The 576,716-nt window shown below is 44.7% G+C and overlaps 8 protein-coding genes and 1 long non-coding RNA gene across 25 annotated transcripts; 3 read left to right on the forward strand and 6 right to left on the reverse strand.

The window, feature by feature from the left end:
* The first annotated feature begins 581 nt into the window (after window positions 1–581).
* DIDO1 (death inducer-obliterator 1) lies at window positions 582–68,014 on the forward strand. Of its 11 annotated transcripts, none has more exons than XM_083507296.1 (18): window positions 611–913; window positions 14,650–14,832; window positions 16,022–16,220; window positions 18,561–18,659; window positions 21,240–22,113; window positions 23,489–23,807; window positions 26,007–26,213; window positions 27,682–27,907; window positions 45,539–46,019; window positions 46,833–46,992; window positions 47,524–47,640; window positions 47,787–47,894; window positions 48,856–48,991; window positions 49,280–49,826; window positions 50,758–50,911; window positions 53,400–53,489; window positions 54,604–54,799; window positions 62,882–68,014. In XM_083507296.1, exons 2-18 carry the CDS (start codon window positions 14,665–14,667, stop codon window positions 66,175–66,177), a joined length of 7,377 nt encoding a protein of 2,458 aa, XP_083363422.1. In that variant the 5' UTR covers window positions 611–913; window positions 14,650–14,664; the 3' UTR covers window positions 66,178–68,014. The 11 variants fall into 11 exon arrangements, with proteins under 11 accessions (XP_083363431.1, XP_083363423.1, XP_083363424.1 ...); XM_083507306.1 differs by lacking the exon at window positions 62,882–68,014 and adding an exon at window positions 56,306–56,695 and having other exon boundaries at window positions 645–913; XM_083507301.1 differs by lacking the exon at window positions 611–913 and adding an exon at window positions 1,289–1,394 and having other exon boundaries at window positions 27,709–27,907.
* Window positions 18,681–71,683, reverse strand: LOC310708904. The gene is made up of 15 exons (XR_014527188.1): window positions 70,416–71,683; window positions 62,858–62,962; window positions 57,111–57,228; window positions 55,349–55,421; window positions 51,430–51,659; window positions 49,273–49,408; window positions 47,500–47,611; window positions 41,736–45,493; window positions 33,261–33,478; window positions 32,816–33,126; window positions 30,043–31,696; window positions 27,613–27,721; window positions 25,551–25,679; window positions 23,022–23,174; window positions 18,681–20,209 (listed from the first exon to the last, which is right to left on the reverse strand). It is a non-coding gene; the product is annotated as an uncharacterized lncRNA (long non-coding RNA).
* Window positions 71,684–72,270: 587 nt separating this feature from the next.
* TCFL5 (transcription factor like 5) lies at window positions 72,271–85,542 on the forward strand. The gene is made up of 6 exons (XM_083507528.1): window positions 72,271–73,757; window positions 76,224–76,416; window positions 78,966–79,122; window positions 81,202–81,439; window positions 83,719–83,860; window positions 84,462–85,542. Exons 1-6 carry the CDS (start codon window positions 73,027–73,029, stop codon window positions 84,582–84,584), a joined length of 1,584 nt encoding a protein of 527 aa, XP_083363654.1. The 5' UTR covers window positions 72,271–73,026; the 3' UTR covers window positions 84,585–85,542.
* Window positions 85,543–86,492: 950 nt separating this feature from the next.
* COL9A3 (collagen type IX alpha 3 chain) lies at window positions 86,493–153,048 on the reverse strand. Of its 4 annotated transcripts, none has more exons than XM_083507430.1 (33): window positions 152,827–153,047; window positions 151,688–151,934; window positions 149,143–149,211; window positions 141,122–141,157; window positions 137,322–137,393; window positions 136,961–137,014; window positions 132,534–132,569; window positions 130,426–130,449; window positions 129,296–129,349; window positions 125,691–125,744; window positions 122,921–122,962; window positions 120,259–120,315; window positions 116,207–116,260; window positions 113,813–113,866; window positions 113,162–113,215; window positions 110,639–110,692; window positions 109,041–109,094; window positions 108,174–108,227; window positions 106,279–106,332; window positions 104,643–104,696; window positions 104,375–104,419; window positions 103,785–103,838; window positions 102,717–102,770; window positions 100,362–100,415; window positions 98,712–98,783; window positions 96,059–96,094; window positions 93,277–93,321; window positions 92,167–92,199; window positions 91,720–91,866; window positions 91,012–91,066; window positions 88,907–89,089; window positions 88,274–88,351; window positions 86,493–87,754 (listed from the first exon to the last, which is right to left on the reverse strand). In XM_083507430.1, exons 2-33 carry the CDS (start codon window positions 151,751–151,753, stop codon window positions 87,579–87,581), a joined length of 2,028 nt encoding a protein of 675 aa, XP_083363556.1. In that variant the 5' UTR covers window positions 151,754–151,934; window positions 152,827–153,047; the 3' UTR covers window positions 86,493–87,578. The 4 variants fall into 4 exon arrangements, with proteins under 4 accessions (XP_083363556.1, XP_083363557.1, XP_083363554.1 ...); XM_083507431.1 differs by lacking the exon at window positions 152,827–153,047 and adding an exon at window positions 152,651–152,780; XM_083507428.1 differs by lacking the exon at window positions 151,688–151,934 and having other exon boundaries at window positions 152,827–153,048.
* Window positions 153,049–154,968: 1,920 nt separating this feature from the next.
* On the reverse strand, window positions 154,969–170,831 carry OGFR (opioid growth factor receptor). The gene is made up of 8 exons (XM_083507387.1): window positions 170,301–170,831; window positions 166,274–166,321; window positions 163,780–163,842; window positions 163,248–163,329; window positions 161,588–161,666; window positions 159,980–160,046; window positions 158,807–158,955; window positions 154,969–157,027 (listed from the first exon to the last, which is right to left on the reverse strand). Exons 1-8 carry the CDS (start codon window positions 170,595–170,597, stop codon window positions 155,416–155,418), a joined length of 2,397 nt encoding a protein of 798 aa, XP_083363513.1. The 5' UTR covers window positions 170,598–170,831; the 3' UTR covers window positions 154,969–155,415.
* Window positions 170,832–182,759: 11,928 nt separating this feature from the next.
* MRGBP (MRG domain binding protein) lies at window positions 182,760–191,609 on the reverse strand. Its single transcript, XM_083507803.1, has 5 exons — window positions 191,130–191,609; window positions 190,161–190,282; window positions 187,709–187,790; window positions 185,773–185,847; window positions 182,760–184,396 (listed from the first exon to the last, which is right to left on the reverse strand). The coding sequence occupies exons 1-5, from the start codon at window positions 191,419–191,421 to the stop codon at window positions 184,206–184,208; spliced, it is 762 nt and encodes a 253-aa protein (XP_083363929.1). The 5' UTR covers window positions 191,422–191,609; the 3' UTR covers window positions 182,760–184,205.
* A 15,290-nt stretch (window positions 191,610–206,899) lies between these two features.
* Window positions 206,900–442,942, forward strand: LOC310708795 (uncharacterized protein). Its single transcript, XM_083507618.1, has 2 exons — window positions 206,900–208,109; window positions 442,674–442,942. Exons 1-2 carry the CDS (start codon window positions 206,950–206,952, stop codon window positions 442,753–442,755), a joined length of 1,242 nt encoding a protein of 413 aa, XP_083363744.1. The 5' UTR covers window positions 206,900–206,949; the 3' UTR covers window positions 442,756–442,942.
* On the reverse strand, window positions 303,666–423,498 carry NTSR1 (neurotensin receptor 1). 2 transcript variants are annotated; one of them, XM_083507620.1, is made up of 6 exons: window positions 422,084–423,498; window positions 326,617–326,818; window positions 312,863–312,953; window positions 308,154–312,075; window positions 304,192–304,422; window positions 303,666–303,909 (listed from the first exon to the last, which is right to left on the reverse strand). In XM_083507620.1, the coding sequence occupies exons 1-4, from the start codon at window positions 422,771–422,773 to the stop codon at window positions 311,826–311,828; spliced, it is 1,233 nt and encodes a 410-aa protein (XP_083363746.1). In that variant the 5' UTR covers window positions 422,774–423,498; the 3' UTR covers window positions 303,666–303,909; window positions 304,192–304,422; window positions 308,154–311,825. The 2 variants fall into 2 exon arrangements, with proteins under 2 accessions (XP_083363746.1, XP_083363745.1); XM_083507619.1 differs by having other exon boundaries at window positions 304,192–312,075.
* A 41,451-nt stretch (window positions 442,943–484,393) lies between the features above and the next one.
* SLCO4A1 (solute carrier organic anion transporter family member 4A1) lies at window positions 484,394–554,583 on the reverse strand. Of its 3 annotated transcripts, XR_014527159.1 has the most exons (13): window positions 554,494–554,583; window positions 516,521–517,512; window positions 514,787–514,877; window positions 510,732–510,853; window positions 507,655–507,766; window positions 498,795–498,949; window positions 497,228–497,423; window positions 496,029–496,194; window positions 494,043–494,212; window positions 492,123–492,187; window positions 490,981–491,129; window positions 487,470–489,758; window positions 484,394–487,354 (listed from the first exon to the last, which is right to left on the reverse strand). XR_014527159.1 is itself a non-coding variant. In XM_083507411.1 (12 exons), the coding sequence occupies exons 2-12, from the start codon at window positions 517,338–517,340 to the stop codon at window positions 489,609–489,611; spliced, it is 2,196 nt and encodes a 731-aa protein (XP_083363537.1). In that variant the 5' UTR covers window positions 517,341–517,512; window positions 552,911–553,057; the 3' UTR covers window positions 489,527–489,608. The 3 variants fall into 3 exon arrangements, 2 of the variants coding, with proteins under 2 accessions (XP_083363537.1, XP_083363538.1); XM_083507411.1 differs by lacking the exons at window positions 484,394–487,354; window positions 554,494–554,583 and adding an exon at window positions 552,911–553,057 and having other exon boundaries at window positions 489,527–489,758; XM_083507412.1 differs by lacking the exons at window positions 484,394–487,354; window positions 554,494–554,583 and adding an exon at window positions 537,760–538,058 and having other exon boundaries at window positions 489,527–489,758.
* Window positions 554,584–576,716: the final 22,133 nt, after the last annotated feature.

Genomic DNA, 576,716 nt, shown 5'->3' on the forward strand with positions numbered 1-576,716 from the left:
AAACTCGGCCCTCTGCATGTTTTGGGACTACAACTCCCATCATCCCTAGCTAACAGGACTAGTGGTCAGGGATGATGGGAGTTGTAGTCCCAAAACATCTGGAGGGCAGAGTTTGCCTATGCCTGTCCTAAGGGAAAGTGGGACATTCTGGCATGCAAATCAGAAACCTGGAGGGCATCTGTAAATCCAGCACTGTCCCTGGAAAATAGGGACATTTGGAAGGGCTGAACCTATAACCATAGCTGTCAACTTTTCCCTTTTCTTGCAAGGAATCCTATTCGGAATAAGGGAATTTCACTTAAAAAAAGGAAAACGTTGACAGCTATGCCTATAACCCACCCGTAATGGAAATCCAGAACGCTTCTTAATACTGTAGAGTGGTACCTTGGTTTAAGAACAGCTTAGTTCATGAGCAACTTGGATTAAGAACGTTGCGCCACTTCCTCCTCCCGCCCAGAGGGGGCGCTCTATGGCTTTCCTTGCCGCTCTGCACTGCTCTCCCCACCAGAGAGAAAGACCCTCTAAGTTTCCGCTCTCTCTGTGGTTCCTTCCCCGCCCGGATTACCTCTGGGCGCCTTCCCAACTGCCACTGCGTGCGACGGAGCAGAGCGTCCTCCTCCGCCTCCCCCCGCAGCCCAACGCGCACCGCCTCGCGCGCAGCGGCCATTTTGGCGACGGGTTCCTCTCAGCCTCGGCGCGGGCGGAGCAACAAGTCTGAAGGGAGCCGTGAGGGAAGGAGAGAAGGAGGCGGAGGGAATGGAAATGGCGGACGCCGCCGCCGCTCGTCTCGGCTGAGGCCCAGGGAGGGAGAGAGGCGCCGGCACCGAGGCGGGAACACGCTCGCTTTCTCCCCCACCCCGAGTCTCTTTGCCCCCCCTATTTTTCTTCGAGCCCCCTTTTTCCCTCCTCTACGGTGAGTGAGGGGCAGCCGCTCCGGGCCTGGCTGGAAAATGGAGGAGGAGGAAGGCGGCGGGAGCGCGGGCGGTGGGTGGGGGGGGGCGGCGGGAGGAGCGACCTCGCCCCTATCTCGCCCTTTCCCCCCCCCGGGGGGGTTAGGTCGGGATCAGGGCCTTTAAAACCGTCGCTCGTGCAAACCCCGCGGTGTGAGACCACAATCGGGTGACGTCGGAGGGCTTCGTGACGCCCCCGGTAAAAGGCACCCCCCGACACTTGAACGTGGGAGGCTGTGGGGGCTGTTGTTGTTTTGGGGGGGTGGAGGCGAGGGAGGGGCGCCCGAGAAATAGCTCCCCGCCTGATGTGTGATAACGTGGTCACCAAAGAGAGGGAGAGAAAAACGGAGGAAGGGCGAGTTTGCGGTGTGTCCCCCCCCCCTTTAATTACAGGCCTTCCGGGTAATTGTTTCAGGATCCGCTTGGCGTCTTAGCAGTACTGTAGTAAGTAGACTCCGGCCCCCGCCGCTCTAAACCCTGCAATTCGTGGTTTGTGGGAGGGGGCATCATCTCTCCCTCCTCTTTATTGTCTAACAGGAAGAGTGACCTTATTTGAGCTTGCCGGCCTGTTTTTCGGTGGCGAGCCTGACCACACCTTCCTTTGGTTTTGGATTAAGAATCTGATTCTTCCTCTGGCTGCTTTTGCAGCGATCTTTACCTTCACTTTATTTCGCCAGCGGTAGCCGCCTTTCCCTTCGCTTGCATGTGTAAAGCTTCCGTTTGTGGTTTTAGTTAAGGTGATCACGTTCCAGGTGTGTGTGTGCGCGCGTGCGTGTGATTTATTTGCACACACATATGGTGATCACTTTGCAGGTATATATATACATACACCTGGAATGTGATCACCGTGTGTGTTTGTGTGTGTGTGTGATCGTAAACGTAAGCCCTGTTCAGTCCAGCAGAACTTAATTCATAGGTAAGCGTATAGACGATTGTAGCCTAGGGCTAGAATCTTGTACACTCTTACTTGGGGAGTTAGTCTCATTGGATTCAATGGGGTTTACTACTGAATAGGCATAGAATTGCACAGTGAATAGTTCAAAGTGGAGGTTATGACCTCTTGCCTGTTCGGTAAGGTCAATTTTATTTTTGTCTGGAAGGCTGTTCCTGCCCACCAATGAAGCTGCCTCCTTTAAGTGTAGTCAGTCTCCCCTGCCCACTATAAATGGTTTTCATGCCTTACTGTTTTGTGTGCTTAGAATTTGGCAAAGGGTAAAATTCTAATTTTTGCTCCAAATACACTGAATAATATAAAAAATGAGGTGTTTCAATAATAGCATGGTTAGGGCAAGTTGTATGCATAACACTTTCGAAAGGGAGAACTGGACATTATTTTTGTTACATTAAGATACTTTTTAATACACGTGTGTAGCTAGATTCCAGTTAAGTCTGTTGTGGCAGGCCTTCATAAGCTTCTGCACAAAAATAACAACTGTATGGTTAATAATACCTAATAATAGGATTGAAGCAGTGCTTTTTCTGGGGGTACGCAGGGGTATACATACCCCTAAACATTTTGTGAAACTAAATTTGGCCTCATTGAGGGGCAGTATTTCAATATGAGTAGGAAAATGAGAGTATTGCTAAATATTTTTTTAGGAAAAAAGCACTGGATTGAAGAGTCTAATCTTCTGTTCCATGCAATCCTATAAGTTCCATTGAACTATTGTTTCGTAGTCATGTATAGGATTGTGCTATAAAAGTGCAACTGTTTGCAGGCAGTGTTTGAAATTAGCCAGGCGCGTTTTGCGACTAGTGTGGGTCCAGTTGTGACCACGCAGAGATCTCTGGATGCCAGGTTATTCCTGGGGGAAAGCAAAATGTCACTTCGAGAAGGATCAGAAATATGTGTTGGAAATGTTAAAAAAGTAATAAATATCATTTTAAAAAAAACAGAAATATTTTCCTTGAAACTTGATTTGTTTTATTCTGGATTGTTTTATTTGATGTTTTAATGGGTTGTAAACAACTTTGAGATTTGTTTTTTAAAATATAAAGTGTTATACAAATGAGATGAATAATAATAACAACCACCCCTCCCCCCATCGGGTGCAGGGGGTGGCGCCTAAACAATCCATTGTGACTGCAACCTTGGTTTAAGGTGCAATTTGACAATTAGCTTATATATGTGAGTTTCTAACATTGTGTGCTTACTCAGGAGTAAGCCTCATTGTGTTCAGTATCTTCCTTTCCCCAATAATATGTATTTTGGATTGCAGTCTAGTGCTTACAATAAAGTGTGTGAGAACTGGAAGACCTGGCAGTAGATAGGTAGATAACTCAGTTGTAGGATACAGTTTTTACTACTGCATGCTTACTCAAGTGACTTTAGAATCTTTTTATATGTTGCCTTTTTAACTTCTGAAGCTGACTTTACTATACTTCTTAATACTAAACTGTGTGTAGTCTGCTGTGGTAATGGAATGGAAAAGCTTTAATTTAATTTTTGTTTCCCTATTTTGGTGCTCACTGGTTTTTAAGGACAGTAAAAGTCTAAATTTTACTTTCTTTAAACTTCCCAATAAGTTGACCCACCTTGAATTTGGAAATGTGTGGAATTCAGTCCAGGTCATTAATTCATATTGACAAAACTCCTATTCTGAGAAGTTCAATTTTGCTTGTGTGTAATTTCCTTTGTCCTTTACGGTTCCTTCTGGGGCAGAAGGTACATTTCCATCTTGCTGTCCTTGGCATCATATGATAACCCTACCATGGTGACATAATAGGTCATTATGAATTTCATAACAATGCAGGTTTCACTCCTTTTAGTATTGTTTTTGTGGTAAAGTAAATGGTAAATGCCTTTGAAGGGGTTTGTTTTGCTCAGTGCCCAGCAGTAGGGCATTGATAACATAAGATACCAACTTTTGTTCATGTATAGTTTGACAGTTTACCATTCTGTCTGCTAGTGCTTCATTGTTGCTTCTCCTTAGATATATCCTGTACTGTACTGTAGTAAATTCTCTCCCTTCTTCCAATTTCTGGGTAGCAAATACAATCATTTTATCTTCTGTACTACTATTAGTACACTTCTGATGTTGCATAAATGTATAATAGTATTACTTAACTTTATATATTGATATGATTACTCAAGATGGCTTTGGGTCCTGGTCTCAGATTGTGCTCAGGATTGCAATTCAGCAGAAGTGAAGAGAAAAACGTTCTATGTAGAGGTTGTTAGCTACATCTGTTTTCTCAGACATTTTCAGGCGGTTAATTCTTAGTACAACTTCTGGATATATTTTTGTATATTTTAGCTGTATTGTTTTATTGTACAGTGGTACCTCGGGTTACAGACGCTTCAGGTTGACTCTGCTAACCCAGAAATAGTACCTCGGATTAAGAACTTAGCTTCAGGATGAGAACAGAAATTGTGCAGTGGTGGTGCAGCAGGCCCCATTAGCTAAAGTAGTGCTTCAGGTTAAGAACAGTTTCAGGTTAAGAACGGACCTCCGGAATGAATTAAGTTTTTAACCCAAGGTACCACTGTATTGCCCTTATTTTTGTAAACTGCCTCATAATCATTCTGGTGAAAGGCAGTATATAAGTTACTTTAAATAAAAGTATTCATATTTTTTGAACTAGCTTACTAGTATATGTTTTCAGGTGGAATTAATCCTGGGTTTATTACATATCTTTCTAGGGACATAGGAATAAACATACTCCTTTGACTGCCTTGAAGTTTGGTTAGAAGAGTTCTGTAGTGATGTATACGGATTTAAAATATTTTTCCGCCTAGGCCAATAGTTGTGTCATGTAAAATTTAAGCATTGGGTGTGCTAATCTGTAAGTTGTTGGTTCAGCTCTCAGAACTGAACCACCACACAAAAAGCATTGGCAGCTGAAGCTTCTAAATCAGGGCTAGGGAACATGTGGCCTACCAGATTGCTTAAATACATGTCCCACCATTCCTGACTATTGGCCATTCTGCATGGGGGTAATGGGAGTTGAAGTCCAATAACACATGAAGGGCCTGCATTAAAGAAATCAACTTGGGCAACAGGACTTCTGGTTAACTCTTCTTGCCCTGCAGTTGGCTCTATGCCCCCCAAAATCTGTTTTGCAGGGTTTCTTAACCCTCCTCAGCAGATTTGTGAGACCGTAGGAAGAAAGATATGAAGGAGTGTGTGAGAGCAGGAAAAAGTAGTTCTGAGAGCTAAAAGGTGAGATGGAATTGATTTTTGCAGCTGGTTTGAAAGTAGGATCTCTGACAGAGTCATCAATCTCACATGCATTGGATGACCAAATTATCCAGCCAGCAGATGCCATGGAGCCACACCCTAAAATTTTTAAATGATAGAACCTGGGGAATTTAAATAAAAACAATCCGAACTATCCAATTCCAGTGTACCACTCTTTCGTTTATTGTCTTCTGTCCCCTCCAGTCTCCAAATTGCCAGCTCTCCCATGGTTGGCTTGAATTATCCCTGCAGTGCCAAACTTGACTACATTAGTCAACTTCTCATAAGTCATTTCTTGCTCTCCAGAAAACATTCTTCGGCCCAAATAATTGTCCTCTGCCCCAATTTTGGTAGAGCAGACATCGCTATCATTTAGTTGTCCTTCTCACAGTTCACCACATATCATTCTGCACCATCCCTCTTTGCTGTAAATACAGGAAAATTATAAATTATGTGTTCTTTTCTCTCCAGTTCACAGTACTATACTCCACATTTCTTGGCACATGGTGCTACTAATTAAAGGGACTAGTGGTGGAAGAAGCAGATGCTATGGCAAGAAAGATCGCAATTGCTGGGTTAACTCTATTGCTCTTCTAAGAAACTCAAATTTTTTGATCTGAAAATGGTTCGGTAATTTGCTTAGCTTATGGTAGCTTGTTGCAGGCCGCACTCAGACCCCAAAGGGTTCGCTCTGGAAAGGCCCATGTTGGACCCGACAGATTTATGGCACTGGGGACTCAAAATTCATGTCTTGTTTGAATTTATGCTGTTTTGCCTATTGTTATCTCTGGATGTCTGCATGATTCTCCATGATCAGTGTGTATCAGAAGTATTACAAAGATACCATATGTCTCCAGTGTTCACCCTTATTGTTAGGAAGCAAACTTTGAGCTTTCTACCACTTGAGAATAGTACTAGTTCAAGGAATTTTGCTTCCTGAAGCAGAGGCCAAGTAGTGCCCTCCTGCAACCTGTTTGGGCCAGCACTTTGAAAAAAAACCACTACTCAGGAATTGGAGCTGTGTGAAGCAGGCTGCTTCATTCTGTTGTGTCCTGCTTGAGAAAGTGGAGCAAGCAAGCTCCCCTTGTTATAATGGTATGATTGACTAGAGAATGACCTGGGATAAACTGAAATATAGTGAAAATATTTTGTAACTTAGAAGCAGAAACTAATTTGAGGTATTTTATATGAGCTATCTAGTGTATTGTTCTTTTGGTGAGGCTGTACAGCATGCATGATAGAGGCATATACAGTAAGTCATATCTCAAATAAGTCTGGTGCAGAATGGTGCCTTGGTAGAAGTCTTTTTTTCTGAGAAGTCAAAATTCAGTGACATTTTAGGAAGGAAATAAGTATTACTCAGTTTTGTAACAGAATGCAAAGGGCTTATCAGGTGATTACAGAAAGAAACACCATCACCTTAATCATTGAAACCAGAGAGACTTTATGGGCTTTGTGCTTTTCTCAGCACAACTAAACTAGAACCCCAGTCATGAGAGAGTTTACTTTAAGTAAATTTGATTCAGTGACCCTTGCCTACAAGTAGTCAGCTTAGTCTCGCTAAGAGATTTAAGTTGGGGCTGGAGCAATTGGAGGTAGAATTATGTTGGAGGAAAGTAATAAAATCACAGGAGAGTTGAAGGTTTGAATTAATAGTACAACCATACTGTCAAGTCTGAAACAGCTTGGGAGACAAGAGGGTAAGATGAGGGAGGTATCACTGAAAACCTCCTTCCTCCCTGTTCTGCTGACAGATTTTTTTGGTCAGTGGATGGTTTCCGTTGAATACTACCCAAAGTGCTAGATTTGTTTAGGCTTCTGTTAACTTACTGGGCCTCGTGCTGGTAGAACCCATCCTGCAACCTTAGGGTGAAGGGTGGGCAATTAATAACAACACTTTTGGGATGAAGCAAATAATTGTTTCTCAAAATCCACATCACATTTCTGCAGTCACCGCAAAAGCAATAGAGATGGAAGAACAAAAGGAGGAATAAGATATGTGTAAATAATGCACACTGTTCTCATCAATAGGCTAAGCATTTCCACAAATTATAGTTAGATGGGAAAGCCTGGGAAAAAATGGGGAAAATTGGAGAAAAACAGGTTCCCCCCCCCGTTCCCCCCCCAAAGTGTTCCCCCCCCCCAGAAAAAAAGGTCTGGAATATTCAAACTATATCAACCCCCCCCCCATTTTCCCTGTTTTCCCCCAGGCCTTTTCATCTGTATTCCTTCCCCCTCAAATAAATTCCAGAGATTAAAGAATCTTAAAACACTATTTTTTAATTTAGTGTTTAGACTTGCTATACTGTTTATATGAGTGAAGTCTGAATATAACTCTTTATTATTGGAAATCAAGGAAGTGTCACAATTCACTGGCAAAGGCCTACTCTACTTTGCCAAACCTGTGTTAGGCATTACAAATATAGGCCATCATAAAACATCCATATATAAAATTTTAAAATATATACAAATAAACAGCCATGTAAAAATATGTAATAATGAGGATTTTCATTGGAGTTTCTTCCTGCTAAATAGTGCCATTCATCGCTGTAAGAAATAATTTTGATAAAAACTCAGCCACCCTTGCTGGTTACTTCCAGGTTAATGTCAGACAAATAGAATTTGATATTTTCATTGTGCCATTATGTTAGACTACCCTGAAAAGGAGATAGCACTCATTTGCATAGCTGGTTGTACAAAGGCCTACTCTGTCATTTCAGTGAAATAATAGCAAATTACAGTATACATGGGTATGTTCACCTCAGAGTGTTTGGTGAAAGGGACCTTCCAGGTAGATTGTGTAAGTGTGGACAATGTTTTCTCTGATCTTGGAACATTCACAAAAATGTCTTCACTTGGGAAGAAAAGCTCATTTTGCCTATTAAGCTGATTATTTCTTTAGCTTATTGAAAGGATATTTGTGTTGGCTTTGAAGAATTACATGTATGCAAAACAGCCAACCAAAAAACTGCAAATAAAATGGACTAGAATAAAATAGCAAGTGCAATATGATATGTAAGGTATGTTCCTTTGCATTTCCACTAGCATGTTGGCCGGTGTCAAAATGGTACATGAGGATATAGGGAAAAATCAGTTCATTTAAATCAATAGGGTGGTATAATTTCATCTCAAAATGCTTGCTAGCATGCTGGTTGTGATTAAAAGTACTTACCTAGTTCAGCAGCAATGTCCCAGGGAGGTGACACCTTGAACAAAATATGCACTGAAAGCTTTGCAAACAACAACAACAACCCAATAAAAGCAGTATACTAGGTGCACACTTCATATATTGAACTAAAGTGTATGGTAGTGTATAAAAAAAATTGAACTGGCTTTCTGACAGAGGATATTGGAGGATCAGCTACAAAATTTATATAAATTGCATAAGCTGCAGGATTCATGCACAAATGAACTGTAGGAAGGGACAGTAACTTGCTTTATGCTATGTTTTTCAACCTATGTTTCCCTTTGTAATGTGTACACATTCTGTGTACAGGTCTCTGGTCTTTATATACTGTATTGCTGTGATGTAGATGGCATTAGTGTGAGAATGGTACTGCATCATAGTGCAAAATTGTATATATGAGCCGTCCTTTTTTTTTTTTTTTGTATCTTCCACTTATTTGATTGTATAAATCCTAGATATAATCCCTGCCAGCCTTCAGTTAAAGAATGTTCATGTTACAGTTGGTTCCTGTCTAAAATGCTGGAGACAAGTGTTTATTGTGGTTTTCTGACAGTTAGATGTAGCAGAATTGAGTTGGCTTACTGATGTCACTGTAAGAGTTGGATATTGATAGTTCCATGTTTCATAAGGGTTATTGGAAAATTAAAATCTAGGCCAAATTTTCTTTCTGGAATTGTTGAATGTCACTGTGAACTAAGGATGTTTTCAGGAGTTGACTCTATCCATAGCCTGCAGCTTTGGTCAAAAAACATCTGCCGCAGCTTTGCACAGTTCTGGCTCTTAGCCGCCTTTGGCAGCAGTCTGCAGCATTCCATCATACCCGGTTGTAAAACATCTCTATTGTTTTGGCAACATCTGTTTTCTCTGGAGTACTCCACTAGAGTAACAAGGAGTTAAGGAAGCGTGTGAGGGAGCGAGGGTGATGTTGGAGGCCAGGACTATAGATTGTGGTGGTGGAACCCTCTTGGCTGGGAGCTTTGAGCATTACAAAAGACAGAGTAAGTGTCAGAATTTGTAGTTGCTTTATTTTGCTCACCACCTCCCTTCTTCTGAAGAGTTAGTACAGACAAAAACAGGGTTCTGTGATATATCCATTAACAGGCTAATGTGTGAACCCACCGTTGTACCAACACCATTTGTGGAAAGTTTTGGTTTATGCTTTTAGCTCCGCTTTCCCCCTGTTAGATTTTTGAGTACATTGTACTGTAATCATGACAGTTCTTCTTGCAAGGGTTCCACTAGCATTATTCTACTAGCATGTTACAGGAAGCAGAATGTCATTGTAAACACCGCTAAAGTCTGTATAGGTTGTTGATAGGAGGAACAAAATAAATAACCTTATATGTGGAATTTGTGGACTGACTACTCACCATTCATGCACATTTCAGTGTGCAAAAAATAACAATCCTTCTTCAGAGCAGCATCTGACCAGTGCAGAGCCAAGCTGAGAGATAAACCCCGGCTGTGCACGGCCAAATTGGCAAGCCCTCTACATGCTTTCTTACAGAAGCACATATTCTCTTTCCTCCTTCAGCTTCTAAGATGGAGGCATGGCAGGTTGGCTGAGTAGTATCCCACTGCCTCCCACATCCATCTTTGATGTGGACAGAGTGGAGGGAGTGGTGGTGTGTAGACTTGCTTCTCCCCTCATCTAGCTTTGAGCTGGAGTGGGAAGGAAGAGGCATGTTGACTTGGCTCTGTGCAAGCTCCAGAGAGCCTTGTTTAGGTTGAGCTCTCCGCTGTGTGTATAGGTCCTGCTGAGCACTGATACATATCTTTATACGGCTTGTGCGTGTATAGTTGTATATAATATTATTGTATTAATAGAGTTTTATACACTAGGGAAATTCATTATTCAGGAGACATAAAAACATTACAGGCATTTCTGATGCATTTTTGTGGTATCCTTAGAGAAACTCCTCAAAGTGTGGTGGATCTTTGGTGACGTCTATCCTATTGCAATGTCCAGGACAGGATGTTAGAATAGCTTACATAATGCAATATTTGATTAAAATGCTTTCATTGCTCATTTCTGCCCCCTCTTAAATTAGGCTTTTTTGTTGAATAGCATAGCTCTTGATGTTCAGTGGTTTTTCCTATGTACTCTGTGAAAAGATTTTAAGAAGTGACCTCTTTGCAGTTATTCCTACCATTGTACTTTCTCTTCCACCAGTCTTGCTAGAATGCACGTTTACTTTGTTTACAAAGGGTCTACCTTTTACTTTCCATCTCCATGCATTATAATTACTTAAATTCTCCTAAGCATTTCTAGCTATTTCCTAACAATGAAAATTTTGAAATGTTTGCTGATCTTTGGGTTACACTGTTGGTGAAATGGGGAGAGAGATATAATGCAAAAGATCAGATTGGCTGTAGACACATTCAGCTAACTGTGAAAAGGTTGACAGCTTAAGAGTCTTTATCTTCAGAGATCCTCTGCTCAGTTTTGCTGGTGGAAATAATATACAGCAACAAAGGGATGAAGACTTTGCGTAGCTTGGCTGCTTATTTTCATGTTTTTTCTTTTAACTGCTGTTCCAAGATCTTGGCTAGAATGAAAAGATTGATGTATTTCAAATAAGCTGATAACTGGGATGGCAAAGTCTGGTTTTGTTATGATAATAGCGACAATGAAGAAGTGACACTTTTGAGTGCCTATGGAAAAGAGACGTCAAATACTTAAAACTAAAGCTCTTTTGACTAGTGCTGGATGAGTTTCAATAGAAATATAACTAGAAAAAACTAGACACTTGTCACTTAAATAATTCCAGTACTTGGTATACCATGTGTTTTTGGTTGCAAAATAGACATCTATGCACAAATGCTGTGTTGGTAATTCCCACAAATCATACTAAGAGAAAACTAACATCTTATTGCTTAATATAGTTTTATAGCTGTGATTGCTCTTGTAGTATGTTAAAATACTTGGCTTGCTTTTTTGAGTGTTTTTTTGTTGCAAACCCAGAAAAGCAATAAGGTTGTGAAGATGTTAGGGTGTTTGTTGCTTTATGTTGTGAAGCAGGGCTAGAGCAGAATCCTATCTGGTAGGTTTCTAATTATGTACTGTAAAAGAGTCATTTTATTTTGTTATAAATACTGTGCATGATTATAATTATACAGTACTGTAACATGAGATGTTTTGATGGTGGTAGCATCTGGTTTGTAGACACTATTAGATAATGTTTGATAGGATTCTCCTTTCTTCCTTACTACATAGATTGATTTAATGGTCATGATGCAGAGTTTAGTGTTTCTGTCACATTACTTTCAACAATCTGATGTTAACAGGTCATATTCCAAATAATTGCAGCACTCTTGAAACTGAGGGATGCTTCAGAGGCAGATTGGGCAATAGGAGATGGGGTCTTCTAACAGATAAAATTCTGTTAGGCATGTTCAGTCTTTTAAGTATATACAAGTAACTCTTTGAGATCCCAGCCATGAATTTTAGCTATTTCTTAAAAATACACATTTCTTAAATAAGCTTTAAACAAAATCAACATATAATACAAATGTTCCAAACCATACAGTGTATTTTTAATTCTATTTCATTGCTATTTGTAAAACGGGGTGTGTGTGCATATTTTTTAATCCAAAAAAGAGCTTTGGCAGAGTAAGCAGATGTTACAACTGATATTTATTATAATTCCTACTGGCATGGATTGTGAGTCGTCATATGTGCTAGAATCCAGGGAGTTTCGTCCTATACTCAGATGGGTGACTGCTAAGCCATACTGTGTGATCTTGTACTCTATATTATCTCACTAACTGAGCTCACAGCAGTGTCATGTTTCCCAAATTTATGTTAAGAAAACACGTTTGGTCCAACTAACATCAACTCTAGCTTTTGAAAAGTTCTGAACAATTAAGTTTTCCAGTAAGTGATCCTAAAGTAGTTGCATATGTATTCACATATTTTGCCATCCCTAGTCTCTATGCATATATTTCAGTTATTGAATTTATATCCCATCCTTCCTCTCACATAAAAAACCTATTCCAGTACAAATGTAGATATATTTCTGTAGTCAAAAGATTGTGATCAAAGGTTCTGAAATATATTGCAACCCGACACATTAGTGTTATAAGAACCTTTGAATCTATCAGAATACTGATAGCATAGAAAGGAAGGAAATTGTATTTATGTTTAGGAAAAATGGCTGTTTTAAATGGAAAGCCACGAGAATCAGTAATGTCACATTGGTATTCCTTGGAATGATTTAGATCAGTCATTTTATATCACCCTTGCTTGTCAGCTGCTGTGGAGTGGCTGAGCTGGGAAGGGCACAATGGAAATGTGGGTTGGCCAAGGCTGCTACTCCATTTCTGGTGTTTCTGCTGCAACTTGCTCTTAGTGACCCCTTCGCATTATGGACTTACTGACTAATAACACTTGTCTGTGTTTTGCATCTAATATTGCAGAAATTGCAATCTCCACTGCTAGTTTTAAAACTTAATCACATCCCCATATGTTGTAATTGGTTAATAGTTATTTGAAGCTTGCAAATCCTAACACCATAGACAATGTATATGCAGGCCAGTATCCAACATGCCAGATGGGGAAATTACTCATTTGTTTGAGCAAGAGTTCAGGGTCTCTTTAGACTGTAGCTCCCTTTTGACTGTGGCTCCACCAGAACTTGAGGGATTTTCAGAAGCTGCATTCAGAAAAGGCAAATGGCTTTACATGCAAGTGTGTGCACGGATTGCACACAAATATACACAAAACTTAGGTTGCTAACTGTTACTTGATAATGTTAGAAAAAAGAAATAGAAAATATTTTCAAGTTAGTGAACACTTTCTACCAGATGGTTGTAGAAGCAGTCTGGAGATGTGACTGAAGCATTAATGATTGATGTAGCTTTCCTTAAGCTTGCAGTGTAGCTTCAGGAGCCTGGAATAGGATCTTCCTGATTTGGCAATTATGTAAAAGGGAACATCTGTAGGCAAGCCTAGCAGTGCTGGAATTGAAGCCTGCCTTTTGTTAAGGGTTCTGCTGTGCATAAATACTGTAACACCCACCCATCCCAATTTTCAAGTGATGAGAGACTTCAAGGGTTATTCTTCAAGTGGTTATCCTGGCTTTGATTTCCTTAGAATAAAAGTCACTGGAGTCTGTAGTGTCTCCACGTTGTGTGATTTTATTTACACACATATACAAACTGAGCAATAAGTTTGAAGGGCTTACAGAGTCCCAACGGATCTTGCTCTTTCATTGGATTTCTAGGGAGGGTCCTGAAAGCCATAGCTTTGGTTTAATCACAAAGAACAAGTCATGCCTCTGTGTCTTCCCGGCTCCAGAGGACACGAGGCAAAAGCTAGACCCTGACTTCTTATTCTTCTGCTGCTAGGGTGCCTTGGTCTCCAGCCTGGTGAGGGATGGAGGACCTACCCCCTCCTTCTGGAAACAACACTAGCTAGTTGTTTCTATGACATGCATCTGTACATTATCAGTTCTTTAGACATATAAATGGATGACTTGGTCCAGGCTTCCTCAGCCTCGGCCCTCCAGATGTTTTTGGCCTGCAACTCCCATGATCCGTAGCTAGTAGGACCAGTGGTCAGGGATGCTGGGAACTGTGGTCTCAAAACATCTGGAGGGTTGAGGTTGAAGAAGCCTGACTTGGTCAGTCCCATTCACTTGACTATCCAATGCAATCACCAATCATGTGACAGCACTTATATTTACTCTAATGACACCTTTGTGCCTGCGTCCACCCAATTCAAACCCAAGATCCCCCTCCCCTCATTGTGTATATATATATATATGCTTGCAAAATCGGTAAACCTTTTGAAAGCTGTTTACCTTACCTTTTGAAATCTGTTTATAAATAGGCCTGTTCCCTGCAGCATTTTTTGCATGCTGCCCTTGCTCTTGGTTTGGGGGAGTTTGAGAAAAGGGGCCTCTGTTAAGTCTTGCGGGAGTCATCCACATGTGGTAGCTGACCCTGCTCAGCCAGCTTATTGTGTTTAACATACAATATTATCCCCTTGCTCCAGGGTAGAGTAAAATTGCAATGTATTCTCCAATGCAGTGGAGAATTTCCAGCAGGAGGAAGTGAACAAATTGTATGCCAACTGCTCTTTATGCTAAAGTAATGTCTAATTACTTTTCCCCCAAATTAAACACATTAGGGGTTTAGTGTATAACATGCGTTCTTTGCATAATGGCCAATTATTCTGTCATCTAACTGATGGGATATGACTTTTAGTATTATTAAAGTATAAGCTGATGATTAGGCTTTTAGTTTTGCTTTAGAATTAAAGAGATACTTTTATAAAGAAATTGAACAAGAAATGATTAGCCAACTTTTTCCCTCTTCCTTCTGGCAGATCTTTTAAAATTGCATGATGTGTGATGAGTTGGAGCTTCTTAACAGGGAGATTGGGAGGTTATTACAAAGCAGCAACGTGGAAGGAAGCTCCTTAAACTCAGAATCTCTTCAGCCGTCAAGCTCTGATTCCTGGGATGTAGCCACTGCTTCAAGCAGTGGAACACAAGGCAGTTTAGTAAAGGTATCAAATACCTTATTGTTGTTACAGGGCTCCCATGATAACTTGTCCTATCATAGTAGACTTTATTTGCATAGTATTTAGAAAGCCATCTAGGATATATGTTGGCACACATTATCTGTAAGTGGTGTCGAATTATAATGTTGCTTAATGGTTGATACAATTCAAGGAGGAATACTTATGCCCTGTTTATTTGAGAAAGAAACATTTCAAAAGTCTATGCTAACATAGACTTGGCGTGCCTGGCGTGCTCTGGTCCATGGGGTCACGAAGAGTCGGAAACAACTAAACAAAACAAAAAAATGCTAACATAATTTCCCCTGAGGTAACCAAATAATAAGCCCTATCTTAAAATGCAGTTTTAGGGAAGAATCATCCTTTTGTGTATGGCATAATATCTGAGAACATAAATCAATTGAGAGAATAAAATTGCATTTGATTTTTCTGTAGCATTTTTTGTGGTTGTTAGAGCCTAGCTTTGTCTGAAGATGGCACTTACAACAGTTTTGGCCATATTTAATTTCACCCCCCCATCTCTTTTTTTGTTTTCTGCACTGAACAAATGGTATTGACACAGTATTTAAAGTGCTGTCCCTTTAAATGAGATGGGGTAGAACCTTCAAGCTTTTGATTTCTGGTGGTTGGGATTTGTCAGTTGGGCAAATCCCTGTGTTGGTTAGTGATGGAGAGAGCGAGAATTGGCAGCAAAAGCTCTAGAAAGAAAAACTCAAAAGTAAGAAATTGAAACAAGGGATGTTTTAATACTGAAGATCTGTTCAAAAACCTTAACATGTAACTTGTTCTTCAAATCATCCCTCAAACAGGAATACCCATATTTTATAGTAGGATGAAGAATTTTCTTTTGCAAGTATTCATTCTATGACTTGACAATAATTTGAAGCTATAAATTACCTTAGTACTCTTTGATTTATAAAAATACCTGTGCCCAATTCCATTCCTGTAAAACACTGATAGAGGCAAAACTTTGAAAGTTGTGGTCGAGTGTAGCATTCATAAATGGTTAATGCTTAATAGGTTTCATCCTGTATGTAATGTAATGTAATTATCCCCTTTAAAAATACATTGGTGCAAGTTCTAATAATTTAGTTAGTGTGAGCAGGATCTCTTATTTCAAATGGGTAAGAAGTGGTAACGCAAGTGAACAACGATCTAAATACATTTTTTGTAACAGGCAGCCAAACCAAGTGCAGCATTCCTGGTTTCGGAGTCAACAGGATGGCATCAAGATGAACTTTGTGCTTCTGACTTCCCCAGAACACCCTGCACTGTAGGGCTTATGCTGAGTGACTTGCTTCTGCCCTCCAGTGATTCTTCCTTTGGTTTAAGTCAAGAGGGAGAAAAAATACTGGAATCCTCTAATGCTATGTCAGGTAAAAGCATTTAGAGGATATTGGAGCCTATTCTATTTCATTTGCTTTTTCTGGAAATTGGGATCCACCTTCTTATTTCATAACCTTTCTTTACTATCCAAAGTAAACATATATTAAGATCTTAATTATATACTGTGTTCTGTTGTATTGCAGTCTCTTCAGAATTCTATTGTACTTTATTTTTCTGTATATAAGACAATGTTGTTTGCTAAAAAAAAATAGTCAAAAATTAAGGGGGGTCTTATACATGGATGGTGAATGCACAGGAATTAAACTGTCCCTCCCAGGTGCCTGGCTTGGGCAATCTCCCAAAAAAGCTCAACTTTGGGCGATCTTGGGTGTTGGTGGGGCACGCCTCGCTGCTGCCCACACGCCCCCCCCTGCCAGTGCTTTGAATGTTTAATAAAATGTCGAAGTTGTTCCGTTTGATGTTTAAAATGTTGATTTCTTAATTTTGGGTTCAAAAAAATAGGAGTCATCTTATACATGGGGGCATCTTATACACGGGAAAATACATTAATTATGAAAGCAAGTCCTAGCTGTGTCCACATTGCTGTGTGACATTGTGTCATATAAACATGTTTGTGGAGTTTTGCGGCTCAAAGCTGGGGACTTTGTTGATAATTAGGCAGGGGACAGTTGTCTGAAGAAATTCAGTTCTGAAAAGATGGAAGTCCAACTTGAGTAGGCTTGCTGTAAGCAGAATAAATTGTGGAAATAGTGTTATGGCACACCCAGTACGAAGATTGTGTAGGGCTGTTACTCATTTCCCTGCTATTCCATGGGACAAAAGGCATGGACCCCAATCCAGAAGATTTTTCCAATATATTGTGAACGAGTCTTGCCTGGATTCAGTATCTCAGGAAGTCCTTTAATGGAATGTGCTGTCTCTCTAATACTGTATGGGGTGACTGGTGAAAATTGTCAGGGTCCCAGTGGGCATGGAAAATGTAGGAAGGCAGACTTACAGACCAGTTTGTGATGTACAGAACATGCTTCCTATTCAGGCACCATTCTTGGATTATGAGCAGTCACTGGAGTGGGGGCCCATAGTGCCGCTGACGTGTATGGTAACAGTTTCTTTATTCAGAGTAGCATAACTGAGGTTATAGGTAAAAGGGAGACCGGAAAGCTATATGGTTGGTGTCTGTGTCCAGGCAATGTGCACTAAGTCAGAATCTCTGGCGTGGGCAGGGGAGCAACTGGAAGTACCTTGTATTATGCTGCAGCACACCCAGAGTACTGCTCGGTTTGTTTCTGGCAGACAGCGATTGTGGAGTTGGGAAGAAGGCGAGTGTGGGAACATGTTTGAGCAAGTGCATGCTTTAATTGTCTAACCTGTTCCCTTCAAGCTATATTTAATGTAACAGACAACATACAGTGGTGCCCCGCAAGACGAATGCCTCGCAAGACGGAAAACTCACTAGACAAAAGGGTTTTCCGTTTTGGAGGTGCTTCGCAAAACGAATTTCCTATGGGCTTGCTTCGCAAGACGGAAATGTCTTGCGAGTTCCTGCGGGGTTTTTTTTCCTTTCCCCCCTTTTTCTAAGCCGCTAAGCCACTTATCAGCTGATCCGATAAACTGATAAGCCGCTAATCCGCTAATCCGTCAATGGGCTTGCTTCGCAAGATGAAAAAACCGCTAGACAAAGAGAATCACAGAACGGATTCTTTTCGTCTTGCGAGGCACCACTGTACTTTGGACTCCACACATGCTAAAATAAACTCAATGGTGCATTCATAGGGTAGGAAGCTGTCTTATACAGTCAGGCTGTTGACCCATCTAGCTTGGCATTGTCGATAGTGACTGGTAGAAGCTGCCCACGGTTTCAGACAGAAGCATTTCCCAGCTCTACCTTGAAGATTGACCCTTTAGACAATATGTGTACTGTGTTCAAAATACGCTGTATCTGTAGGACCATTACAAAGTTCTGCTTTTTTAAGAGTCATCAGCTGTCTAAATCCCTTCGGGACTCTTTCCAGGCCTCACCCCTCATTGGCCCTCCTTCACACCCAGGGTGTTTCTGTGATGTGTCGTAGAATGCGATGTGTCGTTGAATGCTGATGAAGTCTCTAGCTGCTTGCCTGGATGGATAATAGAGGGTGCGTGTATGTGTCTATAGAAAGTAGTCTACTCCAAAAACAAACCTACATTAGTTGCTGTACCCATTTTTGTCTCTGTCCCCACCTGTGATCCTCAGAAGGGAATGTTGCTTCAGGCTGAAAATGGTGCCCCATCCCAATCTAAATATTTTAATGAAATAGCTAATTTGCTTTTCCATGTTTATCAGGTTGAAAGTAAATCAGTGTTAAAAACCTTTTGTGTTTGTTCTTTTTCAGGGGTGACATATGGGAATAGTGTTATCACTGGTGTGAAAGAAGAGAATCTGGAATCTCTGGCACTGGATTCTGAATCTAATATGGAAACCCGTTCTCTTGGTAAATTATTTTGTTTAGGAAAGTGTCTAACCTGAATAAAGCTTCTAATTGTAATTACTTCCATTTCTGATTATTAGGCTGTGAGTACTATTGCTTATATAGCCAAAACTGTACCACCCATTCACAAGAGATATATATTGGAAGGTTTGGTGGTGACCTCAAGGTTTGCAGAAGTACAAAAGTATTTTTTAAAACAAAATAAGTAGCAGGAAACAGCCCAGTGAGGATTGAGCATGTGCACTGGTCACAGAATGCTGATTGGTGGGGAAAGGCAAATGAAGTAGCTGGAACCTCAAACACCTGACACTGAAACCTTTTGTTAAAGGTTCCAGTTGCCTATACAGTGGTACCTTGGTTCTCAAGTTTAATCCGTTCTGGGAGTCGGTTTGACTCCCAAAACCGTTCAAAAACCAAAGTGCAGCTTCTGATTGGTCACAGGAGCTTCCTGCACGCAAGCGGAAGCCGTGTTGGATGTTAGGCTTCCGAAAAATGGGTTTGCAGTGTTTGAAAGCCAATTTGTTCAGGAGGCAAGCCATTCGAGTACCAAGGTACCACTGTAATAATACTGATCATAGTCTGCATTGATTTGCAATGGAAGTTAATAGTTTTAATAGTTATTGGTCTCTGACTCAACTCTTAAGAATAGGAATAAGAATAATTTATTTATACCCCACCCATCTGGCTGGGTTTCCCCAGCCACTCTGGGCGGCTTCCAACAGAGTATTAAAATACAATAGTCTATTAAACATTAAAAGCTTCCCTAAACAGGGCTGCCTTCAGATGTCTTCTAAAAGTCTGGTAGTTGTTTTTCTCTTTGACATCTGGTGAGAGGGCGTTCCACAGAGTGGGTGCCACTACTGAGAAGGCCCTCTGCCTGGTTCCCTGTAACTTGGCTTCTCACAGCAAGGGAACCACCAGAAGGCCCTTGGTGCTGGTCCTCAGGGTCCAAGCAGAACGATGGGGGTGGAGACGCTCCTTCAGGTATACTGGACCGAGGCCGTTTAGGGCTTTAAAGGTCAGCACCAACATTTTGAATTGTGCTCGGAAATGTACTGGGAGCCAGTGTAGGTCTTTCAAGACCGGTGTTATGTGGTCTCAGCGGCCGCTCCCAGTCATCAGTGTAGCTGCCGCATTCTGGATTAGTTTTAGTTTTCGGGTCACCTTCAAAGGTAGCCCCACATAGAGCGCATTGCAGTAGTCCAAGCGAGAGATAACTAGAGCATGCACCACTTTGGCGAGACAGTCCGCGGGCAGGTAGGGTCTCAGCTTGAGTACCAGATGGAGCTGATAAACATCTGCCCTGAACACAGAATTGACCTGTGCCTCCATGGACAGCTGTGAGTCCAGAATGGCTCCCAGGCTGCGGACCTGGTCTTTCCCCATTCAGTTACCCCATTAAGGACCAGGGAGTCGTCCACACCTGCCCACCTCCTGTCCCCCCAAAAACAGTACTTCTCTCTTGTCAGGATTCAACCTCAATCTTTTAGCCACCATCCATCTTCCAGCCGCCTCCAGACACTCACACAGGACCTTCACCGCCTTCACTGGTTCTGATTTGAAAGAGATGTAGAGCTGGGTATCATCCGCATAATGATGAACACCCAGCCCAAACCCCCTGATGATCTCTCCCAGTGGCTGCATGTAGATGTTGAAAAGCAAGGGGGAGAGGACAGAACCCTGAGGCACCCCACATGAGAGCCCAGGGGTCTGAACCTCATCCCCCCGACTTTCTGAACATGGCCTGGGAGGAAGGAGTGGAACCACTGTATAACAGTGCCCCCAGCTCCCAGCCCACTAGACGGTCCAGAAGGATGTTATGGTCAATGGTGTCAACAGCCGCTGAGCGATCCAGCAGAACTAGGAAACATATATATAAATAGATGTAAACTGCTTTGATATTTTTATGATAATAGCGGTATATAGATATTTTTTAAAATAAATAAGTAAAACTTTTCAGTTACTTGACTCTCATATACTGCTACAGAACATAAATAATTGTATCTCTTGTATTTGGGGAATGTCCTATTCGTTATAGGTCAGCATTGCCCAACCTGATGTATTCCAGTGTGTTGGGCTACAATTTTCATCATACTATCCAGGGTTGATGGGAGTTATAACCTAAAGCATTTGTAGGTTACCAGGTTGGGGAAGATGGATCCAAGCCAATAGACAAATGGCTAGTTGTACTTGTGAATTCATAACCCTGAGCAGACTTTTATATAATAGGCTGAGTAATATGTTGTCCATTCATCTTGATCATAGTCTCCACCCTCCCATTGCCAGGATAGGTAGCTGCCATATTGGTGAGCTGACAGTCATTTGTTGATTAAGCCTAAAAGGGAAGAGGCGCGGAAAAACAAGGTGTAATGGACAGAGAAACTTAACACTATGCCCTGTTTCTACTATAACCTTGCACTCTGTTTAGTTGGAATTTCACGAGGAAGTATGTTTTTGCACAAAAGTTCAAAAATGAAACATACACAAGAAGAAGTGTAAAACATGTTACTGTTTATGGGAAGGCAATTTTAAAATCCATGTTTAAAATATGCAATTCTTTGTATCATTTCTCTTCAACATCAGCTTTGGATGACAAAAGTGAGCAAAGCAATGACGATGAACAAAAAACAATTAAACCCACAAGTAAGGAGTTCAAGAAAACTTGGGGGTTTCGGAGAACTACAATTGCAAAGCGTGAAGGTTTAGGGGATGCTGAAATGGACATCACCGAACAGTCATCTCCACAGCAGCAAAGTCTGGCTCTTAGGCGTAGTGGGCGACAGCCCAAACGCACTGAACGGGTAGAAGAATTTCTTACAACTGTAAGGCGCAGAGGAAGAAAGAATCTTCCCACAGCTCTTGAGGACTTGAGCGAGCCAGCATCCTGCCATGTTACTGACATTGAAACTGCTTCTGAAGGCAGTGTAGAAAGCATGTCAGATGTAAAAGCCATGTCTCAGAAGTGTCACTCCAAGGACATTAAGGGCCAGCCAGCTGGGAAAGGGAGAGCCACTAAAGAACATGACTATGAGGAAAGGGAGGATGATTCATCTGACAGTGATAGTGATGGGTTAACACTGAAAGAGCTACAGAACCGTCTAAGAAAGAAATGTGTCGAGCAGAAACCTACAGAACTAACTCTGAAGGAGTTACAGAATCGCCTCAGGAAAAAACATCAAGAACAAAATCCTACAGAGACAGTTGATGTTCAAGCAGGCAACCAAATTAAGACCGAAATAGCTGTAAAGCAAGAACCAGAAAGTATAGGCAATACCGAGGCTAGAGATCAAGGAACAGTTCCCAAAGAAATGAGTGAAGCAGTTCAGGTTAAGAAAGAAGGAAGATCTCCTGTACATACTGGGGATGAACCTGAAGAATCCAAAAAGAGGAAATCAGAGTCTGAAGTTTATGATCCTAGTACTCTGTACTGTATCTGTCAGCAGCCTCACAACAACAGGTATTACCTACTTATTTATTTCATAAAATTTATACACCGCTTGATTGTAAAAAAACAACCCCTCAAAGTGGTTTAAAAAAGATAAATGAGGAAAATCAAGAAAAATTCACACCCATACTTTATGGGCGTTAAAATAGTTTTTCACAAACTCCCCTGCACCCCGCCACCAAATAGTTTCTAAAATAGCTACAGTGGTACCTCTGGTTATGAACTTAATTCATTCTGGAGGTCCATTCTTAACCGGAAACCGTTCTTAACCTGAGGTACCACTTTAGCTAATGGGGCCTGCCGTGCAGCCGGCACGTGATTTCTGTTCTCATCCTGAGGTAAAGTTCTTAACCTGAGGTACCACTTCTGGGTTAGCAGAGTTTGTAACCTGAAGTGTTTGTAACCCGAGGTACCAATACATAGTAGTTGGATAAAATCTTTAAACATGAAATAGACAGTTTTGAAATTTCTGCTCTTAAGAGACAGTCTATTATGTACAAGAACTTTTTATAGAGGTTTGAAAGTTTTGAGTGATAGAGGGATAGTTGTTGAATACAGTTGAGAGAGCATGTATATGGAACTTTCAAACAACAATTTAATTTTGTGTTGCTATGAATGCACAATTTAAAATACATCTGCTGTGCTACCACATGGCCCTTCACATACATCTACCACTGTTGTTCAGTCCCAGTAGTCTGAGGTACAGAAGTTCTAATTTAGGGTGGAAGCGTTCATATGGTCTAATCAGTCAAGAGGGAAGTAGTACTCTGAATTTTCAGGAAGGGGAAATGCAGTTTTGGGAAGGCTTGTTATAGGATCATGGAATTGTAGTGTTGGAAGGGACCCTGAGAGTCATGTGGTCCAACCCCCTTCAATGCAGGAATCTCAGATAAAGCAACCATTACAGATAGCCATCCAACCTCTGCTTAAAAACCTCCAAGGAAGGAGAGTCCACAACCTCCCGAGGGAGTCTGTTCCACCGTTGAACAGCTCTTAACATCAGAAAGCTTTTCCATAGGTTTAGTCAGAATCTCCTTTCTTGTAACTTGAAGCCACTGTTGTTCCTGAGTAGTCTGTAGGAATGCAAAGGTGACAAAGAAAGACAATTGTATATGGGTTTAGCAAAGCAGTGGGAGTCATATGTAGGGGTGAAATTGCATCATTTACTGAGACATTTGGGCGTTTAATTATGTAAAGAAAAGAGTTAAATGGGATAACGAATAAGCTTTTGTCTGATTTCATATAGATGTGGGATCTTTTTTATTTACTGTTGTGGTGGTGATATGACTAATGTTATTGGCTGTATTTGATTGTAATCAGACAGATTTTGTAAAACTGAAGTATTTCACATTGATGATATATTTTTGCCAACCCTTTCCTTTTTTAGGTTTATGATTTGTTGTGATAGATGTGAGGAATGGTTTCATGGAAACTGCGTAGGGATTTCAGAGGCTCGTGGGCGACTCTTGGAAAGGAATGGGGAGGACTATATCTGCCCAAATTGCACCATTCTGCAGGTGCATGATGAGACAGTTATGGATGCAGACCAACAACAAACCATGTTGGGACAGGTAACAGGTGATGGCACAGAGCTTACAAGCATAGGAACTGTTGAGCAAAAGTCCATTGAAGACCAAGGAATCAAGGGACGGATTGAAAAGGCTGCAAATCCCAGTGGAAAGAAAAAGCTCAAAATATTTCAACCAGTGAGTATTTAATTTGTAGTGACATGAGGCTAAGTGTGTTTCTAGTGCAACTGTTCTGGTTCAGAACTGAAGTGAAAGAAAAAGTCACCCTAGGTATAATTAAATTTTGTATTTTTTGTATGTTAGTTATAGTATTAAGCAAATACACTACTTAGATATAGGTAATTCATTATACTTAGTGAATCAGAATACTAATATATTTTAGAAGAGGAAATGGGGAAGTATTGCTCATTCTTAGCTACTTTGGTTGCATCTGCATGCTTTTCTGTCATTCTGTCTTAGTTCTCCCTTGCTATAGGGCTATAATTGGATGTTTGTTTAAATGTTACCAAGTTTCTTAGACATTACATTAACAAAATGCTTTCTCTTTTCTCTCTATTTCCTACCCCCTAAGTATCTCCTTCCACAATTGTCCTATTTATCCTGTATACAAAGAAGGAAAAGGTGGGGTGAGGGAACAACATATTCGTATGGAATAGTTATAGCACACACACCCTGCTGCAGAGCTATCCATAACCATAATTTCTTTTTGTCTTGTGCTTCAGTTATTTTAAAAATAGGGAACAGATTATTATGAAAGCCTCTGCTCATTTCTGAATCTCAGAAGTTGCTAACTGCTTCCTAGGTTTCTGTATATCAGGAATAGGAAGTCTTTGACCCTGCAAATGTTAGTCTGCAATTCCCATCATCCCTAACTATTGGCTATTTTGGCTAGGTTTGATGGAAGTTGGAGTCCAAGAACATTTGGAGGATCAAGCTCCATGCCTATCAAGGCTATACAGTAGACCCTCTGGATATGAACTTAATTCATCCAGGGGGTCCGTACTCACCCCGAAAAGTCCATATCCGGTGGCGCCGCTTATGCACATGCACATGGCGCAGTAGAGCGCTTCTGTGTGGCGAAACCTGGAAGTATACACTTCCGGGTTTGCCACATTTGTAACTCGAAATTACATCACCCGACGGTAATATAACCTAAGGTACCACTGTACATGATTTCAATTTCTGTTGTTAATTTTGTTGTAGAGTTGATTAGAAGTTACTAGAGAGTTCTGGCATTTTTATTGCAATGTGCCATAATCTAAATCCTTTTTCTATTGGTCTTGCCTGAAAAGGCCCAAATCTACTTTCACTTTATAAAATAAGTAAGATTTATAAAAATAATCAGCATAACTGTTGGGAGATGAATTATTAAAGCAGATCCTTCCTCCACACATTTGATGATAAACCAGATGACAGCACCAGATTCTGGAGGCAAATTATTATAGTAGACAAATTATGCAAATTTCACTTAATCTTATACTATACATGATCTATAACTCCATGAGTAGAACTTACCATGGACTAATATGGAATTTGCTAATCCCTAGTTTCTAGTAAAAACATAATTCAAGACATACCTATTCTGGAATAGATTATCAAAGTGTGGAACATACCAGAAATTGGGGTGGAGGAAACAGAACAGAGTTGAGAGATGGGAGACCAACCAAAGAGTATTTAGAAAGTGAGGAATGGAGTACAGGGGGATGGAAAGGGAAGGAGAAATGTCCCAAATCAAATGAGATGTCTGCATTTCAGATTATCTCTTTACTTTCCCTACACTCATTCCGATGAGGTTCAGGCGAGGGCGCCAGTCTTCCAGGGAGCCTTGGTGGGGAGAGAGAAAGGGGGGAAAGCATTCTTTCTGTGAATTCCTTTCATTCACTTATGAATTCACACTGATTAGTCTAGATAACAGCTCACCTTTACGTGGGAGGAATCCTCCCAGAAGGCAAAAAGTAGATTCCACATCCCCACTGGCCTTGCTCGTAGAGGTTGTCACCGTGTCAGAACTTAACGTTACCCTACTTAGTCAAGTAGACTTGACTAATTCTAAAAAAACAAAAACCCAAGTTCTATAAATCTTTTTAGAATGTACATCCAAACATACATGTAGAAACTTTGAGTAAGAAAAACACCTATAGATTGCAAAATGCAGACAGTCTTTAGCACATGAACACATATCAAAAAGATAGAAACAGATGAAAAATAGAAGAGCAAACCACCATTAAGAAAAGCAATTCTTTAAAATATATCTGAGCCTTGTCAAAGTGCATGTAAGACAGCTCTGTTTTTAGCATTGTTGTGCCAAAATCTTGCCAGTGATAAAGAGGTTAAACATTTTTCTTTTCTTTTTAAATTTCTTGTGCTGTTCTTCAGGTAGTTGAAGAGCCTGAAGCAGCCAGTTGCATTGGCCCAGGGTGTTCTAATGTTGCTCAGTCAGGTTCTGTGTACTGTGGTCATGAATGCATTCTCAAACATGCTGCAGCCACCATGAAGTTTCTAAGTGAAGGCAAAGAGCAAAAGCCAAAAGAGAAGACCAAACCAAAAGTTGAACGAGCTGTTGCCGTAAAACCTCAGCCTATGGTAAGTCTGAATTGTTTTTGAAGTAAATAGCCCTTCCCACACCACACACAGAGGGAGATCTTGGAGGAACAGACATTTTGTAAAATAGAAAAAAAATCATTTGCATAGTAAAAGATCCAGATTTTTCATCAAGTCATTTTGAGTGCTCCTTTCATGAGATCTCATCATTCTATCTAACTAAGAACATAATATCTTTGCTGGATCAGAACAAATGCCTATCTATTCCACCATCCTGTTCCCTCTGTGGCTTATGAGAAATGCACAAGCAGGGCGTTTCCACTGTTGTTTACCTTAGTATGGTAATTAATTTTCTTCCTGTAGTATATAACCATTGATAGCCTTATACTCAAGAAATTTAACTAATTCCCATTTAAAGCAGTCTATGTTGGTTATTATCATACTTCAATGATTTTATACTGTGTGAAGAAGTATTTCCTTTTGTGTGTCCTGAATCTTCTATCCATTTAGCTAATTTGAATGATCACAACTTCTGGTGTTGTAAGGGGGGGGGATCACATTTTCCATCCTAAATCCCACCACCACCGTTCCTGTGAGAGCAGCATTATCATATATATATATGTCTGCTTTCCTTTACAGAATCATTAAAAGAACTGCTGTCTCCCCTAAGAATATGCTGTTTTATAGCACTAGTTACAAAGCAATCTACAACTTAGATTGTTAGCCACATTAAGACCAGAGGGTATCAAAAAAAGCAAAACTCTAACACTCCTTGAAAAAGACATTTGATATGTCGCTGGCACACACAGGTTCAGAATTGCAGATTAGTGCCCCATTTGATCTCATTAAGCTGATGCAGTTCTCATAATGGCCTCATACAGAGGTTCTTGCTTATAAAAGCATACATGAGAACAGGGATCAACACACTAAGCTGTGCCTCACTGTTGCTCACCAACTCATGGAGAGCAAAGATCTACGTTTTTAATGGTCCTAGCAATAGCATAACAATTTATTGCAGAATAGAGAATGATTTTGAAAACATTTGCCCTGTGCAGTCACTTGATCATGAGTGCACTAAACTCAATCTCTTCCCTGTCCCCTGCTGTCACCCACCAGTTCAGGGAAGGGAAACCGCTGAAGTGGGGAACTTCTTGTACTCATGGAGGCTGCCCAAACAAATTAGAACCACGGTTAGGCGCAGGTTGTTCTTTGCTTCAGATCCTTTGCACCCATGTTAATCCATGGGTTGGTGGAACATCAGCTACAAACAGGTGCTCAACCACCCATTGTGATCTGCATTCACTTTGCTATAGTTGTGTATTGTGCATACTATTGATTCCAAGCCAGGGTTATAGTTTCTGGAGGTGACATGCAGAGAAATATAATATGGAATTTTGTTGTATGAGATGTTTGCAAGTTCTCTAATACATAACGAACTGACCTCTACTCCTGTGTTATGATGACTGTATTATTGCAATACTTAGTGATTAAGGTTCTGCTGGTTACACAGGCCGGTATCAAACCTCTGTCCGCACAGAAGAGACCAGCTCCTGAAAAAAGAGAGATTATCATGAAGAAAACCGTGGCAGCACCCGTAAAGACCGAAGCAAATACTCAGACAGTTGCTAAAGAGCCAGCTTCAGAAAGCAGCACACCATCCTGGGCAAGCGATCATAATTATAATGCAGTAAAGCCAGAAAAGACTCCTGCCATTTCATCATCACTGTTGTTCAAATGTATGTATTTCATAGGGATATACCTCTGCAATCATTACACTTTCCTTGAGTACCTTTCAACTTTTGACCCTGATAAATTAGAAAGGGGTTTTAATTACGGTCTTTTCCCATCTTCAAAGATTTGCACACATACCTCTTAGGGAGAGTTTCAAGGCTCATATATAGAAACGACAACTTGGGGTTTTCTCTCAGGTTGTATAAAATGGCACTTAAGCGTATACTTGCAGGTTAACAAACCCATTATTTTTCATAGATGATAGGTATGTTCTAATAGAAGGTAGGTAATGATAAACATTTATTTGTTTCCTAAGTTTATATAATGTACAGAGTAACTGTTTCGTTCACTTTCATTTAAGTCCCTATCTGCCTTTGCATTATGACTTAGGAATGTTAGGTCTACAAGGTTTCTGAATGATTCAAATGGATAATTTACATGCACACACAACCACACAACTTTTAGGTATTAATTTTGGGGAGTTTTGGGAGAGGCCGATCCTCCTTCCAAGAATGTGACTTACATGAAATCATGTCAAGGCCCATCTTAAACCATAGGGATTTTTATCTATGAAAGGTATGTGTCAGAGGCATTCGTCAAGGTAGAACAATAGGAAGAGAGTTCTCACCTTGAATGTCACAACTTTAAAGTATTTGAAGAACATTTTTGGCAACGTTTAGCTTATAAAGGTAAGTAAGTTAGCGCTTTGCAATGTAAAAATGATTGTTCTCTTAGGCCTGTTTTACTTCCTTCATTTAAACAGTGTTGCAGGGGTTTTTTAATTGCATGGCAAAAGGTAAAGGACTTAATGCTCAAATGTGTCAGACATATTTGTAATCCCCGATATAAGGCTCTGCATCAGTAACAGTAGAAAAAGACAAAACTCTTAGGTCTGCTACTAAAATAACAGTCTCTAAATGTTTGCTTGATTTCCACTGGAAGATGGCTTTGGTGAAACCCTGAAAGAATGGAGTTCCAGGGCTTGAGGAGAAGCCACCTTTCATTTCGGCCTGCTTTCATTTTGGGGGGGTTGACCAACAAAGTATTGCCTTTTGCTTGTCAGTGGCAGCCAAGAGCAGGAGGACTTGGTATCTAAGGCATGTAGGATTCAGACACCTTTATTTAAAACCTCCCGTGGGTTTGTTTCTCCTTGTCACTTTCATTAACCCAGCCCAGCCTTTCAACGAAATCTACGAAGCTTGCTAGTCCACCTGCCTGCACATAGCCCTATGGGTCACTTCTGGCACAACAGTCTGAAAGAGCCAGTTATCTTCCAGCTTACTAAAGCTTCCTTACCTAGTCACTTCAAGGCTACTTTGCCAGGCAAGTGGCTATATTGAGAAGCCTAATCTCAGCAATGTCTATATCAATTGTACATTAACTGGTACATTATCAAAATGTGAGCATTTTTGTGAAATCCCATAACTAGCGGGGAAATTTAGAATTGGAACTATCTTTTTGTCGTTGCTGTTATGCTTGAAAATGGACATATTCATTTAGTTTGCATTTAGTGAAGAGCTTTCACCATCTCTAGAAGCTGCTCCCACTTCAAGGTAAGTTCTATGAATGTCTTCAAGTTATTTGTATCACTGCTAAACTACCAAATATAAATTCATTCATTGAAACGACTCCTTTCTCCTTCAGTGGTGGAGGTTATCCAGGAGTGGTTACTCCTCCCCCTTTCTTGGGAGGCAGTGTTATACAAGATTTGTATCTGTAGACTGATTAGTCCTGGCACTATGTGGGGTTGGGCATGTACAGAAGTCTTATTGATCATCACCTGATGGAGTAGATCTGGATCTCACATACGTTACATGAAACTTCATTTCCTTTCTGATCTCTGAAAAACACACTATTATGGTAGACAGAAATAAGCTCTACAGCATTAGAGACATGGCACCCTACTATGCTCCATCTACTCTTGCTTGTCTTTGCACTCCTCAGAAATATCTAAAGTACTTATGACCCCATGCTGATTGGATGCTCGCTGCACTGTAGTGCCTGGTCGTGAGTGTTCATTTTCCTGAAAAATGACCTTAAAAACATCATCACACTCTTAAATTAGATGTTAGTAAAGGGAACTTCTTACATAACTGCACTAGTTTCCTTTCATAATAGCTATAAGTTACTCTAGAGTTACTTTAGAGCAGAGGTTCCCAAACTGGTCTGCAGGCTTCATTGAAGTGGTCCATGACATGTCTCCAACAATACAGTCTAGCACAGTGCATCACAGTCACTACAACAGAGAAATCATTAAGTAGTCCTCCAAGACCCTCAGTAATTTTCAGGTGGTTTGTGTCTGTGTGTGGGGTATTTCGGGAAATGCTGCTCTAGAGTAATTTTGTACAGTAAGGTCCTTTTCAGAGTTCTGCTCAATACTTCACCCAGCACCTAGTGGGATCCTACTACACATTAAGCGAACACATGATACTGCTGTTCTGAGGAACTTCAGATGCAAAGAATAAAGGAGACACCATGCATATTGCTCTGGGCAAAACAATAACACTGTAGGGAGGAAAAGGATTCCCTGTTGCTCTAGTGTACCTTGTAGGCTGATAGTGTACTATGGGGAGGGGAAGAAGTAGCTTCAGCATTATATATCCTATTACTGTGACAGGTCTCTTATTATAACATCAAATGTCCCTTATCCATGATTACATTAAAAAAAAATTAAAAATATGCTCGTAGGGAGAGGGTTGGGAATTAGCAGATCAAGTTCTCAATTTGGACTTCTAGTCCTTGGCTATTGAGTCACTATCAGTGATTCAATGAAACTGTTCAAGTACAGAGGAAGGGAAGCCGTGTTCTGTACCCGAACATTCCTGTCACACCTTTGTCACTGTTTACAGGTACTCAGCCACTGGAGGCAAAATTTCTGTTACTCAGAAAAAGAGGGGTTTTCTTTCAGTCTTATTAGAGCGATTTATTGTGGGTTATCCCATTTTACCCTGACAACAGCTTTGTAAGGCAAGTCAGGCTGAGAGATAGTGACTTCCCGGTGAATGTTCTAATTGAACAAGGTTTTGAACCTGAGTTCCCCACATTAAATTCAAAAAGTTCAGCTATTTGACTGTGCTTGAATTTATTTGTTTCTTAACAGCAAACAATATACAATCATTCCCTGCTTTATGAGAGTAGGATGGCAAGGAGAATTTCAGATTACTTAAACATGCTGTTCAGTACACAACTTCAACATTAAAAACACAGCTATAAAGCCAAACCTGTATTGCCACAATTATGTATATGTGTCTATTGCGATAGCATTTTTGATGCAGCATTTTAATGTAGATCAGTAGGGAATTCACTTTCTCTGTCATTCTGAAAGTATGATGGTGTCATACATTGTCATGCAGTCTTGAGTTGGCTGCAGGACAAATGTAGTCACAAACAAAGAATGTGGAATTAAAATCCAAATAATGGGACAGAGTATTTCAAGTGCTGGTAAGAAACTTCTTATTACAAAACCAATCCAGAAATCTGATGGATGAACCTTCTGCCACCTACTGGGCAGGAAAGAGATAAAGTTTCTTAATTTTTGTTGTTCTTAGTTGATTCTGACTGTCTAGAATCAGAACACTGATGATAGGATTTAAAACTAACATCTCATTTCAACACACCATCTGCTTTTCCTTTGCAGTTGAGAAAAACAAAATTGATAGATTTACTGGCCACAATGAAAGCTTTAATGTACTTCTGACTTCAAAACACAATTTCATTGTAGCTTTTACTTCTCTCTGTAAAAACTAGAATATTAATGAGTCACTGGGAGTTGAAAATGTTTTGACAGTGGAAAGCTGTGAAAGAAAAAGCAATAATGAAATTAGGGGAGGTATATATGACAAGCCCTTATAAAAATATCTTACTAACACACCACCTATCTGATTGGGTTGCACCTGCCACTCTGGGTGGCTGGGTCCATAAGCAAAAAGGAATTCAAAAAGAAATTCTAGCAATGAAATGGTTAAATCAGTATATAATTGGTCCTGCTTTAAGCTGCTTTTTCTAATAAGTCAGGACTAGTCTTAAATACTCCCCTCAGCCCTTCCTTTTCATTAAAGTTGGTTTTAAAGTGCTAGAATGCTTTAACATCACATTGATCTGCACTGAGGTCAAGCGTAGTGTCAGAGTGCTGTTGTAAACTCCATTTCTCAGGTAGTAGTAATCCATTAAAAGCGCTTAAATTGAAGGAAGTAATTAGTCTGGTGAGAAGAGAAAGGGGCTGGCAACATCTCAAGATGCAGCCAGGATATTCTAAACAGTAGAGGAAGCATATCACTAATTTTTCTTCAAAATCAGAACACCTTGAAGTTCAATGTTTTCTCATTGTAGAGCTTTTTCAGATGAGAATTGCTAAAAACCAGAGAGTAGTATTTATGGGACTAGAAAGAGTATGAGTACTCTATTAATCCAGCCTTGTTAATTAGTGACTGAACTGCAAAAAAACACTTACTCATGTGAGGGTTTCCTTTTATGAGTAAAAAGGCTAGTAAAATGTAGGAGGCTGACAGAGGAGATGTTTGTTGACAGCCTTCCAACACTGACAGCCCGGTTGATTTATATGCTAGGTGTACAAGAAAGGACTGTGCCTCCTGTGCAAGCAATATAAAAGTCTACTCTCTAGGTATTCTGCTGCACTTCTGTGCTGCCAAAGGAGGAAGGGGCTTTCCTTTTCCCACAGCCAGGGTAGAAGCTAGTAAAATTGCAACAAATTGGTCTGGAGGGAATTTTGTGCCCTTGCCTATGTGGTAGTCCTTATCACTAGGGGCAGCCAGACAAGCAAGTCATATTTTGTGCCCTAGAGCATTTGCAAGATGTTCCATGCTGGGTAGGTGTAGGAAACTAAATACTAGCCTGGAATTTAAAAGATGATATAGAAGTAAGGGTAGTGTGCAGAATCAGGGGCAAGTTCTTACCTGAAGAAAATCTCTTGTGTGAGAGCAGTGACCCAGCTCAGGTAGCAGGTGTAATTCAGTCATTTGGGGCTGTCATGTGTCTACCTTGTCAACTCTTTCTTCGCTAATCAAATATAAAGGGAATGTAAGGTTCCTTTCTACTATATATGTTTTGAGTTTTTTATCATCATTACCTTAAACTGGCTGAGTGACTAATTGGAACTCTTCCTCCTCCCCTCCAAATAAAAGGGGTTCTCCGTGCTGATGTCTTATACTTCCAGTATTACAGACAAAGGAGCAGATCTGGACTGCTGTGTGGCTTCTGACTGTGCCTGAAAGCAGTGAATGGGAGCTGAAGATGCCCTCCGTGGAGCTACGTCTTCAAGATCTGTGCAAGAAGACTTAAGCGGTGGGCTGCACCACATATTGCAGGGGAGGTGTATAAGTTGCAGAAACATCCACTTACCTGGGTTGGGTTTGGGAGAGAGTGAAGATTTTTCTTGTCCCACAGGCCAACTGATGAGATTCTAGATGTCCAAGGAGGCATGCTAGACCTTGCCAGGATAAGTTTCCATAGAGCGTGAGCACCAGGGCTTGCCAATTCAATATCCCATTTGCAATTGGTGCCATCTTGGATGATTCAGAGGAAGAAAACTGTCCTGAAAAGCGGCTATCCTTCCCTGCCTATAGTAGATCACTCCTGATAAGGCTGGTTAAAGTTCATCACACAGCATGTCACAATTACCCAGCTAAGTTGAAAACAGGTTCATCACTAATCAGTTCTAAAAGGCTATATCAAACACACATGAAGCAATGCCTTATATTTATTTTCTGTACAGCACTGCGTATAGACAGCATTAATTTTCCTTCAGTTCCCCTTTTGTAAGGCTGGAGAAAACTAATTCACCCATATCTAGAATATGATCATGGTTAAAATGCAGAGAAGCTGCCTTAATCAAGTTGTACGAGTTCGAAACCTGATTGTAGGCAGCAGCAAACAGTTGCAGTTTACATTTGTTGCAAGTGGGGAGTAGTACAACTGAAAAAGTTTGAACCAACAAGCAGTCCTGGGTGACTTGAATTGGGCAAATGCTCATAGACTTGCCACACTACTACGAAGAAATCCTGACACAGATGAACAGCCTGTCCTAACACTTGCGAGTCCAGAATCTGGGTTTAAAGCAAACCTTGCTTTCAAGCCTGATTTGATGACTCTCGAGAGGGGTGGGCAATGCAGCGTGTTTTGAGATGGGGGGGTTAGATGCACTTTAGAAGGTGCTTAGTGGGTCCAGAAGGGAAACCAGGAACAAAAAATAATTGATACATAATACAGATTTAAAAGTATAACAGGAACTATCTTCCTCCAACCGCAGACAGGAGGATTTGAGGCAGATTTTGGTGACACATCTAGGAACCAGAGATTCAGGGCTACATTAGGGTGTCTTTCAAGCATGGCTCTACATGCTGCTGATGCTCTGAAGTGTTGCATTCATCTCCCAACAGTGAACATGCGGAGGCAACACTTGAGTTACAGTTTGTGGTAAGTAATATTGTGGAATGGCTGCAGCACCTGCTGATCTTTGCCATTTATACTATTCAACATTATGGAAGTGCTTGGAATGGGTTTTGCTTTTTGAGGGTTTAAAATACCCCTCCTACAAGCCTCCACACCCATCTTTTGCACTGTGAATGGGGGCTTGGGTACTTTTTTATTTACCTGGAGATTGTTCATTCCTACAAGAACATTCCACTTCCATTTTCTTAAATGGACTGGATGTTCTCTGTTAAAGAGAACATTACACACTCCATAGCACAATTCTGTAATAGTGCTGCATATAAATATTGTCAGTGCATAATAAAAAGTTAGGAAAATCCAATGAATACTAGAACTGATTAGGCATATGTGATTAGCAGCATATGAAAATTACCTCAAGTTTGGCCCGCTGATAAGACAGTTTGTCTATGCAGTTACTAAGATCTTCCACACACTACTGGTGAATTACTAGCTTAGCCTTCTATTTCAGTTTCCCTGTTCAGCAAAGGGAAAACATAGTAAATTCAGTAAAAAGCCACCTTGGCTTTTAGGGGAGTTGGAATGAGAGCAAACATCTCCCTATTCTGACCATCTGGTTTCTTGAGACCAATAAGGCCTGCAGAGGTTCCCATCTACTTTTAGCCTTGCACAAATCGGCAACCCGAGAACAGCACACAAGATTCTCTTAAGCCACTCGCTGGGAAACATTAGATTATTGCAAATTGTGCCACACGGAGACTTGGCAGAAACTGCTTTCTCAGAAATCTGCAATGAAATGCATTTGGGATTTTTGTACATTTTAGCTACAGCTAACAAAACTAGCACAATCCATGTACTAAATTCTCAAATCAACCTAAGCGGAGCTCGCATTGACAATCCTCACGATGCTTACCAACTATCTCACTCATGATACAAAATCTTGCTTCTTGAAAGAAGATGCCACCTGAGCCCTGTTACTGCAGTTTACATTTCATGTGATACTAAGAGAATACAACTGGATCATGGGGTTGATTTGCCCTATTTCAACCAGTTACTGAGGCAGCAGTGTAATAACAAGCTACCAGTGCAGTGGTTACCAAAGCATTTTGGCCCTAGCTTTATTACTGAAATTTTGCATTGTTGCATGGTATCCAAATAATATGGGCAGCAATGTTTGAGAAGCAGTCATGTGCAGGTGTACTGATGCATAATCATCTCAACAGAACTACTAACCGCCTGTGATTTGCTGAAATGGTTTCAAATTGGTATTTCAGGTAGGGCATTCTTAGCGCACATAAGCTCCCACAATTTGGCAAGAACATGATTGCCATTTCACAAGGAGAAAATTAGATTCATGCCTTTGTTTTAGATGAGGTTTTTTGTTTTGTTTTTTAATAAAGTGCTCCTGGTTTCATCTGATGCAGATTATTAAGTTAGTCATTTCAAAGATTTGGTTATTTTTTTTGTAAGCAAAGTCAAATTTCTAAGTCAAATGTAGGCGCTCTTTGAACTGAATCTGCAACAGTGGTAGTTCACTCAAAACTACTTCAGAAAGGTTAGCTTTTCTGAAATCATTAGAGAATTGTGCAGTAGAAGACAAGATGGGGAGTCATGTGTGGACTGGTAGGTGAGCTCTGAGGTGATCTATGCGAAGCAGCTCCATATACATACCACAACAGACACTTCTTTTCATGAGGACTAGAAACTGTCTCTTTTCTCTTACTAGAAATCTGAAAAATACGCTGGGTGTGATTTTGTGATTTTCATCCTTGCCGTGAATTAGTGTCACTGGGTAAACCTGGAAACCACATTTAATCTGATTGTTACTATCATATCTAAAGTGAATACTTTTTGAAGAAGCCATATATGATGAATAGGTATGCCAAGTTCTAGACATGAGGAAGATTTAAATTATATAACCTTTCTGCGCCCGCCCCCCTGGTCAGCCTTCCATATAATGTTTTAAAATCTCTGTTTACTGGCTCATATTTTTGTGGTATTACGAAAGATACATATGCTTTGTGATTATGGTATATGGAACCTGACTATATATGGGCTTGCAAACAAAGGCTTAAACATGTGTACCACATTATGTGCCTACACAGATGATGTGCTTGGCCACCCTCAACATAGTCATGTGTGCTATTCAGCAATTAAGGAAAGGTGGTGTGTTCTTTTTCCCTTATGGAAGTTGCCAGTCTACCAATGAAACTGCTAGGGATGTTTTGATATTTTAGGTAATTGGAGGGTAATTGCTGACCAGCCAACTGGCATTTCCAATATTGGAGCATGTAATGTTGCATTCATTAATGGAACACACTGTTCAGTTGCTAACCATAGGACTTTAGATTCATTTGTGACTAGTTCCATCACTCCTTCTAAAGTGAAAGAAGATTCCCTCTGGGGACTATTGAATCACTTCCCAATGTCTCTGTATCGTCAACATGAGCTTAGTGTAGAATTGTTAGCTTGTGGGAGAAAAGGACTTGATTACAACCACTTTCTCCTCTGCCACCTAAATCCAAATTACATGAATATCCTAATATGGGCCCTGAACAAACAAGATTCCAAGGAAGGATGGCAGAGAGCCTACTGGCAGCTTACTCCTTTCAACAGAATGACCAACGTAGACTAATTTTATGGCTGGACTTTCCAACATCTTATGGTGTCATCAAATGAGAACTACAAACAACTAATAGGGGTACCAGAACTGCAGTACCAATTATGGCAAGGTGGGGAGTTTGCTAAACCTGTATGCATATGCCCCCATCTAGGGTCTGCCTGCACACTGTAAGGAATTGGCAGTCATTTGCTATTGAGCTCCTCTTGCAACTGATGGAAGCAAGTTGGAACCTATATTGCACACATCAAATTCTAATGCTAACCCAAATTTCATTGGGAAGGAGCAGATTTCCCTACCCAAATGCAACTTGATGAGCAAGTCTAAACTTCATATCCCATCAGTAAATCTACAATGAATGGGCTGAACAGGTTTCTCTTAGCCTTCTTTGCCTGCCTTCTTGTTGCCTTACCTAATTTACAGGACATCTAAACGTAACTCGGGTGTCCCATTTTTCCAGTGAGCATGTGCATATCAACAAATTGCAGTATGGGCAAATCTGGTCATGCTGCTTTAGTATATATGCAACTATGTTTTTCTTCTGAAAAGTACTGGCAGGCAGACAAACCCCATGCCTGGGGGGAGGGTGTAAAATAAACCAGTGTTGTGTAATTGGCACTTAAAGGAGTGTGGTCTAAACTGACTTAAATAAGATAATGGTACTGGAAAGAAGGTTAGTAGGATGTAACTGACACACATACAGAACCGGGGGGAAGGGGGATCCTCTTGCCTTCTAAACGCTGCATTACAGCTCCCATCCCTGACCATTTGTGATCCTGGCTGGGGCTGATGGGAGTTTGGAAATGCCATATTTGAATGATCACAAGTTCCGCAGCACAGTATAGAAAGGGACCAAACTTAGTACTAAGGAGTCAACAACATACAGGGATTTTTTTCAAAAAGCAAAACAAGAATGACAAAGCTGATTTAAAAATATTAAATGGCATATTTAAATCGGTTTTTTTAAAATCTAATGTGCTATTGATTTCTGCATTTTAATGTTTGTTGAATTGAAATAGTGATAATTAATCCTGTGCATAGGCATTCCTGTAAGCTTCAACCCTATAAATACCCTATGCTCTAGCAAGTAGGCAGACCTCTCTTACCTATGTCTTTTATGTATATAACAGGTGCTACTACTTTTAAGAGATTGTTTTTACTGCATAATCAAGCCATATATTTAGATAAGCTGTATAAAACTTCTGCGACTTTTAAGATTCCCATCCAGCTGCAATCTTCAGTATTAAGCCAAAAGCTAGCTACTGCCTACAAAACTGATGGTGGTGAGTGCATGCCTTGTGCAATAGCTATGAGTAGAATGCAATCACTTCCCTTCCCTATCTGACTCTAGAAATTCTATGCATTTCCTACCACCACCACCACATTCCTGAATAACGTACACGCATGAGCTGTTTGTGGTTTTCTGGCTGTAATACTATACATTTCCTTTCTTTGGGGAAAGTTGAACAAAACAGAAAAACCAAAACAGGAAAGTACTTCCTGCCTTTCGGGGGGGGGGGGAGTTTCAGCTCAAATGTTCTAGACTAGGTGTGAGGAATGTTTGACCCTCCAGATGTTGCTGAACTACACATCTGATAAACTGCAGCAAGCACAGCCAATGGCCAAAGATGATGGGAGTTGTAGTTCAGCAACATCTGGAGAGTCAAAGGTTCTGACACCTGGTCTAGACAGTGAGCTGTTTTTATGAGGGATTCTGCTATGTCGGAATACCATCACACAGATCTGAACAAATGCAGGTCACTAAATGGCACTGCAAATGAATGCTGTGTCCAAGACGGCTTAAACTATCCCCTTTGATTTTATGCAGGCTCTCTTTGCTTGAGAACCGCATTTACAGCCACAATTGGATGGCTTTCAATTTTAGGTGAAATAGAATTCTGTCTTTTATATGAGCTAATTAAAGTTTCTGGTCACTTCCCCCTAAGCTATACCTTCAGCTGCATCAGTGCTTTTTTCAACAAATGACATGTATAAAGATAAGTCTACTCAATATGAGCCTAGTTTTTGACTATATTCATGCAATCATGGCCATGTGTAGGTTGCTGAGGCTAGACTCATGAAAAGTTGGCAAGAATTCCCTGACTCCCAAGTCGTACCATTTGTCAATTAGCTCCACTTCCCCTCAGATGGATGTTTAACAGATGCACAAACAATTTTGATTTCCTATATGAGGGTGGTCCAACATGCAGCCCGGGGGTTGCATGCAGCCCTCAAGGCCATTTTCGACAGCCTTTGGCAGTGTTCAGGACTTCTTAAAGTGACTCAAGTAGCTGGCTTTTTTTTCTTATTGCTGTGAGGCACACAAGAAAACAAACGGCAAAGGCGCTTGTCTCTCGCATCCCCTTCAAGGCCAAACGGGCCAGCCCTCCCCTGCTGTATCCTCTAACCTTGCCCAGGATTGCTCTGGACAACAAAATAATGTATTAATGTGAGAGAGGTATTTTCCACACACTGATAATGAACAACTGGATACCTCCACATATATAAGGCTCAGTGAACTTAACAGCATTTGCTTAAGTCTTGCACTGCATTTTGACCACACATGGAGTTATAATCCTATTTTGCGGATCACAGCCTAGCACACTGATTCAGCGCATACTAACTCAGGAGCATAGCTGTTGACCATCCCTTATTTGGCGGGAAAGTCCCTTATCCCAGCACCGTGTCCTGCTGCTGTCCCTTATTGATGATGTCCCTTAAATTTCCCGGGTTTCAAAGGAAGCAGCTCCTCTCCCTGCCAGCCAGGGAGGCGCCAACTGTGTTGCTTGGCTGCGTTGCTCACCCAATAAGGAGTCTAAGAATGACTGGGGGTGGAGCTTGCATGCCTTGTGCCGCTCAATTCGGCCATGTTGCCTGGAGACTCACCTTTGCTCAGCGCTTCCCAGCAGAGGGGATGGTGGTTTTCCTTGTTGCATCCCCTTTGCCGGGTTGCTGCGCTGTGGGAACCACTGCTTGAGGCTTCGTTTGGCTGCTGGCTGGGCTTTCTGCCTTTGGCTCGGAGGGAGAAGGTGAACATACCTGTGCTGGGAAAATCCCTTATTTTGGCTGCTGATCCCTTATTTTCAAGGCTGCTGGCTCCTTATTTTCAAATCTGTAAGTTGACAGCTATGCTCAGGAGTAGGTCCATTATGCTTATACTTAAATATACTAATGGTGTATATTAAATAATATTAGCTATACTGCAAATACTTAAGTAACAATATAAAAATTTGGTTCACTCTGGAGCCTCTGGTTTCTGTGTCAAAGTACTCTTGCCGCACACTTTGGGAGGTTGGACCACTCTGTCCTATATTATGGACTAGAGTAATCCGTGCAGACTTGTAGAGTGGAATGTGAACTGTACAGTTAATATAAGTAATTGTCTAGATTTGTGTTAGTCTGGTGTAATATCCTTCTGTATTAAGATTTGCTACGATTTCGATCTAGGAAAATTTTATTTGGGTTGGTGGCTATGGAAAAGGTCAGTCCTGCATTTCTTCCTACTGCTCAGTTCCGTAAACTCCACAGCAGACCCCTGCTTGGTATAATGTGCACCTGAATGATATTTTTTCATACTTTCGACTTGATTTGTGGCATACTTGCACTTAGTATTCAACTTACGAAGACCACTAAAACCATGTGTCAGTAGAAGTGATTTTATAAAAGCAGCTGCAAGTAACAGTTATTGGAATTTGTGAATATAATTCCCTTAATTCTGCATACGGTGATCACCAGCCTTTGAGCATTTGCAGGCAAACACTGTAAAGTACTTTGCCCCAAAATGTCTGGATGGAGCTGTTTAGTTGGTATGAAGATGTGGACACTGGCTAGGATAGGATGGAGTCCTCCTTACAGTAGCAGCTAGCCGTGTCTCCAGGTAGCTGCTTAGTCGGGCACTTGGGGAGCTACCAATACGATTGTCATGCAGCTACTGTGCTATCGCTGTTGATCTTCCCTCTTCACCTTCAAGGCCTCAAAGCTTCCTGCCCACAAACAACAGATCAGGGCTGACATCTGTTGCAGCCGTTCTCTCTGCGCACTTGCCCTGGACTGCAGCTCTGCAATTATACTTGTTTTCAAAGCCCCCAGCCCTCATTTCACGAATGGGAACACAACAAGCCTGCAGGCAATTTGAGACCCCATCTGTTCTGGAGTGTTTTTCTCTTGTGTCGTGCCTGAGGATACAGCTTGTTTGTTTTTCTCTGTCCCGCTCTTATCCTCCAAGACACAATATGTACGTTGCTGTGGCAATGCACAAGTATGGGCAGTAACAGGAGAAAAAAAGGCAGAAAAATCAGGCCAAGTACACATGTTGGGATTTTATGTTTGGCTATCTATAGTCTGCTTCGAATCAGGTATCCTTTCTCAGTATTTGCTCATCTGTTGCTCTTGGGTTCTTAGGTGATTTTATCTCCCTAAAGCTGGATCCCTGCCTCCAGTAGTGTTTTTCTTGCCCTTTCCTTATATGGGGCTTTCAGTGGTCTCCTAGGCAAGAGACTAAAAAGGTCTACATCATCTTTACTTCATGAATTCTGCACCAGGCGATTCCAGACCACACACTTCAGCCCTCATTCTTAAAATGTAGCATTTGAGTTACTTTCATGGGAAGGGTTTGATACTACATAAAAACACAGTAAAACTAGTACGGGCCCTTGTATTCATAGATTGCAGGAATTTCTCAACACATCTTGACAGGCTGGCTGGGTGGTTTTTTATGATGAAATACATGTGCTTCAGAATTGTTAATGCCAAATAACCCCTGGGACCTTATGAAGAAGGGCAGGCAAGAAATTGAATTAATACCTTACTTTGTATGCATAAGCAGGGAAGCCCATAGTGTGTTGTCACTCCGTGGCTGCTGTAAATTCCTCACAACTCTTCCACCCATCACAGTTGGCATGGTCAGGTACCTGGAGGTTAAAATGAAAGAGTGAGAAGCCCACGATGAAAAACTAGGTTCTTAGTTACTTCAACTCCCAATTGCTTTGGTAAATTTGTTTATGCTACAGCTGAAGAAAACAGAAAGCTTGCTACTGTGCGGCAAATGCCTCCTGTTGTGTCTAATCATTTGCATAGCGGCTTTTGCAGATATGCCAGTATTTTTCAGGCTGTCAGTGTTCAACTGCTAAAATGTAAAAAATAAGAAGAGGTTAGATCCTGTTAACTTTTCAAATGTAAAACCAACAACTTAAACTAAATGCAAGTTTCAGTAGGAAAAAATTAAAGTCTTAATCCTGCATTTCCTGAGAGAACTTACTGCAGCCCTTGGGAGACTCTGTGGCTCTTCTATAGAGAACATTCGTTACACAAAAAGAGCATCTCAGGATATTTGTTTATAAGAAGGCAAGCTCAAAAGCAATTCCTGAAGGTGATCTATTTTTCCTATACTGTATATGGTATATCTAACATTTTCTGTATATGTTTTATAACTTGGAATCACAGAGCTGCAGAGTTGGAAGGGACCTCAAGGGTCATCTAGTCCAACCCCCTGTAGTGCAGGAATCCTGATCATAGCTGTACCTTGGTTGGCTCAAACCACCAACCTTCTGGTTAACAGTCAGACACACTGAGCCATTGTGCCATTCTTCAAACCAGTTTGTGCGTAAGAGCAGAGATAGGTTTCAATGAGACCCTATGCCAAACACCCACTTCTCCCACACTAGACATCAGAGGTGTCTAGTTTATATGCCACTTTCCCACGGTAAACTGTACAAAGTGGCTGCCAGTATTACTCAATTATAAAAAGGCAAAACTTTTTTTGCCAAGGGTGCGTTGTCTACATGATTTAAGGTATATCAACAATAAGGTACAGAAACTTGATTTAAAAATAAGAGCTGGGCTTTTCAGAATTCTGCAGTTTATATTCCGAGCTTATCCAGAATTTGCAAGTACATAGAGTCCTGTGTTTGCTCTATGCTATTACCAGATTCTAATTTATTGCAAAAACGAGTGATGATAAAAAGCAGAGTGATCAGATTCCTCAAAGGAATCCTCGTGGAGGAGCATCCCTGGGGATAAGGTGAACACTTAGTGATTTGTGTAGATTAGGAAAAGAGACTACTAGGAGTTCCAGCGGGGCAGCTACAATTGGCTTTGAAGCATGGAGGGGACAGGGATTTGGGAAGAGCAAATTATGCACAAGTACCAAAAGGAAAGCTTGAGTAAGAGTAACTGGGATGAACACATCAGATGCTGCACCTCCAATCTTAAGAAGCCTAATTGCAGTGAGTGAACAAGTTATCTGTTTCTGAATCTATTGGTGTGCTAAATCAAAAATATTGGGCGAAACTAAAGTTTAATAGGTGTAAAAAGTCACCATTATAGTCTAATGAAGTACATATTTTTATTGTCTCCATATGAAACGTAACTTGCAAGTTTTGAAACACTAAATTAAAATTATTTAAATGCTAAAGATTTGACTTTTAACTTGGAACCATAGGCATTAGAATTTGTCTTTCTAGCAACTCGGTTTTATTGGACCACTGTTCTGCCATGTGGTTATTTAGTATGGGATGCCATGGTCAGAGTGCTAATTCAGTGTCAAAGGTTTGTGCTGTGCTGCTGCCACAAGCCGACCTTGGAACAAACATAGTTGTGTGTGTAACTCTATGGGTTGTGTCCGATTGGTGTCCTTACAAAAAAGCTTTTACTGCTAAAGAAAGGCAAGGTAACAATCTTAGATTACAAAACATTTCTGTGGTTAAATATTCCTTTCTGAAAAGCGAGTTCTGTATAATTTTTCAGAAGTATAAACATTATAGTATAAACATCAAGATTATTGTGTTTATCTCCTATTGCTCTTGAACCTCCTGAAAGAACTATTTATAGTAAAGGCATAGTATTCTCTTCAACAGGAGTATTTATTCACTTATTTCAACTAAACCACATGAAATAGCCTAATCACAAATGCAAACATTAGTGGCTCTTCATTTCAGGTCTTTTCTCAATCTGGCAATAAGTGCCATGCCATTCACAATGCTATCATACATATAGATACGCCGACTCGATCGAGTGGACAGAACACTAGCTCACCATGAGTATTTTAAATTATCTGATGTGGTTGGACTCTGATCCCATCCAGTATGCTAAACATTAATGAATGCAAAGTTTTACTCCTACTGTAGTAGTTTACATGAACTCATTTGCTCAAGATAGCAGCACTTTGCAGAGGCAGCAGCAACAAAAGTCACAAAGATTGTTTATCTTGGAATAACTAAAGTACATTGCTATATGCTGCATGACAGAAAGAACACACTAAACGTGAGTACATGATACCTAATGAATTTCTAGAAGAGCAGATCTCTCATTCAATGTTACTTCAGATATATTTTACTTCAGAGGTATTTAAATATAATTCCTCTAATGAGAATAGGTTTCAGATGTCTTTAGAGATTTTTAGCAAGTATGGTTTTCAGCTACCAAAATTACGGCCTGTATTTTAAAATGCTGCTTTAAAAATGATGACTGAAAATTGCATAACAAACAGTTCGCACTACATTCCTTCTGTTAACGAGTGTTATACTGTTCCTCATTCCAGCCATTGTCCAGATCTATTCCATTGTTAATAGAGGTTATTTTTCTTTTGAATGTGAGTTATTTCACATGTGCATCTATATATCTAGATACCTTAGTTTCTATAGTTTAAATAGAACCTTGCAATTTCATTTTAAGGCAAATGTTTGTTTTCGAGGGAGGCACTTATTTACAGAAAACACTTGTGAATATCATAATATGTTACAATCCTACAAGTTTCTTACTGAGCATGTGTTGAAATGCTAGGAAAGTTGTGGTCGATTGCGGCCACACATATACAGGTAGGAATGAAAGCTGATGTTACGATGCAACAATGATGTTACAAGCAGAATTCTAAAGTGTTTCAGGTGAAATGATACTAGGGGAGAGATGTAATAAAATCAGATGCTATTAGTCAGATGTTATTCTAACAAGTGCTCTTCTGAAACGTTCAGCTTAAGTATTTGTTTTGATGTGTTGTGGCCATTACTTCACACTGATAATTCAACATATCTGATACAAGTATAATAAATGTTAGAATTGCTTGCATGATTTAGAAAGTGCATATTCTTTCTTTTCCTTAAAAAAAAAAAACAGCTTGTATGCCTGAGCCTTATACTTGCTGTTTTGTATATGTGTTAGCTCATGTGTGCAATCTTTGAAGATGGATCTACTTTTGTTTTAAAAGTGTGAAAAACATGTATTCGAAATAGCTTTCTTTTTGATATGTTTTCTCTCCTTAAGAGATTGTACCCTTTTCCTTTGGGCTTGATTCATTGGGCATGATTCATTTGCATCATGGGCACAGCCCATCTCTCCCTGTGTCTTGCAAGTTTATTGTGTCAAATCAATTTGTACAAAAATAAGGCACCTTCTTCATAAAACCAATATAAGTTTCTATCACTTCTATAAGATAGTTTTAAACAACAAATATTGTTTGTCCATAATCTAGCCTAAATTGATCTTCTTTAATCTCTTTATTTTCATTTAAAAAATTACGCACATGTTTGGCTTACTGGATCATGTCTCTTGTTGAATCTTTGCAGCACAGCACCTGTTGCAAAAAATATAATTTATTGTGTTTTGTTCCTGTTAACAGCACAGAAAGAGGAACGTAAGAATGAGGATAAGCAAGCTGAATCTTCAGTAGCATCAAAGAAAATGGTTGTGTCAACTACTGCAGCGTCTCAACCCACTTCTGCAATGTCTACCCAAAGCAGAAATCTGCCCTTAAAGAAACCCTCTACATTTACTAGTCCTAAGCATCCAATTAAATACTCTGCTGCAGGTTTCAAAGGGGTGATACCTAAGAAATCTTCACTTTCAACTGGTCCACCTACATCAAGCAATGTGTCATCATCAAAGCCTTCACCTTTGTCCTATGGTACATCCTCAGTTTATAAAAAAACAATTTCCTCTTCAAGCATCGGTGGAGGACTCAGGAAGCCCATGGTGTCCTCTGCTTCTTCAACAACTTCCTCAGCTACACAAGCAAAATCTGCAAGTGCTAGTCAGTCACAGCCTAACTCTCAAATTCGCCAAAATATACGAAGATCCCTTAAGGAGATATTGTGGAAAAGGTAGGCACTAAGTGCACTTGCTCTGTGAAAATAATCTCTATAGTTTAGGATAATCATTAGATTTAATGCTGCGTGAACAGTGATATTCATCTCTTTTCACCTTTCATAGCACTTTAGATAATGTATCTGAAATAAGTTTAGTGCTAAAATAGTTGTGAATATTTTTACAGATAGGTAGCCGTGTTGGTCTGCCATAGTCAAAATAAAAAAATTCCTTCCAGTAGCACCTTAAAGACCAACTAAGTTAGTTCTTGGTATGAGCTTTCTTGTGCATGCACACTTCTTCAGATACACATGTGTATCTGAAGAAGTGTGCATGTACACGAAAGCTCATACCAAGAACTAACTTAGTTGGTCTTTAAGGTGCTATTGGAAGGAATTTTTTTATTGTGAATATTTTTGACTGAGAAGGAAATACCTTAGTAAATGTCAACATTTCTTGAAGGTTTTAAACAAGAATAGAAGGCCCCAAAGGCAATCTTACTTTCTTGAAAACTAGATTTTTTAAAAAAAAAACCATGGTATTCGCAAAACAGATAAGCACTGTCCAATATAAATGCATGTGCTCATCACCAGTTTTCCCAAACTATCATTAGTACTTTAAGCAGCAGAACAATCCTCCTGAGTACATGATATTCAGAGGATGTTGCAGCAGTGGATAGTGGCAATCAAAGAAGGAAAATTCATCCTTGAATTAAGTAGGCCATTTTTGAGACTTGAAGATTCTTCCTGCATGTAGGTAGATCAAGTTACTTAGCAGTACTGTCATTTTTGACTCCCTTTTCTTTCTTTCCTAACACTTTCTTTTGGCAGAGTAAATGATAGTGATGATCTGGCTATGACAGAGAGTGAGGTGGGAAAGATTGCACTGAACATTGAAAAGGAGATGTTTAATTTATTCCAGGCTACAGACAATCGGTATAAGAGTAAATATCGCAGCATTATGTTCAATCTGAAGGACCCTAAAAATCAGGTTTGTATGAAAGCGAATGAATGACTTCTCTACAGCCTTTTTTTTTTAGTGGACAGCCTTTGATTTGACTGCATCATTTATTTTATAGCTCTTTTTGTAAACTGCTTTGAGTTTTCTTTACAATCAAGAGGATTGTAAATTTTATTGGGGTAGGGTTCTTTGGAAGCATGAATGGCTAAAACTAACAAGCTTGGGGCTTTTTGGTTTAGAAAAGAGGCAAGGGAATATGATAGAGATATATAAAATTCTGCATGTGGAGAAAATGCCTGTGGAACGCTCAGTCCCATCTATTGTTTGTGCCCATTCCTGATACAGACATGCTTCAAATTATGTTGTAGACTCTTAATATTTTGCTAACCTGGCAATATTTTTAAAAAAATGTATTTTAAATATTTCATTCTATTTACACTTAAGACCTTTTAGAAGGAATTCATGAACTGGATGACAGCATTTACTCGCCTATTGGAAGATTCTCATTTGCTAGTTGTGTAAGTAGTTACTGCTCACCTCAAATCACTCCTCTCTCTTTAGGGACTTTTCCATCGTGTTCTTAGGGAAGACCTTCCTTTGTCAAGGCTTGTAAGAATGAAGCCAGAAGAACTCGTATCCAAAGAGCTATCTACATGGAAAGAAAAGCCAGCCAAAGCAGTAAGCAATAAATTTTTGAGGTGTTTATTATGTAAGGATGGTTGATGAGCAATTCCAGATGATGTGGTAATTGACTACAGATTAATGATTAAAGTCTAGATCACTGACTTTGTGTGTGTATACAAATCGCATTATTGTTTTCATAGGTAATGGCAGCTAGACGTAAATCTTTTGAAAACAAGAAGTCTGCTGTAAAACAAGAACCCATCCCAGATGCTAATATGGAAGATTCCCCACCAGTGTCTGATTCAGATGTAAGTATAAGCCACTTAAGGCACTGGTTTACAATTAATTATATAGACCATTTACCAAAATTTAGTTATTTACAAGAAGATATTGTATAATTTAAAATGCCATTTTTTAAGATCTCAATTATAGTTTATCTGCTTGCTTGCCTTTTTTATTTTAGAGGGCACAATCCAGTAATGCTCTATAGCAGCTTACCACACACGCTGCACAATTCCTGCAGTACTCTATACTTATTCTGAGGTACATGTACACAGTATTGTTTATTATTATTATTATTATTATTATTATTATTATTATTATTATTATTATTATAATAAAAAATTTGTATACTGCCCTTCATCCAAAGATCTCAGGGTCGTTCACGTCATAAAATACAGAATAAAACCACAACGAACATGATGAAAACAAGAACAAACCAAACGAATAGCCCACCCACCACTGTACATTGTAGTACACTGCCTATTACCTGGAATGTTGCTTTGGCATGGTTCCTATTGCAAAGAGACCAATGATAAACAGGCAACCCCTTATTAGTGCATGGCTGTGTTTTGGGTCATTGTGCGTGAGAGCGGAGCACACATAAGCTTGTTCCCACCCCGTTTTCCTGCCACTTCTGGGTCACCACAATGCACACGTGTGTGAATGTCAATTGGTTGTTGCCCGTACATTAATTAATTTGCCCAAAACAGGGGACCAGCACACTTTCTGTTTCCCCACTTGGGTGCTGACGAAACCTGTGGTGCCAGTAATGAATTTACGCAAACCTTATAAGGATCTCTTTCTGCATATGAGCTTGCACTTGTTGAAAGGTCAAGTTATGTTAGATTTTAGTAGTATCAATTGCTTTATTTTTGGAGTTGTGGATGTTTGGTTTAAAATCTGTGCATATCTACAGGAATTTGCATGTGTATAGTTGAAATGAGCCTGATACCAGCAAATCATACCATTGCCTCAATTCCTTTTTAGGAGCAGCAAGAGGCAGATCGAGCAGCTCCTGAGAAAAGCAGCGCTCCAATTCTTGATGTTTTCAGCAGTATGTTACAGGACACAACAAGTCAACACCGAGCCCATCTTTTTGACCTGAACTGCAAAATCTGTACAGGTATGCACAGGGATTACCAAGGCTGTGTGAACACCCACGTGGTAGAAATGCAAAGCAGAAATTTAAATTACCATATCAATTTTGTTCTGAGTAAACCCAAATCTGGCTGGAGCCTCAGTTATACAAATGGCCAGACTTTCTTCTTACAGTAATATAAACTTTTTGCTTTTATAAATTAAAACAGCAACAAGCAAGAAGTGATTTCCTGTCTCCAAGGGAAATATAGCACCATGTCCATGAAATGACACAGATTCACAATGTTACATGTTATTTTTTTTTACCATTTAGGTCAGATGTCAGCATCTGATGAAGAACCAGCTTCAAAGAAACTAAAATCGTCCTCTGTTAAGAAGGTGGAACCAAAGCCAGAAATGAAATCAAAATTTGAAAGCTCGACACCAACAGATGAAGTGGAGGCTGCAAAAGAAGAGGAAATGGAGACTGCTGCAGAACCTGTTGTTGAATCTGTAGCTGAAGTAGTTCCTCAGCCAAGCATAGAAAAAGCTTACATTCCTTTAACACAAGGACAAAGCAATCCATTATCTTCTCTACCCAATGAGAGCTCTCTCTACCCCACATCTTATGCTGGCGGTGTTATCACTACTGTGACAGTCTCTGGGAAGGATCCCAGAACAGCCATGAGCACTTTGTCAACCTCTGCTTCTACTGTGACTTCTGCATTGCATCCCACCCTGGCATCTGACAAAGGTTCTGTAGGGGAAAGTAAACCGGAAATATCCAGAAATACTGTAGCAGCTCCAAAATCAATATTAACGAAGCCATCATCATCATCGGACCCAAGATACTTGGCAGCTCAACCATCCCTAAATGTTAGGTATGTGTGTGTCAGTCTGCAAGAGGGTCACTAGGCCTGCGGTATTGTGCAAAGGGGACCATGCAACCCAGTGGTGTGTGTGTATCTAGGTGCAGGGGGAGCCTTCAAATTCCTTCTAAGGAAGAAAGCTTCCCAGAGTGAGTAAAATGGGGGGGCAAGGTGGGTGGGCAAGTTAATGGGCATAGCTAGGTCCCCCCCCCTTAGTGGGTGGCTCCTTGCTGTCCCCCAAGTGTGCAAGGAGGAGAAAAGCTCAGATCAAACACCCTTGCTGCCATTGCTATGCAGGTACTCTGATGCTAAGTGACAGTGAGGGATCATTCTTTGCCTCTCCTCAAGATGTGAAGGAGGGATAACTTGTGCTAATCTCGCAGAAGCCACTAGGAGGAAAGGACAGCAAAGCCATGAACAGGAGGATTTTTTTACTACTTCTTCATACTTTGAAGATTTGCCAAGTCGTATTTTCTCATGTAGCACACTTCTCAACCTCTAGTAGCATTGATGCACAGGAGGAGCCAGTGGTTGTAAGAACTGGGGAACGTGGGGTCACACACTGCCTTCACTTAAGGCAGGTTTATGAACTTCAGTGTCTCTCCATGCTTGACCCACTCTTTCATGCAAAAGAGAATCGGTCACAAGTCTTACAATATCAACTCAATCCCTAATAATAACAGGAATTCTATTCATGGGTTAGCAAATTAATGGTCCGTCTTTTGTGATCACTAGCCTTCCACCGAATGTGCTGGAAGTCTTAAAAATTGATTTCTAGCCCATTAATTTAATTTACTAAAAGTATATTTCATAAGATTTAGGATCAATTGATGTGGAATTTGAAAAATGTTGGGGTTGCCTGGGATGGAGGGGCATTTGTAGAGATACAATTTGTAGAGCCACTCTTGACACAATTCTCCCTCCTGGGTTTTCTGTTTTGCAGTATGTCGGAGATACGGTCCCCTCAAGAAGGAGATACGTCCGTCTTTCTCTCTCGCCTTAACACCATATGGAAAGGCTTTATCAACATGCAAAGCGTGGCCAAGTTTGTCACCAAAGCTTACCCTGTCTCTGGATCCTTTGACTACCTCAGTGAGGTGCGACTTTGAAGTGCTTGTGCTTTCTGTGTAAACAATATCTAAAATCATATTTCTAACTAAATTTGCTTTGCGGTAAGAGGTTAGCTATGTAATATGGTACTATGTTTACTCAACATGATAGCTTGAAAGCTAAGCAAATTGACCTATTGACCTATTAACATTTTCAAATTTCATTTAGGTAAGAGTTTTAATAACTCACTGTTCAGACAGTGGCCTGACTGCAAATAGTGTAGCAGTGTAGCATAAGAAATCGGACATAGATAATGTGTACATTGACTTGGCAACCATTTCATGCGGGGCTTCTGTTCCCAGCCCCTGCGTATGCGGAACACAGATAAGCAGCCCCTGCTCCATTATGTCCCCATTCTGTCTTCTTCTGGGTCCAAAAAGACCATGTGTCGGTGATGATACGTCAATTGGATGCACCTAAAATGGTCACCAGCTCCATTGTATCGGACAGCAATTTATTTAAAAAATAATAAAATAGTATTGGTGATCTGTAAGTACAATGGTACCTCGTGTTACGTACTGTCTCCCTTACGAATGCTTCGGGTAACGCACTCTGCTAACCCGGAAATAGATGCCCCTTGTTGTGAACTTTGCCCTGGGATGTGAGCGGAAGTCACACTCCGGTGGCGCGGCAGCAGCGGGAGGCGCCATTAGCAAAAGCACGCCTCATGTTACAAGCGGTTTCTGGTTACGAATGGACCTCTGGAATGAATTAAGTTCGTAACTGGAGGTACCACTGTCAGGGGAAAATAGGAGCACTGAAATGGCATGCTGGATATTCCATTTTTAGTATTAATACTTCATATCAGTAACTGATAAAGCACTGTTTATCATTCTCTGTTAATTACACTCTTGATTTTCATTTTGGTCTGGTGGTGAGAAGCAGTGATCTGTAATAACTGAACACACAGTGAACAGTAACCAGGAAGTGTGACACTGTTAACTAAGTGATGATTGCCACTGTCATGGGATGCCTGCAATATTCAGTGAGCTCCCAGTTTCCTGTATTAAACCCAAAAAAGAAACATAGGAAGGAAGTTCAGTATAGTTTATTATCAAGTGTCAAACCAACAACCGCAGACTGTTCATAAATTCTATTATTTGAGGAAAAGCCACCTTGGTTCTTGCATACATTCAAATAGATTTCACGTATTGCTCTGCATTGTTTGTGTAAGAACTGGTGGGAAGGTGGGGAGTAGAACAGTAGCTGAAACAGCTGTATATATTTCCTGCCTTAGAGGAGGAAGATACTTCAGTGTATTCAACCTTTTTTAAAAAAACCTACGTGTGCTCCTTTTATGGTCAATACGAACAGGGTGCTTGGAATTTTGATTCCTGTGCACCAACAAATTCTGTCAGTGGAATTAGTGTATCTTTCTTCCTGTGTTTTGAAGCAGGGATAGGAAGACGTCTAAACTTACGGATGTAAGAATAACCCTTTTTCCTCCTAGTTTGGAAAACAAGTATGTTACAATCTTAGGCTCAGTGGGCTATGAATATGATATAGTAGCAATGTTTATATGCTGAATTCTGAGACAAACTGTGGTTAATGCAAACAAATAGAAATATGTTTGCCCCTTCAACTATAGATAAGACAGCTTTATAAATATAAACACATTGCGCCTCAACAGCATGTTTTAGTGACAATTAAATTTTTACTCTATGAAAATGGGCTAGGAATGTTTTGTCACAATTTTCAAAGCTACTTTTTGTAGCTTTAATGTGCAAAAGTATTACTTCTTTATGTAAAAGCTATCTCTCACAGTGCTCAGATGTTACTGTCTGAGCCTAATATGAGAGGGAGTGAGCCTCAGGTTCTTAGCACACCAGTAGCCAGACTTTCCAGCTCATTTTCCTTGTACAAAAAGTCATGTTTGACCCATACAAATACTGCGTTCATCAGTTCCCAAGATCTTGTGGCACCTATCCCCCTTGATGTAGACAGAACATGTAAATAAAAGCAACATCCTACTACAGTGTCAGACATTTTTCTTCATTCCCAGATAAGAAACTATAGTAGGGGTACCCAAGGGTGAGATGTACTCCCTCTCATACCAGATTCAGAAAGGAACATCTGAATGAGCTGTGGTTTGTGGAATTAAAAGGGGACTGTTTTCTGCTAGCAGTTTGAAAATCGAAGTGGAAGGATAAACAGAATTGTGAACATAATGGCCATAGCTACAGTAAAATCACAGTATACCGTATTTTTCCATGTATAAGACTAGGCTTTTTTTTTTAAAAAAAGTCAAAAATTAGGGGGAGTCTTATACACGGATAGTGCCAAGGGTGGACTGGTGATTGGTTGTTGCTGCAAAAATAGGGGGCTTCTTATATATGGGGGCGTCTTATAGATGGAAAAATATGGTAGCTTCTATTTATATTCTGTTGGTATAATTCTATTTACTGGAAGGTGTGGGGCAATATACTTTGCCCTCAAACTGCCCTCTTCTCACATTATGTAATGCTTCTTATCTAGGATTTACCTGATACAATTCATATTGGAGGGAGGATCTCACCGAAGACAGTATGGGATTATATTGGCAAACTGAAATCATCTGTGTCAAAGGTACTTTTTAAAAACCCTGTTTGGTAATGGTGAAAGAATTGAACTTTATTTGAAATAATAATTGTGGATGGGATCCAGTGAACTATATAACTAAGTTATTCTACCTAAGGGAGGAGGACACTGCTGGCTTGAATTTATGGTACAGCAGCAACTCTTAATGTTTTTCACACGTCTCTTTTGAAATGTGAAGGAGACTTCTTTTTTAAACATGGCATACAGGCCTATTCATCAAAATAAAAAGATAAAATTGGTCCTACCCATACCCACCTGCACCCCAGCAGCAGTTTGGATTCTTGTCAGTAATTTGCACCTGAAATTCTTTAAGATAAGCAAAATACAAGAATGGCTTTTCCTGCTGGCTGTTACTTCCCTTCCACATACTCTCACCACTTCTTCCCTGCCCCAACCGGTTCTGTGTTAGTAACATTTCAATTTCCAGCACAGCATAAATTATCACTGACTTCCTATGAGCCATCAGAGTCAGTATCCTTACTAGATCTAACCCTAAAAGTGTTTTAATAAAAAAAATTCAGCAACCTTAAATAATGTAGAGTAAAATTATATTGATAATTTTACATAATCTTTGCTTATTTGATGGCAGTGAAATAAGGCATTTTTTAAAGCTGCACCATCTTTTGGATCACCAATATAACTCCATATTTACTGCTGCAGACCCTGTAATGAGTGTCTGAGGCCCTTCTTCAGGTGCTCCTCCAAGAGAGGTCCAGTTAAGTGGCCACACAAGAGTGGGCCCTTTCTGCAGTGGCTCCCTGGTTTGTGGAATGCTATCCCCAGCAAGGCTAACCTGGTGCCTTCATTACATATCTTTAAGTGCCAGGCAAAAACATTCCTCTTTTCCCAGGCCTTTGGCTAATTATACAATTTATGGCTTTTAAAACTGTATGTGGGAGGGGGGTGTTATTGCTTCCGTTTGTTATTATGGTATGTATTTTTGTAAACTACCTTGTGATCCTTAGATGAAGAACGGTATAGAAATTGAATAAGAATAATTCTGAATTACTTCAAAAGTGAAGTGCATTGATGCCATGTTGCCCTCACTTGCTATTTATTTAGCAATAGGTTGGTGTTTTTCCTTTATATTTTTGTATTATAGGAACTATGTTTGATCCGCTTCCATCCTGCGACAGAAGAAGAGGTGCCTTCCTACATTTCTCTGTACTCCTATTTTAGCAGTCGTGGCCGATTTGGTGTTGTTGCTAATAACAACAGACATGTCAAGGACCTCTATTTGATTCCTCTCAGTGCAAAGGATCCTATTCCATCCAAACTTTTACCCTTTGAGGGACCAGGTAAGCAATGAATTGTAGGAAACCCAAATACTTCTGCCCTTCTATGTTACAACTATAAATACCATACCAGACATCATTCATAACACACACTTCAGCTGGATAAATGTAGAAAGGAAAAGTACCATATACCGGTCGATTGCAGTATGTCCCTGGTTGATCGCGGGATCATGGCCCCCCCCCCCCAAAGCTCAACAACTTTGATGCTTTCCCAACTAAAGCTCAGCAACTCTGGTCAATCCAATGGGTAGCTCACTGCCATTTTTTAATAGATCGCAGCCTATTGGAAGTTGGACGTGCCTGCTATATACAAATCATAGTTTGGGAAATTGGGGGACATAACTACAAGAACTTTGATCTTTTAAAAAGGCACAGGGAGGTTAGTTAAGTTGGTACGCAACATGACATGCTCCAAATGAGCAGAAGTGGTCAGCATCTTTGAACAGAAGCAAACACAGAAAGCCCACGGAACATCACTGACGTTGAAAGGTAAGATGGTCATTTGCAGACTATATTATAGGTGTGCTTGAACTCCTACAATCAAAAGCTCACAAGATCTCAAGATTTCAGCACTGAGTTCGCCCAGTGGTGTGAGGAATGTCCCAAGGAACTCAAGCTTTCATAGCTGAAAGAGACACACACATAAATAAGCTGTAGTTACACACTAGTCCATCTGCTGTCTTGACACTGATAGATTCATTGCCCCAGGGAAGAGAACCACAGTCTCTGTCTTATTTCTAGAGGGAATGCTGTTTTTCTATCTAAAACAGATTTTAATCAAACAGATACTGCATACTAATTAGTCAGAACTGATTAGAAATAAGGTATGGTTTATTTCAATAGTATATTCCTGAGCTTCTGCACTCTTAAGAGGTCACCCTGCTATTTATGTATGTTGTCCTTCTGAATAAATAACCACACAATACTGCACATATGCTTGTAAGGAAATTCTCTTCGGCTCCAGGATAAATCACAAGAAATTTCCATTTTGACTGGAAGAAAAGACTTTCATCCAGTTTCTTTAGTTTGTGGCAAACAAACTGGGTAGAGGAGAGAAAATTGAGGTTTTCTCCTTTTAGTATCTAAAGTAGTATTTCTTGTAACTTTGAATCTTGAACTTCAGCCCCTTTCCATTTGTGTATATTGCTGAGGATTCTCTGGAAAAGTCTATGGCACATACTCATTTTACAGGCCTGTTAGGCATAGCTGTCAGCCTGTTGGAACTGAGATTACAACTTAGAAGTTGTAACAAATCTGACACTTCCCCACAACTGGGCATTTCATGGTTTGGTTATGGCAAACTAACTTCCTTGAAACCGTACCAGTCATTTAAGGAACTCCGCATAAGCTTTTGATAAACCCAAGCATCCCTAGAGCACCGTCTGAAAACCATACTAACATAGGGCACACTCTAAAATCCTATAAACAAAGAACCTTATTTCAAACCACTTGAATCTGAAAAAAGAACCACAATTTCAAAATATGGACTGCCTGAACCAATTTTTTCAGATTCCACGTTGCTCTTGATTCTGAAGGCCTAGTTAAATGTTCAGGGGAAGAGAAGTCTTCTAATAGGGTTGTGACAACTCAGAAAGCATGTGAAATTTGTTTGAAAGCACCCCCATCATAATCCTCCTTGATGACAGCATGCACATACTTCTACCAGCAGGTTTTTTAAAAAAAATAATAATAGAGGACACAGTCCAAATCATAATTTCCTGTGTGTTTTTTGAGGTGAGTCATATACATGAAACCTATTAGAACCTTTTCGGATAAGTTGTCTCAGTTCTCAGTATACGCGGACATGTACGGGGAGAGGTATAAAATCTGCTATCCATATATTTTAATGAAATTTACTGCTCTTATTACATGATCTTAATAAAATGTATTTTGTGCAAAGTGGTCATTGTCTCTTTCAATTCAGATGTTTTAGTGGCTGTAACCATGTATTGGACTCGGTCTAGTTAGTAGAATAAGTCTTATTTTATACTGACACCTGCTAGGCATGTTATTCACACACATAGTTGAGACATATATTCTGTATCACAGGATCAATTCTGGGTTTCAGACTGTTGCTTTACCAGGCTGGGACAAAATATTTTAACAAAACAAATATCCTAAAGTATTTCGGTATTAGTTGGTATCAGTTATTCAGTAGCGCTTGCTCTGATATGTTTGAGATAGAGACTAGAATATGCTTGACAGTATAATCCTCTACATATCTACTTAGAAGTTAATCCTCTTCAATTTCATAGGATTTACCTAGGACTAAGTTTGGTTTACAGAGGTTCTAGGTGAAATGGTTGTGACATACCTAGTGGTGATCATAAATAGTTGAGCTGGAGTACATCATGTGAATTCCTCTTCTGTGCCTGGACCATTAGATGACTGTGCTGCATGGCAGACTTCTGTTCTACAAGAAGTCACTTCAGCTGAAGTCACAACCAAGAAAGAAAAAGAAAACATAATTTGTACTGGAACTGAAACATGTTAATGTCACTAAACTTTAGGAGTTAAAAGTTGTAATTAGTTAAATCATTCTGTGTTTGGTGAAATAAGCTTCATTGCTACCTGCTTTTTCTTCTCAATTAGTAATGGGGAATGGAAATATGGGAAATGGATCAGAATGGCTGTCCCAGCCCCCACTCCCCGCAAGGAAATCTGCAGTGATATTGTTCCAACCTACATGAATTATCACAGCTCCTCCATCATCAGTCCCATGTGTGTGATTCACATACCTGACACTGCAAAGCAGTAGAATATCCAAGAAGCACTTGGTCTCTTATCTGACTGTTTCTTTTCCTACACTGACTAATGCAGGGCAGGGGAGGTGGGATAACCTAGGTGGATCCTTCAAGAATATGGCCCCATGCAATTGCCACAATTGCAACAAGCATGCCTTCTTGGAATCAGGTTCTATTCACTAAAAACCTTTTCAGCACTTGCAGACATTTATGCTGAAACTTGATGAAGATTTTCTATTTTGTTCCACAGACCATTTTGACTTACATATTTTCAAACACTGCCAGTGTCTCTTTCCCCCCAAGGAAGTTAGCATGTTCTCAAATCTACAAATGAAATCAATGAGTGGTGGAATCGGGAGTGGATATCTGCAGAACTCATCTCCATACACTATTGAAGCTTGGTGTTTCTTTCAGCAAAAGCTTAATATTTTAGTCAATAGGTATTCCCTAGCCCAAAGCTAGAAGAATATTAAAAGAAGAATATTGAGTATCTTGGTAATTGGAAGGAAGATCTTCGCAGTGAAAAAGCACCACTTGTACCTTTGATGCATTATTTATAATACAGTACTATGTGCAGTCCGGATCATCAACATGAGACTCTCAGGTGCACATGTGCCTACAAGAGCCTTTCCTGCTTCTCGAATTAAGACTTGAAGAAAGCATTCAATTCTAGTCAACAAAATAGGGTCCTGTGCATGTTTGGCTGTTCATTCCCTCTCTCTCTCGTGTGTGTATTCCCCACAACTTTTCCAATATGCACATTGCTCACTGGTCCAAAATGATTGGTGACTCCAAAGAGAAGCAATATTTACAGGGCACCACACCCTTCCCACAGCCTTTTTTTTTTTTTTTTACTGAAATTCATTTTCTGCTTTACTCAAAAGCAACCATAATAATCATACTGCTTACTAGATAGCCGGCGCTTGTTGGTCAGGCTGAGCACAACTAACAATGAGGGATTGTGTAAACCAGTCTTAGTACTGCTGCCAATTCCAGTTATGGATAAGGGACATTAGGGTGGATGCTCGAGTTGTGAACGTGATTCGTGCGGGAGGCACATTCGCAACCTGCAGCGCGGGTCACGATTCAGCACTTCTGCACATGCGCAAAGTGCGATTTAGTGCTTCACATGCACAAGCACCGAAACCCGGAAGTAACCCGTTCTGGTACTTCTCGGTTCGGCGCGGTGCGCAACCTGAAAACACACAGCCTGAAGCGTCTATAACCCAAGGTATGACTGTATTGAGGTTCAGGTAAAGAAGGCTGTAAAAAAGATCACTGAAGTAGCCCTACAGCTGCTTAATGAGCAGCACTGGTTTGCACCTACAGTGGTGACAAATCTGTTATGAAAACTTACTTTATAAAAATTATTGGTTTTCTGTCAAGAAATAAGCATTCAGGGCTTTTTAAAAGTTTATGGGAGTGATGACATGAATGTCTTAATTTCTTAGAAACAGTAAGCCTCCATATACTTACCTGAATTCATAATACGGGCAGCAGCAACTAGACAGGAATTGATAAGTTTCCCTTAGGGGTCATATTTTTAATATAGTTTACATTCTTTCCTCTGATTCATATTCAGATCAAACTAGGAATATAGTTTACAGTAAAAAATACTAGTGGGTTTTTTTTAAGGACTAGCTTTTTTAAAAAATAATATTTTTAACCTTCATCCAGAAACAAATGTTGGGACACACTTTCATTTTTTTAACTAGGCTCTTATAAGAACCTAAGATGAACCTGCTGAATCAGGCCATTGGCCCATCTAGACCAGCATCATGTTCTCAATGGGGCCGACCAAATGCCTGTGGGATGCCTGCAAATTAGACCATGAGCACAACAGGACTGTGCCCACCTTGGATCCCCAGGAACTGGTATTTAGAGCCATAATGCCTCTGACTGGAGGTTGAATAGAGCCACTGAGGCATGTAGCAGCCATTGATAAACTTTAATAAATAAATAGGCTTACATGGTTGCTCATTATGCCTCCACAAAGAGTATAGTCTCTTTGTCACATTATCCCCAATAGTCATTGCTTGTAACCTGGCTTGCTTCATGTTTCCATTATCCACAGAGGCTAAACAGCCACACAGAAGCTGCTTTCTTAAGTAGTGGTTTTAAATTTTATAGGGATTGTATTTATAAGCTGGTTTATAAAACATTTCTGCCCACCCTTTCTAAATTAACTAGGTTAGTTACTTATAACCAGTTATTTAATACTTCTTAGCTGTGCACAAGAGATTGTAGTTAACTAATGCAAAATCATTTTTATTTCCATGTAACTTCTCACCTACATCCCCATTGGTTTTAAAACTGGGTTGGCCACCTTGAGGGCAATATAAGTATATATAGTTTGAACCCAGTAAGCCTAGCTCAACACTACACAACACTTTTGAATGCCAGCATTACAGTAGAACTGCTCAGAGTGTCAAAAAAGTGATGGAAGGAGAAAACACAGCTTGACAGAAGTGTAGATGGATTGTTCTGAGAACACCAAAGTTTATGTGGAGTACCACAGATCTTTGTAAGATTAATAGGCAAAAGCTGATCAAATTGTCCATGAAAGATTAGGCACAATTCTCTGCATGGTCACTCAGAAGTGTGCCCAGTGAGTTCAATGGGAATTACTTCCAGGTAATGGTGTAAAGGACTGGAAGATAAATTAATCAGAACAGTTAAAGGGATGCAATTGACAGCTTCCTTTGGAATTACAAACTAATTTTTTTAAAGGTCAGAATAAACATTTTTCACAACCATGTTTTTTTTTAATGTGGAGTTATTAGTAATGATCATTCTACATTTATTCTTTGCTGCTCTAAAACATTTTGTCTTCTAAAAGTACTTTACTATTTCATGCAATACATTCGTTAAGTCATTGGTTTTTATCCTTATTCAGCAGACTTTCTGAACACATGCTACGTTTTAAACAGCCAAACAATTTATACTTTTCAACTGAAATGCCAACTTCCTTCATTTTAAGAGAAACAAAGTGAAGTTTTTTTCCTATTAAATATATTTAGGGCAACTTAAGTTAATAAACATGATCAGTGTTAAGATCAAAATCTTAAAAAGTAATAGTAATGGAAATGATTAGTACTTCAGCTTTACTTAAAGATCACACACAAAAGAGAATTGAACACAACCAACTAAAAAGAGAAAATTAAAATAATGTATTGATTGTCAAAATGTAGAGTAGTAGCCACTCCAGTAATTATTACTTTAGTGATTGAGGCACCTGATGGGCTAAATTACTGGGATTGCTAGATGAAAGTATTGGATATAATGCAGAGCTAAGGTATAAAAAGACTACAAATTTGGAAATAATGCATCAGTTGAATATTGTACTTGCCCTTATCTTCCTCCAAATGATAATACATTTAATGCAAATTGGAAATAAAATTATTCTCAGAAGATGAGATCCTTCATCCTCATTACTTAGCACTCTTCTAATAAATTGAAATGGACTACTTAATATTTGATCTGTTTTACTGTAACCTATTAGGGTGTGAGCTATCATGACATTTAACTATTCTTAAGACTATATTATTCATATACTCTTAACTATATTCCTGAACGTTTGCACAGGTGGGCAGAATGGACAGGAAAATTGGAGTTGAGGAAAGAAAAAGCAATGCATTATCAGACTCATCTACATGACTGTCCAGTTCTTAGGGCTGGAAACTCTGTTGTATGTATAGTAATGTAAAACTTAAGCACAACCTTATGAAACAGAACAACAGTGGTTTCCAGGGGCTTTATTGTTACTTGTTTTCCATATATAATAGTATGAATGGTAAAAGCCTAGGTGTGTGTATATTCTATTTGTTGACCTAGTGATACTAACCTTGTAAGATTAAATCGCTATTGAAACATTTAACTAAACTGGAAATTGCTGGATCTCTCTCTCAGCAGTCTATTCCATAATTACCTCTGTTCCATTTCTCCTTTGAGTAATTCTATATCTCCCCCAGTCATTATGCAGTGCTTTGTTAACCATCAATATGACTTGCTGAAAGTAGGACTGGCAAAACTGGTGGTAGTGGTGGTGGTAATGAAACAACAACACCCTACTCATTTGGCTGTTGATTTGTTAATTATTTGGAAATCATAAAAATGCATAGTTTTCTATTACCCTCTGATAATTTATATAGTTACTTGTGGAATCCTAAATTTGAGGATTCCACAAGTAACTAATAATAATAAGAGCCACTCTTTATTAAGGATCTAATCAGTCTCTGAAAGGTTAATTGGTTAAAAAATACAGCAGCCAAATTACTGGGATTCCATTTAGAACTCATCATACCCTAATTCAGGGTCTCATGCTAGTGTTTAAAGCCCTAAACTACGTCCCAGTGTCTAAAACACCTTATTTCCTACAGATCCTCTTGGGTGTTAAGATCAGCAGAGAGGGCCCTCTTGGTAGTTATGCCACCCTGGGTGGTGATGGCCTGGGAGAGGGCACTATGCGGCAGCTGCTAAGTTATATAATTCCTTCTCCACAGAGATGCATTCAGCACCTTTTAAAAATGCAGTTTCTGGTGCATGATGAAGACACACCTCTTTACCCTGGCCTTTGACACCTGAGATACATATTTTTGGTTCCCACCCTATTATTTTGATTGCATTTGTTTTAAATTGATATTAATATTGTGCATTACATTGCTGTAACCTGGCATGTGACCTTGTGGGATGGATGATAAATTAATAATGCTCACCTGGGAGTAAGTACCATTGGACTTAATGGGACTTGGTTGTGGGTAGGCATAGGACTGTACTGCAAGGGTTGTGCTTTGTAGATAAGTGACATGCTCCATGGAGGAACATCATAGGCATCATGTACATAGGCAGAGAAGTTCAACTGGCTACCTCCTTGCTGTCCTTTGGACAGCAGGTGAAGTCATTCTTATTCTAACAGGCTTTTTGGTACTGACTGTTTTTAAGGAAAGGGCTGGTGCCATGAATTAAATAGTTTCCCCCTCCCCTAAGTTTTTAGCTGTTTCTTTTTTATCTGTAAGCAGCCTTGAGTATCTGTCTGGGGTAAAGTTAGGATGATGATAACAACAACATCATCATCAAGTGACAATTATCCGTTTTACTACATAAAAGCATATATTGGTTTCTCAGTAATATTGAGAAGAAAATACAGTTTTTGACTTAGTTATAGTCTGATAGTTACTTTAATGTGCTGTTTTCCACTAATTATTATTACATTCATTAAGTAGAGTATGCATAGTGTTCTGTAACATTTTTCACATTGTTTGTTACAAATCTTAGCAATGACTGATTTCAAGCTTAATTTTTTTTAAAAAAATCTTACATGAAATCTTGTTTTGTCTTACAGGTCTTGAATCAGCACGTCCAAACTTAATTCTTGGATTAGTAATTTGTCAGAAAACTAAGCGACCTGCAGCTGTACTGGAAACTGAAAAGATGGAAGAAAAGAAAAGCAGGATTCAGTTGCAGGAAGAAACTGAAGTATCTGCATACCCTAAAGGCAATATGGCTTCTCAGCAAGAGAAAAAACCTTCAAAATTCTCTCTCTATACTGGAGAAACAACTGTCAGTACAACACCACCTGGATCTCCTCCACCTCCACCCCCAGAGCCAACTTCTGTGTTAAAAATATTGTCATCAATTAAATCTGGAAGCTCAGCCACTGTTGCACAATCAAGTGCTTCTGTGTTGGGAATTAACACAGCTACTGCATCTTCTACTGCTTCCTCATCTTCAAAATCAGCCACACCACTTGATCACATCCTGCAAACTCTTTTCGGGAAAAAGAAATCTTTTGATCCTGTTTCCAAGGATTCTGAAGGTGCTCAGACTGAAATGCAAACTGTTGGTGAGGAAGGATTACCAGCAGCTCCCATACTTGATCCCATTGTGCAGCAATTTGGACAAATGTCGAAAGACAAAGCTATAGAAGAGGAGGAAGATGACAGGCCTTATGATCCTGAGGAAGAGTATGCTCCACAGAAAGCTTTTGAAATGCAAAGTTCTGAAAGTGGTCTTGAAAAAAGATGTGAAACTTCAGAGCAAGAAGATGAAGCCTATGATCCAGAAGATGAAACTATCTTAGAAGAGGCAAAGGTTACTGTTGATGATTTGCCTAATAAAATGTTTTCGGAATCTAAAAGCCACTCCTTGACAGCATCATCTTCATTTGTGCCCGATGTATCTGCTCCACCATCTTTGGTAGAGCAACAGAAAATGTTAGAAGAATTAAACAAACAAATAGAAGAACAGAAAAGACAGCTGGAAGAACAAGAAGAAGCCCTCAGGCAACAACGAGCAGCTGTTGGTGTATCAATGGCTCATTTTTCAGTTTCTGATGCTTTGATGTCACCACCTCCAAAATCATCTCTAGCAAAAAATGAGCTATTCCAACATGAAAAACAAACTACTGAAAAATCTGAATTGCCTACATCCACAAGTCAAACTCAATTGTTAAATCAGGGAAGTGATCCTAGACAAAGTAGAGATCCCAGACAAGCTAGAAGGATTCTAACAGAGTGTAATGAAAGTGCTGACTCTAATGTAAAGCAGCATGTTATAGAATCGCCTACAGTACAAATTCCTCCACCCAGCTATGCAGGTCCATTGCAAACTGCACTTGACAAAGCAGATAAAACACTGATTTCTGCCCCTCATCCTAGTCATAAAGATACATGGGTTACTAGTGAAAAAGCTTCTGTTGTGTCTGAACAAGATGTGCCCACTATCATCCCTGAAAATGCCCCACAGGTTCACCAGGAAACTGTAAATAAACCAGCTTCTATTGAAACATCTACAACTGCACCTGTTCGTAAAGTACTGCTACCCACCCCTGTCAATCCATGTTTCCTCCCTACTTTCTCTTCACCTAACAGTGTTCAGTCTATAGCTTGGTCAAATGAATCTCAAGAGAAAAATGTTCCAGGGGTAGCAAGGGATTCTTTCCCAAGCCCAGTGTTCCCATCTCAGGAGAAAGCTCCTGGTCATTTTGAAACAGAAAGAGGTCCATCACATTATGAAGACCAAAGAAATCCACAGCCTTGCCACTTTTATGAACAAATGGAGTCACCCACAATTAAAAATGATGAAGAAAGAGGTGGGCCCCCATTTTCTTCTCTTGGACACAAAAGCGGTCCTCCATTAATGAGTGGTGCTCCAGATTTCCATGGACAGAGGGGTCTACCACAACAGTTTACTGAAGGGCATAATCCTCTACCAAATAATGATGGACAAAGAGGGCCTCCACCCAACAGGTTTGGAGCCCCAAGAGCACCTATCCCTTCCTTATTTTCTGCACAACATGGACCACCACCACCACATTTTGGTGATAATAGGGGCCCTTCACAATCATTTCCTGATGGGCCAAGAGAAATTGCACCTTCTCAATTTGAAGAACATAGGGAACCTCACATGGAACACAGGGATTCCCAATATGCAGATCCCCAATATCATGAGATGAGTGGTGGTCCTGGACAATTTGAAGGACCTGAGCCTCCGCAGTTTATGGGAAATAGAGGACCTTCACCCTTTCCTTACGGGAACCCAAGAAGGCCTCCACCAAATCAATTTAAAGGTCAAAGAGGAGGCCCTTCACCTCAGTTTGGAGGGCCAAGAGGTCCATCACCTAACCATTTTGGTGGTTCAAGAGGTCCTCCTCCAAATCAATTTGAAGGACAAAGAGGACCTGCTCCAAGTCACATGCCAGGACCAAGAGGACTTCTACCACCACCGTTTGAAGAACGGAGAGGGAGCCCACCACCCAGGTTTCCAAATCAGAGAGGTCCAGCACCACATCAGTTTGGAGGACCAAGGAAACCTGCACCTGGTCTATTTCCAGAAAAAAATGAACCTCCCCCAAATAGACATAACTTTCCAGGACAATCTCAGCAAGGTATGAAGCCAAGCCCCAGACCACTCTTGGATCTTCCAAGTCATCCACCTCAGCACAGGAAAGAGATGTGGGATGAAACTGGACCACCTGCCTCTCATCCTAATACTTCAGGGCAGGGTTCTGAGACAGAAGCACAGTGGTCAGCATCTGATTTTCGAGATGGCCGAAGTAATGACTATAGAGCTCAGACTTTTGAAGGGAGACAAAGAGAGAGATTTGAGGGAGGTAATAAGGAAAAAATACTAGAGCAGTCTGATCAGTCAGATAATCGATCAAATAGAGTAACGGATGATAGACGACGAGATCGTGACCACAACTGGGCTTGGGAAAGGGACCGTGGCAGAAACTGGAATAGGGGGAGAGAAAGGGAATGGGAGAGACATAAAGAAAAAGACTGGGATAAAAACAGAGAGAGAAACTATAACAAAGACAGGGATAGAGATTCAGAACGGGGGAAAGACTGGGAAAGAACCAGAGAGAGAGCCAGAACCAGAGATGGAGATACTTACCGAAGACGAGACAGATCAAGAAGCAGAGACCGTGATTATGACAGATTCAGGGACAGAGAACGAGCTCGAAGTAGAGACAGAGAAAGGGATAGAGAAAGAGATAGAGACCGTGACAAAGACAGAGCAAGAGATCGCAAGGACCGGAGTAAAAGTAAGGAGTGCGATAAGGACTCTAAGCAAGAAACACAAACTGGTGGTCAAAGGGCATCACATGCAGAAGCTTCTTCCGCTAAGCAGACATAGAAACAATAATTCTTCAATAATGAGCCACATGAGGAAGAAAAACATGACTCTTTATTACTTGTACATATTGTATATTCTGATCGTTAGGCATAGTTTGGTAAAACCTGTTTCACAAATGAGATTTTGGATTGTAAATGCATATATTCATATATTAAGCAGGTACATGCTGGACTTGCTACATTTTGTTCGCCTCCTCCCTCTATAAGATATGTAAGGCACAATCCTTTCCCGCATGGGCACAGTGCCTGAGTACTGTTTTCCCCTAGCCTTGGACCATTGCACTGCCTGCTTAGACCAGGGGTCTGGGACCAGGGGATCCAATATTCCATCCACACAGAAAAAACTAATGCCTATAGCATTACAGTTCTAAAATGTTGCTTTTTTCCTACTTACTTTGTCTTTAAATTTCCATTTACAGAAGTAAAAATGGGAACTCTCTTCAATGAGCACATTGCTTTTTATGGATGTAAAGTTATGTTTTCCACTAACTTGAAATGTAATTTTATGAAGATTTAAACAATATCTTAGAAGCCATACCATTACATCTTAAATATATAGTATTTTGGTGTTTCAGTACAGTAGTTCCTACATTCAGGAGAGCCCAACATTTCTGTCCTGAGCTAATTAGGGCAGGATTTTGTGTATTTAAAGAAAGATTGCTGGGGAGCAGTATTTCTAGCAGCTGGCAGAGTATTTGAATAATAAACATTAAGCTTCTAGGTTCATTATCTTCCTTTTTACATGAGGGCATTTTGAGTTAGATTTCAACTAAGACAAAAAAATGCCTAAGTAACCATATTTCCTGTTTAGTTTAAGGTTTTTAATGTTGAATTTGTACAAAAAGTGTAATTGATTAAAAATTAATGACACCTCTATACAAAGCAACTAAACTTTTAAAACATACTTATTGGAAAACATTTTTTAAATGGTTCAAATGACTGACTGAAAAGAGAGTAGTTTGCAGATCTAATCCTTTGTGCAGAATAAATATGGATAATTTAAGTTTGACTTTTCCAGTGCTTAAAGGAAAATATTTGGACAAGTTGTGTTAAGTACCTTTGAGTCTTACTAATAACAACGGGAGACATTTAAGTATGTAATAATTGCCCCATTGAAATATGTGGAGCTTAAAAGTGCTTAAATTAGGCTAGAATACATCCTCAGTCCTGTTCTTGCCACACTCATGGCTATCTTGATAACATTGGAAATAAATATTTGTGTAAAAAATGGAGTAGTAAAACTGATACTAACAAATCTGCTTTAAAGAGGAGAGCTTTTCACTGTGAAATAATGCAGTATACTATTACTTTTCCTGTATCTTTCAAGTTCATAATTCAAAAGAATGCATGGGGGGAAATCCTACCAGTTTTACTGAATTTATGCACTTATAGTTGAGCAGTTACTTTGATATTTTTATAAACATTTTGCAAATGTAAAAATAGATTCGTAACATTGGCATTTTCAGATCTGCATTTCAAGTAGCACTACTCCTATAAATAAATCACTACAGATTTACACTTTATATTGGTACATCTTACACTTTAAACATCAAGGACAAACTGATTTAAACAATGACCTGTATGCAAAACTCTTTTGCAAAAATATTAAAAAGAAAGAGGTAGTGTAGAACATAAATATCTACTATGATGTAATTTTTCTATTCAAAATGTTTCTAACTTAGATATATATGAAAGTATGCAAAATCAAGTGTTTGTTTAGGTTTATTTGAAAGGGGTTTCTGTAAATTGTATTTTATATTTCAGAATATATCACTGTACATTAAATGTGGAACTTCATAGGTTTTTGTTACTGTAAGTCAAATAAACATCTAAAGAAAGCCGTTGTATCAAAATTTTCATAGGAACTGATAGCAGAATCTGCCACATTAATCCAAATACACTACTCTAATGCTTCAGTTTCTTTGGATGGTTGATTGCAGAACAGGGTATCTCTATTTTGAGAAGATGCAAGAGGAATGGGTAGTTGACTTTGCAACCACTAGATGGCTCTTCAGCCAGAGATCACTTAGTAAAACGAGGAATACATCACTCAAATAGTTCAACAACAACAACAAAGTATGGTCATTTGGTTGGCTGTTGGCCAAACAGCCCTGTGACATGATGCTCAGTGCTCTGTCTGCATGTCAGTACAGCAGTCATGCCTCTCAGTACTACACTGAACCCAGGTCTTCCCTTGCACTCATGCAGCAATTGATGCAACCCCCAGTGCTCTTTATTGGAAAGATGTCATTTCTCTACAAAACTGTAGCCATAAAGTATATTTGAGAATGATCAAGGTACTTCAAACACTCACAAAACAAAATAATAATAAATTCCTTCCAGTAGCACCTTAGAGACCAATTAAGTTTGCTATTGGTATGAACTTTTGTGTGCATGCACACTTCAGATACGCACACGAAAGCTCATACCAATAACAAACTTAGTTGGTCTCTAAGGTGCTACTGGAAGGAATTTGTTTGTTTGTTTGGACTACGGCAGACCAACACGGCTACCTACCTGTAACTCACAAAACAGATACTGTACTAGGAAAGCCTCACCTGGGGGATGGCTGGCATTTGTAAACCTATTATTGAAAGAGGATGTGCGAAATGTACCCCCCCCCCCATGACCATTGTACTTTTACATTAACAATAACTGAAATTTGGTACACACATGAGCTGTATGCAGAGCTCCAAGTTTAGGCTGAATTTATGTTGAAGGGAATGGGATTACACCACTCATCCTGTCCCTTGAATGTACATGTTCAGTGCAGAAGCTAAAGGGGTGTCCTTCCTGTATTACCGTGTGTGTGTGTGTGTGTGTAAATGGGGAGTTTACTTTGGTGAGTCAAATCTTGGCACACAAAAATCTAGATTCCAGTATTCCAGCACAGTGTAAGCCAAACCCTATGGAATATTGCTCTGAATATCTCAGCACATGGTTAAATTGGGCTGGGAAGTGGAGGAGGTGCACCACTGCCTGCCAATAATAATGACAGTTTTTAGAGCAAAGTTGGGACACATTGGTATATGATATGGATCTTTGATTACAGAATGCAAGCTAAAAGAATTCAATGGTTTCAAGAGTCCCTAAAGTCTGCTCAGAACTGCTGCAGTGATAAAGGAGTCTAAATACTTCAAACAATTCGTCCTGTACTTTTACTCCAGATCTGAGCACCCTCATTTATATAGCCAGAACAACAGCTGTGCAAAGAGGCAGAGTATGTAGAATGCTGATAGGCTGTTGAGAGGGGGAAATTGAAAATAAGTGGGAGGGCAAAGGAGATGGGAGTGGCTGGAAAAAACGGCATGGTTGAATACCATAGGTCAGGGGTCAGCAAACTTTTTCAGCAGGGGGCCGGTCCACTGTCCCTCAGACCTTGTGGCGAGCTGGACTATATGGGGGGGGGGAGAACGAATTCCTATTCCCCACAAATAACCCAGAGATGCATTTTAAATAAAAGGTCACATTCTACTCATGTAAAAACATGCTGATTCCCAGACCATCCGTGGGCTGGATTTAGAAGGTGATGCCCCTGGGATCCCATGGCATAGGTGCCAACTCCCTGGGTGCCCGAGCACCCACAAATTTTGGTGCCAGGGCCATGCACGCCACATGGCACCCATGGTCTCGGGGCCAAGCTGCCACTCCTGTAAGATACGCATGTTCTTCTGTGATAGATTTCATTTTGTTTTCTTGCACAAAAGAGCGATGAAACACAGCTGACTTACAGGAATTGGCTCTTATTTAGTAGAAGGGGAATGTAGGATTAAAAAAGGCAGCAGGGCTGTTTCACATACAGTGGTACCTCAGATTACATAGGCTTCAGGTTACAAACTCCGCTAACCCAGAAATAGTACCTCGGGTCTTAACCTGAAACTGTTCTTAACCTGAAGCACCACTTTAGCTAATGGGGCCTCCTGCTGCTGCTGCGCCGCCAGAGCACGATTTCTGTTCTCATCCTGAAGCAAAGTTCTTAACCTGAAGCACTATTTCTGGGTTAGCGGAGTCTGTAACCTGAAGCGTATGTAACCCGAGGTACCACTGTACATTTATCATTCAGTAAAGCATTGGGTGGCAAATTTCCTGCCCTGCCCAGTAGCCATCACAGCCTGAATGCATCAGGACACTGTAGCAGCTGAAATTACCACAAATACATTTTAATAGTGGCAATTCACATATTCACCTGCAAATTGTCAAGTATTAGGTCTTGTGATACTGCAGCAAGCTAGAACTTACCTTTCCACCCAGCCATCGCTATAACAAACTTTGGTGGGAAAGTATGGATAGGACTGTCGTCCAAATGGAGTCACCAAGAAACAACGGAGTTATCCATGTACTTGCAGAAGCCGCAAAAATCCACAAAATAAAAAAACCTTCAAAACAGCCCAGTGAGCTAGCCAGCAAAAGAATTAGATGCAGCTGACAGCATTATGTCAGTAATATATTCTATAATACATGGGAGTCCTGAGAGGAAATAGTTCTTTTATTTTTGCAACAACTGTAAAGTTAGGCTAGGAAAACCTAAGGGGAAAGGTGATTTCTTTTGGAGATAGGTACTTAAGAGAAAAGAATTTAGCTTAAGTAACATTTCCTCATTGTGGAACAGCTGCCTCTTCCAGAAGTTTAACATTTAAAAGTAACAATTATGTAAATATAAATGGTAATGCATATATTTATTTAAAAGCATTTATGCTGTATGCCGCTTAATATTTCAAAACTCTCTTAATGAGTTTGAACTGTTCTTGGCTTTTATCCTAGAGATTCAGGACCAGCCCAAACTAGCAAAACGGAACGATTTTTTTTTTTAATACTCAAAGCAATTAAGCAAAACAAAAGTCATATTTAAATGTGTTATGGTTCAAAGGAGGGTGCAATATGTGATTCAAAAAAAAAAAAGTGTATGTGTAGCCGGACTTTTGCAAATTAGGGTTTACAATCCCGGGAGTTTAATCCCATTTTCTGAACAGATGTGCAAGAAGCGAAACCTGCCTTTGCAATTGGACGCAACGGCATTCATGGGTTTTTGTTTTTTTTAATTTTTCAGTGTACTGTATATCCTTCTGGGAAACGCAGAGGATAATTTATGATTTGATGTGATTTCTATACGGCTTTATGCGGTTTTTATTTTATTTTTTAAAAAATCTTTTGTGTTGCCCAATATGGAGCGGGATGCTCTGGATCAACGATCCAAGGGGATCTTGTCCTTGGAGAGATGCTGCTGCTGCGCCCAGTATCTCTCCAAGGAACCCCTTTACCTAGGAGCAAGCCTCGCAGGATTCAGCGGCGCTTACTTCCGAGTAGACATGGATTGGATTGAGCCCCTCATGCTTAAGGGACAGGCCCGCCGAAGCCGACGGGGCAAGAAGCTTCGGCTCCCGAACGCCTCACGTCCCTTGGCTTCCAACGGGCCTACTCGAGAGGAGCAGCAGGATTCGAGTCTGGCCTCCAAGCCCCCCAAATAGCGAAAGTAATGACCGCGACTGGCAGCCCTCCACACGTAGGGAGTAAGTACCTCGCACTGTGGGGAGCAGCCGCTTAAGGGAACGAAACACTTGAGGGAATGAGGCGAATGTTTCATTCCCTCAGTATGTATTCATTCTTCGCAGGTGAAGAACCTGCGGCCCGTGAGGCGCCATATTGTGTGTGGAGGAAGCTTTATAGCGACGGCGGCGGGGGTGACTTAATACCCCCCCCAAAAAAAACCCGTCCATTACATGCAAGCTTATGATGGGGGAATTCGCTTCCTATGGCAGGGAATAACGTGGAGGGATTTTTGTGTTTTGTTGTTTGGGGGGGGGTGGAGAGCAGAGACCGTGAGGTAGAAGACATGGCTGACGACAGTTGAACCCCCTATCCCTAAAGACACTCGCTGAGGGAGCTGGCGCGGCCGTTGCTCCCTCAGCCTCCAACGAGGCGCGGGCGGGGCTTCCCAACGCCCCTCCCCTCCGCGGTTTTGGCCGTTGGAGGGGTAGTTTGGGGAGGCGGGGCTTCGGGCCCCCTCGGGGAGCCCAGGGGCCGTTTGGAGGCGGCGCGAGGGCTGAGAGGCGGGTGGTGGGCGGGGCCGCCCTCCCGTCGGTTGCTAAGGGGGTGCTTGGTTACCTGGTTTGGGCCTGCCCTCAGAGGTGGGCAGGTGGGGAGGCTGACGGCATTGGTTACCTGCCTGGAGCTGGCCAGGTTTCCTCCCCAATTCGCATCCCACTCCCAGAAAGGAGCTTTGATTGCATGCTTCACCTGCCACTGGAGAAGAGGGGGGGTCTCATTCAGAAGGGGCTCAGTCCCTCTTTCCCTTTGAAAAGTTTGATTGCCAGGGGCTGAAGACACCCTCTAATTGTTTTTAAAAATATTATATTATGCATTTTTAAAGGGTGGTGTGCAATTATCTTGTGCTTTCACTTTTTGGCTCTGGTTTTTGAAGTACCCTGTGCTCCTTTTAAAAAAAGACTAGGACCCCCTTTCCCTCCCCCAAACCCATCCTCCACACACACACACACATCCCAAGGGAGGACTGGATATTTCATTTGGCAGCTTTTAACTTCAGGCACTTTTTGGAGAATGTAATGTTTCAATTTTTAAAAAAACATTGAGCCACTCATATGCTTTGGATGCCATCGATGTTTTTTAGCTGGTGATAGTGCTGTCAAGAATTGGGAAAGTTAATGTCCCGAGGAAGTAATGGAAGCATAAGGCAATGCAACAACTGTTTTGTGCAGGCTAATCAGCGCATCTTTAAAAGCACTGGCTCCTGATTGCACCTATTATTTGCAAAGTTTTGCTGCACCAAGCTGGTGTTTACTCCCTGTTCATTCAGCTTTCTGAAGACTTTGAGGCATTGGTATTCGCCAGTATCATGTCAGACTCAACCTCCAAGGTGTCCGAAACTTCCAACCCTCGGGCTGTGGTTACAGATCCAGCTTCTACTGCTTCTGTTGCTGAAGGCCCAGCAGATTCCTCTTTTGGTGAGCAAAACCTGAGCTTCACCACCACGGATCTCAGCCTGGTGGAAATGACAGAAATAGAATACACACAACTTCAGCACATACTCTATTCCCATATGGAGGCGCAAGCAAATGAAAATGAAGCAGAAAATAGGCTGAATTCAAGTTCCTTCTCCACTAACAATCCTGCAAATCAATCACAATACCTGTCATCATCTAGTAACAGTCTAAGTGGCCTTTCATCAAACAGTTCTGGAAACCAGTCACTTTATCCCATTATCTGTCAGTCTGGTTTAGCCTCTGACAGCAATTTCATGGGTCCTAATCAGTGTCTAGGGCACATTGACTTCCAGGAGCTAAGAATGATGTTGCTCAGTGAGTCTAGCATCCCTCCAAACCAAGCTGAAAAAACTCCTAATAGTAGCTCTGTGGAAATGACTGGGCAGAGTTCAGTTAAAGCCAAACATAGTGAAAACTTGGGCGGGCTGAATAAAGAAAATTTGCCTGTGGAAAATTCAGCACCAATTCTTGAATCCAGAGCCAAATCTGCAGTCCGTGTTCGATTGGAAGACAGATTCAACAGTATCCAGGCTGAACTTCCCAGATGTCAAGAAACCCAGGAAACTGGAGTAGCCATTAACAAGTGTGTTACATTTTTATTTCCTTTAATCTCAGCTTAATCATGTATATTAACTGTGGCCTCTGTCAATCGAACATACTAGGGTGCATACCCAAGATGCTTTGCATTTATTAATAAGGAATAATTCCAATCTGTAAGTTCTGATTTCTATCAATTAAAATTGTGTGGATTCACCGTTTGATACATATATACAAAGGGGTGGATAGGCAAGAGTCATTGGTAGTAAGTGATTTTAGACCTGTCTCCAGTATTCCTTGACTATATCATGTGTGAATCCTAGATCTTACCTGATGTTAGAAAAACTAGCATTTAAACTGAGCCACACTATAGCGTATATGTAAGCTTTCAGGATGTTCCTCAAGTTCTTTGGATCTACATGATTTTTTTATCTCCTGCACTTTCAGTTTTGCTGCTATACGAAGACCAATTACTTTTACTTTTGAGGAAGCTCTAGCTCTGGATCTCCTGTATCAAGTGGGGGATTATACCAGAGTAGGAGGGTCATGTGTACTGAGTGAAGTCTTCTGTTTGAAGGGCTTCTGGTTCAAATGTGTTTAATTATAAATAAGCATTAGAAAGGAAAGCAGAGGTCTTGAAGCTCTGCATCAGTAGCAACTGGAAACAGACTAAGCAGGCACACAAGACACCTAGTCACTGTTTTGTGAGATTTTCATATAAAGATTGCATTTGTATTGAAATTGTGGTAATTATTTCTAAATTTGCATTTTTGCATATAAATTAAAACATGCAGCTTATGGGCAAATCTGTTCTCTATTGTGGTGGTGTATTTCATCCTTTTGGCAATTCATAAGTTGCCACTCTAGACCAGGTGGTCTACAAGGCCCCCTCCAATTCTTTGATTCTGTATCAATTCTATATCAAACTGTAGATTTTAAGATTTCAGTGTCATTACATTATCCACCTGTGGATGGATCCATCAGCATACTCACACTCTAAAAACTGCAGTGTGCAACTTTTCCAGCAACTTGCTTCTTTTATTTATTTGTGACTGGCATCATTTGATGAACATGGTTAAAGCCAAGCCTTGGCTGGTGGATTTATACTGCACTTTTCTTTTTACAATAACCCTAAATTCTGAGTGCCCATGAAGTAAGCCCATAATGCTGAACTTATAGTTGCAATCCCACCAACGATTGCTACCATATATCACAGCATTGCAAGTCAGTACCAAACAACCAACCCAGACTTCATGTCTATGTACCCAAGGGCCACTCCACACCATGTGCCAGCAAAGCTGGGTTTGCTACACAACAGGGAGCTGCAGGCAGCCCAGGTGTATGATGTGTCCTTTCTTTACATATAATAAAAATGCAAATGTTTCATCACACTGCAGTTAATCTGGCCACAGACAGGTGGTGCTGTGAACTATGGTGCGAAAAAGGTGGTGGATGGGTGGCCCAGGCAAGCTTCAGAGGGACAGTCAGAACAGGCTGTAGCAGTTCCCCAGGAGCTTCCCTGCTCTGCTGGCTCCTCCACTTGGCAGCTGTGGGGTTCTTGCTCCCATGATCCAGAGCCCCAGGCTAGTTGGTGCCACTCCAACTTGGGGATCTTCTGCTTCTGCCATGGCTGATTAGAAGCATGGTAAGGTCTTCTAGTCTGCTGCTGTTGCCACCAATTAAAATGAAGTTGGCCTGGATAAAGCAGCAGCAGATCTTCAGCCTGACCTGCTGCTACTTCTGGCCTCCTTCCTTTGCCTGCCAGGCCAACTCATCATCCCACCTGGCTGTGCCAGCAACATGAGGTGGAAAGGGGAAGATCTTAGGAGAGCTGAGCTCTTTGCTTGAGGATGGGCACATGGTTTCCATCCAGTGGAAACCGCTTCTCCCAGCGTTGCTCCTGGAAGCTGCCCCACACAGATGCTTTCTACCTTTGACATAGGAGATGGAAGGCAACTGTGCTTGGAGGCTATGAAAGCCTTTTGCAATCCTACCCCCTTTCCCTGTTGCACCTCTAACATCATGGGTGCAGAGGAGAAGGGGAGAGGATTGCAAAGGGCTTTGCACATCAGAGGTGCAAAGAAGTGTGTGGGAGGCTCATAAAGTCTTTTCCCATCCTCCCCTTTTCATCCTCCAAGGTTGCAGCTTGAAAGGAGGAATGCAGAGAATGAAGAATGCTGCCGCTGCTGCTGTAAAAAGCAAGAGAGAATCCTGCTGTTTAGAATACAGGCTACTTTCTGTCTTCGCTCAGCTCCAACTCCCATTAGCCCCAGCCAGCATGACCAGTGGTCAGGGATGATGGGATTTGTAGTCCATGTACATCAGAAAGGCTGTAGGTTCCCCATGCCTGAATCATTAGTTTATATGTTAAAATATATGTTTGAGATGGGTTATATTAGAATTCTGAACCTGTACTGGGTTGTCTTACTGATGTGGAAGATTACGCAGCAAAATGGCTATTCTAATCCAATCATTTCAAATAAGTGCCTTTGTTTATTCACTCCTTTTATAGTTTAGTAACTCTAATTCGCCATCCTTCAGAAGTGATGGGTGTTCCTCTCCACCAGCAACAGAACAAATGTACCACATTAGTGAAAAATAAGACTGCTGCTACTACGACTACTGCATTGCAGTTTACATGCCCACTATTTAATCCGAATGTTGCTTCTCCTGTAACTGGAAATGCAAACCCTTCACAAACACAGGTTGGTATTTTTGAATTATTATTATTATTTAAATTGCAGCCGTTTGGTTTCAAAGCTTTATATTAGTCATAGTAAAACTTCTGAAGAGAATGCAGTAAACAAGAGAATTGTCAATCTGAGTTTTGAACTGTAAAGTTATCTGACACTTGTTTCATGTTATTTGGTGAAATAAATTAATTAGCATTGGCCAGGATATGAAGAACCATTAGTCCAAGTAGACTTTAGACTTGTTTTTCTTGAGCAGAAAAAAATGGCTTCTTATCTGTTCTTGAATTCATGTCAACGTCTCTGTCTTCATTCTTTAGCTTCTACTGTAAAGTTCTTTCAATTCCTTCTTATAATTGTGACACTTATCTTGAGTTGTAATCTTATTTTTTTATAACTCCCATTGCTCTTTTTCACTTTGATTTGTCAGTATTTGGAACAACCCTCTCTTCCCAAAATTGGAAATTTGCATCTTACATAAACCTTTCTAGACTGAAAGCTATTCAGATGAACTATTTCTTTGCCGGTCTTTTAAATCCCATACCTTACTATAATACTTTGTGAAGTTGGCAGTGGTAATAGCCTAAGAATCATAAATGGTATTTATATTAGGATGAGAGACAGAGCTAAAGTCTACATGCCGGGTTGTATTAGCAATGAGATACAAATTGTAAAGCACTTTATTCATTGAACAGGGCTTTATAAATTTCAAAAAGTATTGCAATGCCTAGCCTAGAGCTAATATAACAAAAATATGAGCATCATCCAATATCTAGAGCTACATTATAACTATAAGGAATGTGATCCAGGGTCTGATCAGCACAAGGTTTACTTCTAGTGCAATGGAACTTCTCCCCTCACCCTATGAACCCCTAAATCTGTTTTAGGGGTTCCCACAACCTTCCAGAGCAGTTTTAGAGAAGGCATGGGGTGTGCTTGGGAGAGGAGAGGGAAGATTGTCACCTTGCACAGAGAGGACAAAGTAGTAGAATTCTGCCCCCAGTAAATGAGAGGGCCAATTGTAGTTAAAATTAACAACTTCATGACTAAAAGGGCAATCCTAAGCATGCCTACTCAGAAGTAAGATCTATTTAATTCAGTGGTGCTTACTCCCAGGTAAGTGGGTTAGAATTTCATTAAAATTAACCATTTCATTACAATTAACCATTCCATGACTAGCAGCAAATCCAAACTCAAGATTGGAATAGGCAGTTCTTGGGCTGCACTAGATGAGACTTTTCTGAGTACAGTGGTACCTCGGGTTACAGACGCTTCAGGTTACAGACTCCGCTAACCCAGAAATAGTACCTCGGGTTAAGAACTTTGCTTCAGGATGAGAACAGAAATTGTGCAGCGGTGGTGCGGTAGCAGCAGCAGCAGGAGGCCCCATTAGCTAAAGTGGTGCTTCAGGTTAAGAACAGTTTCAGGTTAAGAATGGACCTCCAGAACGAATTACCGTATTTTTCGCTCTATAACACGCACCCGACCATAACACGCACATAGTTTTTAGAGGAGGAAAACAAGAAAAAAAAAATTGTAAACGAAACAGTGGATGTATGATTTTTGTGGTTCATGCTGTGGCCACAGACGTGATCTGACAGTGAGTTTGGAGTAGCCCAATGCAAAAATCCTGAGGATCCATGTGGATCCATGCTTTGTAACCACGTTTTTGCACCACTGCGGCCCCAGGCAACAGTGGGTGCGTGATTTTTTTAGTGCAAGATGTAGCCATGGACATGCTATGTGATCTGATGGTGAATTTGGGGTGACTCAGTGCAAAAATCCTGAGGATCCATGTGGATCCGTGCTTTGTAACCATGTTTTAAGTGGGGAGGGAAGGAAAAGCACTCAAGGGACAAGGAGCACGCGTGGGGTGGGTGGAGAAGGATGCTGCTAATAATGAAGAAGAAGAGGGGTATAAGGGGCTCCTCTCCTCTCCCGCTTTGCTCCTTTAAAGCAAGCAGGCTCTGCTTTTCTTCCTCCTCCCCGCTCATCCCCGACTTAGCGAGCTGAAAAACTTTGCTGCTATGTAGCAAGCTGAGTGGGGAGGAGAGAGGGACAGAGAGCCTGCTTGCTTTAAAGGAACCAACCGGACAGGAGCCGCTTACACGAGTGTAAGCGGCTCCTCTCCTCTCCCGCTTTGCTCCTTTAAAGAAGCAGGCTCTCTGTCTCTCTCTCCTCCCCGCTCAGCGGCTCTTCTCCCGCTCTGCTGTTTCAAAGCGAGCCACGGAGGAGGGAAGGAAGGGGAACCATGGATCCTCTGCTCACGACTGCAGCAGATCCCCCCGCCATCCGTAGGCATTCGCTCCATAACACGCACAGACATTTCCCCTTACTTTCTAGGAGGAAAAAAGTGAGTGTTATGGTGCAAAAAATACGGTAAGTTCTTAACTCAAGGTACCACTGTATGTGGAGTCATTGGATGGTGGAAGGAGAAGCTTAGCAGGAGCAGCACCAATGCAACTTTAGGACTACAATGCCTGTATTGTTCAATAAAAGGGGAGGATGGCCAACATGATTTACAGTTGGCTTCATTTCATACTGATACATACATTTTCTTTTAGAGCTCTGGAGCCTCTGTTCTGGAAACAGCCAAACATCAAGATCTTGGGTTACCTCGAGCTTTTTCTATTTGTTACCAGCAGGAAATTGAGGCTACAAAACAGACTGTTGGGCCTAGAAATAAGGCACTGCCTGAACATGTTTGGATTAAATTAGGAGGTAAATTGCTGAATTTTGACTGTTTGTTGTGAAGTAATTCATTCTGATTTGTTGTTCAAGTAATTCATTCTGATTTCTTAAGTTAGCTTTTTTTCAGAGAAGAGTAATCAAAGTATCATGCTTCTGTTTGATAATATGCTTAATAAAAATGCATTCGCCAAGCATTTAAGGCTGCTTAGCTGTCTTGGAAGCTAGGAGGAAGCCCATGTAACAATTATCTTTTGCATGGGGTGGTTGGGTGAAATGGGGTTTTTAGTGCTATGCGTGCCCTTGGATGAAGTAACAGAACTGGAGGAAGTAACACAGAGCTCCAGAGAGAAACTGGCAAACAAATCCTTGGCCAGCCTTTTGCTGCCTTTTCTGAGATCCAGCTGTGATGGGTGCTCCAGGTTCTAGACCTTTGAGGCTCTGAAGCAGAGAGCCTGGGGCCAACCTATGTATGTATCTTCTCATGGCACTTGCTGTGGTGCATTACATAGAAACGTTTCCACTGCCATGTTAAGCAAGTATAGCCATTAACTAAGGTCTTAGTTTACTAATCATAGGGATTAATTTAAAAAGTGGGGTAAATTTTAATTAGCAGGAGTGCTAAGAGATAAAATGCCCACTTGTTTATCTTTAAGGTTACTTTGGTCTTGGTTTGGTAGTAAAATAGGGAACAACAGTGTTTGCTTATTTATTTAATTGCAAGGTCTCTCAAATTTCCTTCAATAGCTGTACTGTCTTTGCTAAGCTGCAATATTATTTAAGGGTTATTTACATGTAAATGATAGCCATGTTCAAATATATAAAAGGATGTCACATAGAGGAGGGAGAAAGGTTGTTTTCTGCTGCTCCAGAGAAGCGGACACGGAGCAATGGATCCAAACTACAAGAAAGAAGATTCCACCTAAACATTAGGAAGAACTTCCTGACAGTAAGAGCTGTTTGACAGTGGAATTTGCTGCCAAGGAGTGTGGTGGAGTCTCCTACTTTGGAGGTCTTTAAGCGGAGGCTTGACAACCATATGTCAGTAGTGCTCTGATGATGTTTCCTGCTTGGCAGGGGGTTGGACTCGATGGCCCTTGTGGTCTCTTCCAACTCTATGATTCTATTATTCTATGAAAAAGCAACTAATTATTGATCCACCACAATTATTTTAGTGGTGGACAGCCTTAGAAGCAGTAAACCAAAGCTGAGCTTGATACAAGGTGAAATTTCAGTTCAACCATACAATTTACTTATGGCAAAAAGAATTATTATTATTATTATTATTATTATTATTATTATTATTATTATATCCCGCCCTCCCCAGCTGAAGCCGGGCTCAGAGCGGCTAACAACAGTAAAAGTAACGCAGTTTACATAAAATCACAATCAATTAATTGAAATGCGTTCTAAAATCAATTCAATTCAAAATCAAATTAATGGCAACCATTGGGCTAGAGTTCTGTGAGGATTACTGAAGGAGGGGGTCAGACTCAACCATTGGGCTAGAGTTCTGTGAGGATTACTGAAGGAGGGGGTCAGACTGTGCCTTGGCCAAAGGCCTGGTGGAACAGCTCTGTCTTGCAGGCCCTGCAGAAAGATGTCAAGTCCCGCAGGGCCCTAGTCTCTTGTGACAGAGCGTTCCACCAGATCGGAGCCACGGCCGAAAAAGCCCTGGCTCTGGTTGAGGCCAGCCTAACCTCCCTGTGGCCCCGGATCACCAAGATGTTTTTATTTGAAGACCGTAAGGTCCTCTGTGGGACATACCAGGAGAGGTGGTCCCGTAGGTACGAGGGTCCTAGGCCATATAGGGCTTTAAAGGTTAAAACCAGCACCTTGAACCTGATCCTGTACTCCACCGGGAGCCAGTGCAGCTGGTATAGCACCGGGTGAATGTGATCCCGCGGTGAGGACCCTGTAAGGAGTCTCGCCGCGGCATTCTGCACCCGCTGGAGTTTCTGGGTCAGTCTCAAGGGCAGCCCCACGTAGAGTGAATTACAATAATCAAGTCTGGAGGTGACTGTCACATGGATCACAGTGGCTAGGTCAGAGCGAGAGAGGTAAAGAGAAGAAAAATGGCAACACATTTCTTTTTCCTCTTGTTTTGCAAAGGAGATGCTATATGTAAGCAAACAATAAACAAAAGAAGTCGTAGTCGAATACACCCTTTGGACACCAATGTGCAGCGCAAACCTCTTGGTGATATTCAGAATGTGTGTGATACCCAAAATGCTGGCCCAGCTCATAGCACTTGGCAAGCAACACAACCAACCCAGAGCACACAAAGTGGAACTCAAGGTGGTACCTCTCAGCGTCGGGAGAGACATAACCGGATGGAAAGAGACAGAAGGTAATTGCTAGTGGTGGCCTCTGAAAAGAACACCCTTTTGTGTTTGGTTCTTAAGTTATCAGGTCTATACGAATGAATTTGTTTCAACGTTAATTTGGTGTTGATTTACATGCCACAATGTCATATATGTGGATATTTATGACATTGATATACTGCCTTTCTGCCAGTGTACAATAGAACATATATTAAATAGTGGCTCATACTCCAGATACTGTACAAAAGGAGTGGGTGGAGTATGGAAAGGGAGGAGGAAAGTAACTAAATTTGAAGGAATGGGTTTCCCAAACCCAATACCGACTGTGAAGGCAGTTTGAAAACTGCACCAAAATCCCTATTTTTCCTTAGCTAAAATCCATTAACTTGAGCTCTGAGTCAATGTATAAACAAAAACCCGGCTGTGCTCAGAGCCCTCTCCTTTATCAGTTTGTGACAGCAGGGATGACCCTGACTGCACCAGTAGAACAGAGAAGACGCACAGCACCTTATCTTATGTGCTGACCACAAAGACGCACTGAACCAAAGTCTGAAGACGCACAGCACCTTATCTTATGTGCTGACCACAAAGACGCACTGAACCAAAGTCTGGGAACAATGCCAGAAGCGTGTTCTCAGAGATGATGACCTCTTCCTCCAAGATAAGAGTAGGAAGAGGAAGATCCTATTATGGTCAGGAGTGCAGGAAGGAAATCCCTTTTATGGTTAAGAGTGCCGGAGCAGGAACATCTGTGATGTCAACCTGCGTGTACAAGCTGATGTGGCTGGGGAAGGGGGAGAGGGTGTCTGGAGGATATATATACTGCATGAAACTTGTCATTTCTTTTTTTTTTTCTCATTAAATTTTTATTCAGAATTTATAAAGAACAAACAAAGATAAACACATTTACATAAATTATTATTCCCATTCCCCATACTATACAAACAGAAAATAAAACATAAAGATAATAAAAAAGAAAATCATAGTATTTTAGGCTCTACCGAGCCTTTGACTTCCCTTCACCCTTTTGGTAAGTATCAAAATAAATTCCATGATTGCGTATTTAATTTTTAAACTTATAATTATTCACTGATAGAGTTACTCTAGCCCCGCCAGTTCATCTTATAAATCCGTTCCAATATATTTCCAAAATTTACTCCAATTTTTCTGGAATTTCTGATCATCTTGGTCTCGTATTCTGCCTGTTAATCTATCGAGCTCGGCGTAGTTTATCATTTTGACCTGCCACTCACTTATGCTAGGCATAGTTTCTATTTTCCAATTTTGCGCCAGCATAGTTCTTGCAGCTGTGGTGGCATAGAGAAATATTTTTTTATCTTCATTTTTTATTTCTTTGCCCATGATTCCCAGCAAAAAGGCCTCAGGTCTCTTGGGAAAGGTATATTTTAGTATTTTTTTGAGCTCATTATATATTGCTTCCCAAAGGCCTTCGCCTTGTTGCATAGCCACCACATATGGTAGAGGTCTCCCTCCACTTCACCACATTTCCAGCATGTCTTGTTCTTTAATCTATACATTTTGGCCAGTTTCACCGGCATAAGATACCATCTGTACAGCATTTTCCAGACATTCTCTCTCAAAGCCGTACAGGCCGTGAACTTGATATTACTATTGTCATTTCTTTGGACTTGCTGTGGACTTGATCACGCAAGTGCCTTCTGCTATCCGGAGAGCAGAATAAACTCTTTCTTTGAACCAACCTCGGTGTCATTTGACTTCCTCCTGTCCCGGAGCAACGCAGACCCAATCGGTGAACTCCAATAAGGCTACAAATTAAGATATTAGCTGTTATTTCCACTGTCCGAGGCAGTATGCCTCTGAATATCAGTTGCTGGAAAATGCAGGAAAGGTGTTGCTGTTGCACTCAGTTCCTGCTTACGGGTTTCTCTCAGGCATCTGGTTGGCCACAGAGAGAACAGATGCTGGACTGATCTAGGAGGCTTTATGCTATTTATGTTCTTATGTGGCTTCAATCACAGTTAACTTTATAAATATTTGCAAAATTTTAATACAAACCTTACAGGCTCACGTCCTATAACCAGAAAACTTAGGATTGATTTTAAGGATCCTTATGTCAGTACACTTGTGGTCTTTGATTCAGCATTACAGGGAGGAATAATGAGTGTTTTGTAAGCCCGGGAAACCTATTATAACATGTGTGACTGATGCTTTGCCACTATCTTCATCAAATAATTGGCTTCTAAATTGCTGCACCTAATTAATAAATGTTTTATGTTACCGTTTGAAGCACTACTAGAACTCTCCATGTTCTATGCAATTCTAGGCGCAGAATCAGGATTTGTTGCGATGAACTTAATCTTCTGGTTCCATTTTGCACTTCGGATACTGACAAGGCAACAACTTTACAATGGACAACAGCATTTCTAAAATATATTCAGGAACGACATGGGGATTCTCTGAAAAAGGTCAGTAAGTTTCACATAAATGCGCAGAACAAAATGCATTAAAGCAATAACCAAATGCCTCATGGAATTATGATAGGTAGCTTGACCATTTACTCCAGTGGATACAGGAACACACATCTTCAGTGGCCTATGATCTTAAGCAGGCTACAATCTCAGCCTGTAACTACCCCATTCATTTGAAAAACGAGGATGAAAATAATCCTGTCATGCATCACAAGATTGTTGTATGGAAATCTAAACCTTATATATCTATTATTAAATATTATTTGGACATGCTCTCAACATTTTGGAAGTACTATATTGCAAGCAATACCCACCTAGTATTTTCATTTCAGTTGCCCCCCCCCCCAGGTTAAATAGCTCCATCTGGACACCAGCTATTGTGCTGACAATAATGGAAGGGCAGCTCTTTATTTCTGGAGCTGCTCCACTCTGAAATAAATGTGTGTTTTGTTTTTTAAATACATTCAAAAGTTTGCTAGGATAAGCTAAAAGTTGCTTAGTAACCTCTCCTTTAGGGATAGCTGTGTGCCCACACTTTCCCCAAGGTTTGCTCTTTCACAAGTCCATATCGTAATTATTCTCTGTGTCTGCTTTTTAGGAATTTGAGACCGTGTTCTGTGGTAAAACAGGCAGACGACTAAAGTTAACAAGATCCGATTCACTAGCAACGTGCTCGACACAGGAGATTACTCAGAATGGCACACCTATGGAGATAAAATAGTTGGCTCTCTATAGTCAAAAACTGGTGTAAAGGGTGAACATGCAAGGATTTGTATGAACTTTTAATTCAAATTAACCTGCTGGACTTCTCTTATGACTTACTGTACTTTGAAAAATACATAAGTGTTAAAGAAATGACACACTTTATTCCAAACAAAGAAGAAAAGCAAGACACCAACAACATTTATTTATTAGTGCTGCCCTAAGAAAAGCGTTGCAGCAGAGGGAAGTAGAAAACAGCAGTACAAGCTAGTAACCCATTTTCTATATTTTTGTTTGTTTGTTTGCCAAGTATAATATAATTCAGATGTGTCAAACAGCAGCTTGTTCTTTTCAACCTTGTACACACTTGTACTGATATAGATAATTGTTAGAATGTCGTAACAACCAGTTTGGAAAAAGAAGAAATGTAACTAGTTTATAAATTATATAAAATATAGTAACTTGTATATAGTAACTGAGATTTGCCTTCCATTTCAAAATGTTCATACCTGTGAGACTAAAATATATAGAAAAAGCTTTTTGACAGTGTGTTATAAATACACTACTATTTAAAATATGTTTTGCATTCTCCAACGATTTTTAGTGCAGGATACAGTCAAGGAATTATCTGCTGCACAAATACCCACTGAAATGAACAGGAGAAATACAGCTGTGTGCTCTGGTGCAAATCTGATTTATTTCAATTGGGCTTCTATACGGAAAAAAAATCCAGATAATTGCATGATTTCAGTGCAAAAGTGGTATTTTGTAAACAGTACATGATTTTTAAGTGCACATAATATTTTCTTTTTTAAAAAAGACTAGTATTAGCAGTATGTGTTAGGAAAGCTGAAGCATTTGAGAAATAGTATATTTATTGAATTGAAAGTGGCTTCATTTATCTATCAAACAGATGATGCCAGTAAGTATTTCTTATACAGAACTCATCCCAAAATAAATACTGTTTAAATCACGGATATTCACATTTGTGTAGCACCTTTATTTCCAATCAGCAAGGGGAAAAATAAAAGTATTAACAAAACAAGCCTATTATAAAACAGGCAAACACAATGTTACAAAAAAAGGTGATTTTTTTTTTCTTAAAAAATTACAATAATGCATATACTAATTTTGGGCAGTGTTCATCTGTAATGTAAAATGTCATTACTAAATATAATATGGAAATGTTTGAAATTAACCCAATGTAAGAGAGATATACCGTATTTTTCGCTCTATAACACGCACCCGACCATAACACGCACATAGTTTTTAGAGGAGGAAAACAAGAAAAAAAAAATTGTAAACGAAACAGTGGATGTATGATTTTTGTGGTTCATGCTGTGGCCACAGACGTGATCTGACAGTGAGTTTGGAGTAGCCCAATGCAAAAATCCTGAGGATCCATGTGGATCCATGCTTTGTAACCACGTTTTTGCACCACTGCGGCCCCAGGCAACAGTGGGTGCGTGATTTTTTTAGTGCAAGATGTAGCCATGGACATGCTATGTGATCTGATGGTGAATTTGGGGTGACTCAGTGCAAAAATCCTGAGGATCCATGTGGATCCGTGCTTTGTAACCATGTTTTAAGTGGGGAGGGAAGGAAAAGCACTCAAGGGACAAGGAGCACGCGTGGGGTGGGTGGAGAAGGATGCTGCTAATAATGAAGAAGAAGAGGGGTATAAGGGGCTCCTCTCCTCTCCCGCTTTGCTCCTTTAAAGCAAGCAGGCTCTGCTTTTCTTCCTCCTCCCCGCTCATCCCCGACTTAGCGAGCTGAAAAACTTTGCTGCTATGTAGCAAGCTGAGTGGGGAGGAGAGAGGGACAGAGAGCCTGCTTGCTTTAAAGGAACCAACCGGACAGGAGCCGCTTACACGAGTGTAAGCGGCTCCTCTCCTCTCCCGCTTTGCTCCTTTAAAGAAGCAGGCTCTCTGTCTCTCTCTCCTCCCCGCTCAGCGGCTCTTCTCCCGCTCTGCTGTTTCAAAGCGAGCCACGGAGGAGGGAAGGAAGGGGAACCATGGATCCTCTGCTCACGACTGCAGCAGATCCCCCCGCCATCCGTAGGCATTCGCTCCATAACACGCACAGACATTTCCCCTTACTTTCTAGGAGGAAAAAAGTGAGTGTTATGGTGCAAAAAATACGGTACATTCTACCTCATATGGAATTTATTGGAAAAAATTTACTTGTGGTACATATCTAAGAGATAAGGCCATTTGGCAAGCTCTGTGTACTGCAACGCATTTGTGGTTCCCATTTTGCAGAGACTGTTCCCTGTGCTGCTGGGACAAACCACCCTTGAAAACTGGGAGGATCTTCAGAAGAGACTTCTGACACAGTATAGAGATCCGCCTTAGGAAAACTCTGGTGTGCGCATATAGAGGGGCTCTTTGGATTGTGTCCATCGTATGAACAATCAGGGTTGTCAATAGTTCTATCTAAATAATGTTTATTTAGCCCACTACTTCTACATTTACTCGACACAGTCCAACGAAGCATGCCAAATTAGCTGGATGGAGTTGTTCCTGGTCAAGTGATGAGGCTGTGTGTGCATAGCCCTGGCTAGATAATTGTGCCTCTCGTTTATCTGACCAGGGTTATCCTTCTGCAGCCCTGGCCTCAGCGCTCACGCATAATAAGGTTGGAGCAGAGTTTACCATTAACAGAAACTAGCGCAGGTTCGAGCCATCCTAAAAATTGCATAAAACACAGTCCAGTTGATTTGTGGTGGTGCTGGGGAAAACACCTCTTACATCAGAATAAGTGGGGAAGTCTCTTCAGTGGGGCAAGGAGCAAACAACAATGTAGTGAAAATTGGGGAACAACTGTAGGGGATATAGTACAAATTTCCATCTGACGATTTCCTGTTTCATTGAACTAAAACAAAGTCTCCATTTCATTCATTCTTACAGGAGAACTGCCCCTCCAAATTTTTCAAAGGGTGGTTTCCTCTTCACGTATGAACAATTTGCTTAAATACTCCGTACCCTTTTTCTGACTTCCATTAAATGCAGTTTTATGACTTTTTGGATTTTCCTCCAGCGACAGCTCCCATGCAGGCAGATGTATCACAGATTCCTGGAGTTCCCTGGACTCCAATTGCACCTGGTCTTCCAGGATCCCCTGGCAACCCAGGTTCACCAGGAGAGCCATCCCGGCCATCTTTACTAGTCCCTGGGACACCCGGCGGACCTTTTCAGGGGGAAAGAGATAAAGGTTTGGCATGATATTCTGCACTTTCTCCTGGATAAAATGATTGGTTGCAAAAAATAGCGCTTGCTTAGATGGGTAACTTCCCGAAAACCACATGTACACCACCCTGAGTTCCATGACAGAAGATAGATTTATTATAAAATAAATAGAAACCTCCCTACATTGCAGTCCATGTGAAAACACCCCCCCCCAAAGCTGCTGTTTGCATCAGGAGGGAAGCTCTCATTGGCATCAATGGGCAGTCCCCACCTCCCATTGCAAATAGCAGCAGAAGGTGGGAAACAGTTTTTAAAAAGAACCATCCCTATATACAACAATGTTGAGCAGAGTCATCGGCCCCTGGCAGCTGTTTTTAGTGTTTTAAAAATATATATTCAGAGGCAAATCAGTATTCTCTCCTCCAAGGTAAATCAAACCCAAGATGTGCTTCCCTTGCTTACTTCTCACGGCTCAGGGAAGTGGGGAGCACACAGTTATATCAGCACCCGGTCAACTTACCTTGAGGTCCCTGATCTCCATCTGGTCCGTCAACACCTTTCCCCATGGCACCTTTGTCTCCCCTCTCGCCATGGTCACCTACAGTGTCGTAACAAAAGCATAAACGACTTCAGTTGAGTAGTGGTCCAACAACATATGGAGATCCAAGTTTAAGAAACACTGGGCTAGAAGTTTCTCACTACTGATGCACTTGTCTGCTATATTATTTATCGGGCAAGTTTTATACGCTGCTTAATCAACAAAAACCTTTAAGCGCTTTTATTAAGATAAGCTATGTTGAATGCTGCATTGGAGGCACTGGGCAGAAAAGAAGACTATAAACAAGAAATGAGGCATTTGTAGTATTGCCTTACTCCCAGAGCTCTACTCTTGCAAACATATGCAAGCCTGAACACTGCATTTCCACCCGTGACCGTCCTTCAGTTTATCCACTGGGAGCACATATGGTTGTCTTCATAAACTGGTAGATTCCCACATCATTTGGGAAGCACCCAACTTGATACAAGCTGCAAACCTGGGAAGCAAGCCCCACTCAACTCAGAGGTGTTTATTTCCAAACAGGCAGGCACAGGACCGAGTTTGCGGTCTTTCGCTGGCACTCGCTGGTCTGCTTCCGGTGTCAATCTGACTCACCTCTAGGACCAGGGTCTCCTAGGTCTCCTGGTGGTCCTCGGTATCCGGGTGGGCCACGAGCTCCAGGGTGCCCAATAATTCCCGTTGCCCCGGGAGGGCCTGGGGGACCAGCAGGCCCGGGCCGCCCCGTCATTCCAGGAGCGAGGGGCTTCCTCAAGTTAGCAGCTAACTGTGCAATTTGCTCTGGAATTGAAAACAATAACGGACTGGTTTCAATATCATCAATTATACAAGACATTCAAAATAGACAAACAAAAAGGTTTCGCCAGAGAGACTTCCAGATTCGAAGCCGATATAGTAAATTCTAAATCTAAAACACTCTCCAAAGCATACCGACTCCTCCTTGACTGGGAAGGAGGAGGAGGTCACTGCAGCCATGGTTAAATGGGCGCAAGACTTTGGGTACAAGATAACCATGAGACAGTGGGAACATCTGTCGAAAACAGATTGGAAATTTACAGCTTGTTACTCACTCTTTAAGAGAGAACTTCCTTAAAATGCAACATCGGTGGAATATAACCCCTTGGAAGCTCTCCAAAATGTATAAAAGTGTACCAAGCAATTCTTGGAGGTGTAAAGAAAAACCAGGTAATCTATATCACATGTGGTGGCAATGTAAAGAAATCGAGGTGTTCTGGGAGGATATCCATTCTGAATTGGAAAAAAATGTTTAAAAAAATATATTTCAGAAAACAAAACAAAAAAATGAACTGTATGCTGCCTGGGGCTGATGAGAAGTGGAGGAAGCAGTTTGGGGGGACCAGTATGTATGAATCTATGTACACTTTTAGGACAAGTCCATGCATTTTTCACCGTTCCCTGGGAAGAGGGATTGATTGTTAAACCACTCAGGAAATGGCAGCTCTGTGAGGCAAATAGGGGTTGCCTAACAACTCGCAGCACCTGTAACACAATACTATTCCCAGAAGTCTTGAGGTGGGGAGACATTGCTGCTTAAAGTGGTTTCAAATAGCTTTTAATGTATGGTGTGAATGTGACACATCCCTTGGGAAGACAGGTGAACTGATGCCAGTGTCCTGGAAGAAGAAAAGATCACCAGTGTCAAAGCAATGATTCTTCAGCATCAACTTCATTGGACTGGTCATGTTGTGCCAATGCCTGATTATCATCTTCCAAAGCAACTGCCGTATTTTTTGCACCATAACACTCACTTTTTTCCTCCTAGAAAGTAAGGGGAAATGTCTGTGCGTGTTATGGAGCGAATGCCTGCGGGTGGCGGGGGGGGGGGGATCTGCTGCAGTCATGAGCAGAGGATCCATGGTTCCCCTTCCTTCCCTCCTCTGTGGTTACAAAGCATGGATCCACATGGATCCTCAGGATTTTTGCATTGAGCTACTCCAAACTTACTGTCAGATCACATGTCTGTGGCCACAGCATGAACCACAAAAATCATATATCCACTATTTCGTTTAGAATATTTTTTTTCTTGTTTTCCTCCCCTAAAAACTACGTGCGTGTTATGGTCTGGTGCGTGTTATAGAGCGAAAAATACGGTACTCTATTCCGAACTTCAAAATGGAAAACGCAATGCTGGTGGTCAACAAAAGAGGTTTAAAGACTCTCTCAAGGCAAATCTAAAAAAATGTAGCATAAACACTGACTACACGAAAACACTGGCCTGCGAGTGGTCCAATTGGAGAACAGCATTTTCCAAAGGTGTCACAAACTCAGGATTGAAAGGGAGAAACGTGCTAAGAGGAAGGCATGCTTGGCAAACCCTCACCATGATCAACTCCTACCCAGAAACCTCTGTCCCCACTGTGGAAGGACATGTAGATCCAGAATTGGCCTCCACAATCACTTACGGACTCACTGTTAAAACCGTGTTTATGGAAGACAATCTTACTCGGCTACGAGTGGTCAACAAAGGAGGAGGAGGAGATCTGAGATTCAATCCCAAATATTTGACTTGAAGGGTGTTAGGTGACAGGATCAGAGAAAAACTCCCAGCTGGGATCCCGGAAAGCTAGTCGGAAGTCAACAAGTCTGGGTTAGACGGACTCATTTTTTATCTTCTCACCACCGGCACTTCCATTCAGAGAAATCACATTATCCGGTTGCCCAGACCCCGAGTTAATACTCACCACGGATCATTCCACCACAGAGTTCTCTTATGTGTTGCTCACTGGCTTCCTTGCCCTGGAATGACACAAATATATTATGAAGCGTACTTTAAAAGCAACAGTTCTTAAAACAACTACGCTTTCTTCTCTCACACATAGGAATGGTACATCTATGTCCTACTGCAACACACAAATATGCATCTCCTAAGCTAGAGGGTGTTTTGTTTTCGTCCATTAAGAACTATTTTACATATGTGCACATCAATTTCATTCACTGATTCAGACTCAGACACGGGTGCTTCCAGACTGCTGCCGTTTTCAGATGGGAATCAATCACACCCTGGCCATTCAGGAGGTGCCATTATAGATGATGGGGAGCTCTTGTGCAACAAACCCACTTCTCCAAAAGATCAGAATATTTGCAAGAATGGAAATGGCACTGAAAGTGTAGGATGGCGCTTGCTTCAGTGCAACATCTAACCTCCCCACAAACAAATCGGAAAGAATGCTCAATAAATAGCCATCATTTTTCAATCTCCTCCACTTTGCAAACAAATCAGGGCAAATCCTCAATAAACATGTCGTCTGCAAGTGCCCCAAGATGGTCTTTCAATCAGCTGACAATCATTGCTATGAGGAATAGTGAGTAGAGAAAGCAGAGTGGGAAAAACTGGAGAAGGCTAATGAAGGGAAGGGTGAGACGGCAAAAGAGTTGGACAGGCTACTTACTGGAGGACCTGGCTTCCCGGTGATCCCTGGGATCCCTTGTTCGCCTTGCAAACCCAGCTTGCCCGGGTGTCCTGGAATTCCTGGAACTCCCACTGTTCCATTGGGACCTTGAACTCCTTTGGGGCCCAGCTCGCCCCTGCTTCCTGCCTTCCGAAGGAGAAAACAGAGACAACCATCAGTACTAATATGTTGGTCCCAGGCTCTGAAGGCACGTGATGCTGCAACTGGGGCTGGTTCCGGGGCTGGTCAAAAGACTACCCGTCCCATTTTGATTTGAAAGGAAGGAAGATGGGGTGCAAATGGGACCAATAGTGGCTTCACTCCCTGGGCAAATCTTTTTCTTTCTTTCTATCCCGTGTCCTTGTCCAAAGAGACGCACGGGGTCTACCAAGCAGCAAATAGGAACACACAGAATTATTTTACAAGGAAACAATATATGAAACTTACCTCCCCTTTTTGCCCAGGAGGCCCGAAAGGACCCTAAAGAAAGAGCCAGGAGAAGCAGACAATGAATATTCTGAACAAGTGGGATCTGTAACATGGTGTTACAGCTAGCCAGCGAAGCCCTTTTCCAGATTCCTACATCCTGATCCACATTTGGTTCCATAGTTCCTCATCTACCTATAACTGTCAACACTGCATGCCCCGTGATCTTAGGTCCTTACTGAGTTGGGTTTTTTCTGTGAGTCTTGTTTGTTCTTCTTCTGCAAACCTATGGGCTTCCTCAAGTCCACTTAAAGTGCAGTTTTGGCTATATTCAAAGAATGGATTTGCTATTAGCAGTGCTTTTTTCTGGGGGGATGGAGGGAGACATGTACCCCCTAAACATTTTGTGAATCTAAAAAATTTAGTTTCTTCTTTAGCACGATGAATCATCAGTTCTCACCCCCAATGGCAGTCTCACTTCCTGTCACGGTGTTTCCTGAGTCTTAGATGGAAGCGAGCGTTTAATGTGTGAAGTAGGCGTTGGAATCTAGCACAGTGATTGGTCAGTTTCGTGGCTGCTGAAAGGACGACATTTGGTGACAGACACCAACAGCAAGCAGAGGAATCGGGAATATGTTAGTGCACACAACCTCATGCCAGTGTGAGTTGTCAGCTGTGTAATATGAGGTAATGCATGTTCTTTGTACTTTTGTCCATTTACCCTATTTATTTTTCCCAATCTGAACTACAAAATGGTGATTTTCCTGAGTCAAAATGAAAGTACCCCTAAACACGTTTTTAAGAAAAAAAATTGGCTATGAGTATATAGTCCTGATGATATAAATCCCAATATTAGTGCTATACTGTTGCATCCTTCCATTTCCAGTTACTTGGCGGAAAAGCCACACTTTTGTCCTCTCCTGTATCTTCTCTGCACCAGTTGACCACTGGAGGAGAGTTCTTTCCCCTTTGTCGTGGGATAGTTCATAGTAGGCTACAAAGCTTAAGAAATGGGGGGGGGGATTTATTTTTGAGGCTAACCCTGACTTGAGATGCTATTATGCATTTTCTAGAACCGCTGGACTCATCCTTTTCATGCATTAGGAGGTTCTGCAAATTAACGCCACCTACCAACTCTCCTTTGTCTCCCGGAAGCCCATCTGCTCCAGCGATGCCCTTGAAGAAAAAACAAGAACAGCAATAGGTACTGCCATTACTTATTTTATTTATTTTTTAAAAATCTCAAACTGTGCTGCTTTCTTCTCCCGTAAAAAAGGAGATTCCATCTAAACATTTGGGAAAGCTTTCTGACAGTAAGAGCTGTTCAACAGTGGAACAGTTTCCCTTGGAAGGTTCTTGACTCTCCTTCCTTGGAGGTTTTGAAGCAGAGGTTGGATGGCCGTTTGCCATGGATGCTTTAACTAAGATTCCTGCATTGCAGGGGTTGGACTAGATGACCCTTGGGTCCCTTCCAGCTCTATGATTCTGTGCTCCCAGACTCCCTTATTGGGAGCTTTATTATTTGTATACCTTTATAGGGGACACGGGTGGCGCTGTGGGTTAAACTACAGAGCCTAGGACTTGCTGATCAGAAGGTCGGTGGTTTGAATCCCCAAGACGGGGTGAGCTCCCGTTGCTCGGTCCAACCTAGCAGTTCGAAAGCATGTCAAAGTACAAGTAGATAAATAGGTACCGTTCCGTCGGGAAGGTAAACGGCTTTTCCTTGCGCTGCTCTGGTTCGCCAAAAGCAGCTTAGTCATGCTGGCCACATGACCCAGAAGCTGTACGCCGGCTCTCTCGGCCAATAAAGCGAGATGAGTGCTGCAACCCCAGAGTCGGCCACGACTGGACCTGATGGTCAGGGGTCCCTTTACCTTTACACCTTTATAGATCGCTGGACTATTTACTGAACTCGAAAGTGGGGTGCAAAACTGATAAAACACACAAGGTGAAAACTGTTCAAAACTACCAAAAATCTGTATGGAGGTCCTTGCATCAGTACCAGGGAGAGCTGGATTGGCAGACATTCGGATTCACTCTGGCTCTTACCAGCTGAATGGGGAAATTTATTATTATGAACACATTCCTGTTATCAAAGAAACTACCCAGAAAATGAACCTGGGTGTTGCTAATAGTTCTCTGAGGGTACTAATGATGAACGAAGATGCAATTTTGCATCAAAGTTAGGGCTTACCGACAGCTTCCTCCTGCCCCACTGCTTTCCCCCCTGGGGGGTGGGAATCGCTCTTTAGCAAGTCAAAATTCAGAGTTTTTCTGGATTGCTGTTTGTTCCTATCTATTGCTAAAAGAACAGGTTTTCCTTTGGAAAGGAGCAGGGCAAGATGGAAACGTCTCAGACCCATGCTTTGTATGCATGGCACAAGCAGATGTGTGAACAAGCCCTTAAGCCTTGCATGAAGGGACCCCTTTCTTCAGGGCAGCTGGTCTTGCACAGGGGTAGGCAACCTAAGGCCCGTGGGCCGGATGCGGCCCAATCGCCTTCTCAATCCGGCCTGTGGACGGTCTGGCAATCAGCGTGTTTTTACATGAGTAGAATGTGTCATTTTACTTAAAACGCATCTCTGGGTTATTTGTGGGGCCTGCCTGGTGTTTTTACATGAGTAGAATGTGTGCTTTTATTTAAAATGCATCTCTGGGTTATTTGAGGGGCATAGGATATCGTTCATATATTTTTTAAAAATATAGTCTGGCACCCCACAAGGTCTGAGGGACGGTGGATCGGCCCACGGCTGAAAAAGGTTGCTGACACCTGGGTCTTGCGTGATATTATGCAAACACACCATTCTGGGGATCTTGAATGTGCCTGTACTCTGTTCAAGCAAAAGGTGGCGCCAGTTGCCCAGGTATGAGAGAAAGCCTAGCAGCTATACAGAGAATGACCAACGCCAGGAAGAAGCAAAGATCACCAGTGTTGAAGCAATGATTCTTCAGCATCAACTTTGTAGGACTGGTCATGTTGCACAGATGCCTGATTATCGTCTTTCAAAGCAACTACTCTATTCCAAACTTTAAAATGGAAAGCATAATGCTGGTGGTCAACAAAAGAGGTTCAAAATCAAAAATTAAAAAAGGAACGGAAATGTTTCAAAGATTATATGTTAAGAAATATATGCTAATATGCCTAGAATAAAAATGTAAAGTATATGCATGAATTGGAAAAGAAAAGAGATAAAAGAATCCAAATAACGATAAATTTGGAGAATGCAAGGATAAATGTGGAGATAGAGATTTAAAGAAGTCGAATTGTGGAGGAGGGAAGCTGTGGGTGAGTGAGGGGGAGTACTATACAATAAGTATGTTTGTTTTCAATTATTTTGAACTGTGTCCCCCCCCCCCAATTTCATTTTTCCTTTTCTGTTGGTGTTCTGTTTTTGCTGTATTATTTAAATAAATAAAAAAGAGGTTCAAAGACTCTCTCAAGGCAAATATTAAAAAATGTAGCATAAACACCGACAATTGGGAAACACTGGCCTGTGAGTGCTCCAACTAGAGAACAGCCTTTACCAAAGGTGTCATGGGCTTTGAAGACACTCAAAATCAGGACACAAGGGAGAAACATGCTAGCAGGAAGGCACGCTTGGCAAACTCTCACCGTGATCAACTCCTGCCCGGAAACCAGTGTCCCTACTGTGGAAGGACGTGTGGATCCAGAATTGGCCTCTGCAGTCACTTACAGACTCACTGTTAAAACCGTGTTTATGGAAGACAATCTTACTCGGCTATGAGGGATTGATCGTCAAAGAAGAAGATCCACCTCTTACCTTCTGACAGCGGGGATCATTTTTAAATATTTGAACCAGACCTTAAGTTTGAGGGGGGATGGGATGGAAGGGGAGGGGAAGGGACAAAGAAGATACAGATACGGGCACAGATGATTGACATTATAGCTTACCTGGTTACCTTTTGGTCCAGAAACTCCACCAGGGCCCTGGGAACAAGAAGAAAGTTGGCACAACAATGAAGCAATTTTATGGATAAAGACATCAGAAGAGCCAAAGTTCTGCTTCACAGCAGCTAAGCAGGTGCCCCAACGGGAATCCTGCACAGGTTGCTTCATAGGTTATAGAAAGAGATCAGGCTTGCACCTAACCTGTAACATGCACAATGGCAGCAGGTCTTTTTCATTTTATTTTCCTACCCCTTGTGGACGCTTGCAGAAGCATAGTCAGGAGGAAGGGCAAAACGTGGCACCTTCCAGCAGGGAACGTGTGCCATGTGCTCAAATGGATTTTTTTAAAAACCCAAGTGATTAATCAGTTTTAAATGCCTTAATTGGGTGACAGCATCAGTTTCCCTTAGGGCTGCCCATGCCCCTCCCCTGATCCAGGCCCTGAATAATAATAATAATAATAATAATAATAATAATAATAATAATACAGTGGTACCTCTGGATGTGAACGGGATCCGTTCCGGAGCCCCGTTCGCATCCTGAAGCAAACGCAACCCATGTCTGCGCGTCTGCACGTGCGCGGGTCGTGATTCGCCGCTTCTGCGCATGCGCGTGACATCATTTTGATTGTCTGTGCATGTGCGAGTGGCGAAACCCAGAAGTAACGCGCTCCATTACTTCCAGGTCGCCGCAGAGCGTAACCTGAAAACGCCCAAGCTGAAGCATATTTATCCTGAGGTGTGACTGTAATAATCATTTATTTATATGCCACTCATCTGACTGGGTTGCCCCAGTCACTCTGGGCAGCTTGCAACAAATTGAAAACAATTAGCACACTAAAAGATCAAACATTGAAAACGTTCCTATACAGAGGGCTGCCTTCAGATGTCTTCTAAAAGTCAGATAGTTGACATCTGGTGGGAGGGTGTTCCACAGGGCAGGTGCCACTACCGAGAAGGCCCTCTGCCTGGTTCCCTGTAACCTTGCTTCTTGCAGGGAGGGAAATGCCAGAAGGCCCTCAGAGCTGGACCTCAGTGTCCGGGCTGAACGATGGGGGTGGAGATGCTCCTTCAGGTATACAGGGCTAAATTGATTCAGTTGGGATGGGGGGGGGGGCAGCCCTAATGCTTAATTAGGCTTTTAAAGCTCCTGTAAACGTGCATATGGGAGGTGCCTTCTGGACCGCACTGCAGAGAGCAGGAATTGAGTCTTCTGCTCACCAGCTGTGAGGTGCTTCACTTGCTATCAAGAAAGAGCTTCACCTGCAGCAAGGAGGTGGGTTTTGCCGCACATCACTCTGCAGGCAGAACGTCCGCAGAGGAGAAACCCCACACGATGCAGGCAGGTGTTGCAATTGTTAGAATATTCTGTTCTACCTTAAGAGGAACAAGGTATGACTGTTGTGTGTCACATGCCTGTTTACATTCCAGCACAGCTTGCTGGGAACTTCCGTTTTGTGTTTAGCTTTTGCTTATGCTGCTTGCTCTTAGACACAAAGGGAGAAGACACGTTTTTCCTTTGTCCTGATGTACAGTGGTGCCCCGCAAGACGAATGCCTCGCAAGACGGAAAACCCGCTAGATGAAAGGGTTTTCCGTTTTTGAGCTGCTTCGCAAGACGATTTTCCCTATGGGCTTGCTTTGCAAGACGAAAACGTCTTGCGAGTGTTCCGATTTTTTTCCGCTCCCCCCCCCTTTTCTAAGCTGCTAAGCCGCTAATAGCCTTTTAGCCGCTAATCCGCTAAGCCTTTAATAGCCGCCAAGCCTTTAATAGCCGCTAAACCGCTAATAGCGCTAATCCGCTAAGCCGCTAATAGGGTTGCTTCGCAAGACGAAAAAACCACTAGACGAAGAGACTCACGGAACGGATTAATTTCGTCCTGTGAGGCACCACTGTATGCTGAATAAACTGCCTGTAAATATGCTCTCACAGCCATCTCCTGCCACTTCTGTTGCGCAGTGTTGTTTACTCTGCTGAGTGTTGTGTGCTCTAGCTTTTGAAGGCTTCTGAAGCTGTGGGTCGCAGTTTCACGCTGATCCAAGGACTGGAGATAGCCCGGCTTACAGCCGGTGGGCTGGGGACAGCTGGGGGCTTGCCAATTGCCCCTGCTTCCTTAGATGCATCCCAACAGCAATGTCATCATTTGAAAGAAGCATTCCCTGTCCTTTCTTATGGGATGCTTCGTTTGGAACTTTGGAACTCCCTGCCTCTTGAGACCAAGCCTTCCCTGCACGTTTACCTGGGAATAAGTATCATTGAATCTAATAGGACTTAGGTCTACACACATGTTGATATGTTAATATGGCAACCCTACATATCAAAAATAGTGCTGTTATTTTGTGTGAAGTTAAGTAGGCTGCTGTTCTCAACTTTCCCACTTTCTTTATAATAATAATAATTTATTATTTGTACCCCGCCCATCTGACTGGGTTAAAAACATTAAAACTGGGTTAAAAACATTAAAAACTTCCCTGAACAGGGCTGCCTTCAGATGTCTTCTAAATGTCAGGTGGTTGTTTATCTCTTTGACATCTGATGGGGGGGGGGCGTTCCACAGGGTGGGCGCCACCTCCAAGAAGGCCCTCTGCCTGGTTCCCTGTAGCTTTGCTTCTCGCAATGAGGGAATGATGGGGGTGGAGACGCTCCTTCTTTCTTACCCTTTCACCAGACCCGCCACGGATTCCGGTGGGACCAGGAAGGCCCGGCTCCCCACTGGACCCTTTACGACCCTAAAAAAATAATAAGAAGCAACAAAGGCATTTTACCACAAAGCAACAGAAGCAGGTCACCGGGTGGAGTTGCTATGCTGGTTTCCCAGCAAGAGGCTTTTACTCAGAGGGTGAGGAGGTCAGCGTGGTGCAAACGCATTGACGGAGCCAAGCCAGTGCTGGATTATTAAGGGTGCTGTGAACGATAGATCTGTAAGGGGGCAAACTACAGTTCCCAGAATTCTCGGGGGAAGCCACGTGCTTTAAAAGTATGAGGTGGGATTTAACATAGATGTTCCACAAGTGGAAAGAGGTCCACTCATGCAAAGGGACTTTCCTTTCCTCCCTCTCCCACATGCCCCCTAAATCTGCTCTGGAGGATTTTGGGGAACCCAAAGCAGGTTTGGGGGTCATGGAGGGAAAGGGCAGGAGTCTTGTGAAAGTGGACCTCATTTCACTCATGAATTCCCCACATTGAATTCCACCCATGGTGCATATGCAGCCTAAGTATGTGGTGGCCCTTAATGGGTCACAGCACTGACAGCTGCCCCATCTTACTGACCCCTAACTCCAGCCACACTTGGAAGGGACCCAAGATTAAAAGGCATTTGCCAGGGGTGAGGAGGAGGAAAGGAAATGTTCTGTGGTGTTGCATGTGGCCTTGAGTGAAGCCAACTCCAACCAACTCCTACTCAGAGTAGACCCACTGAAAGCAATGAACCTAAATTAGTCATACTTATTAATGTGGAATGGTTTCTTTAATTTTTAGGTTTCATTATTGTTCCACAGTATGTCTTTAAGGGCCAGAGCAAATAACTTGACCTAGTTTTACAGCTGTGAAGCAGTATAGCAGGTGCTGTTAAGTTATGTTAATTAAGCTGTGGCGTATAGGATGCGGGTGGTGCTGTGGGTTAAACCACAGAGCCTAGGACTTGCTGATCAGAAGGTCAGTGGTTCGAATCCCCGCAACGGAGTGAGCTCCGGTTGCTCGGTCCCTGCTCCTGCCAAACTAGCAGTTCGAAAGCATGTCAAAGTGCAAGTAGATAAATAGGTAAAGGTGGGAAGGTAAATGGCGTTTCTGTGCGCTGCTCTGGTTCGCCAGAAGTGGCTTAGTCATGCTGGCCACATGACCCGGAAGCTGTACGCCGGCTCCCACGGCCAATAAAGAGAGATGAGCACTGCAACCCCAAAGTCGGTCACGTCTGGAACTAATGGTCATGGGTCCCTTTACCTTTTATAGTATATAAAGAGCAGCACCTAGCTCTCTCAGTACCCTGGTGGATGGGTCATGCTTATTGATATATTGTAAAAGGAGTTTTTGTTTTTGTTATTAAAACCTAGCAAAAGTTACTTTTGCGTTTCTTGTAATGTGTGGTCTCCCCAGCATGTCTTCTGCAGCGCAACTAATCTGCAAATAGCCAACAATTACTCTGCATAATAAGTCTACTCTGAGCAGGAATAGCATAGAATATCCCCTCTACCCAACTGTTCTCATAAGATAGCTTCCCCAATTGTGCCCCACTTATCTCTTGAAGTCCACAATGCAGAGAAGGTTCCTCAGCTGTGTGCTAAGTTGTATCTGTTGCTTAATGGACTCACCTGAAAGCCTCTTACACCTGGTGCTCCCATGGGGCCTTGCAAACCAATTGGTCCCTGAAAAGGAAAGAAATGGTATTTGTGGCAGCGTGACCACTTTGCGAAGCTTGGGGCGAGCAGAAATCTCCAAAGAGGGCTCTCCCACTCAGCTTGAAGATAAAATACCCTAGGAAGGTAGAAAATGACAGGCCTTGAAGTTGCTCTTCTGGGCAGAAGGAGCAGGCCCAGTCGTCACTTGGTCATGGTCTTCCTTACAACAGTGTTCTCCCTTGGGAATCCTCCAGACAACCTGTTTATCAAACAATCATTCTGATTTGCTCACACAGAGCTTACACGGAGGTTAGATTATTATAGAGCATTTATGTCGTGAACAGAAGAAATAGAAGAGGAGTTTGGATTTGATATCCCGCTTTATCACTCCCCTTCAGGAGTCTCAAAGCGGCTAACATTCTCCTTTCCCTTCCTCCCCCACAGCAAACACTCTGTGAGGTGAGTGAGGCTGAGAGACTTCAAAGAAGTGTGACTAGCCCAAGGTCACCCAGCAGCTGCATGTGGAGGAGCGGGGAAGCGAACCCGGTTCACCAGATTACAAGTCTACCGCTCTTAACCACCACACCACTCTGGCTCTAAGATCTGCAGATCAAGGGCAGTTTACAAATTTATTTATGGCAACAACGAATAAAGAGTACACCCAAAGGGTTTTTTAAATAGACTAAAGCTTTGGAAGAAGAAAAACAATGAAATTTGTACCAACAATGATCAGAACTTTGCGCATGTAAGGTGAAAGGAAAGGAAAGTTTTTAATATGGATTATTTCTATGGTTTGGCAAAGTGAAGAGTAATTTGATTTTCTATGGGAAATGTAGTCAATAAAAGGGATTGAAATATGCACAGCCAATGGAAAATGTTGATCTTAAGTAATCAATTGGCAAGTAGATAAAAATATGTTTTATAATGCAGCAAGAGAGGGAGAAGAAGGACACAAGTGTAAGAAAAGGTGGGAGATCAACTTTTAAATATGTATTAAATTTAAATTAATTTGATGTAAATTTGTTAATTTTTTTGAAAAGCAATAAAAAATAATCGGCAAATTTAATTTTTAAAAAAGAAATGTTCTGATTTGTTTCTGGAGAGTTTACACAACGACAAAGTCATCATCCTGAATTTATCCTGACTTACTTGCGTGGTGGTTACAAACTTTCCTATCAGCCATTCACTCATATCACACTTTTCAGTGTATTTCCTATCCACAAAAAGTTTGTCATCTTTCTTTTTTAAAAAAAGTGGATTTGTTGCACCAGGGCGATAGAATGCTTCAATCCATTGTGCGAACCTAAACTGATGTGTTTGAATTCCCTGCTGCAGAATGCTGTCAGGCTGGAGGCAACTTTGGAAGAGTTTGAGGAGCAACATGGAAAAATAATACATGGAATCTGAGCATCCTTTCCGTCCTGGGTAGGAAACAATCTGAGCGCACTTTGAGACTTTCACTATTTTCAGATGGGATTCTATCACATACCAGCAATGCAGGTTGTGTAAATGTAGTCAGTTGGGAGCTTTTGCACAAGAAAGTCGCTTCCCCAAAAGATCAAAATTCTTGCAATAAGGAAAGTGATGAAAAAAAATGCCTTGTGGATGACAGTGTGACAGCATCTACAAGTTGGAATAAATGCTCAGTAAAGAGCCAACATTGTTCAATTTGCCTTGCAAGCAAACCAGGGTGTGTCCTCAATAAACAGGTTGTCTGCAAGAGCCCTTAGGGTAGAACGTGCTTCTCAAGCAACCATCACCACACACAGTTTTCCTGTTATTTTCTCGCAGTTCTCCAGTTACCCTTTTATTCCTTCGCTTTATAATTATGAGTAAGGAGTATGGTTTTCCAGCTTATTTCCTTCCCCTTGGAAATGCCTTATTCTGCTGCTTGATGACTGGCCCAAGGCACTCACAAGAAATCAGCTAAGATACCCTGTGTGTGCGTTTTTGATCAAATAAAAGAGAAGAGAGAGATTTAAAACACACAAACATACTTCCTGCTGCGAGTCAATTGCTGGAGCTCATTAGATGCAAAATGAAAACAAATATTTACCATGAGCTGAAGACTCCACATTAAAGTGGCTTCTTAATGCCGTGATATTTTAAGAGGAAGGCAATTGACAGGCAGATGTTGAAAAGTTCACCATCCATTATCCTTTCTACTCTTAACTTAATTTTGGTAAGCACTGGGTAGGAATCGAAGTCACAGAGAGAGCAGGACAGGTGTATTCTGGGGCGAAAGGAGATGGACTCCACCTCGAAGGAAGTTTAGCATGTGACTAAGATGAGCAATAATGCTTTTAAACGGGATTACTGGTTACTTACAGAAGATCCCCTTGGACCAGGGTCGCCTCTCTCCCCAGGGATCCCACGATCTCCCTGAGAAAAATAACAGAAGGTCATATGTGGTGCATTTGCAAACAATCCAGTCCCACTATTCAAAGCCGTTGTTTTGCATCAGGGTGGGCGGGACCCACATGGAGATCTATCTGCTGGTGGATCTCAGGGAGGCTTGCAATAGATCTACAAGGGTTCTGAGCTCAAATGGTTGCAACATTTTGCAGTGTGTCCTGCTCAGGGTTCCAAGGAAACTGGAATTCTCTATTCCACTCCTAATTCTCCTCTCCACACACCCCAGAATGTCCCTCACCCCAGAAACTGTTGGGATTTTTATGTCACCAGCTGCTCAGAGAGCAGCTCAATGGTTATTTACATCATGTGAGTATCTGAGAGCGTGAGACAGGAAGTCTCAGCACAGTCTCAGTACTGTGAAAAGTTACTTTCGCTTCTGTGTGAAGCGTGCTCTTCTGTACTGCTGCTCAGAGACAGCAGACACGCTCATGGAGTTCTCTGTATACAGACAATGAATGAAGTAGTTAATAGCTACTGATTGTCTCTTTCTTCTGCAATGGGATGCCAGAAGACGAGTGTGCTCCTCTCAGGAGGGAGGGGTCGCTTATTACCTCTCTCTCTACCTCTCTCTTATTACAGTCTCTCTGGACTGAGGAAGATTTACAGCCAGAGGGTGACCACCGGAGAGACGCCTTGGTGTCTTGGGAAGGTGGCGTTTTTCCGACAGAAACCGTGAGTCAACCTTTCATTGAACATAGCCATTGATGAGTTTGCTGGTTCCTTCCCCCCCTTTTGGTCTTTCCCCTAGAGATTTTGTTGCACTCAGCAAGCCTCAGTAGAACTGATAGCTCTCTCTTGCGCTCTCTCTCTCTCTCTCTCTTGTATATGGGCAGAGCCATTTTGGACCGGCAGCTGCAATCTGTACATTAGAAGCAGAGGGAATGAAGATGGCTCTGAGCTCGTCATCAACAGTGAAGCAGAGCAACCTGGAAGGATGAGTGTTATCGACAAGCATGGAGCATGCATGGATGAGATACGTACAGGTATACCTGGCTCTCCTGAAGGACCGGTTCCTCCCATCTCTCCCGGAACGCCCTACCAAGGGACAGAGAGTGAAAAGTGACCAGGATGTTCCATTAAGTCTGTATTTTCATTTGCAAAAGTTCGCCACCCGGTCAGATGGGGGACAGACCCCCAGGCTAGCTGTCAAATACAGGTGAGGAAAGCTGAGGAGATGCTGTGGTGGCCTTGCCAACAGGTGGCGACCCAGGACAACCTTTGGTGGCAAAGGGTATCCATCACAGAGTAAACACCCTGGCTGTTAAGTTGTGGGTGAACATATCAGACGACACAGCGATTCTTCAAACAGCTCTTGTTTATTCACAGGTCAGAACAGAACGAACTGAAGGGTTCAGCCAGCCTGCTTATATAGAGCTCTAGTACAATGTAATTGTTACAACTTTCTGTAACAATCCAATCTTGAACGTCACTTTCGATCCCTTATTTGCATATGTGGACCTGAACTATCTACAGTATCCCCCTGCTGGCCCAGGGTGAGAACTTCAGTACATAACACTGGCTTAAAGCAACTCACACACTTCCAAAGACGTTAAATAAAAGGCTTTACTTACTGGTTGACCCTTTTCGCCTTTAGTTCCAGGTCTTCCAGGTAGTCCCTGAAGGGGAGAGCGTCATCAATGTCAGAAAACATGGAAGCAACAGATAATTAAACTCACCACTGAGTGTTCTAGAAAACAGGAAATGGTTGCAGCCCTACCCAAGCTGTTGATGTGGTTGGACGTACATATACGACACCTCAAACTCCTTGGATGAATGTAATAAATATATAAATTATTCCCACTCGCCCCCCTCAGATGTTTTCTGTGGAAGAATACTCACAGGAAGTCCATTTGGCCCTTTTTCTCCAGGAACACCAAAGCGAGCTGCATCACCCTGTAAAATGCAAAATAATGTGGGTGTGCAGGTTGTTCAGCCTACTGGAGCATTAACGTCGCCAGAGAAATTTAAAAGAGGGTCCAGCCCGTTGTACACTTCTGTAGAATATTGCCCTTTCGTTTTCTTTTGGGGTTCGGGGTTCATTTCAAGCCAAGAGTTTACTTAATGACAGTAAAGTGGCACCACACAGTAGAACCACTGAATGCAATCTTTGAAAATAAGTGGGTTTTTAAAGGCTGGTGGCAGCTGTGCTATGTGAACCTATGTTAGAGATAGGCGAATCTATTAATTTCTGTTTTTCTGTTTTTCATTTTCTAAGTTTCAAAAATATCCCCTTCCTTCCTTCCTTCCTTCCTTCCTTCCTTCCTTCCTTCAGATTTTAAATAATTTCCCCCACAATATAGTAAAATAGTGACTACAAAAAATACAGATCAAGTAAGTAAAAACTAAGTTTTTAATTTATCCAACTTGATGTGCAGTTCTCCCTATTTCGTATCAGCTTGCTTTTTTTTTTAAAAAAAGAGTCCTCACGAAAATTCATCAGCATGTTTCTGCCAATACAGTGGTACCTCGGATTAAGAACTTAATTCGTTCTGGAGGTCTGTTATTAACCTGAAACTGTTCTTAACCTGAGGTTTTACTTCAGCTAATGGGGCCTTCTGTTTCCACCGTGCGATTTCTGTTCTCATCCTAAAGCAAAGTTCTTAACCCAAGGTACTATTTCTGGGTTAGTGGAGTCTGAAACCTGAAGCGCCTGTAACCTGAAGCTCCCATAACCTGAAGCGTATATAACCCGAGGTACCACTGTATACACATCTTTAAATGTAACCCTTCCCAACTATACATATTTTGGCAAAGCAATTGCATAATCCATTTTTGTACATGTTACTGAATCTTATTTCTACACCAGCAACAAGGCAATGTCCTGGCTGCGCTAGGGGGCAGCAGTCTAGTTCAAGGAGTGTGTGATGGCTCCATGTGACGCACAGAGCCCTGATCTCTGGGGCAGTGGGGTGGGAAGTGGCCAGGAAGCATAAAAGAATGGCCAGGGGGTTTTCCACAGATGTCTGACTGGCCACCGTAAGAAAAGGAGGCTGGACTCGGTAGCCTTTGGGCCTGATCCGGCAAAGCAGTTCTTTATGCCTCAGATGCTGCTCTTCAACAGATTTTCTTTGTGTCTTTTTTCTTGGGGACGGACAGACGGACGTAGTTTTATTCATTTCCACCTTTGAACTGTTTAACATGGTTGCACGGAGATATACCTTTGTTTGCATTCGAGCATATGATGTGCAAGAATTATGTACAAAACAAGAAGAAAACAACAACAAACGCTCAGATAAGCATTTCTGAATAAACTGACAATGTTGCGTCGAAATATATACCAAAATCATTGCAATTGTTACAGATACGAAATTGCACATGACAATGTGTATTGCTTAGATTGGCAACCGTAAATCAAAGGTATTTTGCACCAATAACAATTAGAACGTACAGGAATTTGCAGGAAGAGGGGAGGGGAAAACGTTAAACTATGTGCTTTGTGCATACTTTGACAGGGTTCGTAAACAGGACTACAAACCTTCTCACCATCGAGTCCATGAGTCCCATCTCTTCCATCTTTTCCAGGCATGCCCTGAAATAGTGGAGGACACCATGTTTAAGTGGGGGGGGGCAGCGGCGTGGAATTAAATAAACATCACAAATACCCCTGTCCACCCAAGACCCTTAATTGTTTAGTTCTGCCTTTAAGTGCAGCGCCCTCGCCTCTCAGGATAAATTACCAGTGTTAAAAGAAAGAACTGCTCCTTTTTCCCTTATGGGGTATCCAAGAGCCCATATAGAGTCCTTTTGTAGGTTCTCTATCAGTAGGAGAAAATAACAGAGGCCGACCAGAGAATACTGAGAAGCAAATCAACTAGTAAGCCTAATCTTTATTAAACTGTTGCAACATGATTCACCCCACACAGGGAGGGAGAGGAACCCAGAACATTGGTGTTCAAGCTCTTATATAGACTTTTGAAATTGCCTCCCCTGTAGCTCAAGACCACCCCCCAAAAAAATCATACATACATCACAGAAAGAGGTGGTCCCCAGCAGAAATTTGAGCGTGTTGCTTCTCTCCTGTCTGCCAGGATACCTGATAATGCCATATCTGATTGCCTTTTCTGGGTAGCCTGGCCATTCCTTGGAGATGGTCAATACTTAGTTCCTGAATCTCTTGCGCATATTGATACTGTGCTCAGCTTAACAGATATTTGCCAGACTGTATTTACAGGGAGGTGTAAGTCCCTACAGTCCAAAGACAACTGGAAAGCTTTCCCCATTTCCTTCCTCCTTGTAAATAAATATTTGAGGTCAATTTGGGAGAGTCAAAATGGCTTCAGGATTGCTCTCCTGTACTGTTTCAGACACTATATTTATGCATCTGTGTTTGCCTTGTACATTTATGAACATTTATTCCATATATATATCGGTATATACTGTATTTTTCGCCCTATAGGGTGCACTGGCCCATAGGGCGCACCTAGTTATTTCCCCCCCAGCCCCCAGAACAGGCTGCTTTCCGCAAGCCTTGGGAGCCCGGTGGGAAGTCGCGCCGGGCTCCCAAGACTTGCGGAGAGCTGCCCGAAGCCCAGGGTGCGCTCCGCTGCGCTCCCCGGGTTTTGGGCTGCAGGCTGCTGTCTGCAAGCCTTGGGAGCCCGGCGGGAACTCCCGCCGGGCTTCCAAGGCTTGCGGATAGCTTCCTGAAGCCTGGAGAGCTAGAAGGGTCGGTGCGCACCAACTCCTCTCGCTCTCCAGGCTTCAGCGAAAGCCTGCATTCGCCCCATAGGACGCACACACATTTCCCCTTCATTTTTGGAGGGGGAAAAGTGCATCCTATAGGGCGAAAAATACGGTATATAAGACCTTAGCATTCTTATAACACCAGTAAGTTAGGCTCCATCTGCACTATGTGTTTAAAGCTGTATGCTTCCTTTTTCAACAGGCATCCCCCAAAGAACCCTGGTAACTGAAGGGTGTTGAGAGTTATTCGGAGACCCCCTACTTACCCTCACAGAGCTACAGTTCTCAGAGTGGTTTAAGGGCCAGTCTGAACTCTGGGAATTGTAGTTCAGTGAAGGGAACAGAGGGTCACCTAACAACTCTCAGCACCCTTAAGAAACTACAGTTGCTGGGATTATTGGGGGTATGGAGGCATGACTGTTTAAAGCGGTATGACACTGATTTAAATGCATAGTGCAGATGGAGACTCAAGAGATAAGGAGAATGCCAGCCACCATACTGAGAGACATATTTAGCATCTCCTGTAACTGAGACTGAGGTTTAGATGATTAAGTGGCATGCAAATCCTGTTCAATAAAATATCTTGAGCTTCAGGGTCACCATCTTTCTACCAAACAGGGCACGCACGTTCCCTTCCTATGAACTTAGCACCAAAAATAGCTTCATGTTAACAATGACAGCAAGACTTACAGGTTCTCCTAAGGGTCCAGCAGTTCCTGGCGTTCCTTTGGGTCCTGGTCTGCCCTAGGAGCAGAGAGCAAATAAACTCTTAACAAGCATTACTTGTGGCCAATGAAGTATCATCAAAACATATGAACCTACCCGGGCCCTGAGATCATCTTCTGATGCCCTTCTTCATGTGCCTCCTCCTCAAGAGGTCCAGAGAGTGGCAACACAAGAACGGGGCCTTCCCTGCAGTGGCTCCCCATCTGTGGAGTGCTCTCCCTAGGGAAGTTTGCCTGGTGCCTTCATTATACACCTTTAGGCACCAGGCAAAAACGTTCCTCTTTAACCAGGCCTTTGGCTGATCCGATTTACATCCTATGCCCTTTTAAAAAGTGGCTCTATTTTGCGGAGGGATGTTATTGGGTTATTGTTTTTATTTTGATTTTATATATTGTGATCTTTTCCGTGAACCGCCCTGAGACCTCCGGGTATAGGGCGGTATATAAATTCAATAAACGAAAGATAAGATAAAATAAATAAATAAAACAAAGAGAGGGGTGAATGCTGAGGAATGTGAAAGGAATCTTCCTCCAGAAGTCTTCCTTACAGCACTAGCAAAACTTAAAGAATGCAGTGGAGCCTTAAAGGCTGTGTCATTCTCCGTCAGACGCAACAGCCATTTCTCTTAGTAATTGTTCCTTTGACATTTTCACATTTCTTGTCGTCCTAGTTCTCTCTGCACTCCAGCACCTTTCAAATATAGGCAGTGGAACAAAACTCTTAATGGAACAAAAACGTAACATTAGGTAAAATAACACATACATAGAAATAATATAGATAATGATGATGGTGATATTAGTAAGTTTAGTAAAAAAATAGAAATGTACTTACAGTATCGCCTTTGGGTCCCCGGAACCCCTGAGGACCCCGATCTCCACGAGGCCCCTGAAATGAAAAAGCAGAAAAAGCCTTTTGTCATTCTATTTTTTTGTTTTCATTATGCTTAATGTATGTAGAGTTTGGTGTCAGCGTTACTTGTGTTCCTTTGGTGGTGAGAGAGGTTGGGGTTGGCCTAGGGTGCGATTGTTTGCTTGTGATTGGCTGTGGTGATCTTTGTTTTCGTGTGTGAGTGAAAGGAACCTCTAAATTTAAATTTATTCAAGTTGTATGATGAAGTTGAATTTATCTTTCTGTCTGAATAGTGTATGGTTTAGGTTCACCACCCATTCTTGCTCATGTTCAGGGGACCATATATTGGCTTAATAATATGCAGAAAAAGCAAGATCTCTCCAATTAAACATAGTTTCACATTTCAGCCAAACCAGGAAACTATGGTTACCAGCTTTGGAAGAAGCCAGGTTCCCTAAACCACATTTTGAAGTATTTTTAGGATCTTGGCTTATTCTGAAGCTGGAAACCACATTTTCTGAGTCTGCAGGAACCTGGAAATGATGGCTAATTGGAGACTTCAGCACCGTAGTCAGAGAAGAGCAAAGGGGCTTATGTGCGTGGGCAGAAATCATGTTCATATCTTGATTTATTAAGCCAAAATAGGGGTGTCCCAAATAGAGCAGCAATATTTGTTGCTTGCTCTGCTGAGTTTTTCTTTTGATTCCCCTTTTCTTGAAGTTTTCCCTTTTCTGGATGTTTGCTCGCTAGAATTGCAAAGTTCTCAATGCTGCCTAGAGAGGGCACTGTCCTGTAAAAAAACAACCGCCAAACACTCAAATCTACTCCGTATTTCAGAAAGTTGCTTGCCTGTTCTCTGTGCAGCTTTTAAGATATTGTAACCAAACTCTGCACGATGGTTCCTGAGATCAAGGAGCAGGTTTTCATCTACGTTTGTGAAATATACTCAAAGTCGAGAGTGGATTTCATGTTCTTTATTCAGCTCATAGTGATGAGAAGGAATGGAAGTTCCCCCAGAAGGTCTGCTTTATATACATTATTTACACAATGGGCGCCACGTGATTGGCTAATTCCGGGATTCTCCTGTAGGACAATCAGGTTGCGAATTCACTTCCACCTGGAGCTGGATTGGGTGCCTCCTGTGGACCAATCAGACTGCTGAATTCTGGGTCCTATTGTTCTAGGACCAATCAGACTGCTGCATTCTGAATCCTATTGTTCTAGGACCAATCAGACTGCTGCATTCTGAATCCTATTGTTCTAGGACCAATCAGACTGCTGCATTCTGAATCCTATTGTTCTAGGACCAATCAGACTGCTGCATTTTGGATCCTATTCAACTCAGTACATAACAGTTTGGATGCAATGGGACACCATCTTGAATCATGGTGGTGGGCTGAATTTTTCAAAACTGCACTGATCTTAACCACTGGTTTCCAAGCTGCACAAGTTTATTTGTTTGGAATTCCTGAGCAACCCTAGGTGCGCAGCTGATGGTAAAAAAATGAAGAGAAATAGGTCCTTGATACATCTGGAAATGCCCACTGGAGAAACCTAGCAATATAAAAAGAGGCACATACCGCTTTTCCTGGGGGGCCCGGAAGGCCGGGAGGTCCTCTGAAACCAATTGTTCCCTGAAAACAAGAAATGAACTTGGTCAGACCTTTGCCTAGAAGAGAGACTTATCCTTAATAAGCAAATTATTAAGGACAAGAAAGCACACAGAACTTTTCATGCATTCTCTGACCTTCAGCAGCAGCTTCCAACACCCACCCGCATAAAAAAGAGGTGTTATTGCCACTTTGCATTTCTTAGTGCAGAAAGTATTGATCTGATGTGTACAGATCTTTCCTATTCTAATTGATTCAAGAGGGTTCTGGAAGCTTCTCTGTGTGAAAGAAACAAGCAGAAAGCTTGTGATTTTTTGGGTTATTCCTTCAAAGAAGCTGAGTACAGATGGTTTAAACTGGTTCTGTTATCTCTTCTGCAAGGTAGAGATAATAGTAGAGGCCAGAAGGACCCTGGGTTTCACTCACTTTCTCTTTCTGTCTCTCTTTTGTTCTAGTGTGGTGTTCTGTACATAGTATGTTTAGTGTTAAGGTTTAGTCTTATAAGTTAAGTTCTAAGTTTATTATTAAGGGAAATGGGTGGAGCTGTGGTCTAAACCACAGAGTCTAGGGCTTGCCGATCAGATGGACGGCAGTTCGAATCCCCACGACGGGGTGATCTCCCGTTGCTTGGTCCCTGCTCCTGCCAACCTAGCAGTTCAAAAGCACGTCAAAGTGCAAGTAGATAAATAGGTACCACTCTGGTGGGAAGGTAAACGGCGTTTCCATGCTCTGCTCTGGTTCACCAGAAGTGGCTTAGTCATGCTGGCCACATGACCCGGAAGCTGTACACCGGCTCCCTTGGCCAATAAAGCGAGATGAGTGCCGCAACCCGAGTCGGCCACGACTGGACCCAATGGTCAGGGGTACCTTTAAGTTTATCAAGTCTGCAGCAACTGGATTTCTTATGGACAGTGCCAATCCTGAATGTATTAGATTTGTGACCATGATGCTCATTTGCCTTTAGTACGAGTAAAGTGCTGGATGGAATATTAATTGCCTCTGGTCTATTTTTTTGGGAACCCTGCAACCTGTTAATGTTTTCACTCTGCGAACTATACATTGGAATCTACTCTGGATAAATATTGAGTAGACTTTCAATGACAGTTATGCCCGATCAAGGATGAATCAATTCCAGGCAAGGGCAACCCTTGAGGTGGCCATGGCGAGAGGCACAGGCTGGTGAGACAGCCAAGGGCGAAACAGACCATCCTGGGGGGCTGCCTTTGCCTCATGATCTTGAGGTTCCCCACACCTCCTGCAAGGTAAGTCAGTATTCTGCGAAGACTGACAGGCAACTGCTTGCAAAAGGTGGCCTAGTTGCATCAGAGGCCAAGGAAAGGACCTTTCTCATGGTCAATTTCCACTCTCTCTCTTTTTTTGATTTTTAAAAAATTAACGTTCTTATGTCACATATGTATACATTATCATATTACAGAGCATATTATAATATATTTTCCAACATGTATACAAAGTTTATATACCAAATTTATGTAGCTAAAGAAAGAAAAAAGTAAAAACAAAGACATAAAGCCATTTCAAAATAATATTTGTACCAACACTACAGACTTCTTGTCAATCTCGTTGTATAGTCCTTCTTTTACAAATGAATGTACTCTTATTATTGTATATTTCTTTACATTTTATCTAATACATTCCTATTTCAATATGTACTGTATTTTTCACCCTATGGGACGCACTTTTTCCCCTCCAAAAATGAAGGGGAAATGTGTGTGCGTCCTATGGGGCGAATGCAGGCTCCTTGGCTTCAGCGATAGCAACGGAGGTTTCGCGTTGCTTTCGCTGAAGCCAGGAGAGTCTGCTCTTTGAGGCTGGCGGTGGGAAAAAGCAGCGCTTCCCCCCACCGCCAGCCCCACAAGCTCGGGGGGCAGCGGGAAGGCATGCGACGCCTTAGCGCTGCTCCCCGACCCAGCTTTGAGGCTGGGGGGGGGAAGCAGCGCTTCCCCCCACCGCCAGCCCCACAAGCTGGGTCAAAAAGCCCGCAGGAGCCATGCAGCCTTTAAGGAGCGTGCCGCTCTTGGGGGCTTTTCCCCGAGGAGGGACAAGAGACTGATTGGCCGTTTCAGTCCCTTCTCCCTCTTGGTTGAAAAGCCTGCAGGAGTCGTGCGCGGCTCCTGCGGGCTTTTGCAGGAGGTGGAGGAATTCCGCCACCTCCCGCAAAAGCAGGGAGAAGGTCTTGGAGTAGCGCACAGGCTGCGTGCAGCCTGTCCGCTGCTCCCAGAGCTGCGGGGGGGGGGGGGAATCATATTTTCCCCCTTGATTTCCCCCCCCTGGAAACTAGGTGTGCCCTATGGGCCGGTGCGCTGTATAGGGCAAAAAATACGGTACCCTTAATCTTGTTTCTCAACTCAATTTCTCTCCAACGTCAATCAACATCAATTTCCACTCTTACTCACACGTTACACAGAAGCGCTGGATTCGAGAACAGCCTTCTTTGGTCTGAGAAGAGTCAAGAGGAAAGGAAGCTAGACTTACCCTGTCTCCAACAGGCCCCACGGGGCCGATCAGACCTCTTAACCCTCGTGGTCCCTAGGAAAGAAAAGTTTTGACTTATTTAGAAAACTCAGGATTAAATGAAATTCTGGAAGTGGCATGCAGGCCAAGGCATTGTTTGGTGGGAAAAGACAGAGATCAGAGTTGGGGGCTCTTTTTTGTGAGCTGGGCAGTACTATGGGCAGAACTATGCCCAGAGCATTTGGAGTAAAAAAAGAGATGCTGGAGTGAAAGGAGGGACTACCCAGAGGACTGTGTCTTAAAAACAACTAATGGAAAACAACATGGAATAAATTTTTTGCCCCTTGAAGGATAACAGATATATGGACTTTGTTAAGTAAGATAGTGAGTCGCACACCAGTGGTTGATGGAGAAGATAAGGGCGGTTAAGATCGGAACTATGAAAGTGGAAGACAACAAGGAAGAAAAGCAGAAAAGAAATGAAGGACATCTCTCGATATCCAGAAGCCTTTTGAATTTATTTATTTTAATTTGTGTTTGTTTAATTGGCTGTATTTTTTGTTTAACGATTCGGTATGATTGGAATTGATTTGTCATTAATTGGAAGGTTTTTAATTGAAAACGAATAAAAAAAATATTTTAAAAATAAATAAAAACGGTGGCCTATTTTACCTGCAAGCCAACAGTTCCTGGAGGTCCTGCAGGACCTGGGGGCCCTGGTGAACCCTGGAAGAAGAGAACAAGAAATGAATGATGCAAGGTGTGTTGACAAGGTCTACAGAAACCCCTCCTGTGGCTTCCAGCAACAGGTATTTGAAAGCATCGCTCCCTTCGACTGTGGAGGAGGAGAACTGCCATCATGGCTGGTCAGTATTGAGAGCTCTCCTCCATAAAATTGTCTAATCCATTCAAGTCGATGGCCACCACAGCTTCCAATGAGAGCAAGCATCCAAACAGGGACCTTCTCACACCTAAAACACAGTGGTTTAAATGGCAGCAGAAGGTAATGGAATATGCAGAAATAGTCAAATTAACAGGGAAAATTCAACAACAGGGCAAGGAAACATTTCAAAAAGAATGGGAAAAAATTATGTTGTATATAGGAAAGATGAGATGAAATAGTGAAACCAGTAGAATTGGAAATAAACCTCATAACGGGAAAGATTAAGAAAAGTGATGGATAATGAAAATAATAAGCAAAATGTATAAGGAAACTAATATAACAAACAGTAGTTGTACATGAAAACAGACAGACAACAAGACTTGTATAAACATGAGGACTTATTTGTTTATGGATATACTATGGACAAATAAATGAAAATGAATAACAATATACAAAATGGAAGAAAATAATGCGATAAAATTATATGTGACATAAAAAACCAGAAGAAGGAAGGAGGGAAGTCAGCTCTGAAGAGCAAGTATAAATGTAAAATGTAATACAATATGTGTATGTGGAGTATCTAATTGAAAAACTAATAAAGATTATTTAAAACAAAACAAAACAGTGGTCTTTCCGCTGCCACACACTTCCCTTCCTTGCAATTCATCTCTTTCCCAAGTAACATACTCCGACTTTGCTCCTGTATCCCACCATTTCTATGGAACGGGAGACAACCAGGGGAGGTATTCTAAGGAAGTTTCCCCACCCCTGGATTGGGATACAGAAGTACTCTGCGCGCCCCCCCCCAATACAATTGCCACCCCCCAATTGTGCCTTAACCTTAACATGGTGGAATCATGTGTCCCAAATAACATTGCTGTATGCACATTGGCTACCAATTCAAGCCACGGGCCGGATTTAGAAGGCGATTGGGCTGGATCCGACCCACTGGCCTTAGTTTGCCTACCCATGATTTAACCCTTGCCAACATCTGGATTGCTGTAGAAATTCTCTTGCAACCAAAACAGTGTCCTCATTACTGGACAGGAGTACCTTTTAGGAACAAAACCAGTCATCCAATGATCTGTAATATACTCACTCCCCAGAAAGTTTACTAGAGACGGACAGATCTGTCCATTTAAGTTTCTTTCGGTTTTTCATTTTCCATTCTCCACATTTCCAAATCACTTTGCATTTATTATTAGTATTATTATTACTATTATTAAAAGTCCTCATGAAAATTCATCAGCATTTCAGTTTTCAGGTTTGTGCGCAATTTTGCCTAATAGACATGTTTCTGGAACATGTAATAGACTTTCATGTGCTGCTTGCCTTGATATAGGCATTCACATGCACGCTTTGCAGAAATGCAAAATTCGCATGCATCATTTGGACACATTGATTGGCTGGAGAACCGCGCTGTAAAATTTGGCGAAGTGCAAATGTCAAAAGGTGGTGATGTTTCGGCGCACATATTAATGTTTCAAGAAAGTGCAAATTAAGTAGGTTAACCTTCAAATGCAAACTGGATTTAATTTCTCTCGTATCCCTACTCAGCCCGCACAGTGTTACTCAGTACAGCTCATGCTTTGAGCTTCTAACACCTGAACGGGGGGATAATAGCACTGGCAAGCCTTGTCCTCCAAAAATCTGCCTACACTGACTCATCGTTTTTATAATTTGGCATTAACTAGCCGAATGTTGTTGAAGTGTGTATTTCAGGGATGAATATTTCAACTGCCCAGGGATTCTTACGTTCTCTACCCTCTCCTCTTTTTGGACTCAGCTACACTCATCAATTATAACATTATAAATGCGTTATAAAAATGTCACACCAGATGGCGCTATAGAGCAGAAATCCGAAGTCAACGATCATTTCCATTGTGAGCTTTTATAGCGTTTCTTTTCATAGTGGTTTTCTTTTTTATAGCTGTGTAGATCCAGCCCTTGACTGAACACTCTACACAGAAAAAATGCAACAATGCCTAACATCCAAGGCTGGGCATGGAACCTGATATGAAACAGCAATTTATTTTCTTAATTCATTCATCTCCCATCCCTTAAGCCTACTCCTCACAACACTGTTGATTCCAATCTATTCTGGCTGATCGACAGCTCGATTTCCTTGAAGCTTTCGCTGGGAACAAAATTGACCCTTAAGAAAAAAGGTGTGTTTGTGTTACCTTCTCGCCATCTTTGCCTACTTCTCCAGGCTCGCCTTTATAACCCGTATGTCCCTAAAAATAAAACCAGAGTAATCAGTATCCTATTACTGTAGACATGTAGTTTGTTTGGGTCAAAAAGGTGCACACAGCTTTTAGAAAACCAAACTGTATTCAGTACAGTGGTATCTCTGGATGTGAATGGGATCCGTTCCGGAGCACTGTTTGCATCCTGAAGCAAACGCAACCCGCGTCTGCGCATGCACCGGTCATGATTCGCCACTTCTGCGCATGCGTGTGATGCCATTTAGTGTTGGGATACTGCCAGGGAGATAAAGTCCATCATGGCCCCAAGCCGGCTGCCGGACGATCCATCGATCCCTGTAGTCACGCAGTATCAGCAATAGCGGCATAAGTGTCTAGAAATACCTTGCCACATTCCAGAGCTCATGCACACTCTTATCAGCAGATAATTGACAGCAGAAGTCACACTCAGGCGAGCATTATCTACAGACTTTATTCAGCGTTGATCAGAACAAAGAAAGACATGACTGTTCTGCTTCAGTGTCTCCGACAGAGAGAGAAATCGAAAGCAACAGCAAACATAAACATCCTGTGAACAGGACATGCGCAGACTCTGTGACTCACAAAGCCTGCTCCCTTTTAAGGTGGAACGGAAATATCCTAACATCTAGAGCATCTGCGCATGCGTGAGTGGCAAAACCCGGAAGTACTCCATTACTTCCGGGTCACTGCAGAGCACAACCCGAAAATGCTTAACCCGAAACTACTTCAACCCAAGGTATGACTGTATATTCACTGAGAAACATTTCACAGAGTGATAGTGAGTATATACATGTTGTGTCAGGGAACCAGCCAGCAATAAATCACACAGATTAAGCAGTGGGGGAGGAAGCCGCTCAGCCACCTGGGGCGGCGCGCCCAGGGGTGGGGCTAGCTGCCCGTAGGGGCAGAGTGAGGGCGGGGCAAGCCACCCATAGGGGCAGGCCGTACCATGGGGCCTCCGGAGTCTGCCTGCCTCCTCCCACTCAGCCACCCTACAACTGGGGGGAAGGCAGTGGGCGGACTGTTTGGGCAGCACAGAGTCTGTGGGCGCCCAAGCCACCGCATCTCTCCCAGGAGAGGTGCGTGGCTCGGGCGCGCTGCAGGCCCCACAGTGAGTGCTGCCCGGCATTTTGTCACCCCCCTCAGTGGTGACACCCAGGTCGGCCCACATTCACCACAACCCACAATAAAGTTAACTCTTTATTAGAACGAACAAGGCCTGTTCAAGGGTGCCAGGCCTAATGAGCACAGCAACTCTTCTCAGTAAGTCTTGCCTCTATGAGGCAGTTGTGGGGGCTGAAGGCCCCTACCTTCCTATAGCTTAAGGTTACCAGATTTTTTTCAATGAATCCAGGGACACTTTTCAACTTCAATGGGTTTTGTCAGGGGACTGATTTGTAAATCCAGGGACTGTCCCCGGGAAACGGGGACGTCTGGTAACCTTACTATAGATGCCCAAGTCTCCTCCTCTTCTGGGTCCTTCCCAAGCAATCAGAGACTATGCTGGAATGGCTGTTTCTGCTCCTCCCTCTTCATACCTCTCCTGGTCGACCGGGGAGAAGGGGAGCTTGTTGCAGCAGGAGGGGGAGACTCCCTGGCTTCTTCACCAGCCTGACTCATCTCTGCCTGGTGGCCTCCCTCCTCTCCTGCTTCCGCCTTTGCTTCTGGACTTCTTTCTGCCACAGACTCTCCCAGCTCACTAAGCCCTGTTATCTCTTCAGCTTCCAACCCCTCCTCCTCCCAGTTTGCTCCCTCTTCTCCCTCTGACCATTCATCACTGTCCTACCACCAATCCCTGAGCTTTGAGCCTTCGTCCCTTGGGGGTTCCCCGGATGGTGCCACCCCCATCCCTCTGTGTCCAGCCTGTCTGCGACATCTCGGCACGCCATGAAAACATTTTTATTTTTCAGCAAGTATTTCTGGAGCATTAATTATATCCAGTTGCTTACGAGATACTCTGATGTTCATTTCCCCATTTCGTTCTGTTCTAAACCGCTTAGACATTTATGGTTACATGTAATTCATGTATAATTGAAATTAGTAAATTAATCATTTCTGCACAGATACAGTCTGTACAAACTCATCAGGGGGAAAGCCCAGTGCTTGGGAAACAAATAATTGGGTCCCTCTACCTGGGTGTTTCGAATCCCTGCGATGGGGTGAGCTCCTGTTGCTCGGTCCCTGCTCCTGCCAACCTAGCAGTTCGAAAGCACGTCAAAGTGCAAGTAGATATATAGGTACCGCTCTGGCGGGAAGGTAAACAGCATTTCCGTGTGCTGTTCTGGTTTGCCAGAAGTGGCTTAAGCATGCTGGCCACATGACCCAGAAGCTGTCTGCGGACAAACGCTGGCTCCCTCGGCCAATAAAGCGAGATGAGCGCCGCAACCCCAGAGTCGGCCACGACTGGACCTAATGGTCAGGGGTCCCTTTAACTTTACCTGGGTGTTGTCTACACACTGACTAGCACAGACTCTCCAGGGCCTCAGACATTCCAAATCTGGAGATGCTAGGAATTCAATCTGGGATCTTCTGCATGTGAAACAGATGCTCTGCCACTGAGCTATGGCTCTTTCTCAACAAAAGCTTGCCCCGCCTTTTTCTCAAAACCTCCACACAAGGAGAATCCACAGCGGAATTCAGTGTTACACTAAGGTGATCATTTCATCATTTTTGCTTGCTGGACAGAACAATCTCCCATCTCCTCCTACTGTGTGCTGATCTTAGGGCTCTCCTTACCCTCTCAGAGCAGATTTGATGGAGAGGAGAGAGGGGCAGTGCTTTTTTCCTTTCCCCCCTAAAATAAATGTTTAGGGGTACTCTTATTTTGACTCAAGAAAATCACCATTTTATAGTTCATATCGGGGGGAGATAAAGACAGTGGTACCTCTGGTTGCGAACTTAATTTGTTTCAGAGGTCCGTTCTTAACTGGAAACTGTTCTTAACCTGAGGTACCACTGTAGCTAATGGGGCCTCCCACTGCCACCGCACTGCCGGCACACGATTTCTGTTCCCATCCTGAGGTAAAGTTCTTATCCCGAGGTACTACTTCTGGGTTAGCAGAATCTGTCACCCGAAGTATTTGTAACCTGTGGTGTTTGTAACCCGAGGTACCACTGTACAGTAAATGGACAAAAGTACAAAGACTCACAAAATGTTTAGGGGTATGCGTACCCCTGCATAACCCCAGAAAAAAAGCAGTGGAGGGGGTTAAAGGTCCATTGCACTAGTGGGACTCTGTCTATGGCTACACAAACAAAACATTACATTGTACATTCAATGCACCTGAGATCTTGCGTTTCTCCTACCCAGGTCTGGTGGCCATCTGTCATGGATGCTTCAGCTGAGACCCCTGAGCGACTAGATCAGTGGTTCTCAACCTGTGGGTCCCCAGATGTTGTTGGACTACAACTCCCATCATCCCTGACCACTGGTCATGCTGCTTAGGAATGATGGGAGTTGTAGTCCAACAACATCTGGGGACCCACAGGTTGAGAACTAGATGATCATCAGGGTCCTTTCCAACTCTACAATTCTGATTCAGTTTGGACCTGTTGAATATTCTATACCCCTCAAGAGCACTTTCCTACAAACTAATTTAATTCCAGAGATCAAAGCTCATTGCAGATTGATACTGCATCGTCTCACCACCTGCCATGGATGCACTTGGTCCTAGAGATATCCCCACCTCCTTAATGATGTTGTGGGTGGGCATACGCTAAGATCACCATTGGCGCTTGCTTCTACATTCACCTTCTGGGAGGGGAAAGTGTGGATAACCAAATTAAGGGGAGGGTTTTCAAATGTATGTTGTTACATCACCCACCCTTATAGACAACAGGATCTAGAATCCATCTAGATTGCAAGCAGCGTGTTGAAGATGAGCATGTATGATTCTGCATCTAGGAAACCTACTTATCTGGGCTGCAGATGGGTTATGCAGCCTGTGTTTCTCTTTACATTACGTCAGGCAATGGCTACTCTAAGTTCACCAAAGAGCATTCCTCACCTTGAATCCTGGTATCCCTGGTGGTCCCGGAGGGCCAGGTGGACAGACAGCTGGACACTGTACTCAAAACAAATGGGAAATATAATATAAATATAACACACAACCAGATTCAACCAGAACAAAAATAATTAATCCACGAGGGGAGAAGGCAGTGATATTAACAAGCCTGGAAATTTCTGTTACAGTGTTTCATGGACAATATTCAACTCTAGATCGCTGGTGGTTAAGGGAAATTCAGGATTTGGTGAAACTGGTTAAGCCGATTGCTTATTACAACATTTCAGCAATTTGTTTGTTTTTTAAATAAAACAACAACAAGTCTGCATTTCTTTGTTACAAGAATCACAATGCATCAAATAGCAGTTTTGCACAATGTGGGGATGTTACATCCAACTAAGGTTTACTCAGAGTAAACCCACTGAAATTAATGGGCCTAAGTTCTTTTCATCAATACCAATGGGATTACTTGAAGTAGGACTAGCACTGGTTACAGCCCACTGTCTCCGTTTTTCTACTGAGTGAAATTAAATGTGTGTTTTTTAAAAAAGAAATACAATGGACGAATAAAGTGTAAGGAACTGTACAAAAGCAGGAGAAAGGCTGTAAAATGGGTCAAGGCAGAGGTTTCCTGCGAGGAACCACTGTTGTGGCTGTTTCTGAGCAAAAGGGATTTGCTCTTCCTGGGAAACACCAGGGAATGCAGTTCTGTAATACAGTCATACCTCATGTTACGTTCCTTCAGGATACGTCCTGTGGCGACCCGGAAGTACCAGAAAGGGTTACTTCTGGGTTTCGCCACTTGCGCATGTGCAGACATGCAAAATGACGTCATGCACATGCGCAGAAGCAGCAAATCGCAACCCATGTGTGCACAGATGCGCCGCTGCAGGTTGCGCTCTTTTCATGTTGCGAACGGGCCTCCGGAATGGATCCCGTTCGCAACCAGAGGTACCACTGTAATAATAATAGATTATTATTAAATCCTACCCTAACTCACTATGATGGGATGCGGGTGGCGCTGTGGGTTAAACCACAGAGCCTAGGACTTGCTGATCAGAAGGTCGGCGGTTCGAATCCCTGCGACGGGGTGAGCTCCCGTTGCTCGGCCCCTGCTCCTGCCAACCTAGCAGTTTGAAAGCACGTCAAAGTGCAAGTAGATAAATAGGTACTGTTCCGGCGGGAAGGTAAACGGCGTTTCCGTGCGCTGCTCTGGTTCACCAGAAGTGGCTTTGTCATGGTGGCCACATGATCCGGAAGCTGTACGCCGGCTCCCTTGGCCAATAAAGCGAGATGAGCACCGCAACCCCAGAGTTGGCCACGACTGGGCTTAATGGTAAGGGGTCCCTTTACCTTTAACTCACTATGGCTTCTAAGAACAGTAGCTTGGGGCAGCTTTGGCCAGCCTGGTGTCCTTCAAATGTTTTGGACTACAACTCCCATCAGCCCCTGCCAGCTGCAGTTCAACACATCTAGAGGGCACCAGGTTGGTGAAGCCTTGTGTCCTGGGATACCTCAAAAAGTAAAGTCCTTTCCCCTCCCCCTCTTGCCCCCAGCCATGGTCTTCTTCAGCCTCAACTTATCTTAGTTCAGAGTCAATGGAAACTGGGAGAGAGATGTTAATGGTAGTTTCTTTACAAATCCACGGGACTTAAAGCAAGATATTTTCCTTGGTATTTCACCCCTTCAAAAAATAAATAAATAATGTCATTTCACAGCAAGGTTATAATTTTCTATTAGCTTCTATAGGATGCTCTTTTGAAAATGGAAAAGAAGGGAGGGGAACGCTGTCATTTACCATCCAACCTCTAAAAAGGTTTTCCAATAAGGCGGTTCAAGGAAATTATTAGCTTCTCCTTGAGGACTCCAATTAGAAAATGAAGGGAACTGTCATAACAACAGATGCGCAGCGCTGAAATGTTGCTTTGCCGACTCGCGTTAATGTCATGTTTGTTTCAACGCAAAGAATCAAGACTTTCTTGTGCGTGCTCAAAGCCCACAGAACAAACAGCTGCCCTGCCCATGGAAACAAGGTGCTGTTGTCAACCGGTGACCAAATTTGACCATTCCTATTTCAAAGGCATGAACAAAAGCGATGATTTAAATGAAGAGGAAGAAGATGCTTGTGATTTGATGAAGCTGTCGGCACCAGTTGTGCAGAACCAGTGCTCACCACCAGGGCATTCTTTGTGTATTTATTTATATGCCACTACATCACAAGTATTTGTCAAAGCTGTTTACAAAGGTTAATTAAAAAAAAAGAACATGCAATAAAAGCGCAAGGACTTTTAATAGCTTGTATGGAGAAACAGAAAGGTTTTCTGCAGGCATTTAAAAATTGGCATCACTCAATTGTAATTCTTATTTTTTTTACAATTAGGGATTGTAAACAAACAAACAAACAAAACCACCCTGAAAGTCATTTCCAAAGAGAATAAAACAGAATTATCAGTAAAAACCAGTAAAACATTCAAAGGATTGTCTACACAAAAATCCTTTTTAGCAGGCGCCAAAAAGCGTACAGTGAATGCGCCTGCCTGGTGTCAACAGGCAGGGAATCCCAGAGTGTAAGTTCTGTCACAGTAAAAGATATATAGAGCTTAAGCATTTGTGCAGTTGGAAAATAACTCAGACAGTTTGATAGGTGTGTAAAAGGAAACAGTACCTGAAGGTCTCCATTGCCGTCAGGCATAACTCCAGGAATACCCTGCAACAAAGAGTGTGGGTTTTAAATATGTTGCCAATACATGCCAAGGGTAACAAAGAATATATTTGAATTCAGACAGGCTGCAAGCCGCTTTTATTGTGTTCCGTTTGAGTGTCTAATCAGCTCTGAACAATATGTAATTTTTATTTGGAAGATTCAAGAGCTGGAAATATTCAAAACTGCATTTTATTTATTTATATCCTGCCTTTCTCCCAGTCGGGACCCAAGATAGCTCTCAGCACAAATGAAAAATAACATTATTATTATTGTTGTTGTTATTATTATTTAAAAAACCAGCACTGAAACCCCTAAAAATGATGGAAAGGAAACAATATACAACACCCAATCTCAGAAGACTTTCACAACAGCCAGTTGATGGCCAAAACTGCCAGTGAAAAAAGGCAGGGGGGGCAATCTAGCCTTCCATGGGAGGTATTTCCACAATCTTGGAGCAGCCACCAAGAAGGCCCTGCCTCAGGTCCTCACCAAACGTACCTGTGGAATAGGACCAAGCGATATATGGTTTTCAACATTGTGATGTATCACTAGCTAAACATCACAACATACCGATATATCACAATGTCTGAAATAAGGACGGAGCTTGGTAGAGGCGATGTCTGGCTTCATGGTTTTCCCCACATTGTGATTTTTGCATAGCGCGCACACACACGGACGATTCATGATATATTGCCAGGTCAAAAATTATGAAACCAATATCACCATATGGACTGAGAGCCAGTGTGGTGTAGTGGTTAAGAGCGGTAGACTTGTAATCTGGCGAACCGGGTTTGCTTCCCCGCTCCTCCACACGCCGCTGCTGGGTGACCTTGTGCCAATCACACTTCTCTGAAGTCTCTCAGCCCCACTCACTTCACAGAGTGTTTGTTGTGGGGGAGGAAGGGAAAGGAGAATGTTAGCCGCTTTGAGACTCCTTCGGGTCGTGATAAAGCGGGATATCAAATCCAAACTCTTCTTCAAACCGCTTTTGGACAATACAGGATATTGATACATCACTCAGCCCTACCATGGGGGTGGCAGGACTGAGAGAATGGCGTCCTCAGAAGACCTCAAAGCCTGGGCAGGCTCATAGAGGGAGATACAATCCTTCAGAGAGCTTGGACCCAAGCTATAAGGGCTTTGTAGGTCATAACCATGTCTCCGAATTGTGACCAGACTCGCAGTCAGTGCAGCTGTAGCTAACCAAGTGTTTCTGTTCTTCCTGTAACCAGAGAACTGGCCACTGCAGCTTTGACCCACTGAAATTTCCAAACGTTATTCGAAGGAAGTCCCAGTTAGAGTAATAGTAATCCAAATGGGGTATAAGTTGTCAGGAGCTTGTCCTACTCTCGAGTAGGACCCTGGCAGAGACACATGCCTGACTGGCATGTTCTCTCCCTCCTGGTCGATTGTTCGGGAGCTTCAAAAGCTTTCTTCTGCCCGAACATCACAGCACCCAATGCTAATAATAATAATAATAATAATAATAATAATAATAATAATAATAATAATAATAATAATAATAATAATAATAAATTATTTATTTATACCCCAACCATCTGGCTGGGTCCCCCCAGCCACTCTGGGCGGCTTCCAACAAACCACTAAAATACAATAGCCTATTAAACATTAAAAGCTTCCCTAAACAGGGCTGCCGACAGACATCGGCACACTTAGGGATCCGTAGAGCTTCGCAACTTGCGTGACAGACCTCAGCAACTGAGCATTTTGGCTAATCTACTTTATTTACATATAAACACACGTGGAGCACTGCAACATGGCTCCCTCTCTCTCTAGCATCAGACAGCAAAGAGAGAGAAAGAACGAAGGACAATAGTCCCACTTCACGGAACACAGTAACACAAACATTCTGTCTCCGTCACTTCCCACTTTGTGGAGTCAAAACATACACTGTCATGTGAAAGACAAAAATCCCATGACTGCAGCCATGGAGCAGGAATTCTAACACATATAAGTAAGGCGGTGTATTATCGTGGCACGTCAGACATCTCCAGGAATGGGCCATTTTACTCACTGCCCTGCTCAGCAGGCTAATGCCATCCAGCCCATAGTCAACTCATCTGAAGTCAGTGTAAGCACACCAGATCTTACTACGCTGCAAGAAAAAATAATGGCTCCAAAAGACAGGTCACATGCTACGAGGGGTGCTTGACCTTTCAAATAAGTGCCACATTTTCCCGTGTATAACATCGTCTGTCCTCTCGCCGACAGAAGCCGCCAATCGCCCGCCCAATTGCCACAGCGACAGCCAATCAACTCCAGCACTTGCCGCAGACATCAATAACACGCCCAATAGCCGCTGACAATCGCCGGCTCACAGCAGGAACCAATCAAACATCTTGTCCCACCCATGTATAAGACGACCCCCACTTTTTAGCATAACTTTCCACTTTTAAAGAAAAAAAACTAGTCTTATACACAGAAAGGTACGGTACTTTTTCACCTCGCCTGAAGCGTTGGGCAATCTGTGTTTCCATTCCATTATTGCGTTAGTATTCACTGAACAGCACTAATGTGCATTGAAGTGCATTACAATTTTTCATCGGCTGTCAGCAGCAAAAGCTATCGCTTTCCTGAACATAATGCTATTGCTAAAGAACGGGCATCCCTTGTGGGTTCCCCTGAAAGGATACAGTGATGGGCAGCTGAGCCGGCAATTTTCCCCAAGTGCAATAGCATGATCTGAAAAAATAAATAAATCTAAACTTACTGGTGGTCCTGGGGGTCCCGGTGGTCCAGCAAAACCAGGAAGTCCAGCTGGTCCCTAAACAGAATGAGAAATAGCAAAGGTTTCAGTGCAGGTACAGCCTATTTATATTTGGGGAGAAATGATTTCCAGCTTGCAGATCTGGGAGAAGATTTTGAAGAATTGGAGGTTAGACATAAAGGAATCCCAAATTTATGAAATCCCATCAACATGCAAACTGTGGGTAGCTTCCATGGCACTCAATAAATCTTAAAAAGGTTTCTGATTCTTGAAAATGAGGAGAGGATTTGTCCTGCAAAACCTGGGGGAATGGATTAGCAATGATTTTATGACACAGTGCAAAGAATGCACACTGTGGTGGGTTTCAAACAAGCCAGCAGTTACCAAATAAGATCTATTTAAATTAATGCACCTAGGTTAGTCAGGCCCATAGATTGCAATGGGTCTACTCTGAGTAGGGCTAATATTGGAGACAACCCAATACATGGAACACAGGTAAAGGCTGCCTGTACAGATGTACAAGTCTTTGGGCTTTGACTGATTTGCACATCTCAACCATTGGTTACACAGCCAATGTTGAATGCACAAACACTCCTTATATAGTCCATTTTCCTGGTGTAGAATTTATACGACCTGTTCACATCGTAACTGTCCCCCACCCTGCCCAGATTATATACCTAGTTTATTTTGCGGTTCCCAAATACCGGAAAATAGGAGAAGGAGGGGGTCAATTTTCGTCACCTTCCCCTTTGTGGCAGGACACAGACTGGGTCTCCCAGGGTTCCAAAATGTGCTGAACACCTCCGCAGGTATAAAAATCACCCCACAAGTCTTCCACAATTTGGAAGAAATTCCTTCCAGTAGCACCTTAAAGACCAACTAAGTTAGTTCTTGGTATGAGCTTTTGTGTGCAAGCACACTTCTTCAGATACACACAGATACACACTGTGTATCTGAAGAAGTGTGCTTGCACACGAAAGCTCATACCAAGAACTAACTTAGTTGGTCTTTAAGGTGCTACTGGAAGGAATTTTTTTGTTTTGACTATGGCAGACCAACACGGCTACCTATCTGTAACTGGAACAATTTGGAAGGTGATGGAAAAAAGAGATAAAGGGGGCAGAGCTAGCATGTTCACCCGCACTAGGCCCCCTGACATTTTTGCAGTCTCCAACTAATGCATCCCAGCAGCGCAAAGATTTCTATTTGCATGACGGGAATTTATTCCTTCTCCTCCCCCCCACTGTGTTCACCCCACATGCTTCCCAAATCTGCTCCAGAGGGTTGGGGGGGGAGACCCCATAACAGATTTAGTGGAGGGGGGTGGAGAGGGGGCAAAATCCTGTGGCACCATCAGAAATCCTTGCGCTGATATGTTTTACTTGGTGATATTTTGCACACATCCCCCTATTTGGATTATCTGAATGAAGATCTTGTTGCATTCTGTATCTGTTTACTCAAGCACACTGATGCTCCAAAGCCACTCTTGCAGTGGAAATGTTGCCGGGGACTTAATATTTGCTCTCCCGGTCTCTCCGGGCTTTTCTGATGCAGCAGCTTCGCACAGCCAATCCCAACAACAATTTGGGCAGGCAAACAGTTAGATCTCCCTGCTGTGACTGTTATGTGAGGCCAAACGAGGTGGATGCTGTAAAGGTGAAAGCCCAGCCTGGCTGGGAAAGGATCACATGGGAGCCAGAAGAAAAACAGAAGAGAACAGGATACTAACGGCAGGAAGTCTTGCACAGTCAAGCTCACTGAGTGGAAGAGGACTCCAGGAGCAGGGGAGTTAATGGCCAAGACGGGGGACAAAACAAAACATTTTTCAGAGGCCAAGTGCCATGCTCCATCCCTAAAGCAGGGATCACCAGCTTTTGCAGCAGGGCATATTTGCAAACTGGAGAAACTGCTGTGTGCAAACAGATTATGAAAAACAAGATAAAACATCAAACATTAAAAACTTCCCTAAACAGGGCTGCCTTCAGATGTCTTCGAAAAGTCAGATAGTTGTTTATTTCCTTGACATCTGATGGGAGGGCGTTCCACAGGGCGGGTGCCACCACCGAGAAGGCCCTCTGCCTGGTTCCCTGCAACCTCACTTTTCGCAGGGAGGGAACCGCCAGATGGCCCTCGGAGCTGGACCTCAGTGTCTGGGTTGGACGATAGAGGTGGAGACGCTCCTTCAGGTATACTGGACCGAGGCCGTTTAGGGCTTTAAAGGTCAGCAGCAACACTTTGAATTGTGCTCGGAAACCTACTGGGAGCCAATGTAGGTCTTTCAGGACCAGTGTTATATGGTCTCAGTGACCACTCCCTGTCACCAGTCTAGCTGCTGCATTCTGGATTAATTGTAGTTTCCGGGTCACCTTCAAAGGTAGCTTCTTTCAAGCTTCTTTTCTGGGCGGGATGGTGGGGAACCTGGCAAGTACTGAGGAAGGTCTCGGTGGGCATGTGTGTGCCCATGGGCACCTCCCTGGAGAACTCTGCTTTAGGGCATTCTGAGTGCTGCTGAGTTATCGTTAAATAAGGCGGTTAGCTGTAAAGAAGGGGAATTATGTTATAGGAGGGCAGCTTATTCCTTGGGTACCCAAAGGCATCCCAGCTCCGCACTGGGCCATTGTCATGCAAAGGAAGCTTCAAGCAAGGTTGATGCTGCAACCCTGCATTCTTCTCACCACAAACAAAAATTACACAGTTACAGATAGGTAGCCGTGCTGGTCTGCCATAGTCAAAATTAAAAAATTCCTTCCGGTAGCACCTTAAAGACCAACTAAGTTAGTTCTTGGTATGAGCTTTCGTGTGCATATCTGAAGAAGTGTGCATGCACACTTATCTGAAGAAGTGTGCATGCACACGAAAGCTCATACCAAGAACTAACTTAGTTGGTCTTTAAGGTGCTACCGGAAGGAATTTTTTTATTTTGAAAAATTACACAAACCACCTCCATGAATTGCTTTTTGTGTGGCTGTTCCCTTCCAAGCAGTGCTGGGTTTAGGGCGGTTCCACAGTACAGGCCGCCGAGCCGAGGGAGCACAAAATAACAATAACAGAAAGCCTACATTTATATGAGTACAGACTGAGAAGATCGATAAAAAGCCACTGTGCCAAAAGGAGTTATTGTGAAAATAAAAAAATATTTCCGGGGGGAAGGGGACAAAGGTTGTGCTCACTCAGGATGCCAAATGACCAAAATCTGCCTCTGTTTCAAGAGCTGCTCCCTTCTCAGCCACGCTAAAAGGAGACGCAGCTGCCAAATTTTGAATCGATTCAGTACTTGGCTCTGAGAGGGTGCCATTATGCTGGCAGGCGTTGCTTATAAAGGAAAGATTTGCCACCTGGCCCAGTGGCGTAGCGTGGGGGGTGCAGGGGGGGCCGGCCGCACCGGGCGCAACATCTGGGGGTTAGGGTTAGGGGGCGCAAATCCATGGGTTAGGGGGCGCAAATTACTTGCCTTGCCCCGGGTGCTGACAACCCACGCTACGCCACTGTCACCTGGTTGTTTGGACATACAGTTGCAACACCTGAAAAACGCAGCGCTGAAAGGCAAGAGGTTTGTCCCTTTGGGGCGCATCCTGGCATGGGAAACTTCAGAAGGAAGAGGAACTCACGGGTGGTCCTGGATATCCGTTTCCACCTGGGAGCCCACTGGGGCCTGGAGGTCCCTGCAAAAGAGAGAAAGCATGTTATATGAGCCAGAACCGTAGGACAGGAGCTCTGAACATCCAAGGTATTTGAATCATCTTGTGAAGGAGCTGTTCTTCCTTCCAATCCAATCAATCATTTATTGCGTTTGACTAAAAGCCATTACAAATTCAATTACGGATCCAGCGAGTCAATTAAAACCTGTTAAATATATATATATCCAGAGATATACATCCATTTGCAATAAGTAAAATTAATGAATCACCTGCACTGTCTACAGCGTTGTCTTTTATATAGCTAGCATGAACACTTTTAGCTGCTTTAGCAAATAGGGCTGTTCTGTATGGCACAACTGGATCACAATCAAATGGGGATGCAGGTGGCGCTGTGGGTTAAACCACAGAGCCTAGGACTTGCCGATCAGAAGGTCGGCGGTTCGAATCCCCGCGACAGGGTGAGCTCCCGTTCTTCGGTCCCTGCTCCTGCCAGCCTAGCAGTTCGAAAGCATGTCAAAGTACAAGTAGATAAATAGGTACCGCTCTGGCGGGAAGGTAAACGGCGTTTCTGTGTGCTGCTCTGGTTCGCCAGAAGCGGCTTAGTCATGCGGGCCACATGACCTGACATTCAGAAAACATCTTAAGGCGGCCCTATTCAGGGAAGCTTTTAATGTATGATATTTTAGTGTTTCTTGGTTTCTGTGGAAGCCGCCCAGAGTGGCTGGGGAAACCCAGCCAGATGGGCGGGGTACAAATAATAAATTATTATTATTATTATTATTATGACCCGGAAGCTATATACTGGCTTCCTCGGCCAGTAAAGCGAGATGAACGCCGCAACCCCAGAGTCGGCCATGACTGGACCTAATGGTCAGGGGTCCCCTTTACCTTTACCTTTACCCCACAAATACACAGTCTTAAATGCCTTGGAACATTCTATGCCTTGCATCTAAAACTGCCTTGGAACATTAAATGCCTTGCAACTAAAGCTGATGCAGGCATTGTTTGAATATGGAGAGCTGTGAAGGCAGTTTTCAGGGAGGCAATGGTAAGTATTGTGGTTAGATTTCAGCAAATAGTACCAAGCTGGTCTTGCTTACCGGAGGCCCTGGAAGTCCTTTGCCCTGAAAGTGAGATCAAAATTACATTTTAAAAATAGAAGATTCATAAAAAATAGACCTTATTTGAAAACCCACTCTCTCCTCTCTTTTCCCTTCCCTTTATTCAAATATAAAATGTGCAGTTTTAAAACATTAGCAAACTATTTTGCCCCTTTCCTGCTAAGGGAATGGATGTTCTTACACAGATGTAAGAGGCTGTAAAATCAATGTGAGGAAATGTGAAAACTGATGCAGTGCACATGGTGGTTTTGTTAAGTATAATTGTTTAATGCACATTGAAATGGAAAATAACTCTATAATGTGCCTGCATGTATACTGTGAAGCATGGCATGGAAATTTCCACTGAAGCTGCAGAGAGCCTAACAGGATAATCATTAAGTGGGGCTGTATTTCTGCTGGCTCAGTCACAAGCCGAGAATCCCATAGGTCTATGCATATGCTTTGTTTTCCAGCTGCTGAAGAGAACGGACGTGCTAATCTCTCCAGTAAAACAGCCACAGGCTAAATGGAGGCTGTTTGAGGAGAGATATAGCTTTGATTTTTTAGCTCAGGATGCAAGATGCTAGTAATCTAAAAGGTTTATACCTATGCTGGGATCAGTATAAAGAAATAGGCAACTATCTGAATGTAACTTTTATTGTTTCAAGTTGTTTGGAGTTAAAGTTCTGCAAGTAAAATTTCTGAACCATATTTTTGGACTGGAGAATTTTTACTTCAAAGAAGAGTCCGTTTCTATTCATCAAACAGCTCGCATAGGTGCAATATTAATAACCTCAATAGGTTTCTCATCCAATTGTGGTGAGTGCCCATAACTGCCCATCAGGAAGACCAAAGCGACTTATCCTTTGAGCCCAGTTAGACAAACACCCACCATCTATTAAATGATCATCTGAGGACCTTGCTGGCCTTGCTACATTTGAACATATGTCTTATAATTGTCAATATTGTTCAGCTGTCTGTCAGGACATTTGGGTGCCATATATCGACTTGTAGGTTTAAACTGAGATGGATATATTGATGGCTTTTGTATTATTATTGGGAGCCGGGTTTTTTTTTTTGCCTTTTCGCTTCTTTCTTTTGTTAAATTTGCTATAAAAATAAATAAATGTCTGCAATTGCGCATGTTAGCTGTTTAATGGAGAGGACCAACTCTGACCAATGCAGGACGCACAGTTCCTTCTTCAGCTACAAAAACCAAAACAAAAACACATGTGGTCGTCCCCCCCCCCCCCGAAATGATCCAGGGTGACAGAACATCAGTTCACATCATGATGTCACATTAACAGTGGAGACAAAAGGCAATACTGTGAACTATTGGCACAATATCTTCACAGCTTTCCACAGCGATGGCACAAGATTTATTAACAAAATGGGATTTTGCACCTTTATAACTTTTATCAGCTGGTCCAAATCCTTACTGATTCCAATGGAAATAATATTCCTAATGACTTCGCCACCCCAGTAACTGTGGCCAAATGTACCCATCTGTTGGCGCCGGCTAATTTTCAGGCCCAGCAGACGTTGAGTTCGAAATTGAACACTGGACCAGATCTAGCATCTCGTCTCCCAGCTATTCTTGGACACACAAAGTTTCCCATTTTTCAGCTCCTTTAAACAGGAGGTGCTGGGACCACCTGGATCAGGGGACGGCAAGGTTTACCTTGCCTGGGCCAGTTCACTCCAGCGGAGATCCCTCCATAGGCCAGACTGCGCACGACCCCACGATTTCCGGCGTCTACACCTGCGCAGACGCAATTTCCATCGTCTGCGCAGACATGATTTCCAGTGCCACGAAAGCGAGTCCCCGTGCCGCGCTGATTTAGCACAGCTCGCAGGGACTCGCCGAGTGGGTGGCTCGGTTCGGGGGCTGGTTAAACGACCCCCGCTTGTGGCCCATGGGCCTTAGGTTGCCGACCCCTGACCTGGATGCAAAAAGTGTGTTCTGCCCCTTAGCTATGCCCTCGCCTTATTCCTGCGACTTCAGAAACGAAGGATCCCCGTTGACATTGTACTACGCAGCAATGTGCGTGAGGCACAACCTACTCCATACTTATATGCAAGAGATATAAAATTGTAGGTTTACTCACGGCTGGTCCAGCTGGCCCTGGAGGTCCTATGGCACCCTGCCAGATTGAAACATTAAAATTAGCGCTGCACTGAATTTGGATTCCACTGTGGAAGTTGCCATTTAGGGACTGATGTCAAAATGATCACAGAAACACTCTACCCTGCTCTTTCATGAGCACCTCTTTGCAGTCATGGTTCCTCTAATTTTGTTTCATTTTTATTTGTTTGTTTTTGCATTTATATGCCACCTTTATCTTCCAATGAGGTCTCCTCCTCTCCATTTCATCTGCAAAACAACCCTGAAAGGCCAGTTAGGTTGAGAGGCGATGACTGGCCCCAGCTCACCCAGTGAGTTTCAAGGGCTGAGTGGAGATCCTAACCCTGGTCTCTCCCAGGTCATAGTCCAACACTCTAACCATTACACAACACTGCTGCTCCTGCTTTGGGAGGTGGGGGAGTGGGAATTCATGCCCACTGCCCAGCCATCTGAGAAGGTGCTCCCAGCCTTGTCAAATGGTGCTGAGCACTGGTGGTCACAAAACCAGTTCTACCTTGTGCGTAATTACACACAAGTGGTTGGTGCAGAAATAGACTCATGTCGCCTTGCACAACTGAATGCACACCCCAGTTCAGCGTGAATGGGTGACCCTCTGGATGTCAGCATTGCCCATTTGCACTAGATCACTTTGAACTAGTAGTGCAAAAAACAACACCCCAACCTCTTCATGTTGATGCTTTTGGATGTATAGAGATGCAGGTATAGATCAATTGCAGGAAATAATAAATTACATATATGTTTGCCCTCCCCTCCCTTTCAACTCAGTAATAAGAAGTGATCAGGCTTGCTAAAAAACATAAAACAGAAAAATCAGTTCCACCCATTGGCCTACTGAAAAACCTTTCTGACCAACGTCACAAATTCACACCAGGCAGAGTTGTAACTCTCCTCGTTTGCTTTATACCAAGGCAGAGGGTTCTCTCTGTTTTTTGAATATTTTTGAATTAGTTTTTCAACATAAACCCAATAAAGTGGTACCTCGGTTTCCGAACATAATCTGTTCCGAGTTCCAAAATGTTTGAAAATGGAAAACTCATTACGAAAAACTCAACATAGAAGCCGCGTGGCATGTTCAACTTCTGAGATGCTTTCGAAAACCGAAGCATTTACTTCTGGGTTTACAGTGTTTGTAAACTGAAATGTTCATCAACGGAAATGTTCGAAAACCAAGGTACCACTGTAATAGCCAAATTATAATAGTAATGATTAATTCCAAAATTATCAACATTATCAAAATGTCAATCAACTTCCAATTAATGCATTTTAGTTAAATTGGCTCCCCGCATGGTGGACTGGGTGCAATTTCCGATCTTATATCACTGTGTTCCATAATCTTAATTAATATCAGTTACATTTCAGTTATAATAATAATCCCTTAGTCAACAGCTGCATAATTAATGGTTTCCATCCATGATGTTACAATATATAAATTTGTAAAGCTTCAAGTGAGGAACTCAAACTGTTATCTTTATTCTGCCCTGCATGTGAAAACTGTTATGTGCATGGAGGTCATGTGACTTGTGTGGCAGCACAACCCGGAAGACGCATGTCCAAGTTTTGCGCTGGGGCATGTCAGAGGGTATGGTAGCACCATTCACATTGCAAGAAAGGAGATTCCAAATAAACATCAGGAAGAACTTTCTGACAGAAAGAGTTGTTCTGGTTGTGGACTCTCCTTCCTTGAGAGCCAGTGTGCTGTAGTGGTTAAGAGCGGTAGTCTCGTAATCTGGGGAACCGGGTTCGCGTCTCCGCTCCTCCACATGCAGCTGCTGGGTGACCTTGGGCCAGTCACACTTCTCTGAAGTCTCTCAGCCCCACTCACCTCACAGAGTGTTTGTTGTGGGGGAGGAAGGGAAAGGAGAATGTTAGCTGCTTTGAGACTCCTTCAGGTAATGATAAAACGGGATATCAAATCCAAACTCTTCTTCTTCTTCTTCTTCTTCTTCTTCTTCTCTTCTTCCTTGGAGGTTTTTAAGCAGAGGTGGGAGGGTCATCTGTCATGGATGCTTTAGCTGAGATTCCTGCATTGAAGGGAGTCAGACTACAATGACTCTTGCGTCATTGGGTCTTGGCAGATGAAAACTAACAGGCACAGGAGGAGTTCAGCACCCCTCCTGCCCGTCATTTGCAAAGCGCCTCCCCCTTTCCCACCATTGCTATAATATTGGCAAGCATGTCTCTGAACCCTGTTGGAGGATGTAAGTGCCTTTAAGCAGGGATTTGTCACAGCAACGTAAGGAGAGACAGCTAGATGGGCAAATGGCCCATCTAGTCCATCATCCTGTTCTCATAGTGGAAAATCGGGTGCTTTTGGGAGCACCGCAAGCAGGATTCGAACACAAGAGCATTCCCCTCTCCTGTGGCTTCCAGTAACTGGTTTGTTGTTGTTTAGTCGTTTAGTCGTGTCCGACTCTTCGTGACCCCCTGGACCAGAGCACGCCAGGCACTCCTGTCTTCCACTGCCTCCCGCAGTTTGGTCAAACTCATGTTTATAGCTTCGAGAACACTGTCCAACCATCTCACCCTCTGTCGTCCCCTTCTCCTTGTGCCCTCCATCGTTCCCAGCATCAGGGTCTTTTCCAGGGAGTCTTCTCTTCTCATGAGGTGGCCAAAGTATTGGAGCCTCAGCTTCATGATCTGTCCTTCCAGTGAGCACTCAGGGCTGATTTCCTTCAGAATGGATAGGTGTGATCTTCTTGCAGTCCATGGGACTCTCAAGAGTCTCCTCCAGCACCATAAGTCAAAAGCATCAATTCTTCGCCGATCAGCCTTCTTTATGGTCCAGCTCTCACTTCCATACATCACTACTGGGAAAACCATAGCTTTAACTATACGGACCTATATTCCAGTAACTGGTACTGAGAAGCATTGCTGGCTATGACCGTGGAGGCAGAACAGAGATATCCTGTCGAAAGCTCTCTCCTCCATGAATTTGGCCTTAAAAAAAGGGACTTGGTTTACGAAAACATCTGAAAAGCTGTTGCTTGATTTGGAGTTCAAAAGGAAGGGCACCCTGGCATTCTGCATACCACACCAAAGCAGATTAGTAGGGTCCCCCCCCTTGTTAAATTTAAAGACAACCCTCTAATCAAATGGACAGCTTCTGAGAGCTCAAAGCCGTAATTAATTCCATTTCCACCCCCTTAGGATCAGGCTGTAATCCCATCAAGATCAACTTTGTTTACAAATGCCAGCTTAGTTATAGATTTTTAAAAGCTCGGTTATTCACATTTTTTTGTTCCTGGACTACTTCCTGACAGATCCTAAACTAGTCTTTTACAGCGCTGGCTGCTTGGAAGGAAAGAGTGGATTGTTGTCCTTCTTAATGGCTGAAGAAATGGTGAGTTCTCAGGGAAAGCTTGGTAATTCTTACATCAAATCTGCTGCAGACCTCGCACAAATCCTGAGCTAGAATCCCTTAAAATATGGAAAGTAATTCACACACTGGTTAGCTGTATGTACAGTGGGTAATAGCAAAGTTGGGGGACCTGTGGACCTTTCCAGATATTGTTTAGCCTGGATAAAAGGAGACTGAGAGGAGAGATGATAGCCATCTTCAAATATCTAAAGGACTGTCACATGGAGGATGGCGCAACCTTGTCTTCTCCTGCTTTGGAGGGTAGGACTCAAACCAGTGGCTTCAAGATGCAAGAAAGGAGATTCCGACTAAACATCTGGAAGAACTTTCTGACTGTAAGAGCTGTTCAACCACGGAACTGTCTCCCTTGGGAGATGGTGGACTTTCCTTCCTTAGAACTTTTTAAACAGAGGTTGGATGGCCATCTGTCATGGATGCTTTAGCTGAGATTCCTGCATTGCAGGGGGTTGGACTAGATCAGGGTTTCTCAAACTTGGGTCTCCAGCTGGTTTCGGACTACAGTTCCTATCATCCCTGACCACTGGTCTTGCTGGCTAGGGATGATGGGAGTTGTAGTCCAACAACAGCTGGAGACTTGAGGTCGGGAAACACTGGACTAGACGAATCTCAGGGTCCCTTCCAACTCTACGATTCTATTCTCCCATCAACCCCAGCCAGCACAACCAATGGTCAGGGATGTTGGGACTTGCAGAAGAACAGCATCTAGAGGGCTGCACGTTCCTCACCCCCATTCTAGATCAACTATCCCAGGGGCAGGGGACCATTTTTATCCTGAAGGCCACATTCACTGCTGGGCACACCACATGGCAGAAGTGGGCAGGGCCAGAGGCAGAATTGGGTGGAACAGTTAATTGCCAATTTCACCTGTTCTGAAGGAGAACCCAGCAACACCTAGAAGACCTCAGGCTTCCCATCCCTGGCAGGCAGATTAATATTGCCATTCCACTTTGGTCAATGAGCTTGCTTTTGCCCCAATGGTCCTCCAAGTTTTTAAAAGTTCTGGTACTTACTCTGTCCCCTGGTGGCCCTACTGGTCCAGGGGGGCCATCAGATCCCGTTAAACCCTGACGAAGAAACAGCAGAGAAAATATTAACGTTTTCATTTATGAGATTTCTTACCCATCCTTCACCACGAGGTCCAGAGGCGGGATACGACAACTGACAAAATTCAATATTAAAACCAGTCTTTAAAAATTATAGCCAAGAGAACAGAGTGGGGTCCTTTTTAAAATAAGAAAAGAGAATGACTATATTGAAGAACACACAGAGAGAGATTTTCCCCCATAATTTGAGCGCTGGGATGTGAGTAAAGCATGCTGGGAATTGCTCTCACTAATGAGGAGGGCGCAGGAAGGAATATTCAATACTTACATCTACTCCCGGAAGGCCAGGCAAGCCGGCATTCCCTGCTTTCCCAGGCTTCCCTGGTGCTCCTTTCGGCCCCTAAACCAGATTAAGAGGCAGGCACTGTTAATATAACAACCACAGAGATATAACAGGATAGCATGGCTTCAGCGTTGACACTTTCTCAAAGCGTGGACTCCGCTGCATATATAAGCGCGGAATTTCTTTCAAGTCTCGGAACTGGAATCCATGCTTGACTCACACCAGCAGGAAGGCTCCCCTCAGCGGAATTCTATCCCTGCAGCCTGCCTAATGAGTTGCTAAGTATTTCTCAAGGCTCTGAGCACTTCTCTGCTGTGGGATGTGGAAAAAGAGAAACGGCGTTGTGCTCCCCAGATATTTCTCTGCAGCCCCACAAGCTACAGCAGTGGTTCTCAAAGGGTGTGGTGGCTGGAGGTGGTGGCAAGCATGGCAGGAAGACCCAAGGGCAATCAATATGCCAAGGGCACTTCCCGGCCAAAGGAATGTGCACTGCAGATAGCTAAGTATTCGTTGCCAAAGATAACACAGTCGCTTCTACAGCTCTGGGTAGATACCGTATTTTTCGCCCTATAGGACGCACTTTTCCCCCTCCAAAAATGAAGGGGAAATGTGTGTGCATCCTATGGGGCGAATGCAGGCTTTCGCTGAAGCCTTGAGAGCGAGAGGGGTCAGTGCGCACTGACCCCTCTCGCTCTCCAGGCTTCAGGAAGCTCTGCGCAACTCTCGGAAGACCGGCTCCGAGGGTTGCGCAGAGCTGCCTGCAGTCCAGGGCTCAGTACAGCACTGTGCGGCCATCGGGAGCGGGGTGCGAAGTCCCACTCGGCTCCCGATGGCTGCACAGAGCCGCCTGCAGTCCCGGGCTCAGCGCACTTCTCCCCATCACCAGCCCCACAAGCTCGGGAAACAGCGGGGAGGCGGAGCATGCCTTCCTGCTGTTCCCTGACCTGATTCTTCCAGCCCCGCACCTGGGGGGAAAATAAATTTTGTTTCTTTATTTCCCCCCCCCAAAAAAACCTAGGTGCGTCCTATGGGCCGGTGCGTCCTATGGGGCGCAAAATATGGTAATTTATTACGGTCAGAGACCAGCTTATAAAACACACTTGGGGGTACAATCCCAGAAGGAAAACAAACATTTAAAACAATGTACAACAATAAATTAAAAATTTGTAAATGCGATAAGCGTATAGACACTTAAAACTTTAAGATAAGCTACCGCAGAGAGATGACCCAGAGTCACCCATGGAACAGAGTTTGGGGATTTTCTTAACAAACTAGTTTGAGTCAGGGGATGGTCTGTGCGTACAGATCTGTACACAGAATCTGGCGACCATCCGGGTCGTCTTACGATCTTTGCCTAACAGGAAAAGGTCAAATTTTTGCTTTTCCGGGAGGTCAGCGAGCCACACCAGCAGGGGATCAATGGTCTCACAACGTGCCTCTTCATAAAAGGGACATCTAAAGAACAAGTGCTCTGGGCTTCCTATCTCCCCCAATGAACAGGCGCAAAGTCTCTGAGCATATGGGGCTTTTTTAAAGGAACAGCTCTGGGTAGCAATGCGCACCAATCCAGCGGCTAGGCAGCTGTGCCCAGGTCCACGCTTTGTGGAGCAGTGGCAGCAACAGAGGACCACTTGCTGCAGCCGGAGACTGCGCCTTTGTGGAAACTTCCTCTGCTCATCCCTTTTCAGTCTCCTCCTGGTTCTGGGAAACAGTGGTGCAGGAAAATGTGGGGAAGCATCCAGCCCTTCACTTGCCTGACCTGCGTCTTCTTCCTCCTGTGCTCCACCCCCCAGCTCTGAAGCTCCCCCTGCCTCCGAGTCTTGGCTCCTGGGTGGTACAGGTCCCCCACAAACCACTGCCCTCCTCTTGCAAGTCAGACTCCAGGCTCCCTTCTACTGCTGCACCCTCAACAATGCCCTGCCAGTCCCTGACACAATATTATACTTTGGGAACGATCCGTGTTCTTATGCAGCTGTATTGTTCTATGCTTCCTGTAAGTCCCGTGATCCTATTCTAAAAAAAAATCTGTGATATAAATCAAGCACTGCTAGGATATCAGGCTTCAGGGAATTGCCTTCCTCCCCCTGTGGCAGTAGATAAACAGAACAAAGGGAAAGGAGTCTTCCTACCAGTTAGAAACTTTAATAATCATACTGAGAGAACAAAGAACACATCTCCTAGAAAAGGCGGTGTTCCCAATTAAGGATCACACCCTGAAATATACTCGGAGTCCTGTAGTGATTTCATGCTCTTTATTGCAGCTTGTAAAAAAGGGATGGAATTGCCCCCCAAACCTCAGGCTTTTATATACATTATTTACACAATGAGTCCCATCTGATTGGCTGATTCTGCTTCCCTCCTAGAGTCTGATTGGTCTTTTCCTGCAAGCCAATCAGTTGTTGCATTCTACGATCTTACCAGCCTAATAGGCTGATTAACTTCCTCCTGGAGCCTGATTGGTCTTTTCCTGCAAGCCAGTCAGTTGTTGCATTCTAGGATCCTACTTGCCTATTGTTCTAGGATCCAAGCTTAGTACATAACACCCCTCCCTTCTGTCCCTATTAATCTACATCACTCCTACATCTAGTAATCTGAGTTTATACCCTCTGTGCTTTCTGTTCTGCCACTTTCTCAGCTCTTCTTGACCTTGGGCTGAGCGGAGGAATGCTGTCCAGAGACTGTAAATCTCTTAACCCTCTCCCCCCGCAGTGCTTCTTCTCCTAGCTGTTCCGCATCCAGTATTTCCCAGCTACTGCCTTCTGAACTGTGCCCCTCCGCAAACCACTGTTCCAAATCTATGCTGTCCTCCTGCTCCTGGGAAGATTCAGGATCAGGGGGAGGGGGTGGCTCCCACCATTCCTCCTCACTGCAGCCCTCCTCAGCACGGTCCCTGATGCAGGAGTTGTTTCTTTTCGTTTCCCAACAAATTTCTTATCAGTAAAAAAAATTCGGTGTTGCACAAGCAAATTTTTATTCTCAAAGTGTGGCCCAGGGAAAAAAGCTTGATAACCACTGAGCTAGAGGCTCTCAAGTTTTTCATCCCTACCTGTCCTCCTTTCAGAAATAAAAGTTACCGGAAGCTGCTTTTATTTCCCAGACAAGTGTGTTCCTTGGTCCTTTGCTGTCTCTCCTCCTCCTATACCCTTTGCCCCTGATTCTAGTCCCTTTCTTGTACCACAGATGCTTCTGATCATTCCTTGGGTCCATCTATCTCTGTAATGTCTACACCGACTGGTAGCAACACTCCAGAGTTTCAGGGTCTCTCTCAACCCTACCTGGAGATGCTGGGGACTTGAACCCGGAACCTTCTGCATCAACCTCATTACTATTATTAACTTTTTTATTATCCATTGTTATTACTATTTATTATTAAAAATTTGCATACCAGCCTTTGTCAAAAGACCACGGGGCAGTTTACAACAGAGAACACAAAGAACAATGCGTAATGCGATATCTATGCAATATACAGATCTGAACAGTTACAGAAATAAAATCACAATAAGGAAAAATGCACAACAGAAGACAGCTTCTCATAAAATGCAGATTCTCACTGCAGCAAATAAATAAATAAAGAAACAAGGGAGGAGAAAATGGGCAGCGGGGTATCTAAAAATACAGTAACAGAGCACACTTGCAGAATCTTACCTCTATCCAAAGTAGCTCTTAATCCCAGCCACCCACATAGAGCATCTGCATGCAAAGTCTCTGATCTACCACTGAGCAATGGCGCTTGTTGGACTCCCCCAAGGACAACATTAAGTAATGTTAAATGAGCAAATACTTACTGGTGGACCAGGCAAACCAGGAGGGCCAGGCTCTCCCTAAATATTTTAAAAGAAAGCAGAATTAAGAGTTAGGTTCCTATCTCCACTGTCAGCTGCCATATTTACACCCAATCTTTCCCCAGCCCCATTAAAAGCACATGAAGATTTCCTGTAAGTCCGGATGCTTGAGTACTTGCTAGAACTTCACTGTTCACTAAGATTTAGGAACTCCTAAAGCATCATTTTGGGACGCGGGTGGCGCTGTGGGTTAAACCACAGAGCCTAGGAGTTGCCGATCAGAAGGTCGGCGGTTTGAATCCCCGTGACAGGGTGAGCTCCTGTTGCTCGGTCCCTGCTCCTGCCAACCTAGCAGTTCGAAAGCATGTCAAAGTGCAAGTAGATAAATAGGTACCACTCCAGCGGGAAGGTAAACGGCATTTCCGTGCACTGCTCTGGTTCGCCAGAAGCGGCTTAGTCATGCTGGCCACATGACCCGGAAGCTGTACGCCGGCTCCCTCGGCCAATAAAGCGAGATGAGTGCCGCAACCCTGGAGTCGGTCACAACTGGACCTGGACTAAGCTAAGCTGGGTCTGGTCAGAGCACAATTCAAAGTGTTGGTGCTGACCTTTAAAGCCCTAAATGGCCTCAGTCCTGTATACCTGAAGGAGCGTCTCCACCCCCATCATTCAGCCCGGACACTGAGGTCCAGTGCCGAGGCCCTTCTGGTGGTTCCCTCACTGTGAGATGGGAGGTTACAGGAAACCAGGCACAGGGCCTTCTCGGTAGTGGTGCCCACCCTGTGGAATGCCCTCCCATCAGAGGTCAAGGAAATAAACAACTATCTTACTTTTAGAAGACATCTGAAGGCAGTCCTTTTCAGGGAAGTTTTTAATGTTTGATGTTTTATCATGTTTTTAATATTCTGTTGGGAGCCGCCCAGTGTGGCTGGGGAAACGCAGCCAGATGGGCAGGGTATATATTATTTATTTATTAATTATAATAATAATTATCATCATCATCATCTGGATGGGACACCTCCTGGGAACCCTATCGTTCCCCTTGCAGTCCACGAGAGAGCAGAATATAAATGTAAGAAAAATGAACCAGCCTGCCCACTGTGGGAGAAAGGACGAGGCAGACCAGGTGTGGGGAACCTCTGGCCCTCCAGACGCTACTGAACTACAACTCCCAGCAGCCCCAGCAAGCATGGTTAATGACCAGGGATGATGGGAGTGGTAGTTCAGCAACACCTGGAGGACCAAGGGGTACCCACACCTGATGCCTTTGGTCTGATCCTATGTCTAGAATAGAAGAGTATGGACTCATCCAACTCCAGGGGACCTGCTGAATCCATCCAATCTAACTTCTTGCCTGATGGATGCCTAGATTACTAAAATACCGTATTTTTCGCTCTATAAGACGCACTTTTTCCCTTCTAAAAAGTAAGGGAAAATGTGTGTGCATCTTCAAGAAGATGTGTGTGCAAGTTCAAGAAGGACACTGACAAACTGGAACGTGTCCAGAGGAGGGCAACCAAAATGGTCAAAGGCCTGGAAACGATGCCTTATGAGGAACGGCTAAGGGAGCTGGGCATGTTTAGCCTGGAGAAGAGGAGGTTAAGGGGTGATATGATAGCCATGTTCAAATATATAAAAGGATATCACATAGAGGAGGGAGAAAGGTTGTTTTCTGCTGCTCCAGAGAAGCGGACACGGAGCAATGGATCCAAACTACAAGAAAGAAGATTCCACCTAAACATTAGGAAGAACTTCCTGACAGTAAGAGCTGTTCGACAGTGGAATTTGCTGCCAAGGAGTGTGGTGGAGTCTCCTTCTTTGGAGGTCTTTAAGCAGAGGCTTGAAAACCATATGTCAGGAGTGCTCTGATGGTGTTTCCTGCTTGGCAGGGGGTTGGACTCAATGGCCCTTGTGGTCTCCTCCAACTCTATGATTCTATGATCTTATGGAGCGAATGCAGGCTGTGCGGCTAAGCCAGAACAGGGAGAGGGAGCGCTGTGCAGCGCTCCGTCTCGCTGTGCAGCGCTCTGTCTCATTGTTCTAGCTTCTGGCTTAGCTGCGCAAAGCCTCCGGAGGGCAGCGGGATGAAGGCACCCTGCTGCCCTGCGGAGGCTTCACGGGCTGCCCCAGAAGCCTCCGCAGGGCACGGGGATGAAGGCTCCCCGTGCCCTGCGGAGGCTTCGCACAAAGCTAGAACAGCTAGAGGGAGCGCTGCACAGCGCTCCCTCCAGCTATTCTGGCTTTTGGATGGCCCCGCGAAGCCTCTGCGGGGCACGTGGATGAAGGCTCCCTGTGCCCTGCAGAGGCTTCACGCAAAGCTAGACCAGCTATCCCAGCGGCTATCCCAGAAGCCAGAACAGCAAGAGTCTATCCCAGAAGCCAGATCCCTCTTGCTGTTCTGGCTTCTGGGATTCAGAAATTTCCCCCTCTTATTTCCTCCCCCCCTAAAGTAGGTGCGTCCTATAGAGCGAAAAATACGGTAGACTGCTGGAACTGCGGTTGGGGTAGGTGTTGGGTCACAGAATTGGAGAGTTGGGACCCCAAGTATCATCCAGTCCAACCCCATGCAATGCAAGGATTAAAGCATCCATGACAGATGGCCTTCCAACCTCGGCTGAAAAATCTCCAATGGAAGAGATTCTGCAACCTCCTTTTAGGAAATTTAAATGATGATATTCCAAAAGACAAAACTAAATTTTTCCTATTCGCGACATTTGCAGCAAGAATCCTGGTGGCTAAATATTGGAAAGGAAATCAGTTACCCACTAGGGGAGAGTGGTTATGTAACCTTTCAGAATATTTAGAATTAGCCAAATTGACAGATATAATAAGACAAAAAGTGAAAAAGGAATGGGAGTGTCTAAATGAATACCTTAAAAGCCAAGGTTCGAGGACAGAAATCTGGCTGAGTCTGGAATAACCTTGTGAAGTGAAAGGATAAGAAAGAGGGATTTATATCTGGATGCTAGGATAGAGATGATAAGGAAAACAGGAAGACACAATGAGAGATAAAGGAGGTTCTGTGGGATTGGTGGAAGTCAATGTTTGTTTTTCTTTTTAGTGTTTATAATATTAACTTGAAAGATATGGATTTGGGTTGGTTGTTTTTTTTTGAATGTCGGTTTTTGTGTTTTGTGTACAGTGGTACCTCAGGTTTAGTACTTAATTCGTTCCGGAGGTCCGTACTTAACCTGAAACTGTTCTTAACCTGAAGCACCACTTTAGCTAATGGGGCCTCCTGCTGCTGCCGCGCCGCCACAGCACGATTTCTGTTCTCATCCTGAAGCAAAGTTCTTAACCTGAGGTACTATTTCTGGGTTAGCGGAGTCTGTAACCTGAAGCGTATGTAACCCGAGGTACCACTGTATTGTTATTTTTCCAAAAAAAATGTGGTGGTGTTGTTGTTGTTGTGGGGAAAATACTAATACAATTTATAATAATTTTAATTTTTTTTTTAAAAAAAAGATCTTCCTGGATCTCAGAGGTTGGCAAGATCATCAATGTGTGTGGACATCTGATTTCTCACCCGTAGGTGGCAGCGTTTTAAAACCTGTTCTTCCTTGACTGCTCCCATATCATAAAGCAAAGAGAGCGCGGGGGGGGGGGGCGCAGGTTGGTTGCTCGGCTAGCATCCTTCTGTCTCGGGGAGGAGGAGTACACATCGAAATGAGGCTACTCTGCAAGGTGCTGTGCAGGTTGCAGGTTGCACCTGGGACCGCCAGCAAGGAGGAGCGTGCAAATGATCAGCCCCCTCATTTTTGAAAATATAAAAATCCACCTAATAGCCCAAGTCTGTCTTGACCCTTTGGCCTAAAACAGGTTCCTTGGTAGGTGGAAAACAGGAAAGGGGGGAAACTAAGCTGTGTCCATATTAATAAAGCTGGAGATTAATTTTAGGTTAAAATAAGATCCACACCAGGTAGCTTTACTCACTAATGGCTGGGAATGTTCATTCAGAGAATATAAGTTGGGAAACTGTGTGCGTGCAGCTACTCACACAGAGTCAATTAAGGTTTGGCAGACAGCCAGAAGGCAATCTGAAGGAGTAAGTCTGCCTGGTGATAACAGAGGCATGGAGACAGCTCCCTGATTGGTCAAGTTCTCTCAAGGGAGTGATAATTAATGGCCTACTAACTGAAATGTGTTAGTTCAGGAGTTCAGTGTTCAGAGTTCTGTGTCAGTGTAGGAGTTGTGAGTTGTATCAGAGAGAGCTAGCAAAAGATCCGTGTTCTGTTCCTGTAAATAGTCCACTGTATATAATAAACACCTAACTACAAGTTCCTGGTTCCTGCTTTGTCTATCCTGTCTGCAGCCAAGTTGCCAATTGCTTCCGTGGATTCTGCGTGTACTCTGCTAGGTCTGGCCAAGGTCCTGCAACTAGTCAGAAAGTTGCCAAATACCAAATAGGTTTTGCCAATAATACATTCCTCTCATTGGCAAGTTTCCCTCCTTGCTTTGCTTGCCCCCACGAAGAATTCTGTTGAGCTGAAAAGCTTGCATGCTGTTTTGTGACACACCCGCCTAATAAATAGGTTTGGCCCTAATGTCAATTTTGGGCAAAGCAAGGTCTGCACATCATGTCAAATGCCCTCACCCTGAACTGGATTCAGCATTTTGCCTTCAGCAAATAATCACAGAGTCAGAAGGGATCTCTGAGGGTCATCTAGTCCAACACAGGAATCTTTTGCATGTGACGTTGGTGGTCACCTGCTGACTTCTGATCGTGCAATTAAGCCTGGAGTTAGCTAGCCCCTTCCCATGGGAAAAGCCTCGGTAGTAGAGGAACATAGGAAGAAGCTGTCTTGCACTGCATCGGGCGTTTGGGCAGTCTGGCTTAGTACTGTCTATACAGACTGGTAGCAGCTCTGCAGGGTTTCAAGCCAGAGAAACTCCCAGCCCTGCTTGGGGATTGAACCCAGGACTGTCTGCAGGTGCTGAGCTCTGGCAGAGGGGTATGTTAGGTTCAGCGACTTGGCCTGAGGCTTAAGCACCAACCAACTTGCCACATGCTGACATTTAACATCTTTTAAAAGTGGCTACCCTGTGGTTCCCAGTCCTCTGAATCCCCCTTCCTGATCCTCCATAGAACAGACAAGAAGAAAAACATTTTTTTTGAGGGGGGGGAGTCAGAATTAATCAATCAGCTGCTAATAATTATATTTAAGGGTGCTCAGCAAAAATCCCTTTTCACAAGCTTGTTTATTTCTATGAAATCTGTATCATATGATCACATAAAAGTCAAATACATTTAAAAAATGGATTAACCCCCCCCAACACACACACACACACACACACACACACACACACACTATAGTTTTTAATGTCAGTTAAATCAATTCCCATTTGACAGCTGTTCTATTCTTAGGAGCTAAGCTAAGCAATTACCTTGTTAGATCATGACAAGAATATCAGTGTGTGTGTTTTTTGGAGGTGGGGATGGGAAGGGTTTATTGTACAAAACATTCCTAGAATCATAGATTTGTAGAGTTGGAAGGGACCCCTGAGGGTGATGTAGTCCAGCCCCCTAGTTCACAGCTCATGTGAGCAGAACAATGCTCAGAGGGCACTTTTGCTGGCGGAAGTGGAAGGCAGTTTCCTCCTTCCGTCTGAAGCCCACTGCATCTGAAAATCTGCTCAGGAGGGCAAGAGACTCTATGGAACAGTGTTGGGCAAGAATTTCCTGCCTTTCAGGGCATTGGGCTAAATGGCCCCTTCCGACTCTACAGCATAGCTGTCAACTTTTCCCTTTTTTGCAAGGAATCCTATTAGGAATAAGGGAATTTCCCTTTAAAAAAGGGAAGAGTTGACAGCTATGCTCTACAATTATATGATTCTATGAAACAGGGAGGGGCTCGGGTGGTGCTGTGGTCTAAACCACTGAGTCTAGGGCTTGCTGATCGGAAGGTTGGCGGTTCGAATCCCCCCGACGGGGTGAGCTCCCTTTGCTCTGACCCAGCTTCTGCCAACCTAGCAGCTTGAAAGCACGCCAGTGCAAGTAGATAAATAGGTACCGCTCTGGCAGGACGGTAAACGGCTTTTCCGTGTGCTGCTCTGGTTTCGCCATGTCATGCTGGCCACATGACCCTGAAAAACTGTCTGTGGACAAACGTTGGCTCCCTCGGCCAGTAAAGTGAGATGAGCACCGCAACCCCAGAGTCCTCCACGACTGGACTTAACTATCAGGGGTCCTTTACCTTTATATGAAACAGGGGCTGCAGAGGCAATGGCTGCAAAATGCCCTTCTCCTTTTCCTGCAAAGGGAATACAGCTTTTTTGCCTTATGCCTTAGGTCTACCCAGTTCAGTATGGCCAACACTGGCTGGCAGCAGCAGCTTCTCCAGGGTTTCTAGCAGAGTTCTCTCCCAGCCCTACTTTGAAATGGCAAGGACTGAAGCCAGGAGCTTCTGAGGGCAGGCAGATGATCTGCCGCTGAGCTGGAGACCCTTCCCCTTTCTTCCTCCGGTGGGAGCATTTACTAGATCCCGGTAATGCCGACCCAGCCCAAAGCATATATGCTCCCAAGGCAACAGCGAAACGAGAAGCTGTTTGTGGTGGTGCATGCTGGGTTCTCCAAAAACTGTTTTTACTTATGCATCCGTTGGTAGAAATTAGCACTGCCCTCGATCCTGATTGTTGTTTTCCTAACTTGTGACCCAGAAGGAAGACCTTTTGCATTGCTTCTAGCACCCCCAGCTGGCAGCTGGATGACCTGCACAGATGTGAAAGAATTTGGGGTCCTGCCCACCATCCTCAGATGAAGGGGAGTAGATAAATTCAATAATTTTAAACAATAAAATAATGAAATTTGGAATCATGTGCTGGAAGAAATGCAATGCCAGGGGTGGCTCCATGTTCCCAGTCCGGTGGGATCTGAGCTGTGGGATAAAGGTAAAGGGGCCCCTGACCGTTAGGTCCAGTCGTGGCTGACTCTGGGGTTGTGGCGCTCATCTCGCTTTATTGGCCAAGGGAGCCGGCGTACAGCTTCCAGGTCATGTGGCCAGCATGACGAACCAGAGCAGTGCACGGAAAACCATTTACCTCTCCGCCAGAGTGGTACCTATTTATCTACTTGCACTTTGATGTGCTTTCAAACTGCTAGGTTGGCAGGAGCTGGGACCGAGCAACGGGAGCTCACCCCATCGTGGGGATTCGAACTGCCGACCTTCTGATCGGCAAGTCCTAGGCTCTGTGGTTTAACCCACAGCACCACCCGCATCCCGCAGACTTTTTATTCCTGTCCATATCTGGTCTTGGATTTGAAAACCTGTGTCCCTTCTGAGCTGTGGGATACATCTTCTCTATTTCTCTTCCTTCCGAAACAGCACACTTTGCTTAAAATGTATATGCATTTTCTGGCGTGAATAGGACCTGAAAAGCACAGTACACCAAAAAGAAGAACAAATACCAATAAATTCTAAAGCTTAAGAACAACACTTTAAACTGGACGAAACACAGGGAGATTTACTGAGTGCTCATGCTGATACGGCCAGCTGTCGTGATTCTGTGATTATAAACTTGTGCAGAAGTTATATGACATCGCCTGTTTATTGAAACAAGGCACACACTCAAAAAATCAACCTAGCAAGTAATATTCAGGTTTAATTCTATGAAGGATTATTTATCAGGGTATGGGTTCAAGCCCCATGTTGGACAAAAGATTTATGCATTTGTAAGGGGTTGGACTGGATGACCCTCGTGCCCCCTTCCAATTCTACAATTCTGTGATCTCGGTGCTTCATTTTGCCCAGCAAGAAGCAGAAGAATGTTCAAGAAGATGTGGTCATTTTTCGCCCATGTTCTTGACGAACTAGATGTTCTGTGGTTGGAGGAAAGATTGCTTAAGACTCTCTCAGGGAGGAGAGATGAAAGAGGCACATTCTGCACTATAAATAGCAAGTCTTCAAGCCAGACAGGTTAGAGGTTGACCCATCAGTAATCCTACTCAGCCTATTAGGTTGGCCCACCGATGCTCCGCCCATTTCTCCCTCAAGCTTGGTCCAATCCCGGGCTGCTCAGATACTTACATCTATGCCATCTTTGCCAGATGTTCCAGGAGGTCCTCGTGGTCCAGGAGGGCCCCGTGGTCCTGGCCTCTGGGAAGGGAAGCAGGAGAAAAGTGAGGCTTTGCATCAGGTGAAACGTAAGGAAATAGATCAAGAAGTTCATGGACAACCAGAGACTTCTATTTTATATATATATATATAATTTTTATTGATTTTAACATATAAATTATAAAATGTACCACAAAATTTATCACTTATACAATCTTTTTAGACTTCCATCAGTACCTCTGATGATCCACCGTTTTAACCACTTCTTATGCATTTCTTAACTTTATATTGCCTTTACATCTCTTAACAACCAGAGACTTCTAAATCCCCTTCTGTTTGGGACAGGCACCTAAGGAACTCTTTGAGTGGAAACCTAACCAGCTCAGATGCTAGGGAGACATAACCTCCAGCCTTCATTAAAACATGTTGCTCAAATTCCCCCTCGCCCTGTTTCTGGGGTTAGCTGTCGTGGAACTTTCAAACAAGCACACATTCAATTCCAGACCCTTCATTTAGTGACACCCTTTCAGAAATGAGACCCCATTCCACAACTATAATTTATCACACTTGTATCCAGGGCCGGATTTCGGTTTGATGAGGCCCTAAGCTACTGAAGGTAATGGGGCCCTTTATATATCCAGCTGTCCTTTGCCAACAACAAATTGTCGCTTTTTTGTGTTGAATATATGCTATATGGTAACTTATGGACCTCATAGGTATCCAAAGCCATTTGCACGTAACAAAATATGTATTTTTTTCAAAGTAATTGTTTTTTATCTTATATTTTGGAAATGTACATCCAAGGTTTTTTTCCTTTAAATTTTTTTGGGGGGCCCCAAGAGAGTGGGGCCCTAAGCTATAGCTTGTTTAGCTTATACGTAAATCCAGAACTGCTTGTATCTTCTGTTCTCGGCTTCATTCCACTTGATCCTAATCACCACTATTATGGCAATCACTTATGCAGAACAACTCAATGGGCATCATAGCTGAATGGGGGGGGGGACTTGAACCTCGTCATTTTATTTAATTGGTTTAAAAGATGCATCATCAAGTGCCAACACCAGGATGGTGTATATTATAAAATACATTTTATCAGCCATCATTAAAAACAAAGGCAACTACAAACAGCTCGTATCCCTGTCCTAAACACTATCCCTTTGAAATGCAGATTCCCCGACCCGCAATTGGTTTCCATCTCTCACCTGTATGTTCCTGTTGGCTGTCTATTTCTAAACTTTCAGACAAATTTGCGGCTCAGCAGATTCAAAAGGATTTCTCTCTCTCCCCCTCCCCTGGTGGCTAATGGGTCAAAGCCCTTCTTCCTTTGCAGCACAGAATTTATAGCGCAGAAAAGATTTAGCAAGTACGGTTCCGAATTACATTAATTGCACATCTTAACCCTACCGAGTTTTACAGAACCACTTTCCAATGTTGTGTTGGCGAATTACAGTTAACGTTACAACAGTGTGCAAATTGCCATCTTTATAATATGTCTATAAGGTGGAGACATAGGGGTCTGCAGTCAATTTCCGTGAGCTGTGTCAAATTCTACTCAATGAATGCACGCACTGTTTGGTGCTAAGGTTGGGGGGGGGGGAAGAGAAATGCTATAAATGCTTTTCTATGTGGAAAAAAAGGCCCCAGAGAGTAACTTGCAACCAGGCATTGGTCAACAAAGCTTTCTTTGTACAGCAAGGTTTGCTCACGGATGGGACAGGACGACTCTAGATTCCTGAACCCGGCTGCAGACAAACTTCACTGGCAACTTTAGAGAAAAGAATCCCTTTTAATTCCCCCATAATTCAGTAATTAATATTCCTTGCAGGGTGCTCTTTAGGAATGGGGCCTCTGCTGGATGAAGGATTTGCCATAAGGCTATTATTATCCCCTTAAAAGTTAGTTCAGAGGAGATCAACTGATGGGAAAAGGAGGGGGGAGCTCACACCTCCAAAAAGGCTGAAAATACAGAACACTGTAGTTTTTGTTCAGTCTGAAACTTGAAGCTTTCATGTTAAACAAAACGGTTACTCTCCAAGTCAACTCCCCGACATCTTAGTGTTAATATCTTATAGCGAGGAAAAAGGTGTTTAGTGTGTTAGAAATTCCTAAAATTTAATGAAGTTGGTTTATGACACGGACCATACAATAGCATTGCAGAAATCATATAGTTAAGGATCTTGGAAACAACTCAAGTTTTCATAATCACTAAAGACTCTTCGAATCACATCCCGATTCCTAAGACCAACCAAGACCGCTCTTGTATTCTGCTATCTGGACTGTGCAAACGAAAATGTGAGCATTGAAGATTAATTGCTACTCAGGGAAGTACCACACCAAACCAGATGTAAGTCCTGCTGCTTTCAGGCTGAAACCTCACAGACCTATCTATACATAACAGAAAAGTGATACGGTCTGTCCTTTTCTTTTTGGGAGATGTGGATGATTGTTCCAGAAGATGGAGCTAAACTGCAGCTGGGAAGCTCTGTCCTTTCGAAAAGGCAGAAGGAACACTCCTTACCTGAGCTGAGGAGGAGGCCAAAAGCTGAGAAAGAAGAAGTAATCCGAGGGCTGAGAACCCAGCCATAGCCGTCACAAATTAATTCCTCTTGGCTCCAGAAGCCTTCTCCCCCTGCTGCCTATTATTCCGTCCTGTGCTTTTCAGAAACTCCACTCCTGAACGAGTCCCTTCCACCGCCAGGGAAACCTGTGCCTCCTGTCTGGAAGGGAACCGACACGCCAGCCAAGGAGGCAGAGGGGGCTGGACTCTGATGGAGAACGAGACCAGGCCACTGAGAAAGGGGAGGAGGAAAGGAAGAGCTGGACACCTCCATTCATAACTCAATATATTTTCCCCAGCTTGCTGGGGGATAGCAGGACAAAGGGCCCAGGCACAGGGGAGAGCGCTAAGGATTGGCTTGGGTTAGCTGATTTAGGCTACATCCAGACTACATATGAAGGAAAACGGGTGGCGCTGTGGTCTAAACCACAGAGCCTAGGTCTTGCCGATCAGAAGGTTGACGGTTCGAATCCCCACAACGGGGTGAGCTCCCATTGCTCGGTCCCTGCTCCTGCCAACAAAGCAGTTTGAAAGCACTTCAAAGTGCAAGTAGATAAATAGGTACCACTCCGGCGGGAAGGTAAATGGCGTTTCCGTGCACTGCTCTGGTTCGCCAGAAGCGGCTTAATCGTGCTGGCCACATGACCCGGAAGCTGTACGCCGGCTCCCTCGGCCAATAGAGCGAGATGAGTGCCACAACCCCAAAGTCGGCCACGACTGGACCTAATGGTCAGGGGTCCCTTTACCTTTACTTTTTACCACACCAAATATTTAAAGCACTATGATACCACTATAAACAATCACTGCCTCCCCCAAATAATTCTGGGAGATGTAGTTTGTTAAGGGTGCCAAGAGTTGTTAGGCGAACTCTATTCCCCTGAGTTATAATTCCTAGAGTTCCCTGGGAAGAGTAGATTAAGTCACCCTGGTAATTGTGGCTCTGGGAGGGGAATAGGGGCCTCCTAACTCTCAGCACACTTCAACGGCAGTGCCCAGAATTATTTGGGGGAAGCTGTGACTGTTCTATGTGGGTTAAATATATGTTGTGGTCGATCCATTTGGCAATGCAAAAAGGCCTTGATCTCTCTGACACCACTTACATGGAAAAACATTAACAGGGTGTTAGCTGGGTGACCCAAGGATGTATCCATGTGAATCAGTCCCACCATGATTGGAATGGTTGCAGGGGTCATATCCAGAACAACTTAACTCTCACATTTTAAGTTTATTCATTAGAATTTGTACCCATGGATAAGCAGGACAGCGCTAGTGCACAAACCGGCAACAAGAGTTCAGACATACTTATTGATCCCTCGATTAGCGACGAGCTGCCAAGTGTGAATTACCCAGATTCGCCAGAGATCAACTACTGCTGTCTGGGCCAATGCCAGGCAATGTGGATACAGTGGTACCTCGCAAGACGAATGCCTCGCAAGACGAAAAAGTTTTTGGTTTTTTGAGTTGCTTCGCAAGACAAATTTCCCAATGGGCTTGCTTCGCAAGACGAAAACGTCTTGCAAGTTTGTTTCCTTTTTCTTAAAACCGCATTCCTATGGGAAAACCGTGCTTCGCAAGACGAAAAATTCGCAAGACGAAAAAAACTCGCAGAACGAATTAATTTCGTCTTGCAAGGCACCACTGTATTCTAATGTGATAATTCTTATAGGAAACACTTCCGCTCTGCTCCTCAAGAGATGGATTGTGAAACACTTTTTGAGGCAATCAAACTGTACAGCATTCCAGACGCTTCTGCACCATAATGGCATTATGATACAGTGGTACCTTGGGTTAAGTACTTAATTTGTTCCGGAGGTCAGTACTTAACCTGAAACTGTTCTTAACCTGAAGCACCACTTTAGCTAATGGGGCCTCCCGCTGCTGCCGCGCCGCCGGAGCACAATTTCTGTTCTCACCCTGAAGCAAAGTTCTGAACCTGAAGCACTATTTCTGGGTTAGCAGAGTCTGTAACCTGAAGCGTATGTAACCTGAAGCGTATGTAACCCGAGGTACCACTGTACTAGCATTTTATTTTCAGTTGCTTTCCTAAAGATGATTATAAGCATGACATTTGTATTTTTCACAGCTGCAGCACACTGGAAAAATTGTGAGGTGTGCGATTTTGGGGTGGGGATGCTTAGGTCCAGCAGTGTACACTCAGAGTGCCTTATCAGATCAGAGAGAGACTTCTGAGTTATCCAGGCTCTGGTAACCTCCTGGTTGGAGAACTACCTGTTCTACGTAGTCTGGAAACTTCAGCTGGTCCAGACCTGGGCAGGCATCGCACCACCGCTTGGTCATCTGCACTAGCTTCCAGTCCCTTTTCATGCCCAATTCAAAGTGTTTGTCTTAAACTTTAAACCTGGATTGCTGGACTTTCCCATTGTCCCAAACCACTGGATATTCTGGGTGGGGCTGGTGGGAGTTGTCAGCCTACCAGCAGCTGGAGGGCCACTGGTTCCCCCAACACGCTTTAAAACCTATGCAGCTTGCAGTGAGGTTATCTGAAGGATTGTGGCCTCCTGAATATACCTGCCTGGCCCCCAAGACCTTCATACGAGGCCGCCTCTCACTTTCTCCTATTGCACAGCAGACACCCTAGAGAGGTTCACCTGCTGCCACTGATCTTATGGTCCTTTTGACACATAAGACCATTGGGAGACAATCACTTCCCCTTACTGGTTTTACATTGCACTTAACGCTGCCGTGTGCTGGCTTGTATTCTATATTGTGTTGAGATTGCTATAAGGTTCTGATTGCATTTATTTGCATGTTTTGAATTATAAGTTTGCAAACCACCCAGAGGCTTTGGTTGATGGTGCGCTATAGGAATGTCACCAAGACGCCTTCAGCTGCATTGAGGGGCAATGCCAGTCACTAGAGACCCCCCCAAGTCCCGTCTTGCTAACTTTTTAGACTCTCCTCATATAGACAAGTAGTTAAGCAGCAGGAAGCAGAGTGTGAGAATAAATTGACAGTTCTCCCAATGGAGATGTAGAAAGAGGAGTCTTCCAACGATCAGTTTTGAGATCTGTGTTTTTTAACTTGTTCATAAACCAAAGTCTATGGGGGGGTATATGGAAGAAAACAACTGTTGTTCCTTACCTCTCTACATTTAAGAACATGAAATCAGACTCCTCAAAACATTCTTCTCCCAGGAGACCTTTGCAAGATTGTTTAGCTTAGGCTTCATTCTCAAACATGCCCAGTTTAATGATGAAGAAAAGAAACTAGAAGCTCTTAACTAGAAGTTAGGAACTTTTATTTTAACAAAGCAAGATTAATTTAACAAATAGATTCCTTTCGGACCGTCTAGTAAATACTGGAAAATTTGCCCACAAAGTGGCATTTACTTGCTCAAAAAATGATTTCCGTTTCGAAACCAGAGCTATTTGGAATCATTTATAAAGTAAAGGAGAAAACCCACACACATTATTTGAGAATTCAGAAGATCAAGTATGCAAGTCAACAACTGGGGGAGTTTCATCTCGAAGCCTTTGTTGTCTTGTCCCCAGTGAAAACAACCCATTTAGAGGTTTTGGGCTTCATAAACAAGTATACAAAAAGAGGAACCAAAACACACACACACACGGGCAGTGGACTGGTGCTGTTCTGATCAACTTGTAAAAAGGTATATCCTTTTAACTGCCTCCAGAATCAGTGGAACCACCTCATTCTTATCCAGGATAAAGCTATTCTGCTTCTAGACCTGATACAGAATTCACACTCTCCGCAGATTCAGGTGTTTCATTCCTATCTGCCACTCCTTCTGCCTTTCCTTCAACACTTCCCTCTTCCTGTCCTGGGCTTTCACCACCCACAGCCTTCTTTTCACTGAATGGCAGAGTTTCGCTGGCCTGCAATCTCTTGACTTCCAAGGCAGAGGTAGTTCCTTGCTTGCCAGACTGGGCTGGCGCACAGCTGTCCGGCGAAAGGCTTGACTCGGCGTTAGTTTTGGAATTAACCAATAAATCCACACCCGGCGTTTTACAGTCGCTGTCTGTAGGAGTGTTGCCAATTGTTACTGTCGCATCGTGGCAGGCTCGATCTGTCCTCTCGGTGCTGGCAGAGTTTATCTGGCTCTCAGAGGATGCCACCTTGATGCCCACCTCTTCAGGTGTCCCCAAGGCACTGCCTTCCGATGCCATCTCAACTTTCCGTCTTTTTCTCATTGCGTCAGTGGCTTCCGTCTCCTTCATGTACCCACCATCCATACCACCTCCTTGAGGCAGCAAGGGGCAGGCCTTCTCCTCTGTGAACTGAAGGCCGTCGATCCCCTTCTGACCAATCACAACCTCTCCGAGGTTGGCAGAGATCTTCTCAATGTCGGTGGGGCTTCTCACCACCCTGATGCTTTCCTCGCTCAACCTGCTCATCTCCAGCTTCCTCTTCTTGCATTCCTTCAGACTTTCACCGGACGCTCCGCTCTCACCCTCGTCCGCGGGATCCTGCCTTTCCAGCTGGGGAGGCGAAGAACTTGGCGCTCCATCTTTCCTCCTGCCCTTCTGTGCCCCACTCTCAGCCTCCTCCACAAGATCCTGCCTTCCCAAGTTGACAAATGAAGAAACCGGTGTGTCTTCTTTCCCACCGTCCTTCTTCGCCTCTGCTGTTAAGAGCCCACGTTGACTTGCCTTACCTGAAGCTTCATGTTCACCTGAGGGACTCATTTGGGGTTCCAGAGAATCTTCGGCCTGCAATCCATCGCCACGGATACCAGAGGAAGGCTCTCCCTCGATAACTTTGCTAAGGACAGAGTCACTGGATGAAAACCCCAGCTCATCATCACTTTTGGATACAGGCTCCTCAATCAGATTATTGGTTGTTTGGTCTACAGCAGGGCAAATGATGCCTGTCTTGTCCGGGAACTCATCTTGATTGTTTTCCATGCTCTCCCTCCTTGCAGGCTCTTCCTCAAGTCTCTGGCATGTTTTATGCTGCTGCTCGACTTCACTCTTTCCTGCAGTCTCCTCTCCATCCTCACTCTGCTCCCCCTCAAGCCGCTCGCTGTTCAGGAATTCTGGGGACCGGGGTTTGAATCGCCGGAGCTTCCTGTGTGGCCCCCAGACGAAATCCCGCTTGGGCGTGAAGTGCTGCCAGGCAAAATGGACCAGCTCCTTCCGCTGCTGCTTGTTCCGGACAGTGAACACAAAGTAGTCCAAGGCACTTCTCAGCACCCGAGGGAGCTCCTGGTGGACCAGGATCTCCGTCAGGAAGAACTTCACCAGGTGCATCTGGTAGTTTTCGTAGCCCAACTCTCCCAAGCACTTCAGGATGCGAGTGATCCGTAAATTATTGTGGCTGAACCTGAAAGGGGGAGAAAGAAGGGGAAGTAAGTCTCACATTGTGAAGGCAAACGACTAGCTCGGAAGGGAGCTACTATCCAAATATCCTACAAAGGACATTCCCACTTACTTTTTGGAATGGAACAAGCCGACAGTGAAGTTACAGGGAACTAAGAAGAGGGCCTTCTTGGTAGTGGCACCTTCCCTGTGGAATGCCCTCCCATCAGATGTCAAAGGAGATAAACTACAGTTGTACCTTGGAAGTCGAACAGCCTAGTTCTCGAACATTTTGGCTTCCCAACAATCGAAGCCCAGAAGTGACTGCTCCAGTTTTCAAATGTTCTTTTGGAAGCTAAACATCCAATGGGGTTTCTGATTGGCTGCAGGAGCTTCCTGCAGCCAATCAGAAGCTGCGCTTTGGTTTTTCAACATTCTGGAAGTCGAACGGACTTCCGGAACGGACTTCCGTTCAACTTCAGGTACAACTGTATCTGACTTTCAGAAGACATCTGAAGGTAGCCTTGTATAGGGAAGTTTTTAGCGTTTGATGTTTTATTATGCTTTTATATCTGTTGGAAGCCGCCCAGAGCAGCTGGAGCAACCCAGTCAGATGGACGGTGCACAAATAATAAATTCTATTATGCTTTTATGCAGAAACTCTGGTTGGCAGGATGTTTTTGCCTTGATGGCGCTCAGCCTATCAAGCACAACTCAGCTTAAGTAGCTGGTGTTCCCATGCAAGCCCAAGTTCACTCACAAACCCACTGCAAAATCCATGGATCCTAGCGCAGCCCATCATCTCACAGAGCATTCGTGTATTGATGGCTACCGGCCATGATGGTTATGTTTCAGAGGCAGTAACGCTTCTGAATGTCAGGAATCACAAGCGGGGAGAGAATTGCAAGCAGAGAGGGAAGTGTTGCACTCGTGTCTTGCCTGCAAGCTTCCCATGCGCATCTGGTCGGCCTTTGTGGGAACAGGATCTTGCACTAAATGAGGCTTGGCTTGATCCAGAAGGCTGCCCTGATGTTCTTGAGACTAATACAGAATAGCTCTTTCTATGCAAGCACAGCACAAAGCCAGCTTCACTCAGCTTCATTCACATTTGGCACGATACGATATGATACCTTTATTGTCATTGTCCCATACACAACAACGAAATTGAAAAAATCTACACCAGACATTCAAAAACCAACAAGCCTGCTATCCCAGCCTGGTTAACCCCCTAAAAACTCTGATACCCCATAATTAAATACAATATACTCCCACAGAGACTACCTTAAACTGCGTTTAAAACCAAAATCGCATTTGGATAAAAACTGTTTCTCAGACGGCTAGTCCTAGTCTTTATAACCCTGTACCTTCTTCCAGAAGGCAGAAGCTGAAAGAGATCATTTCCGGGGTGCGCACTATCCTGTGCTACCTCTGCTGCATTCTTATGGCACCTGGAAGCATAGATTTGATCCGAGGTGGGAAGAGTGCACCCAATTATTCTCTCCGCAGTCTTTACAACCCTGGACAGCATTGTTTTTCCCCTGACCGTGCAGCTCCCAAACCACACACACAGACCATAAGTTAATACACTCTCAACAGTACAATGGTAAAATGCCATCAACAGGTCGAGAGATTATTTTTCCGGGGGATTTTCAGAAAATATAACCTCTGCTGTGCTCTCTTCATTAGGTCTTTGCTGTTTTCTCCCCAGGTTAGGTCATCTCTCAACTCCATTCCCAGAATGATGACTGCAGTGCAGGCCACTTGGTGACTTTTATGCACAAGTCTGTCTAGAAAAGCAACTCACTGGTTGAGGTTCTCGAATCTCTCTCTCCAATTCTTTGCTCGTCGCAATTCGCCCGTTTTCTCATTTAGCAGCTCGATTCCATAGAAGTCCAACATGAGCTTGTAAGCCCTGACGAACCTCGCCATGACTTCTTTCGATTTCTTGAAGGCCTGAAATACCCAACGGGCAGGACACAAAACGGTTGTTCTTTATTGAGGACTTCATTGTTTCGTTCTACTTGAAAACTGCTTTGAGGTTTTAATTACAATCCAGAGGTAAAAATATATTGTGAAACTTTTTTTTTTAATTTGTTCATTTAAACTTTTTTGCTTATTTGGTACTATTTTACTGCTTGATTTTGTGGGTGTTGTTTTTGACGTATGCAACCTGCTGCAAAAGGTAAAGGTAAAGGTACCCCTGACAATCAGGTCCAGTCATGGCCGACTCTGGGGTTGCGGCGCTCATCTTGCTTTGTTGGCCGAGGGAGCCGGTGTACAGCTTCTGGGTCATGTGGCCAGCATGACTAAGCCGCTTCTGGCGAACCAGAGCAGCGCATGGAAACACCGTTTACCTTCCCGCCGGAGTGGTACCTATTTATCTACTTGCACTTTGACGTGCTTTCGAACTGCTAGGTTGGCAGGACCAGGGACCGAGCAACGGGAGCTCACCCTGTTGCGGGGATTCGAACCGCCGACCTTCTGATTGGCAAGTCCTAGGCTCTGTGGTTTAACCCTCAGCGCCACCCGCGTCCCTAGTGCAAGATGCTGTATGAACAGCTATACAGGAACATTTTAGAATTGAAACAACAGCAACTTTAGAAGTTGGCCAAGGTGTTCCATCATGGAGCAATTCAACAACCTTCATTCTGGTGCCCTCCATATTTTTTGAGTCCTGATAGCTAGCAATGCAGGTTGTGGGTCACCTCACTGGGTGAACCAGAGGCCTATCTCCATCCTCTGACCAAAAGCTAGAGGGAAGACACCTCTGGCAATTCCTGGGTGACTGGTGCTAGCGTGGAAGTGGGGAAATCGAGACAGGTCTTATGGGCCCCAGCATTCATACCGCCAAAGCCACTACAGTCAAGAGTTGCTATTATTTCATAAATGGGTGTAAAAAGAAAGCAGAAAACTCAGAATCCATTTCCCCCTACCTGTGGTTTTAAAGCCAATGTTTAAAGGGCAAGAGGACTCCTACCTGGATTTCTTGACAGGTGAGAAGCCGCGCGCGCCAGTTCCTTCCCGGCTCACGCAAAGGAAATAACCTGGAAGGAAGTCAAACAAAGAGGGGTTATGAAGTCTGCAAAGAAAACAAGAATTTAGCCCAGAAACAAGCAGGACATCCCAACTGCTGAGAGGCACAGAATCCAGCATGGTGCCACTCAAGATATTGTTGGACCCCAACTCCCACCGCTGCTGCCCAGCTTCCTGGAAGGTGGGCTGCTGCTGCAGCAGCAGGAAGGTTGATGGGGTGCAAACACGCTGGCAGGAGACCAGATTGTTTCCACCAGTGCAGCTGCACTGTGCTGACTTCCTTGTCCTCTCATCCCTTCTTGCAAGCAACAGTGACCCCTCTTGGTCGGGAACGAGTATAAAGATTCTGCCTCGCCTGATGAGCAACTTCTGGAAGCAGCCATTGAGAAGAGACAATTATGCCCCTGGCTCACGTTTTCTTCCCAACTGCGCCGAGTGTGACAGAGCTGCGAGGATTCTTCCGCATTGCACAGACACCTTAACTTCTGCAGAAATACCGAGACCCTGATTAAGCCTGAAAATGGGTCAGTTTATTTCGATTTGACCCAAGACTTCAGGAAGTTGGCTACACATTAAAACAGAGGTCTGCAACATGGTTCCCGCAGGTGCACAGGTGGCCTCAGAGGCCTTCCCTGGTACCCCCTAACCCCCAAAGTTAGGCTTGAGAGGAGGATACACTATTAATGGGATCTGCACCGGCTGGCAACTGGTTTAAGGTTTTTATTGCTGGAATATCAACCCCCAAACTGCCTAGGACCTGCTCACATCTTGCCACAGCATCCTACCCAAACCCTTAGACCAACACGTGACGCACTTGTGTGAGTGCCACACACACCAAGCATTTTGTTTAACAAGTAACTGGAGCAGAGCTTTGCATCAGCCATCGGTCCAGTGCTGAGGGTCTTCTGGCGGTTCCCTCGCTGCGAGAAGTGAGGTTACAGGGAACCAGGCAGAGGGCCTTCTCGGTAGCGGCACCCACCCTGTGGAATGCCCTCCCACCAGATGTCAAAGAGAAAAACAACTACCAGACCTTTAGAAGACATCTGAAGGCAGCCCTGTTTAGGGAAGCTTTTAATGTTTAATAGAATATTGTATTTTAATATTCTGTTGAAAGCCACCCAGAGTGGCTGGGGAAGCCCAGCCTGATGGGCGGGGTCTAAATAAATAAATAAATAAATTATTATTATTGTTATTATTATCATCAAAACCTTGAATATGCATACAGCACAGGGAGTGATGCTTTTTAACGTTACGCTCATTGGTGGGTGAGGGCACGAACCGTGGTAGCCCAAAACACGTCTATGTTTCTAGAATGCAAGCTGCAATTCACTATTAACAATATTTGATGGAAATAACCTTGTTTTTCATTGCAGTCCCGCCCAAAGGAAGTCTGTTACAGCCCCTCTGGAAGGTGCTCTGGCTCAGATTTTGGAGAGCCTCCAAAGAAGAGGAGAAGGGGAAAGGAAAGAACAGGAATGTCCAAAAACAGAAAACAGCCTACAGCACTCCCCACCCCCAAGTGCCATTAGAATATCTAATGGGGGCCACTTACCACTGGATATATGAATGGTTTTCTTCCAGAGTGACATAGTCGTTATGCCACATCTCAAGGAGATCTTCAATAAGGAGGCCTAGAAGAGGATGGGAAACATAAGAAGGGTCTAAAATTAGGCACAGCATCTAAATGGAGAGATTCCCCCACTGTTATTAATTGAATTTATACGCTGCCCTTCCTCCCGAAGATGCCCAGAGTGGCAAACAGATACTCAATTCAAAACAAAACCCAAGCAGAACTTTCAAAAACAGCTAAAACATTCCAAAAACAATTAAAAACATCTAAAGTCAGTTGCAGTTATATAATAAACAGCAATCCTGGGGATGCCAGGAATAGTATTCTGCAGCCACCAAATGCCTGGGTAAAAAAAAAAGGAAGGACCTCTGGACAGTTAAGTTCAGTCAAAGGGGACTTATGGGGTTGCAGCGCTCCTCTCACTTTCAGGCTGAGGGAGCTGGTGTTTGTCCACAGACAGCTTTCTGGGTCATGTGGCCAGCAGGACTAAAATGCTTCTGGCACAACGGAACACAGTGATGGAAAACAGAGCACACGGAAATGCCGTTTACCTTCCCACTGCAGTGGTACCTATTTATCTACTTGCACTGGCATGCTTTCGAACTGCTAGGCTGGCAGGAGCTGGGACAGAGTAATGGGAGCCCACTTTGTCGCGGGGATTCGAAGAACCACCAACCTTCTGATCGGCAAGCCCAAGAGGCTCCGTGGTTTAGACCACAGCGCCACCCACGTCCCTTTGACACTGGAGGGAGGGAGATTCAGAATGGGCAAAGCAGCTTCTTCACACAGTGCATGAATTGTAGGATTCGCTGCTACAAGAGGCAGCGATGGCCACTGACTTGGGTGTCGTGAAAAGAGGATTAGACAAAATTATGGAGGACAGAGCTAGCAATTGGCTACCAGCCATGACGGCTGTGCTGTACTGTACTTCCACAGGTCATATGCCTCTGAATGCCAGTTGATGGAGGCTTCAGGAAAAGAGAATCAGAGTTGGAAGGGACCCTGAGGATCATCTAGTCCAACCCCATGCAATTCAGGAGTATGTCCCATACGAGGATTGAACTTGCAACCTTGGCGTTATCAGCACCATGCTCTAACCAACTGAGCTATCCAGGCTGAGAGTACTTGTGTCCGCCGCTTACAACCCTGGAGAGCTGCTGCCAGTCCGTGTAGGCAATACTAAGTTAGGTGCGCCAATGGCCTGACTTGATACAATGCAACTTCCAGTGTTCCAAGCCATGTGGATTTCCCAGGCAATCTCCACCACTCAGGGACTGTAGGAATTACTGCATGGCTGACCTATCCTGGTGTATTGTGAGGAAGAATTCATAAACACCTGCGGGAGAAACAGGGGCCTTTTGCCCCGGAAAAAGAGAGAATGAAACCTGCTCCTTGCAACAGCAGAATGCAACGGGTTCCCTTTGACAGATTTAATTCTGCCTTCCAGGGGGAACAGCTGTAGGAAATATATACAGGCCTTCAATCATTTCTGCAGGGAGGGAACAGGCATAAATAAATAAATAGCGTTCTAAAACCGAATTCAGTTCGTTCCTCTGTCAAGGGCCAGTGGTGGGGGGAAAGCAACCTTATAAGACCTAACATTTGCCTTGGGGAAAAGAGAGAATAATATCAAAAGCCATACCATTAGGCTGAAAACTCATCTCGTTTTTGTAAAACCTCAAATTCCACATTTTCTCTTCTCTCATTTCTGTTTCTTCCAAGCCCTGAGGAAGGAAGGAAGGAAGGAAGGAAGGAAGGAAGGAAGGAAGGAACATCAGTTGTGGATGTGAATGATCTCTCACTGAGCTACCCCAGGAAAATCTTGACCATACACAACCTGTTGCGTGCCACACCCCTTTAGCAGACTTAATTGGGACATCAGAAATAACCTTTTATTTTTTTGGAACCAATGATTTCTTTGCTGGAGAGAAGCTCCCATCACTCCTGGCCATGGGCGTGATGCTGACTGGGGCTGATGGGACTTGCGAGTCCAACTTCTGGAGAGCACCTGGTTGGAGACCCCTGATTGGGAAGTTTCCTTTCTAAATTAAGCGCCATTCAGATCTTAGTTATGTGGATCACTGGGGGCTTATATACAAGATGAGCGTACAATAAATGAATGGCACAGCCAGCTAGCAGTCTCTTGCTATGAACGATGATCAACACAATCTTACCGGATAATGTTGCCTGTATTTCTGCATATCTTTTGCTGCCATCCAGTTGCGACCAGCTGCGTTCTAAGAGAGAGGGGGGCGGCGAGAGTTAAGGAAGGGACTGTGAAGCTGAATTATCCCTACAAAAAACCCTCCAGGCCACCACAAAAGCCAATGTAGTCCTTCCATATTGACAATGCAAAGTTATTTAGATCGAAAGGAGCAAAGTTCCAGAGAAGCCTGGATAGCTCAGCTGGTTACAGTGTGGTGCTGAAAACGGCAAGGTTGCAGGTTCGATCCCTGTATGGGACACCTGAATATTACTGCACTGTAGGGGGGCTGGACTAGATGATCCTCAGGGTCCCTTGAAACTCTAGAATGCTATGAAAATCTATTTTAGATGCAGTGCTCATGTTTAGTGGACGATAATGATAGTGATAATAATAATAATTTATTTTTTATACCCCACCCATCTGGCTGGGCTTCCCTAGCCACTCTGAGCGGCTTCCAACAAAATACAGTAATCCATCAAACATTAAAAGCTTCCCTAAACAGGGCTGCCTTCAGATGTCTTCTAAAAGTCTAGTGGTAATTGTTCTCTTTGACATCTGGTGGGAGGGTGTTCCACAGGGTGGGTACCACTACTGAGAAGGCCAAGGATTGCTCTGGGCCCTCCAACCCGACCCACAGCAAACCATGGCTGTCTGAACCCAACTCACCCGACTCCCTCTGAATAGGCCTGATTCGGCTCAGGGTGGGGCTGAATCTGGTGCAGAGCCCTAGTGATGTGGATGCCATGGGGAGAGAATGCCAGTGGCGTGCTTTGCCATGGGGGTTATAGCTAGATGGCACCAACCCGCCATAAGTTTACTGAACACAGGGCTGCTTTGCTGGAAGAGAGCTTGAGCGCTCCGTCTTTGAGCCTCGGGCTTCCTGCTCAATTGCCAACCTTGCCTCCTCGTATCGACTCTCTGCGCAGTTTGCAAGCAGACTTCACCATGGCACAGACTTTATTTTTAGTATCCCACTTCATGGAACAAGAAGTCAGGTTCCATGAATAGTGAAACCTCAATCGGGGTAGCTGAATCACTGCATGTCAAATGGCTTACTGGTTCACTCCCACCATGCTCTCAAGTGATATTTTTACGGGAAGCCATGCCCTGAGAGTGCTCCTTGGCCGAGGGCCACAGCTCAGTTGGATAGAGTGTGGTGCTGATAATGCCAAGGCTACAGGTTTGATCCCCATACGGGACAGCTGCCTATTCCTGCACTGTAGAAAGTTCGACTAGAGCTGGGTTTGCCAAACTTGGGTCTCCAGCTGCTTTTGGACTACAACTCCCATCATCCCTAGCTAGCAGGACCAGTGGTCAGGGATGCTGGGACTTGTAGTCCAAAAACACCTGGAGACCCAGGTTTGGGAAGCCCTGGACTAGATGAACTCAAGGGCTCCTTCCAAGTCCAAGTGAGTGGAACAGGAAGTGTAAATTTGACCCTTGGGCTGTAGGTTAGTTTCTATATGCACGTGTGCGTGTGCGCACACACACAACCCTCTCTCTCCCCCATGCCTCCACCAAGAGGCATTAGTAGAGTTCAAGGAGGACAAGTTCCAGCCAGGCAAAAACTTATGGGGTGGAATGCAGGGCCAGTGACAGGTCTGGGCTGGGGACAGTTCCAAGGGCCAGACAGAGAGACATTTGCTGCTCATTGTTGTGGCTTCTCTACCCTCGCACTGGACTAGTGAAGAGAAGAGGCACCCCAGTAATGGGAAGGGCAATAACATCCACACAAACACATGCTGCAGGAGAAAGTCCATGATGCCTCCTTATTAAAGGGACAAGTGCAACTTTTGCACCACTCTCCTCTACAGTACAGTGGCACCTCGGGTTACATACGCTTCAGGTTACAGACGCTTCAGGTTACAGATAGTACTTCGGGTTAAGAACTTTGCTTCAGGATGAGAACAGAAATCGTGCAGCAGCAGCAGGAGGCTGGTGCTTCAGGTTAAGAACAGTTTCAGGCTAAGAACGGACCTCTGGAACGAATTAAGTACTTAACCCGAGGTACCACTGTACATAAGTTTGCAAAGCAACTACGCTATTTGATGTCTTGCCTCCTAGCCTTCCTCGTACAGAGTTCATAGAGGGTGGCTAACAATGGTCCTGCAAAAATTAAACGGGTCTTAAGGCGATGCCTGAACAAAAATGGTATTGGAGAGGTGGGGCAACCAGAGGGGAGATTGGGGTCTTGAGCCTAATAAGGCTTTATAGATCAAAACCAACACTTCCAACCGAGCCTGGAAACTAATTGGTAGCTACTGGGCCTAACAAGCTACTTCAGCGTTTATAGTTTAGATTCTTTGCAGCTCAAAACTGGTCCTTCAGCTGAGGAAGGCATGAAAACAGCAAGACCACCAAACTTGCTCACTTGCATCGGATCAAAGAGCCAAAGGCTACAGGAGAAGAGCACACAGTCCAATTATTTAAAAGGCACAAAACTTAAAAAAGAAAACACCCACCGTGCGTTTTCTAAAGCTCATGGAGGCAAGGTTTGGCCGTTGCCACTCCTGCAGAGAGAAAATAGGACATTTAAAAGTTTTAGAAACATTTAGGATATTGGTATCAACAGTTAGAACAAACGCATTTCACCAACACCTGACAAAAAAGCCTCTTCATTTGGTTCATCGTGGTTCTTCGTTATTTCTGGGAATATTAAGCGGTCATAGAATTGCAAGGTCAAGAAAGGAGAGTCATATCGGTGGTGCAACTCCTATGACTACTACAGTGGTACCTCTGGATGCGAATGGGATCCGTTCCGGAGCCCCGTTCGCATCCAGAAGCGAACACAACCCGCGTCCGCGCGTCACCGCTTCTGCGCATGCGTGTGATGTCATTTTGACCGTCTGCGAATGCGTGAGTGGCGAAACACGGAAGTAATGCGCTCCGTTACTTCCGGGTCGCCGCAGCGCGCAACCCCAAAATACTCATCCCGAAGCTACTTCAACCCAAGGCATGACTGTATCAGAAAACTAAACAAGAAACAGTGAATAGTTTGTGGCAGTCTTTTCTAACCTAAAATCCCAGCAGATTTGGGGACTACAACTCCAATCAGCCCTGATTGCTGGCTGGCACTGATGGGAGTTGTAGTCCAAAACAACTGAAACGCACCAAGTTGAAGACGATTGGTGTGTGGAATAACTCAGAAATAATATTTCTTTATTACTTGATGACAGTTGCATCTGAACAAATGGCTTCACGGGCACCTTTTTTCAAGAACTGCATTCAATAGTTCTGGTAATGGGCCAAGAGTAGAAAATTTGCTTTTCTGGCCAAGGAGTGCCTCGTCCCAGTATACCTGAAGGAGCGTCTCCACCCCCATCGTTCTGCCCGGACACTGAGGTCCAGTGCCGAGGGTCTTCTGGAGGTTCCCTCACTGCGAGAAGTGAGGTTACAGGTAGAGGGCCTTCTTGGTAGTGGCGCCCGCCCTGTGGAACGCCCTCCCATCAGATGTCACGGAAATAAACAACTATCTGACTTTTAGAAGATATCTGAAGGCAGCCCTATTTAGGGAATTTTTTAATGTTTGATGTTCTGCCGTATTATTTATATTCTGTTGGGAGCCGCCCAGACTGGCTGGGGGAACCCAGCCAGATTGGTGGGGTATAAATAATAAACTATTATATTATTATTTACCCGGAACATCCCAGCCTGGACCAAAGAAAGTTTTAAACTTCATGAAAAAGCAGTCAATTAATTTCATACCTGGAATGGTTACCCCCCCCTTTTTAATTCATGTTCGCTTATTAATACTTTCTATTATGTAACTCTATTATGTAATGGGGATGTTTAACTCCCAGTATGAGAACCAGATGTGGCTTCCCAAGCAATTTTTGTGGGTGACCCACCCCACTAATTTTGACAGCAGCAGCAGCAAAAAAACAACACCACAGATACAGAACTGGGAGGTGACTCTCCTACTCAGCTGCTCTGGGTGAATCAGCCAAAAGGCAGACAAGCTCCAAAAAGCAGACTGGTATTAAATTTGGCATCTACACCAGCAATCCTGACCTTCTCAGGTTGCTTCCTAAGAATCAGTGTAAACTTAGAAACTGAAATATGATACACAGGCACCATTATATTCCAGTTTCGTTTCTTGCAAGTTGCACAGCAAAACCAAATCCAAATATTAGTTTCCATTTCTCTGTTGTGCGAGATGCAAGATATACCTGAAGGAGCGTCTCCACCCCCTCCGTTCAGCCCGGACACTGAGGTACAGCTACGAGGGCCTTCTGGCGGTTCCCTCCCTGCGAGAAGTGAGGTTACAGGGAACCAGGCACAGGGCCTTCTCGGTAGTGGCACCCACCCTGTGGAACGCCCTCCCATCAGATGTCAAGGAAATAAACAACTATCAGACATTTAGAAGACATCTGAAGGTAGCCCTGTTTAGGGAAAAAAATTTTGTTTGATGTTTTATCGTGCTTTTAATATTCTGTTGGGAGCTGCGCAGAGTGGCTGGGGAAACCCAGCCAGATGGGTAGAGTATAAATAATAAATTATTATTTTCTTGCGGCCCTTTCATTCTCTTCTCTCCTAGGCTGAAGAAACAGAATAGGTCTACTGACCTTCAATATCCAATGGGAGTTGATTTATTAAAAGGAAGGCTGGATAAGCCTTGTTTGCACGTCACACTAAACTGCAGTTAAAAACAAAGCATGGTTTATGTGAATGAGCTGTGTGCTTTCATTTGTTCCTCCCCTGCTCCTGTTGAGCTGGGGAGGGAACAAACCAGAAGTTGGCCGCACTTTACATATGTAACCCAGTGCTCATGGTTTGTTTCCCTCTACACAAATCATGAGAGCTGGTTCACAAGTAATATGATACCAGCCTGTAGTTTCCTCCCTCGCCAATACTGTGACAGCAGGAGCAGGGGAGGAGCAAAGTTTTGTGCAGCATGCAACAAAAAGCTGGCCACTTGCATTAAACCACAGCTTATTTTTAACTATGGTTAAGCTTTAAAGTGACGTGCGAAAATGCATAAAATAAGAAGTAACAGACTTATTTTTAAAAAGTTTCATAACTATGCAACTATCGCCTAGTAAATTTATTTTTATTTCTTTACCATGGTCTTAATTGTTTCATCTGCTGGGTTTAAGGTTTTTTGGGCTGTGTTTTCTGCTTTGTAATGTAACTTTGGTTTTAAGAGTTTTATTGTGAAATGCACATCATCGTCGTTGTTTTATCATACTGTACATCATCATTCCGTACCTTACTGTGAATGCCTCCAAGAATTCAACTGGATGTGTGGTATATTAATGTAATAATAATAATAATTATTTATTCACCGCCCGTCTGGCTGGGTTTCCTCAGCCACTCTGGGCGGCTCCTAATCGAATATTAAAAACACAATACAGCATTAAAAATTAATGTAACAAATTAGAACGGTGGTTAATGTTTTGGGTTTCAAGTAAAACACAAAATGTTTCTATAAACTGCTGCATTAGCCAAGCAATTAAAAGACGCCTGGCCTAGAACCTTTCTTCCCGGGGGAAAACTTTTCTATATACGAACATTTATATTTATAAAAAAAAGACGAGTGAGCTTTGAGAAGTGCGACTACACACCTTCCGCATTCTGAAGCAGAAGGCTTCTGCAATGCAAGGCCTGCCATTGAAAAATCTGGGTTCAAGGTGCCAGTTAAGCCAAAAACTCCTTTGAGCGGCCTTAGGCAAACTCCATTGCCCAGCTTCCCACAACCCTAGCCCAGGACAGAAAAATATAAATAAATGAGAACAACCACCGAGGCCGTTCCTGCAATTAGGAGGAAGGAACAGGACAGTTAAAGACACCTTTGCACCCTCCCCAGCACCACTATCAGCGCTTAATAACAGTATTTAGCCATCGCCCAACTTCCTGCATCCCCGCAAGTTTGGGAAACGCTGGACAAGAGACCCCTTTGCAAATGCACTGATCTGCAACAAGACGTGCGCCCGACCCTTTGAGGCCGAGGAAGACGGGAGCAGCGTCCCGTGGCCGGCTGGCACTTTCTCAAATATTTTTGATCGTCTAAAGAGGGCTTTTCGTTTCTGTTTCCTCGTTTTCCCGGGAGGGAGAGGTCGAGTCACGTAAGGCGAACCGTAACAGTGATCTCCCTTCCGATCACGCCGCCCCTCCCCACAATAATAGCCGCAAACGAGCCCCTTCTAAAAAACAACACCACCACGTTGGGAAAGAAATCGTGCGCTGCAACCTCTCCAGTAAATGGATTTATTTATATGCCCTAAACAGGCAGCCCTGTTTAGGGGAGCTTTTAATGTTTAATAGGTTTTTGTATTTTAATATTCTGTTGGAAGCCACCCGGAATGGCTGGGGAAACCCAGCCAGATGGGCGGGGTATAAATAATAATAATAATAATAATAATAATAATTATTATTATTATTAGCGCGCGCACAAGACCCCCCCTTGCCTCCTTCTCTGCAGAGACCCGGAAGGGATCAAAGGCCACTTTCTATCCACCCCCCCCCCAATCCATAGGCAAAGACCCTCACCTGGCTACCGGAGGGCGACCACCATCCTGGGCTGCTGCTGGGGGGCTGGGGCTTCTCTTGAATTCCTGCGTCTTTGTCAGCGGCTGGAGCCGCCCCCGAGTCCTTCCTCCCCACATCTCCCTCCAGTTGCCTTCCACCTTCTTCTCCTCCCTCCTCCTCTTCTTCCTCCTCTTCCCAGGTGGAATCGTACTCCCAGAATCCTTCCTCCTCCTCTTCTTCTTCCTCCTCCTCTTCTTCCTCGCCTGCTCGGTCCTCCTCCTCCTCCTCCTCCTCCGTTCCCCACCGCCATTCCGCCATCCTCGCCGAAGAAGACGCGCGCAAGAAAGGAAACCGAAAGAAAAGCGGATGCAGCCGCTGCACCGGCGGCGAGGGAGAGGAGGAGGAGGAGGCGGCGATGCAAAGCGAAAGGCACGTGGGAGGAGGAGGAGGCGGGGGCGGTCGTGGATGGCCCCACCCCGAGCTGCTCTCTCATTGGCCGGCGAGCTCTCCTTCCGAACGTTGGGGAGCCGATGGAACGCGGGCGCAGACTCGAGACTATTTTATCAATGACGGCGCCCGTCTACCGGGAAACGGGGGGCGACCTTGCAAGGCTGGCGCCGCCTTAGCCGCGCGCTCCTCCTGGTATAGACGCCTCGCGTATTTTCAATGCGTGCGGATGGCGGGGCTTTTTTGTTTTTACAGCTAGTGTCGGAAGGGAGTTCCGCTCTGTTCCCTTCCCAATACTGTATACACACAGGATGTGTGCAGCCTCAGGTCACAATACTAGGAGATATAATCTACTGGGACTAAACCGATGTTTTTGTTATTTATCCATAGCCATTCTGGGATTATTTCTTAAAAGAAGAGTGGGGTTCAAAATGTTAAATCATCTTTTTTTCCTGTGATTATTATTACCATGATGCTATGAAAATTTTTGTTTTGTACACCACCCTGAGATCTTTGGATAAAGCTCAGCATGTGAATTCATATTTTATCTGGAGATTGGGGTGTTCAAAGTGCTGTACAATGCAGTCAAAGGGGGTGGGTGATAATGGTTGAAAAGGCAAAACACCCCACATTTTAGCAGTAAAGCAGCTCATCATCCCCAAACATTCCAGGAAAACCATCACAAACAGCCACTTTTTTTCCTAAGACAGTAGGAAGAATATGGATAAGTATGGTAAGGCTGAAAGCGTGGAATCCTAGGGAATGTTGAGGTAGGCCACTGTATTGTTACAGGATTGGTGGGTCAGTTTGGATGATGCCTGGGGCCCCCAACCAGGCCTGTGATTTTGCCTCTGTAAGATGGCAGTATGTAGTAGAAGGGACTGCTGAAATAGCAGTCAGTGGTTTGTTTGTTTGTTTTGTAGTTTCCATGCCTAAGAGAGTTGGTCAAAAACAAATGTGTTAAGAGCTGCCATATGCCTGGGTTTCCCCAGGCATGTCCGGGAATTGGACTGTCAAAATGTCGTCCGGGCAAAATATCTGGGAAAACCTGGGTGTATGGCAACTAGGGCGCAAAAAAACAAAACCACCCACCCACTTTTGGGAATATGGCAACCCTAGATGTGTTGCCATAGAAACTAGCTAGCTAGTGATGCTTCCAGGATAGCATTTGCCTTTCCCCCTCTCATTTCACTGGATGAGGAGTAAGAATAGGCCAGGAGACTTGCCCTGTGTGCTAAAACCAAAGGTGTGACTTTATGGGGAAGCCTCTTCTCCCCAAGAATCCTCATGGGGGAAGGAAGATCTTTTGAAGTGTAAATGTTGAGACCTGCCATCTCATGCTCAAGTTGCATATATATGGTTTTTATACTCTAAACACATCAGCGTCTCCAGCGACTTTCATTTCAAGGAGACCAACCCCTGCTGAAGCGCTGGAACCCTTGAACTCTCCTACCACTCAGAGACTGGGGTGTGTATAACAAGATTTCGGCTTTACTTAATTTTGAAAAAAGTGTTATGTCCTTTTGTGGCCCCTGAATCTTCCTTGTCAGTTAGTTTCACTGATGACTCATAGCTCCTAGTATCTCTCTGTATGGGAGGTAGGATTATATCCACTGCCTCACCATACTATGAAAACCAAAGTATTTCCCTATGAACAGACAATACAGGCCATGACTGCCAGGATCTGTCCAAGGTTTAGCAAGAACTTGAATTTCCCACTTGATTATGAAGCTCACTGGATTACCTTAAACCAGACACATGCTGTTGACCAATTTATCTTACAGAATCAGAAGATAAACCAGGGAAACAAAATAGTTGTGATTATATTATTTGTTCCATCCTAGATGATGATGATTTTATTAAATTCATCTGTAGATCTTAGGGCAGTTCACAACATAAAATTACAGTATAAAACACACACTCTCTCTCTCTCTATATATATATATACGAACAAAAACAATCCACCGACACCCCCCACAGAGAGATTCAAAAGGACACTGGATGTCAGTCAACCAAAGGCCTGGTTGAAGATGGCATTATTATTATTATTATTATTATTATTATTATATTATTATCTCCCATCCAGCCACTGACCAGACATGAACCTCTTTAGCTTTAGCCTGAATCATGTTCTTTTAAAATAAGCTACGTGCAGACCCCACATCTTCTTTCTTTGGTGATCGCTTGTAGCCAACTAAGATTGTCTTCCATGGACATGGTCTTAACTGTGAGTCCGTAAGTGACTGTGGAGGCCAATTCTGCATCCAACACGTCCTTCCACAATGGGGACATTGGTTTCTAGGCGGGAGTTGATCATGGTGAGTTTGCCAAATGTGCCTTCCTCTTAGCTTGTTTCTCCTTTTCGCTGTGAGTTTCTACTTCTTCAAAGTCCATGACACCTTTGGTAAAGGCTGTTCTCCAATTGGACCGCTTGCAGGCCAGTGTTTCCCAGTTATCAAGATTTGCCTTGAGAGAGTCTTTAAACCTCTTTTGTTGTCCACAGGTATTTCGTTTTCCAATCTTAGTTGGAAATAAGAGTAGTTGCTTTGGAAGATGATAATCAGGCATCTGCACATGACCTGTCCAGCGAAGCTGATGTTGAAGAATCATTGCTTCGACATTGGTGATCTCTGCTTCCTTCAGTACACTGACATTTGTTCGCCTATCTTCCCACGTGATGTGCAAAATTTTTCGGAGATACTGTTGATGGAAGCTTTCGAGGAATTGGAGATGGCATTTATAAGTGGTCCATGTTTCACAAGCAGGCAGTAAAGTTGGTAGTGCAACAGCTTTGTAAACAAGTATTTTGGTATTCCTGCGAATGTCCCAGTCCTCAAACACTTGAGATTCAATCGTGAGAAAGCTGCACTCGCAGAGCACAGGCAATTCTGGATTTCAGCATCAATGTCGGCCCTTGTAGAAAGATAACTGCCCAGGTAGGAAAAGTGATTGACAATTTTCCAACATTGCACCATTGAGTTGGATTTGTGGCGCTGCAGAGGGGTTGTTTTGTGCTTGTTGGGGCAGCACTTTGGTTTTTTTGGATATTGAGCGATAAGCCAAGCTTTCCGTAAGCTTCTGCGAAGATATTTAGGATAGTTTAGCTAAACAGGGTATATTAATAAACAAGCAAAAATAATGCTGAAGCATACATTATATGCGGAAAACAAGCCACCCTCCAGATGGCTGTGCTGATGTTATCTATGCTGCTAGAATTGTAACAAAATCAATAGGTAAATCAGAGGCCAAGCTGCGTTTTAAGATGTTGCACTCACTGCTGCTACAGCATCATCAAAGACAGGTGCCCAAGCTTTCCTTTCACCAAAAAGCTCGAAAAGGAACAGTCAGCTTTCTCTAGAATCGACAGAAATGTCTGTGTCAGATCTTTGCTTCTAACAGGAATTTACACTACGTGCACACTGGAGAAGAAAAAGCTGAACCAATAAAATTTACTTTTTGAAAGGCTCATACAGGTTATAAAAATAAATTCACAGGCATCTTAAGGGACCGGCTTAAATTATTGAATTGTCCTATCTAGGCTTCCACAGTTAGTCAAACTATATTAAAAGAACTTTGTCAACTTCAATATGATCTAGCAGTGTATAAATCTTCAATGTTGGCCTTTCCCCAACTAAGGCTCCAGAAGAGTTTAAAATAATGTTGTCAATGTTTTGGTAGAATCTAGGCACTTTGTGCTTAAAACCTTATATGATCTGAATATATATATTATAAAAACAGTTAAAATGTGTTCATGTAGGCTGAGCCTAGTCCATGCCAGGGAATCGTTGGCCCGCGTCCTCAGATCCAGAGAGAGAGTAAAAGAAAACTCCAGGAAAGATCCTTCTTTGGAGGAAAGCAGTTTTATTTTCTGTGCACAGGAGACAGCCAGCAGAATAAATTCTGGAAAAACTGACTGCCCAGAAAACACCCCTCTGCAGATTTTCTTATACCTTGAGTGGGCTCTCTCCCTCCTCCCCACGCCCTCCTGAAAAAGTTTTCAACTTATTTTTAGCATGTCTATAGCCTTCTAAAACAGCCCTCCCTATTGTTCTTTCTAAGCGTCCTGCATCCCCCCCGTCTCCTCCCGTCTGTGTCTTTTTTTTTTACCTTACATTCCTAAGGCGAGGCTATTTCTAGCTTACAGTCTCTGTCTTATCTTGCATTCCTTGAGGGGCCCTCAGCTCAGAAATTAACTTACAGAGAATATGAAGATCCTTCTTAGGTATATGATATAGAAAGCAAAGGTACAAAATATAGAAAGCAAAGGTACAAAAATATATAGAAGCAAAGGTACAAAAATATATAGAAGCAAAGGTACAAAAATATATAGAAGCAAAGGTACAAAAATATATAGAAGCAAAGGTACAAAAATATATAGAAGCAACCCTTCCCTCTCCCTTCACTCCCTCCTCTTCTTATGAACAACCTAATACTTAGGTTCGTTCTGGGGTAGGGGTCTATAATCTCTCATGAAAGCAATCACGCGAGGTCCCATCATGCGAGACATCATCTTCTCCATCATATTTTGCATACATTGCATCAAGCAGGGCATACAGAAGCAGAAAAGCAATAGAAGCATTATTGGGCCTATCACCATAGTAAATATTCTCCCCATCCATCCACCATCGGGCAACCAAGAATATAACCAATTCCATGGAACACCTTCTGTAGTTTTTAGCGGGTTTTCAGCTATCATTGTTTCCATGTGGTAATGAACTAACGCACAAACTCCTCTCTATGTTGAAGATGTTACCAATGGGAATTCTATGTAGCATCAAACCTGGCCGTTTAGCATAAGGTGGTATGTGCATACACAGCCAACAATTGGAGAGATTTAACATTGTGGTGAACTTCCTCAAGGGTGAGAGCCTACCGGTGAGCTGATGCTCCCACTATGTGGGTCAATTTTTCTACTAACCCTGTTGGGTGGATTGAACTCTCGTGCTGCCTCCCTAGTGACCAGAGCAAATGGAAGCTGAAATCCTGGGGTGGCAATTCTTACTGGCACTTGTTTAGCAATTTCAATGCACACCTGGTTAAGGCTCCCACCCCTGCAATACTTGCATTAAGATAGGTTCCGTCCCATCTATCACCTGGATTAAGAGTAGGACCTGGTCTATCAAATGAGGTTGGTACAGTGCTCTACCTCCCAGATAACAGTTGACTACCCTCCCACAACAGTAAGAGCGGTCCAGAACTTGATAGATTTCGATCGTCTCTGCAACTTCCCGTATGAGCACTATCCACGCGTGCTGGACAGTGGTGTGGGAGAGGAGCCACAACGGGGCAGTGGGGTGTCTCAATACGGCAATCTCATCAAACCCCAGTTTCCAATAGCCAAAGAGCACGCCATCTCTTACCACCGGCAAGACGAACCAGTCGTAGCAGAGGTCAGCAGGCCAATAGGGTTGGTATGGTTCGGTAGGGTCAGGGCAATAAGACATAGAGCAAGTCAATAAAGAAAATAAGAGAGAAGAGAAAGTCTTTGTAACTGTCCTTGTGATGATTAGTCGCAGGATCTCGTTGCCCGTGGCCTAACGCTTTTTCCCTGGTAGCGTCAGACACAAGGTGATGATCAACTTCAGAGGGTCAGCAGGATTTCTCTTGCAAGTCCAGACACCCTTCTTCAGATGCGTGTGATGTACCCAGGGGATCACCTCGACTACTTTCACTGCAGTTGGGGATGAGGGGGTCGCCAGACGCTGCCACCCAGAGGAACTGGTGAACCGGCTCAGCGAGACTGCCGTGGGACTGCAGGCGTACGCTCGAGGGAACACCTGGAAAGGAAGCAAACACACACAACAAACACAGGGATTGCACTTGTTCTTGGGTGATGTGATCTCCCATCTGCCCCAAACTGGTGGGGATGTCTCGGACGAAAGGGGTCGGCCTGCCATATAGAAGTTCAAAAGGTGATAGTTCTCAGTCTCTTGGTTGGCGCACAGGGCACATTTTGGGATATAGAATATTCTCCCAAGGTGTGCTTTAGCAGCTGGGCCTCCCAAATGGGTGGACTCGTGGTAATTCTTTACAATTGTGCTGGCCAGATGTTGGGGCACAAAAACACGGCTGTCTGGTCCTTCCTGGAGCGTTGCTCCTTCTTGGCTGGTCCACTGCTGTTCATCAAGGGTGTAACGTGGTTCCACATCGTCTGGAGTGAGTTCTGGGATTATTCTTTTGGCATAGCAGGCATTTCCTGGAAATCTGGGCTGCCAGTTGATAAAGGTTGGCTATATAGACATACTTCTTCAGCTGCTTGGTTGTGGCATCTGGCCCCATGTGGGTTGACTCATGGTATCTCTGAGTTATCTGCCGGGGCAGGGACTCTGGAATCCATATCCTGTCATCAGGGGTGAGGTACCATCCTTCTTTGGACAATGTCAACTCCTGGGCATCTGCAGTGTCCCTTTCCTGCTTTGTGTAGGCCGGCTTGTCAACGGTGTTTAAAATCTCTTCTGGGATTAGTGCTCCAATGATCGGGGCTGGGGCCAGTTCTCGGGCTGCTTCCTTGGCTACTTTGTTTGCCAATCGGCTTCCTCTGGCCACTTCCCCTGGTCCAATTTTGTGTCCATAACAATGGATAACTGCCACTGCCTCGGGTTCCCATACAGCATCCAGAAGGTTCAATAAAGCTCGTGGGTGGGTCACCTGGTTTCCTCTGGAGGTAAGCAAACCTCTTTCTTTCCATAAGGCTCCATGGGCATGTAAAGTCAGGAATGCATACTTAAATGTTTATCTTCTGTCCCTTTGCCAGGCTCAGGACTCTGGTAAGCGCAGTTAGTTCTGCCAGCTGGGCCAATGTTCCAGGCGGGAGTGACTTTGCTTCAATCACCTGGTCTTCCAGGGCTACCTCTGCATAGCCTGCCTTCCGCTGCCCAGCCTCGTTTGCCTCGTCTTTGAGATCAGGCCTGCTGGAATATACTTCGTCCATTACTTCAATGCAGTCATGCGTGGGCTCCTCACCTTCTCCTACCGGTAATAGGGTAGCTGGGTTGAGGGCTGTGGTGACTTGGAATTTCTAACGCGGATGTAGTAGCATCTGACATTTCCTCATTTTAGCCTGGGAGAAGAAATAGGTGCCTTTCGGCAGATGGCACACTGATTCTTTCCTAAGTGGCTTCGCCCTCCTCTTCTTCTCCTAACGGTGGACTTCCCGTCTTCAGGGCCATCAACTTCTTTGCCTGGTACTTCTTCTTTTTCTTCTGGGTCTCTTTTTCCCTCTAATTATAAATGGTCTGGGCTAATTCCAGCATCCATTCAAGGGTGTGGCCCATAAAAAAAAAAACCTTCATTTTTTTGGTGGATATCGGGCGCCGCTTGGGCTACAAAGGCAGTTTTTATGATAGGGGCATTGGCAGCCTCATCTGGGTCCACAGGGATATACTGGTGGTAGGCTTCCTTCAGCCTCTTTAAGTAGGCTTCAGGGGCCTCCTCTGTCCCTTGCATTCTCATGTGTGCTCGGGCTTCAGAACTCTAAGCCATGTTGCAAATTTCAGTTCATTTGCCAGTGTCTGTAGAAAGAACAATGCACTCCTTGCTTTCTGGCAAAGTTTCAAATTCCTCAAAGTATCAATTCCTATGCCGCAGCTCCTTTCAGAGTAAAATTGCACCTTAAAAGAAAAACTTGACAAAGTTTACAGAAAGTATTCACTTGCTTTTTAAGAAAGTCACTTTTCCAGGTTAGTACTTTTGGGGCAGGGGGGTGGTTAACTCTTGGCCTTCTAGGTTTTTGTGGCTGAACTGTAAATCCAGAAAGTGTGAGGTTCAGGGTAGCTGGCTGAATGCAGCAGTGTCCTTCTTGGAATAGCTGCCAAGAGATAACGCTCTGAAGCTGCCTCCAAGCGCCTGGCACAAGGAGAAAAAAAAAAAAAGCGAAGAAAAAAAAAAAGCTGATGTCCTGTTACTTGCATGAATGAGAAACAGTTAGTTCACTTGCTTCTGCAACAGTCTTTGAGCAAATCATTTTCAGAAACCTCATTCTGTGTGCCGAGCAACCATTGTTGGACCAGGGCCAGGCAGCTTCTGGGAACCTGCGTTTGTTGGGCCTGGTTTATCCTAGTAAGTTTTTTTCGTCTCTCAGGACTGGAGAGGTGGGGTTCAGGCCATGGGGTATCCCTGCACAGATCCCTGTTCTTGCCCTCTGCCTTGGTTTTTCTGGAGTTCAGAGCTGGGCTTGTGGCTGTAGCGCTGAGGCTCATGGCTGGGTACATAGGCATCGGAACTTTGGTTACTGTTCCCACCCTGTGGGGAGTGGGGTGTGTCGGGCGTGGGGCCTTTGGGCATTCCATTTTCCAGTGACCCTCTTGCCTGCAGATGGCGCACTGGCTTTTTCCCTAGGCGTTCTCTGCCCCTCCCGTGGACACCCTCGCTCACTCTGAGATTGCATTTTTGGCTTTTTGGCTGTTTGAAGACAAACCCCTAATTATTTTGGCCAGGTCCTCTTCGAAAGAAGGATTCTGATTTAAGGTGCTTGGAGGTCTGTGGTCCTGGGCATCGGATGACTCCAGGGGGTCATACACTCAGTGGAGTGGGGCCATCAAAGTGGAGTTTTAGCTGCCTCAATTGCAACTATTAGTATTGTCTGCTGCCCTGAGGGCATTTATCTTGCAGATTTTCTCAATGGTCAGTATTGTAATCCCAGGGTTCTTTGATCCCTCGGGTTTAATTGTCCTTTTTTTTTTTTTTTTAACAGTTCTGTCCTATGCGGCTCTCAAAGCCTTCCCTTCTGTTTCTTTCTGCCAGTTCACATCCTTGCATTGTGCTGCTTCTAGAACTCAAGAAGCCACATGGTTCTACATACTGAAACACTCTTTTGGACTGCTTGTCCACTTCACCTTCTGAATTCTTCATTCTCTATACCACCTTCTTCTTCACTTTCCTCTTCTCTTTCTTTTCTCCCTCAGTCTCTTTTCTTGGGGGTTGGGTAGGGGAAACCTCATTTAGCCCTGGTGCAGTTGCTGCATAGGGTGGAGGGGGGCTAATTATTCCTTCCTCCTTTTCTTCTGGGACTTCTCTTCTGGGACTGGCATAACTGCTGGCTTTTTAACTTGTACTTGCTGCCATACTGGGCACAGTTTGGCATGGCACAGGTAATCACAGTTCTACTTTTCTTGAGCCATGGGAGACGGTCAGGAACTCCACATAAGTGTTGGAGTCTATTTTTTTTCATCAGGTTTTTAAAATCCCCAATCTTCTCCCTTCGTGGCATCTTTTCAATTTCATAGAATCATAGAATCATAGAGTTGGAAGAGACCACAAGGGTCATCGAGTCCAACCCCCTGCCAAGCAGGAAACACCATCAGAGCACTCCTGACATATGGTTGTCAAGCCTCTGCTTAAAGACCTCCAAAGTAGGAGACTCCACCACACTCCTTGGCAGCAAATTCCAGCAAATTTGTTCAGGAAAGCATTGCAGGGGGGTCATGGGAGTTGTTTTACTGCTTTTTCTCCATGACCCTGGAACACTTGGACACTTGGGATACTGGGACACTCCCTCCTCCTAACGTGATTTTTTCACTCAGTCACAGGCCAGACGTTGCTTTCAACGTCTCACACACTCAAAACATTCACTGGAGTGTCCCCACACGCACATTCAGAAAAACCCATGCACCTCCCCCAACCCTTTTTTTTCCCAAAAAACCAAAATCATAACCGGCAGTGCTTCACAACTTCGACCGGGGCCCAAGAGCACCTTTTTTTACTGCTTCTTCTGGGCACAAAACCAACAACCAACCATAACCGGCAGCGCTTAGACTTCGACCGGGGCCCTAGCAGCACCCTTTGCTGCTTTTTCTTTTTACCAAAAAAAAAAACAAAAACCCAAAACCTTGTTGGTGGCACACCACTGCCACGCCCTTTTTTTTTTCCTTCCTGGCTGCACACTACTGCATAACCAGGTGAGGCTGATCAGGCCTCCCTTTTTTCCCTTGGGCCCCCATCCACGCCCTTTCCCTTGGGCTTACCGTTTTTTTTTTTCTGCTGCAGAGTCCCTTCCCTGGCCAGTCCTCTTTCCTCCCTCGACCTGGGTCCTTGCTCTGGAGCGGTGTGGCTGGTTCCCCCCCACAAATTGGCAGGGTGCGCGTGGAAGCTGCAATCACCGATCCGAGCTGTCCACCAAGGTCGAGCCTGGCTCTCTCCAGCCCCCTGAGGTGGGGCAGATTCCCGGTCAGGGAACCAAGATGTAGGCTGAGCCTAGTCCATGCCAGGGAATCGTTGGCCCGCGTCCTCAGATCCAGAGAGAGAGTAAAAGAAAACTCCAGGAAAGATCCTTCTTTGGAGGAAAGCAGTTTTATTTTCTGTGCACAGGAGACAGCCAGCAGAATAAATTCTGGAAAAACTGACTGCCCAGAAAACACCCCTCTGCAGATTTTCTTATACCTTGAGTGGGCTCTCTCCCTCCTCCCCACGCCCTCCTGAAAAAGTTTTCAACTTATTTTTAGCATGTCTATAGCCTTCTAAAACAGCCCTCCCTATTGTTCTTTCTAAGCGTCCTGCATCCCCCCCGTCTCCTCCCGTCTGTGTCTTTTTTTTTTACCTTACATTCCTAAGGCGAGGCTATTTCTAGCTTACAGTCTCTGTCTTATCTTGCATTCCTTGAGGGGCCCTCAGCTCAGAAATTAACTTACAGAGAATATGAAGATCCTTCTTAGGTATATGATATAGAAAGCAAAGGTACAAAATATAGAAAGCAAAGGTACAAAAATATATAGAAGCAAAGGTACAAAAATATATAGAAGCAAAGGTACAAAAATATATAGAAGCAAAGGTACAAAAATATATAGAAGCAAAGGTACAAAAATATATAGAAGCAACCCTTCCCTCTCCCTTCATTCATTTTCCAGAACTTTGCATAATTTGTGGACTCATTCTAGAATGGAGAATGGGTACTTGAGCTCTTGCAGGACACGGCATGTGGAGAGCCTGAGAAGTAGGAAGTTAGCAATTCAGGGTACTAAAATTCCACGCTGTTGAATACTTAAGCGCTTTTTAGGCAATGCTCCTGAAATAAGAGCCTCTATATATATATGCGCTGCTGTTCATACAACAGAGGACAGCTCACCATGTGCACCCCGTTTTAGCTGCTCCGTTCTCCCATTGAAGTGAATGGAGGAAGCCCTTGCATTGAAGCAAAGGTGAACTGTTCCAAAAACCCTTCCTGCAATCCCTACCCTGGAAGTCAAGATAACCCCACAATTAATTGGTAGTTGCTGTAACAATGAGCTCACAGATGTTTATATTCACTTGCTTGATATAAGCCAATTGGCATGCTTTGATGCTATCCTTATCTGTGGAGGGCTTGGGGTGCTGGGCTCTGAGCCCAGAAAGTGGAACTGTCTGTAAGATTAGGGCATTTGCACCTCATCTGGTGATGGGAAGTCCTGACCCATGACGTATGCTACCTTGTGTATAAAGAATGTATTAATGTCTGCTTGGACAAGCCATCTGCTTGCTGCGGTGTCTATCCCATATCTCTGAGAGGCCTGGCAGGCTGATTTGCTGCAAGTCTACAGCTTTCTTTAATAAAGAACTAAAACTGATCCCTCTGGTGTTTTTAACACCCTTCTTTGATATCCTTGCACCAAACCACTCCCACAAGTCCTCCTTTGGGCCGGCGGTTCACAGCAGCCCTTGTGTACAAGGTGCTTGGAGTAAGCATGGAACCGCTGCCCTCAAAACTATCAGGGCTGGGGGTGGGGGGTGGGAAGCAATTGTTAGAAATCTCGATCCTCTGTTCACACATCACACTCCATGTGCAATTCAAAAGCACATGATAGCATCTCTGTGTACCATGGCCTTCATTATAATTACGTAACAACCTGACGCTAAAGTTCATCCTAGGCCTAATTCTCACAGATGAGATGGAAAAACCTACAGAGTTTTATTTCTTCATCTGATGTTTGTGATGAATCTTAGTTAAGAAGCTGGGATACAGGGAAGACTGATTCTTTTCTAGAACAAAGCTAACTTGGTATATGCAGTAGAATGAAAGTGTTTGCTATACCCCTGATAATTAGGATGAGAGACACTGCAATATGAAGCGTGGGCTGGAACTCTTTATTGCATAGCAAAGGATAATACAAATGCATAACTCCGTAGCTTTTCAGCTACCTTTTCATTCCTTTGCTTGTTTTGTTTTTCTTTATAAAATACATGTTTCCCAACTTCACTAAAATAAGAGGAAATTTTACTATCTGATCATCAGGAAATGATGAATAACTGGACCTCTGGTTTTAGCAACTTTGCATACAAATCCAAAACATTAAGTGAAAACTACTTTTGAAAGTAGAGTAACAAGACAAAATTATCATTTTCAACACTTCCATTTAAGAACTCCTGGCAAAAATAACGTTTTTTTTTTTCAAAAAAAGGAATTAAATAATGAATATAAAATACATACATACATATATATATATATTTGTCCCGATCTGGCAAATGCCTCTCATGCAAGTGATTTCACTTACTTGAATGGAAGTGCTCACATTGAAGACTTTGCAGCTAGGACATTAATATAGTACAAGTGGTTAAGACAAGAGTCACCATTTCTTCTACTCTTACCAGTTTGTGCTGAACCTTCCAATATACATATGACATTTTCTTTTAAGCCTCCTTAGAGAGAATATGTAGCCCAGATATGAGGAAATTGTTCATCCTGGTTTTAAGATGTTTAATGACCTTTGTTCTGCTTCGGCAATCTGAAAAAATAAATGTATACCTCCAGTTTGGAAGAGGCAAAGCTGATCATAATTTAAGCAAAGAATGCTCCTTCTTCATTTTGCAGGCGGTGTGTATTTTTTGCATGCTTATTCAGCCAGAACCAGTGGCATTTGGAACTAATTCTCACAGAACAGTAACCGACTTAAGACACTTATTACGTCACTAAAATTAGCAGCTGCAGCTCAAGATACAAACATCGCCCAAGGTTGAAACCAGCCATTCAAGAACCATGGTCCTGTGTTTCCATGAATGGTTGTTCCAAGAGGGATGTTTAATACGTAGACTGGAATTCAATGTTGCGTTCTTCCAATCATTCTGTCTCCGCAAGAATTACAGCTTGCCAGATGGAATGATCCCCCCAACTCCTCGCAAACAAGAAACTGGGTTCTCATTTTGGAAGGCATATGAAGGAAGGAGAGCGGGAAAAGTCCCACTGTGTAAGCAGCAGTCCTTGTGCTGGGCTTCCCCTAATGGGGCTGGATAGGTGAATCCCATTCAAGAGTGTGCAACTGGTATGTAAAAAAAAAAAAGCCACATCCTGACTTTTTCAGTAAACACACGCTCTTAAGGCTGCCAGCTTCCCATGCATCCCAAAGTTGTAAGGCTAAAGATACTGTTCAGCTCCTTTCCGCTGCTCTATGCTAACCAATAGAGCCCAGGCATTTATCTCTCATTTCCACCCGCATTGTGCTAACTAGACTCTAAAATCTCCTTGCTGCCTAGGCTCCACTGTTCAAACATGCTTATGCCTTGCTCGGCCACTGCTTATGTTCTGCGGCGTTTTGCAGCACTTGGACTGGAAGGATTGCTATTTGCGTTCAAAACCTTCTCAGTGACTCTGTTCCGCTTTCTCTTATCTGCTCCTTCTTTGGATCCAGATTCAGATGAGCTTCTCTCTTTCTCCTTACTGCTTGGTTTCTCAGATGCTTTGGCCAGGCTTCCCATAGATGCATATACTGAAAGAGAATTAAATGAAAGATTATGCATCAAATGGCATCCATCACATTATGGCCATGATCCAAGGCAGAGTCAGGTGTATGCAAGCCCTGCCCAATGGGCAGGTGAGTCAACTTTTTTAAAAAAGGAAATACAAGCTCTTTGTAGAAGCACACTCAACTCACTCTATTTATATTGGCAGAAATTATAATAACAGAAAAATGCCCCTCATTAAAGCTACAAAACAAAATATTAAAGGTCTGATCTGGAGTTTGTCTCCCCATGAAAATACCTCTCAGCCCCTGATCTTGGGGTTGCCTTGGAACAATATTCTGAACACTTCTGAAAGAACTGGGGATGCTCCCAGGAGTCTCATGATCACATTTTTGCAAACCACTTTGATGTTTTCCCTTACAATTATGTGGTATATAAATTTTATGAAATAAAAAATAAAGAATCATGAAAGCATAGATGGAGCAAAACTGAAGGAGCACTTCCAAAAACCAAATGCTCTGTTTCAATATATGTTCACTGGTTGTGGCAATGCATTTGCAGAAATCCTTAGCTCTGTGACTATTAGAAGTGCACCTGAACCTTTCCAAAAGAATGAAGGGAATTATCTTCAAGGCCCTTTCAAGAAGGTTCTCAGGTATCCGGCACATGGGCACCCCTGACCCCCACAAACCATAAAGACACTGCCAATCAAAACAGCAGGCCCAAGACAAAAAAGATCATGCCAAATTATTATTATTAATTAAGTTTACTTGGCACCTCTTCCTACAAAAGTAACTCAAGGTGGCTTAACAAAAATAAATAAATAGCATATACATTACAGCCAGCATAAAACAAAAAAGAAAAAACACAAAAACACAATTCGGAACTCATTCTTGTGAGAATCAGAATGTGGACCTCTTTTCTCCCCACTTCTGATTTAGAACTAACCCAACTGTAGAGGAACCGGCTATATTTCACAATCCAGTAGCGGCTATTTTCTCTGTACTATCCTACCTTGTTAGAATATGGTAGCTGGAACCAGGACCCACATGTGACGTGGCTGAAAATCAGATCCCAGAACACTGTGGCCCCATTAGTTTGTTTAAATTGGTTTAATTATGAATGACTCTCCACCCCAGATTTCAACTAAAGCCAAGAAATAAACCCTTGGCTTATTTCTACTTTGCCACTTGTGGTTTGTTTGAAACAAAACAAGTCACAATCTGAGTTTTAGTGACAAAAAGCAGTGTGCTGGAGATCAGTGCAGTTGCCCAGGGTGGTGGTAGGAAGGAACATTTGTGATTAAACCAGAGATCAAAACAAACTATGGCTTAAGAGTGATGAGCGAACCAGGCCTATGGATGACACATCATTTTCATATGCTAAAATGAATAACTCATACCTTCTTCAGGACCTGCATGTGATTCCATCTCTTCCTTTATCTCTTCTTTCACGTCATCTTCAATCATCACTTTACCTGTGGGGATGATTATGAGTGGAGTGATGGTGAAGATGGCACTGATTCAAATTCAATTTCCTCTTTACTTCTCCAGGCATGCTCATGGCAGCAATATGCACTGAATTAAAGGGATCAGTCATTGCCAACAGCCCCCGGCTCCCAATAAGGCTATTTTAAATCACTTAGGAAGCAAAACTAGATTGTTTCAAGCAGTAAGCTGACAACAGCGACTGAAGTAGAAAAATGCAAAGAAATGATAAGGGAGCTATCATCCAAGCACAGATGGTGTTTTCTTTTGAAACTTGTGAATATAAATATGCTAAATTTTTCATACTGAGAGTACATCCACCTCAACCATTCCAAGCACTTAAAAATTACCTCTGCAAATGAGGTGTAAAGGCTACTGATTTTTGGGTGCAATCCAAATCTCAACCCCTTGTTGGCAGGAATGTGTAGAGCAGCATAGCCTCAGCTACATCTGCAGCCCAGCTGCTCATATCGACAACTGTTGTTTTTTCTGGGGTGTGTGTGTATGTGAGCAGGAAATCCCCATACCAGCTCCAGGTTCCAGATCAGGCCTGATGCCATTGGGTGACAGCAGTGAGACTGTCTCAGGATCTAGCAGATCCTGGGCTGTTTGAGCCAAATTCCCTCCCTGCTCTCAAAATATCCTATATCAGGGCTTTCTACTGGCCAACGCTGGTGAGGATTCTGCCAGTGACCTCCCACCTGCCTGTTCTGCAGTGGCTGACTCAGCAGCTGGAGTGAAGGGCCCCTCTACTCAACTGAACCACCCCCTCAAACTGACATAAAGGGGGCTCGGACTGCTTTGTTAATATATATCTGCAAATGATTGCATTTTGTTTTTCTTTAATTTTAAACAGAATGCTCTTCCCAACAGACAGTTCTGGAATTGCTCTACTATTGAAAAGACAAGAGTACAAAAAAAGTGGAGGGAGCTTTAAAAATATTTTAAAACCTAGCCATACCCAACTGATATCAATTGAATCATTTCCTAAAAAATGTGAACACCCACAACACAAATTCAGTCCAGATTCCATCAATATTCGGTCTCATTATTCTTTTGCTGCTTACTAAAGCACCAATCAAAATTGTTCAAATGCTGTAATCAGGCTTTTGAATACATTTGTGTCTGCTTTCCATTTTTCTTAAATAGAAGCATTAAAAAGCAATCCAGATTTGAACATCTTCACAGACTTCATCCAGGCCTTTGGCTAATTAAACAATCTCTGGCCTTTTAAACTCTATGGGGGTGTTATTTTTGTTTGTTACTATGACATGTATTTTTGTGTTTTTATATTGTAAACCGCCCTGTAATCTTTTGATGAAGGGTGGTATATAAATTTCTTCATCATCATCATCATCATCATCATCATCATCCAGTGTAGTGGTTTAGGCTGCAATCCTATACACTACTGGCTAGCCAACTCCTGATGTTGCTTCGCTACAAGCCCCAGCATCTCCTGCCAGCATGGCCAATGATGATTCGATTTATTATATTTCTCTGCTGCTTTCCATTCAAATGAATGCCAAAGCAGCTCACAAACAACAAATCATAATAATAGCACAATAGGACATGATGGCAGTTGTATTCAAGCAACATCTGGAGGGTTTGTACACTTCCTCAGGGCTACATCCCTTTAAACTGAATGGGATATATTTCTTTTTAAAATCCTATGCATCCTAGTTGGGAAGGCAGCCCCACTGAACCCAACAGGACTTACCACTGAGTAAAAAGGCATCAGAGTATACTGAAAGAGACTGGGCCATGAAAGAGTAATTCCTAGAATAAAATCTTGCCTGTGGTATATAAATAGTAAGTAGTGTTGTTATTGTTAAGACTGCTTTTGGGTCTCACCTTCTTTTACCTCTTGAATAATTTCTTCAGGGAGGCTGAAGTTTTTTTCTGAGTTGGGGAAGGGAAGAATCTCAGATTCATGCTTAGAAATGTTTTAAAGAGAAAGAAATCTATAAATAATTTGGTTATACCAACAATTCAGATTTTCTAAACCAAGGGTGGCTAATAATGGGGCCCTCCAAACATAGCTGGACTACAACATCCATCATCCCTGACATAGCCCACAGTGGCCAGGGCTAAGGGGAGTTGTAGCTTAACAACATCTGGAGGGCCACAGGTTAGCCAACCATATGCTAAACAAATGCAAAGGTAATCGTCATCACATACAATCTATAATTATTACCCAACAACAACAAAAGAAAATATTGAAATGACCCTTGCATTTCAGGGACAACAAGGAATATATTTTATTTTGTAATGAAATTGCATAATAAAACTACAGTCATTTAAACCTATTCATCCAGAACTAAAGAAACAAAAGTCCCTGCTTAAATTTTTTTAACGAGTGTTTCAGATATGCAATTTGGCATGTTCCAGGCAAGGACAGAATTGGTGTCAATTAGAATGCACAGAGCTGCCATATCAGATTCTGCAGTTATTTAAAAATGCACATGTTTAAAAATTTCATTGGTCAACTACGCCCAAGCAAAGCAGAAGAACATAAACATCGGTGAAATCAATATGTTTCAGACAATCAACTGGAAGAATAGATAATACAAATTAAACACAGCTGCTGTCCATTTGGGTTCTTGTGTATTACAATGATAAATGAAAAAGAAATATCAAAGATGGTATTTCCTTTCAGCAATGGTTTTGTGGAAGGAAGTGAAACAAAATCATAGAATCATAGAGTTGGAAGAGATCACAAGGGCCATCGAGTCCAACCCCCTGCCAAGCAGGAAACACCATCAGAGCACTCCTGACATATGGTTGTCAAGCCTCTGCTTAAAGACCTCCAAAGAAGGAGACTCCACCACACTCCTTGGCAGCAAATCCAAGACATTTTTTCACTTGTACCTTGTATGAGAACTTTGGTTCTCCTAGAGAACCGTGCAGATTCTTATGCAAGTTACTGATCAGTTAAGGCACCTTCCTGGGATCATACAAGGCCTTTATGACAAACTGTAACCCTTAGTGCTAATAAGGCCTAGTTGCTGTGGACAGCAACCATGCTAACAAGGATAACAAAGATTTAGGACATATTGCACACTGTAACCCTATCTCAAGTTGCCAGGACCAGAGAATCAAACAAAACATAACCATGGCTTTTTTAGATGTTGTACTGTGTGAGCAGCTTCTACATGCCAGATGGATGCTTCAGAATCCACCTGAAGGCAGGAAAAAGCCCTTCACAAGAGATCATCTCCCTTAGGCTTTATCTGCACCGTACAGAGGGAATGGGAGGATCAGCAACACAGCAAATTGTTTCCCTTTAATCAGGAGATCATGCACTAATAGGGGACACAATTGTTGAATGGTCTCTTTAAATTTGAAGGTTCATTATTGTTCCACAAGATGTGTCTCTTTAAGGGCCAGAGCAAATAACATGACCTAGTTTTACAGCTGTGAAGCAGTATAGCAGGTGCTGTTAAGTTATGTTAATTAAGCTATTGGGTATAGTATATAAAGAGCAACACCTAGCTCTCTCAGTACCCTGGTGGATCATGCTTATTGATATATTGTAAAAGGAGTTTTTGTTATTGTTATTAAAACCTAGCAAAAGTTACTTTTGCGTTCCTTGTAATGTGTGGTCTCCCCAGCACGCCTTCTGCAGCACAACTACAGTGGTGCCCCGCAAGACGAACGCCTCGGAAGACGAAAAACTCGCTAGACGAAGGAGTTTTTTGTTTTCTTAGCCACTTCGCAAGACGCATTTCCCTATGGGCTTGCTTCGCAAAACAAAGCTTGCCCCGCAAGCTCCGGGGATAGCGGGGAAGCGCAGCGCGTCTTCCCCGCTGTCCCCGGACCCCTTTTGAACCAAGGGGCGGCAACAGGGAGAAGCAATTCTCCCCGCTGCCCCTTCCCTTGCTTTAAAACAGGTCCGGGGACAGAGGGGAAGGCGCGCGCGCCTTCCCCTCTGTCCCCGGAGATTGTGGGGCAGGCAACGGGGAGAAGCAATCTTCTCCCCGCCGCCCCTTGCTTTAAACAGGTCCGGGGACAGAGGGGAAGGCGCGCGGCGCTTCCCCTCTGTCCCCGGACGGTCTCCATAGGAACGCATTGATTGATTTTCAATGCATTCCTATGGGAAACCGTGCTTCGCAAGACAAAAAACTCGCAAGAAGAAAAAACTTGCGGAACGAATTAATTTCGTCTTGCGAGGCACCACTGTAATCTGCAAATAGCCAACTATGGTACCCGATTCTGCTTGTGGTACATCTGCACATAGGGTTAGGCCTCTGACCTGTGGAGCATCTCAGGCACCGGCCTCAGTTTCTTGGCTGATGACACTTACCAGCGCTTGCATGTCATACATGGTGCTTAAATGGTCCCAGATGACTTTGGAAGAAATCTGCCTCCCGATATTCTGGCTGAATTTATCTCGGATGCAGATCATGTGAAAATGGCGATTCACACCTGGAATGGCAGAAGAGAGTGAGAAGGAGAAAACATACAGAGAGAGGGGTTGGGTTTTTTTTTAAAGACTTGATTAAAATCCTGTAAAGCACTATGCACCCTGACAGCACTATAAATAATGACCAAAATCTGGCCCCACCCTATGCCCTTCCTTGCACTAACACAGATTATTTCAGACTGTGAAGTCCTAGGGGCAGGGATCCATCTTAATGACCTTTATCTTTCACGCTGATCACAGAATTATAATGTTGGAAGGGATCCCTAAAGGTCATTTAGCCCAAGCCTGTGAAATGCAGGAATATCAACCAAAGCATCCATGACGAGGTTACATACATCTTCAACTAGGGAAACAAGTGTTTGCAAGCTTAAAGCACACTTGGGGGGTAGGAGGAATCCAGCCCTATTGAACACAGTGAGCATTAATTCTGGGTAAAGAAAGAGAAAAAAGCACTATTTTGTAAAACGAATGTTAAAAGAGCACTTTAACCACCTCAGGCTATAAAAGATCACAACTAAGCGATCGAACCATTTTAAGTCTATGTACTTTTTTTTTTAGTAGGAGGGTGCAGGAAATGGCTTCGAGGGGACTCCATAGATGATAATGATGATGATAGTAATAAGAATATCTTTAAATTTGCACACCGCCATTCACCCGCAGATGTCAGGGCGCTTCAAAGCCTATAAGGCGTGTGTGTCCCGTCCCCCCACCCCTCTCTATATATGCCCTTTCTCCTGACAGGCGCCACCCCGCCTTCAGCGCTCTCGTCCGCGGCCGGCGCCTCTACTCGAGCCCGAGGCTCGTTCCGCGGCCTACGCCCCATTCCCCCACCCGCCGCCTTCTCCTCACCGACGGGCTTGTGGCCCAGCATGGCGTGAAAGAGGCACACCTCCACCTCGGGGCTCCACACCACCGGCACCGGCAGCGGCGGCGGCGGAGGAGGGGGAGCCGCCGCAGCCGTCATGACGGTCATAGCCGAGGCCGCTGAGGAGACGCTCGACGCCGCCGAAGCCGCTTCCTCGGGCGCCGCTTGCGGGGCGGGCTCGGCCGACACGGGCGCCGCAGGCCCTGCGGCCGGGCAGGGCGCCTTCAACCCCGCGTCTGCCGCCGCCACCGCCGCCGAGCTCTCCGCTTCGCCCATGGCCGCCGCCGCCGCCTCCACGGAGAGCGGGCCGGGCGAGAGCGGAGCGTCCCCTGTCGGCCGCCCTCCCCGAGGGAAGCGACCGAGGGCGGGAAGCTGAGGGGAGATCCCTCTCCGCGGGGGGAGAGGAAGAAGGTGCCCCCGGGGCTCAAGGCCTCGCTCAGGACCCGGCCTCTTTTTTCCCCATGCGTCTTCTTCGAGCGAGAAGGGGGGGGGGGGATTGCACTCTGCGCCGGCTCAGGAGCGCTTTTGCCCGGGGGCGTGTTGTGTGCACGACAGCAAGCAAGCATCTAGGAAGCAAGCATCAAGGAAGGAAGGAAGGAAAAAAAACAGGCAAATAGACACAGAAAGAAAAGAGAAAGAAAGAAAACAAGCAGACACTAAGAAAGAAAGCAGAAAACAAGCAGATAGACAAAGAAAGAAAGAAAGAAAGAAAGAAAGAAAGAAAACAGCAAATAGACACAGAGAGAAAAGAGAAAGAAAGAAAGAAAGAAAGAAAGAAAGAAAGAAAGAAAACAGGCAAATAGACACAGAAAGAAAAGAGAAAGAAAGAAAGAAAGAAAGAAAGAAAGAAAGAAAGAAAGAACAGGCAAATAGACACAGAAAGAAAAGAGAAAGAAAGAAAACAAGCAGACACTAAGAAAGAAAGAAACAAAGAAACAAACAAAGAAAGAAAAGCAGATAGAAAGGAAGGAAGGGTTCAAAGGGGGGGGTGTACTCTTTTCCCTTTATTTTTGTTATTACATATACCTGGCATGGGAGATTGTGGACTCTCCTTCCTTGGAGGCTTTTTAGGCAGAGGTTGGGTGGCTGTCTGTCATGGATGCTTTAGCTGCACTGCAGGGGGTTGGGCTGGATGACCCTCAGAGGTCCCTTCCAACTCTACATTTCTATGCCAGTTGAGAAGCCTGCCATGGAAGGAATTTTATCCCCAGAATCAGTAAAAGTTTGGCATTAAAGTCAGGATGAAGCTGGCATAATCTCTCTCTCTTGCTGACTGACACACTCCTTCTCATGTGTGTGAGAGCGATAGATTATGTCAGATTTATCTTTGTTTTAATGCTAAGTTTTTACTGATTCTGGGGATAAAATTCCTTTCCTGGCAGACTTCACGAGCGGCATGTGTATGCAATAACAAAAAGAAAGGAAAAACAAGGGAAACAATACTTTTGTTCCCCTGTTCTTTATTTCTTCTCATTGTTGTGCATACAATTGTGGTAAGAGTGCTCCTGAGCAGGCGCAGAGTGCATTTCCCTCACCATCAAACAGCTCTGAGGGCAGTCACACTGTGTGGGAGAGAGTGTGTGTCTTAGGGCTGCCCCTCTCAAATATTACTGTACTGAGTTTTAATCAGTGGCTTGATGGATTAAATAGGTGTAAATCTGCATTCAAATAAAACAATAGGCAGGGAATGGCTTTCCATCTTTTTTGATGCAGACTAGGAGTCTAACTTCTCAGCCCTCTGTTTGAAGGGCTGTCTCCTAAGAAGGGAGAATGGGAAACGACCTTGAAATTTCTTATCCACAATAAGCATTTTGATAGCAACTGAGCAGGCATTCATGTCTCCTGGCCGTAGACCTGAGGTTTATAGTTTGTATTGAAATCATAGCACTTGTCTGCATCCTTATGTTACGTTATCATACGGAAGTTCCTTGCAAAACACTTTCATCTTTGTGATGTGTTCCCACTTTTGGTGGTTACTTAAATGCAGGCATGTGTGCCAGGCATGCACGATCTCAGAAGACCATCTCCTTTCCATTGTTGTTGTTTAGTCATTTAGTCGTGTCTGACTCTTCGTGACCCCATGGACCAGATCACACCAGGCACTCTTGTCTTCCACTGCCTCCCGCAGTTTGGTCAGACTCATGTTTGTAGCTTCGAGAACACTATCCAACCATCTCGCCCTCTGTCGTCCCCTTCTCCTTGTGCCCTCCATCTTTCCCAGCATCAGGGTATTTTCCAGGGAGTCTTCTCTTCTCATGAGGTGGCCAAAGTATTGGAGCCTCAGCTTCAGGATCTGTCCTTCCAGTGAGCACTCAGGGCTGATTTCCTTCAGAATGGATAGGTTTGATCTTCTTGCAGTCCAGCTGGTAAAATGCGGTCTTGACTATGCTACCACTCAGTGGATTTGTAACTGGCTGACTGACCGAACCCAAAGGGTGCTCATCAATGGTTCCTCTTCATCCTGGAGAAGAGTGACTAGTGGGGTGCCACAGGGTTCTGTCTTGGGCCCGGTCTTATTCAACATCTTTATCAACGACTTGGATGATGGACTCAAGGGCATCCTGATCAAATTTGCAGATGACACCAAACTGGGAGGGGTGGCTAACACCCCAGAGGACAAGATCACACTTCAAAACGACCTTGACAGATTAGAGAACTGGGCAAAAACAAACAAGATGAACTTTAACAGGGAGAAATGTAAAGTATTGCACTTGGGCAAAAAAAATGAGAGGCACAAATACAAGATGGGGGACACCTGGCTTAAGAGCAGTACATGTGAAAAGGACCTAGGAGTCTTGGTTGACCACAAACTTGACATTAGCCAACAGTGTGACATGGCAGCTAAAAAAGCCAATGCAATTCTGGGCTGCATCAATAGGAGTATAGCATCTAGATCAATAGTGCCACTGTATTCTGCTCTGGTCAGACCTCACCTGGAGTACTGTGTCCAGTTCTGGGCGCCACAGTTCAAGAAGGACACTGACAAACTGGAACGTGTCCAGAGGAGGGCAACCAAAATGGTCAAAGGCCTGGAAACGATGCCTTATGAGGAACGGCTAAGGGAGCTGGGCATGTTTAGCCTGGAGAAGAGGAGGTTAAGGGGTGATATGATAGCCATGTTCAAATATATAAAAGGATGTCACATAGAGGAGGGAGAAAGGTTGTTTTCTGCTGCTCCAGAGAAGCGGACACGAAGCAATGGATCCAAACTACAAGAAAGAAGATTCCACCTAAACATTAGGAAGAACTTCCTGACAGTAAGAGCTGTTCGACAGTGGAATTTGCTGCCAAGGAGTGTGGTGGAGTCTCCTACTTTGGAGGTCTTTAAGCAGAGGCTTGACAACCATTTATCAGGAGTGCTTTGATGGTGTTTCCTGCTTGGCAGGGGGTTGGACTCGATGGCCCTTGTGGTCTCTTCCAACTCTATGATTCTATGATTCATTGGACTCTCAAGAGTCTCCTCCAGCACCATAATTCAAAAGCATCAATTCTTTGGCGATCAGCCTTCTTTATGGTCCAGCTCTCACTTCCATACATCACTACTGGGAAAACCATAGCTTTAACTATATGGACCTTTGTCGGCACCTTTGTCCTTTCCATTACAGAATGGAAATGCAAACTTTGAGACAATCCACCCTGTTGATTTGATTCATCGGAGTTTGCATTGAGTCTCATTCAAGAGAATGCGATTTTAGCAGGCAGGCTATACAGGATCACAATTTTAGTTACTATTGCATTGGTGTTCCTAGCCTGCTCACTGTGGTGTTGTTGTTGTTTTTTTAAAAATTTAAAGTGCTTACTGAAGTAAGTACTGTACTTACAGTAAAAATAAGCAAGAATATACATAAAGATTGAGAGAAAAGAAAGCAAAGAAAAATATAGAACGCAGTTCTATTTTTAAATAAATTAAAGCTTCCCACCCACTTACAAAAGCTATGTATGGTCAATGGGCTGGTGAGAAAAAGAATGTTTTCATCTGATGTCTATAGATACATAACAGTGGAACCTGGTGAACTTCCCTGGGAAAGTATTCCATAAGCAGGGTGCCAACACTGAAAAGGCCCCGCTCTCATGCTGCCACCCTCCAGACTTTCCACTGAGGGGGCACATGAAGAAGGGCCTCAGAAGATGGTTGTAGGGTCTGGGTTGTTTCATATGGGGAGAGGTGGTGCTTGAGGTTTTGGGGTCTTGAGATGCATATAAAAAGGCTTTATAGGAAGGACAAAACCAGCACTTTGAATTGGGCCCGAAAACTAATTGGTAACTACTGCTAGTTGGGCCAGGATTGGTATTGTGTTCTCAGACCGTCTTGCCCAGGTGAGCAATCTGGCTTCCAAATTCTGCACAAGACTTGGCCTGGAATGCACAGAACTGACAAGGATATGATCTCTGTTAGTAATAGTAGTTGTTTAGTCATTTAGTCCTGTCTGAATCTTCGTGACCCCATGGACCAGAGCACGCCAGGCACTCCTGTCTTCCACTGCCTCCCGCAGTTTGGTCAAACTCATGGTGGTAGCTTCGAGAACACTGTCCCTCCATCTCGTCCTCTGTTGTCCCCTTCTCTTTGTGCCCTCCATCTTTCCCAACATCAGGGTCTTTTCCAAGGAGTCTTCTCTTCTCATGAGGTGGCCAAAGTACTGGAGCCTCAGCTTCAGGATCTGTCCTTCCAGTGAGCACTCAGGGCTGATTTCCTTCAGAATGGATAGGTTTGATCTTCTTGCAGTCTATGGGACTCTCAAGAGTCTCCTCCAGCACCATAATTCAAAAGCATCAATTCTTCGGCGACCAGCCTTCTTTATGGTCCAGCTCTCACTTCCATACATCGCTACTGGGAAAACCATGGCTTTAACTATACGGGACTTGACATCTTTCCGCAGGGCCTGAAAGACAGAGCTGTTCCACCAGGCCTTTGGCCAGGACACAACCTGACCCCCTCCTTTGGCAATCCTCACAGAACTCTAGCCCAATGGTTGCCATTAATCTGATTTGAGCTGATTTTCTAATGAAATGATTTTATAATGTTGTATATTTTACTGTTGTTAGCCGCTCTGAGCCCGGCTTCGGCTGGGGAGGGCGGGATATAAATTAATAATAATAATAATAATAATAATAATAATAATAATTACAGACCTTTGTTGGCAAGATGATGTCTCTGCTTTGTAAGATGCTGTCTAGGTTTGTCATCACTTTTCTCCCAAGAAACAGGTAGTAGCTGACATTTCTTATCAGGTATATAATACAGACAGATGTGGCAGTACAAAAGCTTGGGTTTAGGGTATTAAGTGTTACTTTTTGTGGCATGCATTTACCCCTTTCTGCTTAGTGTAAGCAAATTGTTCCAATAAGTGCTCACAGTAAAAGCAGAATTATTACTCTATAATCCACATGTTATGCCCTGTTCCTCTGTTTCTTTTTCTTATTAGGCATATAAGCAAAGCCTCTATTGTTTAGGAGATCAGTTGCTCCCATGGCTGGTTATTAATTTGAAACCTTAATCCACCATCTGACATTAGAATAAATAACCAGAACAAATAAATCTGGTATCTTAGAAACAGACTTTGGGGAGCTAATGAACTCCAAAGGATGCATGCTCCATTTTTGCCAAATGATCTTAATAAGAAGTCTGGTTTTTTAAGGGGAAACAGGCTTGTTGCAGAAGTGTTCCAAATCAACTTTAATTGCACAACCTGAATTTGTGGGTACATGACCGAATCCCACCAGAAAACAGCAGCAGCCTGGAAGGGGGAAAAACAGTCGACAAACACAACCCCTCCACTTGCAACGAAGGGTAATTCATACTTCGGAAGAACTTGCCTGTCAAGGTGACAGTTTCCTCTAAACACTTAAAGCAAGTTAATGAAACCATGGGTGAGTCAGCTAAACATCACAAACAGAGAAACATCAGACTTCTAAATGCAGAACGCTAAACGTAAACGAAGCGCTCTTGTTTATGAATGTGCAATTTATCTGAATTCTAGACAGGAGTGCAAAATGGAAGGGATGGGTCTGCAAGTCTTTTATGTCAGAGCTATGAGCATCTATTCGCTGCAGATGCTATATTTTAATGTAATTCTGTGTCATATGCTGACTGGGTTTTTAAAGTTCACAGTTCATAATTTCTCGGATAGATTACCACACAGTCTCATTTTACGCAGCCATCTTTGAAGCCTCCATCCTAATGCCTATGACATTTTAAAAGATGCATTATCTTTTATTCTGCTCCCTCCAGCATATTTTACACCTCTCTCGGGACCACTGTTGCATTTCAGTGAAATATTGCACAGCAGTAAGGAATTGATCTATTTTGCAGTATCGAAATTCAGAATGCATCAACTTGACAACTGCACAGAGAAGTTAATAAATAGAAAGGGAAAAACCCATAACAAATAAATACAGCTTTGTTTTCAAGCACCCAAGAAGTTTAACATCTGACCTTACTAGGTCTAATGAAGGACTGCTATACAGGCACTACAGTGCTAAAACTACTCTTAAAAAAGACAAGATAGTGTGGCAGTGCTTCTCTTTTATTTACTCCTCCCCTGGGGTTACTCTCAATGTAAGAGATAAAATTAGAGGGTGGTGATGGGTGACTGTAGGGTGCGAAAGGGGTTTCATGTGCATAATTTAGGTGGCTGTTACTAACCTTGATGAATGCAAAATGGACATTCAGGCAAAGCCACAATTCAAAAAATCCAAACCACAAACCCAGCGTTGCAATAAAATATATGTAGTATTCTTTGACCTTGCATACTGAACTGAGCAAAGTGGGTTGTGCCTATGTTAATTGTAATAAATGGATTCAGGGGTACCTGGATATGCATAGCATCAATGATCTGAATTGACACTTAATTATAATTAGTGATTTAGGTTCCAGAGACCAGATCTTGCTGGAAGCTCATATCCCCTAGGCGCTGGCTTCCTAATCTCAGGTATATGGGCACTGTCCATGGTGATTCATTGGTAGGAATCATCTCTTTTTATTTCATTTGTCTCCGGCCAACCTCTGGTGTGCACCAGCATGCTAACCTGACATTGGCTTAGCTCCAAAGGAACGTATGAGCAATTTGTGTACACTACGCCTTTAAAGCCCAGTGAAAACCCATTCCCCCCCTAGTTTACTCCTCACAGAGTTACAATTTTCAGCAACCTTTGACAAACTACAGTGCTCCGAATTCTTTGAGAGATAGGTTTTGAATGTACAGTACTTTATAGTGTGTGCACAACCTAAATCCACCCTGGAACCAGAGGAACTTAAGTTAATAATGGCAAACTTTCCATCTTTATTTCAGTGGGACCTAACAGCATCTGCAAGGATGCGGGTGGTGCTGTGGTTTAAACCACAGAGCCTAGGGCTTGCCAGTCGGAAGGTCGGTGGTTCGAATCCCCGCAACAGGGTGAGCTTCTGTTGCTCGGTCCCAGCTCCTGCCAACATAGCAGTTCGAAAGCACGTCAAAGTGCAAGTAGATAAATAGGTACCTCTCTGGCGGGAAGGTAAACAGTGTTTCCGTGCGCTGCTCTGGTTCACCAGAAGCGGCTTAGTCATGCTGGCCACATGACCCGGAAGCTGTCTGCGGACAAACGCCGGCTCCCTCGGCCTTTAGAGCGGGATGAGCGCTGCAACCCCAGAGTCGTCTGCGACTGGACTTAACGTCAGGGGTCCCTTTACCTTTACCTTTTAACATCCTCTACGCTGGTCTCAATGAAACCCATTATAATTTGATTTTTAATCTTAGCTTTGCACTTCGTCTGTTGGTGGTACTGTAAAAAAACAACCCAACAGGATTATAAATTGTTACAGGTGGTTAAAAGACTGCAATCCTAAACTCACTTACTTGGGTGAGTGAATTCAATGGGATTTACAGAACCATAGAATTGTAGAGTTGGAAGGGACCCTGAGAAAAATCTAGTCCCACTCCCTTGAAATACAGGAATCTCAACTAAATCCTAGTCGATTTATGTATGTAATAGACAGCTGCAGCTCTGTAGACCTCTGATTGTGGGATCAAAATAAGTAATAACTGTAATGGGACCAAATAATATTTTTTAAAACTAACCTACCTTAAGGGGCTGTAAGGACTATTATAGTCCAAAACACATGGAAGACATCATGTTGGTTATCTTAGCTGAAGGTGTTTCACCTCCCCAGGAGGGAGATAATAACAATAACAATAATAATAATTTATTATTTATACCCCGCCCATCTGGCTGGGCTTTCCCAGCCACTCTGGGCAGCCTCCAATCGAATATCAAAAACACAATACAGCATCAAACATTAAAAACTTCCCTAAACAGGGCCACCTTCGGTTGTCTTTTAAAAGTAAAATAGTTGCTTATTGCCTAGACATCTGCTGGGAGGGCGTTCCACAGGGCAGGCGCCACTACCGAGAAGGCCCTTTGCCTGGTTCCCTGTAACCTCATTTCTCGCAGGGAGGGAACCGCCAGAAGGCCTTCGGAGCTGAAGACTTTTATGAAGGTGATGGGCTCACCAGAGCCCATCTTTTAAGACCTAACACTCAGATTCCAAAAGGACTTAACAGGGTGTGTCAGTGGAACAACTCTTCTGCAAGGCAGAATCTGCTGCTACCATGATGCCAAGGCTTCTTGTAGCTGTGTGTGTGTGTAGATTGTAAGTATTTATACAGGAATGTTAATGTTTCATATGAATTCGCAATGGTACAGTGCAGGGCTACCCAATCTGTTGGTCTATGGACCATCAGTGGTCTGTCAGCTTCATTCAGATCACCCATGGTGCGCCTGTTGATTTGTGGTTGTGGCCAGGAGACGGCCCACCTATTATATGAAACTTTCATATTGATTTTTAATTGTATTTTCTTTGTTTCTTTTAGTCCTTAAATCGGATTTAATGGCATTACGACTGGGATTTTATGGAATTCAAACTAATGCAATGTATAATAAATAAAAGAAGCAATAAAAACACGATTATAAACCATTGATCATCCAGCACAACACATTACAACAGAAGAAAAAAACTATTAAGTGGTCCGCCAAGACCCTGGGCAATTTGCAAGTGATCCACGGGGAAGAGAATTTCGGAACCACTGGGATAATGTATTTATGTTTACCTTTTCAAATATAACTCACTTGGAGACCTTGGTAAGAAGTGACTAAGTAAATAATAATACAGTACTCCAACCTGAGACTAATTCTAGATGCATAGTGAGTGTTAGTTGTTGCCTGTAAAGGTTCCTTGGTTTAAAATATAGGCTTTTTATTTATTGTTGAATTAAGGCATGGGTGGAAAGTTTAATCTCAGGAGGATATGTGATGCAGTCTAAAGTGTTTTGCCTTTCCATTGTTGCTGCTGGCGGAAACCTAGGAAGTCCCCCCTCAAGACTTCTGCAGCTGGCATTAGATGTGACGGGTAAAATTTACTACACTGATTATTGTTTTTGCACAGGTATTTGATATATATTCCAAAATCGCTAGACATCTTTTAAGCCGTTGTATTGTTCCCCTTGCATGTGCAACTTCTCAAGAAACAAGAAACAAAGGATGCCTCTGGACTGTTGCTACCTTATTTTTTGCCCTATAAGACTCACTTTTTCCCTCCTAAAAAGTAAGGGGAAATGTGTGTGCGTCTTATGGAGCGAATGCAGGCTGCGCAGCTATCCCAGAAGCCAGAACAGCAAGAGGGGTTGCTGCTTTCACTGCGCAGCTATCTCTCTTGCTGTTCTGGCTTCTGAGATTCAGAATATATTTTTTCTTGTTTTCCTCCTCCAAAAACTAGGTGCGTCTTGTGGTCTGGTGTATCTTATAGAGCGAAAAATACGGTATTTTGCAGAAGCGATTCAGTTGCATCCTGGAACTTCAGGTTTATGCTCCAAGCCAAGTCCTCCCTCTCTGTCTTCCTCACCCAGTCACTCCCTTCCACTTGTTGTTGTTTAGTCGTGTCCGACTCTTCGTGATCCCATTCCACCTTCCACCTACCTACCCTAAATATCTCCCTTCTTGTTCCCATGGGAGAAATAGAAGAAGAGATGGAGGTCTCCTCACCTGGCCTGGCATGCTGCTATAGAGTTAATCCAAGTGCTAGGAGTGATGGGAATTGTAGTTTTTCCATTAGGCTTAGGGAACTTGCCCCTGAGCAAAAAGCTGGAAGATGGGCGTTGCTATATGGACTGCAAGAAGATCAAACCTTTCCATTCTGAAGGAAATCAGCCCTGAGTGCTCACTGGAAGGACAGATCCTGAAGCTGAGGCTCCAATACTTTGGTCACCTCATGAGAAGAGAAGACTCCCTGGGAAAGACCCTGATGCTGGGAAAGATTGAGGGCACAAGGAGAAGGGGACGACAGAGGATGAGATGATTGGACAGTATTCTTGAAGCTACCAGCATGAGTTTGACCAAACTGCGGGAGGCAGTGGAAGACAGGAGTGCCTGGAGTGCTCTGGTCCATGGGGTCACGAAGAGTCGGACACGACTAAACAACAGCAACAAGAACAACATGTGTGTTGGGGGGGGGGGAACCTGTGGAGAGGTTGGGGGTGTGACAGTGAGTGGGCTTGGTGAATGGTGTTCCCCTCCTCTTCCACGACCCCAGTGTTAAATAAATGCCCTCTTCCTTTTTAATTGAGACTACCTTTGATTTGGACCCTTAAGGTCTGCTTGTTCCAGACCCAAGTGAGAGGCCAAATGGAAAAAGCCATTGGTATGGATTGTCCCAAAGGCACAATTTATTTAAGATTCATTTCAGGTAAGGATACATAATGTCCTCATTAGAACTTGATAGATAAACCTATCAGTCAGCATTCTCACTTCGCTGCACTCTGACGGTTTTAATGAGGTACTGTTGTGTGCTAAAAGCACCTCTTAATTATGCTATTAACAGTAATGATGCTCATCAAACATGATGAAGACAGGCCTTTCCCCCCCTTTTTTGTTTTGCAAGACTTTACAGGTTATGCACTTCTGACTTTCAGTTATGTGAACTTGACCTGAGTTATAAACGGACTGGTGCTTAAAAGTTTTAGTTTTAACTTGAGGCCAAAGCTGTGTTACAGCAAATGCATTTAATTGTAGCCTTGTTCTTAAGGTGGAGGGCTGATTTAGAAAGAAAGCTATTAGCGCAAATAAGCAGTGGAAGAGATGGGTGCATCCTGTTTCTCTGCTCCAAATTGCCCCTCCTATGAAAGCGTCAAATGTATGCTTGCTCCAAAGACTTCCAAGGCTCAGATTTAAGCATCTCTTCTTCATAGTGCCAAATAAATCTTTTCTGGTTACTGGTAGTTCTGGCATTGTGTAAATGTGGTGCTTTGATCCTTAGCATAAAAAAAAAACCTACCTTAGCGACCAGGTTTGATTCCTTCTCCTTTCTTTGCAACTTCCCTGGTGTGTTTTATAACAGACTGTATTAGCATTGATGTCCTGATTTTCCATAATCAGCTCAGAACATTCATTTGCTGCTTCCTGTGATCAAGGTGGGATCCTTCAAAGCAATGCTGCTCTAATGATTTTCATTACTGGACAGCTTGTTCCTTGCCATCTTTAGGACCGAATCAAAATTTATAAAGCTGCAGCTCTCTGAGGATGATTGGATTTCCTGATTGCAATATATTACACTCCCTGTAGAGTTGAATTATTTCTTCCATTCTGGACATGCTTTTCTTCTTTAAAAGGGTCCTCCTGGTGGTTCAGTAAGTTACAGCCCAACTTTAGGACCTGTAAAGTAACAAATCAGGAGCTAAGATATGTTGATTTTAATGTACCCATTTTCCTTTTTGCATTGGTTTATTTTTCTAATGCTAATCTAGAATTTTTTATTCCCTTGCAGGTCCCTTTGCTGAGTCACAGTGAACTGCTGAAGTAAGTTGCCTTCCGGAACCTAATGATCGTTAGAACTTGATGATGATTGTTTTGTGGAAGAATGGAAGCCTATTTTTGGATTATCTAAGGAAATACTATAGTATCATGAGCAGGATCTGAACTTTGAGCAAAAGAAGGAATTAGAGATAGGATGCAGCAAGGGGGAGAAATGAAAAATACCATGGAAAACAGGGCGGGAAGTCATCAAAAGAAAAAATAGGTGTATGTGTGAATTTTTTGAAAATGAAATAAAATATAACTGGGGGGAAATGAAGTTGGCTTCCTGCAGTCACTGAAGTTTGACCCTATAACTTTGGGGTAGGCAATGTGATTCCCTCCAAATGCTGTTGAACTACAACTCCCATCATCTCTCACCACTGACCATGCTGGTTGAGACTAATGAGAGTTAGTCCACCTCCATCGTTCTACCTGGACACTGAGGTCCAGCACCGAGGGCCTTCTGGCGGTTCCCTCTCTGCGAGAAGCCAAGTTACAGGGAACCAGGCAGAGGGCCTTCTCGGTAGTGGCGCCCTCCCTGTGGAACGCCCTCCCACCAGATGTCAAAGAGAACAACAACTACCAGACTTTTAGAAGACATCTGAAGGCAGCCCTGTTTAGGGAAGCTTTTAATGTTTGATGTATCACAGTATTTTAATATTCTTTTGGAAGCCGCCCAGAGTGGCTGGGGAAACCCAGCCAGATGGGCAGGGTATAAATAATAAATTATTATTATATTATTATTATTGTAGTGCAGTCCTAAAGCATCTAGAGGGGACCCTGTTTCCCATTCTTGCAATACTTTGCTTTGTTTTGGATCATAATAGGGACCATTAGCTTGGTGGACATTTACCCCGCTCTCCCCTCAAGCACCTCCTATGGTAGTAATGTAAAGGTAAAAGGTAAAGGACCCCTGGATGGTTAAGTCCAGTCAAAGGCGACTAGGGGATGTGGTATTCATCTCACTTCAGGCCAAGGGAGCCGGCGTTTGTCCGCAGACAGCTTTCCGGGTCATGTGGCCAGCAGGACTAAACCACTTCTGGTGCAACGGGACACCGTGACAAGTGCCAGGGTGCACCTTCCCGCCACAGTGGTACCTATTTATCTACTTGCAGTGGTCTGCTTTTGAACTGCTAGGTTGGCAGGAGGTGCTTAGCAGTATCCAGTTGGACTGGTTGCATGCAGAGAAATGGTGGGAGCAATGGCGGAGGAAGGGGGTGCGGTCTGACCAGGTGTCATCACTGAGGGGGTGACAAAATGAGTTTTTGGTTTTTTTAAGGGCTCATGAAACTTTTTAGGACTGACGTGGTGGCTTAGGCGCTTGCAGGTTCCCGCGCTGCCTGAAACGGCAGTGTGGTACTTGCATCTGCTGACTGCCTCTCCCTCAGCTGCCCTACAGCTGAGGGGGAAGCGGCGGACAGGCTCCAAGTGTCGGAGAGGCTCGCCCCGCCCCCATGGGTGGATTGCCCCGCCCCCAGCTGCAGGACACGCCCCCTGACCAGGCACCCGAGTGGCTAGCTACGCCGCTGAGTGGGAGGAACCAGCTGGGGAACCACCAATGGAAGAAGGCTCAGAGTCCCAGTGTCAGGCTTTGGGGAATTTGATCCCCCCCACGGCAGGCTGCCAGGAATAGACAGACAAGGACAGCTCTTACCAAGTATTTAATTCAATATTCACAGAGAGAGGCTTAGAAATGTAGCCTCTTGAAGTAATTGTGTTGCTCCGAGTAATTTCTTCCCCTCCTTCTCTCCTCAATGATCAACAGCACCCCCCCCTTTTATGGTGGTCAGTTAGGACCATTTGCCTCTTAGCTCTTTGCTCTCCTACTTTTTTTAAAAAAAAATGTTCTTATTAGGAATTCCAACATAACAATTTTAACAAAAATAGATCATCCACATTATTCCCCCCCCCATTTCCCCCCTCCAAAGAAAACCCGAGACTTCCCTCAGCTCCTCTCTCTGGCTTCTCGACACATAATTTTATCTGCGTGTTATAAAATTGTAAAAATCCTCAATTCATCTATCTATGTATTACCAATAAAGAGTTTGTGAATGTTTATTCAAAACCTGGCGAGGAGTCCAGTTCATTTTGTTGTTTCTTCAAATACTTTGTAAAAGGTTCCCATTCATCTTTAAAGTCACAGTTATCCTTGTCACGTAGTTTGTGTGTCAATTTTGCCAATTCTGCATAGTCCATCAGTTTTTCTTGCCACAGTGTGGAGCAGCTGTAAGTGATGGCCCAGCTGGAGGCAACGAGGTCATCCCCACATCTGGAGCCAGGGCAGGCTCAGGCCCCTGACTCAGCCCAGCTGGTGTTTGTTGCAGGGGAACCTGTGCAGACTGGGATTCTTCAGGATCAGGCCCCAGACTTGGTTCAGATGATGCCTGAGGCAAAGGATCCGGTGCAGACTGAGTCTCCTCTGGTTCCGAGTCCCAGCCCGAGCCCTAGGCCATCACACTATCAATGCCTACAAGCCATCACAGCTATGATTTACCTCCACTGTTGGAGTCAACAATGTGTCTGAATACATTGTTGGAAACGATGCCTTATGAGGAACGGCTAAGGGAGCTGGGCATGTTTAGCCTGGAGAAGAGGAGGTTAAGGGGTGATATGATAGCCATGTTCAAATACATAAAAGGATGTCACATAGAGGAGGGAGAAAGGTTGTTTTCTGCTGCTCCAGAGAAGCAGACACGGAGCAATGGATCCAAACTACAAGAAAGAAGATTCCACCTAAACATTAGGAAGAACTTCCTGACAGTAAGAGCTGTTCGACAGTGGAATTTGCTGCCAAGGAGTGTGGTGGAGTCTCCTCCTTTGGAGGTCTTTAAGCAGAGGCTTGACAACCATATGTCAGGAGGCTGCTGTTGTTCTGCCAGTGAGTCTTGGGGAGGACCGCCCCCCCTGCAAGCCCATTCTCCACCTTGGGCCTGGGGGCGGGCCCCATACTCCATCTCAGCACACAAGGCTCCAAGGAGGCCTCGGGACATCGCTGCTGCCGCTTTGCCGGTGAGTTTTGGGGAGGACCGCTCCCCCTGCAAGCCCATTCTCCACCTTGGGCCTGGGGGCGGGCCCCAGACTCTACCTCAGCATATAAGGCTCCAAGGAGGCCTCGGGACATCGCTGCTGCCGCTTTGCCGGTGAGTTTTGGGGAGGACCGCTCCCCCTGCAAGCCCATTCTCCACCTTGGGCCTGGGGGCGGGCCCCAGACTCCACCTCAGCATATAAGGCTCCAAGGAGGCCCCGGGACATCGCTGCTGCCGCTTTGCCGGTGAGTTTTGGGGAGGACCGCTCCCCCTGCAAGCCCATTCTCCACCTTGGGCCTGGGGGCGGGCCCCAGACTCCACCTCAGCATATAAGGCTCCAGGGAGGCCTCGGGACATCGCTGCTGCCGCTTTGCCGGTGAGTCTTGGGGAGGACCGCTCCCCCTGCAAGCCCATTCTCCACCTTGGGCCTGGGGGCGGGCCCCATACTCCACCTCAGCACACAAGGCTCCAAGGAGGCCTCGGGACATCGCTGCTGCCGCTTTGCCGGTGAGTCTTGGGGAGGACCGCCCCCCCTGCAAGCCCATTCTCCACCTTGGGCCTGGGGGCGGGCCCCAGACTCCACCTCAGCACACAAGGCTCCAAGGAGGCCTCGGGACATCGCTGCTGTTCTTCTGCCAGTGAGTCTTGGGGAGGACCGCCCCCCCTGCAAGCCCATTCTCCACCTTGGGCCTGGGGGTGGCCCCCATACTCACCACCGCCACAACCCTAAGGACACTGCTGCCGCGGCAGCAAATGTTTAAATGTTTTATATTTTTTAAAGTGTTTTTAAAGTGTTTTTACTTATTTGTTGTATCACCAGAAACGGTGGTTTTTATCCATGTATTTTTATTTTGCTTTGTTTTATTTCGGGTTGGGATGGTTGTTGAGTGGGGTGGGGATTGGTTTTGTTTTGGGGTAACTGTTTCTTTGTTTGTTTGTTTGCTTTTATATTTTGTAAATGGAGGCGAATATGAGGCCTGGGATTCCTACTGTGGAGGGGCGAGGGAGGTATGGCGGTGGGGGCAGATGTCATAGGCGAAGGGGATCGAGATACGGATATGCTCGTACCCCTTCCAATCTGCGCCCCATCCCGAGAGACGAGGGTAGGGTGAGCAAGGATTACTCACCTCCGTCACTGGTGTTGTGCAATGCCAGGTCTATAGGCAACAAAACTGCCACCCTGCGAGATTTCATCATCTCGCAGGGGGTCGACCTGGCTTGTGTGACGGAGACCTGGGTGCGCGAAGGGGATACTGTTACCTTACGAGAGATGGCGCCCCCGGGTTTTTCCGTCCTCCACCAGTCACGGACTGTGGGCCGGGGGGGAGGGGTGGCACTATTAATCCGGGAAGATTGTTCTTTCAGGGCTCTACCACCGCCATCGATCCCCGGCATTGAATGTGTTGGCCTAGTGTGGGGCTCCGAGGTGAGCTTGGCTGTCTGGCTGGTGTACCGGCCACCTAGCGCACCAGCAGCCACCCTGTCAGGCCTGCTGGAGGCGGTGGCCGGCTGGGCCTTGGAGTTCCCTAACCTATTGGTATTGGGGGACTTCAACATCCATGCCGATGCCACTCCCTCCTCACAGGCTCTGGACCTGGTGTCTTCCATGGCGACACTAGGGCTCTCCCAGTTTGTTTCGGGCGCCACACATCAAGCAGGCCACACGCTGGATCTGATCTTTGGCGTCGGTATAGATGTGATCATGTTTCCTTCGATGAAGGTGCCATGGTCTGATCACTACGCTCTGAAAGCCAGGATTGACGTTCCACCCCCACCCTGCTTAGGTGGTGAGCCGATTTGGGCTCGCCCGCGGAGGCTGATGGACCCTGATAGATTCCGTCAAGCCTTGCGGGACCTTTCTCCCCCTGGCGACTCATTGACTGAGCTTGTTGAGGGCTGGAATACCCAGCTCCTGGCAGCCATCAATGAGATCGCACCTAAGCGCCCTCTGCGACCCCGCAGAAACCGGGCTCCCTGGTTTACTGAGGAGCTCCGGAAAATGAAGCGGGACCTCAGACGGCTAGAGCGAGTATGGCGGGGTGCCCGTGACGGAGCCTCAAGAACATCTTATAGGGTTTTTATGAAAACCTACGAGATGGCAGTGAAGGCTGCTAAGAAGTCCTACTTCTCGGCCTCCATTGCATCCGCTAGCTCTCGCCCGGCACAATTATTTAGTATAATTCGGTCTTTAACGTCCCTCGAAGGACAGCCAAATTTAAATAACAATTCGACACATAGCTGTGAGGCATTTGCGAGCTTTTTTGCGGAGAAGGTCCTGTCGCTCCGCCATGACCTCCCTGCCAATTTGGATACAATAAAGGAACTGGAGGCCCCTCGACTGTCCTCGGGTCCAGTATTGGACCACTTTGACCGGATATCCCCAGCCGATGTGGACAGACTCCTCCGAGCTGGAAAGCCCACCACTTGTCCTCTCGACCCGTGCCCGTCTTGGCTGATTAGAGCGTGTCCAGACGAGGTGCGGGCCCCCCTGGGGGATATCATCAATTTGTCCCTTGGCACCGGGACATTCCCAGGGGAACTGAAGGAGGCAGTGGTGCGTCCGCTCTTAAAGAAAACATCATTAGATCCCTTAGATCTATCCAATTACCGCCCAGTTTCGAATCTTCCATTCCTGGGTAAGGTGATTGAGAGAGCGGTTGCTGAACAGCTTGGTAGGTTTCTGGATGAAACATCGGCTCTGGATCCATTCCAGTCCGGCTTCCGCGCTGGTCATGGGACCGAGACGGCTCTGGTCGCCCTAACAGATGATCTTCGTAGACAGCTGGATCGAGGCGGGTCGGGGCTGCTGATTCTTCTAGATCTGTCAGCAGCTTTCGACATGGTTGATCACGAACTTCTGGACCACCGCCTCGCCGACGTGGGGATCCAGGGCACAGTCCTTCAATGGCTGCGCTCGTTTCTCTCTGGTCGGGGACAGAGGGTGGCACTTGGGGGGGAACTGTCATCCCGCCACTCCTTGGTGTGTGGAGTGCCTCAGGGTGCGATTCTCTCCCCGATGCTTTTTAACATCTTTATGCGCCCCCTCGCCCAGCTTGTCCGGAGTTTTGGGCTGGGCTGCCATCAGTATGCTGATGACACCCAACTCTATCTGTTGATGGATGGCCATCCTGACTCGGCCCCAGACACACTGATCAGATGCTTGGAAGCTGTGGCTGGATGGTTACGTGGGAGCCGGTTGAAGTTAAATCCTTCGAAGACAGAGGTCCTCTGGCTGGGACGGGATGATATGGGATTGAGGGGGCAACTCCCATCTCTTGCGGGGGTGCAATTAGTGCCAGCACCGTCCGTTAAGAGCTTGGGTGTAATCTTCGATACCTCCCTTTCCATGGAGGCGCAGATTGCAGCTATAACAAAGGCGGCATTTTTTCATCTCCGCCAAGCTAAGCAGTTGGCTCCTTACCTCTCTCGCCCTGACCTAGCCACTGTGATCCACGCGACGGTCACCTCCAGACTGGATTATTGTAACTCGCTCTACGTGGGGCTGCCCTTGAGACTGACCCAGAAACTCCAGCGGGTGCAGAATGCCGCAGCGAGACTCCTTACGGGGTCTTCGCTGCGGGATCACATTCATCCGGTGCTATACCAGCTGCACTGGCTCCCGGTGGAGTACAGGATCAGGTTTAAGGTGCTGGTTTTAACCTTCAAAGCCCTACACGGCCTAGGACCCTCGTATCTACGGGACCGCCTCTCCTGGTATGCCCCACAGAGGAACTTACGGTCCTCAAATAAAAACATCTTGAAGGTCCCAGGCCACAGAGAGGTTAGGCTGGCCTCAACTAGAGCCAGGGCTTTTCCGGCTGCGGCTCCAACCTGGTGGAACGCTCTGTCACAAGAGACAAGGGCCCTGCAGGACTTGACATCTTTCCGCAGGGCCTGCAAGACAGAGCTGTTCCACCAGGCCTTTGGTTAGGGCACAGCCTGACCCCCTCCTTTTGGCAATCTTTACAATGCTTTAGTTTATGGTTGCTACCAATTTTGATTTTAATTAATTCTTATGATGTTTTATAATGTGGCACTATTTTAGTGTTGTTAGCCGCCCTGAGCCCGGCTTCGGCTGGGGAGGGCGGGATATAAATAAAATTTATTATTATTATTATTATTCTGATGGTGTTTCCTGCTTGGCAGGGGGTTGGACTCGATGGCCCTTGTGGTCTCTTCCAACTCTATGATTCTATGATTCTATGAATACCAGTGGCTGGAAACCACAGGAGAGGAGCAACTCTGGTCCTGCTTGCAGGCTTCCCACAGGAAGTAAAGTTGACCCTCGGCCACCCCATGCTTGAGCCGTGCACCCAACTCAAACCCTGTTATGGTTCTATTATCTTCAACTTTTGTTAATGAACTGTTGAGCTGTTTGACAGTGGAATGGTCTCCCTTGGGAGGTTGTGGACTCCCCTTCTCTGGAGGTTTTTAAGCAGGGGCTGGATGGGCACCTGTCATGGACGCTTTAGCTGAGATTCCTGCAATTCAGGGTGGTTGGATGATCCTTGGGTTCCCTTCCAACTTTGCAATCCTATGATCCTATGATTTTATGACTAGATCAGCCTTTCTCAACCTGTGGGTCCCCATATGTTGTTGGACTACAACTCCCATCACCCCTAGCTAGCAAGGCCAGAGCTCAGGGATGATGGGAATTGTAGTCCAACAACATCTGGCGACCCACAGGTTGAGAACCGCTGGACTAGATGGACCACTGGTCTGATCCAATAGGCCCTTACACTGTTCTTTTGTTCCCAATGTATGAAAGACCCGTTTCCTCTTCCTGCTCAGTTCCTGCCTTGCCAAGTAAATACAGCTGCAACTGCAAGGATGTCACAACACCCTCGTCTCAAAACTTTCCAGAAGTTCCGCCAAAAAGATTCTCTGTCTGCATATCAAGTACTGATTGAATGCTTAACATTATCCACTTTTTTCTTTACTGTTCTTTCCCTCTGCTATTGAAAGTGTACAATTAACATATGTAAGGTCAAGCATCACTTATCAAAGTGCTATTGTTTGAGGGGAACTCTTGTCCGTCCTCCCCGCAATCTCCCCCTTTCTTGAGCTCAAAGCAGCATCAAAAAAATGGTGTGCTCTTTGAATTGAAGGCATCAGCCATGTGCGCATTTCAAGGCAATCTCTGGGTAAATGCTCTCAGTGAAATCCTTACACAGTGACCCAGGTGATGAGCATCGTTTCAGAACTGAAATAAGATAAATGAGATCCTCATCTGAAGTAAAAAGCTCACATCGCTATCATGGATGCCTGTCAAAGAAAAAGAAGCAATATATGCCTGCCATGCCCTTATTCTCCTTTCAATTATTTAGCATAATTACTCCCAACAGTGTTCAAATTGTCATTTCTCAGAATTCGAAAATGAAACGAGCAATTGCACAGTACTTCGAAAAATAAAAGGTAGTCATGTTGATCCAGAAGGGAAAAAAAGTCTGAAATCCACAGTTGGACAACGCCTTTATTAAGACCAACCAAAATGTTCCTACTGTGAAAGCACTGCCAGCCATTTTGTGGAAGTGTTGGGTTGTGTAATGCCTAACATTTAGAAGACATCTGAAGGCAGTCCTGTATAGGGAAGTTTTTAATGTTTGATGTCATATTGTGTTTCAATTTGTTGGAAGCTGCCCAGAGTGGCTGGGGTAACCCAGTCAGATGGGAGGCATCATCATCATCATCATCATCATCATCAATAGTGAGGCTGTGCTTCTGTGCTGAGAAGGGTATTCACAGAAAGGTAAAATGTTCAGCTTAATAATGTGGTAATTAAGGAGAAGTAGAAATTTAATCGGGACTCTATTCTGGTTGGACAAAAGGTTGGGAAGGGAAGTGGAAATATTGTTATGAGGTAGCTGGGGGTTTTTTTTGTATGCTGTACGAAAAAGCTCATGTTTTATATGAATTTTTCTCCCTCCATTGCATAATGTATTTATGTTCCTTTATCTGTTTATGTTCACGTTAGCTGCAACTTGCTTGGGGACTTTTCAGGCAACAAGTGACTAGTAAGTTTAACGAATACTAAAAACTATAAGTAAAATGTGAGTCAAGTTGGAATATAATGTAGTTAGCAGCTGGAAAAGTAAGAAAGGTCTAAAAAAAATAGAGGTTCATCACCAGAAAGCAGAAAGTAGCAAGGAGAAAGCTGCCAAGGGACCCAGAAGCTGAACTGAAGGATGCAAATTGATAAATATTAGCTTGATAAGGGGAATGGTTTAGAATAGCTACAGCTGGATGTATTCTCTGTTTAATTTTATAATGAATAACTTCTCAAACTGTGAAATTAGTCTGCCCCCATTTTTAAAATCATTTTATCAAAAGCTGCTGAAATTCTTCCCTTACTAAAACTTTTAAAGAACAGCATAGTTTTCTTTTTTTAAAAAAAAACCTGTGAGGCCTTATAATCCCCAAGTGCCACATTATGCTATCCAGTATAGGGGTCGTGTTGTGCCAGCTAAAATCTGAAAGATTAGATGGTTGTTTAGTGCAGGTGGCCAGAGAAAAAGAAAACACCCACTTGGTGGCAGCGGTGAGAAGAGGGAAAAGGAGGATTCCCACGCCTCCTTTCCCACCTGCAGCCCTGGCTCTCAGTCACAAAACAGTAAGAAGAAAAAAGTTTTGTTATGTGTACGAAGGGGAGGGAGTTCTTGGGTCAATTTAGTCGTATCGATTTGTATGCTTCCAGTGTGTGTGTGTGTGTTATGTTGTTGTCTTGTTCCCTCTTTTCCCCAGAATACACTTAGAGCATCATCATTGATTGTTGTTTAGTCGTGTCCGACTCTTCGTGACCCCCTGGACCAGAGCACGCCAGGCACTCCTGTCTTCCACTGCCTCCCGCAGTTTGGTCAAACTCATGCTGGTAGCTTCGAGAACACTGCCCAACCATCTCATCCTCTGTCATCCCCTTCTCCTTGTGCCTTCCATCTTTCTCAACATCAGGGTCTTTTCCAGGGAGTCTTCTCTTCTCATGAGGTGGCCAAAGTATTGGAGCCTCAGCTTCAGGATCTGTCCTTCCAGTGAGCACTCAGGGCTGATTTCCTTCAGGATGGAGAGGTTTGATCTTCTTGCAGTCCATGGGACTCTCAAGAGTCTCCTCCAGCACCATAATTCAAAAGCATCAATTCTTCGGCGATCAGCCTTCTTTATGGTCCAGCTCTCACTTCCATACATCACTACTGGGAAAATGATAGCATTGTCTCACACTAATTGTAACTGACCTGTAGGTAAGTCTCTGTGAACTGAAAAAAAGAGACGTTACGTGTACCTTTGTTGTCCATGGAAATATTTCGATAGAAACAATTTTTTAAAAAATTGATTTTGTCTGAATTCTTCATTGGTTCCCAAGGAAGACACCGGGGACACAAGGAAATATACATAAAAGCAATGATCCTATACATATGTACAATGATCCTATATACCACTGGGGGAGATCCTTTATTAGAGACAGAGACAAAGGTGGTCAGGCAACAGGTGTAAATTTTATGTTTGTAAAGTGGTCTAGTTTCTACAAACACTCACACAACTCTTTGTATCCTCCATCCAGGGGAGCCTTTATTCCTATGAAGCTAATTATAATCAGTTGCAAAATTTCCCAACAGCGAAAATATTTTCTCTTATCATTTTAAACTTCCCCATTATCACACAGAAGCAAATTCTATTTCACATCATGAAAAGCGTATTGGCTGAATTAATGGATCGGAGGGAAGGAAAATGAAAGTGAACTTAAAAAAATATTTAAATATACTTTTATAAAAAAACCCGAAGCCTTTTTGCTGGGGATAATTGGAGAGGAAATCAAAAAGGAAGATCAAACACTCTTTCAGTACGCGACAGTGGCTGCTAGAACTCTAATAGCGCAGAATTGGAAGACATAAAAAATCCCAACTATAAATGAGTGGCAATCCAAACTATTTGATTATTTAGAATTGGCAAAAATGACACAGAAAATAAGAAATCAAAAAGTTTAACAAAGAATGGAATAAATTTATGATATACATGGTAACAGAGGTAAAAAATCTAAAAATTACAGTAGGTATGACGTAACACTTGTGATGTAAAGAGTTTCTTAAGGAAAAGAAACTGCAGATAAAAAAATCATATAATATATTCTGAAATCGAGATGAAGGGAAGTCAATTAGTGTTGTGTGTTATTTAGTAAATGTAACCTAATTTGTTGATATCTTATGTTAGGAGATGTTTTTTCTTTTGTTTTCTTTATTATTATTTTTCTTTTTTTATGTATTTCTTTTTTGTGTGTATGTGTGATGTATGCTTTTTTCGTTTGTTTTAATGTCTGATGTAGCAAAACAAATTAAAATCAATAAAAAAAGTGGGGGAGATGGGGGGGAGCCATTCATAACCCCAAACCTTTTGAGCTGTAAATAATTATCGCCCTGTGAGTAACTCAGGTTCCTGGCACACAACCCAAAAAACCGTCACTGCATCCCACCAGAGCAACATTTCCCAAAAGCGAAAGAGAAACTCTTGAGGGAAGGTTTGTTTTGTACCGAAAGAGAAACCTGCCTGAATTCAATGGGAATCTGGGATTCAGAACTTGCTCTTACGTGTTTCTGAAGGCAAATGAATAGAAATAAATCAGAAGATACAATAGAAGCAGTTATATTGCAGAGTTATATTCACTGGAAAGTTTGAATTCAATAAGGCAGACTCCTAACAAGGAAGGATGCTAATGAGTTTGAGACTTTATGTATATGTCAGGCACCCAGTTTTAAATGCTGACAGGATGCAGCCCAAATCCTGAGAGCTGTGGTTTGTTAAGAGTGTTGTTGGGAGACACCCCTGTCCATCCTATTTCCCTCCCAAAGCTAAAATTCCCTGAGTGTAGGGTTTTTTTGGGGGGGAGGATTTGGGTCTCCTAACGCTCTCAGCACCCTTGGCCAACTAGAGCTCCCAGAAATCTTTGGAGAAAATCAAATTACAGGCAATGACTGATTTATGTGCGTCCAGTTGACACGGGACTATATACCTACGTGACCCAGAAGTGACCAGAAAAGGGAGTGGGGCTGGGGGTGGAACATGTGTGATGACCTGATTTGCAACCCCCACACAAATTGGTGGGTTGATTATAGTATCACAACTCCCATCATCCCTGACCACCAGTTAGCTAAGGATGATGGGAGTTGTAGTCCAACAACATCTGGGGACCCAAAGTTGAGAAAGCCTGCTCTAACCACCACACCTCTGAAGAGGATGTAATTTAGTCTCAAGGCGGCACACTTTCCTACAGTGTTTCAGAACGAGTGACTCTTGCAAATGTTATGGTGTTCTCAAATCAGAGACTACATATGAATTAAGCAGAATCTCAAGATAGTGGAGTATGTGTAAACACAGCTCATGCTCCTCGCCCCCGAAAACTATGTTATTTACAGGATTTAAAATGCTCCAAATACTCCTGGTATTGATTGTACGCTAGGCACACTGTGTCCTAGGAAGTGACATTTGAGAAAATATATTATCTTCTGAAGGTTACAATTGCCTTCAGCTGCAACCCCAGAGTCGGCCATGACTGGACCTAATGGTCAGGGGTCTCTTTACCTGGGTCGAACTATTGGTCAAACCAGGCATTGTCTACAGCGACTGTCATGGGACTGCCAAGGAATGCCTTTGAGTTGGGGTGAGGAGAAGAGTCATAGTGGGAACAGTCAGAAGGAGACAGAGAGGAAGTGACAGAAGGGGAAGAGGGAGAGAGCCAGGAGGTGGGAAGGCTCTCCGATGCTGAAGCAGAGGCCCAGCACCGCACAGGGAGCTCAGGAACAGACAGAGAACCTTTGTCTGTGCCTTCAGCACAGGAAAGGAGAAGGTTAAAGTGCAGGGATCAGAGACATCCCATGAAGCTCCCCCGCCTTTTCTGTTGGAGGAGAAGCAGGAGAAGACCACTCCCCGAATCTGAACTGGACGATTCGGATGCATGATTGTACTGTGCTGCTTGTACATATGTAAAATAAAGAACTGTAAATAACTCTCTGAGTGAGCAGAGGGTGCTTATTGCGAAGAGCATACACAAACCATCACAGCGACTTGCAATGGTTTCAGGCGTGGGTCTTCCCCAGACCTACTGGAGATGCCAGAGGCATTTGTGGCATTTCCCTCACAGCAGCGGCAGCCAACTGAGTGCCCTTACTCCGAGCTTTCGGCTTAAGGGAGGTGAAGTCCAGCACCTAGGAGTGGTTGGGGCAGAGGGATGGGTGCAAAGAAAATTCTTGGCTGCAGCAACAAAAGTGTAGTGTCCAGATCAAGAGAGGTAATAGCATTGCTCTATTCCTCCTTGGTCAGTCCACACCTGGAGTCCTGTGTCCAGCCCTGGGTGCTACAGTTTAAGAAGGATGTTGATGAGCTGGAATGTGTGCAGAGAAGGGCAGCCAATATAATCAAGGGTCTGGAAACCAAGCCTGATGAGGAATGGTTGAAGGAGTTGAGCATGTTTAGCCTGGAGATGACTGAGAGGTGATATGATAAAAGGTAAAGGGACCCCTGACCATTAAGTCCAGTCGCGGATGACTCTGGGGTTGCAGCGCTCATCTCACTTTATTGGCCGAGGGAGCTGGCGTACAGCTTCCGGGTCATGTGGCCAGCATGACTAAGCCACTTCTGGCGAACCAGAGCAGCGCACGGAAACGCCGTTTACCTTCCATCCGGAGCGGTACCTATTTATCTACTTGCACTTTGGCCAGGCTTTCGAACTGCTAGGTTGGCAGGAGCAGGGACCGAGCAACGGGAGCTCATCCCATCGCGGGGATTCGAACCGCCAACCTTCTGATCGGTAAACCCTAGGCTCTGTGGTTTTAGACCACAGTGCCACCCGCGTCCCTTGTTCCTTAATTAGAGAAGTGAAAAAGCATACCTAGGCTCTGTGTAGGGCTATTACCTGGAAGATGGCGTAAGCTTGCTTACTGCTGCTCCCAAGGGCACCAGGTGTATCCCTGCTGACTCCCCCCCCCTCCTGCTCCAGGTAAGTGGCAGTGATGCTGGTTCCAGGGCTACCCCTCCCTACCAGCAACATATAGAGAGCCCCACTTTGGCTGCCTCTGTGCCCTACAGGTCTATAGCTCCTGGGCAATGTCATATCTTAGGTTAGCAGTTATGCAGGAGTCCTCTGGGATTCTGATCTGTCAGAGATGCTGCTATTGTTAAGGGAACACAGTGTTTTGTTTTCCTTTTGGCTCGCCTGCTGCTTCCATTTATTGTTAAGGGAGATGGAAGCTCAGAGCACCTGCATTCCTAAAACAAAGCTGCCACGTGGATCACAAGGAGGAAATTGCAGGAGCTTATCATATATTTGCCATTTATCAAAATTGACTCCAGCAGAGCATTTTGACACTTCCCAGGGACTGGGCTTCTGAAGGCAATTGTAACCTTCAGAAGATAATATATTTTCTCAAATTTCGCTTCCTATGACACAGTGTGTCTAGCATACAATCAATACCAGGAGTATTTGGAGGCAATGAAATCCTGCAAATAACAGAGTTTGCAGGGGTGAGGCGCACAGGTTGTGTTTACACATACTCCACTATCTTGAGATTTCGGCTTAATTCATATGTAGTCTCTGATTTGAGAACACAATAACATTTGCAAGATTTTGATGGATTTGATTTTGTTGGACTACAATTCCCATCATCCTTAGCTAACTAGCGGTCAGAGATGATGGGAGTTGTGATACTATAACCACACCCCAAATCAGGTCATCACACGTGTTCCATCCCTGCCCCACAATCTTTTCCGGCCACTTCTGGGTCACGTAGGTATAGCCCCGTGTCAATTGTTGTTGTTGTTTAGTCGTTTCCGACTCTTCGTGACCCCATGGACAAGAGCACGCCAGGCACTTCTGTCTTTCATTGCTTCCTGCAGTTTGGTCAGACTCATGTTTGTAGCTTCGAGAACACTGTCCAACCATCTCGTCCTCTGTCGTCCCCTTCTCCTTGTGCCCTCCATCTTTCCCAACATCAGGGTCTTTTCCAGGGAGTCTTCTCTTCTCATGAGGTGACCAAAGTATTGGAGCCTCGGCTTCAGGATCTGTCCTTCCAGTGAGCACTCAGGGCTGATTTCCTTCAGAATGGATAGGTTTGATCTTCTTGCAGTCCATGGGACTCTCAAGAGTCTCCTCCAGCACCATAATTCAAAAGCATCAATTCTTTGGCAATCAGCCTTCTTTATGGTCCAGCTCTCACTTCCATACATCACTACTGGGAAAACCATGGCTTTAACTATACGGACCTTTGTTGGCAAGGTGATGTCTCTGCTTTTTAAGATGCTGTCTAGGTTTGCCATCACCTTTCTCCCAAGGAGCAGTCGTCTTTTAATTTCGTGACTGCTTTCACCATCTGCAGTGATCATGGAGCCCAAGAAAGTAAAATCTCTCACTGCCTCCATTTCTTCCCCTTCTATTTGCCAGGAGGTGATGTGCCCAGTGGCCATGATCTTCGTTTTTCTCATGTTGAGCTTCAGACCATATTTTGCGCTCTCCTTTTTCACCCTCATTAAAAGGTTCTTTAATTCCTCCTAACTTTCTGCAATTAAGGTTGTGTCATCTGCATATCTGAGGTTGTTGATATTACTTCCGGCGATCTTAATTCCTGCTTGGGATTCATCCAGCCCAGCCTTACGCATGATGAATTGTGCATATAAGTTAAATAAGCAGGGATACAATATACAGCCTTGCCGTACTCCTTTCCCAGTTTTGAACCAAACAGTTGTTCCATATCCAGTTCTAACTGTAGCTTCTTGTCCCACATAGAGATTTATCAGGAGACAGATGAGGTGATCAGGCACTCCCATTTCTTTAAGAACTTGCCATAGTTTACTGTGGTCGACACAGTCAAAGGCTTTTGCATAGTCAATGAAGCAGAAGTAGATGTCAATTAGGTAAAGGTAAAAGGACCCCTGACCATTAGGTCCAGTCATGATCGACTCTGGGGTTGCGGTGCTCATCTCGCTTTATTGACCGAAGGTCAGCTTCTGGGTCATGTGGCCAGCATGACTAAGCCGCTTCTGACAAACCAGAGCAGCACATGGAAACGCCGTTTACCTTCCCGCTGGAGTAGTACCTATTTATCAACTTGCACTTTGACGTGCTTTTGTACTGCTAGGTTGGCAGGAGCAGGGACCGAGCAATGGGAGCTCACCCTGTCACGGGGATTCGAACTGCCAACCTTCTGATCGGCAAATCCTGGGCTCTGTGGTTTAACCCACAGAGCCACCTGTGTCCCTTTTAGTTTGACCCAGGAGGACTCCACAAATCACTACAAGCTCCACAGGCGAATGGTGCCTCTGGGGCTAGCCAGGGTGTGCTGGTTGCCAGGAGCTGAGGCAGCCTCGGAATAAGCAAGCAAGTGGGTGTGGGAGCCCAGCCAGCCAGTCCACCAGCCCTTGCTGTTGTGAAAGGATGGGCAAGTGAGAGGCTGGTCAGGCAGGAAGGAAGGCGCTGCACTGGCCTTTTTTGTGCTTGCTATGTGCAAGGCCTTCTTGGCAGCTGAATGCCTGGTGTGGAAGGGGAGCCTTTCCACCATGCAGTCCTGGTAGTACCCATCGCCGCCACTGTTGTCTTCCAAGGTAAGGTGCTGGCCTCACGTCCGCCTTTGGCTAGTCTCTGTTGGGCCACTAAGGCTGAGGGCATCCTCTTCCCAGGCCCCTGTGGGGCAGTGTGAGGAAGCACCTTTCTCCAGGGCAGGGGTGCAGCTCAGATAGCAGGGGCGGCAGTTGCTGCTGCCTGGAGGACTCCCAAGGAGAGGGAGAGGAGGCTGAGGGAACACTCCACAAGGGAGCATGTTCGAAAAAGGATGAGTGGCTGCCAGCTCTGCAGGCAAGGGGTGTCATAGCTGGGCTCCTGAGCCCCACAGGGGTGCCGCAGAAAGATTGTAGTTGGTTAAGGGATTGTAGTTGGTTAACGGCCTCGGTCCAGTATATCTGAAGGAGCGTCTCCACCCCCATCACTCTACCTGGACACTGAGGTCCAGCACCGAGGGCCTTCTGGTGGTTCCCTCACTGCGAGAAGCCAAGTTATAGCGAACCAGACAAAGGGCCTTCTTGGTAGTGGCACCCGCCCTGTGGAACGCCCTCCCACCAGATGTCAAAGAGAACAACAACTATCAGACTTTTAGAATACATTCGAAAGCAGCCCTGTTTAGGGAAGCTTTTAATTATTGATTACGGGGTGAGCTCCCGTTGCTCGTTCCCTGCTCCTGCCAACCTAGCAGTTCGAGAGCACGTCAAAGTGCAAGTAGATAAATAGGTACCGCTCTGGCGGGAAGGTAAACAGTGGTTCTGTGCGCTGCTCTGGTTTGCCAGAAGTGGCTTAGTCATGCTGGCCACATGATCCAGAAGCTGTACGCCGGCTCCCTTGGCCAATAAAGCGAGATGAGCGCCGCAACCCCAGAGTCGGTCACAACTGGACCTAATGGTCAGGGGTCCCTTTACCTTTACCTATTACTGTATTTTAATATTGTGTTGGAAGCCACCCAGAGTGGCTGGGGTATAAATAATAAATTATTATTATTATTATTATATTATTATGGGCTCAAAAGGGTTGAAAACCTCTGCCTTAATGTCACAATGTGTCAGTGTCACACGTGAGAACCAATCACATACCCAACGCGGCATGACCAAGAATATTTGCAGTGAAAAGGAAGCGCCTATCATCTTCCTGGAACTCAATGGCTTAAAAACGATGTATTAATGGGCTGGTTGTGACTGGAAGACTGTCAGCCGTAATGGTATAATAACCCAGTCTGTCGTGTCTTACAGTGGCCCATGAATGCTTCCAATTTTGCATAATTTGTGCATCAGGTCACTGTGCCATTCATGTGAACGTAAGGTCTCCACCCATTCCATCAAGCAAGTTACCCAGTGAGAAATTAGTAGAGTACAAGGGCGGATTCAGAGAAGAAGAGAATATTCAGGATGAAACCAATCTAATTAAGGCAGCATTTCAAAATCAGGCTCTTTGTGTGATACAAGTATGTGTTTCGCATCAAAAACTGGGAGCGGGGAGTTGAACTGCCTGAAATTAAAGGCAGGGTGGACTGATGGACTTAAACCAGAAAGCCACACTTGTGAGTTGAAAACATTTGGCTTCACAGCATGTTGAGTTGTGCAGCAACTCAAACTATTTAAGTCAAACGTTGACTAACTTTCATGGCCCTGACTGCAAACATTACTTTGTCATTTGTAACCATATCTGGGCAGTGCCATGGATTATTCTTTATTTATTTTTTTTATAAAGTTCTGCATGCCGTGGCTCACAACATAAAAATATAAAAAGAGAAAACAAAATATATAATAAAAGCAAGAAAAAGAACAAAAACAAGCCCCCCTACAACCCCCCCCACATTTATTATTATTTTTATTATTATTATTAGGCCATAAAATGTTTAATCAGCCAAAGGTCTGGGTAAAGAGAAATGTTTTCGCCTGGTGCCTAAAGATATGCAATGAAGGCACCAGGCAAGCCTCCCTGGGGGGAGCATTCCACAAATGGGGAGCCACTGCAGAGAAGGCCCCGTTCTCGTGTTGCCACCCTCCGGAGCTCTCTTGGAAGAGACACACAAAGAAGGGCCTCACATGGTGACTTCTGGGTCCAGGATGATGTTGCTGTTGTACTGCTCCTTCTGTCTCAGAGTGGCACTTTGAATTGGTGTTTGATACACATGTCACAGACTGATTTCTAACCACAAGATCATTGATCCTGGCCCCCTGCAGGAAAGAGCTTTTTGTAGGTACCATCTCACCAGGAGACCTTTTCTGTGTTATACAGGAATTGGGCCTCCAGTGTTGTTTGGAACTCCCTCCTGCTACATATCAGACAGGCATCCTTTCCATTGCCCTTTCTGCACTAGTTGAAGACCTTCCTTATGACTGCACGTTCTCATCCAATAATAATAATAATAATAATAATAATAATAATAATAATAATAATAATAATTATTATTATTATTATTATTTATACCCCACCCATCTGGCTGGACTTCCCCAGCCACTCTGGGCAGCTTCCAACAAAATATTAAAATACAGTAATGCATCAAACATTAAAAGCTTCCCTAATCAGGGCTGCATTCAGATATCTTCTAAAGGTCTGGTAGTTGTTCTCTTTGACATCTGGTGGGAGGGCGTTCCACAGGGCAGGCGCCACTACCGAGAAGGCCCTCTGCCTGGTTCCCTGTAACTTGGCTTCTCGCAGGGAGGGAACTGCCAGAAAGCCCTCAGTGCTGGACCTCAGTGTCCGGGTAGAACGATGAGGGTGGAGACACTCCTTCAGATATACTGGACCGAGGCCATATTTGACTAGAAATCATTTTTGTATATGAGTGGCTTGTGGATATTTCACCCCTCCCATTGCAAGAATCTCCTGACAATGTTTTCAGAAAGGAGGGGTGGAATCAGCTCATCACTTCTTCCGCTCCAGCCTGACTCTGTTATAGTCTGAGTGTTATCTGTGTAGAGATAAGATGACTGCTTAAGCAACTGTAACACTCATGCAGTCCAGTAGTCTCCAGTAATCTTTAGTTTCTAGTTCATTTTAGTTTGCAGTAGCTGTAAAAGAATAAAGAAGTTATGCTTCAGAGCTGTTGTTTGTGTAGTTCATACTCTGCTGTGCTCTACTGACTTTGGCGCTCAGTTTGGTGCTCACAGCTCAAAGTTGTGAGTCCATTGCACTTAGACCTGCTTCCCTGCAGTGGAAGGTCTCTGGAAGTGCTTTCCCAGCTTGCCTGGCCCAGTCAGGGCTGAAGAGGTTGAGTCCAGTCGTTGGTGTTAAGTTGCGGGTGAACATATTGATTCTTCAAACAGCTCTTCTTTATTCAGAGGCTACAACAGAACTGAACTGAAGGGCTCAGTCAGCCTGCTTATATAGAGCTCCAGTACAACGTTACTGTAGCAACTTTCTAAAACTATCCAATCACTGAACGTCACTTTCGATCCTTCATTTGCATAACTATCTACAGTATCCATCCAATCACTGAACGTCACTTTCGATCCTTCATTTGCGTAACTATCTACAGTATCCCCCTGCTGGCCCAGGTGAGAACTTCAGTGCATAACAGTTGGCATCGGCTCAAAGGCGAAGCTGACATGGCTAAGGAGTAAACCCTATACAAAGCCGGAATGGAATCCCTAATGCGCCTTGTACGCCTCCTTCCGGCAACTCCTGCAGCCAAGCTCGTTCCAAATGTCTCGCTTTGCTTCCTTTAGACCACATCATTGAGCCTAAGAAGGGGGTCTTGTCAACTGGGCAGCCCAAGACTTCCATGCACACTGCGAAGGCTTGTGCCCCGGGGTGGTCACTCTGGGGTGGCTAACATGGCGTTATGACTTCACCCCTGGAAGCAGACTCCATTGTCTCTCGAGACAGACGAATGCCAACAACACAGCCCGTGCTAGTCCTCCCCCCCTTCAGATTCTAATGCCCTTTTTTATTTTGACAAAGTAATAATAATAAATAAATAAGAATAAAAATGTGCACCATGCCACTGAGACCATGCCATTGTAACTATCCAACCTCCCAAAAGTTCAACACCTCTTGCAATGGTTTGACCTATACATTTTTGCTAACTTTACCAGTGTCAAATGGCATTTGGCCTCTGTCATATTCTGAACACACATCTCTTTGCTGTGGTCTTGGCCGGTTAAGGTATTTTAGCGAGACTCACATCTTGTTTAATCTGCACTGCTTTTGCTTGGCATTGCTGTACTTGAGGAAAGATGATGGGTTCATCCACATTGCTGTTTGTGCTGCATTTCCACGCACAGATCTGGACTTTAAAGCTCCGTGTCTGAGTATCCCCCCCCCCCGTTTCTCCAGTGCTTTGCCCAAGAAAATCCACGTTTTATTGCCGAATTTGAGCAAATGACAATTCCTGTACCTGGAAAAGGTAAATGTAAAGGGGCCCCTGACCATTAGGTCCAGTCGCGGACGACTCTGGGGTTGTGGAGCTCATCTGGCTTTATTGGCCGAGGGAGCCGGTGTACAGCTTCCAGGTCATGTGGCCAGCATGACTAAGCCGCTTCTAGCGAACCACAGCAGCACACGGAAATGCTGTTTAGCAGCATGACTAAGCTGCTTCTGGCGAACCAGAGCAGCGCACGGAAACGCCGTTTACCAGCATGACTAAGCTGCTTCTGACAAACCAGAGCAGCGCACGGAAACGCCGTTTACCTTCCCGCTGGAGTAGTACCTATTTATCAACTTGCACTTTGATGTGCTTTCGAACTGCTAGGTTGGCAGGAGCAGGGACCGAGCAATGGGAGCTCACCCCGTCATGGGGATTCGAACTGCCGATTTTCTGATCGGCAAGTCCTAGGCTCTGTGATTTAACCCACAGCGCCACCTGCATCCCTGTACCTGGAAAGCACGGTGCAAAAGGAAGACTGGGTATAAACCTTAAAAGGTTTATAAAAACGATGGAGTTCCAAGCAGGTTGCTGCATTGTTATTCTAGCTGCAAGGAAGTTTTTTCTGTAGAAACAGCAACTGCAGCAAGAGGGTGACACAGTCTTTTAATGTATCGGTCAAATCATGCTTAGTTGTCCATGGCCATTTTAGTATGTGTGATGATGAGGTTGCTTAAACCGCTCTTAGCAAACCACACAAGTCCTGCTGTGTCTTCTCTTACAGGATACAAATCTGCAAATGAAAGCTCTCCCACGTAAGGTGCATAAATCCATACTTAAACGGAAACTTCAACCAATCCTACCAACCTTGCATATCTGAATTTACAGAAAGAAATTTAAGATGTGAGGAGCTGGATGGATGAAAAGTACAGGTATTGGACTATATGGGTCATTGGCCACATCCAGCAACGCTCTTTTTATGTTGTTATATAGTACAAAACCAACAAAGCCATCCCAGGTCTATGACCATGTAATAAAATGTGTATTGTGATTCATTGTGGGCTTTTTAAGGGTTTTTTAAAAATACTTTTCAAGTTTATACATTTCATTAGTTTTACAATCAATTTAACATTTCAAAATTTTACTTCCTTCCCCCTCTTTCTGTGGTTCCTTAATTTTTTTAAAAATATCTTCTGCATATCCAAATTCATTTAACTTTCTCATTTTATTATCTACTGTAAATATATACTCTTATGAAACAGCAAGTCATTACAACAATCCTGCCAATGTTTTTATCTGTTTGTAATTTATCTGTAACTATTCAATAAACCGGGACGCGGGTGGCGCTGTGGGTTAAACCACGGAACCTAGGACTTGCCGATCAGAAGGTCGGCGGTTCGAATCCCAGTGACGGGGTGAGCTCCTGTTGCTCGGTCCCTGCTCCTGCCAACCTAGCAGTTCGAAAGCACGTCAAGTGCAAGTAGATAAATAGGTACCGCTCCGGCGGGAAGGTAAATGGTGTTTCCGTGCATTGCTCTGGTTCGCCAGAAGCAGCTTAGTCATGCTGGCCACATGACCCGGAAGCTGTACGCCGGCTCCCTCGGCCAATAAAGCGAGATGAGCGCCACAACCCCAGAGTCGGTCACGACTGGACCTAATGGTCAGGGGTCCCTTTACCTTTTTATTCAATAAACCATTTTCATTCTTTTATAAAAAGTTTGTTATCTTGATTTCTTCTTCTTCTGGTAAGTTTTGCCATTTCTGCATATTCCATAAGTTTTTGTATCCATTCTTCCTTTACTGGGACTTCTGTTTCTTTCCACTTTGGGGCAAGTAGCATTCTTGCTGCTGTAGCAGCATACATAAATAAATTTCTATACAATTTAGGTAGTTCTGTCCCTATAATTCCCAAAAGAAAAGCTTCCGGGTTTTGTTTTTACAAAAGTTATTTTGAACATCTTTTTCAATTCATTGTATATCATTTCCCAGTAAGCTTTAACCTTACCACAAGACCACCACATATGATAAAAAGAACCTTCTTCCTCTTTACATTTCCAACACTTGTTTGATTTAGATATATACATGCTTGCCAGTTTACTTGGTGTTAGATACCAACGATATATTGTGATTCATTGTGTTGTGTTCAACCCATCAAGACTGTCCCATTTGCTTCCAACGAACCAACCATTTTATAACCCTTTTCACATTCATTTACCCTCTGCAAGGCACTGAGTGGCACGTTGGGCTGAGAAACGGTGAGATCTGCAAATTGTGCGAAATTTCTGCCTCATCCTTATGTGACCTGCAGCCATAGCAGAGCACCAAGCCTTGGAGAGAGGAGAGGGGACCCCTTTCCTTTGCCCTGCCATCACCCCCAGGGTGGCTGGGAAGGAAGGAGGGGGGGAGCTGGGCAGGCCTGCTGTGGCATTTGCCCTCCTAGGTGTCTGACATCATACTGGGTTCATAAGGAAAGGGTTAACTAATTGTAAAATGACTAACCAATAGGAACCCAAGGGGAGGCGTTAGAGTTAGAGTTGTTAAGAAGTCAGTCTGGAGTTAGAGAAGAGAGAGAGAGGATAAGTCTGTGGGTTGGGCTAGTCTGATGTGAGAGAGTGAGAGAATTTGTTAAGAGGAGCCATTCAAACAGTTGATATAATCAGTCAGAAGGTATTAGGAAGGTATAGACCGGTAAAGAAACTAAAGTTAAGAAACTGACAGGAATATTATCTGAGAAACCATAAACTTCTTAATGTTTATAAAATAAACTTGTTTATTTGGTTCAATTTTAACAACTGTCTGGACTCAGTGTTTTACCCAAGAGTGACGGGTTGGTGGCAGCAGGGAAGAGAGCACAGTGGTGGCACAGGGATCAACAGACCGTCAAACGTCCGGGGACCCTGTGTGATCACCACACCTGCAAGTTGGTCTGGGAGGATTTAGACAGGGGTGAGGAATCTCGAACCCGAGGGTCAGATTCAGCCCTCCAAGCCACATCCTTCACTGGAACCTCTGAGAAGCCCAAATCCCTCAAAAAACTGCCTATTTTTTGTCTAGCTGAAATGCATCCCTGAACTGCAATTACGCCTCTTGCTCACCTGAATGGAGAAGAGAGAGACATGTATAGATGCATTCACCCAATTGGACCAGCATCCACAGAGTCCTCTGTTGGAACAAACCCACTTCCTGACCCAATTAATAATAATAATAATAATAATAATAATAATAATAATAATAATAATAATTTATTTATACCCCGCCCATCTGGCTGGGCTTCCCCAGCCACTCTGGGCGGCTTCCAAAAGAATATTAAAATACTGTGATACATCAAACATTAAAAGCTTCCCTAAACAGGGCTGCCTTCAGATGTCTTCTAAAAGCCTGGTAGTTGTTGTTCTCTTTGACATCTGGTGGGAGGGCGTTCCACAGGGAGGGCGCCACTACCGAGAAGGCCCTCTGCCTGGTTCCCTGTAACTTGGCTTCTCGCAGTGAGGGAACCGCCAGAAGGCCCTCGGTGCTGGACTTCAGTGTCCGGGTAGAACGATGGGGGTGGAGACGCTCCTTTAGGTATACTGGACCGAGGCCGTTTAGGGCTTTAAAGGTCAGCACCAACACTTTTAATTGTACTCGGAAATGTACTGGGAGCCAATGTAGGTCTTTCAAGACCAGTGTTATATGGTCTTGGCGGCCGCTCCCAGTCACCAGTCTGGCTGCTGCATTCTGGATTAGTTGTAGTTTCCGGGTCACCTTCAAAGGTAGCCCCACATAGAACGCATTGCAGTAGTCCAAGCGGGAGATAACCAGAGCATGCACCACCCTGGCGAGGCAGTCCGCAGGCAGATAGGGTCTCAGCCTGCGTACCAGATGGAGCTGGTACACAGCTGCCCTGGACACGGATTTAACCTGTGCCTCCATGGACAGCTGTGAGTCCAAAATGACTCCCAGGCTGCGCACCTGGTCCTTCAGGGGCACAGTTACCCCATTCAGGACCAGGGAATCCTCCACACCTGCCCACCTCCTGTCCCCCAGAAACAGTACTTCTATCTTGTCAGGATTCAATCTCAATCTGTTAGCTGCCACACATCCTCCAACCGCCTCCAGACACTCACACAGGACCGTCACCGCCTTCACTGGTTCTGATTTGAAAGAGAGGTAGAGCTGGGTATCATCCGCATACTGATGAACACCCAGCCCAAACCCCCTGATGATCTCTCCCAGCGGCTGCATGTAGATGTTGAAAAGCATGGCGGAGAGGACAGAACCCTGAGGCACCCCACAAGTGAGAGCCCAGGGGTCTGAACACTCATCCCCCCCACCACTTTCTGAACACGGCCCAGGAGGAAGGAGCGGAACCACTGTATGACAGTGCCCCCAGCTCCCAGCCCCTCAAGACGGCCCAGAAGGATGTTATGGTCGATGGTATCAAACACCGCTGAGAGATCCAGCAGAACTAGGAAACATCTCTCACCTTTGTCCCTAGCCCGCCGGAGATCATCAACCAGTGCGACGAAGGCAGTTTCAGTCCCATGATGAGGCCTGAATCCCGACTGGAAGGGATCCAAATGGTCCGCTTCTTCCAGGCATGCCTGGAGTTGTTCAGCAACCACTCGCTCAATCACCTTGCCCAAGAATGGAAGATTTGAGACTGGGCGATAATTGGCCATCGTGGCCGCATCTAAAGATGTTTTTTTAAGAAGCGGTTTAATAACCGCCTCTTTCAGAGGGTCTGGGAAGGCTCCCTCACGGAGGGAAGCATTCACCACCCTACGAAGCCCATCGCCCAGTCCTTCCTGGCTAGCTTTTATAAGCCAGGATGGGTTATAAAAGGATCCAGGAGACAGGTGGTTGGCTTCACTCGTCCAAGCAGCCTGTCCACATCCTCAGAGGTAACAGATTGGAATTGATCCCATGCAACTTGACTAGACAGGTCTCTAGCACTCTCCCACCCCGGCCCTGCTCCCACGGTGGAGTCTACTTCTTCCCGAATCTGAGCGACTTTATCTGCAAAAAAACTTTGCAAAATCATTGCAGGAGATCATGTGGCCCGTACTGGGCCCCGATGTAGCAGGTGGTTCCGCTAAATTGCGGACCACCTGAAAAAGTCTCCTGCTGCTGTTTTCTGCAGATGCCATAGAGGCAGTGAAGAAAGTCTTCTTCGCCGTCGCTACCGCCACTTGATAGGCTCGACATGGAGCTCTAACCTGTGTCCGGTCAGCTTCAGAATGGGTCATCCGCCACCGGTGCTCTAGCCGTCTCAACGATTGTTTCATTGCCCTAAGATCCGTGGAAAACCACGGGGCTGTCCGGGCTCCATGCAATCGGAGAGGGCGCTTCGGAGCCAAACAATTAATAGCCCTGGTTAACTCCACATTCCAGCGGGCCACCAGGGAATCAGCTGAAAGGCCATCAACATGGCCTGGAAACCATTTGGATCCATTAAGTGGCGGGGGCAGACCATCTGAATCGGTCCCACCTCCCTGCAGAGGGGAAGGGTCGCGGAGAAGTCAAGTTGCACCAGGAAGTGGTCTGACCATGGCACTTCTTTCGTTTTGCTTTTACTTAGTGTCAGATCACCAACATCCATAGAGGTAAACACCAGGTCCAAGGCATGTGTTTGGGCCAAACTTATTCAGGGACAGCCCCATGGAGGCCATGATTTCCACGAAGTCCCGAGCGGCCCCTTGTAAGGTCGTGTCGGCATGGATATTAAAATCCCCTAGGACAACCAAACTAGGTGTCTCCAGGAGAACATCCGCCACGACCTGAAGCAGCTCGGGCAGGGAATCCTTGGTGCAGCGGGGAGGTCGGTACACCAAAAGGAATCCTGTACTGCCCCTATTGCCCAACTTCCAGAACATGCACTCAAAGAACTGGGTCTTCCCAATAGGATGCCTGGTGCAAACTAATGACTTCCTAAAAATCACTGCAACCCCCTCTCCCCGCCCACAAGGCCTGGGTTGCTGTGCGTAAGAGAAACCTGGTGGACAAGCAGCGGCAAGGGCAGCCCCATCTGCTTCATCCAACCAAGTCTGTGTTACACATGCCAGGTCAAATCCTCCATCCATGATCAAGTCATGGATGGCAGTGGTCTTATGAATTATTGACCTGGCATTGCACAGCAGCACCTTCAGGTCATGTGGGTATCCCTTGCTGATTCTAGTATTCATCCGGTCAGGACCAGACCCGGAGGCAGGGATAGTCCTCAGACAACGACTAAACCTGCCCCCTCTGTAATGACATGGTCTGGTCTTAGCGTAACTCCTCCTCCTACCCGTGATCACTGAGATCGGTTGTCCCAGCGCATCCCCCTCTGTGGAACATGCCCCAGCCATTTTGTTGGCTGGGACCCACTCCCCGGCAGCCCTGACCCCTCCCCTTAAGAACAAAATAAGACCTTAAAACAATAAAAACAAAAACATAACAAACAAACAAAAGAAACCCCAGAAAACAAAAAACAATACAAATAAGAAACTGTAAAAATGACAAATCCATCAAATCAAACAAATTCCCAACTAAACATCCATCCAACCCCCATCCCCATCCCCGCATATAGAAAAAAAATAAAATAAAAAGGAAAAGGAAAATTTTAAAACATTCTAAAAAGAACTCTGCGCCCCTCCGGATCCCGCTGGGCCACAGCAGCAGTGACAGCAACCGTCCCTGTGAGGCCTGTCAGGCCCCGCCCTGGGCCAGGTGGTGAGTGCTAGGAGCAGGGCCCTCAGGCACTCACACAGGAGGGTCCTCCTGGGCAGCAGAGTGCAGCAGTCCCTGTGAGGGTTCAGGCCCTGCCCCGGGCGAGGTAGGTGGTAAGCGGCAAGAGCAGGGCCCTCACACACTCACACAGGAGAGTCCTCCTGGGCAGCGGAGCACAGCAGTCCTTATGAGGCTTCAGGCCCCGCCCCGGGCCAGGTGGTAAGTGGCAGGAAGGAGCAGGGTCCTCAGACACTCGCACAGGAGAGTCCTCCTGGGCAGCAGAGCACAGCAATCCCTGTGAGGCTTCAGGCCCTGCCCTGGGCCAAGTAGGTGGTAAGCGGCAAGAGTAGGGCCCTCAGGCACTCACACAAGAGAGTCCTTCTGGGCAGCAGAGCGCAGCAGTCTCTGTGAGGCTTCAGGCCCCGCCCTGGGCCAGGTAGGTGGTAAGCGGCAAGAGCAGGGCCCTCACACACTCACACAGGAGAGTCCTCCTGGGCAGCAGAGCGCAGCAGTCCCTGTGAGGCTTCAGGCGCTGCCCTGGGCCAGGTAGGTGGTAAGCGGCAAGAGCAGGGCCCTCACACACTCACACAGGAGAGTCCTCCTGGGCAGCGGAGCACAGCAGTCCTTGTGAGGCTTCAGGCCATGCCCCGGGCCAGGTGGTAAGTGGCAGGAAGGAGCAGGGCCCTCAGACACTCACACAGGAGAGTCCTCCTGGGCAGCGGAGCACAGCAGTCCTTGTGAGGCTTCAGGCCCTGCCCCGGGCCAGGTGGTAAGCGGCAAGAGTAGGGCCCTCAGACACTCACACAGGAGAGTCCTCCTGGGCAGCGGAGCACAGCAGTCCTTGTGAGGCTTCAGGCCCTGCCCTGGGCTAGGTGGTAAGCGGCAAGAGTAGGGCCCTCAGACACTCACACAGGAGATTCCTCCTGGGCAGCAGAGCGCAGCAGTCCCTGTGAGGCTTCAGGCCCTGCCCTGGGCCAAGTAGGTGGTAAGCGGCAAGAGCAGGGCCCTCACACACTCACACAGGAGAGTCCTCCTGGGCAGCAGAACACAGCAGTCCTTGTGAGGCTTCAGGCCCCACCCTGGGCCAGGTGGTAAGTGGCAGGAAGGAGCAGGGCCCTCAGACACTCACACAGGAGAGTCCTCCTGGGCAGCAGAGCGCACCAGTCCCTGTGAAGCTTCAGGCGCTGCCCTGGGCCAGGTGGTAAGCGGCAAGAGCAGGGCCCTCACACACTCACACAGGAGAGTCCTCCTGGGCAGCGGAGCACAGCAGTCCTTATGAGGCTTCAGGCCCCGCCCCGGGCCAGGTGGTAAGTGGCAAGAGCAGGGCCCTCAGACACTCACACAGGAGAGTCCTCCTGGGCAGCAGAGCGCAGCAGTCCTTGTGAGGCTTCAGGCCCTGCCCTGGGCTAGGTGGTAAGTGGCAGGAAGGAGCAGGGCCCTCAGACACTCACACAGGAGAGTCCTCCTGGGTAGCAGAGCGCAGCAGTCCCTGTGAGGCTTCAGGCCCTGCCCTGGGCCAAGTAGGTGGTAAGTGGCAAGAGCAGGGCCCTCACACACTCACACAGGAGAGTCCTCCTGGGCAGCAGAACACAGCAGTCCTTGTGAGGCTTCAGGCCCCACCCTGGGCCAGGTGGTAAGTGGCAGGAAGGAGCAGGGCCCTCAGACACTCACACAGGAGAGTCCTCCTGGGCAGCAGAACACAGCAGTCCTTGTGAGACTTCAGGCCCCGCCCTGGGCCAGGTGGTAAGTGGCAGGAAGGAGCAGGGCCCTCAGACACTCACACAGGAGAGTCCTCCTGGGCAGCAGAACACAGCAGTCCTTGTGAGACTTCAGGCCCCGCCCTGGGCCAGGTGGTAAGTGGCAGTAAGGAGCAGGGCCCTCAGACACTCACACAGGAGAGTCCTCCTGGGCAGCAGAAGACAGCAGTCTTTATGAGGCTTCAGGCCCTGCCCCGGGCCAGGTGGTAAGTGGCAGCGGAGTAGCGTTAGTTGTCAGCACCCGGGGCAACGCAAGTAATTTGCGCCTCTAACCCGGGGCAAGGCAAGTAATTTGCGCCCCCCCAACCCCTAACCTGCGAGTTGCCGCGCGAACAACGCTGCTTGCCTGGAGGAGGATGGAGGCAGAAGCAGCCGCCGCCTGTGGCTGGGCCGAGGGGATGGCGGCGGCGGCAGGGTGCAGAGGCTGCCCGTGCCCGGCCAGGCGTCGGTGGCGGCATCGGCGCTGCTGCAGCGGCTGCTCCTCCTGCGAGCAGTGAGCGGAGCGCAGCCACAGCGACAGCAGGGGGCGCGCGCGCTAGGGCGCAAGGCTGGCGGTGGCGGCGGGGAGCCCGGCGGAGGAAGGAACTTGTCCCTTCCCTCTGGACTCGCACCCCCCCCAGATGTTGCGCCTGGTGCGGTCGGCACCCCTGGCACCCCCCACGCTACGCCACTGGTAAGTGGCAAGAGTAGGGCCCTCAGACACTCACACAGGAGAGTCCTCCTGGGCAGCAGAAGACAGCAGTCCTTATGAGGCTTCAGGCCCTGCCCCGGGCCAGGTGGTAAGTGGCAAGAGTAGGGCCCTCAGACACTCACACAGGAGAGTCCTCCTGGGCAGCAGAGCGCAGCAGTCCCTGTCATGACCAAGTCAGCGTAGACGTCGCTGAGACAGGAGTGTGAACATGCTGGGTTTGTGGGTTCCGTAGAGAAAGGGTGAGATGCAAATCTTATAGGTGCAGAGAAGTCAAGTAATATGACCAACCGTTTGCCTGGAGTGGTTGGGGGAAAAGTGTTTGGGGCTTTGTTATATCTGCATTTTTAGAAAATTGCATCTGGGATGGGAGCTTGAGCTGTCAAGAGATGGAGTGGTGGACCTAAGTGCCAAACATTGGTAATTAAACCTGCCACCCTTCCACCTGCACCTTCTTTGTGTTCCAGTTCCATGATCTATGTCTCTGTACATCATCTCAGTCTTCAATCTGGCCTTGGGGATGTAAGAAATAGTTGGACTGAGCTTTAATGATTTACACAGAATAGGACTGTGCTGTATATCATTCCTTACACCACAAGGGCATCTGCTGGAGCCGCACACATGACTCAGTGAGAAGCGAAGGAGCATAATTGTTAAAAGTTTTATGGACACATCCATCCCGTTGAGACACCTTCTCAAACACAATCATACAAGAAGCAGAATGAGAGTCTACAGGAGAGCAAACTTGGCCTTCTACCAGACCTTAGCTGGAACCTGTTATGTGGGGTTCCCTTTGAAGGAAACTACAACTAATCCAGAATGCGGCAGCTAGACTGGTGACTGGGAGCAGCTGCCGAGACCACATAACACCAGTCTTGAAAGACCTACACTGGCTCCCAGTACATTTCCGAACACAATTCAAAGTGTTGGTGCTGACCTTTAAAGACCTAAACGGCCTTGGCCCAGTATACCTGAAGGAGCGTCTCCACCCACATCATTCTGCCTGGACACTGAGGTCCAGTGCTGAGGGCTTTCTGGCGGTTCCCTCGCTGCGAGAAGCCAAGTTACAGGGAACCAGGCAGAGGGCCTTCTCGTTAGTGGCACCCACCCTGTGGAACGCCCTCCTACCAGATGTCAAAGAGACAAACAACTACCAGACTTTTAGAAGACATCTGAAGGCAGCCCTGTTTAGGGAAGCTTTTAATGTTTAATAGACTATTGTTTTTTAATATTCTGTTGGAAGCTGCCCAGGGTGGCTGGAGAAGCCCAGCCACATGGACGGGGTATAAATAATAAATTAATAAAGGAGAAAGAGATGAACTCACTAAACTATCTGGTGATTAGATTTCTAAGATGCATTGGAAATGTGCTAAATCTCTGCATCTTCCCATTTCCCTACCCTAGTCCTAACTTTACGCTTTCCTGGGATAATCGTCAAAAGTCATTTCTTGGCTTCACTCACAGTAATAGGATTTGCTTGTTTGGTTTATATAAAATGATTTTGGGGGAGGTAGCTGGGAATACAAAAAGCTGGCAAAGGCATGGCATATCTTCTGTAAACAAAGTTTTTGACATATGCTTAAAACAGAAAAGGGAAGAAATCATCATAGGTGCACAGAAATGAACATCTTTTTTTCCAGTTATTGAGGTCAATAATTGATCAGTCAGCTAATCAATCAAACACATAAATCTAGAGATGCATCTTCATTTAAAGAGGTGTGCTAGTTTGGGGGCGGAAACTCACTGATTTTTGCTTGACAGTGATACAATAGACATAATAATCTGTTTCCTTCACTGAGTCCGTGTCTAAGATGTCAGTCAAGTCACCCTGTGCTGAGTATGGTGTTTCTGATGGAATAATGCCACCATGTTAACAGATCAATTGGATGAGGTTTCAGAAACCAGAAAGCCACCTTTCTCTTCCTAACTAGTAAAAACATTCTAACAATTTAAAATATATCATTCCATTCCACATCATTCCAATTTCAAGGAATGATGTGGTACATACATAGAGTGTCCGACTCTTCGTGACCCCATGGACCAGAGCACGCCAGGCACTTCTACCTTCCACTGCCTCCCACAGTTTGGTCAAACTCATGCTGGTAGCTTCGAGAACACTATCCAACCATCTCAATCTCTGAAGTATCTGAAGAAGTGTGCATGCACACGAAAGCTCATACCAAGAACTAACTTAGTTGGTCTTTAAGGTGCTACTGGAAGGAATTTTTTTATTTTGACTATGGCAGACCAACACGGCTACCTATCTGTAACATCTCAATCTCTGTCGTCCACTTCTCCTTGAGCCCTCCATCTTTCCCAACATCAGGGTCTTTTCCAGGGAGTCTTCTTTTCTCATGAGGTGGCCAAAGTATTGGAGCCTCAGCTTCACGATCTGTCCTTCCAGTGAGCACTCAGGGCTGATTTCCTTAAGAATGGATAGGTTTGATCTTCTTGCAGTCCATGGGACTCTCAAGAGTCTCCTCCAGAACCATAATTCAAAAGCATCAATTCTTCAGCGATCAGCCTTCTTTATGGTCCAGCTCTCACTTCCATACATCACTACTGGGAAAACCATAGCTTTAACTATATGGACCTTTGTTAATTATTAATTCAGATGTCAGCAAAAAAAGAGGGCTGGTGATTTATGTTAGAGAGAAATGGGAACCGACGTTAATATGTAAGGATGAGGAGGGAAGAATTTTGGGAGTTCAAATTAATCATCAAGGAGAAAAATTTAATGTAATAACGGTTTATGCCCCAACACAAAAAAAGGAGAATTCTATAAAAAATTGGAACAAATGTTGCTAGAATTAGAGAATCATAAGTTAATTTTATTAGGGGACTTAAATGGAGTCCCTGACCCAGGAATGGATAGGAGTGAAAAAAGGAGAAAAACGAACCAAGGGAAACTTCCAAAATCCTTTAAAGACTTACAGGAAAATCTAGATCTGATTGACATTTGGAGGTATAAAAACCCAATAACAAAACAATTTACACACTTTTCAGAATCACATCAAAGTTGGGGAAGAATCGACCAGATTTGGACCTCAAGAGAGCTTTCATTAAGAACAAGGAAGTGTGAGATAGAACCCAGAACACTTTCCGACCATAATCCAATTAGTTTGGAAATAAAATGTAAATCATTGGGACAGTATAGGTGGAGAATGAACGATTACCTATTGGAAATCGAAGAGATCATTGAGAAAGCCAAAAATACCCTGAAAGAGTATTTTGAGTGGAATTTAAACAAAGATACCAAAATTGATATAGTCTGGGAAGCAAGTAAGGCAGTTCTTAGGGGATTTCTGATTCAACAGAATAGTTATAGAAGGAAGTTAAGAGAATCAAAAAAGGAAGAAATAGTGAAACAACTGAAAGAGTGTGAGGAAAAACTAATAACAAATCCCGAGGATGAAAAGATGAAACAAATATCTAAAGTGCTGCAAATTCAATACTCAACATTAATAGGGCAAGAGGTAGAATGGAGGATAAAATCAATGAAACAAAAATACTTTGAGTCTGCAAATAAGACGGGGAAATTGCTGGCATGGCAGCTAAGGAAAAGGAAAAAACAAATGGTGATTAATAAGATCAAAACAGAGGAATATATAATAGAAGACCCAAATGAAATAAAGGGAAAGTTTCTTCAGTTTTATGAAACCTTGTACAAAAGAAAGGAGGATGAAAATATAGCAGAAATAGGAAGATATTTGGAGAAAAATGGGAGTGAGAGGCTGACAGAAGACGAAATACTCCATCTAAACAAACCAATAATGACGGGTGAGGTTAAGGAAGCTATCAAAAAAATGAAACCAGGAAAAGCCCCAGGTCCAGACGGTCTGTCGCAAAAATATTATAAGGTCTTGGAGGAATATGTAACACCTGTTCTATGTGATGTATTTAACAACATCTTGCAGGGAGGGAGGATACCGGACTCGTGGAGAGAGGCCCATATCACTCTAATACCAAAACCAGATGCGGATAAACTTGACATAAAAAACTATAGGCCGATATCACTACTTAATAATGATTATAAAATCTTTGCTGAAGTAATGGCAAAAAGATTGAAAAAATATCTGATGAAATCAATTCATAAAGACCAAGCTTCTTGCCAGGCAGACAGTTGAAGGATAATATAAGACATATAATTAACATCATTGAATATTTAGAGTTTAAAAATGAAATTCCTGCGGCTCTGGTATTTGTTGACACCGAAAAGGCTTTCGACAATGTATCTTGGTGTTTTCTCTTAAAGTGCATGGAAAGGGTAGGGATAGAAGGGCCCTTCTTGGAGGGTATCAAAGCAATTTATTCGAGCCAAAGAGCTAAATTAATCATTAATAATAACTTAACAGATTCCTTTATGATTTCAAAAGGTACAAGACAGGGGTGCCCTTTGTCCCCCCTTCTGTTTATTATGGTATTGGAGATAATTACAAATAAAATAAGGGAAACACAAGAAATAAGAGGAATTAAACTAGGAGTGAAAGAATATAAATTAAAGGCATATGCCGACGATTTAGTAATAACATTAGAAGAACCATTAAAAGGTGTGGGAAAAGTTCTAGAGCTGCTTGAGGAGTTTGGAAAACTATCTGGGTTTAAGTTAAATAAAATTAAGACAAAAATACTGACAAAGAATTTGGCTGATGACTTAAGAACTCAATTAGAACAACAAACAGGGATCAAGGTAGTGAAAAAGGTGAAGTATTTGGGCATTTGGGTAACCACAAAAAATATAAATTTAGTGGAAAATAATTATAATAGAACCTGGAATGAGATTTAGACAGCTGGAGCAGATTAACACTCTCCTGGGAGGGACGAATGGCTGCCATAAAAATGAACATCCTTCCAAAAATACTATTCTTATTTCAGAATATTCCAGTAATCAGAGGCACGACAATGTTTAAGAACTGGCAGAGGATCCTGTCCAGGTTTATTTGGCAGGGGAAGAGAGCAAGAATCAAGTTTAAACTGCTTACAGATAGGAGAGAAAGAGGGGGGTTTGCCGTCCCGAATTTACAACTATATTATGAGGCTGCATGCCTGTGCTGGATTAAGGATTGGATAGTTCTGGAGAATCTGGATATGTTAGACCTGGAAGGATTTGCTGCTAGATTTGGCTGGCACGCTTATCTATGGCAGGATAAAGAAAGGGTGCATAAGGGATTCTCCCATCATACTGTTAGAGGAGCGTTGTTAGAGGTATGGAATAGAACTAAAAGATTGTTGGAAAAGGGCATACCTTGGTGGTTATCACCAGTTAATATCTCATCAATCAAAAATTTAAATACGGAAAACCAAAAATGGACCTACGAAGACCTCTTGATTAAATCGGATAAAGGGTGGAGAATTAAGTCATATGAAGAATTAAAGGATAAGTCAATAGGGTGGCTACAGGTACACCAAATTAATGCCCTATGGAATGAACATAAAAAAATAGGGATGAATGACAAAAAATCAAAATTCCAGGTGGAAATATTAGAAGGAAAAAGTAAACTTTTATCTAAAATGTACAATCAATTACTGGAATGGGATACTAAAGACGAGGAGGTGAAGGAGGTCATGATAAAGTGGGCCATAGATTTGGGATACAATTTAGAATATGAGAGATGGGTGAAACTTTGGACTAAGGATATGAAATTTACAGCATGTGTTAGCCTCTGAGAAAATATGGAAAAAATGATGTATCGCTGGCATATTACACCTGTTATGCTGGGAAAAATGTACAAAACTGGAGACAAAAGATGTTGGAAATGTAAAAAAAAAGAGGGCGACTTCCATCATATGTGGTGGTCATGTGAAGAAGTGAAGAGGTTTTGGGGTTCTATCTATGACGAATTGAAAAAGATACTGAAATATACATTTCCTAAAAAACCAGAGGCATTCCTTCTGGGAATGGTCGGTGAGGAGATTAGGAAAGAAGATCAAACCATGTTCCAGTATGCAATGGCAGCAGCCAGGATACTGTTGGCACAAAATTGGAAATCATCTAAGATCCCAACTATTAGTGAATGGCAAAACAAGCTATTTGAGTACTCTGAGCTAGCAAAAATGACACAGAAGATTAGGCACCAGAGTAACAAAAACTTTATTAATGACTGGAAGAAATTTATATTATACATGGAAAAAAACTTAGATAATATTATAATAACAGTAGGTGAATTATAGAATCTGCGAAGTAATGATAAAGGTTGAAAGAAGGAAATGCAAGAAAGTTAATAAGGTGATACAGCTCAAATCGTGGTGGAGGGAAGTTAGAATGATGATATGATAATCAGTACTTTTGGAGAAATGTACTTACGTCTTGATGTTTTATTGTTTAACTTTGTCTATTTTTTCTTTTGTGGTGTGTTTGTGATTTTAAAATAGTGCATATTGGAAATGAAATTTATTTTAAAATTATATAAATATATATATATATGGACCTTTGTCGGCAAGGTGATGTCTCTGCTTTTTAAGATGATCTGGGTCTTAGCCTGATGCTTTTCCTTCCTAGATGTTCTCTTCAACTCAAGAACTTCTTTCCTGGTTCCCTTCAGTGTCATCCTGATGGTTTTCCATAACATGCTAATCTACTAAAATGGATGACAGCGGAATGGGGGAAAATATACTACAGGGAGAAACATAAGGTAACTTGAAGAAGTGCAGGAAGCATGACTCCAAATATTAATAATGCAATCAAATGATGTTTAGAAAACCATTGCATGCATTAATGACTGTCCTCAGCATTCTGTTCAGTGAACATGACTTCATGACGGGTGTGTCTGAACATGCTGTGACATCAATTTCTAGATGCTGGCAATAATCGGCGTTCTGTTTCTGCACAACAAATCTTCTATTTTTAATACAAGTCACCCCAGGTGCAGTTGTCTCTTTTTAATTGAACTTCCAGTTATTATTACACATCACAGCAAGGTGTGCTTTATTTTTCATTACTGTCAGTGTAAAAAACCCACACAAATAAATAAAAATGAATGGGAACCACCAGAGATCCCTGCGGTGAAAGGAGAATAGGATGAAGGCTTCTTTTAAGAGATCTGGGGGTGGAGGAAATAGGTTCATCTAAGGATCAAGGAGGGATGCGGGTGGCGCTGTGGGTTAAACCACAGAGCCTAGGACTAGCTGATCAGAAGTTCGGCGGTTCGAAACCCCGCAACGGGGTGAGCTCCTGTTGCTCGGTCCCTGCTCCTGCCAACCTAGCAGTTCAAAAGCACGTCAAAGTGCAAGTAGATAAATAGGTACCGCTCTGGCGGGAAGGTAAACGGTGTTTCCGTGCGCTGCTCTGGTTTGCCAGAAGCGGCTTAGTCATGCTGGCCACATGACCCGGAAGCTGTACACCGGCTCCCTCGGCCAATAAAGTGAGATGAGCACCACAACCCCAGAGTCGGCCACGACTGGACCTAATGGTCAGGGGTCCCCTTTACCTTTAAGGATCAAGGAAAGATTCCCCGCTTACCTCTTGAAATCTGGTTTTGAACACATACACACTCTTATAAGGACATAACTAATACCGTTTCACTCCGATTGGACAGATTTTTGACCTCAAAGCCCAATGAAAACATTTGAAGGCTTTGCGGGGGGAGGAGTCAATGTGTTTCATTGATGAAGGATTGCTGATATCTATGGTCTCAACTTGGATTGGTGTATTGCTGCAGCATGCCAGTGGGACCTATAGAGGGCAGTGTGCCTTAGGAAGATAACCTTGGTTATCTGAAATGAAAGAGAATAAATAAACAGACACCCACAATAATTTGTGGGTGTGGCTTTTAAAGTTTGAAGCACAATTATGCATACAGTTCCGTCCCCATTCACACGCACACAGGCATGTCACTGAGAGCCAGTCCACATACTTCTACCCATAACTCTCTCACACAGTCATCCCCTGCCAATATCTCCATGGCCCTTTTTCACACACACTCCCAGATTTCTCCCTAAGTCAAATGCACTCTCTCTCCCCCCCGCCATTCACTGACATCTCAGGAGACAGTGGAGGAATGCACCTTTGAGGATGAGGCCAAGCTGTTGGGCGGTTGCAGCTCCTGTTGTGGCTGCAGAAACCGATAGGGGAGAGACACGTTTTGTTGCAGTGAGTATAGATGGTTTAAACTGGTTTTGTTATCTCTTTCTGCCAGGGTCATGCTGACTATAATATTGAGGCCAGAAGGAGCCTAGGTTTCACTTTCTCTTTCTGTCTCTCTTTCTTTCTGGAGTGGTGTTCCATATGTAGTGTTAAGGTTTTAGTCATAAGTTTGTAAGTTTAAGTTAAGTCTGCTGCAACTGGACTTCTTGTGTTCAGTGCCAATCCTGAATGTATTGGATTTGTGACCATTCTGCTCATTTGCCTTCAGTAGTAGTAAAGCTCTGCTGGATGAAATAAAGGTAAAGGTAAACGGACCCCTGACCATTAGATCCAGTCATGACCAACTCTGGGGTTGCGACGCTCATCTCATTTTATTGGCTGAGGGAGCCGACATACAGCTTCCGGGTCATGTGGCCAGCATGACTAAGCCACTCCAGGTGAACCAGAGCAGCGCACGGAAACACCGTTTACCTTCCTGCTGGAGCAGTACCTATTTATCTACTTGCACTTTGATGTGCTTTCAAACTGCTAGGTTGGCAGGAGCAGGGACCGAACAATGGGAGCTCACTCCGTCGCAGGGATTCGAACCGCCGACCTTCTGATCAGCAAGCCCTAGGCTCTGTGGTTTAACCCACAGCGCCTGGTCTATTTTGGGGGAATCCTGCAACGTGTTTAAGTTTTTATTCTGCCAACTATACATTGGGATCTACTCTGGATCAATATTGAGCAGAATTTCCAATGACACTATTTCAACCACACTAGTTCATCTCTCCCATTTACTCACCACAGCACACACTGTCAATGACAAAGGCACCTGCGTACAAAATGCTTGTGTGCTGTGTGGGATTTACATATAAGCTAAACAAGCTATAGCTTAGGGCCCCACTCTCTTGCCCCCCCCCCAAAAAAAAATAAAGGAAAAAAATCTGGATGTACATTTCCAAAATAAAAGATAAAAAACAAATAAAATAAAACCTACATACAGCAACAACAGTGTTTTGTGTTGTGTAGGCTCCTATAATGTGCTGTATTTTTACATGTATAAGACTAGGTCCCCCCCCCAAAAAAAATAATGTAAAAAATTAGGGGGCGTCTTATACACAGATACATCTCCCCCCCATTTTCTCAAATCTGATATCCCCAAAATAGGGGGCGTCTTATACATGGGGGCGTCTTATAGATGGAAAAATACGGTAAGTAATGGGCCCCACCTGCTTGCTCATCTCTCTATATAGGGTGCCTACATTCTGCATGGACTTTACATTCTATATGGACTTTTCAACAATTACTTTGATAGAATACATTTTTTTCTTATGTGCAAATGGCTTTAGATACCTATTAGGCCCATAAATGACCATATAGCATATTTTCAACACAAAAAACAGCGACAATTTGTTGTTGACAAAGGACAGCTGGACATATAACGGGCCCCATTACCTTCAGTAGCTTAGGGCCTCATCAAACCTACATCCAGCCCTGCTTGTGTAGATTCCTGCTAACAAATGTGACATATACTCCAGCCTTTTGTTGTCATTTTTCCAGTTGTCTGACAACCCAGCAATGAAATACCCTCTTATTAGGCCACCCAAATACAGCAAGGCCTTTGACACCAGCATTGCACTGTATCAAGCCGGCCTGGATCAGCTCCGGATGAGACAGGTGGGACGTCTGACTGGTTAGTTGAACACCAGTGTGACAACCTGGCCATCTGATCCTGCAGGAATGCGCTTCCCTGCAATCATATTAGCAGATTGTAATTGAGCCAGGCAGGCTGAGGTCTTGTCAGTGCTAATTCAGGATTTCACACACAGCCAGAAAGACAAATGACAGTAAGAAAATAAAATAAAATAAAATAAAATAAAATAAAATAAAATAAAATAAAATAAAATAAAATAAAATAAAATAAAATAAAATAAATTATAGTCTGCTCCTCAGGGCTCACTAGTGTAAGCCTCCTTTGTCAAGGGGTGTGTGTCTGTGTTATCAAGGCTGAACAAAGCAGAGCTAAATTAATATAAAATAATTTACACATATTCGAGTCAATGGAGCTGGTGAGAAAAACCATTCTTTAAAATTATTAAGCCATCTATGCAATCTTTTCTTTCTTCCAAAGTCTACTGATTTGATATTATCATTGTGGGTTTGCGGGGTCAGTCTGGATGATGTCCCTTCCAGTTATTGGGGCCCTGTATTCAGTGATGGTTAGATTTAAGCATGCTTCTTAGGACTCAGCTGCATTAGTCAAAAAACAGGGCTTTGACTGCGTTATAAACATGCAACACCAGATGGTGCTGGAGAGCAAAAAAAAATTATTTGCGATCTTACATAATGTTTTTTCCCTTTTGTTATAACGATTTAATTTCTGACTTATTTATTGCTTTTTTCTTGTGTATAGATCCACTCTTATTTCTCATTTGGCTACTTAGCTGATGTTATTCAGCACCACGTAGCATATATGATTTAATTTGCACCTTGAATATTCAGAATTTTGAAGAGGGCCCTCTAAAGACCAACAAAATAGGGTCCCGAGCAATAGCAAAGGCATGAATTCAAATGCTCTCCACTAAGTGGAGAGAGATTCTTAATCACATGGCATTAATTTCACACTGAAATTCTTTAACTTTAAGGTAAAATGTTCCTGAGGCTCAGTTCTGTTGTTGAAAATATGACACTGATAAGCATTTTTGTGAGCAAAATCTCCTTAGGAGAATTTTGAGGAATAACAAATTTGCAAGAGACTCTCATCCTCCCCTTTTCTGACCCTGACTATTGTTTGTTGGCTCATCCCCCCAGAAATAATTCACAATAGGTGGTTGGTGGAAACAATGTTATTGTTTGCCATTTAAAGTTTTGTTGAGCTTTTGTTTGATGGAAAATGCAAATTGAATTTCCTTCCCTCCCTTCTTCCCCATTATAATACTCCTACCCCTTCTACATTGAAGAAGAAATGTGTGTATGGGGGTGTGTGCGCCCCCCACTAGCTAGTGCATGACAATCAGGAGTGCTGCAAGTACTTTGGTTTAAGGAGGATATCAACAGACAACAAGTTTGATTTAGCTGCATAAAGTAGAGGTCTATCAAATGCATGGGAAAAGCTCACCCGGGTTAAGGCAAAAATACGACCCTCCGTAATAAATCTAGCAGTCAGCTGAGCTATGTATTCAAATTACATTCAAATTACATTTAGGGAACACATCACAATTAAAGTAATCAGCCGGCTTTGTGTATCCGAAATGAATTTTGAAACCATAATTTCCGAAGCTTATGAATCATTCCTTCTAAAGCGTCGTGCAAAGCTCTTTTCTGCAGCCCACTCAAGTGAGCAATCATTGTGCCTTCAATTCTCAAAGTTAAGAGCTGAGTGCGGAACCTTTTCTATTGAAAATGGCATCGTCTGCACACAAGGGGGAGGCATTGGCAATTCTGGAGGAACCCCAAGCTTTGCAGAAGTACCAACAACGTTTAGGTAAAGGTAAAGGGATCCCTGACCGTTAGGTCCAGTCGTGGCCGACTCTGGGGTTGTGGCGCTCATCTCGCTTTACAGGCCGAGGGAGCCGGTGTACAGCTTCTGGGTCATGTGGCCAGCATGACTGAGCTGCTTCTGGCGAACCAGAGCAGCGCACGGAAACGCCGTTTACCTTCCCGCTGGAACGGTACCTATTTATCTACTTGCACTTTGACATGCTTTCAAACTGCTAGGTTGGCAGGAGCAGGGACCGAGCAACCGGAGCTCACTCCGCCGCGGGGATTCGAACCGCCGACCTTCCGATCAGCAAATCCTAGGCTCTGTGGTTTAACCCACAGCACCACCCGCATCCCTACCAACAACATTTAAGAAACCCAAAAAGCCGCTAAGTGTGCTCAGTTGTCGCAGAATATCGAGCGTCTGGTGGTTGTGGTGGAAGTGAGAAAACTAGGAGAAGGAAGTAGAAATGGAATATCTCAGAGGAGGGAGGGTGTGGCTGGCTGGCATATGGAACAGGAAAATGCATAGTGCTACTGCAACATTTTGTTGCAGGCCACACTTGTAAACATGCTGCAATAGCTAGAGAGTTAGACTAGGACCCGGGAGCTCAGGGTTCAAATCGATGCTCAGCAACAAAGTTCACTGGGTGACCTTGGGCCTGTCATTGTCTCTCAGCCTACGCTGCTTCACACGGCTGTTGTGAGGATAAAACCTTGAGCTCTTTGGAAGAAAGTGGGCTACAAATGTGAGAAACGAAACCAAAAAATTCAAAACCCTAGAGCTGGATTTCATTGTCTGGAAGAAGCCAGGCTTGATGAATATATTAATGATGCAGGGCTGCTGGTGGGAGGAAAACAAACGTCTTCTGCATGATCAGGCCCCATGTCACATCAGGAATGTATGCACAGTGATGGGAAGTGTTGCTGGCCACAGCTGCCACATCGGCAGTCAGAAGCGGTGCTGGATTCAGACTACGAACTGGATCTTTCGAAGCGTGTGCTTATACCTAGAACACGAACAGCCACCTATGAAGAACAAAACAGCCCATGCTGGATTGTCACTCCAAGGTTCCAGGGGTGGCAACCCTGTGCCTAGGCTAGGGATGGCTGAATCCATCGATTTGGTTTCTCTCTTAAGTTGAGTTCTCCCCAGTTCCACATCTTTTCATATATGCTGGAAGCTACCCAGAGTCCATGGAGTCCAAGGCTGATCGCCGAAGAATTGATACTTTTGAATTATGGTGCTGGAGGAGACTCTTGAGAGTCTCATGGACTGCAAGAAGATCAAACGTATCCATTCTTAAGGAAATCAGCCCTGAGTGCTCACTGGAAGGACAGATCCTGAAGCTGAGGCTCCAATACTTTGGCCACCTCATGAGAAGAGAAGACTCCCTGGAGAAGACCCTGATGTTGGGAAAGATGGAGGGCACAAGGAGAAGGGGACGACAGAGGATGAGATGGTTGGACAGTGTTCTCGAAGCTACAAACATGAGTCTGACCAAACTGTGGGAGGCAGTGGAAGGTAGAAGTGCCTGGCGTGCTCTGGTCCATGGAGTCACGAAGAGTCGGACACGACTAAACGACTAAACAACAACAACCCAGAGTGGCTGGGGGAAAACCATCAGATGGGTGGGGTACAAATAATAAATTATTATGATGGCCTCCCAATGTTTCTCACAGGCTCATATAAGTTCAGCGCAAACAGGTGGGCCGGGTGAGCATTTAAAGTCCTCAACCCTAATTTGCGGGTTGCCATCTGCTTGGATTTTATTCTGATCCTGATCTGATTTTAGGATGTATTTTAATTGATTGCTCGATTTTATGTTAATGTCTTATACATTTGATGTTAGCCGCACTGAGCCTGGTTTTGGCCAGAGAGGGTGGGGTATAAATTATTGTTGTTGTTGTTGTTGTTGTTGTTGTTGTTGTTGTTGTTGTTGTTGTTGTTGTTGTTATTACATAGAATTGTAAAGTTGGAAGGGACCCCAAGGGTCATCCAGTCCAACCCCTTACAATGCAGAAATCTCAGCTAAAGCATCCATGACAGATGGCCACCCAACCTCTCTGCTCTAAAAAACCTCCAACCGATAGTCAGTGTGTGATTCACACCCACCGAAACAAGTCCTCATGAAAATCCACCTGTATCTTACTGCAATTTCCCCCAATATGCATACCTTTGTACATGTATACATACATACGTATTTTTGCAAAGCAGCTTTCCCTCATAAAATGCATCTCTGCATGTTACTTTCACTAACTTTACCCCCTACTATATATGCATTTTGATCTGTACGCGTTACTTGACTGCATCACAAAGTTCAAAGAAGTGTGAATTTCAAAGGGTGGCTGTGTTTCAGTTGACGTAGAGTTTCAGAAAGTCAGGGGAGCCGACTTGGGCCCCAGATTACGGGTGTCCAGTGCGTGTGCCACCAGAAGTTGGGTTCTGAGTTCTTGGAAGGCTTCGGGCAGCATCTCCGGGGCCTTTCAGACATGAGCCCCAGTGCTTTGCAAGGCACTGGAAGTTGTGTCAGGGGCCCTGTGGTCTGGGTGCTGAGCCCCCTATTGTTGGCACCCCTGGAAAGCGGGAACTGGGTAGGCTTGCCACTAAATGTGAAGTGAATTGGATTTCTCTCCCCACACCACCATCCCTACTCGTGCCCCTGCAGATGTTACTGGACTCAAGAAGAAGAGTAGAAGAGTTTGGATTTGATATCCCGCTTTATCACTACCCTAAGGAGTCTCAAAGCGGCTAACATTCTCCTTCCCCTTCCTCCCAGCAGCTGCATGTGGAGGAGCGGAGATGCGAACCCGGTTCCCCAGATGGGTGAGGTAACAACAACAACAACAACAACAACAACAGGTTTTTGTTATTGTTGTTGTTGCTATGCATGGCTTCATTCTGCTCTTTTGTCCTCTGGAAACACGGTGGATTTTGACTAAATGTTAGGAAGAACTTTTTGACAGCAAGAGCAGTTTGGCAGTGGAATGGGCTACCTCAGAAAGTGATGGACTCTCCTTCTCTGGAAGTTTTTAAACGGAGATTGGAGTTCTACCTGCCAGGGATACTTTATCTGTGATTACGGTCATGCAGGGGGTTAGTTTGGATGACCCTTGTGGTCCCTTCCAGCTCTATAGTCCTACACTACTAAGCAGGCCATCTGCAATATTTGCTGCCACCCTAAATCAATGCGGCAAGCAATGTAGTTAACATGGTTACCATCCCCCCTCCCCCCCTTTTAAAATATAAAAGACACTTCAATTTTGGGTTGAATTATTTTCCTTCAGCGGATGATTTCCATCAAGCAGCCTGTAATACATAAATGTCACTTCATTTCTCTGCCCCACAATTTTAAGTTTTCGGTGACAAAAGAGATGCACCTTTTTTTCAAATATTCTGCCTCTTTGTTCCATTTTGTAGCTGGGATCTGACTTGTCTCTAAGATTATGCAATAAAAAAAGTTGGAGCACCCCGACTTAATTTATAGAGATACAAAAGGAATCCTGCTAATGACACTTTGATTGTGAGTTTTAAAAAGAACAGAAAGTCACAACTTTCCCCCCCTTTTTTTTGATGAGCTTGTTGCTGCTGCAGACGTTGTCGGTGCTTCTCTTCAGCAGCGCCTGTTTTGAGCATTGGACTTTTCAGAGGAAGAGAGTGTGCCACAGCAGTACCTGTCAAGAGGGCGTTGTTGTACGAAAGGATTTACAATGACATGCATTTGTTGAAGGGGGTCATTTGTTCCGTAGCTGTGAAGAGCATCAAACTCCTCCAGTGGAATAAAAAACCCCGGCATTTATTTGCAGGTGCTAATGGACATTTCTAGTGTCTGAAACTTTCCCTTGCAAAATCCGTTACAAAAAGCCCCCCTAGAAATCTCTCCTAGTCAATAGAACTATGGAGTGTGACATGTCTCTGTATGCGCAGATTATGAGCTGGGTTCTCCTGAATATGCCTCACAGAAGACCATTGTTCACTTTAACTCAGACACAGTTCATGCTGCTGAACCTTGGCCAGGAATGTCGGTAACTAAACAGGTGTGTTGTCAGGGTTATACAGAATTCCTTTGCAGGGCTCTTAATATAGGCCAGAGGCAAGATTTCTCTGAGTTCAAAGGAAGAGGGGTATGTGGGGACTTCATTTACTGAAACTGAGCACAATTAATGCACTGTGCTTGAATACAACACATATATGCACATAGGAAGCTGTCTTATACCAATTCAGAATACTGGTCCATCTAGTTCAGTATTGTCTACACTGACTAGTAGCAGCCTTCCAAGGTTTCAGACTCAGGGGTCTCTCTCAGTCCCAGAGATCAAATATGGGGCCTTCTGCATGCAAATCAGGTGCTGTACCTTGCCCAACACATGCTCCGTTAAGTATAATTGTTTAATTCACACTGAAATGGAGAATGTCTGAATGTGTATTACTGAAAGCTTTTCTGTGGTGCTATATTAAGCTCTCTGAGCTCCTAGATGGTTTGATAATTAACTGTTATTATTCTCTGCTAGCTAACACGGGAGTGTTTAACCTTAGATCACATGAAAGGTATTCAATTGCAAATCACCCATTTTCAAGGGAGTTGCCTTTGGTCTTTTGTTCCCAGCCGGAGTGGGAGTAAGATGTGATAATGAAGCTGTCTAGGAGCTACTTTGCCTTAGGCAGGATGTGGGCTAATGCAGGAGAGAGAGAGAGAGAGACAGTTTTGATTTCTGGAAGAAGTACAGCTATTTATAAGATGCTTAACCTATGCTGGACATGCATGGAATTCTTTGGATGTATCTTTGATTGTTTTTGATCTGCTTGAAGAAAGTTTAGCAAGTAGAGCTTTGAATCAAATCTAATGGGTCTGGACAATGTTTTGTTCTGAAAGGAATCCGTTTTTATGCATCCAGTTGCTTCAAGCTGCTCGGTATTAATATCGGCAATTTATTCATGACTCTTCCCCTGTAAACCTGTCACTAATGAAGCCATGCTGGTGTGAACAGCTAGGGAGTGAACAGCCAGTGAAATGCACACAGGGGAAAACAAAACAAAACCCTTCACTGAGCACTAAGCCAGTAATGTGAACACACCCTTAGAATTAGGAGCAAGACTTTCTCAGCTGGCTGTCTTTCTGCTCTAAATTGCCTCCATCCTCAGTTGCTTTTCCACTTGCCTGAGGAAAGACCTTGATCTTTCCCCCTTGCAGATGGAAAAAAAAACCCCCTAAGGAGTGGGCTTTTGAATAGGAAAAGGGCCAGAGGGAAGAAGTTGATCTGTCTTGGGGTGTGTGTGTGTGTGTGTGTGTGTGTGTGTGCGCTTGTGAAAATGCAGGAAAATAAATGCAACTGGCGTGTGACGTTTATTTCTATATATATTTCTATATATGCTGATCTGCTCACAGATCTGTAGGTAAAGGAGCATGATCACCCGAATTTGCCACAGACAGAATTGGCTGTGAATAGTTGAAACATCCCTCTTTTTTTCTGGGTTGTAGTTCTTTCTTTCTTTCTTTCCTTCCTTTAAGGTCATACAGGTTTATTGATTAAAAGAGCCCTTTATATAGAATTCATTCCATTTACACACAAAATATCCCATGCTAAGTATAATTACACATTCTGAGAAATTTGTTCTCAGAACTATATCTGCTAATTTAAAGCTTGTCCTGAATAGCAAAAATAACTTAAATATGCATCTAAAAGGCTAATAACTTAAAACTTGGTTCCAATATTAAAAACACTGCAAAACATAAGGCAGTAGACATAGTGCATAGTCATAAAAACTGGCAAGAGGAACAAGGCAATTTTGGTGCAGTTTATAGCTCCCACTCTTTAACAGCATCTTAGAATTGCACTGGATTGAAGCTTTATATTGTATACACCTGTATCTTACAGTCCTATGTTGTACAGTAGTATTTTCAAATTCCCACCTAACTGGAAGCCCGAATGAGAGCTTTATGTAAAAACACTACTTTCTCCCTTTTATGTGGGATGCACTTCAATGAAGCATTAGCTATCAAGGTATACTGGTTTCTGGACCGTGCAACTTGGACGCTCTTCTTTCAAACGCTGCAACCATCTGCTTAACAACTTCACCGAAGAACCGTGTGGCGAGCTGAGAACGTGGAAAGGAACGAAACTCAAAAGAAATGTGTAATAAGTATGAGTTACTTGTGCGTAAACTGGTGCCTTTCTTAGTTAATTTGCCTTGTTAAAACTTTCTGACTGCACAGCCCCTTCTCATGGTGGCTGCCTCAGTCACTGGCAGAATCCGTCAGTGGGCGTTTCTTGAACCTCTTCCAACATAAAAGTTGTTTGACACCCAGTCTCCTCCTCCTCTCACTGTGCGGGAGTCTTCTGCGCAGGGAAGGCGTGGGTAGCGGAGGACCTGGGCTCTCCTCACTGATGTCCAGTGAAGAGTCCTGGAGCCCTCTCTCCACTTCCCCCGTCTGCCTCCCTTTATCCCCAGTGTTGCGCTGATTGGCTTCCCCCTCTACTGAGCTGTTTCTTCCCCTGCTGCTGGGTCCTTCGCCAGCATCATCTGGGAGCCTCCCCTTCGCCTCTCACTCTGATGTCAGTTCCCTGACAAAATGGAAAAATCCAAGGTACATTTTCTTGGGTTATAGTCAGGGCCGGATTTCGGTTTGATGAGGCCCTCAGCTACTGAAGGTAATGGGGCCCTTTATATGTCCAGCTGTCCTTTGTCAACAACAAATTGTCGCTGTTTTTTGTGTTGAAAATTTGCTATATAAATTCAAACAAACAAACAAACAAACAAACAAACAAACAAACCTTTATTGTCACTAAACCACCTGTGTGCAGTGAAATTAAACAACACCCCCCATACACTCAGTCTTGTTCGCACTCTGTGTGCTTGTCGGAAGTCAATTGCACCACTATCCCCCCCCCCCATTCAGCAGCCCAACAGCTCACGGATAAAAACTGTTCTTTAACCTGTTGGTGCTGCTGACTATACTTTTGTATCTCCTGCCCGAAGGTAGGAGATTAAAGAGGTGCTGGCCGGGGTGTGAGTCGTCCCTAAGAATTTTCCTCGCTATATGGTAATTTATGGAACTAACAGGTATCTAAAGCCATTTGCACATAACAAAATATGTATTTTATCAAAGTAATTGTTGAACTGAAATACAATTAAGAAGAAGCATATTAATAGTGAAATACAACCCTATATATAGAAATGAGCAAACCAGGGATATTTTAGGGAGTAGGCTAGCAGGCGGGGCCCATTACTTACATCATAGGAGCCTACACAACACAAAACACTGTTGCTGGATGTAGGTTTTATTGTATTTGTTTTTTATCTTATATTTTGGAAATGTACATCCAGTTTTTCCCCTTTAAATTTTTTGGGGGCACCCAAGAGAGTGGGGCCCTAAGCTATAGCTTGTTTAGCTTATACATAAATCTGGCACTGGTTATAGTTCTTGAAACTAATTTCAGAGTTATTTGAGAGACTATGAACTTTCATGAACTTTCAGCAGAAATTGCAGGGAATGATTAAAGCCAAAATAAGCAGCAAGTGTTGAGAATAACTATCTCAAGCAGAACTATTCTTAGTAGGTAAATTGTGGATAAAAGCAGCGCGATTGGCTTGGTGTTCAAAAGGATGTTCGTTTTAAATGGCACATATTCTTCCGTTCTGAGGAATTTCCCTGTAGTGCACTTTCAGTCTTATAAATCTAACACCCTACTCATAAGTACTTGGTGGGAGAGGGAAAGGACCTCTGGACGATTAAGTCAGTCAAAGGCGACTATGGGGTTATGGCTCTCATCTCGCTTTCAGGCCGAGGGAGCCGGCGTTTGTCCACAGACAGCTTTCCGGGTCATGTGGCCAGCATGACTAAATTGCTTCTGGTGCAATGGACGGAAACCAGAGCACACGGAAATGCCGTTTACCTTCCTGCCACAATGGTACCTATTTATCTACTTGCACTGGCATGCTTTTGAACTGCTAGGTTGGCAGGAGCTGGGACAGAGCAATGGAAGCTCACTCCGTTGTGGGGATTTGAACCACTGACCTTCTGATCGGCAAGCCCAAGAGGCTCAGTGGTTTAGACCACAGCGCCAACTGCTGGATTGGCTCTGCCATTGTACCTGCACAGCCCTGAACTCACTGCATCGTCCAGACAGGTGGCAGCAACGCTTTTTGGTGGGGGGAAGTCCTGCTCATTCTCGCTCAAGCTTCCCTGACAGACACATCAACACTCCAATAGGGCTGCCCCAAAACATTTATTGAGGCAGAGCAACAAATGCCCCTTCTGAGTAAAGGTAAAGGTAAAGGTAAAGGTAAAGGGACCCCTGACCATTAGGTCCAGTCGTGACCGACTCTGGGGTTGCGGCGCTCATCTCGCTTTATTGGCCGAGGGAGCCAGCGTACAGCTTCCGGGTCATGTGGCCAGCATGACTAAGCCGCTTCTGGCGCACCAGAGCAGCGCACGGAAACGCCATTTACCTTCTTGCCGGAGCAGTACCTATTTATCTACTTGCACTTTGATGTGCTTTTGAACTGCTAGGTTGGCAGGAGCTGGGACTGAGCAATGGGAGCACACCCTGTCGCTGGGATTCGAACCGCCAACCTTCAGATCGGCAAGCCCTAGGCTCTGTGGTTTAACCCACAGCGCCACCCGCGTCCCATCTGAGTGAAGGTACACAGCGTCAAAGGCTAGCCAAGTTCCTTTGGTATTGTAGCTCAGGCAGTAAATCCCTCAAGTGCCTCTATCCCCTCCCCAACCCCTATTGCTATTAAAATGCAACAACAATAAAGTAACTAGCTAACATTTCATGACACTCAAAATTAGCTACCTGAGGCAGCTGCCTACCTCTGCCTAATGATAGGGTCGGCCTGTCACAGCAAGGGAGGCTGGGAGAAGCTATTTTAAGTTGTTGTTGTTCTTTTCTAACCTCACCTTTTTCCCTGACAGGGACTCAAGGCAGCTAACAAATATAATAAGAACTGCTAAGAACAGATTTTTAAAAAATCATTAAAAACAATTAAACACAAACACACACATTTTATATTTTGAAGAGCAAAAAATAGGACGCTATAACGACTCTCAATTTCAATACCCCTATTATATGCAGGCTATAGAAGCTGTGATATATTGCTGAGCGGGGCGGGAGAAGAGAAGAGGAAAGCAAGTCTTCAGCCACTAGTTATGTCTATGTCTCATCCAGAAAGTACAGCCAGAGACATTTTGGCAAACTTAAAAAATCCAGGCGGACAAAAGTTTAACCCCTGAAAAAGAGGATGTGTCCTGGAAAAAGAAGGCACATGGCAACCCTAATTGATCCGTTAAAAACGTACGGGCAATTATAACAAAAGCAGCACAGCACAACCCCCTCATTAAAAGCAGTCAGTTCTCCTGTTGGAACAAGAAAGTCTTCATCTGCTGGCGGAGGGACAGGAAGAAGGGAGCCTGTCTAACTTCTCTAGGGAAGGAGTTCCAAATTCTGGGAGCAGCCACCAAGAAAGCCCTCTCCTGTGTCCCTGTCATGCGTTCCTGTGAGGGTGGTGGGACCGAGAGAAGGGCCTTGCCTGAAGATCTCAGAACCTGGGCAAGTTTATATGAGGGAATATGTGTTAGGATATTTCCGTTCCACCTTAAAAGGGAGCAGGCTTCGTGAGTCTGCGTATTTCCTGTTCACAGGATGTTTATGTTTTCTGTTGCTTTCGTTTCTCTCTCTCGGTGCCTGAACACTGAAGCATGCGGTCAAGTTTTTCTCTGTTCTGACTAACGCAGAATAAACTTGTAAAAATGCTCTCCTGCGTGCATCTTTCGCTGTGCATTATCTGCTGATAAGAGCGTGCATCAGCCCTAGAATGTGGCAAGCTATTTCTGGAGCTCGTGTCGCTAATTGCTGATACTGTGTGTCTACGGGAGATCGATGGACGTCCGGAGGTGACGTGGGGCCATAACGGACTTTGTCTCCTTGGCAGTATCCCAACAATATGGTCTTTCAGAGAGCTTGGACCTAACCCACACTGGGCTTCATAGGTCATAACCAGGACTTTGAATTGCACCCGGAAACCGACTGGTAGCCAGAGGAGCTGTTCTAATACGCTCCCTATAACCATCTCCATTCAGCAATCTGGCTGCCGGTTTTCAAGCCAGCAGAAGTTTCCGAGCACTTTTCAAAGGCAGTGTCACGGTCCGGGTTACAGGCAGTCAGAGCCCCGGCTTGGTACTGCTGGGTAGAGGTCACGAAGCAGGAATCAGCAGTCCAAGGGTCAGGAAGCCAAGAGTCCACGAATCAGGAAACCAGGAGTCAGGAAGCCAAGAGTCTGAGGGTCAGGAAACCAGGAGTCAGGAAGCCAAGGGTCCAGGAGTCAGGAAGCCGAAGCACGGCTAGGTGGGTAGCGTGCTGCTGTGGCAAAGAGCCAGAGGGAAATGCCGGTCTTATGTAACCCTCCCAGCCCTTGCCACCAGTTGCTACAAGTCTTCTGTCAAGCCTCACCTGGAGGATGCGGACTATTTGGATCCCTTCCAATTGGGATTCAGGCCCCACCATGGGACTGAAACTGCCTTGATCACGCTGGTTGATGATCTCCAGTGGGCTAGGGACAAAGGTGAGAGCTGTTTCCTAGTTCTGCTGGATCTCTCAGCGGCCTTTGACACCATCGACCATAACATCCATCTGGACCGTCTAGAGGGGCTGGGAGCTGGGGGCACTGTTATACAGTGGTTCCGCTCCTTTCTCCTGGGCTGTGTCCAGAAAGTGGTGTTGGGGGGTGAGTGTTCAGACCCCTGGGCTCTCACTTGTGGGGTGCCTCAGGGTTCCTTCCTCTCCCCCATGCTTTTTAATATCTATATGAAGCCACTGGGAGAGATCATCAGGGGGTTTGGGCTGGGTGTTCATCAGTATGCAGATGACACCCAGATCTACCTCTCTTTTAAATCAGAACCAGTGAAGGCGGTGAAGGTCCTGTGTTGTTTTTAACATTCGATTGGAAGCCACCCAGATTGGCTGGGGAAACTCAGCTGGATGGGTGGGGTATAAATAATAAATTATTATTATTATTATTATCATCACCTGTGCGGCCGTGCCTTGCCCTTCCAGGCCAAATTCAGGAAGGCCCCAGTCCTGCGAGGCCCTACCAGTCACAGGGCCTGGCTCCTGCACACACTCCTGACAGGCAGCCCCGTGTAGAGTGAAACTGCAGTAATCCAAATGGGATGTAACTAAGGCATGTCTCCCTGGAACATCAATGAAGTGTTAAGGAAGGCCATGGTGGAAATTGAAAATGGGGAGTCACCAACTCAGTTGCACGATGTGAAGGGACTGGGGAGGTCTCAGCTCTGCTAGACCTGGCTGGGTGGGGGCATGGGGGCCCTGGCATCTGGTTTAGGATGAGAGGCAGAGGCAACCCAATTCAGAAAGAGTTGGTCCCAAGAGTACTAAAAACGGGCAAGCGATTTGAGTCACTGTTTTTGAACAGGCTCCCTTGGCAGAGCTAGATAAAAGAAAATGTAATTCAGGCACAGGTTTAGCTCTAATGGCAGCCCATTATTCTATGATGCATGTACATTAAGTGCAAATTGCAAGTTAATATTGTCCCTGCTGCCTAGTTAATCTAATTCAAAGTGATGAAGCTGGCTCCACGACCTGATATTTCAGACTGGGCTTTGTGAAGCCCCATTTAAGCTTCCTTTAAAGGACGAGCATCTAGACTCCCATACTGTAGTAATTTGGTGATTACAGAGTTAAATATTCTCCAATTATTATGGGCTGGAGCTGGGGATGGAAGGACCTGTCTGTTTCGTTTCTCCCAGTTTCTTGTTCTTCTGATCTTAAATTCTCTGCTCCCCATTTTGCAAACAATCGGCTGCTCGCAGAAGCTCCCTGCATGATTTAGAACAGTACGTTTTGCATGAGAAGCTTCTATATGCCTTGTTTGCAAACTGGGCAAGGGATATTTATTGAGGGGTGCCTGTGTGAATTTAATACGGCAAAATGATTTGTGTCACAGATGCAAGCTTGCCCATCTCAGTGCCTAGTCTGTACCTCCTTCCTCCTACTTTCAGGAGGGGAATAATAATAATAATAATAATAATAATAAGAAGAAGAAGAAGAAGAAGAAGAAGAAGAAGAAGAAGAAGATGATGAAGGAGCTGTCCTAACCCCTTAAAAGAAGTCAGCCTAGTTTCACAGCACGTGAACTTCCATCTGATAACAGCAAGGCTTGGGACAGATGGCCAGCGAGGAAACAGCTGTTCACTTTGGGGAGAGCCTATCAGCAGCAAGCATTCTCCCCCCATCCCGTGTCATACGGTGAATCTCCTCGGTCATAAGTCCCCTATAAATGAGCTGATTGTGAGTGTCTCAAACAGGAGAGTGTGTCTGCCGGGCACGTAGATCTGCTGTGCTGGCAGATTTTCCAGGACATGTGCATATATTGCGTGTTGCGGGGGGAATGGAAGAAAATGTGTATTGCCTCTTTGCAAGCATCCGTTCTGCTAGGCTCATGCCGACGGTGCATTGTGAACCTCCTAACATAACAGCAAAACAGAACAATAAAATCAGGTGACAGGGCGGGGCGCTGACAGTGGCTTGGAAAAGGGATTAGCCCAATTTCAACTACTGGATTCAGTGCAGCGGGAAATAAGGAAAGAAGAATCTGGGGCAGGTATAGGGCCCACCTGAAACCCCCTTAATGCTTGCTTATGGGGTATGCATGGACATCCTATGAATTAATAGGATGGATGTCCTATTCAATTAATATTAAAATTAATATTATTTTGTTTGTAACCCACCCATCTGACTGGGTTGCCCCAGCCACTCTGGCTGGCTCCCGACACATATAAAATCATAACAATACATTAAACATTTAAAAACTTACGAAAGAATGGAAAGTGTTTATTGAATACTTACACATAAACTGTAAACAGATAAGAACATTGGCAGGATCATTGTAATAACTGGCAGTTTCATAAGAGTATAAGTTTAAAGAAGGTGAATAAGTGAGCAAATAAGTTAATTTGGATATGCAGAAGATATTAAAAATAAATTTAAGGAACCGCATAAAGTGGGGGGAGGAAGTCAAGCTTTGCAATGTCAAAATGACCATAAAATCAGTGAAAGGTATAAACCTGAAAAGTATAAATAAAAAAATTAAGAAAGTAAATGAAATAAAATGGACATTAAAAAACTTCCTTACACAGGGCTGCCTTCAGATGTCTTCTGAAGACTGTATAGTTACTTATCTCCTTGGCTCGGGGGTCGCAGAACTCCATGCCCTCCAACATTTCTCTGATGAAAATAGGGATATCCTAAGGAAAAGGGGATGGAAGTGAGAGCTGGATCATAAAAAAGGCTGATCGCCGAAGAATTGATGGTTTTGAATTATGGTGCTGGAGGAGACTCTTGAGAGTCCCATGGACTGCAAGAAGATCAGACCTCTCCATTCTGAAGTAAATCAGCCCTGAGTGCTCACTGGAAGGACAGATCCTGAAGCTGAGGCTCCAATACTTGGGCCACCTCATGAGAAGAGAAGACTCCCTGGAAAAGACCCTGATGTTGGGAAAGATGGAGGGCACAAGGAGAAGGGGACGACAGAGGACGAGATGGTTGGACAGTGTTCTCGAAGCTACCAGCATGAGTTTGAACAAGCTGCTGGAGGTAGTGGAAGACAGGAGTGCCTGGCATGGTCTGGTCCATGGGGTCACAAAGAGTTGGACACGACTAAATGACTAAACAACAACAACAAGGAAAAGAAGGACATTCTGGGGAAAAATCAGGAACCGGGATGGCTTCTGTAAATCCGGGACTGGAAAATAGGGAAATTTTGAGGCTCTGTTCTTATGAATAACACAATGCACAAATTCCTCACTCTCTTCCACATAAATGTTAGTCCCAGATACTCCTGTTAGGATTTCAAGGCTGTGTGTGTGTGTGTGTGTGTGTGTGTGGTCTTGTTTTATTTTTTCACCAATAAGTTTATCATTTCCTAGCCCTGCGGGGCTTGCTTAATGCATCCAGTTCGTACCGAACGAAGCAAAGTGGATGACAGAGAGCCCTAGGGTTCAACATATCTAGCTGTGAGTGTCACTGGAAATTGTTGCAAGGCAGGAACAGAGAATGACAGGCCCTTGATAAAACGACAAGAATTTTAAAGGGCACTGCGATCTTGCTAACACAATCTGGCCATTTTGGACCAGCCTGGCTAATGTTAATCTAATACGGAGACCTTTCCCAGCAGGCTGAATTCATTATACTTAAAAGCAAAATCTGTCTTTCTGTCCATCTATCCATCCATTTTCACTGTACAGTGGTACCTTGGGTTAAGTACTTAATTCGTTCCGGAGGTCTGTTCTTAACCTGAAACTGTTCTTAACCTGAAACACCACTTTTGGTAATGGAGCCTCCTGCTGCTGCCGTGCTGCCGGAGCACAATTTCTGTTCCCATCCTGAAGCAAAGTTCTTAACCTGAGGTACTATTTCTGGGTTAGCGGAGTCTGTAAACTGAAGCATAGGTAACCCAAGGTACCACTGTACATACATGTGCTACTTTCAATGTTCAGGGGCGAGTGTGGATTATTGGCATCATTCATGCAGCACAGGGATGCTTCGCCAGGCTTAGGTAAAATCTCCAAGGTTTGCAAAAAACCTTTAGGGGGAAAAGGGGGGGGGTAGTCCCAGAAAAGCAGCCCAATGACAACTGAGCATGCTCAGTAGCCACAGACTGTAGAGTCACTTATACATCTAGCAGTTAGGATTCCTGGTTTTCACCCAGGTGGCCTGGGTTTGATTCCTGGCATAGGATCAGTTTCTTGAGCTCAGTGTAGCTCAGGCAGTAAAGCAACAGACTCTTAACCTCAGGGTCATGGACTTGAGCCCCACATTGGGTGAAAGATACCTGCACTGTAAGGGATTGGACTAGATCAGGGATAGGCAGCCTTAGGCCCTCCAGATGTTTTGGACTACAATTCCCATCATCCCTGACCACTTGTCCTGTTAGCTAGGGATCATGGGAGTTGTAGGCTAAAACATCTGGAGGGTCGAAGGTTGCCTATGCCTGGACTAGATGACCCTCGGGATTCTTTCCAGCTCTACAATTCTATGATTCTATGTAGTTTGTTAAGGGCTCAGAGAGTTCTTAGGAGTTGACCCGTGTTTCCCTCACAGAGCCACAATTCCCAGAGTTCCCTTGGAAGAGGGATTGACGATTAAACTGCTCTGAGAATGTGATGGCCTGGGAATCTGATTCAGAGGATGAACCGGAGGAATCCCAGCCTGCACAGGAGTCCCCGCCTCCAGGGCCGGCTGAACTGGGGCAGGGCCTTGATTCTGAGGCGCCTACACCTGTGCCGGATCCTCAGGAGCAGGCACCAGGTGAATCCATTCTGGCTCCAGAGATGGTTGAGGACTCAGTGCCTACAGGTGAGTCTCCCCCTGGGCCCAGTAACCCTTCAGCCTCTCCTGAACTGCAGAGGCTCAGAACAGAGAGGCGAAGGGAACTGGTTTCTCTCAGGAGGAGTGCTCGCCTTAAGGCCAGGAGAGGCGGGTCTCCTGGGGGCCGGGACCGCCCCTGGCCTCAGAGAAGATAAAGGCCAGTCAGCCCGGTCCCAGGTTGCGGAAGCAACGTCGTCGTTGAGTACCTGCTCCTACCCGGACCCAGACCTGACCTTCCAGTGTTCCTGTCCCCGCCCGGCTTCCTGCTTCGGACCTCGCCTTGCTCCTTGTGAACTGTTTCCAGGCTAGTGACTCAGGACTGGACTTTGACTACGACAATGGTCACCTTCCCCCCGGGACTAGCACAGAGAATTATGAATGCGACTCTCACCTTAGTACAGTAGGCTGGATTCCAACCTTGTGAAAGGAGGACCTTTTCTATTTACAGACCTCTCCATCCCCATCCAGAAAAGCAAGAGACATTGTCATGGTCCAAGGATACATTCCGGTCTGCCAAAGGCACACAGGGCATGGGTTTGGCCCGGGGTGAGTCCTGAGGGCTGAATGGAGAGGCTCAGAGGACCACATTTTGGCCCCTGGGTTGGAGGTTCACCACTCCTCTATAGCCGCTCTTAAGATGCCAGAATCTTATATCTTAAAAACCTAAGAGAGCTCTGTCAATCTATCCAATGCAGTTAGGATAGCGCCCCTGAGAGCTTGAGCTGAAAATGAAATTAAAGTGGCCGAGGAAAGGAATGAGGCTGATATTTCCAGTCCTGATGAAAAGCATTTCTCCAACTTACACCCACAGTTTCCAATTGCCTGATGAAGCTGATTTGGGTTTCTTTTGCCCATCATCACTCCAGCATATCTCTGGTGTTTCAAAGTTGCCCTAGAAAAATGAATGAGAAACCTCTAATGGATAGTTTGTGGTGGGTGAAGGCTATATTGAAATAGATATTTCAGTATATAGGATATTTCAATATACAGGAAGACTATGAAATAGCAAGGAAAGATAAAGGCTGAGTAGGATGTGCAATCAATTCCAACAGAGAACATGCCATGCCTTCATATTTATTGCAAGGGAAAGTTAGGGAAATTCAATGCATTGCAGCATTTTCTTCCCCAACCCTCACTTTCCACCATTAGTTAGTTTCACAAGGACCAGCTGATTCTCCTCCAAGAAGGTAATATGATTTACGTATAAGTTAAACAAGCTATAGCATAGGGCCCCACTCTCTTGCCCGCCCCCCAAATCCACTATTAATATACTGTACTTCTTCTTAATTGTATTTCAGTTCAACAATCACTTTGATAAAATACATATTTTGTTATGTGCAAATGGCTTTAGATACCTATTAGGTCCATAAATTACCACAGAGCATACATTCAACACAAAAACAGCAACAATTTGTTGTTGACAAAGGACAGCTGGACATATAAAGGGCCCCATTACCTTCAGTAGCTTAGGGCCTCATCAAACCTTAATCCGGCCCTGCTGATATCACACACACACACACACACACACACACACACACAGTGGTACCTTGGGTTACAGACACTTCAGGTTACAGACTCTGCTAACCCAGAAATAGTACCTCGGGTTAAGAACTTTGCTTCAGGATGAGAACAGAAATTGGGTGGTGGCAGCAGTGGGTGGTCCCATTAGCTAAATTGGTACCTCAGGTTAAGAACAGTTTCAGGTTAAGAACATGTAGGAATAACGAGGACGGTGGGAGGTTGAATGCAGGTGAGCTGTGCAGAAGCACGCTGGCAAGCATGATCCAAGCAAGCTGCTGACTAGCTCTGCAGAGGCTCCTTTTATTAGCAGAAGTCAACAATTGAAACAGTAGTGAAACCACTCTGAACATGACATATTTCCATCTAAGCACATTGCTAGCATTAGCAAATACATGTGTCAGCAGGGGTTTTCCTAATATGTTTTCCCCGATACTTGATTACATCTGCGTCCCCCATCATGCTCCAGCCAAGTGTTATGTCTAGTAACCAAATCTGTGAGAGGACAAACGGTCAGGGGGAAAACCCTGTTTGCTAGCCAAGAAGGCAAAAGGTCAGGGAGCGTGGGCACAACGCTCCTTGGCACACTGTTGCATGCCTGGTGCGAGGTTTGCCTCAGCACAAGCGAAGCATCACCTCCACAAGAATGGACCTCCAGAATGAATTAAGTTCTTAACCCGACGTATATATATATCATATAAATATTTACTACTTTACTGGGAGCAGAGGAACTGGGGAGAGCAGGGGGCCCTCAGTTGCAGTGGTTCAGCATAGGGCAGTGGCAGAACATGTTCAAACTGTGCATGTTTAAACACACACATGCTAGGGGGCTGTGTGCAGGGCATGGAGGGAGAAAGGAGCCCACCACACTCCAGCCTAGCTCTTGCAGCCAGTGCAACACCAGCCCCAAGCTGTTTTGCAAGGCTGCAATGTTCCTGGCCTCACAAGGCGGCCCAGGGCCCTGTACCACTTTGTCAGGCTGGGATCTGATCAGATCCCAGCCTCACAAAGCCAGACCTTCCAAGTGTCCCTATTTTCCAGGGACACCCCTGATTTAGAGAAGCCATCCCAGTTTCTGATTTGATCCCAGAATGTCCCACTTTCCCTTAGGATGTCCCGGTTTTCACTGGAGAAATGTTGGAGGGTATGGAGCTATCCAACCCACCAGCTGTCTGAAGGCAATCCACTATAGGGAAGTTTTTAAAATGTTTAATGTTTTATTGTGTTTTTCTATATGTTGGAAGCTGCCCAGAGTGGCTGGGGCAACCCAGTAAGATGTGTGGGGTATAAATAGTAAAAGTATCATTATGTAATAGGACGTCCCTATTTTCACTGGGGAAATGTTGGAGGGTATGCAAAACAGCTTGGGGAGGGTGGTATGATACAGGAAATAAAAATAAGAACCAGCAACAACCTAATTTATTTCATTTCTCCTCCAATTATTCTGCTCAACAAAGAACATGACTTTTCAGTTCTAATAATTTCAGTCCATGTCCTGCCAGCCACAATGTTTGCAAATGAGTCATTTGTTTTCAAACCCCTTTGTGCCTTTCCACAAAGCTGCCATCCCCTAGTTTGCTTTTTCACCTGTTTAACTTTTATGTAAAGCTAAATGGATAAAATCACGCCCACGCCCACCCCCCTAAACACAACCGCCACTTTCTTGGCAGACATGCTGCCAAATGATTTACCCAGTTGCATTTTTATTTTTCGCTCTAATTCTCTCTTAATTGGTCCTCCCCCTTCAACCTCTGTGTCTTGCAGTAATAAAGTGTTGGGTTTGTGTGGTTTGTATTCTGGTCTTTGCATGGCTATTCCCTCCCCCCCCACAAGTGGAATAAATAAAGACAACGGACACAGTGTTTTAGGTTAATGGGCGAAAATGGCCACAACTTTATTGATTACAGGAAATGAAGGGTATTGGCTTTAGGCATTGGCCCCTAACCGACTATCCGGTCTGACCGGGAAGGGTTAAACACCAACAGGGGGAGCCACCCGAGATGCGTATCCCTAGGCGCTCCCCGAGGGGTTACCGCTCGGGGGCGCGCTTTAGGCCCTAGCCTCCGTAGGTTTCGGACGAGGCGTCGCCCCTCGGAGTCCTTTAACGAACTACCCTTCAAGCATTGGGGGAGGTGATGGCGTTCCTCCCCCCCAACCTCATCTGCATGACAATACCCCGGCCAATGCCTACCGCCAAAACCGAGGGAGTTGTGACGATTTGCTACGAGGTAGGCGAAAAAACCAAGTGGCTCACAAAACCAGCCAATTAGCCAAATGGAAAAACTCCTACCAGGCCCCTTGCGGCGACCAGCCGAAGCCCATAGCAAGGTCAATGGCAAAACCTAAAGGGCGGGTGGGTGGGAAACCGCGCCGACTCCGGGGTGAAAAGGGGCCAGCCGAGGGCTGCCCCGACCTTAAGTGGCCTTCCTAAGGCCCGCCCCTGCCGCCAGCCGATTGGCTGGCGCCACAGGGGATGCTAATAGGGGGAATCCCTGCCTCCCGCGAGGCTGGCGCCAGCCTCGCAAGAGCGGGTGTGGGCGGGGGTCGTGATCCCGCAACCCCCCCTCCTCCTGACGATCGGAAGGGGCATTGCCCTACAAAAGGTTGAATTTCACAGATATTCCACAGGTATCTGACAGACCACTAGAACCAAAATATGTTGTGGATTGTTCATTAATTAAAGGTAAAGGGACCCCTGACCAGTCGTGGACGACTCTGGGGTTGCGGCGCTCATCTCACTTTACTGGCCGAGGGAGCTGGCGTACAGCTTCTGTGTCATGTGGCCATCATGACTAAGCTGCTTCTGGCGAACCAGAGCAGCGCACGGAAATGCCGTTTACCTTCCCGCCGGAGCGGTACCTATTTATCTACTTGCACTTTGACGTTCTTTCGAACTGCTAGGTTGGCAGAAGCAGGGACTGAACAATGGGAGCTTGCCCCGTTGCGGGGATTCGAACCACAGACCTTCCAGTCAGCAAGCCCTAGGCTCTGTGGTTTCGACCACAGCACCACCCACTTCCTTTGTTCCTTAATTAGAGAAGTGAAAAAGCATACCCAAATAGAAGCTGTGATGGGAATAAGAATAAAAAGAGTAATGCCCTGATTCCTGTGTATTGCAGTTCAAGTATGCAGCACCCCAGGGCAGTGGCGTAGCGTGGGTTGTCAGCACCCGGGGCAAGGCAAGTAATTTGCGCCCCCTAACCCGTGGATTTGCGCCCCCTAACCCTAACCCCCAGATGTTGCGCCCGGTGCGGCCGGCCCCCCTGCACCCCCCCCCACTACGCCACTGCCCCAGGGCAGCCCAGCAAAGGTAAAGTTTGTGTACATTTTCCAAGACCCCACCTAGGCCTCCATCTCCGTTCAGCTGGGTTATAAGAGCTCTAGAAATCACTCATTACCTGCAATATCCTGCTACACTGTCTACATGCTTTAAAAAAAAATGTTTTGCAGTTGGAGAAATATTGTTCCAATTATTTTTATAGCACACCTCCAGGTTTATTTGTATTCCTCTGAGTCCCACTATCACTTTCTTTTAACTTCTTCTACTGAGCTATGTTTGGTTTCTATTCCCCGCTTCATTTGATTTTATGTTCCTAACCTGAAGTTTTATTCATTTGCTCCAAAGCATATGCCCTTCAGACATTATGTTGAATGCGTGGGTGGGCATGTGAAATTCTCCAAGTTTTGCGACCCAGTTCTTTGACCAAACAATCATTACCAAAATGCACATATCAGGGGGCAGTTTGATTATAATGCATATATTGTTGGAAACAGAATTGAAAATGCAATAAGGTAAAATTGCTTGCAAAAAGAGGTCTATTAGCCAAAACTGCACACAAAATTGTGTTTTCGTTAGGAGAAATTTGCACTAAAATGCTGACTAATCTTCATGAGGATCGATAGATAGATAGATAGATAGATAGATAGATAGACAGACAGAGGTGTGTGTATGTGTAAATTGCAAATTGCTTCAGAACTGTAGAGAACTGAGTTTAAGAATGAAAAAAAAAAAGAGAGAAACAGAGATAAGTAGAAATCAACAGATTTGTCCTTCCTAGAAGTCAGCTAAATCTTGTGCTGATTTTTTAAAATAATTTTATGTGCAGGACTTTGACTGATTTTAGTATGATTTAGTATGATTTTAGTATGATTCAATAAAGCAAGTAAATGTTGTTGTACTTACAGAGTTCAAGTCTGTTTTGAGACATGAGAGATGGGCAAGAGAAGCCAGAATCCAATGATGCAAATAAATTTATCATTATTATTTTTAGCTGCCAATTTGCAGAGTACCAAAGGGCAGGCCCTTGCTCTGGGGACCATAGGTCACAGGGGAAACAAGAGAGGAAAACCTGCACCCCAGCAATAGAGTATTCACATTGAATGCAGACAGTCTGGAGTTCGAGCCCTGGCAGGGATACTTTTGCCTTTGCCCCTGCTCACCCCTGGCATGTGGCCCCTGGGAGGTTGCCCAGGAGAAAATGTGGCCCCTGGACTCAAAAAGAGTCCCCACCCCATTGCAGAAGAACAATTAACAGCTAGTTTTATAAATGCACCACATAACATATGCTGTTCTGTTTCTTAGGAAGGAGTGCCAGCATAGCTATGTTAGCGTATAATTAACCAGATGGGGAGAAAAAGAACCAATTATTAGGAGGTTGTTATTTGACGACGTACTTGGCATAATTAAGCTGACTGGCTGTCATCTGAAAGAAGAATGGGAGGAGAGGAAACAAATAGATTCAGGTTCAAAGATATTGGTGGATGAGACCAGGGGGACTTTGTGGTTTTCTTTGGTGGGGCTGGACAGCTGGAAGGTGCACATGCTTGGGCAATGCCAAGGCTCTGCCAAGGTTTTCGGGAAAGCTATTCCTCCCCCAGTTGCAGCAAGAGCAGAGAAAACAAGGAGAGTCATTTTTTAATCAGTTTCATTCAATCCTAATAGCGAGAGACAAAAGAACGCAACAAGCCTTAACATGGCATTGCTCCAAACTGGGCTCCTACTCCCCCTTTCCCAGCAACAGCATCTCCCCTTACGGTGGCTGCTTGTGGCCAAATGTCTCTGATTCCTTTGTTCCTGCCTGCTTAAGGAACGCTGAGTTCTGGGAGAAGGGGGATCAGAAATACTCTCCAGTGACAACGTGTCATCTGGCTCGGCCCAGTATACTTGAAGGAGCATCTCCACCCCTTGTTCTGCCCAGACACTGAGGTCCAGCTCTAAGGGCCTTCTAGCTGTTCCCTCACTGCAAGAAGCCAAGTTACAGGGAAACAGGCAGAGGGCCTTCTCGGTGGTGGCACCCACCCTGCGGAACGCCCTCCCACCAGATGTCAAAGAGAAAAACAACTACCAGACTTTTAGAAGACATCTGAAGGCAGCCCTGTTTCGGGAAGCTTTTAATGTTCAATAGACTATTGTATTTTAATATTTTGTTGGAAACAAAAATCTGGCTGGGGAAACCCAGCCAGATGGGTGGGGTATAAATAATAAATTATTATTATAAATTATTATTAATGGCTGCTCTGTTGCAATTCCCCCCTTCTTCTAACACTTCCCAACTATTTTGTCCATCTCTTTCTGAGCTGTCCTTCCTCATCCCTCTCAAGCCCCTGCTGTATTTCTTTCTTTTTTTTTGGAAAATAATATTTATTACTTTTCCAACAATTTAAACATTACAAAAAAAGAACAATACAATACAATACAATACAATACAATACAATACAATACAATACAATACAATACAATACAAAAACACTACATAACACTAACACATTAAACTAACAAAACAAAACAAAAACAGTTTAAAACACATCAAACAATTTCAATATCTTATCTTTCATTCACTTATTTCAATAACCTCCTCACACCTCCCTTTTTGTATTCCACTTCTATTAATTGTTTCAGCAATTCCTTTCCATCTTCCTCTGCTTTCTATCCTATAATTATCCTAACACATTCTAACCTTATTTTTCCCTTTAATACTCTATTAATCTATTTATACTTAATTCCTTATAACATTTCTACTAAAGCCATATAACTTCATTCCAACAGTTTTCTAACATTCATTAATTTTACAGTATTTCTGTAAATAGTCTTTAAACTTTTTCCAGTCTTCTTCCACCGACTCTTCTCCCTGGTCTCAGATTCTGCCAGTCATTTCCGCCAATTCCATATAGTCCATCAACTTCATCTGCCATTCTTCCTGGGTGGGTAAATCTTGTGTCATCCAATACTTCGCGATGAGTATTCTTGCTGCTGTTGTTGCATACATAAAAAAGTTCTATCCTTCTTTGACACCAATTGGCCAACCATGCCCAGGAGAAAGGCCTCTGGTTTCTTCAGTAAGGTATATTTAAATACCTTTTTCATTTCGTTATAAATCATCTCCCAGAATGTCTTAATCCTTGAAGCCCCTGCTGTATTTCAATGCTGCATTCTTCTTCTCCTACCACGTCCGGGGTGTGTGTGATCTCCATCACTCTCCATCCGCCTGGCCCTCTTGAGACCAATCCCTGACAGACAAGGATTCCCTCTGATGCATATCAGTTGTCCTCTGCTCTCACCTGTGGCTCCTAGAAGCTGTCAGCATGCAACAACACCCACACCCCAGGAAACTGACTGGCCAGCTAAACCAGGTGAGGGTACCCAGTGGGTCTCAAACCCTCAGTGCGTTAGGGACATCCCCTGCATGTGTAGATGGATTGAGCAGATGAGACCAGTAGTAGCTCCAATGGTCAAGAAGGCAGTTTCCGCATGTGGTGTAGACGGAAATGAGGGGCAGATGGCGCTTGTTCATCTGGGATGGTAGCCTGATGTCAAGGACTGGACTGAAGAGGAGGAGGAATGGTAATCACCTCCCCCTTCTCCTGTAGCTTAAGGTTACCAGATTTTTTCAATGAATCCGGGGACACTTTAAATAAATAAATACTGGACTTTCAGGACGTTGATGCTGCAGTGATGGCGGTGGCTGAGAGGCAGCCACCACCTTGACCTCAACAGCTACATTTCCCCTTCCTCCGAGGCTTCTATCTCCTTTCTTCATGAGCCTGGGCAGCCCCTGAGTTGTTTGTTCTTCGGTGGTGGTAGTGGAGAAGCGGTGCGTGGTGGGTCAGGCATGGAAGGCGAAGAAAGAGGGCCGAGAACGGTGGCAGTGAGGCTCAGGCAGCGCGATGCCTCCCTTCCCATTGGAGCAGCCCCAATCCCATTCCTACTTGCGTGCAAGCAGGAGGGGGTGGGGATTCCTCAGCTGGGAAGGGAGGCTTCCTGTTGCCTAACTGAGAGATCCCTGCCCCCTCCTGCTTGCACGCAAGTAGGAGATGGCAGGCTGCTCCGATAGGCAGCATGAAGCCTCCCTTTGCAGCTTAGTTACTGGGGTCAGGGAAGGTGGAGAAAGCCCGGAAGCGGCATCTGAGAGCCCCTGCACCACCATCATATGGGGACTTCCGAGCAGCTCCTGAAGCCAGCCAGAGCTAACTGCTCTGGGCTGCTGAGACTGCCGCTGCTGCTTTTCCCAGGGGCAATAGATGAAATCCAGGTACATTCCGGGGATGGAATTTGTCCGGGGACTTATCCGCAAATCCGGGGACTGTCCCCAGGAAACGGGGACGTCTGGTAACCCTACTGTAGCTTCTAGAGAAGAGGAAGGTAGTACTGAATTACAGCAGGGCTTTGAGGAAGATCACAGCTCAGAGGCAGATGAACAGAAGAGTTGGGAGGTGTTAGGAGAAGAGGGTGGGGAAGCAGAGTCAGAGCAACCAGCCGACACATTATCACTGGAGAGCATAGATGACCCACCTTCCCCTAGAACGCTGCGTTCGTTAAGAGTGCAAGAACAAAGGACTCAGAGACACTTGACCACGGGCGGCCAGCGTAAAAGGAAATGCTGTTGCTTGGAAAGGAGGGGGGGGGGAGGAGCTCAGTGTGAGCGATGCCATTAATGGAGGATGACTGGATTTCTTTGTCTCTCACCGTGATGACTGCATAAACTCATTAGTAAGGACTCTCTTTGTTGTTGTTTTTTATAATATTTTATTAGGTTTTATCAATAGAAAAGTTTAGAAAAATACAAAACGAAAAAGATACAAAATTACAAAATACAAAAATACAGACATTGAACACAAAAAAGAAAAAAAAACACATATAAAAGAAAACAAAAATTCCCTCTTTCTTAATTTCTCATCTTTAGTTAACTTATTTTCCTGACTTCCTCACGTCTCCCATTTTTGTATCCCTTTTAAAAATTGGTTCAGCAAATTCATGTCCTATTAGTTTATCTATTATTAATCCAATCTTACATTTTACCTTGTTGCTAGAACCCCTGCAATTCATTTCAATGTCATCAGCATTCAAAAATTTTACAATATTTCTGCAAATAAGTTTTAAATTTCCTCCAATCTTCTTCCACCAACTCTTCTCCCTGGTCTCGGATTCTGCCAGTCATTTCCGCCATCTCCATATAGTCTATTAGTTGCATCTGCCAATCTTCCAAGGTGGGTAGGTCTTGTGTCTTCCAATGCTTTGCGATGAGAATTCTTGCTGCTGCTATAGCATACATAAAGAAAGTTCTATCCTTCTTTAACACCGATTGGCCAACTATGCCCAGGAGAAAGGCCTCTGGTTTCTTCGGGAAAGTATATTTAAATACCTTTTTCAGTTCATTATATATCATTTCCCAGAAAGCCTTGATCCTTGGGCACGTCCACCAAAGGTGAAAAAATGTACCTTCAATTTCTTTACATTTCCAACATTTGTTATCGGGCAAGTGGTATATTTTTGCAAGCTTGACTGGAGTTATGTACCTAGTAAGGACTCTCTTTGTTTCCTCCTTGCGTCTTGCTTCCACCGGGGGAGGGAGAGAATTCCCCAAACCTGACACCCAACTAGGAGAAAATAAACACTAATCCTAAACTTCTATTGCCTTGTGAGACGTTTTTGGTAGAAGAAAATGCTGAGGAGTAAACCCTACACAAACCTGGAGTAGAGTCCCTAAGACAGTTGGATGGTGCCTTGTAAACCCCTCCTGGAAATTCCTGTAGCTAAGATGGTGACAAATGTATTGCTCTTCTTGTTGGGATATTGATGTTTCACCTAAACAGATGTGTGGAGCTGTTGTATGTCACATGTCTGTTTACATTCCAGCACAGCTTGCTGGGAACTTCCATTTGTGTATAGCTTTTGCCTTATGCTTCTTGCTTGGACACGAAGGGGAGAAGACATGTTTTTCTTTTGTCCTGATGCTGAATAAAATGCTTGTAAATACGCTTTACACAGCCTCTCTCTGCCCTTCCGTTGCAAAGAGTTCTTATCTCTGCTGGCTTGCCTGCGCAGCTTCTGACAGCTTCTGAAGCTCAGGTTGCGGTTTATATGCAGAACCGAGGACTGGAGTTCGACCGGCAACCGGCCAGTGGGCTGGAGCCAGCTAGGGGCCTGCCAATTCCCCCCCCCCCGTTCCCCTGGATGCATCACAACACTTCTTTCCTTTGGACCACATCAGCAGGGCCGAGATGGGGTTTTGTTGTCTGGGCAGCCCAGGACCTCCATACACTCTGCCCAGGCTTACGCTCCAGAGAGGTCACTTCAGTGCTGCTAATGCAGCAATTGGACTTCACCTCCGGAGCAGCACTCCATTGTCTCTCAATACAGATGGTTGCCAACAACATCAACACAAACCACATTGACATTACTAGCTTCTAAAAAGGAGGGGGGTTGTGGTGGGGAAGAAGCAAAACAGATCTGCAGTGAATTGTGCATATGCCAGTTTTGAAATTATTAACAGCAAACTTAGATGTAAAGTAAAAGGAGCCTTCAACCTGCTCAGAAGAAACATGAGTGCAGCAGAAGTAGAGGGGAAAACATTAGAGAAACGAATCCCTTCAGAAAAACAGCCCCATGAGGACTCAGAATGCTGAGTTGTCTTTTGGGAGTGGGGATGAAAAATGTCAGTGTGGGACTGGGGAGGTGGAATGGAATGGAGTAGCTTGCATGAGGGTGTGGATGGCGAGAATACTACACAGGAGTTTCCTGAGTGCACTTGCCCTACTTCTCCCTCTCTCTTCTTTTTATCGTGGTAAAATGAGGCACTCTAACAGAAAATGTATATCAGTATCCTCTGACAGCAGGAATGGAGGAGGGTGTGATTGCCTATTTCCCTGTTTTGATTTTCTTGGCATGCATTACTTGTCCCACTGACTTAAAAATATTGTATCGCAACGCCAAGGCATCTCCCATGATCTGGTTGCCATGGAAGATGATCATCAAATGTCATCTTTGTACCTATCACTTTGAACCTGAGATGACCCCTGCTGGATCAAGCCAAAAGGCCCATCTCTACCAGCATCCTGTTCCCACGATGGCCAAGTAGATGCCTGCAGGGAACCCACAAGCAGGACTTGAGTGCAACAGCTCTCTGCCCACTTGCAATTCCCTGCAACTAGTATTCAGAGGCATGTTGCTTCTGACAGTGGAGGTACGACATAGAGGTGGGGGATAACTTCGATTCAGTTTGCATTTAAAGGTGAACCTACCTAATCTGTGCCTTCCAAAACAATGCAGGAAGTAGAACACATACCCATCCTTCAAAATTCATGCTTCTCTGAATTTTGTAATGCGGTTCTCTAGCCACGTAGTGTGTACAGATCTGGACTTCTAGGAGAAAGTGTGTATAACCATTCACATAATGTATTGCATTAGGAAAATTGCACTGTATAAAGGTATGTATTGGGGAACATTGCATACAGAATGTGTGCACCACGAGGAATTTTGCAGTAAATTTTGCTGGTGGATTTCCTTGAGGACCTTTCGAAGACTTAGAAACTGAAATGGACAGATCTACCTATCCCTGGTAGAACGTGGCTGTCGTGTCTAGTGGGCACTGATCTTCTGTGAATTTCTCCGAGCCTCCTTTAAAGCCATGACTACATTTCGTGTGAAGAACTACTTGTTTTTTGGCCCCATTGCAGACAGTGGGGTGGGATGTTGTCCCTCACATGACCTCTACTAGGCTGCATTGCTGTTGCTTAATAGAAGGAGGAATGAAATGGCAGCAAGGTCAGTGTGGTGAGAGCACCCCAGCGAGAGCACTGGGTTGGCTCTGCTGATGTGTTTGCACTGCACCAACCTCACCTCTCCCTCTACCCCCCAGTCAGCAGCGATGTGACCAACTAGAGGTCAGGTGAGCAGTGCCACCCCATCACATCAACTACTCCTGTTTTGCATTTCCTGGTCCATGACCTGCACAACTGCACAAAGCCACCTCTTCTCGCTCAGTGTCCCTGCTATAAATCTCCTGTGTCCAAAGCAGCTTCACTTGCTCTTCCCATCCACTGCATTTTGGGAATGTGCATCATGTTTCACTGGTAGACCATTGATTATTTTTTGGCGGAACAAGCCAGAGAGAGGAAAAAATGATACTGCAAGTGCCTGAAGGTTTTTTTTTTTTTGTTTCATTTCCTGTTGCTGTTTGGAATGTATTTGGCAAAGGAGGAAGCAACAGCAGTCTATTTATTTTTCTGTCTTTCACTGTGTGTTTTATTCCTGCATTCAGTACCTCTATCCTCCTTTTTGGGGTTTTTTTTGGTAATTTCTAGAGGATCACTTGCAAACTGCATCTTTGCAGAAAAGGCTGTACTAAGCAGAGCTTGATATGATCCAGCAAGTCACTTCGAATATTCTTATGGCCTTAGGCAGGAGTGGGTATTCAGGATCACTTAACACAGATTCCTTACATCTTGACTGTTGAGAGATCACGACTCTTGCATGGTAAATGTAGAACACGTTGAGATTTTAGCAAAAGCAGGCCACAGCTCCCAGCCACATACCCTGCCCTATGTGATTGGTCACTACCTATTCAGTGGCGTAGCGTGGGGGGTGCCAGGGGTGCCGGCCGCACCGGGCGCAACATTTTGGGGGGGCGCGTTTGGCCGGCCCTCCTCGAGGAAGCTTCAACTGCGTCCGACAGCCGGCTCGAGGCTCCTTCCGGCCGGGTCTCCCGACGGGGCGCTGCGGGCGGAGGCTCCGGCACCAAGCGCCACGCCGCCCAGGCTCTGGTCGCTGTCTGGACGCGCGCAGCCCGCCAAACGCGCCATCGGCGGCGCTCTAGTGCCTGCGCGCCAAGACTGCCCACCCGCCCCGACGGCCCCCCCCACCCGCGCCGGAGGCCGGTCGACGCACTGGCCCCAGAGCCGCCCCCTCCCCGCGCCAGAAAGAAGCCCCCTCCCCGCGCCAGAAAGAAGCCGCGTGGGGACTAGCCGGCCCGGGGTTAGGGGGCGCAAATTACTTGCCTTGCCCCGGGTGAGGGGGCGCAAATTACTTGCCTTGCCCCGGGTGCTGATAACTCACGCTACGCCGCTGTACCTATTTCCCCCCTGCTATATTATATAAACTTCTTTCTGGCAGAAAATCCAAGGATAACGTGGGAGACATCCGAGAAGTGGCTCCCTCCCACATCAGCATTGCTATAGTTTCTAAGAGATGCAACAATGGTTCAAGAAGGATCTGCATTGTGGACTTCTCATACCTGTTTGAATGTGTCTGAAGTCACAGAACAGGTAAAATTATCATATCCTCCAAGAGTCCTTCAAGTGCCCAAACCACCACAATGTGACCTCTCTTCCTCCATCTTAGCTTTGTTGCCTGTATCACGCTTCTAAGGGTGGTTAAAATGGTTGCCTCTATATCTAGTTAAAGCTATGATTTTCCCAGTAATGATGTATGGAAGTGAGAGCTGGACCATAAAGAAGGCTGTTTGCTGAAGAATTGATGCTTTTGAATTATCGTGCTGGAGGAGACTCTTGAGAGTCCCATGGACTGCAAGAAGATCAAACCTATCCATTCTTAAGGAAATCTGCCCTGAGTGCTCACTGGAAGGACAGATCCTGTAGCTGAGGCTCCAATAATTTGGCCACCTCATGAGAAGGGAAGACTCTCTGGAAAAGACCCTGATGCTGGGAAAGATGGAGGGCACAAGGAGAAGGGGACGACAGAGGATGAGATGGTTGGACAGTGTTCTTGAAGCTACGAACATGAGTTCGACCAAAGTGCAGGAGGCAGTGGAAGACAGGAGTGCCTGACGTTCTCTGGTCCATGGGGTAACGAAGAGTTGGACACGATTAAACGACTAAACAACAATATCTACCCTTAGGTCTTTCGAGCAAAGCTTCTCCTGTATCAAGCCCTAGCCAATACTTCACTTTGGTTTTGCTTACTCCAGTTTTGCTCTTTTATTATCATTCATGTTTAAATTTGGTCCACGAAATAAGATTTTCCCTATTTTGCTGAGCTTTTGTGTGTGTTTTTTATACTGATCCGACTACAAACATTTTGCAGTTTGGGGATACAAAATATAACATGCAGGAAAAGAGGCGCTCTTAGAAACAAACGATAGATAACGATTTCAGTTTGGGATAATGGAAGCAGGTTAACTAATGGCAGAGCCCCCTGTGGTTCAGTTAAAAAGAAACTATGATCACATATGCAGCGTTCATTAGAGTCCACGCCTCTTGAAAAATTGCCCAAATTAGTGAGAGACAGAAAGTATCAGCCTAGCTTGGTGCCAATGAACATCAGGAATGACAATGTTATTAACATTCTGAGGTCAACGCTGTCGGCTCCAATAAACCATTCATAATGCACAACAAGTCTCTTGCCTTCTGCAAATTAGAGCTGAGATATCACCTTAGCCCATAATTGCTTTGAACTTGCAAAAGGACCAAAAGAAGCACATCTATCTGTTTAACCATGTTGTTTTATTCGGTGACCTGGTTGTGCAGAGAATCTGAATTAATTTTGTGTTGTCAATCTCTGCCGGGTTTGCAAAGCTTTTCGCCCTGCAAATGCAAAGGACTGGGGCAGAGGAGCCGTTGCAGCTGTGGACTGGTTCACACATGCATTTGCAGCATGAAGACACCATGTTTGATGACTGGGTGGCTTCTGTAGCACTGTGCCAAGCTCCTTGCTGCTTCACCGGTGTTGTAGTGGTCTGGGGTTGCAAGATGTGTGTGTCCTGTTGCTATTTCTGCAGCAGGATCCCTGTCTGCAGTATACAAGGGCCATCAAAATACCATAAAAGGGAGCCTTTTAGCCACTTGATGATTGAAAGCTAAGCATTTAGGACCACTGACAACACAAGGTGCTTCAGTTTCAAGAGACTAGAGTGCAAATTCTGTTACGTCCGATGGAACTACACTGAAAACATGAGTTCAGTCACTCCAAAAGAAGATACTGGAGCACTCCAAATCATTTACTCATGCATGCGCACAGAAAACGGCAGATCTAGCTTAAAGGCAACACATGGAAATGAGCATTGATTGTTGCAATGCATCCCCAATCCTTATTACAGTGGTACCTTGGTCCGCAAACATAATCCGTTCCAGAAGTCCATTCCAAAACCAAAGCGTTCCAAAACCAAGGCGGCTTTCCCATAGAAAGTAACGCAAAACGGATTAATCAGTTCCAGACTTTTAAAAACAACCCCTAAACCAGCAATTTAACATGAATTTTACCGTCTAACGAGACCGCTGATCCATAAAATGAAAGCAATAATCAATGTACTGTACTATACAATATGTAAGGCAATATTTGTAGTCACAAAAATGAATTAACCGAAAAAGCCTCAAAACCACAAAATAAATAGTAAAAACCAAAGCGCCAAATACAGTGGTACATTGGTTCTCGAACTTAATCCGTTCTGAAATGTTTGAAAACCAAGACTTCTGATTGGTGCAGGTGCCCCAGCAACAATAGCCGACAACTTCACTGGATGTTAGGCTTCCGAAAAACATTCGAAAACCGGAACACTAAGTTCTGGGTTTTCAGCATTTGGGAAGAAAGCCGTTTGGGAACCAAGGTACTGTCAGATTCTCAGGCCGCAGTCAGAGGTAACTGGCCATTCTCCAGGCATTCGGCTTGAGATCCTGGTTGACCTCCCCGTCTGCGTCTCCTGGCAGGATACAGGCGAGGTCACTATCTGCGATCCCACTCAGCGTGAGAGGGACACACCAACTCCTCCCTCCTCCCTGCTTCCCTCAGGGAGGGGAAAAGAGACAGACAGAAATCTATTTACATGTCTTTATTTCTGTCATTGCAGCAGTACAGAGAAACGTGTCTGCACTCTCCAGTCTCCAACAGTAGAGAGAGAAACTCCACCCCTGTACTTCCAGTACAGGTCAGATGACACTCTGAGCTAACATCCGGTGCTCAGCACAGTGAATAGACTGCCCCTTTGTTCCAATAGTACAGTCCCAAACATAAACATCCTGTTTTGCATTCCAGGCAGCTGCAGCTCGCTCTTGCATTGCTGCTTTTTCCTGACAGGTACCACTGTACTGTATAAACTTATAAAATTGCATAATCTTAGAAGGGGTGGGGCTGTTCTGGGGTCGGGCACAGTTTACATTGAAACCATGGTGTTGGGTGAGCAGTGTTAACCTTCTCCCTGTTTACCTGCTGAAGATTACTCTCTAATAAATTCGCAATTTGCCCCTGGAGCTACAAGCAGCCACAGGTGTGTGTGTCTGTGTCCTGAGGGTACCTCCTTCCTCCCCCTTTAACATTGCCCCAATTCAGATTGCATCTCTTGCGACTGTTGAAAACTGTTAAAAAACAAAGCAGGATAATCCCAAGCATGTTTAACATCATTTTGTTTTGTTTTACTTTTCCAGCCCCATAGAACACCAAATGTAAATTCTCTCCTGCATATGCCTTTGGGATCAGAACTGAGTGCCTCTTCCCTTGACTGCCAACTCAATTTGCCTCCCCTAGAGATTTGACTGCTGCACAATTTAATAAAGGAACCAACTACGCTCTATGAAATAAAAGTAAGGAAATAAACAGTGCTTAAGGTAAGCAGGACTATTGATTTATGCCTGGCAAAGCATCCTCTTTCTTGCTCACCATATAATAGATCGGCTCTCGCTTCTATGTCTCCTTGCTGGTTAGTATTCTAGTGCCAAACAGCAAAGAGGGAAAGCGGGATTGAAATCAGAACAAAAGCAGTGGTGATTCAGACACACCAGCCTTTCATAATGTCACTTTATTCCTCCTGTGTTGATCAAGATGGTGCGGCGAAGTGGGGAAAACAGTACCTTGGAAGGGGGAGAAATACATAGACAGGCAGGTCCAATAACATGCAATCATGAATGAGAAGCAAATTGACATAGGGCACAGCACAGAGAGCCTCTTTATGTGGCATTTGGTCCAGCTTCGCAGAGGAGAGATGCCAGAGGTGTTTGAAATTATGCATTGTGTGGGGAAGGAGGATAGAAAAAAGTTCAGGATGCATCACAGCCAAGGGTGAGATGCTTGCCAGCAGTATCCCCATCTGCATAACCTGGTGGAAGGTGCTCAGATGGCGTGTTCCAAGGGCTGAACCAGCTCAGGATCCGCAAGATCCCAAGCTGCTCTCACAGCTGGCAGCAGACAACAGAGGGCCTGTTCTGGGCCTGACAGCTGCATCGGTCTGAAGCTGGTGTAAGGATTGGGCTCAGTCTGCCCCTTCAACTCATGATGTTGGTCAAAGGCCTGGAAACGATGGTCAGAGGCCTGGAAACAATGCCTTATGAGGAACGGCTAAGGGAGCTGGGCATGTTTAGCCTGGAGAAGAGGAGATTAAGGGGTGATATGATAGCCATGTTCAAATATATAAAAGGATGTCACATAGAGGAGGGAGAAAGGTTGTTTTCTGCTGCTCCAGAGAAGCGGACACGGAGCAATGGATCCAAACTACAAGAAAGAAGATTCCACCTAAACATTAGGAAGAACTTCCTGACAGTAAGAGCTGCTCGACAGTGGAATTTGCTGCCAAGGAGTGTGGTGGAGTCTCCTTCTTTGGAGGTCTTTAAGCAGAGGCTTGACAACCATATGTCAGGAGTGCTCTGATGGTGTTTCCTGCTTGGCAGGGGGTTGGACTTGATGGCCCTTGTGGTCTCTTCCAACCCTATGATTCTATGATTCTATGATTCTATGTACAGGTGGTATTTAACACCAGTGAAATTGGCTAAAATGTATACAGTGGTACCTCGGGTTACAAACGCTTCAGGTTACATACGCTTCAGAAATAACGCTAACCCAGAAATAGTACCTCGGGTTAAGAACTTTGCTTCAGGATGAGAACAGAAATTGCACAGCAGTGGCACGGCAGCAGCAGGAGGCCCCATTAGCTAAAGTGGTGCTTCAGGTTAAGAACAGTTTCAAGTTACCTTCGGACCTCCGGAACGAATTAAGTACTTAACCCAAGGTACCACTGTAGAACAAAAAGTGAATGTTGGAAATGTAAGGGAAAGGAGGGTACTTTTTACCATATGTGGTGGACATGTAAAGTGGTAAAAGCTTTCTAGGAAATGATATATAATGAGTTAAAGAAAATGTTTAAAAACACTTTTGTTAAAAACAACAACCCAGAAGGGTTTTTATTGGGTATGGTGGGTAAAGAGATAGCGAGACAAGATAAAAAATTGTTCTTGCATGCAACAACTGTGGCAAGAATTTTGCTAGCCCCAAAATGGAAACAACATGAAATACCAACAAAAGAAGAGTGGCAGATGAAATTGATGGACTTTGCAGAACTGGCGAAACTGACGGGAAGAACCCAGAACCAGCAAGACCAAGCATTCCAAAAAATTGGAATAAATCCATATTATATTTGAAAGACAACTGTAAACAACTAACATCACTAGCAGGGTTATCTGAAGATTTGTAAGATGAAATTGCTACCTATTCAGGTCGAGTAGTGTAACATTTTAGGTAATGACATAACAAGAATAGGAAAGGAAGCGAAATGTAAAGATGCAAAGTTTAATTTTGTAAACCACTAGGCGGGAGGGATGGAAGTCGTTGGGCTCAGTTGAGCCAAAAAGATGAAATAAGACGATATGATGTTACATAATGTGATTATATGTAAAACTAATAAAAATTATTTTTTTTTAAAAAAAAAATCTGCCCCTTCAACTGCTGCTGTGAGTGGCCAAGCCGGGATGCAGTAATTCTGCCATTCCACATACCCTTGGCAGTGGGTTGTTCTGTTAGTCCTGCTTAAAGTAGATTCACTGAAATTGATGCAGTCCCTTTGCTTTCGATGGGTCTGCTGTGTATCACAGGGGGTTGGAGGAGATGAGCCTTTGGGTTCCTTCCAACTCTGCGACTCTATGATTCTACTCTAAGCATGTCTGGATCCAATTCTCTGTGGGAACAAAAAGGAACCATATACCGGAGATCAAAGTGTTTGAATCTAAAGCTCAGTTTATTTTGCTACATTTAAGGATTTGGAGATCCAAATCTGCTATGCAGTAACAGAAGGAAGAGGAGAAGGAGGAGGGAATACTCATGCCAGACTCCACGTTACCATATTCCAGGAAGTCTTGCATTGTTAAGCAAGTGACACATAGCTACTCCGATCCCCAATTAAAGTCTTTGTGAGCCACTCTCAAGTGCTTATCATCATTATGTGACAGGTTTCACTTGAATAGGTATATGCACCACTCCTGAAGGCTGCAGGATCTTCTGAATAATGAACAGATTCTGAGCAGGGACCAAACAGCTCCTGTCTGAATATAAGCCCTTAGTAGTTTGTGGCTTGGGTGAATTTTTGGTTGCTTGTTTCGATACTGGAGTGTGGGAAAAATCAGACACCTTCATTTTTGTGGAGTGTGTTCCTTAGGTTCTGTTTGGCTATCAGCATCTGTAAAGTAAGTTCTGTAGAGGGAAACATGCATGCGGGAAAACCAAAGCCAGAACACAGCAGGGAACATATACTTCTTCAAAGAAATGTTTATCCTGAGTTTCCCCCCCTTGGTGTCAGAGATCAGGCTGAGGAGTACTACTCTGATGAGGAATGGTGGGAGCCTACCCCTCTCCCTGCTGCTGGCCAGGATCCTGAAACTCCACAGGAGCAGTGGAGTAGTATTGACCTGGAACAGTGGTTTGCTGAGGGGCACAGTTTAGAAGATGATAGTTGGGCAGAACTGGGAGGTGAACAACAAGAAGAAGAAGAACAGGAAGAGAGAGAGCTAACTGACTCTCTCTCACTGGAAAGTATACAGCCTCTCAGTCCCAAGGCTAGGAGATTAGATAAGGTAGCTTCACAAAAAGCACAACAGTTGAGAGATCAGGTGGCTAGGAGATGAGAGGACGGAAGTGACAAGAGGGAAGTGGGCAGAACTTAATTAGGAGCACCTGCACTACAAGAATGGTCGTTTGTTCTTTTGCTGCGTTCATTAAATGTTTCTGTTACTGGTAAAAGACTGCTTGCTCTTTGTACTGCTTATCTATGGCTAAGGGGGTAGGAAGCCAAGCCCCGAAGCCTGACACTTGGTGTGTGTTTCAGGAGAAATCTGCACCATAATGCTGATTAATTTTCATGAGGATTTAAAAATAAATAAACCAAAAATTGCTGCTGAATTGCAGAGAACTGAATTTAAGACTGGAGAAACTGAAATCAACAGGTCTGCTGATCCCTAATTGAGGCCACAATATTTAAAGGATGAACTTCTCCTCTGCCCCATCCCCAGCTGAGGTCTTCAATGGAGTCCCTGCATTGTGTTTTTCTAACAGTGGCTTATTGGTACTGGTGAGGCAGGAGCCCGGGAGACTTACAGTAGGTGGAGCCAGAGCTGTTGACAGGCAAAGCCAACACATCCTGTTGTTGTTTAGTCGTTTAGTCGTGTCTGACCCCATGGACCAGAGCATGCCAGGCACTCCTGTCTTCCACTGCCTCCCTCAGTTTGGTCAAACTCATGTTGGTATCTTCGAGAACACTGTCCAACCATCTCGTCCTCTATCGTCCCCTTCTCCTTGTGCCCTCCATCTTTCCCAACATCAGGGTCTTTTCCAGGGAGTCTTCTCTTCTCATGAGGTGGCCAAAGTATTGGAGCCTCAGCTTCAGGATCTGTCCTTCCAGTGAGCACTCAGGGCTGATTTCCTTAAGAATGGAGGGGTTTGATCTTCTTGCAGTCCATGGGACTCTCAAGAGTCTCCTCCAGCACCACAATTCAAAAGCATCAATTCTTTGGCAATCAGCCTTCTTTATGGTCCAGCTCTCACTTTCTCCCTGCTGAGTTCTTCGAGGGCAACACTGAGACTCAGGAGGAGGAAGTTCCTGGATTGGTTGCAAGTAAGGAGATAGACTGTGCCCCATTCTCCCTAACAAATCAGCCTCCACGGTCTATACAGCCCATCATTTTGCCATTCCTAACAAAACCATCAGGAGGCTTTACGTGCATGTTATTTTATGGATTGCTCAAGTGGATGGATCACGCGTGATATAATTGAAACCTTTTCAAACAGACGCCCATTCACCAGAACCTATCTATACCCCATGCTCAGTACATTTTTTGACCCATTTTACACCAGCTTCTGTGTTCTAGTCAAGAAACAATTTCTCACTGTCGAAAGTGTTCTTTAGCCAGCTCTAGAAATGTCACCCTTAGGAAACTATCAAATCTACCCTCCGCCAAAAATAAAAATAAAGCCTCTTCAGATGACACAGCACCACTTGCAGTATTTTATAACTTAAACATTCTTTCTTCTTGGTAAGCTTATAAATGCTAGCATTGCTGGGCCTTCGGGGGAAAAGGACGGGTTAAAAATTCTGAGCAGAATAAATAAAGCTTCAGACAGTGGTGTAGCGTGGGGGGTGCAGGGGGGGCGGCCGCACCGGGCGCAACATCTGGGGGTTAGGGTTAGGGGGCGCAAATCCATGGGTTAGGGGGCGCAAATTACTTGCCTTGCCCCGGGTGCTGACAACCCATGCTACGCCACTGGCTTCAGATGTTGCTGCTACTGGAGGTTCATGTTGACAGCATGAAGAAGGCTGATGTCCCATTAACTCAACAAGTAATGTGAGAAGCACCTTCATTATGACTGGAGGAGTGGAGGCAATAATCATGGTGTATGTGCATGTACGCAAGGCAGGAGGGCATGGAGACATGAGAACATAACAAGAGCCTGCTGTTTCAGGCCAGTGGGTCATCTAGTACAGCACCCTATTCTCACGGTGGACAAGCAGTGCTCATGGAGAAGGTGGCAGAGATCTAAGGATTGGGAAACTGACTACCTCCAACCTCTGTACCTAAATTGTGCTTTGGCAAGCTCCTTTGTGCAGGGGGCTCTCTGTGCTTGTGAAGACCTGCAACTTCTGTAGGATGCTGTTTGGAACAGTACCTGCCTAATTTTGTGATGCTTCTCTGAATCCGCCTCTGCCAACCTGGTGACCTACAGGTGTTTAGGATTACAACGGCCATCTAATCCAGGCTCATCCAAAACCTATTCTGGTTGGGAAGACACAAGACTTACCCACTCTGGAAGAATGGCAGATGAAGGTGATTGACTACATGGAAATGGCCGAGATGACTGGCAGAATCCGGGACCAGGGAGAGGAGTTGGTGGAAGAAGATTGGAAAAAGTTTAAAGAATATCTACAGAAATACTGTAAAATTTATGAATGTTAAATGGACGTTGGATGGAAAATAAGCGGTGTTGGTAAAAAGATTAATAAGAATATGTAAATATAGATTGATAATGAGGGAAAATGTATTTTTAATATAGGTTAAGATCTTGAGTAAAGTTAAGGTTAGAGGGTAAGGATTTGCTGACCTAAATATCAGAACTGGAATACAAAAAGGGAGGTGTGAGGAGGTCAAGAAACTAGTGATGAAGTATAGGATATGAAAACTCTAATCCTTTTTCTGTTCTGTTTGTTGGTGTTCTTTGTTCTTTTTCTTTTATTCTGTTAATTTTTTTTTATTCTGTACCATTATTAATTGTTCAATAAATATTACTTTAAAAAAAACCAAAAAACAAAACCTATTCTGGGTGAGCCCACAAGAAGTACTACAGAACAAATGAAAAGATAAAAGAACACACACACACACCAGAATGCTCAAGGGAAGTAATAGTAACACTTTGTTCTGCCTTGGGCAGACCACATCTGGAATACTGTGTTCAGTTCTGGGCACCACAATTCAAGAAGGATGTTGACAAGCTGGAACATGAGCAGAGTGTTAGGATACAGTTCCGTTTCACCTTTAGAACAGGCATGTGGAGTTGTTGCATGTCACATGTCTGTTTACTTCCAGCACAGCCTGCTGGAAACTTCCGTTGTATATTGCTTTTGCTATGCTGCTGTTTTTTGCTTGGACACGAAGGGAAGCAGACAAGTTTTTCTTTTGTCCTGCTGCTGAATAAAATGCTGTAAGTATGCTTACACACGTCTCTGTCCGCCATTTCCGTTGTGAAGATTTATTCACTCTGCTGACAGAGCGTGCTCAAGTTTCTGAAGACTTCTGAAGCTATGAGTCACTGATTGATGCTGTTCCAAGGGAGGCCGGAGTTCGCCCGGCTGCCGGCCGGTGGCTGGAGCCAGCTGGGGGCCTGCCTAATGCCCCTGTCTCCCCGGCAGCATCCCAACACAGAGGAGGGTGACCAAGATGATCAAGGGTCTGGAAACTTAGCCTTATGAGGAACGGTTGAGGGAGCTGGGTATCTTTAGCCTGGAAAAAAAGAGCCTGAGAGGAGATACGACAGCCATCTTCAAATATCTCAAGGGCTGTCACATGGAAGAGGGAAGAAGCTTGGAAGAGGGGAGAGCCTGTGTGGTGCAGTGGTTAAGAGCGGTAGTCTCGTAATCTGGGGAACCGGGTTCGCGTCTCCGCTCCTCCACATGCAGCTGCTGGGTGACCTTGGGCTAGTCACACTTCTTTGAAGTCTCTCAGCCCCACTCACCTCACAGAGTGTTTGTTGTGGGGGAGGAAGGGAAAGGAGAATGTTAGCTGCTTTGAGACTCCTTAAAGGGAGTGAAAGGCGGGATATCAAATCCAAACTACTACTACCACTACTACTACTCTTCTTCTTCTTCTTCTTCTTCTTCTTCTTCTTCTTCTTGTTGTTGTTGTTGTTGTTGTTGTTGTTGTTGTTGTTGTTGTTGTTGTTTTCTCCTGCTCTGGAAGGTTGCTGGTGGTGGCAGTGGCTTTCAGTGAGATCACGCTGATATCTCATGAGATCTCAGCAAAATCTTGTGAGACCTTGCTTGAATCTGCTGCCATTGCTGTTGCGGCACAGGGGCTGCTGCATAGCCCAGGTAAGGAAGGTGGTGGGTGTCGGATTTCAAGCCTTATCATAGAAACTGGCCACTCTCCAGGCACCCGGCTTGATCTCCTTGTTGACCTCCCTGTCTGTGTTTCCCGGCAGGATACAGGCAAGGTCACGATTGGCGATCCTCCTCAAGCGTGAGAAGAACACACCACTCTTCCCTGCTCCCTGCTCCCCTCAGGGAGGGGAAAGAGATAGACAGAAATGTATTTACATGCCTTTATTTCTGTCTTTGCAGCATTACAGAGAAACGCGTCTGCTCTCTTCAAACACCAACAGCAGAGAGACAAACTCCACCTCCTGTACTTCCTGTAGAGGTCATATGACACTCTGAGCTAACATCCGGTGCTCAGCACAGTGAATAGACTGTCCCTTTGTTCCCACGGTACAGTCCCAAACATTCCTATCATGTTTTGCTTTCCAGCCAGCTGCAGCTCGCTGCCGCATTGCTCCTTTTCCATAACAGTGTCGTGGCACAGTGATGGCAGCAGTGCTGCACCTTCCTGGTTTGCTTTAGGTGGTGAAATGGGACATGTGGCCCCATATAATTCACATGGACAGATGTAGCATGTGAACTATTCCATGGCGGATTTAGACTGCGGCACATCCTTCCAAGTACTAACGCGCCAAATTGCGGAAGATGCCAAAGCCACTGCGGGAGAGACACAGGAGAAATTAGAGCCGATCGCCAAGAAGGTCTATGAGCATGATGCAACCTTGGCCTTGTGGGAGTTACAGAGGAAAGAGAGAAACTTAAAAATAAGACTGATTCCGGAGAATGAAAGAGACAACCTTGTGGAATATTTGACACGGGAGTTTGTGGACTGCTGGGACCTTGAGGAAGACGAATTCAAAATTACGACTGCCTTTAGATTGGGTAAAAAGCAACACAGAAAGACCCCGAGAGACTGTTTGATCACACTCAGATCCAAGGAGGAAAGAGACAAAATATTAGGACTACACTTTGAAAAGGCCTTGCAAATTGGAAATTCAGCTGTACAGATCTTCAAAGACATCCCAAAATACATTCTGGACTTAAGAAACTTCTACAAGGACTTAGCCCTTTTATTAAAGAAAAACTCTATCCGCTTCAGGTGGGAATTCCCACAAGGGCTGTCATTTGATTACAAGGCAAACAAGGTGAAAATAAAGACAATTCAAGATAAAGACAAATTTTTGGCAAGATACCAGGAGGACCTACAGAAGGGGACTGTGGACGTACTCGCAGAACAGAGGAGAGCGCTGGACATCCTGAATCTCTCGATTGGACAAAAACCACCACCATCAGAAGAAGAGCAACAACTGGGAGCTGTTGGAGGAGCCTCAGAAAAATAGCAAGATGGCTCTGCAATTCCTTAGTTGGAATTGTAATGGGCTCAATGGGCCTTTGAAGAGAAGACAAGTATTTCATGTATTAAATAGAGAACAACTGGACTTGATATGCCTACAAGAAACTCACATAACCAGAGCCCACAGGAGATTACTTATAAATAAAAGGTTAGGACAAGAATTTATTTCATCAGACAAAGTTAAGAAGAGAGGAGTTGTAATATATGTGAAGGAGAAATGGGCTCCAAAAATGATATTCAAGGACGAACAAGGGAGATATCTGGCAGTGGAGATACAAATACAAGGAGAAAAACTTCTAGTGGTTGGAATTTATGCACCAAATGAAGGCAAATCTGACTTCTTTAAGAGACTCCATGAAACCCTCACTGACTATCTGGACTATAATATGATAATCATGGGAGACATGAATGGCGTGGTCTCCACTAATATGGACAAGGCACAAAGACTAACAGTTAGCAAGGAAGGGAGACTCCCTAAGACTTTTTTCGAAATGACAGAAAATATGGACCTGATAGACATATGGAGAACAAGGAACCCTCTGGAGAGAGAGGGAACTTTCTTCTCCCAAGCAATGATGACCTGGACCAGAATCGATCAAATCTGGGTTACTAGTGGAATGGCTCCAAAGATTAAGAAAGTGGAAATCTGCCCAAAAACTTGCTCCGACCATAACGCCGTGAAGATGGAGATGAAACTCACAATAACTGGTCAATTTAGATGGAAAATGAATGACACCCTCTTTCGAGATAAGGAGATTCTCACGAAGGCCCAAAAGACCCTAAAAGACTATTTTGAAATAAATCTGAGGACCGACGTGGAGAAAAGAGTGATCTGGGACGCAAGTAAAGCGGTTATGAGAGGATTCTTGATTCAACAAAATTCAATAAAGAGGAAAAAACAAAATGAGAAAAAAGAGAGGATTTTGGAAATGATAAAGGAAGGAGAGAGAAAATTAAGAACAAAACCAAAATCTCAGGACATTTTAAGAGAGATCAAGTTATATCAAACACAATACATGGAATTGATGAACCAAGAGATTGAATGGAAGATAAAGCAAATGAAGCAAAAGACTTTTGAATCAGCAAATAAATGTGGCAAACTATTGGCATGGCAACTGAAGAAAAGACAGAAACTAAATACAGTTACAAGCCTAGAGGTGGATGGAAAGAATATATCTAAACCTAATGAAATTAGAAATTGCTTTTTAAGTTATTTTAAAAAACTCTACACTCAAGGCCCGCAAAATGAAGAAGATATAGACAAATTCCTTGGAAAATATGGATTACAAAACATCTCTCATCAAAGTAAGATGGATTTGAACCAGAGAATCTCAGAACAAGAGATAGAGGCTGCCATTCAGAATATGCAACTGGGCAAATCTCCGGGACCAGATGGACTGACTTCCAGATACTACAAATCGCTGAAGGAATGGTTGACTCAATCACTAAGAGAAGTTTGTAATGAGATCCTTGAGGGAAAAAGGGCACCTGAATCGTGGAAAGAGGCATATATTTCACTCATACCAAAGTCAGAGACTGAAAAGACCCAACTCAAGAACTACCGCCCAATATCACTCCTTAATGTGGATTACAAAATTTTTGCAGACATTTTGGCAAAAAGATTTAAAAGAGTCTTGATGGAGAAGATTCATAAGGACCAGGCAGGTTTTCTCCCCAAAAGACACCTGGCAGATAATGTAAGGAATGTAATAGACATTCTGGAAAAGCTAGAGGTGAATATAAACACTAAAGCAGTATTGATTTTTGTGGACGCGGAGAAAGCCTTTGACAATATTTCTTGGAGTTTTATGAGGAAGAATCTTCATGGGATGGGGGTAGGCCAGGGTTTTGAGAATGGTATGGCTGCTATATATTCTGAACAAAAAGCTAAACTGATTGTAAACAATGTTGTGACTGAGGAACTTAAGATAGAAAAAGGAACACGACAGGGGTGCCCGATTTCCCCATTACTTTTTATTTCAGTTCTGGAGGTGTTGCTGAACATGATAAGAAATGACCAGCAGGTCAAAGGTGTGCAGGTCGGAGCTAAACATTATAAGTTAAGAGCGTTTGCAGATGACCTAGTATTGACTTTGCAAGAGCCAAACACTAGTACGAAAAAGGTTTTAGAAATAATACAACAGTTTGGCCAGGTAGCTGGATTTAAGTTGAACAAGCAAAAAACCAAAGTTTTAGGGAAAAACTTAACAGATAGGGAAAAGGAGAAATTTCAAGAGGAAACAGGTTTGACTGTGGTAAAGAAGGTGAAATACCTAGGGGTTTATTTAACATCTAAGAATGTGAATTTGTATAAGGACAACTATGAAAAATGTTGGTCAGAAATTAAAAAAGATCTAGAAATATGGTCAAATTTGAAATTGTCAATGTTAGGCCGAATTGCAGTAATCAAAATGAATGTATTGCCTAGAATGTTATTTTTGTTTCAGACCTTGCAGATTCTTGACAAGATGGAATGTTTTAAGAGGTGGCACAAAGACATTTCGAAATTTGTCTGGCAGGGCAAAAAGCCCCGAATTAAATTTAAGATATTGACAGATGCTAAAGAAAGAGGGGGCTTTGCCCTGCCGGACCTAAAATTGTACTATGAGGCAGCAGCTTTTTGCTGGCTGAAAGAATGGATGCTCCTCGAGAACACGGACATTTTGGATCTGGAAGGTTTTAATAATGCTTTTGGTTGGCATGCATATCTTTGGTATGATAAAGTTAACAGTGCCTTTAAAAATCACATTGTTAGAAAAGCATTGTTTAATGTTTGGATAAGATATAAAGATCTAATGGAAAACAAAACCCCTAGATGGGTCTCACCAGTGGAGGCTAAAGCAGTGAAGAAACTCAATATGGAGGTCGGATGGCCGAAGTATTGGGAAATTTTAGAACAGGATGGAGACAAGCTCAAACTACAAAGTCAGGAGAAATTGAAGCACAAAGTAGAAAATTGGTTCCAATATCGTCAAATAATGGAATTTTTTAAACAGGACAGGAAAATCGGTTTCCAGGTGGAAAAATCAAAATTAGAAACCGAACTGTTAGAACCCAATACTAAGAATTTATCTAGAATGTACAACTTGCTGTTGAAATGGAACACACAGGATGAAACAGTTAAATCGGCTATGATTAAGTGGGCTCAGGATGTTGGACACAACATTATGTCAGCTTACTGGGAATGGTTATGGAACACCGGTATTAAATTTACGGCATGTAATGCCTTAAAGGAAAACATTATGAAAATGGTATACAGGTGGTACATGACCCCAGTCAAGCTGGCAAAAATCTATCATTTGCCCGATAACAAATGTTGGAAGTGTAAAGAGACTGAAGGTTCCTTTTATCACCTTTGGTGGACATGCCCGAAGATTAAGGCCTTCTGGGAAATGATCTATAATGAAATGAAAAAGGTACTTAAATGTACCTTTCCTAAAAAACCAGAGGCCTTTCTCTTGGGCATTGTCGGCCAATTGGTGACAAAGAAAGATAGAATTTTTTTTATGTATGCCACAACAGCAGCAAGAATACTCATCGCAAAGTATTGGAAGACACAAGATTTACCCACTGTGGAAGAATGGCAGATGAAAGTGATGGACTATATGACATTGGCCGAGATGACAGGCAGAATCCGTGACCAACGAAAAGAGACGGTGGAAGAGGAGTGGAAAAAATTTAAAAGCTACCTTAAGGACTACTATAAACTTAATGAATGCTAAAATGTTGTGGTTTCCAGAAGCAAAAGGGTACAGGGATACAAGGTTAGACTATAAAAGAGGACTAAGATGATAGAGATTGGAAAGTAACAATTGGGAGTTGCTAGTTGAATTATGGACATTGGGATGCAGAGAGGGGGGGTATGGGGAAGTCCAAGAAAAGAGGTTCATGAAAATATGTTTGAAATTATGCGTGTATGTCTGTCTTTTTTAGTGTTTGTTTGTTTTTCTTAAAAATGTTGTAAAACCAATAAAAATTTTTATAAAAAAAAAAAATAGACTGCGGCACATCCTATGATCACAGTGTCACCTTTATCCAGCTCCTGCAATTGCTCTTTAATTTATGCAACTTATATGGGTGGGGAATAATAATAATAATAATAATAATAATAATAATAATAATAATAAATCCGTTTCTACAGTATGCTTGTATGCTTGCCGATGGGAGTGCATACTCAAGGATGGCTGGGACAGCTTGCATGTTCAAGAATAAGAACATAAGAAGAGTCTTATTGGATCAGAACACAGGCTCAGTATCCTGCTTCCTAGAGGGACCAACAATATCTCTCCAGAGAGCCAATGAACAGAGAATGGAGGCAATAGGCTTCTCCAGCAAAATGGTATTGTGTTTACTAGTTCTTTGCATTATTGCAAAGCATTGCAGCACAGTTTGATAAATGGTTTCTCTCTCTCTTATCATGGTAATATGCACAATAAACAGAAGCTGCTGCCCTCCACTCCATCAAAATCTGTAACGTGATTCTTCACTCCTTCCAGGAATGCGCTCTGAAGTGTATTTTCTTTTCTGATTTATTGAATGCCTCCGGTATCAGAGATTGGGTTAAGAGAAGTTAATGCAATAAAGTGACATGTTTTATTTTCCTTCTGTTGTTCTCCCCCACCCTGTTTAGAAAATAAATCAGCAAAGTGAGGAAGGGAAACTTAATGTTTGTGCAACTGGATTTTATTGTTGCAAACTAATTAGAAGCCTGTTTTGGGGAATAAATAAATCTTTTCAGACAGGGATCCGGGGTGGAGCTGGGATGGTCTCTTTAGCTTCTGACAGGAATCTGCCACCTATGAGGGTAATAGGAGGATATGCCCATCAGGGTATGACAAGCATGGATGGGAGGAATATTTTGTTGGACCTGAGAATTTCCTTCATAAGTAAGGTCAGCCAGGTCAGCTGCTTTGGTAACAGCCCAGTGCCATGACTATATCTGTGACTGATGCATGTCAGCTCAGCAGTGTTTGCTGGTAAATTGGTTAGCCAGTTGGCGTTACTTGTCTGGTGCTAAATCTTGAATTGCTGGACTTATTTTAAGCAAGGGAGACACTCTGTACTTGTATGTATCTGTGTGTGTGTGTGTGTGTGTGTGTGTGTGTGTGTGTGTGGAAGGGTAATGTGTGAATGAGACAGAGCAGATGGTGGAGGGACTGGGTAGATGCAGCTTTCAAACTATCAACTCTGATATTAACCAACCAACCAATCTTCTTCTTTTTTTTAAAAAACCCCCAAGGTAATTTGTTTCTGCAAGCAAGCAAATGGCTTCCAAAATGACCGTAACAGATTTGTGTGAAGCCAAGGGCAGTTTATGGCTGATGCTTGCCAAGGCCAAAGCAGTGAGCTTGGGGCAGGATATATAATTAGTTATTTGCAAGAAGTGAATTTGAATAGGGTCTAAGGGATGATTTAAACATGGCACCAGTCACAGGGAGGGATATGCGAGAAGATGCTTCCAAGTGGTAAGTGGATCCAGGCAAAGGGTGTCGAGAGTTGCCACCCAACCAGTACGTTACTGAGCTGAGCAGAATTTTATCCCCTTAGCTTGTTGCTAGAATTACAGATTGCAGATTGCCTTGCCAAATGCAAGATGGTTCTTTTAAAATTAGATTCAGAAGCAATACAAACACAAGTTGGTAAGAAGATTACAGATTTTATTCTGAACAGCAAGTAAAATATGCATTACCAAGCAGCACTTCAATCTGCCACTGGGAAGCTCAAAGAAGTGGTGAAGGGACCCCCTCAGATAGTCTTCCTTTACACAACCCTCTGGCCATGAGTCTGTGTACAGCTTCTCACTGCCATGCTCAAAAACTGCCCTCTTATGGCCACTACAGGCTCAGCTATGAGCCACTGTACATCAAAGACAAAAAGCCGGGCCATACATCAAAGGCTTCTACTGACCAGTGCCATTTGCCAACAGACCACACATCAAAGACTTTTTTTTACAAGGGATAGAGAAAGTAATAATTACAAGCAGGTAGCCGTGTTGGTCTGCTGTAGTCGAAACAAAATAAAAAAATTCCTTCCAATAGCACCTCAGAGACCAACTAAGTTTGTTCTCGGTATGAATTTTCGTGTGCATGCACACTTCTGCACACGAAAGCTCATACTAATAACAAACTTAGTTGGTCTCTAAGGTGCTACTGGAAAGAATTTTCTTTAGAAAGTAATAAAACATAGATAACCAGAGCCAGGAAGAGTTGACCATGTCAGATCACTAATCTCCTCGAAATCACAATAATCTTCTGGAATAAGTTTCCCATACACAAAGCCACAGGGTAGGAAATGCAGCAGAGCCATACAGTGGTACCTCGGGTTACATACGTTTCAGGTTACAGACTCCGCTAACCCAGAAATAGTACCTCGGGTTAAGAACTTTGCTTCAGGATGAGAACAGAAATTGTGCTCTGGTGGCACGGCAGCAGCAAGAGGCCCCATTAGCTAAAGTGGTGCTTCAGGTTAAGAACAGTTTCAGGTTAAGAACGGACCTCTGGAATGAATTAAGTACTTAACCCGAGGTACCACTGTATTCTAGAATCTCATGCCCAGAAGATCAGTGACTCGATCAGACTGGCCCGAAAATTACATCCCCACTGGTACCAGGTTAAAACATTTTTATTTGCATTTAAGATGCTTATGTTTAGACTGAGCTGTAATTTTAAAGTTTTAATGCTACCTCTTATTTTGCTAATTTATTATGAATGTTGATCTTGTTTTTGCCGTGTTTCTATCTGCATTGTGGACCACCCTGCAATACATTTAGATGAAAGACAAACCAGAAGTATATTTTTATGAATTTTAAACTTCAGACATTTTTTATTACATATTAAATTTATCGATCACTTTTAAAACCAAAGTAACTCTAAGCAAAGGGACTTGAATAATCACAATATGTCCCAGTATTCTTTAAAAAGCCTCTATCCTTGCTCAGATCTGTTGATTTGGTACCTCCCTAGTTTCACCAGTTAACTCAGGTTGGCTAGAAATATATTAAGTAATTAAACAAAGACAAAATATTTCTTCATGCATTTCATTTTATTTGTGAATTGCTTTCCATGAAACAGAACCAACAGTAAAAACACATACAAAAACAATTTCAATCTCAGTGCAGATGCAGCCTGGGATAAGAATCTCCACATAAAAGGCTTTTCAAAAAAGGAAGATACTCAATGGCATAGAGAAAACAATAGAGACGGCCCCTGCCTGATGTGCAATGGGAGGCAGGTTCAAAGGTCAGGTGCCACCACGCTAAAGGCCAGAGTCTCACATTGTATGGAACTGGCCTCCTGATGAGAAGGTATCTGCAGGAGACCCTCTCCTGCGGCGTGCAATGAATGGTTCTGTATATAAGGGGAGAGATGAACTTTTTGGTATTGTGCTACAAACATTAGGCTTTGCACACCTTGGATGTTGCCTGGTAGCTAATTGGCAGCCTGGGCAATTCTTACAGCTGCAACATAGCATGGTGGCAATATCCTGCCTCGTGAGATCTGTCATTGATCTTGCAGGAAAATCCGTCCCTTGAGCATGCATGTGCTGTGACACGAAGGACAGTGGCTTCACATCTGTGTTGGGTACATGTGTGTGTGTTGCAAAGACCGAACACTTTGTAAACAGAAATGCATACACTCTGTGCTGGATCAGGCCAATGGCCTATCTAGTCCAGCAATCCTGATCTCACATTGGCCAACCAGATGCACACTTCCCTGCTGTGGCCACCAACAACTGATATTCAGAAGTATTACTGCCTCTGACCATCTGCTTTCTTCCAAGATGCCCTGCAACCCACCCACCCACAATAAATAAATTACTTGGAAAATAAATATAACCCAGGTGGTTAAGAAAGCCCAACAGAGACTCCATCTCCTCAGAGTATTGCAGAAGAACAATGTCAATCAACGTTTGATTATCTCCTTCTACCGGTCAACAATAGAAAGTGTCCTTTCATACTGCGTCACGGTGTGGTACGCTGGTTTGACATCATCTGATAGGAAGTGCCTACCGAGGGTGGTGAATACAGCACAAGATATTATGGGCTGTCCCGTGAATCCGCTGGATGAAATAGCAGAAGAACGTTGCCTCAGGAGAGTGAGGAAAATTCTCAGGGATGAGTCACACCCTGGCCGGCACTTTCTTGATCTCCTGCCCTCGGGCAGAAGATATAGAAGCATGATTAGTCGCACCAACAGGGTAAAAACAGCTTCTATCCATGGGCTGTTAGGCTGCTGAATGAAAAGATAACAACAGGGCAACTGACTTTCGGGTTTGGTGGGTGTTTGTCAGTAAACGAGGGGAATTAAGACTAAGAGAGTTGAGTGGGGGGTGCTCGTGTAATCTCACTGTATACAAGTTGTACAAGTGACAATAAAGTATTTCAATTTCAGTTTCAATAAACCCCAAGCCTCTCCCTCCCCTGTTGAATGACTGCCTGCCATCTCACCCCAGGCCACTTCCTAGAATCTAATGCTGCCTTTTACTCTTATCATTTATCTTAGTGCTAAGCACCACAGCGCTCAGATTGGAGATAAAGCCCCTCCATAAGAATAAATGGCATCTCTTGATAAATAAATGGCAGGGGAAAGTGTTGCCTTTTACTCTTAAGGAGCAGGCAGAGGGCTTTATCTTCAAACTTAGTGCTGTGGTGCTCAGCACTAAGAGCAGAGATAAAAGACACCCCCCTGCTCTTTACAGAGGATCTCTAAACACTGAGCTAGATGGATCAATAGTCTGACTTTCTCTAAGACAGCTTTGTAATTATGGGATGCCTGGCCTTCAGACTGGGCATGCACCTTTTCGATGGCTTTGCAGTTGCTTGAAGTTTAACCTGTATTATTGCCAGAATAGAAATGTTTTTCTATAGCATTATGTAGCCGCTCCCTAAGAAAGGAAAGGTTTTGTAAACTGGAAGAGGGTTGTTAATGATAGTAATAGTAACATTACTAATAATAAACACAGGCATTTGATGTTCCATAGAGCAATAAATGGTGGACACCTGTCATGGGTGGAACTTATTCAATTCTTCTTCAAGGAAATTTTAAAGAACACGAGACTTCCTCCCTAGAGTGAAGCTTAATGTGGCATAAATTGAGATGGGGTTTGTGTGTGTCGGCATCTGCCCTGCACAAATTGTGTCTGTGGTGGAGGATTTGGAAAGCAGATGAGATAAATACATTCATTTACCCTTTTAGAATTAAGAATGACATGAGGATAATGAAATTTCCTCAACAAGAGTGAGCAAAATGTACTCCACATTGGAGTAAATTTGAAGGCATGCACTATAGTCCCGTTCGGCTGTGATCCAATGGATGATTTCACAGGTGTCAGCCATAGCCCAAAGTGCATTTAATCAACTTTGGCTGGGTTGCCAGCTGTGACCCTACTTGGGGGGAAAACAACAACACAATCTAGCCAAAGATATATATACCCCATTAACATCCACGTTAGATTGCGTGACCAGGTGGTGACAGCCCCACCCCCCAGGGATCATAAGGAAGGAATAAAGACTCTGACGACATTATATGGAATTAAAATTAGGCCACAACTTTATTAAACTTCCGAATTTAGGAAGACCTTGGCTTAGGCCTTGGGCGTGTATCCCTCCCAGCCCCCCAGCTGGGGGGGGGGACCGGGGCTCATCAGGGTAAATGGGATATGGGGTGCCCTGTGAGACGTAAGTGTAGCAGGCAGCCAAGCCTATATCCCTGAACGCAGGGTAGTTCACTGACAACCTTTCAGTGTATGGCCAATGACACCCATATACAGTATATAACCCCTTTAGGGGGGGACCCTGGAATCGCCGCCACAGGGAGTGGATCACCACTTCATGCTCACCCCCATTATAGGGAAGAAAAGACTAAAGGATTCCACCCAAGGCCATAACCGCCAAAGTTGTGACAAATTGCTACAGGGAAGACAAAACCTGCCAATGCAGGAAAAATTCTTCCCAGTCCTTTAACAGTGACCAGCCATAGACCACAGCAGCGCCCGCTAAAATGGTGATTTTCTTGAGTCAAAATGAGAGTACCCCTAAACATTTTTAAAGAAAAAAAAGCACTGTTTTAACCTTTCACTAGGTGGACTGGGGAAACTGCAAGTTTTCAGCCCAACAGTTTTCATGGCTAACTGGAACTAGTGAAACTGGGACCTTGGCACCAGCTCCACAAGAATTTTCCTGGAGAGACTTAAAAGTTCAAGATAGAACAATACCCGGTTCTTCACATTCGCTCTGTGTAAACCAATGATTACATCTATGTTGTTTTTTTACACAAAATTGTTAAAAGTGAAAACCGAAAAATTAAAAGTGAAGAAAATCTTGGGACCTGCAGTTTACTCCGTAAAGAGCTACAATTTCCAGCTAATAGCCGTAAATAAATAAATATATATTCCAGCACCAATGCCAAACTACAGATCTCAGGATCTTTCTTTTGGAGTGTGCTTTAAATATGTGTCATGTACACTGCTTTGGACTGTGACTGAGAGTGTTTGCTTATTTTTTTTACCTGCATTGGATTGTTATAAGTATACACTGTTTTCCAATTTGCTATAACAAGCGAGAGCTGGACCATAAAGAGGGCTGATCACCGAAGAATTGATGCTTTTGAATTATGGTGCTGGAGGAGACTCTTGAGAGTCCCATGGACTGCAAGAAGATCAAACCTAGCCATTCTTAAGGAAATCAGCCCTGAGTACTCACTGGAAGGACAGATCCTGAAGCTGAGACTCCAATACTTTGGCCACCTCATGAGAAGAGAAGACTCCCTGGAAAAGACCCTGATGTTGGGAAAGATGGAGGACACAAGGAGAAGGGGACGATAGAGGACGAGATTGTTGGACAGTGTTCTCGAAGCTACCAGCAGGCAGTGGAAGACAGGAGTGCCTGGCGTGCTCTGGTCCATGGGTTCACGAAGAGTTGGACATGACTAAACGACTAAACAACAACAACAATAACAAGCGAGCAACAGCAGAGAGTGGGTGGACTCCTCTAACCATTGGTTCACAAAGCTGTACTTACCACTTCATTGGGTGTATGTGGGACCCAACCATTTTTCCAGCTCCCGCTCAGCCTGCCTCTGCAACTGGACTCAGTGTCTTTTAAGTGACAGCCTGTAACTGCACACCAGTTCATGCTGATAATTCTGGCGAGCACCCAGGGAACATTTGGTTTAATTTAATTTAGTTTTGAGCAGCATATCCCTCCAGGAGCTTTGCCCACTTCAGGCTTCGTGTGTGTGTGTGCTTTGCAACCAAGAACTGCCGTACTAATAAATTCCCCTAGTCTCTTGCTGAGCAATGGCCTTTACTGCCGCAACCCTCTCCATAAATCTATTGCAGCCTGATTTGCAATTCAAGCACAAATGGGACTAATGGGGAGAGGGTATCAGGTGAAAACCTTGTGCATAAATGAAACCTCAAATTATCTTTGTCTCATGGAGCCAATCTTCTCCAGAAGCACGACAAATTCTTAGGGAAACTGTGAATATGCTTTTCTTAACGGAAATGAGAATGTGGGCCTAATCCAGCTTGTTAGGAATACAGGAAGCAGCCCTCTGCTGAGTCAGACCATTGGTCCATGCTGCTCAGTAATGTCCAGACAGACTGGGGATAGCTCTCCAGGGTTACAGACAGAGAATCTTTCTCAGTTCCATCTGGAGATGCCAAGGATATGAACCCAGGACTCATCTGAATCCATGTGCTCTACTACCGAGTTCCTTGCTGTCTGATGGGCAGAATTGCTTTGTCCTTTGTTCACAAGGAAAGGCTTGGCAAGCATAGTTACTGTATTTTCCCGTGTATAAGACAAGGTTATTTTATGAAATAAAAGCATCTTAAAAAGCAGAGGCATCAACTTGCCAACAAAGGTCCGTATTGTTAAAGATATCTGGACCATAAAGAAGGCTGATCGCCAAAGAATTGATGCTTTTGAATTATGGTGCTGGAGGAGACTCTTGAGAGTCCCATGGACTGCAAGAAGATCAAACCTCTCCATTCTTAAGGAAATCAGCCCTGAATGCTCACTGGAAGGACAGATCGTGAAGCTGAGGCTCCAAGACTTTGGCCACCTCACGTGCCCAAGGATTAAGGCTTTCTGGGAAATGATATATAATGAATTGAAAAAGGTATTTAAATATACCTTCCTGAAGAAACCAGAGGCCTTTCACCTGGGCATTGTTGGCCAATTGGTGCCCAAGAAGGATAGAACTTTTTTTATGTATGCAACAACAGCAGCAAGAATACTCATTGCAAAGTACTGGAAGACACAAGAACTACCCACCCTGGAAGAATGGCAGATGAAGGTGATTGACTACATGGAATTGGCAGAAATGACTGGCAGAATCCGAGATCAGGGAGAAGAGTCGGTGAAAGAAGACTGGAAGAAATTTAAAGGCTATTTACAGAAATATTGTAAAATTAATGAATGTTAGAAGGATGTTGGTAAGAAACTAAGTGGTTTCCAGCTGTAATGCTTTAAGAGTTATGAAAAAAAGGGGGGCTTTACAAATGGGTAAAAGTTTAATGGTAAGGATTTGCTGAACTAACAAATTGAACTGGAATACAAAGAAGGGAGGTATGAGGAGGTCCGGGGAAATAAGTGTAAGGAAGTTATGTTATGGAAAATTAATGTGTTTTTAACTATTTTTATTTTGTATGTTTCTTTTTAATTTTCACTTTTTTTTGTTATACCTTAAAATCTCTTAATAAATATCTTCTTAAAAAAAGAAGAAGACTTTGGCCACCTCATGAGAAGAGAAGACTCCCTGGAAAAGACCCTGAAATTGGGAAAGATGGAGGGCACAAGGAGAAGGGGACGACAGAGGATGAGATGGTTGGACAGTGTTGTCGAAGCTACCAGCATGAGTTTGACCAAACTGCAGGAGACAGTGGAAGACAGGAGTACCTGGCGTGCTCTGGTCCATGGGGTCACGAAGAGTCGGACACGACTAAAGGACTAAACAACAACAATGAAAAAATTATGCTAAAAATTGGGGGTCGTCTTATACACGGATAGTGGAGAGGTGGGGTGAGCGATTGGTGGCTGTTGCGAGCAGGAGATTGTCAGTGGCATTTTTGCGTGTGATTGGTGGGTGCGGCAAGGTCCGCTGGCTATTGGCTGCTGTGGCAATTGGGCGGGCAATCGGCATTTGCTTTCGGTGAGCAGGCAGACTATTGGTGGCTTCCTCAATGTGCACACCATTGGCTGTTGCGGTCCTGCTGGTGATTGATTTTCGGCAACCCCCCCCCCCCCGCCCCAAAGCTCAACAACTCTGGGCAATCTCCCCCCATTTTCTCAATTTGGAGTCCCCCCAAAGAGGGGATGTCTTATACACAGAGGAGTGTTATACACAGAAAAATACAGTACATAGGAATATAGGAATCTGCCCTATACTGAGTTTTTAGGAGGTCCCTATTCCCTCCCCAGAGCTATAATTCCCAGAGTACAGTGGACCCTCCAGTTATGTACCGCTCTGGGTATGTAACATTCAGGTTACAAACGCAGCAAACCCAGAAGTGTATACTTCCAGGTTTTGCAGCATGCGCATGTGGAGAAACGCTCTGTGTATCGCACATGCACATGCGCAGAAGCGGCGCCTCTAGTTACATTTTTTTCCGGGGTGCGCACAGACCCCCAGAACAAATTAAATTCATAACCAGTGGGTCCACTGTAGTTCAATCCCTCTTCACAGATAACTCTGGAAATGGTAGCTCTGTGAAGGGGATAAAGGTAAAGGTAAAGGGACCCCTGACCATTAGGTCCAGTCATGACTGACTCTGGGGTTGCGGCGCTCATCTCACTTTACTGGCCGGGGGAGCCAGCGTACAGCTTCTGGGTCATGTGGTCAGCATGACTAAGCCGCTTCTGGCAAACCAGAGCAGCGCACTGAAACGCCGTTTACCTTCCCGCCGGAGCGGTACCTATTTACCTACTTGCACTTTGATGTGCTTTCGAACTGCTAGGTTGGCAGGATTAGGGACCGAGCAACGGGAGCTCACCCCGTCGCGGGAATTCAAACCGCCAACCTTCTGACCAGCAAGTCCTAGGCTCTGTGGTTTAACCCACAGCGCCACCCACATCCCTTTTGTGAAGGGGATAGGGGTCTCCTAACAACTCTCAATGCCCTGAGCATACAACACTGGTACTGTTTCATATAGTGCCAATTAGGTAGGTTCACCTGTAAACGCAAACTGAATCAAATTTCTCCCATATCCCTAGCCAAAGCCCATTCATTTATCTCTCATTTTGTGAAGTCATAAGATTTGTACAAGTCACACAGTTATTCTTGCTTTTATGGAGCATTGGACGCAATTTCAAAATTGCAATAAATTGGTTTTAGCTGTTTGCTTTTTTTTGCATAACAGTGAGAGTGGGGGAAGACCATCAGGAAATAACAAAAAACAAACAGATGCAGAATGCCAAATGCCAAATGCAAGCTCTCCCAACATTTTCTGTCGCCAGTTGCTAAGATACTATGAGAGACAGGAAGAAATCATAAGCAAGGAAATGCACAACGTAAGTGCAATAAAATTCCAAAATGATTGATTCAAATGTAAAAGACATCAATCGCTATTACACATTTATGCACACAAATTTCACATGTCATACAACGGCAAGATAAAATTTAAGTATCTAATATGCATTTATCAGGAGTGTGCACAGGCCCCAGGATTCATATCTGTGCATTTTTTTAAAAAAATATTATTAAAAAGCTGATCTGTTTGAGTCATTCTGTGTTCTCTGTGCTTTGATCTGCTTAGTGGTCCTCATTCAGTGTAATGGGGAATCCAGAAATGGCTAACATTTTGTCCTTTATGGCCAAAATGGATGAAATTTGCAGGCACGAAATGCCACTTCACTCCAGAGTTGACTATGCTTTCCAAACTGTAGACAGATGGATCCTGTGTCTGTGTAGGAGGGAGCAGGTGTTTGCCTCTTGCTCTTTCCTACCTTAAAATGAGCCAGAGGTGGCAAAGTGGTTTGTATTCTTTCTTGCACATTTTTTAAAATGCTGCAGTTCCACATAGGCCTCTCCTTTCTGGTGCTTTTTGCATCTCTAATACAGGCATAGGCAAACTCGGCCCTCCAGATGTTTTGGGACTACAACTCCCATCATCCCTAGCTAATAGGACCAGTGGTTAGGGATGATGGGAGTTGTAGCCCCTGGAGGGCTGAGTTTGCCTATGCCTGCTCTAATAGGCCTCACAGGTGAGGCAATATCATGTGAAGCTGCTAGAATACTACGTGGGTTTCTGGAGAGTTCTGGTCCTCCCCGTCTGCTATTATTGTGGTTCTTAAAGTAAAGCAAGGCAGGATTATTATTATTTTTTTTTAAAAAAAACTTCAACAAAGCTTAAAAAACAACAACCCTCTGCTGCTGTGCTCTAACAAATAACTACCCAGGGCTCTTCATTGTTTCACAGACAACATCATGGACAGCCCCACTTCTTGCAAAACCCATGAAACTAGAGAAAACTAGAGATATAGGAAAGCAGAAAGCAACAAGCTAGACCTGTGCACTGGATTCAGCTGAGTCACAAATACCTGAAAGAGCACCTGATCTTTTATAGACTAGTCTGGGATTTAAGATCAGCAGGAGAGGCCTTGCTGGTGACGTTGCTGCTCGTCGTAGGACTGGGGAGTGAGGGCATGCAGGTCCTTCTCGGTGGTGGCACCCAACTTTTGGAATTCATGTGCACCTAGTCCCAGCTTTGGGGATTTTCAGAAAATATGGAAAAGTTTCAGCTAGGCTTTTGGGAATGTGTAATTGTTGTTCATTTCCTGCAAATGATATTGTTTGTTGATTGTTGTTTTAACCCTTTAACATCTGTATTTTGTATTTTACTGCTTTATTGTGATGTAGCCTGTCCTGGGGCTGGTAATAAAAGTGCTTAATAAATAAATAATAAGACAAAAAATTTAAAAACCCTATAACCATTTCTTGCAATTTAGTGGAAAATTCTTTCCATACAGCTTTCAGATGAGAGTGTTTTATTATCTTTAACCAGTTTCGTATAATCTCTTCCAGCTACTGTAAGTTCAGATAGAGCTCCGAGGAATGAGTATCTATTACATCAGCTTATAATAGAACTGGGAATATCTATAATTGTGACATGATTGCATGATAATGTTGGGGCAGACCTATCCAGTATGTTATTTGAATCAAAAAAGATATAATTAAGCTTAGTATTGATAGTCAAGTACTGGACATATTTCAATTTTCTCTGAATTCTCATTTTAAAATAATCACAGAACAACCCGTTTTTCTCTGATCGGACAATGTGCTAGCCTAGACATATAAGAGCAAAAATTCAATTTATGTTATTTTTGCTCATGGAACAGAAAAGTTTTGTTCTTGGATTGCTATTTTAAAGAAAACCATTTGCAGAGCTCGTGGCACATATCTTCCTACCTATTCTGAACATTTACAGCTCAATAGATCTGATGGAAAAGTAGGAAAAATGGATTCGCCTAATAAATTATTACATTTGTTAATAATTCTTGCCATTGCAAAAACAATTTCACCTCCCCCCCCAGATGATAAATCATCTACAGATTTCTCCTGCCCTCTCTCTTCACTGCTCAGTGACTGTAAATCTTTAACTGGGATTTGGAAAGTTAATTCGTCTAGCACTGAAAGCTTCATAGCGGCAAAGGATTTATTTTTATCCAAGTAGCATATCTGCCTGTCCATCCATCTACATCAGAAAGAAAATAACCCTGGTTAATGGTTAATAAATATGTTTATGTTTGGCAAATTGTCAGGGTTAAAACCACTTGGGCCTGATTTAGAAATTATCTTTTGTACTTGATATAGAGGCAGTGTGATCATGAAATTAAAAATGTGCATCAGGTTTGGGCAAATTCCAAGCTGAAGCTGGTCATTTCAGACAGATTTTGGGCCTGTCTAAACAGGGACAGGGTTTTTCTCATGCCGGGCTCGCGGGCGGCATGGGCGAGAGTCTCTCTCCTTCCCTTCCTCTCTCCCGGGTGGGAAAGGGCCGGTGGAACTCCTCGCACCAGGACAACGGCAGCCCCGACGTGCTGCTTAGCATCCCCTCCAACCAGTGCAGCATCTTAATGTAGTGATTTCCCCCTCTGCATCCCTTTCATAACTCTTTTTTTATAAATCATTTGTCCAACCATAGTTCAAATTTTTACTACAAGTTTTCTGTCAATCCTACCAATGTACGTAACTCTTTACACTAGCTTTTCAAGTAAATTATAAACTTTCCCCATTCTTTATTAAAGAGGTCCTCTTCCTGGTTTCTAATTCTGCCTGTAAGCTTTGCCATCTCAACGTCGTTCATCGGTTTTGTCTGCCACTCTTCTTTGGTGGGAGTTGTAGACCCTTAGGATCATCTAGTCCAACCCCCTGCAAAACACAGTCAGTCACAGCCAAAGCAGCCTGGCTCCATTAGTGCCGGATTTATGTATAAGCTAAACAAAATCCCTTATTTTGGCTGCTGATCCCTTATTTTCAAATCTGTAAGTTGACAGCTACGGAAGAAACACCCCATAAGGCACATCTTCCAAAAGTGAATTCTTGTTTGCCATATAAGAAAAACACCACAGTAGGATGGACGGAAAGCTCTGTTTTCGTGATGGAAAGGTCTAGCTTCTAATCAGAGGGAATAGTTTTCCCAGGAGTCTCCAATCACAGTGTTTTGGAGAAGGGGTGATGGAGTAATGTATCTCCTTGCTCTTGTTTGTTCTGTATTCTTTACTAACGCTATTAGTGGCGAGTGTGTTTGTGTGGAGACAAATCAGCCCAGAAAGTAAAAGATATAATTAAGCTGCAGGAATACAATCAGCCAACAAAATAAAACCCAAGGCTGTTTTATTTCTGAAGATCAATGCATGACAAAGTAGTACCATACAGTACAAAGGCTAATATCAAGAAATAGCTTACTCTTTACATTTGGATCTAAAAATATCCAATATACAAATATGATGTTGATACATTTTGAGAGTATTGTTCCCTTTGACACATGAACTATTAACAGGTAGATAGGAGCACTTGTCATGTCAATTGTTTATTTTTTTTTAAAAATAGTACAGTGGTGCCTCGCAAGACGAAATTAATCCGTTCCGCGAGTCTCTTCGTCTTGCGGTTTTTTCGTCTTGCGAAGCACGGCTATTAGCGGCTTAGCGGCTATTAACGGCTTAGCGGCTTTAAGAAAAAGGAAACAAACTCGCAAGAACTCGTAAGATGTTTCGTCTTGCGAAGCAAGCCCATAGGGAAATTTGTCTTGTGGAACGACTCAAAAAACGGAAAACTATTTCGTCTTGCGCGTTTTTCGTCTTGCGAGGCATTCGTCTTGCGAGGTACCACTGTAACATAAGAACTTCTGTGGGGTTTTCTTTAAATTGTGCACTTTTGTATTTCTGCCACAACAATGACATGTGTAGAATAGTTACATTGAACAAATATATGAATTTGCCAGTATAAGGGCAAAATGTTGTAAAAGGGGTGGGGGTCGTTTCCATACTCACCGTCTTGGTTGGAATTGCCATCATTTGTTCAGTAAGCCTGTTGCTTTATGGTTCTTTTTGCATTAACCAATGTTCACACCAGATCTGTGGGGTTTTTTTGTTTTAAAATAACGTTTAATATATAACTGCAGATTGTCCATTGTGGACTAACAAAAAGTTATTAAATTTATTCCGGGTTACTGCATCTTTAATTAAAAGCTTCCTCCTTGCAGCTTCTTTCACTTGGGTTGGTTTTTGTCAGGTGCAATAGCAGCATTACTCATGAATAGCCTCTTGGTTGTTCTCAAATAGCCTCACTTGCCCTTGAAATTCAGTTCTTCTTTCTGGGAAGAGAAGGCTTTAATTATTTGTTTCCCCTCATTATTATTTCTCTTCTTTCCTTTGTAGTGGGAGACCATTATTTTGCAATAAAAAAAGTAAAACAACCAATAACAAAAGCCAGTAACTTCAGCCGATTATTAAATTGTGGGTACAGGAAATTATATTAGAGGGCAATTCAGAGACTACTGAAAGGACAGTTAAGAGACTCTTTGTCAGTAAGAGCAAAAGCTGCAAGGAAGAAGCTGCTAATTAACACTACAGGAGACTTTTGATTCATGGGATGTGCCTCTGGATTAGAGAAGGATTTTGGTGAGGTGGATTGTGAAACCATTTAAATTACACTTCAGGCTGATTGTTTAAAAGCAATTGCTTGGTAGGGCTAAACAACCTACTTGCAGAAGCAACCCATGGTATAAACAGGCAGGTCTTTGCTTTCAAATTTCCCTACGAAGTACCTGTCAGAAGCCCCTCATTCCAGAAACTCACAGCCCCATGGTTTCTGGATACCTTCAAGATGCCCCCACACCTATTGTCCCTATGGTGAGAAGCTTGTGGCACCCCATACTCTGAAACTGAATGCAAAAACACAAAGAAAGACATATCAGAGGCGGCCACATAGCTTTGGATCTTCTTACTCCTGGAGAGGACCTGCTCTGAGTACCTTTGTAAATGGAAGCGTGATTTATAAAGGAGAGGGCCTTTTCTGTGGTGGCCCCCCAACACCTGAATGCTCACCCTAAGGAAGGCTTGCTTAGCACTGACATTACTAGGTTTTCAACCACAGGAGTTGCCCAGGAGTTTTAGATAGTACGTAATATGCGGAATTGTGCTCTATTCTGTTTTTAGCTTCTTGGTTTCGTTGTTTTGCCTGTATTGTCTGGGTGGATGAGGCCAAGCATGGAGCCAGGAATGACGTGGCTTCAGTGACCAGCTCCTCCTCCTACAGCAGAGGGGAAGGAGTGGGGAAACAGACCCTGACCAGTGGTGGCAGCAGGAGGCGGCGGCGGCGGTGCCGGCCATTGAAGCCGTGCTGCCGCTGTGTTTGCCTCTGGCCCCTGGCTTCTCCTGATGTCCTGACACCACATGTGTCATGTTAGCTCCCATTCTCCCTTGAAGGATGGCGCCTCTGATTCCTATCAACCCTAGCCTGAAACAGAATATGGACGTACCATGGCAGAAATGGTTTGGTTGCGGCAGTGTGGAACATCCCTTTACAAATATCGGCTTTTCCTTTTGTTTTTCAGCCCTCAGCAGTGTCACTGCGCTCCATACCACGATCAAGAAAATATAACTTGGAATTATTGTGCATGAACAGCTTTTGCCATGTCATGCAATTTTCATCATGGTCAAAAGAGAGAGGGAGAGATCTGTTGCCCTGTATAAAGAGGGCAATTTGATCAAAGCGAGCGGCGGTATTCAGAGCTAGCAATGTGATTGCCCTATGTTCAGAAAAAGACAGTTTGACATAACCAATGAAGGCATCTGTTTACTTTTCCTGTTTACACCATGTGTCTCCCTTAGGCCTCCCATCTGCCCTTCCATTGCGTTGGCTTCTTTAAGACTGGAGTCACTGAAGCGAAACCTTGCTTGCTGTACGAAAGGCAAAGATCGACAGAGCATCACATGCACGGAGGCAGGATGGAGCTCAGGAAGAAGCAGCAGCAGCAGCAGCAGCAGCCCGTTTTGGATAAATTGATCAGAAGCACAATTCATTTTGGAGTCTGACTGCACACTTTGTCAAATGGATGGCACTCTCCATAAAAAGCGGTTTGAAAAGTACATTTTCAAGAAGTCATATGGCGGACCCTTTTAATAGCTGTCACCCATCTGCTGTAGCTTTATTTCCCTGAATCTGCTATCTTTTTAAAAAACGTCTAAAAGGCAAATGTCTTAGAATCGTCTCAACAGAAACGATTGCAGGGTTCATTTTAACCAATGGTCTCAAAACTGCACGCCCGGCTTGAAAATTGCTGAAGGTCTTGGCAGACTGTTTAATGATTTTCCTGCAATTGTGACATGCGGCGCTAGATGTGGGTTTCTGTGTTTCTTACATGTTGCATTTTATTGTATTACAATTTTGATTCAAATTGCAATGGAATAAAATGCAATATGAGCAGCAAAATAAGGAATGAAAATACGGTTGAAAATCAAGATGACTATTTCGTCCGATGGATGGGCAGTGGCAGAGCTTCATGCTCCAGCACTGGGGGGCGGACAGCAGAGGGGGAGGGGCTGGCGTGCGTCCCGGGGACGTGGTGCACCGCCTGCAGAGGCGTGACGCTCGTCCTGGGGGCGGGGTGCGCCGCCTGTAGGGACGTGGCGCTCAGCACAGGCGGGGGAGCAGCTGTGATGGGACCCCACTGGGATCGCGCTGCTGGGGGCGGTGCGCTCCCCCCGCACTCCTCTTCCTCCACCAGTGTGGATGGGATGTCTCCCATCTTCAGCCACAAATCCAACAGACCACAGACCACTTGAATGCAGCTCATCCCACGGGTTGGTAACTGATCTAGCGCAACTCTGTGCAAATGTAAGATTCCTGGATATTAAACCACCACCTGCAGTCTTCCCATAAAACCTGAAGAAAATAGGATTTTCTCACATTTTCCATTCAGCAATCCATTTAGCTGTGCATGCACTTTCTGATAAGCAACCTAAGTCTGTGTGGTTTAGTGGTTAAGAGTGGTAGACTTGTAATCTGGTGAACTGGGTTCGCGTCCCTGCTCCTCCACATGCATCTGCTGGGTGACCTTGGGCTAGTCACACTTCTCTGAAGTCTCTCAGCCTCACTCACCTCACAGAGTGTTTGTTGTGGGGGAGGAAGGGAAAGGAGATTGTTAGCCGCTTTGAGACTCCTTAGGGTAGTGATAAAGCGGGATATCAAATCCAAACTCTTCTTCTCCCATTGAGCAATCTTTCTTTATGCAGAGTGAGGGAGCCACCTCAGGTGGCAGCTGCTGAGGGGTGGAGAGTGGACATTGCTGGGGGAGTCACCCCACAGCCTTGTGGGCCCTGTGTGTGGTGGACCATTTAGCCCTATCACCAGTGTTGAAGTAAGATGCAACTGCTGGTCTAGTCAAAAGGGAGAGGCGCCATTTTCTCCTCTACCACCATTGACGTAAGCCAGCCCTGCTCTACATAAGTAGTTTTCAAACTTTCCAGTTCCTGGGTTATTTCTTGTCAGAATTGTCTCATCTTTGCTATGGGACACCAGCTTGTTGCAAGGGATTCTGGGATATGTTCCATGGAACACAAGTTCATGCAAGGTCCTCTCAGGTCTGTCCTTGCAGTTAAGAAATACAGAAGAAGACTGGTAGTGAAGAAGCTGTCTTTTAGCGAACGTCCTCACCAAGATACCCCCAATAAGCTTTTGAGGTGCTCCAGGTAATGGTTTTGCAGGCCACTGGCAGAAGCAAAGACTCCTTGCTTCTCTCTGACCTCTCCTCACGCATCAAATGCGGCAGTCCTTTGATCATCCCTCAAGAGATTATGCATACCAGATGAGGCCAATCCAGTGCCAAATCCAGTATGTCTCATTCCTTTTATATCTTCCTCCCTGCGTAAGAAGAAAAATCTGTAAAATGTCGCTAGCTGGTTTGGAGCTGTAACGTGCTACATTTCCAGGACTTTCAAAACAGATGCATGCAGATTATGCAAGCTTTTTTGTCAAATTATTATTAAAAAATCAGATTTAAATAATAACGGAAATGGATCATCACATTGACATACAGCAAAGTGAACATTTATTCATGTATATAACATTATATACATGTTGTCCTTGGGCCCTTTAAAAGTTCCCCTCCAAAGGATCTAAAAATAAATAAATCGAAATCGAAATCTAGCACGTCATAGGGAAAATGCAGTTACTGCTTTCATTTCTTTGCTAGAGATTTTATGGTTTATGGTTTATGTAACTTTATATAGATTTATTGAATTTGGTACAATGCTTACACGTGGTGCAACTTGGTTCATACATTGTTTCATATTTTGCAAAGTTACAAAATCACAGAATTTTAGAGTTGCAAGGAAGCTTGAAGGTCATCTGATCCACCCCCCTGCTCTTTATCATTCACCCCAAAATAATGAATTTTAACCAAAATGTCTGCCTCCAGGAATTTGTTACATGCCAAAAGTACACAAACACAGACTGAAGTATACACACACGGGCATATGTGTGTTTTGCTTTTCTTTCTTTTGGCTTATTTACTTGCATTTTCTTTTGATCGAAAGGCACAGTCATATCAGCTACTGTGTCCCTGTTGTGGTGAGTTCAAAAGTCAAAGTTAGTTGTCCTTAAATCCTATTATCAATTGGGAGTAAAGCAACAAGCAATAAGATGTCAGAACTGGGGGTGGCTTACAGGCAATCTATTCTTCCCTGATTCTTTTGTAAGTAATTACCTCTAGGTAGTTTTTCTCAGGCTCCTCCAGTCAGTATTCATTAACCTCATGAGAGGGTTGCCATATTTAAAGAAAAGTTGTTGAGCTTCCTGGTTCTGTGGGGAAAAAACCCGGACATTTTGCCAGATGCTAATTTCACCGTTTGAATCCCGGACATGCCCAGGAAATTCTGGATGTACGGCAACCATGCCTCATGATGGCCACATCTAAGTCTCTACCCAGAATGGATTTGTTTGCCAGGATTAATAAACCTTAAGTTTCTTTATTATTTCGCCAGCAGTCATACCAGACGATATAATTCTGCACTTGGCTGCAAAACATATACACCAAAGCCTAGCACTAACATATCCCCAAATAATGAGGGAGTTTTCACGTTCCCCAGCATGGTACAGTCTAGCAACAGATAAATCAAGCCCATCCGAGCAGACTTTAGATTTGGAAAGAACTGGATTATCAGATATGGATCCCCCCCAAATATGCTACAGTTTTCCCTAGCAGAGATTCAGCCATTGAGTTTTGCCTTCATGCTTAGTTGCTCAGGCAGCACATCACCAAATGCTGTGATGTTTAGAATGGAGGCTGAGGAGAACAGATGTCTTTCTCATTCTCCAGCTACACTTGTTGTGTACACCACTGATCACTAGCTGCCATGCCAAGGAACTATTCAGGAGGGGAGGAAATCCTGGGAAACAGAGAAGCAGTGCAAGGCAAACCTATGTCCTGCATGTTGAAGAGTTGAATCTGCCTTTAGGAAATCGCCATATTAATATCAGTCTCAGTATGGTGTAGTGGATAGGGGCTGGACTTAGAACTAGGGAGATTAGGTTCATCTCAGCCATGATGCTCAGCGGGTGACCTTAGGCTAGTTTCCCCCAACCTGGTCCTCTTCAGATGTTGTTGGATGAGAGCTTTCATCATCTCTGACCATACATTGTATTGGCTGGGACTGATGGCTCCAGCAACATACGGAGGGCCCTATGCTTCCCATACCTGTAGAAAGAGAAGAGTTTTCCCTCCATCTTTAGGTATACAGTTGAGGGAGGGTAACATTGCAACCATGAAGCTGCAAAGATGTCACAATGGTTGGGGCCGATGGTAGCTGGAATCCAAACCATCGGGAGGACATCAGGTTTGGAGAAGGCTGAGCTTAGGCTGGTCACCATGTCTCTCTCTCTTTTTTGTAAACAATTTTTATTCATTTTCAATGAAATCCTCCAATTAACAACAAATCCAATCAAATCCTTCCAAATTACAATAATAATACCACCAATTATATATTACAATTACAAAAAAATAATAATTCAAAAGCGGACTCCCCATGTTCCAGATGTCTTGAGATTTTGCCTTGATTAAAGTCTCTGCGTTCTTTGCTATTGTTCAATTCATAACTCTGATTTTAACCATCCTTATTTTCTCAAACCATCAGTAGCTGTTCTGCAACTCCCTGTCTTTTCCCCTCCAGTCCCTTAAATTGTTAGCACACAAGAGGAATTTTTTATTCCATATTGTTGGCTGGCCACCATGTCTCAACCCAACTTACTATACAGAGTTGTTGGTGAAGAAAAAATTGAGAGTACCCTCTTTTTAATACCTAATCCAGACTCAGTTTTCCACTGCCATTTAGCTACTACTGCCATACCTGCTACTTACAATTTCCTAACTTCTTCCCTCATCTCTTCTTCATTATCTACTGTAGATTGCAAGTGCTCTGAGCAACCCCTTGATCTGTATGGCACCTTGCATATGATTGGCATGACACAAGTGTTACACAGTTGTAGACAAAGTAATTGAACTTGACCAGTAATCAAAGCTGGATGTGTCTCCTCTGCCTCAAGTGAATTCCAGCGCTATATAAAGGATGCAGCAACTTTCCCCTTTCTCTCCTAGCAGGTATAGCATATTTTTCCAGGCACCTTTGCCTTCGCCATCATCATTACTGTACAATGGTATCATTGCCTGGAGGCTTTGATCAAGGAACATGGCCCTGCTATGACAGGCACATAGACAAATAATAACAACAGTGGTTTCCTAGGCCAAAATATTGAAATATTATTGAAAACGTAACCCAAGATGGCACCATGGACTTTCCAAGGCACCCCACCCGCCCCTTATCAAATGAAAGGGAGCCACACTGGTTCTCCCAAACACTCATTGCAGAACCTGAATTCACCCCCAAACCCAAAAGTACAAGAATAACCTCATTCCCTGAGTATTGCATGCCCTTCTTTATTGAACAATTTACATTCCTCTTTCTTTAAAGACCCGTTGGATAAGTTTCCCTTCTCCCACCCTAAAAGCAACAACCCCCATTCACTAAAAACCAAACCAAACCCCAACCACAATACCTACCCAGCTTCTATACCAGCTTAAAATCACCAGGAGAGGTGGGTCTTTCCCAACACCCCTGTGGCACTTCTAACTGAGAAATGGATGAACTGCAGTACAAGAAGCATTCAAGCTTGGCCAACACTGACTCCATAAATGTTTATGCTTCCTGGATGACGTCACAGGCAACTTCTATGCTGGATCAAAATTACACAACATGGAGACGTTACTCACAAAAGGCAGAGGCCGATGCATTAACATAACCCCAAAGTTGATCTGTAGAACAGAGGCCTACTCATTCCCATGTATGACAACCAGCTAAACACATTCATGCTATGGTGAATTTGGAGGTCATGTATGAAAGCAGTACAGCCCTCTTCTCAAGCTCCGATTCTGCCTTGAATCAAGACGCTTGTTCATTCCTTCCTTGACAATGCCCAAGTCTCAATATGTGGTTTCTCTGGTGACTTGGCTGGAGAAGGTATGGTTGCTGGAGATGCTGTTGGACTTCCTGTTGAACTTGGTCCTCTTCTTCTTCTTCCTCCAGGGCAGGCACACAAACATGAGCGTGGAGAGGAATATTTGGCGGAAGTTGGCAGAGACCAGGTTGTACAAGACTGGGTTGATGGCTGAACTGACATAGAAGAGGATGTTTGTCAGCATGTAGAAGTAGTGGTAGAAGTCGAAAAGGAAGCTAAGGGGATAGAAGGAAAGGAGGGGCAAATGAGCAAGGAGAAAACCCAGATGGTTGAGTTGTGTAACAACAAGTCATCGTGATACTTCATCATCATTTTAGTGCACATTCCTCCAAACATACTCTATTCAATTTTGCTAAATGTACAATTTTTTCCAAAGCAATTTCCCCAAATATAATGCTTTCTTGCCTGCTATTTTTTTGCTAATATATGATTATATATGCATTTTTTGCTCTTGTACATGCATATGCATATGTGTACACATTACTTGGCTGGAATTTTAAGGGACAAAGATTTGGCTTGGAGTCATGCACTGGGCCTGAGGTTGTCCCTTCTGTCACCTTCAATGGAGAAGGAACCCTAGGAGAGCAAAAAGCTGAGATGGTGGATAAGCACGTTCACACCTCTTGGTCAAGCTTCCAATGTCATGTTCAGGGTCTAGCAACTTGAACTTCCTTTAGGAAGTTATTGACCTTATGGATTTAGGGGCTATGAAACCCCCTAGTTCTATGAACTTGGCTCAAGGTCATTGGCTGGAGATGCAATCAGAGGGACCTGGATCACCAGAACTTCTTCCCTTGAAGGATGAGGGAAAAGGGTAAAGGAGGGCTGAGCCATTATCCAGTCAATACTTCCAGCAGGATGGCAGCTTTCCCGAGAGTAGTTGTCCTCTTCTAAGAGGCCAGGAGTCACCTGATTGGGTAGGGGTAAAGGAAGCAAGGCTGTTGACCACTGTGATTTGCACTGAAACATACTGCAGTTAATGCACAGAATTCGGTTACTCACTCTGACCACTGATTTTCTGGCACATAGCAATACATAAGTCGCCGTACATGATACGGAAGCCAGCAGACAACAAAGGCAATCACAACAGCTCCTGCAATGGACAAAAATACCAATTAGTCTCTGTAGTCGGTGCGGTCTGCACTTTCGTTGCATTGCAAGGCAAGTTGATGATTTGCACCCCGTGCTGTGTTAAATCAGTATCCCACAACCAGGGGCAAAAACTGGCTCACCTAACTGTTTGCAATCATTGCAACAACACAAGTTCTGCATAAAAAAGATAGGAATGATTTTCAGCTTCCCACATTGGAGGGCTCTTATGCATGAAGGAGGACTTTGCTGCAAAGAAAGGAATGCAGATGGAAGGGGAAATAATGATTCAGTAGAGGAAGGGTGGGGAATTTGCATTTCCTTGAGGGTAATTTGTTGGGGCCACTCACCTGCAATGGGTCAAACTCGATCCAGTGGTGGGCTTGGGACCACAGAAAAAAAATGATGTGGATCAGAGTGGATCCTGATGGTTCCTTTGTAGCCATGCATGTACCTCTTTTAAAGCCATCCAAGTTGGTGGCCATCAGTGCCTCTGGTGGGAGCAAATTCCGTAGCTTAATAATGTACTATGTGAAGAACTTAATTTTGTCTGTGTGCTGTAGCGCAATGGGTCAGTGCTTCTGTCTGCTGACCAGAAATTTGGTGGTTTGAGCCCACCCAAGGGCAGCTGTGGGTAGGATTCCTGCCCTGCCGGGGGTTGGACTAGATGACCCATGTGGGTCCCTTCCAACTCTGATTCTCTGATACTATGATTCAAGTCCATTATTCAGCTTAGAAAGCATCACTTCCTTTTTGGGGGGGATCACTGTTACCTTTCCCTCTGACAGCACTTCATGCCTGAGGACCACCTGTTCAGCAGGAGTTCAACCCAAGCCAGAAAACAAACAAACAAACAAACAAACAAACCATAAGCCCATCTGTCTTATCGAGAAAGAAAATTGGACCATCCTTTGGAAACCTGCTGCATGACATGGCTGAAGACTGAGCCTATTTCCAATAAGCAGAAAAATCCATTTCGGAATCTGATCTTTTAATTTGTTAGGGCTTTGAAAACAACCTTCTCATCTGGAGGCAATAAGCTGTTTGAAAGACTTCTGTAATGATGGAATGGTACCATAGATATGTTGGTATATGAGCGCTCTCCGTGGTGCTGAAAACGGCAGATAGTATTTTGCAGCTTAGAGCTGAAACAGCAAGACAGATAGGACTGGGTGAAACTAGGGGTCACTAAATTGACTTAATATAACACAGAGATAGATACTAAATATTAGTGCAGGAGCTAGCTATAACCTATCAGACAACACCTGCAGCATTTGAGATGGTATTCTGCCTAACCCTTCTCCAAGTCGCACCATAAAAGTAAGTAGGGGAGATTCCTGCATCATTCTTCCCTAGAGTCAAGTGCACCACTCCGCAGAAACCACAATGCAGAGCAGGTGAAACAAACTGTACAAAGAGCCAATAGCAGGCAAATTAAAAATCCCTACTCAGCCCCAAAGCAACCTATTAGATAATGACCCTGTATGATAGGTGTCAGGGGCTGGTCTGAATCGGATGCCAGAGGCTGGTCTGACTCTGAAGATGGAGGAATGAGGTCACAGACAGAGCAGCCTCTAACAGAGGGGGAGGATCCCCCCCCTTGCTTTCCATGTTCCCAGAAGCAGTGAGACCAGCAGATTCAGAGGCTGCACAGTCATGGGAAGAGCTGGACAGCTTTGAGATAGTAGCTAGGCAACCAGGAGGGAGAGAGTGTTTAGGCTCACTACTTCTTATCAGAAGCTACTGGAGGGAGGGGAAAACAGATTGAGGTTGAATCCTGACAAGACAGAAGTACTGTTTTGGGGGGACAGGAGGCAGGAAGGTGTGGAGGACTCCCTGGTCCTGAATGGGGTAACTGTACCCCTGAAGGACCAGGTGCGCAGCCTGGGAGTCATTTTGGACTCACAGCTGTCCATGGAGGCGCAGGTTAATTCTGTGTCAAGGGCAGCTGTTTACCAGCTCCATCTGGTACACAGGCTGAGACCCTACTTGCCCGCGGACTGTCTTGCCAGAGTGGTGCATGCTCTGGTTATCTCCCACTTGGAATACTGCAATGCACTCTATGTAGGGCTACCTTTGAAGATGACCCGGAAACTACAACTAATCCAGAATGCGGCAGCTAGACTAGTGACTGGGAGCGGCTGCCGAGACCACATAACACTGGTCTTGAAAGACCTACATTGGCTCCCAGTACATTTCCAAGCACAATTCAAAGCGTTGGTGCTGACCTTTAAAGCCCTAAACGGCCTTGGTCCAGTATATCTGAAGGAGCATCTCCACCCCCATCGTTCTATGGACTTCTCGGTGGTGGCACCCGCCCTGTGGAATGCCCTCCCACCAGATGTCAAAGAGAACAACAACTACCAAACTTTTAGAAGACATCTGAAGGCAGCCCTGTTTAGGGAAGCTTTTAATGTTTGATGCATTAAGGTATTTTAATATTTTGTTGGAAGCCGCCCAGAGTGGCTGGGGAAGCCCAGCCAGATGGGCGGGGTATAAATAATAAATAATAATTATTATTATTCTAATAATTGCTTAGCCTAAAATAGAATAATGAGGCTCTCTGGGCTTTGCATCCCTGCTGCCACAGATCAAGGCTAGGGGCCAAGTAGACAAAGACCTACTTGGAGCCTTTATATTGAGGATATAAATGAGACTTGCATGGAACTGTCCGCAGAACTGTATCCAAGGAGACCAAATCTCTCTCCCTCTCTGCACCTCCAAGTTTATCTCAGATACATCTAATTGCATATCTCAATTTTTAATAGCAGTGTGATTGCATTGAATATTACAACATTACCATAAATAGGTTACTAATTGGTTATTTATTTTCTGAGTCATGGCAACTAATTTTATATACCAATAGGTAGATATAGAGTCTAATTGCAGAGAATACCAGAGGCCACAAACAAGCTTTCAGATTTCTGCCAATTCATCCCAGTTCCTTCCTGTAGAGTTCCATGACAAGTCTGGATCAGGACAAATATTAAATTTCCATAATTTCTAAATCCTGATCCAAAAGTTCTGGCAGCCATTAGAAATTCTGCTTGACATTTCAAGGAATCAACTTACTATCTGTTCTTACATTAACAAGCATGGCATATGATTGGCATCTCTACATTTTCAAGGCTTTTTATTTTTTCCCCCACGAATCCTTGATATTTCTGCCCTTAGCTGCTAATACCATCTTAATTTTTGCATGCAGAAAAAATGCACATAGCCCTAAAGACTACACAATCCACGATGCAGTGGGAGTGTGAAAGGATGGGCATACATTCAGTGAACCATCAATTGCCACCTGTTGGTACCTCACATCCAGGTACAGGCATTTCAGAGAATGAACACTTTGCTGTGTCAGTGCCATGAGTTTCTTTGTTTCTTCCTGAGGAACTTGAGCAGATTTTTGGAGAACCAGATCCATATCAATGGTTCTTAGATATGAAAGGTAAATGGATCATCCATGTTTAGAAGCGGTTTACCACCAAATGCCGCTTTCTGGAGGCAAAAATGAAGAGAAAACATCCTGCTGCAGGAGTGCCTTGCTTTCAGAATGTGATGGCCTGGGACTTGGGCTTGGACTCGGAACCAGAGGAGACTCAGTCTTCACTGGATCCTTTGCCTCAGGCATCACCTGAACCAAGTCTGGGGCCTGATCCTGAAGCATCCCAGTCTGCACAGGTTCCTCTGCAACAAACACCAGCTGGGCCGAGTCAGGGGCCTGAGCCTGCCCTGGCTCCAGATGCAGGGATTACCTTGTCACCATCAATGGGCCATCACTTATAGCTGCTCCACTACTGGTTGGGTCAGGGGAGGCTGAGGCGGCCCCTGGGTCTAGTAACCCACTGACATCTCCCAAGCTGCAGAGACTCAGGTCTGAGAGAAGGAGAGACCTGAGTACTCGCAGGAGGAGTGCTCGACTTCAGGCAAAACAGGGAGGTGAGTCGCCGGCAGATCAGGACCGGCTGCTACCCCAACAAAGATAAAAGACTATCGGACCCCACCCCAGGTTGCGGGAGCAACACTGTTGTGTGCTAGATCCTGCCCCTGTCCTTGCCTGGTTTCCTGCCTTGTGTCCTGCCTTGGCCCTGCTGGACTGACTCCTAGCAGAACCTCCAGATTCTGGACCGGTCCTGGACCACATTTCACAGGTTACCCCCGGGCCCAGCACACAGAAGCACCCACACAGGTCATGGCAACAACTGTCCCCTTTCATCATCTGTCTCCAGCTTCTTACAGTCAGAGGGCCTTCTGTGGAAGGGCCTTCTGTGCCCACCCTGTGGAATGCCCTCCCATTGGATGTCAAGGAGATAAATAACTATACAACTTTCAGAAGACATCTGCAGGCAGCCCTCTATCGGGAAGTTTTTAAAGTTTGATGTTTTATATTTGTTGGAAGGTGCTCAGAGTGGCTGGATCAACCCTGTCAAATGGGTGGGGTACAATTATAGAATTATAGAATCACAGAGTCGGACGGGACCCTGAGGGCCATCTAGTCCAACCCCTGGCAAGGCAGGATTATCTAATGAGATAATCTAATTATCTTCATCATCCATCATCATCATCACATGTGGAAGCTCATTTTTGTCGGGATTTTTATCTATCCGAGCTGCTCCAGCGAGTGGTACTATGATTTGTCTACATCGTGTGAGTGTCTGAAAGAGCGTGAGAAAGGAGGTCTGTATTATCTCTTCCTTCTGAGACCTACTGGAAGTTGGTTTCACTTCTGGGTGTGTTGCTGTTCTGTACTGGTGTTCAGAGAGCACAGACGTACTGATGGAGTCTGTGCATATAAGACTGAAAATAAAGTAGTTTTAGAACTGTTCAGTTTCTGTTAATTGATTCTCATGGGAACTTACAGATTCTGGCTTCACACAATTAACTCAAGGCAGTGTCAATTTACTCTTGGCAGAAAGCCAAGGTCTGCTTGACCTAGAAACTACTTACTCTGATTGGTTAACGACCAGCACTCAACTCTGTTAAATGCTAGCACAGTTTGGTGTTAGGTGTGTTGAAGGAGTAGAAGTGCTGTGTATGGTTAAGAGAGAGAGAGAGAAAGAAAGGATTTATTTTGCTTTGCTTTGTATGCAGAAACTCTGCTGGTTTTATTTTTCCTTTTAATAAATCCTGTAAATAGTTATTCTGAGTCTAGCTGACTAGTCATTTCCACCTTGACTAGCTTCTTCGCTGTGCAGGAAAACTCTGCTACGTTTGGGCTAAAGCCATTAGAGCTATGCCTGACACTTCAAATGTTTCCATGATTGAGTCTTCTGCTATGATATACCAGAAGACTGGTGTCCTCTTTTCAGGAGAGAAGGGTCGCTTATTACCGGCTACTCTGGACTGAAGAAGATTTACAGCCAGAGAGGGCCACGCTCTGGAGACTTGGGAGATTTGCAGTCTTCCCAGGGCGTTTCCCCAACAATTTTAGCTGCTAAGGCCAAACGCTATTGACCCCTCCTAGGGTGGGGAACCTCAGGCCTCCATCCCTGATCCTTTGAACCTTTCCCCAGGCAACACCCTTCAATGGCCTTCTTCAAGGCTAGTGTGTGTATTTGAGCTTGGATAAGGCCTCTTTGCTTGTCTGGATGTCAACAGGGCTGTGGGGCAGCTTTGACTTAGGCCTTTAATCACACCAGCTGCTACTGAGCATGTGACTGCATTTGTTCCCATTCATCCATCCCTACCTTTGGCTCTCTTCCCTTTCTCCAACTGCTAAAACTTGGACTGTAAGCTCCTTGCAGGGATAGACCTACTTCTGTTTGTTTGCAGAACTCTGCAAACCCTGACACACATTGACGGCGCTGCATGCATAAGGATACATAAGAACTACAGCCATCTATAGGCATAATTTTCTGGGGCTCACACAAGAACAAGTTTTTCGCCTCCGAGGCAGGAAAAGTCGAGTAGCTCTTAGAAAACCAATGGCACCCCAGGTGAGTTCTTTGAAGTTTTCCCACTTGGGTGGTATTGGCAAATGAGCTGAAAGGCTACGATCCCAGGCAGAACAACCTGTTTAATGAATTGCCAAATGAGCTTAATTCACAAACTGGCACAAGCCAATAAATTGTTTGGAATTGGATCTGCCTAATTAGTCTGGGGAATTAGCCTGGGGAAGGAAAGGGAAAAAAGTACAGACCTGTTTATTGACCAATAAAAGTTTTAAATCTCTCCAGAGCTACAGCTTTTTTTGCTCAAGAGTTAGGGCTGATTCAGCTGTCCCCACAGGTATAATAATAATAATAATAATAATAATAATAATAATAATAATAATAATTTATACCCTGGCCATCTGGCCAGGTTTCCCCAGCCACTCTGGGTGGCTTCCAACAAAATATTAAAATACAATAGTCTGTCAAATATTAAAAGCTTTCCTAAACAGGGCTGTCTTCAGATGTCTTCAAAAAGTCTGGTAGTTGTTTTTCTCTTTGACATCTGGTGGGAGGGCGTTCCACAGTGCAGGTGCCACTACCGAGAAGGCCCTCTGCCTGGTTCCTTGTAACTTGGCTTCTCGCAGGGAGGGAACCGCCCGAAGGCCCTCGGCACTGGACCTCAGTGTCCGGGCAGAACGATGGGGGTGGAGACACTCCTTCAGGTATACTGGACCGAGGCCGTTTAGGGCTTTAAAGGTCAGCACCGACACTTTGAATTGTGCTCAGAAACGTACTGGTCAATGAGGTTCTCACATGGCATCACACCCCATCTTAAGAACAGAATCCTGCTGGGCTGCAGGATCATGAGGAGTGTTTCTGTGCTTCAGAAGTTATAGAGATAATATAAAATGAAAGTTGAAATGTTTGTGAGAAAGGCTGAATGTTGAAATGTGAAGCTGGTGTTTGCAAGAAAACCAAGAGATTAGGGCAGAACAAAACGTATGCAGGAGCTATTGCTATAACAGTTGAGGATAAAGGAAGGAGGGGACAATAAGAACATTGCTATGCCTTGTGATTAAACCAGTAGAAGCTAGTAGAAGGAAGTAATGCCATATTTAGACACATCTGCCCCTTTGCTTTTAAGTGTATAAATGTTTGTGCTTTTCCCTATTTTGTATGTCACTCTTCAACTATTTGCAAACCGAAATAAATGTCCTGCTTGACCGGCAATTGGCTTCTGGATCTTATTGGCCATGCAGCCTGAATCCACAGGGTATTGGACCCCAATATTTCCCCAACATCTGCAAGAGTATTATCCATTTCCTAGGAAGAAATTGTGGCATTAACGTGAAAGCCTCCAGTGGGCTCTGTCTGGCTCTTACTTGTAAGTAAGAAATAGATGTTTATTCAGAGACAGCCTCAGGAGCAGACACAAAGCTCAAGGGTCATGGTTCAGGAGTTCAAGAGTAGGGCAAGAAGCTTGGAAGTGGATGGAAGCAACAAAGATGTCCCAACAAGTTTCCATGCCCCACCCACCAAGCTTTTAAAGATGAGCCATGGCATGAGGATCAGCATTCCAGGATGATAGGAACTGTAGCATTTGGAGAGCTGTTAGTTCCTGAGTCCTGCTGCTAGGAGTGGTAGTTAGAAAGAGGGGATGTGTCTGTAGATATGCCATACCCTCTCAATCTAATTCATTTGTTTCTGCTGACATTTCCCATACCAATGCAGGAATACCCATTGGAGTGTAGCAACCTGCTGGCAGCAGAAGGGTGAGAATTATAATGATCAGGGATGTTATAATCCCAGGGACAAGTGGAGCCAGTGCACTTGATAGGGTTTAGAGGCTCTAGAACATAGGTCAATAAATGTGGGTCCTGGGTTACAAGTTAGTTCCAGGCCCAGCAAAATGATTTATGTGTACTGGTTCCCTCCAGCAGAACTGCCAGATCCTCAGCTTTTCATTTAGACAGACAAGTAGTTTCTATATCTCATTGTTGTGCGGAAACAGTTTCTTTAAAAAAATGAAAGCCAAGGCAGAGCCTGATAAGAGCTCAGCTGCCTAAGATATTCTATGTGTACATACGCAAGTTATCTTTGTTCTACACTCCTTTTAAATTTTCATTTGCAATTTGATTTCAGGGCTTAACATTAATTCTGATGTTAAAAAAAAAAACTATTTCAAATATGTTTTGCTGATTGTCTTAACTGCATGCTGAACTCAACAGGGGGCTAATCCTAGAAGGCAGGAAATGAACACAAAGTAATTTGGATTCATTATCCAGTTTGTAATGACATTTGCTGCCACCTGAAGCAGACTTCAAAGACAAGTGGGGTGCCACAGAGTTCTGTCCTGGGCCCAGTGTGGTTCAACATCTTTATAAATGATTTGGATGAAGGAACAGAAGGTATGCTCAACGCTGCAGATGACACCAAACTGGGAGGGGTAGCTAATACCTCAGAAGACAGAATCGGGATTCAAGATGACCTTAACAGATTAGAGAACCAGCTAAAGCTAGCAAAATGAATTTCAGGAGGGTTCTACAATTAGGCAGAAAGAACTAGCTGTACATATATAAGATGGGGGACACCTGGCTTGCCAGTAGCACATATGAAAAGGATTTAGGGCTTTTAGTAGATCACAAGCTTAATATGAGTCAACAGTGTGATGCAACAGCAAAGAAAACCAATACTACTCTAGGCTGCATCAACAGAAGCATAGTGTCCTCATCAAGGGAAGGTCATAGTCCTGCTCTATTCTACCTTGGCTAGAACACACTTGGAGTACTGCGTCCAGTTCTAGGCACCACAATTTAAAAACGATATTGACAAGCTGGAATGTGTGCAGAGGAAGGGCACCCAAGACGATCAAGTGTCTGAAAACCAAGTATATTGCTTCCAGCCCTTTTGTGACATAATTAATAAATCACACACAATTTCACCACAGCAAAGAGGAAGAGGAATAACATGGTTTTTGGTGGAAGCTGAACTGCAGCAGAATAGAAGGGCTGCCAAGAACGTGGATCAGAATGGAAATTGATGGCTTCTTAACCCTGTACTCAACACAGAGTTGAGTCCTGTGTTCCCTGACCACAAGTTATTTCACATCCATGAATAATCATAGTTTAGAGGTCCTGGGCCCTAAGGAAGTCAGATTATCCTCCACCAGCGCCAGGGCCTTCTCAGTGACGGCTCCAACCTGGTGGAACGCTCTTTGCCATGAGACCAGGGCCCTGCAGGTTTTAACTTCCTTCTGCAGGGCCTGTAAGACAGAGCTATTCTGCCTGGCTTTCAATTTGAATTTAGCCTGATCTTTTATTCCCCTTCCTTCCCCCCTTCCCTTTTTGTGAAGACTAGCTGCTCTGGGATCCCACAGCTAATTCTCCCCTGGTCTCCTCACTGGCCCTAATTTAGCTAGCCCTGGTGATCATCTAATGTTTATTGGATGGATTTCCCAATAAATTGATTTTTGAATTCTGAATTTATTGTTATTCATGTTTTATACTGTATTTTATGCTGTTTTTTGTTGTATCAATTAAGTGTTTTAAATTTGTTGTTAGCTGCCCTGAGCCCGGTTTTCTGAACTGGGAAGGGCGGGGTAATAATAATAATAATAATAATAATAATAATAATAATAATAATAATCCAGGCGAACCGCTATTCCCCATAGTCCCCATTCTAGCACAAGAGTTCTTGCTTAGCATATACACCTCTATGTGGTGTATCTGGTGCTAAACTGGAGCTCAGCATAGTTCCTCAACAAATACTTTGCAGCTTACTTATTGCACTTCTGCATTTTAAACTTTTCCTCCCTTTTTATTTCATTCTCTACATTTTGTAGATCTGCACTAACCAGCTGAAATCCTGTTGCCAAAGAACATTTATCCAAAGGTGCAAATATGTAATTTTCAGTGCTGATTGCAAAAATTAAGTTTCCCCCCATTTTCTCCGGGTAACTAGCCCATGAGTGAATACTCACAGAGAAGCATGAGAATATTTAGTATATGATTTCACCTTGGTGATCTTATGCCAATAGTGCCCAGACAATATGTCTTTTTCTCAATGCATTCTGCATAGCATTGTGTGTGTGCTTTGATTTTTGGAGGGAGAAGGAATGCTGTAATTTGCTCCTTTAATAGCTTGCTGTACGTTACAGAGTTTAGATTGATTGAGCCTCCTTTGTGTACGACAGAGGAATAGAAGGCAGTTTTACTATTCTCCAGCCATCCATGTTCCCTCCAGGCTTTCAAATGTGCCAGCCGTAAGTCTTACTTGAAGTAAAACAGAGAGCTATCGCGGGGGGTGGGGACAAGAGGAAGAATATACTTCCTTCCCTACATGCAATTCTGTGTGGAAAGAACAGAATGAAATTTTAAGATTATTTTGTTTCAGGTGTGCTCTAAAATGCTAAATGAGATGTTAATGATTTACGATCTGGGTCTCTGCATGGTTACTTGGGAGTGATTCCTGTTTTATTCAGGTGGCCTTACTCATAAGAAAGTGGGCAAAGAGTGGCAGCCCAGGCCCCAATGAGATGAGTAAGTCCCATTGCTTGCACATGGAGCTTAGTCACAGCTAATGTAGCTGAGCATTAGTTCAGCCCAACCATTTATCAGTAGATGTGGGGGAGGGAAATGGCCTTTCTGTGTTGAATTAGAATGGGTCTGGGGGTGTTTGCATGCAGGGGAATTTCCCAGTTTACAAAGTCATATACTGTATTTTTCGGTGCATAAGACTATATTTCCCCACAATGTTTTTAAGTTTAAAATTGGGGGTTGTCTTATACACGGAATGTTGCCAAATGTTTATTTCTTAATTTTGGGCTCAAAAAATAGGGGTCGTCTTATACATGGGGGCATCGTATACACGAAAAATACGGTAACCAACTGCAGTGTTTCTCAAATTTGCATTTCATTGCATTACATGTGCATTTGAATTTCCCTCGGTTAAAGTGAACTGGAAATTTGAACCCAGCCTATTTGGAATCAACGAAAGCACCAAACCCAAAGCTCATTTTAAGAATATGCATTTGCAGAGGATGCATTGCAACCGTCCTCCTATAGGGACCCGCTCCTGTTCAAGGTCCTAGCCTGCCATTCCCTCCAAGCAAATCATTCTGTTCCTCCTCCCTCCTGTTCCATTTTTCTTTTCCAGCTGTCACTCTGTTTTCCATGGCTGTTGAACATACTCAGCTCTTACTGGGCTATTTTGAGACTTGGGTTTTTATTGTTGCTGCTGCTGTTACTCCCTTTGTTCTGTTTTTTTAAAAAAATATAATGATGTATTTGTATTTCTGATAAACTCAGAGTTGATCTTAGGGTTATGGTATGAACCTAATAATAATAATAGTAATAATAATAATAATAACAATAATAATTTATACACCACCCATCTGACTGGGTTTCCCCAACCACTCTGGGCAGCTCCCAACCGAATATTAAAAATGCAATACAGCATTAAACATTACTTCCCTAAACAGGGCTGCCTTCAGGGAGAAATCTGTAATTTTCTGCTACTGCTGTCTAGGTTGTAACTTGCTTTAAATATGAGATTTAACAATAATAACAATATAATTGGCAGCTACAGTATATGGAACTGTGTGAATGGAAGCGGATTCTATTTAAGTAATGAAATAATGACTGTGTTGAACATGACACATAGACCTGTGTTTTAATTATATTGTAAAATCTAATAAAATATCAATTCTGGGTGGTTGTTTTTCCCCTTTCAGTATTTGCATTGGGAACTCGTTTAGCTAGGACTGCTGCGTTGTTAAAGTATTCTTTTGTTCATTCACTGATTAGCAGCTTTAAAAGAAATCCCAGATATGATTAATATCTTAACACTGGTATTTATTCGAGGATAATTAACAACTAGTTCACACTGAGACCTTAGCAGAAGCTCAAATAGTAATGTGCAGTAGGACAATCATAAGAACAAGAGAAGAGGCTGCTGGATTAGGCCAGTTGCCCATCTAGTCCAGCCTCTTGTTCTCACAAAGGCCAGCCAGATGATCAGGGGAAGCTTGCAAGCAGACCCTGAGTGCAATAAGTGGTATGGAGGCTAAGACCCTACCTGCCCGCAGACTGTCTCACCAGAGTGGTGCATGCTCTGGTTATCTCCCGCTTGGACTACTGCAATGCTACCTTTGAAGGTGACCTGGAAACTGCAATTAATCCAGAATGCGGCAGCTAGACTGGTGACTGGGAGAGGCTGCCGGGACCACATAACACCGGTCCTGAGAGATCTGCATTGGCTCCCAGTAAGTTTCCAAGCACAATTCAAAGTGTTGGTGCTGACTTTAAAGCCCTAAACGGCCTCGGTCCTGTATACCTGAAGGAGCGTCTCCACACCCATTGTTCAGCCCGGACACTGAGGTCCAGTTCCGAGGGCCTTCTGGCGGTTCCCTCATTGCGAGAAGTGAGGTTACAGGGAACCAGACAGAGGGCCTTCTCGGTAGTGGCGCTCACCCTGTGGAACACCCTCCCACCAGATGTGAAAGGAATAAGCAGTTATCCTATCTTTAAAAGACAGCTGAAGGCAGCCCTGTTTAGGGAAGTTTTTAATATTTAATGCTGTACTGTTTTTAATATTTGATTGGGAGCTGCCCAGAGTGGCTGGAGAGACTCAGCCAGATGGGCGGGGTATAAATAAATTATTATTATTATTATTATTATTATTATTATTATTATTATGCTCTCCCATCCTAGCAAGTGGTAGTCTGTGGAGGTAGAACACAGTATTGCAGGTTAGTCATCATGGTTCGCAGAGACTATAGGCAAGAGTGACCCATTTGGCCTTACCTGGATTCCAGGATCATACATTCTAGGACAGCACAGGAAATTTTTGCTATCACTTTTCTTAACAAACATGTGTCTATGTGATTTCAAGGAGAAGGTGTACAGTGGCGACATCCTCCAGTGTACACAGTAACACAGTTTTCAGTGTATCTTCTAAGCAACACCAATGTTATGAAACCTTTGCCAACTGCCCATGTTCCAATCCAAGATGTCCCATTTAATAAGAGCTGGTTGAAAGACTTGAGCAATCCCCCTAACAGTGAACTCAGGTATGAAGTGCCGATATAATTTGTGCCAAGAAGGAGCTACTCATTACACCATTAACATTATGGTGCTGACCTTTAAAGCCCTAAACGGCCTTGGTCCTGTGTACCTGAAGGAGCGTCTCCACCCCCATCGTTCAGCCCGGACACTGAGATCCAGCTCCAAGGGCCTTCTGGTGGTTCCCTCACTGCAAGAAGCCAAGTTACAGGGAACCAGGCAGAGGGCCTTCTCGGTAGTGGCGCCCACCCTGTGGAACACCCTCCCTTCAGATGTGAAGGAAATAAGCAGCTATCCTATCTTTAAAAGACATCTGAAGGCAGCCCTGTTCAGGGAAGTTTTTAATATTTAACACAGTATTGTTTTTAACACTTAATTGGGAGCCGCCCAGAGTGGCTGGGGAAACTCAGCCAGATGGGCGGGATATAAATAATAAATTATTATTATTATTATTAAGAGGGAGGCCTCAATATATTAAGGGGAACTTTGAAGGTATCTCCACAAACTCTGCCATCCACACACAGTCCATGAAGTATGAGGGCAGCCATTTTGCTAGCCTAAAGCAAACAGGAGTTGGAAAATGCTTCATTAGTGAGGTGGGCATTCTGGAAGTTTGTTTTGAGAAGGTTAGTAGCCGGTAACTTCCAAGTCTCAAGTGCCAGACCTCAGCAAAAGAAAGTCTGTCAAGATATGCCGGAATCTAGGTTAGAGGGCTTAAAGAGAAAGAGGAACTTACGTAAGACTCGGACGCCATGCTTCAGGGCTTGTACACGGCCAGGCTCCATGGACATGCTGAGCATCGTTTGCTGGCCTCCAATAGTGCACACCTGGTTTTCTTGTGCGGCTTGCTTGAACATGATGATGAGCTGGTTGGCAATTATGGTGTTCAAGACGGAGATGACGACCATTGGGAAAACGAAGGAGATGAAAGCGTTGACCTGGACGAGAGAGGACAGATGTCATCATCATCATTTTTTTTTCCAAATTTTTTTTATTGATAATTGCAATACGTACAAACACAAACCAGAAACTAAACAAACTTATTTTAATTTAAATACTGCTAATGTCAAAATTGACATTTCAGCAACTTAGAAGTATAAAAATGGTTCTATAACCATTGAAACCTATACATCCATAATCACATCACGCAACTGGAATACACCAAAGAGCACTCCCATTCAAATATTAAAATATAACCAACCTATTAAAATAAGCAATAAAGCAACCCCATTGAGTACAATTTTTACCATGGAAAGTTGTGTCCTCATCAAGAGCATCATGAATTATATTCTAGAATTTAAAAACAGTGGCAAACTACAACTGCAAAAAAATAAAATAAAATAAAAAAGGAAGCTGGAAGGGAAAAAAGGAAAGGCACGATTCTCCTCTTTCTTTAAGGAATGGTTGCTCAAATAGGGAGATAGACAGGAATGTCAAAGCTCACAAAAATGTATTTGCCTAAGAGACAGCAGACAGCACTTTGAGACTTTTTGCATTAATGCTTTCCCTTTTACTGGCTTCATAAAAGAAAACACAGTTTGAAGTTTGACTTGCATAAAAGCCTTTTCTGTATTGCAAATATTATATGTTTCTGTGCTTCTGTCTATTTTCCATACTTGGCAGAAGAAGAAAAAGTTGCTTCTAAGGAATTAAGTTTTTGCACCACAAAAAAATGGTTAGCTTTTGAGTTGTTGTTGTTGTTGTTGTTGTTGTTGTTGTTGTTGTTGTTTTTAAATAGAGGATTAGACAAATACATTGTTGACCAGCCTATCAATTGCTGCTAATCAGGCTGACTTAAAAAGCTCAACAATTGGCAACCCTACGATACTGATGAATACATAAAGACATTATAAATTAGAATGGGGGAAAAAACATATAAACATTAACATATTCCCTCCTTTCGTAGCTCCCATTCTCCAATGATTGTGGCAACAACATTGGCAGCACAGTAACAGAAAGCAATAGTATACTCCCATCCACTAACCAGCATAGAAAAATAAAAACTCAACACTTCTCTCTTTAGCCCTAATCCAGAGGAATCTGCCATGTCAACCTGACTCAGATATTTCCTGGGTTCCCAAACCTCACAAAGTACTCAGCGCCCATATGTTGTTGGTGCTCTCAGTACATCACCTCATTCTCTAAATTAGAGATAAACCTGTGATGGAAATTGCAGAGTGGTGGGGAATATGAAATTCCCAACTATAGAACACATGCATTCCAAAGGCAAAACCTTGGGTGCAGGATTGGACTAAATTAAACATCCTGAAAAGTTTATGGTCCATTTACTCCATCGTTGTTCCCATGCTAACTGGCATAAGCATTTGATCTTCTTATCTACTGTAAATAGCCAGCAGGATCCCTTTGGGCTGCTGTGGTGCAAGTTAACACTTCACAATATCAGTGATTCCTGATTCACAATTGCTGGTTCATTCATCTTTAAAATAAAAATAAAAATTATAACCTGGGCTCTCCTTGAACTCCATTTTATTCCTTCCCCTCTATAAAGCTGTCTTCTTTGTGTGTGAAGTTTAATGATTGGTCTCTATAGCCCGTGATCCCATTAGCCAATAACCTCTGCCCCAGAGGATTGAAATTGATTGAACAAACAAATCCAAGTTATAGCATTTCTGAAACCCTCAGTATGTGTTTTTCAATAAAGCAAACACTACTGATATTAACTTGTGCTTTACTCTGAAGGAAACTCAAACATTGAATGCAATCAAGATCTTTTGCATTTCAACCAATGTGTAGCCATATCTTCACTAGAACCTTAAACTTCTTTGAAATGAGTTTAATTATCACAGCACACATCAAATAATCGTGGAAACCATTGCTCTGTGAGGTTGCTCAGACCCCTGCCCCCTCTCCCTAGAATTACAGTTTCCAGGGTTTCTAGGTTGGGTGTTGTGAAAAGTTTAAAGCTGGTTTAGATTTGTAGGGTAGCCATGCTCTTATAAAGGAAGTGCAGGTGGTGCTGTGGTCTAAACCACTGAGCCTCTTGGGCTTGCCGATCAGATGTTTGGTGGTTCAAATCTGTGCAACAGGGTGAGCTCCCATTGCTCTGTCCCAGTGCCTGCCAACCTAGCAGTTCAAAAGCACACTAGTGCAAGTAGATAAATAGGTACCACTATGGCGGGAAGGTAAACAGCGTTTCTTTGAGCTACGGTGTTCTGTTGCACCAGAAGTGGTTTAGTCATGGTGGCCACATGACCTGGAAAGACAAACGCCAGTTCCCTTGGCATGAAGTGAGATGAGCGGTGCATCCCATAGTCTCCTTTGACTGGATTTAACCATCCAGGGGTCCATTACCTTTACCTTTTGAAGGAAGAAACAGAATAAAAAAATTCCTTCCAGTAGCACCTTAGAGACCAACTAAGTTTGTTATTGGTATGAGCTTTTGTGTGCATGCACATTTCTTCAAGCACACGAAAGTTCATACCAATAACAAACTTAGTTGGTCTCTAAAGTGCTACTGGAAGGAATTTTTTAATTTTGTTTCAACTACGGCAGACCAACATGGCTACCTACCTGTAACTTTTTAAGGAAGCACATCTCAGCAATGGGTTGCGTGGCGATTCCCGCCCCCCCCCCATTTGAATGAAATAAAGACACGGGACACCAGAATTTAAGGTTAATGGACGAAAAATGGCCACAACTTTATTGGTTACAGGTAAGAGCGGTATTGGCTTTAGCCATTGGTCCTATACGACTATCCAGGATAAAACTGGAAGGGGTTAATACCAACAGGGGGAGCCCCTGAGATGCACATCCCAAGGCGCTCCCCGAGGGGTCACCACTCGGGAGCGCGCTTTAGGCCCTAGCCTCCATTGGTTTCGGACGAGGCAATGCCCCCCGGAATCCTTTATCGGAACTACCCCTAGATATTTGGGGGAGGTGATGGTGCTCCTCCCCCCAACTCATAAGCATAATAATACCCCTACCAATGCCTAACCACCAAAACCAAAGGCGTCGTGACATTTTGCTATGAGGTAGGTGAAAAAACCAAATGGCTCCAAAACAATGGCTATTATCCAAGTGGAAAAACTCCTACCAGGCCCCTTGCGGCGACCAACCGAGGTCCATAGCAAAGTCCGAGGGGAAACCTAGAGGGTGGGTGGGTGGGAAACTGCAGCTGGAGCATGGCTGGAAAGGGGCGTTCTCGGGCTGCGCAGACCTTAAATGACCCAGGCCTGATTGGCTGGCCCGGCGTATGACGCGGCCCGAGGATTCCCCTAGTCGCGCAGGGCCACAGCCAGCCCCGCGCGAACGATGGTGGGGCGTGGGCCCGCAACCCCCCCTCCTAATGTTGGGAGTGGCTTTCCACACACAGTAACAGCAGCAAATTAAATACCAAATCAACTGACTTCACACAAATATTCCTGTAAGTCTTTCCAACAAATTCCTCCTTCTGATCTTTCCGTCTCCAGCTCCGTTCCCCTAAGTCACCCTAATGTGTCCTGCTCCCATCCATAACCTGGCTGGTGCTTTGTACGACCACTAGCAAATAACACAGTTGAAAGGTTTCTAACAGCAGGAAGGTGATGGGTTGGATCTCTCCAAACGTGTCCTTAAGAGCTGCCAACTCTCTGATGCTTTTAAAATTGTGGAGTATGAAAGAAGCACAATTCCCAGTTCTGAAGAAGCTGCAACACAAAAGTTTGGCCTAATAATTTATACAGTAAATAATATAGTAATTTGCTACCGCAATGTCTGCCAACTTGGATGTCTTTAAAAGGGTTTCAGAGCAATTCATGGAGGATAAGTCACAATGGCTATGTTCTACTTCCACTGATGGAGGGAGTATGCTTTTGAATACCAGTTGTGTGGGTGCTGTTGTGCTTGCAGATTTCCCATGGGTGTCTGGTTGGCCACATTGAGAGCACTGAGTTAGGTGGACCTGATCCAGCCTACCTGTCATGTATGGGGCCCCACCTCTTCGCTTTCACCTGCCTCCTTGAGATTTAGAAAAGCTGGGATGGAGATAGTTTGTGAAGCATCTGAGCTGCATTTGACTTGGTAAACTTTCTCCCCTCTTCTTCAAAGGGAGACGTGAAGCAGTCAGTCCCTTCGAACAGGCCTGGCTGGGACCAGCTACCGCTTGACTTTCCTCTCTCAGGCTGCTGACCTACCTTTAAAACACATTCAAGTGAAGAGGTGGGACCTCGGTTGGTCGCCGTTGAGGGGCCTGGTAGGAATTTTCCCACTTGGTAGGGTTTTCGCCTACCTCGTAGCAATCGTCACAACTTTGTAAGGTTTGGTGGTTAGGCATTGGTTGACCTTATGATGGGGGAGGGGAGGTGTGGCCATCACCTGCCCCTCCAAGCTTAAGGGTATTCCGTTAAAGGCATCTGGGGGTGTGGATCTTGTCCGAAGCTTGGGGTGGGTGCTAGGACCATGCCACGACCCTGTTGGGAACCCAGGGGGGATCTCGAGTTGGTTTGCATCAACAGGGCTCCCCCTTCCGGTGGTTTACTCTTACAGGAGCATGACGGGCAGGAGTCCGATGTAGTCGGGTCACTTCCAATGCCTAAGATAGGATTAGGTTATACTACTTCTAGATTTCAAAAGGAAGTTATAGAAGGAGAAGTGAAGTTGCTGAAGGGTGCATATGGTATCCTGTTAGAATGGGAAACAAAAGATGAGGAGGTAAAACCGGTCATGATCCAATGGAAACAAGATATAGGAGATAACATACAATTTGAGGATTGGGAAAAATTGTGGAAAACAGATTTAAAATTTACAGACTGTTCTTTTTTGAAAGAAAACTATATGAAAATGATGTATAGATGGTATTTAAGATCAGTACAGATAGCAAAAATGTACAAAACCAGGTCAAACATATGATGGAAATGTAAAGAAAAGGAGGGGGTGGAAGGGGAAAAATAATTAATATGATATGTTTTGATATGTTGTTATATTGAAATTGCTAATAAAACATTTTTAAAAAAAATTCCAATGCCTAAGCCAATACCGCTCACATTCTGTAACCAATAAAGTCATGGCCTAAATTTGCCCAATACCCATTAACCTAATATCCATGTCCTTGTGTCTTATTCATCAATGAGGGGGTGGCTTCGGGGTCTCGACACGCAAAAGGCAGGCTATGGGCAAGACTGATTCAGACCAACTTATTTACAACTTCCTCATCCCTGGGGTTTGCGTGCTTGCTAGCTTTAAACAACAACAGCACACTATTACTTTCTTCTTATGGAACAGGACAGCAGATGAACTATGTTCTCTCTCCGTGGAAATCATTTAACCAAGGCTTGGGAGATGTCATAAACAGGCAAGAGTGGGGCTGGAATTGTTTATGGTCACCACAAAACCATTGAAGCTTCACAGGAGAGGCACCTCCATAGATTAATTGACTTGTGACGGTTAGAATTCCTAGAAACATTTATAATATTGGGCCTGTTTACTAGACATTTCTTAAACCATTAAACTTGGGTTGTTAGCAGTAAAACTTGTAATGATTTTCTTTCTCTTTTTTTGCCAACTTGCAAAGGGCAGGCTGATACCATTTCCCAAAATGCACTGCTTTCCACCACATCCAATTATTCCCACATAATTGGATACAGCTTCTGCTCAAGCACTCCTGCTGTCTAGTCAGTCTATCCTGCCTGTCATCAGATTATGGGTTTGTGAAACTTGCCCTTTGTGCATCCACATATATTTTCCATTTCCTGGGCATGCTTGAGATTGATTCAGAAAACTGGAGACATAACTTTTGCAACGCTGATCCAAATCCTGGATCCGTTACAAATCCAATGCATGTTATTATTCTGCTCCTGACGCCATTCTGCATGATAACCCTAATAAGCACAAACCCTCAAAAAACATAAATCATTATTTTATTTATTTTATTTATATCCCACTTACTATAAGACATTGTCTTGAAGCGACTTGTAATTTCCTTTTTCTTTTTCAAAAGCATAATTACCAAATTTAAGATATTTTAAAAAATAAAAAAAATGTCTAGTAGCACTTTAGAAACCAACTAAGTTTGTTCTTGGTATAAGCTTAAGTCTGCATGCACACTTCTTCAGATACACTGAAACAGAAGTCACCAGACCGTTATATATAGTGGGAGGGTGGGGTGGGGTTTTTCTCAGGAGGGTTGTAGGAGATGGGTGATTGACTCAATGGGTATGGTAAACCTGTTGATGACTGTTAACAACTGCAATTAGCCCTGCAGGAAAAAGCAAGGGACAGTATGCAGATGATTGGCATATGTAATGAGACAGGGATCCAATATCTCTATTAAGACCAGGTCTCTTCATCGTTTTCAGTCCAGTGATAAGTTGTAATTCAGCAACTTCTCTTTCAATTCTGTTTCTGAAATTCTTTTGTAATAAGACAGCTACTTTGAAATTCTGTATTGAATGTCCTGGGAGATTGAAGTGTTCTCCTACTGGCTTCTCTGTCTTGTGATTCCTGATGTCAGATTTATGTCTATTTATCCTTTGGCGAAAGGTTTGGCCTGTTTGTCCAATATAGAGAGCTGAAGGGCACTGCTGGCATTTGATGGCATATACAATGGTAGAAGATAAGCAGTTAAATAGGCCTGAGATGGTATGTTTGATGTGGTTGGGTCCAGTGATGGTGTTGTCTGGGTGTATGTGGCAGCAAAGTTGGCATCTGGGTTTATTGCAGCTTGTTTCAAGAAACAGACTTGGAAGAGAAGATAGAACAATCTATCACACCCAAATAAAAGATGAAAACCAATTAAGAGGGGAATGCTTGGGTGAACAGGAATGCCTTCACCCAGTGTCTGAAGGCTGATAGTGATGGTGCGAGGTGCATCTCTCTGGGGAGAACTTTCCAGTTGGGAAGCCACCACTGGGAATTGATTCTTGCAGAATCAGGACCGGCCCAAGCCCAACCATGAGGTGGCTGAGGCAGCTGCCTCAGGAGGCAGAAGCCCAAGAGATGGTGTGCCTTGGGCTCCCTGCCCACACGCTCCACCACTTACCAAAATCTTGCCAAAATCTCATGAGATCTCATAGAGTGACGCACAATATCTCATGAGATTTTGGCAGGACATACCATTGCTGCTTCTTTTCAGATGCCTTCCCACAACCTGGGTGAAATATACTTGGAGTCGAGAGTGGATTTCATGCTCTTTATTCAGCTCATAGTGGTGAGGAGGAATGGAAGTTCCCCCAGAATGTCTGCTTTATATACATTATTTACACAATGGTCCCCATGTGATTGGCTAATTCCGGGATTCTCCTGTAGGCCAATCAGGTCGTGGATTCACTTCCACCTGGAGCTGGATTATGTGGCTGCTGTGGACCAATCAGACTGCTGCATTCTGGAGCCTATTGTTCTAGGACCAATCAGGCTGCTGCATTCTGAATACTATTGTTCTAGGACCAATCAGACTGCTGCATTTTGGATCCTATTCAACTCAGTACATAACACCAGGTAAGGCAGGCTGTGGTGGTGACAGCATAGCTGTCAACGTTCCCCTTTTTAAAATGGAAATTCCCTTATTCCAAATAGGATTCCTCACAAGAAAAGGGGAAAGTTGACAGCTATGTGACAATGGGGTGACACCTTCCTGTTTTGCCTCAGGTGGCAAAATGGAACACACTGTCCTTGCCTGCAATAAAACATGAGTTTGGAGTGGCTCCATAATCATATTTCCCTGTCCCTCCTCTGATCTCAGTTTCTCTAGATTAGCTTTATCATTAGCTGCTCGGAACTCTGTTATTTCTCCAAATATTTTTTCTTGCTGCAATTCATTGCTGTATCATAGGTTCGAATAGTGAGAAATTGGGGGCTGGTCTGAGAGTAGCGGTCAATCAGCAGAGCTGGACATAATAATTTCGGCAGTGTGGGATGGCAATCAAGCCCTGGAGCCTCCGCGCTGTAGAAAGATCACCTTAGGTGAGAACTCATTGGCTGAAGCATTTAGTGGAAATGCACAGCAATAGACTGGGGCCAATCCCATCTTGGCTACTCGCAGATATCAGCAGTGTTTGAGTGTTAAATTCCCTACTGGAAACGAGCCAACGGTGCCTCATATTTGCTGCCAGCAAGACAAAACGAGGCACTAACACACTTCCATCCGGCTATCAGGCTGCTGATCACTGGGGGTGAAAAGCAATTTGGTTGCCTCGTCGCTAACATTTGAGAGACGCAAGTATTTCTTCAGGACCAAAGTAATTTCCAGTATTTATGAAATAGCCAGCCATCAGACTCCACTCCCCATCTGACCCGGGTTGACCTGCAGCTGCTGTGGGAAATAATTGGATAGCATTGACCTGGGAATGGAGGGGTTGGGGAAGAAGAAGAGGAAGAGGAGGAGGAGGAGGAGGAGGAGGAAGAGATTGCTGCCACTTTCCCCTACCATTCCAAGAAACAGAGAGAAGCTATTTCCACCCACCAAGGTGAGAAGTCTACAATTTAGTTGACCCCACCCCTACTCTTCAAAAAAGGTTATAAGTTGGATCCAGACTTAGGGCACAGTCTTCTGCCAGCAGAAGACTCCTGCTCTGCCATATATATATATATATATATATATATATATATATATATATATGGCGCATGTGCGCACGTGCATGCGCACGCACACACACACACACACACATACACCACCTTTCCTTCACAGAGTTCATGGTGGGATGTATAGTTATCCTTAGTGTGATTTTTCTAGAAAAAGAGGTGCCGGAACTCACCATGAACACCTCCCTTGTTCTCTTAGAATGGCAATGGTACCCACCTGAGAGGTGCTGTAATGGAGCTGGGAGGAAAAGCCTCCTTCCCAAAATCACACTGGGTCAGTTAATGCCAGAAGGCATGGCTTCATGACATAGATGCCAACTCCTTAGGGCCCTGGGTGTTTGAGCACCCACAAGGGAGCACCCATGAAGGGGCTTGGTACTCACAAATTTTGGTGCCAGGTCCATGCACACTGCATGGCACCCGTGGCTGCAAGCCCCCATGGTTGTGGGACCAATCTGGCACTCTTGCTGCATGCTATCAGCAACCACACCATTCACCACACCTGTACACCAGGTAAGACCATGGTGCAAGGTCAGCTCACACCTGAAAAGTCTGTGATGCAATAGCATTGGATTTTGTTTTTTAAGCCTGCTCTGTAAACCATCACTTGAAGAAGGAAAGAGGGAAATCATGAAAACCTGAGAATGCAACTTGAGAGGAATGTTGTGCGTGTTCATTGATTTCAATGGCTCTACTCTCTCCTCATCACTATGATGGATAGGTGTACAGCCAATGATTCAGGACTGATAAAAGCAAGGACATAGGTGAACTATGCAAGAGGCAGTGGTGGCCATCAACTTGAAGAAGAGTTTGGATTTGATATCCCGCCTTTCACTCCCCTTCAGGAGTCTCAAAGCGGCTAACAATCTCCTTTCCCTTCCTCCCCCACAACAAACACTCTGTGAGGTGAGTGGGGCTGAGAGACTTCAGAGAAGTGTGACTGGCCCAAGGTCACCCAGCAGCTGCATGTGGAGGAGCGGAGACACGAACCCGGTTACCCAGATTACGTGACTACCGCTCCTAACCACTACACCACACTGGCTTTTGAATGGCTTCAAAAGAGGATTGGACATGGAGGAGACATCTGCCAATGGTTACTAGCCATAATGGCTATCCTCCACCTCCACGGTTGGAGGTAGGAATGCTTCTGGATACCAGTTGCTGGAAACCACAGGAGGGGAGAGGGCCCTTGTCCCTGGATCCTGTGCGTAGATTTCCCACAGGCCTCTGGTTGGCCACTGTGAGATGCTGGGCTGGATGGGCTCTTGGTCTGATCCAGCAGGTTCTGATTATGATCTTATAATTTGGAGTTGATATAGATGTGGAACATCTCGTGTGGATAGCCCTGGTGCCTAAGACTCTAAATAAATAAATAGCGGGTATGTGTTTGTATGTGTGGTGGTTCCTGATGTTGGGATTTTTCTACTACGTGCAGCTTCACACAAAGCAATTAGAAGTTGGCCGAAAGCCAGGATGACTGAGCAGAGGAGCTATTCTGCCTAGAGATATGGGACCTTGGATACAGCCCTACCATTGGTTGAGGTCTCACACAGGCATGGCGACTTATGACCTTACTGACTGGATAGTTTTGTTGGTCAGTGTGGTGTTCTGAGAGTCGTTTGGAGTTTGTTAAGATAGAGCTTAAGATCCATATCTGTTGTTGTATATAGTAACTTGTAGAGTCTGCTGTAAATGATGTTGTTGTTTAGTCGTTTAGTCATGTCCGACTCTTTGTGACCCCAGGGACCAGAGCACGCCAGGCACTTCTGTCTTCCACTGCCTCCCGCAGTTTGGTCAAACTCATGTTCATAGCTTCGAGAAGACTGTCCAACCATCTCGTCCTCTGTCGTCCCCTTCTCCTTGTGATCTTTCCCAACATCAGGGTCTTTTCCAGGGAGTCTTCTTTTCTCATGAGGTGGCCAAAGTATTGGAGCCTCAGCTTCAGGATCTGTCCTTCCAGTGAGCTCTCAGGCCCGATTTCCTTCAGAATGGATAGGTTTGATCTTCTTGCAGTCCATGGGACTCTCAAGAGTCTCCTTCAGTACCATAATTCAAAAGCATCAGTTCTTCGGCGATCAGCCTTCTTTATGGTCCAGCTTTCACTTCCATACATCACGATTGGGAAAACCATAGCTTTTACTATACAGACCTTTGTTGGCAAGATGATGTCTCTACTTTTTAAGATGCTGTCTAGGTTTGTCATTGCTTTTCTCCCAAGATGGAGGCGTCTTTTAATTTCATGGCTGCTATCACCATTTGCAGTGATCATGGAGCCCAAGAAAGTAAAATCTCTCACTGCCTCCATTTCTTCCCCTTCTATTTGCCAGGAGGTGATGGGACCAGTGGCCATGCTCTTCGTTTTCTTGATGTTGAGCTTCAGACCATATTTACGCTCTCCTCTTTCACCCTCAATAAAAGGTTCTTTAATTCTGTAAATAATAAACACCTCTAAATAACCAACTTATTAGTAGCAGCGTTTTGTTCCTGCTTGCTTTCTGGAACTCTGTGTATGCTCTACTAAGGTCTGGCTAAGGTCCTGCAACAGGTCAAAGTTGCAAAACACCAATACCTGAGTCATATGAGGACTGTGGTGTGGGAGAAAAGGCTTTGCCCACCATCAGAGTCACCTCCTTTCTGTGCTTTTCACAAGGGGGAGAAAACCTCCAATTGCTAATCACAGGTGTGTGTGAATAACAGGCACTGGAGGAATTCTGATCAGGACCTTAAAGGTTTAAAGCCTGCCTTCTCCCATGCCACAGTCTAGTTTGACCCTTAAAGTGGTGAAATTGCCAGCCGGGAAAGGGTTAATCACCCCCTCTCCTCCCTTCCTCCTGCATTCAAAAGCACAGCCTCCCAATGCTGCTTTTCATTAAAAACCCCCAAAAGGGCTTCACTATTTACATCGTTTGGGCATAATGCATAGTTTGGTCCTAGATATTCTGTGTTGAAGCTTAAAAGTCCCATGGAGCTCTTTATTCATCAAAATGCTATTTTGCTTTCAACCATTACAAAAACTTCACAGCACTTCACAAGTTTGCTAAATGATTACACTTCTCCGTAAGTGTAAGAGAAAGTTGATTCTTTGACTTTGCCAAGCAAAGGTCATTTGGAGAAGAACCAGTGAGCTCTAATATACACTCCACTCTCATGCCCAGTTTCTAAAACTTTCAGTTCCTATCTATGCAGGAGAGAAACTTTTGGCACTTGAAGATAATGAATACCCCCAGTCTTGAGCCTATCTGCCCTATCTGCCCGCAGACTGTCTCACCAGAGTGGTGCATGCTCTACTTATCTCTCGCTTGGACTACTGCAATGCGCTCTACGCAGGGCTACCTTTGAAGGTGACCCGGAAACTACAACTAATCCAGAATGCAGCAGCTAGACTGGTGACTGGGAGCGGTCGCTGAGACCATATAACACCGGTCTTGAAAGACCTGCATTGGCTCCCAGTACGTTTCCGAGCACAATTCAAAGTGTTGGAGCTGACCTTTAAAGCCCTAAATGGCCTTGGTCCAGTATACCTGAAGGAGCGTCTCCACCCCCATCGTTCTACCCGGACACTGAGGTCCAGCGCCAAGGGCCTTCTGTCAGTTCCCTCACTGTGAGAAGCCAAGGTACAGGGAACCAGGCAGAGGGCCTTCTCGGTAGTGGCACTCACCCTGTGGAACACCCTCCCACCAGATGTCAAAGAGAAAAACAACCACCAGACTTTTAGAAGACATCTGAAGGCAGCCCTTTTCAGGGAAGCTTTTAATATCTGATGGACTATTGTATTTTAATATTTTGTTGGAATCCGCTCAGAGTGGCTGGGGAAATAATGGGCTAGATGGGTGGGGTATAAATAAGAGATGATGATGAGCTATTTTCTTCATTAATTAAGGGGACAATCCAAACCCAAGATCCATCAGGCTGAGTGGAGTTTGTAGTAGGTGGATCTCCAGCTGGGCATAGGCTCAGCTGGGGCTATGCCACTTGAAATCTCCATTCTGTTCCACAGTGCAATGTTGAATGGATATAGTATCATAGAACTGCAGAGTTGGAAGGAAACCCAACGGTCATCTAGTCCAACCCCCTGCAATGCAGGAATCTCAGCTAAAGCATCCACAAGCATCCAACCTTTGCTTAAAAACCTCCAAAGAAGGAGGGTTCACAACCTGTGAGGGAGACCGTTCCACTATATGACATTGCACCTAGAGGAATTAATGTATTTGCCAGGGTTACCAGTTGGATAGCCTCAAGTCCTAGTATTATTAGAGAGGGGGGATTTTTTTTATCCTTTTCAACTTTCTCAACAGGAGTAATCATTGAGGAAAAGACACAAAGGAACTACAGGAATTGAAATCTGCACCAAACTGCACTTGCATAGTATTTTCTAGAAATCCAATAACAACATAATGGAGTCATGCACCAGTTCCTAATGCACCTGTAACACTTTGGAAAGAAGACCAGACAATTCAGAACTCCAGAATTGAGTTCTGCAAATCAGCTGATTTGGAAGCATCACTCAAACAACCACAATTCTGAATTCCCCAGGCAGAGAAGCAGCTTAGGAAGCATCACTCATACATTATACAACCTGTTCGTAATTTAAGGACCATCTATGTTTCCAGTATTTACCCAACGTGAGCTAGAGCCCCACGATTTTTGAACAAGAACTACACAACTTATCTGCAACACTGGCCTGCAGACACTTTCCACATAGAACATGGGTGATAGACCACGAGCTGAAGTCAGAGGAGCAAGCATGGATGAGCAATAATTGAAAACAAACAACTGGAAAATACTTTGAGATGGATGAGTAGGTGGAACCACGGAGCACAGTGCAAATTTTATAGCAGCAAAGGAAAGTGGGGTTGATGTCACACGATAGATCAAGAGTGTACATCTTCTTGGGGTTGGGGTGGGAAACAACATTATTTTTCTTTCTCACTGATGTAGGAGGCACTGGAAAAGCCAGCCACATTTCATTTTTTGGAAATGTCAAGAATGGCTTTGCAAACCCAGTGTCATGGCCCGCCATGATGCATGAGAGAACATCAGATAAGGGGCAGCAATTGGAACTGATGAAAGGAACATTCTTGTTTTAGAAATGCATTTGAGAGCAATGGCTTTTCTTTCTGCTCTCTCCAGGTGTCCAAGGGATGTTTGAAGGGCAGGGGAACCAACCAAGAACTTCAGAGACTTGTATAGAATAAAAACCCAGTCTGGAACTTCTGAAAAAAGTGGGGCCTGGCTGAAGGCTGTGCTTGGTGGAGCAGTGCTCTGTTTGACCTAATGGAACAGCTTCCACTGCTCTGTGGAGAGTGAATGAGAGCTTAAGAACAGAAGAACAGAATAAGAGCCTGCTGGAATAGGCTAATGGCCTATCTAGTCCAGCATTCTAGATGGCCAAACCACAGAAAGCCCGCAAATAGGACCCAAGCACAAAAACGCTCTACCCTCCTGTGGTTTGCAGAAACTGGTATTTAGAAGCTTTGCTGCCTCCATTGCTGTAGAGACAGAGCATAGCAATCCTGGCTGGTAGCCACTGATAGTCCTATCCTTCGTGAATTTGTCCAGTCCTCTTTTAACCAAGTTGATACCCATCACTGCCTCCTTCTGCTTCGGGCTTCAAAATAATAGAATCATAGAACTGTAGGGTTGGAAGGGATGCTAAAGACCATCTAATCCAACTGCTTGCAATGCAGGAATATGCAGCTATACTAATACTAATGCTAATTTATTTATACCCCGCCCATCTGGCTGAGTTTCCCCAGCCACTCTGGGAGGCTCCCAATCGAGTGTTAAAAAGAATACAGCATTAAATATTAAACACTTCCCTAAACAGGGCTGCCTTCAGATGTCTTTTAAAGATAAGATAGCTGCTTATTTCCTTCACATCTGAAGGGAGGGTGTTCCACAGGGTGAGCGCCACTACTGAGAAGGCCTTCTGCCTGGTTCCTATAACCTCACTTCTCACAATGAGGGAACCGCCAGAAGGCCCTTGGTGCTGGATCTCAGTGTCTGGGCTAAATGATGGGGGTGGAGACACTCCTTCAGGTATACAGGACCGAGGCCGTTTAGGGCTTCAAAGGTCAGCATCAACACTTTGAATTGTGCTCGGATACGTCCTGGGAGCCAATGCAGATCTCTCAGGGCCGGTGTTATGTGGTCTCGGCGGCCGCTCTCAGTCACCAGTCTAGCTGCCGCATTCTGGATTAGTTGTAGTTTCCGGGTCACCTTCAAAGGTAGCTCCACGCAGAGCGCATTGCAGTAGTCCAAGTGGGACTATTCACAAGGATCGAACCTGCAACCTTGGCATTATCAGTACCCTGCTCTAACCAACTGAGCTATTCACATTGGCTGGTGCAGGCTAAATACACCTTTTTTAAAAAAAGTATTCAAAACCTCAGCAAATTGGTGTTTGTGCCAAGGATTTGTCTGGAATTCCAGAGTGTCTCCAAATACTATTCCTCTACCATTTGGTTCAGGAGCAGCCCTCCATGTTTACTAACGGGAACCTTTGACTGACTGCATGCCAAGCTAGCACTCTTCTATGGAGCTCTCCTCTGGCCCCTCCTTTAACCCCAGGTGTGTGCCTGAAGGATCCACAAGCTCTCCTATTCCATACAGCCAGAAGACCAGAGTGAAGTCCCTAAGACAGTTAGAAAGCACCTTGTACGCCTCCTTCCGGCAACTCCTGCAGCCAAGCTGGGACCAAACAGAATCGCTCTGCTTTCTTTTGGACCACATTTGGACAAGACCAAGAAGAGGGCCTTGTTATCTTGGCAGCCCAGGACCTCCAGACACACTGCCCAGGCTTGCACCCCAGGGAGGTCACTTTGGTGCTGTTAATACAGTGGTTTGACTACATCCCTGGAGATGCACTCCATTATTTCTTGAAGCAAATGGATGCCACCAACGTCTTTCATCGGGGTGCTCTTGTCAGCTGGGCATGTTTCCCAGGGCTTCACCGCTGAAGGCCACTGTTCATATTTCATGCCAGGGAAGTCGGAGAATGACAAATTTCAGGGAACTGATTACCTGGGAGTGTCAGGAGAAAGAACAAAATGACCTTGGGCAATGATTCAGTCATGAGATATCCCAGCACTCAACTGATGAAAAACACCCAGAGGGTAGTTTTCTGGCCATCTCGGTGAAGCTAATTAAAATTATATTTCTCTTTCCCCAGGTACCCATCTTAACATCTGCAGCCGGCTGCTGGGTGTCGTCTCCTACTGGGAAACTGATTGTGAATCTTCTGCTGCAGCTGAATGGCTTTGCTCCGAGAGGCTGCATCATAGAACTATTGTGATACCCTGCATATGGAAACCAGAGGCGCAGATCCAGACTACGATATGTTAAGCAGAGTCCCAGGATGATTTCCTCTGAATATTTTGTTTTTTTTCCTTTTTAGCAGGCTGTTTAACCCTTTATGGAAGCCGCCCAGAGTGGCTGGGGAGGCCCAGCCAGATGGGCGGGGTATAAATAATAAATTATTATTATTATTATTATTATTATTATTATTATTTTCCCTCTGATCCCAGCAGTGACTGGTGCCTGCTGGGACTGGTAGGGTAGAAGACAGGCAGACCAATAGCAGTTTATGCCAGAGGTCAATAGCCCCCTGCCTACCCCCTGCTTCTAAGTAACAAAGGCAAAAAGGTAGGGGCAGAGTGAGGTTGGAGGGGCAGTGCCCCATTTGCCCCAATGCAGTTGCCACCACTGTACTCTCGCAGTGCAAAGTGACCCTCCTCACACTGCCTTTTCACTCTTGCATGGGAAATAAGAATATAAGGACCCTATATATATATTTATTATTGCATTTGCACCCCACCTTTCCCTCCAAATTGCTCTCCCATGTGGCCCTCCTGCTCCACATATAATCCCGACAAGAGCCCTGTGAGGTAGCCAAACTTGGCCCTCCAGCTGTTTTGGGACTACAACTCCCATCATCCCTAGCTAACAGGACCAGTGGTCAAGGATGATGGGAATCGTAGTCCCAAAACAGCTGGAGGGCCAAGTTTGGCCATGCCTGGTTAAGAGGCTGTGAGTGGCCCAAGATCACCCACTGAGCTTCATGGCCAAGTGGAGATTTGAACCCTGGTCTCCCAGATCCTTGTCTGACCATCAAACCACTGTGCACCACTGGTTCATCTTTTTAAAAACTACTTAGTGGTATATGAATGTTGTTAAATAAAATTTGCGGGTGAAAAGGCGGTGGTTTTGCCCCAGAGAAGGAGCGAAGGAGAAATTAGCTGTCACTGGCTCCTGCCATCAACAACTGACCCGCAGGTTGTTTTGGGCTTAAAGAACAAACCAAAGTTCTACAGTAGAGAGAGAATTATGGTCCTCAGAAACTCCTGTCTCCTTTCAGCTGTACTTCATATAAGTACAGTTCTGATTACATTTGATGCTTTATTTGCAAATCTGAAACCTTTCTTCTCTGCCCTTCGTGATCAAATCCCAGAGTGGTCTACAGAAACGGGAAGACTTGTGAAGAAAACGGTGAGCAGGTTAAAACCAAAGGCTTCTCCCTGTTTAGCCAATACTCTTGTCGAATGCCACTCATACATGCTGCTATCTGATTGCAAAACACTGCCACATATTATGAATTACAGATGTGACCTTTGAAATGGTAAACAGCAGAATACTGATTGTTGGGAGAAGAATATGATAAACAAGGGAGACATGCAACAAAAAAACATTGCCGTGTGGCTCTAAGTATCCCAGACAATGGGGCAGGGGCAGCAAAGAATTGGACCTCCAAGGAAGATCTTAATGTACCAGTAGACTTATTACCATGGACCAACCTTTCCCAATCTTGGATTTCCAGATGTTGTTGCACACCAAGTTCTAGCATCCCAAGACAGCATAGCTAGTGGTCGAGGGTGATGGGAGTTGTAGTTTAACAACATCTGGGAACCAAGGTTGGGAAAGGTTGGTCTATGAGAATGAGTCTACTTGGACATTAAGCTCTTTCTTGGAGGTCCAATTCTGTGCTCTCCCCATTGTTGCCCTTGGGAGAGGCTTGGTCTGAGATGTGTTAGTCCCAGCTTTGTATCTCTGCTCATCCAGATCTCCGTTGGTGGACTGAATGGGTTCCAAAGAACCATTTTTACTCAGAGCTGTTGTAACATGAGCATGACTTCAGGCTAGGTTGGAGCCCACCCTGAGATAGTGTGTGAAAGTGATGTAAATAAATGCAGATCTTTCCATTACTGGGAATTTGGGTTAGCTGTGGTGGCACCAGGGCCAGATTTAGGTTTGATGATGCCCTAAGCTACTGAAGGTAATGGGACCCTTTATATATCCAGCTGTCCTTTGTCATGCAACCAGTCCATGAAGAATATAGGCACCCTATATATAGAAATGAGCAAACCAGTGATATTTTAGGGAGCAGGCTAGCAGGCGGGGCCCATTACTTACATCATAGGAGCCTACACAACACAAAACACTGTTGCTGTATGTAGGCTTTATTTTATTTGTTTTTTTATCTTATATTTTGGAAATGTACACCCAGTTCCCCCCCTTTAATTTTTTTGGGGGGCCCCCAATAGAGTGAGGGCCTAAACTATAGCTTGTTTAGCTTATACGTAAATCTGGCACTTAGTGCCAGCAGCAAGCAGTGAAGCAAGAGGGCCAAAAAAATTGAATTGCCTGCCGATCTAGATATGTATGCAAGCTGCACTGAAGTCTAGAGAAAAGTTTAAGCCTAATTGTTGTCTTGTAGCAAAATGCAGGAAGTTGATCTACAGTTTCATTGTGGGGAGACTTTCTCTGCTCATTTTCTCTGTGTCACCAGCAGTAGAAATGATTAAGGGAACCGATTTTGCAATTATGCAGCAAATATTCTCTTATTAAGAGAGGCCTCCTTTCGTTCCGTGTGGCTGTAATTCAGAAGCAACTAATCTCATCTTGAAATCCTTTGGGCTTTCATTGGAAACGTTCATTTAATTAACTTCAAGGAGTTTGAGTCTTAGAGTAGTTGATTAAATTAGTATGATTCATCTAAAACCAGAAGTGTCTGGAGAAAAGAACATATCTCAAGAAGGGAAATTAAGATCGCTGTGGACCATGCAGGCAACAAGTACTGAGTGTCCATTTGTATGGAGTCAATGGCTTTCCATTGGAAAGTTCTGAAACTCCTCAACTGGTTTGCACAACTGCGTCCTTTGTAGAAGTGGCTCTCTGCATGGGACAGAGCCACCAAACCAGCTTCCTGGCAGGTGTATCTCTTTTGCTAGAGAGAGGAACAAGGTGGTGGGGAAGTCAGCGCAGTGCAAACACACTGGCCGAGCCAATTCAGCATTTCTGCTGGTCCTTTTGCACTGTGCAGACCTCTTCCTTTTCCTGCCCCACTCACTCCTGGTAAGCAATAATTATCCATCTGCCAGAAGGATAGAGTAGCAGTTTTACCCTAGTGAGCTGCTTCTAGCCCTTTGAAACCTGCCCTGTCTCAGTAATGGGGAGCCAAATCAAGTTTGTAAAACATACAAATTGTTCTTAATATTGCAGCTTGTCACAGATCCAGGCTCTTAATTCTTTGGCCTATTTGTGGCCAAGGAATTTGGGGGGGATCATTTCACCAAATTTCGGTAAGAGGAGGAGAAATACATCAATGCTGTCTTGGGGGCGCATCATTAGCAGTGGCAACAGGAAAATTTCATTCTTTCCCCTCTTCTGCAGCTCTTAGCAGTGTCATGTTCTCCCACTAAGACCAGGGCTTTTAGTGAGATGGCACCTGCCCTTTGGAAAGTGCTCCCAGTGAACATTAGGCAGGCACCAACCAAATTGGCAATTAAATTTATCTTGCTTAAAACTTATCTGCTCACTCAAGCTTTCCCTAAGGGGTGATCAAGCCACGTTAATGTATTGAGCTGATCTATTGATTTGTAATTTGTTTTGACACCCTTGTCTTCTGAATGCTTTTACGTATATCCTGTTTGCTTGCTACCTAACAGGTCCTGATCAAATCTGAACTCTACTGAATCTCAGCCCATCTCAAAGACGGAGACCATAATCCAGCTCAGAGCTCAGGACAGATACTCGGGAACACAGCTTTCTCTTAATTATAGTCTGATCCAGCATATATTAATTCTCTGTAAGAGTAAACTCATGTTTACTACAACATATACGAAAGATCCTGTGAATTTGAAGACTGATGCAACATTTTTAGAGTGGCAGAACTGGTTTGATAGCACCTCAAAACACATATGTAGTTTTGTGGGTTCTGTAGCTTTGCAGTATTTTGTTGTTTTCAGTACGGTGATACCTTGGTTTACAACCATAATCCGTTCCTGAGGTCTGGTTGTAAACCAAAACAGGTTGTAACCCAAGGTGTGCTTTCGCCAGTGGGGCCTCCCCCCCCAAAAAAAAAGAAGAAAAAAAAGAAGAGGGTTGTAATCCAAAAAAATAAATAAAAATGGGTTGTAATCCAAAAAAAGGGACACAAACTTCAGGGTTTGATATGGCTGTAATCCAAAATGGTTGTAATCCAAAACAGTTTCAAACCAAGGTACCACTGCATGGCTTTAGGCTGTAACAAAATCCTTTCCTCACTTCTTTCTATTTCCTCCCCAAACTGTGGTACCAATATGACTTTATCAAAAATGGCAATTCCCTTGGTTTGTAAACACAAATATTTGAAAATACATTTGTTGATTCTACTTTGTAAATCAGCTGCAACCGCCCCCCTTTCTGCTCTGTGTTTGTGTGCTATAAATCTATTCTAGCTGATTTCTCAGACTGATGCTTCAGTCTTTCTTAATTGGTTTTTGTTTAGTTTTAATTTTTTTTGGTTAATTCTAACATACAAAGCCTGTCCCTGGGTGTTTAAATTACAGCGCCAGAGTAGGAGAAAGCTGCAGTTCAGAAAACAGCTTGAGCCCTTCCATAACCACTTTGGGGAAGAGAGAAGATGGAGATGTTTGCGCATGGAACTCGAGTGCAAATTACGCAAGAGGAGTGGGCTCTGCAATCCAAGCCCCTCTTTTAACTGGGCTGTGGGGTGTGTGGTTTGGATTTAGTGGTGTTCTCCCTTTTTCCAGTCCTGCCAGCCTCAGCCTGTGGAGTAACTGAAGTGTGACTCTGCTGGTATGGAACACCTCATTCGACCCTCTGAATGTGTGGGCAAATGGAAGAGCCACACAAACTTGGGTCTCCAGCTGTTTTTGGACTGCAGTTCCCATCATCCCTGAACACTGGTCCTGCTAGCTAGAGATGATGGGAGTTGTGATCCAAAACAACAGCTGGAGACCCAAGTTTGGGAAACACTGATTTAGAATGTCCCATTCCTGGGCTTTCCACAGGCTGTACTGCACTCAGCTCTCACCTGTGGCTCCTAGAAGCTGCCAGCATGTGAACAGCAGCCACACCACAGTACACTGTTGCGACTGGCCAGCTAAACCAGATGAGGGTAGCCAATGGGTCTCAAACCTTTGGTGAGTTAGGGATTTCCCTTGCATGTGAAGACAGATTCCCACAGAAGACAGGCTCCCACAGATTGAGTGGATGGGACAGATTGTGAGTCCAATGATCAAGAAGGAAGTTTCTGTCCATGCTGTAGAGAGGAGTGAGGGGCAGATGGGGCTTGTGAACCTGGGAAGGGAACTCGTCCAGGAGAAGGAAATCTCGGATCCTAAACCTCTGCTGCCTTGTGGGATATCTTCTGGAGAAGAAAAGGCTAAGGAGCAAACTCAGAATGGAGTCCCTAAGATGGTTGGATGGTGCCTTGTATCCCTCCTTCGGGCAACTCCTGCTACTAAGCTGGTGCCAAACATATTGCTCTGCTCTCCTTTGGACCACACAAACAAGGCCAAGAGAGGAATCTTTTCTGGGGAGCCCAGGACCTCCATACACACTGTCCAGGCTTGCACCCCAGAAAGGTCCCTTCAGTGCTGCTAACACAGGTTGTTTACAACAACAGTAAAAACCAGCATGAAACACACTAACGTCACATCCACACAATACAGTGGTACCTCGGGTTAAGTACTTAATTCGTTCCAGAGGTCCGTTCTTAACCTGAAACTGTTCTTAACCTGAAGCACCACTTTAGCTAATGGGGCATCCTGCTGCTGCCGTGCCACTGGAGCACGATTTCTGTTCTCATCCTGAAGCAAAGTCCTTAACCCAAGGTAATATTTCTGGGTAAGCAGTCTGTAACCTGAAGCGTATGTAACCTGAAGCGTATGTAACCCGAGGTACCACTGTACATTTAAAACGCTTGACTTCCCCCAATGAATCATGGGAAGTATATCTCTCCTCACAGAGCTACAATTTGCAGAGGAAGTCATGTGCTTTAAATGTGTGTTGAATGTGCTTTAAATGTATGGTACGAAAGCGACCTAAGTTTCTATGAACCAAAATTGTGATAAAGCACAACAAATATATACACAACAAGGCTGCAGCAAAAGCCACATACGAGGTATTTTTCCCCCTTCAATTTCTTGACAAGGCTAGTGAAACCACCTGCTAATCATAGCTATTGTGGGTGGAATTAAATTGAATACTGACTGAGAGGGCCACTGTGTGCCTTTGCTGAAAATATTGCTCCCCAGCCTGTATTTTTGAATAATTGCTTGCTGGAGAGAAACAACAGGTGATCGTGGACATGGGGTGGCAACCTACATCCTGCTGCTGATGAGATGTGCAAACCCATCAAAGTACTGGGAAATCGGCTTGCAGGGACACCAGCTGAGCTCCATAAATATGTATGGCTTCGTGGACAAACCATTTAACCTCCTTTCCCTGAATGAGTCACAACTTGCTGCCTAAAGTGCTCTCAGACCATACATAAATAATTTCACTGTTAGATATACTTATCATGTGCAGTGTGAACTGGGCATTATCCAAGCATGCCAAGTGAGGCCACATTTTCAGAATAAGTGGATGGATGTGGTCAGCCCTCATGTGATGAGATACTGGAAATACCGTCAGTGCATTGAGTATACATAGGTGTGGGAAACACCTGAACATAAGAGCAGAAGAAGAGCCCTATTGGATCAGATTAATGGTCCATCTAGCCCAACATCCTGTTCTCACGGTGGCCAACCAGATGCCTGTGGCAAACCAGCAAGCAGGATGGGAGCAGAAGCATCTTCTCCCATCCTGTGGTTTCCAGCAACTGGTATTCATTACTCCCTCTGACCATGGAGGCAGAACATACCTCCTGCATACTCCTAAGGTAAGCTCTGTTGAATGTTAAAGAGCGGGGAGCTGAACATGCAGCTGTCATTTTTTTGTAGAAGTCTAGCTGTGAAATATGGTGCTGGAGGAGACTCTTGAGAGTCCCATGGACTGCAAGAAGATCAAACCTCTCCATTCTGAAGGAAATCAGCCCTGAGCGCTCACTGGAAGGACAGATCCTTAAGATGAGGCTCCAAGACTTTGGCCACCTCATGAGAAGAGAAGACTCCCTGGAAAAGACCCTGATGTTGGGAAAGATGGAGGGCACAAGGAGAAGGGGACGACAGAGGATGAGATGGTTGGACAGTGTTCTCGAAGCTACCAGCATGAGTTTGACCAAACTGTGGGAGGCAGTGGAAGACAGAAGTGCCTGGCGTGCTCTGGTCCATGGGGTCACAAAGAGTCGGACACGACTAAACGACTAAACAACAACAGCTGTGAATCTTCCATTTAATTTTCCTCCTTGAAACAAGCCTAGTAACTCACTGGTCAGTTCCTTCCAAACAGCCCCCCACCCACACTGATGGCTCAATCTGCCTGTAACTTATACACCCGTCTACTGAGTTTCCTCTTTTCAAAACTGGTTTGCGTTTCAGTCCAGCCTCAGTTTTGCCACGGGCTCCTGCCCATCACCTATCACAATTAATTGTATTTCCCAACCAAACTGTGCTTCCTATTGTCCCTCTAGGTGTTTTAATGAACATCGATGTGGTGCCCAGTGCTTCTGACATTTCAAAACTCCAGACCCAGCAATCTGTGGGCAATTATCTGTCTTTCTTACCTTCTCTTTTAAAATATTTTTGTATGTATGGTGGGGAAGGGGAGGGGGGGACAGGAGCCGAGCATCTGGTTGCCCTCCCTGCTTGTCACAAACAGATCTTGCTTGCTGAGGTGGCTCCCAGGAGAGGGGGCTGGAATTACTTTGCTCCTTGCCACTAATGATGCTCCTGTCAAAACAAAGAAACATCTCTTCTGCTTGTTATTCTATCAGACATGACTGCTCTATTCAAGGCAATTGACACTTGCCTCTTACTTATTTACAGGCGAAACCCCGCGGAAAGCCACGATTCCAGGATGCAGGAGGGAAACTGAGATGGCTAGGGCAGAGGGTGGGAAGGGTGTGGGTTCTTTCTCATGGCCCGTACGTGGTCTTAAGCCACTGGGATGGACAATGCCACAAGGCAAGGACCCCCTGAGAAGATCCCTCATTGGGAATGAACTGGAGAGTCCTGGATTGAGGACTGAAAAAACATTGCTTAGCAGAGGGGGAAACAGTTGAATAATTTAGATTGACTACTTTGAGGAACTGGTATTTAGCCTTTATTATATCTTGAAGCCGTTGGTTTGTGTCCTACCCTCTGGAGCAGGAGAAAACAAGCTTGCTCCATCTTCCATGTGACAGCCCTTGAGATATTTGAAGGTGGATATCATGTCTTCTCTCGGTGGGAAATTAAAAATAAATGAATCACAAATTGCTGCTGAGATGTGGGGGAACTGAATTTAACGCTGCAGAAACTTAAATTGACAGATTTTCCAGTCCCTTGCTGAGACCGAAATATCAAAAGAAAAATAAAGGGAAATAATAGTACTGTTCTAGTCTTCCTTGGTCAGAACCCACCTGGAATACTGTGTCCAGTTCTGGTCGCCACAAATTAAGGAGAGTGATAAGCTGGGAAGTGTGCAGAGGAGGGCAGCCAAGATGATCAAGGGTCTGGAAACCAAGTCATATGAGGAATGGTTGAAGGAAGTGGGTATGTTTAGCCTGGAAAAGAGGAGGCCGAGGCGAGATATGATAGCCAAATATCTCAAGGGCTGTCACATGGAAGAGGGAACAAGCTTGTTTTCTCCTGCTCTGGAGGGTAGGACTCGAACCAATACCTTCAAATCTCAAGAAAAGAGATTCCGAGTAAACATCAGGAAGAACTTTCTGTTGGCTATTTGCAGTTTAGTTGTGCTGCAGAGAGCTTGCTGGGGAGACCACACATTACAAGGAATTAAAAAATAACTTTAACAAGGTTTTAATAACAAAAACTCCTTTTACACTAAATATATCAACAAGCATGACCCGACCCATCCCTCAGGGTACTGAAAGAGCTAGGTGCTGCTCTTTATATACTATACCCAATTGCTGACACAGCTTAAGTAACACAACTTAGCAGCACCTGCTATACTGTTTCACAGCTGTAAAACTGGGTCTTGTTATTTGCTCTGGCCCTTAAAGACATACACATCTTGTGGGACAATAATGAACCTTCACATTTAAAGAGACCATTCAACACTTTCTGACAGTAAGGGTTATTTGACAGTGGAATGGTTTCCCTGGGGAGGTTGTGGACTCTCCTTCCTTGGAGAACTGTAAGCAGAGGTTGGATGGCCAACTCTCATGGATGCTTTAGCTGAGATTCCTGCATTGCAGGGGGTTGGACTAGATGACCCTTGGGATCCCTTCCAACTCTACAATTCTCTGATTCTATGAAACTCCTCATGCATTGCATGCAGAAAGTAAGTCCCCAGCATCTCCATATAGAAGGGTCCTATGTAGCAGAGCTGGGAGTGTCAGTATTCTCAGCACGCAGTCAGAGGTAACTGGCCTCACTCCAGGCAATCGGCTGAGATACTTGTTGACCTCCCCGTCTGCGTCTCCCAGCAGGATACAGGCAAGGCCATAAATCGGCGATCCTCCTCAAACGTGAGAAGAACACACCTTCCTCCCTCCTCCCTGCGTTCCCCCAGGGAGGGGAAAAGAGACAGACAGGAGTCTATTTACATTTCTTTATTCCTGTCATTTCAGCAATACAGAGAAACGTGACTGCACTCTCCAGACTCCGGCAGTAGAGTCACAACTCCACCCCTGTACTTCCAGTACAGGTCAGATGACACTCTGAGCTAACATCTGGTGCTCAGGACACTGAATAGTTCCAATACTACAGTCCCAGACATCAACATCCTGTTTTGCATTCCAGACACCTGCAGCTTGCTCTCGCATTGCTGCTTTTTCCTGACAGGGAGACCCTTTGCCAGTTGAAGCTGACCACACTGAGCTGGCTAGATAGGCCAGTGGTATGACTTAGCGCTTATGTATTATGAATATATTGCAGGACTTAGTTTCCTGCTTGTCCTCATCATTAAATGTCATGTGTGCAATTGGCCTAATTGTGCAGTGTTCCACCATCCAAAAGCACTGTAACGCAGCCCCAGATCCCTGCTGAGAACATGGCATGTGCAATCAACGCAACTGTGCATCACTCACCAGTTTAATGCATGCAAAACTAGCTAGGCATTGGGCATCACACACACCATGGACTGGCTTAATTGTGCAGAGAGCATATATGATCAAAGTGCCCCACATCTCTGACGAAAATGATCTCAGAATGGCAAATATGCCGGAGCATGGAACTGCTTAGATTTGCAGCATCCATACATGGAAGAGGAGGAGGCAGACTCTTGTTGGTGTAGATATTTTTATTTTATGGAGAATTGCCCCTAGGTACGGCATTCTTGCAGACTGAAGTTGGCTCAGGAGGCTAGAGGCAGGCACTGCATTCTTAATGACAGAGGGGGAAGATCGCGACATGTGTTAACGGTGTAAATAAATCAAAGCTGATGTTCCCCAGGAACCACGTAAGACATTCTGCCTTCCTTAACTGATTTGTGTTATTCTTCAGCTTTCAGATTCCTGCTCAGCACACTCACTGTAACCAAAGAAGCTTATTTTTTCTTCTTCTAAAAAATGGTTAGATTCTGCATTGTCTCCTAAATCAAGGTGATCCTTCCTAGCTGTAACCTAAATCGCTTCACCTTCTGTCATCTGAATAACGAACACTGATCAAGCACATCTGCACATGATTAGTTTAAAGGTAAAGGGACCCCTGACCTTAGGTCCAGTCGTGACTGACTCTGGGGTTGTGGTGCTCATCTCGCTTTATTGGCCGAGGGAGCCGGCGTACAGCTTCCGGGTCATGTGGCCAGCATGACTAAGCCGCTTCTGGCGAACCAGAGCAGCACACGGAAATGCCATTTACCTTCCCACCAAAGTGGTACCTATTTATCTACTTGCACTTTGACGTGCTTTCAAACTGCTAGGTTGGCAGGAGCAGGGACCGAGCAACGGGAGCTCACCCCGTCGTGGGGATTCGAACCGCCGACCTTCTGATCGGCAAGTCCTAGGCTCTGTGGTTTAGATCACAGTGCCACTATTTCCTTGATGGAAGCAAAGGTTGCTTCCTAATTCCAGATATAGGGGGAAGATGATTGAAGCCATCCCCTAGGAAATGCAGGCTGCATATGCTCAGAGACACAAGTTGGAGATGAGCTCTGGCAAGCTCTGCCTCTAATTAGAGAGTCAATGGAGACAGAGTTCTGGATTTGGTCCAAGGGTATCTGGATTCAAGTCCCCAGCCATGAATGAAGCTCACTGGGTGAAGGAGCTGGGTATGTTTTGCCTGGAAAAGAGGAGGCTGAGAAGAGATATGATAGCCATCTTCAAATATCTTAAGGGCTGTCATGTGGAAGATGGGGCAAGTATGTTTTCTCCTGCTGTAATTATGTGATCTTGGGCCAGTTGTTGTTTCAAAGCTTTGCGTATCTTGCAAGACTGTTGTGTGGAAATAAAAAATAAATCCCTCCTCCCACACAGCTCCTTTTTGGAACTGCAACTTATGAATGTAATAAATATAAAAAGCCAAAACCCTCATAACGCTGTTTTGCAGGATGTTGCTGCCTTCAGGCAACTAATTGTAAATCACCCACTGCTTGATAGCTGAGAATAGATGTCATAGTATGTTATAGCATTAGTAAAATCTAAGGAGAAAATTGCTTCTCTTGAGGTCTGGTGAGAATTTCCAAAAACCTAGCAACAAAACGTGGAAAATCAAGTCTTTGCATCCAGGTGTCAAATTTGATGCAGATTTCTGGCTGTCACATTCTGCCTCCTCCCCCATTGCTCATATATCTAGAGTTTAAAATTCAGTCCATACCTTGAAAGCTGTCAGATCAATTTCCTAGCAAGGCAGAGAGTTGAATGATTGCAGTCCGAATGGGATGCAATTTCTAGGTAAACTGCAGCACTCGGTACATACAGAGTCAGGGCAGTCTTTATACGTCTAGAGGAAACAGGCAATGCTTGTTATATTCTTGTCAAAATGATGCCATTGGAAGTTAGTCATTCACTTAGTGTAGAGACCTACGTGGTGGCACAATGGAAGGAATGTTTGCTGTTCTGGAAGGCCCAGACTCTCCTATGTGAAACGGGGGAAAATGGGCTAAGATAGAATCCAGACAAGATTGTGGTGCTGGGAGGAAATAGCCGTGAAGCTGCTGGGTTAGGACAAAGAGCAGCGGTGGCTCGTTCAAATATATGTTGGAAGTGTAAGGAAAAGGAGGGGACATTTTATCATATGTGGTGGGATTGTAATGTAACTAATTTTTTTTGGGAAATGATATACAATGAATTGAAGAAAATGTTCCATTTAACGTTTGTTAAAAAACCTGAAGCATTTTTGTTAGGGATTGTAGGGAAAGATCTGCCAAAAAAGCTGAAAAACATCTTCATGTATGCGACAACGGCCGCGAGAATTTTAATAGCACAAGGATGGAAGACTGAAGAAACCCCAACTAAAGAATCATGGCAAGAAAAATTGATGGACTATGCAGAACTGGCAAAACTGACATATAAACTACGGGACAAGGATAACTGTGACTTTAAAGATGAATGGGAACCCTTTACAAAGTACTTGAAGACGCAACAAAGCAAACTGGACTCCTTGGCTGGCTTTGAATAAACATTCACAAACTTTTTATTGATAATAATCAGCTAAATAGTTTGAGGATCTATACGATGGTGTAACATGCAGAAAAGAGCATTCTTAGAGAAATCAAAGACTGGAACTGAGGGAAGTCGTGGGGTGGGGGTGGGTGGGTTTTGTGTAGGAGGGTGGTCTGACTGAATATAAGGTTGCTTCCTTTTGCTTGTAGATTTCTATGTAATAATAATAATAATAATAATAATAATAATAATAATAATAATAATAATAATAATAATAATAATAATAATTTATTTATACCCCGCCCATCTGGCTGGGTTTCCCCAGCCACTCTAGGCGGCTTCCAACAGAATATTAAAATACAATAGTTCATCAAACATTAAAAACTTCCTTAAACAGGGCTGCCTTCAGATGTCTTCTAAAAGTCTGGTAGTTGTTGTTCTCTTTGACATCTGGTAGGAGGGCATCCCAAAGGGCGGGTGCCACCACTGAGAAGGCCCTCTGCCTGGTTCCCTGTAATTTCACTTCTTGCAGTGAGGGAACAGCCAGAAGGCCCTCGGAACTGGATCTCAGTGTCAGGGCAGAATGATGGGGGTGGAGATGCTCCTTCAGGTATGCTGGACTGAGGCCGTTTAGGCTACCAATGGCTATTAGTCACAATGGCTGTGTTCTGCTTCTGGTGTTGGAGGCAACATGCCTTGGAAAACCCACTGCTGGGAAGCCCAAGCAGGGGGATCACTGCTGCACCAAAGTCCTGCTTGCAAGTTTCCCCTAGGCATCTGTTTGGCCACTATGAGAACAGGAATGCTGGACTTGAGCATCCAGCAGGGCTCTTATTAGGCTCTATAAACTAAGCAGGTTGACAGAGTTTGCTTATACCCCTTGCTATCGGAAGTAAGCGGAGCAAAATCTATTGCAAGGTAGATACAATGTGCAGAAGAGGCTGTTCAGCAGCTGGCAATGGGAGGGTTTGCGTGTTCAGACATAACATGCTGATTTGAGAGAAAGGGAGTTGATCACACATACATAAGAGTGTCCCCGTTTTTATCTCTGAAATGTGGGAGGACTGCTGTTATGTGTTATGGGTACTTTATTGGTAGGGATAATTTTGAGGGGGGGGGGGATAGAATGAAGATAACATATTTTACTCCTTTACCCTTTCCAGTAACTGTCATTAATTCTCTTCAAGTGAAATATTACAGCCACCCTCTTGTTGCTTAAGCCGTTTATACTATTATTATTGCATCTGCAAATTCAGCATCTTCACGATCTGTCCCTTTTCGGTGGCGTATGCTCAGCTTCTTCTTTTCAAAGGATGGTTTTGGTATCTAGTAATTACATCTACGTTTAGCTCCATTGATCTGTGAAGAAAATTAAAGCTATGGCAGAATCTCTTGACTGTGGAGGGGTGGGGGTGGGGGTGGGGGTAGGAGGGAGAATCATTTCCCGCTCCTCCAAAATTGGTTCACCTTTCAGATCCCACTTCAAAAAAAAAAAGCCTCTTCCATTTGCACAAATCTGAATGAAATGGATGCTTTCTCAGAACAGAAGTGCTTTGTGAGCTTGAGCACTTGCCCTCCTCCTCAAACCGCCAGAGAAGGAAATACACAGGACTCTTACGGCTCAGGGATGGGAATAAGCCTCCTTCAAAAGGAAAAGCTGACTGTCATTCTGATGTGCATTTCACATCCCCCACTATGTAAGGCAAGTGAGAGACAAAAAGCTCTGGGAAAAAACTTGGGGAGAAGAGAGTGCGAGGGAGCGCATGATTGCCTCCGACACTGATGGCCAGATCTCCTATCCTTGGGAGCCCGTATGCGCAGGGGAAAGTGGCTTTTCCGTTTTGTTATTAATAGATGATTAAACATATCCATGGACGAGAAGGCTCATGCATTGTTAAAGAGAATGTTGATGCGGAGGACGAAGCCTTAGTCTCTATTTGTAGAACAGGCAACCAATGTGTGCAAGACGGGGTGTGTGTGTTTTCAGCACAACGTGCAACCCAATGAGCTACTCTGAATGTGGTGGCCCATTAAAGAGCTCCATAAGCCTTGTGGGGTTTTTTTTGGTGTCTGTGGAGGCTGCCCAAATGGGTTCTCCGAAGGGATGTGACGCAGAAGATGGGTCAGACCTGTTCTCTGCTGCTCCAGAGGGCAGGACTGGGTGAAGGAGCAGATTTGGCTAAGCATAATAATAATAATAATAATAATAATAATAATAATATTTATACCCCGCCCTCCCCAGCCAAGACCGGGCTCAGGACGGCTAACACCAGGTAAAATATATTGATTAAAATACAACTTAAAAACAAGATTAAGTACAACATTAAAATGCAGCCTCCTTTCAGTAGAAACTCAAATCAAAACTTTTTGGGGCTGAAAACGTCAAATCTTCACCAGACTGGTCCTACGTCGGGCAGAAAAAAAACCAGGGAAGTCCCTAAATAGGAGTTCCATCACAGAAGGAGAAAGGAAAGAGGGGGACTTTGTCTCAGTTGTAGGAGCTGTTTGCTAACGGGACAGAAGGTGGTGGTCTCTCTGAAGATGTTTAAACAGAGGCTGGATGGCCATAGAATCATGGAATGCGCTCTATGTGGGGCTACCTTTGAAGGTGACCTACAACTAATCCAGAATGTGGCAGCTAGACTGATGACTGGGTGCAGCTGCCGAGACCATATAACTCCGGTCTTGAAAGACCTACATTGGCTCCCAGTACGTTTTCGAGCACAATTCAAAGTGTTGGTGCTGACCTTTAAAGCCCTAAACAGCCTCAGCCCAGGATACCTGAAGGAGCATTTCCACCTCTATTGTTCTGCCCAGACACTGAGGTCCAGCGCTTGGGCCTTCTTGGTAGTGGCATCCACCCTGTGGAATACCCTCCTACCAGATGTCAAAGAGAACAACAACTACCAGACTTTTAGAAGACATCTGAAGGCAGCCCTGTTTAGGGAAGCTTTTAATGTTTGATGCATTACTGTATTTTAATATTTTGTTGGAAGCCGCCCAGAGTGGCTGGGGAAACCCAGCCAGATGGGCGGGATATAAGTAATTTGTTGTTGTTTAGTCGTTTAGTTGTGTCCGACTCTTCGTGACCCCATGGACCAGAGCACGCCAGGCATTTCTTTTTATTATTATTATAGAAGGGTGGTGCAGATGAAGGGAGGTCACAGTCCCTTGCTGGATCAGGCCAAAGGCCCATCTACTCCACCATCCTGTTTTCATAGCAAGATGCCTGTAGGAGGTCCACCTGCAGGACATGAGTGTAACAGCTCTCCCCATACTTGTGGCACCCAGCAACTGGCATTCAGAGGCATACTGCCTCCCACAGAGGAGGTAGAACAGAGCTGGCCTTGAGTACCTTTTTAATTGCCCTGATCAGAACAGTTCTGCACCTGGAGGTTCAAAATCTCCTTTGAGAAATCAACTGTTCCCCCCACCTGCATTGCTGGGCAAGTCCTCATCCACATCCAGGATGTCTTCAAAAGCAGCCAGAACCGAGACTTCATTGGACTAAGTGGTAGAGCATCAAGATCCCAGGTGCAACCTCTGTCATCTCCAGGTAGGGCTGGGAATGTCCCCTGTCTGAAAGCTTACAGAGCAACTGCTAGCCAGTCTAGACATCGTTGAACTAGATGGACCAATGCTAGGACTCAGAATAAGGCACCTTCCTTAAGTTCAGTGGAGGACCAACATCCGTTGCTCTCAGAATCTTTCAGAAGACCACAGGTTTTCATTTCCCCATATCTGACAGGTGATCACAATTAATTTTCTCAGACTTATCCTCCGCAGGGAAGGCTTTACTCTGACTTTACCATATTAATTACCCATGATTTGCAAATCCACCCTTGCAATAAATATTCACTGCAGAGAATTGGCTGTTGCGATTTTCTTTTGTTCCAAACTGATTCCCTCCAGCTAAAGATTGGCTTGGGGGGGTATGCAAATGCCTTATCTTTTTCATTTATTGGCTTTTGCTAAGCCTCCCTTTTTCCTCTGACATCCGTTCAATACACCGGGCTTTGTTTTCATGCTGCACGTTATCATCTCCTAAGGCCAAATTAAGGGTGGCAAAGCATTTGTTTCAACGAAGTGAATATGCAAATCTGGTATAGTGGCGATTCAGAACCTCCACTTTGGTTTGAATAACTGTTGATATTAGCAGAATGGGCTGTCATCTATGCTAGGTGGTTGTTGTTATGCAACGGTCAACAAGGATGCAACTTATCTGTGGTTCTATGAACTCTGGCGGCAGTACAATTGCTTTTCCAGCTGCACTGGCTCCCGGTGGAGTACAGGGTCAGATTTAAGGTGCTGGTTTTGACCTTTAAAGCCCTTCACGGCCTAGGACCCTCATACCTACGGAACCGCCTCTCCTGGTATGCCCCACGGAGAACCTTAAGGTCCATAAATAGCAACACCCTAGAGGTCCCAGGCCCTAAGAAAGTCACATTAGCCTCAACCAGAGTCAGGGCCTTTTCAACACTGGCCCCAGCCTGGTGGCATGCTCTGCCTCATGAGACCAGGGCCCTGCAGGATCTGATTTCTTTCCGCAGGGCCTGTAAGACAGAGTTGTTCCACCTGGCCTTTGGCTTAGAATCAGTTTGATTCCCTCCCCCTCTTTCTTTTTCCTTTCTCCTCATGTGAAGGGACTGCATCCTAATGTTTTAATATTTTTTAAATTGTATTTTTTAAATTGTATTTTAATCAACTTGTTTTTATTATTGGTTGTTAGCCACCCTGAGCCCAGTCTTGGCTGGGGAGGGTGGGGTATAAATAAAATTTATTATTATTATTATTATTATTATTATTATTATTATTATTATTGAAACTAGTGTCTAGTGCAGCACCAACGGTAACCTCTTCAACAGAACATTGGGATGTGTAATAGGTATGAGTAACTCGTGTGTAAGCTGGTGCCTTTCTCGGTTAATTTGCCTTGTTAAACCTTTCTGACTGCACAGCCCCTTCTCATCATGGCTGCCTCAGTCACTGGCAGAATCCGTCAGTGGGCGTTGCTTGAACCTCTTCCAACATAAAAGTTGTTTGACACCCAGTCTCCTCCTCCTCTCACTGCGCGGGAGTCTTCTGCGCAGGGAAGGCGTGGGTAGCGGAGGACCTCGGCTCTCCTCACTGATGTCCAGTGAAGAGTCCTGGAGCCCTCTCTCCAATGCCCCCCTTTATCCCTGGTGTTGCGCTGATTGGCTTCCCCCTCTACTGAGCTGTTTCTCCCCCTGCTGCTGGGTCCTTCGCCAGCATCATCTGGGAGCCTCCCCTTCGCCTCTCCCTCCGATGTCAGTTCCCTGACAGGATGTAAGCAGATCCTGCTGGATCAGGCCAGTGGTCCTTCTAGTCCAGCATCCTGTTCTCACCATGGACAAACAGATGCCTCTTGAAAGCCTGCAAGCAGGACCTGTGCTCAGCAGTGTAGGGCCATAGCAAACCTCCCAAAGGCCTTTCTGAGAAAGGAGAGGTCCGTCAGGAGAACAAGGCTGGCATTGATGGAACAGGCTCAAATGTTTATTATTCAAGGTTGTAAAGAGATAAGCAAACTCAGGAATGCACATGGCCGTGGTGTAGTGGGGCCATGGCAGGAAGGAGGGAGTCAAGACCTTACATGGTAATAGGAACTTGCTATAACTTTCGATTTCCCAGAAATCAGGTGGTTTACAAGAAATCAGGTGGTATTGTATTCTGCAAATGTATAAAAAGCTGGCTAGCTCAGAATTCAGGGGCAGACATCAGGGGGCAAACGCTTGTCTGTACCATTTTTGTCATGACAAAATAAACGATTCTGTTACTGCTGTCATTTGGACTCTTTGAAGCAACTCCCTGATTGCTCCGAGGATTGCAGGAAAGAACAAAACAAAACGAAACAAAGACAGGGTCCTTAAGCAGCACTTTCCTTTCCTGCGGTTTCCAGAAACTGGTGCTCAGAAGCATTTTTGCCTCTAACAACAACGGTCAGTCCGTCATTTGAAAAATAAGACTTGCCGCCAAATGGCAAGTAGACATTCCATTTTGGCGACTGCAACCTTGGTTTAAGGAGCCATTTGGTGCCTAGCTTAGATATCTGAGTCTCTAACCTGGAGAGTCACTGCCAGTCAGGGCAGGCTAGATGAACCAATGGTCTGGCTGGGTGCAATGAAGTCTCCTATGTTCCAGTTGCACCCCATATTCATATGGTGAAGTTGGTGAGTATAGGGAGTTTCTCCCCATCAGTTTCTGGTGAAATGCAATGCAGTATCATGTCACCAAAACACAGCACTGTGCGTGTCTTTTAAGGTGATTGCATTTAATGCTGAAACACCAGGGACTTCAGTTGAAAGGGGAAGAGAAATAAATTCAAGGTGCAAGAAGTTACCCCAAGGAAGCCTGCGACAGGCATACCTTTGTAACATCTGTCTCAATAAGGAATAAATTGACTTTGCAAAGTAACACCTTTTATCTCATTTCTCTGACTGATGGCTTTCTGAAATCCACCCATTATTAGATAATTTTCCAATCTAATTAACTTCACTGTGAAGGTTTATTCTTTCCCTGTAATGTGCAAAACTCCAGCTGCATTCATTTCTATTGATCTACCATTGATTCTATTTTATTAAACAGATGAATCAGCTGGAAATTTTAAAAAAAGACAAATTTTGTTGACTGCTCTGCCTCAGCAAAGAAAATTGGATCAGATGAACTGAAAGCTCTTCCGTGGTCCATCAATGGTACAATTAGCCACAAATGGGCAATGAATAGTTAGGCAACAAGCCTACATCAGTCACCAATGCAAATATGGCATGCCTTTCTGACTTTTGATGAATTGGCAAACTCAAGATTCCTCCAGCTGGTATTTTGGTGTATTGTGAGACATGCCACTGATGCAGTAATAGCACATTGGTGGTGGATTTATACTGAACTGTCCGCACATTATTCTGTTTGATTACTTCTTCTGAAATGCTTCCCCAATGTTATCACATTATTGCCACCTGGATTTCAGGATTTCAGCGGGAAGCTACGGGGCATCACACCAATTGGAAAAAAATGTTTAATAAATGTTTTTAGAATGTTGGATTATTTGATTGTTGTTAGCCGCCCTGAGCCCGGCTTCGGCTGGGGAGGGTGGAATATAAATAAAATTTATTATTATTATTTATTAAAGCAACATGTCTACCCCGGATCCATTGCAGGCACATACAAAATATATAGTGGGATCACATATAATTTCCCCAATACCTAGCCTTTTAAATACAGTGGTACTTCGGGTTAAGAACTTAATTTGTTCTGGAGGTCCGTTCTTAACCTGAAACTGTTCTTAACCTGAGTTACCACTTTAGCTAATGGGGCCTCCTGCTGCAGCCGCGCCGCCGCCACACGATTTCAGATTTCATCCTGAAGCAAAGTTCTTAACCTGAGGTACTATTTCTGGGTTTGCGGAGTCTGTAACCCGAAGTGTTTGTAACCCGAGGTACCACTGTATGTCTGTGGGAAGTGGGTGCTATTGTTTTGTTGGTTTGATTTAATTTTTTACTTATGTTTTATTTTGTATTTTATTCTGTGAACTGCCCTGAGATCTATTGATGAAGGGCGATACAGTGGTACCTCAGGTTACATACACTTCAGGTTACAGACTCTGCTAACCCAGAAATAGTACCTCGGGTTAAGAACTTTGCTTCAGGATGAGAACAGAAATCGTGTTCCGGTGGCGCGGCAGCAGCGGGAGGTCCCATTAGCTAAAGTGGTGCTTCAGGTTAAGAACAGTTTCAGGTTAAGAATGGACCTCCGGAATGTAACCCGAGGTACTACTGTATATAAATGTTGATAACAGCAATAATGAGCACAAATCATCATGGATGCACAATTGAAAGGATGTGAAGGAGGGACCGTAGGGCTCCTCTTTCTCTTTCGATAGAGTTGTTTTTATCTTTCCTGGGGACAAAGAAGGACATGCCTTTGCAGACTTGTGAGTAGGCTGTTATGGGAAAGGTGCAGCCCTCAGCCAAAACAGCAGCGACACTGGTAATGTATCCCTGCAATGGTCTTGCCCACCCCACCCCTGTCTCCACCTCTGTGACAGCCGGTGTTGTGAGACAAGATGATGCACCGCGATGAGGACACAGGTCTGCTGTTGGTAGGGATGGGGGCAAAATTCATCTGCCTTGCATTTTAATGTCACCCTGCCAAATTTGCTCTTCCTGAATCAAGATGCAAGCCATAGCACAGTTCTTAAGAAATCACACTTCTCTGAACTTTTCAGTGCAGTGATCCAACCAAGGAATGCATTGAAAATATATACATTAGGGACCAGAGCATGCGAAAAGCATATATTGGTGAAAATATTGTATAGAAATGCATTCTGTTAGGGGAAACCTTGTGAAACTTCATTTACTAGGCAAAATTGTAAACAGTTATGCATATATTACAAGAAACAACATGAAATGCTTATGGATCTTCACATGGTCTTTGTATTAACAGTGCTTTGTTGTTTTGGTTGCTATTTTGTTAATTTTAATATTGCTTTATAGATTATAAATGCTGTCTTGATTTGCCAATCATATAATAAGACTTCTGCTTTAATTGTGATGGTTAACTTATTTTCAGTTGTTGCTTTGTTAACCGTGTTTTATAGATTGTAATTGTTCTATTGATGATTTGTTAATTATTCTGTATAATTTGTGCTGCATTTGTGCTGTTCTGTTATGTTGTGTCATGCTATTGGTATTTATTGTTTGTAATGTGCTTTGGGGTTCATCTGAATGGAAAGTGGCATAGAAATATAATCAATCAATCAATCATCAATTGGTTGCATTGGACATCAGCCTCATTCAGAAATCACTTCATCTGTTGCAGCTCTTAAGTGTACGACAAAACTCTGGGGCAGCTCTCCACATGAATGGCCCTTGACATTTGCAATGTATGTGTGATATTCTCCACATGATTTGATCAGCAAAAGAATTCAGCAGCCTTCAAATGGAGCTATGGTATACAGCGTCCTAACCAGCCCCCTTCAATTTCCAAACTTCTAATTCAGTGAATTCAGTTCTCTCATACATAATAATAATAATAATAGCTCCCGTTAATAGTAGACACTTTGGTAATTGTGGCATTTTAATTCCAGTCCTAGAGGAAAGGGGAAGTCTCATTAGTGCTTGTTCTGAGCTACGGTGATGAATGTCAAGGGGAAGGAGGAGGGAATTCCAGAATAAGCAACATTGGACAGGAGCCAGCAATCCTTTATACCTTCCAGGCATGCACCGCCGAGTGTTTTGCAAACATGTGTGGCCTCCGTCAATGAACATAAAGCAGCTTCTACCTTGATAGGGACAGAAAGGAAAGAGGAACTTTCCCCTGAGAAGTTGGAATGTTTATGGACAGCATTGTTGGTGCTGCTACACCTGTTCAGCTAATTAGTGTCAAACGCTTCTTAATCAACAGCACAATGCAATCTCCCGCCCCTCTAATTGTGAGATAGGGTGGTGAGTACAGGCAGGATGGGAGCCTAATCAGAGTCTCTGGGAAACAAGAAGAGACCTGTGGGTATAGGACAGTATATAAATTCAATAAACAAAGTAATAATAATAATAATAATAATAATAATAATAATAATAATAATAATAATATAATATCTGGTGCACTCAAAGGTTTGCGGAAGTACAGGGCTGGTAATATAATGAAGCGTTCTGGATGAGGGCAAGACAACCATGAACAGCAACATTTCCTGTGAGGATGCACAGCAATGTTTCATTGCAGGTTCCACTTATACAATATAATTGAGTGAGACAGCCAGAACTGCTGCTTACACTGGCTGGAACTTTCGCAACAGTAACATTTAAATCTTGTGCCTGTGCTTGTCTTTTCCCTTCTCCCTCCCATTCCCCCTTTCCTCGTGTGCCGTGCCTTTTTAGATTGTGAGCTGAGGGGCAGGGGGATGGTCTTAGAATTGATTTTTTTCTGTTGTTGTTGTTTAGTCATTTAGTCGTGTCTGACTCTTCGTGACCCCATGGACCAGAGCATGCCAGGCACTCCTGTCTTCCACTGCTTCCCGCAGTTTGGTCAAACTCATGCTGGTAGCTTCGAGAACACTGTCCAACCATCTCGTCCTCTGTCGTCCCCTTCTCCTTGTGACCTCAATCTTTCCCAACATCAGGGCCCTTTCCAGGGAGTCTTCTCTTCTCATGAGGTGGCCAAAGTACTGGAGCCTCAGCTTCAGGATCTGTCCTTCCAGTGAGCACTCAGGGCTAATTTCCTTCAGATTGGATAGGTTTGATCTTCTTGCAGTCCATGGGACTCTCAAGAGTCTCCTCCAGCACCATAATTCAAAAGCATCAATTCTTTGGCGATTAACTTTCTTTATGGTCCAGCTCTCACTTCCCTACATCACTACTGGGAAAACCATAGCTTTTACTATACAGACCTTTGTTGGATTTTTTTATAGCATCATACAATTGTAGAGTTGGAAGGGACTCAGAGGGTCATCTGTCATCTTGTCCAACTCCAGCTTCCATCAGCCCCAGCCAGAATGGCCAATAGTTGGGGATTATGTAGACAATAAAGTCACATTCGCAGCATACATTTAAAGCACCATTGCACCATTTTAAACAGTCATGGCTTCCTCCAAACAAACTGTGGCTTGTTATGGGTGCCCATTCCAATCCTGGGGCGACAGTTTCCAGAATGGTTTAACCACCAATGCCTGTTCCCAGGAAACTCTTGAAATTTGCAGCTCTGTGAGGGGGGAAAGGGGGGGGTGTCTCCTAACAACTCTCAGCACCTTTAACAAACTGCACTTCCCAGAATCCTTTGGGGGAAGCTAGGATTCTTTGAAGAGGTGTTCTGGTGCTTTAAATGTTCAGTTTCTGTTAATTGGTTCTCGTGGGAAACTTGCAGATTCTGGCTAACACAATTAACTCAAGCTGGTGTCAATTTACTCTTGGCAGAAAGCCCAGGTCTGCTTGACCTAGAAACTACTCACTCTGATTGGTTAACGAGCAGCACTCTGCTCTGTTATCTAGGGATTGCTAGCACAGTTTGATGTGAGGTGTGTTAGGAGTTAGAAGTGCTGTGTATGGTTATGAGAGAGAGAGAGAAAGAGAGGATTTATTTTGCTTTTATTTGTATGCAGAAACTCTGCTGGTTTTATTTTTTCCTTTTAATAAATCCTGTAAATAGTTATTCTGAGTCTAGCTGACTAGTCATTACCGCCGCAACTAGCTTCTTCGCTGTGCAGGAAAACTCTGCTACGTTTGGGCTAAAGCCAGTAGGGCTATGCCTGACACTTCAAAGTTCCATGAGGTTATGGGCATTGTGCTGCCAGCCTGAGTTGCGGTGGTGTCAGCATCAACGGCGTTGGTTCCAGTAGTTCCAGAAGTTGTTGTTCCTGTTGGTGCAGCAGATGGACTCTGGCTGGTTCCTGACTGTGGTGAGCTGGTGACGCAGCGGACACAAGGACAACAGCTGCAGCGTGTGAGTGCTGGGTGCTGTGGTTCCTGTTCTCTCTCTCGGTGGTCGTGAGTAGCTGGTTCCGGGTTCCAGGGACATCGCTCTCAAGATGGCCTCACAACCAGTTCAGATGGCTTTTGAGCGTCTGAATGACTCCAATTACTTGCTGTGGTCGGAACGCATGCAGGCAGTGCTGCAGAGGGATCGTCTCTGGCAAGTGGTGAGTAAGTTTCCTGCGAAGCCTGATGATGAAGACCTCGATAAAGACCAAAGAGCAAGGGCCACAATTGTCTTGGGGCTGGAAGATTCCCAGTTGCCGTATGTGAGGGGAATCAAGACAGCTAGAGGTGTGTGGCAAGCACTTAAAGAACTCCATGTGCGTGAGACAGCGGTTTCCAAGCTGTTCATTCGCAAGGCATTGTACAAGGCAATGTTACAGCCTGCGGTTACAATGCAGGAACACCTACACAGTTTACAGTTAAAGTTTTCTGCGCTACAGGAAAGAGACTGTGCATTAGACCAGCAGGAGAAGGTGGCTATTATTTTGAGTTCTCTCCCGGAAAGCTGGGATAATTTAGTTTTGTCTCTAGAAGGCATACAGGAGCATGATTTATCAGTCAGTTACGTTACTGGGCGTTTGATTGAAGAATGGCAGAAGAGGCAAGAAAGGTCGGTGGCTGCAGAGGCTTCTACAGGTGGACGGTTTGGAAGGAGTTCTCATGCCGTGCCAGAGGTGAAGCAAAAGCAGCGTACTGGTGAGGAGTCAGCGTTTGCTGTTAGGCGTTGTTTCCGATGTGGGTCTTCAGCGCATCTAAAACGACAATGTCCGGAGTTGGTCAAGTCTCAGTTGCCGGTGCAGGAGCAGAGACGAGATCAGCAGCAGCAGCAGCGTAAAAAGAAATTCTTCAAACAAAAACAGCCGGCTCAGCTGGTGACCGCCAAGGTCAAGATTGCTGATGAGAAACAAGCGGTCTGGGTGGTTGATTCGGGAGCATCTCGCCACATCGTGAATTCAGATGAATTGTTTGTTTCCAAGAACTCAGCACAGCGCAGCCAGGTGGCTCTAGCAGACGGAAGTACTTCCGAAGTGATTTCGGGGGGTGCAGTTTTTGTTCCTTGCCTTCGTGAATGCCTGCAAAATGTACTTTGTGTGCCTTCATTAAGGAGCAATCTGATGTCTGTAGATTGTTTGCTAAAAGCTGGGTTTAAAGTGTATTTTGAAGGAGACAGTTGCATTATTAAGAAGGCTGGTGAGATTTTAGGCACTGCTAAGTCAGAGGGAGGCTTGTTTTGGCTTAAAGCAGGATCTCAAGTTGCAGCAGTAGTCAGTAAATCTCAGTCTGCAGTGAATAACAAAGCTATACATGACAACTGTGTGCACTTATTGCATAGGAAAATGGGGCATGCTTGCTGGAAAAGTGTACTAAAAATGTCTGAATTGGCTGATGGGGGTAATTTAAAGAGTTGTAACAAGTACCTTGATTGTAATGTGTGTAAAAAGGTTAAAACCCACAGAGTCTCTTACCCCAGAAGTGACAGAGTTAGTGAGTCACCGCTACAGCTGGTTCACATGGACGTAATTGGTCCATTTGCTGTAAGCAGGGGTGGATCGCGCTTTTCACTAACAATTGTGGATGACGCCACGCGTTATTCTTGGGTTTTTCCCATGAAGAATAAGGGTGACGTGTTCACTAAGTTTAAAGGCTGGGTGGCATCTGCGGAAAGGTTTCTGTCCATTAAACTCAAAAGGATTCAGATGGACAGAGGTGGCGAATTTATGTCAAATGCTTTTAGAGATTGGTTACAAAAGCGTGGCATTGGGCATAGAAAAACGAACGTTTTTTCCCCAGAGGAGAATGGCGTTGCAGAGCGAAAAAACAGATCTTTACAAGATATGATGTTTGCCATGCTTGATGATGCTGATTTGCCCATGTCTTATTGGGGGGAGAGCATGCTCACCGTGTGTTATCTCCAAAACAGGCTCTTTCACCAAACAATAGGTACAACCCCATACTTTAAATTGTTTCAGAAAAAACCTAAAATTGACCATTTGCATGTGTTTGGATCAAAAGCCTGGGTATTAATTCCGAAACAAATGAGAAAGAAGGGAGATCCTAAGACCAAACAGTTAGTGTTTGTGGGTTACCAGGAGCTGGGAAAAGGTTTCCGTTTTGCTGAAGGGACGAATGGCATTGTGATCTCCAGGAATGCCAGTTTTTGTGAACATAGTGGCTGGGAGAGACTACATGCCAATACTGAGGTTTGGTTTGAACCTTCCCAGGAGCTTCATCACTCTGAAGGTAGACACAGAGAATCAGAGTCTGAGGGGGAGGAAAGTTCAGATAAGAGCTCTCAAGAAAGTGGAGTTAGCCAAAGACCAGTTGCTAAGCAACAAAAGAGAGGTCGTAGTTCTGAGGAGGAAAGTGGGTCAGAAGAAAAATTTTCTCCCAGAAGATCTAAAAGACAAAACAAAGGAGTGCCTCCGGTGCGTTTTTCTCCAGATACTGCAAATGTGTTTAGTGTAATTGCAGAGCCCAAGAGTTTTCAGGAGGTGTTAAAGTTACCAAAAGAGGAGGCAGAGCGCTGGAAACAGGCAATGGAGGAAGAGATGTCCTCTCTGAATGAGCACAAGGTTTTTACACCAGTAGCAGCGCCTGAGGGGGCAAAGATTGTAGGCTGCAGGTGGGTGTACAAACTTAAACCTCTGGTGACAGGAGAGTACAAATACAAAGCTCGTTTAGTGGCTCAAGGATATTCTCAGAGGCCTGGAAAAGATTATGACGAGACTTTTTCCCCTACTGCTAAGGGGGACAGTGTAAGGCTGATTTTAACGCTTGGAGCAAAGAGAAAACTCCTGTTAAACCATTTTGACATTCAGACTGCATATTTACATGCATCAATATCAGAAGACCTGTATCTAGCTGAACCGCCTGGTTATGAGACAGGTTCCAATAGAGTGTTAAAATTAAACAAAGCTCTATATGGTCTCAAACAGGCTGCAAGATCTTGGAACAAATGTTTCTATGAGGCCTTAGTGTCATTTGGTTTCAAGCAGAGTACAGCTGACAATTGTGTTTATGTACGTGGTACAGGCAGTGATCAAGAATTTTGTCTGATTTATGTAGATGATGTATTGTATGCCTGTAAAACAGATAAACAAACTAAAAGATTTGCCAAGCAATTGTCCAGTAAGTTCAAAGTGAAGGACTTAGGCCCGGTTAGGACATATCTAGGGTTGGAAGTGTGCTGGGCCCAAGATGGCAGCTGCCTAATTAGTCAGCAGAACAAAGTTAAACAACTACTGACTACATACAGGATGCAGGATTGCAAAGGGGCAGCGGTGCCTATGGATCCAGGTTTCATAAAAACACTTCACATAGATGAGAGTCCTGAATTTGAACATCCTGATGTATATCACTCTGTAATTGGAAGTTTATTGTATATAGCACAGTGGTCCAGACCTGATATTAGCTATGCAGTAGGCATATTAAGTAGATTGGTCTCAAAACCCACACTAAATGCCTGGAAAGGGGTAAAACAAGTTCTGAGGTATCTCAAACAGACAATTGGCTATATGTTACAATTAAATTCTTCAGAGGATGAAATGTTGAGTTGCTACTGTGATAGTGACTGGGGAAATTTGCCAGATAGAAAATCTGTCACAGGACTAGTCATAATGGTCGGTGGAGCTTTAATCAGCTGGCGGTCACGCAAGCAAGACATTGTAAGTGTGTCATCAACGGAATCAGAGTACGCCGCATTGAGTGAATTGTGCAACGAGGTGATTTATTTCAAGCATTTGTTAGCAGATTTAAATGTAAATTGTGGAGAACCAGTACAAGTTTACATTGATAATCAAGCTTGTATAACCTTAAGTAAAACAGAGGGTTTCAAATCGCGTTCCAAACATATCTCTGTAAAATACCAAAATGTACGTTGCTGTGTACAAGACAATGTAATCACCTGTACTTATGTATCAAGTGAAGAAAATGTAGCAGATGTGTTAACTAAACCATTGGCAAAGATAAAGAACAAGCGAATGTGCAAGGGTTTAGGTTTGCTGGAAAAATAATCTCCTACATAGGTGTATTTGGAGTTAATTGTTCAGCAGAATCTGTGAGGGGGTGTTCAGTTTCTGTTAATTGGTTCTCGTGGGAAACTTGCAGATTCTGGCTAACACAATTAACTCAAGCTGGTGTCAATTTACTCTTGGCAGAAAGCCCAGGTCTGCTTGACCTAGAAACTACTCACTCTGATTGGTTAACGAGCAGCACTCTGCTCTGTTATCTAGGGATTGCTAGCACAGTTTGATGTGAGGTGTGTTAGGAGTTAGAAGTGCTGTGTATGGTTATGAGAGAGAGAGAGAAAGAGAGGATTTATTTTGCTTTTATTTGTATGCAGAAACTCTGCTGGTTTTATTTTTTCCTTTTAATAAATCCTGTAAATAGTTATTCTGAGTCTAGCTGACTAGTCATTACCGCCGCAACTAGCTTCTTCGCTGTGCAGGAAAACTCTGCTACGTTTGGGCTAAAGCCAGTAGGGCTATGCCTGACACTTCAAAGTTCCATGATTAAATGCATGGCGTTAAGGTGGCCTGAATCCAACACTAGTCCTGAGAGAAGTCCTACTGAAATTAATGAGTGTGGCTAACGAAGGTCCATTAATTTCAGTGGGTCTGTTCTGAGTAACACATAGTTGGATACAACCCATGACCTTTGCTTGCCAGGGATAAAAATATTTCGATGAAAGCTCTTCAATAAACATGAGGGACAAAATAATTTCACTTTACTGAGTTACCAGGGTGCAAGATAAATATTTGGAGCTCCTATTTTTCCTATTTATTACGTCATAACCTCCAAGAAGTTGGCAGGGATGCTCCTAGCTCTTCTCCCCACTCACAACAGCCTTGTGAGGTAGGAAAGAGAGAGAGAGAGAGAGACTGGCCCAAATTCACCCAGTAGGCATGACAAACCTAGACAGCATCTTAAAAAGTAGAGACATCACCTTGCCAAGAAAGGTCCGTATAGTTAAAGCTATGGTTTTCCCAGTAGTGATGTATGGAAGTGAAAGCTGGACCATAAAGAAAGCTGATTGCCAAAGAATTGATGCTTTGGAATTATGGTGCTGGAGGAGACTCTTGAGAGTCCCATGGACTGCAAGAAGATCAAACCTCTCCATTCTTAAGGAAATCAGCCCTGAGTGCTCACTGGAAGGACAGATCGTGAAGCTGAGGCTCCAAGACTTTGGCCACCTTATGAGAAGAGAAGACTCCCTGGAAAAGACCCTGATGTTGGGAAAGATTGAGGGCACAAGGAGAAGGGGACGACAGAGGACGAGATGGTTGGATGGTGTTCTCGAAGCTACCAGCATGAGTTTGACCAAATTGCGGGAGGCAGTGGAAGACATGGCGTGCTCTGGTCCATGGGGTCATGAAGAGTCGGACACGACTAAACGATTAAACAACAACAGGCTTCAGAAGTGACCTTAGGCCTCCCCAGTCTGAATCAGATACTCGAGTCCAGCAGTGGGGAACCTGTGTTTCCAACTCCCATCAGCTCCAGCCATCAAAACAAATGATCAGGGATGATGGGATTTGTCGTTCAACAACAGCCAGTTGGCCATAGCTTCCCTGCCCCTTCTCTAACCATGCACCACACTTGCTTTCTGTTTTCTAAATACATGGCAAATTCATTTCCATTGTGTTTATAAAATACTATTTATTTTAGTATTGCTAGCACAGATCCATAGCATATCCTCCAACATTCCTCAGATGAAAATTCTTTTCTACATCAGTATCACTGCTGGGTGTATGTGCTTTTTTTCACCTGGTGAGCAGCTCCCTATTCATTTAAAAAGAAAATCCCTCTATTTGTGTTTGCTTTACAGTTTTAATTCAGCACTTAATTAAAGCCAACAGGGGATAAAAATTAGAGCAACAACTTTTACATTTTGTTCCAGGCATTCTGTAATTTCTCTCTCTCAAAAAAATAGGCCCTTTACTAAATATATATTTAAATTATGAAGACTGTGCTGCACGCTCCTTTCCTTATGCAAAGCTTTCCCTCTCTCCCCCATGGCATGCCCTGTACAACCTCAATTCTTCACTGGCACCACAAGTAGTACAACTGTTGTTTGTTCAGCAACAGGGACTGGACATGCAAACTCCAACCCAAAACACTAATCAGCTCTGTGGTACTACAGAAGCTTGAACAATGCAAGGGTTTGTGTAAAAGGTTGTGGGGGACGGATGGACAACTTTCAGGTTGTTGAGAAGCGAAAACTGAAATGCCCTGTTATGTTCTGCTAAACCCAGTGCCGGATTTAAAGTAAAGGGACCCCTAACCATTAGGTCCAGTCGTGGCCAACTCTGGGGTTGTGGCGCTCATCTCGCTTTATTGGCTGAGGGAGCCGGCGTACAGCTTCCAGGTTATGTGGCCAGAATGACTAAGCCACTTCTGGCGAACCAGAGCAGCGCACAGAAACTTTGTTTACCTTTCCACCAGAGCGGTATCTATTTATCTACTTGCACTTTGATATGCTTTCGAACTGCTAGGCTGGCAGGAGCAGGGACAGAACAACGGGAGCTCACCCCGTCATGGGGATTCGAACCGCTGACCTTCTGATTGGCAAGCCCTAGGCTCTGTGGTTTAACCCACAGTGCCGTATAAGCTAAACAAGCTATAGCTTAGGGCCCCACTCTCTTGGGGCCCCCTAAAAAAATTTAAAGGAAGAAAACACACACCTGGATGTACATTTCCAAAATTTAAGCTAAAAAACAAATAAAATAAAACCTACATACAGCAATGGTGTTTTGTGTTGTGTAGTCTCCTATTTGTTATGTGCTTTAGATACCTATAAGGTCCATAAATTACCATATAGCATATATTCAACACAAAAAACAGCAACAATTTGTTGTTGACAAAGGACAGCTAGACATAAAAAGGGCCCCATTACCTTCAGTAGCTGAGGGCCTCATCAAACCTAAATCTGGCCCTGGCTAAACCACAGCTCAGGCCCAAGCTACACATGGACACCAACCAACTCCTGGGTGGGATTCAACTCACATGTCCCATCAGTAAAAGCGCAAGGGCTTCCACTTGTACCAAGCAGCTTCCCCTCATATATTTTCCTGAGATAGCAAAGAACTCAAAGGATATTGTAGCAACTACATCAGGTTGTTCACAGACCACTGTGTTTCTTTATGGAATTGTCAATTAATCCACCAGCCTCCAATGTCAAGAGCTTGATCTTGCCTGGGATTAGTGAGTCTCCTCCAGCCCAAGCACTGATTTACCACTTGAAGACATAAAACAAAGCAGAGGTGGTGGTGGTGGGAGAACGAAAGGCTGGTATTTTAAACAAAACTCAATGCAATAGCAAAAGCTTAATTTTTCTTCTTCTTTTGGCTGGCAATAGAAGTACATCTGGTGCCTATTTTCAGTGCTCCTTTGATAAAAATAGTCAAGTTTAAACAAAAGAACCTAGCTCTTTATTTCACCCTGATGGTAAAGTGGCAGGATTTTCTCTACTGAAGGATATGAAATATGCTGGGTGCCTTTTAAAATGCCCAGTTCACGTAGGAAAAACCAGGAGCAAGAATTGACAGCTTCAGGGGTAGTAAAGAGGGTTGCCAGCTGTCCAGAAAGAGGTGATCTGCCCCTGTCCCTCAAACAGAAGTTTGAGGTTCAAAAATCAGCAGGTGAAGCTTCCCCCTTTTTCTTTAATGGCATGGAACTAAATCTATGACACCGCCAACAAAAGAGATTGATGGGAGGGACGTAGGGCTTCCCACTGACATCTGATTGGCCACTTTGAGGAAAGGATGCTAGATGGTTTGGTCTAGCAGAGCTTTCCTTACATGAAAGACATCCACCTAACCTGTGGATGTGTTATTCTGTGTCCAGGGCAGCTGTCCACCGGCTCCATCTGATACACAGGATGAGACCCTACCTGCCCGCAGACTGTCTCGCCAGGGTGGTGCATGCTCTGGTTATCTCCCGCTTGGACTACTGCAATGCGCTCTACATGGGGCTACCTTTGAAAGTGACTCAGAAACTACAATTAATCCAGAATGCGACAGCTAGACTAGTGACTGGGAGATGCTTCTGGGACCACATTGGCTCCCAGTACATTTCCTAGCACAGTTCAAAGTGTTGGTGCTGACCTTTAAAGCCCTAAACAGCCTCAGTCCTGTATACCTGAAGGAGCGTCTCCACCCCCATCGTTCAGCCTGGACACTGAGATCCAGCTCCGAGGGCCTTCTGGCAGTTCCCTCACTGCGAGAAGTAAAGGAGGACCTTACAGTCTTCAAATAAAAATATATTGGAGATCCCGGGCCACAGGGAGGTTAAGCTGGCCTCAACCAGAGCCAGCGCTTTTTCGGCTGTGGCCCCAATCTGGTGGAACGCTCTGTGACTAGGAGACTAGGGCCCTGCAGGACTCAACATCTTTCTGCAGGGCCTGCAAGACAGAGCTGTTCCACCAGGCCTTTGGCCAAGGCAAAGTCTGACCCCCTCTTTCCTTCTGTAATTCTCATAGAACTCTAGCCCAATGGTTGCCATTAATTTGACTCTGAATTGATTTTAGAATGGATTGATTTTAGAATGTATTTCAATTAATTGATTTTATGTGATTTCATGTAAACTGTGCTATTTTTACTGTTGTTACCCGCTCTGGGCCCATCTTCGGGGAGGGCGGGATATAAATAAATTATTATTATTATTATTATTATTATTATTATTAGGAACCAGGCAGAGGACCTTCTTGGTAGTTGTGCCTTGTGGAATGCCCTCCCATTCCGCCAGTTGTCAAGGAGATAAGAAAATATACAACTTTTTAGAAGACACCTGAAGGCAGCCCTGTATAGGGAAGTTTTCAATGTTATACTTGTATATTTGTTGAAAGCTACCCAGAGTGACTGGAGCAACCCAGTCAGATGGGCGTGGTACAAATAAAATCATCACCATCATCATCTGATCTCAGGAAAATAGAAAGAAGCAACAAATACATATATTTTTTTATCTCTGCCACAGCCACTGGGAACCTCCGGATAACATATCCTTCTTCAATTGACCCTTCTTGCTGCTGTGAAAGAGACAGAGGGGTGCCTGTCACTTGTAATGCAGTGATGTGGACATTTCTCAGCACGTCTGCTGCCTTCGGGTGCCTCTTGATGGGCTTGTGGTGTCTAAAACTGATTCACAGCATCCGAAAGAGAGGTAACAGATTGCCTCGCAGTTTGCGTGCAGAGAGAAACAGTTGCCACTCGTGATGTATACTCCCTGCAGGGCTCAGGAAGGATCTTCGTCTTCCAGGTATCGCCCTTGTCGAGGAGATTAGTCATCCTGAAGACCAGCCGCTTTGGAGAGAGCGGATTAACTTTCTCCTGCTGGGCACAAAATGTTTGGATAATGTTGCCTAGCAAGATTGATGAAAGAGGCCTGGGGTTTGCAATGCACCTCCCCTATCCAGCTCCTTGGAGCAGCAGCAGCAGCAGCAGCAGCAGCAGCACCTCCTCGGGTCATTTAGATAATGCTGAAAAGATGTGGACTGTGAAGCGTTTCTCTCTTTATTGCCTTGATTTTGCGAGATCCAGAGTGCATGAATTTACATGCTATTAACTCACAGATCAAGAGGGCGCAATGAAGACAAACCAAACTGCACTCACCGTGGGCGCATTTCAAAGCTATGCCTAGTGAGTGCAGAACGCTGAGAACTCGAGCCTAAGGGAAAGGTGGATCAGATCCATTCCGAAAACCCCTCTCTGTTATATCATTTATTTAAATCAGGGATGGGGAACCTTCTGCAGTCCAAGGATATAATTAGGGAAGGATTTAGGGGAGTGTGGGCAATTTGCCCACACCTTGCCGAGAGGCCATCACAGGGGCCCCACAACAATGCCAACAATGAAAGGACGGAGGTGTGGGTGGGCACTGGATTTGGTATCAACACAGGGCACAGCAGAAATTTTAAACCCCAAATCCGCCACTGACCTCATTTTCTCCTATCAAGCCTGGGGACCACATTCCCAGGGCCACAAGCGAAAGTGTGTAGAGCAAGAAACATTTTTCTATATAGTTAAACACTCCTCTCTATTCTGCATCATGAATAGTCCCTGGTATTGATATTGACTGGCAGAGGGACCATTACAGAGAAATGAATTTTGTTCATCTGAAGAGCTTGGAAGAAAAATAGCAAGAAGGGATGGGAGGACCAAAAAAGGTTTGATATCAGATATGCAGATGATACAACTTTGATGGCAGAAAGTGAGGAGGAATTAAAGAACCTCTTAATGAGGGTGAAAGAGGAGAGCGCAAAATAATGTCTGAAGCTCAACATCAAAAAAACTAAAATCATGGCCACTGGTCCCATCACCTCCTGGCAAACAGAAGGGGAAGAAATGGAAGCAGTGAGAGATTTTACTTTCTTGGGTTCCATGGTCACTGCAGATGGTGACAGCAGTAACGAAATTAAAAGATGCCTGCTTCTTGGGAGAAAAGCGATGACAAACCTAGACAGCATCTTTAAAAGCAGAGACATCACCTTGCCAACAAAGGTCCATATAGTTAAAGCTGTGGTTTTCCCAGTAGTGATGCATGGAAGTGAGAGCTGGACCATAAAGAAGGCTGATCACTGAAGAATTGATGCTTTTGAATTATGGTGCTGGAGGAGACTCTTGAGAGTCCCATGGACTGCAAGAAGATCAAACGCATCCATTCTGAAGGAAATCAGCCCTGAGTGCTCACTAGAAGGACAGATCCTGAAGCTGAGGCTCCAATACTTTGGCCACCTGATGAGAAGAGAAGACTCCCTGGAAAGGACCCTGATGTTGGGAAAGATTGAGGGTACAAGGAGAAGGGGACGACAGAGGACAAGATGGTTGGACAGTGTTCTTGAAGCTACCAGCATGAGTTTGACCAGACTGCGGGAGGCAGTGGAAGACAGGAGTGCCTGGCATGCTCTGGCCCATGGGGTCACGAAGAGTCAGACACAACTAAACAACTAAACAACAACAACGCCAGTGCAACAATCTTGGGCAGCCATTTGGAGAAGCAAGGGACCATTACAAGCTAGAGGAAGGAGAGCATCTGGATGAAAGGGCTCAGAAGCACCAAAGTGGTCATACAATGCTCAAAAACAGAACCTGAGGAACATTTCATTATCAACCCAAGGTCATGCCTTGAAATAATCCAGGAAAGAAAATGCTGTTAAGAGTTCCTGACAAACCAGTTTTCTTTTTCTTTTTTAAAGAAGAAGAAGAAGAAGAGTTTGGATTTGATATCCCGCCTTTCACTCCCCTTCAGGAGTCTCAAAGCGGCTAACATTCTCCTTTCCCTTCCTCCCCCACAAAAAACACTCTGTGAGGTGAGTGGGGCTGAGAGACTTCACAGAAGTGTGACTGGCCCAAGGTCACCCAGCAGCTGCATGTGGAGGAGCGGAGACACGAACCCGGTTTCCCAGATTATGTGACTACCGCTCCTAACCACTACACCATACTGGCTCCACCAAAAGCTGAGTGTATGCTAATAGACGAGGTTGATCGTTTGATGATGACTCGGTAGAAGCTAATGATAGGAGACGTGCTTCCGATAGCTGGGAACTGCTCTTCAGCTCTTGGAATGAGATAACCATCAGAGCTTGAAGGAAGTGACAAGAATCACTTCCAGTATGGCAAACAGACAGCAAGAAGCAGTTGGCTGATTGTCTGAACAGCGGAAATAGAGAGAGGTCTGAGAGTTTCCAGGAAGAGTGAACCAGAATGGGGAACGTTGCATCAGAGAGGAAAACTCAAGTTGTTTTCTGGGAATCTGCTGCTTGCTGAAGGAAGGAAGGAAGTTTGCCCCGTTTGTACATTTGGAAGTAAAGCAAATGCTACAAAGATATCACAAATCCCCAGTCTCCTCACACTCAAAGGAAACAATTCCCTGGAGAGCAACAAAATCATGTTACCCCCTGGAACATCTCACTGCTTGAATATTGGGAGCAATTATTTATCTATTTGTATGTTTCTTTATCAATATAGGCAGCAATCAATGTGCATAGCACTTCACAAAGTTTAAGACACCGCTGGCTAACCCATAGCTTCCCCCACCGCAGCTCTCACTTTTCCAATATTAAGTTCAGTTCTCCCCATTTCCATAGTGTCTGCGATTTTTTTTATTTAAAAAAACCCTCCAGAAAATTCACCATAATTTCAGCGTGATTTCCCCCTTATCTACACATTTTGCAAAGCAATTTCCCCAATATAATGCATTCACCTAAGCTCTTTTCACCATGCATTTATATGCACACGGTACCCTAGAATATGCATTTTGTGTATCTTACTGGGCTGAAAAAACTGCATTGCGAAATTCAGAGAAATGTGAATTTGAGAGATTGCTTCTGAAATTGCAAATTAGGTAAGTTCACCTTAAAATGCAAAAGGAATGGAATTTCTTCCCTATGCTTAAACTATGGAGTAGGTTAGAGGCAGCTGTACTATTAGGATCAGACCAAAGGACTGGCCAGTCTCACACAATATTTCCAACACTAGTCAGCTAGATTTATCTGGACCAGGGGATACTGAAATGACATACTCCAGATGTTGGTTGTGGATGACAACTCTCATTATGTGTGATGGATGGATTACCATTGGCTGTGCTGCCTAGAGCTGGTGAGAATTTTAGCCCCAAAACATCCAGAGATCATCACGGCGATTATCCTTGCTCTGGGCACTCACATTCAGGCTACAATGCTTTGATAATGCTAACTGGGCAAATTTATGTAGTAAATTTTGTCCTGTCCTTAAATAGCTGACTACTACTACCATTTGTGTTGGTTAAGGTCTTTCCAGGAGTAACCCTCATTCTAGACATAGAAAAACACCCACAGCCAATGTGTGCAATCACTAAGAACTGCTAAACGACGTTCTTCCTTGCTGCAAAGGATTTTTGCGATGGAGTGGCAAGCATGAAGAGAAAGGCGGCTTCTCTCATAAATAAGTCAGTGTGTTACTCCTGCTAGACTGGAAGTGGGATGACAGCTCTTCCAGATGCTGAGGTTCTGCTCGTCTTTGACCTCAGGTAAACTCCAGCCTGCTAAAAATAAACAAAATAAAAAGCACATTTGCTTCGGGGCTACAGGAACACCTGGAAGAAGTCTGAAGGGCTTGGGTTTACCTGCCAAACCCTCAACAGCATTTGTGTTGCTAAAAGGACCTACATGTTTTTTTGCCACAGATAATGGGGAGCACGCTCCACATTTCTCATGTTCCTTATCTGACAAGGGCTCAGGGAGATGAAGCACCTCAGAGATGCAGACATCTCCTTGCATGGAGATTCGAAGACTAGTAGACTTTGTAGCACATTACAGTGCACGCTGCCTGGTTATTTCAAACCAGGATGTGAACTGAGGTGCCTTCTCTACCTCCGCAGCTCCTAACCTCATGCACACCTTCTTTCCAGGCGTTGTTTCCAATTTCCCCTTCCCCTTTCCAAACCCTCTTTCTGTCCCTCTTGATTTCTTTTCATTCCTCGACTCTCTCTGCCTGTCCCCTGCCCTATATACGAACATACGAAGCTGATTTGACAAACCAGCTTAACCAGAGTTTCCCATGTGCTGGCAACTTCATGGTTGGGTTACTCACTGCAATGTGCTTTACATGGAGCTATCCGTGGTGCTGATCCAGAGGCTGCCGCTGTGAGGCTGTTGCTTGTGAGGCCAGCTGCTTGCTTGCAGGATTTCCAATAGCTGTCAATTTGTTATCGGGCCAAGTTCAAGTTGGTACTAACATATCTGTCCCTATAAAGTTCAGGATCAGCTTACTTGAGAGACCACCCTTATATGCCCCAGTAGATCATTGCAGTATATGGAAGAGTCTCTCCAGCAAATTCTAAAGATCTCAGAAGCCTGTTCTGCAGTAACTTGGTGTTGGGGTTTTAGTGTGGCTGCCCCTGTTCTATGGAATACCATTCCTTTCAGATATGACATGTGCCCAGAAACAGTTGAAAACATTCCTGTTTCCACAGACCATCAGTGTCACCTTTATTATAGTTACAGATAGGTAGCCGTGTTGGTCTGCCATAGTCAAAATAAAAAAAATTCCTTCCAGTAGTCTTTAAGGTGCTACTGGAAGGAATTTTTTTATTTTGACCTTTATTATAGCTTTAGTTTTGTTTTAAATGTATCTCTTGTTTATTTTGTTTGTTTGATTTAATTCATTTTAAATTAACTTTTACATGTAAATTTCCCTGAGATGGTGGTTTAGAGGGTAATTAAGTAGGGTTTTTTTTGGTTTTGCTTTAAATGTATCTACTGTTTTTGTGTTCTTAACTATTTCATGCTGCAACAGCAGAAATATAGTACAGAAGTACAGTGTCCCGATTAAGAGAAGCAATAGTACCACTCTATTCTGCCTTGGTCAGACCACACCTGGGATACTGTGTCCATTTCTGGGTGCCACAATTTAAGAAGAATATTGGCAAGCTGGACTGTGTGCAGAAGAGGACAACCAAGATGATCTGGAAACCAAGCCTTATGAGAAACAGTTGAAGGAACTGGGTATATTTAGCCTGGAAAAAAGGAGGCTGAGAGGAGATATGATAGCCATTTGAAGGGCTGTCATATGGAAGATGGAGAAAGCTTGTTTTCTCGTGCTCTGTAGGACTCAAACCAATGGCTTCAAGTTGCAGGAAAGGAGATTCCAGCTAAACACCAGGAAGAACCTTCTGATAGTAAGAGTTGTTCGACAGTGGAACGGACTCCCACAGGAGGTTGCGGACTCTCCTTCTTTGGAGGTTTTTAAACAGAGGTTGTATGGCCACCTGTCTTGGATGCTTTAGCTGAGATTCCTGCATTTCAGGGGCTTGGACTAGATGGCCCTTGTGGGTCCCTTCCAACTCAATGATTCTGTGCATAAATTGCCTTGAGAAAGTGGATTAGAAAGCAATTGATAAATTAATTGCAGTAATAATAATAATAATAATAATAATAATAATAATAATAATCATCATCATCATCATCTCAGCATTGTATAGTAAGTAAACTGATGGCAAAAAGCCAATACACTTTCTTGTGCATCATGGGACAATCTGTATGCCTGTCCATCTGTATGCTCATAGGGATCCTCCTGCATATAAACATATCCCTGCAGGCAAACTAAGGCCTGGGGGCTGGACCCGCCCAATTGCCTTCTAAATCCAGCCCATGGACGGTCCGGGAATCAGTGTGTTTTTACATGAGTAGAATGTGCCCTTTTATTTAAAATGCATCTCTGCGTTATTTGTGGGGCATAGGAATTCGTTCATCCCCCTCCCCAAATATAGTCCGGCCCCCCACAAAGTCTGAGGGACAGTGGACTGGCCCCCTGCTGAAAACGTTTGCTGACCCCTGGTGTAGATGGACCCCCCATCACACAACATGATGCTCTCAGGGGTGTGGCTGTTGGTTGTCAGCAGCTGCTGACTCTGTGTGCTGCTCCCCCAACTGGTGAACCGATGTACTGTAGGTGGCAGCTTCTTGGCAAAGTACCTTCAGACCCTGGGCTGACCCTGCCCACCCAGACTGGCCATTGGATCCTTCGGGACATGAAACACTACAAGAAAGTGCTGGGGAAATATTGGGTTTCAATATGCAATGCCCTGTGGGTTCACCCTGGATGGCCAAGAAAATCCAGGCACCAGTTGCCTGTCAGAACAGGATGTTTATTTAGGCATTGCAACACTGATGTGACGCTGGCACACCAAATATGAAAACAGCACAAGCTTAAAAGGACAGCTTATGTTCAAATATGGCAGTACTTCCATCTGCTACTTTCTACTTGTTTAATCCCGGGGCACTGAAACTTCCCCGCCTTTCCCCTCTTTCCTTTGTGCTCAACATTTAAAGTAATAGCATCTGCACACGTCTCCTTCTCTCCTTCTCTCTTTGTTCTCTTGCAGACACAACCTTCACATTCCAGCCTTCACTTACTCAGCCATTCTCTCACACATTTCAATATCTATTCCATAATTTTTCTCTGACAAAAGTTTCCAGTGGAGCCTTTCTCAATCAATAAGGACCTCTGCGGCATTCGTGCACTCATTTTTTTTAATGGTTCCACTTCCTACCTTGTTCCTTGCACCTGACTGCTGGAGTATCCTTTAATCCTGATTTGCTGTTTTGTCCTGACTATAGTAGGGACGCAGGTGGCGCTGTGGGTTAAACCACAGAGCCTAGGACTTGCCGATCAGAAGGTCGGCGGTTCGAATCCCCGCGACGGGGTGAGCTCCTGTTGCTCGGTCCCTGCTCCTGTCCACCTAGCAGTTCGAAAGCACATCAAAGTGCAAGTAGATAAATAGGTACCGCTCCGGCGGGAAGGTAAACGGCGTTTCTGTGCTCTGCTCCAGTTCGCCAGAAGCGGCTTAGTCATGCTGGCCACATGACCCGGAAGCTGTACGCCGGCTCCCTCGGCCAATAAAGCGAGATGAGCGCCGCAACCCCAGAGTCGGTCACGACTGGACCTAATGGTCAGGGGTCCCTTTACCTTTACCTTACCTGACTATAGTATGGTCTCGTGATTCCCAGCTCCTGGCTCTCCACAGACTGGGTTTTCTACCCCACATCCCATCATGCATTGGCTATGTGCAAGTCTGTGTCACCTTCACAGGGCTATGGGGTTTGGGCTTGAGGGCAAATAGACCTTCTTTGTGTTCAAGAGAAGTAAACTTAATGAAAGAAATAAACGTCACCAGGAACACCCACCATTTTCTTGCTGTTTAACCTCCAAGTTGCACAAAGAGCGTCAGAGCAGTGGAGACAGTTTGAATAATGTTTTACACCTTCTGTGCGGCTTCTCTAAATTGCCTATCTATTACCATTTCCAGTCCTCCTCAAACAAGCTCTTTCTCCCTGACTTTTCTCCGCCCCTCACTTCAGACGGATTAAATGATAAGGTTTTAATTAAATGACAATTAAAAGACCGATGGTGTTCTGCTGCAGTCTGTTTCCAAGCTCCCCATGTAATTACTTTCAGAGATGATGCTCAAAGGGAATGCGCAGCCTCATTGCCAAGGCTGTGGCAGGCTGGCACCGTGGCGGCAGCAACACACTATTGGTACTGAAATAGATGCAAGCTCTGGGCAATGAACGGGTTGGGTGAGAGAGAGAGAGAAAGTGCAAGAGTCATCTATGAAGAGGGCTACTCTTAAACTCTGTATCTATTTGGTACCAGGGCACCACCTGGACTGTACAGTATTATATCCTCTAAACAGTCATTCCTCCAAGTAAACCTGGGAACTGAAGTTTGTTGAGGGTGCTGAGAGTTGTTAAAAAGGTAAAGGGACCCCTGACTGTTAGGTCCAGTCGTGGATGACTCTGGGGCTGCGGCGCTCAGCTCGCTTTATTGGCTGAGGGAGCCGGCGTACAGCTTCCGGGTCATGTGGCCAGCATGATTAAGCCACTTCTGGCGAACCAGAGCAGCGCACGGAAACGCCGTTTACCTTTCCGCCAGAGTGGTACCTATTTATCTACTTGCACTTTGACGTGCTTTCGAACTGCTACATTGGCAGGAGCAGGGACTGAGCAATGGGAGCTCACCCTGTCGTGGGGGATTCGAATCGCCAACCTTCTGATCGGCAATAATAATAATAATAATAATTTATTATTTATACCCCGCCCATCTGGCTGGGCCTCCCCAGCCACTCTGGGCGGCTTCCAAAAGAATATTAAAATACTATAATACATCAAACATTAAAAGCTTCCTGAAACAGGGCTGCCTTCAGATGTCTTCTAAAAGCCTGGTAGTTGTTGTTCTCTTTGACATCTGGTGGGAGGGTGTTCCACAGGGAAGGCGCCACTACCGAGAAGGCCCTCTGCCTGGTTCCCTGTAACTTCTCACAGTAAGGGGGCCGCTGGAAGGCCCTCGGTGCTGGACCTCAGTGTCTGGGTAGAACGATGGGGGTGGAGACGCTCCTTCAGATATACTGGACCAAGGCAGTTTAGGGCTTTAAAGGTCAGCACCAACACTTTGAATTGTGCTCAGAAATGTACTGGGAGCCAATGTAGGTCTTTCAAGACCGGTGTTATGTGGTCTCTGCAGCCGCTCCCAGTCACCAGTCTTTCTGCCGCGTTCTGGATTAATTGTAGTTTCCAGATCACCTTCAAAGGTAGCCCCACGTAGAGCGCATTGCAGTAATCCAAGCGGGAGATAACCAGAGCATGCACCACTCTGGCGAGGCAGTCCGCAGGCAGATAGGGTCTCAGCCTGCGTACCAGATGGAGCTGGTAAACAGCTGCCCTGGACACAGATTTGACCTGTGCCTCCATGGACAGCTGTGAGTCCAAAATGACTCCCAGGCTGCGCACCTGGTCCTTCAGGGGCACAGTTACCCCATTCAGGACCAGGGAATCCTCCACACCTGCCCGCCTCCTGTCCCCCAAAAATAGTATTTGTTTTGTCAGGATTCAACCTCAATCTGTTAGCCGCCATCCAACCTCCAACAGCCTCCAGGCACTCACACAGGACCTTCACTGCCTTCACTGGTTCTGATTTGAAAGAGAGGTAGAGCTGGGTATCATCCGCATACTGATGAACACCCAGCCCAAATCCCCTGATGATTTCTCCCAGCGGCTTCATGTTGATGTTGAAAAGCATGGGGGAGAGGACAGAACCCTGAGGCACCCCACAAGTGAGGGCCCAGGGGTCTGAACACTCATCCCCCACCACCACTTTCTGAACACGGCCCAGGAGGAAGGAGCGGAACCACTGTATGACAGTGCCCCCAGCTCCCAGCCCCTCAAGACGGTCCAGAAGGATGTTATGGTCGATGGTATCAAACGCCGCTGAGAGATCCAGCAGAACTCGGAAACAGCTCTCACCTTTGTCCCTAGCCCGCTGGAGATCATCAACCAGTGCGACCAAGGCAGTTTCAGTCCCATGATGAGGCCTGAATCCCGACTGGAAGGGATCCAAATGGTCTGCTTCTTCCAGGCATGCCTGGAGTTGTTCAGCAACCACTCGCTCAATCACCTTGCCCAAGAATGGAAGATTTGAGACTGTCCTAGGCTCTGTGGTTTAGACCACAGCGCCACTATTTCCTTGATGCTGCCACAGTTCTCGGAGGTGCTTGGGAAATAGGATGAATGGTTTAAACCACTCTGGGAATTGTAGCTCCATGGGGGGGGGGGGGTTGGTGTCTTTGCAGCCTTAACAAATCACAATTCCCAGGATTCTTTGGGGGATTCATTTGATTTAAATATAGGCTGTGGATGTCACCTGGGTTTCTCTACCCAAAAAAGATAGTTTAGGGGGTACAGCATGAGATTCTTTATTTCAGGGTCATGGGTTCGAGACTCACATGGGGCAAAAGATTCCTGCTTTAAAGGGGGGTTGGGCTAGATGATCCTCATGGTTCCTTCTAGGAGTCCAGCCTGTCAGGGCACTTCTTTGCTGGTATTTTAGTATTTCTGGTTGGAGCAGGGCTTTCAGGGAGCACATATCACACTGGCTGAGGAAACTGAGACGATCTCCCCTTTGTTGATGTATTACGACTGCAGTTCATTTTAAAACAGTTCATATTTTGTGGTCTGGGTTTTTAACGGCGACAGTTGGTTGTAAATCCATTTTATTGTTGTGATTTATCCTGCTGTTTTATTAAGTTCCTGCTACTTCGGTAGCAGAGATTGTGTAGCACATGTATTTGGCAATAAAGAAGTTGTGGCAGCCCATCTCCTTTGGCTTTCCACAATTAAACGCTTATCCTGCATTTGGTCAGTCCATATGTTCTCATTTTTGTGTTCCTTGTTAGCAAAGTCGCTTAAATAATGCAGACGGAGTCAAGAGGGAAAATAAATCCCAACAACACTTCACTGAGGAAAAACTGATCAAAAACAGTGTATAATTCTAGGAGAAAGAAATGGAGAGGTTTGGACTTTCTTGGCCCAGGAAGACATTCGACTAAACATACAGATGAAAACTCCCTCAGAACTACACAACCAATCAGAGCACATGCTACTTCAGAGAACATCATGACACTTTGCCTAGCTACTAAGCAACACCTCCACCTGTTTCCTCTTAGGTTGGCTGAATTATCTCTTGCTGTTGCCCTTCTAACATTATTGACATGGGGGGGGGGAGCTCAGATAGTGGTTTCCCCTGCGATTCTGACAAACCCCGCATTTAAGCAATGCCAAAGCCTTCAATATTCTCTCTCTTTTTGTACGTGTGTGTCTTCATTTTGCTGAAATCCAGTTCACAGAGGAGGCAGGGGTGCGAGGCGTGTAGGGAAGCCCAGCAACTGTTTCTTTTAAACAAAACAGCCCACAATAATAAAATGCAGAAGCGTTCATCATTAATTTTCTACCGCCGCCAGGCATTCCGAGTATGTCCAAACACATCCTCATAATAGGCAAGAGGAAATGTGATCTGGGCTTATTATAGCAGAGAGTTTTCCGTGCTGAACTGATTCCAGATAGAATTCTTGTTTTGTTCACCTTAATAGTGTGTCAAACCAGGAGTTTTAAATAACTGGTGGGTGTGAGAAGAACAAAACAGGGAGTCAGAAAAGAAAGAGGGGCGATTAGGGAAGGATCAGCTCTGTACTACACAAGATAAGGGAGCTCCCTTCCTTCTTTTAAGGGTCTGTGACTGTAAGCCTGTTCAGGACGTAAAGCAACTCACAATGCTTGCCGTCTTATACAAAGTCAGGCAACTGATCCACTCAGCTCAGTATGCCTACACTGGCTGGCAGTGGCTTTCTAAGGTTTCCAATGGGAATTTCCCAGCTTTCACTGGAGCCAAAAGGGATCAAACCTGGGGGCGCTGTGGGTTAAACCACAGAGCCTAGGACTTGCTGGTCAGAAGGTTGGTGGTTCGAATCCCCGCAACGGGGTGAGCTCCCGTTGCTCGGTCCCTGCTCCTGCCAACCTAGCAGTTCGAAAGCACATCAAAGTGCAAGTAGATAAATAGGTACTGCTCTGGTGGGAAGGTAAACGGCGTTTCCGTGCGCTGCTTTGATTCGCCAGAAGTGGCTTAGTCATGCTGGCCACATGACCCAGAAGCTGTACGCTGGCTCCCTCGGCCAATAAAGTGAGATGAGCGCCGCAACCCCAGAGTCGGTCACAACTGGACCTAATGGTCAGGGGCAGTGGCGTAGCATGGGTTGTCAGCACCCGGGGCAAGGCAAGTAATTTGCGCCCCCAACCCGTGGATTTGCGCCCCCTAACCCTAACCCCCAGATGTTGCGCCCGGTGCGGCCAGCCCCCCCTGCACCCCCCACGCTACGCCACTGGTCAGGGGTCCCTTTACCTTTACCTTACCACTGAACTACAGCCTAGTGATGCTTTTTTATTTTATTTTAGCAGCTTTCTAAAATATGTGCAGTTAAAATATTTTAGCTAGGGTTGTACGCTGAATTCAGTTGTAGTTGAAACCAAATTGGGCCGATTCAGGTGGTCCTAGGCTTCAGCCACAGTGGGTTGAGACAGCACCAGATCTCCCTGGGCTGAGTCGGACTGGAAAGTAATCCCACCTTACAAAATTTATAAAATTATGCCTGGCATGGAGAAGGAGGATAGATAAAGGTTTGTCTCTGTGGTGATCACACAGGGTCCCCAGACGTTTAACAGTCTATTGATCCCTGTGCCACCACTGTGCTCGCTTCCCCGCTGCCACCAACCAGTTACTTTCTGGTAAAACAGTCAGTTGTTAAAAGTGAACCGAAAAAACAAGTTTATTTTACAAACATTAACAAGTTTATGGTTTCTCAGATAATATTCCTGCCAGTATCATAACTTTAGTTTCTTTACAGGCCTATACCTTCCTAATACCTTCTGACTGATTATCTCAATTGTTTGACTGACTCCTCTTAACAAATTCCCTCACTCTCTCACACCAGACTAGCCCATCCCACAGACTTATCTCCTCTGTCTTTTCTAACTCCAGACTGTCTTCTCAACAACTCTAACTCACTAAAAAACCTCTGTGCTTAAACCTTATACACAGTTACCTCTGCCCCCTGGGTTCCCATTGGTTAGTCATTTTACAATTAGTTAACCCATTCCCTATGCTCCCAGTATGATGTCACACACATAGGAGGGTAAACGCCACAGTCTTCCTTTCTCATAACCCTGGAAGTCATGGGCATCCAAGAAAGCTGAATGTTGGACGATTTGGGACAGATGCAGCAAATAGTTAGACTATGGAACTCACTGCCACAAGAGGCAATGATAGGCAACCACCTAGATGGCTTCTGAAAAAAAAAGGATTAGACAAATTCACGGAGAAGAGGGCTATCGATGGCTACTAGCCATGAGGGCTATGCTGTGCCTCATGGGTAGGCAAACAAAGGCCCGGGGGCTGGATCCAGCCCAATCGCCTTCTCAATCTGGCCCACAGATGGTCCGGGAATCAGCGTGTTTTTACATGAGTCGAATGTGTCCTTTTATTTAAAATGCATCTCTGGGTTATTTGTGGGGCATAGGAATTCGTTCATTTTTTTCCAAAATATAATCCGGCCCCCCACAAGGTCTGAGGGACAGCGGACCGGCCCCCTGCTGAAAAAGTTTGCTGACCCCTGATCTGCCTCCATAGTCGGAGGCAGCAACACCAGTTGCTGGAAACTGCAGAAGGGGAGAGGGATCTTGTGCTCGGGTCCTACTAATAATATAATAATAATAATTTATTATTTATACTCTGCCCATCTGACTGGGTTTTCCTAGCCACTCTGGGCGGCTCCCAACAGAATATTAAAAACATGATAGAACATCAAACATTAAACATTTCCCTAAACAGGGCTGCCTTCAGATGTCTTCTAAAAGTCAGATAGTTGTTTCTTTCCTTGACATCTGATGGGAGGGCATTCCATGGGGTGGGCGCCACCACCGATAAGGTCCTATGCCTGGTTCCCTGTAACCTTGCAGTGAGGGAACCACCAGAAGGCCCTCGGTGCTGGACCTCAGTGTCCAGGCAGAATGATGGGGGTGGAGACGCTCCTTCAGGTATACTGGGCTGAGGCCGTTTAGGGCTTTTGCAGGTTTCACACAGGCATTTGTTTGGCCACTGTGAGAACAGGAGCTCCATGGCTGGACGGGGCTTTGCACCTTGGTCTCCCAAATCCCAGTCCAATAGTCTAACCAGTACAGCTTACTGGCTCCAGCATTTTGATGGTTAATAGCCAGGGCATAGATCTGTTTGCAGGCAATAAAGCACTGAATAACCACTGCTGTGGGGTGGGAGTAAGGACACACAGTAGCATGGTGTCTGTGTGTGCTTTTGTCCTCATGACTTGTTCACGCACTTCCAAGATTCATCTGTCTGGCCTCTGTGAAAAGCAGGATGTTCAGTGTTTACTTATCTTTTCCTATAGGGATATTAATCCATCAGCAAGGTTGTTTGGCTGCCTTGGTCAGTGCTGACTGTGATGCAAAGGTCACATCCATCCCGTATGGTTAAAGAGCCCTTATACCACTTTAACAGTCAGGGCTTCCCCCAAAGAATATGGGAACTGTAGTTTTTATAAAGGGTGCTGGGGGTTGCGAGAACATTAGCAAACTCCAATTCCCAGGATTCTTTGGGGGAAGCCATGGATGTGAAAGCAGTATAGGGGCACTTTAAAATGATGCAACTGCGACCCAGCTGCATTACCAGGCTTGGGGTATCTTCCGATATACATTAAAATGTAAGGCTGTCGTCACGCAACCCCCATTGGAGGTTTTGTAGGGCCTCATCACAGCCCTGGATTCGTATGAAGTGGGGAAGGGAAGAAAGGAGAAAGCAGGTTTTAAAACAGCAGAGGTTTGAATAAAGCAGGAATGGAGAGGCACAGAGAAACTGTGAGCTCTAAGGAGATGTGAGGGGTTTGGGGTTTGGCATAAAAGGAAGGGTGGGGATTGACAAGGGGTGGGGTTAGCTGGGGTCTGCGAGCAGCGTGAGCAGGGCAGCAAGCTATTTCATTTTATACTGAAACCAGTGACAGGCACCTCAGAGTAAATATACTCCATCTTAAGTATTTGTCATCTGAAACATTTACTAGTTGCCTTTAAGGGCAAAAGACATCCCAGGACAGCTTCCACAATAGAATATTATTTATGTATTAGATGTTCTAAGGGATGCAGGGGGCGCTGTGGGTTAAACCGCAGAGCCTAGGACTTGCCGATCAGAAGGTCGGTGGTTTGAATCCCCATAACGGAGTGAGCTCCCATTGCTCGGTCCCTGCTCCTGCCAACCCAGCAGTTTGAAAGCACATAAAAGTGCAAGTAGATAAATAGGTACCGCTCCGGCGGGAAGGTAAACGGCGTTTCCGTTCACTGCTCTGGTTCACCAGAAGCGGCTTAGTCATGCTGGCCACATGACCCAGAAGCTGTACGCTGGCTCCCTCGGCCCATAGAGATGAGCACCGCAACCCCAGAGTCGGCCATGACTGGACCTAATGGTCAGGGGTCCCTTTACCTTTACCTATTAGATGTTCTTATTCTGAACCTTTGAATTATGGTGCTGGAGGAGACTCTCGAGAGTCCCATGGGCTGCAAGAAGATCAAACCTCTCCATTCTGAAGGAAATCGGCCCTGAGTGCTCACTGGAAGGACAAATCCTGAAGCTGAGGCTCCAATACTTTGGCCACCTTATGAGAAGAGAAGACTCCCTGGAAAAGACCCTGATGTTGGGAAAGGCTGAGGGCACAAGGAGAAGGGGACAACAGAGGACGAGATATTTGGACAGTGTTCTCGAAGCTACCAGCATGAGTTTGACCAAACTGCGGGAGGCAGTGGAAGACAGGAGTGCCTGGCGTGCTCTGGTCCATGGGGTCACAAAGAGTTGGACACAACTAAACAAGAACAATTCTGAACCTTTCTTCCAGTCTGGAGCTCAGTCCAACCTCATAGATGAGGTCATCAAAGCAACCATCTAAAACAAGTAACAGACATCAAATAATTGCATCAAATTAAAATGCAGCAGAACAGCTGAGCATATACCAAAAGGGGCCTGGCGTAAAATAAATCATGAACCAAAAGCTGGGGCAAACAACAATGTTTTCAACTGGTGTTTAAATATATCCACCATGAAAACAGACCAAATATCCCCTGGAAGGAAGTCCCTGGTGGGACCTCGCCACCCTGTCTCATGTCACAACACAATATGGGTTATTTAGACATTAATACAAGTAATGATAGTAAAAACCTTCTTGGTAGTGGTGCCAGCCCTGTGGAACGCCCTCACACCAGATGTCAAGGCAATAAGCAACTATCTTACTTTTAAAAGACACCTGAAGGCAGCTCTGTTTAGGGAAGGTTTTAATGTTTGGTGCTGTATTGTGTTTTTAATATTCGGTTGGGAGCCACCCAGAGTGGCTGGGGAAACCCAGCCAGATGGGCAGGGTGTAATTTTATTATTATTATTATTATTATTATTATTATTATTATTATTATTATTATTATTATTATTTTACAGAAAACTATCAAAGACCAATATATATATTACCTTCAATTTCCAAACAAAAATCACCACCAAACAACCGGTTAAAACACTGAATTTATTTATTTTTTACTTTGGAACTCTACATTATGGCAATAGAACACAATGCAGCATCGCTGCAGCAAATCTCCGAAATGTTAGCAGCGATGCTGGGAATGTAAACAGCCCTCCTGTTGTTATTTGGGCCAGCTAAGAGCAGGATCAGCATGATGCTGCTCCATAGGCCTCGAAATGATGAGGAACGAACGGGGCCAAAAGAGAGAGAAGACCCTCAGTCGGCAGCTGCTGCTGTTGTTGTGTAATAGACTTGCACACAGTTCCCTTGCAGTGTGCATAGCCTTGCTGGAAGAAGCCTCTGCCATTGCCCATTTGGCAAAGAGAAATAAAAACAAGGGTTTGAGCACTCCATGGGAAGGCTTGCATTATTTGTGACATGCAATAAAGCCTTTCCTTTCCTGACAGGCTCCAGGAAATACACTTCAAACTGGGTCGGAAAGCTTGCAGGCTAAAATATGGCAGTTGTAATAGCAGGATGCCATCCCCGCAGGGCAGGTGTAAGAGATAGGCCCTGTTGAGCTGCTAGGGTCAGAGAAAATGTCTGAGGATCCTGGGGCTGGGACTGGCTCTCATTAAATTGGGACATAAAATTCAAGAATGGTTTTGTTTTGCTGTTGAGGGAGATTAATAGGTGAGGTTAGATTTCAGGCAGAGCTGTGAAGAGCAGTGTGAGCTATTATGCTATGTTATGGTTTATTTAAACACAGCTCTCTTTTCTTCCTCAAAACCCCCCAAAGCAATGAAGGAGTATATCGACACGGCAGAAAACAACAAAGTATGGGAAATCAAAACGATACAAAATAGCAAAATTACAAAATGCCCACCAGTCACGCTGGATATGGAAGCATCTTTTGCCAGGAGAAGAAAACGCTGAGAAGTGATATGATAACTGTTTCCAAAATCTGAAGGGCTGTCACATGGAAGATGGAGAAAGCTTGTTTTCTCCTGCTCCTGAGGGTAGGACCCAACCAATGGATTCAAGCGCCAAGAAATGAGATTTTGGCTCAACATGACCAAGAACTTTCTGACAATAAGAGATGTTCAACAGTGGAATTGACTCCCTCGGAAGGTGCTGGACTCTCCGTCACTGGAGGCTTTCAATGATTTCTATGATTCTGTCCTCCTGCTAGTGTCTCAACCTGAAAATTATTATGTATATACACAAATATATACTGGATGCTTCTATAGACTGTTTTTTTTTGCCGCAGGGTGATATCAGAGTGGTTTGTTTATTCGCTTATTTATAATCCACACTTTCATAAAAACATATTAAGGCGATAGGCAACATATAAGAATGAAGCCAGCAAAAGCATGCATAAAAACAGCATCAGAAACATTAATTAAATTGTTGTTGTTTAGTCGTTTAGTCGTTTCCGACTCTTCATGACCCCATGGACCAGAGCACACCAGGCACTTCTGTCTTCCACTGCCTCCCGCAGTTTGGTCAGACTCATGTTTGTAGCTTCGAGAACACTGTCCAACCATCTTGTCCTCTGTCGTCCCCTTCTCCTTGTGCCCTCAATCTTTCCCAACATCAGGGTCTTTTCCAGGGAGTCGTCTCTTTTCATGAGGTGGCCAAAGTATTGGAGCCTCAGCTTCAGGAACTGTCCTTCCAGGGAGCACTCAGGGCTGATTTCCTTCAGAATGGAGAGGTTTGATCTTCTTGCAGTCCATGGGACTCTCAAGAGTCTCCCCCAGCACCATAATTCAAAAGCATCAATTCTTCGGCGATCAGCCTTCTTTATGGTCCAGATTAATTAAATATTGAATGGTTAAAAAGAGAAAAGGTATGTTGCAAAGGTCTGCCTAAGCAATATAGTTTTCAAAGGATGTTTGAAAGGAGAGGTGGTTCCTGGTGAATCTCTGCTGGCAAGGAGTTCCACAGGGCAGGACCTGCCACACTGAAGGCTCACTCCCTCGTGAAGGCCAACCAAACTCCAGGGATGCGAGGAGCTACCAGGAGAGCTGCTGTATCAGAGGAAGTGAGCAATTGAGGTGGATCACAAGGAATCAGATATGTCCTTCAGGAACTGTGGGTCCAAGCTCTTTCGAACTTTGTGAATTAACACAAGGAACTTGAACCTTTCCCAGTAGCAAAATCAGCAAGCTGTGCAATGTAAAGCATACCCTCCAAAATTTCTCCGATGAAAATAGGAACATCCTATTCCATCTTCTTCATCATTTTATTATTTGTACCACGCCCATCTGACTGGGTTGCCCCAGCCACTCTGGACAGCTTCCAACATATATAAAAACATAATAAAACATTAAACACTGAAAAGCTTCCGCATGCAGGACCGCCTTCAGATATCTTCTAAAGGTTGTATAGTTACTTATCTCCTTGGCTTGGGGGTCGCATAAACATTTCTCTGATGAAAACAGGGATGTCCTAAGTGGAACATTCTGGGATCAAATCAGAAATGAGGATGGCTTCTGTAAATCCGGGACTGTCCCTGGAAAATAGGGACATTTGGAGGGTCTGGTGTAAAGGACTCTAAAGGATGTATTGTATTTTTCACTCTATAAGACGCACCAGACCGCAAGACGCACCTAGTTTTTGGAGAAGGAAAACAAGAAAAAAAATATTTTGAATCTCAGAAGCCAGAACAGCAAGAGGGATCACTGCGCAGTGAAAGCAGCAATCCCTCTTGCTGTTCTGGCTTCTGGGATAGCTGCGCAGTCTGCATTCGCTCCATAAGATGCACACACATTTCCCCTTACTTTTTAGGAGGAAAAAAGTGAGTCTTATAGAGCAAAAAATACGGTAAATACAAATCCTAAAATTAAGTTTGAAGCCACAACAACAAAACAGCTGCAATCAACAAAGCAAAAGTGAGACCAGAACTGATATATTTCCCCGCCATCTAACGTCACATTCCCCTGCCAGATTAAACACCTGCCTCATTAAACAGCAAGATTGATCACTGAGTTGTGGGCTCAGCTTCTGTATTGTCAAGGAATCGCTGATAGTGTTTGGAAGCACTGAACAGGACCAGAGAGAACACAGCGGACAAACCTGTGTCTGTTTCTAGTCATTTTGCATTGGGATAAATATTATGAATCCGAGTTCTCAAAGTTCCAAATTAAGTGCAGGTTGCTCGGGGGATCAGAGAGGGGCTTGGCCGCAAAGCTGTTAATGGATTCCAAGGAATCCAAGGATTTCGAATGCTTCACCTGACAGAGTCCCCTCATGCCCATAAAGAGAAATTAAATTTGCTCTGGCTTAATTGCAGGGCACCAGAGCTTGTTCCTGAGTCTCCTCTTGAACTCAGTGGGATTAATTTTCCTGGCGCAGACTGCTTAAAACAGAAAGGAGCTCTGTGTTTATTATTGGGGGGGAAATGAGACTGTACATATGGAGGCCCGTGTGCTTTCTTTGCAAGCAAACAGACGGCTGAGGACGAGAGGGCAAAAATCAATCTCTGTCCTTGAGCTCGCTGGCCACTGTTCTTGCGAAAAGGGTGTAGTGACAACACTGTCCGCAGCACGGCCGCTGGAGAGGATGTGTTAAAAAGCAAGCAGCAACCCGACAAGGCTTGTCAAAGGACAACTTGCCTTGTTTTGTGTTGTTTTCATGAGTGTCAAAAACCACCTTCCACTGATGCTGCAAAATGAACATTAATGCATTGTTGTGAGAGATGTTCATAGGATACCATCAGGGACAGGGAGGGAGTGGGTTGATGCAAGGCAATTGGAATGGTTATATTTTGCATAATTGAAAACCCAATAAAAACAAACAAGAAAACCGTGTATCATTTTCAGTTGTTTTCAGCGCTTAGGAACACATTCCCATGCTGCTATTCTCCATACTATTTTGCTTCCTTTTATTTGCCTCACAGTCCTGGTCATCAACATCATTAATTAAACTTATTTGTCACTTTTTTTTTACAGAAGTAACTTCAAGTGGCTTAAAAATTAAATTCCCAATGCACCCAAAAAACAATTCAGAAAACAGAATTGTGGTGGGGAAAGGTTATATTAATTATAATATCAACATCCTAGAAGATCTGAAAACCAAATTAAAATTAGCCCAATCAAAATATATTCCAGGCAAAGAAGGTCCCTGAGACATGAGTAGCCAGATTACTCCCCATTCCTGAGCATATTTACTGGTAATGCATGTTAACTTCAGAGCAAAGGAGTGCAAGGAATACGTACCCCTTGCTCAGAGAACCTTGGGTATGTCCGCTTTAAAAGTGCACAGGGGTTCTGTCAGTTCAGTGCTCACCCCAATCAAGGACCGCCTCTTTCCATATGAACCTACCTGGTCCCTGAGATCATCCTCTGAGGCCCTCCTTCGTGTGCCCCTTCCTCGAGAGTTCCAAAGGGTGGCAACACGAGAACGGGGCCTTCTCTGCAGTGGCTCCCCGTCTGTGGAATGCTCTCCCCAGGGAAGTTTGCCTGGCGCCTTCATTGCACACCTTTAGGTGCCAGGCAAAAACTTCCCTTTTTAACCAGGTCTTTGGTTGATCTTATTGACCTCCAACACCCTTTTAGAATGTGGCTTTGGGGGGGGGGTATTGGGTTATGGTTTTCGGTTTGATTTTATATGTTGTGGTCCTGTTGTGAACTGCCCTGAGACCTCCGCGTATAGGGCGGTGTATAAGTTGAATAAATAATAATAATAGTAATCCACATGCGAAGCCTAAACGGCACCCACGGCGACCCTGCACAAGATAGCATAAGGTAGCTAAAGAGTGCCATTCTCCCAGTACTGCCTCAGTTATTTGCCCCACCATTGCTTGATTTGCTTTTCCTTCCCAGGCTAACAGCCAATTAAACCAACTTAAACTCTATGCTGCTCCAAACACTAAACTCCCAACCATATGAAGTAAGAGGAAAAGAGGAGTCCTGAAGGCAATTCCCCCCAAAATTGCTCCAAAACTCTAAGTAAACTCTAAGGTAAGTCAGTACAGCACTTTTCTTTCTTTCTTTCTTTCTTTCTTTCTTTCTTTCTTTCTTTCTTTCTTTCTTTCTTTCTTTCTTTCTTCTTTCCCTACCCTTCTTTCCAAAGGAGCCCCACCTTAAAAACTCTAAGTAAACTCTAAGGTAAGTTAGTGCAGCACTCTCCTTCCTTCCTTCCTTCCTTCCTTCCTTCCTTCCTTCCTTCCTTCCTTCCTTCCTTCCTTCCTTCCTTCCTTCCTTCCTTCCCTACCCTTCTTTCCAAAGGAAACAATTCCAATATAGATGCAGATTCCAATACAGGTGCGCTCTCTCTCTCTCTCTCTCTCTCTCTCTCTCTCTCTCTTTCAGATTACTGGGTTCAGAGTCCAGAGCGCTAGCCATTAATTACACAGCAGAACTCCAAATAGGTGTCATAGATCAACATATTATTGTTGTAAAAACGCCCTGGGGGTGCCTGCAAGCCCCCGAACCACTGAGCATCCTCCAGTATGTGCACCTCTGGAAAAGGCATTTCCCTTCTTCTCCATGGCGCTCCAGCGACACATATCAGCTGGTATATGCACACTAATCTTCTGGCAAAACACAGCAGGAAGAGCAGGACATCATAGATCTAATCTACTATTTATTTACACACTATGTACAGACAAAGGCATAACGGCATCCGTTCTCTGCAGCTCCGAGAGAACAAAACAAAAACAAATAAAAGCGAAAGTACAGTATAATAGTACCTGCAGCAGAAGAGATAAGACATTCTTCCTTTCCCACAGTTGTCCCAGACAGGCATGTGATTTACAACAATCTCATCTGCAGCATCGGAGGAGTGAAGGAGTGCTTGAAGGGGTGGCTATGGGCTTCCCTTAGTGGCATGTCTAAGCAGTGGCGTATCGTGGGTTGCTGGTGCCCAGGGATGGGCAAATGTGCTCCAGTGGTGGACTGGGCAGCTAGGATCGAGATGCATGCTGGAGGGTATGGGGGGCATGCAGAGCCTACAAGGCACATGACTGCAAGCACTGCCAATGCTGGTGGCGGTGACCACACACCTTCTTGGTTTGGCGGCTGTTCCACCTACGGGCTCAGCCATCTCAGAAGTGAGGTACACAGGTGTTGTGCCTGGCTACGCCCTTCTCAGAATTTTGTGCCTGGGACCACATCCCTCTGCTCCACCCCTCATGCTCCACCACTGTGGCTAAGGGGGCTGTCCTGAGGAGCTCATGCACTCTGAAACTGACTGCTACACTGTGATGGCCTGGGAATCGGATTTGGAGGCTGAACCTGAGGAATCCCAGCCTGCACAGGATTCTCCGCCTCCAGAACCAGCTGAGCTGGGGCTGGGGCATGAGCCTGAAGGGTCCTCACCTGTGCTGGATCCTCAGGTGCAAGCACCAGCTGAGTCTGCTCTGGCTCCTGAGGGGATGGAGGACCCATTGCCTGCAGGTGCTCCATCCTCAGTCCCATCAGAGGAAGTTGAGGTTGCCTCTGGGTCTGGTAACCCTCCAGCCTCTCCTGAGCTACAGAGGCTCAGGGCAGAGAGGTGGAGGGAACTAAGTTCCCTCAGGAGGAGTGCTCACCTCCAGGCCAGGAGAGGCAAGTCACCTGAGGATCGGGGCTGCCCTATGCCTCAGGGGAGATAAAAGCCAGCCAGCCCCAGTCCCAAGTTGTGGGAGCAACATTGTCGGTTTTCAGTTCCAGCCTGATCCCTGACCTGCTTCCCTGCCGGAGCTCCTGACCTCACCCAATGCCCTGCCCTGTACCCAGCTTCAACTTCTACGGACTGCCTTCATATTGCACCATTGACCTCGGACTGGACTCGGACCTCACCTCTCGGTTAGCCCCCGGGACCAGCACATACACCATGACAAACACAGAGGCGCACACACAGAGGCAAAGGTTACTGCTTCCTACCAAGTTTCAAATGTGAATGAAAGAAGAGTTGTTTAAAGCCACTGGGGTTCTCAAGGTGAAAGAAGAAGGAAATGGTACTCCACAGAGAGAGAGAGAGAGAAGATTTTCTAAATGAAGGTACAGTCGGGTGTGATAGGACCTCCTGTTGGTTCTAACAGCTGCAGCCTCTGATAAATGTGTAATTTTCAGAAGGGAGTGAAGTTATAACAGCAGGCTACTTGAGCTGCTTGTGAGGTACAATGAAAGAGATGAGAAAAACTGTTGCAAATTTCCTCTTTTCTCCTACTACTGCCTGGAAAGACCGATCCCTTTATTAAATGTCCAGCGTTATGATGGGCTCGCATTTTACCTTTGCGCCAGAGTGCACATGTGCGCAATGCACCAGGACACCAAGAAACAGAGAAGAACATATAGTCATTAAATTTTAGAGGTGGAAGGGACCCCAAGGGTCTTCTGTTGCAAGGCCCTGCGATGCCGGAATCACAGCCAAAGGGTCCTTCACAACTGGCTATCCAAACACTGTTTAAAAACCACAATTTGAACATAAGAAGACCCCTGCTGGGTCAGGCCAATGACCTGTCTAGTCCAGGATCCTGTTCTCACAGTGGCTGACCAGGGGCCCCCTGAAAGCCCATGAGGGACACATGAAACACAACAAGCATCTCCTCAGGTATGGGATTCCAAGCAACTGGTACTCAGAGTCCTCCATCTCGAGGGGTTTCTCTCAGAAAAAGAAGGCACCTTTTATCATATGTGGTGGTCTTGGTGATCAAGTATTCCCCCCATCAGTTTCTGGTGAAATGCAATGCAGTATCATGCCAGCAATACACAGCTCTGCGTGCATGTCTTTTAAGGTGATTGCATTTAATGCTGAAATACCAGGGACTTCAGTTGAAAGGGGGAGAGAGAAAAATTCAGGGTGCAAGAAGGCACCCCAAGGAAGCCTGTGACAGGCATACCTTTGTAACATCCGTCTCAATAAGGAGTTGGACATGACTAAACGACTAAACAACAACAACAACATAAGTGAGAATGCAGATGAAGATAGTCAAGGCCACTACAGAGAAAAGATGGAGAAGATGCTTCCTGTCCCCTCTATGATGCTTTTGGTGGGGGAAGTATCTGCCAGGCTTGGGTACTCCTAGTGGCACCAGTGGTGAATTTGCTGCCTCCATTTCTCCTCGCTTTGTACCCTCCCATCATCCCTGAAACACTTCTCTGGCTTCTCATCGATAGTATCCAAACCAAGAATGCCACATAAATGGTAAGAAAATTCTTCCCAGATGTAAATGGAACTCGTATAACAATCTGTCATCTGATTTCTTTATGAGGCGTTTCAAAAAACCAGCGTTAACTTCATCAACTGAGTGATATTCATGATGCACCATTACAGCTAAGGGAGTAAATAAGTCGAATGGATGCTCTTAACATTCAGACAGAATCTTCTCCCTGGGGCCCGAATGACAAATTAGGATATATTGGCAGCACTTTCGGATTCAAGAAGGCGGGGGCCTAAAAATCCAAAGCTTTTCTTTTGGGAATTATAGGGACAGAACTACCAAACTTATTCATGTGTGCTACTACAGTGGCAAGGGACACGGGTGGCGCTGTGGGTTAAACCACAGAGCCTAGGACTTGCCGATCAGAAGGTCGGTGGTTCGAATCCCTGTGACAGGGTGAGCTCCTGTTGCTCGGTCCCTGTTCCTGCCTACCTAGCAGTTCAAAAGCACGTAAAAGTGCAAGTATTTAAATTGGTACCACTCCGGCGGGAAAGTAAACGGCGTTTCCGTGCGCTTCTCTGGTTCGCCAGAAGTGGCTTAGTCATGCTGGCCACATGACCCGGAAGTTGTACGCTGGCTTCCTCGGCCAATGAAGTGAGATGAGCTGCTGCAACCCCAGAGTCAGCCACGACTGGACCTAATGGTCAGGGGTTCCTTTACCTTTACCTTACTACAATGGCAAGAATGCTACTTGCCCCCAAATGGAAAGAAGCAGAAGTCCCAGTAAAGGAGAAATGGATACAAAAACTTATGGAATATGCAGAAATGGCAAAACTTACTGGAAGAATAAGAAATCAAGATGTCAAGCTTTTTATAAAAGAATGGAAATGGTTTATTGAATATTTACAGATAAATTGTAAACAGATAAAAACATTGGCGGGATTATTGTAACAACCTGCAGTTTCAGAAGAGTATATGTTTAAAGAAGATGAATAAATGAGCAAATTAGGTTAATCTGGATATGCAGAAGATATTAAAAATAAATTTAAGGAACCACAGAAAGAGGGGGAAGGAAGTCAAGTTCTGAAATGTCTAAATGATTGTAAAATTAATGAAATGTATAAAATTAGTGAAATGTATAAACTTGAAAAGTATAAATAAAAAATTAAAAAATGAAGAAGGTGGGGACCTAATGCACCAATTATCAGTGGGGACAGCTGTGCATCAATGTAGGGAACAAGCAGTCTGAGGGTTGGATCCAGCCACTAGGGCCTCTGCAATCCAGTCTGCCACAACCCTGCCCTCTCCCACAATCCCTCTCCCGCTGCAATTAGGCTAAAAAAACAAAAACAAATCACATTTCTTTAAACAGCTTGGTTTTTTTTTGAAGTCTAATTGCAATGAGAGAGCCATTTTGGGGAGAGGTCACAGCTGGGAAGAGAAGCCATATCACTTGCCTTTATGCTGTGACTCCTCCACCACAAAAAAACCATGTGCCGCCATTAACCTTGTCTTGGCTACAGCAGAAGGCTTTCCCCCCAAGCCTAATTGCAATGGGTAGGGATGGGAAGGAATTTTGATTCAGCTCACAGCGAAAACCAAATGTGCACTTTCTGAAACAATACCAAAACACAGACATCCTTCAAAATTCACACGTCTCTGAATTTTGCAATGCGGCTCTCTCGCCAAGTTATGTGTACTGGGATCAATGAAATGTCCATAAAAATCAATATCTTATTATATTGGGGTGGCGGTGAAATACATTGCAGAAATGTATTAGACAAAATTGCATGGGAACATATGTATTCAGGGGGAAATCACACTAAAATGCTAGCCTTTTCTGATGCAGAAATGTTTGGGACTGAATGTAAGATGGGGAAAATTAGAAATGAGGATGAACAAAATGGACAGATCTCTCTATCCCTAGCAGTTGCCCACATCTCAGCTCCATACCTGTTGCCCTGGTATTTGTTGCTCCTGCCACTAGTTCCTACTGCCTGATTTTGGAAGTTAAATTGAACAAAATAAAAAGATGGAGGATGTGCTGTCATTGCCTATGGGTGCAAATTCTATTTTGTGTGTGTGTTCCTTTGCCACAGCCCATTGAATAGGGTGTTGTTGCTTTTTGGAAGACTTTAAAACAATCCTTTATTTTGACAATTTTTATTTTATCCAACTATTGTACAGAACAATGCACACTTGTAAATATTTTATGGTGGTGGTGCTGCTTTGGAGAACTGCTTTTCAAAGGGCAGCAGTGTTTTGAATGTGCATTAGATAAGTCCACATTAAAATGCTCACTAAATCACTAGGTGCTGACATTTGGGGTGTTGTCCATCCATTAGCCCTGACAGCAAGTAACGTTGACCGGTATTGCTCAGTAAGGAGCAAAATCATAGCCCAGTTGGGAGCATCTTGGTCAGATAAACATCCCTAGGTATTTTAAGGGTACAGTGAAATGAATGTTGATGAGATTTGTCAAAAGGCTGAAGGCGCCTGCTGGCTAACTACTGAAATCCGAAGGGATAAGAAACATTATCCCATCACTGCCAGTAGTGAGATTATGCTTCAATCCTAGACACCCTTACTTGGGAGTATGGCTTGCTTCTGATCAGACTACACTGATAATGGTTAATTGATGTCTGTTTTTAACCTTTTTACGGTTTTTATTGTACAGCTTTAGGTTTTATTGCTGCAATCCACTTTGAGATACATTTTATGATATAGCGGCATAGAAACACTTTAATAAAGAAAGAAATAATCTGCAGAAATTTGGAAACAAGTTTGGAATACCCTTACTAAAAGATAATAATAATAGTAATAGTAGCAGCAGCAGCAACCATAATAATAATAATAATAATAATAATAATAATAATAATAATAATTTATTACTTGTGCCCCACCCATCTGGCCGGCCTCCCCAGCCACTCTAGGCAGCTTCCGACAGAATAGTAAAAACATGATAAAACATCAAACATTAAAAACTTCCCTAAACACAGCTTCCTTCAGATGTCTTCTAAAAGTCAGATAGTTGTTTATTTCCTTGACATCTGGTGGGAGGGTGTTCCACAAGGCGGGCGCTATCTCTCTCTCTCTCTCTCTCTCTCTCTCTCTCTCTCTCTCTCTCTCTCTCTGTGTTTTGATTTTTTATTTGTATCTGCATGTTTAAATTTGCATTTTCAGCAGAAGGTAATTTCCCCCGCACAGAACAACTTTGCCAGAACCTGGGCTCGGGAACAGTGACAATCTTGTAGGGGCTTTCAAAAAGGAGAGTTTGGTGCAAGGAACTCCTCCCCCAACACACCCACACACCCACACCAATTCTGGAGGCAGAAATACATTTCCCATCGGAATGTAGGGAGCTGCCTAACAGTGAGTCATACTGTTGGTCCACCTATCTCAGATGTTTCTGCATTGGCTGGCAGCATTGCTGCAAGATCTCAAACAGGGATCTCTCTCAGCTCCATGTGGAGATGCTGGGGATTGAACCTGGGACTTTCTCCATGCAAGGCAAGTGCTCAACCACTGAGCTATGGTCCTTCCCTTCTCCTATGGCAAGAGCTGTAGCTTACCTTACCTAATAAGGTCTGAAGTCTTCTCCATCCCTTCTTGGTCTGAAGCCCTCTCTACCACTTCACACCGCCCACACTTCTTAGCATGGCCAGGGGATGCTACAAGGAGCAAAGAGGGCCTTGCAGCATTGCGAGTGATGCAGGATAATAATAATAATATTATAATAATAGTTTATTATTTATACCCTGCCCATCTGGCTGGGCTTCCCCAGCCACGCTGAGCGGCTTCCAAGAAAATGTTTAAATACAGTAATGCATCAAACATTAAAAGCTTCCCTAAACAGGGCTGCCTTCAGATGTCTTCTAAAAGTCTGGTAGTTGTTGTTCTCTTTGACATCTGGTAGGAGGGTGTTCCACAGGGTGGGTGCACGCGGGATGCATGTTTTTAAAGTAGAAAAAAAAGCACGCAGAAATCTTCAGACATCTTGCAGTGCTAAGGTCAGTGGCAGCACCCGCTCCTCAATGATTTGGGGGAAATTTCTTCCACTTCACCACGAAATCAACAGAGCCCTCCACCCGTTTCACACAGGAAGAAACTCAGGAGAGGATTTTGTTCCAATGCTAAGCAGAACCGCAGAATGCAGATAGAACCCGCAGGTGTAACTCTAATATTTAATAGTGGTGGCAATTGTTTTGGGTGGCCCTTCAGGAAGGAGTGGCAGTGGGATACCCCAAAAGACCAGTCTGTCTGCATGACCTCCCCCTATTCTGTGGTTGTTGTTGGGTTTAGCTTTCTAAAGGAAAGGGCACACTGCTAGAAATGATTCGAATTGACGTCTAGGTGTAACCTTTCCCCCCTTCCAACAGCTTTTATGCAATGCTCCGAAGTAGGGAGGAATTCTGGAAATGATCCGGGAGTCAGGCTTCTAGTCAATTCAGCTTTAATGTTCCAGCCTCTCTGTGGGAGGATGTTGATGGACTGTCTCGCCATTCTCCTGAAATCATTCATTGTGGAATTACAGCCTGCAGCAGCTTCAAGTAGTATCACTACCCGCGCTTGATGCCTGCGTTACTTTGCAGGAAATGATCCCTTTCTATAAATGGGATTCCCCCCTCCCCCATGTCTCAAAGTTGGAGGGGCATTTCATCCCCTCCATTCCTGCCATGCTTCAGCACACAATAACCCAGGGTCAAAGTGAGGATTGTGCAAGATGCCATCTTGACTGCGAGAACAGAAGGCCAGAGCAGATAGGTCTTTGGTCTGATCCAGCTGGGCTGTCTTGCTCACAATGCCGTGGGGAGAAAGAGAATAGGAAATTCTTTTTCCTTCCCTGAAAATCATCCACCAGCCTTGGCCAACCAGTATGGCCAACAGTCAGGGATGGCAAGAGTTGCAATCCAATAATATAATCTTTTATTGGACTGGGAATTGATGGAGGAAGAAGTGAAAGAAACGATGATTAAATGGTCTAAGGATTTCGGACATAGAGGAATGGGAGAAACTCTTGTGAGAAGATACACTCTTTACTGCCTCATATACAATTAAATAAAATTTTGTAAAGATGTTCTATAGGTGGTACTTAACGCCAGTTAAGTTGGCAAAGATATATAAATTGAAATCCAACCTCTGTTGGAGATGTGGTGGAGAAATAGGAACAACAATACATATGTGGTGGAGGTGTGAGGAAATTAAGAAATTTTGGATAGTAGTACATGAAGATGTTGAAAATATTAATAACAAAGAAATGAAAGATATATCTCCTTGGATTGATAGATGAAGAGATACCATGGGGGGGGGAGAGAGAGAATTTTCATATATGCAAGTACAGCTGCTAGAATAGTGATTGCTGCTAGGTGGAAGTCACAAACTATACCCACAAAGGAGGAATGGATTTGTAAACTAAATGAATATTTAATTTTGGCAAAATTAACTGCTATAATAAGAAATCAGCCAAATCAAAGATTAAAAAAGGAGTGGAAATGTTTTCATGAATATATGGCAAAATAATGCTCAAAAAAAGAAATGCTAATATGCCTAGATTAAAATGTGAAGTACTGGATGGAAGAAAAATTAGTAACGAAAGATAATAAAAATATATAGATGATTTGAGAAGACTGTAGAATACGAAGATTATTGTAAATTGTAGAATGTGGAGGAAATTGAGTGGGGGCGGAGGGAAGTGGGAGGAGGGAGAAAAGAGTAATATGATGGATTGAGGAAATATAAATGTAAATGTATGGGGGGATGGGGAAGAAATGGTTTTGGCTTTGGTACATTTGTATTGTAATGTAATAGAAGAAGAAGAAGAAGAGTTTGGATTTGATACCCCGCCTTTCACTCCCCTTCAGGAGTCTCAAAGCGGCTAACATTCTCCTTTCCCTTCCTCCCCCACAACAAACACTCTGTGAGGTGAGTGGGGCTGAGAGACTTCACAGAAGTGTGACTGGCCCAAGGTCACCCAGCAGCTGCATGTGGAGGAGCGGAGACACGAACCCGGTTTCCCAGATTACGTGACTACCGCTCTGAACCACTACACCACACTGGCTCTCTTAGGTGAAAACAAATAAATAATAATGATAAAATAATAATCTGGAGGGCACTGAGCTAAGGAAGCGTGTCCTACATCGACGAAGGCTGTCCTCAATTCCTCCCAGTTCCCTGGCTGTGTGAGCAACACCAAAGAAATTCAGTCCCTGCCTCTATCTGGAATGAGAGGCCTGAGGTCATTCTGGTCCATGGTGGTCCCCAAAGTACGTCGCTTTTTCAGAGGGAGCCGTCAGGCTGCCTCTCTGCCTCCTTTTAACGCGGCATTTTAAGAAGGCAGCATTTTCAGTAAGTGGGATATATAGGAAATGCAGCTATGCAAGGAGCCACGTGGAATCGCAGGAAAGACTGCTGGGAGCAAAACATGCTAAAAGCTGGGAATTCTCTTGGAAGGTTTGTGTCCTCCACCTCAGAAGAGAGGCAGACAGAGAGAAGCACTTTAAACCTAGATTGCCTTGAAGGAGACGAGCAAAACAAACTTGATTTGATCACACCTTTTAAATTGTCCAGAGCCTTAGGACCTCAGAGGGCTTGGCAAAGGTCTGTTGCAAAGGTGAATGGTGGAAGAGGAACCACACAAAGAAGTGACATTACTTTTGTGTGCTTCGTGTGCATTTAACATGCCTGGTTTTCTCCATGCAAATAGCAGTCTAGGGAGGGGGGGGGGCATTCAGGGCAATGCATGAGAGGGAGAGAGAGTTTATTCTGTTTCTTCCATGCTGCAGCCCCAATGAAAATTGCCCCCCTCCTTGCTATTAGCCCTGGGAGATCAGTTACGATTGGAGCCACAAAGTTTAAGATGCTGTTTTCTAGGACTCCCTAGCTGAGGCTGCAGCATGGTGTGAAAGGATTTGCATTCCTTCCCATGCAACCTAGTGCTAATTCTCATTGAGCTCACCTACATCTGTGACTGCTATTTACATAAGGGAAAAAAATCAGGCCATAAAATGTGTTCATTCATTTAACTTCACATCTCTTTTGGCTCCGAGAGCTAGACTGCAGGGCTGTGTCTGCTAGTGCAGAAGCCACAAACCCAAGGGTACAGAAGAACAACAACACACAAATTTAACTTCCTGGGAATTTCCACTTTTAAAAAATAAGCAGAAGTTTCTAGTTCTTATGGGTGCAGAGATATAACAACAACAACAACAACAACAACAACAACAACAACAACAACAACAACAACAACAACAACAACTTATTTGTACCCCGCCCATCTGGCTGGGTTTCCTCAGCCACTCTGGGCGGCTTCCACAAAGAGCACCTCCAACTCCCAGCCTCTCTAGACGGTCCAGAAGGATGTTATGGTCGATTGCATCAAAGGCCGCTGAGAGATCCAGCAGAACTAGGAAACAGCTCTCATGCTTGAAAGGGCGTGGTCAACACTGACTGAAAACTACAAAGACAGAGGGTTGGCCTGAAATAACGTAAAACCATTTTTGCAGGCAAAAAATAAAATAAAAATCAATGAGTGGGGGGTGACAAGAAATTTTCCACACCAGGTACCACCTGACCTTCCTATGCCTTTGTATATAGTGCCATAACCATGACATACTGTATTGAGAAGAATGGAAGGTGAGAGGTGGGATGGGCACACTGGATTTTGGACTCACATAGGGCACTGCTGAAATCTGAAAGACCAAACTCTACCCCTGACTGCAGCTCCACCTCACCGCCCCCCCAAAACTTGCTCGCTGCTGTACAGTGGTACCTCGGGTTACATATACTTCAGGTTACAAACTCTGCTAACCTAGAAATAGTGCTTCAGGTTAAGAACTTTGCTTCAGGATGAGAACAGAAATTGTGCTCCAGCGGTGCGGTGGCAGCAGGAGGCCCCATTAGTTAAAGTGGTGCTTCAGGTTAAGAACAGTTTCAGGTTAAGAATGGACCTCTGGAACGAATTAAGTACTTAACCCGAGGTACCACTGTACAAAGAATCCTGGTGGGCAGAGCTGAGAGAGATTAACCCCCCTCCAGTTTCATCTAACCGGGTCTCTGAAATACAACACAGGCCAGCATGCTTACTGAGAGTCAAGTCTTGCATATCTGTAGTTTTGCCATTTACTGACCTGGCAGTGACCAGCAGAATTTTCAGCCCAGGAGGACTGTTGCCAAGACTATTCTAGGCATAAGTTCTACTGGTCACAGAGTCCAGCTCTATTTGGCACAGAATTTTAGTTTGTCAGGGTATAGCGTGTTTGTTTGTTTGTTTGTTTTAAGTTAACAGCAGTCAAAACACGAATGGAGGCAGGGTGGCAGACATCCCATAATCAGCCCACCCATGCACTCAGCTCAAACCATGTGGTTCTATTGTTCACACACAGCCTCCGGGTGCTTGGAAGCCAATCATGTCTGAAGGGCACCGTAATGAAAGTGTTCGAGGAAGGGAAGGAGACAATTGAATGGCTGCTTTAAAGATTAAAGCTAGGAATGAGATTTGCTTGGTCTCTTCCACAAGCAAGGACTAGCAAAATTAACTTCTGCCCTTCTGCTTTTGTGCAAACTTCCATGGAAATTGGGGAGGAAGAAAGCGCGGGGTTGCAAACTCCATCTGCGCCCCCCCCCCAAAAAAACATCCCCTTGCTTTTTTTTAATTCCCTGCCACGGACGGCTTGCAAGAAAAAGCAAATGCTTTATAATCAACAGACACATACACAAAATTATGTAAGAACTGGCGGAGCTCGGTAAGCCAAGTGATTATATAAAGTAGTGAAAGCAAAGACTTATTTAATTTCCATCCAGCCACAAGACGGGCTTCCTGGTGCAATGAGGGTAGGATTAGTCATTCTTGGGAAATGCCATGCACGTTCGGGAAGATAAGCTGCCTTTCTTTTGTGATGTGACTCCACACAGCCTTCCCTCGAATAAAAGATTTATGCCATAAGGAAGGCAGAATTCAGATCCACAAGCCTGATTTCTTTCTTACCTTGCTGTTTCCTTTGGTGCTGTTCTCCAACATTTCTATTCAGTTTAAAATGCAGTGCAGGACAGAACCCCCAGCACTTATAATAATAATAATTTATTATTTGTACCCCACCCATCTGGCTGGGTTTCCCCAGCCACTCTGGGCAGCTTCCAGAAAGACCAAAAATACACTAAGATATCACACATTAAAAACTTCCCTGAACAGGGCTGCCTTAAGATGTCTTCTGAATGTCAGGTAGTTGTTTATCTCTTTGATATCTGATAGGAGGGCGTTCCACAGGGCCGGCGCCACTACCAAGAAGGCCCTCTGCCTGGTTCCCTGTAGCTTTGCTTCTCACAATGAGGGAACCGCCAGAAGGTCCTCAGCACTGGACCTCAGCGTCCGGGCAGAACGATGGGGGTGGAGACGCTCCTTCAGGTATACTTAGACAGATCCTGAGGCTCTGCTGTTGTTCAGTGTCAGGGACAGAGAAGCAGAGGAGGAATGGTGGAGACCGACTCCCCAGCCTGACCCTTCCAGAGAAGAAGACAACAGTTCAGAATTACAACAGGGGTTTGAGGAAGATCACAGCTCAGAGGCAGGTGAGGGGGAAAGCTGGGAAATAATGGGAGAGGAAGAGGAGGAAGAAGCAGCAGCACCAGGGGAGCAACAGCTCAGTGTCTTTAGAAATCATTCCAGATTCCCCCTCTCCCAGAACCTGGCAAGCCTTGAAAGTAGGAGAGCAAAGAGCTTCAAAGGCAGAGGGGCACTTATCAGCACCCATAAGTAATGATGCATGAAGGGAGAGTGGGGGTGGAGACTCATTATTCCAAGATGCTGCATTTCTAAGCCTCTCTCTGTGAATATTGAATAAAAAGCAGCTGGTAAGAACTTCTCCTTGTCTTATCCGTTCCTGGCAATCTGCCACGGGGGTTTCTGTACACCCATGTACAGCCCACGTCTTCAGCATCTGCATGGGCTGGGTGTCGGGAGCACCTTCTCTGACCTTCCGATCGCAGGAACGCAGGAACAGCAGAGCAGCATTCCCGAGGAATAGGGCCTGGTGCTGTGGACTCACATTTGCTCATGTGAGCACCTCAAAAGCAGCAGAGTAACGGAAGCAAAAAGGTCCATATAGTTAAAGCTATGGTTTTCCCAGTAGTGATGTATGGAAGTGAGAGCTGGACCATAAAGAAGGCTGATCGCCGAAGAATTGATACTTTTGAATGATGGTGCTGGAGGAGACTCTTGAGAGTCCCATGGACTGCAAGAAGATCAAACCTCTCCATTCTGAAGGAAATCAGCCCTGAGTGCTCACTGGAAGGACAGATCCTGAAGCTGAGGCTCCAATACTTTGGCCACCTCATGAGAAGAGAAGACTCCCTGGAAAAGACCCTGATGTTGGGAAAGATGCAGGGCACAAGGAGAAGGGTGTGTGTGGTTTATGGCTCTCCAGATATATGGCTCTCCAGACTCCAACTCCCATCAGCCCCCACCAGTGTTACTAATGGTCAAAGATATGGGAGTTGTGGTCCAGCAGTGGTAACTACTGCTCCAGCAAAGGAGGCGTTTGCTTCTGCTGTGGAAAAAAAAGTACTGGGGCTGTGCTCCCAAATGTATCTGTTGCACTATGTCACTGCTAGGTTGAGTCCTTGGCATCTACAATTAAAAGCATCTAAAGGCAAGAATTTTGGGAAGGATCCCCGCCTGAGATCGTGGAAAGCCTTTGCCTGTCAAAGTAAAATATGCAACTCTGGGCTAGAGGCAGGTTGGTATGATTCATTGTAGGGAAGGGATGGGAGCCTGTGCCAAGGGATGGAACATCCGAAGTCTGGCCTAACAATTTCACATTTTTGAAAACCATTTGCAGACTGAAATAGAGCTATCCTTTGAAATTTGCTCCTCTCCGAATTTTGCAATGCAACCCGTGGGTCAAGTAATACGTACAAAAATGCATAAATTTGGGTAGAGTGTACATTTCTTTAAAAGGCATAGATGAGTGAAAATAATGAGCAAAAATGCATTATGTCAGGGAGAATTGCTTTGCGATTATTTATTAATTAATTAATCAATTAATTCACCTGAGCTCACAGGGTGGTTTACAATATAAAAACATAAAAATAATACCATAGTAACAAACAAAAACAGCAACCCCTCCCAGCACACAGAGTTTAAAAGATTGTTTAATTAGCCAAAGGCCTTGGAGAAGAGGAATATTTTTGACTGGTGTCTAAAGATATATAGCAAAGGCACCAGGTGAGTCTCCCTGGGGAGAGCATATTAGGGGGAAATGCACAGAAAAGTGTGTATATTTGTAGGAATTCGAACTAAAACGATGATGAATTTTCATGAGGACTTTTTAAAAAATGGCCAACTGATGTGGAAATGTGGAGATCTGAGCATAAGATTTTTTTAAATGAGATATTGATACATTTGTCTCTCCCTACTTGCAACCCTCTAAGTAATGTTGGACACCAACTCCCACCAGCATGGCCAGTAGTCAGAGATGATGGGCGCAGTAGTTCAAAACATCTGCAGTGGAGGGCCCAGCTTCCCCATCCTCATTGTAAATCATTTTTATATGTCCAGATCTCTCCCTGCTCAGCCGCAAAGTCAATGACGGGCCTTGATGAAGTAGCTGTTTGCTCCGCTTGCTTCTGCACACGAAGACTGTCTCAGTTTGAGACCGCAGAATCCGAAATGCAAAGAAAAGGGAGGGAGGATAGGACGTCTAACTCAACGGGAGGCTGGTGGTTTATTGATCCATGTCAAGTTACCTGGATTACAGGCACTCTATTAAAGTAAAGAGCCGAGGCAATTAAAAGGCAGAAGGAAGAGATCTGCAGGGCTGCACACGAAGGAGGCATAATGATACCAGCCGTCCTGAAAGAACAAGGCAAAACGTCTGTCTAGATCATGTTCTGCCTCTCCTGTGGGAGACGGAATGCCTCTGGATATTAACCGCTGGGAATCACAACTGGGGAGAGCACAGTTGTACTTGGGTCATACAATCACATGATGAAAGAGTTGTAAGGGTCCCCAAGGCTGATCTAGGCTAACTCCCTGAAATGCAGGAATCAGAGCCAAGGAATCTCTGACAGATGACCATCCAACCTCTGCTTAAAAACCTCCAGTGAAGGAGAGCCCCCTTCTGAGGTCCCATAGGCAACTAATTGGACAATTTGTGAGAACTGGATGCTAGACCAGATGGGGTTTTTTTGTATGCTCTTATTTACACAAAAGTTTGCCCTCATTTTACAGGTTGAAACATTAAGGCAACACGGGCCAGGAAAGGCAAACTCTGACAGATCACAGGGTGGGGTGTGACCCGATGTTCTGGATCATGCCAACTTTAAGAGCTTTTAAGTATGGTCCCCTGACTTCCATTGATGTCACAGCAGGGTTACCCATATGCATGATAAAGGAAGCATGCATCTTTCCTGTATTAAGATTGGAGTCACATTTCACGTGCACACCAGAAAAGGTTGGCTTTCGGAGTGTTAAGGAGTAAAGCTGATCCACCCTCAGAGAAGCCTATTGCCATTGTTTCTTCGTGATCCAGAGAGTCTGTCCTATGGGATGCACGACAGAGGCCAGTCTTTGGTTGGAGAAAGACTTTAGCCTATGCTTGGCATGCAGACAAGGCTTGGCAACAGGTGATGGTAAAGGTACTTAGCCTGGGATTTGAAGAACTTCTGTCAGTCAGAGTAAAGGGGTCAGCAAACTTTTTCAGCAGGGGGCCGGTCCACTGTCCCTCAGACCTTGTGGGGGGCTGGACTCTATTTTGAAAAAAATAATGAACAAATTCCTATGCCCCACAAAGATCCCAGAGATGCATTTTAAATAAAAGGACACATCCTACTCATGTAAAAACACGCTGATTCCTGGACCATCTGTGGGCTGGATTTAGAAGTTGATTGGACCGGATCTGGCCCCCGGGCCTTAGTTTGCCTACCCATGGAGTAGACCATCTACTCTGGCAAAATCGCTACATGAGACCAGAGCAGTGACTGGATAATTTTGCTGTGCGTGTCCCAACATTGGAATGATTCAACTATTCAGTCATGCCTGATGGAGAGCAGGTATGGAGCAGAATTATTCCTTCATATGGAATGGGGCAGATCCAAAGCAGTAAATCATACAGAAACGCAGTGAGCATTACTGGATTCATTTTGTGTAGCACGTTCATATCCCCCAGCACAGAGACTGCATTCCCACTTTCCACTTTACAGCTCCCAGAAGTTGCTGCTGCTTTTTTAAACAGAACAGCCTCAAGCTACCCAAATTCTCCTTTGAAAATGGTACTTGGGAGACAGCCACCTTTTGTGCCTTCAGTGCTATTCTTTTGCCTCGCAAGAATCCAGCTCATTTCAAAGTGGGGTTTTTTTAGTTTTCTTTTGCTGTTGTTGCAACCACAGTCTGTTGCCATAGAGCGTGGATCTGACAATGTAAGCAGAGAAATGTAATTTCGAGGCGGGAAGGAAGTAGGATGCTTGTTTAACCCGATGTCTCTTGACATTTTCCTAACAAGAGAAAGAATAACTTAAAGGGATGAAAGGAGGGAGGGAGAGCAGGTGGGTTCCTTTCTAGCTGTTTTTAACTCCTCTCCAAAGGAGGAAACAGCATTAGACCAGATGCATGGGGTCAAGCAGCTGAGTAGTATCCACTAGCTGTTTCTGACTTTCCCTGTTTGGAGCACATGCTTTCAGTCCTAGTTTAGTGAACCAAAGCTAGGAATAACCTCGTTTAGTTAACCCGTTTAGTTAACCATAAAGAAGGCTGATCGCCGAAGAATTGATGCTTTTGAATGATGGTGCTGGAGGAGACTCTTGAGAGTCCCATGGACTGCAAGAAGATCAAACCTCTCCATTCTTAAGGAAATCAGCCCTGAGTGCTCACTAGAAGGACAGATCCTGAAGCTGAGGCTCCAATACTTTGGCCACCTCATGAGAAGAGAAGACTCCCTGGAAAAGACCCTGATGTTGGGAAAGATGGAGGGCACAAGGAGAAGGGGACGACAGAGGACGAGATGGTGGGACAGTGTTCTCGAAGCTACCAACATGAGTTTGACCAAACTGCGGGAGGCATTGGAAGACAGGGGTGCCTGGCGTTCTCTGGTCCATGGGGTCATGAAGAGTCGGACACGACTAAACAACTAAACAACAGCAACAACAAGTTAACCCATGCCACTCTCCTCAACCTCCACATGTCAGCCTGGCTTTCCCCTAGAGAGGCAATGCAAGCAAAGAGCATGTGTGGGATCTGAACACACAGTGAGGAACCTCTACCTTCCCCTGTAGCAACCCACCCCAAGGATTTGCTTATACAGTGGTACCTCGGGTTAAGAACTTAATTCGTTCTGGAGGTCCATTCTTAACCTGAAACCATTCTTAACCTGAAGCACTGCTTTAGCTAATGGGGCCTCCCACTGCCGCTGTGGCGCAATTTCTGTTCTCACCCTGAAGCAATAACCCGAGGTACTATTTCTGGGTTAGTGGAGTCTGTAACCTGAAGCGTCTGTAACCCGAGGTACCACTGTAATAACACAAAAGCCTGCTGGATCAGGCTGATGACCCACACAGTCCAGCATTCTGTGCTCCCATTGGCCAATCAGAGCCTTAATGTTAAGTTGTCCAAAGTTTTCCAGTTCCAAGTGACAAGCTGTTGAGTAGCCACTAACGGAGATAACCTATCAGTTCTTTGTCAAGTAAGCTTTTCTGCTCTTAGTCAGAAAGGGACAACAACCCCAGTTGTGGATTCCGCAACCCTTATTGTTGAGTGATCTCCCTTATCTCCTTGAAAACCAGAGTGCAGAACTTTGATGCCCTGTCACAAGACTACCACATATCATAAAATGTAGCCTTGATGCTAAAACCCCACTATATTTAGGTGAGACTTGAGTGCTACAGTTTTTAAAAAAGCATTATAACACTGTGACGCAAGATGACACTCTAGAGTTTGATCCTTCAGCAACGTGATTTCCCATTATGAGTTTTACAACATGTTTTCCTGATTATTATTTTTTATGCGTCTAGATCCAGCCCTTGTCACATTTGCCCGGTGTTAAATGGATTCATTTCAGTATGTTTCCATCAATTCTTGCTGATAGGAATCTTAGTGTTATTTTGTGTCCGTATTTTTCACCATTCTCCTAAGCCAATCTCAGCACTCAAATCTTCCTCCTAAATTCTTTTCAGTGACTGCTCTGCTTTTGCTTTGGGTGCCTTCATTTATCTCTCTCTCACAACCCTGATTCTGCCTCCCCTTGCTGATTCTGCTACACATGCCATTTCTCATTTCTCACTGACTGATGGGAACCCATGAGGAATGCTTGAAAGACGGCAGAATCCGAGACCAGGGAAAAGAGGCGGTGGAAGAAGATTGGAAAAAATTTAAGAACTATCTTAAGAAATACTGTAAAATTAATGAGTGTTAGAATGGCGCTGGTTTTATAAATTAAGGGGTTTACAGCTGTAAAGATTAAGACTAAAAAGAAGAAAGGAGGTTATTAATTTGAGAAGATTGAGAGTAAGAATTTGCTGGAAAAAAGTCTGAAATTAGAATGCAGTAAGGGGAGGTATGGGGGAGTCTGGGAAATAAGTTATACGAAAATAAGGATCTGAAATTATACATGTTTTTGTTTAGTTTTGTGTTTGTTTGTGTTGCTGTGTTTGTTAAATTTTTTGTGTGTGAAATCTGAATATTATTATTTTTTTTTAAGGAATGCTTGAAAGACGTGGGTGTGTTTAGCTTGGAGAAGAGAAGGTGAAATGGAGACATGATTTCTGTCTTCAAGTACCTGAAGGCAGTGGCGTAGCGTGGGTTGTCAGCACCCGGGACAAGGCAAGTAATTTGCGCCCCCTAACCCATGGATTTGCGCCCCCTAACCCGTGGATTTGCACCCCCTAACCCTAACCCCCAGATGTTGCACCTGGTGCAGCCGGCCCCCCTGCACCCCCCACACTACGCCACTGCCTGAAGGGCTGTCAAAAGCATGAGGCAAGTCTGTCCCAACATCAAATGGCCCTTCTTCCTCGGAGGGTTCTCTGACCATTAAGCCTAAATCTGCTTTCCTGAAATATGCATCTCTTTATTCTAGTCCCATTCTCTGGTGCAATATAGAACAAGCAAGTCTTAGTGGACTCTCCTTTTCTTGGCAGTGTTTTCAGCATAGATTGGGTGGGGCATTTGTCTGGGAAGCTGTAGCTGCCAGATTCCTGAGCAGGGAGGCTAAGATTGGATGACACGCAATAACTTTCCCCATCTTAAATTCTATAATAATTCCACCTCCATTCTTCTCTCATGTGCCTCATTTTGGTCTAGGTTTTTATCCTGAAATTTTATCTATTGCTCTACTATTCTTTATCGTGTTATGGATGATTTGCATCAACAGTAATTTCTGAAGAAGGAACTTTGTTTGGAATCAGAAGGGTTGCAGATTTCAATGCAGATTTTTAATGAGGGAGTAGATATCCCTCATTTGAACTGCACTCACAACTGTCATTTACTGCACAGAATGCCCCCAGGTCACATTTGTTCACAAAATACGTCCGGCAGTAAAGAGCTCCCTGGAGCCTTTAAAGACTATTGCAGAGGCTTCCTGCTCCAATAGTTTAAAATGTTCCCAGTGGCATTCTTACTGCAGGAAACATGTGAGCACAGTTCCTGGAGTAAATCTGCTATTACTCCTTGCTTCAGTCACGGGGAAAGATATACCTCTGCCTTCTTTCTGAAGCGAGGGCAGGGAAAGCTTTATTATTTATTAGCTATTTAAGGCAGCACATATGATCACTTCCTTCCCCATGTTATTCCCACAACAACTCTGTGAAGCAGACTAGGCTTAGTGACTGGACCCCTAAGCGACATGGCTTGGAGGGGTGTTGAACTGGAGTCCCCTCAGCCCTAGTTAGGGATGAGGGGGAAACACACATTTAAAGGCAAATCCGTCCAATTTGCTGTTTCCTGAAACAATCCTTGAACTGAAATACAACCATCCTTCAAATCCTCCAATTTTTGCATTGTGGTTCGCCCACCGAGTTGTTGGCGTCTGTCTTTCTCAAAAGGCAATGGAGTATGCTTCCAGGCAGGGGGGTCAACCCATTTCACCAGCAGCACCAAAATGACCTGTATGACTGTATTCTGCTCTGGTCAGACCTCACCTGGAGTACTGTGTCCAGTTCTGGGCACCACAATTCAAGAAGGACACTGACAAACTGGAACGTGTCCAGAGGAGGGCAACCAAAATGGTCAAAGGCCTGGAAACGATGCCTTATGAGGAACGGCTAAGGGATCTGGGCATGTTTAGCCTGGAGAAGAGGAGGTTAAGGGGTGATATGATAGCCATGTTCAAATATATAAAAGGATGTCACATAGAGGAGGGAGAAAGGTTGTTTTCTGCTGCTCCAGAGAAGCGGACACGGAGCAATGGATCCAAACTACAAGAAAGAAGATTCCACCTAAACATTAGGAAGAACTTCCTGACAGTAAGAGCTGTTCGACAGTGGAATTTGCTGCCAAGGAGTGTGGTGGAGTCTCCTCCTTTGGAGGTCTTTAAGCAGAGGTTTGACAACCATATGTCAGGAGTGCTCTGATGGTGTTTCCTGCTTGGCAGGGGGTTGGACTCGATGGCCCTTGTGGTCTCTTCCAACTCTATGATTCTATGATTCTATGATTCTATGATTCTATGATTCTATGATTCTATGATTCTATGATTCTATGATTCTATGATTCTATGATTCTATGACCTCTTTGGGGTACAACCCTGGGCAGTGTGTGTGGAGGTCTTGGGCTGCTCAGATGCCAAGACAAGCAAGTCCCTCACTGATGCAGTCCAAAGGAAAACAGAGCAAGCTGTTTGGCACCAGCTTGGCTGCAGGAGTTGCTGGAAGGTGGCAAGCAAGAAATCATTCAACTACCTTACGGACTTCACTCCAGATTTGTGTACTGTTGACTCCTGAGCATCTTCTTCACCCAAAGGCAGTGAAGGTTTAGGATCAGAATTTCTCTTCCCCATCTGCCCCTCACTTCCCTCTACAACACATGCAGACAAGGGCGGAGGAAGGGGCTGCGGTGGGTGCGGTCTGCCCCGGGTGTCACCACTGAGGGGGGTGACAAAATGCCGGCAGCACTCACCGTAGGGCCTGCAGCACACCTGAGCCACATGTCTCTCCTGCGAGAGACGCAGTGGCTTGGGCACGTGCAGGCTCCGCACTGCCCAAATGGTCCACCCGCCACCTCCTTCCCAGCTGCAGGGTGGCTGAGTGGAAGGAGGCAGGCAGACTCCGGAGACCCCACAGTGTGGCTCACGCCACCCATGGGTGCGCAGCTCCAGGTGCCCGAGCTGCTTCCTCTGCCACTGCATGCAGAAACTTCTTTCTTGACCATTGGAACCATTATTGGTCTCCTCTGCTCATCCTATCTTTTGAATGCAGGTCCCTAACTCAGCAAGGGTTGATACCCATTGGCTACCCTCACCTGGTTTAGCCAGCCCGTCAGAGGGGTTTCCTGGGGTGTGGCCGCTGTGGCATGCTGGCCGCTTCTCACCCACAGGTGAGAGCTGAGTGCAGGTTGGGGGCCAAAGGTGGACAAACTACCTCAGAAGGAGCACAACAACCAGGTTAACTCTAGTTCAGGCAAACACGTAGTTCCTCTTCAAATCTCCTGTATTCCCATAAAATCTGCATTCTGGAATGTTAGTCATGAAACTCCCCCACCCCCACCCCGAAAAGCCACCAGAGGGATATCCCTCTGCACATGCTTCTTACTGGCTGGAAGAACAAGAGGACAAGTAAAGGGTGTAATTATAGCCATGGAACTTTTCTCAGTTCAGGCACAACCTGCCACTAGTGTAGAATGGAAAACCCCACTGAATGACTGGGGTTCTGAATCATGTAGGAAGCCTTTCTCAACTTCCATAGGAGAAACAAGTGGTGGTCAATCTCCAGGAATCTTATCCCAGCACAGAGTACTAGGAGACATCTGCCCTACTGAGAAGTGATTCCTTGGAGCAGTCCCCACCTCTAGCTATCCTCTGTGGCACTTCATGGGATTTTGCATAGGAATCTGAGTCATACCAAAGGTCTATCAAGTTCGGTATCATCTACGATAAACGGCAGTGGCTCTCCAGGGTCTCAGGCAAAGTTCTTTGCCCAGCCCTACCTAGTGATGTCATGGATTGAACCTGGAACCTCAGGGTGGCTAACACAGCTCATAACCCCTTCCTTGCTGTATGTATGCTTTTAAAAAGGAGGCAAAAATGCGTCCTTTTCACACCTATTGACTTCCACAATTACTTTACATCAGGTAGTGTGCTCCTAGTGGGACACGGGTGGCTCTGTGGGTTAAACCACAGAGCCTAGGACTTGCTGATCAGAAGGTCGGTGGTTCGAATCCCCACGACGGGGTGAACTCCCATTGCTTGGTCCCTGCTCCTGCCAACCTAGCAGTTCGAAAGCACGTCAAAGTGCAAATAGATCAATAGGTACCACTCTGGCGGGAAGGTAAACAGCGTTCCGTCCACTGCTCTGGTTCACCAGAAGCGGCTTAGCCATGCTGGCCACATGACCCGGAAGCTGTATGCCGGCTCCCTCAGCCAATAAAGCGAGATGAGCACCGCAACCCCAGAGTCAGCCACGACTGGACCTAATGGTCAGGGGTCCCTTTACCTTCACCTTTAGTGTGCTCCTAAGCAATGTGTTCCTACAGACGCATGGAACAAAATTTATTCTGCCTTGATTTTCGAGAAGGATGTTGCTCCTTGACTTTCTTTGGCATCCCCTCTGGGCCTGGGATACATTGCTAGGACAGGAAACTGCCTTTGTTCTCCTGCGGATCTGCGAGACATTTAGTCCTGAAGTGCTTCCTTTTAGAAACAAGGGTCGCTTTGTTGCTTTTCTTTCTTTCTTTTTTCCATTTTGCAGCTGGCTAAAAGGAATGCTACTTGTTTGACACTGATATTGATTCAAAGTTTGCTTGCACTTAAATTCATGCCTCAGTAAACTTTAAGAACACATGCAGAATTCCTCACATCCACCGTGACATCAAAATAAACCTCCACTCTGTAGGCTCCATCTACAAACTCATCTGAGCACAGTGTTTTGGCAAAATTCAACTCCCTTAAACCCAAGAACCCAAGTTCCACTTGTTTTGTAATTAGAGGCATAAGTTTCCCACACACCAGACACTCTGGAACACTTAGCACACCTTCCTGAAGCTGAAATGTGCTGCCTGATCCACAAACCACTTGAGCCTTCTGGAAATCAGGATGCATATGCCAATCAATGATTAAGTCGCTCAACCTAAAGCGTTGAAGTCAAAGGATGCTACTCTATCCATGCCTGCATACTTCCAATAAACATGAATAGCCTTTGCCTGTAAGACTGTAAGGGTATCCACAGTTAGCTCAAAGCTAATTTTAGGAATGCACTGAAAATCACTTCTATGGAAAAACACAGCATTTTGGGTTGCACATTGCATTCCTATGCAAAGTTCCCAGTGAAGCCCCAATGACTTAACTTCCCATTCATAGTAATGGGGTGCAGCTCTCAGCTGTTAATGTCTTCTCGCATCCACTTGCCATCCCAAATGCCTTGGTTTGTCCTCGTTATGTTATCCACCATCAGGAACACTGGCACACGTTTAGGAACGTGTGTGCCCCTTCTAGGAACAAGCCAATAAAATACTACATGGCTGAATAGTAGCCCTGGTGGCATATCTCAACAATGTGGCATTTTATCTCAGCATGCAGCCGTGCAAATGATTCTTTTGCACATGTACTGGTTTGCTTCACTATGAATTAACATGGAACTCCCCACTCTTCTTTTCCAGTCTATTATACCTGTGAGCAACTTCAGGGAATGTTTTAGCATGTTTTGCACACTTAATAACCATGGAAAGCCAGGGCCTCCCTCATAACCAGGCAAGTGTGTATTATGTGTGCAAGCTCAGAAAAGAAAAGAAAAGGTACAATATGTCAATAGTGCAAAAGCTTCCGTTTCTTGAGAAGCTCTACTTTCCTTTTTGTTTAAAAGCAAGTTTCTAGTCCCCATTGTTGAGTGAAAATTTTTGTAACATATGGGGAAATCCCAGGACCCCAGTGTGGTCCTGAATAAGATTTCCAGTGGTTAGAGAATGAATTTCAGTGCCCTGGCTAGATAGCTCCTTGCCTCTTGAGCAGCAAAAGCAGAATAAATTAAAACTAAATAGTAAACATTTCAGACTTAATTGTCTAAATAATATAGAGAAATCATGCAAATCGGCTGGACTTGTACAGTTTATACAGTTTGCAGAGCTCAGCTTCCCATTTCATTGGGGCAGACAGCACTCAGCTTTGCTTTTGAATCTTAGGACAATTTCACACATTACGCAGGCAACAAACCTGGATTTGCAGGTGAGCATTCTTGCAGTGTGGAACCCGGAGCCAAACTCCACCAGCTCACAATTGTACATGTGGGACTCATGTGTGTTTGTTGCATGTACACTACACTTTCCTAAAAACCGTAGATGTTCCTTTACACCGTGTCATGTGGGAAACAGCCTTTATAGAATTGCAAGCAGCTCTCCTGCAAAGTTCAGCAAGCTTGCTGGCTTCGGTCATTTGGGAACAGCGGCACGCAAGGACTCCCGACGAGAGAGCAACACGAGGAACTGAGCGTGCTCGAGAGAGAGAGAGAGCTTCTGTCATCTGCTGTGACAGGGGAAAGCTTATGGCTTTATAGGAAAATGAGCGTCTGCTTGCTATGTTTTCAATTTTTTCCCCTAAGTCACTAACTAATCCCTGATCTCTAGGTATTAAACATAGCTAGAGCCGGGTGCAGTTTAGACAAGCTGCCAGCAGCAATAGAAAACAAAGCAGACATAGAAACTGACCTGGATGACAACTTTCAGTGTGGACGCTTCTACTATCTGGGTGCAGATCACGGTGCCTGGATCTTGCTTGTATACCTCTCCCATGGTCAAGATCATCGGAATGGCCAGCAGGAACGAGGCGACCCAGATGCAGCTGATGAATTTTTTCGTCCTGCTCCTGGACATGATGCTCTTGGCTTTGAAAGGGTGGCAGATGGCCATATATCTTTCGACACTGAGGCTGGCGATGTTGAGGGCAGTGGCATAGGTGCAGGCGTCCCTCAGGAAGTAGTAGCCCTTGCAGATGTCGTTGCCGAAAGCCCAGGGGTGATGGACCCAGATGAAGTTGTAGAGTTCGATGGGCATGCAGAGGAGGAAGATGAGCAGGTCGGAGAACGCCAGGCTGGCCAGGTGGTAATGGACGGTGCTTTGCAGGTTCTGCAGGGACTTTTTCTGCACCAGGGTGTAGGCAGTGATGGAGTTGCCAATGGTCCCCACCAGGAAGAGCACCAAGTAGATGATGGTGACCATGACTTTGGAGTAGATGTCCGTGTTCACGTCCAGGTCCTCCTCATTGGGCACCTTGGACCCAAGTTCTGAACCATTGGAGACATTCCCAGCTGAAGGCAGCGCGTAGTTGGTGGGCAGCAAGTGAAACTGACCCATAAGGTATCCCAGCTGGTAGAGCGAAGAAGTTGTGTTAAGGTGCATGTCGGCTCTCCTCGCAGAGCAGAAGGCTTCCTGGAACGTCGCTGAGGATGCTTGCTTTAAGGATGCTTTCCAGCCCCAAGTGGTACCCAGCTTTGAGGGAGGCTGCCTGGAAACTGTCGCCTGAGCAGAGGGTGTGACTGGTGCTGGTTGCTGCCAAGCAGCGAGAGTGCAAACCCAAAGTGGAAACTTGTCTTGTTTTGCAATGTGCTGGAGAGGAGGAGCCTGCTGACAAGCCTCTCTCTGTGTGTATAAGAGAGAGGAAGGGGAGAGCAGTTGGAAGCAGCCTGCCACCGAGACGGCTCCAGAAAAAGCATGCAGCAGTTTTCACTTGCGAGCCCAGAGCCAGGCAGCAGGCAGCTCTCGTGTCTTTTCCCCTCTGACTCTCCTCCCCCCATCCCTGGCTCTTTGTGCGTGCCTCGTTCTTTAGGCTCCTGCACTCTCCAGATGCGAATAGCGCTAATGTGGTTTAGCAGGACAATAATCTCTCTCTCTCTCTCTCTCTCTCTCATTCCCCAGGATGAGCAAGTGAGTGAGAGAGACTGAGCCGTTCTCCCGGCCATGTATACATTATATGTGTAAGTAAAGATGGGGGAGAAATTTGGTTTTGTTCTCATTGTAATGTGAAGCTACTGAATTTGCGCATCTCAAATTGCTACGCCAAGTGCAGAGATTCCTTGGACATTTGCACTTCCTCTGAATTTTGCAATGTGCTCCTCCAGTGGAACAGTGTCTACAAAAAGAAATACATATGGGGAAAGGGTGCACAGAAATGATATACCAGTAACATGCAGAAAGGGACTATTTTCGGGGAGGTGTGTGTATTATTCAAACTGCATGAAATATTGTGGTCTTAGGAGAAATTCACTTTAAAATGCTTGCGAATTTTTGCAGGAATTAAAGAAGGAAAGGAAAAAAGCACACCCTGTGAGTTGCTGCAGAAATCTGAACTGAATTCATGATTGGAAAAATGAGAAACTGAGGGAAATTGACAGATTCATCCAGCAGAAAGCTGGCCAATATTTTCCTTATAGAGCTCTCTCGTCCTTTCATCTTCCCCATCTTCAAAACCTCTGAATATTTATAAGGGGGGGGTCTCCTTTACATTTCCCCCTTGTAGACCAGTGTTTGCATATTTTTCAGCTTTATGGATTTCATAACGAGTTAGATATATCATTTATGAAGACTATCATGGGAGGTTAGAAATCATTCCAGCTCCCTGGCATTTCTTCCACAGGGGACCAAGCAGTGGAAACAGGTTAGTACACTGTGTGGAGTCATCCTTCTCCAATACACTTTCTCTTGTAGGGAAACCTGCAGTTGCTGTTTGACTCCAACTCCCATCAGCCACAGCCAGCCTGGCCAATCGACAGAGATGATGGTAGTTGCAGTCCAACAGCTTCTGGATGGCTACAGGTTCCCTATCAGTGCTGGATGAATTTTTCATATTCCCTGTCTAATGGATCTCCATACTGGGCTCCCCTGAAGCAGGGCACACTCAAGTCATTCTGCTGCCTGAGGTACCTCACCCATGCAAATGCTAACCAGACTACCAGATGACTCTTAATTTGGTGAAGGCATCAGGCTAGCTTGGGGAAGGACACAGGGCAGGCTATGTGGTACCATGTCTGCTGCCCACCCATAGCATCTGCCTACTGGGAGAGCCAGTTTTACCCAGGACCTAGTGCTGTGGGCTGGCTGAGTTGTCAATCGAGAAGCACTGAGTTCGAATCCTGAACCAAACATAAACACAGCAAGTAGTCTCAGGCAAGCCTTTGTTCTTTCATCCTCATCTGGCCTCTTCATCTGCAACAATCCTGCTTTCTCTTACAGAATTGGACAACTCTGTTAACACATGGGAGGTGCTTTGAAGAGTCATAGAAAAGTCACAGGTTGCACAAGTAGTGTGTCAAATTGACTAGCGACTCTGGAAGGTCAGAAGTTGCCCTGAAATTACAAGGGGGCACAGGGATCAGGTGACACAGAGGTGATGGAAGGTGAGGGGTCAGGAAGTATGACTCCATCCTCCTCTTACTCTCCCAATTTTAATCTCCAAATCAGTGTGCATCGAATACCCCCCCCACTAGACCCTGGATTTTCATGGCAGCAAAAAATCAGTGAAAGGCTTGTGGTGAAAGGAGATTTACCACAGACACAGGGAGGGATGACCCACAGCGCCACCCGCGTCCCTGTAATGCAAAAACATAGTAAACCAAAATTAAGATTGGAACAATGAGATACAGAACTTGACTAGTGATTTATCAATCACTAGCAACAAAGAATATTGAACCTCTGGGTCTCGGGTGGTGCTGTGGTTTAAAACCACTGAGCCTCTTGGGCTTGCTGATCATAAGGTCAGCAGTTCGAATTTGTATGACGGGGTGAGCTCCCGTTGCTCCATCCCAGCTCCTGCCAACCTAGCAATCTGAAAGTCCAAGTAGATAAGTAAACCTTCCTGCAGTAGGAAGGTAAACGCCGTTTCTGTGCACTCTGGACTTGTCATGGTCCTCCATGTGCCAGTAGTGGTTTAGTCATGCTGCCCACATGACCCAAAAGCTGTCTGTGGACAAACGCCAGCTCCCTTGGCCTGAAAAGCGAGATGAGCACCACATCCCATAGCTGCCTTTGACTGGATTTAACTGTCCATAGGTCCTTTAATTTTGTTGTTGTTTAGTCGTTTAGTCGTGTCCGACTCTTCGTGACCCCATGGACCAGAGCACGCCAGGCACTCCTATCTTCCACTACCTCCCGCAGTTTGGTCAGACTCATGTTTGTAGCTTCACGAACACTGTCCAACCATCTCGTCTTCTGTCGTCCCCTTCTCCTTGTTCCCTCCATCTTTCCCAGCATCAGTGTCTTTTCCAGGGAGTCTTCTCTTCTCATGAGGTGGCCAAAGTATTAGAGCCTCAGCTTCAGGATCTGTCCTTCCAGTGAGCACTCAGGGCTGATTTCCTTAAGAATGGATAGGTTTGATCTTCTTGCAGTCCATGGGACTCTCAAGAGTCTCCTCCAGCACCATAATTCAAAAGCATCAATTGTTTGGTGATCAGCCTTCTTTATGGTCCAGCTCTCACTTCCATACATCACTACTGGGAAAACCATAGCTTTAACTATACGGACCGTATAGTTATAGCAGAAGATACAGTGATTGCCACCAATAGGCATATAATTCACCACCATGAGAATAGGATACTGGACTAGATGGGCATTTGCTTGACCCAAAGGTCAAATGCCACTGATTTCCCATGAGTTGTATTCAACATAGCACTAAGGAAATTGTTGCATCCCTGCAAGCATTTCTGGAGAGGTTGCACCACAATGCTGATGAGGACTAAAGGACAAAAAGAGACCTCAATGCAGAAATGTGGAGCACTGAACTTAAACGTGGAAAAACAAGAAACCGAGAGGAACTAAAATTGATAGATTTCCCCACGTCTGACCACAAGGTTGTCTTATACCAACCATTCTGTGGAATTCAGAAGCAGGAAGGAGAAAACACTACCAGGCAGCTATTTTTGTTTCAACTAGGCTGTCCCATCTACTGCTACACTGCCATGCACATCAGAGAGAAAACAGATTCATGTTTGTCCAGGAAGCCTTTGCACTCTTGCTTAAGCATTCTCATTATGACATCTTGTGCTTTCTCGAACCTTGTAAGGCTCTCTGGTGTGCAAACAGCCTGCCTAAGGATAAACCTCCTGTCCATCTCCCATATTGACATCAGGCAGGAGCCTTCCTTGGAATCTGTTTGATGACTGATAAAAACATAAAAAAATTTCCTTCCAGTAGCACCTTAAAGACCAACTAAGTTAGTTCTTGGTATGAGCTTTCGTGTGCATGCACACTTCTTCAGATACACTGTGTGCATGCACACGAAAGCTCATACCAAGAACTAACTTAGTTGGTCTTTAAGGTGCTACTGGAAGGAATTTTTTTTATTTTGATTATGGCAGACCAACACGGCTACCTATCTACTACTGATAAAAACATGTTTGTTTAGGCAAACCAATCCAGTATGCATGTGTTTCAGTCTGCGTTTTTTTTTAAAAAAAATCTTATTGTTGATTTATATATTTTTTGAAAGTTTTAAATAGTTGTTTTTAACTGTTTTTACTGATGACTTCATTGAGTTTTTCATTTTGTAAATTGCTTTGAGGTTGTTTTACAGGTTTTATGAAAAGTAATAAATAAGATAAAGTAAGTAAATACGTTAAAGTATGGAAAGATGAGAGCAGCTTATTCTCAACTAAAGCTTGACTCAAGTCTTGTGGTTATGTTTTGAGGAAAATCTTGCTTTGAGCCTCTGCCATTCATTGCTTTTGGCTATACACAATAAATTGATTGTCACATGATTTTTGTCTTTGCTTTTTTAAACTTTGTTTTTAGCTAAGGGATGCTTTGGTCAAGTCCATGCTCTAGAATCACAAAAGATGTCCCAACTTTCCCCACTCATCCCTGTAGCAATTTTTCTAAAAAAGAAAGAAAGAATCACCATGCCCCTTAAAAACAACAACAACCAAACCAAACCAAACACTTCTCTTAAGTAAAGGTAAAGGGACCACTGACCATGAGGTCCAGTCGCAGACGACTCTGGGGTTGCGGCGCTCATCTCGCTTTATTGGCCAAGGGAGCCGGCGTACAGCTTCCGGGTCATGTGGCCAGCATGACTAAGCCGCTTCTGGTGAACCAGAGCAGCGCACGGAAACACCGTTTAAAAAGAAAGAATCACCATGCCCCTTAAAAAAGCAACAACCAAACCAAACAAACGCTTCTCTTAGTACTCTTTAAATGCCACAGACTCCTGGACTTCCACACTTCCTGAAATGGTCATTGGCAAGGTAGGGAGGTCATGATGTAATGGCGTTTTCTGGGCATTTGAGGAAGTGCATGAGGCCGGCTTTGCAAAGACAGGCACCAAGCCATAAATTGAAAAACAAACAAACAAACAAACTTGAAAATAAAAAACACCCACAACTCAACCAACTTGTATCATTATACAAATTATAGAGCAAGAAGAAACAAACCTGGCCCACTTCCATGTAGATTTGCCTTAAGTTCTCACACCTTTTTATCCCTCCTACCCTATCCACCATCAAACACCAGTAAAAACATGGCAGAAATTATTGGCACCACACTAAAATTGTGAACCATCTTTGGAATAGTCTTCAAAGGCAGCCCAACATGTAATGCAATGCAATGCAATGCAATGCAATGCAATGCAGTAGTCTAATCTGGATTATGACTAACCATGGCCATGGTATCTCTGCCAAAGAGATAGTTTTGGAATAATAATAATAATAATAATAATAATAATAATAATAATAATAATAACGGTGGTACCTCGGGTTACATATGCTTCAGGTTACAGACGCTTCAGGTTACAGACTCTGCTAACCCAGAAATAGTATATCGGGTTAAGAACTTTGCTTCAGGATGAGTACAGAAATCGTGCTCCGGTGGCGCAGCAGCAGTGGGACGCCCCATTGGCTAAAGTGGTGCTTCAGGTTAAGAACAGTTTCAGGTTAAGAATGGACCTCCGGAACAAATTAAGTACTTAACCCGAGGTACCACTGTTTTGAAATCGTACTCATAATGCTTTGTTTATTTCTTATATAGGCAATTGCACACAATCGGCACACATGCGACCACTGACATGCATGCTGTTTTCAGCACGGTAAGGGGGCAGGGCAGAACAGGGCAGGCTTATGCACGTCCCATTGATGTGCACGGTGACTTGGAACATAATCATGATTTAAATGGGGAGTTGCCTGCATTGCATTACAATTTGAATCGTATAGAATTCCATGTAGTTCAGCTTGTAAGTATCCTCCACAGATATGCCACGGACCACCTGAATGAAGCTTGTGGACCTCTGGTGGTCTGAGGGCCACAGTTGACCACTACTGCATTCACATGTAATTGTGCCTAACGCAGCTTTTGTATATTGAAATGAACGGCAGATCATTGTAACAGGAAAAGGGGAACCTTCCGTTCTGCAGTATTAAAGGGCTTTTCTCTGACGTAGCCCTTAAACTGTGCAGGTGCATTTCAAACAAGCCTGCAAAAATAAAATAAAATAAAATAATCCTTCCTTTGTTTACCCCTGACTCCAGCCTCAATCCTTGCTATTTCTTTTTCACTTCTCTGGCCTTTGTACTCAACTTGACCTTTTAGGTGTATTTGTACCGGAAACTTAAAATAAAAATAAAAACCCTGGGTGACGGGGAGAAAGCCAACCTCAAATGTTACACTGACTTAAAAATCTTTTAGGAAAATATCACTGGCATGACCTTACCTATTAACAGGTTTTTTTTAATGAAGATTCATTTGGAACCTGAAGGGGAAAGCTTACCAAATGTCAAGGAAACTTGCCTTTGTCATGCCCTAATGCACCACAATCTGGAACATTTTATTCCAGTTAATGCAACTGTACTTTAATTTCCCTTGGCTGGGTAACTTCAAGGGATTTGGAAGCCTTCAGTTGCAAAGTTACCCCTGAGAGAGACACATTTCCTTTTTCCATAGAAGCAACTGCCAGAAACGTGCTCTTTGACAAATTTCTCCCATGCATGATGCCCTCAACTGATTTACAGTTGCTCAAACAAATGAACAGGAGGCGCCCCAATTTTTTTGTTACGCCAAATTGCTGGCCTCGGGCTTTAAATTAACCAGGGAAGTTGTATTGCTTTTCAAAGAGCACCAGGGTGCCTGTACAAATGGCCAAGGTGGTAATTGCATTTTTGGCTGTGTGTGCCGTTTCCCTGCTTACAAATAGTTCCTGTGCTTAGAAAGAGGTGTGAAAAATTAAAGGCTTCTCAGTGCACTGAATTTGATTATTAAATGTCGTGCTTCAAGAGGGATGTTTACAGCACATGCACACACCAATGCCTGCACACACAGAGACTCTCTCTCTCTCTCTCTCTCTCTCTCTCTCTCTCTCTCTGTGTGTGTGTGTGTGTGTGGCAACTGCAAGGAATGCAGACAGATTTATTCCCTCCCTCTCAGTTCCTTCTGCAGACTTTCAGAACTTCTCTAAAGAAACTGGCATGTGCGGATGACCAGTGTTGGTACAGCGGTACCTCGTTTTAAGTCTGCCATGTCGGTCGTCCATTCTGTGGAATGTCCGCAGGAAACCCGGAAGTACCGGAACTTGTTACTTCCAGGTTCGCAGCTTGTGCATACACAGAAGTGCAAAACCGCTCCACGCGCATGCGCAGAGTGACGCTCAGTCAAGCGTCCCTTTTGTCGAGCGTCCGGGGCTCCGGAACGGATCCTGGACTCAAAACGAGGTACCATTGTACTGGGTTTTGCCCGAGAGCAAAAATTCACAATGAATTTGCACAGAGGACATCAAAGGAATTTTGAGAAAAGAGAAATAAACTAAACTAACCAGAGTTTATTGTGGGGCTTTATCGTGCATCTTACCTGTGGACCTGGAGTACTATGTCCAGTTCTGGGCACCACAGTTCAAGAAGGACATTGACAAACTGGAACGTGTCCAGAGGAGGGCAACCAAAATGGTCAAAGGCCTGGAAACGATGCCTTATGAGGAACAGCTAAGGGAGCTGGGCATGTTTAGCCTGGAGAAGAGGAGGTTAAGGGGTGATATGATAGCCATGTTCAAATATATAAAAGGATGTCACATAGAGGAGGGAGAAAGGTTGTTTTCTGCTGCTCCAGAGAAGCGGACACGGAGCAATGGATACAAACTACAAGAAAGAAGATTCTACCTAAACATTAGGAAGAACTTCCTGGCAGTAAGAGCTGTTCAACAGTGGAATTTGCTGCCAAGGAGTGTGGTGGAGTCTCCTTCTTTGGAGGTCTTTAAGCAGAGGCTTGACAACCATATGTCAGGAGTGCTCTGATGGTGTTTCCTGCTTGGCAGGGGGTTGGACTCGATGGCCCTTGTGATCTCTTCCAACTCTATGATTCTATGATTCTATGATTCTATGACTTCAGAAAATAAATGCAGGAAGAGATATGCTTTGCATGGCTGTCTGAAATCCTGGAGAGTAACTGCTAGTCTGTGTAAATAGTACCGAGCTATAAGGACCAATGGTTTGACTCAGTATATAGCAGGTTTCTCTGTTCCTAGCCATGCTGAAGAGTTACAACATTCAGAGGTTTGTGGGTAGCCAATATACTTCTGTCATGTCCTTCCTTTCCCCCTCCTGAAATGCCCTGTTCTGTTTCTTTTTGATTTTACTTGCAGAATCATAGACTTGGTGGAAGATTGTCAATAGCACCACTTAGTGGCCAGGTCTTCCTGGCTTGCAGGCTGCAAATGTTTCACTTTTTAAATTGTGTGGTTGCAACTGAGACAAGTAAGTTAAAATTAGTTATATAGGGGGCAGGGGAGGCAGTCTCTCTCCCCCCCCCCGCCCAGTATTTAGTATCCGATGCTATTTTTTCTCAGGGACATATACTACAAAAAGTAATCCAAACCCTTAAACATAAGAACATAATAATAATAGCCTGCTGTATCAGGCCAATGGCCCATTCAGTCCAGCATTCTGGGAGCAAGTGTGGTGTAGTGGTTAAAAGCAGTGGACTCGTAATCTGATGAACTGGGTTTGCGTCTCCGCTCCTCCACATGCAGCTGCTGGGTGACCTTGGGCCAGTCACACATCACTGAAGTCTCTCAGCCTCACTCACCTCACAGAGTGTTTGTTGTGGGGGAGGAAGGGAAAGGAGAATGTTAGCCGCTTTGAGACTCCTTAGGGTAGTGATAAAGTGGGATATCAAATCCAAACTCCTCCTCCTCCTCTTCTTCTCCTCACAGTGGCCAACCAGATGTCTGCAGGAAGCCTTTAAACAGGATATGAGCAAAACAGCATTCTGCCCACCTGAATTGCCCAGCAGCCGGTATTTGGAGGAATACTGCCTCTGATAGTATGTGTAAATATGAATGACCAACTCCAATTCCTCAAAAGATTCCATCAATGGTGTCTCTGAAATTTTTTACACATCACTTGGGAAGACAGGCAAACTAATGCCATTGTACTGGAAGAAGCAAAGATCACCAGAAATGATTCTTCAACATCAACTTTGTTGGACTGGTCATGTTGTGCAGATGCCTGATTATCGTCTTCCAAAGCAACTACTCTATTCCAAACTTAAAAATGGAAAGCGTAATGGTGGTAGTCAACAAATGAGGTTTAAAGACTCTCGCAAATCTAAAAAAAAATGTAGTATAAACACTGGCCTGTGAGCGCTCCAATTGGAGAACAACCTTTACCAAAGGTGTCATGGGCTTTGAAGACACCCGAACTCAGAACGCAAGGGAGAAACGTGGTAAGAGGAAGGCACGCTTGGCAAATCCACGCCGTAATCAACTCCCCCCCACCCCCGGAAACCACTGTCCTCACTGTGGAAGGACGTGTGGATCCAGATTCATTGTTAAAACTGTGCTCATGGAAGACAATCTTACTCGGCTATGAGTAATCGCCAAAGAAAGAAGATATGAATGACTCACTTTATAGTAGCCCCAAGAGGCTCTCAAAGCACCTTACAAAGGATTCACCACCACCCCAAAAGGGCTCTTGTGGCCAAATCCTGCTTGCCAGTTTCCCACAGGTATCTTCTGGCCACTGTGAGAACAGGATGCTGAATTAGATGGACCTTTGGCCTGATCTGACGGGCTCTTCATATGTCCGTATGGTGCTGGGGTTATTCCGGTGAGATTTCCTGTCTCCATCTTTGGTCTTCCTTGATTTTGCCCTTCAGAGGCTCCCCCTACTGGGCAGATGAGCTCACTGAAGAAAGAGAATGGAGCTGACGAGATGGTATTTATTCCATCTGTGATGGAGGCAACTCTTCCTTTGCTGTAGTTGCATGGCAACTGCTCTCAAATGTCTTCCGAGAACTTCATAGCCAAAAAGAAAAGAAAAGAAAGACAAGAAAAAGGTTTCAAAATGAATCATCTTGCAACAGATTACTTTTTCTTGCATCCTCACAGCTGCCATCCTTCATTGGGACTACTAACTACGAATTTGTCCATTTTGGTTTCTCTCAGTTTCTCGTTTTTGCCAATTTAAGTCAGTTCTCCACATTGCCATATCAGTGTGCATTAAAAAAAAAAAAAACTTTATGAAAATTCACCAGTGCCAACTTAACCCAATATGCACGTTTTTGTATGCAGTTTCCCCTAATCAAGAATTTTTTGCAATGCGCTTTCTCCTTATGCAATGCATTTTTGTACACCATTTTCACTAATATATTCATTTTAATGCATATTTTACCCTAGAATATGCATTTTATGTACATATTACATGACAAGAGAACTGCATTGCAAAGTTCAGAGGTGTATGAATTTCAAACAATACCTGTGTTTCCATTTACTTATTGTTTTGGAAATTGACAGTTTACATCAGTTCACCTTTAAATGAGAAACAAATGATGACACCCAACTCTATCTGCTGATGGACGGCCAACCTGACTGGGCCCCAGACACACTGGTCAGATGTTTGGAAGCTGTGGCTGGATGGTTGTGTACGAGCTGGTTGAAGCTAAATCCTTCGAAGACAGGTGTCCTCTGGCTGGGTCGGGACAAAATAGGGTTGGGGGGCCAACTCCCATCTCTTGCGGGGGCGCAGTTAGTGCCAGTGCCTTCTGTCAAGAGTTTGGGTGTAACCCTCGACTCCTCCCTTTCTATGGAGGCACAGGTTGCAGCTACAACAAAGGCGGCATTTTTCCATCTCCGTCATGCTAGGCAGTTGGCTCCTTACCTCTCTCGCCCTGACCTAGCCACTGTGATCCACGTGACGGTCACCTCCAGGCTTGATTATTGTAACTCACTCTGCGTGGGGCTGCCCTTGAGACTGACCCAGAAACTCCAGCTGGTGCAGAATGCCGCAGCGAGACTCCTTATGGGGTCTTCGCAGTGGGATTACATTCATCCAGTGCTTTACCAGCTGCACTGGCTCCCGGTGGAGTACAGGATCAGGTTTAAGGTGCTGGTTTTAACCTTTAAAGCCCTATACAGCCAAGGACCCTCGTACCTACGAGACCGCCTCTATTGGTACACCCCACAGAGGACCTTACGGTCTGCAAATAATAACACTTTAGAGATCCCGGGCCTCAGAGAGATTAGTCTGGTCTCAACCAGGGCCAGGACCCAGGCCTGATGGAATGCTCTGCCACAAGAGATCAGGGCCCTGCAGGATTTGACATCTTTCCACAGGGCCTGCAAGGCAGAGTTGTTTTGCCAGGCCTTTGGTCAGGACTCAGCTTGACTCCCCTTTTCTTTTTGTATAAGAACTAATATGAAAGAGGCCTCCCAGAATTCTCACAGGCATGTAAACAGTTGGGCCAATGAGCACTTCCCAGTTCTCAACCCTAACTCTGCGGAAAGCCATCTAATTAGACTATAATTTAATTATTGTTTGCTTTTATACCAATGTTATATATCTGATGTTAGCCGCCCTGAGCCCGACTTTGGCCGGGGAGGGCAGAATAGAAATAAAAATTTATTACTACTACTACTACTACTACTACTACTACTACTATTATTAAATCAAATTTCTCCTCCACCCTTTAGTCCAGATTCTTAACTGCAGTGGAGTCAGGTGGAAGAGGACTGTTTTTGGAGCCCAGGGGACAGCTGTCCATTCCTCAACTCCACTGTGTTTCTCTCAAATCTGCTCAACCTCTCCAAGCGAATGTCTCCATAAATGCAAAACTTTATCCTTCTTTGATCTTCAACAGTATTAACATGGTAATTCTTAAAACCCCGATTCTTGATTTGCATTCAAATGGGTCCAATAATGTCACCATGACTGCATTACCCTTTTCATTTACTAAGGGTAATTTAAAGTGTTATTAAACTACTCTTCGTTCAAATAAATTTGCCTCCGTGTTCATAGCCTAGCCTGGACTGCATTCAGCTGAACATATTGGCATCTGTGCAAAGAAAAGGGCTGTTTAATAGACTGTTGCTTCCTCCAGAATGAAATGCATCAGACAGTAGCTTATCTATTAAAAGCTTGCAAAAATGTTTGAGCTGGAGAAAATTTTGCCATTTTGAAATGTTTTCTGAAGCAATAAAACAAGTTTGCGTGGTGCTGGTTAGGAACGAGTCTCCTACAGCTTGCAGAGTACTTTGACTTTCACACTTTTATGAAGATTTCTTCCCCCTTATGCATCCCGCCTCAAGCAATATTAGAGAGAGAAAGAGAGAGAGAGAGAGAGAAATGGGAAGAACTGTTTCCAATTAAAGAAGCTGGAATGGAGAACTAAATCATGGTTTTCAAGAGGAAACAAATTCTGGTTTTCTCCCATAAAAGACATTGATTTTCCTGATTCAGTGGCTTTGTAAAAATGAGAAGTTACCAAGATCAGTCCTGACAAGGAGCCAAAACCTTCCTCATTCTCCACCTTCCTGCGAAATCTTTGGATTAACCCTTTAACAAGGCAATCCTATGCATGTTCAAAAGGAAGGCCATTGAGTTCAGTGGGTCTTCTTAATAGACATGCATAGAATTACACCTTAAAATAGACTTGCCACCCATTGCTTTTTTCAAGGAATGCAGTTTGCTCCTTTCCCCAGTACACCCATATCAAGTACTGTTAGGTAGGTAGAATTTGGATAAATCCTGGGTGCCTTGGTAGGATTTGGGTTTTGTCTGAGGAGAAGCAGGATGTGTGCAAAGCTGCATGATTTTGGGGTGAAGGGGACCCCTAAAAGTTTTTGTGTTACCTTGGTGATCCAGATCTTGGGGTGGTGGGGTGGGAATGCTACATACAAGTGTCTGCTAAAAGCAAAACTATATCTCTTGTCAGAGACAAGCCAGCATTAAATTATACAGTGGTACCTCGGGTTACATACGCTTCAGGTTACGGACTCCACTAACCCAGAAATAGTACCTCGGGTTAAGAACTTGCTTCAGGATGAGAACAGAAATTGTGCTCCGGCGGCGTGGTGGCAGCGGGAGGCCCATTAGCGAAAGTGGTGCTTCAGGTTAAGAACCATTTCAGGTTAAGAACGGACCTCTGGAACGAATTAAGTACTTAACCCGAGGTACCACTGTACTGTGCAAGTTGGAGTTAAGTCTTTATTAGCAAAAACACAACAGACATGGGTGTGTCAGGCCTAATGAGCACAGCAACACATCTCTGGTAGGTCTTGCTCTCATGAAGCAGTTGCTGTGCCTGAAGGGACCCAGCTCCCCACAGCTACCTCCTCTGCAGGTTTTCCCCAAAGCAATCAGAGACTGTGTCTGTGCATCACCAATCTTTCCTCCACTCTTTTCAAGCCTCTACTGGTTCTGGGAGACAAGTGGGGGAAGCTTGCTGCAGCCTTTGCTTCCAGACTTCTCTCTGCCACAGACTCTCCCCGCTCACTAAGTCCTGTTCCCTCTTCAGCTTCTGAGACCTTCTCCTCCCAGGCTCCTACCTCTTCTCCCTCTAACCACTTCTCATTGTCCCATCACCACTCCCTGGGCTCTGAGCCTTCTTCCCTTGGGTGTGCCCCAGCTGGTTCCCCCCACCAACCGTCTGTGTCCAACTGCTCCATGACATCTCTATCTCTAACCCTACAATTTAGGGGAAATGCCATGGGGTGTGAGGTGTGGGGAAGAGGGAACAGCTCTGCAGGATTGAAAATTAGGTATCTAGCATAACAAAAATGCCAGGATCAAGAGGAGGAGCTTCCTTGTGACTGGCCCATCTGGCTTATAAAAAGTTTAGGAAATGATTTTATCAGCGCTCTCCAGTCCCAGCACTTTGGGGAGTACTTTTTTAAACATAGTTGGGGACTAGGCTAGATAGAACAAGTAGTGCATGCTTTTCGCAGAATGCCTCTGGGTATTTTTATGTACATTTTAGTATGGTTTTTGAGCTAAGAACTGGATCCCAGAGTTCAGAGAAGTGCAAAAGTGGAAGGATAACTGCATTCCATACACATATTACTCTGGAAGATGCAAATCAGAATGTTTCGCATAAAAATACAGACATAAAAAGACCGTTCAGTATCCCCAATATTTACCCAAATGTATGGATGGGGGACAAATTTGATTCAGTTGTCATTTAAAGCTGAATTTATCGAATGTGCACTTCCTTAAAGAATATGTGAACTGAAACAAAACCATTCAAAATCAGCACTTATTTGAAACTTGCTATAATAATAATAATAATAATAATAATAATAATAATAATAATAATAAAAATAAATTTTATTTATATCCCGCCCTCCCCAGCCGAAGCCGGGCTCAGGGCGGCTAACAACAATAAAACAGTACAAAAGTACAACACAAACAACACTCTAAAATCATTCATTATAAAATTAATTCAAATCAAGCCACTGGCAACCATTGGGCCAGAGCTCCGCGAAGATTGCCGAGGGAGGGGGTCAGGTTGTGCCCTGGCCAAAGGCCTGGTGGAACAGCTCTGTCTTGCAGGCCCTGGGGAAAGATGTCAAGTCCCGCAGGGCCCTAGTCTCTTGTGACAGAGTGTTCCACCAGATCGGAGCCACAGCCGAAAAAGCCCTGGCTCTAGTTGAGGCCAGCCTAACCTCTCTGTGGCCTGGGACCTTCAAGATGTTTTTATTTGAAGACCGTAAGTTTCTCTGTGGGACATACCAGGAGAGGCGGTCCCGCAGGTACAAGGGTCCTAGGCCGTATAGGGCTTTAAAGGTTAAAACCAGCACCTTAAACCTGATCCTGTACTCCACCGGGAGCCAGTGCAGCTGGTATAGCACCGGATGGTTCTATGTGGTTCCCCAAGCAAACAATTTAGAAAGATGCATATATCAGGAGAAAGTGTGCATAAAAGGAAGATATTGGTGGGAATAACTTACAAAATTTTATTGCATTAGGGCAGGCACATCCAACTCCATAGAGACTGCGATCTACTCCCAGTAGTACTTTAGCTTCCTTTAAATTGCTCAGAAACAGCTAACATCAAACAAGTGCCAAACTGACACTACAGAGCGACAGAAAGAGAGGGCGGGGGCAGAGACATTCATTTCATATTTCTTAAAGTCATGCAAGCGAGAAGGATCCCGCAAACAAGTGCAATCGACCACGATCACCAGGGGATCTACCTGTTGATCGCGGTCGACTGGCTGGACAGGTCTGTATTAGGAGAAACCACTTGGAGAAATGTCCACATTAGTCATAGAATCATAGAATCATAGAGTTGGAAGAGACCACAAGGGCCATCGAGTCCAACCCCCTGCCAAGCAGGAAACACCATCAGAGCACTCCTGACATATGGTTGTCAAGCCTCTGCTTAAAGACCTCCAAAGTAGGAGACTCCACCACACTCCTTGGCAGCAAATTCCACTGTCTAACAGCTCTTACTGTCAGGAAGTTCTTCCTAATGTTTAGGTGGAATCTTCTTTCTTGTAGTTTGGATCCATTGCTCCGTGTCCGCTTCTCTGGAGCAGCAGAAAACAACCTTTCTCCCTCCTCTATGTGACATCCTTTTAACTGCATACCAAATTGTGTTTCTTAGGAGAAATTCACACTAAGATACTGAATAAATTCAAAGAGTTTTTATTTTATTTTTTAAGAGCCTTTGCAAATTGCTGCAGAAATGTGAGGAACTGAATTAAAGACTGGATAAATGAGAAACAGAGAATCTAAACTAATAGATCTTTTCAGCCTTATCCACACAGGCAATCTTCTCTCTGTGTCATCAGGAAGGAGCTGAGTGTTGTTGTGCAAGCGGGACCTTGAACATGTCAAGGACATGCCTTCTTAATTAGCCTTTGGCTAATTAGACAATCTATGGCCTTTTAGATTTATACGATCTGAAGAGAAATTAGAATATAATATATGGCCTTTTAATCTGGAGGGGGGTTTTTGTTTTTGTTTGTTTCTATGTTACATATTTTTGTGTTTTTATTTTGCAAACCACCCTGTGATCCTTGGATGAAGGGTGGTATATAAATTTAAACAACAATAAAGGGCAGGCATAGAGCCAGTAAGCAACCCTCTTTATGCTTTCATTTTTACACCCCATGAACACCTGCACATAATTCCCTCGTTCATGAATGAAACATTACTTCCCATTTTACAGATGGCAAAATGAAACATTAATGCCCATTTTACAGATGGCAAAATGAGGTGTGTTTTGCTATTCGGCAATTAGATTCCAACCTTGGGGGCCAAATGTAGAGGGCTTCTAGCAGCTGTGCTGCATGATCAAGATCTCTTTCTGTGTCAGAAAACCATGCAGCATATTTACATCTTGAGTGAAATGGAGGAAGGGATTTGTGGAGAGGAACAATTGCTTCATTAAGGAAATGAAGGATGGACTCCAAGGGAATGTGTTGTTTCCAGCAGAACAGGAGCAGGTGCTAAGGGAACAGATGGGATTATTTGTTCAGCACATACTAAATAGTAGCTTGTTTGTGCTGCTGGGGAAATTGAAGGAGATAACCATGATTCCAAGTTAGCCAATTAAGCATCTACCGCCAAAATTCATTAAAGATTCCTTCTACCTATTAAGGGTAAGGTAAAGGTAAAGGGACCCCTGACCATTAGGTCCAGTCGTGGCTGACTCTGGGGTTGCGGCGCTCATCTCGCTTTATTGGCCGAGAGAGCCAGTGTACAGATTCTGGGTCATAATAATAATAATAAATTTTATTTATATCCCACCCTCCCCAGCCGAAGCCGGACTCATGTGGCCAGCATGACTAAGCCACTTCTGGCAAACCAGAGCAGCACACAGAAACGCCGTTTACCTTCCCACCGGAGCGGTACCTATTTATCTACTTGCACTCTGACGTGCTTTTGAACTGCTAGGTTGGCAGGAGCAGGGACTGAGCAACGGGAGCTCACTCCGTCGCGGGGATTCGAACTGCTGACCTTCTGATTGGCAAGCCCTAGGCTCTGTGGTTTAGACCACAGTGCCACCCGCGTCCCTTCACCTATTAAGGGTACCCCTTGGCATTTTCCCAATTCAAAGTGTTTACCCTGAAGTGCCTTTATGGCCCATGTTTCTTTGAGATTTTGCATGGCTGACGCTGAGCCATTCTCATCGCATCCATCAAGTTGTCTGAATATGAAAAAGAAGGAAAACAGAAAGGTGAAGAGTCAAAGGGGTGGATGTTCATTAGGAAACAGTGCCATATGCCACAGTTGAATCAGATCTACAAAGGCTCTTGATAGTTCCCAAGGCTTGCCTTGGGTAATGTTTAAATTTGGCACTGAATGCAAGACACCAATTTCTGCAGACACTGGGTTCACCTGCATTGGGAGTTCCTGGTTGACAACATGGCTTGCATCAGGCACCAAGTTTAAACAGGGCTGAATGCAGTCACGGCTTCACCTGTCCCGCAACTGACATTGCAGCTGCAAAGCCACGGCTGCATTTAGCACTGTTTAAATACAATGACAGGTAGTTGCGAGCCCATGCACTTACCCCCAGGGCTTAGAAGCCAGCCCCGTAAATAAGGAGACACAACATAGAGATGTAGGGTGTTATGATTTCTGGCTCGAGAGCAAACAGGCAAGACAGTTGGTCTTTTCAAGGCATTATTATTTGTCCAAAACGTTCACAATGCAGACCGACTCGATTCCATGTCTGCTCAGTTGCTAGCAGAATCTGGGAGTGGGCAGTCCTTAAACTTTCCCCAGCAGAGCAGTTTTTTGACCCCCATACTACGCCTCCCCTCTCTGCACGTGAGCCTACTGCACAGAGAGGGCGTGGGCAAAGGGGGACCCCCCTCCCCCAACCCCGCTTTGCTCAGATTCGGCACTGCGGCTCTCCCCTGTATCCTCCGAGCCCTGCATCCCTTCCCCACTGGAGGCGTGGCTTCGCTCCTCCCTGGAGGACGAACTGCTTCTCAAGATCTTTGGCGGCTCCCTGTAACTCAACTGCCCTTCCACCTCCAGCCTCTGAGCTGATGGCAGTTCCCTGACATCCAGGATTAAATCAGGCCACAATTTTATTGATTTCAGATGTAGAAAACCTTGGCTTAGGCATTGGACGGCATACCTCTTAGCCCCTGGTTGGGTCTGAAGATGCACAGGGCAGACAAATGTTGGGGAGACTGTAAAAAGTGAATTTACACAGCGGGGCCCACACTTCACCTATGTAGGGAGTTTGACCTTCCGCCACTGCTCAGGGTCAGCGACTCCCGCAGTCAAGTCTTTAAGAGGCTCTGAAAATGCCACCACATGGGGGTGCATAATAATGCTACCCCTCATTCCGAAGATAGACTATAGGATACCGTCCAAGGCCTAAAACTGCCAAAGTTATGACAATTGCTATGTGGAAGGCAAAATCTCCAGAGCAGGGAAATTCCTTCCCGGCTCTGAGAAATAGCAACCATCGTTTGACCGTAGCAACGCCCGCGGACCTAGGAAGGAAAAGGTTAGCCTGCAAGAAAACCACATTAAAATTAGAGGGATGGGTGGGTGGGTGAAGCTCCAGAAAACCAACTGAGGAGGTGGCTGGCAGGATCCTGTCTTTCCTGGCCCTGCCCCCAGCCAGCTGCCGATTGGCCAGCAAGAAAGGGGGCAGAGCAACGGCCAGGCAGCGAGGGGGGGGGGTGTCTCCGGGGCTCGGGAAGCCCAAGCCAGGTCACAAACCCTGATCACCACTGTGATGGCTGAGCAGTAATTGTGGCTGGGTAAAAATGACCCCATGAACTATATGAATTTGGAGGTGTATCTAGGTGCACTAGAAGCAACATATCCTGAGCAAAAGGGGATATTGGCTAGCAGTCAATCACTGGCATACCTGATGTTGCCAGCTGGAACCTTTGAAAATATTAGCACATGTAATAATTAAAGCACTAGCATGCTGAAGCACAGGAGTCATATTTGGAAGTCCACAAGATGCCATGCTCTGTGCAGTCTGGCACTGGCAAAGGAAGAGGGGGGCGGGGGGAGCACGCCGCCACTGGCACCACGATCCTGGTGGGGTGCCATCGCGGCTGCTCCCCCCCATGCTGGGCACCATGCCCTTTCAGGCGGCACGCCCCACCCCTGCAGGCAGTGTGTCATGCCCCTGAGATGTGCGCCAGCCATGCCCCCACCTGCTCTCTGCCCCTGGTATTGGAGCATGAAGCTCTGCCCCTGCAGTCTGGGAATCCAGGCATCTCTTCCATGCCAGCTATGTTCAGATTTTTTCCTCTCCAAAATACTGCACTACCGATGTTGAAAGGCTCTTCATGCTCAACAAGCCACTTAAATTGAACTCAGGAAAAGCGAAAGGTGGAGGAGTCAGATGGGTGAAACGCATATTGAGTTAGATAATAAGAGGACTGTCATTGCTTTTCATAAGCCCTTCTTTTCATATTCCTCTATCCGCTGTTTGATTCGGACAAGTCTCCAATGTTTAATACAGCTAAATTCATAGTGAAGGCAGCTCAACTTAGACAAGCTCATGTGTTCTCCCTCAAGATTTAAGATTCTGTGTTTTATGTATGTTTTATTTATTGTACAGGCCAGGTTTTCATTGTTATGTCTGATTCTTATGTATACTTTCTGCTCATTTGCTTATGTTTGGCTACACCCTGAATTTGGTTGCCTTATTAATAAATTTGAAATATTCATCTATCCTATATGCTAATTGCGAATCCATTCTCTGAGTGTGGATCCTTGCATAGTCAAAACAAGAGAGTGGTATCAACAATCTAGGGATGCAACCACCTGTTAGCATTTCACTCCTCCGTTGCGGGATGTGTGATTGTTACATCACATGTCTGTGTTTACTTTCTAGGCTTGGAAAGTGTGAGAACGGAAGCCCGTCTTCTCTCTTCAGATCTATTGTACTGTTGTACATTACTTTGTCCCTCTCTCTCGGAGGAGGAGAAACACCCTGATTGCTTTGTGCTGTATATAATGCTTAATAAACACTTAGAATGCACACACCAATGCTCCAGTTCGTTTCTGCTAACTCTGCTGAATGAGTGTGCACATAGACAGAACACTCTGTCACAAGAGACCAGGGCCCTGCGGGACTTGACATCTTTCCGCAGGGCCTGCAAGACAGAGCTGTTCCACCAGGCCTTTGGCCAGGGCACAGCCTGACTCCCTCCCTCGGCAATTTTCACGGAGCTCTGGCCCAATGGTTGCCAGTGGCTTGAATTAATTAATTTTATAATGAATGATTTTAGAGTGTTGTTTATGCTGTACTTTTGTATTGTTTTATTGTTGTTAGCCGCCCTGAGCCCGGCTTCAGCTGGGGAGGGCGGGATATAAATAAAAATTATTATTATTATTATTATTATTATTATTATTATTATTATTATTATTATCATCATCTCCTGATATGTGTCGCTGGAAGCATTCTGGGACTGAAGATTTATGGACTTCCCGAGCTGCACTTCATAAGGAAGACGCCAGGAGAGGTTTGTCTCATTCTGGGGGCTGTGTGTGCCCCCCAGGTGTGTTCCAACACCACCCACCAAAACATATTTTTAGTCCTAGGGGTGAACCTTCTGTGAGCCACACAGTAGGCGGGACCAGAGGAAAAAGTGGGAGGTGCAAAGGATGTGAATCTTATAATTACAGCCACACACAAGTCAGAGGTTTACACCCACACTGTGCAAACATCATTCTGTCCAAACATGCAAGACATGGTCCAAAGACATATTCCAGTAGGGCAAGTAAACTTCAGGAGGGTGCAGAACAGGCCAGTGAGGGGCTGTGGAAGTGGAGAAGGATGATGAGAAAGACTCATGAGAGCCTGATGGATGGGCATGGAGGGGCATATTTAGCCCCTAGCCTAAGATTCCCTGACTCTGCATTAAAGGCTCATATAAGCCCAAAGCATGCATCCCCAGGAGACACTGTCTTGCTGTGTCTATGTATGATTCATTGCTCTGTCCCTAATTTCTTCCAATCAGTCTCAGTGGTGGTGGTGCGGTTAGTTCTGCCACCTCTGTGGAATAGATTTGATTACTCAATCACTCCTGATGCAGAAAAGCTGTAAGCATTCCTGCTCTCTGAGGAGAATTCCCATTGCATCCCGGCTGGATTTGATTGCTGGATTTGGCTCCTTAAACTCAAGGGGAACACTCAGAACTGCGACATGCAGGAAGTGGTTAATTCTTTTCTCGTCCGCATTCTGAAGAGTCAACCTTTTACTCAACTGTAAAAGTATGCCTCTAGTTTTAATTTGGGGTATGTGAAGTTTGAGAAACTCTGGGCTAAAGAAACTAGCAAACGCACCTCTTCTTCTTTACAACGGCTCTTACGGCAATGAGCTGAACAAGAAATTCACTGTTGAGCCAACATCAAAGCAGCCAGGGGGAGAAAGGAAGCACAAAATGGGAAATGAAAGGGAAAGAAATAATGTGCAGATTTCCCTTGGAACTAAAGAGAATAATAAGAGTTCAGTGGCAGGAAAGAAAGCTTTCTGAGAAATCTGAGTGGTGTGAATCATCAGTTCTAACTGAGGCATCTCTCATACTTCCTCAAGCCACCCTTAAGGAAATTTTAAGGATGTAAGAACTGCCCTACTGGACCCATCTTGTCCAACATATAAGAGATCTATAGGTGCTTACAAAAACAGGAAGGATATGGGTCTTCTGCATAAATCATTTGGCTAGGTGGCACGTTCAGACTGCTTAATATAATAAACAAAATCTCTGGTTGCTTTTATGTAAGAGCTGTCATGTTCTGGTCTGACACCAAAGAAGGTAGCAGTTGCAGAACCATGGATAGCTCCAAATGATCAACTTGCTGCACCAAAGGTTGAGATGAGATGAGACTGAACGTTTTTGAGTCTCTTTCCCCAGACCTCCTCTCCCAGTTCTGCCTCCTTGTGGATAACTTTAGGATTCTATGGCCTGAAGATGGTTATTCCTCCTCTAGAGCATTTGGCCAGGTCTTCTCCTGGCCCAGGTGGACCAGTGAGATACTGTGGGAGGCCTTTGTCTACTCAGGGGCAAGTGCCTGTGAGGGTTGTGGCTCTGGACCACAACTGAAAAGTTAGCTACTTCTGTCATAGGCACTGGTACACTAACTTGGTTTGCCTCACTTTGGGTATCACCCTCTGGAAATGATTATTCCAAGTAGGACAGGAACGACCAGTCAGTCTGACATCAATACCAGGGAAGATTCTGGAGCAGATCATTAAGCAAACAGTCTGTGAGCACCTAGAAAGGAATGCTGTGATTACCAATAGTCAGCATGGATTTCTGAAAAATAAGTCATGTCAGACTAACCTGATCTCGTTTTTTGACAGAATTACAAGCCTGGTAGATGAAGGGAACGCAGTGGATGTAGCCTACCTTGATTTCAGCAAGGCATTTGACAAGGTGCCCCATGATATTCTTGTAAAGAAGCTGGTAAAATTCGGTCTTGACTATGCTACCACTCAGTGGATTTGTAACTGGCTGACTGACCGAACCCAAAGGGTGCTCATCAATGGTTCCTCTTCATCCTGGAGAAGAGTGACTTGTGGGGTGCCACAGGGTTCTGTCTTGGGCCCGGTCTTATTCAACATCTTTATCAACGACTTGGATGATGGACTCAAGGTCATCCTGATCAAATTTGCAGATGACACCAAACTGGGAGGGGTGGCTAACACCCCAGAGGACAGGATCACACTTCAAAACGACCTTGACAAATTAGAGAACTGGGCAAAAACAAACAAGATGAATTTTAACAGGCAGAAATGTAAAGTATTTCACTTGGGCAAAAAAAATGAGAGGCACAAATACAAGATGGGGGACACCTGGCTTGAGAGCAGTACATGTGAAAAGGATCTCGGAGTCTTGGTTGACCACAAACTTGACATGAGCCAACAGTGTGACGCGGCAGCTAAAAAAGCCAATGCAATTCTGGGCTGCATCAATAGGAGTATAGCATCTAGATCAAGGGAAGTAATAGTGCCACTGTATTCTGCTCTGGTCAGACCTCACCTGGAGTACTGTGTCCAGTTCTGGGCACCACAATTCAAGGACGACACTGACAAACTGGAACGTGTCCAGAGGAGGGCAACCAAAATGGTCAAAGGCCTGGAAACGATGCCTTATGAGGAACGGCTAAGGGAGCTGGGCATGTTCAGCCTGGAGAAGAGGAGGTTAAGGGGTGATATGATAGCCATGTTCAAATATATAAAAGGATGTCACATAGAGGAGGGAGAAAGGTTGTTTTCTGCTGCTCCAGAGAAGCGGACACGGAGCAATGGATCCAAACTACAAGAAAGAAGATTCCACCTAAACATTAGGAAGAACTTCCTGACAGTAAGAGCTGTTCGACAGTGGAATTTGCTGCCAAGGAGTGTGGTGGAGTCTCCTACTTTGGAGGTCTTTAAGCAGAGGCTTGACAACCATATGTCAGGAGTGCTCTGATGGTGTTTCCTGCTTGGCAGGGGGTTGGACTCGATGGCCCTTGTGGTCTCTTCCAACTCTATGATTCTATGATTCTATGACCACCAAACACTGCTACCAGGCCCTAACTTGGACAGCTGCTTCAGAAGGATAACGTGGTTGATGGTACAGAAAGCCACTGAGAAGTCAAAGAGAATTAACAGGGATACATTTCCCCTGTATCTCTCCTGACAGAGGGAGACCGAAGCAGTTTCTGTGCCAAAACCGGGCTTAAACCCCGACTGAAATATATCTAGAAAATCAGTTTCCTCCAAGAGCACGTGGATCTGGTCCACAACCACCCACTCAAGAAGCTTGTCCAAGAAGGAGAGATTAGCAACTGGCCAGTAGTTACTTAGATTTTCCACATCCAGGGAGGGTTTCTTGAGGGTTGGTTTTACCACCACCTCCTTCAAGCAGCTGCTGTCATTACTGTTGCCCATTTTCTGCTTCACATTCCAGTGAGGCAGGGACAATGTGAGGCCTTGTGACATCAAAAGTGGTTGTCATGGGGATTGCTCATAATGTCACAAATGGGCTTATAAACACCCAAGGCAGATGCCTTTAATCTGAAGAGCTGGAGGACGTTGATACTAGGAAGATCATAGTCATGTCACTCTGAGAAGAGGCTGTTAAATCGCAAAAGCATCCCATCATAGGGCCATAAGAAACTGTCATATACTGAGTTAGACTATTGGTCCATCTAGCCCAGGACTGTCTACACAGACTGAAAGCAGCTGTCGGGTTTCAGGCATGAGTTTCTCCCAGCCCTTCCTGGAGAACCTTTTACATGCAAGGCAGATATACCACTGTGTGTGTATGTGTGAACCCTCCCAAACAAGAAAAGGAAGGAATTTATTATAAAGCATTAAGAGCTAAATGGAAAAATGAAGTGCAGCAGCATCTATTTACAGTGGTGCCCTGCAAGACGAATGCCTCGCAAGACGGAAAACTCGCTAGACGAAAGAGTTTTCCGTTTTGGAGGTGCTTCGCAAAACGAATTTCCTATGGGCTTGCTTTGCAAGACGACAATGTCTTGCGAGTTCCTGCTGGTTTTTTCCCCTCCCCCCCTTTTCTAAGCCGCTAAGCCGCTTATCAGCTGATCTGATCAGCAGATAAGCCGCTAAAAGCCGCTAAAAGCCGCTAATAGCGCTAATCTGCTAATCCGTCAATGGGCTTGCTTCGCAAGACGAAAAAACCGCTAGACGAAGAGAATCACAGAACGGATTCTTTTCGTCTTGCGAGGCACCACTGTACAGTACTGGGTGGTCATAAACAATGTTATAACTCAACCACACTTCTACTTTCAAGAATTGGGAGTTCTAAGCTAAAAGGGGTGGATTTAGCTAAGACAGGAAGTCTACAGGAGGCAACCAAATCCTAAGGAAGGAAGGTCTGTTTTTGTGATGGCTACCAGGAAAATTAAAGATGTTCACCTGGTGGCAGTGGTGGAAACAAAGGATGATGATGCTTCATGCTGTCAGACTCCTGGTCCATCTATGTAGCTTGATACTGTGAACACTGACTGCCAGTGGCTACCCAGGGTTTCAACAGCGGTCTCCCAAAACCTTGCCTTGAGATGTTGGGGACTGAACCTGGGACCTTCCGCAGGTAAATCTGACGCTCCACTGCTGAGCAACAAGCCTCCCCATGGTGAAAAAAATGGAGGGAATAAATGAGCTAATTTACTCCCCTACCTTCCCTTTCAAGGTTCAGGCTACAGCTCATACTATCTCACTCCCCTATTATTAACCCCATTCAAAGTGCTTTTAAAAGCAAAGTGAAGCTAATTTCTAGACTTCTGATTATCTGTTTTATTCTGCCTTGTCTGCTTCAATGCTGTTTACTTGTCATGTTACTACTACTACTACTACTACTACTACTACTACTAATATTTTTATTATTTATAGCCCACACATCTGTCTGGGTTTCCCCAGTCACTGGGGAACAAGCATGTTTTGGTTTTTTTAAAATATGTTATGTAGTCTGCTCTCCACATCATTTGACTGAAGGCAGGGTATAAACCTACAGAAATAACAAATATATAGAGACGGGAGATCTTCAGGATCTTACCTGGTTTGGTCTTCCAGCCATAGCCAAAGGCAAGCAGGCACAGTTTGTGATGGACTAACTCTCCACCACTCCACACCACCCTCTCTGTGAGGAGGGTTTGCTTTGCAATGTACATTTTTAAAAAGATGCACATTTGCAATTGGTATCACATGTCATCAAGGCACTCAGATATGATGGGCTGCATTATAGATGTCGCACCCATCCAACCTCCCACAAACAAGGATAGGGAGGGATGCCTTTGTGTGTTTATAACACTTCTATCTTCACACCAAGCATCAGTGCATGAGCACATCCAACTTCCTTTGTCATTACAGTTTGCTAAAGGCTTTGGCTACCACCAGACCAAATGCTCCTAGCACTACAAAATAATTGCTTTTGCACTGCAAGCTTAAAGTTCCATTGCAATTGCCTTTTCACACTGCAAGGGCTTTAGCCATTTGGGGTGTGTTCCACCCATACTAGTGGACAGAATTTATGAACAGGGAAAGGATAATTTCCTCTCATTCTCCCACCTTTCCCAATGTATGTGATGCTGTCTGGCTGTGTGCGTGCTTTCACATATGTAATCTAACTTGCAGGAGAGGACAGCCAGAGTGGGACCATGGCATCAAATGAGTAGGACTTCATCCCCACCGTGGTTCTGACTGCAATCAGCCCACTATGAATCCCACCCCACAAATACCAAAATAGGGCTAAGAGTTGCCCCAGTTTGCAGCTGGGGCAGATGAAGGCTTCTAGTTGTGCACCCGGGCCGGATTTAGGTTTGATGAGGCCCTAAGCTACTGAAGGTAATGGAGCCCTCTATTTGTCCAGCTGTCCTTTGTCAACAACAAATTGTCGCTGGTTTTTTGTGTTGAATTTATGCTATATGGTAATTTATGGGCCTAATAGATATCTAAAGCCATTTGCACCTAACAAAATAGGAGTCTACATAACACAAAACAAAACACTGTTGCTGCATGTAGGTCTTGTTTTATTTGTTTTTTATCTTATATTTTGGAAATGTACATCAAAAATTTTTCTTTAATTTTTTTTGGGGCCCCCAAGAGAGGGGCCCCCTAAGCTATAGCTTGTTTAGCTTATACATAAATCTGGCACTGAGATGCACCATAGTGTTTCTTCTTTTTGTGCTCCTCCCGGTGGTCATTCTTCCTCTGGTCACTGCTGTGGATACACAACAGGACCGATGGTATGATTGTCTATGGTGATCTTGTGGGGAAAGGGCAGTGACATAGAATACTGCCTTATACTAAATCAAGATTATTGGTCCATCTAGCTCAGCTTTACATTGACTGGTACTAGATCTCATTTTCAGACAGGGGACCTTCTGAGCTCTACCTTCTGGGTCCTGAATCTTCCAAAATTGAGCTTCATTGGATCACCCCCAAGTTGTAGTATTGTGAGAAACATCTCTCTACTCTCTTCCTTCACACCTGCAGTATCACCCCAGGGGTGTATTGGACTGGGAGTAGAACGTATAGGATTGCAGAGTAACCTATTAAAGAGGTTGCTCAGAGGACCATTATATTACTGAGAACTCTGCTCTTTTCCATCACATCCAGCATCCAAAGCAATCTCCCTGATTCCTCAGCTTTGTTTTCCAGAGCTGCCCATTTTTTATTCACTTGGACTCCTTTGCAAGTTGAGAACAAGCAGCAACAGAATAAATCACCCAGAAGCAAAAAATAAAATAAAATGAACACTATATATATATATATGCACACATACACATTTAGCAGTGAAGAACTTTTCACCTTCCTATCATAACTCTTTATAGTTTGCATTTCTTCTTTCCTAAAAGAATATTTGATCATATTCCAGGACTTCTATTCAAGTGCCTCTTTATAGATTAGACTAAACAATGAGGTTTAGCATATAGCTGCGAAATGTTACTTGGGCAAGGCAAAATATGGAAGCTTGCTTTAGAGAGGTGGGGGAGAGCTGAGATCACCCAAGGACAACTCAGGGTGGCTTTGCAGCTGCCTTTACAAGGAGCAGGGGCTGCTCCTTGTAAAGATATTTACCTTTTGAGGCAGAATGAAGGCCCAACAAGACATGACCTTAAATGCGTGTTTGCATTTAATATGCAGTGTTTTAAATAATGCAAATAGCATCAGATTGTGTGTGTGTGTGTGTGTGTGTGTGTGTGTGTGTGTGTGCAGAATTAGCAGGATCAGGGCAGGTGTTGTGGGGGAGAATCTAATCCAATGAGAAAGTACATGCTCTCTCTCTCTCTCTCTCTCACACACACACACACACAGAGAGAGAGAGAGAGAGAGAGAGAGAGAGAGAGAGAGAGAAGTGGATTTGTCCTTAAGCAAATTCTTTTGGGAGCTTAGATGAAGAAGAGGCTTAACTCCTGCAATGTCTCCCAAAGCTCTTCTAAATAAATAAGCAAGCTATTGGCCAAGATCTTTCTATCAACACTCGTGAACATACACTTTCACACACTCTACTTCATGATGGAGGTAGTTAATATCACTCTACCTAAAGCTTCACATAAACAACAAGTCAAATCTCTGCCCCAAAGCCCGGTCCCCATCCCAGAATTCATTATGGAAACCATTTCAAGGGTTTGCCTCAGAGCATGTAAGCTATTCCATATACACATCTACATCACTTGTTTACTGCCGAAGCAAGTTAAGAACATCAGACCATACAAAGAGCCTTCTGGATCAGATCAATGGACCATCTGGTCCAGCATTCTGTTCGCACAGTGGCCAACCAACCAGATGCCTGTGGGAAGCCTGCAAGCAAGACCCAAGCACAAGCACACACTCCCCTCTTCCAGTTTCCATAAGCTGGTATTCAAAAGCATTTCTGCCTTCAGCCATTAAGGCAGCACATAGGCATCATGGCTGGTAGCCATTGGTAGCCTCGTTGTCATTCACAAATCAAACAGTGCAAGCTTGCAACAGTGCAGGGATGCGGGTGGTGCTGTGGGTAAAACCTCAGCGCCTAGGACTTGCCGATCGCATGGTCGGCGGTTTGAATCCCCGCAGTGGGGTGCGCTCCCGTCGTTCGGTCCCAGCGCCTGCCAACCTAGCAGTTCGAAAGCACCCTCGGGTGCAAATAGATAAATAGGGACCGCTTACCAGCGGGAAGGTAAACGGCGTTCCGTGTGCTGCGCTGGCTCGCCAAATGCAGCTTGTCACGCTGGCCACATGATCCGGAAGTGTCTGCGGACAGTGCTGGCTCCCGGCCTATAGAGTGAGATGAGCGCACAACCCTAGAGTCTGGCAAGACTGGCCCATACAGGCAGGGGTACCTTTACCTTTACCTTTTTACATCATCACATCATCTTCAGCATCCCAGCTGTCATTCCTATCATTATTAATCACCTTCCACCACCTGAAACGCTATGCTTTCCAATGATATATGGTGATTTTGATTGGCAACGACTCATTCAGCCATGCAGAACGTTCACCCATACAAATTCTAGCATTCTGCATAGTAGTCGCCAACCATCAGAAGTCACCCAGAGTGGCTGTGGCAATCCAGCCAGCTGGGAAGGATGTAAATAATAAAATTGTTGCTGTTGTTACTCATCAAATGCCTTCAGCTATCAAGTTACACAAAAGCATTGATTGCTAGGTCCATTTTGCATAAGCATAGAACATAAGCTTGCAATATGATGCTCCAAACTAGAACCTTTTTATTTGTATTATATAGCAACAACAACAACAACAACAACAACAACAACAAACAACAACAACTTTATTATTTACAACCTGCCCTTCTGGCTGGGTTTCCCCAGCCACTCTGGGTGGCTTAAAGGTAAAGGGTAAAGGGACCCCTGATCATTAGGTCCAGTCGTGGCCGACTCTGGGGTTGCGGTGCTCATCTCGCTCTATAGGCCAAGGGAGCCGGCGTACAGGTCATGTGGCCAGCATGACTAAACTGCTTCTGGCGAACCAGAGCAGTGCACGGAAACGCCGTTTACCTTCCCGCCGGAGCGGTACTATTTATCTACTTGCACTTTGACATGCTTTCGAACTGCTAGATTGGCAGGAGCAGGGACCGAGCAACGGGAGCTCACCCCGTCGCGGGGATTCAATCCGCCGACCTTCTGATCAGCAAGTCCTAGGTTCTGTAGTTTAACCCACAGCGCCACTTCTGGCTGGGTTTCTCCAGCCACTCTGGGTGGCTTACAACACATAAAAAATTGTAAAACATTAGACATTAAAATATTCCTGATACAATCTTCAGATAGGACCAATTGCACATTTGCATTGATGCAGGTTTGTGTATTACTGCAATATTTCTGAGCAGGCTCTTATCTTGCCTACTATCATCCCCTTGTGAGTCCACCAGCTGTTGCATACCCCTGGCAGCATTCTGGCAAAGAATATGCATGGGTTAAGGTTAGGTTCTTGCCAGCACCAATTATAAAGTTAGCGACTCCTTGGAGTGATCGGAACTCTCTTTTGTGATAACAGGCATGTGTGAACAGAAAGGGAGAGACAGTATTGTCGAGGGACAACAAAAGATATGACGGCGCTTTACTTTTTTATTTTTGCTGGAGAGATAATGAGATGTGAAAGGAACAGTTTCACACAGATGGCCCTCTCGTATCTTGTGGGAAAGTTTCTGGCTGGTTCTTATTCTTTCCCCTGAATAGAGTAGAATTGCATCAGCAGCAGCGGGCAAAAGAAAGAGGGCATCAAAACAACAGCAAAATGTAGATTCCAAGGAACTGAGAACTAGAGGGTGAGGCACAGGACATACTGCAGCAACTTTCTCCAGAACAGAAACGGAGGTTGGGGACAACCGTTACAAATTCCTATCAAGAACTGGAGCTGTCCATTGTTTTCAGTCCATGGGATGATGAAGACATCATTAGGAATGGCCTAAATGAACCATTTCTTATCAGTATCACTTTTGCATAGGCCACGTGTCCGACCAGGAAGTTCTTATTCAGAGAGTTATTGTTGCTGTTTAGTCATTTAGTCGTGTCCAACTCTTCGTGACCCCATGGACCAGAGCATGCCAGGCACTCCTGTCTTCCACTGCCTCCCGCAGTTTGGTCAAACTCATGCTGGTAGCTTTGAGAACACTGTCCAACCATCTCATCCTCTCTCGTCCACTTCTCCTTGTGCCCTCCATCTTTCCCAACATCAGGGTCTTTTCCAGGGAGTCTTCTCTTCTCATGAGGTGGCCAAAGTACTGGAGCCTCAGCTTCACGATCTGTCCTTCCAGTGAGCACTCAGGGCTGATTTCCTTCAGAATGGATAGGTTTGATCTTCTTGCAGTCCATGGGACTCTCAAGAGTCTCCTCCAGCACCATAATTCAAAAGCATCAATTCTTTGGCAATCAGCCTTCTTTATGGTCCAGCTCTCACTTCCATACATCACTACTGGGAAAGATATCTCAGAAAGATACCTCAGAGAGATACCTGCCTAAACAGGTGTGTCTTCAAGAGCTGGCAAAACGCCATTACCAATGGGACCTCTAGCAGTTCAGCAGGGAGGGAGGTCCACAACACTGGTGTCACCAGTGAAAAAGCCAGCCTCTGTGTCACCACAAGCTGATAATCATCAGCTAAACCATAGCAAAACCAAAGGGGTTCCATTTGCTCATTGTAATGCCCTTACCTGGTAATAGAGGAAAAGAGGTTTCTTCAGGTAGCTTGTGTCATACGTTGTCATAGGTGTGTCAAATATGTGGAGGAAAACCTTAAACACGTTGCAGAGTTCAGAAGAGTTCCCAAAAATAGACCAGAGGCAATACTACAGTACTTCATTCATCAGAGCTTTACTTGTGCTGAAGGCAAATGAGCATAATGGTTATCAAATCCAATACAGTCAGGATTGGCTCAGTCCATACAAAATCCAGATGCAGCATTTATAAACTTAACTCATAATAAGACTAAACTTTGCACTAAGCATCCTATATACAGAAACAGAAACACCACACCAGAAGGAAGAGAGAGAAAGAAAAGTAAGACTCGGGCTCCTTTTGGCCTATATTTATAGTCAGCATAACTCTGCAGAATAGAGATGAGAGAACTAGTTCAAACCAGCTTCCCAGAAGGTACAACCCAAACAATCATTAACCCTTCTGCCTCTGCTTCTCTCACACAGAGAAGCTTCTAGTAGTTTCTTGTATTAATCAAAATAGGAAAGAATAGGAAATATCGTTACACATGAGACCAATACTTTCTGCACTAAGAAATGCAGACTGACAGCTTGGTCCAGAGTTATTGAGAGCCTTATTTATAAATAACAGGGCCTCAAAACTGGTTTGGTGACTAGTAGGCAGTCTGCAGATCCCTTAGTACTGATGTGATATGAACCCAATAAGGAGCACCACCCATGGATCTCGACCATCTCCAGACCATTAGTTTGAGGGGATCAGGTCACTTTGTATTGGAATTTGCAAAATAAAAATAAAAATTTAATCAAATTCCTCAAATATTCCTAGCTGCCATTGGCTTATCCAGCTTAGCATTGTTCACACTGACAGACAAAGGCTGTCCAGGATCACTGCGATATATTATTCTCATCACTTGCGACAAGACCCTGAGACCTTCTGGGTGTAAAAAAATGTGTTCTACCACTGAACTTTTTAAGACAGCGTCTTAAAAAGCAGAGACATCACCTTGGCAACAAAGGTCCGTATAGTTAAAGCCATGGTTTTCCTAGTAGTGATGTATGGAAGTGAGAGCTGGAACATAAAGAAGGCTGATCGCCGAAGAATGGATGCTTTTGAATTATGGTGCTGCTGGAGGAGACTCTTGAGAGTCCCATGGACTGCAAGAAGATCAAACGTATCCATTCTGAAGGAAATCAGCCCTGAGTGCTGACTGGAAGGACAGATCGTGGAGCTGAGGCTCCAATACTTTGGCCACCTCATGAGAAGAGAAGACTCCCTGGAAAAGACCCTGATGTTGGGAAAGATGGAGGGCACAAGAAGAAGGGGACAACAGAGGACGAGATGGCTGGACAGTGTTTTCGAAGCTACAAACATGAGTCTGACCAAACTGCGGGAGGCAGTGGAAGACAGGAGTGCCTGGCGTGCTCTGGTCCATGGGGTCACAAAGAGTCGGACATGACTAAATGACTAAACAACAGCAACCACTGAACTACAATTCCTTCACAAATGGAGCTCTCTGTGGAGAAAGCACCTGCTGCCTTATCTGCTATGCAAATAAATGGCTAGTTTTGAATTCTGCTATGGACCATTGCAGAACACCTTGGCATATTTACCATGGCATGTAGAATTGGTCACTTTGGCCTTTGGCACACACAAGTTGTCAGAAGCTGAAAGTTAATCCAAGCTGAAGAAAAATAAATCACTCACCCAGAGCCTGGGAGTTCTGTGATTCATCAACCCTCAGCCTTTTCTTGGATGAAGAACTACATTGCAAAATCCAGATAAATTGCAAATTTCAAAGGATGGATGCTTTCCAGTTTGCATAATGTTTCAGAAAGTATGAGTTAGGGAAGTCATTTAAATGTGAACTGCATTGAATTCCTCCACCACCCCTAATGGGGGCCCTCTTAAGAAGAATGTTGTTTCACTTTCTTAAAAATATGATCAGATCTGTTGTTCTGGGGGAGCCTCCTGTTCAGTCTGCTGGGTGAGAACCTGAAATTCTGCTTCAAAGTCCTGCTTTGGCAGCATCAATGGCTAGCGTATGGACCCTCAGCCTGATCCAATCAGGCTGTTTCTTTTATGCAAGCACTCCCTCTAATATCAAACCTAGGTACTGAGTGCCAACAGAAATGTAGCCAGAAAAGGGCTACTGAGAAATAAGGAGGGGGTATCAACATGCTTGGAGGGATTCCAAGTTTTGCAGAAGTTTTGTTTTGTTTTTTAATCCCAACCCCACACAATAATTTCCCAACTACAACTTATTAAATCTAGCTGCTTTCTATATCAAAGTAATCATTAATTTGCTATCCAAAGGCTTTAGAATTAAAAGCTTCCTGTATGCCACTATGAGTCATTTGATGAAATTATTGCTACTAGAGGTGCTACCTGCCAATCGAACCAAGAGATCAGGGGAAGAAGAGAACAATAAGACCACAGAATGGTGAAAGTTGGCTTTTCATCATTAGGCTAGTTAACATTTGTCCCCAAATTTTTCCAGGTCCCAGGCAAGATCTGGGGGATATTTTCCCCAACATACCGTATTTTTCGCCCCATAAGACGCACCGGCCCATAAGACGCACCTAGATTTTTTGGGGGGGAAATAAAGGAAAAATTTTTTATTTCCCCCCCAGGTGCGCTGCGCTACACCAGGAGCTTGGGGCGTGCGGAGCTCAGCGCGCCCCAAGCTTCTGCGTGCAGGCAAGGTCTCCGCTAGCGTGGGAGAGCCGGGCGCCTCTCCCAGGGCTAGCGGACTCCTGCCCTAATCCAGAAGCTTGGGGCAAGCTGAGGTGAGCGCGCCCCAAGCTTCTGCGTGCCGGCAAGCAGTCCGCTAGCCCTGGGAGAGCCGCGGGGCTCTCCCAGGGCTAGCGGATCGCTGCGCTATACCAGGAGCTTGGGGCGTGCTGAGCTCAGTGCGCCCCAAGCTTCTAGGTGCGCGCAAGCAGTCCGCTGCCGCCCCAAGCCTGGCGCACCCGGCAGGAGGTCCCACCGGGTGCGCGAGGCTTGGGGCGGCATCGGACTGCTTGCGCGCACCTAGAAGCTAGCAGTCCGCTGCCGCCCCAAGCCTGGCGCACCCGGTGGGACCTCCTGCGGGTGCGCCAGGCTTGGGGCGGCAGCGGACTGCTAGCTTCTAGGTGCGCGCAAGCAGTCCGCTGCCGCCCCAAGCCTCGCGCACCCCCTGCCGGGTGCGCCAGGCTTGGGGCGGCAGCGGACTGCTTGCGCTCACCTAGAAGCTAGCAGTCCGCTGCCGCCCCAAGCCTGGCGCACCCGGTGGGACCTCCTGCCGGGTGCGCCAGGCTTGGGGCGGCAGCGGACTGCTAGCTTCTAGGTGCCCGCAAGCAGTCCGCTGCCGCCCCAAGCCTGGCGCACCAGGAGGTCCCACCGGGTGCGCCAGGCTTGGGGCGGCAGCGGACTGCTTGCGCGCACCTAGAAGCTAGCAGTCCGCTGCCGCCCCAAGCCTGGCGCACCCGGTGGGACCTCCTGCGGGTGCGCCAGGCTTGGGGCGGCAGCGGACTGCTAGCTTCTAGGTGCGCGCAAGCAGTCCGCTGCCGCCCCAAGCCTCGCGCACCCCCTGCCGGGTGCGCCAGGCTTGGGGCGGCAGCGGACTGCTTGCGCTCACCTAGAAGCTAGCAGTCCGCTGCCGCCCCAAGCCTGGCGCACCCGGTGGGACCTCCTGCCGGGTGCACCAGGCTTGGGGCGGGAGCGGACTGCTAGCTTCTAGGTGCGCGCAAGCAGTCCGCTGCCGCCCCAAGCCTCGCGCACCCGGTAGGACCTCCTGCCGGGTGCGCCAGGCTTGGGGCGGCAGCGGACTGCTTGCGCGCACCTAGAAGCTAGAAGTCCGCTGCCGCCCCAAGCCTCGCGCACCCCCTGCCGGGTGCGCCAGGCTTGGGGCGGCAGCGGACTGCTTGCGCTCACCTAGAAGCTAGCAGTCCGCTGCCGCCCCAAGCCTGGCGCACCCGGTGGGACCTCCTGCCGGGTGCACCAGGCTTGGGGCGGGAGCGGACTGCTAGCTTCTAGGTGCGCGCAAGCAGTCCGCTGCCGCCCCAAGCCTCGCGCACCCGGTAGGACCTCCTGCCGGGTGCGCCAGGCTTGGGGCGGCAGCGGACTGCTTGCGCGCACCTAGAAGCTAGAAGTCCGCTGCCGCCCCAAGCCTCGCGCACCCGGTGGGACCTCCTGCCGAGGGCGCGAGGCTTGCAGCATTCGCCCCATAAGACGCACCCCCGGTTTCCTCTTCATTTCTGGAGAGGAAAAAGTGCGTCTTATGGGGCGAAAAATACGGTAATTCATGGAGAATTGTGGGCTGAACTTCCAAGAGCAAGTTTGTTTCAGCTCTAAATAAGGACTTCTTACTTACTTACTTTTTATTTTTTTACAAAATACTTTACACTGATTCAAAGCTATTCAAGAGGGGCTACAGCAGCCCAGATTCTTACGAAGAAATAAGAACATATGCAGAGTTTGCTTGGTCAGGTGAAAAGCTCAGCATCCTTTTCTCACAAGGACCAACTAGATGCTTCTCGGAAACCCTGTGATTTCCAGCAATTGTTATTCAGAGCCATTGATAGCCTTAAACTGCACAAAATTGTCTAATCCTTTTTTTTAAAAAAACCCATCCAAGTTGATGGCCCTCACTACCTCTTCTGGGAGTGAATTCTATATTTTGACTATATGAAGAAGCCTTTCTTTTTGTCTGTCCAGAGTCTTCCAACATTTGGCTTCATTAAAATATTGAAACATTAAAATATTGAAACATTAAAATATTAAAATGCAGCCTCATCACAGGAGGAGAAGGAAAAAGAAAGAGGGGGAGGGAATCAAATTGGCTCCAAGCCAAAGGCCAGGTGGAACAACTCTGTCTTACAGGCCCTGCGGAAAGAAATCAGATCCCGCAGGGCCCTGGTCTCATGAGACAGAGCGTTCCACCAGGCCGCAGCCAGTGTTGAAAAGGCCCTGGCTTTGGCTGAAGCTAATCTAACTTCTTTAGGGCCCGGGACCACTAGGGTGTTGCTATTTATGGACCTTAAGGTCCTCCGTGGGGCATACTGGGAGAGGCGGTCCCGTAGGTACGGGGCCCTAGGCCGTGAAGGGCTTTAAAGGTCAAAACCAGCACCTTAAATCTGACCCTGTACTCCACCGGGAGCCAGTGCAGCTGGAAAAGCACTGGGTGAATATGCTCCCATGGCAGAGATCCTGTGAGGAGCCTTGCTGCAGCATTCTGCAGCCGCTGGAGTTTCTGGGACAGCTTCAAGGGCAGCCCCGCATAGAGCGAATTACAGTAGTCAAGCCTGGAGGTGACCATCGCATGGATCACTGTGGCCAGGTCAGGGTGGGGAAGGTAAGGTAAGGGGCCAACTGCTTGATGCGGCAGTGTCTTAAGAACGTAAGAGGAGCTCTGCTGGATCAGAACAAGGTCTAGCATCCTGTTCCCCTATGGGCCAAGCAAGAAGGAGGTAAGTCAAACAGTGATCTCCATACCTGTGTTTGAAAACTTGTTTTCAGAGGCATACTGCCTCCAACAGTGGAATGGTGGCAGAAATCAACACCAATGTCTTGGTGGGGAAAATTCCTTTTCTTGCCTAGCTTGCTCCACTGAGAAGGGGGAAAAAACACAAGAAAGATACAATTGTTTTCCTGATTCATACGGAGATCCAAGTAAACAGATTGATTGTTTGGAGAGGGTTTAACATAGCTGTCACCACTTATGACTAAATAAGCTTTCCAAATCTCTGCTAGGTTTTTGATTGCCCAAATGGAAATACCTCCTTCTTTGTTTAAGAGAAATTGGCTTTGCATGGCCATACTTCCGTCCTTGCCTCTCTTGTGATATATATCCAGTGAAAATGTGCTGGATATAGATAAGCAGTATTTTAAGCTCCTTGGGAATACAGATTACAAAGCAGGAAATCTTGATATGGGCAGTGAGAAATATTGCAAGGTATTATGGCTCTCGGAATGGTAATGATGGTGTTTGTCAGAATGGGGCTCTGGAGATTTCACCCAGAATCAATCTAGATGTCGGTGTGCATACATGTGATAATATAAAGCTGGGAGGAACTGTGAAAATTTTAGGAAACATTTCTCTTTCTCATTCCACAGGACCTTGGTAAATGTAGAGAGGAAAGATAGTTTCTCTATTTATCTCCTTGTTCACCAGCCATTACAGAGGATTCGGGATGATGATAATAATAATAATAATAATAATAATAATAATAATAATAATAATAATAATAATAATAATTTATTATTTATACCCCGCCCATCTGGCTGGGTTTCCCCAGCTACTCTGGGCGGCTTTCAACAGGATATTAAAATACAATCATCTATTAAACATTAAAAGCTTCCCTAAACAGGGCTGCCTTCAGATGTCTTCTAAAAGTCTGGTAGTTGTTTTTCTCTTTGACATCTGGTGGGAGGGCATTCCACAGGGCGGGTGCCACTACCGAGAAGGCCCTCTGCCTGGTTCCCTGTAATGTTGCTTCTCACAGCAAGAGAACCACCAGAAGGCCCTCAGTGCTGGAGCTCAGTGAACGGCATAACAATGGGGGTGGAGATGCTCCTTCAGGTATCCTGGACCGAGGCTGTTTAGGGCTTTGAAGGTCAGCACCAACACTTTGAATTGTGCTCAAAAACGTACTGGGAGCCAGTGTAGGTCTTTCAAGACTGGTGTTATGCGGTCTTGGCAGCTGCTCACAGTCACCAGTCTAGCTGCAGCATTCTGGATTAGTTGTAGTTTCCGGGTCACCTGCAAAGGTAGCCCCACACAGAGCGCATTGCAGTAGTCCAAACGAGATCGCCAAACAAAGCACAGGAATAAAAGAAGCTGCCCTATAATGAACCCAACCAATGGTCCATCTAATTCAATATTGTATACACTGACTGGCAGTAGCTTTCCAGAGCTTCAGTGTGGTGTAGTGGTTAAGAGCGGTAGACTTGTAATCTGGTGCACCAGGTTCACGTCTCCGCTCCTCCACACGCAGCTGCTGGGTGACCTTGGGCTAGTCACACTTCTCTGAAGTTTCTCAGCCTCACTCATCTCACAGAGTGTTTGTTGTGGGCGAGGAAGGGAAAGGAGAATGTTAGCCGCTTTGAGACTTACTTCTTCGGGTAGTGATAAAGTGGGATATCAAATCCAAACTCTTCATCTTCTTCTTCTTCAGACAAGGGCTATTTCTTGAACCATGGACTTTCTGCATGCAGAGCATAAGAACAGTATGTGAGTGTCCCGCAAATCATGGGCATTGGTGAGGATCTAATTTAAGATATTCACATATCAAACAATCTCTAATGCATGGTCAATGATGAAAAGAATGCAAATGAGAATGTTGGAGATATGTGCACTTTTGACAGGATCTATCCTGAGTCCCAATGTATTCTCACTGTGCCAGTTGCAGGAGAGATGCTGAGAGCTGCTATTGCAATGGCTCGCCTCTCCAAAAGGGTATGGGAGAATGGGATGCTAATGACCAATACCAACATGAAGGTCTACCAGGCATGTTGAGCACACTGCTTTATGGTAGTGAGTCATAGGCAACCACCAGGAGTGATGCCTCAAAATCTTCCTGCATGGCAGGGGGTTGGATTAGATGACCCTTGGGGTCACTTTCAACTCTTCAATTCTATGATTCCATGATCTTCCACAAGGGATGCAGGTGGTGCTGTGGGTTCAACCACAGAGCCTAGGGCTTGCCAATCAGAAGGTGTTGGTTTCTGTGTGTTGCTGCTGTGCAGTTCTTGGAGCCACAAGACTCTGTTTACATTCCAGACATTCCAGGCTGTTGGAAGTCTCACGGAAGACAGGAGATGGATGTGATGTTTACTGGTTTCCTGTTCCTTTGTTTTTTCAGTTGCTCTCTGCTTTCACAAAGAGAGCATGTTTATTTCTTTTCTGTCTGTGTAGTTAAATAAAGCATAGCGATGTAGCTCATAAATCTCGTCGCTTCTGCTGCTTTGATACTCTGAGTAATGGGAATGTGCTTGGAGCCTTATCAGAGGCTCAGGACGTTAATCATCGTCGAAGGTGATTCCGGAGGAGCTCGGAGGAGCTTGGTCGAATGGAGATTCTGACAGAAGGTTGGCGGTTCGAATCCCCGTGACGGGGTGAACTCCTGTTGTTTGGTCCTTGCTCCTGCCAACCTAGCAGTTCGAAAGCACGTCAAAGTGCTAGTAGATAAATAGGTACCGCTCCAGTGGGAAGGTAAGCGGCGTTTCCGTGCACTGCTCTGGTTCACCAGAAGCGGCTTAGTCAGCCAGTAAAGTGAGATGAGCGCCGCAACCCCAGAGTCAGCATCCCCAAACTTGGCCCGCCAGATGTTTTGGGACTACAACTCCCATCATGTCTAGCGAACAGGACCAGTGGTCAGGGATGATGGGAATTGTAGTCCTAAAGCATATGGAGGGCTGAGTTTGGAGATGCCTGCCTTAGAGGCAATATGATGGGTAAATGACTCCAATCAGGAAAATTCATCAGCACTGTAGTGTACATTTCGTCCAAGACACACATTTTGTGCGCATCGTATATGGATTTCCCCCAATGCAATATATTTTGTATGTAATTTTCACCAATATGCACATTTTATCCATTATTTCCTCTCCTAAAAATGCATTTTTGTAACACCTTTCGGGATGGGAGGGACTGCATTGCAAAATTCAGAGAAACATGAATTCCAAAGTTTAGCTGCGTTTTGGTGCCAATGTCGTTTGAGGAGGCGCAACTTAACATGCGAATCAAAGCAAATTTCTTTCCATAAGGGATCACTGCAGATCTTTCAGGGCTTTGTGTTATATTTCAACAATGATATAATGAAGAAATGCTTGAGAATAATTTCGTCGCCAATGTTTCTGTATTATGAACTTCTGTTTTATATGTGATCTGTGTGAATAATGGATGCTCCATTGCCCCAGTTGCTTTCTCTGGATATGGGGGGCGGGGAGAGGAGCACCTTCTGTCTCTCTCACTCTTGTTCTGTTCACGCAATCCCAGCAAGATGCCATCTACTATTCTGTGCCACAGGAAATAAATGAGGAGAAATTGGAGTGATGAAGGAGAACCTACAACAGTTGCTTAGATAGGGCTGCCGTCTCTCCCATCTCTGCACGAAAAGCTTCAGCTGCCAAATTCTGTCTCCTGCACAGCTGTTAAGAAGAGTACAGAGGTCTTGCCTTCCTTCGCATCTGGCCACCCTCGAAGGAGCACCATAGGTGGCGAAGGAGAAGGAGGATGCACCTGGAACACACAGTGGCAGTTCAAGGAATCTGCTGTTACGGTAATGATCATTTCTGTTGTTGCTGCAGGAAGGAGAAGCTTAAATGAGCAACATCTCTCCTGCATTTTGCTAAATGCCTTCTTTACACACACGGGCATGTTCTCCAGAAGAAAAGCGACAGATTTAGTTCCCTTCGTCACCAACAGCTGTTCCCAGCTTTAATTATGCGCGGCACACAAACAGCATCTCAAATCAAAATGCTTTTCTTTGGGAGAAAGGGGGAGGGGGAATTATTCCCTCTTTGGAACTCCAATTTGTGCATAGATTTATCGCTATAAACAGGATATTAGAGCCACAAATGTGATCACTTATTTTTAATGAGTGCTTCAGAGTTAATCCATTTTACTCTCTGGATGTTCTCAGCTGCCTTTGACATAATTACATTCCTGTTATCTTTAATTCACAACACACCCCTTCATACGAAGCAATCGCTTCTTCACCTTTCATCTCTCCCCCCCTTTTTGAAACGTGCTTCAATTTGTACCCATCACATGAAGCTGGTGAAGGGTTGAAGAAAAGCGTAACATTTTAAATGGGGTGGGGGGAGCTTGAAAGCACTCCTCTGTCTTCCAAGCAAACAAGCATTTTCCTCTCCAGATCTGAGCCTCGAAACAAAACAGTTTGGAGCGGGGGGGGGGGGGAATCCAGTATGGATGACACTAATTGGCTAGCATCCATGATGTCACAACAACCCTGACTGGTTTTAAAACAGTGTTGTCAAATTTCTCAATTTTCAGACAGGGAAGGGATAAATGTAAAGTATAAACAGACATCTGGCATCTGGTAGAGGATGATTGTGGGTACACCTAGCCTGAAGCTGAGGGAGGAGTATGATTCGTGGCTAACCTAGGTCACATTCACAACATGCATGATACCTCTTTAAGCAGTCATGGCTTCCCCCAAAGAATTCTGGGAGCTGTAGTTTGTTAAGGGTGCTGAGAGTCGTTAGGAGACCCTTATTCCCCTCACAGAGCCACAGTTTATAGAGTGGTCTAACAATCAACCCATCTTCACAAGGAACTCTGGGAATTGGGGCCTCCTAGCAAGTCTCAGAGATCTTAACAAACTACAGCTCCCAGAATTCTTTGGGGGAAGACATGGCAGTTGAAAGTGACATCACAGTGCTTTAGCTGTATGGTGTGAATATGGCCTTGGAGGTGGGGGAGAAGTTTGGTTCAGGTCACCTTTTAAGAAGAACCTTCTCAATTTTAATTTCCCCAATCAATATGTGAACGAATACACAGGCATTCTTGTAAATTCATACTTCTATGAGTTTCACAGTGTAGTTTTTTCAGCCGAGTAAGTTCTACAAAAAACATATATACTAAGGGGAGTTGCTTGCAAAAATGTGTATATTGTGAGAAATGCACATTAAAATGCTGGTGAATTTTCATGAGACTTTTGTAAATAAAAAACATCACAAACTGATGTGGAAATGTAGAAATTAAAATTTAAGATTGTCTGCCTATAGAATTGCAAGGCCAAGGTACTTTAAGAGCCCTCTGTTGTCTCTCTCTCTCTCTGTTATACCTCTTCTCAATCCAAAGTTTAAAGTTCTGTGCTTGGGTCATGCCAGATAGTAAAATGTGGGCAATTTTCACAGTAAAACCTCTTGGGACATATCCTTAAAAGTCTCATTTCAGGTGCACATTAATTTCTCTGCCTTTATTTGAAGTATCTTTCATTCTGTGCTGCAGATCACAATTATGCTCAAGTGTCTTTCTAACTGCTTCCCAGATGGAAAGTTCAGATTCATCCTGTACCGTGAATGTTAATGAAACAACATGACAAACATTTCCTGGAATACGACATCAATGAAACGAGCTGAAACAGGCTGAAATCTTCCTTGGCGTTTCTTATGCTTCCATTCAGAACAGGGCAACCAAAATTATCAAGGAGGTGAGCAAGTCCCATAGGAGGACAGGTTGCAACCATCAGGGCTTTTAAGTTTAATTTCTCAAAATTCAGTATGTTCCTCCCTGTCCAAAACGATTGGTGAACCGTAGGTGAACCCCTGCTGCAGGCCTGTATTAAGAGCCCTACCAGGAGACTGAATAAAACTCTCTTTAAAAAAAAAACATTCATGGAGTGTGAATTCAGTAATCAACATTTGACAGACAATGCTCTGGAAGTTGGCAGTTGCAGCAACCAAACAGCGTCTATTATCTGCCTTTTAAAAACACCCCAAACTTGTTATATTGGAGATACAATTTGCGGAAAGAACGTGAACCTCAGGAAAAAGCTCTTATCTTATCCAGAGGTGGTGAAATTACTGGCAGAGAAATGGAGTCATTTCCTAGAAAAAGCCAGATGTACAATATTGTACTATTATTGGCAGGAATAATCATCCGGACAATGGGGGAAAGATGAGCCTCAGCTTTTGAACTACCTTAGAGATGTCAGTGGAAGATATATATTTTTGACTTGTTGCAGAGGTGTAGCAGAGTTAGCCTTGCACTGATGAAAGAGAAGAGCCTGTTAAGGAGCTGGCTGGCTGCTGAGTCACAGCTGTACGTGATCTAGTTAGAGAAGGTTGCCCAATATTGTCCCTGAAGAATGGAGGGGTGTGCATGTGTTTGCATGTACACACGCATGTGCGTGCTGGAGGAGAAACTCTATAACCTAAAATAGAATGATCCCTATTAGGAACAGTTCCTGTTTCCTGGTACCTGTCCCAGGTGAACCATTGTCCCTATCTGGCCATTGGAGGAGAGCTGGGGATGCTTCTTAAACATTTTGTTAGTGTACACAGCCATGCAGTAGAGTTAGGAAGTGGAGATGGAATTCAGTGCCATGCTATGGCAAACGTTCTGTCTGCAAGTGCTTCAGCTTGCCAAATGGAATGATTCTCCCTCTCTTCCCTCTGTTCACTGTTTTGGGGTTCTCCTGACCCACCCAAAACAATTACGGAACAGGAGAGAAGTGGGGGGAGGGGACCATTATGCAAGCGAAAGTCCTTATGCAGAGTTTTTGCTGATGGGGCTCATAAGATGAATTCTGCCCTGAAGGCTGTATCCAACAAAAATCCTGTTCAGGAGACCCACTGAAATTAATTAGCCTGTGTTAACCATGTCCATTATTTTCAGTGGGCTTACTCTGAGTAGGACTAATATTGACTATAAACTCTAGAAAGTTGCCTTGTACAGGCCAGGCTATTTGCATGACCTTCTCTGATCTCTTACAGTGGCTCTATAGGGTCTCTCTATAGAGCACCAGTGTGGTGTAGTGGTTAAGAGCAGTAGTCTCGTAATCTGGTGAACTGGGTTCGCTTCCCTGCTCCTCCACTTGCAGCTGCTGGGTGACCTTGGGCTAGTCATACTTCTTTGAAGTCTCTCAGCCCCACTCACCTCACAGAGTGTTTGTTGTGGGGGAGGAAGGGAAAGGAGAATGTTAGCCGCTTTGAGACTCATTCGGGTAGTGATAAAGCAGGATATCAAATCCAAATCCAAACTCTTCTCCCTTTGTAAAAAGCAAAATAAAAAAGGGAGATGTTAGGGCTCGAACCTGGAGGTATCTGCATGCAAACCATGTGCTCTACTACAGAATTATGATCAGTCCCCAAGGCAACTACGGTTCCCATTTTCAGTGCTTACATCTAGATCTGCAGCTGTTAAATTTCTGAAGGAGAAAGGGGAATCACAGAATCATAGAATGGTAGAGTTGGAAGGGACCCCTAGGGCCATCTAGTCCAACCCCCCTGCAGTGCAGGAATCTCAGCTAAAGTATCCATGACAGATGGCCATCCGACCTCTGCTTTAAATGTCCAAAGAAGGAGAGTCCACCACCTCCTGAGGGAGACCATTCCACTGCCTTCAGATGTCTTGTAAAGTTTGTATAGTTATTTATCTCCTTGACATGTGATGGAAGGGCGTTCCACAGAGTGGGTGCCACTGCTGAGAAGACCCTCCTCCTGGTTCCCTGCAACTTCACTTCTCACATTGAGGGAACTGCCAGAAGGTCTTTGGAGCTGAATTTCAGTGTCTGGGCTGAACGATGGGGGTGGAGATGCTCCTTCAGGTATACAGAGCCGAGGCCATTTAGGGCTTTAAAGGTCAACACCAACACTTTGAATTGTGCTCGGAAACGTCCTGAGAGCCAATGTAGGGTCCACAAATCCCATACTCTGTTTCTCCTGACCCTCCATTTTACCCAAACCTTTGAATCCCTGGTAACCTACTAAAGAGTAGCTAAGGGTGCTCTTCTCAAGATACGAGAGGCTTGGCCCACACCTCTTCCTCCTCGACCACTACTACAACCACTGGTAACTTGAGCACTATAGTATCCCTTCTCTCATTTGTGAAATGTCAGGTGTTATTCTATAAAAGGAGTTAGTCCTGTAAAGAAGGAAGACGATCAAAGCCAAACGGGCAGGGGAGAGCCATGTACATCACACTGAGCTCTTTGGAAGAAAAGTGAGATTAAAATGCAACAATAAATAAATAAATAAATAAATGCACACACCAATAAGGACTCTCCTCCCTGGAAGAGAGGGGAGTGGTTGTGGCCGGGAGCCTGAGCACCGCCCCTAGCAGGGGGCGTTGCCCCCTGCCTCCACCTCACCTGGCTGGCGCCCATGCCCCTCTGGAGGCATCCAACCAGGTGCCTCGGGGGGGGCGTGTCCAGCAGCCTTTTGCTGCGGCGCCAGCCTCTCCCTGGCCTCTTTCGTCGCTTTCGTCTCGTCGCGAGTCACCCACCCTCCACTCCCTTAGAGTTAGGGCTTAGGTCATTGGCCTTGCTATGGACCTTAGGTTGGTCGCCCTGGTTGTCTAGGGGGCCTGGTAGGAGTTTTTCCCATTTGGCATTAGGCTTTTTGGTTTTTTCGCCTACCTCGTAGCAATCGTCACAACTTTTGTGGTATTGGTGGGTAGGTTAGGCTTTGGATTAATGTGTTGTGGTGTGTCGAAGGGCTATCGCCTATGCCTTCAATTTTTGGGTATTCCGTTAAAGGAATCTGGCGGTCGTGTGTTCTGCCTGATGCCTGCTTGGCGGGAGGCCATAGCACGACCCTCGGTGACATCAGGGGGGAGCCTATAGTTGGATTAGCATCAACAGGCTCCACCTACTGGTGAATAAACCCACTTGTTTTGAGATCCAATGCCTAAGCCGATACCTTTTCACTGCTGTAATCAATAAAGTTGTGGCCTTTCCATGCCCATTAACCTTATATCATGTGTCCTCATGTATTCATTTCGCATTGCGGGGGTCGGGTCCTCGAACCACAACTCATGATATTCTGTACTAGGGGAGGCAACCTAAGGCCTGGGGGCCAGCTGCGGCCCAATCACCTTCTCAATCTGGCCTGCGGACGGTCCGGGAATCAGCGTGTTTTTACATGAGTAGAATGTGTCCTTTTATTTAAAATTCATCTTTGGCCCACCACAAGGTCTGAGGGACGGTGGACTAGCCCACAGCTGAAAAAGATTGCTGATCCCTGTTCTGTACCATGGTGGTGAAACTACTCTGGTCACACACATGATACAAAACCATGCAATTGGCCCTAACCACATGGGAGGGAGATGGAGAAGTTGCTTGGAGACTCATGTTTGCCTGGGATGTATCCTGCTAGACAAAGGAAAGAGGTGCACCAGTTTTTCCAACTACTTGTGCCTTTGTCCCAGCCCACGACTGGCTTGTGGCTCTTAAATGTTACCCCAGAAAGAAATGTGGCCCCAGGGCTGAAAAAGAAGGCATTTCCACCCCTGCCTTAGATATGTGGATGAAACACCATGGCCATGGATGAGCATCTTATCCAGTTGGGTCTGATCAGCCTAGGCAGCCTTTGGCTCAGAGCATTCCTCAGCAAACTGTACTCCATCTGTCCTCTTAAGCAAACAAAATCTGTTCCTGCTGTGTTTGGAGGCAAATTCTCAAAGATGTCTCTGCTAACAAAGAGCAGGCAGAACAAACTCCTGGTGCTTCATGAGCCTCAGATGTAAACACAGAATTCAAATCCAGCTACAAGAGCTCGTGCTTGCCCTTTCCCCCTCCTGGCCACTGAAACATAGCAATGCTTTCTTTTTGCCTGGCTTTGTTTGCACAGCAAACCAAAGAACTCGAGGCTGACTAGCTGGGGCTGATATTGTGCAATAGGCAGCATGGCATGCTCTCCATTCTCCCTTCTGTTTCCAAAGGGTTCTTCTTTTGTCAGGTCCCTCAGCCATCCTGCTGTCCTCATGTGCATGGTGGCTAAAAAGCTATGGCTGCGTCTCAAAAATTGGGTGCAGCACCCACGGTTGCCTATATCCCTAGCATATGATCAGAGGCACTGGGTTCAAAGCAATGAGGTCAAACCAGCCGTCGGCTACCAGCTGAAGAAATGGGCTAAGCCAACACAGTGGTGTAGCGTGGGGGTGCAGGGGGCGCCGGGCGCACCGGGCGCAACATCTGGGGGGGCACGCTCGCGCTCGCAGCTCTCTGCCCCTACCTGGCTCACTCACTCTCTCTCACTGCAGTGCTGGCTGTGCGAATCCGATCCGAGCCGCTGGGTCGCCGCCCACTGTGGAGGGGGTGGGTGCCAGGCGTGTGGTGCGGAGAGAGAGCGAGGGACTATCTGGGGGGGGGACAGTGCAACGGCCGCCCAGCACAGCACTGAGCGCGGGAGAGAACCACACCAAACCAGCCCAGGCAGCAGCAAGAAGAAGCTGGCAGCGGCGGCAGGTTAGGGGTTAGGGGGCGCAAATTACTTGCCTTGCCCCGGGTTAGGGGGCGCAAATTACTTGCCTTGCCCCGGGTGCTGACAACCCACGCTACGCCGCTGAGCCAGCATGGATGTAGCTCCAGGTGTTGTTGGAACTACAACTCTCATCATCCCTCGCCATGCTGGCTGAATCTGCTGGGAGTTGTAGTCTGGCAACATCGAAAGGACACTGTGAGCTAAGCTCTCTGCCATGTTTACATGCAGAGCTGTGGCTGCATCACGGTGTCCTTGATGGCAGGCAGAGAAAGTGAAGTATAAATATGCCACAAAGCAACAGATCCTGAATCGGCACAAGTTACTCCGTGTGAGCCCTGGCAGAAGTCAAACTAAATTCTAAGCCCAAAAGTCCATGTTGAACAATGCAAACTTGTGGCTCTGATAAGTTCCACACTCACTTACTGCATTGGATTCTGTTAGTTTTATCTACATTGCATCGACAGTTCAGATCAAAATATGGGCTCAAGGGGTTTCCACACCCAGACAAATGTCCATGGTGAATCTTGAGGTCTTCCCTGAAATAAGAACAGAAGAGGATCCCTCCCCCCATCCAGTCTAGCATCCTGTTCTCACAATGGCCAATCAGATGTTTCAGATTGGAAGCCTAAAAGCAGCACTTGAGTGTAACAGTGCACTCCCCATGCTTGATTCCCAGCAACTGGAATTCAAAGGCAGTATGGTGGCAAAATATAGTCACCATAGCCTGTGATAGCCTTATTTTCCTTGCCCATGGAAAGACTCAAGAGGCAAAAGACTACTTCTGAGGATGGTCTTCTCCATAGGATGGAGCTGGATAGCTCAGTTGCTTAGAGCATGATGTTGATAAGGTTGATAAGGTTAATAAGGTTGATAAGGTTGATAAGGTTGCAGGTTTGATCCCCATATGGGACAACTGCACATTCCTGCATTGGACTAGATCAGGGGTGGCCAACTGCCAAGAGACTGTGATCTACTCACAGAGTTAAAAACTGGCAGTGAGCTACCCCCTTTTGGGGGTTCAGGTCAAAGTTGTTCAGCTTTTTTTTTTAGGGAGGAGGAAAGTCCTATTTGGGGGGGGGGGAGCAGGGCAAAAATGTTGAGCTTTTGGGAGAGAACCAAAGTTGTTGAGCTTCATTGGGGGGAGCCAGTGATCTACCAGTAATCTACCACAGGCGTCCAGTGATTTACCGGTAGATCACAATCTACCTGTTGGACATGCCTGGACTAGATGATCCTCAGGGTCCCTTCCAATGCTACAGTTCTATGATTCTATGTCCTGTTATCCCTGGTGGAAGTCCAAATCAGACTCATCACTCTGTATATGCAACATTCATCTTTATCCTAGATATATGTCCTGAAGGTGATTCTGTAGAGCTTCTGATGCATAGTCAACGTCTTTCATATGCATGTCATGAAGATATAGGTATAGCTTTAGGCCCTCTTTGTTGCTAAAACCAGGAATGTAGCTTCAGTCTTGTGATTGTTGTTTGGAACAAGTCGTCTTCACCTGAGAGTCGCATACTGGAAATGCCCCACTGTGAGCTGCTCTTCCTCTGAGAGCACTCCAAAGGGACAACCATGGAGAGTTCTCAGCTGATCCCCAGGCATCATGTTGGCGCATAGAGACAGAAGCTGTCTCCAAGGAACATTCAATAGCCATATGGATTGAATGAGTGGAGGAAAGCAAAGGGACTGTATCCGTATTCAGTTAATCCAATTAGACATACAACTGTAGCTGACATTCTGCATGCCTAATTCATCATCATCACCATCAAACAGAAGATGAAGGTTTTCCATATGGTTTTGATGAGGACACATTGGGTCTACTGTAAGGTGTGTGTGTGTGTGTGTGTTGGCTGAGACGCCATTTGTACAATGAGTGGTTGACCTCTTTCCTAAATTGCTGACCTGACCCTTTGAGATATTGGATTGTTCTCTGGAATTGAGCACCAGAAGAAAGCTCTGGTCAACATTTTTCATAGCAGCTATCCCTGGAATTGTTTTATGCTGTTTGGGCATTCCCCCTCATAGTTTCCCTGTCACATAAGAGGAGACAGCAATGAGATACTTGATGGTCCTGCCGTCTCAATCCTATTTTCTGGTGGCCCAGTTCCACCACTGTCTACGTATTGGTGCTGAACATATGCAGAAGGAAAGTTGAAGGGTTCTCAATTGCACAAGGAGCCTACATGAGCAGAGCAGCTTCCTGACTAGAGAAGCTGAGCCCCAAGACATGGCAAGGGCTATCAGGAACATACCAGAGAGGCATGAGCCAATAAATCTGTCCCCAGTCCATTGCCTTCATGCAAGGGAACAGTGTGAGTGGGGAGGCCAAAATGTAAATAGAGCTCTGTTGGATCAGATCAAAGGCCTATCTAATTCAGCATTTGTTCTCAGCTCGGGTTGAAGGAAGGTCTCCTTTTTCAATATATTTGACAATGCATACATGTGGTCTACCTTTTGTGTTTCTTTCAGGTCCACAGCCATGGTTTTCAACCATTTATTATTTCCATTTATAGACCACTTGCTATCTGATATTGAATCAGCTTACAATGGATAAGAATACATGAACACACACAGAGAGAGTACAATTAAAAAAAACCCCAAACCATACAAAATATCCATATCCATAAACACAACAGGAGGATGAACCTCTGCAAGTATCTCTGCTGGCACAATGAGACTCCCTTTCTTTCCTCACATGCCCCCAGTGCCCCCCAAATTGGGCTTGGGGGGTTGGGAGAACCCCAGAACTGTGTGTGGGAGGAGAGGGGGAATTGTTCACTTCCAAACGTCGTTGTCATCATCATCATCATCATCATCACTGCTATTGTTTCTAGAAAAAGGGGTGCCGGTACTCACCATGAACGCCTCCCTTGTTCTCTCACAACGGCAATGGTGCCTACTTGAGAGATGCCAGAACTGGGTTCCAGTGAGATCTGGCTGAAAAAAGCCCCAATGGTGGTGATGATGATATACTGCTTATATGTAAGATGCTCTCCTAATCTCTGAAGCACTAATGGACTTTCTACCTTCACGGGGCTCTTTCTACATGGTCTCATTTGTGACAGAACTCCAGAACACGTTTCAAAGAATTCTGTGGCATGCTTTGGGGCAGGGGCCACGGCTAGTTCATGTGGGAAACTGGCAAGCCCCATTGGGTTTCACCATTGAGTTGCATTAATGAAGAGCATTTCCATGAACACATCTAATGCTCGCCTGTGACTGCATATTACAGGTGAAGATGGTTGTGGCGAGTTAGCCGTCTTTCTGGCAAGCTTGTTTGCTGTTACTGATCTTCTGACTGAGGAGCTTCTGAGCTAACCGAGAGGTACCCAGGACAATAAAAACAACCTTATTCTATGCAAAAGCATTACTCTTTTCTCGCTACAATTCATGTGTTTCTCCTTTTCCATCACAATAAAAAGCCCTGCTGTTGTGTTCCTTGATATCTTGTAAGCAAACCCACTTTGCAAATGTCCTTTGGGTGAATTTAATGAGGGAGTTATGTGGGTGTGATTTTATTGGCAGTATTTTCTCTGAGTTGTGACAGCCCATAACCTTCGCACCATTTCCGTTTCTCTGCTTTATTTGAGTTCTCCTGCACCCACAGAAACATTGCTATTGTGGTGAAGCTTACAAGAGGATCGTCATTCTGGAAGAAAGCCTGCAGTAGAATTTAATGTGGAATTTTGAAAAGATTGTCTGAGGAAATGCAGATAACCCAATCGCACCAGGAGAAGCCATGTGTGTAATCCCCCCAAAGCTGTATGCACACCTTATATTTAAAGAAAGCCATTTCCGACTTGAGAGGAGAGGGGGTTGCGTGCAGAAATCCTCCCACATCCTCACGCGGGGGCTAGCCTTTGCCCCCGCGAGAGTAGGGAATCCCCGGGCGTGTCGGCGACCCGGCACGCCAATCAGCGGGCCGGGGAGGCGTGGTCTAGCCTATTTAAGGCTAGGCACGCCCGGGGACTGCCCTCTTTGCCCCTTCCAGCTGAGCGGGTTTTTTCCCATCCCACCCACCCACCCTTTAGGTTTAGCTTGCTTTGACCTTGCTATGGACTTCGGTTGGTCGCCGCAAGGGGCCTGGTAAGAATTTTTCCAAGTTGGCACTCTTCGAGCCTTTTGGTTTTTTCGCCTACCTCGTAGCAAACGTCACAACTTTTGGTGTTGGCGGTTAGGCATTGGCAGGGGTCAATTGTTATGCAAATGAAGGGGAAGGAAAAGCCATCACCTTCCCCAAGGCTAAGGGTAGTCCGGTAGAGGACTCCGGGGGGCGTTGCCTTGTCCGAAACCTTGGTAGGTAAGGGCCTCCGGCACGCCCCAGAGCGGTGACACCCGCTGGGATCCTAGTTGGCGTACTTCAACAGGACTCCCACGGCTTGTGGACAACCCTTCCCGGTCCCCGTGCCGGGTAGTCGTTAGGAGCCAATGCCTAAGGCCAATACCTTTCTGTAATCAATAAAGTTGTGGCCTTTTCATGCCCAATAACCTTAAATACCGTGTCTAGTGTCTTTATTTCACATGGGGGAGGGGACTTGCCACGCAACAGTCAAAGCACACGACTGCTCCTGAAGAATCCTGGGAACTGTAGGTTACCCCATAGAGCTACCATCCCCAGCGCCCTTAACCAACAACAGTTCCCGAGATTCTTTAGGGCAGTTCATGGAGGCCATTGGTTGTTGTGGATGCCATGAAGTCCCAAGGTGGCCCATTTGAGGCAGCCTTAGCATGGATATTGAAGGCCCCCTTGTGAAAGGGTTGTCCAACACCACATCCAAGACTGCCTCCACTAGTCATCCAGGGAGGTTGTAGAGCAGTGGAGGGGATGTACGCTAACAGCGTCGTTCTCTCTCAACACCACAAGCAATCCCTCAAACCCAGACATTGTAGCAAATTCTTCACGGCACTTTAGCAGAAAGGCTCAGAGTTCCAGGTTCAGTACAGTGCAGTACAGTGCAGTACAGTGGTACCTCGGGTTAAGTACTTAATTCGTTCTGGAATTCCGTTCTTAACCTGAAACTGTTCTTAACCTGAAGCACCACTTTAGCTAATGGGGCCTCCCGCTGCCGCCGCGCCGCCGGAGCACGATTTCTGTTCTCATCCTGAAGCAAAGTTCTTAATCTGAGGTTATATTTCTGGGTTAGCAGAGTATGTAACCTGAAGCGTATGTAACCTGAAGCGTATGTAACCTGAGGTACCACTGTATCTTTAATGTGAGCTATATATATATACAAATATCTACAGGCTATAATACACAAGCAGTTCATACAGTCAAACGGAGTATCTGGCTGCACCTTAAGGCAAATAGGAAGACCTTTCTATCTACAGTGGTACCTTGGGTTACATACGCTTCAGGTTACAGGCTCCGCTAACCCAGAAATAGTGCTTCAGGTTAAGAACTTTGCTTCAGGATGAGAACAGAAATTGTGCTCCGGCGGCGCGGCAGCAGCAGGAGGCCCCATTAGCTAAAGTGGTGCTTCAGGTTAAGAACAGTTTCAGGTTAAGAATGGACCTCTGGAATGAATTAAGTACTTAACCCGAGGTACCACTGTATTTATCTCTGACCACACTCTTCTACACCCTTACTGCTGGACAGGTTTCCCTTTTAAACCGATGACAGCCAATCAACTGACAGCACATTACTGCTGAGTCTTTTTGACCCAGCACTTCCACAGAAAGTATTGCATCAGCCAGCTGCATCAGCTAGCAAACTCAAGCCTGCAGACTTACTATCTCACACAGCATTCTGTGAATCCCGACAGACACATGGTGGATTGGTTTCTGGGTAAGGGAAATGCAACTTTTATGGATGATTGCAACTCCCCCTGCCCTTCTGACCTGGAATGGTGTGGTATCAAGTATCCAGATGGGGACAGCTGGGTTGGCATAGGACCACACAGTCCATCTGCCTGGGTCTCTGAGTTGTACATGTCAAGTTGACCTCTTCATCATGGATGGTTTATGTTTTCTCCTGGACAGACCTGGATTTTAGCAACAAAACACCAGACCAGGGTGTGCTATTGTCAGTTTGCAGAAAGTATTGATCTGATATGTAGAGATCTTTCCTGCTCTGATTAGTTCAAGAGGGTTCTAGAAGGCTTCTTCTCTTTGCAAAAGAAAGTTTTCTTTCTATGTGAAAGAAACAGGCAGAAGGTTTTCGTTTTGGCTATTTCTTCTGGGAAGCTGAGCACAGCGGGTTTAAACTGATTCTGTTATCTTTCTGACAAGGTCATACTGACTATAATAGTAAGACCAGGAGGAGCCTGGGTCTCACTCACTCACTTTCTCTTTCCTGTCTCTTTTTTCTAGTGCATGGGTAGGCAAACTAAGGCCCGGGGGCCGGATCTGGCCCAATCGCCTTCTAAATCCGGCCCACGGACGGTCCAGGAATCAGCGTGTTTTTTACATGAGTAAAATGTGTCCTTTTATTTAAAATGCATCTCTGGGTGATTTGTGGGGCCTGCCTGGTGTTTTTACATAAGTAGACTGTGTGCTTTTATTTAAAATGCATCTCTGAGTTATTTGTGGGGCATAGGAATGCGTTCATCCCCCCCCCAAAAAAATATAGTCTGGTGCCCCACAAGGTCTGAGGGACAGTGGACAGGCCCCCTGCTGAAAAAGTTTGCTGACCCCTGTTCTAGTGTTCTGATCTGTATGCTCAGGGTTAAGGTTTAGTCCTATTATAAGTATTGTAAGTTTTATTAAAAAAATTCCTTCCAGTAGCACCTTAAAGACCAACTAAGTTAGTTCTTGGTATGAGCTTTCGTGTGCATGCACACTTCTTCAGATACTTCTTCAGATACACGAAAGCTCATACCAAGAACTAACTTAGTTGGTCTTTAAGGTGCTACTGGAAGGAATTTTTTTATTTTGACTATGGCAGACCAACATGGCTACCTATCTGTAAGTTTTATTGTAAGTGCTGCAACTGGATTTTTATGGACTGTTCCAACCCTGGATGTCTTGGATTTGTGACCGTTATGCTTATTTGCCTTCAGTAAAGCTCTTCTAGATGAAGTACAATTGCCTCTGGTCTATTTTTGGGGAACTCTGCTATGTGTTTAAGGTTTTTCCTTCCTCTGTCACTGGCACGACAGCTATAACAGAGGTGGAGAACAGGAACGCGACAGGTGGGTCAGATCCTTATCTTCACACACACACACACACACACACACGGCTCATGTTTGACTGATGCTTGGGATGTTGGGTAAATTCTTTTTGCCTGTGTGGTTTGACATCAAACCACCCCCCCCCCAAATGTGTGTGCAGTGCATCTCACGTGCTGACATTCAAACTATAGCAACTATCAGGCTGTTGTCTGCATGGATTCTCTGATGGTCCAGCAGAAAGCTTCTACAGCTAATTTCTGTGCTCGTGACTCTTTCTCCTGGACTAATCATCCACCTGATTGATGGACACTTTAAATGAAACAAACCACATATTGTACACTGTCCAAAAGTGTCGCCTCATCTATGAATTAACCATCTTGATTTTCTAAATTGGCACCTGGTAGCAGGGTAATTGAAAGAATGGGAAAACCCATTTGCTGGGAATAAACGGAGGCCATCTGCAATGTGGCAGATGGCCCCATCATGGTGGCATGGATGGCTGCCGTAAAGCGTCTGCAAAAATGTATGGTCCAAAAATCAGAATCAGCTATGGGGCAAGGAAAGGATGGTTCTGTGGTTCACATGAAAATGCTGCTTTCATGACAATTCTAATAATGTTGATTGGCCTCATTATCCAAGCCCAGGAGAACAGCCAACCCTATGCTTGGTGATCAGGTTCAGAACATTGGGTCATATTAGATGCTTGTCCAACTCAGAGCAGACCCACTGAAATTAATAGGCATAACTAAATCAGGTTCTTTAATTTCAGTAGGACTTAATTGAATGCAATCCATTATCTTCCAGTTCTATTTTTCACGAGCTGCATGACGAGACAGTTGTGGAGGAGTAGATTATAGTGTATGCAAAATTATCTGACTGTTTGAGGATTAATGTCGTGGGAGAGCCATCTGACTTGTAGTTGTCTTGGGAAGTAGCATTTGCTGAAAGATCCTCATTCTGCTTGCAGACTCTGGATTTAGATGAAGAAAATTGTTTTTTACTGGATTATATTCTAGCGAATAGCTGGGTTTTGGAATCATTCCCAAAATGTAATTATAAACGAGCCTCTTATGTATGTTCCTTAAATATGTACACAAACTCAGGAAGAGGTATGAGTTTGCTTTTGCTGGATAATTTAATTTACATTAGGCCTAATTTGAGACAGACAAATTCTCCTCTCCTCATCAACACAAAGAAGCCTTTCTCTTTTTCTGATCTTTCATATTTGTCAGAGTTGAGAATACCCGCTCATAACAATATGTCGAGGAGATCTTTAGAAGTATAGCCAACGCTCTTGAAGAGAGGCATGGATATTTTCTGACTGTGTGTCCACACTGAAATGTTTAAATGCTTCGCTGATTGTCTCCTGCCACACCCTTAGAGAACCACTGCATTAGGCGAAGGGTAGGGAATCCTGTGTAGGACGCGGATGGTGCTGTGGGTTAAACCACAGAGCCTAGGGCTTGCTGATCAGAAGGTCAGTGGTTTGAATCCCCACGGTGGGGTGAGCCCCCGTTGCTCGGTCCCTGCTCCTGCCAACCTAGCAGTTCGAAAGCACATCAAAGTGCAAGTAGATAAATAGGTACCTCTCCGGTGGGAAGGTAAACAGCATTTCCGTGCGCTGCTCTGGTTCGCCAGAAGCGGCTTAGTCATGCTGGCCACATGACTTGGAAGCTGTATGCCAGCTCCCTCGGCCAATAAAGCGAGATGAGCACCGCAACCCCAGAGTCGTCTGCGACTGGACCTAATGGTCAGGGGTCCCTTTAGGGAATCCTGTAGCCGTGCAGACATTGTTGGACTCCAATTCCCATCAACCCAAAGCCAGCAAGGCAAACTAGCTATGATGGGAGTTGTACTCCAGTGATGTCAGGAGTCCCGGTTCCCAGCTTGATAACACAGTAAGCGTAGGTAATTAAAAAGGAGGATTTATTGCAAAAACCAACAGATAGCTCTGGATGGCTCAAACCAAGCCTCCGGCATCATTAGTCAAGATGAGCATTCTGAAGACTTCTTCCGTAGTAGATCAACACAGCTCTCAACATTTCCAGGCTTTCCTCAGGTGTGTCAAGATGAGGGTTGCCACAATGAGCCTTGCACCTCAAAGTGCGTCACTGTACACAATGCACTCACTCTTCTTGGATGCGTGTGTTGGTGATGTCAACTGTTTTCCTGAGCTCTGATGGTCATCGTCCTTCAAAACTCAAGAAAGATGTCCAGGAGATGCGCAAGATAGCCCTTTCCTGATCATTAGTTCTTGCTGACAACCAAAGGACCATTTTCACTGTTACAAGTTATCTCTGGAAGGAACGGTTGACCAGAAGGCATAACTATCTAAAGCAAAATTGTACTATTACCTATCTATTTTAAAACATTGCCTTCCTGGATGGTGGCTGTTCTGACCTTACGCTTTGCCATTTGCAAGCTAATGCTGAAATTAGTTCTGAAGCCTGCAGGGACTCTTAGATAATTATAATGATGTTTGCTCTATCCCAGGTATATAGCCAGGGGCAGGTTGGGTGAAAAGCCAGCCTGTTCTGGCTTCTTGCCTTCTCTCTTCTTCTTCTTCTAAAAAAAACCTTTAAAATGAAGCAATTTTAGTCAGGGCAGCTGTGCCCAATTATTGGCATATATGACATGTTCTCATCAAAGTAGCAAAAGATGGGTTTTTATATTCTCTTCTCTGCCTTATGCTTTCAAAATCCTCTTTCCCCTTCACAGCAAGGTAAGAGACCAACACACAACATCTGTTTAAAAAACATGCTATTTGCTGGAGTGTGTAAATGATGAGTTAGTAGACTGAACTTCGCTGATTATAGGACCCTGGATGAAGGAGAGCTCAAGCGAAATGTTATACTGAGAGAGAGAAAAAACCCTGTTGAAAAGGTAATGCACACCATATAATTATATTGGGGAGGAACCTAAAGGTCACCCACACTCATGCAATCAGATAACGTCTTTGATTTGTGGACACCTCTATACATGAGAAAGAGATTGTTTGTGGCTATCACGTCTGAAACCCTGGAGACCTGCTATTGCAGTTGCTGAATTCATGGTCTGAGCAATAAAGGAGGTAAGAGGGGTAGCCTGTCCTGTCCTGTTACCTGACGCTAAACAGGAGAGTACTGCCTTGAGTCCCTGCCCCTGTCCAAGCCTTATTTGCAGGGTTTGCATGGCTGTGGCTTCCCAGTTCTGGCAAGATTTCAGGAGAGATTGTTTATTAATATCCTTCCTAACTTATGCTAGCAAGTTCTATACCTTAGCAGAGTTTTGCATTCCCCTTTTAAACACACAGCAGAAAGCTGGCTGCAGGCTTGTTTAAGCCTCTCAATATTAGGTTCCTGGTAAGTTCTGTTATATTCCTCTTAAAAGAATAAACACGCCACAATCTTGTGTAAAGTATATACAGTGGTACCTCTAGTTATGAACTTAATTTGTTCCAGAGGTTCGTTCTTAACCTGAAACAGTTCTTAACTAGAGGTGTGCTTTCACTAATGGAGCCTCTTGCTGCCACTGCGCCACCAGCACACAATTTCCATTCTCATCTTGGTGCAAAGTTCTCAACTCAAGGTAACTCTTCCAGGTTAGCGGAGTTTGCAACCTGAAGCGTTTGTAACCTGAGGCATTTGTAACTCGAGGTACCACTGTAAAAGAAGTTTACTCACATCATCAGTTCACAGTTGGATCCCTGAAGGCAGACTTAGTTACAAAGTATATACATGTGGATCTATCCATATGAAGATAGTTCCAGTGTCCTCTGTTGGCTGGAAGCTAAAAGCTGCCCCAGTGATGGAGGAAATCAGAGAGAGAGGGTGCTGTGTGCTTTGTCCTTTTTGTTACCTGGACAGGAAAGGTCATGCCCACCTCTAGTCACATGCAAAAGCAAGTATGTCCCAGCCAGGAGGAAACAAGAAGTTTTCACCTGGCTGGACCAAACATTCCGCTGCATGTCCACTCTAGGAAAACAAGGAATGTTGTACTTGGCTGCTACTTATGTATCACATCCCACATGAATCAGTCTTTATCTGGATGTGACTCAGCAGACATCACAAGGCAGAGAAGGAGAGACACTGGGGGTGTGGAGTTTGAATTCAGCCTGCCTTTTCAAGGGCTCTGTTTGCTAAAACTCCTACCTGTTTGATTTTTGGAGTTTTTTTTAGTATTTGCAGACACCACTTGGAAGAAATGCTGGATCAGATGGGGCTTTGGTCTGATCTAGCGGGGCTTGACTTGCGCTCTTACGATGTGCGAAGCTGGAAGAGAAGTCTCAGGAAAGGGACTGTTCCCACCTGCTTCTTGTCACCCAGCCTGGAACTTCTCCAAGAATGCAGATAAGTAGCGAGCTGATTCCAATCAGAGCTGACAGCAATTCACCCATCACTCATTTGGAGATCTGCTGCAGAAATGCTGAGCTTCAGGTGCTGATTTTGAATATTAACATATCCACAGAGTCAGAGAACAAGGGAAGAAGGTTTTCCATCTAAATTAATAGAGAAAGAGTTGAGGAGGGAAGCGTTCCTTTCAAGCAGGCTGGTAAACCACCCCCAATGGGCTGAATCCCAGTGGGTGTGATGAGTAAGAACTGGCAGGCTAGGTAGAGAGGCTTTCTGCACCAGATCCACCTCTAGTAATAATAATAATAATAATAATAATAATAATAATAATAATAATAATAATAATTTATTTGTACCCCAGCCACTCTGGGCAGCTTCCAACAAAGATTAAAAATACATTAAAATGTCACACATTAAAAACTTCCCTGAACAAGGTTGCCTTCAGATGTCTTCTAAATGTTGGGTAGTTGTTTATCTCTTTGACATCTGATGGGAGGACGTTCCACAGGGTGGGTGCCACTACCAAGAAGGCCCTCTGCCTGGTTCCCTGTAGCTTTGCTTCTCGCAGTGAGGGAACCGCCAGAAGGCCCTTGGCGCTGGACCTCAGCATCCGGGCAGAACGATGGGGGTGGAGATGCTCCTTCAGGTATACTGGACCGAGGCTGTTTAGGGCTTTAAAGGTCAACACCAACACTTTGAATTGTGCTCGGAAACCTACTGGGAGCCAATGTAGGTCTTTCAAGACCGGTGTTATGTGGTCTCTGTAGGCTCCCCACCACTGCCTTAAAGTCCATCTAGAATCCTTAAAGCCTAACCCTGTGCGTTGATGTGCCACTGATATAAGACATCAGCACCTGAACCAGGCGGTGAATTTGACAGCTCAGGGAATGGCAGAGTCAGAGCTGAGGATGAAATGCAACATGGAGCATCGTTTTGGAGCTCTCCTCCTGGTGGCTACATTGCTGCTTTTTTTTACCCACAAGCCCCATAGAACAAGGGTCACAAACCTTTCAGGGGCAATGGGCCCATCGGAATTCTGGGAAAGTGGCCTGGGTGCCAGTCACAAAATGGCTGCCGCATATGTGCATGCATGGAATAATACAAAATGGTGGCTTTGGGGGCCCAAAAGAACCCAAAACTACTGCCACATCTAAAAGAAATAAACAGGTGCTGCTTTGGTAACCCCTGTCATAGAACCATGCTATGTAACGAAGTAGGAACATTTTGAGGGGGCTTCTGGGTTAAAAACAAAACAAAATGGCAGCCTCATAATCAGCTGTGGGGCCACCATTTTATTTTATACAGAGGATACCACAGTCAGAGGCCAACAGATCCCTCTCTTTAAGCGTTATGCTGCTACAAAGTTTACTTCTTGTTTTGCTCTCAGTAAAAATGAATCTAGATTCAGGTAGGTGTTCATCTGACACAGTCGAAATAATAATAATAATAATAATAATAATAATAATAATAATAATAATAATAATAAATGGTCTAGTAGCACCTTATAGACCAAGTAAGTTTGTTCTGGTATAAGCTTTTGTGTGCATGCACACTTCTTCATTCAGTAAAAATGAAGTTTGCCATGGATTCCTGTGAGTTCCTGAAAGGCTACGTGTACCTAACAACTTTGCCCCCATGTATGCAAGAGAGACAGGCCGGAGCGGTCGTGAAGATGCATTGACCTCTGGCGCTGTCTCTGATGATGCAGGCACAGACTCCCCACAAATGTCCCTATTTTCCAGGGACAGTCCTGGATTTACAGAAGCCGTCCCAGTTTCTGTTTTCTTACCGGAATGTCCAGCTTTTCTTTAGGACATCCCTATTTTCATTGAATAAATGTTGGAGGGAATGGTAGGGTTTCCCTAGATTCACTGGAGAAATATTGGAGATGGGCAGTCTATTATTATTATTGTTAAAATAAAAAAAATCCTTCCAGTAGCACCTTAAAGACCAACTAAGTTAGTTCTTGGTATGAACTTTCGTGTGCATGCACACTTCTTCAGATACACTGAAACAGAAGTCGCCAGATCCTTCTATATAGTGAGAAGGTGGGGAGGGGTATTACTCAGAAGGGTGGTGGGAATGGGAGATTGGCAGATAGCTGAGATGAGCCTGTTGACGACTCTTAACGATTGCAATAGGTCTTACAGGAAAAGGCAAGGGGTGAGAAGGTGAAAAATGGCTTAGTCATGTATAATGAGATAAGAATCCAATGTCTTTGTTCAGACCAGGTCTCTCCAACAATTATTATTGTTGTTATTGTTATTGTTATTGTTATTGTTATTGTTATTGTTATTGTTATTGAATAGGACATCCCTATTTTCATCTGAGAAATGTTGGAGGGAATGCAAACATTTTGCATTTTGCAGGAGGGACTCATAATGACAGTCAACACAGCCATGATAGAGTCCAAAAAGCAAGGAGCTGTGTTAATGTATTATGTAAGTTGAGCTGTAAAGTGCACAACAACCGGTCAGACTGCACATTCCCCAGACTGCATGGAGAATGTGCACACAATCCTTAATTGAAGAGGGACTTTTCCACATTTCCTGGCGAATACACATAATCTCCAGCAGGTCTTGAGAAATGTTCAAATACCAACTGAATATTTAGTCCAAACACTTTCCTTACAGATGTGGCATGGCTCACTTGTTTGAGTTATCTTGAAATATCCTCTTGATGTGATACAAGAAACCCATCCCTGCAATGACTCTTGGAGATTGCACATGTGGATTAGTGTGGAAATTCAATGGACAGTGGGCCATGGTTTTGGATGGAGGCAGGGGGCTGTTTAATAGTTTTCTAATCCATTCTGCTTTATGTTTCCACAATTCTATTCCCAGTAAGAATGAACTCCCAGTTACCCAAATAGGACAATTTGATGAAAGTGTTGTCTTTGCTACCACCTAGTGGCCATATGGAATCAGTGCAGAAAGGTTATTCTTTCAAAAAGAAAGTAGGTAGAAACCCATTTTCTCTGCGGCTGATTTAGCATGCCCATTTAGGAATGGATCAAAAACCCTCCTCATCTGAATTTCTCTCCAGATTCTGGAGTTCTTAACACTTGGTCTTGCTTCTGAAGTGGAACGGATGCATCAAGTGTCATCAATTGGTTCTGTGCATGTTTTTAGAATCTCATAAATATGTACATCATTTTGTGTGGCTATCGGTTAATCCTGCCCCAGCCAATGCCCAGATAGGGACATATCAGTGCAATTCAGTTCGGGATCTGGACCTCAGCCTTATTTGGTGCATAGCCCTCATATTAGCAGAAAGGCACATTAAAATGCTGGTGGATTTTTGTGAGACCTTTTTTTTAATGGCAAACTAATGCAAAAATGTGGCAAGCAAAACTTAAGAGTAGAAACTGAAAATGGCAGTTTTCATCCACACCTATTCCCAGCTGGCACCCCTGTGTTTGTGACAGGCATTTAGCATGAATACCTAGTGAATGGGAGGCGGGGAACAAACCATGACCATTCCGATTTTGTTTTTTACATGTATCTAAAATCAGTTTTTTTACAGAGTACAGCAAGCCAGACATTGCATAGATCCATTTTTTCTTAAAAAGAGAAAAACATGTTTCCCAGTGGAAACATCAGCATAGGTGACAATGCACAATCACAACCAGTAAGTCAAACCTTCGTTACAGTACATTGAAAGAAAGGTGTCCATCTTAAAACAGTAGGACAAAAGCAGGTTGTGGCTACGTAATATGGTAGTTCTTCTCTTCGAGCCCTGGGAAAAGGGATTGGGATCAGACTCAGAAGTGCCAAGTCTGAAAAGACTTTGGTGGAAAGCGGGTGAAAAACAGCAACTCTCAAGTTTAAGCATTTGAGTTTTGAGACGGCGGCATTGTGTGGTATTCTCTGACAGGGCCGGGCAGATAATCTTTCCCCTTCTCTCACCCTTCTTCCATTGCAAAGTAAGTAACATGAAGCTATCAGGGCTGTATGTACAATATAAACAAAGGGCTTAACACTTGGGGAGGGAAGACAAGAGCGATCAGGGAGGAAAAAGTCATGGGAGGAGAATTTCATTCATCGCATATCGGGAGGCAGAAACGTTGCAAGTCAGATTATAAGCCTGCTATAGGGAAGATATTTTTGGATCCAAAATTGTCCAGAGAGAAGTCTGTATAAATTCTAAACATATGAGCCCTGCAGTTTCAGGCTAGGGTCTCATCCTGTCCATCGTCCTGTTCTCACAGTGGCCAGCCAGATGCTTACAGGAGACCTGTCCTCAACACAACATCGCTCTCACCTCCTGTGGTTTCTGACTCCTATTCAGAGGCATAGCGCCTCTGACAGTGGAGAGAGCATCAGTATCAGTAAATATGGACTACCTATTCTTCCATGAATTTGTCTACTCCTCTTTTAAAGCCATCCAGGTGGTGATCATCCCTGCCTCCCACAAGAAAGCCACTTCCGAGCTGGAGAGGAGGTGGGGTTGTGGGCTTCACGCCCTCCCCACGTGTGCGCGGGCTGGCTCACAGCCCCTGCGAGACTGGGGGAATCCGTGGCCGCGTCATCTCCCTTGCCAGCCAATCGGCTGGCCCGGGAGGCATGGCCTGCGCTATTTAGTGCCGGTGCGGCCGAGGCTTTTCCTCTTTCTTCACTCCAGCTGCTCCGGTTTCCCACCCTTCCCACCCTTTAGGTTTGGCTCTCTGACATTGCTATGGACTTCGGTTGGTCGCCGTCAAGGGGCCCGGTAGGAATTTTTTCCACTTGGCAAATTGGCTCCAGCCATTTGGTTTTTCGCCTACCTCATAGCAAATCATCACAACTTCCTCGGCATTGGCGGTTAGGGTTTGGTAAGGGTATTGTTATGTAGATGGGGGGGGAGGTAGCGCCATCACCTTCCCCCCATATCGAAGGATAGTCCATTAAAGGATTCAGGGGGACATGGCCCTGTCCGAAGCCTATGGAGGTGTGGGTCTAAGGCACCCCCCCAAGCGGTGACCCTGGGGGTGCTCCTAGTTGATGTACATCAGCAGGAGTCCCCCTACTGGCGGTTAACCCTTCCCGGTCTTCAAGCAATCAGGCTGAAGCCGGATAGTCGATAGGACCAATGCCTAAGCCAATACTGCTCAATTCCTGTAACCAATAAAGTTGTGGCCAATTTTCGCCCATTAACCTAAAATGCTGGTGTCCTGTGTCTTTATTTCCGAGGGGGAGGCGGGAACTTGCCACGCAATGAATTCCGTACCTTCTCTGTGTGTTGTGCGAAGAAGGATTTTCTGCTGTTTTAAAAACCCAGAAAAATATGGTTTTGTACATCATCAGGAGATCTGAGCTGGGGGATTTTAGTCGATTGATACAATCAACAGAGTTGTGTGATATTGTCTACTCTGGCTGGCAGCTGTTCTCCAGGGTCTCAAGCTGGAGGGCTTTTCCCATCACCTGACACCTGATTCTTTGACCTGGAAGTGGTGTCCAGGATAGACTCCAGGTCTTCCCTCACATCCTACCAGCAACCGCTGACCACCCCCCCCCCAGATGAAATCCCAAAGAATCTTTGTTTGCTTCCCACATATGCAAAAGTAGCAGGTCAAAGGGAAAGGGCTCAGTCTAGCCTTCTCCTCGCCATGCCATATTATTATTATTTCCTTAATTGAGGAGTATTTCAATATACCACCACCACCCCAGCAGTCAGAAGAAATGCAAGTCTCGACAAGTTGTACTCCAAGATTTGGCAGATTGTGTAAATTAATTGATCCCAATTAAAGCAAACTCAAGCAATCACCAACAAGAGAATACCCCACTCTTTTGGCAGTTTGGGGGCAAGCTAGAAGAATGGAGCATGCCTTCATTTTCTCCCCCCATTTTGAATCCCCATTGAAACTGTGCTTGACACAATTTCCCCTCATTTTGAAATTGACCGTGGCCTTTGGCACCGTGAAATACAAGTCTCGTCATGCTCCCTTACTAAATATTGTGAGGAAGGGAGAAAGAAGAAGTTCCTTTACACTCATCAGAAAATGGAACTCCTCACCATGAACTGATCTCTCTCATACACTCATGAGATCTCATGGGTGCTTACTTCACAGAAGTCAGCTCCTAGTTGTAAGGGGCTCTCTGAAAAATGTCTTTTGACTGGCCCTGTCCTCTGTCAGTGGGGCTTTTTCTTGTGAGGAATCCTATTCGGAATAAGGGAATTTCCCTTAAAAAAAAGGGAAATGTTGACAGCTATGCAGTGGGGTCTCTTGGTGGGCTTACTTAGCAGTGACAGTGGTCAACAGTAGTCCTTTGACCAGCACTAAGTAGTATCTTGGAGATACCATTTTAATGTTTCATGATGTCTCGAGGCATTATGGGAAATTAAAATGGTGCCTCCAAGACCCAGTGGTCAACAGTAGTCCTTTGACCAGCACTAAGTAGTATCTTGGAGATACCATTTTAATGTTTCATGATGTTTCGAGGCATTATGGGAAATTAAAATGGTGCCTCCAAGACCCAGTGGCCTGGTGTTGATGGAAAGTTGGGGGTGGGGTTAAAGGGGAGGGGGAAGGGCCGCAGGAATTTAAAGGGGTCTCAGTAGCTGCATTACAATGCAGTACTCTCAACTAAATCATATAAGACAGGGATGTCCAACTTCCAAGAGATTGCGATCTAGTTCCACTATAAAAAACTGGCAGTGATCTACCCAAAGCTGTTGAGCTTCTTTTTGGGGGGAGGGGTCAGGATCACACAATCGACCAGGATTGACCAGGGATGCTCCACGATTGACCGGTAGATTGCGATCGGCCTGTTGGACATCACTGATATAAGACAACCACCCAACCTCTGCTTAAAAACCTCCAAGGAAGGAGATTTTACTACCGAATCTGTTCCACTGTTGAGCAGCTCTTACTGTCATAAAGCTCTTCCTGATCTTTAGTTGAAATCCCCTTGCTTGCAACTTGAAGCCATTGGTCCCACCCTCCAGAGCAAGGAAGAACAAGCTTGCTCCCTCATCCCTCCTCCTTGAGATATTTGAAGATGGCTATCACATCTCCTCTCAGTGTCCTCTCCTCTTTTTCCAGGATAAACATACCCAGTTCCCTCAACTGTTCTTCATAAGGCTTGCTTTCCAGACAGCTTGAATCCCAGAGGAGGGAAAAGGCATAAATGAATATGAGGAAAGAATTTGTCTCGGTGCTTCATCTCACACCAGCAACAGCTGTATCCAGGCCTGAAAAAGAATTGGTTCTGGAGCCACACACTCACATCGGGAAGTGAACTCACAGGGGTACAGAAACAGTAAAATAGTTTCTGGTGGGAATGGGGTGCCAACTCCAACCACTGTGTACACATTTAAAGCACATGGTTTCCTCCAAGAATCCTGGGAACTGTAGTTTGCCACTCTCAGAACTATAACTCCCAGCACCCTTAAAAAAACAACAACTGTTGCTCCCAGGATGCTTTGGGGAAAGTCATGTGCTTTAAATGTATGGTGCATTTTTGGCATCAGTAGACAGCCTTCCTTTTAAGACAGAGCAAGTCCAGAGAGCTTCCTTTCCATGGGGAACTTCCTGGGGAGGGTTACAGTGCCTGGGAAACCACTTGGAGCACCAAGAGCAAAATACACATGACAGACAAAACAGCTGCAAGAGAGAAGCCTAAAAAGGCTGATCCACCACAAATGCATGTTCCTCGCTTAATGACTCAAGGCTAAATATACGAATGGCTTCCGTTAGAAATGATGTTTCGAGGTGTGGCGATATGGAAGTTCTGCCTGTCAAATACAACCGATACTGTGAGTCACCGCAATGTTGCACCCCGAGTGATGAGCAGAAAACCCCCCAAAAAGGAAGAGGACCAAGAACGTTACCACAGAACTTCCTGTCTGAGGAGCAGCGACAAACCAGCCAAATTACATTTACACCAGAGAAGAGCTTGCACCAGCGTCCACACACGGCCCATGGGGTGAACTCTGCTTGCCTCTTTAAGTGCTTTATACAGGAATGGTCTGAAGCTATGTTTAGCCCTTCTAGACATAAATTAACACTGTGAGGTTGGTTGACGCCACAAAACATTGTGGCATGCTGAGGTTACGCTTAAAGTTGGTCTCTAAACGCAAGGCTGGGACACTTTGTAAAGTGAATGTTGCCCACTCGAGCCAGGCAGAACACATTCCAGTGCCTCACAGGTGCTGTCATCTTGGTTTAGAAAAATAAATAAATTTCAAAATGGCGGCGCTCCATTCCAAAATGGCAGCAGCCACGTGTGAGAGACATCTGAAACTGACTGTGGCCTTTCCAAAAATCCTTGCACCTCCATCTTCCACACTGGGAAAAAGGGTCCCAAACCCTGGTGATAGGCTTCAAGGTGGCAAGGCCAGTGTACAGGTTTTGCAGTGTGCTTTTGCTGTTCAGAAAATACTAAATTATATACCGTTAAATTATTCTTCCCCGGAGGAGGGGGAAATGAAGAAAAATAATACCAATCATTTAACAGGAAAAGACGAGTACATATTCTTTAGACACAGTATCTTGGAAATGGTGTGAAAGTCACTTGTCGTATCCTCCGTGCTATACGTCGTCTTGAGATTGATGTGGGTATTTGTTCTCTTGGACGTCGCAGTTGCCATTTTCAGAGGCATCAGAGCTTCCCGGAACAGATTCAGGGGGAGGTGGTTTGTAGAGCGCACAAGCAAGCAGGAAGAAGAAGGATCCAATCACCTGAAAAAGACACCAAGGCTTTCAACTTATGTACTCTTTCCATAAGTCCTGATCTTCTCAGCGGAGAGCAAAAATAAAGACCACTGTTGTCCCTTTTGATGGGCCACCCAAGGTGTTCCCCAGCCTTGTGCCCTCCTGTTTTGGAGAAGAATTCCCATCACCCTTGATCCTAGGAGTATCAGAAGTTGCCAAGCACTGAGTTAGACCACTGGTCCATCTTTCTCATCATTATCTACAAATATTGGTGTTGGCTCTCCAAGGTTTCAAGCAGGGGACATTGCCAGTCCTACCTGGAGATACCAGAGATGGGACCTTCTCCATGCAAAGCAGGAGCTTTATCCCTGAGCTATGGCCCTTCCCTATAGTTCTGGACATGCTGGGTGGTGCTGGTGCCAAGTTGGGGTCCATAAACACCTAGCGCTCCTGGCTCCCTCCTTCCCAGTGCTAGAACATTGAAGTTTGTGCCAGTCTTCATAATGATCACCACTTCTAGAGGAAGGAAACCTCTGAGTACACAGACTAGAAGCAAAACCAGGGGAACACCTATGGCAGTGGTGGCGCACCTATGGCACACGTGCCAGAGGGGGCACTTAGAGCTCACTTAAATCTGTTGCTTGCTCAGCCTCCAACCCGTCTGCACCCTCTTCCTCCTCTGGCCTGTCTCCTGAACCCCACCACCATTCTCCTGGCTTCCCACTTGGATGCTTCCCTGGGAGCATTCCCCGGCTGTAGCCCCCCACCAATTCCTCCCTGTCTAGTCAGTTCCTGACACACCTGGGCTGTACCACTTCAGACTGCAAGTGAGTGATATCCCATTCAGTTTTGCATGCGGAGCTAAGCTTCTAAATGAAGAACCATTTGGTCGTATGAACAGCAAGCGAAACCTGAATTAGTACAACCCAGCCACACGTGTGTGAGGACTCAGCCCTAGTTTTGGCACGCAGCAGAGGTTCCCCCTTGAACAGCAGAATCTGACTTATACCGAGTCAGACCACTGGTCCACGTAGCTCAATATTGTTTACACTGACTGCCAGCAGCTCACCAGGTTTTCAGACTGGAGACTCTCCCAGCCCTACCCGGAGATGCCGGGAATGAACTTGCAAAGCCAAGTGACCAGTCCTCATGGTGCCCCATGCTGACAGATGCAGGATGGAACAGAGGGCTGGAAAAGTTCTCTGTTGAGGTTCACTAAATGGTGGAGACGAAAATAATTTAGGACTACCTTGTATATAACACCTGCGACCAGGGTATATCGACTCATAGCAAAGTTCTGGTAGACATAGCACGATCCTTGTTCACCGCACTGGTTCTGCCAAAGGAGACACGACCTGTCAATCATCGACCCAAAAGCAATTGGTCCTGGAATACCACCTATGCAAAGAAAGAAATGAGAGAGACGCCTGCTGTTGGATAAATCTCACACTAGCCGTGCTCCACCCAAACCGATTCTAGCATATCTGGAAACGCTGGTATTGTGGACCTCCGCGGGAAGCCTTCTGTTGTGTTAGTTGGCATTAAATTTGGTCTGAAAATCCTGCTTCAGTGATTAGATGGAAATAATCACTGAAGAAGACTTGGGAAAACAATACCTGCTTAGGTCATTTTATGATATCTTTTAAAAGGCCAGCTGCAAGACCAGTGTTTTATATATACACAAGCACACTCCCTTGAATAACAGCATGAATGTGTGTTTCTTGGGTGAATCAAAGTTCCCAGTCTGTTGGCACAGCACAAGGATCTCTGCTCCACACTTTAATTCCTCAGAATGCAACAGTGCTCCCTAGAAATACAGGGCCGGATCCAATGCTAGCCATACTCGGAGCAGAACCATTGAAATTAATGGACATGACTAATGTGGGTCCAATCTTTTCAATGGTTGTACTCTGAGCAGGACACAATGGACACAGAATGAGCCAGACTCTAGGCCCAGCTAGTCCAATTTATTGAGATCTCTATGCCGTAGTCTTTTCAAAATGGGGAGGTGGCCCAATGCTAAGCACTGGGTCATAGGAACATCACTGCCACAACAAAAGTAAAAAGAGGAGAGTGTCATCAAAGAAATGCTTGGACTAAAGGTGTGCAGGTCTGCAGATGCTGACCATTTCTGTTCAAATACACACCATCCTACCTTCTCAGCTAACTTGTTTTTGTGGTGGTGGTTGTTTTTAAGAAGGAGACAGTTGTATATTAAAGGTCAATATGCCAATTGGTCCGGCATTTGTGGGTTGTTGTTGTTGTTGTTGTTTGCTTCTACAGACATAAAGAATGTCTTCATAGCCTACATGATTTTATCTTGAGCAAGAGTTATGTCAATAAACATCATATGCAAGGAGTAGATTATTAGATCTTAGCTGTATACTGTACCAAGTGTGCGGACTACAATCCATTGGATCCCCAGAGCAAACGATCTCTGCCTGTCTGAGACGCACCTAAGAAGCATAAGATAAGACATTTATAAATGACGGCGAGCAGGAACAACCCTTGAGCAGCGCAGCAGCTCTGTTTCCCATAATACCACCAAATGGTGGGTCTCAATAGTTAAGGGCACAGTGATCTGGTTCATGTTAAATATTAAAACGCCTCTGATATATAATTTTGTAAAAAGATCCTGATGGCTCAAAGTCATGGCAGTTGTTTCTGCCTACCAGGAAAAAAAAGAGACACAGATATTTGGTCTAACATATGTTCCAAAATCCTGGGAGCTATGTGATTCTCATTATACAGAACTCAAGCATGCCCATCTGGCTGCTAAGTGTCTCTGACTTGGTTGCATATAGATATAGCCAATATTAAACCAGACTGTTAAGTCAGGGGTGTGGCCCTCCAATTGTTGTTGAAGCCTGAACCCCAATAGCTGCAGGCAGCATGGTCATGTCAGTTTGCATTTCTTATTACAGAAGAGGGCCGTCTTTACCTGGGGGTGCAAGGGGTGCGGGGCACCTGGGCGCCAAATTATGGGGGACGGCAAATGTATACTACCGGCTCCCTCTCGATTGGCAGCAGTGAAAAGCAATGGAGCAAAAGTCTCTCTCCCCCCCCCCCCCGTCGCTCTGTTATTCCATAGTGTCAAATATTCCTGACGAGTCAGGAAACAAATGCAGTTTTTTCCTGCTATGTCGTTGTTACAGGTGAGTGATTCCCTCAAAAAAAAAAAAAAAAAAAACAACCTTTGGCTTCCCCCCTCTCCCCAAAAAGCTCAAAAAAGTTAATTTGGGGGCAGCTAAACTAAATTTGGGGGCGCTGGGCAGATCTTTGCACCCCGGCGGCACATATGCTAAAGACAGCCCTGTTACAGAAAGTATTGATCTGATGTGTAGAGATCTTAAACGGCCTCGGTCCAGTATACCTGAAGGAGCGTCTCCACCCCCATCATTCTGCCCAGACGCTGAGGTCCAGCGCTGAGGGCCTTCTGGCGGTTCCCTCATTGCGAGAAGCAAAGCTACAGGGAACCAGGCAGAGGGCCTTCTCGGTAGTGGCGCCCACCCTGTGGAATGCCCTTCCAGCAGATGTCAAAGCGATAAACAACTACCTGACATTCAGAAGACATCTTAAGGCAGCCCTGTTCAGGGAAGTTTTTAACGTGTGATATTTTACTGTATTTTTGGGTTCTATGGAAGCCGCCCAGAGTGGCTGGGGAGGCCCAGCCAGATGGGCGGGGTATAAATAATAATAATAATAATAATAATAATAATAATAATAATCATCTTTCCTATTCTACTTAATTCAAGAGGGTTCTGGAAGCTTCTCTGTGTGAAAGATGCAAGCAGAAGGTTCATGATGTTTGGGTTATTCTTTCAGAGAAGCTGAGTACAGCTGGCTTAAACCGGTTCTGTTATCTTTTTTTCAGTCAAGGTCATGCTGGCTATAAAAATAGGCTGGAAGGAGCCTCGGTTTCCCTTACTTTCTCTTCCTATCTGTTTTCTCTCTGGTGTGGTCTTCTGTATGCTTAGTGTTAAGGTTTTAGACTTATTATAAGTTATTGTAAGTTTAAGTTAAGTCTGCTGCAACTGGATTTCTTACGGACAGTGGCAATCCTGAATGTATTGGATTTGTGACCATTATGCTCATTTGCCTTCAGTAGCAGTTGGATGAAATATTAATTGCCTCTGGTCTATTTTTGGGGAATCCTACAACGTGTTTAAGTTTTTGCTCTGCTAACTGTACATTGGAATCTGCTCTGGATCAATATGGAGTAGAATTTCAATGATAGGTCAGTGGTCAGGGATGATGGGAGTTGAGGTTCTCCTGGGACAAGCTCTGAAGAATGAGATCCTTGCTGCTTACCGTAAAGTGGCCGTCAGAGCAGGAATGCTGCTCAGGAATGTGAAGAGGATGACCACAAACATGAAAAGCAGGAGGAGGGTCCTTCTCTCACATGAGGAGGTACACTTTCCTGCAGTCGCCAAGCCAGATGCAGCGGGAGCATCAAGTATACAGCTGCACTCGTGGTAAACCTTGTCAAGCACACAACAAGAGAAGGTCCCATTCAGAAGAAATCCACACGCTCTGCCAAAACATGCTACTTTCCCACATGCTGGGAAGCAAACAAAGATGCTTTTCATTTGCATATTGAGGTGGCACCACAACTTGGTGATAGAACCTGTGTTTTGCACGCAAAAGGTCCTAGGTTCAATCTTGGACACCTCTAGGTGGGACTTGAGAAGACCTCTGTCTGAAACCCCAGAGAGTCACTTCCAAACAGCACTGAGCAGCTTCTGACAACCTGGTGAGCTCCAGATGTTTTGGACTACAACTCTCATCAGACTAGTCCAAAAACATCTGGTGGTTACCAGGATGTCGGAAGCTATTATAGACAATGCTGAGATAGAGCAACCAGTGAGGCACACACCTCATACATACCAGGATGGATTCTACACTTTGAGTTAATACAATTGAATAAAAATTACATGCACACACACACACACATTTGAAGGGGAAATTGTTTTAGAACCCCCTCCCTCCCAGTTAATTTTAGCTCTGTCCACAGCTTGACTAAACTGTGATGAAGCAGGCTTCATGTTATCTACAGGTGTCAGGCGTCAGAGGATCCAACCACCATCGGTAGATTGCCAGAAATGGATAAGACAAGGAAAGTTCTTACCAATGCTTTTTATTCAATATTCACAGAGAGAGGCTTAGAAATGCAGCCTCTTGGAGTAATGGTGTTGCTCCAAGTGAAACCCCACCCCCTCCATCTATCCCACTTCCTCATGAGTCATCACTACAGGTGCTGGAGAGGGCCTTTTGCCTTTGAGTTCTTTGCTCTCCTACTTTCAAGGCCCGCTGTGTTCTGGGAGGGGGGTCTGGAATGCTTTATAAAGACACTGAGTCCATCAGCTGTCTCTCCCCTGGTGCTTCTTCTTCTTCCTCCTTCTCTCCCATTATTTCCCAGCTTCCCCTCATCTGCCTTTGAGCTGTGACTTCCCTCAAACCCCTGTTATAATTCTGAATTATCTCCTTCTTCTCTGGAAGGGTCAGGCTGGGAAGGCTGTTAGAATATTCTGTGCCACCTTAAGAACAGACGTGTGGAATTGTTGAATGTCACATGTCTGTTTACACTCCAGCACAGCTTCCTGGGAACTTCTGTTTTTGTATAGCTTTTGCTTATGCTGCCTTGCTTTGGACACGAAAGGGATCAGACATGTTTTCCTTTTGTCCTGATGTATGGGTGGCGCTGTGGGTTAAACCACAGAGCCTAGGACTTGCTGATCAGAAGGTCGGCGGTTCGAATCCCCACGACGGGGTGAGCTCCCGTTGCTCCGCCCCAGCTCCTGCCAACCTAGCAGTTCGAAAGCACGTCAAAGTGCAAGTAGATAAAAAGGGAAGGTAAACGGCATTTCCGTGTGCTGCTCTGGTTCACCAGAAGTGGCTTAGTCATGCTGGCCACATGACCAGGAAGCTGTACGCCGGCTCCCTCAGCCAATAAAGTGAGATGCACCGCAACCCCAGAGTCGGCCACGACTGGACCTAATGGTCAGGGGTCCCTTTACCTTTACCTATGCTGAATAAACTGCTTGTAAATCTGCTCACACATACTCTCCTGGCACTTCTGTTTGTGTGCTGTCTCTGCTGAGTTATGTGCTCCAGCTTTTGAAGCTGTGAGTCGCAGATGCTGCACCAAGGACTAGAGATTGCCCGGCACACTGGCCAGTGGGCTGGAGCCAGCTGGGGGCCTGCCAACTGCCCCCATTTCCTTGGTTGTATGCCACCATTCCTCCTCTGCCCAGACCCTGACAACAAGACAGAGCAGATCTTTTCTGTAGATCATACCTTTTTCCCACTGTCGTGGCCGGTTGATACCTTCTTGCATCCAGCATGGCAGGGGGAGTAATACATGATTCCATCATTTCCACACACGGGGCTGTACATCTCTCGCAGACAATCACACTCCACATTGCAAGGGGCGGACAGGTTGAGGCGGCCTTCGGGTAAGATGCTGGACAAAGCAGAGAAGTTGCCAACACACACAACATTAACCTCTCGAAGTGTCCACAGATGGGCCACATTCATAAGATACATTTAATGCATTATGACACCACTTTAAGGGACATGGGTGGCGCTGTGGGTTAAACCACAAAGCCTAGGACTTGCCAGTCAGAAGGCTGGCGGTTCGAATCCCCGCGACGAGGTGAGCTCCCATTGTTCAGTCCCTGCTCCTGCCAACCTAGCTGTTCAAAAGTACTTTCAAGCGCAAGTAGATAAATAGGTACCGCTCCGGTGGGAAGGTAAATGGCGTTTCCGTGTGCTGCTCTGGTTCCCCAGAAGCGGCTTAGTCATGCTGGCCACATGACCCGGACGCTGTACGCCGGCTCCCTTGGCCAATAAAACAAGATGAGCACCGCAACCCCCGAGTCGGCCATGACTGGACCAAACGATCAGGGGTCCCTTTACCTTACACCACTTTAGACAGCCATGGCTTCCCCCAAAGGATTATGGGAGCTGCAGTTTGTTAAGGGTGCTGAACGTTGTTAGGAGGCCCCTCACAGAGCTACAATTTTCAGAGGGGTTTAACAATCAATCCTTCTTTCCAGGGGAAGTTTCCCATAGTTTCTCTCTCTACCCTTCCATTTTAACTAGGCTGCAAGTCCGAGGTTACTGGCCTGAGGTTACCCAGGGAGCTTCATGGCTGAGTGGGGGTGTGAACCCTGGTCTCAATTTCATACATTAATAATCCTGAGTTTCCCCCTTTGCTGCATCCTCAGCATCAACAGCATCAGCAGAGTGACATGGCTTATCATAATAAAAAAATTCCTTCCAGTAGCACCTTAAAGACCAACTAAGTTAGTTCTTGGTATGAGCTTTCGTGTGCATGCACACTTCTTCAGATACGAAGTGTGCATGCACACGAAAGCTCATACCAAGAACTAACTTAGTTGGTCTTTAAGGTGCTACTGGAAGGAATTTTTTTATTTTGACTATGGCAGACCAACACAGCTACCTATCTGTAAATGGCTTATCATGTCTCCTACCTTCTGTCATACATCTGTGTCACTCCAGCCATGGGCATGTTGGGGCAGTCGATGAAAAAGATAAAAATGGCCAGCAAGCTGGACATGGTGCAAAACAAACAGAACTTGATAATCCCCGAACAGCGCAGCTTAAATTTGTTCACGATGAATCCTCCGAGGAATGTGCCTCCTCCTCCGGCTGGAACCACGAGGTAGCCTTCCAAAAGGAGAAGAAATCGGCAAGATCACATATGTGGTTAAGGTGCTTCACTTTATCTTTTGCAATCACACCTGTCTGAAAACTCAGAGGAAGCTCTTGGCAGCACAGACTAAGAATCCCTTTGTGATAGGACTTGATGCAATAATTGTGCATTAGTGGTGCATTTGCACTTGGCCACTGCAAAACCATTCTGCTTTATTAGTTGCTCTGCTTCTTCAATATTATCACATTTTTTTGCAAGCTAGAAGGGCACTCTTTGCTACAGCACGTGAAATGAGTGTTTGGCAGATGGGACCCAGATCAGCAGGGAGCAAACAGGACATGAGCCAATTGGGAAATGAAGCAGCGTCTCCAACCTCAGACTTTACTGAAAGCAGGATTGCATAAAACCAACTTGATGCCAGCTGGAACATACATCGTTAGGAATGCAAACGAAAAAGGCTCACCCTGCCCAGTATCTGGATGGGACACCAGCTAGGAACTACCATTTAAGCAGCTCTGAATACAATTACACAGCCATTTACTGTGTGGGGTGCCATTTAGGAGTTGGCTACCTGGTGACTGTAACCACTAGGGGAGCTGGTTGTGCAGCCTGGCACCAGGCTAGAGCCAATACCCTTTGGATTGCCTTTCTGTTATCCCAGACCCAGAGCTGGAGGTGAGAAGCTTCCATGCTTATACTGTACTCCTCGTTTCTGGAGTAATTCTGTTCACCCAGGCAACCCTTCCTGAGCTGGCAGTGTTGTAGGGGCTTCTGGGTGGGGTGACCACTTCCACTTTACAGAAAAGAAAGATAAAATCCATCAACACCCCTATGCCAAAAGGGGGGGACAGAAGAGGATGCAGGTTGGCATACAATTTGCGTAATAGAACCGATCTCTCCCCCCCCCCACAATATTTTATTCAAGTTTGCACCCCTACCAGTTCAGACAACACACTAAGCCAAACCTTGCCTTAGGCCAATGCCATGTTGAGTCGCAAAACCGGGACACACATCTTCCCATCTGTACTCACGTGACCAGGGCAAGATAACAGCACCCAGAAGATGCACTTTCTTCGGGGTGAGTTCTCAGTGCAAAATTGTGCGAGTTCACGGTGACCAAAATGGCTGCCGGGCTATCGCGGGGGGAAACGGGGTATACCAGTTTTTTTCTGGACACTTGTGGGGTATGCAACACAGTGCAGCAGCAAAAAGGACTGGTTGGCAGCAAAGTGGCTACCAGCCTCTGTTCAGGGACACTTCCATTCATGCGGGTCTCACTGTACCAACGTTTGGCTTAGCATGTTGTGTGAACCGGGCCGTACACGCCCAGCCGCTTAAGAAGGTGTAAGCAACCTGCAATGGCCCCCTAACCAATATTTCCTTACCAAACAAGGTTGCTGCTTCCGAGGCACTTAAGCTAAACTGGGATTCCAGAAACTTGGGGCCGAAGGTGGACATCCCAGCAATGAGTGTGGCTTCTGTTGCTCCAGCTAAGCAAAGGAAGATGAAGGTTGGGTTCTTCAGGAGGAGCAGCACTGACCTGCATTGATCCAAGAGCAGAGGGAAACCAGCATGTTGAAACAAGCTCAATCTCAATCATCTGAACTCCCATTCAAGTGCCATGTTAATTGTAAATGCTTTGATTGGTAATTCTATGTGGTTTTCCCCCAATTTCTTGTATACTTTACATATATATATAACATTTTTGTCCCATTTTTCTTTCAAGAAGCCCATAGTCCCCCTCTCATCTTCACAGTATTCTTGTGATGTAGGCTAGGCTGAAAGAGTTTCCATGGCCGAGGAGAGATCAGAAACTTGGTCCTCCTCAGTCATAGTCCAGCACTCCAAAACTTGCACCATGCTGCACCTCTAGGTAAAGGTAAAGGGTCCCTGGACTGTTATGTTCAGTCAAAGGCGACTATGGGGTTGTGGTGCTCATCTTGCTTTCAGGCCGAGGGAGCTGGCGTTTGTCTGCAAACAGCTTTCTGAGTCATGTGGCCAGCATGACTAAACTGCTTCTGGTGCAATGGAACACCGTGACGGAAAACAGAACGCACATAAATGCCGTTTACCTTCCCGTTGGAATGGTACCTATTTATCTACTTGCACTGGTGTGCTTTTGAATTGCTAGGTTAGCAGGAGCTGGGACAGAGCAACCAGAGCTCACCCCACTGCGGGCATTCGAACCACTGGCCTTCTGATCGGCAAGCCCAAGAGGCTCAGTGGTTTAGATCACAGCGCCACCCGCGTCCCTTCTATCCCTGTTAACTTACACCCGCTGGTTCATTTTGGCCCTCTGTGCAACATTTAACATTCTGCTAGGGAATCCCAGAGCCACTGACACAGATATGTGGAAATCCTGGTGCTACACCAGATGGTTCCTTCTTACCCTCCAGCTGTTCAATAAGAAACACTCTGAGGGGATCCTCTGCAAGAAGCTCTGGTGCAAGAAGAACAAAGCAGAGGGGGCAGTGTCTCAGCAGAGAGGTCGACTTGTGTTCCTTGCAATCTGCCAAAAGCCATCCATGCTTCTTGTAACTGCATGCATACAATTTTGGAGATGCACTTGCATTTTGAAGTTTTGGAAAGCTGTATGGCAAGACTTGAAATTCGGCTATTCATTTATCTTATCCATTTATCCTTATGCAAGCGTCACTTGATTATTTTGAACTTTTGCACGGTCAGGGCAGATAAAAAGTTTGTGTTTCTTTTTTAACAACTTGATGTGAGAATGTATGTGGAGAAAATGGAAGCTGAAACTTAAGTGGATTTACTGAGAATTAAATAGATGTTTCTGTTTCCATGGAAATTGTTTTCTGCATGAACTTGTGATTGGCATAAAGGTATATGGTTGTGTTTGCAACTGCCCCCACCCATTCTGACAACTGGAATGTGGCCCCAACAGCTTTTAATCCAGGAAATGTGGCCCTTTATTCCCCTCCAAAAAAGGTTCCCCACCCCCAATTTAAAGAAAACTAGATGGAAAAACACAGAACACTGACATTAATACATGTGGAAATAAGCACCAAATAATTAAATAGTACCCAGGAACTGGACATGTGAATAAGCCCTCTGCAGGACGGGTGTCGAAAGATATTTTAGCATATATGACATGTGGCAATTATTTCTGTATTTTTCTCCAGAAAGTGATTCCAGCTGTGAGTCTTTCTCCTGGGTACAGAAAAGGCCTTGGGGAACTAAGATGGTCCCAATTATCTATCCCTCTCTCGGATATGAAGAGCAACTAAATTCAACAGGATTTCTTCTGCACCAAGTTGAATCTCTATGTTATACAACTTTATGAAGTCCTTTGCCCCCTTTGCAATGAAACTGACAGCACAGTTGCAGTCCAGGGAAGACTTGTAGTTGTTGCTGCATTCTCCCCCACAAGTGACCCTTGGAATGATTCATCACTCTTTCCTGATGCGCTTCTGTGACATATATCCGAAGATATATGTACCCAATCTGATAGCAGAGTCCAAGCAGAAGCTAGGCATTTGGGGTGTGGAATCTAAGCTACTTTATTACAGTGGTACCTCTAGTTACAAACTTGATTCGTTCCGGAGGTCTGTTCTTAACTTGAAACTGTTCTTAATTAGAGGCGTGCTTTCACTAATGGGGCCTCCTGCTGACGCTGCACTGCCGGCACACAATTTCTGTTCTCATCCTGGGGCAAAGCTCTCAACTTGAGGTAACTCTTCCAGGTTAGTGGAGTTTGTAACCTGAAGCATTTGTAACTCGAGGTACCACTGTACAGTGGTACCTCGGGTTACAGATGTTTCAGGTTACAGATGCTTCAGGTTACAGACTCCGCTAACCCAGAAATAGTACCTCCGGTTAAGAACTTTGCTTCAGGATGAGAACAGAAATCGTGCTCTGGCGGCGCGACAACAGTGGGAGGCCCCATTAGCTAAAGCGGTGCTTCAGGTTAAGAACAGTTTCAGGTTAAGAATGGACCTCCAGAACGAATTACGTTCTTAACCCGAGGTACCACTGTATATACAAGTGTTACAGAACAAAGGAGCATGGATCCTCTTTCCTTCTTCTTCTCCAAGAGAGAAAACAGACTAAAAGCAATAGTACAACATAACGGAACAGTGTAACTGAACTTCCGTTCTCATAACTCCAACAGTATGGAATGTCAACACAGACATGTGGTGAAAACAATCACACATCCAGCAATGGAGGAATGAAATCCCAACAGTAGTATTGGCAACCTGATCCATGGGATGAGGTCTCCTGGCTTTTGAGCCATCACTATAACTCATACTGAACCACTGCACTGATGTGATGAGTGTCAACTCCTTGGAATACAGGTATGTCTAGCTCTGCCTTCTGAGAAGTGCTTAGAAAAGGATGGAGGAAGATGTTGCTGACAAGCTGGTCCATGGCTGTAGGTAGAGCCAGGTCTACCAGTCTTTGGGGACACACTTGAAAGCCACAGTAACTGTCATTGGTGCTACACTACACCACAACTCAGAACAATCTGCAAGCTACAGTGGTACCTCAGGTTAAGAACTTAATTCATTTTGGAGGTCCATTCTTAACCTGAAACTTTTCTTAACCTGAGGTACCACTTTAGCTAATGGGGCCTCCTGCTGCCGCCATGCTGCCACCGCACAATTTCTGTTCTCATCGTGAAGCAAAGTTCTTAACCCGAGGTACTATTTCTGGGTTAGCGGAGTCAGTAACCTGAAGTGTCTGTAACCTGAGGTACCAGTGCATTCCTTTGGCTACAATAGGATGCTTGGTTCAAACATAATTTCAGTGAGAAGAGACAGGGGTGGCCACCGTGTGCCCAGGGGCACCACACTGGCCATGCCTAATGTAGAGCAATGCTTTGCATTCCTTCATAGTAGGACCAACACGTAGGGTTGCCATATTCCCAAAATCTGGACAAAGCTGTTGAGCTGTTTCCCCACTCCCTTTTTGGCCTTTTTTTTTTTGGAATTTTTAAATGATATAATCATCATCATCATCATCCTCTTGCCAGTGTGAGTGTAGTGGTTAAGAGCGGTGGCCTCGTAATCTGGTGAACCGGGTTCGATTCCCCGCTCCTCCACATGCAGCTGCTGGGAGACCTTGGGCTAGTCACACTTCTCTGAAGTCTCTCAGCCCCACTCACCTCACAGAGTGTTTGTTGTGGGGGAGGAAGGGAAAGGAGAATGTTAGCTGCTTTGAGACTCTTTAGGGTAGTGATAAAGCAGGAAATCAAATCCTAACTCCTCCTCCTCCTCCTCTTCTTCTTCTTCTTCTTCTTCTTCTTCTTCTTCTTCATACATCATCTGGGTTTCCCCAGACATTTTGCTGATTTGCCAAAAATTCACCCGGACAAGATTTTCTGGCCAAATTTCTGGACGTGTCTGGGGAAAACTGGGCATATGGCAGCCCTACCAACCCATGGTCTGCAAAAATGGCATTGTTTCGAAACATGAAACAATTATTTGATTACAAACTTTAACTGTCTTGGGACACAACCCATACAATCCAGAACTTTAAAGTCATTCTAATTTTCATGGGAACACTTTGTAGAACTAGTTATGGTGAATGGGCTTTCACCAACCTGGGAGCCTCTAGATATTTTGGACTACAGCCCCCCATCAGCCCCAGCAGGCTAGGTCATAACTATTGCTTTCTTCCTATATAAATACACATGTAAGGCTGTCACCACGCAGCTCCCATTGGAGAATTTGTAGCATCTCATCAGAATTCTGCATTTGCATGAAGCCAGGGGTAGTTAGGGCTGGAGAACAACAAAGCAGAGGTGGAAGCCACTAGTTAATTTATAAAAATGCAACACTGACTCCCTTCTGTTTCATCTTCATCATCTTCAGTAAACACCAGATGCAGGAAAATGAAAGGAAAGATAGTGTCAAGTTTTCGGTTATTGACTGAGAAACAGCTGACCTTCTCTGATCCTTTTTGATGATGTTCTGTAACAACAACTGTTGAACTATCCTCTCTCCCCGGGTGTTTTCTCAGATAGGCATGTGGTTCAGGAACACAACAGTTAGTGAGAATTACATGTCTCTTAACCAGCAAAATCCACAGAAAGCTAATCTTGTTCTTAAATGTTACTTTGAGAACAAGACTTGCTTGTACCAGATTTCATTCAATTTGTTGTGCTTTGCGGGGGGCAGTGCTTTGCAATGTTTCCATTCTACATGAATTTAGGAAAAAGAAATTAGCAACACCAGAAATATGTCAATCAGAGGAGTGCATAAGAAAATAAGAAGAGCCTGGTGGATCAGGCCCAGCTAGTCCAGCAAACTGCTCTCACGGTGGTCAAACAGTTATCTGTTGGAAACCAGGGAGCAGAAACTATTTCTGCAGGCTTTGGTATAAAGGTAAAGGTAAAGGGACCCCTGACCATTAGGTCCAGTCGTGACTGACTCTGGGGTTGCGGAGCTCATCTTGCTTTATTGGCTGAGGGAGCCGGCGTACAGCTTCTGGGTCATGTGGCCAGCATGAGTAAGCCGCGTCTGGCAAACCAGAGCAGCACACGGAAACGCCGTTTACCTGTCTCAGTAGTGCAATGGGGCCTTCCACACCCTCCCCTTCCTCCATGCACCCCCATGGCTCCCCCAAATCAACTCTGGAAAAACCCCAGAACATAGCACAGGGAGGGTGGCGGGAGGGGAGATCATCCCATCAGCCAAGCAGAAACGTTTGTGCTAGCAGCACAATACCTTAGTGCTATGTTGAATTCCACCCTGAGTTTGCTGTTTTCCTTTTCCTTCCCTGCCCCCTTTCCTTTTGTGCTGTGTCGTTTTTATTCTGAGGGAAGGCTCCCTGAAGCTAGAAGGCCTGTAAATCATGGGTGGATAAGCACTTGAAGATAAGCACCTGGAGTGAAAAGTAAAGCAAACTCTTGAGTTCTCGGCTTCTATTTTGCATCTCTGTTGTTTGGGTCATATGCCGACCAGCATTTAAATGCTATTTCTGAATTTAATTTCCTTATAGAAGAACTGAGCCATAATCTTGGAAAGTGGCACCAAGTCAAGAATTTCACTCAATAACTAGGCTGAAATTTCTTCAGGATACTCTTTCTGCATAATACATACAAATTGCCTGGCAACCAACCCAGGTGGGCCACACGCCAGAGGAGACTTATGGGTGCTTAGGCCCTCCGGCATCCTTTATTATCCTCTATTATTATTTATTTCAGCAGGCCTACCAAGGCATAGACTGCTGTTGCCTATATTTTTACTTATCTGCGTTTGAATGAGAATTATTTGGTGCACATTTTAATATAGTTACTGCGAGTTTTAGCTGTGTTTTACCTTTGATTTTATTACACAAAACCAGTGTTGGCTGGTTCCTATTGAGGCTGGTGAGGCAAAAGCCAGTATTCCTGGCAGAAAATGTGCTGCATTTAGACTTGATGCACATCCATAACTATTTGTAAACACCCAGGTACGTGTGTGTCTGGGTATTGGGTATGGGTGATGGGTAAAGGTAAAGGGACCCCTGACCATTAGGTCCAGTCGTGGCTGGCTCTGGGGTTGCGGCACTCATCTCGCTTTACTGGCCGAGGGAGCTGGTGTACAGCTTCCTGGTCATGTGGCCAGCATGACTAAGCCACTTCTGGCGAACCAGAGCAGTGCACGGAAACACCGTTTACCTTCCCGCTGGAGCGGTACCTATTGATCTACTTGCACTTCGTGCTTTCAAACTGCTAGGTTGACAGGAGCAGGGACCGAGCAACGGGAGCTCACCCTGTTGCGGGGATTCGAACCGCCAACCTTCTGATTGGCAAGCCAGTATTTCTGGCAGAAAATGTGCACCATTTGGACAAGATGCACATCCATACCTATTTGTAAACACCCAGGTACGTGTGTGTCTGGATAGGGGTGACGGGTAAAGGTAAAGGGACCCCTGACCATTAGGTCTAGTCACGGACGACTCTGGGTTGCGGCGCTCATCTTGCTTTATTGGCCGAGGGAGCCAGCGTATAGCTTCCAGGTCATGTGGCCAGCATGACTAAGCCGCTTCTGGCGAACCAGAGCAGCACACGGAAATGCCGTTTACCTTCCCGCCGGAGTGGTACCTATTTATCTACTTGCACTTTGACAAGCTTTTGAACTGCTAGGTTGGCAGGAGCAGGGAATGAGCAACAGGAGCTCACCCCATCGTGGGGATTCGAACTGCCAACCTTCTGATCGGGAAGTCCTAGGCTCTGTGGTTTAACCCACAGCGCCACCCGCATCCCACTAAAAGGCAGGGAGGCTAGGAAGAGGAGGAACCAAGTCAATGACAGGCAGTGGCAGAGCCAATGATAGGTGGAGCCAGAGCCAATGACAGGCAGAGCTAACTACGGTAATTCTGGTTCCATTTTTGCCCAAGGTGGGGGTCGAACCCATAACTCTGAGATGGAGAGTCTCCTGCTCTACCGACTGAGCTTTGATTAAGCAGTTTAGGCATCGTTCAAAATAAATGAATAATAAAACACACAAGGTGCATAAGGACATTTAGCAGTGCATTGGAAATGTGGGTGTAAAGAACGCCATGTAGTAATTATTCTACCCTGATCACATGGGGATGGGGGAGAAATCTAGTCAACTAGGGTGGTCATGAACCCTACTTCACAGAGGACAGTCCTCTGAATGACTCAGGACCCAAACATCTAAAAGACCATCTCCTGCCTACAGACCCTCTTGGATGCTGAGATCTGTAGAAGAGACCATCTTGTTACTTTATAAGCTTGACTGCACTGTCTGGCATCACAGCTGTTCCATGCAAGGGGGGAGTCTCAATTGGGCCAGGATCTGTGCCCTTACACTAGTATGGACGTCGAATCACTTCACGTGTTGGCCAAAAGCAAAGAGAGGGAGCCTGCTGCCCTCTTGCGTATTCTCCCAATGTCTGCTGCTGTAGAGGGGTCATCTGAGCTCCCCTGTGATGTCCAAGCACATACTACTACAGTGGTACCTCAGGTTAAGAACTTAATTCATTCCGGAGGTCCGTTCTTAACCTGAAACTGTTCTTAACCTGAGGTACCACTTTAGCTAATGGGGCCTCCCGCTGCTGCCGCGCCACCGGAGCATGATTTCTGTTCTCATCCTGAAGCAAAGTTCTTAACCTGAGGTACTATTTCTGGGTTAGTGGAGTCCGTAACCTGAAGCGTATGTAACCTGAAGCGTCTGTAACCCGAGGTACCACTGTATTCAGTGCCTCTCTTTAGCTCTGATGTCACTTAGCTTGGCCTGACTGGGGCTGATGGAAATTGTAGTTCAAAGCATCTGGAAAGGTTAGCAAAGGCTGCTCTAGTCAAAGCGATGCACTTTCAGGTCGACCAGTTCTCTAAATCATTCCCAGTGAAATCAGGAGGACTTGGTTTTATAGGTTGTGCCTACAAAATGCTATACTGCAATAATTATCAATCACCATGTAAATAAATGAATTTTGCTTAAGGCAGCCTTTCCTAACTTGGTGTTCTCTAGACTAGGTGATATGGAAGATATCTCCCATCATGAGGATGGGAGTTGTACTTCAAAATATATGGAAGATCCCAGGTTGGCAAAGGACATGTTAGCCAATAGCAATGGATTGTACTCAATGGGCAGTAATGGCTAGTGTAAGGCAGTGGTGAATATGTCAATTTCGATTTCCCTCAGTTTTTCATTTTTCCACTCACAAGTTCAGTTTTCAACATTTCTACACTAGTTTGAATATATATATATATATATATATATATATATATATATATATACATACATACACCTCATGAAAATGTATACCATAGTATTTTTGTACAATTTTTTCCCAATACCCAGATTTTTGTATGCAATATTGTCTAATGGACACATTTGTTTTGGTAAAGCAACATTCCGTAACATAACACATTTTTTGTATGTTATTTTCACGCATATATGCATTTTTATTCATACTTTATTCTAATATATTCGCATTCTTGCTCAAATTACTTAAGCGGAGAACAGTACTGAAAAAGATTCTGAGAAGTGCGAATTTTGAAGGATGGTGTCAGTTTTGTTATGGAAAGTGCAAATTAGGAAGATTCACCTTTAATTGTGAAGTGAATCAAATTTATTCCCCAATCTGTAACATCCATTTCCTGTGCCACAATGTGGCAGAACATTAACTTGTTTGTGGTTGAAGATCCAGGGGGAAGGAGCAAGACTGTTGCAGAGTTTAAAGACAGTTAAGAAATAAATTGTTAAGAAAACACTCCCTCCCCCAACAAAATACACAGTTATCTGAACGACAGGTACAAGAAGTTCTCACCGTGGCAGGTCTTTAACCGTCTTCCCAAAGTCAGGATCTGAGGCTGTTTTATGGCTGCCGTCTTTCAGCTGATGGGCCTCTGAAACTCTCATGACTATGTAGCGCTGAGAACCTGAAAACATACAAAATTCAGTGTGCACCTTGCAGCTGGGGGATTTGGCCAGCCTGGGGGCTCGTCCCAATTCAGAAACGTCCTCCATGCAGTGTTCAAATGGCTGGGGGTTGTAGAGAGTGCCCTTTCCAAATATCAACCTGCTTGCCAGTTCTAACCTCTGATCTCCGTGCCTTTTGAGCCTGTGTAGTGTCATTGGCTAGAATATGCATCTGGGACAGGGGAGAACAGCGTTCAAATCCACACTTGCCCATGAATATCACTGAGAGGCCATGGGCTAGTCACTATCTCTCAGTGTTGCCTACCTCACAGTCAGGGAAGGGTCTCCTATGGAAATAATGAAGTTTAAGCTTCAGGGCTGCAGAAGCAATTTTAGTTCACATTGCTTAAAATTCTGGGGTCTAGCAGACCCAATTTGAGTGGCACGACCCGAATTCATTTTTTTGTTGTTGCATATATTTCCACAATCCCATACCCTCCAAGATTTCTCTGATGAAAATAAGGACTTCCTATTCCATAATAATAATAATTTTATTATTTATACCCCACCCATCTGATTGGGTTGCCCCAGCCACTCTGGGTAGCTTCCAACATATACAAAAACATAAGAAAACATTGAACTTTTTTAGAAAAAAACAAACCTTCCCTATATAGGGCTGCCTTCAGATGCCTTCTAAAAGTTGTATAGTTACTTATCTCCTTGGCTTGGGGGTCACATAACTCCATACCCTCCAAGATTTCTCTGATGGAAATAGAGATGTCCTACCATACCCTCCAACATTTTTCTGATGAAAGGAAGGACATCCTAAGGCAAAGCGGGACATTATGGGATCAGATCAGAAACCGGGATGCCTTCTGTGAATCTGGAATTGTCCCTGGAAAATAGGGACCGTTGGAGGGTCTGCAATCTCAAAGTTTGAAAGTCAGTAGCACAGATGTTGTAAAGGTGTGCTGATCTGTCATGGAACAACCCCACTGAAGCAGGTAACAGTGGTTACCCAGACCTCATTGTTGGTTGTTAAGAGGCCCCCGTGACACTTCAAGCTTTGGGGCCACAAAAATGTAGGTCCACCACTGCTCACAGGATAGGATTGGGCCACAAGTCATCAGCTATCTATGATGGCCCAACAGAGACCCAATCAATGTCCTGGTTTTGCTGCCTGCACAGGCGTGCCACCAACTCATGGAAGGCCACAGGCTTTTCCCCTTACACCAACCAGCAGTGGCAAAGGCTCTCTAGACAAAAGTATTTCCTAGCTCTGCTGGCGAATGTCAGGAACTGAACCCTGGGACCCTTTTACATGCAAATCATGTGCTCAGCAGCAAGATACCAACCCTCCCGTGTAGAGTTCAGTGCATGAAACATTACCCGCAACTCCAACAGACCAAGAGAAGGTCAATTGACACATCAGAAGGAGGTGAGCAGGGGGGAAATGGCATAAAAGGCAGCAGCAGGCCTGATCCAGAGGCTGAGCGGAGAATTTCAGTGCCTTGTCTGCTCTGAGCTTGGCTATCCAAAAGTATCGCACAATGAAAAGGGAGGGTGAGGGAATCTTAGGACACCATGTGTGTGTCATCAAGCAAGTTGCAAAAAGCTCGTCAGCTTGTTTCAAAGTGATTTGGGACAAGGCCTGAGAGGGGAAGGAAGGCAACTGAGCAAAAGAGACGCCGGAGGAGGAAGATGCGGGGGAGAGAATTTGCATTGCTTTCATTTCTCCCCCTCCACAGGCAAATATGCACAGCGTGACCGAGGTTCAAATGATAACACACAGGGCATAACAATGGCAGATTAACAAAGGCACGCTGTTCTGCAAATTCTGTTTCCTTTCCCTATTCGTCTCCCAGGGCTCCAGGATTCAGTCGGTCCGCTGCCAGCTAGCTGGTACATCCGTGCTAGGCCATGGTTTGGTGGAGCATAACGTACAAACAAGACCACTGGTTATTTTGTATTTTGATTAACAGAATGGTAAGCAGAATGAACTATTTCTCAAGCCTTACCATTTGTTATGCTGCCTATCTCTATTGTCCAGCCACATGCTACAAGAGAATCTGACCACATTCTTAAGAACATCATGGAAAACTGCCTTATTCTGGGCCACTTTTTTGTCCATGAAGTTCAGCGTTGCCTACACTGGCTCTCTAAAGTTTCAGGCTGGGGACTTTCCCAGCCCTACCTGGAGATGGCATGGAACTGAACCTGGGGTTTTCTGCATGCAAAGCAGGTGCACCAATGCTATGCTATGGCCTCTCCTGCTCCTTATCAGGACAGGAGGGGTACAGTATTAGTATCCCTGCCACTTGGCAGCCCTCCACTCTCTTGAGAAGGGCAAGGACTGCTGTGCTGCAAAATGAGTTTAGTTGGGACACTCTTGGAAACAATATATAATGAGTTAAGGAAAATGCTGAAATATAGCTTTGTAAAGAAACCAGAGACCTTTTTACTAGGGATAACCAGAAAGGAAATAAATAGGAGGGACTTTAAACTCTTCCAGTACGCAACAACTGCAGCGAGAACGCTGATAGCTCAAAGGTGGAAACAAGAACAAGTACCGACTCTGGACGAATGGAGAAGTAAATTAACAGACTATGCGGAACTGGACAAATTAACGGGAAAAATCAGACTTCAAAGAGATCATAAGTTTTTGGAGGGCTGGGGAAAATTTAGAGAGTATTTGAAAACTGTATGTGAGGAGAATACAACGCTAGTGTGTTTTAAAGAAGCTTTGTGAAAACTAAGGAATATCGCAAGAATGTAAACAAGGATACAATTTTTTTTATTTAAAGGCAATATTATAATTAAGAAATGTGTAAATAGGAGAATAACTTTGGACGATTGTCAGAGGAGTTGAGGGAGGTTCAACAAACTAAAATATGTGATGTGGAAAATTGAATGACTGAAGATTTTATGGAAAATTAAATAAAAAAACATTATTAAAAAAAAATAGTTGGGACACTCTTGACCTACCTGGCAGGCGATGAGGGTACCCCAAGATGGGGATCGAGATCAAAAGGGATCCAGCCCCTGCACCCAGGAATCCAATCCACCAAGCTCCAACCCACAGAGTGTTGTCCGGTGTAAGATCAATTCTGCAGGTAAAGGGCAGAGGAGGAAGGTTACTCGTTTATGAAAATTCTCTCCCCGTATTCTGACAAACTGACGTCAGCCAAGAACAAGCCAGGGATGGTCTAGACAAAAAGCTTATGACGATGTCACAGTGCCCCTACTTCCCAGACTGGTGGAGACTTTTGGAGGTGAGGGAAGCATTTTGCAATGATTAAAAATGTACCTGAATTCCACTTGAGTTGGAATTTAGCAGGCTGGGCTCACTTCAAGGCTCAAAGGCCCACTCTGGGATTCAAGATTAATAGATTGCAGGCTCAACTGCTTAAATTAATGTAAGATGAAAGTTTCTACGCAAGATCAAAATACCAAAACAGAGCGAGTGAGCAGAGTTTTTAATATCTGCCAATAGCTTTAGCAAAATTATCAGCACAGGTCAAACGGCCTCCCTTTCTTTTTAACCAAAATTATCTGTGCATTTGGAATATGCCCTTAATTCATAGGACCACTTAATTGCTTATTGCTGCAGTAATCACTCCGTGAGCAGTGCTTTGGCCAGAGATAAAAGCGCTCCTGAAAAATAGCAAGGTATTATCCTTCTGCCTTCCCAAAGGTTCCCTTGACCCCAGAGAGAACCCTTAAATCACCCTTATGTTGAACATAATTCTTTTGAATGGGACTTCCTTGTAGAAACAACCATGAACAGATAAACCTTCCAAAAGGAACCGTTTGGTAATGATGATGATGATAATAATAATAATAATAATAATAATAATAATAATAATAATAATAATAAATTTATTTATATCCCGCCCTCCCCAGCCGAAGCCGGGCTCAGGGCGGCTAACAACAATCAAATAATACAACATTCTAAAATCATTTCATTAAAATTAATTCAACTCAAATTGATGGCAACCATTAGACTAAAGTTCTGTGAAGATTGCCAAAGGAGGGAGTCAGGCTGTGCCCAGACCAAAGGCCTGGTGGAACAGCTGTGTCTTGCAGGCCCTGTGGAAAGATGTCAAGTCCTGCAGAGCCCTAGTCTCTTGTGACAGAGCGTTCCACCAGATTGGAGCCACAGCCGAAAAAGCCCTGGCTCTAGTTGAGGCCAGCCTAACCTCTCTGTGGCCTGGGACCTTCAGGATGTTTTTGTTTGAAGACCATAAGTTCCTCTGTGGGACATACGAGGAGAGTCAGTCCCGTAGGTCCTAGGGTCCTAGGCCGTATAGGGCTTTAAAGGTTAAAACCAGCACCTTAAACCTGATCCTGTACCCCACCGGGAGCCAGTGCAGCTGGTATAGAACCGGGTGAATGTGATCTCGCAGCAAGGACCCCGTAAGGAGTCTTGCCATGGCATTCTGCACCCGCTGGAGTTTCTGGGTCAGTCTCAAGGGCAGCCCCACGTAGAGCAAGTTACAATAATCCAGTCTGGAGGTGACCGTCGCATGGATCACAGTGGCTAGGTCAGGGCGAGAGAGGTAAGGAGCCAACTGCTTAGCTTGGTGGAGATGAAAAAATGTCGCCTTTGTTGTAGCTGCAATCTGCTCCTCCATGGAAAGGGAGGCGTCGAAGATTACACCCAAACTCTTAACGGACGGTGCTGGCACTAATTGCACCCCTGCAAGAGATGGGAATTGCCCCCCAAACCCATATCGTCCCTTCCCAGCCAAAGGACCTCTGTCTTCGAAGGATTTAACTTCAACCGGCTCCCACGTAACCATCCAGCCACAGCTTCCAAACATGTGATCAGTGTATCTGGGGCCGAGTCAGGATGGCCATCCATCAACAGATAGAGTTGGGTGTCATCAGCATACTGATGGCAACCCAGCCCAAAACTCCAGACAAGCTGGGTGAGGGGGCGCATAAAGATGTTGAAAAGCATCGGGGAGAGTATCGCACCCTGAGGCACTCCACACACCAAGGAGTGGCACGATGACAATTCCCCCCCAAGCGCCACCCTCTGTCCCCAACCAGAGAGAAACAAGCGCAGCCATTGAAGGACTGTGCCCTGGATCCCCACGTTGGCAAGGCGGTGGTCCAGGACTTTGTGATCGACCATGACGAAGGCTGCTGACAGATCTAGAAGAATCAGCAGCCCTGACCTGCCTTGATCCAGCTACCTGCGGAGATCATCTGTTAGGGCGACCAGAGGCGTCTCGGTCCCATGACCAGCGCGGAAGCTGGACTGGAATGGATCCAGAGCCGATTAGACCATTATCTAGACCATTATCGTCTAATGTTATGGTTGGTGGCTGTCCAGGGCATGGGCAGAAGTTTTTCCCTCCCAGCCCTACCAGCGGGAAATCACATGTGACCTTCCACATTCAAGTCATCTGTTCTGCCATGCAAATATGGCCTCATCTTTAGCATCTAGTACCACAGTTGTACTGTAATCGTTAGGATGCCATAGTACCTGGAGTGTACCTGAATTGTGATGTTTTTGATCCTGGTTTACCTGATTATCCTGATGTCTCTCCAGCCGTGATGTTCTCCTGTTCTGCCACCTGGCTTACCCAATGCTCTGGATTCCTTTTTATCCCCAACTTCTAGTTACTGGTTCTAGGGTGCTGTCTCCAGCCCTGCCTGGTCCAAAGACTGAACCTGAGACTTTATACATGGAATATAATAAGAGTATCAGGAGAACCTTGCTGCATCAAGCCAAAGACCCATCTAATCCAGCACTCTGTTGTCACATTGGTCAGCCAGAAGCCTCTGGGAAGCAACAACACCTTCTCCCTACTTGTGATTCTCAGCAACTAGGATTCAGAGGCATGTTGTCCCCAACAGTGGAGACAGAACTTAGCCAGCAGGACTGGTAGCCATTGATAACTTCATCCTCTTTTGAAAGCCCTATACAGCCTAGGACCTTCATACCTACGGGACCGCCTCTCCTGGTATGTCCCACAGAGGACCTTATGGTCTTCAAACAAAAACATGTTGGAGTTCCTGGGCCACAGGGAGGTTAGGCTGGCCTTAACCAGAGCCAGGGTTTTTTTCGGCTGTGACCCCGATCTGGTGGAACGCTCTGTCACAAGAGACCAGGGCCCTGCGGGACTTGACACCTTTCCGCAGGGCCTGCAAGACGGAGCTGTTCCACCAGGCCTTTGGCCAAGGCACAGTCTGATTATCCTTTGGCAATCCTCATAGAACTCTAGCCCAATGGTTGCCATTAATTTGATTCCGAATTGATTTTAGTATGAATTGATTTTAGAATGTACTTCAATTAATTGATTGTGATTTTATGTAAACTGTGTTACTTTTACTGTTGTTAGCCGCTCTGAGCCCGGCTTTGGCTGGGGAGGGCGGGATATAAATAAGAATTTGTTTGTTTGTTTGTTTGTTTGTTTGTTTGTTTAAAGCTATGCATGCTTCAATATGGTCCAAGTCATCAGAAGTGAATGGGCTAAAATTCTGAATGAATGTCGTTGGAGCTTCGTGTGACTGATGATAGAGGCCTTCACCGTTCTTATGCACTTGCAGCGAGAAGCTAATATTTAATTAATAAAATAAATAAAATCAGCAGTTGAGGAAGAGCACAGCCATCGCCGCTATGGGGCTATCATCTACTGGGGCTAGGAAGTTGCAGCCAATTGAAGCTGATCATAGAATTGGAAGGTTCGAAATGATCACGAGGGTTATCTAGTCCAACCCCTTGCAGTGCAGGAAACTTTTGCCAAATGTGGGCTCAAACCCATGACTCTGAGATTAAGAATCTCATGATCTATCAGCTGAGCTAAGATGCAGGACAGGACTTGCATGATACTTGGACTTACGTATAATGTGTGAAGTGATTTTCTGAAAATGCTGGAGTTGAGCTACATTTCATGTTTGAAGCCTGTTTTTGAGTTCAGCAGGATGAGAGCAGATCACCTGTGTCTTTACTTTTAAAAGAACAAAAAACCTAGGTAAAAGGTTTAACAAGAATTTGCTGTGTCCAAGATAAAGAATGCTAAACTTACTGTCTTCCGATTTCGGTGTAAATGTTCAGAAAGATCCCTCCAACCAGATAGCCAGCTGCAGGACCCAATATGGCAGCAGTGTAGAAAATAGCTGAAAAAGAAAGATGTCAAGAGAGACACTTGAAAAAGTTCAAAGTTCAAAAAGTCAGTTCTGAATTCTAAAGTTTTGCTGAAGTTCAGATTTTTTTTTGGAGGGGGGAGGGAATTCATTGCAGATGTACCATCAGTTTCTCCAAGTTCCCAACATTCTCTCGCTATCACTGGGGAACAGATGTTCGTTCGCCCACATTAGTACTGCAAAGGGAAAGCTTAAGTGCTGTTCACTTATTAATTTTTGCCAGAGATGGAGGAGAAATTTGATTCAGACTGCATTTAAAGGCGAATCTGTGTAATTCGCACTCTCTGAAACAGTATGAGAAATGAAACACAGCCATCCTTTGAAATTCAGACTGCTCCAACTTTGGCAGTTCTCCAACCAAGCAATGTATCCAAAAATGCATATCCTGTGTTAAAATGTGAAAAATCACATAAAAATGTATTGTTTCAGAGGGAAATGCGAAAATTGCATACAGAGACGCACGTTTGGAGAATTTTGCACTCAAATGCTGATGAATTCTCATGAAGCCTTGCTTTTTTAAAAATAAAATAAAATTGCAAACAGAAATTGAAATGTGGAGAACTGAATTTAAGACTTAATAATCCTCTGTGCAAATTGCACTGAGATGGTGGCTTAGAAGGCAATTATAAAATTAATGGTAGTATTAGTAGTAGAAATAATAATAGGACTGCAATTAATTCACTGTGCCTGAATAAATCTTAGGGCTTACCCCTTCTGTAGATGACAAGAGGAGGGATGTTTCTTGATTCCATTTTGTGGCTGATGAATGATACGCAGGCAGTCGCAGAGGGAGAACTCATTAACTCCTTTGCATTGCACAGCTCTTCAGCACTCAAGCTGGCTAATTGCTACACCTGTGACTAATGCTTCCTTTTGTGTGTACTATAATTCATTGAGATGGGGCGGGGAAGAGCATTGTGTGACAATGCTGCAAGGATCAGGCTTGCCTTGTGGAGCTAAGGATGTAGTCTGCTAGACAGCTGGTGCTCTTGCACAAGGAGGCAATATAAGGATAAATAATAACTAATATCTTATCCTACCCTCCAAATCTATCCAATGGGGCAGGTGTATGGGAAGGAGAAAGCAACACCAACATGCCCTCCATGACAGAGGAGGGCTGTACTGAGGAGGAATGGTGGGAGCCTCCCCCTTCCCCTGCTCCTGAATCTTCCCAGGAGCAGGAGGACAGTATAGATTTGGAACAGTGGTTTGCAGAGGGGCACAGTTTCAGAAGGCAGTAGCTGGGAAATACTGGATGGGGAACAGCTAGGAGATGAAACACTGGGAGAGAGAGGGTTAACAGATCCACTGTCTCTGGAAAGCATTCATCTGCTCTCCTCAAGGTCAAGAAGAGCTGAGAAAGTGGCAGAAAAGAAAGGACACAAATCACAGAGGGGACAAGCTCAGATTACAAGACGCAGCAGTGACATGGATTCATAGGGACGTAAAAGGGTGGGATTCTTAATTGGGAGCACTGCACTTTCTTGGAGATGGGTTCTTTGTTCTCTGGCTGTGATTATTAAAGTTTCTAACTGGTAAGAAGACTCCTTTCCCTTTGTTCTGCTTATCTACTGGCACGGAGGGAGGAAGCTGATTCCCTGAAGCCTGACACTTACCGATATACACGGGGGAATAGTTGGACTTGACATTTTCATCCAAATAGGTCACTCCAAGAGTGTATAATGGCGTTGCTCCAATCCCGTGAAGGAACTGTCCGAGCATGAAGACAAACCGGTAACTGGAGAGGCTGGAGACGCTTTCTGCGCACCCCACGCTCTGATTGGAGGAGCACATGCCAATCTCCTCCGAGAAATGTACTTCGTATTGGCTGGTGGTGAACTGAGGCAGCGCAAAGATGACCGACCCAATGCCCATGATCAACACCCCCCACCCCAGCCACCGCGGTTTGTGCCCATTCCCCCCAAAGTAACTGACAAACGTCAAGCAGACACAGGCAGCGATGTCGTAAGAGCTGGCAATCAGCCCGCTCTCGTAGCTCCGGAGATCAAACCGCCGCTCTATGGAGGTGATGACTGTATTAATGAAGCCGTTCACGGTCATCCCCTGAAGGAAAGAAGCCACGCAGAGGAAGAACAAGACCCCCTTGGGTGTGTTGAAGAACTGTAAACAACTCGGCGTGAAGGCTCCCCATCCGCAAACCAGCACTTCCCCTTCTGAGGAGACGTATTTAATGCCTTTGCTGAACTGGCTCTTGTTTTCGGGTCCCTCGTCACAGAGGGGTTTAATGCAGGAGTCTGAAGGGCTGTTTGCGCTGGAGTATAAAGTGCCATTGCTCTCAGAAGTGTTGCAAGATTCCTTGGGACTGGTCGTATCAAAAGTAAGGCTGTTCTCCACTGGGTTGGACGGGCTGGAGAAAATGAGTTTCTGGGTAAAGTTGAAGCCATTTTCTCCTGCCAAGTTGTGAGGCATTGCCATGAAAGAGGAGCCAAGAGGTGTGTTGTGCTTTTTTCTGTTTTTTCTCCCTTCCCCAGGCTGGCTTGTGTTCTTCTAACAGTGGGTGGAGGTCTCGGCTTTCAGAAGGGGAGAATTGGCAATAAGTGCACCGACAGGTATAAAGGCAGTGCGGAGACCCTGAAACAGCTTCATTCTGGAAAGAGATAATCAGATGGAATGAAGAGGTGCACTTTTTATTTTATTTATTTTATCCTGGTTTTCCTCCATGAAGCAACACTCCCAACCATGCATTTTATCTTTTTTAAAAATAATAAGAAGAATTAGTAAATTACGATATATTGAAAGTTACAGATAGGTAGCCGTGTTGGTCTGCCATAGTCAAAATAAAAAAAAATCCTTCCAGTAGCACCTTAAAGACCAACTAAGTTAGTTCTTGGTATGAGCTTTCGTGTGCATGCACACTTCTTCAGATACACTGAAACAGAAGTTGCCAGATCCTTCTATATATGTCCTTCTACAACCATATGTCAGGAGTGCTCTGATGGTGTTTCCTGCTTGGCAGGGGGTTGGACTCGATGGCCCTTGTGGTCTTTTCCAACTCTATGATTCTATGATATAGTGAGAAGGTGTGGAGGGGTATTACTCCGAAGGGTGGTGGGAATGGGAGATTGGCAGATAGCTGAGATGAGCCTGTTGACGACTCTTAACGACTGTAATAGGTCGTTAAGGATCTGGCAACTTCTGTTTCAGTGTATCTGAAGAAGTGTGCATGCACACGAAAGCTCATACCAAGAACTAACTTAGTTGGTCTTTAAGGTGCTACTGGAAGGATTTTTTTTATTTTGATATATTGAAAGAAACACATACAATATACAGTGGTGCCTCGCAAGACGAAATTAATCCGTTCCGCGAGTCTCTTCGTCTAGCGGTTTTTTTGTCTTGTGAAGCAACCCTATTAGCGGCTTAGCGGATTAGCGCTATTAGCGGTTTAGCGGCTATTAAAGGCTTAGCGGCTATTAAAGGCTTAGCGGATTAGCGGCTAAAAGGCTATTAGCGGCTTAGCGGCTTAGAAAAAGGGGGGAAAGCGGGGGGGAAATCGGAACACTCGCAAGACGTTTTCGTCTTGCAAAGCAAGCCCATAGGGAAAATCGTCTTGCGAAGCAGCTCAGAAACGGAAAACCCTTTCGTCTAGCGGGTTTTCCGTCTTGCGAGGCACCACTGTACAGTAAAAGTAATAAGCGTAACCAATACAAATGCATGTATAAATAGAAATATTATAGAATTTAAATGTAGACACAATGGGGAGGAAAACCTAAAACCAACTGAGAATCTTTACACAGTATGTGACTGTCCCAAGGTCACCTAGTGAGTGACCACCAACTTGGATCACTGTAAAAAAAAGAGTTACACAAATTCATAGAGGATAAGGCTGACAATGCCTACTAGCTATGTTGGCTATGCCCTGCCTCCTGGCTATATGCCTCTGAATGCCAGTTGCAGGAAACCATTGGGGTTGTGCTGAGGTTCTGATCGTTGGCTTCCCATGGACATCTGGTCAGCTATTGTGATTTTGTTGAGATTCGTGCATTGCAGAGGGTTGGACCATGTGACTCGTGGGGTCTCTTCCAAATCTACAATTATGTGATTCTATGTGCTTCTCGCAGGTAAGGCCATGGTGTGGTTGCACTTTTAGCCCCATACATTGCACCCACTTCCTGCAACAACAAATCTAACCAATCCAACTCAATGGTGCAACACTGGAAAGTGTCAATCACTTTTCCTACCTGGGCAGTTATCTTTCCACAAGGGCCGACATTGATGCCAAAATCCAGCATCGCTTGAGCGCTGCGAGTGCAGCTTTCTCCCTATTGAAGTGCAGGGTGTTTGAGGACCAGGAAATTCACCGGGAAAATGCTTCTTTACAAAACTATTGTACTACCAACCTTACTGTATGCTTGTGAAACATGGACCACTTAAAACCCCATCTCCAACTCCTCAAAAGATTCCATCAACGGTGTCTCCAAAATAATTTAAACACGACTTGGGAAGACAGGCGAACTAATGCCAGTGTACTGGAAGAAGCAAAGATCACCAGTGTCAAAGCAATGATTCTTCAACATCAACATCGTTGGACTGGTCATGTTGTGCAGATGCCTGATTATCGTCTTCCAAAGCAACTACTCTATTCCGAACTTAAAAATGGAAAGCATAGCACTGGTGGTCATTGAAAGAGGTTTAAAGACTCTCTCAAGGCAAATCTTTAAAAATGTAGTATAAACACTGACAACTGGGAAATACTGGCCTGTGAGCACTCCAGTTGGAGAACAGCCTTCACCAAAGGTGTCATGGGCTTTGAAGACACTTGAACTCAGGACGAAAAGAAGAAACATGCTAAGAGGAATGCACACTTGGCATCCCTTACTATGAACAACTCCTGCCCAGAAACCTATGTCCCCACTGTGGAAGGACGTGTGGATCTAGAATTGGCCTCCACAGTCACTCATGGACTAAGACCGTGTTCATGGAAGACAATCTTACTCAGCTACAAGTGATCGTCAAAGAAGAAGAAGCACTTTTAGCACTTTTTTAGCCACTTTCTGCAACAGCTGGGCACTGCACATGGTTTCTATGCAGACCATGGATGTTCTCACTGTGTGGAGCTCCTACACATGAGTAGGATCTGATCCACTAGGATTTCCTTATAGTCAACTGTGCACAGCACATGGTTGTGGTAGGAAGCAGATAGGATGTCACACATTACCGGCTGATGAAAAGTAGGGCTGTTATGCAACTAGTTCATATTTAGGATCATTTCATTAAGGATGTTTCTCTATTTCTCCTTTGAAATAGGTCGAGTTAATCCTATGGGGACACTTGTAATACAAGGACACTATCAGGAGAAGCAATACTTCCCCCGCAAAAAGGATAAGGATGAAAGAAACTTGGGGGTGGGGGGTGGGAGAGAGAAAACAACATTTTAGAAGAGAAGCCCAGATGGAATTCATGCATTCCATGGATATGTTATTTCTGAAAAAAGTGATATATAATGGATCATTTTCCTGGGCTTTTAAGCTGTCTTCAGAATAGAAAAGGTTGCTTTTGTGGAGTGTTCTGATTGGCAATAAATAGGTTTACTCTTTCTCCCATCTTAAAGCTGCAGTCAGTGCAAGACTGGGGTGCAATTATATTTTGCAGTAATTTGCATGACTTTATTAAAATACTAATTAAATACTAATTAAAAGCAGAGCAAAGCAGAGCAAAAGCAGAGACATCACCTTGCCAACAAAGGTCCATATAGTTAAAGCCATGGTTTAACCAGTAGTGATGTATGGAAGTGAGAGCTGGACCACAAAGAAGGCTGATCACCGAAGAATTGATGCTTTTGAATTATGGTGCTGGAGGAGACTCTTGAGAGTCCCATGGACTGCAAGATGATCAAACCTATCCATTCTGAAGGAAATCAGCCCTGAGTGCTCACTGGAAGGACAGATCGTGAAGCTGAGGCTCCAATACTTTGGCCACCTCATGAGAAGAGAAGACTCCCTGGAAAAGACCCTGGTGTTGGGAAAGATTGAGGGCACAAGGAGAAGGGGACGACAGAGGACGAGATGGTTGGACAGTGTTCTCGAAGCTACAAACATGAGTCTGACCAAACTGCGGGAGGCAGAGGAAGACAGGAGTGCCTGGCGTCCATGGGGTCACAAAGAGTCGGACACGACTAAACAACAACAACAAATTAAAATACTGCTTAAAAGTTTGCAGAAATGCCACACTTTCTAACTCATTACGAACATAGGAAGCTGTCTTGCATTAGCCAGAGTAGACAACAGTGTGCTAAATGGTCCAATGGAATGACTTGGTAGAAGGCAGCTACCTCTGTTTCTGCACCAAGTCAGACCATCTGATTGGTCCATCTGGCTCAGGATTGTCTACACCGAATGGCAACAGCTCTCCAGAGTTTCAGACAGAAGTCTCTCCCAAACCTTCCTGGAGATGTGAGAGTCTGAACCTGGGACCTTCTCCCTACAAAGAAGGAATTCTAACGCTGAGCCACAACTCTTCCCCTAAGATGCCTTTAGATGAAGTTGCTTTCAGTCCACATATAAGCACAGACAGCAATACCCATGCAGTCCATGGAAATGGTTTGGGATGCACAATTTCCTTTGCAATGGAGATGGAAATTAGTGCCACCAGATAAACGGCCTCAGCCCTGTATACCTGAAGAAGCGTCTCCATCTCCATCATCCAGCCCAGTTACTGAGCTCCAGCTCCGAGGGCCTCCTGCCAGTTCCCTCACTGTGAGAAAAGAAGCCACGAGGAACCAGACAGAGGGCCTTCTCTGTAGTGGCACCCACCCTGTGGGACACCCTTGCACCAGATGTCAAACAGATAAGCAACAATTTGACTTTTAGAAGGCATCTGAAGGCAGATCTGTTCATGGGAGTTTTTAATTGTTGATTCTAGATTCAGGTAGGTAGCCGTGTTGGTCTGACACAATCAAAATAAATAAATAAATAAATAAATAAATAAATATTTGTCCAGTAGCACCTTAGAGACCAACTAAGTTTGTTCTGGCTATAAGCTTTCGTGTGCATGCACATTTCTTCTGTAACTGTATGATATTTAAGTTTCCATTTCAAAATACTAGACTGTCTTTGTCTAGCATCCTTGTCCACCTCCATGTTAGTAAACTGCCCTGAGACCTGCAGGTATAGGGCAGTGTATCAATGATGATGATGATGATGTTGCTCTTGAAACATCTCTCAACATTGAATTTAGTCTTTCAAAACACCTTGAAGAATTTCAAAAGGAGGCCAAACATAAGGTTTCTGTTGCTGCAACTGTTGGGTTCTGCTAGCACAGCAGGATTTCAAATAATACTCCCCCCCTCCTCCTCCTCCTTTTCTGTGTACCCCAAAATCAGCTCCAGAGGGTCTCCCAACTGGTAGTAATTGACAGAAGAGGGAGATCTCAACCCGGTCTGCTCCTGTACCTTTTAACAGCAACCTGATTCTGCAGAAATTAGCAAATGGGGGTGTTCTTGGCATGGAAACAACACATAATCAATTGTTAACATCTCCAGATAAGACTGATGTTAAAGACCTCTGAATTTTATTTTTATTTTAAGTTGGTAACTAATTCTCACACACCAAACTTTACTCTCTTCCTTTCGTCAGACATTGTGAGACGATTATAAGGGCTATGTGCATTAGGCAACCCATTAAAAGAGGGATAGCCACACTCTTTGGGCCTGTTGGCACACTTGGATTTTTGAGTGAGTGAGCCCCATTGCCTCTCATCACTTTTTTTGCCCATCCTGAGAGACAAAAAGTGTGTCCATATGCATACCACTTTCCCAAGGAAACTGGGTAAAAGTCAGATCCGGCACAATTAATCTGAGCCTTGAAAATAATATTATACTGAAAGAGGATGGTGGGGCAAAGAAAGAGAGCATCACTTTTTCAATTTCTTCATTTGGTTCTAGACATTTTTCAAAGATGAAAAGCTAACCACTATAACTGTTAGGATATTCCCGTTCCACCTTAAAAGGGAGCAGGCTTTGGGAGTCAGAGTCTGCGCATGTCCTATTCACAGGATGTTTATGTTCTTGCTGTTTCCTTTCGTTTTCTCAGTCGGCTCAGAGACGCTGACAGAATGGATGTGTTTTCTTTTGTTCTGTTCATGTTCTAATAAAGTCTGTAAATTATGCTCTTCTGCTCTTCTGCGGTGCAAGCTTTTGACTGTGCTTTCTGCTGAAAGAGGGTGCACCCAGCCTAGGAATGTGGCTAGGAATTCCAAAGGCTTTGTGCCCCTAACTGTTGGATCTGCGTGACTACGGGAGGCCGATGGAATCTCCGAACTCCGGCTTGGGGGCCATGATGGACGTTATCTCCCTGGCAGTTTCCCAACAATAACTGCCTCACTGTGCCACATTAGCAGTCCCTGCTTTAGACTTACCGTATTTTTTGCTCTATAAGACACACTTTTTCCCTCCTTAAAAGTAAGATGAAATGTGTTTGTGTCTTATGGAGCGAATGCAGGCTGCGCAGCTATCCCAGAAGCCAGAACAACAAGAGGGTTCGCTGCGCAGCAATCCCTCTTGCTGTTCTGGCTTCTGGGATAGCAACGCAGAGCCTCTTCAGGGCAGTGGGAAGAACGCTCCCCCTGCCCTGAAGAGGCTTCGCGCAGCTATTCCAGAAGCCAGAACAGCAAGAGGGATCGCTGTGCAGCGATCCCGCTTGCTGTTCTGGCTTCTGGGATTCAGAATATTTTTTTTCTTGTTTTACTCCTCCAAAAACTAGGTGTGTCTTATGGTCTGGTGTGTCATGGAGCGAAAAATACGGTACATAGCAGCTTGAAGATGAGTGCAATGTGGGGGGCAGAAACTGGCAACATTGAAAACCCAATAAATATTAATTTTAAAAACCCCACAACTTGTCCCCTAACCCCACTGGCCTTGGAAGCAGCGGTTTAAGAAGCGCTCCGACAAAGCTTTTCATCAGAGATTATCGTTTTAATCAGCATAATAACTCACAGGGCCAATTAAAATCCCTCCCTGAAAATTCAGCTGCAACTACTCAGTGCGATGAATGTTACGAGTTAGCTGCCAAATGGCATGTAAAATAATCCTATTTCCCAAGGCATTTCTCAGTGGTAGGTAATCTTCTCTTTCACTCTTGCTGGCTTTGTGACTTTGATAAGGAATTACTATAGCAAATGAGAACCGCTCTTATCTTGTGTTTTCTCATAGCCGGGAGAGGCTTACGCCCCGCAAAGTGAAATTAGTTGCCGTCATTGGATGATGTGGCAGAATATAATGGGAGGCCTTGAATATGAGGAGGAGGAGGAGAAAAGTGAGATGCAGAATTACCTGCAAAAGCATCAGAGAACCCAACTCAGATTTGTACATTTGCTGCTTGGCAACCACTGAAATTGTGGGAATATGGGGATGCTACGACATGGGCACAATGTCTACGAGCACAATTCAAAGCCCTAAACAGCCTCGGTCCAGTATACCTGAAGGAGTGTCTCCACCCCCATAGTTCTGCCCGGACACTGAGGTCCAGCTCCGAAGGCCTTCTGGTGGTTCCCTCGCTGCGAGAAGCCAAGTTACAGGGAACCAGGCAGAGGGCCTTCTCGGTAGTGGCGCCCGCCCTGTGGAACACCCTCCAACCAGATGTAAAAGAGAAAAACAACTACCAGACTTTTAGAAGACATCTGAAGGCAGCCCTGTATAGGGAAGCTTTTAATGTTTAATAGACTATTGTATTTTAATATTCTGTTGGAAGCCGCCCAGAGTGGCTGGGGAAACCCAGCCAGATGTTTGTTGTTGTTTAGTCGTTTAGTCGTGTCCGACTCTTCGTGACCCCATGGACCAGAGCACGCCAGGCACTCCTGTCTTCCACTGCCTCCCGCAGTTTGGTCAGACTCATGTTTGTAGCTTCGAGAGCACTATCCAACCATCTCGTCCTCTGTCGTCCCCTTCTCCTTGTGCCCTCCATCTTTCCCAACATCAGGGTCTTTTCCAGGGAGTCTTCTCTTCTCATGAGGTGGCCAAAGTATTGGAGCCTCAGCTTCACGATCTGTCCTTCCAGTGAGCACTCAGGGCTGATTTCCTTAAGAATGGATAGGTTTGATCATCTTGCAGTCCATGGGACTCTCAAGAGTCTCCTCCAGCACCATAATTCAAAAGCATCAATTCTTCGGCGATCAGCCTTCTTTATGGTCCAGCTCTCACTTCCATACAACACTACTGGGAAAACCATAGCTTTAACTATACGGACCTTTGTTGGCAAGGTGATGTCTCTGGTTATTATTATTATTAGAGCCTCAAGTCTTTCGAAGGCCTTCAGGACTAAGATTCTTAACAGGCTCTTTCCCTGGCACCACCATGAGTAGTCTGTTCTCTGCTGCCTCTATATAATTTCACTTTCTTGCCAGCAGCTTTTGGCTATGCAACAAAGCACTGCATCCTCCCCTCTCAGGCCATCTCCCTGACCAACACTTTCTAGCTCCTTAACAGCTTTATGGCATGTTGCCTATATCTAGCAGTGGGTGTTGACCCTTCTCATAAGAACGTAAGAAGCTGCTTTATATTCAGTCAAACCATCGGTCTCTCCAGCTCAGTAATGTTTACATTGGCTGGCAGTGTAATTCAATCCATGGCACTTCCATGGAAGGGTCGAGGGAGCTGGGCATGTTTAGCTTGGAAAAGAGGAGACTGAGAGGAGATATGACAGGGCTCTCTGAAGGGCTCTCACAGGGAAGATGGAGCAAGCTTTAAGTGACAAGAAAGGAGATGCCCACTAAGCATCAAGAATAACCTTCTGAGAGTGACAGCCGTTTGACAGTGGAACAATCTCCTTTGGGAGGTTGTGGACTCTCCTTCCAAGGAGGTTCTAAAGCAGAGGTTGGATGCTCATAAGTCATGGATGCTCTAGTTGAGATTCCTGCACTGCCAGGGGTTGGACTAGAAACAGGGGGTCAGCAACCTTTTTCAGTCATGAGCCAGTCCACTGTCCCTCAGACCGGGGGGGGGGGGGCTGGACTATTTTTTTTGGGGGGGGGGATGAATAAATTCCTATGCCCCACAAATAACCCAGAGATGCATTTTAAATAAAAGGACACATTCTACTCATGTAAAAACACCAGGCAGGCCCCACAAATAACCCAGAGATGCATGTTAAATACAGTGGTACCTTGGGTTAAGTACAGTGGTGCCTCGCAAGACGAAATTAATTCGTTCCGTGAGTTTTTTCGTCTAGCGAATTTTTCGTCTTGCGAAGCATGGTGTCGGAAAAGTTTTGGAAAAGCTTCAAAAATGGCCAAAAACATCAAAAAAGGCTACCACACCGCGTTCTATGAGTTGCTCCTCGAAGTCAAGTCGCAACTGTATTAACGGTGTTAAGGAAAAGGAAACAAACTTGCAAAAAACGCAAGACGTTATCGTCTTGCGAAGCAAGCCCATAGGGAAATTCGTCTTGCGAAGCAGCTCAAAAACCGCAAAACCCTTTCGTCTAGCGAGTTTTTCATCTTGCGAGGCATTCGTCTTGCGGGGCACTTAATTTGTTCCAGAGGTCTGTACTTAACCTGAAACTGTTCTTAACCTGGAGCACCACTTTAGCTAATGGGACCTCCTGCTGCTGCCGTGCCGCTGGAGCACAATTTCTGTTCTCATCCTGAAGCAAAGTTCTTAACCCAAGGTTCTATTTCTGGGTTAGTGGAGTCTGCAACCTGAAGCCATTATGAAATCAACTCAAGGGACAGAAAAGGCAAGGAACACCTGTTAGCTTGGATATTGTACAAATTGGGAGACAGCAGGTCTCGGCCACAAGGCTACTTCTTTAATCTCTAAAGCCCTGCAATGTGCATCTGAGACCACAGAAAGGGGGGAGATGAGTCAGTTCCCAGTTCTGCTATTGTGTTGCTCATTTTGGTAAGCCACACCTGAGTTTCCGTCAAGCAACCAAGTGGTTCAAATTGTCACCTAAATTGATTTTTATTTTTCTTAGAGTCATAGAATCATGAAGTTGGAAGGGACCAAAGGGTCATCTAGTCCAACCCACCCTGCAAGGGTGACCCCCTCTCTTCTTTAGGAGAAGGGGTCACCAAGCCTTTTTGGCCCTTACGGATACATTTGCAGACTAGCTACAGTGGTGCCTCGCAAGACGAAATTAATTCGTTCCGCATGTTTTTTCTTCTTGCGAGTTTTTCGTCTTGCGAAGCACGGTTTCCCATAGGAATGCATTGAAAATCAATCAATGCGTTCCTATGGAGACCGTCCGGGGACAGAAGGGACCTGTTTTAAAGCAAGGGAAGGGGCAACGGGGAGAATCGCTTCTCCCTGTTGCCGCTCCTTGGTTCAAAAGGGGTCTGGGGAGAGAGGGGAAGGCACGCGCACACCTTCCCCTCTGTCCCCGGAGATTGCGGGGCTGGCAACGGGGAGAAGCGATCTTCTCCCCGCCGCCCCTTGCTTCAAAAGAGGTCCGGGGTGCGGGGGCAAGCTTCGTTTTGCGAAGCAAGCCCATAGGGAAATTCGTCTTGTGAAGCAACTCAAAAAAGAAAAAACCTTTCGTCTTGCGAGTTTTTCGTCTCGCGAGGCGTTCGTCTTGCGGGGCACCACTGTAAGTTGTTGCTGGCACCACAAACACACACCACAAACTGTTCCATGGGGTACAACAAAGTGCTGTTTTTGAGCCTGGTTTCAGAGCAGGGAGGGGCAGGGTAGGCGACCAAGGGTGACCTCTGTGGGTATGTGAAGACCTATTGGGATACATTGGTGACCTCCACTTGAGGAAGGGATCACCAGATTCTGTTCTCTAACCCAGAGCTCTGGGTCTCCCCAAATGACTGAAATTGATAGGCGGAAACTCCACAAGTTGCAAATCCCAAATTCTAAGTCCAAATCTCACCACTGAACATAAGATGTTCCCTGCTGGAAAAGGACAAAGACCCATCTAGTTCAGCATCTCCTTCTCACAGCAGCAAAAGGAACGCGGGTGGCTCTGTGGTCTAAACCACTGAGCCTCTTAGGCTGGCTGATTGAAAGGTCGGCAGTTCGAATCCCTGTGACTCTGTTGCTCTGTCCCAGCGCCTGTCAACCTAGTTCGAAAGCATGCCAGTGCAAGTAGATAAATAGGTACCACTGCAGCGGGAAGGTAAACGGTGTTTCCGTGTGCTCGGGTTCTCCATTGAAAAATTCAGAAAAGCACGATATTTTTAGATGTTCCTGTTTTATCTGTAAGCCGCCTTCAGTTCATGTCAATAAAAAAAGGACAGTATATAAATAAATAAATAAATAAATAATATTTGTTGCTCCACCAGCAAATTAGCATGTGGCCCCCAGAAGGCTGCCCACTAGGTCAATGTGGCCCTTTGAGCCAAAAGAAATTACTCACTCTTGGTTCCTCTCTGCAATTCAGTTTTGTATCAGAATAAAAACAAGTTACAGAAAAATAAAATGAAGATTTTCAGCCTGATTAACTTGGGACACCTTTTTGGACAAGCAAAAGGTTTTTTCAGCTGAGAAAGTTGATCAATTAACTATTGCAGCCGTAAATAGATTTAATGGAATGAAAGAAAAGAAAATCTTTGGAAACTGTTCCTGCAATCCTACCATATGTCTTTCTCAAAGAAAGTCCCTTTGAGTCTTTTGAGGGTTTGTTGAGGGTTTATTCCTAGGCAAGTAAGGCTGCAGCCCAAGTCATTTCCTTGAAAGCTGATTTCTTTTTGTTGGATGTTCCCAGAGAGCTGTGTCTTCAAGGCAGCGCTGAGCCTGCTAATTTTGGACGTGCTCACGAAGAACCTGAGCGAGACCAGTGAGAATATACAGCCTGTTCTTGCTGAATCAAGGGCTGTGATTTGATTTGGCAGAGTCATTAGAAGCCATTAGTGCTTTGGAGCAACTAATGCACTTTTGCTGGAAGAATTAAAGTTTATTAGCAATTTGCTGGGACTGGAGACGCAACGGAGGATATGAAAAGAAGCAGCAGAAGAAAAAGGATCCACTTCTGGTTTGAGTAATAGGGTGCAATCTTATGCACAGTTACCAGGAAGTACCGTATTTTTCGCTCTATAACACGCACCAGACCATAACACGCACGTAGTTTTTAGAGGAGGAAAACAAGAAAAAAAAATATTCTAAACGAAACAGTGGATATATGATTTTTGTGGTTCATGCTGTGGCCACAGACATGTGATCTGACAGTGAGTTTGGAGTAGCCCAATGCAAAAATCCTGAGGATCCATGTGGATCCATGCTTTGTAACCACATTTTTGCACCACTGCGGCCCCAGGCAACAGTGGGTGCGTGATTTTTTTGGTGCAAGATGTAGCCATGGACATGCTATGTGATCTGATGGTGAATTTGGGGTGACCCAGTGCAAAAATCCTGAGGATCCATGTGGATCCGTGCTTTGTAACCATCAATTTAATTGGGGAAAGAAGGAAAAGCACTCAAGGGACAAGGAACACGCGTGGGGTGTGTGGAGAAGGATGCTGCTAATAATGAAGAAGAGGGGTATAAGGGGAGAAGGCTCCTCTCCTCTCCCACTTTGCTCCTTTAAAGAAGCAGGCTCTCTGTCCCTCTCTCCTCCCCACTCAGCGGCTCTTCTCCCGCTGTGCTGTTTCAAAGCGAGCCATGGAGGAGGGAAGGAAGGGGAACCATGGATCCTCTGCTCACGACTGCAGCAGATCCCCCCTGCCACCCACAGGCATTCGCTCCATAACACGCACAGACATTTCCCCTTGCTTTCCAGGAGGAAAAAAGTGAGTGTTATGGTGCAAAAAATACGGTAAGTTTCGTTACCAGGAAGTAAGTTTCGTGGAACAATGTGGATCTCACTTTTAAGAAAGCATGCATTTAATGCACTAATTAGTAGTTAAAACCTTTCAAAAGAAGACTGCACCTTTTTGCAACACATCCATGCATATTATAATGACTACAGAGCCCACCACACAGTAGATTATGTGATGAATCCCTTTTTCCCTTTTTTTAAAGCAAAAAATAATTGGGAATGCTGTTTTTAAGTTGTTTGTATGACTCCTGTCTGTCTGTCTGTCTGTCTATCTTACCTTTTATGAGCATGGTTGTAAATATGATGCCTTTGTGATGCAAGGTCTTTATACAAATACATCATCATAATACAGTCGTACCTTGGAAGTTGAACAAAATCTGTTCCGGAAGTCTGTTCAACTTCCTAAATGTTCAGAAACCAAAGCGCGGTTTCTGATTGGCTGCAGGAAGCTCCTGCAGCCAATTGGAAGCCACATCAGATGTTCAACTTCCAAAAAAAGTTTGAAAACCAGAACACTCACTTCCGGGTTTCAATCTTTCAAGAGCTGAAACGTATGAGTACCAAGGCATTCAACAACCAAGGTACGACTGTAATAATAATACTAGGACAAATCAAGAAAAAATTACAACAGTTAATTTAAGACATACAACAGTTAAAATGCTAAGACAGATTAACATTACTTTCTAACGTGAGTCATCTTTTTTTATAAAAAAAAATGGATGCCTTTCTTTTGTCGGAACTTCTGTTTAATTCATATGCAAATATATGCAGATTTAATCAGTTAATTAAGTTGTTAAAGTTCACATGACTAACCCATTATGTTTGTGTCAGGGAACTGCCATCGCAGTCAGGAGTGGTGGAAGGGCTCCCGAGCGATGCCGGAGAAGGTCCCAGCAGGAAAAGAGGGGACTCAGTGACCGGGGAAGGAAATCAGCGTTACACCAGGGAGAAAGGCGGGCAGAGACGGGTTTCGGAGGGATGGCTCCAGGACTCTTCGCCAGAGACCAGCGGGGAGAGCATTGGTCCTCCACTGCCCACACCCACCCTGCGCAGAAGACTTCCGCGCAGGGAGGCTAGGCGGAGACTATCCGTCAAGGAACTTTTATGTTGGAAGAAGTTCAGGAAACACCCACTGATGGATTCTGCCAGTGACTGAGACAGACGCGGAATCAGGACTGTCCAGCCAGGGAAAGGTTTATCCAGGCAACCTCACCGAGAGTGGCAGCAACTTACGCACGAGCAACCCCCAATTCCCATTACAGTTTGCTTTCATCAGATGGCAACCTTAGTAATGGCAACATACAATGAAGACACAAAACCATTAGTGGGCAAAAGTGCTTATATATAATGCACCTAATGGCAAAGAGGAGGCATGTAAGGTTTATGGCTAGCATAAGTATAATAAAAATACACTCCAGAGCAATATATGTGCTGCAGATATTGCAAAGGTGTTGAATGAACTCTAGCTAAGTGGTAGCTGGTATCCAGGCTGGGCTTACAGGAAACCATTTATTTTCATAACAATTAGTGTGGCTGGGCAAAAAAGTAACTGTAGAGTTTAAATAGTCTGAAATTAATGACACTTTGAGCCTTACTGAATGGTGTTGTTACCTGAACAGTGCTAGACTCAGTAATACTTAACTTTCATCCTTGTAACTATTCTATTAATAGCCATCAATCTTAGATAAGTATCCGGCCTTTGTAATGAAAACCGCGAAGATAAATTTATATCCACGACTCTCAGGAGAGCTAAAAGCAGAACCAAATCTTGTTTAGAGAAGTGAAAGGAAAAGAGCCGAAAGGTTTGTTCGCTCTTATGGGTTACTTTGGAGAAAGAGGTTCACTACCCCGATGCTTGCTAGTAATTGATTCTTTATCAGCAGCAACACACGCCTCATTAATTGTGCAAATTAATTTGCAGTATCTGGTTTCCTAGGGTAATTCTACAGGGATTGCGGCAAAGGAACATTTTGGAGGATCTTTCTAGGTCATCGAACTGGGCCTAGAAAGGCTTTGATGGGGGTGCAGGGACTCTCTTCCGGGGCACCTCCCCTTAAACTTTGTAAATCACTATAAAAATGCCAAGGGGAAGAGTTGGTGCAGAAAGGCATGATCTTGTTTCAAAAAGTCTTTCCTGAAGATGATGGACAAGATTCTGACAGTCTTGGCAGAAAATAGGCAAGCTTCAACAGGACCCAGTGGAAGAGCAAAGTGTTATGACCTCAGAGCCAGCTTCAGTGCTGTCAATTAGTTCTGGCATTTCTTAAATCAAAGAACAGCTCCTTGGCTTCAGTAGGACTATAGGTTGGAGAATGTTGGCCAAAGTGACTCATGCACTGGGACTGCACATAACGCTAAACCAGGGATTATGTCATCGACTGGTTGGAGTGGGGGGATGAGATGCTGGAAGCTGAGGAGGTAACAGGGCTAAGTTAGCTGGGAGAGTCTGTGGCAGAGAGGTCCAGAATCAGAGGCAGGAAATTGGGTGGAGAGAGGCCAAGAAGCAGAGATGAGTCAGGCTGGTAAAGAGTCGCAGGTATCTCCCCCTCCTGCTGTGACAAGCTTCCCTTCCCGCTTGTCTCCCAGAACCAGAGGAGGCATGGAAAGGGTGGAGAAGAGATCAGCATTGCACAGGCACAGCCTCTGATTGCTTCGGGGGAAACCCTGGAGGGGAGTGGACATAGGCAGTTTAATAATAATAATAATAATAATAATAATAATAATAATAATAATAATAATTTATTATTTATACCCCGCCCATCTGGCTGGGTCCCCCCAGCCACTCTGGGCGGCTTCCAACAAAACACTAAAATACAATAACCTATTAAACATTAAAAGCTTCCCTAAACAGGGCTGCCTTTAGATGTTTTCTAAAAATCTGGTAGTTGTTTTTCTCTTTGGCATCTGGTGGGAGGGCGTTCCACAGGGCAGGCACAACTACCGAGAAGGCCCTCTGCCTGGTTCCCGGTAACTTGGCTTCTCACAGCGAGGGAACCACCAGAAGGCCCTCGGATCTGGACCTCAGTGTCCGGGCAGAACTATGGGGGTGGAGACGCTCCTTCAGGTATACTGGACCGAGGCCATTTAGGGCTTTAAAGGTCAGCACCAACACTTTGAATTGTGCTTGGAAACGTACTGGGAGCCAGTGTAGGTCTTTCAAGACCGGTGTTATTTGTGGGGAGGTGGGGACCTTCAGCCTCAGCAGCTGCTTCATGATGGCAAGACTTCTGGATATGAGTTGTTGTGCTCAGTAGGTCTGACACACCCTGTGCAGATCCTGGTGTTGCAAATAAAGAGCTGACTCCAACTTGCTTGGTGTGATTTACTGCTGGCTCACTCTTGACAGCTGAGGAACTGCTGGGCTTCTGAATATTGTTGGACTCCAACTCCCATTGGCCATTGGTAAGAGATGGCAGGAGCTGTATCCAACTGTTCTCCAGCCCTGTAGTGTATGTAGCATGGGTCACAAACTGAATAGTGTGATCATCTTCCATATCAGCGTTCCCCAACAAACCTGACAGCCTCCAGATGTGGGACGCAGGTGGCGCTGTGGTCTAAACCACTGAGCCTCTTGGGCTTGCCAATCAGAAGGTCAGCAGTTCGAATCCCTGAGATGGGGTGACCTTCCCGTTGCTCTGTCCCAGGTCCTGCCAACTTAGCAGTTCAAAAGCACACCACTGCAATTAGATAAATAGGTACTGCTGCAGTGGTGTTTCCGTGTGCTCTGGTTTCTGTCACAGTGTTCTATTGTGCCAGAAGTGGTTTAGTCATGCTGGCCACATGACCCGGAAAGCTGGCTCCCTCACTGTGAAAGCGAGATGAGCGCTGCAACCCCATAGTCGCCTTTGACTGGACTTAATCATCCAGGGGTCCTTTACTTTTGCCTTTACCTCCAGATGTTTTGAGCTGTAACTCCCATCAGCCCCAGCTAGGGATAATGGAAGCTGCATCCATAACATCTAGAGGGACTTGTGATGGGGAAGGATGATATATAAGCCATTGTCTGGGTTTGTGGTGGAAGCAAGATTTAAACTGAATTAGCAGTGCACTCTCCTCTGAAGTGGAGCTCAGACTCCAGATTCCTTCTACCTCTCTACCTTTCAGGAGAGGGAAACCTGTTACAGGCTTGCAATAATAGCTCTGCCAGGGAGCTGTATATATAGCCTCATTGAAAAAATGTTTGTGGTTATCAAGACATCAGAAGAAGAAAAATCACTCTGCAAATGTTAAGTAAAAAAAAGGGGGAAGAGAGGACCCAAATAATTATCGCCCAGTCAGTCTGACATCAATACCAGGGAAGATTCTGGAGCAGATCATTAAGCAAACAGTCTTTGAGCACCTAGAAAGGAATGCTGTGATCACCAATAGTCAGCATGGATTTCTGAAAAATAAGTCATGTCAGACTAACCTGATCTCGTTTTTTGACAAAATTACAAGCCTGGTAGATGAAGAGAACGCAGTGGATGTAGCCTTGCTTGATTTCAGCAAGGCATTCGACAAGGTGGCCCATGATATTCTTGTAAAGAAGCTGGTAAAGTGCGGTCTTGACTATGCTACCACTCAGTGGATTTGTAACTGGCTGACTGACCGCACCCAAAGGGTGCTCATCAATGGTTCCTCTTCATCCTGGAGAAGAGTGACTGGTGGGGTGCCACAGGGTTCTGTCTTGGGCCCGGTCTTATTCAACCTCTTTATCAACGACTTGGATGATGGACTCAAGGGCATCCTGATCAAATTTGCAGATGACACCAAACTGGGAGGGGTGGCTAACACCCCAGAGGACAGGATCACACTTCAAAACGACCTTGACAGATTAGAGAACTGGGCTAAAACAAACAAGATGAACTTTAACAGGGAGAAATGTAAAGTATTGCACTTGGGCAAAAAATAAATAAATGAGAGGCACAAATACAAGATGGGTGACACCTGGCTTGAGAGCAGTACATGTGAAAAGGATCTAGGAGTCTTGGTTGACCACAAACTTGACATGAGCCAACAGTGTGACGCGGCAGCTAAAAAAGCCAATGCAATTCTGGGCAGCATCAATAGGAGTATAGCATCTAGATCAAGGGAAGTAATAGTGCCACTGTATTCTGCTTTGGTCAGACTTCACCTGGAGTACTGTGTCCAGTTCTGGGCACCACAGTTCAAGAAGGACACTGACAAACTGGAACGTGTCCAGAGGAGGGCAACCAAAATGGTCAAAGGCCTGGAAATGATGCCTTATGAGGAACGGCTAAGGGAGCTGGGCATGTTTAGCCTGGAGAAGAGGAGGTTAAGGGGTGATATGATAGCCATGTTCAAATATATAAAAGGATGTCATATAGAGGAGGGAGAAAGGTTGTTTTCTGCTGCTCCAGAGAAGCGGACACGGAGCAATGGATCCAAACTACAAGAAAGAAGATTCCACCTAAACATTAGGAAGAACTTCCTGACAGTAAGAGCTGTTCGACAGTGGAATTTGCTGCCAAGGAGTGTGGTGAAGTCTCCTTCTTTGGAGGTCTTTAAGCAGAGGCTTGACAACCATATGTCAGGAGTGCTCTGATGGTGTTTCCTGCTTGGCAGGGGGTTGGACTCGATGGCCCTTGTGGTCTATTCCAACTCTATGATTCTATGATTCTAAGTATGCTTATGGCTAAGCATTATTACCATAATAACACAAGAGCCAAGTGGATCAGGCCCAGCACCCTGTTCTCACAATGGCGAACCAGATGCCTCCTACCTGGTAACTATGCCTCCGGGTATAGGGCAGTATGAGTAGAGGTAAAGGGACCCCTGACCATTAGGTCCAGTCGTGACCGACTGTGGGGTTGCAGCGCTCATCTCGCTTTATTGGCTGAGGGAGCCGGCGTACAGCTTCCGGGTCATGTGGCCAGCATGACTAGGCCGCTTGACCAGAGCAGCACACAGAAACGCTGTTTACCTTCCCGCCAGAGCGGTCCCTATTTATCTACTTGCACTTTGATGTGCTTTCGAACTGCTAGGTTGGCAGGAGCAGGGACCGAGCAATGGGAGCTCACCCCGTCACAGGGATTCAAACCACCGACCTTCTGATCGGCAAGTCCTAGGCTCTGCGGTTTAACCCACAGCTCCCCCGCGTCCCTATAGGGCGGTATATAACGTCCTTAAATAATAATAAAATAATAATAAAAACTAGAGAAACATAAAACCAGCAATGATGGAATCTATATCATGTCTTGCACTGGGAATGGCTTCAAGGCAACACAGAACAATAAAACAAATCCTAAGTTAGTTGCCACCCAAATAGAAAGAAAAAGGATAAAAACTGCAAATTGAATGACCAGCAAATGTTCTCAACCATCACTAAAAGAATCGGAGACCATTTGTTGTCTCCAAGCATGAATGATACACTTTTAAAAATGTACTGGGCGAGAGGAGTCAGATGATAACCCCCCCCCCAGCCCTGCTCTTTATTTTGTTTCCAATCCGTAATCAATAGATTTATTTTGGCAGCATGCAATGGGAAAGGATGCAGAGCTCATTTCACGTCACATTCACCGAACTGGAACTGTTTATAAAACATTGATTCTAACATGCTATGAGATGTGAGCTGACCAAACAAATTAGTCCGGCTTCTAGAGCTTGATAGAGCCAACCAGTCCATTGACAAGAGTCGCACGGAGTTCTGCATAACTCAAGGCCTGCAAGGCAGAACACAGCCCATACTGATTGTGTCATAATAGCTCACCAGGGACACTATCAAGCTCATGTTTTCACTTCCTGCTTGGGACTGCAAGCCAAAGGAGGAGTAGGAGATTCTAAACACCTAGCAGATTGCAACAAATGACATAGGTGGGCTGCATTAGTTCCTGTTGCCAGATCAGTTCCCAAGACAACCAGACTAAAAGTGGGCGTCCTTCATTTTGGTCCTTCTAGAACAGGCTTCCTCAACGTCGGCCCTCCATATGTTTTTGGCCTACAACTCCCATGATCCCTAGCTAGCAGACCAGTGGTCAGGGATGGTGGGAATTGCAGTCTCAAAACATCTGGAGGGCCGAGGTTGAGGAAGCCTGTTCTAGAACAAAGAATCTGTGCCCCTCCAGAAGTCCCATCAGCTCCAGTCAGCATGGCCAATGGTCAGAGATGATGGAGTCTTAGCAACATCTGGAGCAACGTAAGGTCTTAACCTCTGCTCTAGAACTTCTGAAGGAAATACCAGCCCACAACTTTTAAAAAGTGGCTGAAAGCTCAGCGTTACATGGTGGGATAGTGGGAATTTTGGGGTGCATCAGTTCTATATGGGGGATAAATAGTGACCTAAGTCAGAATTATTCAGGGATCTTTTTCCCCAGCCGAGAGTTGAAGTGTGATTTTAATACCACCCCCTTTTAAGTGGGCCAGGGCCGACACAAAGCCTTGTGTCATTTCCATGCTTTTCTGAACCACATAGCTGGTTGATTTGATTTTTCTTTTAAATTTGTTATATTTCAATGCTACTTTTCGTTCAAATGAATCCCAAAGCAGATTACGAACAATAAATAACAACAACAACATAACAGAGCATTGCAATTACAGCATAAATCGTATAAAATAATTAACAAACCTTCAGTAAAATCACCTGTAAAGCACTATTAATAAAGCAGCAATTGCAGAAAAAGTTGTTATTGACAAATCATTACAGCATTTATCATCTATAAAACAATATTAACAAAATAGGAACCAAAAAACAGCAACAGCAACAATAAGCTAAGCACTGTGAAGTTCATACACACTTTCCATGCTCCCATGACTCATAATATTATATCTCACTCTATTCAGTTCATTAAAATATACACAATGCGTGTTGCTAAGCCAGCTCAGCCATGAGATCCCAGAGTGGTGTGCAAAATAACAAATTCAAACAGAAAGTCATACCAAACAGCACAATTGGGTTAGAGATTAAAACAAACAACATTCACTTCAAAATACATACCACCAGGGGTGCCAGCCTGAATAAAACATTGGGGGACCGGCCCCATAAAATATTTTATTGGGGGGCGAAGACTTTCGGCCCCTATGAGTTGGTTCTTATGTATACCGCCACTCCAGCAATTTAGGAATAGACAGAAAAATGTAGACAGAATAGACAGAAAAACACCAGGTTGAAAATATACATCTTAAGCTGACACCAAAAGACTACTAACCAGAGAGACCTGCACCTCCAAAGTGGGGTGGGCAAGATCCATAACCAGGGCGCCACCACCACTGAAATCGCCCATCCTATGACACTGCAACCATGGGTTACCCCCATTGGTGGAATCATGAAAAAGACCTCTGTTGCAAATCTCAAGGTCCAGACCAGCAGAGGTTGTCCTTTAAGGTTTTGGTTCCCTAAGCCATTTAGGACATTATATGTAGAAGTCAACACCTTGAACTGAGCCCAGTATGAACAGGCAAGCCAGTGCTGTTTGGACCCCACCATTTGCAAAGGAAGCTTCTTATGTATTTGAAAACATGAACAAAGGAAAGCCTTTATCTGGATGGTGGTTTCTGGCTCTCCTCCCAGGACAAAGCAAATTAAAGAGATAATGATTCACCATCTTTGTGTAAACAAAGCATCAGCTTTTGTGGAAACATTTGCATGCTTTCCAACAGTTATCAGATAGAAAATAGATACACTTCTGATGAAGTAGGCTGCACACTGGCTCAGCTCAGATACTGTAGCAATTCCAAACAATGGGCTTGTATCCAAAGCAGTGCTAAGTCACTCATCCCATTGTTAGTGCAAGGACTGCTGCTTCTGCAATGGAGCTCCTCGCCTCTCCTCCCCCATTGCACACCCGCTAAACCCAGAGCACATCTGGGATGGGAAAGGGCATGAGGAGAAAGGGGACTTCTGTTGCATGCATGGCTAAGAAAACTTAACTAGGGTTTGGGGCAATGTGTGAATTGAAAGATGTAGCTAGCCAGATGCTGTCTAGGTTTGTCATTGCTTTAAAAGCAGAGACATCACCTTGCCAACAAAGGTCCGTATAGTTAAAGTTACGGTTTTCCCAGTAGTGATGTAAGGAAGTAAGAGCTGGACCATAAGAAGGCTGGTCGTGGAAGAATTGATGCTTTTGAATTATGGTGTTGGAGGAGACTCTTGAAAGTCCCATGAACTGCAAGAAGATCAAACCTGTCCATTCTGAAGGAAATCAGCCCTGAGTGCTCACTGGAAGGACAGCTCCTGAAGCTGAGGCTCCAATACTTTGGCCACCTCGTGAGAAGAGAAGACTCCCTGGAAAAGACCCTGATGTTGGGAACGATGGAGGGCACAAGGAGAAGGGGACAACAGAGGACAAGATGGTTGGACAGTGTTCTCGAAGCTACCAGCATGAGTTTGACCAAACTGCGGGAGGCAGTGTAAGACAGGAGTGCCTGGTGTGCTCTGGTCCATGGGGTCACGAAGAGTCGGACATGACTAAACGACTAAACAACAACAACAAGCTAACCAGAACTGGAAATCGGGGTTGTCAGTGGCCTGTACCAAGTTTTATTGTCTGAAATTTAAGGCAGGTGCACTGCCTCTGGAAGGTATTGAGTCTAGAATCTACAGCACCAAGGAAAAGGGAAATGGAAACAGACAACCAGCCTTCAACCATAGTTGGTATGTACATGTTATGCATTGAGTTGAATAGGATCCAAAATGCAGGCAGTCTGATTGGTCTGCAGGAGCCACCCAATCCAGCTCCAGGTGGAAGTGAATCCGCAACCTGATTGGCCTACAGGAGAATCCTGGAATTAGCCAATGACGTGGGGCCCATTGTGTAAATAATGTATATAAAGCAGACATTTGGGGGGAACTGGCATTCCTCACTACTATGAGCTGAATAAAGAGCATGAAATCCACACTCGAGTACATTTGGAAGCTCCATGGTTTGTGTGCCATAGTTCGCAGAAACCATGGTTTGTGTTATGTTCAAATAATGCTACTGTGGAGTGGATTAGGATAACAGCAGAAGCATCTGACTGGGTTGCACCAGGCACTCTTTGGAGGCTTCCAGCATACATAAAAACATTAAGCATGTAAAAAATTCCCTATACGGGGCTGCCTTTAGAGGCCTTCTAAAGGTTGTATAGTTACTTATCTCCTTGGCATCTGATGGTAGGGCATTCCACAGGGTGGGTGCCACTACCGAGAAGGCCCTCTGCCTGGCTCCCTGTAACCTCACTTCTTGTGGTGAGGGAACTGCCAGAAGGCCCTCGGAGCTGGACCTCAGTGTCCGGGCTGAACGATGGGGGTGGATGAAAGTAAGCAGAATGAGTAAGTTGGGTGTCTTTGTCTTCCTGTTTCTATATTATTTCACATTCTGGTATATATTAGGGTCATTACCTATTTTAGCAGAAACCTCCTTCCCTTTAGCCAACATGCAAAGAACCACTAGAGCTATCTCAGAAATCTATGCTCTCCACCCTGTGAATTGGACCTTTTTGGCCTTCCCTTCTGCCTCTGGTATTTAGCATGCAAGAAGCAGAGCAGAGAAAATGGAGTCCTGATGTATTTTGCATATGTTACGGGTCTAGGACCTCCATGCTCTGGCGCTCGATGATGATGTCACTGCCGAGTGCTAGAATTCAGAAGTCTCTGTGCAGGTCCGGCGTACATATGAAAATCCAGGCATTTTTTGAGTCCAGCAGGCTGGGAAACCAGCACAAATGCAGTGATCACTGACCAATGCCAACCTATGAACAAGCCCTTTGATAAAGAATCTTAAGAATTGTTCAAAGAGAGAGTTTCAGTAATTCACCAGCAGAATATATAGTTGGAGCTCATGTCTAGTATGGAGAGCACACCAAGAAACAGTATGTAGACTACAAAAAGGAAATGCTCAAAAGCCATAGCTGGAGGCCGTGCAAATACTCTGATATCTCCTTCCTTTAAAAACCACAACGTCTGCCTTTCAAGCAACACCTAAACCATGGGTAGGCAAACTAAGACCCGGGGGCCTGATCCTGCCCAATCACCTTCTAAATCCGGCTCACGGACGGTGTGGGAATCTGTGTGTTTTTACATGAATAGAATGTGTGCTTTTATTTAAAATGCATCTCTGGGTTATTTGTGGGGCATAGGAATTCGTTCATTCCCCCTCCCCCATATAGTCTGGCCTAGGTCTGAGGGACAGTGGACCGGTCCCCTGGCTGAAAAAGTTTGCTGACCCTAGGTTTAAAACTATCTGTGCAACTCCACCGGCAAGAGACTGGCCACAAAATGAGAAAAAAAAGGTCCCTGAGCCTTGTAAATTGCAAGACGGCCCAAATATTTACGTCACAGATATTACCAAAGTGTCTGACAAAGAACGTTTGCATACAAAAGCCAAATACACTTCCCACTGCCAGCTAAACACTTCCCTCCAATTCTTCCCAGGAACAATATCCGTGAAAAACAAAACAGACTGGTTGGTTGGTTGATTGGTTGAATGGGGAGAGAACAATTATTGACGTGCAAAGCTTTTCTGCCAAATGTCTTTGAACCTTCGTGACTTTTTTTTTTTTTTTTACTCTTTCCATTTCAATTGCTTGTGAGCGATTGTGCTCAATGCATTTTGGTCTATCAACCTGACGTGACCAATTGCAGGGCTGACTCACTTGGCAAATGAAAATTAGACTTCCACTCTTCGTTGTAGGAGTTGGGTTGCCTGTGCCTTTAAGTATACAAGGGTTGTGTATGCCCTCTCTAGTCCCTCAGCTTCTTTCTTTTTTCCTATTTGTTATTGAGGTCCAGTGTGGTGTAGTGGGTCGAGTGCCGGACTAGGACCTGGGAGACCGGGGTTCAAATCCCCACTGAGGCATGAAGCTCACTTGGAGTCAGTTGCTGCCTCTCAGCCTATCCTATCTCACAAGGTTGTTGTGAGAATAAAACAAGGAGGTAAAGAAACACATTGCCACCTTGAGCTCCTTGTGGAAATCATTGGATCGAGCCTTGTTCCGGGGCATTGCTCCTGTCAAAGTGCTTTTCCCTGGCTGGTACATGTCCTTGAACTGATAATACCCTCTTGCATGGCTGGCTGTAGAAACATCTGTGTGCATGGAAGTGCACTGAAACATCTGGCTTTTGCAAGATAGATTATAATCTACTCTAAGAGCCTCCATCCTTGGGTTAAAGATAGTTGCCTGCCACTGAGTTAAAGGCACACGACTGGAACATAACCAGTGACCACCAAAGTTGGATGAGAAACTATCCAACCCACCACTGGTTTGTAATAAATGGACTTGACCCCAGACTTCTGGGTGGTGAGGTTAAACGGGGAAATTGATGTTTCGATGTGAATGATTTTTGGACTAGGGGGGAAGGTGAGGTTTTGGATTTGTTAATGAGTGGGTCTGAGAATTGCTTTGTTTATTATTTGAGTATTTTTTTTAAGGGTGTTATGTTCTATGCAGTGTTTTTCTTCTAGAAAAAGAGGTGCCAGTATTCACCATAAAGTTAAAGTTGTTACAGTAAGTGCTACACTTTTAACCAGTGCTTTTCTTTTAGGGGAAAAAGGTGCCTGTACTGCGTACTCTTGAGTACCCCCAGGAAAAAGCACTGGTTATATAAAATATTGTTGTTGTTTAGTCATTTAGTCGTGTCCAACTCTTCGTGACCCCATGGACCAGAGCACAGTGTATTGTATAACACATACACACCAATTCCCCCCCCCCCCCCCGGTAATATGTATCTCTCTTTTTTTGCTGTAAATTGCTTGTAGACCTTTGGGTGACAAGTGGATAATAATAAGATCACCAGTGTTGAAGCAATGATTCTTCAACATCAACTTCATTGGACTGGTCATGTTGTGCGGATGCCTGATTATCATCTTCCAAAGCAACTACTCTATTCCAAACTTAAAAATGGAAAGCGTTAGACTATATGGGATTGGCTGAAATGACTGGCAGAATCCGTGATCAGGGGAAAGAGACGGCGGAAGAAGATTGGAAGAAATTTAAAGTATATCTTAAGAAATGCTAAAATGTCGTGGTTTTAGGGGGGGGAAAGGAGACTACAGCTGTAAAAGATTAAGTAAAAGAAAAGAATAAGGGAAAATTTGATAAAACCAAGTGTTAGGATTTGCTGAAATAATTTTGGAAATTGGGATGTAGTAAGGGGAGGTATGGGGAAGTCGGCGAAGTAAGGTTTAAGAAAAAGGGATATGAAATTATACATGTTTGTTTGTGTGTTTGTTTGTTTTGTGTATTGTTTGTGTTTATAAAAACTGTGAAAAACCAATAAAAATTTATTTTAAAAAAATGGAAAGCGTAGTGCTGGTGGTCAACAAAAGAGGTTTAAAGACTTTCTCAAGGCAAATATTTAAAAATGTAGCATAAACACCGACAATGGGGAAACACTGGCCTGCGAGTGCTCCAATTGGAGAACAGCCTTTACCAAAGGTGTCATGGGCTTTGAAGACGCTTGAACTCAGGATGAAAAGAAGAAACATGCTAAGAGGAAGGAAACCCTCACCATGATCAACTCCCACCCGGAAACCCATGTCCCCACTGTGGAAGGAAGTGTATCTAGAACTGGCCTCCACAGTCACTGTTAAAACTGTATTTATGGAAGACAATCTTACTCAGCTACAAGTCATCACAGAAGAAGAAGAAGAAGAGGAGGAATAAATTTAATAAATGAAAATGAAATGAAACTGACTGCAAGCACAAATGCACCAACCATATACACACCTTACATTTAAAGTTCATCCAATGCTCATGTGCTTTAAATGGGTATTGGGAACATTTTAGATTTATGGCACGGACCTGCCCCTTGAGGTCTATGGGGAAGGGGAGCATAGGGAAGAGAGATCAAAGGTGGGTGTCTACCTTCCTTCCTTCCTTCCTTCCTTCCTTCCTTCCTTCCTTCCTTCCTTCCTTCCTCCCTTCCTCCCTCCCTCCCCCCCCTCCCCAGGAGGCCCTTTCAAAACATTAGACATAAATTTTGTTCCCAGTGCCAAGGAGTGAAAAAAAAATTCCTTTAAAAAACAACAACACACATTACACTGCCAAATGGACACAACATTTTCTTCCCAAGATAAGGGTATATAATGTTTCCGTTGCCAGGCACAAACATCTGTTGGCATTCCAAGGGGCTCATTTTGCATCTCTGGGAGAGATGGACATTTTGTCAAACCAGATCTCATACCCTTGAGAAACAGCAGCATTGCACAGCAGCTGTCACAGAGGGATATGTTTCTTCGGAAACTGCAAATCCTTCAAAAGCATACTTTTCAGCTTGGATTGCATTTTAAAGAAAAAAAGGGGTGGAGGAAGGGTCACCCCACAAAAGCTGCCTTGCTCACCCTGTCCCATGCTATTTCCTTTTTCTGACCTATGCAGGCTAGCATTAGAGATGTGATGGCCTGGCAATACAGTTCTGGTTGGGTCCTAGAAGGAATCCTATAATAACCCACTCTGTTTTATATCCCGCCTTTCAGACCAACTTAGTGTCTGACGCTGGGTGGAATTCAGAAATCCCCTTAAGTGAAAAGAAGGTACTTCTATGCATGTAAAGGGCAGGAGGTCCTTAACTCCTGAATGTTTCCTCCTCCAGATGCAGCCCATGCCCATTCCAGATTCCACGCCATTCTGGAAGCACCCCTGACCTTTAGGAGTAGCTCAGAGAGGGACATGCAAAGGGCAGCTCCATCCTTTTAAAGTGGACTCTGGACTCAAGCTTTCCCCCTTTCAGAGTTCCAAAAGAATGGTGATAGCTCTTGAAATTTGCTCAGTTGGATAGGACAAGGTCTATCTGTTCCTGCTTTTAATTCCAAAAGCAGCCAGCCAGATCAACCAAGACATGAAAATACAGTTATACTTTGGATCTCGAACGCTCTGGAACTCGGACGTTTTGGCTCCCGAACACCACAAACCCAGAAGTGATTGTTCCGGTTTGCAAATGTTCTTTTGGAACCCGAGCGTCCCACGGGGCTTCAGCAGCTTCCAATTGGCTGCAAGAGCTTCCTGCAGCCAATCAGAAGCCGTACTTTGGTTTTCGAACGTTTTAGAAGTCGAACGGACTTCTGGAATGTATTCCGTTCGACTTCCAAGGTACGACTGTAATGGCAATCTGTTCCCCAACCTCAGGTAAAAAGTGAAATAAGGGGATTCACATAAATAATTTGTTTATCACCTACATGTTGTCCATAGAACATAGCATCTCCTCATGTGACTCTTGAACTCTTTCAAAAATGCCGGAGAGCTCGTTCCATTCATTCTCAAGCCACAGGCACAAAGTGGCATGTTTGTGGGAAATAGCTTGGGCTTTTGTCAGGTATACTGAAGGGAGAGGGGCAGGCTTGTAGTAGGAGCCCTGCTAGAGAACTGTATATAATCTTGGGTGGACCTAGACACAGGAAAAACCCCCACTATAAATAAGTCAAAAATTAGATTGTTGTGACAAAAGAAAGAAATCCCTATGGATAACCGCATTTTAAAATTTCCTGCTCCTGGTGCCCATCTGATGTTGCATGTTTATAGTGCATTCAAATAGCTGTTTCTTTACTAATGTAGCTGAGTCCGTTGTTAATAAACCAATTAAGTTTCAAACCCCTGTGTGGCGTTTCAATTGCATACTCCGGGATCAACAGAAAATACCTTGGGAACACCCAAGTCTGGAAAGACACACATACCCTCAAACATTTATCTGATGAAAATAGGGGCGTCCTATTCAACAACAACAACAATTTTATTATTTATACCCCGCCCATTTGGCTGGGTTGCCCCAGTCACTATGGGCAGCTTCCAACATATATAAAAACATAATAAAACATTAAACATTAAAAAGCTTCCCTATACAGTGTTGCCTTCAGATGTCTTCTAAAGGTTGTAAAGTTACTTATCCCCTTGGCTTGGGGGTTGCATAACTCCATACCCTCCAACATTTCTCCAATGAAAATAGGGCCATCCTAAGGAAAAGTGGGACATTTGGGGATCAAATTAAAAATCGGGACAGCTTCTGTAAATCTGGGACTGTCCCTGGAAAGCAGGGATACTTGGAGGGTCTGAGACAGATTATGGGACTGTGAAAAGACATGAAATTAGATGTCCGTATAAGCTTAAAATGTTTTGTGGGCAAACAGAGGTCACACAAAAAGCACTTTTTTCTTCACTTTAATACTTGTGCACATTAGGAATCCTGCCAGAGGCCTGAAAACAACTGATCTCACATACACGGAAGAAGAAACAAGAAGTTGTGGTCTAATGCACAGATACGCCCTGGGTTGGGGCAAAATGAATGAGTCAGTTTATGGTGCCTGCTGCAAAGTTGCCTAAAGCAAGATCCAAAATGAGTTTGGGGATTCCCCGCATTGGCAAAACATTGCATGAATCGGGAGGGAAGTCAGAGGATTTCCAGCAAGGCTAGTAAAATATGTCAGTGGAGTCATGCAGAGTTCCTTTACCGACACCATTTATGCCATTCCATAAGAAAAGTTTCTCTGGGCAGCTTAAGGTAAATGAGGAAGAAACTTTTTTAAAACTACAAAATAAATATGTAAAACCACAAAATGAACAGAAACATAGATACAACAAAAACAAAACTCATCACACACCCGAAATTCAAAGGCAGATTTGAAACTGATAGGCCCAATCCACCATTTCCTCCAGTTCCTTTATTCAACAATGGCACTCAGTTCCGGTGCAGCCAATCCTTTGTTACTACCACCCCGATTATGAAAGCACTTCTGGTGGGATGAGGGTAGTTGAGAGAGATTTTCGACAGGGCAAGCAACATTTTCCAGGAGTGTTCGCATTCCGACCCTTACAAAGTAAGGTGGACACTAGTCAGGAGGTATAAACCTCTCTCTCTCTCTCTCTGTGTGTGTGTGTGTGTGTTTGGAATGGGTGGAGAAGATATGGCTTGCACCATTCACAATGACATTGTAGTTAAGGTCAAGCTGATGACAGATGCACACTGCCAGCTCCCATTGTGCATGACTAGCCGAGATCACGAGAATGGATAGCGATTCCTCTGAAGCCTTAGGCATGTTTCCACTGGAGGCTTGCTCCAACGATGACCCTTTTTAAGCCACTCAACTTGCTACTACAATCAGGGGCGGAGGGAGGAAGGTGTAGTGGGTGCAGGCCACCCCGGGTGTCACCACTGACAGGGGGTGACAAAATGCAGGGTGGCACTCACTGTGGGACCTGCAGCGCACCTGAGCCACGTCTCTCCTGGGAGACACACGGTGGCTTGGGCACACACAGGCTCCACGCTGCCCAAACGGTCTGCCCGCTGCCTCTCTCCCAGCTGTAGGGCGTCTGAGTGGGAGGAGGCAGGCAGACTCCGGAGGCCCCACGACCTGCCCCAGCCCTATGGGCAGCTCCCTCTGCCCTCACGCCGCCCCAGGAGCCCAAGCAGCTTCTTCCACTGCTGGTTACTTAGAATTGGGGAGGGGGAACCTGTGCAAAGAGGAGGTTTTTCAACACTTTGGGTGTGTTGGGATCCTGAGCCACGCCTTTTGTACCCGGGCTGTCGGTGGATAAGGAGCAACAGGGGCAATTGCCAGGCCTTGTAATGCTGTTACCACTGCCAAAATGATTTCCAAACTTCACGTGACAATTTACTGAGAGAATAGGGAGGCTGCCGACATTAGAACCCGCTGGATTTGCCCAAGATTACATGCAGAGCTAGAATTGTAGCTGGTAGAAGAACAGAGTCGGCTCATGGCAGTTCAGGACTTATGGTGCAATATGGCGCATGATGTAGTAACCTTTCACGGGGCAGGAGATCTCTTGGAAACCTGCATGAATCATAGGATCCTAGACATAGGCGCCGACTCCATGGGGCTTCAGGGGGCTCGAGCCCCCTCAAAAAAATTTTTGGGGGGGCTCAGCCCCCCCAATAATCTCGGGCGGGCGCCCTTCCACCAGAGCGCCGCCGCCGTCCCCCGCCTCCTCCCCACCTGCTCGTTCGCCAGCCAGCCAGCCGCGCGCCCTAATCGGAGAGCCCCGGCCAAGGGAATCCCAGCCAAGGCACTGCCGGAAATCCCGCGAGAACAGGGGAATCCCGACTGGCCACACCTCCCAGCCAGCCAATCGGCTGGCTGGGGGGGCGTGGCTTGCCCGATTTAGGGCCGGAGCCACTTTATTTGCATATTCATGAGCTTATTTATTATTCATGAGCTTTCCCGGGCCCCCCCAATATTTTTTCTAAGTCCGCGTCCCTGATCCTAGAATTGTAGAGTTTGAAGGGCCATCTAGTCCAACCCCCTGCAATGCCGTCTTGACTTCCATAATGGGGGAAAGGCGAAATATTAATTAATCAATTAATTAAAAATTCAAATATAGAACTAAATAGATTGAGAACCTGAAGGTTTCTTTTAATGGTAAAGGTTGCTATAACCTTGCTGTTACCAGATATAAGTGCTTTGTGTTTTATTAATAGTTTCATGTAAGTACCCAGAGGTTTTCAAACTTTTTGAGTCCATAGCTCCCTTAACCAACTACAATCTTTCTGCTGAACCCCTGTGGGGCTTAGGAGCCCAGTTATGTCACCCCTTGCCTGCTGAGCTAGCAGCCCCTTACCCCTTTTCAAAACACCTTCCCTTGTGGAGTGTTCCCTCAGCCTCCTCTCCTTTCCCCTCTCCTTGGGAGTCCTCCGGGCAGCTGCTACTGCCACCCCGGGTCTCTAAGCTGCTCCCCACCCCCACCCCAAGGAGAGTTGCCTCCCAGAGGCACCCTTCACCTGCAGAGCTTATAGCCAGGGCTGCTGCAACAAACAGCTGTGCAAGCCTTTGGGAGGCAGAGATGTGAGAGGGAATCAGAGGAGGGAAGGAAGGAAAGAAGGCCAGAGGACAGTGTTGCCCTCGGCACCCCAGGGTGCCATGGCACACTAGCTGAAAACCACTCCTCCAGAGTATGGTTTCTGGGAATCTCACATTTTGCTGCAGCAGAGGACCTTAAGGTCCATGATTAACCATAGTTTTGAGGTCCCGGGCCCTAAGGAAGTCAGATATCCTCCACCAGGGCCAGGGCCTTCTCAGTGATGGCTCCAACCTGGTGGAATGCTCTGTCCCACAAGACTAGGGCCCTTCAGGATTTAACCTCCTTCCATCGGGCCTGTAAGACAGAGCTATTCCATCTGGCTTTTAATTTGAATTCAGCCTGATCTTTTATTTCCCTTCTCTTCCTTCCCCCTCCCCTTTTATGAAGATTACCCGCTCTGAGACCCCACAGCTATTTCTCCCCTGGCCTCCTCGCTGGCCCAAGTAGGACTAATTCAGCCAGCTAGCCCTGGTGATTATCCAATATTTATTAGATGGATTTCCCCTAAATTGATTTTTGAACTTTGAATTTTATTGTTATTCATGTTTTTATACTGTATTTTATGCCGGTTTTAAATTTGTTTTAAATTTGTTGTTAGCTGCCCTGAGCCCGGTTTTTGAACCAGGAAGGGTGGGGTATAAATAAAAACTTATGATTATTACTAGCAGATTAAAAAGAGTGGGTTTTTTTAACTGCATCCATTAGCCTCATGACCATTGCCTCTCATGCACCATGATTATGTGAGTAATCCCAAGCTCCTGGAGAGGGCAGATACATGGCCATTGCATGGTGTGGATCTCCTCTTCTGCAAGCACAGAGGGAGGTCCATAGGCACATGCTCTGCCACGGGTGCAGCACTGCTGCCAGTGTTCCATGGATTGGATATGTTGTGGGGAAAGGCCTTGGATCCACTAGATCAGGGCGCAGCAACCTTTTTCAGCCATGGGCCGGTCCACTGTTCCTCAGACCATGTGGTGGGCTGGACTTTATTTGAAGGGCGAAAATGAACGAATTCCTATGCCCCACCAATAACCCAGAGATGCATTTTAAATAAAAGGAAACATTCTACTCATGAAAAAAAAAGCTGATTCCCAGACCGTCTGTGGGCTGGATTAAGAAGGCGATTGGGCCACATCCAGCCCCCGGGCCTTAGGTTGCCTACCTCTGCACTAGATTCAAAGCTCCAATCGCTTCCCCCGACGTGTCCTCAGAAAGAAAAGAAGGTATGCCAGCCTCAGAGCTGGCATTTCCCCCCTCTCATTAGTATAAAAAAAAAATGACTGAAAAATAAAAAGATTGAAAACCCACTCACCGCCCAGTCTTCTCCCTGCCTAGTGCAGGCCAGTGAAGAGGTGGAATAGCTCAGTCAGTAAAGCATGAGACTCTTAATCTCAGGGGTCTAGCCTCAAGCTGGGCAAAAAGGGGACTCCTGACCATTAGGTCCAGTCGTGGCCGACTCTGGGGTTGTGGCGCTCATCTCGCTTTATTGGCCAAGGGAGCCGGCGTACAGCTTCCGGGTCATGTGGCCAGCATGACTAAGCCGCTTCTGGCGAACCAGAGCAGTGCACGGAAATGCTTCCCGCCAGAGTGGTATCTATTTATCTACTTGCACTTTGACATGCTTTCGAACTGCTAGGTTGGCAGGAGCAGGGACTGAGCAACGGGAGCTCACCCCGTTGTGGGGATTCGAACCGCCAACCTTCTGATCGGCAAGTCCTGAGCTCTGTGGTTTAACCCACAGCGCCACCCGCGTCCCCAGGCTGGGCAAAAGATTCCTGCAAAGCAGGGGGCTGGACTAGATGACCCTCATGGTCTTTTCCAACTCTAAAATTATATATGATTCTCCTTCCACATCCACTAGGAATGCTTTGCCCATCTCTTCATGCTCCACTCACTATTGCCTGAGCTGAATTTCCCCACATGTGATTCAGTTTTCCCCCAACCAAGTGACCTCACTCAAGGTTCTGTGCTTTCAATCTGAATGAAATAGAGACCTTTCGTGAGTCACCTCCAGCTCCCACCTACCCACAGACAATTAGCCATGAGTATTAGTGATGCACAAGAGCATGAGAAACCTCAAGTGCCTCTGCGATTAGGTTGTTTGTTCAACTTATCTCACGAAAGCCTCCCCCTCAAGCGAGGTCGGGAATAACCCAACCCTGTGCTACTGCTAGGTGCACTTAACCACATTGATTTAAGTGGGCTTGTGCACGGCTCAATTTGCAGAAGAGCCTTCCGTTAGTTGTCGCCCAGCTGCAAGCGAATTTTCAAAGCTAGCCTCAGCTAGGGCCACCAACTATTTTGTCTGGCAAGGCTCCTGAGCCTTTCACAGCTGAAGCGCAGGGGGAAATTGGGCATATGAAACTTTTGTGATGTGGGAAATCTTCACATGCTGCAGAATTATTATTATTATTATTATTATTATTATTATTATTATTATTATTAGCATTAGCATTTAAAGACACAGGAGCCTTGCCAGGAAAAAAAGTTGGCAGCTGCTTTCACATTTTGCATTTCAGAGTGAGGCAGCCATGAAATATGCAACCTTCCAGCTGCAGTTTGCAAAACTGGCCTCCAAGAAGGCATGATGCCGGTGTTTATTTCTTCATAGTTCAGTCTATGTTCATTGCATCCCTGCACATCCAAAGACTTTCCCAGCTGCACAACAGCCAGTTGCCAAAGAATCAGGATCCTACTAGTTTTAGAGGCCCTAGCTGACAACGACGACGACGATTTTGACTTGTTACCTGCCCTTCATTGTAAGAGTGGGTGACAATAATTTGAAATACAACTCTAAAACCATTTCAAACATTAGGTAAAGGTAAAGGAACCCCTGACCATTAGGTCCAGTCGTGACCGACTCGGGGTTGCGGCGCTCATCTCGCTTTATTGGCCGAGGGAGCCGGCGCACAGCATGACTAAGCCGCTTGTGGCGAACTAGAGCAGCGCACGGAAACGCCATTTACCTTCCCGCTGGAGAGGTACCTTTTTATTTACTTGCACTTTGACGTGCTTTCGAACTGCTAGGTCGGCAGGAGCAGGGACCAAGCAACGGGATTCAAACCGTGACCTTCTGATTGGCAAGTCCTAGGCTCTGTGGTTTAACCCACAGCGCCACCCTCGTCCCAGGTGGGTCAAACTGTCAAACATTACAGTTCCCCAAATAGGGTGTTGCCTGTGGTCAAGACAATGTTGTGTGTTCCCAGGTCTTTTTTCTCCCTTGTGAATCATGTGAAGACACCCACTAGGACCCAAAGGGTGCATAGCTCTATCTATCGGAACACACAAGGGTGAGCAATGGGGCCAAGAACTATTCAATCAGCTGCGGGCTGCATTTAGCTCCAAAGCTGCCAGTTGCCTATCAGTGGGCTCAGGCAACCACTTCTGGCCGGGCCCACACCCACGCACATGCGGGGTGTGTGCGCGCGCGCACCAGCCCAGTGCCCTCAAATGCTCCACAAGGGTCGTGTGAACGCGCCCTCCGGCCGCCAGTTGCAGTTCCCACAACTTCTCCAGCGCAGCCACCCTGGGGCTCTCCACGTCCCACAAACGGGGCGGGCGGGGGGGGGACTTCATTTCATTGCAATATGCAGCACCACGTCGCTCCACAAGGCCGATGGGTGGCCGAGGAGAGTCGGCTACCCGGCTTCTCCGAACCAGCGGAGGGCGGGGGAAGCAGCAGCCCGCGGCTTCCGTGCGTGTCGGCGAGCAGCCGCAGAAGCGGAGCGCACAGGTGGATGACCGAACATAACCCCGGGCGGCAGACGCTAGAGACCCGCGAGCGCGCCTCCCCCGCGCCCCTCCCTCCTCCGAGTCGCCGCAATTCAATTAAGCCCCTAACCTGCCCCCGCCCTCGAGAACCCCTCCCTCCAGCCACATCCCTCTCTCTTTCTCTCCCGCATCGCCAAGCGTTTCCCACCGGCAGCTCCCAAAGGCAGGCAGGCAAGGCAGGGACCCCACCACCAACACCACCCCGTGGGGGATTGGGGGGGTGCTGCTGCTGCTGCTGCGCGTCGCTTCCCACGCTCCCACGTGGGCTGGCAGCCGCAGTGAATCCGGATTGTCTGAGCTCGGGGGAGACCCAGCCTCTCCGGCCCTACGGAAGCGCAGCCTTATCCCAGGGGCAGAGAGAGAGCCTGGCTTGCAAGCAGAAGAAACTCCCAGGTGCAATATACAGTGGTACCTCAGGTTAAATACTTAATTCGTTCCGGAGGTCCGTACTTAACCTGAAACTGTTCTTAACCTGAAGCACCACTTTAGCTAATGGGGCCTCCTGCTGCTGCCGCGCCACCGGAGCACAATTTCTGTTCTCATCCTGAAGCAAAGTTCTTAACCTGAAGCAATATTTCTGGGTTAGCGGAGTCTGTAACCTGAAGCGTCTGTAACCCGAGGTACCGCTGTACTCCTAGGGGCCAAGGGGTCTCCCCCCAAAAAAATATTTGAGGGGGCCCGTCCAAAATTCATGAGCACTGCCATTCATGCACCGCGTCATATGGTCGATTATGCGGGCGCGGCTTACTCCCCCCCCCCAATATTTTATCCAAGTTGGTACCCCTGGTTTGGTGAGACGCCTACCTGAGATGCTGGAGAACAGCTGCCAGTCCGTGTAGACGATACTGAGCTAAGATGGGCCAACGGTCTAACGCGGTATAAGGCAGCTTCCAATGTTTCGTGGAGGGCGCCCCTTTTGACGCACGTCTAGACTACTGCCTAATCGCCACTGAGGGCCAACCCTTCTCAGTGTCCTTGCCATTTTCGAAAGAAATTGAGGACAATCGCGATTGCTCTGACCCTCCCAATCAAAGCCCATTCAGAACATTCTGTAGTTCTGATTTAAAAAAAAAACAAACAAGAAAAAATCTTGATTGTTTTTGCAGCCCCGTCTTTCCAAACACAGTCCCTCACTCTGGGATAGCTCAGTCGATAAAGCATGAGACTCTTAATCTCAGGGTTGTGGGTCCGAGCCCCACTCGAGCCCGAAAGATTCCTGCGTTGCAGGGGGTTGGACTAGATGACCCCCGGGGTTCCTTCCAACTCTACAATTCTAAAATTTTATACCTGGTAGCCCATCTCGCCCCTTTCCCTCTTCCACAGTCAGGGAGCCCCCCCCCCCAGTAATTCCTCAGGGGTTTAAACTCCAAAGGCGATTCTCTCCCCCGCCCTTGGGCGCGCGCATTGGAAGGTGTAAAGAGCAGCAACACAAGGCAGCGTTTCTGAACATGTGCAGAGCGCATCTCCCTGAGGCGCCAGAACCAGCCCTCATACCTCGAGAAATACAAAAGAGAGTCAAAAGGTAGGGTTTTCTTTTTTTTAAGGCACTGAAGAATGAAAGCGTCGCAGCTCCATTCAGGCAAACCGGGTTCCAAAATAACTCAGCCACCTGATCCGCCTCGCCCTCGCCAGAAATGTTCCGCCGCACAAAGAAAGACCGAGGAGATCGCTGGGTTTGCGAGGAAACCCCCGTCGCTTCCCCTGTTCATTCCCCTATTCACCAGACATCTCAGCCCCCTCGCCAGCCCACAGCAACTCCTCGGCTGATGCTGAATCATATATCCAGGGCTTCTTGGTTGGGCTGGGCAGATGTGTGGCGGACGCGCGCGCCAGATCCCCACCCCACGGATCTGTCCTCTCCCCACCCCAGACACAACCCAAATTCCCCCATCAGGAGACAGTAGCTGATGCCCACAATACGACGTGACAAAGGAAAAGCTGGCGAGGTCCTCAGGCATCCTCTCCCCAGTCCATATAGACATTCATTCATGGTCTCTTTTTCCCCCTGGGTGCGGGGATTCCACTTCTCAGGTGTGGATTTGGTCCCGATCATCGGAAACATGCACGCTTTTTTCCCTCTCTCTTTCAACCACCCTTTGCCTGCCTTCCCTCTGACTCCTACAACAACGGCTCCTCATCCGACCGTATTTGCCCCTCTCGGACTGGACATTTGTTAAACGCAGAGTCCACAGGGTGCGCGTGTGTTTATAGGGATCAGGATCACACCCCTGATCCTTCTTGGAGTCTAGCAGGAAAACAGGCTGGCCAACATGCATTTTTTCTTCTTCTAAACCCACCACTAACAATATTACATATACAGCATCGCAAATTGCCGTCCGAATTTCTCAAGACCACCCGTTGCGTTCCCCATCCCTCATCCCGTCTACCTGGTCGGATTTGGTGTGTGTGTTTTTTGGCGGGGTGGGGACCCCGGAGATGCTGCTCCTCTCTCTTCCTTAATCAGTTCTTCATCTCTCTCTTTCTCCCCTCCCTTCCATTCAATCCCTCTTTAATCCCACCCACCTGGCATGACTGATGCTTCACCAAGCCAACCCAGGCGCCTCTGAGGTGGTGGCCTTATCTTAGCCCAGCCAATGGCGATGAAGCCGGCACGTACCTTTGAACCGAAAGTGACAGCTCCTAGAGTACGTGTGTGGCTGCAGATAATAATAAGCGCGCCGGGGGAGGAAGGGCTTACAGAGGCGAGGCTAGGAGGGAAGGAATCAGCGCAGAGCCAAGACGAGGTGAAGGCGGGCGGGAAACAAGCCACGCGCGGAGAGCAGATTCAGGTCCAACATGAACTTGTGGAACTCCCTGCAACAAGATTAAGGTGGGAGCGGAGCAATGCATGGGCAATAGATTCCGAGCAGGCACAAAATTAACTGGTGAAACTTCCTGCAATAAAGTTTAAGCTATCCAAGGACAGTAGATTCAGGGCAGGGACAAAATTAACTTGTGAAACACCCTGCAGCAAGACTTGGTGCTGGTGTTGTTGTTTAGTCGTTTAGTTGTGTCCGACTCTTCGTGACCCCATGGACCAGAGCACGCCAGGCACTCTTGTCTTCCACTGCCTCCTGCAGTTTGGTCAAACTCATGCTGGTAGCTTCAAGAACACTGTCCAACCATCTCGTCCTCCTTCATCCCCTTCTCCTTGTGCCCTCCATCTTTCCCAACATCAGGGTCTTTTCCAGGGAGTCTTCTCTTCTCATGAGGTGGCCAAAGTATTGGAGCTTCAGCTTCACGATCTGTCCTTCCAGTGAGCACTCAGGGCTGATTTCCTTCAGAATGGAGAGGTTTGATCTTCTTGCAGTCCATGGGACTCTCAAGAGTCTCCTCCAACACCATAATTCAAAAGCATCAATTCTTCGGCAATCAGCCTTCTTTATGGTCCAGCTCTCCTTTCCATACATCACTACTGGGAAAACCATGGCTTTAACTATACGGACCTTTGTTGGCAAGGTGATGTCTCTGCTTTTTAAGATGCTGTCTAGGTTTGTCATTGCTTTTCTCCCAAGAAGTAGGCATCCTTTAATTTCATGACTGCTGTCACCAGTGCTGGTATCTTGCATTAATTACACTGAGTGTGCTGGGCCCATTTTTAGGTACCTAGCATTTGATACCCAGCCCAGATATGCATGATGAGTCTGTTTGGTTCCTTACAGCCAGTGTGGGGTTGACCCACATCTCTAACCAGGCTATTGCTAGAGATGACTTCGAAAGAGAGCCAGAATAAATGCAGGGACAGCTAAGAAGTGGCTGTAGAAAAATAGAATTGTAGAGTTAGAAGGGACCTCAAGGGTCATCTAGTCCAACCCCTCCATTTTCCAGGGCAGCTGGACAGCAATGTGGGGCAGGGAGCTTTTGCTTTCTAGCTCTGCTTATGGGTTTCCCAGATCTATCTGACTGTCCGTCGTTGGAAACAGGAGTCTTGGCTAGGTGGGGTTAATCCAGCTCAGCATATGTTCTTAACATATAATTCATACCATAGAATGTGGCACTGGATGCAAGTTAAGATGGTATTTTAAAATGAGAGTAAGGAAGAGGAAAGCAGCATTAATCTGGAGCAAAAATAAGAGGTTTGCACTGAAAGGTGGTAGAAAGCAGGGATGGGGAATCTATAACCCTCCAGCTGCTGTTAGACTCCAATTCCCATCAGCCTCAGACAGCATGCCCAATGGTGAAGGATGGATTCTCTGGGGCTTTGGGCAGTGGTGTCTCTCCAGTCCTATGTGAAGAAACTGAGGATTGAACCCAGGACATCTTGCTCCACCCCACAGAGCCACAGCCCTTCCTTTTTTCATTTTTACTTATGGGAATAATTCAGCAAATGGACGAGCATTTGCCATGACAACTAAATGAAACGTCCATGTTCAGGACTAGTTCACCTTTGTATGAATGGGGGGAAATGGGGACAAGGAGATAGAAGCTGTCACCTTTCTGCTTTGCTTACCAGAAGCATCTGCACAGCTGCTGTTTCAGGGAACCTGAGTCTGAGCAAACTAAGCATTTTTTTAAAAAATAAAAAGTAAATAAATGAAGCTCTACCTAGCAGTGATCTCAAATGTTAGAATGTTCAGACCTGTGATGGCTGTTTGGCCGTAATAATAAACATTCATTCATTCAGTGTTCAGGCACTTCACACACTTTATAGTATCTCGGTTTATGGCGGTAGCCCTTAAAATTGCAAGGCATTATATTACTGTTGCAAAAATAGGCAGAGGGAATAGTGCATTGTTCAGTGACACCTGGTGAGTTTAGTGACACCTGGTGACGCAAGTGGGATGTGTCACTTGGGGGCTTTGCAGTTCATAGCTGAGGTCCTCTTAGGACAAAACTGGAGATGAGGTGGAAAATCTGTGAGAGCATCTGTAACTCCACCCCTGCCTCAATACACACAGCTGCTTGAGTCCTGTGTATGTGTGTGTGTGTGTGTAAAACAGAGTGCAATTTGCAGCAGGGAAAGCATAAGGCAGGAAACACTCAGAGCTCAATTAGACTGATGTTAAATATGCCTTTACATTTAATGCACAAGGTTTGGCTTTTCTTTTCTTTTTTTAAAAAAAGCAAATTGCTTTTGCTTGAGGTGGGGGTGAAATTTAATGGGATCATGGAGCAGCATGGAGTTTAACCCTTTTGTTCCTTGCTGTGGTCCTGAGGGGGAAAACTGTAACCTGGAGCGAAATATTTGCATGAGGAGGAAATTAATTCCCCATTGTGGGAGCCCTTTCTCCGCAAACACCAACCGCAGGAGAGGGATATTTCACAGGATCAAAGGAAGGAAGGAAAGGGTTAAATTCCCCCACTCCATGCCTGCAAGCACCCCACCCCACTTCATTTATAATTTTAATTTTTAAAAATCCTGCATGCTAGATGCAAAGGCTAGCTTAAAGCTCATGTCTTGCCTGGCAGTTGAATACCCGTCGCCTGGAGCGCCGCCTCTGAAACAGCCCCTTTGTGATTTATCTAATTAGTTAAAACACACACCCAGGGTAGCCTAATAGCTGATCGTCTACTTCAAATCTGCTGTGGCCCTGAGAAGCTCTGATATACTCACTGTTGTGCACAGCTAGAGCTGGACAGCGTTGATTGGTGCCCATTGGGACTGGTAGGGCAAAAGACAGGGAGGCTGTGTAGTCCTAAAGGGAGCCGGAGCCAAGGATAGGCAGAGCCAATTAATTCCATTTCTGTCCCCATCTGCCTCCCTGCTGAATTCTACAAGGGGAAACTATGAAGGGGGAGGAAGCTCACAGCCAGGGTCATCCTCTGTGCTGGTTGCAAGGAAGAAGGCAGGCAGGTGAGGGCTGGGCAAAGGTGGAGTGGAACAGAGTCTCGCCGCAATGTACCAGCCTCCACAGGAGATAGTGGGACTTACTGGGAACTCTAGTCTTTGGGATGTGCTTGGGGGCAGAACATTCTCAAACCTTCTGGAACTCACTGGAACTGTCTCGATCGACAGACCTGCAGCTGTTGTTTTAGTCATGTGAGACTCAAGGTCAAAAAAACCAGCTCTGTGTAGGAGATAAATATCCTGCTCTGAGCTGCTCTGTATTCTCACTCCCTTTCTTTCGTACAGCCTATTTGTGTTTCTGCTTATGGCACTGGATGAGGTCTTTTCAGCTAACTTTCAGGCTTTGCTGGGGACCCTGCAAGATTCCTGGACTTTGCAACCATTTTACGCTTTTCAAACCTCTGCAAACTTTTACTGATGAATTCTGTCGCCTGCGTGTGTTTCTTCAGACTCAGCAACAGTTTGATAAGAGTATATATTTAAAGTAGATGAATAAATAAGCTAATTAATTTGGATATGCAGAAGATATTAAAAAATAATTTAAGGAACCACAGAAAGAGGGGGAAGGAAGTCAAGTTTTGAAATGTTTAAATGGTTGTAAAATTAATGAAATGTATAAACCTGAAAATCATAAATAAAATTTTGAAAAAGACAGTTGGATGCTGCTGATCTGAATAGGGGCAAGGTAAATAAGTTGCCTTCTTCCCTAGTTGCTCAAACTGCAGTTTTTCATTTCTCCCTGCAACCCCCCCCCCCCCAAAAAAAAATCTGGGTATAGAAACTGTATTTTCTATGATTTGCTAGCATAACACCCATCTTTCGGCCCCTCACTTTCTTATCATTTGGTGCTTTGCAGTGAGAATAAGCTGACCTTCAGAAAAGTACAAAGGAACTTCAAAGGAACTGATGTGGACAACAGGCCAAGTTAACGTTGCGACTTTGCTTAAAGTTCCCCATTGCTGTGGCATTGTTTAACGAAGCTAGGAGCGTGTTTCTGTAACCAATGAAATGTACATATGCGTTGACCATGCTTCAAGTAGCTTATGCATATTCATAACATGAAAATTAAAAAATTGTCCAGTAGCACCTTAGAGACCAACTAAGTTTGTTCTAGGTATATAAGAACAAACCCTTATATATAAGGGTCTGGTGACCTCTGTTTCAGTGTATTTGAAGAAGTGTGCATGCACACGAAAGCTTATACCTTACAGAAGACATCTGAAGGCAGCCCTGTTTAGGGAAGCTTTTAATGTTTACTAGATTATTGTATTTTAATATTCGGTTGGAAGCTGCCCAGAGTGGCTGGGGAAATCCAGCCAGATGGGAAGGGTATAAATAAATTATTATTATTATTATTATTATTATTATTATTATTATTATTATTATTATTATTATTATTACCTAGAACAAACTTAGTTGGTCTCTAAGGTGCTACTGGACATTTTTAAAATTTTAAAATTTATTTTGACTGCATCAGACCAACACAGCTACCTACCTGAATTCATAACATGTCGTGTTCACGTGAAACTTTGTAGAAAAACTATAAATATCAGCAGGGTGCGCAGACTTTTGGTGTTTTAGCACACCTGTGCCTTTACGCTTAAGCCTGAAAGTAAACTTCTTCTAACTGTCCAACCCTGGTTGTTATTTCATTGGCTTTAAGTCACCCCAGGAACAGAGTATTTGACCCCATGACAGCGCCTTCTACACCTCCTTCTGGCAACTCCAACAGCCCAGCTGGTGACAAATGTGTTGCTCTGCTTTCCTTTGGACCACATCAGTGAGGTCGAGAAGGGAGTACAGTGGTGCCTCGCAAGACGAAAAGAATCCGTTCCACAAGTCTCTTCGTCTTGCGGTTTTTTCGTCTTGCGAAGCAAGCCCATTAGCAGCTTAGCGCTATTAGCGGCTTAGCAGGCTTAGCGGATCAGCTGATAAGCGGTTTAGCGGATCAGCTGATAAGCAGCTTAGCGGATCAGCTGATAAGCGGCTTAGCGGATCAGCTGTTAAGCAGCTTAGCGGTTTAGGATCAGCTGATAAGCGGCTTAGTGGCTTGGGGAAAAGGGGGGGGGAAACCCCCGCAGGAACTCACAAGACATTTTCGTCTTGCGAAGCAAGCCCATAGGAAATTCGTTTTGCGAAGCACCTCCAAAACGGAAAACCCTTTCGTCTAGCGGGTTTTCCGTCTTGCGAGGCATTCGTCTTGCGGGGCACCACTGTATTGTTATTCTGGGCAGCCCAGGAGTTTCATACAAACAGACCAGACCTCTGCCCCAGAGAGGTCATTTCAGGGCTGCTAATGCAACGGTTTGGCTTCACCCCAAGAGACACACTCCATTGCCTCTCAAGAGAGATGTATGGCAACAACAAAGGTAAGGTGTTGTTTTCAGCTAGCTCAGAGGACCTGATCCTCAGGTCTTTTGTGCTGGATTCCAAATATCCTTCCCTCCCCCCTTTTAATTTTTAATCATTATTTACAGGATAGCTGAGTGCACCATAGGAGACCCCAACCCCTCACTATCCTACTTTGCTCAGAGGCAAACATATGACATTGGTCTGTTGCCTCAAGCCTTCTAACGACTGAGCAGTACCCTTGATACATTCCTGTCTTGAGCCAGTGTGGTGTAGTGGTTAAGAGCGGTAGTCACGTAGTCTGGGTAACCGGGTTTGCGTCTCCGCTCCTCCACATGCAGCTGCTGGGTGACCTTGGGCCAGTCACACTTCTTTGAAGTCTCTCAGCCTCACTCACCTCACAGAGTGTTTGTTGTGGGGGAGGAAGGGAAAGGAGATTGTTAGCCGCTTTGAGACTCCTGAAGGGGAGTGAAAGGCGGGATATCAAATCCAAACTCTTCTTCTTCTTCTTCTTCTCAGCTGAGGTCTGAAATCATGTGGTACATTTTGCACCCCACATTTAATTTGCATTTCTCCAGATTTGGACTATTTTAGTCATTATTGTCAGGAACTTGGCCTGCACTTGAGTAGGACCTGGCAGAGACACATGCCCGACAGGCATGTTCTCTCCCTCCTGGTCAATCGTTCGGGAGCTCAAAAGCTTTCTTCAGCCCGAACATCACAGCGACCGATGCCAACAGATACCGGCACACTTAGGGATCCGCAGAGTCTTTGCAACTTGCGTGACACACCCCAGCAACTCAGCATTTTGGCTAATCTACTTTTATTTACAACATGGCTCCCTCTCTCTCTAGCATCAGACAGCAAAGAGAGAAAAAGAACGAAGGACAATAGTCCCACTTCACGGTACACAGTAACACAAACATCCTGTCTCTGTCACTTCTCACTCTGTGGAGTCAAAACATATACCGGCATGTGATAGACAAAAATCCCATAACTGCAATCATGGAGCAGGAATTCTAACAATTATTAGGGTGTCCTGGGCCGCCTTGTTCTCTTTCTTTCCAGTGTTCAGGCATGAGGGGTGCCACCACAAGTGGGAGCTATCGGTGTGCTAGGATGACGGAAGCCAGCCGTCACAAATGGCGCAGTTTAGCATAAAATAAAGACACAGAGAGCCAGCAATATTTTCAGGACGGTATGAGCAGCTCCTTTCGAACTTCTCTCCTCTCCGGTCTCTTTTATTATCCTTTGTTCTCTCCTGTCGCATGGCCATTTGCCAGTGTCTCACGTTACCTACATCCGGTCATGGCTTTAACCCACCCATTCCCATATAAGGTTATTACTGCCCAGAGGGGGACATAACTCCATATAAGGTTATGCACTTAATACACTGCAAGGCACGGATATGCAGGTCACCGAGGTCAGCGAGGCACCAGGTGGCGCTACAAGCCTTTGCCATGACTTCATGGCTCCCACACTAGGAGGAATAATGCTGTATTGTTTTTAACACTTGATTGGAAGCCACCCAGAGTGGCTGGGGAAACTCAGCCAGATGGGCGGGGTATAAATAATAAATTATTATTATTATTATTACTTTGCAAAACTTCAAAACGATCATTAGGGGGGAAGACCCTAAGGACTAGAGTGGGAGACACAACCCCAAACAGCTCAATGAGGAATAAGCAGGCTCTGGACATGGAATACTGGGTGGGATGAATAGCCAGGTGAGAGGAATAATGGAACCGAGTATCCTGAAAAGGACATGGTTGACTGGAACCCTGACAAGATCATTCCACGCTGCTACATTTTGTTGCAGACTAAACTCGTGCTTGTCACTACAGTGGTACCTCGGGTTAAGTACTTAATTCGTTCCGGAGGTTTGTTCTTAACCTGAAACTGTTCCTAACCTGAGACACCACTTTAGCTAATGGTGCCTCCCACTGCCACCGCATCGCCACCATGCAATTTCTGTTCTCATCCTGAAACAAAGTTCTTAACCTGAGGTACTATTTCTGGGTTAGCAGAGTCTGTAACCTGAAGTGTATGTAACCCGAGGTACCACTGTATTCGGCTTTTTAATCTCTTGTGGGAGTATACCGCTACTTTAGCAATATTTTTTGCCTCCATAGTATATGCTTCTATCACCCCCTCTCCAGTTTTTATGCACATTTTACATCTTTGTGAATGCATATTTTCCTTCCCCCGCCCAATGTGCATACATGGGCATACGTGTCTGTAACATATTGGGGGGTGGGGGTGCAAAATAGATAATTTCCTGTCCTAGCCAATAAGAAAACTGAACTGCGCCCCAGGGCATCCACAGAGGGCAACTCTGCAGCTGCCTTCATCTATTCCAGGCTGATGGGGGGAGGGCGATGCAAGTGTTATCGTGCCAAGGTCCAGAAAAAGGACCCATTGCCAATTTTTTTGTCTAAAATGAAAAAGGAAAGAAAGAAAGAGAAAGTAGAGCGTTGACTTGAGGAAATCGCTCTTCATTTATCACTAGCAGAGAAGAAAGCAGCCTCCATTAGCACAATTGCCGTATGTTTTCTGTGCTGGCAATGAAAGGGGATATGTGCAAGGCGACTTTGGGAAGAATAGTTACTCCTTATCCTTTGTTAATCACGACTACAGCAGCTCCTCCTTTATAATGCTGCGTGAATGCTGGTTGGCAGGCTGCCAGCTCAAGAGCTCGCAAAGACACTCCGTTCCAATATTTGCGCGCTCTCTCTCTCTCTCTCTGTTTTTTTTTTTTTTTAAATATCATGCTTACACAACGTATGTTCTTTCCTTTGATACCTGTGAGAGGTTTTTAGGACTCACTCAGTTCTTTTGGCTTAAGGGCAGCGCTGTGGTCTAAACCACTGAGCCTCTCGGGTTTGTCAATCGGAAGGTTGGCAGTTCGAATCCCCGCAAGGGTGAGCTCCCATTGCTCTGTCCCCGCTCCTTCCAACCTAGCAGTTTGAAAGCACACCAGTGCAAATAGATAAATAGGTACTGCTCACTGTGGCGGGAAGGTAAACAGCACTTCCATGTGCTCTGGTTTCCGTCATGGTGTTCCGTTGCACCAGAAGTGGTTTAGTCCTGTTGGCCATATGACCCGGAAAGCTGTCTGTGGACAAACACTGGCTCCCTTGCATGGCCTGAAACGAGATGAGCGCAACAACCCCATAGTCACCTTTGACTGGACTTAACTGTTCAGGGGTCCCTCACTTTTTTTTTTTTAACTTTATAGAATTGTAGACTTGGAAGGGACCTCAAGGGCCATCTAGTGATCTAGTCATCTAGGTCATCTAGTCTTGGGATGCTGTACCTTTTCATGATCTTTCAAAAAAACAAAACAAAAGCTCAGCAACTTTTGTGTCCGGATTTTCACTTTATGAAATAAGGCAGCCCTGTTTAGGGAAGCTTTTAATATCTGAAGGACTATTGTATTTTAATATTTTGTTGGAAGCTTCCCAGATGGGCGGGGTATAAATATATTATAATTATAATTATTATAGATAGCATCTTAAAAAGCAGATACATCATCTTGCCAACAAAGGTCCGTATAGTTAAAGCTATGGTTTTCCCAGTAGTGATGTATGGAAGTGAGAGCTGGACCATAAAGAAGGCTGATCGCCAAAGAATTGATGCTTTTGAATTATGGTGCTGGAGGAGACTCTTGAGAGTCCCATGGACTGCAAGAAGATCAAACCTCTCCATTCTGAAGGAAATCAGCCCTGAGTGCTCACTGGAAGGACAGATAATGAAGCTGAGGCTCCAATACTTTGGCCACCTCATGAGAAGAGAAGACTCCCTGGAAAAGACCCTGATGTTGGGAAAGATTGAGGGCACAAGGAGAAGGGGATGACAGAGGTCGAGATGGTTGGACAGTGTTCTTGAAGCTACAAACATGAGTTTCACCAAACTGCAGGAGGCAGTGGAAGACAGGAGTGCCTGGCATACTCTGGTCCATGGGGTCATGAGGAGTCGGACACAACTAAATGACTAAACAACAAATTATTATTATTATTATTATTATTATTATTATTATTATTATTATTATTATTCCCAATGTACTCTTCCTTCTGCAATGCAGGAATCTTTGCCCAACATGGGGCACAAACTCCCAACCCTGAGATAAAGAGTCTTCTGCTCTATGCTTCAGTTTGGTTCACTTTGCAATAAGAGCAAGGATGCTGCTGCAGGCTTGCTGGAGAAGCAAATGCCACCTTGGTGGAGGGGGTGTCGCAAACCACAGGCAAAGGCACTGGGGGAGGAAGGGAGGTGCGGTGGGTGCAGTCCGCCCTGGGTGTTATCCCGGGAGGGGGGGTTGACATCACCCCCCCGCCCCCTTGGGACGCTCGCCATGGGTAGTGCTCCCCCTGGGATGCTAGCCCCAGCATGGGTGCCGGAGCAGCTAGCCCCAGCCTCTGTGTAAAGGATATAGCTTTGGGTAGTGCAATCTAACCAACCATTATGGTATTACAATAGAGTGCCCCTCCACGCCCATCACCAGACTATAAAAACCAAGCATGCTGTGGTTGGTACCTGCATATCTAGAGAGACGATGGAGTGTGCCTCTGAGGGTGAAGTCAAACTGCTGTGCTCACAGCACTGAAGTGACCTTCCTGGGGCGCAGACAGTAAAAACTATGCAGGTACAGTGGTACCTCGGGTTAAGAACTTACCGTAATTCGTTCCGGAGGTCTGTTTTTAACCTGAAACTGTTCTTAATCTGAAGCACCATTTTAGCTAATGGGGCCTCCCGCTGCCACCACGCCACCGCCGCACGATTTCTGTTCTCAATCTGAAGCAAAGTTCTTAACCCGAGGTACTATTTATGGGTTTGCAGAGTCTGTAACCTGAAGCGCCTGTAACCTGAAGCATATGTAACCCGAGGTACCACTGTAAAATACTTACATTTACATTATAACCAGCTTCAGATATTTGCCTGGGTTGGAGCAGACACAGGGCACACCTGCCCCCATGGCTGGCCAAAGGAAGGGTGACAGAGGAACAAGAAGTACTATACACTCCTTCCTTTCTAGGAAAGGAGGGGAAATGACATCGTACAGAGCCCTCTCTACCAACTGTATTTCTATGGTCTGAGTAACTGCCAATCAGCAGTACAGCTCTGTGGTGTCAGTCTCTTCTCATGCTAATTAGCAAGGATAGCAGCCAAACCTAACAAATGCATAATCTCATACAAGATTGTCTGCATGGGAGAGATGATCTGTGGGTTCGTTGTGACATCAGGCGATTGGCAGGGAGGGAGATAAGGACCTGCTCTGCTGTTACGATCCCGTTCCCCATGTCCATCATAAAGGGATGGAGATTAATATAGTGGTACCTCGGGTTAAGAACTTACCGCAATTCGTTCTGGAGGTCCGTTCTTAACCTGAAACTGTTCTTAACCTGAGGTACCACTTTAGCTAATGGGGCCTCCCACTGCTGCTGCCGCAGTGCGATTTCTGTTCTCATCCTGAAGCAAAGTTCTTAACCCGAGGTACTATTTCTGGGTTAGCGGACTCTGTAACCTGAAGCATCTGTAACCGGAAGCGTCTGTAACCCGAGGTACCACTGTATATAAAAGGGATGGAATGGACTTATTTATGAGCATGTTTAAAAGGTGACCCAGCCCCAAATTAGGTTGCTCTGCTCATTCCCAGCTGAGCCACGATGATGTGTGTTAAGCCTTGCATATAAAATCAAAAAATGTTTTGCCGTGCGAGTCCGGGTATGCCGAAGTCAGCAGTTTCCCTTCTTTATAATGCTTGTGTGTTCTGCCTTGCGCATTCCATTTCCTGTGCTGGTGGCTCGTAAAATTGGTCTGGCTTAACCAAATACCTGCATAATCTGCCCGGGGGGGTGTAAAGCAGTCCCACATTCATTACTAGCACCTGTTGAAAGTCCTTGCCAGGTTTGGGTCGTGTGCCAGGTTTTCAGCCTGGGATACAAAAAAGGAAAAAGAAAAAAAGAGGAAAGGAAAGAAAGCTGCTTTGCATTGGCTCCTCACAGGGAACCCCTTAAGATGCCGCTGGCCAAATGGTTATTGAAGTTAAGCCAAAAATTAGACTTTTTTGTTTGTTTGTAAACCTCACTACTCCACCAAGTGGAGGGAAAAGGGAAATGTGCATTGAAGGTTGAGGATTTCCAAATTACAGAATCATAGAACATAGCTTTCAAACGTCCCTTATTTGGTGGGAAACTCCCTTATCCCAGCGCCGTGTCCCACTGCTGTCCCTTATTGATGATGTCCCTTAAATTCCCCAGGTTTCACGCTTGCCCAGCTCGGGAGGGAAGCAGTTGCTCGGGGTCCTCTGCCACATGATAGCGCGCCTGCACGAGCTGCCACGTCTCCGTCTCTCCCTTTCCCCCTTCAGGGGTGCGTCGTGAGGAGACGGGTGGCGGCGGGTGGGCAGGCAGCCCATCTCTTGCGAGACTTCCGCCACACTGCCAGGGAAAGCTGGAGGCGGCAGCGGCAGCGGCAGCTGAGGAGGCGGCCTGAAGGAGGAGGAGGAGGAGGAAGAGGAGGAGATGGGGAGGGACGCAGAAGAGTGGCGCTTCAGCGGTGGCGGCACAACTGCCTCATGCCGGGCTCGTGGATGGCATGGGCGAGAGTCTCTCTCCTTCCCTTCCTCTCTCCCAGGTGGGAAAGGGCCGATGGAACTCCTCGCACCAGGACAACGGCAGCCCCGACGTGCTGCTTAGCATACCCTCCAACCAGTGCAGCATCTTAATGCAGTGATTTCCCCCTCTGCATCCCTTTCATAACTCTATTTTTATAAATCTTTTGCCCATCCATAGTTCAAATTTTACTACAAGTTTTCTGTCAATCCTACCAATGTATGTAACTCTTTACAACAGCTTTTCAACTAAATTATAAACTTTCCCCATTCTTTATTAAAGAGGTCCTCTTCCTGGTTTCTAATTCTGCCTGTAAGCTTTGCCATCTGGACGTCGTTCATCAGTTTTGTCTGCCCCTCTTCTTTGGTGGGAGTTGTAGACCCTTAGGATCATCTAGTCCAACCCCCTGCAAAACACAGTCAGTCGCAGCAAAAGCAGCATGGCTTTTGTGCCGGATTTATGTATAAGCTAAGCAAAATCCCTTATTTTGTATGCTGATCTCTTATTTTCAAGGCTGCTGGTCCCTTATTTTCAAATCTGTAAGTTGACAGCTATGTCATAGAATTATAGAGTTGGAAGAGATCTAGTCCAACCCCATCCAATGAGGGAATCTCAGATAGATCATACACAACAGGTGGCCACTCAACCTCTGTTTAAAATCCCTCCACACAAAAATCATACATACACAAAGAAAGAGCAAGACATAATTTGATAATTGTGTTTGTTTACAAATGCTTCCTAGCCTTTTTTTCCCCTGTGCAAATGCACTAACAGGCAGTTCTGAACTGAGTGGGTGTGTCACATTTTGGCCTGACATGCATAAAAACAGGTTGTGAAACTTTCTAACGGTAAGAGCTGTTTGGCAGGGGAGCAGACTCGGCAGAAAGCTAAAGAAGAGTGTCTCCAGATTGCACAAAAACCACAAAGCCAATGTGACACCCCACCCACCTGTTGTGATAGGAATGGAGATGCAACATGTTGTCAGTTTCCACCCCAAAGCCTCCATCTGCCTGATGCTCAGAAGGATACAAGAATCAAACTTGAGAATTTGTACTTTTTTTTGGAAAGAGAATTGCAATTACAGTGCAAGCTTATGTCTACTCAAAAGTGTCATTGATTTCAGCGGCACTTGCTCTCGGGCTATTAAGCATAGGATAACCATAGATCCAGGCTTTGCATGTGAGTTTTCTGCAAAAAATTTTTTTTTAAAAAAAATGTCCATGCTCAACGTCTGGGGAAATAGCTACCTGGATGCTTCCCCTTCCACACAGGACAGGTTTGTCTTATCATCACCAGGCACCGTCAAAACACCCTTTTACAATTAATAAATGCTTCTCATCTTTTTTCTGCTCTTTAGTAGCATAAAGCTCTGTTGAAATAAATAAAAAATAAAAAATTGTCCAGCAGCACCTTGGACCAACTGAGTTTGTTCTGGTACAAGCTTTCGTGTGCATGCAAACTTCTGCAGATAGAATAGATAGGTAGAAGCTCTGTTGTGACTGCCACCTACTGGTCAAGAAGTAAATCATGGTTCATATTTATACAGTAGTGATGTATGGAAGTGAAAGCTGGACCATAAAGAAGGCTGATCGCCGAAAAATTGATGCTTTTGAATTATGGTGCCAGAGGAGACTCTTGAGAGTCCCATGGACTGCAAGAAGATCAAACCTCTCTATTCTGAAGGAAATCAGAGCCCTGAGTGCTCAGTGGAAGGACAGATCCTGAAGCTGAGGCTCAAGTACTTTGGCCACCTTATGAGAAGAGAAGACTCCCTGGAAAAGACCCTGATGTTGGGAGAGATTGGGAGCACAAGGAGAAGGGGACAACAGAGGACAAGATGGTTGGACAGTGTTCTCGAAGCTACCAGCATGAGTTTGACCAAACTGCGGGAGGCAGTGGAAGACAGGAGTGCCTGGCGTGCTCTGGTCCATGGGGTCACAAAGAGTCAGACACGACTAAACAACAACAGCAACAACCTTGGTTTAAGAACAGCTTAGTTTATGAACAACTTGGAATAAGAATGCTGCAAACCCGGAAGTAGGTGTTTTGGTTTGTGAACTTTGCCTTGGAAGCTGAACATGTTCTGCTCCCTGCTGAGTGTGTTCCATTTGTAAATTGAGCCCCCCGCTGCTAATCAGAGGCTTCCTGTTGAATCTTTGGACTGTTGAGTCCTTAGCACCCACACAACACAGAGGTGATTGCTTTTGTTTTTGCTTTTTTTGCGTTTTTGTGGCTTTTTTGTGTTTTTACTGTGACTTGTTCTTCATTATATGGGACTGACTTGTAACTGTGGCTTGTTACTTCGTTTTTGTGACTTGTTTTTATGACTGTGTGGAACCCAGTTCAGCTACTGGTTGGTTGTGTGACTGCAGAAATGGATAAAAGTGCCCCCTCCATCCAAACAATGACTATCATCAGTGCTCGTAAGAAAAAGAAAATAATTTAAATTTTTATCATCTACAATACTGTCTTATTTATTTTATAGTACAGTACATTGATTACTGCCTTCATTTTATGGATCAATGGTCTCGTTAGATAGTAAAATTCATGTTAAATTGCTGTTTAAGGGGTTGTTTTTCATCGTCTGGAATGGATTAATACATTTCCCATTACCTTCTATGGGAAAGCACGTCTTGGTTTAAGAACGCTTTGGTATAAGAATGGACTTCTGGAACAGATTAAGTTCGTAAACCGAGGTACCACTGTAATTGCATTTTAGTGCAACTATTCACTATTGTATGCGCTTAACAAACACCAGTACAGTGGTGACTCGCAAGACGAAAAGAATCCATTCCGCGAGTCTCTTCGTCTTGCGGTTTTTTTGTCTTGCGAAGCAAGCCCATTAGTGGCTTAGCGGATTAGCGCTATTAGCGGCTTAGTGGGCTTAGCGGATCAGCTGATAAGTGGTTTAGCGGCTTAGCGGATCAGGTGATAAGTGGCTTAGCGGCTTAGCGGATCAGCTGTTAAGCGGCTTAGCGGATCAGCTGTTAAGCGGCTTAGCGGATCAGCTGTTAAGCGGCTTAGCGGCTTAGGATCAGCTGATAAGCGGCTTAGCGGCTTGGGAAAAAGGGGGGGGAGAAAAAAAACCTGCAGGAACTCGCAAGACATTTTTGTCTTGCGAAGCAAGCCCATAGGAAATTCGTTTTGCGAAGCACCTCCAAAACGGAAAACCCTTTCGTCTAGCGGGTTTCCCGTCTTGCGAGGCATTCGTCTTGCGGGGCACCACTGTATATACATATTGTATGGGAAATGCACCTGGAAGACAAAAATGTATCGAAGAGTTAGTGATCTGACACAGTTACCCTCCCTGCCTCTGTTCCTTTCCCCTCCCTGGCTCTTGTTAAGGTTTTTGATGGTGAGAGAACAGTCTTTAATGTCCTGAGAATAATGGGAGGAGGTGAAATCCCACTCACAGCTGCCTTAATCAGTTGTGGAGGATAACGCTGGGTACCTTCTTTGATGTTGAACATTGTTTTGAGAAAGTGAGGCATTGGGAGGGGGGGTCCTGCACGTAGCCAGTCTGGCAAGCCACACTGTCTATCTATAAAATCGGATGGTTTGGGCAGAGTTTCTTTGAAGCTCATGCACAGACTGATTGGCCACAGGGTAATGCAAGCTGAGGCTACCTGGGTGAGCCACTTTGCTGCTTCTTGAGGGCTTCCAAGTGGCAGATTGCAGTGCTTGCTTAGTGTGTATACATTGCTCGCTGTTCTTGGAATTAAAATCTTTAATCTTCTCACTCACTTGTGTACTTTGTATTGCTTCTGAATCTCATTTTAAAAGAACCACCTTGCCTTTGGCAAGACACATATGTACATTTTTGTATTGTTATTTTATTATTATTTATTAAATGGAAACAAGGAGAATTACCGATGAAAGAAGAACGGCAGGCGAAATTAATGGACTATACAGAATTAGATAAGATGACAGGAAGGACTCGAAACCTGCAGGAACAGAGATTCTCAGAGGACTGGAATAAATATGTGAACTATTTGAAAAGCAATTGTAATCAACAAATTACGCTAGTAGGATTACAACACATTTTGTAAGGAGGAACATATGAAATATTGGAAGGAAGGTTATGAAGAGACTTATTAGTTAAGATAATTAAAAGTAATAGTGAAATTAAGAAATGTAAATTAAGTGAATAAGATTGGAAATTTTTCAGATGTGATTGATGCAAGTGAAAAAAATTGTATGATATGAAATTATGTTAAATGATTGTTGAAAATGATATGTTATACAGACAGAAGTACTGGTTCTGGGAAGATGGGGGTGGGGCGGGCAGGTCTGGAGGACTCCCTGGTCCTGAATGCGGTAACTGTGCCCCTAAAGGATCAGGTGTACAGCCTGGGAGTCATTTTGGACTCAAGCTGTTCATAGAGGCCCTGTAGTCCTGAAGGAGTATCTCCACCGCCATTGTTCAGCCTGGACACTGAGGTCTGTCTTGCCAAAGGCAAAGTGGTTCTTTTAAAATGAAATAAATAAATAAAATGTCCAGTAGCACCTGAAGAAGTGTGCATGCACATGAAAGCTTATACCCAGAACAAACTTTGTTGGTCTCTAAGGTGCTACTGGACAATTTTTTATTTATTTCGACTGCGTCAGACCAACATGGCTACCTACCTAAATCTCTTAAAATGTGATTCAGAAGCAATAAAAAATACACAAGTGAGTGAGAAGAGTAAAGATTTTATTCTAAAACAGCAATGTATACATCCCAAGCAAGCACTTCAATCTGCCACTTGGAAGCCCTTCCAAGAAGTGGCGAAGCAGTTCCGCCAGGTAACCTCAATTTGCACAGCCCTGCAGCTGATCAGTCCGTGCACGAGCTTCAAAGAAACTCTGCCCAAATCATCTGATTTTATAGATAGTGTGGCTTCCAAGATTGGCTACATGCAGATCATTTATTAGCCACCCCCACAATGCCTCACTTTCTCAAAACAATGTCCAACATCAAAGAAGGTACCCAGCATTATCCTCCACAACTGATTAAGGCAGCTGTGTGTGGGACTTCACCTCCTCCTAACTTTCTCAGGACATTAAAGACTGTTCTCACACCATCAAAAAACTTAACAAGAGTGAGGGAGGGAGAAGGAACAGAGGCAGGAAGGGTAATGTCAGATCACTAACTCCTCAATACATTTTGTCTTCCAGATGTATTTTCCATACAAAGTCCAGTTCTGAGGGCCTTCTGGTGGTTCCCTCATTGCAAGAAGTGAGGCTACAGGGAACTAGGCAGAGGGCCTTTTTTGGTAGCTGCACCCGCTCTGTGGAACACCTTCCCAGCAGATGTCAAACAGATAAACAGCTATGTGTTTTTTAGTGTTTTATGTTGTATTGTGTTTTTGCTATTTTTTGTTGGGAGCCACCCAGAGTGGCTGTAGCACCCCAGTCAGATGTGTGTCATCATCATCATCATATTCTTCTTCTTCTTCTTCTTCTTCTTCTTCTTCTTCTTCTTCTTCTTCTTCTTCTGCATTGCAACAACATTTTCTAGTACAGTGGTACCTCGGGTTACATACTCTTCAAGTTACATACGCTTCAGGTGACAGACTCCGCTAATCCAGAAATAGTATTTCAGGTTAAGAACTTTGCTTCAGGATGAGAACAGAAATCATGCTCCAGCAGCAGCAGGAGGCCCCATTAGCTAAAGTGGTGCTTCAGGTTAAGAACAGTTTCAGGTTAAGAATGGACCTCCAGAACTAATTAAGTACTTAACCTGAGGTACCACTGTATGTGAATGAATGCTATTTAAAAACATTGATAGTCTGTAGGTGCCCTTAAACCATGTATAAACAACAACAATAAAAAATGCTTAAAGAAGTGCATGTGTTTTGCAACAGGATTCTGCTTAAAAGCAAAGTAAAACTCAGAAGCTTTAAAATCATCCAGCCCTTCTCTAGCCGATCCTGATACTTTTGTCAAGTCACTCGCTCCATTAACTTAACTGAGATTGATCCTGTGCCAAAAGGCAAATATTTGCAGGGAGCCTGTCATTAGGAGCTCAGTTCCAAGCAGTCTTTCGCCTTCAGTCTGTAGCTGGAAGAACGTTCATATTTGCAAAGCTACTATGCTGCATTAAAGATGACCTGAAATACCCCAGTGTGTCGGAAGAGGGCACCCTTGGCCAGTCCCAAACCACGTTGCAACTAAGGAGAGGATGTTCTTGAAGGGCAGGCTGAGGACAGAAATGCTTTGGAGAAAGCACAGGCTGTGGGTCAAAACAGCTGTGGCAAGTTTCAGTTCAGCGTCTTTCAATACCTAAGAACTACCCCGGCCCCAGAAAAAAGAGGGAGAGGGAAGGGGGTCCGAATTAAAAGGGCCATAACTCAGTGGCAGAGCATTTGACTTGCATGCAGAAGGCTGCATGATCAATCCCTAGCCTCTCCAGGTACGGATAGCCGAAACAGCTGCTCAAAATCCTGGAGACCCACTGCCAGTCAGACTAGATCCTGATCTAGGTGGACCAATGGTTTAATGGAGAGGGCATGATTTAAGGCAGGCATGTCCAACAGATAGATTGTGATCTACCTGCAGATCACTGAACGTCTTTGGTAGATCACTGGTAGATCACTGGCTCCCCCCAAAGAAGCCCTGCACCCCCCAAAATGGGGCTTTCTTCCTCCCTAAAAAAAGCTGATAAACTCTGACCTGAGCTGTCAGGAGCTTGTCTTACACTCGAGTAGGACCCTGGTAGAGACACATGCCCGACTGGCATGTTCCCTCCAGGGTCCTACTTGAGTGTAGGTCATGGGCCCAGGGATCGGGGCCACAGACCCAGTGCCAGCAGAGGAAGAACCGGGGGCTGTTTTAGTATCTAAGTCTTCAGCAATGGGGTAGCCTAGGAAAATACACACATTTCCTTCCCACTCTTCTCTGCACTCAACATCCCCAGTGAGTAAAATCAGCTTGGTATTAGGCTCTAGTACACTGTACAAGCCATCACCAATCACCAAACCCGAGGAAGAATCTATGCTTCCTGCCTCGTGACGTCTCAACCCACATGTCAGACTCATCCATTGGCATCCGGGCTTTTTCCAGGTTTATCTTGTCACAGTTCCCATCAGAAACTCTGTCTGAATCCAGGGAAAGACCTTGCAAACTATGTTTGCCGAGAGTATCGCTCTGTGACTTTGGAACCCACATGTCAGATCCAATCATTGGCATCTTGGATTTTCCGGGTTTGCCTTGTCACTGTCATCCTCACCAATAGGGTGCCAGTGATGTTCGGGCTGAAGAAAGCTTTTGAAGCTCCCAAACGATCGACCAGGAGGAAGAGAACATGCCAGTCGGGCATGTGTCTTTGCCAGGGTCCTACTCGAGTGTAGGATGAGCTCCTAAAAAATGGGGCTTCCCTCATCCCTAAAAAAAGACCTGAATCCCACAAAACAGGGTTTCCTTCCTGAAAAAAGCTAAACAACTTTAACCTGAACCACCCAAAATGGGTAGATCACTGCCAGTTTTCAACTCTGTGAGTAGATCACAGTCTCTTGGGAACTGGCCATCCCTGATTTAAGGTGTTTGGCTGTCACTGGTCTAGAGTGGGGTGGCTTCAGAACCCTAGACATGGTACAGGTAATGCCCTCAACATTTATGGAGTGAGTTCAGGACCGTGGCTAGCAACCTTACAGCTAAGGCATAGCACAGGTGTTGGGAACCGTTGGCCTTCCAGATGCTGTGAAGCTACAACTCCAGTCATCCCTGGCCACTGACCATCCTTGCTGGGGCTTATGGGTGTTGCAGTGCTATTCTTCATTTGAGGCTCATGTCTCCCAAAACAGCAGCCACTCAGCTACGATTCCTTCTTCTACAAGGTAACTGTTAAAGGAAGAGAAGTCACTTTTCTGCCAGTTGTTTCCAGTGTGATTATAGTGGAGCTATATATCCTTCAGATCTGGCTCCTGCGCACAAAGGCTTGATGTAATGCAACCTCGTTGGCTTGTGCAAGGCCATCCTGGATTGCTCAGAGAGAACCGGGAGAAATTATTCTGGGCTCCTACTCAGTATATTCAAAGCAATTAAGAGAAAGCCACACAGGTGAAGAAGGGCCTTGATCAGCCCATTTATCTAAGCATATCTCTTGTCAGTCCTCATTATATGCAAGATGGGTACTTAAGGGGGGGCCTACCAGGAACAGCCAAGCCAAGACACACCGCCCCAATTACAGGGGAGCAAGCCTTTAATTAGAGGGGAGCAAGCGGGTGGAGCTGTGGGTTAAACCACAGTGCCTCGGACTTGCTGATCAGAAGGTCAGCAGTTCGAATCCCTGCGACGGGGTAAGCTCCTGTTGCTCGGTCCCTGCTCCTGCCAACCTAGCGGTTTGAAAGCATGTCAAAGTGCAAGTAGATAAATAGGTACCACTCTGACGGGAAGGTGAACGGTATTTCCGTGCGCTGCTCTGGTTCACCAGAAGCGGCTTAGTCATGCTGGCCACATGACCTCTACGCCGGCTCCCTCTGCCAATAAAGTGAGATGAGCGCTGCAACCCCAGAGTCGGTCATGACTGGACCTAATGGTCAGGGGTCCCTTTACCTTTACCTTAAACCTTTAAAAAGGCTGAGCTGCTTATTGCGTCTTTCCCCCATCCCAACATCAAGGGATCCAATTCCTTTTCCAGCATCAGAGATCCAGGACACGATCTTCTATGAAGCTGACCAGCATTGCTCATTCTTTGTGAGTAAATTTGAACAACAGTGAGTGCAGTGAATCGGCTAGTATTAGTTCAGCTGTGGTGCCACAGTGCTCAGGTTTATTTTGTATTCTTCTGTGACCTTCTGCCTGCCTTTTCCCGCCTTTGTTGCCAACAAAGTTCCTCAATTTGACAGTGTATGTTTGCCAGCCTCAGGGTTTCAGAATTCCCACATGGCAAGACACTCAGCAGCCAAGCTATCGCAAGTTTAGAATTTGAGTTGTAAGTGACCAGCATGGTCTTCTGAGGTCTGGGAGAGACTTGGAAAGAGCGTGGGCTGCCTTTGGGCCATAGCTTGTCTCAATATTCAGGCCATTAGTCCTTCCAGTTCAGTATTGTCTACACCAGGGTTACCAAGACTTGGGTCTCCAGCTGTTTTTGGATTACAGTTCCCATCATCTCTGACCCCTGTTCCTGCTAGGTAGGGATGATGGGAGTTGTAGTCCAAAAAACAAGTTTGGAAAACTCTGGTCTACACTGACTGGCAATGGTCCTCCAGGATTCGGGGCATTCCCAACCCTACCCAGAGATTCCAGAGAGTGAACCTTGGACCTTCTGCATGCAATGCTCTATCACTGAGCTGTGGTCCTTTCCCCGAAGGAAGTGATCCCAAGAGCAGTGAGACTTTACTAGGGTGCTCAAAGATCACTCAGGCCTGTAGTGAATAGCCTCAGAATCCCAGGGAAATCACGAACTTAATAATGCATCCCAGTTAAACTCGAGCTCTAAAAGGTCAGGGCCAAAGTGCAAAAACCCAGTGGGAAGACAGCTGTAACTATTGCATCTACCAAATGGGAAGAAATGGCGCTTGTGTTGAAGGGAGAGAGAAGGGTTGCTTTCTATATGCTTTCTATACCTTGTACCATGTACCTAAGAAGGATCTTCATATTTTCTGTCTAAGTCAATTTCTTAGCTAGAAATAACTTTACCTGCAAAAAGGGCCCCCCGAAGGAATGCAAGATAAGACAGAGACTGCAAGTTAGAAATAGCCTCGCTTTCTTACCTTAGGAATGCAAGATAAAAAGGACACATACGGGGAGACGGGAGGATGCAGGACGCTTAGAAAGACACTATAGGGAACAATAGGGAGGGCTGTTTAGAGAGCTACAGACATGCTAAAAATAAGTTGAAAACTTTCCAGTTGATTGGGGAGGAGGGAGAAAGCCC

Source organism: Podarcis liolepis, assembly GCF_965112155.1.
Source record: "Podarcis liolepis genome assembly, chromosome: 6".
NCBI classification, from domain to species: Eukaryota; Metazoa; Chordata; class Lepidosauria; order Squamata; family Lacertidae; genus Podarcis; species Podarcis liolepis.

What these genes read in the sequence shown, in the direction of transcription:
- COL9A3 (XM_083507428.1), bottom strand. Translation starts at nt 152,919, where the DNA reads ATGACCCCTGCAACCATTCCAATCATGGTGGGACTGATTCACATGGAT. An exon ending in CTGGACCCTTAGGAGAACCT is followed by an intron (nt 106,333 to 108,173) that starts GTAAGTCTTGCT and finishes CCACTATTTCAG; the next exon opens with GGCATGCCTGGAAAAGATGG. An exon ending in CTGTGGTGGAATGATCCGTG is followed by an intron (nt 89,090 to 91,011) that starts GTGAGTATTAAC and finishes TTTCAATTCCAG; the next exon opens with AGCAAATTGCACAGTTAGCT.
- NTSR1 (XM_083507620.1), bottom strand. Translation starts at nt 422,773, where the DNA reads ATGCACCTTAACACAACTTCTTCGCTCTACCAGCTGGGATACCTTATG. An exon ending in GCATGGCGTCCGAGTCTTAC is followed by an intron (nt 312,954 to 326,616) that starts GTAAGTTCCTCT and finishes TGTCCATTGCAG; the next exon opens with GAGCTGTTGTGATTGCCTTT. An exon ending in CCAGAAAATCAGTGGTCAGA is followed by an intron (nt 312,076 to 312,862) that starts GTGAGTAACCGA and finishes CTATCCCCTTAG; the next exon opens with CTTCCTTTTCGACTTCTACC.
- TCFL5 (XM_083507528.1), top strand. Translation starts at nt 73,027, where the DNA reads ATGTCAGACTCAACCTCCAAGGTGTCCGAAACTTCCAACCCTCGGGCT. An exon ending in ACTGGAGTAGCCATTAACAA is followed by an intron (nt 73,758 to 76,223) that starts GTGTGTTACATT and finishes CTCCTTTTATAG; the next exon opens with TTTAGTAACTCTAATTCGCC. An exon ending in CAAACCCTTCACAAACACAG is followed by an intron (nt 76,417 to 78,965) that starts GTTGGTATTTTT and finishes ATTTTCTTTTAG; the next exon opens with AGCTCTGGAGCCTCTGTTCT.
- OGFR (XM_083507387.1), bottom strand. Translation starts at nt 170,597, where the DNA reads ATGGCGGAATGGCGGTGGGGAACGGAGGAGGAGGAGGAGGAGGAGGAC. An exon ending in GATGAGTTTTCAGCCTAATG is followed by an intron (nt 161,667 to 163,247) that starts GTATGGCTTTTG and finishes ATCCTCTTCTAG; the next exon opens with GCCTCCTTATTGAAGATCTC. An exon ending in TCACCTGTCAAGAAATCCAG is followed by an intron (nt 158,956 to 159,979) that starts GTAGGAGTCCTC and finishes TGGGTATTTCAG; the next exon opens with GCCTTCAAGAAATCGAAAGA.
- SLCO4A1 (XM_083507411.1), bottom strand. Translation starts at nt 517,340, where the DNA reads ATGGCAATGCCTCACAACTTGGCAGGAGAAAATGGCTTCAACTTTACC. An exon ending in GCCACGACAGTGGGAAAAAG is followed by an intron (nt 494,213 to 496,028) that starts GTATGATCTACA and finishes GTGCTTGACAAG; the next exon opens with GTTTACCACGAGTGCAGCTG. An exon ending in TCGCAGGTGTTATATACAAG is followed by an intron (nt 489,759 to 490,980) that starts GTAGTCCTAAAT and finishes TGTCTTTTTCAG; the next exon opens with GTGATTGGATCCTTCTTCTT.
- LOC310708795 (XM_083507618.1), top strand. Translation starts at nt 206,950, where the DNA reads ATGGAGGCGAATATGAGGCCTGGGATTCCTACTGTGGAGGGGCGAGGG. An exon ending in GCAGTGAAGGCTGCTAAGAA is followed by an intron (nt 208,110 to 442,673) that starts GTCCTACTTCTC and finishes ACAAGAGACCAG; the next exon opens with GGCCCTGCGGGACTTGACAT.
- DIDO1 (XM_083507296.1), top strand. Translation starts at nt 14,665, where the DNA reads ATGATGTGTGATGAGTTGGAGCTTCTTAACAGGGAGATTGGGAGGTTA. An exon ending in ATCATCACTGTTGTTCAAAT is followed by an intron (nt 27,908 to 45,538) that starts GTATGTATTTCA and finishes TCCTGTTAACAG; the next exon opens with CACAGAAAGAGGAACGTAAG. An exon ending in AAGAAAAGCCAGCCAAAGCA is followed by an intron (nt 47,641 to 47,786) that starts GTAAGCAATAAA and finishes TTGTTTTCATAG; the next exon opens with GTAATGGCAGCTAGACGTAA.
- MRGBP (XM_083507803.1), bottom strand. Translation starts at nt 191,421, where the DNA reads ATGGGCGAAGCGGAGAGCTCGGCGGCGGTGGCGGCGGCAGACGCGGGG. An exon ending in GCTGGGCCACAAGCCCGTCG is followed by an intron (nt 190,283 to 191,129) that starts GTGAGGAGAAGG and finishes CTGCCATTCCAG; the next exon opens with GTGTGAATCGCCATTTTCAC. An exon ending in TGTATGACATGCAAGCGCTG is followed by an intron (nt 187,791 to 190,160) that starts GTAAGTGTCATC and finishes AACATTTCTAAG; the next exon opens with CATGAATCTGAGATTCTTCC.